Below are 572563 nucleotides of genomic sequence, written 5' to 3' on the forward strand. Positions count from 1 at the left end.
TCAAACCCAGGCCCTCAGCCACCCTGACCCCCATGGGGACCCTTTACCCTGTGTCTAGAGTCACATTTATATTAAACCTTAGGGCTTAGATGCCTGAAGAAACAGATTCCTATTATGAAGATGAGGGAACTTAGGGTCACAGAGATGAAGCATCTTGCCCAAGATCACAGAGCTAGCAAAAGCAGGGTTAAGGGTTTGAATTAGGACTCCTGACTCCAAGAGGCCTTGTCCCTTCCCAAAGGATTTCTAGAAATTTCCCTCAAGGAGAGAATGTTGTTCTTCATTCTTCTATAAACACATCATCCAACCAATCATTCATCGATCCATCCATCCATCTATCCATCCATCATCCACCCATCTATCCTTCCATCCATTCATCATCCATCCATCCATCCATAACCCATCCCCACATCCATTCATCCATCCATCTATCCATTTGTCCATCCATTCATCCACCCATCACCCATCCCCATCCATTCATCCGTCCATCTATCCATTTGTCTGTCCATTCATCCTCCCATCTATCCATCCATCCATCCATAACCCATCCCCGCATCCATTCATTCATCCATCTATCCATTTGTCCATCCATTCATCCACCCATCTATCCATCAATCCATTCATCATCCATCCATAACCATCCATCTATCCATTTGTCCGTCCATTATCCACCCATCAGTGGTCATTCTTCCTTTTACCAGACATCCATCCATCCATCCTTTCACGTATCACCTGCCCTCATTATTCAGCCATCCATCTGTGTATCCATCTACTCAATGATACAATTCCTTGTGTTCCTACTGTGTGCCAAACACTGTGGCAGGCACTTGAGATAGGATGCTAATTCAGAGACAGTGTCTGTCCTCAGAGAGCTCACAGATGGGCAGGACACAAACTAGACAGGTGAAGACAGAACAGTGTGTGGAGTGCTCTGGGACCAGGCAGCCTGGGTGCCGATTCCAGCTCCTCTACTTGAGATCGGGGGCACGTTACCTGACCTCTCTGTGCCTCACCCCTGTGGGCACGTGGGGATTATCAGTACACATACTTCTTAAAGTTCTTCTGAGGGTTAAAGGAGCTAATATACGTGCCTTTAGAACAGAGCCTGGCACATAAACGCTCTGTCGGTCTTTGCTGTTTTCTCAATGAGAGGAAGTTGGCGGGGGTGGGAGTGTGTGTGCTGCAGAAGCCCATAGGCAGCACCTGCTTGTAGGAGGGAGTGGGGCTCGTGGGAGGCTCCTTTGGGAAAATGACATTTAAGCTGAGATATGACGTCGTCTAGATGTCAGGCAGGCAAGAGTGTAGAGGGAAAGAAAGTTGGGAACATCATAGGAACTTTGGGATAGTCTAGATGGCAGATATGTAGAGAGAAAGAAGGGCAGCGGATGAGAAATCAGGCCGCAGATGTTAGTGGAGCCGGAGGGACTGAAGCCTCTTTAGGAAGGATCCACGGGAGATGCTTTCAGGTAAAGCAGGGAGTGCTCAGCTGAGCATCCCAGGAAGGTCTGTGCAGCTCTGGGCAGAGAATAGATGTGGTGGGGATGGCCCCTGTCCTTGTCCTCACCACATGTGAAAGGAGGGGAAAGGGTGAACTGGTTCAGAGTGGAGTTCCTGGGACAGCACGGTGAGGGCAGATTCAGGAGGCAGGCAGGAGGGAAAATGAGCTGATGTGGGAGGGTGGGAGGGTGGGAGGGGAAAGTCAGCAATGACACTCAGGTTAGGGGCTGGGGGGAGGTGGGGGCAGGTTCAGATGTCTTGAGTCTCAGGTGCCTGGGAGACACCCAGGTGGAGATGTGTGTTTATTCACCCATTCATTCATGCATTTGTTAATCAAGTCAGTGATTCATTCATCTAGTAACTATTGTGGATCTACTGTGTGGGGCAGGAGCTGGGTCTGGGAGAGAGACTGCGACTCAAAGAAAAAGGCTTTGAATATCATGGTGAGGAGGTCAGCTGGGCAAGAAGAAACCGCTGCAGCAGCTCCAGCTTCAGACTGGGCAGGGGCGTGTCCAATGGGAATCTGGCCCTGGGTACCTTGGAGCTCTTTATTCTCTTCTAGGATCCTTTTGAAGTTGCCAAGTGGATCACAGAGGTCCGGGAGATGATTTTTTGTTGAAACATGGGCAAAGTTTTTATCTATTTTAATAGTTGTGTTTATGTAAATTGTGTATTAGGAAAAAAATGTATAACGGGCACGCGAGTGCTGTGATTTCACAGACGTTATTGCTTAGGATGAAGCCAAAATAGGCATTTAAGTTAAAAGGCAAAAAAGTTGGCTTAAAGAAAAATATTAAATAAATAATCGTGCAAGTGGTATGTGATGATGGAATGCGGACGCCTCAAGCAAGGGCCATTCTTACCCTCTGCTCAGCCCAGAGAGGGATGGGGAGGACAGAGGAGGCTCACGGGACCACTCACTCAGGCTTCAAGTCCTTTTGGGTGCCTGCTGGGCAGGGGGAGAGAAGTAACTGCCATTCAGTCCCATGGAGGCTGCAGCAAGAAGGCTGCAGGTTAGACAAAAGGAAGCACTTCCAGGCAGGCCAGGTGAGCGATCCCAAGGGGTCCCTACTGGGAGTTACTGGGAGGGCTGTCTTCATGCCACACTGTCTGCCTGCACCTGGGAGCGGGGAGGACCACCTGGTTTGACAGCAGGGGTCCTGGGTGAGCACACAGAGGCCTGGATGGGGAGGCAAAGCCCCCTCCTCCCACTCCTGCACAACTTTTCCTGCCCATCCCCTGCACCAAGCAGACCATCCCTCTCCACAGATAGAATGGCTGTTGGCCTTGGATGCTGACCTTGACCCCCATAGGCTGGCTTGACCCACAGCCCAGAGTAGCTCTTACACAGCCTGTTCTGCCCTGGACACCTGCTCCCAGCCTCCCTGTAGCCACACACCTGGGCTTGTGTGGACACACCCACCTCAACATTGTACAAACTTGAGTGAGCAATTGTTCGTGCACACGTGCTAACCCACCCACGTCTCTGTGCGCCCGCTGATGCTGAGCACACACTCCTGTGTGCACGAGCTGGTGCTGGATACACACCAGCCCTGAACCTCGGTCTGCACGTGCCCACCACCCTGAATGGGGCTGTGTCGTGTTTGCTCAGGTGTGTGTGTGTGTGTGCGCGCGTGCTAATTCGCTTCAGTCGTGTCCGACTCTGCGACTCTATGGATTGTGGCCCACCAGGGTCCTCTGTTCATGGAATTCCCCAGGCAAGGATACTGAAGTGGGTTGCTAGGTCGTCTTCCACGGTATCTTCCTGACCGTGGGATCAAACCTGCGTCTCATTGTCTCCTGTGTTGGCGGGCAGGTTACCACTAGGCCGCCTGGGAAGCCAGCCTGTGCTAGATTCAGTCTCTCAGTAGCGTCCAACTCTTCACCCCCTTTCTCCTCAGGTGCCTCAGGGCCCTGGTCCTTCCCCTGCCTGGGGGCTAACTGGCAGGTCCAGGCCGCTGGAGGTCCCTGGGCCGACTGCCCTTTTGGGCTGGTGGCTGTGACGAGCCGTCTTCCCTGCAGCCTCCACCAAAGCCCACCCATCCAGCCACACACTCCCTCGGGTAATGGTAATGTCAACTTGATTCACGGCCATTCATCCGCCGGCAGCTGGGCCTGAGGGCGCAGTGTGCTGGGAAGCTCATCCCTGGGGGAAGCTGCTGCCACCAGGGTGCGGACCCCTCCTTGGGAGGAAGTGGGGACAGAGGAAAGCACCCAGGGCTGAGGAGTTAGTTAAAATCCCGAGGCTATTGCTGACCTGTGTGGGTCTTCATTCATCGAGAACTATTTGCCAAGGGGCTTCCGTGTGGCAGGCGCTGAGTGTGCACTGGAGCTGCCACGGTGAGTCAGAAAGGCACCGATTCCATCCTCGTGGAGGGAGTATTCCAGGGAGGAAACAGAGATGACTCCAATAATTCCAACAGCAAAAGTTTTCAGTTCAGATTGTGAGAAGTGCTGTGTAGGCGAACCACAGAAAGTCTGGATTTAAACTGCAGGGGTGAGGGTGGGCCTCTCAGAGGAAGGGCCGTGGCAGCAGGCTCTGAGGGATGAGGAAGGAGGCGGTGAGATGGTGTGGGCAGAAGTCAGAGCATGTGTAAAGGCCCTGGGGCTGACAGAATGCCATGTGCCTGGGTGCAGCCCTGGGGCAGGACACGGTGCCTGGAGCCCCAGGTGAGGGCATGAGGGTTGCTGCTGAGTGTGCATCTGGGGTCAGCTGGTGTGGGGCCTCATGGTGACGGGAAGTTTGACCTTCACCCGAAGGCTGCAGAGAACCGCTGACAGGAGGGTGTTAAGAGGTGGACACACCGGCTTTTCATTTTGGGAAGTGCTTCCGGGTCTGGGAGATGGGGTGAAGGGCTGAGGCAAGGTGACCAGAGAGGGGCTGCTGTGGGTCCTGCTGGGAGGTGGGGAGGGAGTGAGGGGGTAGGGAGCGCCGGGCCTGGACCAGCCTTTCTCTGAGCCTCCCTCCTGGGCTTCGATGCTATGCAGGCAGGGATGCTGTAGGCCACGCGGGGCCTTGGTGAAAACCAGGAAAGACTGTTCTCCAAGTGGATGACTTAGAAAAGCCCCTGTCCCCAAGTCAGGAGAGATGGAGCCCTGGAGCACACAGCCTGGGGGGCCTGGAGTCTTGCCCCCTCGCCTCTCACCCGGGGGCTGTGGGCGATGAGCACGTTACACCGCCCCACCGGAGGACAGCCCCGCCGTGGGACTGAAGACAACGACCATCAGTCATGAGGAAAAACCAATCTCTTCCACGTGGAGATTTATTGCGTAGACAGACAGGAAATCACAACGCGAGACCTCTGCCCCGTGCCCACGCGGCCCGGCCCACCATACCCTGGTAATTGCTTCTTGGGCCATAATTCATCTTGGACGGATGCTGTCTGAGCCTCGGCCTGCAGGGAGGCCGGAGGCTGGGGAATGGCCAGAGGCCTGGCAAGGGAGTGGGCAGCGGGCAGAGGCCAGGACTGGCCAGGACGTGGGGGAGGGAGGGGGCCTGGGGCTCTGGGGGAGCAGTAAGGGGCCTTTGCTCGGGACGAGTTCCATGCCAGGAGGCCAAGATGGTGCGTCAGGGCACCAAGCCCCCTTCTACATACACTCCTGACCTTCCCTCCCCTGGAACTTCCAGGGTGGGTGGGTGGCTGTCAGGTGGAGGGGTGCACGCAGGGTGGGTTAGGGAGAGGAGGCAAGAGAGGGGCTCCACAGGTCAAGAGCTGGCATGGGAGGGGAGACAGCACTCATTCTCTAAGGCCGGCGCCCTTCGTGGACCAACCAGCCCAGGCTGGGAGGAATCCAGGAAAATCAGGAGGGCCATGCTGCCCTTTTGAGCAGCCTCCCATCTCAGCCCCCAGGCCACTCTTGCTGTGAAAGCCTCAGTTTATACACCTGTAAGATGAAGATTCATGAGGTTCTCATGGCAAGTACACTGGGGTGGTTTGCCATTCCCTCCTCCCATGTCGAAAAGCAGAGACATCACTCTGCCGACAAAGGTCTGTACAGTCAAGGCTATGGTCTTTCCAGTGGTCACGTATGGTTGTGAGAGCTGGACTGTAAAGAAGGCAGGGTGCTGAAGAATTGATGCCTTCACACTGTGGTGCTGAGAAGACTCTTGAGAGTCCCTTGGACAGCAAAGAGATCAAGCCAGTCAATCTTAAGGGAGATCAACCCTGAATATTCACTGGAAGGACTGATGCTGAAGCTGAAGCTCCAGTATTTTGGTTATCTGATGCAAACAGATGGCTCATTGGAAAAGTCCCTGATGCTGGGAAAGATTGAGGGCCAAAGAAGAAGGCGTCAGAGAATGAGATGGCTAGACAGCATCACTGATGCAATGAACAAGAACTTGGGCAAACTCTGAGAGATGGTGAGGAATAGGGAGGCCTGGCATGCTGCCATCCATGGGGTCACAAAGAGTCAGACACGACTGGGCGACTGAACAAGAAGAAGATGAGGGCCATTGTGGAACTCAGCCAGTGTGCCCTGCCTCCCAGGAGATGCTCCTAAGGATGCCCAGAGTGATTCTGAGGAGCAGGTGTAGCATCCTGAGGCCTGGGTAAGGAAGCCGAGGAGGCATGGGCGTAAGGTTGCTCACAGCTACGAGGTAGTGGGGTCTGGACTTGAACCCTGGCCAGGCAGCCCCAGGTTGCTCTCCATGACCAACTTGCTGAGAAATGGGTACCTGCAGCATGAAGTCTCAGCGTCTAACCGTGATACGCAGCTTCAGTGACGAACCCATAGAGCATCCAGGTCAGGTGAGAGCTTAGTATGTACTGACTGACATTTATTTGGCTTCACTGGGTCTTAGTCACTGCATTCTGGATCTTTAGTTGCAAAGTGTGGGCTCTTAGGTGCGGCATGTGGGATCTAGTTCCTGACCGGGGATCGAACCCAGGCCCTCTGCATTGAAAGCACAGTCTTAGCCACTGGGCAACCAGGGAAGTCCCTGTACTGACAGTTACGACTTTGGTTGTTATTATCACAGAAGATGACAGCTAAAGCCTGCCCCTGTGTTAGGAGTGTGTGTGAGTGGAACAGCTTCCCAGAGGCTGGGAGCCGGGAAGTGGTGTCATGACTGCCATGTAGAGGTCCAGGGACATGCCTGACCACCAGCCCCAAGCACCCAGGGACACACAGCCCATTTGGCAGAGGCCCCCGTACCTCCCCCCGGCACCTGTCCTGGGCCTGTTCCCTGACTGGACACCAGAAGCTTGAGTCGTTGAGCCACACGAGAGCCTCTGCGTGCGCAGGAGGGTGAGGCCCCATCACTGTCACCCCGTCCCCTCCTGCTCCTCCATGTAAATGACCTGCCTCTGTCTCCAGGTGTGAATTCGGATGCCTGTAGGGCTGTGAAGCGTGAAGCGATGCGGGGAGGGCAGCAGGCCGAGCGCGAGACGACAGGGGCGGGTGGCGAGTGTGGTGACTGGGGAGCCGCTGCCCGGGCTCAGGGCCAGCTCTGGCTTTTGGGACCATCTGGTAACATGGGACCAGAGCTGCCACAGCTTCCAGTTTTTTTAGAGAAGCAAGAAACTGGCAGACCAGTGCAGCCAGCCAATCCCGAGGAGGCTGAGGGTGAGGCTGAGTGATGGGGAAGGGGAGGTGCTGGGGCCTCAGGAAGGGACCACGCTGCTTCAGGCGGGGGTGGGAGGTGAGGTCTGGGGAGGGACTCAGGACATCTCAGCAAACAAGCCCGAGTGTGGGGGCAGCGGCCACCGGTCTGGCTACAGAAACGGCCTTGGCAGGCTCTGGGGGGCCCTCTGAGGTTGTGGTGTCAGTGCTGGAGCCAAAGAAACAGACAGACAGAAGCAGGTCCTTCCCTCTGTGGGTCAGAGAAGGCAGGTCCCCAGGGGATGGGGCCTGAGGGGAGGCTCCCCTGGGAGACTCTGCCTGCTCTTCCTTAACCCTCTTGTCAGCTGTGGCCAAGATTCATTCCCTGCAGCCATGCCTGGGTGCCAACCAGCCCCCGTGCCCCTGACAGCTGCAGCTCGGGGCTGATTTACAGCCCTGTAGATTACAGGGTGGGGGTGGGACCCAGGGAATGGGCAGAGAAGCGGGATGTGGAGGGAGAGGAAGGCCTCTGCTCCCCAGAAAGGCTGGGGGTGGAAACTGCACCTTCAGTCCGCTGAGGTCACTCCACTGACCCCCTGGGCAAGAGGGGCGGGGCCAGGAATAGTCTCCTCCCTCTCTTTACCTCCCTGGAAAGGTGAGAAGGACTGGGGTGAACCAGCCCTGGGCATTCATGGAGCCTTGCATCAGGGACTGCGGGCCTCCCTGCTGGCTCAGATGGTAAAGAATTTGCCTGCAATGCAGGAGACCCAGGTTCAATCCCTCGGTTGGGAAGATGCCCTGGAGAAGGGAGGGGAACCCACTCCAATTTTCTTGCCTGGAGAATCCCATGGACAGAGGAGCCTGGCGGGCTATACAGTCCATGGGGTTGAAAACAGTGGGACCCGACTGAGTGACTAATAGTTTGACTTTCAGGTCAGGGACTGCAGGCTCCAGGGAGCCAGGAAGGAAGCGGGGGCCGATGTTCATGCTGAGCTAGGATGGGAGCTGTGGTGGAGGGTCAGCTACATAGGACCTGTAACTGGATTTACTTGGCTCACTCTATGTTTGTTAGAGCCAACATTTAAAAGTTAGATTTCACATTAAAAATAAATACAACACCTGGATTCCTGGCTTCTTTCAAACCCCTTGAAGACCTGGTGTGGCGGGACCTTGGGCTCTGAGCCACAGAAGGTGCCTGGGCTGCTCTGTTGACCAGGTCCTGCAAGGCCAGCTTTGCCCCCTGGTGTTGCTTGCCTGGCCCTTGAACAATAGGGACCCAGGCCCAGCGCTCTGGCTGGTGGTTGGAAAGGCTTAGAAGCTGGGATGCTCGGCCGGCTCCCAGCCCACGGCTGGAATGCAGGGAGGGCTGGCCTGCGTTCACAGTCTCCCGGGCTGGCCCAGAGACACAAGCCCCGGTAGTACCAGGCCCTGGCAGGGCAGGGCCCCTCTGTCTTCACAGGAACTCAGAGGGGAGCCGGGGGCGGGGTTGGCCCAGTAGAGGCCCAGCCATTATCCCTACATGCTGGCAGGACAGAAGCCCTCTCCCCTCTGGCCAGTTTAATAGATGGAGGGAGGGTCTCCAGAGGGCCCCCTTACCCAGCCCCCAATACAACTGCTGGCAACTGAGCTGCAGTCTAGACCACTAGCCCCTTCAACTGAACCTTCTTCCTCCTCGAAGGCTGCTTTATCCGGACGCTGATACTCACCCCTAAAGGAAGCAGGGGTGGGGAACCGCGGGAGGAGCCAGCAATCAATTTGGGGGCTGTGATTTCAGGATCCACTCATGCTGAAGGGAAACCCCAGGGTCCAGGAAATTTCACCCCAGTTCTCCCGTGGTTATCTCAGGATTTGTATACTAATAGCTCCCCAAGCTGAGTGTCTCGGGCAAGTTACTCAGCCTCTCTGTGCCTTAGTTCCTGTATCTGTAAAAGGAGGATTGTAATCACACCTACCCTCCAAGGCTGAACTCGGGTGAAACGAGTCAGTTCCAGGCATATGTGCTAAGTCACTTCAGTTGTGTCCGACTCTGCGACCCTACCACCAGGCTCCTCAGTCCATGGGATTCGCCAGGCAAGAATACTGGAGTGGGTTGCCAGGCCCTCCTCCAGGGGATCTTCCTGACCCAGGGATCGAACCTGAGTTCCTTATGTCTCCTGCTTTGGCAGGCGTGTTCTTTACCACTAGCGCCACCTGGGAATAACAGCCGCTGTAAACCATATGCTGCTGCGGCTAAGTCGCTTCAGTCGTGTCCGACTCTGTGTGACCCCAGAGACGGCAGCCCACCAGGCGCCCCCGTCTCTGGGATTCTCCAGGCAAGAACACTGGAGTGGGTTGCCATTTCCTTCTCCAATGCATGAACATGAAAAGTGAAAGTGAAGTCACTTAGTCGTGTCCAACTCTTAGCGACCCCATGGCCTGCAGCCCGCCAGGCTCCTCCGTCCATGGGATTTTCCAGGCAAGAGTACTGGAGTGGGGTGCCATCACCTTCTCTGGTAAACCGTATGGGCTTCTATTATCTGGCCAGGATCACGACCTCATTCGCAGGTGGGAAGAGGGAGTGGTTGGCCTCCAGTGAACTCAGTCCATTCTTGGAGGCAGCACAGTCTCCCTCTTGTCTGACCCCAAATCTAGCACATCAGACCATATTCTTAATAACATCTTTTATTGATCTTGCAAGAGAAAAAAATAGAAATTTATTTTAGAGTTAATGCCTGTACAGCTTTTTTTTTTCCCTCCCCTCCTAACTTGCATGGTACATACAATTATTATAAATATCAACTGAGATCCTGGGAGCAAGTGAGTGTGGTACTTGTGTGATCTCCCAAACATATCTGACCTGTTACAAATGCCTCAGGCGGGAATAGAAGGCTGGGCTCCCTTTAAAGCCAAGGTACTGGTTTGGGTTACTAAAAGTCGATCAACTCTCCCCTCTCTGCTGCACCACCCCCGATTCTCCTGGGAGTCTGGAGGCCCAGAGGTGGAGGTGCTTGCCACATCCGGGAGGGTGAGGTGAGCCTAGAAACTGGGGGCTTGGAAGCTACCAAAATTATGGATCTTCTCTGGGAGAAACAATTCCTTATCTTCACGTCTGGCCCCATGCTCCTAATGAAAAACGCATTTGCATAGCTGCTCGGCTGAAGCTGCAAAGCTCATAAAGTATTTGCTGGGGCTTTTGGTTGCATAGGAACCTTCTTGGAGTACAGTATGGCGGCAGTGGGGCCGGGCTGGGAGCCAGGAAAACAATGGATTAATATTTGGAACGAGAAATTACCCACCACTGGGAAACCAATGAGGTCCCTGATCTGAGCTTGTTACACAGATGAAAATAGATGTGATCTGGGCTTCACGTGGCTCGTGGGGCAAGGCACATGTCCAACTTGCCCAGAAGCTGCTGGAAGAGGGCAAAGGTGTGGGGACCCCTGGGCAACAAGAACCTCACCACCTGGGGCCCAGGACGCAGAGGGACAAGAACGGATGGAAAGGGAGAAAAGCCTGGATCAGACAGAGGGAGTGCGCCCCCCACCCCCAGGCTAGTTCAAGTGGCAGGGGGCGTGGCCTCTGGGGCTGAGGGTGCGGCTGTGGCACTGGTCTTCTGTCTCCCGGCCTGGCATCTAGAGGGCATCTGGATGGGCCCTCCTGGCCCCCTGGGGTAGGACGCTGCCTGCCTGTCCTGTCTGGGCCTGGCAGCACTGCAGGGAGGGCCTGCATGCCGGATGGGGGTACAGGGCTGACTCAGGGCGGCAGGTGGGTTCAGCTGCCTCAGTTCCACAGTTCCCGATCCCTTCTCGGGCTTAACCAGAGGACAGAGATACAGCATGACCAGGGACCCTCACGGGATCCCTCTTTCTCCACCAGGCCTGGGTGGGACCCCCCGGCCCCGGGATGAGTGAAGGGATGGTAGCAGTCCAGGAGGGGTCCAGGGGAGAACCCCACCCTCTCGGCCAGCTCTGCCAGCCCCCAGGTGAGGCAGGGATGCAGTGGGGGTGGGGGCCTCGGAAGGCAGGGCCCCACGCCCGTTGGTGTTGGTGTCTGAGGCCTGGTCTCCTCCACCCGGCTCAGCCATGCCCCAGGCCCTGGGGCGGCTGGCTGGGAGGCCTCACCAGGCCACGTCACTGTGTTACCTCGAGTCAGGCAGATCCCACGGATCCCATGATGGGCCTGCTTTGCGGGATCTCACCAGAAAGTCACGGAGCCAGGAGTCCCTGGGCTCCCTGTGCTGACCCCAGGACCGCAGGGGCCAGTGGAAGACCACACACCCCTTCTTCCCCCTGAACTCCTGTGTTTCCCAGGGCGGTTCACCCTTCGAGTTCCTTCTTCCCACTGGGCCCCTCTGTATTGCAGCTCCCTTCCGCCCTCTGGGGTCTGGGGTCTGGGCCGGCCCGAACGAATTCCTGAGGGCCAGGGATGCAGATGCTGCGTGGGGGCTGGTGATGGAGCCCCGTCCTGGCTGAGGACCAGCCCGCTCCTTCGCCGGTCAGCACCACCACGGTCTCGCTGTCTCCTTCTCGCTGATGCAGGTTTTGGGGCGTAAGGCTGTGGAGGGGGAGCACAAGAGGAAGCAGTGTTACCCAGCCTCCATCCCCAAGGGCTGCCCCCTGCCCTGGGGGTGAAACCCACACCGCCTGGGGTCTCAGCACTCAAGGCCCCTGGAGACCTGGCCTCCGCCCCCAGCAGCCTCGAGCTCAGAGCAGGCTCGCCCACACTGTTCCCTCTGCCTGCCCAGCCCTGTGTATCTTTTAGGATCAAGTTCAAGGATCCCCTCTCCGGGAAGCCCTCACCCTTCGCATCCTCTCTGGGTTTCCCATGGTCCAAGGCCACCCTCTCTATATAGCGCTTCTGCCCTCAATGGCCCTCTCCTCTCTGTACCTGCAAGACCTGGCTTCCGGGAAGCATACCATGTTACTCCCAGGGTTCTGACCCCATCACCCATTTCACAGCCCCCCAGGCAGGCTCCTAGGTGAAGAGGGGGCTGAGGGCTGGCAGGGATGACAGACAGTGTCTGATGCTGCCAGCTCCTTCTCTGTTCCAACCAGACCCTGGAAGCGGGGTGGGAGGGGTGCTCTGAGCAGAGAAGGAAACTGACCTGGGTCAACTGCATTCTGCTTCCTCTTCGAGTTGGTAATGATTTGGTTTTCATTCATCATCTGCACATCCTGGTCCTCTACCTGATTGCTGCGGAGAGGGAAAAACCAGAAGGTGCCTTCCGGCTCCAGACGGCAGGTCCCTGCCATCCTCCACCGTTAGGGCTGGCGGGGGGAGATCGGAGAGGAGGGGAGGTCATGGGGCCAGGTCGGTGTGGGAGGGGCGCACCTGATGGCGGTGTGCTTCTCCTGGTGACAGATGTCCGCGTCCTCAGTGAAGAGGATGGTGTGGTAGGGCACCGTGGGCTCGCACGTGGGCAAGATGCCCCCGACCAGGTGGCCCACCATGGCCAGGATCCCGTTGTACACGAGCAAGTCATCCACCAGGAGCTGGACAGGCAGAAGAGGGGCTGCGGCCCAGTGCTGCCCTCCCCCTTCCCATGTGACCGCACGTGAAGGGCATCACTGCCCAAGGGCTCGGCTACTACGTACTCAGCCCATGCTGTGATTTCAGATCTTCACGATGGCCAGGAAAGGCGCCTGGACCAGCCCCACGTTGCCGATGAGGATACTGAGGCTCCGAGGGCTCAAATCTTAAACCCACGTGGCAGCTCAGAGGCAAACTCGGGTCTCTGACCCCCAGGACCCCCCACTCTCCTGAGTTGCCCCCTGGCAGGAAGAACTCCCCACACCACTGTGATTCGAGGAGAAAAGATGAAAGAAAAGCAGCGTTCTGTTTTTTCGGGGTGATGACTCAAATCACTCAGAGAAAGCCTTTGAATTCATGGACGGATGGCATAGATCCCTGCCTCTGAGGACCCAGCATTTGTGTCTAAGGTTGCAGCCGACAGAAGTAAATCAAAGTGTGACAAATGATAATTGCCGGTGGCCTAATTACCAATGGGCATAATTATCTCCCAAAACCCAGCTAATAAGTACTTACGCCAAACTCCTTCACCCCTCGATGTGGTGTTTTTGCGTAATTCCACAGTTTGATCATTGACACCGTAGTGGGCAGGTCGAAAATCACATAAACCCGGTTCACCTGTCAGAGTGAAGAACTAATTCAAACAGGCGTGTTTGGGAACAGAGGCAAGGGGCTGGGCCGGGGGGTGCCAGGCGTGGGCCCGTGTCAGCCGGCTGGGCTTCTCTGGGGCTGCCGGGCGTGGGGTTCTCACTGCCTCTCATCTCCCCGAAGCCCATCTTGAGTCAGGTCACGTGTGGCTGCGTTTGCAACAAACCGCTGAGCTAGCTGTTGAAGGGCCTGTTTTCTGGGCCTGGCGTGGCTCTCATTTAAATGCCCGCGGAGAATCGGGGACACCCTTCCTTTTCCTCCAGGCCAGGCCCAGAAACACAGTCTGGGGCTCCCGGGGCCAAGGGCGATGGCCCCCGACTCCAGAGCCAAGAGGCACACCCCCCCCTACCCTTGGGGAGCAATCAGCACAGCTGTGACCCCTGTTTGTCCTTTCCCTGAATCACAAATGAAAAGCATCGCTGACTGCCCAGGAAGGCGGTGCTGGTTAATTTCAGCAGAGATCTTTGAACCTCTGGTGTGGGGTAGTGGGGGCGGGGTGGGGGGGGTGTTCCAATCAGTGGCAAAAATCAGCTAGTAAAGTGGGACCCAAGAGCCCCCCACCAGCTCCCCACCCCCAACATAGACTCTCAAATATTAGTGCGGGAGCCCTTGCAAGATAGGATAAAGCAAACAGAATTCACTGTTGGCCACAGGCTGCAGGCTTAGCTTTGACCCAGGCCCAGGGTTTCAGCCCCAAGAGGACATAGGAGGGTACAGGAAAAGTCAGCCTTCTCTGCTTGTACCATGGAAACAATTTAGATGAGGGGCCTCCAAGTGAGTGCCCATGGGACTCAATGGATACAAATACTTGAGTCCAGCTGAGAGAGGACAAACGGGGAGACTGCCCCACACCCGAAAGTCTTCGTGTGAAAGAATGGCAAATGCCTGCTGGTCAAGGTCAAGATGGCCGAAGGCTAGACTGGCTAGGGGCCACCAGCTTGCGGCCCCAGGTGTGAAAGCTGACAGATCGATGCACTTCCCGTCTGCAGTGGTGGGGCTGGGGCCGGGGGGGTCGGCCTCTGCTCAAGGGAATCTGATGGAACATCGCAGGGATGCTGCCCCTTCCTGGGAGGATTTTGAGAGGAGAATGTATCCCTTGTCTTCCCTCCGGGGTCACAGGGGTGGGCACCCTAGCCCCTGCTGCACATCTACCCAGGCATCTGGGCCCGTGGCTGAGAGGCTGGGGGGCTGCGATCCGCCCCATCCCATCCCGAGTGGCCCCTCGCCTCCCTTGCCACCACCATCGGCCAGGCCCAGATGAGCAAAGGCCCACCCCCAGGTTCGCCATCAGGCTTGCAGCAAAAAGACAGGTGCGACACTTGTAGAGTCTGTGATCTGGGAGACTGAGTCGGTGGGTTGGAAGAGCTTACCCGGCAGGTCTGAGGACAGAGAGAGGCAAGGTGGGGATCAAGTACCCGGTGACATAAAGAAGGAGCAGAAATCAGGAATGTGGAGAGGCTGGGGCTAGAGGGAAGAGGAGAGCGAAGCAGAAACAGGAAAGAGAACTGGAGAGGGAGGCTCACAGGGACTGAGGGCTGCCCACGCCCCCAGGCCTGCTGTGCTGGGATCCTGGCCTCAGAGGCCCACCTGATAATCAGCACCCCCAGAGCAAAGGGAAAGACCTCTGGCTGGGAAGATGTGTTAGCAAAGACCTGAGCCTTCCTGGCAGCCCCTGGGCATTCTGACTTGTTTCGAGGTTAACTTGGCCTGGAAGGAAGATGTGTCGCTGAGACTGGGGACAGAAAGTGCCACACACACCCTGCCGCCCCGCCAGCCCCCCATCCACCCCAGGGCTGGGAGCCTCCGGAACCCACCAGGCCGGGCAGGATGGGGGCCAACCACATGTGTCTGCCATCGCTGGTGTTGTTCACTTGGTCGATGAGCTTGTCAGGGGTCCGGACGTCCCCGCACACGCCCTCCAGGGAGTTGACGCTGTCAGGGAAGGCGGCGATATCTGAGGACATCTCTAAGCTATCATAACCCAAAGCAGTGTGTTCGGCTCCAGGCACTGTGGGCCCCTCTTGCGGCCGCCAGCCCCCATCACGCTGATGGCGTGGCCTGGGGGGGATGCCGGGGTGGGCTGAGCCGCTGCCTGCTGCTCAGGGCTGCTGGAGGAGTGTCAGCCAAATTAGACATGTTCTGGGGGAAAAGGAAGGTGAGGAGGCTGAGGGGAGTGGGGGTGAGAGCGGAGGGGTGGCCGGTTTCAAGGAAAGGAGAGGCAAGTATGCAGAGAGCAGGCTGGAAAACATGGGTACGTGGAGCTGCTAGAGGCCCGAATAAAAGGGGTTGCTGGGCTTCCCTAGTGGCTCAGTTGGTAAAGAATCTGCCTGCAATGCAGGAGACCTGGGTTCAATCCCTAGGTCGGGAAGATCCCCCTGGAGAAAGGAGAGGCTACCCACTCCAATATTCATAGGCTTCCCTGGTGGCTCAGCTGGTCAAGAATCCGCCTATAAAGTGGGAGACCTGGGTTTGAACCTTGAGTTGGGAAGATCCCCTGGAAGAGAGCATGGCAACCCACTCCAGTATTCTTGCCTGGAGAATTCCATGGACAGAGGAGCCAGGCAGGCTACAGCCCATAGGGTCACAAAGAGTCAGACACGACTGAAGTGATTGAGCAGCAGCCGTGGCATTTTTTTCCAGGTCTGGTTCCTCCAGGGACATTTCCCTCTACATTCAAGGATTCTGTTCCTTCCCCCGGGCCCTCCCGGGCTCCCTGCAGTCTGGCTGGAGCCCCGCTTCTGCCTAGAAAGGATACTGTTCTCTGAAAGAGGGATTTTTTCTCCCCTTTCGTCGTACAGCTCCAGGCCGGTAAGACCGATGTAATAGGGGTCACCCCAGCTGGTCAGGAGCTGAAACTGGAAAATGACTGGAACATGTTATTAAGGAAAAAACAGGCTTAATTTTCTGGAGAACAGAGGGAAACAATTACAAAGATAACAGGGATATATATATATGTGTGTGTGTGTGTGTGTGTGTGTGTGTGTATATATATATATATATATATGGGTTTAAAGAGATGAACGAGAGAAAAAAATGATTTTTTTCCCCTCCGAGACTGAAGTCAATCAAAATGTATGTGGCATGAAATTTTCTTTCATTTAAACAGCAATATGAATGTGTGTATGTGTGTTTGAAGAATTCAGAAGCTTTCTCCAGGCCCCGGGAGACAGGGCAACGGGCAGGGAGGGTGTCCTTCAGGGAGTTGGCAGGATGGAGAAGCATCTGTCACAAACTCAGTGTATAGGACTGAACAGTGACCTGACCTCAAAAAAAAAAAAAAAACCACCTCTTGCCTCAGTTTCCCTGATTGTAAAATGACAAGAACAGAGTACCTGTTCCCTCCTCCACCCATTTCAAGTGTGGAGGGCGTGAATGGCAAGGCAGGTTGTGGGAGTGTCACAGCTCTGGGGGGATGGGCTGTGCCAGGGTGACCCCCTCCTGTTGCTGACTGCATCCCAGGTGCCAGCCCTTCCGCAGCCCTGTCCTCCACTGGCTCCCAGCATCCCCAGGAGCAGGCGGGCCAAGGAGCCTGCGAAGTGGGAGGGTGATCCCGAGGGGGTTAAGTCAGAGGTGGTCCTCGGGGGAGAACAGGCAAGAGAGTGCCAGGCTGTCTGTGCTCACTAGACCTGACTCTGCCTCTTCCCAGCTGTGTGAGCCGGCAAATTACTTAACCATCCTGGGCCTCAGTGTTCTCTGCTGTGAAATGGGCATGCTAGCAGTGCCCGCCTCACAGGGCTAACCAGAGAGTTCACACAGGCGACCCACTGCCGACAGTGCCAGGCGGCAGGAGGGGTCCAGCACGTTTGAGCTACGACTCCTTCCCTTTTCACCTCCTCCCTGTCTGGTTCCAAGGAGAGCCCCCAGCCCCATCCCCAGGTGGGTTCCCACTTCTCCAGCCCCTCCCAGCGACAGTCCTTGGCGCTGCCTTCTGAACCTCAGTCCAGCAGGGGGGTGGGGTCCAGAACTTGTGTTGCCCACCCCAGTCCCAGAAGCACCGTCTCCGTGAGGACCTGGGAGCCCGCCCAACCTCTCCGCAGTTTCCCTGCATGGGCTCCGCTGCCTCGGCTGCGGCCTGGCTGAGACCCAGTGCCGCAGCGAACACCCAGATCCCGCCCCAGGGCCAGCAAGGAGCTACAAGGGCCTGGCCCTCTCCCTGGGTTCTGGGTGTGGCCCTGAAGGCCTTCGCTGTGCAACGTGTGGGTGGCAGGAGGAGGAGTCCCCGGATGACTCAGCAGTAAAGAATCCTCCTGCCGTGCGGGCGACTCGGGAGACTTGGGTTCGATCCCTGAGTGGGGCAGATGCCCTGGAGGAAGAAATGGCAACCCACTCCAGTATTCTTGCCTGGGAAATCCCATGGACAGAGGAGCCTGGTGGGCTGCAGGCCACAGGGTCTTAAAAGAGTCAGACACGACTGAGTGACTAAACACCAACAGGAGGAGGATACAGCCGCAGGGCATCGGGGGCGCCTCGTAGTCCATGCTCGCCCGCTCCAGGCGCTTCGTGTCCAGCCTGCAAACACAGAAGCAGAGGATTGTAGTGGCCCGAGTCGCTGGTCAGTTATTCCCCCTGGGAGGCGGTGGGGGAGGGACAGACAAGCTTCTGCTCACACGGAGTTCCCATCCACCGGGAGAGGCTCGTCGCCTCGGGTTTGACTCATAATCCTCACAACAACCCTGGGAGCTGAGTTCTCTCATGTCCCTGGAGCACAAGGAAGTGAAGTCACTTGCTCAAGGTCACACAGCTGGGAGGTGGCAGAAGTGGGATGTGACCCGAGGTCATCTGGTTTCAGGGTCCACACTCTGAACCATCCCATTCGACCTCAGTCCCTTCATGAACAAGGTTAAGTCCACTCAATGCTAAGAGCTGAGACCCATGATGGACCCACGGATTGTGGTGCTGGGAGCGGGCAGGTTACTACCCCAGGCGGTGGTCAGGGACGTGATGTCTGAGCTAAGGAGAAAGCAGCCATGGGAAGAGTCAGAGCTGAGCCTTCCAAGATGAACAGCACCCAGAGCAAAGGCTGGTGGGAAGGAGCTGGGCAGTTGGTGTTTGCTCCAAAAAGCAGCCAGTCGGGGGTGTGGGCTGGGATAGGAGACAGGCAGGGAGAAGAGGCTGGGAGGTGGGGAGAGCCCTGCAGGCTTTGGCTTCGTGGATCCTGAGCAAGTGGTTTCACTAGCCTGGGCCTCAGTTCCCACATCTGTGAAATGGGCATAACAACCCCTGCTTCAAAGATGGTTGAAAGGATTATCTGAAGGATGAATACAAAGCATCTGGCTCAGAGCAGGCACCCAGGAGGGAGCCTCTCTCCTCCCCCAGATTCCTCCCTGCAGGGCTTCTCTCCCTGGCCTACCGCCAGTGACTTCTGGCTCTGGCCTGCTTTCTTCAATTTCAAGGGCAATGTTGTAATTAAGTGACTATTTCCAGTATCTGGCCCCAGGAGTGATGCCAGCTACAGTAGAGGGAAACTCATTTTGTTTCGAGAGCTTGGCCTCTGGTATTTGGACATCAGGGGGTTTAAATGAGTAAACTTAACGTGGCATTTACAAATTGTTAGCAACTTAAAGCAGCTGAGACTGGGGCCAAGCAATCCCAGCGAATCCATGAAATGTTAGGCTCCGTTTTCCTCTCTGACTCTTTCTAAATCAGGAACACAGAAACAGACGAAGGAGGCCCCTCGACGAATGGGCCAGCGGGCGTTTCTGGAATCTAGGCAGCCTGGAGCCTCTTTCCCCAGCAGGAAGCCCAATGAAGCATTTAAAATCTCAAACACCCAAGACTGTGAGAAACCCATACATCCCCAGACAAGGTGGGTACATCCCCAGGCTTCCGGAGAGGCTTGGCTAAGCTTTAGAAAACTGGCCAAGTTGAAAAGCAATGTGTTTGATCATCACTTCAAAGCGCTTTAGGTACAGGCTTCAGAGCCTGATGCAAAGCCAGGGCCCGTAGGCTGGGAAGGACCGTCTGGGGAGCCGCTCCACTCACCTCTGGGCTGGCGGGGGCAACAGTCGGGCCTGCAGGTAGTCCACAAAGAGGATTTCTTGAGCAAAGTCAAAGTGGCAGTTGCCCGGTCCCTTCCGGATGAGGAAGCCCTCGGGAGGGGAGACGCACAGGCCATCCAGGGAGACGTGGACGATCTTGGCCTAGCAAACGAAAAAAAAAAACAACAAGGCTGAAGAGAAGGAGCCGGTGTGAGGAGGGTGGTGAGCGCTGATGTGGCTGGAGGTCCTGGTGGCTGCCATTTACGATCGAGGGCCTTCACAGAACCCCCCAGGCCTTCCTCCCAGACCAGACCCCACCTGGTCAGGGGGCTCCTTTCCAATTGCCATCCCTACTCTGTGCCAGGCGCCTGGGCAGACAGCAGAGGAGCAGGTGGGTGAGGCCCCTGCCATGGAGGACACATATGGACCTTCTCTGGTCTACTCAGCTGCAGAGGGCTGGGGTCGTCAAGGGCATGGACTCAGCTGCTCTGGGATCCACCGTGAGTAGCTGTGCAAGTTATTTGACCCCTCTGCCTCAATTTTCCTCATCTGTTAAATGGGCTCAGTGAGGAGCTAACTTACATAAAGTCTCCAGAACAGAACAGTGCCTGGCACACAGTGGGCCAGTATTTTCCTAGATCATCCTTCTCCACCCCCGATTCACACCTCCTCTCCTCTCCTAGCCCTTTCCCTCGGAACAGAAGTGGACTCCTTCCTGATTTTCCTTCTTGAGCCCTTGGCCCATCCTGTTGAGGGCATGTACCCCATAGCTATGTCCTGGGTGGTTTCTGGGCTCCCTGATGGCAGACCCTGGCTGGATTATCTCTACATCCACCTTAGGGCCCGGCACACAGTAGGTGTTTACTGAGACCTGGCTGAATTGATTGGATGTGGGCTAACACGTCCCCCTGTTCTAGGCCAGATCTTGCCAGCCGGATGGCTGCAACCAGCCATTCAATGTCAGAGCCTAACAGCCAGGTCTGAGGTGGCTCAGCTCTGGTCCCCTGGGCAGCAGTAATAATACGTGAGCAGAGAAGGGGAGTCAGGGCTCCTTCATGGTTAGCAGAACGGACCACTGCCGACCAAACTGATGGCGTTTCACCCCTGGGAGACACAGAGAGGCTTCTCTGTGCAGAAAGAAAGGGGCCCTGACTTGGGTCTCATGATTACAATGTACCTGGGGGCCCTTCATTCCTTCAGCAGTTAGGGGGTCTCCATAGTCAGTCAGGGCTTCCTTGGTAGCTCAGCTTGTAAAGAATCTGCCTACAATGCAGGAGACTCTGTTTGACTGCTGGGTTGGGAAGATCCCCTGGAGAAGGGAAAGGCTACCCACTCCAGTATTCTGGCCTCGAGAATTCCATGCTGTATAGTCCATGGGGTCGCAAAGAGTCGGACACAACTGAGTGACTTTCACTTTCCCTTCCTAGTCAGTCACAGGGTGCATACACCTAGAAGGTGTTAGAGGGGCTCTAGCTCCAGGCACGGCTGGATGTGGCAACCCCAAAGCTGTTGCTCTACCTCCACTCTGCTTTCCTCAAGGTTCCTGCCCAGGCCCCAGGCCTGGCCGGATAGAGAATTGTCACCCCCTAGCCATGTGATTGGCTCAGAGAGATGGAACTCGACTAGAACAATCGGCATGGCTCCTGGGGTTTTGCTGGCTTGCTTGCAAAGAGGAGTTCTCTCTTCTGCTGGACTTGGAGCAGGCAGGATGTAGTCTAGCACTGCCAGGGTTTGCCCAGTGGAGAAAGCCACCTGAAGTGAAGCTGAGGCCCAGGAAGCCCTTGTCCTTCTTCTAGAACCACCACCTCCTCCAGGAAGCATCCCTGACTTCTCCAGCCCCCCATTCGTTCCCTCAGAGGGAGCTTTAATTATCATCTCCATCTTACAGTGAAGGAAACTAGAGTTCAGAGAGGTCAACGATTTGCCCAAGGACACACTGGAGGGGTGTGGAGCCCACCTCCTGGAGTGCCAGGCTTGGCTCTAACCTCATGCCAGGGGCCTGGAGCCAGGGTGCCCAGGAGTGCCTTGTGGGGTAGGCATCTGAGGCACCCTTTCCTAGGGAGGGAGGGAGGGGGCCAGAGTTTCCATCTCACTGCGGCCAGGTTGCACCCTCTCAGATGGTGCCCACCCCCCAACAGTGGCCACTCGTCACTGGTACTGCAGCTGGTGGGGGCCACACCTGGGAAGAGGGGCCCCAGGCCCAGCATTTCCAGGCGGTAAATCTAGCATCGTGGAAGCTCAACTGGACCAATGGATTCACTCAAGGGAAGAGCAAGGCCCAGAGGCACAAGTTGAGGCAGAAGAATGTTTTTTAATGCCAATATAGCTGACATTTTATACGCGCTTGACCCGAGAGCATGCTTACAAAGACACCAGGGCAGCCTCAGGCGGGGGGTTTATAAATTGCATGCTCAGGGGAGCCAAGGCTCCTGAAGGAGGTTAGGGGCGGGGTGGGCATGGTGGAAGGGGGACTGATCATTCTGCTGTGATAAATGACCAGCATCTTGAGGACCTGGAAGTGGTGAGGAGCCCAGACCTGGGCTCAGGGCAGCCTCACAGGCCAGGTCCTGGCCTTGTCAACCTCTGTGGGGTAGAGGCAGGTGTCCTTCTCCTCTTCCTTTCACAGACAAGGAAACTGAGGTCCAGAGAAGGCAGGCCACGTGCCAATGGTCACACAGACTCAGACGCAGCGCCTGGTGACTTTAGGGTCTTAACTGCATTGCCGACCTTTAGGTGACCTGGTCATCATCACGTCTATGTAGTGGGAGGGGACAACTGTCTCACGGTTCATGGGCACACCAGGCAGAAAAGCCCATGAAAGGGGGCACCTCCTGATAACTCTTTTCCACAAGCCAACAGAGGCCTCTGCTTTTCCACCCCGTGGAAATCAGAGTGTGGGCAACCAAGCCGGGCACACGGGGACGGGGCCTCTAGCTGTGTGACCTTGGGTGAGTGCCTGGGCCTTTCTGAACCTCAGTTTTCAGTATCCTGAAAGACGGGGGTAATAACACCTGCCTCCCAGAGGCTGGGATGCGGGTCCAGTGAAATGACAAAGGTGTGAGAAGCCCTCAGCCCAGACGTGGTTCCCAAAGCTCTCAGGGAACCAGGGCTCTGCAACTAGGCACTGTGGACGGGGGGGCCGCTGAGGACCCCTGAGTCCCCAGAGGCCATGAGGCGCTGCAGTTCCCCGAGTCTGCCCTGGGCTCTTTCGCCTGCATTTGCTGTTTGCAGAAGAAGGAAACGGCAGCAGCTCTCTCGCTCCCCAGCGGTAACCTCCCCCAGCTCCATTTGGAAAGTTCTGGAGGATTTACGCTCCTCTCCGGCAGCCACACCAGCCATTCATCAAGGCGCTGTTTCCCTGACAGGGGACCGAGCGCGGCCGCTGTTCCCCGGCTTACCCCTCGATAGGTGTCCTCGGGAGATTTATTGTAGTTCCAGAAGCGAAGGCCTGCGATGCTTTCGGCTCTGTCGAAGTGGATCGTGACCACGTGGTCCAGCCCCGGCGAGAAGGGGATCAGCCACATATGCTCATCCTCCATCGTGATGTTGGCTCCATCAATTAACCTGCGCTCAGTGGGGAGGGCGGGGAGAGCTGAGCGCAGTCCGGTCAGCAGGGAGAACTCACAGTGTGGGGTTGGCACCCACTCCTCTCCGCACCACGACGGCCGCCCCTACCTGGCATGAGCCTGGCTGGATCAGGCTCATGAAGGGGAGGTGAGACTAATCAAAGCAACAGTGAGGAGTCATCACTTATCTGTGAAGTTAGACAAAACAAGAAACTGGGGGAGACAACAGCCTGTGCTATTAAAGGGATTCTCTGGTGGCTCAGATGGTAAAGAATCTGCCTGCAATGTGGGAGACTGGGTTGGATCCCTGGATCGGGAAGATCCCCTGGAGAAGGAAATGGCAACCCACTCCAGTATTCTTGCCTGGGAAATCCCATGGACCAAGGATCCTGGTGGGCTACAGGCCACCGGGTCGCAAAGAGTTGGAAACGACCGAGCGACTAACACTTAGATGCTGTTAAAGGTACAGTGAAGCGATCATCAAGGTTTTAAAAAAGGATGGGGGTGGGGCATGTATTATTTTTCAGGACTCTTTAACCCAGTGGTCCCACTTCTAGAATTTTTCCTCCTAAGAAAAGTTTATTCAGCATGTCAGAAAGCCATCTGTACCTAGATATTACTTACATTAGCAACAAACAAACCAACCCTGAAAGATCTCAAAAGAGGGAAACGTTCAGTACATCAAACAGTAGTGAAGATGATCATCACGAGGATGATGGGAAAAGGATAAAGTGAAAGGGCAGGCTGTGGGATGGCAGGAGCACTGGCTTTAATGTTGTAAAATGAGGCCAAGGACCAAGAGAGATGACCAAAAATGAAAAATATGTTTCTGTCAGAGGGGATGGGAAGTGACAATTTCTATTTCCCCAGCTTTCTGTAAAATACTGTATTGACTGTATGGTACATTTGGAAAGAACTCTATTCCTTCTTCCTTGTGCTGGAGGAGAAAGATACTAAAGCACCAGGGAGAACTTGGGAGCTCCCGCCGTGGGACAAGTACGAGAAGGGGCAGGTGCCTCTGGAGGGAGGTGGTCTGGCCTGTGGTCACTCAGCCTGGGTGGCCCAGGGCAGCCTGCCCACCACTGGGCGGGATCCCCAGCACCCTCACGTTCTTTTTTTAAAAATTAATTTTCTTTTCGGCTGTGCTGAGTCTCCGTTGCTATGCGGGCTTTTCTCTAGTTGCGGAGAGCGGGGGCTACTCTCCAGTTGCAGCGGGCGGGATTCTCACTGTGGTGCCTTCTCTTGTTGCAGAGCACAGGCTCGAAGAGGTGCAGGCTTCAGTAATTGTGGCTTGTGGGCTTGCTAGTTGCAGCTCCTGGGCTCCAGAGCACAGGCTTAGTAGCCGTGGCACACCGACTTAGCTCCTCCTTGGTATGTGGGATCTTTCCGGACCAGGGATCTAACCTGTGTCCCCTGCATTGGCAGGTGGGTTCTCTACCACTGAGCCACTGGGGAAGCCCCATCATGTTCTAAGAGAGCTCGCCAGCTGGCCCATACTGCACTTCCACCCAGGCCAGTTTCTGGTTCTCCTGCCTCATCCTTCCGATTCTGTCCAGCACACCTCAGCCCTGACCCCAGCCCTGGTCTCTCTTCCACTGAGAGGCCTGGCCCTGGAGATAGGAACCCACCTCTCAGCCTCTTGGGTGGCCCCCATCCCCGCGCTGTCCCATTTTCCAGGTGACTTTGAAGCTTTGAGGCCCCTGGTAGGGCCTCAGGCTGCTGCCATGTTTCCTAGATCTAATTTATTATTATTAATTGTTTTAAGTTTTTATTGAATTTGTTACACTATTGCTTGTTTTACATTTTGGTTTTTTAGTTGAGAGGCATGTGGGCTCTTAGATCCCCAACCAGGGATCGAACTCATACCTCCTAGACTGGAAGGTGAACCACTGGACTGCCACGTAAGTCCCTCCTAGATTTTAAGATAAACTTTGCTTTTCCTTTTAACATTTTAAAGTTTTGAACTTGGAATAAATCTTACAAGCAAAGTGTTCATCCAAGAAGGTAATGTTTCTTTTTTTTCCTCTAAAAGGTTGTTATTAAATTGATGGATGGTATGTCTTACAACTGCTGGCATCTTAGAACTGAGAAAATTCAGCAGTTTAACCCTGGGGTGTTTGTGGAATTAAGCTGGCTGAGGTCTACCACTAGAGAACCTTCTGTTTCCTTCCAAAAGCAATTACCTCCCTGTCCTAGAAATGGGGCCACTTCCAAAGAACTACTGCCCAGTTCTGAGTGTAGAGAGACCTGCTGAAGTGCTTAGAGCTGACAGTGAAGGGAATTCCCTAACGGACACTCTCAAGAATATAGAAATGGTACTTCCTAGCTCTGTCCACAAAAAAGCCTAGAAACAAGGACTGACCCAGTAACAATGAGCATCCCTAGTGGCTACACTATGGTCTCTAAATACCATTTCCCACTAGAAGGAACCTGGGCTTCTAGGAGAAATGGCTGATCCCATACCGGGGATAATACACGTACAAGAGGAATCTGGGATTTCTTGTCATATCAGAAAGGAAGGCAGCTATGAGAGACTGTTTTACAGAAGGATTCGGGAGCCCCCAGTGTCCAAAGAGGGATCAATTTGAGCATCCATAGGATAAAAACTGCAGTAGATTGAAACCTTTCAGACACAGGAGATTTAAATCCATGAGTTTACGGTAGTCAAAAGCAAACAAACTGTTTTAAAGGATTCTAGAGAAACAATTTTGCTCTTTTGAAAACTGAAGAAATAAAGGGAAAGAATCAAGCATCAAACTGTCTTTCCTGTTTGAACTGTACCTCAAAGTAACCAAGTAATTGAGGCAAATTTTCCCTTTACTGACAAAAACAAACAAAAAGAATGATAGGATCAGTCTATCACCATGCCACAACCCCTAAAAGAGCAGTAGATCTAACCTCCAAATGTTGGCTAACAGCATCACAAAAAGCCTGACAACCAGATGTCCCACGAGTCCGAAGGAAATGTGCACTAACATACATGACCTGATAGCTACGTCTTCCCTAATGGCCAAATCTCAATATGATCTAGTGAACAGTTTACAAGAAATACAGGAGCTTGAGGAACAAGTTAAACAATACTACAGTGATGCAGTAAAATCTGGATTTTACCCATGCAGTAATCTGGATTTTAAATCCAGTAATATTTTAAATATTAATTAATCCAGTAATATTTTATAATTAGTATAATGTTAGTATAATAGAATAGTATAGTATAGTATATACTATATATAATAAATACATATAATTATTATAATAATATATAATTATAATAATATATATAACTAATATATAATATGGAAAAGGCAATGGCACCCCACTCCAGTACTATTGCCTGGACAATCCCATGGACAGAGGAGCCTGGTGGGCTGCAGTCCATGGGGTCACTGGGAGTCGGACAGCAACTTCCCTTTCCCTTTTCACTTTCATGCATTGGAGAAGGAAATGGCAACCCACTCCAGCGTTCTTGCCTGGAGAATCCAGGGATGGGGGAGCCTGGTGGGCTTCCGTCTATGGGGTTGCACAGAGTCAGACACGACTGAAGCGACTTAGCAGCATATATACTATATATGATATATTATGTTATATATATATTATATTATATTATTATATATAATAATTAATACATATAATATATATAACATAATACCATACTATACTATTATAGTATATTATATAATATATTAATATAATTATTATATATGATACAATAATATTTTATATATTAATATAATTATTATACATAATATATTAATATATTATATAATATATAATTAATATAATATATTATATAATATATTATATATTGTATTATGCATATGATACTATAATATGGTATAATATAGTATAATATTAATCCAGTAATATTTAAATACTGGATTTTAAATCCAGTAATATTTAAATTTTAAAATCCAGTAATCTGGATTTTACTGATCTAGTAAAATCCAGACTCAACAGAGCAAAAACCCTGGTTTCTTCTACAGATCATTTATAAGCAAAAAGTGAAAAAAGATGGAAGGGAACCCAGAGATTATGAGAGGTTTAGGTGATCTATCAACCATCAAAGGACTTATTAACACATAGAAATAGACTCACAGTCATAGAAAACAAACTTACGGTTACCAAAGAGGAAAGAGGCAGGGGAGAAATAAATGAGGAGTTTGGGATTAACATATACACACTGCTGATGACTTCAGTCGTGTCCAACTCTGTGTGACCCCATAGACGGCAGCCCACCAGGCTCCCCCGTCCCTGGGATTCTCCAGGCAAGAACACTGGAGCCGGTTGCCCTTTCCTACTACATATAAAATAGATAACCAACAAGGACCTACTGTATAGTACAGGGAACTCTACTCAATATTTTGTTTAATAGCCTCTAACAGAAAAGAGTGTAAAACAGAATGTGAATATACATATATATATATTTTATACGCAAATACATGCATATGTGTGTGTTAGTTTTTCAGTTGTGTCCGACCCTTTGAGACCCCATGGACTACAGCCCACCAGTCTCCTCTGTCCATGGAATTCTCTAGACAAGAATACTGGGGTGGGTAGCCATTCCCTTCTCCAGGGGATCTTCCCAACCCGGGATCAAACCCAGGTCTCCTGCATTGCAGGCAGATTCTTTATCATGTGAGCCACCAAGGAAGCCCATATATGCATAAATTTATACATATACATATGCATATATGTGTGTGCATATGCATATATGTATATACTTATACAGGCATCCCAGGTGGCGCGAGTGGTAAACAGTCTGCCTGCCAATGCAGGAGACATAAAAGACGTGGCTTTGATCCCTGGGTCAGGAAGATCCCCTGGAGGAGGGCTGGCAACCCACTCCAGTGTTCTTGCCTGGAGAATCCCATGGACAGAGGAGCCTGGTGGGCTACAGTCCATAGTCATGCAGTCAGACAAGAAATGACTTAGCACAGCACATATGCATATGCGTATATTTACATATATATGTATACATATCTGGATCACTTTGCCATATACCAGAAACTAACACAATACTGTAAATCAACTATATGTCAATAGTATTTTTTAATAAATTTTAAAAATAAAAAATTTGTTTTTTCCCTATGGCACTCAGCTTGCAGGATTTTAGTTCCCTATCAACTAGGAATCAAACCCAGGCCCCCAGCAGTGGAAATACAGACTCCTAACCACTGGACCGCCAGGGAATTATAAAAAACAATTTTTAAAGAGACACAGTAAGCAATCACAATGTATAGACCATATCTGATGTCAATTCAAGGAACAAATTGATATAAAAGGGGGAAAAAAGATGATGAGGGAAATAGAAATATGCTAGATATCTAGTCATTTAAAAGAGTGCTCAGTCACTCAGTCATGTCCTACTCTTTGTGACCCCACCAGCATCCTCTGTCCGTGGGATTCTCTAGACAAGAATGCTGGAGTGGGTTGCCATTTCCTTCTCCAAATTTAAAGGAAGGACTGTTAATCATTTAGGTGGAATAATGATACTTGGATCAGGTTTAAGTCCTTATTGTTTAGCGATACACACCCAGAGATGAAATACTTTCAGACCTGGGATTTGCTGCAACATAGTCTGGGCAGAGGGGAAGGAACTGGGTGGGTGTGGATGAACAAGTGAGGCCAGGCCAGCTATGAGCAGATCACTTTTACAATTGGCAGCAGGGACCACAGGCTCCCAGTCTAAGTTTGTGAGAGTGTGACTCACCAAGATGGCCTGATTGGGCAATGCAGCAGCCGCGATGGCCCCGGTTAAGGAGCACCTTGGAGGAAGGCAGGTAGGAGGCCACCACTGATCCCACACACTCTGGGCCAGGCAGTGGGTGCAGTGGTGACGTGGCAACCCCCCTTCTGCCCAATAGCCAGATTACTGTCCCATTCTACTGATAAGGAAACTGAGGCAGGGGAAGACAGTATAACTTTGTGGTTAAATGCACAGGTGTTGGTCTTCCTCGAGCCTGTGTTCAAATCATGACTCTGCCACTCAGCTAATGTGGGTGACCTTTGAGGTACCTCTCTGTACCTCAGTTTCTCCATCTATAGAGTGGGGGCCTCTTAGGGCTGTTTGAGATTTAGATGAATGAATATCTATAACCTGCTTAGCACAGCCCAGTGTCTGGCATTTAATAAGTGCTCCCAAAATGGCAATTATAATTTCAGTTATTATTATGATTATTATAACTGGAGAAGTTAAGAAACTAGCTGGCAAGGGGCAGAGACAGGATTTGAATTCTCATCCCTCTGGCTCCCCTAGACTCTTCTTGTTCACACCTGCAGGCAGGCCCCAAGCCTGACAGCTGTCCTGGTTCAGGGGTGCCTGAACGCTGTGGATCAATGCTGTGTCCAGGCTTGTCCTCTTACTGACTTGACTCAACCTGGGCTTATGAAATTGGACAAATGCAGAGGAAAGTGCAGCTTCAGCCATCATCTCCAGCCTCAGGGAGGGGAAAGTTTTCAGCCCCCAAGAGGTTGGGTCCCTCATGCCTAAACACAGAGCCAAAGGCTTACCAAGCAGTTACTGTGTTTGGGGCCCCATGCTAAGCACCATGAAAGTGTAAAGTGAAAGTCACAAACATTCTTTGTGACTCCACGGACTGTACCCAACCAGGCGCCTCTGCCCATGGGATTTTCCAGGCAAGAATACTGGAGTGGATAGCCACTCCCCTCTCCAGGGGATCTTCCCAGCTGAGGGATTGAACCCACATCTCCTGCACCTCCTGCATTGCAGGCATATTCTTTACTGTCGGAGCCACCAGGGACTTCAAGCACCATGGAGGAAACACAAAGCCCAGCTGGGTCTGGAAACAGGAGAGCCTGGCTTCTAATCCTGTCTACCTCTTCCAGCTGTGTGGCCCTTTCCTGGGCCTCAGTTTCCCTTGACTATAAAATGGGCAGACCCCAGACCTTGGGGTGGCTGGACGAAGGTGGAATAGGAGATACCAGGGGATGCCAGTTGATGGTTAAGTCTGAAAGTTACAACACACATCAGGTCCCCCAGCCCCTGCTGTCATGAACCTTGTGCTTCTTACAGACACTCACTTGTCCAGGGTCCGGGAGTCATCTGTGTACTCAGGGAGGTCATTTAAGTCTCTGGGGGAGGCAGAGATCTGGTGCGGGTTGATGGGCAGTGCCTGGCCATCCTGGCCCACCACCTCCAGGCCGGTGAGCCCCAGGTAGTGTAGGTCACCCCAGGAGGAGGTAAAATTCAGTTGCAGGCCTGCAGCAGGAAGAGAAGTGTCCAGTGAGCACCAGAGATTCTGCAGGAGGTACCCAATCCTAAAGGAAATCAACTCTGAATATTCACTGAAAGGACTGATGCTGAAGCTCCAATACTCTGGCCACCTGATGTGAAGAGCTGACTCACTGGAGAAGACCCTGATGCTGGGAAAGATTGAAGGTGAGAAGAGAAGTGAACGACAGAGGATGAGATGGCTGGATGGCATCACTGACTCATGGACATGAGTTTGAGTCAGCTCCGGGAGATAGTGAGGGACAGGGAAGCCTGGCGTGCTGTAGTCCATGGGGTTGCAAAGCACTGGACACGACTGAGCGATTGAACAAAGACAACCTAAGACGGAGGTGGCAAGAGAACTGATTTCAGACTCCGTATTCTACCAGCTGGAAAACTCAGACTTGAATGAAAGGGCCTTCAGGGTAGGCTCTGCCTTTCTTCTCAGTAGCCCTTGGGCCTGGGTCACTGCTGATACTCAAGAAATGTCTGCAGGATGAATGGACCTGTGTGGGTTAGCCCCGCACACAGCCTTAGGTCCTTTCTCCACTCATCAGTCACGTTGCCCACCCCATGATTAGCACCCTAGCATAGCTTCCCATGCTGCTCAACCAGCATCCCTGCCATCTGGATTCTGTCTACTTCTTTAATCTCATCTTGTGCCCAGGATCCCTGGGGCCACCCTGATGGCCTTTCCATCCCTCACGTTCACAATGCTGTCTCTCACCACAGGGCCTTTGCACATGCCGTTTCCTCACTCCTGAACTCACACGGCCTAGGCTAACTTGTGCCCATCCCTCAGATCCCAGCTTACTTCCTCAGGTAAGCCCTCCCAACTTCTCTGACCACATCAAGCCTCCATTCTCAGCCGGCATGCCACTGTGAATGTCCCCTTCTGTGCCCTGATCACCATGGTGAGCTTGGGACTCTTTGGTAAATTTCCATCTGGCCTGTCAGATGGTGAGCTCCTTGAGGGCAGAAATCCCATCAGTTTTGTTAGATCATGGTGCCCCCAGAGCCAGGCACAGTACCTGCCACATAGTAGGAGCCCAGTACAGGTGGAAAGATTAAATAACTAACTACATGGAGGTGGCTGCACCAGTAAGCCACAAGGTCAGAAATGCATACTTTATGCAAATTGGCCACTATCACGAGGATTCACGTGGATTCAAGGGAAAGGAAGTGATCCAAAGTGACACCCCCATTCTTTTGCCCTTGTTCCACCCCTGCTCCATCAGGGAGCATTTCTTAAAAAGCATATTTATTTATTTGGCTGCGTCGGGTCTTGGTTGGAGCATGCAGGATCTTCATTGAATCATGCGGGATCTTTCATTGCAGTGCACAAACTCTAGCTGTGGCATGTGGGCTTAACTGTTCCATGGCATGTGGGATCAAACCCAAGTTTCCTGCATTGCAGGGCGGATTCTTAACCATTGGATCATCAGGGAGCATTTAGGAGTGAATTTCTGTGGTCCCAAGGTAAAACTTCCCAGGTGAGTCATTCATTTGCCCAGAAAGCTCAAAGTGAATGAATCTCTGTCTGATATCTGGCTGGAACTTCTCTTCCCTAATGGTCTCCCGTCAGCAGGCCCAAGTCCAGTGACCTCTTCTACCCTTGGAGAATTGGGGGCCTACTTTAGAGCTCTTCTGGGTGGCTGTGTTCCGAAGAGTCACACTTGTTGCAACTGTTACAGAATGCCAGCACCGTAGCACTGGAAGAAGGAAGCCTGGATTCATGGCATTCCACACACTTCAGCTCAGAGGAGGAGGCAGAAGCTCAGGGAGGTTGAAGATATCTGTGTGGCCAGGAAGTGAGGCCAAAGCAGAAAACCACCCTGGAATACGGCTTCCTCTCTTGTCATTTCCAACATACGTTTCATAACTCGGCCTCAGATCCCTCTGCTCTTCATGATGCCAAGGTAGCTCTGAGCATCTTGGGGGCAGATGAAACAGATGGGTGACCAGAGTGGTTCTGGATGCATCACAGCCTTTCACAGCATCAGTAGCCTGCAATACAGCCACAGATGCCTCCCTCTGAGTCCTTGCCTCTGTGTCACGTGATCTTGCTGCTTCTCTCATACAGAAGCGGAGTCTATTTCTCCACTCTCTGAGTCTGGGCAATGTGATTTGCTTTGGCCAATGGAACAGAAGCAAAAGTGAGTGAAACCAGCAGAGGCTGTAAAGTGCGTGTGCAGGGAGCTCTGGCCCATCTTTCTACACTTGGGAGTCTTGCCACGGGAAAGAGCCGGGCCAGCCTCCTAATTGCTGGCTGTGTAATTGAAGACATCCTAGGTTGTTCGGCTGCCAGTGCATCTGCCAGCTGAGCAGACACAAGAGCAGGCCCCACAGAGGTCAGCTACGCTCGGATGTGAAGAAACGCCCAACCACACTATTGAAGTATGATGAATCATGATTAATGGTGATTATGTTAGGCCACTAAATTGGGGGCTGGTTTGTTTAGCAGCAGAAGCTAACTGATACATTCATGTTCAATTATCTCCTCAGAGAAAGAGAAAGTGTTAGTTGCATCCGACTCTTTGTGATGCCACAGGACTGTAGGCTGCCAGTTTCCTTTCTTCATGGAATTCTCCAGGCAGGAATACTAGAGCGGGTAGCCATTGCCTTCTCCAGGGGGTCTTCCTGACCCAGGGATGGAGTCTGGTCTCCTGCAGGGGAGGCACATTCTCTACCATCTGAGCCACCAGGGAAGCCCAGGGGCCCTGCCTAACCGCCTGAACTCAAATAGCTCCCTCCCCCATCTCTCTCAAAACCCTTTGCTGCTGTTGTTCAGTTGCCAAGTCATGCCCGACTCTTTGTGACCCATGAACTGCAGCACACAAGGTTTCCCTGTCTTTCACTATCTCCTGGAGTTTGTTCAAACTCATGTCCATTGAGTCGGTGATGCCATCCAACCGTTTCATCCTCTGTTGCCCCCTTCTCTTCCTGCCCTCCATCTTTCCCAGCATCGGGGTCTTTTTCTATCACTCAGCTCTTTGAATCAGGTGGCCAAAGGACTGGAGCTTCAGCTTCAGCATCAGTCCTTCCAATGAATATTCATTGTTCAATTGTCATCTCCTCAGAGAGGCCCTGCCTAATCATCTGAGCTCAAATAGCACCCTCCCCATCTCTCTCAAAACTCTTATTCTGCTTTATTTTCTGTCATCCAACGAGATGTTCTACATTGATTTGCTTCTTTATTTTCATTGATTTGCTTATTATTTTGCTTATTTATTTTCATCAGTCTTTCCCACTTAGATGGAAGCTCCCTGAGGGCAGGAACTCTGTTGACACTCTGTTCACTGTTTTATTCCCAGATCCTAGAACAGTATCTGAAAACAGATGGTCATTTAAGGCTTTAAAAAAAAAATGATTGATTGAAGAGTACATGTTTAGTAGATACCTGGAGGTAAACGAATCAAAATACAATCGTTTGAGTTTCACCAAAATCACAGCCAATGGTAAACAAATATTTATTGCCACTAATGTAACAAGTGCTTTGCATACTGTTCATGGGGTTTTCATGAATATTCATTGGAAGGACAGATGCTGAATCTGAAGCTCCAATACTCTGGCCACCTGATGCGAAAAACTGACTCCTTGGAAAAGACCCCGATGCTGGGAAGGATTGAAGGCAGGATGAGAAGGGGACAACAGAGGATGAGATGGTTGGCTGGCATCACCAGCTCAATGGACCTAAGTGTGAGCAAGCTCCTGGCGTTGGTGATGGACAGGGAAGCCTGGCGTGCTGCAGTCTATGGGGTCTGTACAGCAACGGAACCAAGCCCTGTTCTTGGCACTGGAGATTCAGGGCTAAATATCAATACACAGCAAAATCTCTCTAAGAGCTTCTATTGCAGTGAAGACAGACAATGAACACATAACAACAACAACAACAAAAATAAATTGGATAGTTCCACAGAGCAATGAATACCATGGAAAAAAGTGGATGGGATGGGATAGGGAGTGACTAGGCAGGGGTGGGGGGGGTAGTCACGGAGGACCTCTCGGAGGAGGTGACGTTCAAACTGAGACCTGGGTGATGAGAAGGAGGCCGCCATCCTGTAGCATTTCTGGAAGAACATTCTAGGCTGAGAGGACAGAAACGGTAAAGGCCCTGGGATGGGAACACATTTGATTTGTGGTTGGAACTAAGTGACCGAGGGAGAAGGTGGAGGAAAATGAGATCAGAAGGGCAGGTGGGGGGCTAGATCACATCAGGAGGTCTGGATTTTCTTCTCTTCAATGGGGAGGCTTAGATCTGGGAGCAGAGAGGTGCCACGATCTGACCAGTGTCTTGGAAAGCTCACTGGGGCTGGACTCCATAAGGAGGCCAGGGAGGACGCTGTTGTGATCCCTGTGGCCGGGACAAGGTGGACAGACTGACAGACAGCAGTGCCAGGACTCTCAATGGCCTGGATGGAATTGAGGGAAAGAGAAAACGTTCCTGACCCAAGGGGCAGAGCGGCTGCGGGCACCACATTCCTTAGATGGAGAAGGCCCGGAGGGCAGCAGGGAGCCGACTTAGATCAGGGGGCTCCCTGTGAGGGAGAAAGGCCACCTCCCTCTCGAAACAAGAGGCAGTGCCCGGACTCTCCCAAGCCGCCCTGACTTTGTTTGCCTGGCAAGAGGCACTGCTGTCGTTCCACTGCTAAGTCGTACCCGACTCTGCAACTCCACGGACTGCAGCACGCCAGGCTCCCCTGTCCTTCACTATCTCCCGGTGTTTGTTCAGATTCATGCCCACTGAGTCAGTGATGCTCCCTAACCATCTCATCCTCTGCTGCCTCCTTCTCCTGAATCAGGGTCTTTTCTGATGAGTCGGCTCTGAGATGCACTCAGATACCATCTAATCTAGGGTTGCTGCGAAAGCGATTACTCTCCTCTTTGAGCTAATATCCATGTTCCATATTCATTTTCCTCTGGTGTATCAATTAGTATTTATATAAATGGAAATTAATTTTGTTATTTCTCTCCCATGTTTCAACTCTCTCAGCTCCTTTCCTATTCATCACTGCTGATATTTGCAAAACTTCTAAAATTAGTGTCATCTGCAAATTAGCAAGTCATATATCTCCTTTCAAAACATTAATAGGATGGGCCGTATTTACCAACCCCAATGCACCCCCCCGGGTCACTTTATCAAAGCACTCTTCATTTGCACGGGCTAGGAGAGCACATTTAGGATTTGGGATACAGGGAGGAAAAAGCCAAAGGTTCAGAGAAGGCAGCTTTGGAAATCACAGGTCTCAAAGTGGGCAGAGGGTCCTTGGTCAGCAGGTTCTTCTGCCATCCTGCTGAGTAGAGACACAGAGAAATTATGCTTTTCTTGTAGCAAAAAGGTCTGGGAGCTGTACTCCAGGGCAAAACTCCCAGGGCATTGAAATAACATTTCTGAGAAAGGTCAGAAGCTGGTTCAGCAGGAAAAACATTTACAGACAGCATCTTTGGAGGAAATCATCAGATGGAGGGGACACTGGATGCTTCTGGCCGGCCTTCCTTCCTTCCTTCCTTCTTCTGGTTACGGCACTCTAGCCTCCTCTGAAGCACCATCAGGGTGGCTGACTCCCGACTCTTGGCTCTAAAGATGGGCCTCTGACCCAGGCCAGGCCAATCCATGTTTTCCATCCCATTTTTTCCCTTCCCACCGAGGTAAGCCACAGTGATTAGTTAAGCATAGGCACGTGAGCCAGGTCAGCAGACATTCCAGGAACACTGTTGGACTTACGGGGAAACAAAAGCTCTTTTACCTGGGATTACAGGGTGGAGCTTCAAGGAGCTCCCACGTGGATAGGGTCTGAATGGGAGACAGACAAGAGACCGAGAAGTGGGGCAGAAAGACAGAGGGAGACACCAAGCCTTGATGACATTATTTGCATGCCTGGATCCAACAGTGTGGAAAACTAGCAACCCCTGACCTTCCTGGTTACATGCACGAGTGTGTGCTCTGTTTCGGCCGATGCTTTGCGACCCCATGGACTGTAGCCTGCTGGGCTCCTCTGTCCATGCGATTCTTCAGGCAAGAATACTGGAGTGGGTTGTCATTTCCTTCTCCGGGGATCTTCCCGACCCACAGATTGTCTCCTCCGCCTCCTGTACTGCAGGCAAATTCTTTATCACTAAGCCACCGGGAAGCCCTTTTAGCTACATAAGCTAAGAAATTTCCTGTTTTGCTTAACTCAGTTTGAATTCAATTTCCCTTATCCCCAGCTCCCCACCCCGAATCCTGACCAACCTAGGGGAGCCCAGACTAAACCAGAAATGACTGCTGTCTCCCAGTTTCATGAGATGCTGACTCTTCCCAAAGACCTCTCTGGAGTGTATTGAGTGGTGAGGACCTGGACTGTGGATTCAGACAGACTCGGTCCCGTCCTTGACCTCATACTAGCTGTGTGACCCCAGGTGGCTTTCTCCATCTCTTGGAGCCTCAGTTTCCTAACTTCATCTGGAAAATGGGGAGAATAAGAGCTGGAAGTGAGAGAAGGCAGGGAAAGCCCCAACACAGGGCCTGGATGGGGGATGAAACCAAGCCTCAGACTGGGCCTTGGCTTACATTGGGTTGGCTTTCAAATTACTCGGTTGTCCCTAAGTCCCAAAGTAATTGAGAGAGAGTTCTGGAAAGTAAGGGGCTGAGGATTCAAAGGGAAGGCTTCTTCCTCTCTTCTCAGAGGTGATTTGTGCTTGTGGAATGAAGGAGGGGGAGCTGAATTCTCACTGGACACCACGGAGATGGGAGTGGGTCACAGCAAGGCCTTAAGAAGGGGGTGTGGTGGGCAGTGTGGGACACCCCCAAGATCCCGCCTCCCACCCCCAGGGGTGACACATCAGGACTGGGAGTGTTGCCGACCCCCGACTGTGCCTACACTTGGCGTTGCCCCTCCCCAGCCTGTATAAGGTGGCCTATTAACACAGGCGTGTAAAGGCCCAGCCCCCTTACTCAAGATGACTCCAAGGGGCCTTTGAGCTCCCTGCAGGCTGGCAGAGGCCTTGGTGTGATTGCCCCGTGGCCCAGTTCTCTGTGCCCAGCCCTGCTTCCTACCCTCCCCCAAGAGCACGCCCCAGTAAACTCCATCATCTCAGAGGCTGCTTCTTGGGGACCCAGACAGTGGCAGTCGACATCCTTTTAAAGGGCAGAGACGGAGAGCAAGGGCACACCAGGTGGGCATGGCCTGCACGGAAGCTTGCGGGGGCAGGGGCTCAGGAGATGGGGAGGGGAGGAGCAGAGCAAAGAGGAGGCTAAACTCTGACACCTTAAGGCTCCGTTCTGGAGATGATGGTGGGGAGGTGGGGAGGGGACATGACGATGGCATGGCGCATCTCTTCCTCTCAGAAGATGACTGGAGGTGGATGGCGGGCACAGGGGGAAAGAAAGAGCAGGAGGGGAGGTAGCAGCGAGCAAGCTGGCAGAGCCTTGTGAACAGGGAACGGGAGGCAGAGACCACAGACAGTGGGACTGGGGCCCAAGGGTCCCCGAGGACTCAGGCAGAGGTGGGGGACGTGTGCCGAGTCAGAGAGGACCTGGCCCGAGGGGCACACGGGCCGAGGACAGAGAACAGACACAGCAAAACCCATACGGGATCTGCCCGGAGACCACCAGCCAGCAGCCGGCTGGGCAAACACATGTGTGTTATGTTTGGCTCATAGGCTGTTTTCACATTTTTATAAAATTAGTCACCAACATTTAAAAACCTGGAGACTTCATATAAAAAATCCAGATTTCTGACTTTTTAGAAGAGTGGGCACCTGGGCCGGTACTCCTGATGCCTCACCCCAGCTGGAGCTGGGAGGATGCAGGCTTCCTCTGCTCCAGCATCTGCTCTGCGGCCCAGTCTGAAGGGGCAACTTGAACCCTGGATGGACAGATGCCCAGGTCTCTCCAGCTCTTATGTCTTCTTGCTCTATAACTCTGGGGCTCCCACTGACTCTGGGGTCAGGGCTGCAGCTAACACATCAGATGTCTGTGTGTGGCCCTCTGGGAGGGCACACTGCCAGGAGGACCCCTCCTCTGAAGGGCTGCAGCCCTGCCAAAGCCAATGAGCCCAGCACCAGCTGGTTTCAGCCCTGAATTGTCCCAGGGCCTGGTGTCTCTGAACACGGTACAATCTCCTCCACTGTCCTGGGAAACCCTGTCCCAAGCGGCCATGACTCCCTCCCCACCCCCGACCCCCGAAGGTCCTCCTTCTTGCAACACTGCCCCAGGTACTCACAGATGCCATGGTAGATGCCCGGCTCTGGTGTGGTGACATCAGGGACAGGGGGACTGGGGGACAGCTCTGGCTCCAGGCCCTGCACACAGGGTGGGGGAGAAGCAGAGGGAAGGGGTGATTCTAGTGATACTCACTGGCCATTCTTCCAGCTACTGCTGCCCACCCCGTGCCCCAGGTAAGTCCCCGAGTCTTTTCCGGTGTTTTGTTTTCTGCCTTGGTGGGAGTCCCATGACTGGCCCAGAAACCCTCCTGCATTTGATGTCTTTGCCAGAAGCTCTTAACTGTTAGGGGAGGTGTTGGACACTAATCAGCTCAGGTGATCAGATTTTCTGGACCAGGGAAGGACTGTATCTAGTTTATCCAGTGAGCTGGAAGAAGGAGGGAGAGAGAGAGAGATCAGGAGGGAGGGATGGAGGGAAGGAGGAGAAAGAATTCAAACATACAGAACGGTTCTCAACCCTGGGGACTGTGCATCTGCATTAAAAAAAAAATCTTTTGGCTGCTCCGCATGGCATGCAGGATCCTAGTTCTCTAACTAGGGATCGAACTCATGCCTCCTGCATTTTCAGTGTGGAGTCTTAACCACGGGACCGCCAGGGAAGTCCTCCTGCATCTGCATTTTTTAAACCTTCCCACGATTCCCATGGGCAGGCAGATAGAGAACCCCTGGTCTATAGACAGAGTGGGCCACCACAATCCTGCTCCTTGGTCTCTGTGTAATCATAAACTTCTCTCATTAGATCTCTGCACTGTAAATCAGGGTAGAAGAGCCCATAGTTCTTCACAGACGGGAAGGTGTTAGTCGCTCAGTCATTTCTGACTCTTTGTGACCCTGTGGTCTGTAGCCCACCAGGTTCCTCTGTCCATGGGATTCTCCAGGCAAGAATACTGGAGTGGGTAGCTTTTCCCTTTTCCAGGAGATCTTCCTGACCTAGACAGGAAAGCTGAGATGCAAAGAGAGGTGGAGCCACTTGTCCGGATCTTAGAGTTTTAGTGGGGACAGTGTTTGGGTACCTGATGACACCCTAATGACCCCTCAGTCCAGCCCCTTCAGGCCCCTGCCTGGCTATGCGGAGGAGCAAGAGGAAGGCTGTCTGCCGGAAGTTGTCCTCTGATGCCTTGGACCGCCGGGAACACTGCTGCCCTAAAGCCCACGTGCCTTCTCCTGCCTTCCCCGATCCCCTGACCTCCCTGAGTCTCCTAGGAAGCCCCCTGGTGGATGGACAGACCTGGACACTAGGTGAGCCCCCTGCTAGGGGTGTGGCCCTGACATGACCTCCCTGAGCTCGCTGTCCTAATCACCTAGGCAGAGAGTGATCCCTCTCTGCCCCTCCCAGGACTCCATTGGATCAGAGTCCCTGAGCAGGGACTTCACCATGTGGAAAACGGTGGGTGAGTGAAAGGCTTCGAGACCCTCTCTTCTGGAGGCCTGCACAGCAAAGCCGGACCGCAGGCATGTTCTGCGGCCTGCAGAAGGTTTGAAAGTACTATGAATTGGTGGCCAACATTTTTTTACTGGGGAGATTTTACGTAACAATCCAGATTTCTGGCTTTCTATGAAAGAATCAGGACAATCACTGGCAATGAGCTAGCTTGTCTGGTGAGGGGAGGACAGGGTCTCTCCTCGCCCCTTCCCCATCTCACGTGGTGCTCTGCGGGCCCCTGCAGGCTGCAACCTGTGAACACAGTGCGGTCGACAAGCCGTATCACTGCCCCGTCTTGGTCGTGACCTTCCTGTAGCTGAACCTTTTGTCTTTGGTTCCTGGTTGGTTGATTGCACTCTTCTCCCCACCCTCTTTAACTATGTCCTCTTTCTCCTATGGCCTCAAGAACACCCCTGGAGACCCTGGCATCTCTTCACCGTGACCACTGGTCTTTGACTTGGGCTGACCATTGTCCTGAAGGTCATCTTTCCTTTTCAATTAGTCCATTAAAAGCACAGACTTGGGACTTCTCTGGTGGTCCAGTGTCTAGGACTCTGCACTCCCAATGCAGGGGGCCCAGGTTCGATCCCTGGTTGGGGAACTAGATCCCGCATGCAGCAACTAAGACCCGGTCTGGCCAAATAAAATAAGTAAATATTTGAAAAAAGAAAAGCACAGACTTGGTAGAGTCTTGCATTCAAGTTCGAGCCTTGTTACTCCCCTACGAGGTGTCCCTGGATAGGTCCCTTAGCCTGTCTGAGCCTTGGTTTCTTCAATAGGGATATTATTAATCATCTCTACTCCAAGGGCTGTGAGGAGGGTTAAACACCAAGACAAGTGCTCCACGACTGATCACGATATGTGCCCAAGAAGTGACTGCCAGGATTGTCATTATTTTAATTCTCAAGTCTGCCTATTAAAAGCATTTGCAGCCCTTCCATCAAAAACAACAGTGAGTGATCAAAACACAACCCAAAGCAAAAACTCCCCTGAGACTGCCAACCTCTAAATTACAGAGATGACACAGAACTGATTTCCCCAGCTTTGATTAAAATTTGAATACTTTCTTCACTTTGGTTAAAAAAAAAAAAAAATTAGAGAATGAAATACGACACACAGCACAAAAAATGAAGCAGAAAAATGGGAAATGTCAAAACAGGAGTGCCAGCAGCTTACGGGACATCCATCTTCATCCCTCCTGCTCTACTCTGAGTCAGGAGCAGAAATCTATCCGGGTGCTGTCCCCGCTGCTCCCACACCGCTCCCCTCGCCACCAGTCCTACCTGGTCGTCAGCCCACGAGCCGGCCTGGGTGTGCGGCCTCTCCTCCCCCTGGCCATCGGCCGTGCTGGGCCTCTGCAGGGCCTCCTCGCTCTGCAGGCTGCACAGGCTCTCCACGTCCAGGTCAAACGTCTCATCGGAGCAGAATATGGCCTCAAGGATATCATCGTCGGTCGTGAATAAGATCGTGTCGCCAAAGTGCTCTGGAGCTGACAGGGGGACCGGGAAGATGCAAGAGTAAGCTCATCCCACATCGCAACGAGGAGCAGATTGGGAACCTAAATCCATCAATCTTTGGGCTAGGAAAATTCCAACCCGCTAACAGGTTTTGATTTGAGTAACTGAGCCTTATTCTTCTTTACATCTTTGCAAATGGAATTCAGGGATTGTAAGAACCATACAGATTTAATGAAGGCACCTAATCTAATGAGGGTGGCTTCCCTGGGGGTTCAGACGGTAAAGAATCTGCCTGCAATGCAGGAGACCCGGGTTCCATCCCTGGGTTGGGAAGATTCCCTGGAGAAGGGCATGTCAACCCACTCGAGTATTCTTGCTTGGAGAATCCCATGGACAGAGGAGCCTGGCGGGCTATGGTCCAGGGAGTCCTAAAGAGTCGGACACGGCTGAGGGCCTTAGCACAATCTAATGAGGATCACTGTGATCTGTCATGAAATAAGGGATGTTGCACAGGCACCCATGAGGCACGGAAGCTGATCCTGCTGGTGCTCCACACAGATCTTTCTCTGGTCCTTGCAGGGGGCCTTGCCTGGAAGGGTGTGGGAGTTATGTCCCCCGCCAGGGGAGCCTGGGGGTTCCAAAGCCTTGCTGCTTTGCCGTAAGGCAGGACAAATGCTGAAATTTACACTCCTGAGCTCCCCTTGGGATCAGGCTGAGGCTGGGCTTGCCCTGAAAAAGCTTCCTTCCTAGCTTCTCTTCCAACCCTTCCACATCCTACATCCCTCCCTGTCCTACAGGTTCTCCCAAGAACACTCTCTCCATCAGTCACTTATGGAAGGAATCCCCTGGTCAGACTCAGGCCCTAGGAAGCTGACCAAGGCTGGTACCCAGAGCAGGCATCACAGTAAGACCAGCTCTTGCACACCCCTCAGCAAAAGGCAAGGAGAGGGCCGGTCTAGGAAAGCAGAGGGATCTATCTGTCACTGGCCAGACACTAAGTTAGTTTCTCCTCAGAGCCTCAGCGAGTAGTGGGTAGGGGCTTCAAGAACACTCTTACAGCCATACCATACCTCCCGTCAGGGTTCCAGAGGCCTTGGCAATTTCTCCCTTAAAGATGCATTGCGCGTCTAACAGCATCGTGATGTCCTTCACGCCCCGGAAAGAATGGATCCGTGATTTATTGTAATTCCAGATCCTGATCAGGGCGACCTGGCAAGGCTGCAGGAAGTCCATGGAGATGGAGTGGGACTTGCCAGGCGTGAAGGGGGCCAGCCAGACGTGCATGTCGTCCTGGGTCCTGTTTACCCCATCGATTAGGTTGCTGACCACACGGGGGTCTCTCCCGTAGGCTGGTAAGATATTGATGTCCGGGGGGTCGGCTTGAATGTTCTCGATTCTCACTGGCTCCCCCTTGGAACTGAATATTTCTATCCCGTTGAGGCCAACGTAGTGCCTGTCCCCCCACGTGGACTTGATGTCGATGACCAGGTGCTGTCCATAGGGCAGGACGGGGATTTTGAAGTCACCCCCGTCGTCTGCCTCAGGGGAGCCGTGGTCCTGCCCTTTCACGGGCTCCGGCTTCTCCTCCTTCCAGGGGGGTGGCTGGTCGCTCTGCCGGCTGCTTTTCTGCTGCTGTAGGAACTCGTCCAGGATATCGCCCTGGAATTCCATGTTAGAGATGCGTCCCCGGTGGGAGCGGTCGAAGGCCGTGAGGGAGTCCCACGATTCGTGCAAGGTGTGCTCCGGCTCGCTGTGCCACCGGGGCCGTGGCGGCATCCGGGTGGACCAGGCGCCTTCTGGAAGGAAGGACACAGGAGGGGTGAGACTGCATTAGTGGTGCAGGAGGCAGTGGGGACCCTTACACATCGTCTCATCTGGTGGCTCTCAGCTGGGTGGGGTCACCCTCAGGGGCATATTCTAGAAACCGTGGGTATTTTTTTTAAAACTTTTTTACATCGGAGTATAGCCAATTCCCAGGTGGTGCTAGCGGTAAGAACCCACCCACCAATGCAGAAGATGTAACAGATGAGGGTTCGACCTCTGGGTCAGGAAGATCCCCTGGAGGACGGCATGGCAACCCACTCTAGTATTCTTGCCTAGAGAATCCCCATGGACAGAGGAGCCTGGCGGCTACAGTCAGACATGAGTCAGACATGAGATAAGAGTCAGATACGACTGAATTGACTTAGCATGGACACGTAGCCAACTAACATAGGGTCAGTGGTAAAGAATCCACCTGCAATGCGGGAGACACAGGTTTGAATCCCTGGGTTGGGAAGATCCCTTGGAGAAGGAAATGGCAACCCACTCCAGTATGCTTGCCTGGAAAATCCCATGGACAGAGGAACCTGGTGGGCTACTGTCCATGGGGTTGCAAAGAGTTGGACACAACTTAGCAATTAAACAACAACACAGCCAATTAACAATATTGTGATAGTTCCAAATGAACCCCAAAGGGACTCAGCCATACATATACACATATCCATCCTCCCCCAAACTCCTCTCCCATCCAGGCTGCCACATAACTTTGAGGAGAGTTCATTGTGTATATAGTAGGTCCTTGTTGGTTATCCATTTTAAATGTAGCAGTGTGTACCTGTTGACCCCAAATTCCCTATCTCTCCCCCCCAATTCTTCACCGGTGGGTGGTGTGATGCTCTTGGTTGTCTCGGTGCCTGCTGGCCCTGTTGATACTTGAAGGGCGGAGCCAGGGATGAGACTAGGAATGGTCCAGGCACAGACTCTGGTCTCCTGTCTCAGGCACCATTCAGGTTGGTAAAAAAAAAACTGTTTGTGGTCACCCGAGTCTGGAACTTCATTGTTTTACAAAGAGACAAGTATTTTTTCAATATACTTTGGATTTTCTAAAAATGCGACGACCATGCAAATCAAGGGAACACTCCTTGGTTGTGGGAGAACCTTTGCCGGAAGTCATCTCCACTTCAGAAACTCACCCGACCCAAAGCGATGCGGCTGCCTGCGGCGTCTGAGTCAGCAACCCTAGGGTCTGCTCTGGAGGCTGTCACAATCACATGACCCTAACAGAGTTTTTCAAAGACTGCCGAATGGCAGGTGGAAGGCTTGTGAAAGAATGTTACGTGGAGGGGAAAAAAAAAGCCAGATATGCCATTTCAGATGCGGCCTTTCGTGTGGGCAGCATGTCCCAACGTGTTAATATCATTCCTGGGTGGGGAGTAGGAAAGATTTGAACTTTCTTCTTTGACATCTTCTCTTCTAAGTTCCCTATGTGTATTATTTTTATCATCAAGGACAAAATTCTATTAAAAAAGCCAAATGACCCAGGTATACTAAAAGGTAAGGAATTTACTTCTATTTGTGTTGAAATTGATTCCAAGAGCCGAGTTTAGGTCCAGAGCACGTGGAGAACAGGGGCCTGGCCCTCAGGGGGTGGCTCCGAAGGCCCTGCCCTCCTCCTTGTAGGACAGTAAAGCCCAGCACGTGCATCCAGCAGTGGCCGGCCCCCCCGGCCAAGCCATGGCTAACCGACACCTAAGGGTGTCATTCTGGAGAAACAGCAGCTGGCGACCCTGGCATTCTGTTTCCTCTCCTTTCATCTCGTCCTGTGCCCTGTACTCCATTTTCTGCCTGTCTCCCAGGGGGCCTGACTCCATCAATTATCTCCTCTCTCCAGAATCTTCAATCACTCCTTCCCCACTGGCATCTCCCCTCTCTCTGCCTGCAGACATGCATAAATCTCTCCTACCTGAAAGAAAAAGGAAGCTGACCTGATCTTGTGGCTCCCTCCAACTGCTGTCCTATTTTATCCCTCCTTTCATTGCAGACACTGCATCCTCGTGACCCCCACCCTCTCTTTACCCCCTGTAACCCAGCTCCTCTGTGCAAAGCTGTTGCGTTTTGCCAACCCAAGCTCCACTTCACCTTCTCATTGGAACAAAAATCCCGATTTTTCTTTGGGTACCCTGGACTTTTAGGCCATGCAGTTTAGGTGAATGCTGACAGCACCTTTCCAAGCTGGGTTCATGAAAGGAACTATGGGGAAGGATAAGGCTGTCTTTAAATTGGTGCTGCTTCCTAGGAGGTACTAGTGGTAAAGAATGGGCCTGCCGATGCAGGAGACGCAAGAGACCCAGGTTCCCTCCCTGGGTCGGGAAGGTCCCCTGGAAGAGGGCATGGCAACCCACTCCAGTATTCTTGCTCAGAGAATGCCATGGAGGAGCCTGGTGGACTACAGTCCATGGGGTTGCAAAGAGTCAGACGTGACTGAAGTGACTTAGCACACACGCATGTATGCTGAGCTGATGGGATGGAGGGATGGAGTGGCCATTGGCTACATTGTGGGGATGGGAGAGCGTGGCTGAGAATGAAGTGGGTGGATGTGAACTGAGAGCTGGAGAGTCCTGATGACACTCCAGCCATGCCTGAAGTCAAACCCCTGGTGGTTTTCTGTCCTTTGCATCCCTAAGAGTCTTATAATTCCCACCACCCCTCCACTGAAGCAACTTTATCCAAGTACACAATGACTCCAAGCACGCAATCTTTCTCGGTCCTCTGTCCCTGCTTGACGTCCCGGGCAAGGTAGGTGCCCCCTCCACCTGCTCAGGAGACATCTCTTCCTGGTTCTCCACTCTCGCCTGCTGACAGCGCCTCTCTCTGTGCCACAGCGCCCTCCGCTCCTCCCGGTGCTCTAACTCTGGCTGCACAAGACCGCCTCAGCCCCCTCCTGTCCTCCCCCAACACTCCCTTCATCCAGCTCCTGGCTCCCATGCAAGCCCTGCTCACTGTCATAAGCCAAGTTCTGACCTCTCTCCCTGGGGTACCATGTTCCAATTTCCACGATCCCTTGGAACATCCAGACATGTCCACTCTGTCACTTCCATCTCCAGATATCTAAAGTGGAGTTGATCAAACCCTCTAATTGGCATTATCCCTACTATACCGGTGATTCAGATGGTAAAGAATCTGCCTGAAAGTGGGAGACCCCGCTTCAATCCCTGGGTCGGGAAGACCCCCTGGAGAAGGGAAAGGCAACCCACTTTACTATTCTTGCCTGGAGAATTCAATGGACAGAGGAGCCTGGCAGGCTACAGTCCATGGGGTCTCAAAGAGTCAGACGTGAGTGAGCAACTAACACTTTTCACTACGATACTGAAAATAAAGAAAATCTAACTCCTCACTGTGCCCCCAGGGCCCTGAGTGTGACCCACCCCCCAACCTCAGCTGACTTCTCCAGCCTCACCTCCCACCCTTCTCTCCATGAGCATCCCACTCCAGCCATGCCAGCCTTTCATTCCACCCACAAGTCTCTCCTGGCCTCAGAGACTTTGCCCTCACAGTGCCCTTCTGCCAGGAACGCTCTTGCCCCAGAGACCCACTACACCGGCTCTTCTAGACACCCTCCTTCTGGGAGAGGCCTTCTCTGCCCTCTCCCCTGCTGCATCCCAGGGCCTGGCACAGAAACGGTGCCTGGACGTGCTCCTAAGTGTATGTCAGTAAAGGGACGGGGGCTTGGCACCACTACCATGTTCCCCACTGTGCTCAGGGCTGGAGGCCGAGGGACTCCCCCCTCCGCCTGTCAGTCCTCCTGCACCTCCTCACCACCCCCCACTTCTCATCTGTCATTAACAAGACCCCAGGAGTCCCTCCCATCCTTGCTTCCAGGCGTGAGGCTTAACATCTGGCACAAGGAACTTCCATATGGATCGTCAGCACCTCAGTTTATTGTGATTTGATTTCCACTGACTGAAATGAATGGGCTGGTCTGGTCTTCAAGGGCACGGAAGGAGAAAGCACCAAAAGTCATGTGTGTCAGGGACTCAGCGTGCCTCTCTCTGCTGGGGTGTGCGAGAAAGGCAGGACTTGGCTTTCATCCCGTGTCTGCTTTCTGACCCACTCTCCCCTAGAGAGGCACGCTCTGGGTTTTAAAAGTGGAGAGGTGTAGGCTTCGCCCTGGACCTCTCAGATGTGACAGCAGGCTGGGGCCAAGTTTCCCTCTGTTTGCGGTAGGACAGGCGACTTGTTAATCCTTGGGAGTCGGGCAACTGCTGGGATCAGTGCTTTGTCCTGTCCGTCAACATTCCTCCCCACAGATCTGAACGGACAACAGAAAGCTACTGCTTTCATCTGCAGTCAGCACGGTTTGGGAGGGAGCACTATTCCTTGGTGGAGATTAATATGAACGGCAAAGTTCTGAACTTCACTTTATAAAAACCACTGGCACCACTATGAAGTGTTAGTTGCTCAGTCATGTCCAACTCTTTGCGACTGCACGGAGCGTAGCCCTCCAGTGTCCTCTGTCCAAGGGATTTTCCCGGCAAGAATACTGGAGTGGGTAGGCTTTCCCTTCTCCAGGGGATCTTCCCAACCCAGGGATCGAACCCAGGTCTCCGGCATTGCAGGTGGATTCTTTACCAGCTGAGCCACAAGGGAAACCCTGAGGTAGGCACTAATTGCTACTAAAAGGGGAAGTGAAAAAGCACATAGTGAGATGCAACAGAGCCACGTTTATTCTAGGTGAATAGCCATAGCTGATAGGACAAGAAGTGGACATCTGACCCAAGCCAACCAATCAGATTCTGCCGTGTCTTTGGGATTGGGGTTTCCCTTGTGGCTCAGCTGGTAAGGAATCCACCTGCAATGCGGGAGACCTGGGTTCGATCCCTGGGTTGGGAAGATCCCCTGGAGAAGGGAAAGGCTATCCATTCCTGTATTCTGGCCTGGAGAATTCCATGGACTGTATAGTCCATGGGGTTGCAAATCGGACATGATTGAGCAAATTTCACTTCACTTTACTAATGTCAGAGAAAGAGACTGCAAGGCCACTTCCTGCTATTTGCACAGAGTTGAAAAAACTGATCTCAGGAGGAACAGTGAGGGGAAATGGACCTGCAGAGAAGCAGAGGGAGGGCCCAGCAGCCCTGGAGAGTTTAGGAGAAGCATCCTTGGTGCCTGCTGGCTTTCTGGCTCCTCCTTTCAATCCCATGTGATGCATCCTGTCTTTGCAGGGTGAGAGGCTTCTCAAATAACACCCCCTTATGCTCAAACTGGACTGCTGAGATTTCATTCACCTGTAGCTAACTGAGCCCAGATAAAGACATTTCCAAAATGTAGATGTGCTTACAATGAGATACTTTGTTGGACAAAAGGATTTCCAGGCTATGTCTTATGATGACAGCAGGATTCCAACCCCAGGGAGGAACTTGGGCAGTCATTCATTCTACAAGCACTGCTGGAGGGCTCGACCCGAACCTTTCCTGAAGGGCATGGCTGTGGGATTTGGCTCTATGTAATGAGTAATTTAAAATTTCTAAGCAACTCTCCTTTTTAGCACGACCAGCTTAACAAGCATGAAATCTCAAGAGCTCAGTTCTTAATGTGTGTTGAGCCAAGCAGTGAAATGCCTGGAAGGAAATTAAAGTGAGACAAAGTCTTCGGATCGTGGACAAGTTACAAAAATGCCCATCACCTCATAACTCCCAGCGGTTCTCTAGGTCTGTTTGCCAGGAAGGCTTGGAATTGCCTAAGTCTTCTGGGGGCAGGTGGCTGATGACAGCAGAGCAAGCAGGGCGCTGAAGGGTAGTAGCACGAAGCATGGATGTTGGAGCCAGGCTGTGTGTGATGTTCAGTCGCTTCAGTCATGTCTGACTCTGTGCCCCATGGACTGTAGCCCGCAAGGCTCCTCTGTCCATGGAATTTTTCCACCAAGAATACTGGAGTGGGTTGCCATGCCCTCCTGCAGGGGATCTTCCTGACCCAGGGATGGAACCCGAGTGTCCGTCGTCTCCTGCATTGCAGGCAGGTTCTTTACCGCTGAGCCACTGCTGAAGCCAGCAGGGCTGCCTGGCCTTAAATCTTGCTCCAGCCCTTATTGGTTGTGTGACCTGGGGAAAATTACTTAAACCTCATGTTTTCTTTTCTTTTTATAATCATATAACTTTCAGGTGTATAGCATGGTTGTTCAATATCTGTATACACTAAAAAGTGATCACCACCATAAATCTAGCTCCCATCTGTTACCATAAAATTGACCTCCTTCATCCATTTCACCCACACTCCAAACACCTTCCACTCTGGTAACCACTAGTCTGCTTTCCATATCTGTGAATTTGTTTTTATTTTATTCTGTTTATTAGAGTCTACATATGAGTGAAGACATCAGTATTTGTCTTTCTCTTTCTGACTTATTTCACTTAGCATAATACCCTCAAGGTCCACTCATGTACATTACATTGTACATATATCACTCCATGCATACATGTACCATATCGCATCTTTATTCATTCATCAACAGACACTTAGGTTTTTTTCCCATATCTTGTCTCTTGTAAATAATGTTGCAATGAACATGGGGGTGCGTATAGCTTTTCAAATTACTGTTTTCATGTTCTTCAGATAAGTACCCAGAAGTGGCGTAGCTGGGTCATATAGCAGTCTACTCTTAATATTTTAAGGAATCTCCATACTGTTTGCCATAGTGGCTGTACCAATTTACAGTCTCACCAACAGTATACAAGAATTCCCTTTTCTCCACATCCTCTCCAACATTCGTTATCTCTTGTCTTGTTGATAGTAGCCATCCTAACAGGTATAAGGAGGTATCTCCTTGTGGTTTTGATTTGCAGTTCCCTGATAATTAGTGATACTGAGCACCTTTCCATGTACTTGTTGGTTATCTGTATGTCTTCTTTGGAAAAATGTCTATTTAGGCCCTCTTCCCACTTTTAAACCTGTTTTTTGTTGTCGAGTTGTCGAGTTGTATGCGTCCTTTGTATATTCTGGATATTAGCCCCTTAAAACATACATGATGTGCAGATATCATTTCCCATCAACAGGCTGCCTTTTCATTTTGATGATGGTTTCCTTTGCTTTGTTGATTGATGTAGTCCCATTTATTTATTTTTGCTTTTGTTTCTCTTGTCTTTGGAGTCAGAGCCACAAAAACACCTCTAAGGCTGGTGTCGTTGAGATTACTGCCTGTATTTTCTTCTAGGAATTTTATGGTTTCAGGTCTTGTAATCAGGTCTTTAATCCATTTTGAGTTAATTTTTGGGTATGGTTTAATATAGTGGTCTAGTTCTATCCTTTTGCATGTGGCTGTCCAGTTTTCCCAATATTATTTATTGGAGAGACCGTCCTTTCTCCATTCTATATCTTTACTCCTTTGCCATTGATTAATAGTCCATATAGGCTTGGGTTTATTTCTGGGCTCTCATATAAGTTAAATAAGCAGGGTGACAATATACAGCCTTGAAATACTCCTTTCCCTATTTGAAACCAGTTTGTTGTTCTATGTCCAGTTCTAACTGTTACCTCTTGACCTGCATACAGATTTCTCAGGAGGCAGGTAAGATGGTCTGGTATTCCCATCTCTTTAAGAATTTTCCACAGTTTGTTGTGATCCACAAAACCCCACTTACTCATGGTGTGTGAGCCTTTTAATGTACTGTTGGATTCAGTTTGAGAATATTTTGTTGAGAATTTCTGCATGTATATTCAACAGTGATACTGGACTGTAATTTTCTTCCTTCCTTCCTTCCTTTCTCTTGTGGCGTACTTGTCTAGTTTTGCTATCAGGATAATGCTGACTTCATAAAATGTTTCGAAGTTTTCCCTCCTCTTCAGTTTTTTTAAAGTGTTTGAGAAGACTAGATATTAAACCTTCTTTGAATGTTTTATAGACTTCACCAGTGAAGTTACCTGGTCCTGGGATTTTGTTTGTTGGAAGATTTTTTGATTCAGTCTTAGAAGATTGTTTGTTTCTAGGAATTTGTTCATTTCTTCTAGGTTGTCCAATTTATGTGTCTAACTGTTCATAGTAGTCTCTTATGATCTTTTGTATCTCTGTGGTATTCATTGTAACTTCTCTTTCATTTCTGATTTTATTTATTTGAGCTCTTTCTCTCTTTTTTTTTTCTTGGTTAGTCTAGCTAAAGGTTTCCCAACTTCATTTGTCTTTTCAAAGAATCAGCTCTTAGTTTCACTAATTTTTTTTCTATTTTATTTTAGTCTCTACTTCATTTATTTCTGCTCTGATCTTTATTATTTCCTTCATCTACTAATTTTGGGCTTCATTTGTTCTTCTTTTTCTAGTTCCTTTAGGTGTAACGTTAGGTTGTTTATTGGGGTTTTTTATTTCTTGAGGCAAACCTTTAGTGCCACGAACTTCCCTCCTGGAACCACTTTTACTATATCTCACAGATTTTGGTATGTCATATTTCTTTCTTTCCTTGAAAAATTCTATTTATTTATGTTGCTGTGCACAGGCTTTCTCCAGTTGCAGCGTAGGGACTTCTCACTGCAGCAGTGTCTCTTGTTGCCAGCACAGGCTCTAGGGAACATGGGCTCAGTGGTTGTGGCTCGAGGGCACTGGACTACAGGCTCAGTGGTTGCAGTGTACAGGCTAGTATGTGTCTATTCGGGTTCCTCTTATTCAGAGTTCTCTGGGCTTCCTGGATCTGGATGTCTGTTTCCTTCCCCAGGGAAGTTTTCAGCCACTTTTCCTTCAAATAATTTTTCATGCCCTTTCTCTTCCTCTGGGAGCCTATAATATGAATGTTATTCTTCTTGATGTTCCAAAGCTCCCTTAAAATATCTTTATTTTTTAACATTCTTTTTTTCTTACGCTGCTCTGTCCCTGGGTGAGTTCTATTGCTGTGTCTTCCAACCTGCTGATTTGTTCTTCTATCTCATCCAATATGCTATTGAATCCCTCTGGTGTATTTCTTGGTTCAGTGATACTTTCTGTTTGATAATTTCTTACATTTTCTACCTCTTTGTTGAAGTTCTCACTGGGTTTGTCCATTCTTCTTCCAATTTCTGTGAGCATCATCTGACCATTATTTTGAACTTTTTACCAGGTAGATTATTATCTTTGTTTTGTTTAGTTCTTTTTTGGTAGTTTTGTCTTGTTCTTTCAATAGCAATATATTCCTGTTTCCTCATTTTGCCTAATTCTCAGTGTTTGTTTCTAGATGTTAGGTAAATCGGCTACCTCTCTTGGCCTTGAAGGAGTGGCCTTATGTAAGAGATATCCTGCAGGGCTCAGAAATGCAATTCTGCCTGGCAACCAGAGCCAGGTGCTCAAGGGGTGTCCCCTTATGGGTTGCATGCACGCTCTTGTTGTGGCGGGGTCATGGGTGCTGCTATGCACTGGAGACAGGGCTAACCCCTGGAAAGACAGCAATGCTGGCCCGATGGCTGCTGGGTTCTAGTGGGCCGGCTTTATCACCTAGTCAGCTGTGAGGCCTGGCTGAGGTATAGGGGTGGGTAGAGTTCTAAGTGGGGTGTGCTTACTGGTGCTCAGACTAGAGGGAGAATTCCAAAATGACACCCACAGGCACTGGGATCAGCAAAGTGGCCTGAAATTGCAAAGATGGCTCCCTCCGGTTTCTCAGTTCCCAGGGAGCATCCAAAATGGGTCCAGCAGATGCTCTGAGGTTAATACGTGGGTCCCATTCACCTATGGCCCATGCACTTTTTAACCCAGCGTTTTTGTGCTGGTTTTCAGGTTGAGTGAATCTGTGAGTGAGCCCTTTAAAAGCTAGCTTTCCGTTCTCTGCAGTTCCATAGTTTGGGGTGTATTCTTCATTGGTTTTTAAAGCCAGATGTTTTGGGGGCTCATCTCTCATGTGCAGGATCCAAGAATCGGGGTGCCTAATGCTCAAATTCCTTAATCCCCAGAGAAAGTAACAGTACCTGTGTAATGCTCGCATCTGCAGACTGTCATGGCTGGGCTGTGTTTTTTTCCTTAATGAGATCATCTCTCTGCCTCCCTTACCCACCTTGATGTTGCCCTTTTACCCTTTCCTGTGGAGACTTTGTTCATCCAGCTTTCAGGTCCTTTTCAGGGGGAATTATTTCACATGCAATTGTAGTTCTGTTGCGTCCATGGGAGGAAGTGAGTGGGTTCTTCGTATGCCACCATTTTGAACCTTCCACCTTACCCTGCTTTCTGACCTCACATTTTCTTTCTTTAATTCATTAATTTATTTTTGGCCGCACTGGGTCTTCACTGCTGTGCATGGGCTTTCTCTAGTTAACGGCGAATGAGGGATACTCTCTGGTTGCAGGGCGGGGCTTCTCATTGCAGTGACTTCTCTTGTTTCGACTCGCAGGCTCTAGTAGTTTTGGTGCACAGGCTCAGTTGCCCTGTGACATGTGGAACCTTCCCAGAGCAGGGATTGAACCCATGTCCTCTGCGTTGGTGGGTGGATTCTTAACCACTGGACCACCAGGGAGATCTCCACATTTTCTTTATCTGTAAAATGGGGCTGGTATGAGAATTAAATGAGCCTGTTTGAGTAATATGCCTAGATGCCCAGCCTGGTTTACTGCAAACATGCCATGCATCTAGCCATTGCAGTTCTTTCTTTCCATCATTCCTCCCACACACTGCAGGAGACCCACCATGAGTCAGGCACCTGGGTCCCGGGGTGTGTGTGTGCTAAGTTGTTTCAGTCGTGTCCAACTCTTTGTGACACCCTGGAGAAGAGCTCACCAAGCTCCTCTGTCCATGTGATTCTCCAGGCAAGAATACCAGAGTGTATTGCCATGCCCTCCTCCAGGGGATCTTCTCGACCCAGGGATTGAACCCCAGTCTCATTATGCCTCCTGCATTGGCAGGTGGGTTCTTTACCTTTAGTGCTACCTAGGAAACCCGAGGTCCTAGGGATCCCAACACAAATAACATATGGCCCCTGCCCCTAAAGAGTCCTTTTCTTCCACTCTGCTCTCCTCTCTGATACACAGTCTCAGGGTTAAGTCTTGGTGGGGCGGGCAGCACAGTCTGTAAGGCTGGGGAGTCAGAAACAGAAGCTCTGTCTGGGAGAAGGGAGCCATCTCTCACCGTGGAAAGGCACTCAAGAGTCTGAGGGAACTGCTCTGCCCCAAGTGACATCGAGGGTCTGAAAGAGACCACAAACTCTCCACATTTCTAAGTGTAACTCTGGCTAAATGCAGACCTTTGGGGTCTGTCCACTAGACAAGAATGGTGTGGGTGCTAATGTAATTCACTAAAAGTATATGCATGGGCTTTGCATATAGCTAAACCACCATCCCATGCCGCTGCTGCTGCATCACAGAGTGTGGATGCTGCCGCCGCCGCTGACAACGACAATAATAAACAGCAGCATCGAACATCTGCTGGGTGTTCTTATGTGCCAGATTCAGTGCCAAATGCTGCCCCTGTATGATCGCATTTGATCCTCCCAGCTTCTAGCCCACCATGAGTTGGGTATTATCTGCCTCCTTCCACATGAGGAAATGGAGGCTCAGAGGGATTTCAGAACTTGCCCACAGTTTGGGTTGGCAGTGGGGAACCAGGATAAATGTTTGATTTCAGGCTTGTGCTTCTGTGTGGTACAGAGTGGGGATAAACCCAGAGGATCTCGAGGTGAACCCTGTGTCGGTAGGTCCAGGAGCTTTGTGGACAATAAAGGATATAGAAGCTAGGGTTGAAATAATGGCCCTCACTTCTGGAGCACGTTCCACATGCCAGGCTCTGGTCACTATTTTGAAGCCATCATCTCATTCATTTCTCACAATGCTGTGCGGGGAGGGCCAGTTGTGGGGGTTCATTCCCATTTCACAAATGAAGATGCTGAGGCTCAGAAAGTGGAAGTATCCAGCTCTACAGGACCCAGGCGAGAAGTCTCAGGTCTACAAGTAGCTGAGTCTGAATTCAAGTGGTTTGACTTGTGTTGCTCTGCGACATTTTGTCCTGGTAGCCAAATCTGAGTGCAAATATTCAGTGCAAACCCATCTCCTTTCAGATCTCTTAGAGATAATCTACTGCAAAGTTCACAAAACAGGTGAATCCTGCTACCAGATATGGATTTTTTTTTTTTGTTTGGACCCAAACAGTGGTTTTAAAAATAATCTCTATCAGTGGTCAATGTTGAAAAATAAGAATATTCTACAATTTTGATTTATCTTGATAAAAGGAAAAGGGAGATCTGGCCCAAGGGCCTTGTATTTCTTTTTCTTTTAATATTTATTTATTTGGCTGCCTTCAGTCTTAGTTGCATTATGTGAGATCTTTCATTGTAGCCCATGGGCCTGTTGCTCTGTGTCATGTGGGATCTTAGTTCCCTGACCGGGAATCGAACCCATGTCCCTTGCATGACAAGGCAGATTCTCAACCACTGGACCACCAGGGAAGCCCTGGGCTTGTATTTCTGAATGCCAAAAAGCCCCCTTTATATGGGTCTGTGCTCTCCAGTTTGCCACAGTCCTCACCACTCCCTATAGTCCTTCCAACTCCCAGGCAAGAATCAATTGCTATTTATCATCACACTTGCATTATTTTCCTAACAGTACAGTTAAGAATAAAGTGAGGTAATTAGAGACCAAAAGTCTCTATCAGAGGTTAGATAACAGACTAGATTGGAAAAGCCACGGTCGGCAAGAAAAATGGACAAAGGAATGTATCTTGGAGCCAGTGACAAACACGCCTGTGGGTTTCACAGGCGAAGTGTGCCTTACCCTCTTCACTCACTGCTACTACCCCTGTGGCCCTGAGACAGGGAATCTGTGACCCTCGGTTGACAAGAACCTTCCTGTTTTGCAGGTGGGGGAACTGAGGTCCAGGGAGTAATACAGCTTCATGCCAGTTAGCGCCCCTGGCTCCAGTGAGATAGACCCAGTGAGTCAGATGGATTCTGGAACTTACCTCTGCTGGCTGGCTGGCTGTCACCATGACTGAGGCCGACAGCATCCCTCCTCAGGCCCCTCCTCCCGCTGGCAGGCTGCTCCCTGTGGGGGGGCTGGTTAAAGATGTCAAAGTCATCACCGTGGACTTTGGGGGTCGTCCTCTGAGCTCTCTCAGCGGTGATGACATTCCAGCTATTCACCCGCCCTTGCTCACGTCTGGAGCCTTTATCCCTGGCCTTGGATCCTCCAGGCCCCTCGCCAATGACATCGTCTGACGGAAGCTCGTCTCTCCAGTCCAGCGGCTTCTCTGGACTCAGCCAGAGGGGTTTCAACTTCGGGCCTCCTGGCTTCCTGCCTTTCCCCGCGGGAGAAGGTTGTAACCAGGATGGGGTTTTCCCTGGTGGCTCAGAGACTTTTCTGCCCGTGAGGTTTTCCAGCTGTTGGAGCAGTGAGAGCTCCTGGTCAGGAGGAGGAGGGCACTCCACAGAGGGGCAGTGGGGAGGACCCCTGGGCTCGCCCCCTGTCGAGGATGGGGCGGCTAAATTGCTGAGCTCCTCCTCTAACTGGGACAAACTGTCTTTCACGCTGTCGGGAGAATTCATCCTTCCAACAAATAAATTTCCTTGTGAAGAAACCTTCACATCCTCTCCTGCTCCAGCTGGCTGCGAGTGACTGGCATGGAGTTCCTCGTCCCCCTCGGTTCCGGGCGTCTTGCGGACACCTCTGCTTTCTTCCAAGAGGGCAGCATGGCTCTCTTCCATCCTCTCATCCTGCAGCCCCACCAGGATGCTCTGTGGGGCCTCCCCACCTCCTTTGTCTAACTTGCCGTCAAAGATGAGTTTTTTGTTGACATAAAGCTTCACGTTCTTAGCCCCGATGTCAAAGTCCTAAAAACATAAAATTTCACAAAATGAAGGTGCGTGGCATTGCACCAATGTATCAAGTTTTGAAAGCAGCTGATGAGGGACTTCCCTGGTGGTCCACTGTTTAAGATGCTGCCTGCCAGTGCCGGGGTCACGGGTTTGATCCCCAATCTGGGACGATTCCATATATGGTGGGGCAACTAAGCCATGTGGACAACGACTGAAGCCTGTCTGCCTAGAGCCTGTGCTCTGCATCAAGGGAAGCCACTGCAATGAGAAGCCCACACACCACAACTAGAGAGTCACCCCCACTTGCCACAACTAGAGAAAGTCCACTGTGCATCAATGAAAACCCAGTGAAGCCAAAAAAAAAAAAAGTAGCAGATGAAAAAGAGAAATGTGGGATGCTAAAAACGTGAGCTTTCTGAGACCACAGCACTAGGGCTGTTAAATCAGGCTCTATCTCATTTCGGTGCAAAGGGTTCCATACGCTATAAATCAAAGGCCTTTCACAAAGAGGCTCCTCTGTTGCCATCTTCGTCATCATTACCTCCTGCTGGGACATGGGTAATAGCCTGCTAATTGGTCTGCCTGCTTCCTGTCTCTTGCTCCTTCATCCTCAGCTTCACATTGCCACCAGAGTTAATTTCCTACAAGAGCTGGATCTGGCCCCATAACGTCCCTTTGTGAAATCCTTCATGTGTTTTCGCCGCCTATAGTTCCTTAAAGTACGGGTTCTGGGCCTCCTGCACCAGAAAAGCTGGGCAGGCACATGAAATGCAGGCGTTCTAGGTCCCAGAGGGGCCGTATTTTGGGGGCTCTGAAAGCAGAGCCTGAGACAAGGATTTGAGTGCAGGTAGCTTATGGGCAGCTGCTCCTTTGAGGGAGAGTCAGGTAGGGCAGGTGAGACTGCAAAAAGGTTTTCGGGCTGGTCACTGCTGTGGGCAACTGGGGCTCCCTCCAGCTAGGACACTGTAAGCAACCTGCAGAAAGAATCTCAGAAATGTCCCTCCAAAGGTGGGGGGTTGGACATTTATCCACTGACCCCCTTCCCTGCGGTTGACGGCTGCCCCAGGGGGCACTGATGCCCTGCCACGTCCACAGGCTGAGCCCTCTGGTGGCTTTGGGGAAAGGACCCAAGCAGCAAGGCTGACAGCCTGGAGGCACTGGGGGTGGTGCCCAGTTGGCACGCCCAGAAACTGTCTCAACTCACTGTGGCTGCAATCAGAGGGGAGCCCAGAGGATGCAGTGTGGGCACTTCATTTGTGACGGATAATCTGGATGGTTTCTTTGCACACAGAAGCTGAAGGATGACAGGCACGTGAGATGAACTCTGAACCCCTGGTAACCACCTGAAGTGCGGGAGACCTGGGTTCGATCCTGGGTTGGGAAGATCACCCGGAGAAGGGAAAGGCTACCCACTCCAGTATTCTGGCCTGGAGAATTCCGTGGACTGTATAGTCCATGGGTCGCAAAGAGTCAGACACAACTGAGCAACTTTCACTTTCAGCATGACACAAAATGACCTTCACAAGAGGGTCCCTGCCTGGTCTTCTCTCTCCCCCTCTCCTCGCACGTGTGCCCCACATCAGGCAACAACGCTTCACGCTTAAAATCGAACCACACCTTCTACTACTGCCCTATTTGGTCATTCTTTTTTACACAAAAACAGTTTTAATAAACAGCTTTCTTGAGGAATGTAATACCTACCTCATACAGTAAACTGGATATATTTAAAGTGTACAACTTAATGGATAAAGAAGATGTGCTAGAAGTATATATATAATGGAATATTAGTCATAAAAAAAGAATGAAGTAATGCCATTTGCAGCAACATGGATGAACCTAGAGAATATTATACAAAGTGAAGTAAGACAGAGAAAGAGAAATATCATATGATATCACCTACATGTGGAATCTAAAAAAAAAGAACACATAAACTTATTTGCAAAACAGAAACAGACCCATAGACGGAGAAGACAAACTTACATTTACCAAATGGGAAAGGAGCGATGGAAGGATAAATTCAGAGCTTGAGATTAACAGATACACACAACTATATATAAAATAGATAACCAACAAGGATCTACTTAAAGCACAGAGGACTACATTCAATATTTTGTAATAACCTGTAAGTGAAAAGAATCTGTAAAAGGGTATAAACATATATAATCTTTTATATGTATATATGTATATATATATATATATATATATATATATATATATATATTTGAACCACTGTGCTTTACATCTGAAACTAAAACAACACTGTAAATCAACTATACTTCAATTAAAAATAAATAGTAAAGCATACAACTTAGGCAGCAAGGAGACCAAACCAGTCAATCCTAAAGGAAACCAACCCTGAATATTCATTGGAAGGACTGATGCTGAAGCTGAAGCTCCAATACTTTGGCCACCTGATGCGAAGAGCTGACTCACTGGAAAAGACCCGGATGCCGGGAAAGACAAAGGGCAGGAGGAGAAGGGGACGACAGAGGATGAGATGGTTGGATGGCTTCATCGACTTAATAGACATAAGTTTCAGCAAGATCCGGGAGATAGTGAAGGACAGGGAAGCCTGGAACGCTGCAGTCCACGGGGTCGCAAAGAGTTGGACACAACTTAGCAACTGAACAACAAATACAACTTAAGTTTTAACACATATACACCCACGATCATTACCTGAAGGCTTCCTCATACCCCTTCGTAATCCCTCCCACCCCACCCCTAGGCAACCACCCACCAGCCTTCTGTCACTACAGATTAGTTTGCATTTTCTAGAATTTTTATACAAAAGGACTCACACACTATGACCTCCATGGGGCCTGGGGGTCTGGTTTCTTTCCCCCAGCATAATATCTCCGAGATTCATCCATGTTGCCGACGTGAAGAGTTTTATACCTTCTTATTGCTGAGGAGCAGCAGTCTATTCTGGGGTACCCCACAGTCTGTCTGTTCATCCACCTTCACAGCAGACTCTGGGAGGCTGCACCTCCCTCAGTCAGCCTTTGCCTCCTCCCCTCCGCATGAACCCACTCTGCCAAGGCTGCCAGTAACTGGGATGATAACAATCATCCTTGTTGTCTGGATGATTCCGATTGATTCTTGTCCTGGTCTATCACTCACAGGGCCCTCCTTCCACTCCCAAGGGTGCCCTGGTTTGGACAACCCGTCTTAGGGTCCAGCAGGTGACCAGACACACTGGGAAGTTCTCAGTCCTTAGGCAGGTCATCCCCCTGCTTCCTGTTCTCACAGCAGCCCAGGCTCCCGGCTGCTCCTTGACTGGCTGGGCAGGTCCCGGGCCTCCTGATTTTCCTGTGTTGTCTCACTAGGTGGTCCCACTCAGCCCCAAGGCCCTAAATTTCATCCTCGCGTTGGTGACTCCCAACTATTTAATTTATTTTACTGGAGTATAGTTGATTTACAATGTTGTATTGGTTTCAGGTGTACAGCAAAGTGATTCACTTATATATGTATATATCTTTTCCAGATTCTTTTGCATTATGTTTTATTGCAAAATAGTAAATATAGTTCTCTGTGCTATACAGTGGGTCCTTGTTGTTTATCCATGTTATATATAGCAGTTTGTACCCGTTAATCCCAAACTCCTAATTCATCCTTTCCCACTCCCTTTCCCCTTTGGTAACCACAAGTTTGTTCTCTATGTTCATGAGTCTGTTTCTGTTTGATGAATAAATGCATTTGTATCACTTTTTAGATTCTACGTAAGTGATACCATATGATGTTTGTCTTTCTCTTGACTTTACTTTGGGCTTCCCCAGTGGCTCAGCAATAAAGAATCCGCCTGCACTGCAGGAGACGTGGAGACATGGGTTCAATCGTTGAGTTGGGAAGATCCCTTGGAGGAGGAAATGGCAATCCACTCCAATAATTTTGCCCAGAAAATCCCATGGACAGAGGAGCCTGGGCGCTACAGCCCATGGGATCACAAAAGAGTCAGTCATGACTAAGCGAGTAAAGCACAACAAAGGTTTCACTTCACTTAGTATGATAATCTCTAAGTCCATCCATATGGCTGCAAACAGCATTATTTCATTCTATTTATGGCTGAGTAGTATTCCCTTGTGAGTGTGGTGGTTTAGTTGCTAAGTCGTGTCAGACTCCTGCGACCCCATGGACTGTAGCCTGTCAGGCTCCTCTGTTCATGGAATTCTTCAGGCAAGAACACTGGAGTGGGTTGCCATTGTGTGTGTGTGTGTGTGTGTATATGACATATATATCATTTGATATATATATGACATATATATATATGGATGTGAGAGTTGGACTGTGAAGAAGGCTGAGCGCTGAAGAATTGATGCTTTTGAACTGTGGTGTTGAAGACTCTTGAGAGTCCCTTGGACTGCAAGGAGATCCAACCAGTCCATTCTGAAGGAGATCAGCCCTGGGATTTCTTTGGAAGGAATGATGCTAAAGCTGAAACTCCAGTACTTTGGCCACCTTATGCGAAGAGTTGACTCATTGGAAAAGACTCTGATGCTGGGAGGGATTGGGCGCAAGAGGAGAAGGGGACGACAGAGGATGAGATGGCTGGATGGCATCACTGACTCGATGGACATGAGTCTAAGTGAACTCCGGGAGTTGGTGAGGGACAGGGAGGCCTGGTGTGCTGCGATTCATGGGGTCACAAAGAGTCGGACACGACTGAGCAACTGATCTGATCTGATATATATATATATATATATTTTTAAATCCAGTCTCTGTAAATGGACATTTAGGTTGCTTCCGTGTCTTGGCTAATGTAAACAGTGCTGTTTGGACACTGGACTCCTGACTGTTCTAATCTCCAATTCTGGCCTCTCTATCCGACCCCAGTGACCACGTGACTACTCCTCCTGCATATCTAACAAGCATCTCAACCTTAACATGCCCCAAACAGAATGATCAGTTTACTTTTCCCAAACCTCATCTTCATCCATCTTAAAAATGGTTCCTTCATTCAACCAACTGCCCCAGACTAGGAGTCCTTGAGCCCTCTTGCTCTTTCACACACATATCCAATCCATCAGAAGCTCCCATGGCTCCACCTCCCAAAGCCCTCCCTAATCTGACCTCTTCTTCCCGGGTGGCCACTGCCTCCTAGCCCGGGCCACCACCATCTCTCCCAAAGACAACAACTGTAGCCCCCTAATTGGTCTCTGTGTTTCCACTCTGCACTGTCACACACCCGCCCCCAACCCACCCCAGCACACACATTTCATTTTCTGCAGCCAGTCCTTCTTAAAAAGCAACTTAAATCACTAGGGGATTCCCTAGTGGTCCAGTGGTTAGGACTCTGCACTTCCACTGCAGGGGTCCCGGGTTCAATTCCTGGTCAGGGATCTAGGATTCCACAGGCTGTGTGGTATGTCCAGAAAACAGAACAAAACAGCAACGACAAAAACAAATCAGATCATGGCAGCCGCTGCTTAAAACCACGCCACAATTTCCTATCACTCTGAGAATAAATGCCAGCTCCCTTCAGGAGTCAACATAGCCTGTGTGATCTGGTCCCATGATGACCTCTCTCTCCCCTTCCTTTCCTCCTCCCAACACACGACTCCAATTGCTGCTCCGTGATTCTGTGGAGCTCAAGGCCACCTCAGGACCTGGGCAACTGTCTGGCACATTCTGTCCCAGAGACCTGCAAGGCTGGCTCCTCCTTGTCTTCAAAGAGATGTTGCTGCTCTCCCTAAAGCAGGCCCCACCCCATCCAATCCCCTTTCTAGCCCATGGTCCTGTATTATTTTCTTCCTGTCTGTGACATGGTCTTGTTCATCAGCTTTCTAATTTATTTATTGTCTCCCCCACTCAAAGTTAGGGTTGCCCTGATGGCTCAAGTGGTAAAAAAAAAAATCTGCCTGCAAGCCAGGAGACCGAGCTTGATCCCTAGGTCAGGAAGGAATGGCAACTCACTCCAGTATTCTTGCCTGGGAAATCCCGTGGGCAGAGGAGCCTGGTGCCAAACAATCCATGGGGTTGCAAAGAGTTGGCCATGACTGAGCATGCCCACACACACTCAAACTTAAGCTCCAGGGCTTCCCTGGTGGCTCAGTGGTAAAGAATCCGCCTGCCAATGCAGGAGACATGGGCTCAATCCCTGACCCAGGAAGACCCCACATATCGTGAAGCAACTATGCCCGTATGCTACAACTACAGAGTCTGTGCTTTAGAGCCTGAGAGCTGCAACTCCTGAAGCCCACACACCCTTGAGCCCACTGACCACAACGACAGAAGCCACCACAACTAGAGAGGAGCCCCTGCTTGCCACAACTGGAGAAAAGCCCTCGCCGCAACGAAGACCACAATTAAAAAGTAAATAAACCAGCTCTGAGACAGCAGAGGTGCTACCAGTCTCATCCAAGGGCCCAACAAGCACCTGGCACACAGTTTTTGCTCGGCCATCATTTTGGAATTACAAACGAATCAACACAGCCACTCTTCTCCCCGGATAGCGCTGCTAACAATCCTCAGAGAACAAACCTGATCAGAAAAATGGCAGCCTGTTGGTTTCAACCCCAGACCGTGTTCCGTCTTGCTTTGCCTTCTGATCTACTCTTGGGATGTGAGATCGGAGACTCCCAGATGTGTCCATGTAGACTCATTTCCCCCCTTTTGCCTTCCTGAAAGCCGGGCAGGGAAGCTCTAACTAAATTCGTAGCTCACTGAGCTACTGTTCTGAAGGTTTCCGGAGCAATTTGGGATGAGAACCGTTAGACGACAGGAACCCGGCTTCAATCGTCCAGTTGCGGGATGGCAGGCTGCTATTTGCTGCCTGTCAGAAAAGTCGATTCTCAGAGCACCCTTTTACATGTTTATATGGATGTGTTCTCTGTTTAGCGGAGGCGCAGAGCAAGCGCGTGCTGTGAATTAATCAGGAAATAGCTACTGGAGAAGGACAGCCCGGGCAGCTTCCAGTGAGTAGTTCTGCAAAATTACCGCCGTGCAAACATCTGGAGAAGACACGCTGTCACTGAAAGAGGTGGGGGGAGGGGGTGGGGAGCACGCTTTTCAGTCCCACAGTCACGAGGTGGGTATCCTGGATCCCATCAGGAGATGCCTGGTCTCCACAATGGGCTCGCTGACCATCTGCGCACCATCTAGAGCCCCTCCTGATCTCAGCTCTCTCCAAGAAGCCTGGCCGAGGGACTTCCTTGGTGGTCCAAGGGTTAGGAATCCACCTTGCAATGCAGGGGACATGGGTTCAGTCCCTGGTTGGGGAGCTAAGCTCTTGCATGTCAAAACTAAGCCTGTGTGTTGCAACTACTAAGCTGATGGCCGCAACTAGGGAGCCTGTGGGCCACAACGAAAGATCCCACGTGAGGCAGTGAAGATCCTGCATGTCACAGCTAAGACCCAAGGCAGCCAAATAAATACATAAAATAAAAAGAAGCCTGGCTGAGTGGGGATAGAGAGTGGGGAGCAGGCTGGGGCAGGCTGTGACCACCAGTGCTCACAGGACTGGACAGGTAGGAGAGAGAAGGTTAGGTTTGAGGCCAGCGGGAGTGGTGGGGGTCCTGGGGAACTGAGAGGCTCATACCCCCTGCCTGATGCTGTTTAAATCTGCCAAAGTTCCAACACCCTCCAGGTCAAACAAGCCATATCTGTAGGTGAATCTGACCCAAGCAACACCAGGGTGGGATCCCGGGTGGGGAACAGCATCTGGAGATGCCAAGTGTGAAACATGAAAGCCACACACATTGTCCCATGCTGTCCTTCAAACAACTTCAGGGTGGGCATTAGGGCCCATCTGACAGATGAAGAAACTGAGGCTCAGCCTTCCTGAGGTCACACAGCTGGTGCACAGACAGCCACTCTCGCTGGCACCCCAATCTCCTACTGCCATCTCTCTCTGGGTCAAGCCAGACCTGGAGAAGGCCTTGGTCTCGGTTGTGCCTGCCTGGCCACTGGCAGAATCACTTGCTTTGGGTGCACTCTAAGCTCCTACTATTTTTCAATTAGTCCTCATGGACCAAGAGTCTCACACTCCCATCCTGACTCCTCCTCACTCCCCAGAGGCAATCGAAGTGGGTGCTGGCGGGGGGGAGGGGGCGTGCCCACGCTCCTATCCTTGCAGACTTTTCCTATGTATTTATGTACATATTGATGCAGCCACCACAGCTCAAGCACGTGGTCGGAAGCCATCTGAGATACACTTCTGAGTCGTGGGGAAGACGGGGTTGAGATTTTGCAGGTCTGTACTCGTCGGCATCCCCTCAGTGAAGCTCTGGACGAAGGGTGCCTTTGGGAATAAATCCAGGGGAAAATTCTCTTGTTGCTAAAGAACGAGCCTGCTTCCTCCTTCCAACTAGAGGGCTCTAGTCCTATTTCCTCCTTTGCCTTGGCTTCCAAGAATTCCAGGTGAAATTCCGTTCTGCGGATGACCTCACCCTCGAGAATCATTTGTGTGTGTGTGTGTGTGTGTGTGTGTGTGTACTTGTCCCTTGGTGCTCACATTTTCTTCCTCGTTTAACTAGAGTTATTGCTATGCCCTTTGTTGATGCTGCCTCAAACCCCTTTTGCAATGCATCTTCAAAAGGACACTGAAACTCTGTGACTGGCACGTGGTGGAGGGGAGCACCGTTCCTTGTCCAAAAAAGGGCTTTACCCTTCTTTCCAGCTGCCCAGAACCAATCACGCTGGAACTGTAATGCATTTGAACCCAACAATATTAATATCATTTTGATCTAAGTGATTGAATTGACTCGGTAAGGCCACATCCCTCCTTGGCCCTGGGGTCGAATGACATGTCTCTTCCAATGAGCACACGAATTGCTCAGGGAAGATTGATGGCGGATTGGTTTCATCATGACAACAAGCCTAGCAGAGGCGGGGGCTCTTGTGCTCACAACACACTTTGCCTAGAGACTGATACCTGGCCCTGGGCACAGGCAGCAAAGCCGGAAGGAAATCATTTGGAGCAGAGCGTTGGCTAGGCCCACTTGCTGGATGCCAGGGAGGGTCCACTGCCGGGGTCTGCCACCTCTGGGATCTAATGCCTGATGATCTGAGGTGGAGCTGATGTTAATAATAATAGAAATAAAGTGCACAATACCTGTAATGAGTTTGAATCATCCTGAAACCTAGCCCCACCCCCCGACCCCCAGTCTGTGGAAAAACTGTTTTCCAGGAAACTGGTCCCTGGTGCCAAAAAGGTTGGAGACTGCAGCTTTAAGGCAAAGCCTTCACTGGTATGGGGGCACAAGTGGAGCCAAGCCAGCTGTGTGCCGCTGGACCTCACTCGTGCACAGCCCAGGCAGCCCCCCAGACAGCTGTTCTGTCTCCTGCTGGGCGCCCGGGCTGGCCCCGATGCACAGGGAGAAGACGAGCTTCCATCCTTCACCGCTCTCTTTGCCCAGGAGTGCTGGGTCCCGAACAGAAGGGGCCAAGGGGCTGAGGGATGATTGCGAGGCTTTCTGGGGATGGGGGCCTTTGGGGGGTGAGCCGCTGCCCCCCAGACAGCCATCATGCAGGCTTCAGGACCCGGCTCGGGAGCTGACTCCTCTGGGAAGCCCCTGGCCTTCCCCACCTGCCCCGCCTGCCTCCTTAGGTTGGGTCGAGGGTCCTCCTCTGGGCTCAGAGCTGAGTGTGCACCGGGACCCCCGCGCCAATGACCTTGTGGGCCCACAGGCAAACCTGTCCTCGCCTGGATGGAGGCCTTTGAGGACGGGGAAACGGGCCTATTCCTATCTATCTTAAGACCGGGCTCTGAGAACTAAAGCTGCTCCCTCCTGGAGCACCTGAACTAGAATGCTTTATTGGGGATGAGATCTCAATGACCTTTCGTCTGTCCCTTGGGTGGAAGACCGATGAAAACCCTTCTTTGTGACACAGTAACTTGATGAAGATGGTGGGGCATGTGACACTTTACAAGCTGCAGATAACCTACTACAAGCCAGGCTGGGAGCCAATGACTGACCCCTTCCCCCGCCCCCGCCCAAAGTCACAGAGGAGGAAGGACGGGGATGGGATGTGACAGATGGGGTCACTAACTGGAGCCCCTGTGGCTGACCCTGGGCTGGTTCGGCCCACAGAGGAGTTAAATGTTCAGAACCAGCTGATGCTGTCCAAAAACTGAGAGTGTTCACATAACAATGTGCATTTTTGGCTTCTCTTAAAAATTTAGGCCATCTGGCAGGATGGAGCCAGTGCAGGGATAGCTGCCCTAGGCAGGTCCTGGCTCACCGGGGACCACAGTGCCCCTCTATTGAAAGGCAGGGCCAGGTGATGGGCACCAGACTGCCTGGGAGTCATGTGACCACCAGCAAGCTGTTCTGCGCCTCAGTTTCCCCATCTGTAGGATAGAGCTGACCACCATAGTACTCATCTCACTGCAGTTTGGAATAAATGAGCTGATGTATGTAAAGTCCTTTGAATGCCGCCTGGCACATTATACACGCTCAAGAAGCTGCCATCTTTGTCTTGTACCCAACCTACTGCCTGGACGGCTATACCCGCTGATACTGGCTGCTCAGGGGTAGGGTGGCCAGAGACCCCCTGCTTCCCTAAGGCTGGGTGCAGTGACCCCCTCTTCCTGCCGCAGGTTGGCAGCAGGTTCAGGAGAACCCCATTCATTCTAGGATGGGGCCTAGAATTACTCTCGCTAACTTAGGTCAATACTCCTTGAGTTGGGATTAATAGATACATACTACTATATAAGGGCTTCTCTGATAGCTCAGTTGGTAAAGAATCTTCCTGCAATGCAGGAGACCCTGATTCGATTCCTGGGTTGGGAAGAATCTGATGGAGAAGGGATAGGCTACCCACTCCAGTATTCTTGGGCTGCCCTTGTGGCTCAGCTGGTAAAGAATAGGCCTGTAAGGTGGGAGACTTGGGTTCAATCCTTTGGTTGGGAAGATCCCCTGGAGAAAGGAGAGGCTACCCACTCCAGTATTCTGGCCTGGAGAATTCCATGGACTGTATAGCCCAGGGGGTCCCAAAGAGTCAAGACACATCTTTCAGTTTCACATAAAATAGATAACCAACAATGACCTTCTGTTGGTTATGGGTAATGATACTCAATATTTTGCAATAACCTTTAAGGGGAAAGAATGTGAAAAGGAATCTATCTATTTATCTATCTATATGTGTGTGTGTGCATATATGTATGGATATATGTATGTATCCATATACATGTGTGCGTATTCAGTCACTCAGTCGTGTCCGACTCTTTGCAAACCCAAGGACTCCAGCCCACCAGGCTCCTCTGTCCATGAAAATTTCCAGGCAAGAATCTTGGAGCGGGTTGCCATTTCCTACTCCAGGGGATCTTCCGGAGCCAGCAATCAAACCCAAGTCTCTGTGTCTCCTGAACTGGCAGATTCTTTACCACTAGTAGCACTTGGGAAGCCCATCTATATATACTCATACATAATACATACACACACACACATATATATTAATACATAACTGAATCACTTTGTTGTACACCTGAAATGAACACAATATTGTAAATCAACTATATTTTAATTAAAAAAAAAAAAAGATTCCCCTTGATCTGGGCTCGGGCCCTAGCTGGCAATTCTTACAGTTTTATCCAACTCAGCATGGACCACACGGGGGCCTCTCAGGATCCTGGCCTGTGTGACACACAAAAGAGGAAAGTGGGGCTCCTCTCCTTGAGAAGTTCACAAAAGCCTAAATAATTAGGGGTCACAGACTCAAATGCTTACAGCACCGCCCACGTTGGGGGACAGGAACCGGGAAGCGCCTGCCTACAAGTCTAGAGGCTGCAGGAGTCACTGGGCTCCAGCCGGCAGACATTACAGAGGGAATACCACCACTCATCAGAAGCCAGCTTTCCACGTTGTCAAATGTTTCACAAGCTGTGCAATGTCGTGAGCGCCAAATGGAGCACTCCTGTAGGATACATTTGGCCAGGGGCACCTGTTTGTCTGAGACATGGGAGGCTCAGGAAACTGACAGATACCCTAGGGAAGCACGAAATCTGGTGCCCAGAAGGGGCGGCTAAGACCACCAGCAGGGGCCTGGGGCAGGCTGGGGGTGTGCGGGAGGCTGGTGGGTGAAGAGGGACTTAAGTAGAACTTCAAAGTTTCCAAAGACAAGGTTTGTAATAAGACTGGCTACGCATTCCACGTGCTGGGCAGGGCAGGAGCAAAGTCACAGAGGAGAGAAGAGTTCCCCGGGGACCAGAGGGGATGGAGTTTCCGTAAGGATGGACGCACCAGAGAGCCCGCTTTCTGAGAGCGGAGGAGGCACATTTGTGCAGGGCCCACGGAAACATGTCAAGTGGGAGGGGTGGTGTGGTGTCAGGACCACGGTGCCACTGTGTCGGGGACACGCATGAGAGTGATGGCGACTGCCGCACCCCGACTCAGCTCCATCAAAGCTCCCAGGAGTGGATGTGACCTGATGTCACCAGATCTTCTAGTTAAAGGTCCCTATTTTTCATGGAAACTCACCAATTTTTAAATGTTAGTAATTAAAAAAAAAAAAAAGCAGAGACATTACTTTACCAACAAAGGTCCGTCCAGTCAAAGCTATGGTTTTTCCAGTAGTCACCTAGGGATGTGAAAGTTGGACCAGAAAGAAGGCTGAGCACCAAAGAATTGATGCTTTTCAACTGTGGTGTTGGGGAAGACTCTTGAGAGTCCCCTGGACAGCAAGGAGATCAAACCAGTCAATCTTAAAGGAAATCAATCCTGAAGATCCATTGAAAGGACTGATGCTGAAGCTGAACCTCCAATCCTTTGACCACCTGATGCAAAGAACTGACTCACTGGAAAAGACCCTAATGCTGGGAAAGATTGAAAACAGGAAGAGAAGGGGATGACAGAGGATGAGATGGTTGGATGGCGTCACCAACTCGATGGACATGAGTTTGAAGAAAGTGCTGGGAGTTGGTGATGGACAGGGAAGCCTAACATGCTGCAGTCCATGGGGTTGCAAAGAGTCAGAGATGACTGAGTGAACTGAACTGAACTGAATTGATTCAAAAAACTTTGGGGACTTCCCTGGTGGTCCTGTGGGCTTCCCTGATAGCTCAGTTGGTAAAGAATTAGCCTGCAATGCAAGAGACCCCAGTTTGATTCCTGGGTCAGGAGGATCCCCTGGAGAAGGGATAGGCTACCCCCTCCAGTATTCTTGGGCTTCCCTTGTGGCTCAGCTGGTAAAGAATCTGCCTGCAATGTGGGAGACCTGGGTTTGATCCCTGAGTTTGGAAGATCCCCTGGAGAAGGGAAAGGCTACCCACTCCAGTATTGTGGCCTGGAGAATTCCGTGGACTGTATAGTCCACGGGTCACAAAGAATCGGATATGACTGAGGGACTTTCACTTTCACTGGTGGTCCTGTGGTTGAGAGTCTGCATTCCAACGCAGGGGATGTGGGTTCAATCCCTGGTCGATCCCACAGGCTGCAGGGCAACTAAGCCTGCATACTACAGCTGGAGAGAAGCCCAAGCGCCTCAACTCAGACTCAATGCATCCAAATAAATAAATAATTTAAAACACACACACACACACACATAAAACCCAAAGAATTTTGAAAACACAGTGTGAGCCAGCTGCAATCTGTGAGCTGCCTTTGGTCCACCGGGGCACAGCCTCTTCCCAGGATGTCTGGGGCAGCACATGCTGGCCGGGGACTGTGGTCACTCCCCTGAAGCACTCTGTAGCAGCTAGGCCCTCAGCTCACCCCCGCCACTGTCCTGGTCCCACCGAACTGTGGTTTGCAGGGGTGCCCCTGGCCCACCTGCCTGGGCAAGAGCTCACAGGGGCAGACAGCATGTCTGATTCCTGGCCCCAGCACAACGTCTGGGGCAATCGATATGGCTCTGTCGATGAGACAGAGGGACCGAGCAGATGAGTGAGCCGAGCGGGAGATGGAGGAGACAGCAGGCAGCAGGGGAAGGAGGAGTTGGACTTGGAAGGAGGCAGATTAGGGCAGTGGAAACGGTAGGACCTAAAGATGACTGGCAGGGAGGGGCACAGGGGGAGCGGAGGATTCAAAGGTGGGAGTCAAGTGCTGCTGCAGACAGCAAAAGGAAGCAGAGCCTGGAGTGGGGCTGAGGGGTCTGGGGTTGGGGTACCAAAGCAAGGGCTTCAGTACACGGCTGGGCAGAAATGCTGAAGAAAAGCATCTCGTGGCCAGGAGAGAAGCTTGGTTCAGAAATTAAGCCTTGGGGTAGGTTTAGATCTGGGAGCTGATGAGTATGTTCACCGGCAGGTGACTTCCACGATCTTAGAGGGAAAGAAAAGGACCTAGTCTGGGTCTCATTTTGTACTTTCCCTGGTGATTTTCCCTCCTTAGCCAGCACCTCAATTTTTCATTGGGAATCCACCCTTCCCTTGACCTTACTTCATGTGGATAATGTAGGCCTCGCTCCAACTCGCAACCCAGGCCTGGTCAGGGGGTCATAGACCTGGGGCTTTCTGCAAGCACTCCTGAAATCAAGAGCAATGTCAACGGGGCCACCACTTGGAACCGGAGAATGATGCCAACACAGAGGGAGGAGATTCCTGATGGCATCATGTGAACTCCTGGATCCTGCCATGCCTGAAGGCGGCCAACTCATACTGTCCTATAACATGGGCCAAAGAACGCCTTTTTGTCCTTAAGCTGGATTTAATTGGGTTTTCTTGTCTTTTGTTACCAAAAGAATCCTGGCTGATAACACTAGTGTTGGGACTGAGAATTTTAATCAACAGATTCAGCTACTAAGTCAGTCCTGGCCAAGGCAGGCAGGAGGTGGGAGAGGAGAGCTCTACCCTCTAGGGGGTCTGGGATTTGTCTTGCTGCCCTAGGCTGGCCCCTGCACATGGGTGAACAGCCCTCTCTGCTTAGACACCTGTCTGGTCCCAGAAGCAGCTCGTCCCCTGGTCTGTGCAGTACAGAGATACAGGCCTCAGCTTCTACCCCTGTTCTGCATCTGTATTCTCATTCCTGCTGGGAGTACAGTTTGCCTCTGAATTCCAACCTTCTGGTTGGAGCCTGAACACCTTGTGGGGCCCCCTCTCTCAAGGTGGAATTCTCTGCTCACCTCTCTGTCCTCTGCTGGCTGGGGGCCTGCTTCAAACCTGAGCTTCCTGGACCTCTCAAGGTGACCATGCCTTACCTTCCCGAGCATGGACTCTGCACACAGGCTTTAGAGGCTGCAGCTCACCCACCAGACAGCACCCTCTAGCAGTTGACAGTGGCCCAGACCAAGCCCAAGGTCAACACCTAAGGAAGGCGCTTGCGCATCTGGGTCAGTGCCCTTCCTCCCAGCCACCCTATTAAGATGCCATCATGGTCCCCAAGGGCTTCCCAGATGGCACTAGTGGTAAAGAACCTGCCTGCCAATGCAGGAGACTTAAGAGATGCAGGTTCAATCCCTGGGTCGGGAAGATTCCCTGGAGAAGGGCATGGCAACCCACTCCCGTATTCTTGCCTGAAGAATCTCATGGGCAGAGGAGTCTGGTGGGCTACAGTCCATGGGGTTGCAAGGAGTCAGACATGATGAAGTGACTTAGCGTGCACACACACGAATGCTCGCCAGGCCTGAGGGTGCTCCCCAGGCCAGAGGTGCCCAGACCCTACCATGTGGCGGAGCCATCAGGCTACACTGACTCAGTTGCCCAAACGAAGGTCACATCTTTGACTTCAAAGCCATTGCCATGTTTGGCCTTGGTTTGTATCCTGATCCAAACGAATCAACTGTTGGGACTTCCTTGGTGTCCAGTGGTTAAGACTCCACCCTTCTACTGCCCTGGTGGCTCAGGTGGTAAAGAATCCGCCTGCAATGCAGGAGACCTGGGTTTGATACCTGGGTCAGGAAGAATGCCCTAGAGAAGAGAACGGCTATACCAACTCCAGTATTCTTGCCTGGAGAATTCCACGGACAGAGGAACCTGACAGGCTATAGTCCTTGGGGCTGCAAAGAGTCAGACATGCCTGAGCGACTAAGACTCTTCCACAGCAGGGGCCGAGGGTTCGATCCCTGGTCAGGGAACTAAGATCCTGCATGCCACATGGTGTGGCCAAATTAACTATTAAAAATTAGGCAGTTAGGGATATTTGAATGTGGACTGGGTACTGAAGCATAATAATGAATGATTGTCAGATATGATAGCAGCATCGGGATGATATAAAAACAAACTTCTTATCTGTTAGAGATGCACGCAAAAAATTATGAGTGAAATGATATGATACCTACAATTTCTTTTTAAATGTTAGGGGAAGAGAGGAAACAAAAATGGCAGAATGTAGATAACTATTGAAGCTGGAGAAGGGTACATAGGTTGTTAATGAACTAATCTCTTCACTTGCGTTCATTTGAAAGTCCATCCCTACCCCACCATGAAAGGCCTTTCTGAAAATACAAATATTGCCCTGGGATGAATTGAATCTATCCATGGTGCATTCCTGGAGAAGGCAATGGCACCCCACTCCAGTACTCTTGCCTGGAAAATCCCATGGACGGAGGAGCCTGGTAGGCTGCAGTCCATGGGGTCGTTAAGAGTCGGACACGACTGAGCGACTTCTCTTTCAGTTTTCGCTTTCATGCATTGGAGATGGAAATGGCAACCCACTCCGGTGTTCTTGCCTGGAGAATCCCAGGGATGGGGGAGCCTGGTGGGCTGCCGTCTATGGGGTCGCACAGAGTCGGACACGACTGAAGCAACTTAGCAGCAGCAGCAGCATGGTGCATTCCAGAAGCACTGAGACCCTCATCCAAGCCACCAAGCTAGACTGTGGAGGCCCCAAAACGCCTCTTCTTGGGGCTCCCCCTTCCCTCTGACCCCTTCTCCAAAAAGCATCCAGAATGATCTTTTAAATTCCTCAATCAAATTGTGTCACCCCAAACCCTCCCATAATGATACCAAGAGCTGATCTTTGTATAGAGTTCATGAAGGCCAGGATTCACGAGCACTTCATATGTCTTAACTGAACAATAATCACCCCCCATTTTACAGATGAGGAAACTGAGTCAGAGAGGTGCAGAACAACACCCCCAAGGTCACAGAGCTAGGACGAGGAGAAGCCAGGGTTTGCCCCAGCCAAGCTGACTCTGACCCTCTCCCTATTCTGCCTTCAGACCAGTGAGGTCTACATGCCCTGGTTCCCACCCACCCCTGAGCCAGGGTTTGCCCCAGCCAAGCTGGCTCTGACCCTCTCCCTCTTCTGCCTTCAGACCAGTGAGGTCTACATGACCTGGTTCCCACCCACCCCTGGGGGCCTCCCCTTACACTTTCCTTTGTTCACCAGCTCAGTCTCTGCCTAAACTAGCTGTTCCTGCCTCAGAGCCTTTATTCTTGCTATGCCCCCTGCCAAGAATTCCCTTCCCACTTACGTCCCCACGGCTACTCCTTCTCAACATTCAGGTCAGGGATGCCTTTGATCACCTGTCCAGCGCAGCCCTGCTTCATTCTCCCCTTGTCCCTCTCCAGTGCCAGATGTCATCATCTTCAGAACACTTAGCATTACTGGAGATGACACTAGTCATTTGTGCCCTCGTTTCTTGTTCCCTTCCTCATGAGAAGGGAGAGGACTGTATGAACAGGGCCTTGTCTATTTGTTCAACATGGCTCCCTGAGCACCAAGTCTTGTGTGGTCCAATACATGGTCACCAGCCACATGTGGCACTTACATTAGTATTAAAATGAAATATATTGTAAAATGGTGGTCTGTAAGTTACAGGAGCCACAATTCAAGGTCTCAGTGGCCACCTGGGGCTGAGAACTTGGATTGTTCTCACTGGACAGGGCAGAGAGAACATGTTAAGATCACTGCAGAAAGTTCTATTGGGCAGTACTGGCCTGGTTGACCACGACAAGTCACAGAAACATACCACTGTCACTCACTCATTCATTCATTCAAAAGCTATTTAATTAGCACCATTTCCATGTGTAACATATACCACTGGGTCCTGCTTCTCTTGCTGGTGTGACCAGGCTGGAGGCAGAACCTGTGTGGTGATGCTGTTGGCAAAAATGGTGATGACTTGCCTGTTTTCACTCAAGGGTGGTACCACGTAGCAGATTAATATGCTTGTTATTAATATATAGGAAAACAGATGGACTGTGGGGAACGGCTGAAAGTCCACTTTTTGGATGAGTTATAACATCCTAGGAGAGACTATTGATTCTTTTCTCCTAGCAGATGCTGCTCTGCAGGGGAAGCCGTGCAGAGAAAAACCGCAGGGAAACCCACAGACCCCATCTTCCCATCCCACCTCCGCCCCTTACTCCTCACTAGCGGGGCCAGTCATTTAATCTGGGGAAGCATCACAAAATGTGAAAACCTATTATCACGTCCTCTTCCTGAGCCCAAGACAAACCTCGATGATCAATCACGTGCACTAATCAATCCTGGATGCACCAGGAGGAAAGTTCCAGATCCTTCTCAACAGCACTCCAGGCAGGCATTCCCAAGCAGAGCCAACAAAAGAAACGCCAGTCTATTTGCTCCCTGGGATCTCTTTATTCTAAGTCCCAGCTTCATCTACAAGGTGGGGCCTGACAACGTCCACGTGTAGGATGGGTTGGATAGGTTAATTGAGATGATGCATTTCATCATCAGGCATCAAATGTTTACCGAGTAGGCTTCCCTGGTGGCTCAGTGGTAAAGAATCCGCATGTCAATACAGGAGACACAGGTTCGATCCCTGATCCGGGAAGATCCCACATGCTGTGGAGCAACTAAATCCCGAGCACCACAATTACTGAGCCTGTGCGCTAAGAGCCCGGGAGCCGCAACTACCGAAACCCATGAGCCCCAGAGTCTGTGCTCTGCATCAAGAGAAGCCACTGCAATGAGAAGCCAGTGCACCCCAGCTAGAGAGTAGACCCCACTCGCCGCAACTAGAGAAAACCTGTGCAGCAACGAGGACCCAGCAGAGTCAAAAATAAATAAATAAGTAAATAAAATTATTTAAGAAAAAAATGTTTATGGAGCCCCTACTCGGGGCCTCACGCCTGCCCGATGTGCGCTGTGCTGGGTAAAACGGCAGCCGTGATGAGTACCCACATCTGCGGGCTGCCCTGTGCGGCTGCGTGAACCGATGCTGGCTTCTGAGTCCTTACCCTGCCCGGAAGTCCTCTACTCCCGGCCGGCTCCGAATCCCCGCATTACCTAACGAGGGTGAAGGAGCCCATCCAAGTTAGCCCAAGGATTTAAACAGGCAGCAGATCTTCCAATAAGAGACTCCTATTCTTCCAGCACCTTCTTTTCTTATGCTCTAAATAAGCCTTGGTTGGATTAGTGCCTCGCGTTGAACTTTGCTTCCTCAGATTCCCAGACACAAAACACCCGTCTTAACAAGCCGTGTCTACCGGGCTGAGCTATATTTCCTATAAACTCTCATTTTATCTCCTCTAAAACACACAGTAATAGCATTCTATGGAGAATATTAAATCAAACCAACCTGCAGCTGCATTTGTTTGTGCTTTCTGCCCCCGGAAAATGCTGGCAACAGATGGGTGTGCGTTACGTAAATGGTGGCCCTGCCGGGGCCTGCGGTCCTGCACGCGCTGCTCTGTGTCGGAACACCCGGAGTCTCTGATCCCCGGAGCCGGCCGCCCCCCAGAGCGCCCGCCACAACGCCCCGACGTCCTGGCCCTCTTTTCTATTCTTGGCACACAGGGAAGGCCGAGTGCAGGTTAAGGAAGAAAGGCAGGCTGCGGCCAAAAGAGATGAAGCTTATCTCCTTTGTAATCCAGCACATCAAAATCCGCTTTTCTTGGCCTGAGCTGTATAGTCAATGACAGGGCCGGGCTACAGGGCACAGGCTTGAGCAGTCAGTGCTGTTTCATTACTTATTCCAGAAGATGCTGATGACCGCCTGCCAGGAAGTGTTGGGTGGCCGGGAGGCCCCGGCCTGAGATGCTGGGAGCCCACTACTCGGGGCTGGGGCTCCCTCCCGGGCCTGGAGGCCAGCCCCCTGCACACCCTGGGTCAAAGCTGACCATGGGGGTGGGGAGAGGAGCCTGGTAGGCCCACAGCAACCTCCTCACTTATCCAGTGGTTTGGACTGTTTCTCAAATTTAAACTTAAGGCATTTGTTTTTTTAAAAAACCATAAATCAGAGAAAGCTTTTTGTTACTTCACTGAGGAGTGTCGTGTGTCAACAAGAGCTGGCTGGGACTGTGTCTGCCACATTAGCACCTAGATCCCCAGAGCCTAGCAGATGTTTATCTGGGAGCTGGAGGGATGGCTCAGTGGTAAAGAATCCACCTGGAGATGTGGATTCCATCCCTGGAGGGAGAAGATCCCCTGTAGGATGAGATGGCAACCCACTCCAGTATTCTTGCCTGGAAAATCCCGTAGACAGAGGAGCCTGGAGGGGCTAGTCCACGGGGTCACAAAGAGTCAGACACAACTGAAGCAACTGAACACGTGTGGAGGGACGGCTGGGTGAGTGGGTGGGTAGAGAACCAGCAGGAAGAGGTGCAGGAGGGGAGGGGAGGGCGGGAAGGAGGCACGAGGCTCGGGGTCTCCTGCTTGGCCTCTAACCTGCAGTGTGACCTGGGGAAGGCATCCTAACCTCTTCTGCTCTAGGTCACTCGTCTGGATCTCAAGGAGGATGAGACAACTGCTTATGGGCTCTTAGGGGAATGAACTCATTCATTCATTAGCTAGCCATGTTCTTCTACTTGGAGTAGAGCAGTGGTGAAGTCTCAGGCCCTGCTCGGAAGATGCCCCGGGTGATAGGGAGGCCGGTGCGCATCCTGGTCTAGGGTGATGGAACTAGTTTACGTGGTACAGAAGTGCACAAGGGTTGGTCAGGTGAGCGCCCTGGAGAAAGTGAGGCCTGGGTCTTCCAGGAATATGAGGCATAGACAAGCACCTGGAGTTGAGTGAGATGGGAGGGGCCAGGGACTAAAGTTGTGCCTACAAGGAAGGCTGGTGGAGAGCCCCAAGAGCAGCTGGCACTCTGGAGCGGGGCGTGAACAAGGGGCAGGTGCTGAGAGAGAGGCAGGCCTGACACACGGGGATTAGGGGGCCCTGATGTCACACTCAGAGGTCTGACCTGGATTCTCTGGATCAAGGGAAGCCTTTGAAGTTTGAGCATTGGAAGGACTGATGCTGAAGCTGAAGCTCCAATACTTTGGCCACCTGATGCGAAGAGCTGACTCATTTGAAAAGACCCTGATGCTGGGAAAGATTGAAGGGAGGAGGAGAAGGGGATGACAGAGGATGAGATGGCTGGATGTCATCACTGACTCAATGGACGTGAGTTTGAGGAAGCTCCAGGAATTGGTGCTTCAGGACAGGGACAGGGAAGGCTGGTGTGCCGCAGTCCATGGGGTCGCAAAGAGTCAGACACTACTGAGCGACTGAACTGACTGAAGTTGAGGGCTTGAAACCACAGTCATGATCAGACCTCCCAGGGGCTACTGGAGACAAACCAGAGGCCTGGGCCTGGGATCAGGGAGAGCGGTTAGGAGGCTATACTTTTCCACACCTCTTTTCGCCAAGCATCTGCCTCCACCTGGAGATGCTTTCCCTTGTCTGCCTAGCTCAGGGCTTCTCTTCCCACTAGAGCTCAGGTGTGCTCTCCCTTCATACCTTCCCTGACCTCTTCCAGCTCGAGGTGGACACCCTCCTCCTCGAGGGTGCAAGCTGGGAACAGCCAGCTCGGGCTCAAAGATGAATTTGGTTTGCACTATATGGTGGTTTCATCTTCCCAGGTAGCACGGTGGTAAAGAATCTGCCTGCCAATGCAGAAGACTCAGATTTGATCCCTGGGCTGGGAAGATCCCTCGGAGAAGGAAATGCAATCCGCTCCAGTATTCTTGCCTGGAAAATGGACAGAGGAGTCTGGTGGTCGCAAAGAGTGGGACATGACTGAGCATGCACCGATAGGGTAGTTTCAGCAGAATTTAAGTTAGCTACTGACATTTGCAAACAAAATAGCTCAACTCAGATTTCCAGCTCCCTGGGAATGTTCGGAAGATCTAGCAGCACTGGCTGGCATTGCTCCATAGCAAACATTAGTTAAAACTGAAAAATGGCCTGCCGTTTAACTGGGCCACGTGTTGGCCAGTCTGCTGCACTCCCCACCAGGCCCCAGTGTCTCCCTAACAAGACTGAGGCTGAGAATTGGTCTCCATTTATCATCTCACTTATACTATTGATTCCCTTATAGCCACTTATAAAGGAAGGTAGAATAGTTCATGCCCCCTTTTCTATCAAAAGAAGGGAAACCATGTCCTGTCCCCTCCTCACCAACTGAGTTCCCTGCAGAGTCCCTGAGGTTTCTATTTGAAACCCATGGCACTCTGGGTTCAGCTTGATCAAGGTCTTCATCACACTGTCTCATTCATCTACATCACTTGTCTGCCGGCTCTTAGACAGGGGATACCCCTTGTCTAAGGCATAGACCGTGTCTTTATACCAGTGTCTTCAGAATCGATCATGAAACCTGATGGTACCTAGGATGTGCTCAAGAACCAGTATTCAGTGAAGGAATAAATGCAAATGAATACGTGGGAAATAGCTTAGAGAAAGCAAGAATGAGGACCTGGGTGGGGGTAGTGTTGTGAGGGTAGGAAGAAGGGGAGGGGCTCTGAAATCAGAGAGGCCCAAGAGCACAGACCTGAAGAATGGCTGTTTGGAGTGGGGTGCACACAGCAGGAGCACTGGCGCACCTCGGAACCGGCCGCACACACAGAATCTTGGGCCCGCCTTAGACTTGCTGGATTGTTGTTTTTCAGTCACCAAGTCATATCCGACTCTTTGTGACCCCATGGACTGTAGCACGCCAGGCCTCCCTTTCCCTCACTGTCTCTCGGACTTCACACAAGTTCATGTCCATTGAATCAGTGATGCCATCCAACCATCTCATTAGAACCTGTATTTAATCAAGATCCCAAGGGAGTCATTGCGGATTATGGTTTGAGAAGCGCTGGCGAAGCAAATGGGCCTGGAGTCCAATTGCGGGGGTTCAAATTCTCACTGTGACACTCACTGGCTGTGTGACTTGGGTCACGTGACAATCTCTCTATATGTCTGTTTCCTTATCTGTTAAAACGGAGCCTCAGTTCATGATTCTCCAGGTACCCCAGAGGGTGACCTGGTTCCACTTCCCCAACCTTCAGCAAAGGCTGTGCTCCTGGGGGGTGCTCTGACATGCCAAGTCAAAGTCCCCAGCAGGTGCTTGCTGCACCCAGGAGGAAGGGCAGTGGGGCCACCTGGTCCTCATGTTGCAGCTTGGGGAATGAGTCCGGTTACGGAAAACGCTACGTGCTGCCATCAGTCAAATGCTCAGTGAGGAACCGGAGCCTGTTACTTACACCATCAGCTGTCCAGTAATTCCAAACCTTGATCTTGGTTAGACCAAAGTCACGCAGCTGTCCCGTGTTGCGGATAACAAAAAAGAGCTGGAGCGGCGGGTGGAAGGGGCACGTCCACAGGGAAGGGTCTTTCTTGCCCTGAAATGCCAGCAAGAGAAGGACGTTGTTATGGTTAGCACATTTCTGCCTTACCCCACAGTAATCTTCCCAGTTTGGGCTCAGTCTGTAAAGAATCTGCCTGCAATGCAGGAGACGTGGGTTCAATCAGGGAGATCCCCTGGAGAAGGAAATGGCAACCCACTCCAGTATTCTTGCCTGGGAAATCCCCTGAATAGAGGCGCCTGGCAGGCTATAGTCCATGGGGTCGCAAAAGAGTCCAGACGCACTGAGTGACTAAACCACCACCACCACCCAGTAAATGAGCAGTGACCATGGAAACCAGGGAAGGGATCAGGTGGGAAGCCAGCCGCCTCCTGTACATCATCCTGGGTGGGGTCTTAGATCTCACCCCATCTGGATCACTCTTGGGAGCAGGCTACTGACCCTCGACCCCGTCCCCGGCACAAAGCCGCCACAGGGGCCCCTCGGCCCTTCCCACCAGACTGAATTTAAATTGCAGGGGGCTTTATTTTAATCAACCTAATCGGCTTTGCGGGGAGAAAGACCGGAGGGGGAAGGACGGGAAAAGAGCCACGACTTGGGCTTGTTTGATTAACCTGGCAAACAGAGCCTTTGATTTTCTTTTGTAAAACCCTGTAGAATTTTAAAAATGTAAAAATAAAAAAGAAAGAATCTGGCTCAGGCGTCTGTTGGGACGGGGCCATGGCACTGAGCCTTGGGATTTATTCTGTTCCCTTCAGGGTTTCCAAGCCTCGGGACCCCCGTGTGCAATTTCCGCCTGCCGGAGAAACTGCCAAGGCCACTCTCAAGGCCAAAGAGGCAGAGGAGCAGGGCAGTCTTGCTGGCATTTTAATTCACACCAACAAGATTTGGTATCATGAGCACTTGGGACAGAGGTGGAAAGGAGAAACGGGGGTGGGAAAGGAACTTCTCTCAGCTCCATTTGCCTCCCTTCATCTCTTAAGGCACCTCTCCTGCTCTTCTGCTCTCTGTCTGGACAAAACTCACAGCGGCTCCCCAACATCTCCACACTGGCTCGGCCTCTGTGCCTTTGCACAGGCTGGGCTTCCGTGTGCAATACCCTCCTGCCCTGGGACTTCCCTGGTGGTCCAGTGGTTGAGAATCCGCCTGCCAGTACAGGGGACACGGGTTCCGTCCCTGGTCCGGGAAGATCCCACGTGCTGTGGGGCAACTAAGCTCGTGTGCCACAACTGGAGAGTTGCATCTGCTCGTTGCAACTAGAGAAAGCCCGTGCACAGCAACACTAAGACTCAGGGCAGCCAAAAATAAACAAGTAGATAAAAACCAAAAAACAAAACCAAAAACACACCACTCTTCTGTCCTTCTCACCCTGGGAAATGCAGCTCAAGGGTATCGTCACCCTCTCGGTCACCCTTTCCCTTGACACAATCACTCCCCCATCTAGGTGCCCACGGCTCCTCAATACGCCTGTGGGTATCATTTACTCAGTGCCCCACGATTCCCTGTCTTCATGTCTATGTCAGCCCCCCCCAACAACACACACACACACACACTCAGCTTCAAAGCTCTTCTCATTCGTTCCAGAACCTTTAGCATTCAGCACAGTTCCTTGGCACCGGGGGGACGACAACAAGAACCTTTGAATCGAATTTTTGGAACAACAGTCGAATAAAAAAATGACTGAATACACGAAATTCACCTGCTAATATCTGTCCTCTCACGGAAACTTTATTTTTCTTTCTTTGGCTGTGCCGCAGGGCCTGTGGGATCTTAATTCCCCAACCAAGGATTGAACCCACGCCCCCTGCATTGGAAGCTCAGAGTCCTAACCACTGGACGACCAGGGAAGCCCCTCACTGAAACTTTCAAGAAGAGACTAAAAAGATCTGGCCGGCAGAGCTGTTCTGTTTAGCTCACTAAGTGCTGTTATTGTTGCTTTCTGGAAAAGGCAACTTGTTGCCAAAACTTAAAGATGGAAAATATCTCCTGCCCCTCAGAGATAGATGCCTGGCTTGTCTATCGACTTAGTGGCAACACGGGGTCCCTGACGGCTGGAGCTGAGTACACTGCCCTGGTGGCCAGGCCCCCAGTCCCCAGCACTTACTATTGTTCTACACTCATTTCGCCTCCCTGGTTATGCTTTTGCCCGGCCCCTTAAATGCAGGCATTCAAGTTTAGGGTCCCTGCTTAGGGGCTGACAACCACAAATCCCAATAAGCAACGTGCATCTCTGACACTGGCTGAAGTTGCCCCTTTTATCTAGAACGAGCATCGCCTTGTATCTGAGGACATCTCCATGGGCTCCTGTCCCCAGGACCGTGCCTGCTACTTGACAGAGCAGAGAAGGGGGGATGCTGGCTGCCTCGGGGGGTCCACTGGCCCCCAGGAGACACGAGGCGCAGTCTCCAGCTGCACGGAGGACAGAGGTGGCTTGTCCCAGGGACAATGGTGCCTTTCAGGAGGCGGGACACTGCTGAGATGAGTTCAAGGGCTTCTGACTTATCCTGGCAAGTTTCTTGGGCTCTGCGGGAACTTCTAGTGCTCTGGGCAGCTGCGAGGGGTCAGGACAGCACATCTCCAAACCCAGGGGCGATGTCTCATCCCTTCTCTGAGCTGGAGCCTAGAGTGGGTCGCTGAGGCTGCCTGACAACGGCAGAGACTGAAGGCTGACCCTTAGATGCCAGCGCGGGGACTGTATTGATTTCCCATCACATTTCTGTCAGCAGGAGGGCTAAGCCAGAATCGTGCTGTTCAGAGTCAGAGAACGTTAATCTACAGGTAACTCTGAACCTCATTAGCCACTGGGCCTTCTGACTCTTCTTTTCCACTGACAGAGTGCCTGGGAGGAAGGCTGCTGGAAGCTGCCGAAGGCTGACCCAAGGCTCACTGGGAAAACCTCCAAGTGCCAGCGCAGCAGGCAGGGTGTCGGCTGCTTCCTGCCCATCGCAGGTGGTAATCAAGAGTGTCGAACAAGAATCAGGGCACCTGGGCACTGCTGCTGTTATTCCACTGGGTTCCCTCCAAGCCCTGGGAGCAGGGAGACGGATGGTGAGTCCCTGAAGGAAGATCAGAGTCCATCAAAGATGTGGTTTGCGCATGTGATGGAGTGAGAATTTTTTAAAAGATAGATTTATTTGTTTGTGCCGGGTCTTAGTTGAGGCAATCAGAATCTTTAGTTGTGGCATGTGGGACCTAGTTCTCTGACCAGGGATCGAACCTGGGCCCCCTGCACTGGGAGTGTGGAGTCTTACCCAATGGACCTCCAGGGAAGTCTTTGGAGTGAGGATTCAAACTTAGGTTTTTCATTCACTCATTCAATCATTCTGTCTTGGTTTGGGTTCCCCCAGGAGCAGTCCCTGAGGCAAGGATTTCAGTATAAGGAGTTGATTTAGACAGGGAAGGACAAAGGAGCCGGTGTGTATCCATACTCCAATTCCCATCTGTGAAGGTTCAGAGCTGCTCCTGGGGGCTCCATTCCCCGCCAGTTTGGACCTGCTGCAGGGGGAAGCAAAGAGGGTCCTGGAGGCCAGAAAACAAACCTTCCATAGGAGAGAGGTGTTTGCTGGCAGGCGGAAGAGCAGCCAGCAGGGACCGCAGTGGGAGGGGTGAAGGACCAGGGCAGGCACCAGCAGCATCTGCTACCCACTTGCTCAACAAATCCTGAGTGCGGGGGATCCCGGCCCAGACGGTCCCGGCTCGGGTGAGCAGAGGAGGCAAACAAGTCACATTGCCAAGGGAAAATATAATCAAGCAGGGGGATACATTTGATGAAGCAAACATAAGAGAATTATTAACAGCCACCAGAGTGACAAGGGTCATTCCGATGGTCAGAGAAGGCCTCTCTCAGGAGGTCTCTTTCTGACTCCTAAGGAAGGTGATGCTGTCTCCAACATTAACCTGACACAGATCCACACACCCTCAGAGTGATGCTGGACAGCCCTCAGAAGTAGCCTCACTTTAATAAGTTAGCATCTTAAAAGGAAACAAATTGGACTTCCCTGGTGGGGAGCCTAGAGCCTATTATACAGAGTGAAGTAAGTCAGAAAGAGAAAGAGAAATACTGTATACTAACGCACATAAACAGAATCTAAAAAGATGGTACCAAAGAATGTATTTGCAGGGTAGCAATGGAAAAACAGACACAGAGAACACTTATGGACACGGTGAGAGGGGAGGCGAGGGTGAGATGTATGGAAAGAATAACATGGAAACTTACACTACCATATGTAAAATAGATAGCCAACGGGAATGTGCTGTATGTCTCAGGAAACTCAAACAGGGGCTCTGTATCAACTTAGAGGGGTGGGAAGGAGGATGCGGGGGACATTCAAGAGGGAGGGGATATGTGTATACCTATGGCTGATTCGGAGAAGGAAATGGCAACTCACTCCAGTATTCTTGCCTAGAGAATCCTGTGGACAGAGGAGCCTGGTGGGCTGCCGTCTATGGGGTCACACAGGGTTGGACACGACTGAAGCAACTTAGCATGACTGATTCAGGTTGAGGTTTGACAGAAAACAACAAAATTCTGTAAAGCAATTATCCTTCAATTAAAAAATAAAATTTAAAAATACTACCCAGAAGACTCCAAATAAAATAAACAGGTTATTTGAAGAAAAAAAAGAATTCGTCTGCCGATGCAGGGCACCACAGGTTCTATCCCTGGTCCGGGAAGAGCCCTCATGTGCGGGTCAACTAAGGCCACGTGTCCGAGAGCCCAGGGTCTGCCCCAAGAGACGCCACCATAGTGAGGAGCCTGAGCGCCACAATTAGAGAGTAACCCCCGCCTGCCACAACTAGAGCAAGCCTGTGCAGCAGCAAAGACCCAGCACAGCCAAAAAAAAAATACATTTTTTAAAGAAGGGAACGGACTACTGATGCAACAATTTGGATGGGTGTCAATGGCATTATGTTGTTAGTTGCTCAGTCATATCTGACTCTTTGAGACCCCATGGAATGCAGCCCGCCAGGCTCCTCTGTCCATGGGATTCTCTAGGCAAGAATACTGGAGTGGGCAGCCATTCCCTTCTCCAAGGGATCTGTCCCACCCAGGGATCAAACCCGTGTCTTCTGAATTGCAGGCAGATTCTTTACCGTCTGAGCCACCAGGGGAGCCCCAAGGGCATTATCCTGAGTGGGAAAAAGTCAGTCTCAGAAAGGTTACATACAGTATGATCCCATGCATATGGCATTTGGCGGGGGTGGTTGCTGTGCAGTGTGGCATGAGGGATCTTAGTTCCCCAACCAGGGACTGAACCCACATCCCCTGCACTGGAAGCATGGAATCTTAACCATGGGACTGCCAGGGAGGTCCCTATGACATTCTTGAGATGACAAAAATTATAGAGAACAGATTGATGGCTGCCCAATGGCACCCCACTCCAGTATTCTTGCCTGGAAAATCCCATGGACGGAGAAGCCTGGTAGGCTGCAGTCCATGGGGTCGCTAAGAGTCAGACATGACTGAGCGACTTCACTTTCACTTTTCACTTTCATGCATTGGAGAAGGAAATGGCAACCCACTCCAGTGTTCTTGCCTGGAGAATCCCAGGGACAGGGGAGCCTGATGGGCTGCCGTCTCTGGGGTCACACAGAGTCGGACACGACTGAAGTGACTTAGCAGCAGTAGCAGCATGTTAGGGACAGGGAGCAGGTGGGATGGTTAGAAAGGGTCCCATGAGGGAATTCCTTTGAGTTGATGGAACTCTTCTGTATCTTGCTGTGTGGTGGTGGTTACACAAATGTACATGTGACAAAACTGAAAAGAACGTGTACGCACACACTTGCACAAACAGGTGTACGAAGGTCTGCTTGTTATACTAATGTCAGTGTCCTAGTTTTGATGATGTACTGTGGGGATGTGACCACTGGGGAAGCAAGACAAAGGCACATGGAACCTCTCTATACTTTATTAAAAATTCAGGGATTGCTCTGGCAGCCCAGTGGCTAAGACTCCACGCTTCCACTGCAGGGGGCACATGCCACAGAGTGTGGTCAAAAGAAAGGGGGATAAAATTCACATACAAAAAACCACCACTTTAAAGTGAACAAGTCAGTGGTTTTCTAGTGTATTCATGAGGTTGTCCAACCATCACCACTATCTTTTTCCAGCATACTTTTATTGCCCCTCCGAGAAACCCCGTACCCTTTAGCAGTCACTCCCCATTCCTACATTTCCCCTGTCCCTGGTACCCACGAGACTACCTGTTGTCTCTCCAGATCTGCCTATTCTGGATATTTCATATAAATGCTGTCATACAATATATATGGTCTTTTATGTCCGACTTTCATCTTTCCGCATGACGCTGCCTGGTGATTCAGCATGATGCTTTCTAGTTTATCCAAGTTTATTCAGGACTTTGCTCCTGTTTACGACCGAATAATATTCCATTGTATGGACAGACCACAGACGTTAATCCGTGCATCATTTGATGGCCGTCAGGGTTGTTTCCACCTTTTGGTCATTATGAATAACACTGCTATGAACATTTGTCTACAAGTTTTTGTGTGAATATATGTTTTTAATTTTCTTCGATATATACCTAGAAGTGGAAATGCTTGGTCACATGGTAACTGTTCATTTAATTAAAAAAAAAAAATTTATTTATTTATTTGGCTATGTTGGATCTTAGTTACAGCATGTGGGGTCTAGTTCTCCTGACCAGGGATGGAACCCTAGCCCCTGCACTGGGAGTGCAGAGTCTCAGCCACTGGCCCACCAGGGAAGTCCCTACATTTAATGTTTTGAGAAACTGCCAAACTGTTTTGCACAATGGGTGTGCCATTTTCCTTTTACATTCCCAACAACAAGGTATGATGATTCCAATTTTTCCTTATGTTTACAATACTTGTTATTTCTGTTTTTTTTTTTTTTAAGTATAGCATCCATCCTAATGGGTATGAAGTATGTCTTTGTAGTTTTGCTTTGCATTTCCCTAATAACGAATGAGGGAAAGATTGAAGGCAGGAGGAGAAGGGGATGGCAGAGGATGAAATGGTTGGATGGCATCACCGACTCGATGGACATGAGTTTGAACAAGCTCTGGGAGTTGGTGATGGACAGGAAAGCCTGGCATGCAGCAGTCCATGGGGTTGCAAAGAGTCGGACATGACTGAGTGACTGAACTGAACTGAACTGAATGACTAATGATGTTGAGCATCTTTTCATGTGTTTGTTGGCCATTTGTAAATCTTTTGAGAAATATCTATTCAAAGTACTTCGGCCTTTTTTCATTGGGCTGCTTGTCTTTTTGCTGTTGAGTCTGAGTTCTTTATATATTCTGGATAGAAGGCTCTTCTCAGATATATGATCTGCAAACAGTTTCTCCCTTTTCTGTAGGTTCTTTCACTTTCTTGATAATGTTCCTCAAAGCAAAAATGTTTTAAAATTTTGATGAGGTCTTTTCTATTTTTTTCTTTTGTTGTTTATGCTTTGGGTGTCGTACCTAAAACTCCATTGAAAAATTCCAAGCTACGAAGATTTGTACCTATGTTTTCATCAGAGAGTTTTATGGCCTTAAAACTATAAAAGTTTCAAGGTCTTTGATCCATTGAGTTAGCTTTTGTAGATGGTGTGAGGGAAGAGTCCAACTTAATTCTTTTGCATGTGGAAACCCAGTTGTCCTGATGCCATTTGTTGAGACAAAACTATTCTTTCCTCATCGAATGGGATTGGCATCCTTGTTAAAGAACAATTGACGATAGATGTATGCATCTATTTCTGCAGTCTCAGTTGTATTCCATTGATCTATATGTCTATACTTAAGCCAGACCACAAAGTCTTAATTACTGTGACTTGGCAGTAAATTTTGAAATTGGGAAGTGTGAGTCTTCCAACTTTGTTTTTTCCCAACACTCTTGAGGGCTATTCTGTATTCTTTGAACTTCCATAAACACTTTACGAGCTTGTCAATTTCCACCAAAAAAAAAAAGCAGTTGGAATTTTGATAGGATTACATTGAATCTATAGATTATTTGGGAGCATTGCCATATCAATAGTATTAAGTCTTCCAATCCGTGAACACAGATATATTCCCATCTTTCATTATTTGGGTCGTCTTTAAATTCTGTCAACAATATTTGATACTTTTCAATGTACAAGTCTTTCATTTCTTAGATGAAGTTTATCCTTAAGTATTTTATTCTTTTTGATGCTATTCTACATAATAAGAATTTTAAGAATTTTCTTAATTCCCTTTTTGGATAGCTCATTGCTAGTGTAGAGAAATACAATTGATTTTTGTATATTGACCTTTTATCCTTTAAACTTGCTGAACTTGCTTTTAGCTTTATCAGTAATTTCTGCAGACTCTCAGATTTTCTTGATCCTTCACGATTTTTAATAAGATCATATCACCTGCAAATATGGTTTATTTCTTTGTTTCCAGCCTTTTCTAGCTTAACTTTCTTGAGTAGAATCTCCAGAACAGTGTTGAATAGGAGGAGTGAAAGTAGGCATCCTTGACCCATTTCTGACCTTAGGGGTAAACTTTTAGTCTTTCACCACTCAGTATGATGTTAGCCATGGATTTTCACAGATACCCTTTATCAGATTGAGGATCTTTCCTTCTGTTCTTGGTTTGTTGATGTTTTTTATCATTAAAGAATGTTGAATTTTATCAAATGCCTCTTCTGTGTCTATTAAGACGCCATGTGATTATTTCCCCCTTTATTGTGTTAACATGTCATATTCAACCGGCTGATTTTCGTTTGTTGAAAGCTTTGCATTCTTGGAATGAATTCCACTAGGTCTTGATACATAAATCTTTTTATACACTACTAGATTTGATTTGCTAATGTTTTATTAAGGATTTTTACGTCTATATTCATAAGGGCCAAGATAGGTCTGTAGTTTTCTTCTGATGGCTTTGTCTGGTTCTGGCTTCAGGGTAATCGTGGCCTTGGAAAATGAGTTTTTCCTCTTTTAGGACAGTGTGTGAAGGACTGGTGTTAATTCTTTAAATATTTGGTAAGATTCACCCGTGAAGCCATCTGGTCCTGGGCTTTTCTTCTTTCTTTTTTTATTGATTACTAATTCAGTCTCTTTTCTTGCTATAGGTCTAATCAGATTTTTTCTTCCTTCTTGAGTCAGTTTTGGTAATTCATGTCTTTCTAGGAATCTGTCCATTTCATCTGGGATATCTAACTTGTTGGCATAAAATTGTTCATAATACTCCCGTAATAAAAGGGAATAAAAAATTCCCTTCTATTTCTGTAAGTTTGGTAGTAACGGCCCCCTTTTCATTTCTGATTTTAGTAGTTTGAATATTTTCCCCCTTTCTTCACTCAATTGAGGTTTACTCATTTTATTGATTCTTTCAAATAAAACATCTTTTGGCTTTGTCATTCTCTTTTCTGCACCTTTTTTTTTTTTACGATTTTCTGTGAGACTATAATTATTTTTTTACAAAAAACTTCAAAAATGTATTGCTTTATGTGCTGGAAATATAGTGTGAATAGGACAGACAAGAACTTACAGGTTGATGAGAGGAGTCAGATCAGAAACAAGCAAACAGGATCATTTTTTAGAGCTAGAACTGCTCTGAAGAAAATGAGAAAGGCTGATGTGATCGAGACTGTGGTGGAGAGGGAACAGAACTCCTCCAGTTTGTAGGGTCAGGGCAGGTCTTACTGAGAAAGTGATAGCTGGGCTGATATCTGAGTGAGGAGAAAGGAAGGAGCCATGTGAACATCTGAAGGAGGCATGCTCTGGGCAGAGGAGGCAGCAAGGGCCGAACACAGGGGTGAGAACGAGCTTGGCAGATCAGAGGAGCAGAAGGGAACCCTGTGGCTTCTGGAGCCTGGTGGGTGCAGCAGGCAGAGAGGAGCTGGAGGCGTGTTTACAGACAGCCTCCCAGATCCCAGGGAGGCATCCCATTTCTCCCAGAAAGTCACGGCAGAGGTTTAATCAGGGGAGGTGACATTTGTAAAGGCTCCCTTTGGGTACAGGGTGGAAAGTGGAGTGGATGGGGCAAGAATGGAAGAAAGGAACGAGAGCGGCGGCCGTTTAATGCTCCAGTGAGAGGGACTTGGGAGGAGCCGATGGAAAGGGAGAGAAGGGGCCAAGTCCAGGCTCCGAGTTGGAGGAGGAATCAATAGGACGGGTTGATGTGCTTGAAGGGGAGGAGGGCGTGGGGCAATCAAAGAAGTGGTGAGCTTGGCAGCTGAGCAGAAGAGAATGCCATTTTCTAAGCAAAAGACTGCTGGAGAAGGAAGAGATGTGGCCTTGGGCAGGGGAATTGAAACTTAGGTTTTAGATCTCTGAGGTCCGAGACATGGAGTGGAAACTGACATTTGAGTCAGGAACTCAGAGAAGCAGACAGGGCTGGGTGTATAAATTTGGAGTTATCTTGAAGCCGTGAGCCTGGGGGGAGGCCGATGAGAGAGACGGGGCAGGCAGGGCAGGGAGGAGGGTTTGCACCAAACATGGGGCACTCACACCCCCGACGTGTCCCCCAATCACATCCACTGAAGTAACTTCTCTTTCAAACCCAGACTCTGCTGTACCATCTGTTCAGCTTCCAGCTGAGCCCAGCCACTCCACAGAAGTGTGGCCTGGGGGAGTCACTAGTCTTCCTGGAGACTTGGTTTTCCCATTTACCAAATGGGGAGAGCCATCCCAAAGTGAAATTCAGCAAGGGATGTCCAAGGCCCAGTGAACGTGATGGTTCTGAGAGGTGGTGTGCTCTGGTGGCCCTGGACCTGACACACAGGATGACTATCAGAGAGACCCCAGACCAGAATGGCAGGAGGAATGCAGCCCACCCACAGCTGGGCCTGGAGATTCAGCAGCTTAAGGTGAGACAACTGTCTCATGTCCCAGCCTCAAGGCCCAAAACTAAACAGAAAACAAAAAACCCCACCAAAACCCTGGGCTAAAGTCCTCACTGCTATGACAAGGCAAAGCTCGTCAGCCTCTGCTAAGCAGAGGAAAGGGGAGAGTAATCATCAGAATTGGTCCCCATCAAATCCAATGATGCTTTTTATCGCCCCTGGTGTGCTCTGTTCTGTACAGCAGACTTCCAAAACGCCACTCGCAGCCTTGTGCACAAGGGGGACCGGAGAGGTTTGGCGAGGGCCAGTCCAAGCCCCAGCGGCACATGCGGGAGTCCACAGACTTGAAGCAGGAAGAGCAGGGAATGCAAGGCCAGAGCATCCAAGTGGTCGTGGCCCACGGGGGGCCTGTTTCCTTCAAGGTCACATAGCTGATCTTTAAGAGCGCTCAGACCGCTCTGTCCAGCCCTGTGGACAGGCGGTGTTTCTTGGCTATCTCACATCTACACTGCCTTTCTTTCAGTAACAGCCATGAATTTCTTCAGGGAGGATTCCCTCCCTGCCCCACTGGGGCATCTTAGTGGAACTGGCACCTGAGCCTCCTAGTCAGGTTGGTCCATCAGCCTTCCTCTCCTGGGACTGGATAACCCCAGCAGAAAGACAAAATAACAAACCATTTAAGCAACCAATCAACCAACAAACAGGGCAGCCTCCCACCAAAAAAATGACCAAACTTCCGGTGTTTAGGTATCCCTGGATGTTACCCAGAATCCCCAAGTTTCCCATGGGGCCTGTCCGATTCTGGCCTGAGTCTCAGTGAATATGCCAGCTATGCAAAAGGCTTGCAACACATTTTCTTTCCAAAAATTTGCTAAAGCGAGCCAGATTCAGGGTCTTTTGCTGGCAAAATAAGAATCACATAGATTATCCAGGTCTCCTACTCCCATTCTACAGGAGGAGGGAAAAAGCTGACTCTCAGAGAAGGAAGGTAAGATGCCCAAGGCCACAGAGTCAAGACCAGAACCTGGATATCTAGAACTGGGGATTTCAAAGCCCTCCTTTCTGGCTTCTTTTTCTTTAAATGGGATTAATATTTGCTTCACAGAGGTGGCATTAGCGGTAAAGAACTCGCCTGCCAATGCAGGAGACAAAAGAGACATGGGTTTGATCCCTGGGTTGGGAAAATCCCCTGGAGGAAGGCATGGCAACCCACTCCAGTATTCTTGCCTGGAGAACCCCATGGACAGAGGAGCCTGGCAGGTTACAGTCCATGGCATTGCAAAGAGTCAGACACAAGTGAAGCGACTTAGCACTCACTGTATTACTACTACTACGACTGGTAACAATGAACACAGCAACAGCTGGTGTTTCAGAGCTCTTTCGGAGGCATGGTGCCAAGTTCTTTATATTTACATTGATCCTTACAATTGTGTCAAGGTAAGTGCCACTATGATCCCCGTTTCACAGATGAGAAAACCAAGTAGATGTTAGGTAAGTTACTGGTGGTCATGAAGCGGTACGTGATTAAGCTTGGAGCCAGGCCTTTCTGCTTCTCGGGTCTGTGCACTGTTATGTTTAAATAAGATTATACATACGACATACTTAGCACTGTGCCTGGCATAAGGCAAGAACTACAACTGTGACAACCGTTTTCATTTTCAATTCTTTTAAAAAAATTAATGATTTCGACTTCCCTGGTGGCGCAGTGGATAAGAATTTGCCTGCTGATGCAGTGGACCCGGGTTTGATTCCCGGTCTGGGAAGACCCCACATCCCACAGGGCTAAGTAACCCCACGCACCAGAACTACTGAGCCCGCGCTCTGGAGCCCGGGCGCCGCAACTGCTGAAGCCCAAGAGCCTAGAGCCTGCGCTCTGCAACAAGGGAAGCCACCGCAGTGAGAAGTCCGTGCCCCGCAACGAAATGTAGCCTCGCTGGCCACAACTAGAGAAAGCCTGAGCACAGCAACGAAGACTCGGCACAGCCAAAAATAAATAAATACATAAAATGTTTGAAAAAAACTAATAATTTGTTCTTTGCAATAGAAAATATATGTACAGGGCAGGAAATTAAAAAGGTACAAAAAAGCATCTCAGAGAAAGCCTTCCTATCGCCCTGTCCCTTGTTCGGCCCGTTCCATGACCCAGAGGCAACCTCTGGTCCCGTGTCCCAGGCCCCTCCCAGAGGTCAAGGTGACAGACGCTGAAGCCCACAGCACAGTACAGATGTCAGTGCTGGGCAGTCTGTCTCAGCTTACTTCAGTCTCCTGTGTCCAGCTTGCAAGTGGCAGGAAGAGAAAGTGCCAGAGCTTTTCTTTCTTTAACTTTTAGATATTTGAAAGGAAGCAATGTTCCATGTTTTCTAGGTGTGTTTTGTGTCCCAGGAAAGCAGGGCCCGGAGGGGGAACATGGGCCCTGGGCCAGGCTGCAGGGTTTGCCCCTCCCGCACCTTCCAGCTCTGTGACCTTGACCAAGTCAATGCCCTTGTCCAAGTCTTAGTTTTTTCGTCTACAAAACTAGGACCTCAATGACACTCCCCTTCCCCAGGTCCCGTGTTTGGTGGTGATGACTGTGGTAAACCGCAAAGGTAGATAAAACGGGGTGAATTGGCTCCTCTTTGTCCCCCAAACCCCCAAAGAAACCCCCATTGAGCAGGGATCTGAAAAAGCGCTCAGGGAGTGGGGGGTACCATTTGGAGGCTCTGCCTGTACCTTGTTCCCAGGCTCCTCCCCACTCTGCCCAAATGAATGGCTGAGACAATCACAACATCCTTCCCCTCCCCACACCCACACCCTCACCGTGGACTTATCCTGGACAGAAAAAAATGCGTTAAAGCATGAGGCCAAGGCTCACTCAGGACCACCTCCACTTACAGCTAAGTTCCTGTTGACCAAGTGGCCCAGGTCCCCCGGCATGTCTGTGTTCCGGATATCCACGTCATGGGGCGACACGTAGAGCTTTGTGTTGTTCAGGTCGAAGAACTCAACTTCCGTGAGGCCCACCCACGACGTGTTGCCCCAGTTGGACAGGATTTCCATGGTCACGTAGATGGCATCTTTGATCTCTTCCGCTTTCGGTCCCGATTTGTCCTTAACAAGAAGAAACGTAATGCCAGTGGATGAAAACAGGACAGGAGGAATCCAGCTCGACCGTGAAGTGACAAGGTATTTAGGCTCTCGGTGCCTTGGTTTCCCCATCTGTACCACGAGGATAAGAGAAGCACCCATTACAGATGGTTACCATGGAGATTTAATGAGTTCATATTTGTAAGGCATTTAAAACATAGTTACTGTGGGGACTCCCTGGCGGTCCAGTGGTTAGGACTCTCTTCTTTCCCTGCTGGGGCGCAGGTTCCATCCCTGGTCAAGGAACTAAGATTCCGCAAGCCACTCAGTGCGGCCAAAAAAAAAAGTTATCAGTGAACCCTGGCACTTAGTATTTTCTGTAAGAGTCCACAAATAGCAAAAAATGTTTAAAGGGATGTCTCTCATGGTCCAGCAGTTAAGAATCCACCTGCCAGTGAAGGGCACACGGGTTTGATCACTGGTCTAGGAGGATCCCACATACAGAGCAACTAAACCTGTGAGCCCCAACTACTGAGCCAGTGCTCTGCAACGAGAGAAATCACCACACACAGCAACTGGAGGGTAGCCCCCACTCACCGCAATTAGAGAAAGCCCGGGAGCAGCGAGGAAGACTCAGCGCAGCCAAAAATAAATAAGCAATAATAAAATAAAATTTTAAAATGTTTAAAGGCATCAGATTCTTTCTGAATATGCACTTTTCTCACCCATGACCAAGGGTTCAGGTCCTGTAGGCACATCACAACTTCTGCTGAATTGGGCAGATATCTGGCCTGGAGAATTTCATGGACTGTATAGTCCATGGGGTTGAAAAGAGTTGGACACCACTGAGCGACTTTCACTTCAGTAGGGACTAAACTGTGTCACCTCCACCCCGCCCCCCCACACTGAGAATTCAGATACTGAAGCCCAAACCCTAATTGGTCAGAAGCGGATAGGGCCTAGAAAGAGGTAATTAAGACACAATAAGGCTATTAGGGTGGGCCTAACCCACTCTGACTGATGTCCTTCCAAGAAGGGGACATTCGGACACCAAGAGAGACACCAGGGATGGGCAAGCACAGAGAAAAGGCCATGTGGGGACACAATGAGAAGGTGGCCATGTGCAAGCCAAGGACGGGCCTCAGAAGAAAGCCTGCCTGCCAACACCTTGTTCCTGGATTGGTGAGAAAAGCAGTCTCCGTTGTTTAAGCCCCCAGACTATGGCACGTGGTTGTGGCAGCCTAGACAGCCTATGTAATACAGTAGATCAGGGGTCCCCGACTTCCGGGGCGAGGACCAGTGCCACCTGTCAGATCAGCAGCAGCATGATAGATTAGGGGGATAAAAGCACACAATAACTGTAATATGCTTGAATCATCCCGAAACCATCCCCTCACCCCCGGTCCGTGGAAAAACTATCTTTCACGAAATCGATCCCTGGTGCCAAAAGGGCTGGGGACCACTGCAGTAGATAACACAGGACGCTGGGCAGGTCAGTTGACATCCCTCTGCCTGGATGGGGGCCAGGAGATGACACCATCAATCTGACAATCCTATCCTGGAGATTAATCAGGATACATGCGTGGCTCAGTGGGTAAAGAAACAGCCTGCAACGCAGCAGACCCAGGAGATTCGGGTTCAGTTCCTGGGTTGGGAAGATCCCCTGGAGGAGGGCATGGCAACCCACTCCAGTATTCTTGCCTGAAAAATCCCATGGACAGAGGAGCCTGGCAGGCTACAGTCCAAAGAGTCGCAAAGAGTCGGACACGACTGAGTGACTAAGCACGTGTGAATGCCCCGAGAAGGCCGGGTCAGCAGTCCCGACCTGTATGCCCTCTGTAAGTGGCCATTTCTGCCCATGTCTCTCCTCCACTGATTTTAATGCCCACCTCCTTCTCGGGCAGGCTGTCTGGTCTGGGAGGGCGTGAACACCATCAATCAATGGCCATGCCGTGGAACGGCTTCCTGAGGCCCCTTGTCGCCCCGACCGCAGGGCTGGTCTCCACGGATCAGCCGCTCAGAAAATGGTGCCTTCCCCACATGCACATGCCCTCTCTTAATTAGCACTGTAATCTGCGACGGTCCTGTGAGCAGGAAGCTGAGCAAATGAACAGCAACTGTTCCCTACTTATTTTTTTTAATTAATAGCCAGCGAGACGTGCTAGCGCTCTCAGCGTGCGTTTGGATGAGCCTTGATTGCCAGGCGATGGGCCGGGGATGCGGAGGGAGGGAGGTCAGCTCCCCGCTCCCGGAGGGAACGTAGGGCCTGTTTTTATTAGCAGACCCCACGGCTTCCTCCTTCTCTGCCACGGGCCCATGTGGAGCCAGGGCCAAGCCCTCTGTTGCCTTGGGCCTGAGTCCCAGGCTGGCAGGAAGGTGATAAAATTCCACTGGCCCGGCTCAAGGCGTGAGGTTCGGGAGGTTAATCAACTATGCTTGGGAGGCGCATCCGCTGCCAGGTAAGCCCCGTGGGAGGCGTGAAGAAGTGGCACTGGTCACCTCGGCTGTGGGCCGTCGCGGGGAGGCCAGATGGGAGGAGAGCTGCCCCCAGGAGGGGCTGCTGGATCTCACGCCCCGTGCAATCTAAAAGTGTGAATGCCCTCAGCAGCGTTTCTAAATGAAGAAGCTGAAGGGTCTGTTAACTAAGGAAGTGTCCCAAGTTGTCGGTGCTGCAACCTAATGCTGAGTCCTGCTCGATTTAGGAGGGAGGGGGTGTGAGGCGAACACTGGCTGGGAAGCTTCTGGACCCTGGTATCACTGCCCCTCTTTCACCAAGACCACCTGCTTTTCTTTTGTCAAAGTTGCCCCTTCTCTTTTCTGAGCCGTGAGATAACAAGGAGAAAGATGCTTTCCTACCCCAAGGAGGAGCTGAACTGGTCCAGTCGATCAGGATGTCCTGATGCCTGGACCACCTGGAGAGAGGGAGTCAGTGATGGGCATGTGACCTGGTCTCAGATCTGTGTGTGGAGAAACCGCTCAGTTCTCCTGACTGTGGGGTCTCAGGGTATAAGGGGGAGAAATGGGAATCACTGTTGAGAGATCATAGGGAGGGAGCAGAGCTGGGACTGGGCACCGAGGTGGGGATGGGGCTCAGAGATTCAGCTGACATGGTGCAGACACTGTGTAAGCTTCTGGATCAAGCCCTACCTGAGCCCGACTATGACATTCACTACAAAGAAATCTCTCATTTTTCTTCTCTTTGTTGTGTAAGTCAGTTTGCCCTGGGTTTCTTGTCTCCTATAATATAAGGAGACTTGATCCATCCAAGTTTTTTTTTTTTTATTAATTAATTTTTGGTTGTCCCGGGTCTTCGTTGCTGTGTGCAGGCTTTCTCTAGTTGCAATGAGCAGGAGCTACTCTTTATTGCATTGCACGGGCTTCTCACTGAGGTGGCTTCTCTTATTCGGGAGCGCAGGCTTGGGGCACGAGGGCTTCAGTAGTTGCAGCACTCGGATTCAGTAGTTGTGGCTCTCAGGCTCTAGGCCACTGGCTCGGTATTTTCGGCACTTGGGCTTTGCTGCTCCTCAGCATGCAGAATCTTCCCTGACTGGGGAGCGAACCCATGTCCCCTGCCTTGGCAGGTGGATTCTTATCCAATGTATCACCAGGGAAGTCCCATCTAGGTTCTTTTTAATGTGACTGAGGTTTCACCACACTTAGGATCTTTATAGCTAAGAAAGCAACTACATCATACAGGGAGAATGCTGCTGCTGCTGCTGCTGCTGCTAAGTCGCTTCAGTCGTGTCTGACTCTGTGCGACCCCATAGACGGCAGCCCATCAGGCTCCGCCTTCCCTGGGATTCTCCAGGCAAGAACACTGGAGTGGGTTGCCATTTCCTTCTCCAATGCATGAAAGTGGAAAGTGGAAAGTGAAAGTGAAGTCGCTCAGTTGTGTCTGACTCCTAGTGACCCCATGGACTGCAGCCCACCAGGCTCCTCCGTCCGTGGGATTTTCCAGGCAAGAGTACGGGAGTGGGCTGCCACTAGCTTTGCTTTCCGTAGATTTTTCTAGAAGGCATATTTCCTGGTTCCCCCTTGCCTTGGTGCCAGGCACCAAGCCACTTGCCCTCAGAGACCTTTCCTGTTGTAGCCACACAGCGGCCCCTCGGGCTGTGGATTATTTCCCCAAGTGGACAGCCATCCACTCCCAGGACCAGACAGCTTAAGAGGCTTGTCTAGGGTCACACGACCTCTAAATGATGGTAAAGACTCCAAGCCAGAACTCCAGTCTAGGTTGCAGCAGGGCTCCTTCTGATGTCATATGAGCTTTACGTGTGCCTTTGGGAGGACTTCCTGTTAAGTCTCCATCGGCCAATCACAAGGTGAGTGACTGCTGTACCAAACAGTTATAAGAAAGGCTTGGGTATAGCAAGTGGGGAGAGGATGTGTTGGACACAAACCATTTGACCAAAAAAGAGAAAAGCATCACCTGTTATTCCTCCATCCTGATGCCCTCTTGCCCTTTCATTCTTCATGTCTCAGCTCCATCGAACCACTCGGCCAGCCATATCTTTGCCCACTTGCTATAATAATATTGGACTCCGTGACTCAATAATATTAGACTTCATGAAGATGAACATTACCTTTTGCAGTTAATTTTATGTCCTTAACATTTTCTATCTGCATAACCTCCATAATGAAATGTCCATCCTTTTACATAACTGCATGGTGCCCATATATCATACTTTTCTGATTAACTGTATTATTGTGAGACATTCACTTCCACCTACTTTCAATACTTTTCGAATAGACATTTTTGTGCCTATATATTTATTAATTTCTGTTGAGTGGTTTCTTTAGGGTAAAGAAGTAGGCTTGTCAGGCTGGAAGACGTAAATATTTCTAGGGCTTTGCCTAAGTCTGTCCTTTGTGCTTTTCAAAAGCTTTCCACCCTTATTTCTGTTGCTGCCAGCAGAGTAGGATGGTCAGTTTTACTGTAACCTTGCCAGTGCTAGAGGTGATCATCAAAAATGATTTAACTCAGATATCAATGGAATGTTAAGGTTGCCCTAATTTTTATTTCTTGATTATCAGTGATGTTGGATATTTTTCTATTAGACAGGCTGCTTATATTTCCTCCTGGGTGGACAGACTTCTGTCCACTGAAACTCTGTGCTTCATTACATGGATGTCTGAGTGCTGGGGAGGGGGGATGGAGACCTGGGCAGAAAGATGCAAGTTTACCGCTGTCAGAGCAGTTCCCACAGGATAGAAACGACCGTCCTGAGGGGCCCTTCTTCCCTCAGCCTGCAGGCAAGATGAGAATGCCCTGGGAAAGCCTCGCAAGTCAAGGTTCTCACCTCTGGGTCCAGCACTTGCTCCTCCGTGGGTGAAACAACCCAGCCGAGACGGGCGGAGTCACTTTCAATGGCCTGGAGGACTTTCAGAAGCTTCTGCTGTTGTCTGAAATGTGATTTTTGTTTTAGCAAACAAGTAGTAATAAATGATAACACAATAGACAGCATTCCCATTAAGGGTACCACGCTTACTTTTCCATTTCAGAGAGAAGTAACAATTTGAGAAGAAAATACACCCAGCAGAGAGATCAAAGGCACACGTGGGCTGCTTTTCTCCCTTTATAAATAACTGTACAATTAGCCCCGAAAGAAGGGCCAAGCAAGAGAAACCACCTGGGGCCAGAGTCAGCTGATCTTCTCAAGCAAACTTTTAACCTGTACAAGTCTAGATGGGGAGATGTCCCTGGTCATCCAGTGGTTAAGCATCCACGTTCCAATACGGGGGACTCGGGTTCGATCCCTGATCAGGAAACTAAGATCCCACTAAGATGCCCTTAGCAGGGCAACGAAGCCCCCGTTCCGGAACTAGAGGAACACTGTGTGCCACAATGAAGACGCAGTGCGGCCCCAAGAGTCTAGAGCAGGGTCCACACAGTACAGCCCGCGGATCGAACGCAGCCCACGGCCCGCTTCTATGTGGCCTGAAAGCTAAGAATGGTTTTATGGTGTTAAACGGAAAACAAAACAAAGAGTGGAAAGCCTAAAGGATTTGTTATCTGGCCCTTTACTGAAAGGGGCTTCCCTGGTAGCTCAGATGGTAAAGAACCTGCCTGCAATGCAGGAGATCTGGGTTCAACTCCTGGGTTGGGAAGATCCCCTGGAGAAGGGAATGGCTACCCACTGCAGTATTCTTGTCTGGAGAATTCCATGGAAAAGAGGAGCCTGATGGGCTACAGCCCATGGGGTCACCAAGAGTCGGACACGACTGAGCAACTCTTTCATGACCTCTTGTCTAAGCAACTTCGGTTCCCTTAGCCCAATCTGCCCTCCTCTCCTTTACTGAAAAAGTTTGCCAATTCCTGACCTGCTCAGCACCTCTAGTTTCTGAGGACACAGCATTTCAAACCCAGAAGAGGGTCGTCTGCAAACACACCCCACTTGTGCTGTTTAAGGCTGAGAATCCCCAAGACCCTGAAGCACAAAGGATCTTGAGGACAAAGAAAGAAGCACTTGTAAATAAAACTGTATCTGATGTGATACATCCTCATGGCTCAGCCCTTTCGCTCCTGGAGGAAACTTCAAGTTCTGATTTATGGTCACAGGGGTTCACAGCGTGGTTTCCGATCTGGGGTCTGCAGACTCCTGGAGGAATGGCTAGCGGTGCCTTTAGCCTATTCAGAATTTTTCTAGAAATTATCAAAGGCAAACTGCCTCTGGGTGGACATAGATCTGGAGAGTACGAAGCTTGGCCAGGAAACTCCTCCTTCATGCAAAGAAAAAGCCCCCATCTTTCAGGGCTGATGCAGCCCCAGGCCAGAGCCTCAGCTTAGCGACCACCACGCAGGCTGGACTCCAGCTGCTCTCGCCCCTCAGCACTGCACAGCCTAGCATGCGCCCACTCTCCACGGCAGCCTGGGGAGTGCGGTGGGGTACGAGTGCATTCTTGAACCTACTGGCTCCGGCTGGTGCATCTTTCTGAAGATCGATGTGGCCTGAAGACTAGAGGAAAGCCTTTATTTTGATAATAAAATCTGACAGTGCCGATCACTGAAGCTACGTGTGAAGGGACTAGAAAGCAGAGTTTGAACGAACTCTGAATAGAGAAAAGAAGGTTCAAAGGGCACTGCTTTGGGTCACTGCCTGCCGTGTGGGCCGCTTCCCTGGAAAGCTCGGAGAAGATTGAAGTTTTACACTGGCTGAACCAAACCGAACAAGCCAAGAGATGGGTCTGAAAGCAATCAAGTCAATTTCATGCTTCTGGGCTGAAGGGAGGGGGAGGGGGGATACAGTCTAAGCAACCAGCTTTAAATGGTCTGGAATCATATAGGAAATGCAAAGAAAAACCTCAGTTAATAAGATTCTCATGGCTGCATGACTATGGGCTGCTTATTTTCGTACTGAAGCCGCTTAGATAAGTACCTGCTCCCCAAAAGGCCAATTCTGTCGATGGCTTCACTGACGGCTCTGGCTCCCCCTGCTGCCCTGGCTGGCTCCTGCGTGCTGGTCACTGTGGTGATGGGAGGCAGCTGAGGAAGGATGCAAAAGCTCATGAGACAGATGTCTGAGGCGACCCTCCTGGCCCAAGCCACAGCAGAGCCATGGTCAAAAGGACATGCTCCACAGATCATCAGCCCCATTGCGGGCAACTAGGAGCTGGAATGAGGGTGACAGCAGCTGCCCAGGGCTGATTAGATTTCTAGAAAACCCTCACACGATCTTCGGCAAAAGACGGGGTCTCAGTTTCTTATGATCTGGGAAGTCCCAGGGAACGATCAGCTTCAATGAGCTATTGAAAAATTTCTCTCTCATCAAAACCTTTGCCCACCTCCAGTGAACCTCTGTGCTGTTTGCCACAAAGTAATGGGACTCTGTGGAGAATTCCAGTAACATTAGACCCTTTGATTTTCAATCCTCCAAGCCTTTTCCCCTTCTTTTTCATTTATCATCTGAACTAAAAATGTGCTTTGGTCTCTATCTGCAAGTAATTGTAGTCATTGGAAGCTCTGTGAATCAGGGGTCAGGTCATCCAGAAATCCTGGACCACAGGGTAGGCAGTGTGGCAAACCTGTCAGAAATATTGACTGGCAACAGTTTCAGAGGACCAGGAAATAATAGAAAAAGCAGGAGGGTTGCAAAAAGAAAACCATAGTGTTGCTCTGGGGTGCTGCCCTGCCTAGCACTCTATTTCATGAGCTCTCTCTCCAGTTCCCCACTGCCCACCCCCTACTTCCCCTACCCTCTTCTCCTCCAGGAGTTCCTCCCCTCCCGGATTGGGCTAGGCTCATTCCCACTTCAAAGCTTTCCCCCGTTCCTTCCACAGGGAATGCTGTTCTCTTGCTGGCTGACTCCTTCTTAATAGACAGGGCTCAGCCTAGACCGGATGCCTTCCAAGGGGCCTCCTCAGACCACCCTGTGGGAGGCAGCCACCATCCCAGAGTCTCCCACCCTGACCTTTAGCACCGTTTTTTGTCATCTCTCTCTGAAGTCACCGGGTTATGGATGGCTTAATTGCAACGTTGGCTGCAAGCTCCCTGAGGCCAGGGGCTAATCTGGTCTGTCTCGGCCACCTCTGTATTCTGAGGACGTGGAGTAGCCTTGGGCACACTAGCAAAGACATTCCCAGCTGTTTTATTAACTCAAATCCATCTTTCCTGGGGCCACCTTTGCTAAAATTGGCCTAATCCAACTAGGCAGATATATATTTATCTGGGATACTAAGATCTGTTTTTGTATTATCTTGTGAAAAAAATAGAAACCTAACAAGGGACTGGGAGTCAGCAGGCCTGGGTGAGTTCTGGCTTCCGCTCATACTCATGGGCAAAGCGCTCCAGCCCGGGTCTCCCGAGCTGGGAGATGGGCAGAATGCCGGCATGCTCAGGAAGCACAGTGAGGGCCCGCTGGGACCGTGGCAGGGAGGCCCTCTCGAGACTGTCGGGCGCTGTTGGGCACGGCGCTCTGTTGCTCCTCTCAGGACTCCACTGACCTCAGGGGTCTCCTCCTTGAGCAGACTGGTCCAGGGCTTTGCTCGTGGTCCCTCTGTGTCCTGGAATGATGGAATCACATGATCTGAGGTCAGAATAAAGCCATCCACTGCACCCCCTTCACCGACAGAGACAAAGACCGTCTTGGGATCACAGACGCGAATGTCGGGGGCATAGGGCTGAGCCAAGAGAACAGGCAACAGATGATGCTTGATGATCGCCCCAAAGAGTAGCCTGAGACAGGGCCTGGGGAGCAACTGGTGGTGTGGATGGGGCTCTAGGCTTGTAGGCACTCAGATCTCAGCCACTGCCATAGACAGACATGCCCCGAGAAAGCCCCTCTGATTCCTGGGTGCCATCAGCCATATCTGGAAAACAGGGTCATGAAACCAGTCCTGCCTGTCTCAGGACTACTGTGAGCGTCAAGCGGAGCAAGTTAAGGCAAAGGGTTTCAACAGGTGAGTCAGGGAACACGCTTCTGAGAAAGGATGTGGACACCGAGGGATGCCCGAAGCCCCCCAGTCCACCCCATCACCCATCTTTCTGTTTGCTGCTCAAATGCCAAGGCTGTGGCGCCAACTTAAACTCCTGTAGGGCCAGGGGTGGGGGAGCTTCCCAAGTAGGTGAAGCAGGCCAGGGGCGGGGCTTTAGGGAGTGGTGAGGACTGCTGAGGCCGGAAGGGCTCATGCTCTGGGAAAGGGGGTCTTTCCAGAGCAGCCAGAGGTGGCTGTTGTCTCCATTCTTGCTCTGATGTACCAGTCTACAACCCTGGTTTAAGGTGTTCAGGGTTTGCAGGGAAATCAGCAAGGACTGGAGGCACTTAGGACCAAAAGATGGAAAGGAGGCGGAGGAAATGGGGACTTGGATGGGTCAGCGAGAATCAGGCAGTGGACAGGCTGATTGGTGTGAGGTCAGGGGCGCCCCCACAGCTCTCTCTCCTAACCACGTGCTCTTGGCAAGCACGGCTCAGACACCGCCTGGTCCCCGAGTAGCCCGAGTCCTGCTCCATGCTTTCCCGCTGCAGGGAACGCACCTGCGGTGGGCTGGTGGGGGGCTCAGACTTTCTGCTGAGGATTGCCCTCTGCAGGGCCTCGTTCTCCACCTGGATGGCTCTCAGCACAGCCGAGGCATCTTCCTCTCGGTCCTCATCCTCAAGCACTGGTTTCCGGGTTGCGGATAGGGGTCTCTCTCGGCGGCTCCCGGGTCCTGGGGGCGGAAAGCAGGGGGTTCTGCTTTAGACTGCATTCTGGGAGGGTTGCTCCAAATCGATTAGACTCAAACTGAGGAACATTCTATAAAACAACTGGCCTGTACTCTCCAAAAATGTAAAGGTCAAGAAAGACAAAGATAAACTGGAGAGATGCTCCGGATGAAAGGGGCTGGGGCAGAAACGGCAGCTGAATGCAGTAGCGATCCTGGGGGTGGATCCTGGGTGGGCAGACATCGCACTAAAGAACATAATTGTAGCAAGTGGAGAAATCCGAGTAGAGGCTGTGGCTTGGATAACAGTATTGTATTAATGCTAGATATCCTGAATGTCACATGTAAGTACACTGTAGCGATGGAAGATGAATGCCCCTGTCCTTAGGAGATACATACTGCAGTGTTCAGGGTAAAGGGGAATGCTGTCTACAATTTAATCTCAAATGATTTAAAAATACACACAGAGAGAGCAAATATAAAGCAACCGCAGCAAAATGTTAGCAAGTGGTGAACCTGGGGGGATGGGGGTGTTGGTTGTACTGTCCTGGCAGTTTGCCTTTACATCCAAAATCGAAATAAAAAGTTAAAAAATTAGACGTCTAGCAAAGTGCCTATAAAGAATGATCCCTAATATTGTGGAGAAGAACGGGTGGTTCGGAATCATTGTGCTTTAGTTTATTTTGTTTTTGTGTGGGTAACAAGATTTACAAAGAAACTACTCTTCAGTTGAAGGAAAAAAGTATTGCAAAACTGAAGTTGATGGTAGAAGTTCTAATGAGTGAACAGTGACTTTATAAAGTGATATGCAAAAAGTACCCAACAAGACTGGTTAAAAAAAAAATACATCATGTTATGTTCTGTTGTTCTTGTTTAGTCACTAAGTTGTGTCTGACTCTTTTGCGACTCCATGGACTATTGCCTTCCAGGCTCCTTCTGTCCATGGGATTTCCCAGGCAAGAACACTGGAGTGGGTTACCACTTCCTCCTCAAGGGGGTCTTCCTGACCCAGGGATCAAACCCAAGTCTCCTGCCAAGTGGGTTCTTTACCACTGAGCCACCAGAGAAGCCCCAGCACGTAGGTACTATCCCTGGGTGATTTGTTCACCCAGTGGAATACTATGCAGCTGTAAAAAACAAAAGGCATTCTAAAATATCTACAGATAAACATGACGACTTGAATTTGCTTCATAATCAGGTGGGGAATGGGTGGGGTCACAGGTGAAATTGGCCATCAACTGACTATTGCCTAGGTTAGGCAATGAACATGGGGGGTGTCTTATGATAACATCTCAATTACTCATATTTGGATTCTGTTTGTTTTTTTTTTTAATCTCTATTTAAAAACAGAACTGCTCAAAATGTTGCCATTGGGATGTTTAAAGAGGCTTTAACCTACTGAATTTCATCCTCTAGGCAAATATATATTGAGTGCCACTCTGCCAGGCTCTGTTGTTAGTACTGGGGACAGCGGTGACCAGACAGACCAAGAGTCTCACCTTTGTGGAGGGAGGCAATAGCTGGAGAAACAATAAATAGCCTAGGGTGTTCCATGCCAGGAGATGATAGGGAAAAACAATAAAAACAGAGCAGGGCAACAGAGATGGAAAGTACAGGATGGCAAGATGGGCCTCGCTGAGCACTGGGGAAGTGTGGTCCACACACCAGTGCGAAGGGAGAGATCTGAGAAGGGGTGGGGAGGACAGGTCACACAGGGCCTTGGAAGACACTGTAAGGTCATAACTCTGAGAGAACTGAGGAGTCAAAGGCTCTAGAGCAGGGGACCTGATCTGACTTAGGTGCTGAGTGGAGACCAGAATGAAGGGAGATGAAGGGGAAAGCAGAGGGGCCAGGCTCCTGCAGCTGTGCAGGGGAGGGGTGACACAGAGTGTGGTCAGTTTCTGCGTGTATGTTACAGATGGAGCCAACAGGATTTCCGGCCAGAGTAGATGTGGTGGGTACAGAAAGAGAGGAGTCAAGGATGACTCCAAGACTTTGGTCTGAGGAAGTGGATGATGGGGTTGCTCTTGGTTGAGCTGGGGAGGGCTGTGGGAGGAGCAGGTTTGGAAGAGAAGAGCAAGGGCAGCTTGGAACCGAGAGATGTGATTGGCATCAGGGTGGAGCTGTCCAGTTGGCCTGCACACACATGAGTGTGAAGTTTGGGAGGGTGGTCTGGGCTGGAGACATGCATTCAACATCGGCAACTGGATGGCACCACTTAACAATAGTCTCCTGACCTCCCTGGTGGCCTCGTGGTTAAGATTCCACCTGCCAATGCAGGGAACGTTCAACCCCTGATCTGGGAAGATCCCACACACCGGAGTAACTAAGCCTGTGCGCCACAACTACTGAGCCTGCGTGCCTAGAGCCCATGCTCTGCAACAGGAGAAGCCACCACAACGAGGGAAGCCTGTGCACGGCCATGAAGAGTAACCCCTGCTTCCCGAGACTCATGGGCAGAAACGAAGACTCAGTACAGGCAAAACAACAACAAAAAAATCCACAGAAAAACAAACAATAGTATCAAGGATTGACATTAACGTTGGTTTATAACCAAATAACTGGGAATTAACATGTATGAATCCTCTGGGGTTTTGTTGTTGTTCGGTCACTAAGTCTTGTCCAACTCTTTGCGACCCCATGAACTGCAGCACACCAGGCTTCCCAGTCCTTCAACATCTCTCAGAGTTTGCTCAAACTCAGGTGCATTGAGTCAGTGATGCCATTCAACCATCTCATCCTCTGTCATCCCCTTCTCCTCCTGCCTTCAATCTTCCCCAGCATCAGAGCCTTTTCCAATGAGTTGGCCCTTTGCATCAGGTGGCCAAAGTACTGGAGCTTCACCTTCAGCATCAGTCCTTCTCATGAATATTCAGGGTTGATTTCCTTTAGGATTGACTGCTTTGATCTCCTTGCTGTCGAAGGGACTCTCAAGAGTCTTCTCCAGCACCACAGTTCAAAAGCATCAATTCTTTGGTGCTCAGTCTTCTTGATGGTCCAACTCTCACATCAGTACATGACTACTGGAAAAACCATACTTTGACTATATGGACTATATATATATATCTGGCCTGGTGCAAAGACTTGTTAAAAAACCAGCAGCCTTCAATCCCCATGACCTCAGTAAACAGGCGCCCATGGTTATCAAAGATTCAGCTGGAGCCCTTTACCCTCCTGCTATGTTCTGTTGTATTTTGCATCTAAATGAGAGTTCAAGTAGCAACATCAAGAATGGCTTTGGCTGGAGAGGGAAGGACACACACAGCAGCTCTACTGGGGTGGCTTCCAGGACAGCCAGACACTGGGCTGACGGAAAAGGTGCGGCACGTGCGTGCTCGTCCAGTCACGCCTGACTCTTTTGTGACCCCATGGACTATAGCCCGCCAGGCTCCTCTGTCCATGGGATTCTCCAGGCAAGAATACTGGAGTGGGTTGCCATTGGGCTGATGGAAAACCTAAGCTAAAAGGAAGGGACACCAATTTCTACCAGGCATCCCGTAGAGGGGTTTTCAAGGTGAATGTCTGGGGACTAAGTAATTACTTACTAATTACTGAGTAATTGAGACTGAATTTGGGGGGTGGGGAAGAAGGAGAGAGTGGGGGAGATGGGGGAGGAACAGCTGAGCCACCGCCAAGCTCCAGCCAACACCTACCAGATAGATAGTGCTGTGCTTCTAGTGTTGCCAACTTTTTTTCCCAAAGAAAAGCTAGAATATGAAATGAAAAGCTAGAATATGAAATGAAAAGCTAGAATATGAAATGACAGAGGATGAGTTGGTTGGATGGCATCACCGACTCGATGGACATGAGTTTGAGCAAGTTCCGGGAGTTAGTTATGGACAGGTAAGCCTGGCATGCTGCAGTCCATGGGGTTGCAAAGAGTCAGACACGACTGAGCAACTGAACTGAACCCTAAATTGTATTTGTTCATAAAGTACTCCAGTTTTTAGGAAACATGAAAGCCAACAGAACTCAAGGGCTGGTCTGATACAGGTCATGGCAAGTCCAAGCTACTCCCCCAGGCAAGTCAAGGGCACCCAAAGGAACCTTTATGGGCCTTTGGGTGGCAGGCTGGCCTGGGCAATAGCAGTGGTGGGCCATTCTGACTCTGATGTTTGCCATGGCTCAAGTGCTGCTCCTGGGGACAGATGGTAAGCACTGCCAGCAACGTGACCTGGGGATTCCGGTCTCCCTGGTCAAGGCTGCTTTAACTGTTTTCCTTTCTTATCAGCTACTCGGTCTGCTCTGCCCCTCGAGGGATGAGCAGGTGAGAGCTGGAGGGAGCTGATGAAGGTGGGGACCCGCATTGCTATGGAAACACGGCGGGTCCAGGGGGTGTGGTGAGGCCACTGGGATCTTCCTCACGCAGGTCCCTGAAGCAGCTGGGGGATGGAAAAGAGGGGGAAAGGAAGGCGTGGCCGTGGGCTCCTCTGGAGCTGGAACTGAGGAATCCTGAAGCATCAGTGCACCCTCACCCCAAGGGGAGCTGAAGCAGAAACGGGCTTCCCACATGGCACAGGCATTAATGCCACAGGCTCTCGACTGTCACTACACTGTGAGATGAGATGCTGGTCTGGGTGGGTGGGGGTACAGACGTGGGTGAACAGGCGCAGCCCATCCTCACAGACCTCCCAGTCACGGGGCAGAGACAGACGTGGATCAGTGCACAGGACACGCCGGCAGTAGGTGACGCGTTCTGGGAGGAAAATCAAGGCCGGAGATGACAGGAGGGGAAGGAAACTATTTCAGAGCCTCAGTCAGGGGAGGTGACATCTGAGTGGAGATCTGAAAGTGCTGGGCCTTGTGAATACCCAGATGGGGAGGCTCTTCCAGGTCAAGGGGGCAGCAGATGCCAAGGCCCTGTGGTGGGCGGGTTTGGCACACTGAGGAATGGCACGGGGGCTGGGCTGGGGGAGCGAGGGGAAGTCTGGTGGGCAGCAGGGCTGGAAAGGCCTCAGCTGGGCTCTCATGGGACCCCGGGGCCACCTACGCCTTAGAGGCCTCCTGCCACTCCAGGAGGCCACGCCTACCTGTTTAACGCTACACCCTGGTTCCCAGCGCGATTAATGGGTGGAAAGTGATTTCAACTCTGAACCTCGTCAGTCTCAGTATCTGTGAATGTCCATAAAACATATTGTTCCCTCCACCATCTGCAATAAAGCAGAGCTGAGAAATTCAAGGTCCCTTCAGATCCTAGAGAAGACCCCATAAATAAGGGCTGAAAAGCTTGTGTACAGTTAAACAAACACATCAACACTCTGATCTAGGGGTACAAACCCCAGTGTCAGTGAGAGATTCTGGCAGCACAAGGATAAGGAGAACCTGGGCGATTCATAAGTTCCTTCTTTTTCCTTTTTGGATGTTTGTGACTTTTTCTTACTAAACTTTTTATTTTGTACTGAGGTATAGCCAATGATGGAATAGGAAATGGCAGCCTACTCCAGTATTCTTGCCTGGAAAATTCCACGGGCAGAAGAACCTGCCAGGCTGAGCGACTGAACATACACACACACACAGCCAATGAACAGTGTTGTGATACTTCCAGGTGGACATCAAAGGGACTGAGCCATACATAACACAAGTATCCATTCTCCCGTAAGCTCCTTCTGCATTTCCTGCTTAGAACACTTACAAAGTCAGTCAAAAAAGCGGCACTACGTGGTGGCCCGTGCCTTTTTACTATCACTATGTGGGACTTCCCAGGTGGCTCAGAAGGTAAAGAATCTGCCTGCAATGTGGGAGACCCGGGTTCGATCCCTGGGTTGGGAAGATCCCCTGGAGTAGGAAATGGCAACCCGCTCCAGTGTTCTTGCCTGGAAAATTCCATGGACAGAGAAGCCTGGCAGACTGCAGTCGAAGAGGTCGCAAGAGTTGGATACAACTGAGCGAGTAAACCACCACCACCACGTGGGCAAAAGCCTCCTCCTCTCACATCTCAGTTACCTGGGGCTGGGGTGGAGCGGCGCATCTAAGACAATTATCTGTAGCCTTACACTTTCCTTTTCTTGGGAAAGGATAACCAGGAAGGCATTTTCTTCACGCAGGGTCCAGTTTTACCTGCACAAACCCTTCTGCCCTGAGTGTATTTCATTTGGGAGGGAACGCTCCCGCGACAACATGGTTGTTGGGTCCTGCCTGTGCCCTTTGAGTCATATTATGCTAAGAAGATGCTTTTAAAAATTAAATCAGCCTTTCTCCCAGTGAAGGTCAGTGCCGCAGCTCCACTACCAGAGTTCTCCCCACCCATGGCTGCCCAGAAATGTGTACACACTGCCCGTGTCCTCCTGATTCACACCCCCGCTGCCGGGCTGTGTGGACTGCATCTCCTCATTGCACATGAGGGTGCCGCCTTTTGACTTCGTTGGAACTTCCCCTTGCTCATTTGGGTGAGCTGTTTCTGCACCGGCCTGAGCCCATGTGAGGCTGGATTTATTCTCATCACAGCTGTGGAGAACAGTGGATTTATTCACACAATAGATCAGTGCCACCAGCGAAAGCCAAATGGTACATTTAAATTTATCCCAAAGCTGCTCTTTTCTGGTTGAAAACTACCCCTCTTCTGTGAACTGCACTTTCTCCTCGCTTCGCTAGAACTTGGCTTTCATCTCTGGAAACAAGAGCGTATCAACTGAGGAGATTTACCGTGAACGCAGCACATGTCACAAAGAAGACGAGAGACGTGGGCTGTCCGGTTGGCTCTCCAGCCAGGCAGCTTCTCCCCACCCGCTGGCTGTCACTCAGTGATTCAGAGTCTTAGCAAAATGGCCCCTTCCCAGAGGCAAGTGGTCTTTGAGGTCAGCCGGGAATCCGATGAAATGGCAAACATTACATCTGAGAATCACACAGGTCTAGTGCAGAGCTCATAGACCCAAAGCCCAGTGGCTGAGGCAAGCCTGTAGATTGTGTTGAGTGACTTTTGTAATTGGAAACAGATGTTAAGTTAAAATACATTTTTTTAAAAAAGAGGAAATTCACGTGAAAATCGGGATTCCTGGCCTCTCTTGAAAAGTCATGTGACCTGACAGCCCTTGCCATGCATGCCTACATGGCAGCTATGAGGTGGGGAGCGGCGCCCCCTGTAGGCAGGGCATTGGCCCTCCAGTTTCCACAGTGGTGGTCACATGCCCCTCGGACTGGCAACTGCATGATGTGTATGGTGAAAGGTCTAGGGAAATGGCTGACTTAGCCCCGTTCTGTCTTGAGCTGCCCACACTCCCTCTGAAATCCAGCCAGGAGGGGGATGGGGGCTGCCTGCTGGGAGGATCTCTGACATCTGAGTGCTCCAGAGCCTCTGTGCATTTTAACCTGACTCACTGAGAATGCACACACAGTCTCATCCATTACCTGCTTCCCATGGTTCAGGACACTGTGACAAATGACCACAAACGACTCCCACATGCAACATGCCGCATCATGCTGTGACACTGCCACACCCTCCATCAAGAGGTGAGTGCTTGCTCAGTTGCTTCAGTCATGTCTGACTCTGCAACCCTATGGACTGTAGCCCGCCAGGCTCCTCTGTCCATGGGGATTCTCCAGGCAAGAACACTGGAGTGGGTTGCCATGTCCTCCTCCAGGGGATCTTGCTGACCCAGGGATCAAATCTGGGTCTCAGGTCTCCTGCATTGGCAGGCCGTTTTTTTTTGTTTGTTTGTTTGTTTTGTTTTGTTTTTTTTTACCACTAGCACCACTTGGGAAGCCCCCCCATCAAGAGGTAGCTGGAGCCTATTTCTCTAGCTGGGCTTGGCCTGGTGACTTCCTTTGGCCAACAGGTCCTTCGCAGTCACAACTGAGCAGATCCTTTAAAAAGCACTTACATGCTGAGGCGTGTTCTCTCTGGCTGCCTAGAGACCCCCAGGTGCTGGATAATGAGACCACATGGAGCAGAGATAAATTGTCCCAGCTGAGGTCCTTGGGCCAGGGGCCCTGCCAGACACTGTGAGTGAGGCCATGTGAGCTCATCCAGCCCACTAGCTCACTATGGAACCAGCCAGTCCACCCGCAGCAATAATAAAAAGCATTGTTGCTTGCAGCCACTACAGCATGGAGGGGATTGTCAGGCAGCAGGAGATAGCTGTTACACCTGGCTTGTCAAAGCCTGTGCTCATCTCATCTCTAAAGCTTGTTTGGGGGCCTCTAGGGGCAGATGCTCTCTGCAGCCCTTAACACTCATCTTTCCGCTGCTGTCTCTTCGTGAGCTCAGGAATGCACATGATTTTTAATGATGTTCAAGGAAGGTGTCAGCCCCCAATCTCCTCCTCACTGACTAAGCAACTTCTACTCTTTCCTCTTGCATATTACAGTCCTTTGCTCCATACCTGGCCTCTGAAGAATTTGTAGCAAAATGTCCTGTGTAGTTAATTTTTATATGAAATGAGCAGCAGTTACTTTCGGGCTCCAGAGACAGTGACCTTCATGGCATCCATGTTTTCCTTCAGGGAACCACCTCTTCCCCAGCTTCTCAGTCCACATGGTTTGGAGGCAACTGCATCTATCCCCACTCCTGGTCCTGTCTGGGCCCACAAGAAAACAGGTGCCTCTCCTTGACTGTGGAGTTTAGAGATCAGTTCAGGGGAGAGATGGTTCTTGGACTCTTCTGGGACTGTTAGGAAGAGGAGTCACCAGGGACCATCTCTGGGCCGTGCCTGAGACTATAGATGTGGTTCCCAAAGTGTGGTCCCTGGAGCAGTAAAATCAGTATCACCTGGAACTTACTAAGAATTAAAACACTTATGTTCCACCCTAGATGCACTGAATTAGAAACTGGGGCAGGGTCCAAAAATGGGGTGTTAATTTGCTTATTTATCACATAATTCTGATGCATGTTCAAGTCTGAGATGCACTGGATTAGAGGAGAGTAGAGCTAAGTGATAAAGAAACACCTTCCTGGTGATAGCATTGTCTGAACACCTGGATCCCACCATGCCTGAAGCTAGATTATAGTCCCAGACTTTTCAGATCTGTGAGCAATACATTTTCCCTTGTTGCTTCAGCCGGTTTGGATTTCTGACCCTTGCTGTTAATCGTGAACACTGACACGTGTTATGAGACCCTGGACTTTGGCAGAATGGTCTTTCTGCAGCAGGTCTTCTTGACAGCAATGCTAACTGCAGGGCTGTCAAGATCTTCTAATTCACTCATGCTGAGGGGTGTTACTTTATTTCTACGTTGGCAGCTTGTCTGGGAAAAGTGGTTCAGATATATCACTTCCCTAAAGCACTCTGACACCTTGGACAGTAAACTTTCTACATTAAAGACTAATGTTCTCTCACCCGCAACAAGACAACAGGTCCTTTCCTGAAAGGCTATTTGATCGAGACCAAAGTAATCCAAGACATGAGGCCCTTTCATTAGAAGCAGGGATAATTATAGTGATAGAGAGGAATTAAACTCTCGTGGAGTTGCCTATATGTACATTTAATTGACACAAATTCAATTTTATGACTTTGGTCACAGATAAAGGGACAAGGAGAGAAATAACTCTTTTAAGAGTGCAGGCCATAGGTTACACTTATGGTAACGGCTAGCTAGCTAGCTAATCCAGTTCAACCCATCCCTGGAACACAAGCAGAAAGCCTGGACCAAATAGTATTATGAAACTCTGTTTATAAAGAGAAATCTGTTTGAAGGCATGGAGAGTGAATAAGACTATGAAGGGTTACAGGCAGGAAATGAGAAACCCAGAGAGGTGAACTCAGCACCTGGGAAGTGCTTCCCCTCAAGGTGCTGCTGATTCTAAGAGCTTCTGCAAAGCTGAGAAACTGCACAGAGCTGGTGACAGACTTGGGGCTCCAGTCTGAGAGTCAGGGTGGCCCAGAAATAGTCAGGAGTGAAGGGCACAGCAATACAAGCAAATCCAAATTACAGTTGACTATTGTAACAACAACAGTAATAATAATGATGTCTGGTGAATATTTACAGAGAATTAAAATGCATGACAATAAGCATTTAATTTTGGAGAGGGGTAAATGGAGTTAGACTTGTAAGGTCTCCACTGAATGAGAAGCAGTAAACTTGCTAATTTAAAGGAGACGCTAATAAGTCAAGAATGCATGTTGCAATCTCTGGTAATGACTAAAGGATAATAAAAGAATGTATAACTAACAAGCTAATAGAGAAGAAAAAAGAGGGATAATATAAAGTAATCAGTTCAGAATAGGGCAAGAAAGGAGAGGAAAAAGGAACATAAAAGAGGCGGAACAAATAAAAACAAACAATAAGATGGTAGATTTAAAATAAAATCTATCAGCAATTACATTAAATGTAAATGGACTAAATGTGCCCATTACAACACATAGATTGTTAGAGGATAAAAATAAAAACCAATTACATGTTGTTTACAAGAGATAAACCCCAGTGTAAGGATGCAGAAAGTTTGAAAATAAGAGGATGAAAAAAGATGCACCACATAGAAGATTAAAAAAAGAAAGAAGACACACCACATAAACACGAACCAACAGAAAGCCGGTTGACTTAAAGACAAAAGCATTTTTAGAGTAAAAAAGAGACAGTACATGGAGATAAAAGGTTCAGTTCACCAGAAGACATAAAAAGGCTGATTTTGTATGCCCCTCGCAAAAGACATGCCCCTACAAACAGAAAGTAAAGCATCTAAGCAGTACAGGTTTCTCCTGGAAAAGGCTAAGTGGGTTTGGTTCTTCTGTCCTTGCAGCAAGTCAAGGTCCTGTGCCTTGGAGGCATGGACATCCCAGGGACCTCAGCGTAACGCCAGTGCTTAAAAACACATTTTTCCTACAACCCAGGCTCTAAACATATCCAACTGCTTCATCTGGGGCTCAGCCAAGAAGCTTTGGTCGTCCCCACCCTGGAGGAGCAACGACTCTCTTGGGCTTAAGGAAAGACAATATGTCTGCATGGGGTTTTCCAGGTAGAGCAGCATATATGCTACACTTGATCATCAGTTGGACGGATTTCAAGGGTAGATTTGGCACCTGTACTTCCTTGACCTTTAGAACCTCATCCGTGTGTGACATGTGGCTGCAATGTCATCCCATTTCAGTGTAAGGGTGGTGCAACACAATGGTTTTCAACTTTCTTTTCTTCAAATTTGCCTTATGTAGGAGCATGCACCTTTATCAGATAAAGGCTGAGCTCCAAATCTGTTGAAAATGAGGATTCCACCACCTCAGCGTCCTCTTTAAGGGAGTCAATGGGACAAGCTAAGAACCACGTACCGGGGACAGCTGGTAATCCGATATTTATCAGATGGACCCACTGTGTATGCGAAGGCACGCTTCTTCGCCATGGTGGCCAGGAAGCTCACAGTCACGCCTGTGACCCTGCCTCAGACATCATTTGTTTACCCCCTGGCGTCATCTTATTGTTCCTACTCTTGTGTTCCCTCTACCTTCATTTCCTTACGTATTTGTTAAAGTCTTCTTGCACTACCCAATTTGTCGTGTCAGAACTTCCTGGAGAAAGGCAGATTATAAATAATTAATGAAGCTCCACTTCTCAAAATGCCACGCATCAAGATATGTGTTACCTGTTGACTTGTTGAAGACAAACCCCTAGGACCTGTGGATGTCACCTTATTTGGAAATAGGGTCTTTGCTGATGACCAGGTTAAGATGAGGTCGTTAGGGTGGGCCTCAATCGAACACGACTGGTGTCCTTATAAAAAGAGTAAACTTGAACCCAGAGACAGAGGTGTACACGGGAAAGCAGCAGGTGAATGCTGGAGTTACGTTGTCACAAAGCAAGGAACTGTCAGAAGGTAGAGAGAAGCCTGGAGCAGACTCATCCCTGGTGCCTTCAGAAGGAACATGGTCCTGCTGACACCTTGATTTGGGACTTCCCAACCTCCAGAAATGGGATAATAACTTTCTATTGCTTAAACCAATTAGATCTTGGTACTTTGTCACAACAGCCTAGGAAACTAATACAGTATTCAAAATGACTTTACTTGATACCTGATTTAACTTTAAAAATCAAAACAGTTAGGGGACTTCCCTGGTGGTCCAGTGGTTGAGAATCTGCCTTCCATTGCAGGGGACACAGGGTCAAGCCCTGATTAGGGAACTAAGATCCCACATGCCGCGGGGAATTAAGCCTGCATGCCATGACTAAGAAATAAGGCAGCCAGATAAATAAGTAAATAAATATTTTTAAAATACTGTTATATATTTATATTACATTTATATTACTGAATATTAGAAAAAATAGACCAAGTGACTCCAACCAGTGGGCTTTAGGTGTGTCATTGTTTAGGACTAGGCGGATGTAGGTGTGTTGCAAGCCAACAGCGGTTTAGTTGGCACATGAGGGGCCATGCGATAGAGTGATTAGGGACAGATACTCGGCAGCCAGGTTTTTAAGATTCCTTAACCTCTCTGTGCCTGGGTTTCCTCTGTATAATAGTGTTCAGTATAGCAGTACCTACTACACAGGGTTGTTTGGGTGATTAAATGTAAGATTAACATGTGTGGTGCCAAACACAGCCTGGGAGCTGATTCAGGGGTTTATAAGTGCTGGCTCTTCATTGTATTACCCAGAAATGTAAGTATCTAGTGATTGCAGCCCACACATGAAGGAGGGAGGTCCCAGTGAGCCCAGCAGGCAACCAGGAAGGGTGCTTGACCACCACCAGGCTGCTCCCCCTCTACCAGGGCCTCTGGAAGGTTCCTACACAATGGCACACTGCCTTTGGCTTTATTTAACACCTTGTTCTGGAGAAATTTAAAAGCCGTTATTAATTTTTCATATGGAGAGAATACCAGCAGTACAGACTGGAGTCCTGTCAAGTTGAGCAGTGGTCAGTGGAGCCAGTCTGCATGTAGAAGGAACAATGGCCCAGGAATCGTTACACTCTCCACCAGCTGACCTTGAGCAAGGGCTTGCTTTGAGCCAGGTGCTCCTCTAAGCTGACTATCCATCCACCCTTTTAATCCTTACAGTGACCCTCAGGGCAGAGTGCTCTTCTTTTTAAAAAAAAAAAAATTATTTATTTAGGCTGAGCTGGGTCTTTATTGCTGCATGGGCTCTTCTCTAGTTGCCGTGAGTGTGGGCTGCTCTCTAGCTGTGGTGCCCAGGCTTCTCGTTGCGGTGGCTTCTCTTGTGATTATTTGCTCCGAGGCATATGGAGTCTTCCCAGATTAAGGGTTCAACCCATATCTCCTTCACTGGCAGGCAGATTCTTTACCACTGAGCCACCAGGGAAGCCCCAGAGTGCTATTCTTATCTCCATTTGAGAGATGGGCGAAGGAGGCCCAGAGAGGTTAAGTAACCTGCCCAAGTCACAGAGCTGGTGGGCGGAAGGGCAGGATTTGCACCAGGTGGTCAGGCTGCAGAGCCCGCCAGGTCTATTTTCTGCCAGGGTTGCTGGGCTAGTGGGCTGTCGGCCCAGAGCTGCTGGTGGCCCTCTTGCCACGTCTAAGAGCTTTTCTCAGAATGAAGGGCAAAAAGGAGAAAGCTGAGCTGGGAGGTGGGGAGAGGCAGACTGCTGACACATTTAATCACTGGGTCCGGCTGGGCTCAGTGATCACACCACCTTTGGAAGTTCATTTACATGGATTGATGTAGACACTTTCCCTTCAGTCCACTCTTTTTATCACTTGCTATCTAAAACGCCTTGTCTTGGACTTGCCTGGTGGTCCGGCGGTTAAGACTGCCAGCCAATGCAGGGGACATGGGTCTGGTTCCTGGTCTGGGAAGATTCCACATGCTGCAGAGCAACGAAGCCTGAGAGCCACAACACCTGCAGCCCTCGAGCCCTAGGGCCCTCGCTCAGCAAGGAGAAAAACCACCGCAGTGAGAAGCCTGTGCCCCACAACTAGCCTGCACAGCAATGAAGACCCAGTACAGCCAAAAATAAAAGTAAGAAAATTAAAAAAAAAAGATCAAATATCTTGTATTAGTATAGTGCTTTCTCCCAGTTGGGTGGGGTTTGATAAGGGTCAATCACCGAATGCCTGGGTGCCCCCTGCTCACAGTCCCTCGGCCAGACCTCCAACCATGACCCCCAGAGCCAGAGCTCTCAAGGGTCAACACAGCTCACACCCAGGACTGAAAGGAGGGTCCCTCATCCACCCCGGGATGGGGAGCAGGCTTCTGCTCAGCACTGCCCCTTCCCCCCCCACCGCTGGAGCTCCCCAGCCAAGTGGTGCTCCACTTGCCCAGCCAGTGACCTTGCTGGTGATGAAGCCAGTTTTGGCTCCTTTCCTTTCCAGCCCTCTTCCAGGAACCACCTTCCAATTCAATGACTTCTTCTGGAATCCTTATCTCAGAGTCTGGTTCTGGGGAATCTAAACCAAGACAATATTCACATAGCAGGGAGCAAACGCTCAGTAAAGTGGAAGGACTGTGGCCCCTTCCTCTACCTCCTACCATCTGCCTGAGCTGCTCGGAAAAGGGCTTCAAGCTTGGAGTGCACTTGTCCAGGCCTGGGTGGGGCTAGTGGTAAAGAACCCGCCTGCCAATGCTGGAGATGCCAGAGACAAGGGTTTGATCCCTGGGTGGAGAAGACCCCCTGGAGGAAGGCATGGCAACCCACTCCAGTATTCTTGCCTGGAGAATTCCATGGACAGAGGAGCATGGTAGGCTACAGTCCATGGAGTCGCAAAGAGTTGGACACGACTGAAGCGACTTAGCATACTATATAATGTATATAAGTACATTATAAGTAAACATATAGTAAATATAATAATTGCTTACGTAGTGGCTGGCTCAAGGTAAGTGCTCAATCATTAGACACCCTGATTTTATTAAAAGGGTATCAGATGAATCTTTCACCATAAACTCCTTTGTACCTTTAGAATGTAATATCATCTGCACACATTGTTACCCATATAAAGTAAGAAAATTCATTTAAAAGTAAAAAGAAAAATAAAACAAATTTTCAATCGTAACCACATCTTAGCTATAGACCCAGAAAGTAACTATGGCCATTAATTTTATGTGTCCACTCAACTGAGCCATGCAGAGTCCAGCTCTTCAGTCAAAGCCAGTGGTCCTGGCTTGCCACAACTAGAGAAAGCCCGCACACAGCAACAAAGCCCCACACAACCAAAAATAATACAATAAATTAACTAATTCTAAAAAAGTAAAAACATAAATTTCTCCCTATATACATATACATCCTATTGGTTCAGTTTCTCTAGAGACTTTTTTCTTTTTCAAAGTTTCTTTTTCTTTTTTAATGTGGACCATTTTTAAAGTCTGTATTGAATTTGCTACAATATTGCTTCTGTTGCATGTTTTAATTTTTGGGGGACTTCGAGGCATGTGGGATCTTAGTTCCCAGACCAGGAATAGAACCTGCACTCCCTGCCTTGGAAGGCAAAGTCTTAACCACTGGCCCACCAGGGAAGTCCTTCTCTGGAGACCTTGACTAATAATACATTTGCTAAAGATCAGCTCAGAAGGGTGATGAAGCAAGGACTCCTCCTTCATGGCACCCCAATGAGAGTGATGCAAGCCCAGTGCCAAGCCCGATCACGGACCCCAGAACTCTTACTTGAGCACGCCCTGTCTTGATCCGGGAACATGGTTGGGGGCTGGGGACTCGGGTGTGGCTCAGGTTTGCTGGGAATGAAGACCTCAGCGTTGTCCTTCCTCTTAGCAGACAAATTCCTTTCCTTTTTATTACCTGTAAAAACACAATTGTTTATATGTCACACACGGGGCAAGCAGAGATGGCACATTCTGCTCGGGCATCTGTTTATTCGTCTGTTCACTTATTCATTCAACAAATATTAATGGAACCCCTGCTCTGGCACCACGCTAGCTTGGAATTAGAGGTGTGAATAATGCAGACAACAAAATAAGTTTGCTGGTTTAAATAATAGCTAAAAAAAAAAAAAAATAGTACGAGTGGGCTGTGAATTTGGCAAAAGAACTACGAAGGTTTGAACATGACTCAGGTTTGGGGAGGGGGCTTCCCAGGTGATGCTATGGTAAAGAATCCGCCTGCCAATGTAGGGGATGCAAGAGACGCGGGTTCAATCCCTGGATGGGAAGATCCCCTGGAGAAGGAAATGGCAACCCACTCCAGTATTTTTGCCTGGAGAACTCCATGGACAGGGGAGCCTGCTGGGCTAGAGTCCCTGGCGTCGCAAACGTGACTGAGTGACTGAGCATGTACACACGTATGCAAGTTTGGGGACAGTGGTTCCAGGGCTTTAGAACCAGCAAAGGTTTAAGAACATGAGAAGACAGGGACTTTCCTGGTGGCCTGGTGGCTAAGACTCCACGCCCTCAATGCAGGGGACCTGGGTTCAATCCGCAGTCAGGAAACTAGATTCCACGTGCCGCAACTAAGAGTTCACATGCCCTAATGAAGAGCAAAGATCCTGAGAGCTGCAGCTGAGATCCAGCACAGCCAAATAAATAAATGTTAAACAAAGAAGCACATGAGAGGACACGCTTGGGAAAGCAGGAAAGCAGTCTGGTGGGAGGTGAGGCAGGTGGCTAAATGGACTAAAGAGAAAAATCAGGCAGAAGAGTGTAGTTCCTGGACTTGGGAACCCCAGCCTGGAAAGGCAGAAAACCTTGGGAAGTTTCTGCTGAAATTCCGAGGAAATCTTGGGGTCTGTGATGGCCCAAAGGAGTGAAGCCCCAGAATCAAAGGCCCCGTGGGATTCTTGGCAGCTCAGGGTAGATAATGGGGATGTGGGTGAGGTCTGTCTGATTTGCACTAACTTCTCTGCCATTCCCCCCTTGACTTTGTGAAGGGCATATGTTTCTCTAACACTTTCTGAAGTGGCTGGTCCCTGGCTGTCCTGACACCCTGGGCCCAAGGGCAGACCTGTGTGTGTGTGTGTGAGCCAGAACCCACCATGTCCAATGAGACAAGAGGAAGAAAGGAAAAGGGCCAATGCTCAAATGGAGACTGACTGCCCAAGTGCTGAAAATATGCTGCTGATGGTAAGAATGACAGCTAGCATATATTCAGTTCTCCTCCAGACGACCCGGCACTGGGCCAGGCCCTTGGCACACGCTTTCTCATGTATTTCCCCGGCCAGCCATCCTAGTGAGTGGAGGGTAGGCAGAATAATGGACCTCAAAATTGGCCACACCCTAATTCCCGAAAGTGTTAGGTGACAAAGCAAAGGGGAATTAACTGTGCTGATCAGCTGACCTTAAACTAGGGAGGTTATCTTGCCTTATCCTGCTGGACCCAATGTCCTTAAAAGTGGGCTTCCCTTGTGGCTCAGACGGTAAAGAATCCACCTGCAATGTAGGAGACTTGGGTTGGATCCCTGGATTGGGAAGACCCCCTGGAGAAGGAAAAGGCTACCCACTCCAGCATTCTGGCCTGGAGAATTCCACGGACTGTATAGTCCACGTGGTCACAAAGAGTCAGACACGACTGAGCAACTTTCACTCACTTCACTTAAAAGTGGCAGAGGGACGAAGTTTCAGCTTGGGATGATGAAAAACTTCTGGTGAAAGACAGTGGTGATGGTTACATATAGTGCGAGTCTACTTCATGACCCCAATTTGTGCTCTAAAAAACAGTGAAGAAGGGACCTCCCTGGTGGTCCAGTGGTTAAGAATCCACTTGCCAAGGCAGGGGACATGGGTTCAGTACCTGGTCCAGGAAGATTCCACATGCCGCGGGGCAACTAAGCCCGTGGGCCACAAAAAAGAGAAGCCACTGCAACTAGAGAGTTGCCTCCGAATGCAGCAACGAAGATTCAGTGCAGCCAAAAGCAAATAAATAAATTTTGTAAAATGGTGAAGAAGGTAAAAGAATAGAAATGTTATGTGTAGGGTGTTACAATATTATATACAGAATGTTATAACAATAAAGGAACGTTACGTATATTCTACCACAATAGAACACACACAAGTGGAAAAGGGGCTGCTGATGAGGAGAGTCAAAGAAGAAAGCCACAGAGCACCAATGCTGTTAGCTTTGGAGGTGGAGGAAGGAGCCAGGAGCCAAGGTGCGCAGCAGCCTCTAGAAGCCGGAAAAGGCAAGGAAACAGGTTCTCCCCTGGAGCCTCCTGTTGACACTGCGATTTTGGCCCATCACACTTATGACCCACAGAACTATAAGATAATAAACTTGCATTGTTTTGCTCATTGGCTACAGCAGTCATAGAAAACTGATACCTACTATTACAGACTAAGGCTCTGAGGTGCAAGTCACTTTGTCAAGGTCACAGAGCTAGGAAGTGATGGAATCAGGGTTTGAGCCCTCCCCTTAACCACTTTCGGCTTCCCTGGTAGCTCAGATGGTAGAGAATCTGCCTGCAATGCACGAGACCCTGGTTTGATCCCTAGGTTGGGAAGATCCCATGGGGAAGGAAATGGCTACCCACTCCAGTATTCTTGCCTTGGAAATCCCATGGACAGAGGAGCCTGGAGGGCTACAGTCCACGAGGTCGCAAAGAGTCAAACACAACTGAGCAACTTAAATCAACTTAACTGAGCAACTGCATGCTTGCTTAACCACTTTACTGCCTTTCTACCGGCTCCCTCTTCTCCATAAGATGGCCCTCCAGCAGCTGCGGAGGTCTACCTTGGCCATCAGAAGGTTATACAAGGCTATTTCCTGGGGCACCAAAGGACCCAGACTCTTGGTGCAACCCTAGAATCCTCATGTCTTCATGGAAAGTAGGCTGGGACACTCGTTTTGTACCGTGTTCCCACCTGCCCCTCCCTCCTTTCCCAGGCTCACTCAGCTCCAGCCACACTGGCCCTTTCTCTGTCCTCGGGTACACCAAGCTCTTTCCCTGTTCAAACCCTTTATGCTTGCTGTTCCCTGGACCTGGATTGCTGTTCCCGAGGCTGCCCCCTTCTCCTCATTCCTGATTTAAACATCACCTCCTCTGAGAAGGCTGTTCTCACCATTCCAGCTACCAGCATCCTTCTCTGACCCTAATTCCCCCGCCAGTGTCCTGTTTTATAACATTCACAACTTTCAAGACCATCGGAGTACCATTCTTTCCTCCTCCCTGAATTCCTAACCTGACCCTGACCCAACTCTCCCCTTTCCAGTTGCTGGAAAAATAACTTCTGCCTTTCTCTGTGCCACTCACTCACTGCCCCTTGCTCACAAGGAAGACGAATAGGATGGGAGAGAGTGGGGGCAAGAAGCCATCAGGGCTCCCTCTGGGCAGGGGAGGGGGGAGGGGTTGCCCTCAGGTCACATGGTCCCCTTCCAGATGCCATTAGCTTCTGGGGCCAGGGGATTGTCTACAGCGGAGGGGCAGTACTGCCTAGCCACCGATCCTATCAATTGGAAAGGTGATCATTTGCTCATCTATCCCATGGCTATCTCTCATTTGTTTCAGAACTTAGAAGGGGAAACAGAGGGGCCTGGGGTTACTCACTGGATTCTCAAAGCTGAGTCATCACTTTGTAATCTCATCTGGTTTATTTATTTAGCCTCAGGCAGGAGGAGAAGGGGATGACAGAGGATGAGATGGTTGGATGGCATCACCAACCTGATGGACATGAGTTTGAGCAAGCTCCAGGAGTTGGAGTTGAGGAGTTGAGGGACAGGGAAGCCTGGTGTGCTGCAGTCCATGGGGTCTCAAAGAGTCAGACATGACTAAGCAACTGAACTGAACTGAAAGGTTAACAGCACAGGCTCCGGGCTCAAACTGCTGCAGATTCACTTCTGCTCTGCTCCTTCCTGGCTGTGTGACCTTGGATGAGTTATCTGACATCTCTGTGCTTCATTCTCCCCATAGGCAAAACGAGTGCAATGACAAGACTTCCCTTGGGTTTGTGGGGAGGATTGAATGAGGGATTATATGTAAAGCCCTTGGAACAGTGGTTGGCTCATATCAGTAACAACTCAGTGTTGGCAATTGTTATTATTTATGTGGTTATGTGCTTATTGTCAGGGTTCCCAGAAGGTACTAGCGATAAAGAACCCGCCTGCTAATGCAGGAGATGTAAGAGATGTAGGTTTGATCCCTAGGTTGGGAAGATCCCCTGGAGGAGGGCAATGGAAACCCACTCCACTACTCTTGCCTGGAGAATCCCCATGGATAGAGGAGCCTGGTGGGCTATAGTCCACGGGGTTGCTAAGAGTCAGACACGACTAAGCAACTAAGCATGCACGCATGCTTATTGTCTGTTTTCTCTGCCAGGATTACGTGATGTAGGAGAACGACTAGGCTCGTCCTGTCCTGGCATAGTACCTGGGCCGTGATACATGCCCAGCAGATGAATAAAGGAACAGCCCCGAACCAGGCACATCTTTTCAGGTTACTGCTGACTGCTCTTGAGTAAATGCTCAGGAGTGGCTCAGAGCTCCAATCCTATGCTAGAGTCTGGGGGGACCTTGTAACAGGCCTCCTGCCTGCTCCCCTCTGTGGGAGCCTGTCCTCTGCTGAAGCTAAGAAGCTGCAGATGAAAGCAGTGGCTGAGGGTGGCGGTAGGGGGCATGTGCATTGCCCTCCACCCCCGGCAGACATCACCACGGTCAATGTGAGGCCTGCCAAGCAATCTGTTAAAAAATGTAAAATGGCAAAAAAGTGAAGTTCTCTCTTTCCGCTTATGGGAAAGTATCTCTCTTAAGGGCTTCCCAGTGGCTCAGCAGTAAAAGAATTGACCTGCAATGCAGGAGACCCAGGTTTGATTCCTGGGTCGGGAAAATTCCCTGGAGAAGGGAATGGCTACCCACTCCAGTATTCTTGCTGGGAAATCCCATGGACAGAGGAGCCTGGGGGTGGCTACAGTCCATGGGGTAGCAGAGTCAGGCATAACTTAGGGACTAAACAGCAATGACTCTTAAACTGCCTGGGGTCCAACGGCTCTCCTTCAGTGACCTGGTCTTCCACACCTGGAAGTGAATGTCATGCCCACACCCATCCCTGCCACGTCCCCCACTTCCAGGGCAGGGGCCAATCAATCTCTTCACAGCCTTTCCCTCCTTCTGTCCCCTTGGAGGAAACACAAGCCACAGCAAGGATGCAGCCCCAGTGGGTTTCACTTAGAAACGCATCAACACTATCCTGATCACTAGATGCTTTAGCAGGGCGGCATGAAAGTGAAAGTGTCAGGTGCTCAGTCGTGTCTGACTCTTTGCGACCCCATGGACTGTAGCCCACCAGGCTCCTCTGTCCATGGATTTCTCCAGGCAAGAAGTGGAGTGGGTTGCCATTTCCTCCTCCAAGGGGACTTCCTGACACAGAGATTGAATCCAGGTCTCTTGCATTGCAGGCAGATTCTTTACTGTCTGAGCCACCCAGCAGGTGGGGCAGGGGCAGGGGTGGGTGGAGGGGGCATAAGTCCTTGCTTTATTTGACAAAGTTCCCTGAATGACTTGAATGTGCCAGGTGAGGGCTGCATGCTGGAGATGCAATGGAGGGAAGAGCTGGACTGTGCCCTGGTGGTGGAGCTCACAGGCCAGAGGGGAAGAAAGGCAACGGGGGACAGCGAGACCAGGGCCAGATGATGCTACAGGAGCGGAGGAGGCAGCAACCTAGCTAGCTGGGCTGGGAGTGTTAAGAAAGCTTCCTGGAGGAAGCAGCCTCTGGGAAAAGCAAGGAGCTGGCTTTCATGGGTCAGAATGGAGAGGAAAGGAAAGGTAGTGATCTCTGTGGAGGGAACAGCCCAGCAAGGAGGAGAGAGCGTGTCCAAGGGACAAATGTTCTCCTGTCTGCAGACTTCAACCGTGGGGTGTAGATTTTCCAGATCTGCCTGTTATTATGTCCCCCCACCAAGACTCATATGGTCAAGTTCTAACCCCCAGCAACTCAGAATGTGACTGTGTTTGGAGACAGCATCTCTAGAGAGCTAGTTAAGGTATTAATAAAACGAGGCCTTTAGAGTAGGCACTAATCCAACATGACTGGTGTCCTTATAAGAAGAGGAGATAGGACCCAAGAACAGGGGACTTCCCTGGTGATCCAGTGGTTAGGATTCTGTGCTTCCAATGCAGGGGGCCCAGGTTCGATCCCTGGTCAGGGAACTAGAGTCTACATGTAGCAACTAAGAGTTTGCATGGTGCAACTGAAGATATTGCATGCTCCAATGAAGACCCAGTGCAGCCAAATAAAAATAAATAAGGTTATAGGAAAAAAAAAAAAAGACTCAGGAACACTCAGAGGGAAGTCCAGGTAAAGACACAGGGAGAAACTGGCCATCTGCAATCCAAGGACAGAAGCCATAGAAGACACCAAGTTTGCCAACACCCTAATCTTGGACTCCAAGCCTCCATAACCATGAAAAGATACATAGCTGTGACTGTTGAAGCCACCTCTGCTCTGTGTACATTGTTATAGCGTCCTGAGCAGACCAGTGTGCTCACTGCCTGACTTCAAACACTCCCTCATTTCTTTTCTTTGGTTCACCCAGTTTTGGGGAAAATGAGCTCAGAACGGAGAGGGAGGAGGAAGCAGAGGCCATGCCAGCTGGGGATCAGAGAGGAGGACTGTTGTAGATGGGCCCCTCCCTGCCAAACCCACCAATTGTTTTGGTGACTTTACCTTCTAGGGTTTATATTTTTTTTAAGATTTTTTTTTTCATGTGGACCATTTTTTAAAGTCTTTGTTGAATTTGTTACAATATTGCTTCTGTTTTATGTTTGTTTGTTTTTTGCTGCAAGGCATGTCGCATCTTAGCTCCCCGACCAAGGATCAAACTCACAACCCCGGCACTGGAAGGTGAAGCCTTAATCGCTGGGCTGCCAGGAATGTCCCTTCTAGGGTCTTTCCTGAAAAGCCTTCTCTAGTGGACCACTGCCATGAGTGCCCATCTGTTTTCCTTCTCCTTCAGACGCTCTTTGGTTTTTGCTTTGGAAACTCCTATCTCTGTCCATGTGGTTTGGGTGGTGATAATCATACCCCCAGTCCTGTTGGCTGGCCCTGGCCAATCAGAGCCACAGTGACTAGTTCAGAGCTGCCACCCCGTATGGGTTCAAGAGCCAAGCCTGGGGATTTTCTAGAACTTTTAGGAAGAAAAATCCACTTTCTGATCGAGCTGCAAAGCCAGTGTCTCAATTCTATGTCTATATGTGGAGAACCCATGTAAGAATGGTACCAAGATGAAAGAAGACAGAGATAAGAGGAAGGAGGGGAGGGGAGGAGGGAGGAGGAGAAGACATATGAGTCCTGCTATAGTCCTGGAAGGAAAGTTATGACCAACCTAGATAGCATATTCAAAAGCAGAGACATTACTTTGCCAACAAAGGTTCGTCTAATCAAGGCTATGGTTTTTCCTGTGGTCATGTATGGATGTGAGAGTTGGACTGTGAAGAAAGCTGAGCACTGAAGAATTGATGCTTTTGAACTGTGGTGTTGGAGAAGACTCTTGAGAGTCCCTTGGGCTGCAAGGAGATCCAACCAGTCCATTCTGAAGGAGATCAGCCCTGGGATTTCTTTGGAACGAATGATGCTAAAGCTGAAACTCCAGTACTTTGGCCACCTCATGCGAAGAGTTGACTCATTGGAAAAGACTCTGATGCTGGGAGGATTGGGGTCAGGAGGAGAAGGGGACGACAGAGGATGAGATGGCTGGATGGCATCACTGACTCGATGGACGTGAGTTTCAGTGAACTCTGGGAATTGGTGATAGACAGGGAGGCCTGGCGTGCTGCGATTCATGGGGTCGCAAAGAGTTGGACACGACTGAGTGACTGAACTGAACTGATCTGATAGTCCTGGAAATCAACCCACAATACTCATTGGAAGGACTGATGCCAAAGTTGAAGCACCAATACTTTGACCACCTGATGCGAAGAACCGACTCATTGGAAAAGACCCTGATGCTGGGAAAGATTGAGGGTAAGAGGAGAAGGGAGCAACAGAGGATGAGACGGTTAGATCACATCACCAACTCAATGGACATGAATTTGAGCAAACTTCGGGAGATAGTGGAGGACAGAGGTGCCTGGCATGCTACAGTTCACGGGGTGGCAAAGAGTCAGACACAGTTTAGCGACTGAATAACGACAACTGGGAGTCCTGGACTCCTCAGTTATCCAAGTCAATAAATAGTCCCTTTCGCTTAAGTCAGTTTCATCAGCCAGTTGGTGTGTAGATGCTGATAAACATCCTACAATGCACAGGAGAGCCCCCTGCAACTATCTGCCAGACTTCACCGTCTGCAATTTCAGGGTCATTTGTAAGCTTTTGGGAGCCTTCACCTTTGACAATCCACAGAGCCCTGAACTGATATACACCCTGGCCTGTGAGACAGTCTACGCAAAGCTGAAAATCAAAGTACTACTGGAAATTTAAGCTCTACTATTAGAGACATCAAAGGCAAAGAAATGCCACATAAGATGGAGCTTACTTTTGGAAGTCGGGTTAAATTCCAGCACTATGAGGGTGTCTGAGCCCTGGGGAGGGCGTTCTTCTGTCTCCTGGTCCTCGGGAGCATCTTTTTGCACTGAGTCCCTTTGGGAAAGAGGGGAGTCATCTCTGGGACAGCCCACCAGCACCTGGTCCTCGGGCTCCGGCTCAGGGAGTACATCTTCTTCGATAGAGTCATACTCATCACTGGAACCATCCTTTTCTTTCCTTTGTAGATTGACACTAAGTTCCAGGCTTTTTCTTAGCTCCTGCCAAAAGTCAAGGAGAGAAGGAAAAAATGAAATATGTTCCTTTGAGGAAAAACGCCTTTGAAAATAGATCACAGGAATCAAAGAACTATTTCCATCAAACTAACATTTACTAAAACCGTCTCAACCCATGTGTCATCCTCACTTTGAAGATGAGAAAATAAAGGGGCAACGAGCAACTCCCTTCTGGACTGAGCAACATTTATAGTACTAATTGTGGCTTCACAGGCTGAGGATGCCACTAAACTGTGTGTGTAACAATTCTGATGTGGGGGCTTGTTAAAACAGATTGTGGAGTCCCATCCCCTGAGTTTCTGATTCAGTGGGCCTGGATGGGGCCTGAGAACTTGCATTTCTAACAAGGTGATGCTGATGCTGCTGGTCCAGGGACCATACCCTGACTGAGAAATCCCAAAGGTCTCCAGATGATCCTGATACTCCAGGTGGTAGAATGTCTGGCAGATGGTTGTGGGGGCTGCCCTGTACATTGAACGGTGTTTGGATGCACCTATAAACATTGTAACATTTAGTTCTCAACTACAGTTGCTTGATTTTTTTTTTGTATATGTTTAATCTCCATGAGACTGTGGATTTACAATCTTGAGACCAAGCATTAAGATCTATACTTATGGTGATCAGAAAATTGATCCCTGAAGCCAGGATAATTTGGAAACAGAATAAGGGCTGCCTACTGCCTTTCAGTTCAGTTCAGTTTAGTCACTCAGTCGTGTCCGACTCTTTGCAGCCCCACGAATTGAAGCACGCCAGGCCTCCCTGTCCATCACCAACTCCCGGACTTCACTCAAACTCACGTCCATCGAGTCAGTGATGCCATCCAGCCATCTCATCTTCTGTCGTCCCCTTCTCCTCCTGCCCCCAATCCCTCCCAGCATCAGAGTCTTTTCCAATGAGTCAACTCTTCACATGAGGTGGCCAAAGTACTGGAGTTTCAGCTTTAGCATCATTCGTTCCAAAGAAATCCAAGGGCTGATCTCCTTCAGAATGGACTGGTTGGATCTCCTTGCAGCCCAAGGGACTCTCAAGAGTCTTCTCCAACACCACAGTTCAAAAGCATCAATTCTTCGGTGCTCAGCTTTCTTCACAGTCCAACTCTCACATCCATACATGACCACTGGAAAAACCATAGCCTTGACTAGACGACCTTTGTTGGCAAAGTAATGTCTCTGCTTTTGAATATGCTATCTAGGTTGGTCATAACTTTCCTTCCAAGGAGTAAGCGTCTTTTAATTTCATGGCTGCAGTCACCATCTGCAGTGATTTTGCCTTTACACTGGGACAAAAGTATACCCTGGACTGTCGGGGGAAACCAGTGTGTTTTGTCAGTCTAGCTGTGCTCTCGCTGTAGCCTTTGTCATAATTAACATAGATGTGAGACCATGAGAAACAATCAAGTTTACGGTTGACCATAAACTTAACAGCTGTGTGGTAGGCTGAATAATGGGGCTTCCCTGGTAGCTCAGCTGGTAAAGAACCCACCTGCAATGCAGGAGACCCCAGTTTGATTCCTGGGTCAGGAAGATCCCCTGGAGAAGGGATAGGCTACCCACTCCAGCACTCTTGCCTGGAGAATCCCATGGACAGAGGAGCCTGGTGGGTTACAGTCCATGGGGAGGCAAAAAGTTGGACAAGACTGAGTGACTATGCACAGCACAGCACAGGCTGAATAATGACTCCCCAAAGACGTTAAAGTCCTTATCCCTGGACCCAGTGAATTTGTGAGGGCTCATAAAGTGAGACCATATAGAAAACTTTGATCATCTTAGAGAAATCATCCTAAAAACCTGATGATAGAAATATGGACGTCAAAGATGTTGCTGGTGAGGGTTCAGGAAATAAGGAACATGTTATTGGGAACTAAAGGGCAGAAAATCCTGTTATATGGCAGCAGAATCTTAGCCAAACTGTGTCCTATAGTTATGTGGTATGTGGAACTTTAAATGATACACTTGAATATTTAGCTGAAGAGAGTTCCAAGCAAAGAGTTAAAGATACAGTCTGGTCTCTTCTTGCTGCTTACAGTAAAATGCTAGAGGAAAGGGACAGGCTGAGAGAAGAACTGTTAAGTAAAAAGGGACTGGGATTTGATGATTTGGAAGCTCTCAGCCTATCCAGATCAAAAAAGATGCTAAAATTAGGAAATTCACTGTTAGAAAGTCCTGGGTATAAGTGGCTGTGGCTCAGATGGTAAAGAATCCACCTGCACTGCGGGAGACCTGGGTTTAAACCCTGGGTTGGAAAGATCCCCTGGAGAAGGGCATGACAGCCCACTCCAGTACTTTTGCCTGGAAAATCTCCATGGGCAGAGGAGCCTGGTAGGCTACAGTCAATGGGGTTGCAAACAGTTGGACATTACTGAGTGACTGAGCACAGCACTGTTAGAAAAGCATGCTCTGGAGAAAAAATGAAGGGTGTGGCTGCACAACCTTTGGTTAAAACCTCAGAAGGATCCACAGTTTAGAGTATTCAATAAAGCTTAAGGTTCTTTGAAGAGAGGAGACATGTGACTCATGAATCCCCATAGACAGCTCAGTGGAAGCCAGGAATAGAGATAGGATTATCCAGGAAAGATCTGTGGCAGAGTCTCTTGTTCACTCTCTAGGAGTGAATCCTAGAGACATACATAGGAAATTCACGTGGTTTTTGAGAATGTCATACCAGCAGAAACACTGCCAGCTAGGACTGAATGAGAGGGAGAAAGGACAAAATAAAAGAAAGCTTTCAGACTCCCAAAATTCTACAGGCACGAAACAGGTGGATAAAACTGTGTAGCTGCAGACGCCCACTACCCTTCATGCAAGAGGAAGAATGACGCTCAGGGTGGAGCCACAGGCCCGAGGGTGGAAACCTGGGCCACAGAGAATTATTCCCATGCCTTGAAACCTAATGGAGATTGCCCCGTTGGATTTCAAAACTGCTTGGGTTTGGTGACTCTTTTTTTTGTTTTCCTTTAATTTTCTGTCTATTGTAATGACAACGTCTGTAATTGTAATACTGTGCCTGAACCACCACTGTATTCTGGAGCAGATAATTCATTTCCTAGTTTACAAGTTCACAGAGGGAGAGAAATTTTGTTCTAAGAAAAGTAACACTCATAGTCTCACTCCTACACAATTTAGATGTAAATGATGAGATTTGAGAGTTTTGAGAAGATGAGACTTAGAAGATATTTTGGACTTAAGCTGGCAGTATAATGGGTTGAGACTCTGGGGACCCTTCAGATGGATGGATGTATTTTGCGTGTGGACATGAATCTTTCGGGGCCAGAGGGCAGACTGTTGTGGGCCCCAAAGATGTCCATGTTCTCATCCCCTGGATGGTGACTATCACCTTATGTGGCAAACAAACTTCGCAGATGTGATCAAGTTAATGAACTTGAGATGGGGGAGATTATCTTGGATATTCAGGGAGGGTCTATGTAATCCCAAGGGTCCTACTAAGAGGAGGCAGGAAGATCAGCATCAGAAGGAGAAGATATAAGGATGGAAGCAGAGGTTAAGAAGGAAAGAAGATGCTACACTGCTGGCCCAAAAGGAAGAAAGGGCACAAGCCAAGGAATGTAGGTGGCCTCTAGAAGCTGGAAAAAGCAAGGGAATAGGTTCTCCCCTAGAGCTTCTAGAAAGAACATAGGTCTGAAGATGTCTTGACTTTAGACCAGTGAAGCTGAATTTGGACTTCTGAGCTCCATGACTTAAGGTAAACCACGAAGTTTGTGCTAAGTTGTTAACAATAGCAATAGGAAACTTTTTTTTTTGGCAATGCCACGAGACTTGAGGGACTTTAGATTCCCAATCACTTGACCAGAAGGTGGCCTGGTAGCCAGACGGTTAAGAATCCACCTGCAATTCAGGAGACCCGGGTTGCATCCCTGGGTCGGGAAGATCCCTGGAGAAAGGAATAGCTATCCACTTTAGCATTCTTGCCTGGAGAATTTTGTGGACAGAGGAGCCTGGTGGGCTTCATGGGGTCGAGTTGCAAAGAGTTGCAAAGAGTCAGACGCAACTGAGTGACTAACACTTTCACTTTTTACAATTTCCCAACCCCTGGGCAGCGAAAGCACCAAATCCTAACCATTGGACCACCAGGGAATTTCCCAGGACGCTAATACAGCTACCTACCTCTTACACCTCTCTTCCTCCCACCCTGCCCAATGTATCAGTGATATTTATTGAACAAATAGAACACTGCCTGGCACATAGTAGATGCTTGACAAATATTTGCCGAATGACTAATTTATGCCAATGACTGGGGAGGGGTGGAGAGCACCCACCCGCCTGGGCGCTGACAACAGTGATGTGGCTCATGGCAAGTCACTTAACTTCCCTCATCTGCATTTTGATGTCCCTAAAAAATGAGCTACAAAATGCTGACCTCGCTGAACCGTTCTATTAAAGAAGTGATGTGAACTGTGGATGATTCTGCCCCCCAGGGGATATTTGGCAATGACTGGAGATGTTTTTGGTTGGAACTAGGGGAAGGGAGTGCTAGAGGCAACTGGTAGGTAAAGCTGCTAAATGGGGATGCCGCTGAACACCCTAGAATGTACACGACAGTTCCCACAACAAAGACTGATCTGGTCAACGTCAGTGGTGGTGTGACTGGAAAAGCCTATGTGAAAGGGAGCACGTATTTACCAAAGGCATTTAAAAAGACAGTAACAAGGTCTTCTAATTGAGTGTATTGACATGATCCATGCAACCTGCCTGGATGCCAGACTGAGGTCGTGGCTCGTGTCTTCAAAGTCTGATCGCGGTGGGCCATTGGAGGACAGTTACTGCTCCTCCACAGGGAAACATGAGTTCCTGGGTGACCTGCTGATTAACAGCAGAGGCACTAACTGTAAAGCAGTAATCCTTTACAGCGGAATAATGCTCTGCACTTTACAAAACAGTTTCAACTCCTCCTCTCATTTGATCCTCACAATAACCCTGCAAGATAGGTGGGTGTGGTGAAAGTTGCCCTAATGATAACGTGAACTCCTGTTACCACAGGATGAGGAATTGGCTCCTGTTCTTAGCCCACTCTCTTCCCAATCTCAGATGGGGTCATCTTCAGTGTTATGTTCTGCCGAGGTGAAGGCAAGGCTGAGTGAGAAAACAGAGGGCAAACTCCTTGGGACTTCCCTGGTGGCCCAGTGGCAAAGACTTCCTGCTCCCAAATGCAGGGGGCCTGGGTTCAATCCCTGGTCAGGAACTAGATCCCACATGTTGCAACCAAGAGTCTGCGTGATACAACTGAAAATCCCACATTCCACAGTGAAGATCGAAGATCCCACGTACCACAGCTAATACCCGTGTACCGCAACTAAGACCCAGCACAGCCAAACAAACAAACAAGTATTAAAAACAAACAAACAGTGGGTGACCCCTCTTTCTGCCTCCTTAGTATTCTCATCCAGTTATGTGGGTCAAAATGATTAAATGGGTGCCAGCAAACTGGGAGATTCCTAGCTGGGAGACTGCTGCGTCTTCCAGGAAATCTTGATCAGTCCCAGGGCCCAGAATCCTGCCTACTAATGTCTAAGGCTGAGGAGAGCCATCCATCATCCACTCCAGTTCCAGGAAATATTTGGATGGGACATTAGGATTGAGCTTCCCTAGTGGCTCCAATGGTAAAGAATCCTCTTGCAACGCAGGAGACTAAGGTTCAGTCCCTGGGTTGGGAAGGTCCCCTGGAGAAGGAAATGGCAACCCACTCCAGTATTCTTGCCTCGAGAATCCCATGGACAGAGGAGCCTGGTACAGAGTCGGACACAACTGAGCGACTAACCCTTAGGATTCTAGAACCCACGCCAGCTGAGCAGGTTCCCTCCAGCTTCTTCATCGCCTTCACTGGGTGGCAACCTCATAGTTTAAGTGACTGAATTTCTGGAGTCCCCCCAAGTTGGCAAACTGAGGTCTATAACCTTCAAGCAGGTCCAACCTATCACAATGATTAGATGGCAGAGTCATGACGTGTGTGCTCAAGCCCTGATCTCTACTCCTTCTAGATTATCCAACTATAAAACAGACTCACTTTCATGGTCCAACCAAGGGCGAAGAAGATGCGGCCACTATCACCATCTTTTTATTTCCGCATATAGGCGTGCTACACTAAGGGCTGAGGTAATGGTGGGGAGTAAGCAAAAGGAAAGTGAGAGTGTTGGTCGTTCAGTCATGTCCTACTCTTTGCAACCCCATGGACTGTAGCCCGCTAGGCTCCTCTGTCCATGCAATTTCCCAGGCAAGAATACTGGAGTGGGCTGCCATTCCCTTCTCCAGGGGATCTTCCTGATCCAGGGATCGAACCTGGGTCTCTTGCATTGCAGGCAGATTCATAACCGTCTGAGCCACCAGAGAAGCAAGATGGCAAAGGCTCAGACAATCAACGCATAAAGAAAAAGAAACAGGGGACTTCCCTGGTGCTCCCAATGCAGGGGGCCTGGGTTCAGTCTCTGGTGAGGGAACTAGATTCTGCATGTCCCAACGGAAGTTCATTCATGCCACGGTGAAGACTGAAGATCCTGTGTGCCATAACTAAGACCTGGCACAGATAGATAAATATTTTTTTTAATTAAAAAAAAATCACTACGGCTCTTGGATGCCAAGTGGATTCTGAGAGGTGGGTCAGGATGAATGCAGGGCAGACAGTTGCAGGTAAAGAGGAAGGTGGTGGCAGAAGTGGGGATGGGAGAGGCATTTTTGAGATGTATTTTGGAGGCCGAGACACAGGAATGCTAACTAGAAATGAACCACGTGCATACCTTTCACTGCCGTCCGTCTAGAAATTTATCCTTCAGCCTTCAGCAGCAAAGACTGTTGAGGTGTCATTTATAATAGAGAATGATCTGCATATTCATCTGTCAGAGATGGGTTACATTACTAATAGAGCAGGTGTCCATGGAGCTCCAGGCAGCCCTTACAGAGAATAAGGCAGATCTTATGTGCTTATTCAGAAAAAAAACAGGTTTAAGTAAAAGAAGCACGTTGATAAATGTACCTATAAACCTGATTTTTAAAATAATTATCATATTTGTACGTATGAAAGTGAAAGTGTTAGTCTTCCAGCCGTGTCCAATTCTTTGCAACCCCATGGACTGTAGCCCGCCAGGGCTTCTCTGTCCATGGGATTCTCCAGGCAAGAAAATACTGGAGTGGGTAGCCTTTCCCTTCTCCAGGGGATCTTCCTGACCCAGGGATTGAACCCTGGTCTCCTGCATTGCAGGTGGATTCTTTACGATCTGAGCCACATACACATAGGCATACAGAAAGCCTGGAAAAATCAACATCAAACTATTAACAACATTCTTCATTGGGGGTGGCATTATGGGAGATTTGTTTTACTTAAATGTTTTACCTTAAATGGCAATTAATTTTTATTTATATATTTTTGGCTGCGCTGGGTCTTCATTGCCGTGCTCAGGCTTCTCACTGAGGCGGCCTTGCTTGTTGCAGAGCACAGGCTCTAGATGTGCAGGCTCGGTAGTTGGGGCTCTCGGGCTAGTTGCCCCGCAGCATGAGGAATCTTCTCAGATCAGGGATCAAACCCATGTCCTCTGCAATGGCCGGTGGATTCTAATTCACTGTACCACCAGGGAAGCCTAGTTTTACTTAATTTTTCATTGTAAGCATTGTTCTCAATTTTATAAATAGGAAAAAAAATAGGTATTTACATTTACGTTTAAATCCTGCTCCTTCCTCCTGAAACTAAATTCCCTATAGGAGTGGTAGGAACAGTGGTGTGGAGGACCCTCAACAGTCAGTTGTCTGAAAAGTCCCTGATCTCTAGCCCTGGGACATCTTCTCTCTGAAACAGTGATTCAGAAATGGGTGAGCAGTAGCACTTGACACCATCAGATGATGGAACAGCCTGACTTCCTGTATCCAATTAGACTGTGGTCCAGATTCGAGAGGAACAGCATCATCAGTCTTAGGAAGAAACTGTGGCCGTGTGGAGTTGGTGATGGACAGGGAGACCTGGCGTGCTGCAGTCCATGGAATTGCGAAGAGTCACACACGACTGAGTGACTGAACTGAACTGAACTGAAATATACCACTCACAAGTCCTTCTCAGGAAGAACCTCCAGAGGACAAGATCCAAACAAAGAAAAGTAAAGTCAAAATAAAGAACATGGGGGCTTCCCTGGTGGTCCGGTGGTCAAGAATCCGCCTTGCAAGGCAAAGGACACTGGTTTGACCCTGGTCAGGGAAGATCCCACATGACTCAGGGCAACTGAGCCTGGGTGCCCATGCTCTAGAGTCTGTGCTCTGCTATAAGAGAAGTCACCACAGTGAGAAGCCCTCTAACCGCTACTCGCTGTTAGGGGGGTACTCGCTGCAACTAGAAAAAGCCCTTGCGTAGCAATGAAGACCCAGTGCAGCCAAAAATAAATGAATAAACATTAAAAAAAACACACACACAGACCAGTAGACGCTGTGATGAAAGGTCTAATAGTGAATACTGATGCCGTTTAGTGATTAAAGAAATACAGGGGACCCTTGAACAACACAAGGGGTTGGGGTGCTGACCCCCCAAGGGGTTGAAAATCCATGTACTGCTCTCTCTGCCTCAAAAGCAAAGGAATTGATCAATGGCTTGCCCAAGAGCAGGAAGCTGAAGCAGTCTGGATAGATAAGGACTCAAATCCTAGTTCTTTTAATTCCACATATTGTGATCTATAATGGAGCATAAACTCTTCCCTATATTTACAGATCTATAAAACAAAAATATAAGAACTGCATTTATTTTTTTTAAAAGTCTGTGTACAAGTGGACTCATGCAGTTCAAACCCATGTTGTTTAAAGGTCAACTGTATTAGACAATCATGTGTATGCAGGTCACGAAACGTAACACTCTAAGCCTAAGCTCTTAGCTAAGCTCACAGAACTGGAAGAGGGCAGGCAGTGTGGGAGTACCCTGGCATCATTTCCATAGCAGATGAGTCAGTTCAAATCCATCTTGAGTGGAAACAACAGAGTTTTTTAAAAATGGCAACTCTGGCCTCTTAATATTTTGTTCATAATTTATTAAACTGATGGGATATTTTAAGAAATCTTACTTGTGATAAAGAAATCTAAATTTCAATCATCCCTTCTGTTTCACTTTGGTTTTGCTCCTTTTAAATTAACTCAAATTTAAATGCCATAATTGTATTTACTATGTATATACACATATATAGTAAATATATATATGTATTATACATAAAAGGAGCCTAGATTCTGTATGGCTGCTATCTTCTTCACAAAGGAAAATAACACATTTGCTCACACTGAAAGAGCAAAATTTAGGAACCTAGGCCCTTATAATGCCCATGTGATCGAAAACCATCTGTTCAAGGGGCAAAGGGGAGCTGAACTAAGTAGCCACATTCCCTTGAGAAAGTTATTCAAACCCTTTCCATCTGGAAAGATGAGGACCTTGGGCTGGTGGCTTTGAAAGCCAACCTGCCGACACTTTAAAGGGATACCACGCTGGGCCATCTACCAGTGGCTTTGAAGCTATCATCCCGAAATGCCTCTGTGAAAACTTACTTTACAGCTTTGCTTCAAAACCCTGTTATATGCAATTTCAATGCTCAGCCCTTAAAATGTTCAGTTCAAGCCCTTTCAAAAGGAAGTCTTCTGCATGGAGGCCAGCTGCAAACACCACAGATGGAAAGCAGATGACGGGGCGGTATACAAATTGGCCTCCTTGCTGGAGAGCCAGGGAGGAGATGGAGGGAAGGAAGCATGCTGGACCAGGGGCTAAAATGCAGCTGAGGTTTGATGGTCAGTGGATTAGTGCCTTACATTCCTGGTCTTCTCTCTTTTCTGTTGGGCTAGGGAAAGAGCAAAACCAGACATGTCACCATAACACACAAAATGTCTGCAACAGTCGTGTGTGCGTGTGTGTGCTAGTAGTGCACGCGTGCGTGCTAGGTCACTTCAGTCGTGTTCCACTCTTCGAGATCCCATGGACTGTAGCCCACCAGGCTCCTCTGTCCATGGGATTTTTCAGGCAAGAATACTGAGTGTTACCATTTCCTCTTCTGGGGGATCTTCCCCACCCAGGGATCGAACCCGTGTCTCTTACATCTCCTACATTGGCAGGCAGGTTCTTTACCACTAATGCCACCTGGGAAGCTCCTGCAATAGTAGCAACAGCAACTATAATATCAACATCAACCTGCCAATTACAAAGCCTTTGCCACATATCAGGCACCAAGCTAGCCCTTCTATGAGCCTCATCTCCCTGCAGTCTCCCACCATCCCTGTGTGAGGGTGTTCTTATCTTTTTTTTTTTTTTTTAATTTTTGGCCACACTGGGGGGCATGCGGGATCTTAGTTCCCCTAACCAGAGATCAAATCCATGCCCCCTGCAGTGGAAGCAGAGTCTTAACCACTGGACTGCCAGGGAAATCCTAGGTATCCTTATCTTACAGGCTCGGTTCACTTACATAGCAGTCCAAGGTCATGAGGCTATAAAGGGCAGAGCCAGAGGTTTGGATGAAAGATTGTCTGTCTCAAAAGTCCAGGTTTTTCATCCCGTGCCCACATTTATTCCCTGCCTGGCACCAGTGCCTTGGAAGCCAGTGGTCTCGAGAGTGAGATGAAAGTCAGGTTCTCTGTGATCGTCCATTGGTTTACATGAAATTTATCACATCTGCCTGTAAGAGCTTTCGATACAAAGCTGCCGTGAGGCCACTACACGTGTTAAAGCGTGTGTTCGGTGTTAGCAGATGAAGCATTAAATCTGTAACTACAGTTAGAAAGGGGAACAGCTCAGTCTAAGTTCTGGGTGTGGGTTCCGGGCCCGACTCCAGTCACCCTGTGTCCCCAGGCACGTCTCAAGCCCCTAGCTCTCATGTGAGAAAAACTGCCCTGACAATCTGACAAGGTTGTGGAAGGGATGCAATGAGATAATAGCTATGAATTAGTGTTTCATGATTGCTGTAACAGAGGTCTAGATTTTACAGAAAATTTAACATTGAGATGACAGCATATTCTTTTTTCTTTCTCAGACCCTATTGACACTGCCGACAAGAAGATCAGATGTTTAGACCATGAAGCCACACTGGATACTTTAAGACGGTCCTCAAGAGGAAGCAGCAGTCTCTGGGGAGGAGGTCACAGATGCACACTGAACCCCTCATCTCTTATTTGATTGGCAATTTTATAAAACTGGAATTCACGTGCACGGTTAGTTGCAATAGTTTCCAGTAACTCCTACTGTTTGATATGAACCATTTTACAGATATTAAACTGCCCGGAAATGATGTTTACCCCGCAGGAAGGGGTTAATTAACTAATTTGTCCTCCCTTTCATTCATTTCTTGTTGAATATATGTGTCCCCATAAGCAGGTCTGATTGCTAAGTGCTAGGGACAGAGTGATGAATAAGACAGTGTCCCTGCTCTCATGAAATTTATAATCTGGCAACAAAGACAGCTATTCCATAAGAAATTACAAGCATAACGAGTGTCAGGAACACACGTCTGAGGCTTACCAATCTACACCTCAAGCCTGGTGGCATCTAGACCACAAACTTACCAGAATTAAGTGACGAGCTCTAATTTCAGGGTCCCTACTGTGTATTTTTAAATCACATTTCCTTACATCAATTTTCACAGAACTATGGCTAGAAAAATTTGAGTTTTATACTCACGCGTCAGTTACCGGTGCAGTTTTTGCTCTTCTGCTACTTTCTTACACACCCCTCCCCCATCAACCTTGGATTTACTTTCACTGATTTCCATTCAAAGATAAATTGATGTTTGAAGCCCTTCCCCCAGACTTCCAGTCTCAAATGTCCACTATTATGAAGGGGAAAGCCATCCACATCTGAGGGCGTGGAGTGATGTAAAAGAAAGAGCACAGACTCAGGAAGCAGACGGGTACCATTTCCTGGCTGTGATGCCCTGGGCCAACCCTGTGGCATCAGTGTGCTGTGGACGCCTCACCTGAGCCTGCCCAGAGCAGGGGTGGGGGGAGGGTGGCTGAAAGATCATGAGAAGGACACTGTATAGGGATGGTGGGATAGAGACCAAACAAGCCACAATGCTGCTAGAAATTCTGGGGAATTCCAGAAAGGCAAGAAAGCAGAGATTACACTTAGGAAGCAGTAAAAGCAGAGGAAACGACAGACTAAAACAAGGGCAGTAAAATTTTCCATAGAAGGAACTGTGTGTGTGCGTGCGTGTGTGTGTGTGCATGCATGTGTGTGTGTGCGCGCGCATGTGTGTGTGTGTGTGTGCGCGTACACACAAAGCAAGTCCAGAGTCAAGGTGGAGTGAGAGGAAGTCCTGGAGCATTCACGGGGGCCTGCTCTTAGGGCTGGTGGCCCCTCCCCAGCTGTATTAAGTTGAGAGATGTTCACCTGCAGGCTGATGCCGGAACGCAGGCACTGGGGCAGGAAGGCAGGGCAATGCCCCAGGAGGTCTTTGTCCCCAAGGTAGCCTAGGAGCTCCCATTCCTGGAAGGGGGACTAAGGCACACAGCTTCCAGGAGTGTGTTGTGCCCCAGCCAACATCAGGGCCAGGTTACACCGAATAGAACAGGCAGAAGAAGAAGGATTCTCAGACACAAAGATGAGCAGACAACCAAGAATGACCAGACATTTATCCAAATCCTGAAGATTGGCACAAGATAAAACTTACCAAAAGAATATCCAATGAAGGAAAGTTAATAGAGTAAGTAGAGGAAAGGGCTTTCCTAGTGGTGCAGTGGATAAGAACCCGCCTGCCAATGCAGGGGACATGGGTTCCTTCCCAGGTCTGGGAAGATTTCATGTGCGGCATAGCAGCTACGCCCTAGGGCCCATGCTCCGCAACAAGAGAAGCCACCGCAATGAGAAGTCTGAACACCACAACAGAAAGTAGCCCCCACTTGCTGAAACTAGAGAAAGCAACGAAGACCCAGTGCAGCCAAAAGTAAATTAATTTTTAAAAAAGGAATAAAGGAAGACTTTAGAATACTGACAATTAATGTCCCTGGAGAGATTTAAGAGGGCATTTCGTCCACGAAAAAGAAACAACTAGAGATCTTGGGTTTCCTAGGTGGCGCTAGTGGTAAAGAACTTGCCTGCCAATGCAGGAGATGGAAGAGATGCCTGTTTGATTCCTGGGTGGGAAATATCTCCTGGAGGCGGGCATGGCAACCCACTCCAGTATTCTTGCCTGGAGAATCCCCATGGACAGAGGAGCCTGGCAGGCTACAGTCCATAGGGTTGCAAAGAGTTGGACATGACTGATGTGACTCAGCACGCACATAGAGATTTTAAGTTTTAATTTTATCATTAACATTTTTAAAAAGATAAATAGCAGGAAAAGCTATTTAGTGTGCTACAAATTCAAGCCAAACCATTTTATAAGAACACAGTATAAAAAGACAAAAAATATGAAAGAAAACTTAGGAGACTTGAAGATCTGGGCCAACATTTGTCCAAGAGAAGCTCCAGAGGATAGAACAGAAACAAGGAAAATAGTAACAATAACACCAACAATAATAATAAATGGGCATTTTCCAATGCCAAAGAAAAACACAAGCCTTTAGACTGAGAAGACCCACCTAGTCCAGACAAGGACTCAGGATGGCTTTTTCCTTCATAATAGTGGACATTTAAGACTGAACTCTGGGGGAAGGGCTTCATACATCAATTTATCTTTGAATGAAAATCACTGAAAGTAAATCCAAGGTTGAATGGGGGGGGGTGTAAGAAAGTAGCAGAAAAGCAAAAACATCGCACTAGTAATTGACGCTCGGGTATAACTCAAATTTTTCTAGCCATAGTTCTGTGAAAATTGATGTAAGGAAATGTGATTTAAAAATACACAGTATGACCCTGAAATTAGAGTTTGTCACTTTATTCTAGGACAAAGATAATGATACTGATATATTCATATGGTAAAAGGAACAACCTGTTAGAAAACACCTTGACTCTATAAGCACATGATGACAGAGATTTGAAATATATAAAGCAAAACAGAGAAATATAACAGAAAATTGACAAATTCACAGAAATCACCCAGTTTAATAGGCAAAAATTGAGTAATACTCTATTGCAGTGGTTTGCTAATAAGCATAAGAATTTTCTGGGAGTCCTATTAAAAATACAGATACTGAGCACCCTGCTCCCTTCTAAACTCAGTTCTATATCTTTTAATGGAATATGAGAATTTATTTTCATTTTAGATTTAAAATCTTTTATTTTAAATTTATTTTAAATAAGAAGCTAGTGATTCTGATAAAAAGTGATCTGGGACTATACTGGGACCTGCGTAATTGCCTGGTTAAATAGCACAATTAATAGCTTGCTTTAATCATGAAAACTTTATACCAGAAAGATAATGATTATTCTTTTGAAATACCATAGGACATTCACAAAAAATGATTTGGTAGACCCACAAAGTCTCCAAAACTTCCAAAACAACAGAAATCAAACAGACCAATCTCTAATCAGGATGCAGCAAAATTAGAAACTAACCCAGAAAGACAAAAATTCTCTATTTAGAACATTTGTAAAACTCCTCTAAATAAACAGGAAAAAAACTCTAAAATCACAAACCAATTGGAGTAAACAACAATGAAAATATTTACACACATAAAAGAAAAATTATGAGATAAGGCAAAAGCAGTATTCAGAGGAAAATATGTAGCCTTAAAATCGCTGTATTAGAAAATAAGTCTGAAAATAAGTGAATTAAGCATTTAAAGTAAGAAGCCAGGTATTGGAACGGGGATGGTGGAGAATCAAAGCAATAAACTAAAAAGTTTGGGGAAGGAATCAAGATAAAAGTAGAAATGAACTGAAATAGAAAACAATAAATGAATGAATGACAAAATAAAGAAAGAATGCATGCTCAGTAGAACTGAAAGCCAGGCCTGGTTTGTCTGCGTAGACAGAGCTTTTCGTATTTTATTCAGTTTACTTCTTAACTTCTTTTCTAATGGGAAATCACTCGTATATTAGATGTTATATAAAATGACACAAAATAATATGAAAATACCTAAGAAATTCTAAGTAGGCTATAAATACAAGAAATAAAAAAGATTATTTATTCCAGTATTGATTCAGAGATCATTTTACATTTTTATGAAGATTGAAAAGGATGCTTTAGGAAGTCAAATACCATTCAGTATCTTCACTTACAGGAATGCTCTACTGGGTGAAAGGGATTACTATGTCTTTCTGATCTGGACCAGCATTTCATGGGTATTTGTGCTTGTTCAGCATCACTCCACATGAATCATTCATGCTCATCACTGAATTATTTCTGCTCAGCTGGCTTTGTGCTGTCTGACCTACCTTCTCAGGAACCAGTCTCATGCCATCAGCCAGGTGGTCCTTTGGTCTGAGCTATCCAGCCAGGTACCTCTGGGTACGTTCATTCAGGACACCATGCCCCTGATGGTTCTGGGTACCAGGGGGGCTAATTCAAGTACCACTGGAAAGCACAAAAAGCTCAGGAGGGAACAAAACTTTCATTGTCTAAATCAGAAGTTACAAGCTGGTGGTCTGCAAACCAAATCTGACTGGCAGACACATTTTGCTTGATCCACAGAAAATCGTGAATCAGTTTTGCTGTTGTTGTTGAGTAGCTAAGTTGTGTCTAACTATCTTGTGATCCCATAGACTATAGCCCACCAGACTCCTCTGTCCATGAGATTTCCCAGGCAAGAATACTGGCGTGGGTAGCCATTCCCTTCTCCAGGGGATCGTCCCAACCCAGGGATTGAACCCGTGTCTCCTATATTGCAGGTGGACTCTTCACCACTGAGCCATCAGGTTTCATCACTGAAGCCCTTGTGAATTAGTTACCAACATAAAAATTTGGGAGAAAAACACAACACAAACAAGTCCAGACACTTGGCTTCTCTTGTAACTAGAAAGGCTGGTATCACTGGGACCCTATTTCCACATAATGACAAGTCGGCCGAGCTATGTAGAGACCATTCCCTATGTCCCCACTATGCCCTGCCATGCCCTGACACCCAAGCCAAGTGCTGGCCTTCTTCCCCCAACCCCTGCCAAAGAGTCACTCATGTCACTTAAAACATTCATTTTAATTAGCACCATCTGCCAGAAATCCCAATATTTCAGAATCCAAGCTACATCTCCCCAAATGACTCTTCTACCCCAAACAGCACAAAAATTCTTTTGTCAGATTATGTGTCCTGATTCATAGTTTGGAAAATACTGTCACCATAATTACAACTTAGCGGTGTGATGACTGAACTCAGCTATGTGTGGGCTGGCCAGGGGGCCTAATCAACATCTCTGCCACGCTCGCTCATTGATTCAATCAATCAGTTACTCAATTCACTTGCTTTACAAAGATTTGCAAACTCACTCTAGGCCAGGCACTCTTCTAGGGACCAGAGACACAGCAGGCAATGAGACAGCACAGGTCTCTGCCAAACTGAAACTTAGATCTGGGGTGGGGGAAGGGTGGTGCAAGCCCTAAATATGTAACTTGCAAACAGCCTCCAGAAATAGTCCTGGGATGAGAGGGGGCTCCATGCACTATTACGTATCCTCTGCAAAATCCTCTGGATTTTGGCATATGGGAACATCTATAAACTCCCCCTGGGATTTATGATTTCAGAGCCGACAGGCCCAGGAAATACCTAATCTACTCCTTTTTGTCACAGGGGAGGAAATGGGGCTCCAAAAAAGTGTGACATAGCCAAGGCCCTCCAGAGTTTATGCTGCTGCTGCTAAGTCACTTCAGTCGTGTCCGACTCTGTGTGACCCCATAGATGGAAGCCTACCAGGCTCCCCCGTCCCAGGGATTCTCCAGGCAAGAACACTGGAGTGGGTTGCCATTTCCTTCTCCAATGCATGAAAGTGAAAAGTGAAAGTGAAGTTGCTCAGTCGTGTCCGACTCTAGCGACCCCATGGACTACAGCCCACCAGGCTCCTCTGTCCATGGGATTTTCCAGGCAAGAGTACTGGAGTGGGGTGCCATTGCCTTCTCCGTCCAGAGTTTATAGAAAAGCCCACACTACCCTCTCCAGACTTGCTGAGTCTAATCTTGCTCTTTCTCCTTCCTAAAACAGGAGCCTCAGACTCCCACATCTTCAGAAAATATACTGCTGTGTGAAATAGTAATGGGAGCCTTGGTGTTAGACAATATGGAGTGGTGAAGACCAGGGCAAACTGAAGGGTTCAGGCTCAGAATAAAAGTTTTCTAATTCAAAATAAAACAGCAACAGTGATGATTACGGTACAACACCAGGCCAGCCAATGAAACATGCCTGCGTGTTGAAGCTGGCTATTGAGGTCACGTGTCCAAGCCCTTCCCTTTGGATACATTTTCCATTTATTGATACCCATCTACCCTTCCTGGGTTTCCCTAGTGGCTCAGTAGTAAAGAACTCTCATGCCAATGCAGGAGATGTGGGTTTGATCCTTGGGCCAGGAAGATCTACCAGAGAAGGAAAGGGCAACCCACTCCAGTATTCTTGCCTAAAAGATTCCATGGACAGAAGAGCCTGGCAGGCTACAGGGGTCACGATGACTGACACAATTTAGTGGCTGAGCACCCATGCATCTACCCTTATCTTGAATTTGAGCACAGTTTTTTTCCAAGTCATAACTGATTAAAATATCAATAACCTCAGATATGCAGATGACACCACCCTTATGCAGAAATTGAAGAGGAACTGAAGAGCCTCTTGATGAAAGTGAAAGAGGAGACTGAAAAAGCTGGCTTAAAACTCAACATTCAAAAAACTAAAATCATGGCATCCGGTGCCATCACTTCATGGCAAATAGACGGGGAAACAATGGAAACAGTGACAGACTTTATTTACTTGCGCTCCAAAAGTACTGCAGATGGTAACTGCAGCCATGAAATTAAAAGACGCTTGCTCCTTGGAAGAAAAGCTATAACAAACCTAGACAGCATATTAAAAAGCAGAGCTATTACTTTGCCGACAAAGGTCCATCTAGTCAAAGTTATGGTTTTTCCAGTAGTCATGTATGGATGTGAGAGCTGGACCATAAAGAAAGCTGAGCGCCGAAGAACTGATGCTTTTGGACTGTGGTGTTGGAGAAGACTCTTGGGAGTCCCTTGGACTGCAAGGAGATCCAACCAGTCCATTCTAAAGAAGATCAGTCCTGGGTGTTCATTGGAAGGACTGATGTTGAAGCTGAAACTCCAGTACTTTGGCCACCTGATACGAAGAGCTGCCTCATTGGAAAAGACCCTGATGCTGAGAAAGATGGAAGGCAAGAGGAGAAAGGGATGACAGAGGATGAGATGGTTGAATGGCATCACTGACTCAATGGACATGAGCTTGAGCAAGCTCTGGGAGTTGGTGATGGATAGGGAGGCCTGGCTGCAGTCCGTGGAGTCGAAAGAGTCGGAGAGTACTGAGCCACTGAACTGAACTCAACAACAACAACAACACAAAAAATCCTCTCTTACATGCCCTTTTGTCTTAGGAATTGTTTTTTCTCAAGCTTGAGACATATTTTGAACATGTGACATGTTTTGAATGTGACTAAGGTGAGAAAACCAAATATGAAGGGTGCATATTCATTGTCTTAATATAATAATTCCTTAATAACACAAAACAATTTTCTGTCTCTCTAAAATTCACGTCTTTAAATAACCTAAATAAAATAATTTAGTCAAAAACCTAAATAATTTTATATTAAAACACTTATAGATTGACTTCCTTGTCTTCTTAAAAAGAGTGTGTATAGTAAACATAATTTAGTCTTTTCATAATATGTATGGTCGATATTCTGGATAGAAATTGATCTGTAACACAGGAGATATTGCCAGGAGCTATTACGCTTTCGCATCTTTCATTTATTAAGTGACATCCTCTCCTGACTGAGTTCACAGAAGTGCAGGATGTGGTTTAAAGACAAGGGCAGAGCCCCTCCCATCCTTTTCTGGCTTTTGTGAACCTATGGAATTTTGTGGTTGTTGTTTTATTTTTTTTCTTTACAGTTATTTTAATTTTATATGATGTAGAGGAGATTTTAACTTCCAATTTTAACATTTCTTTCTTTTAGAGTCCCCAGACCCAAGCCACAAGCTTCAGATGATCTCAAAAACTTTCCTTCCATTTGAAGTTGACTCTAATCTTCGGTCCTGAATATTCTAAAATCAGTCTTGAATATTCACTGGAAGGACTGATGCTGAAGCTGAAACTCCAATACATTGGCCACCTGATGCAAAGAACTAACTCATTGGAAAAGACCCTGATGCTGGGAAAGATTGAAGGTGGGAGGAGAAGGGGATGACAGAGGATGAGATGGTTGGATGGCATCACTGACTCAATGGACATGAGTTTGAGTAAACTCCAGGAATTGGTGATGGACAGGGAGGCCTGGCGTGCTGCAGTCCATGGGGTAGCAAAGAGTCGGACACGACTGAGTGACTGAACTGAACTGAACTGGTCTTCAGACCTTCTGATTCAGAATCCCCAGGAGTTTGTCTGTTAAAAACTATGTGACCGTCCATAAACAAGTCTCTTAGCTTAAAAAAATAGACCTAATACATGCATCTTAAACAAATACGCTTGGTGATTCCTGTGCCTATCAAATTTTAGGGTCCACGGCTCGCTCTCTCTTTTCCTTATAATGGTGATTATAAGGAATTATATAGGATTATATAAAAGTGAAGTGAAAGTGAAATTTCCTCAGTCATGTCTGACTTTTTGCGATCCTATGGACTATACAGTCCATGGAATTCTCCAGGCCAGAATACTGGAGTGGGTAGCCTTTCCCTTCTCCAGGGGATCTTCCCAACTCAGGGATAGAACCCAGGTCTCCAGCATTGCAGGCGGATTCTTTACCAGCTGAGCCACAAGGGAAGCAGGTTCTCAAATATTGCTGCAAATTATAATCACGTGGGGAGCCTAACAAGAGGGGCCTTGTTTGAGCCTAAACAGGATCAGAATCAAAACCTTTGGATGATGGAAGCTGGGCATTTGTGCTTATTTTATTTAGCTAGCTTTTTACTTTTCATTTTGAACTAATTGCAGACAATACCAATTCATCCTGTGTACCCTTCATCCAGTTTTCCCCATGGTAACATCTCATATGATAGCACAATCTAGAAACTGACATCAATACAATCCTAAGTAATTTTTTTAAAAAACTAGGTCTCAATTTTTCACTTTTTTTCTATTTCTTTCTTTGCTGATGCTTAGCTCTATTGAAGCAGCTTACTTCCTCCTTAATGAGCTAGCTTCTTAAAAACTTAGTTTGAGAAAATGTAAAACCCACAGAAAATTTATCAGCAATGTGTAATAGAAGGGTGCAATGAATACCCAAATACCCAGCACCTACATTCATCAATTCTTCACCAGTTCTCTGAGACCTGAGAACAAGGACCTTCTCTTACATTACCACAATACACTTATCAAATTCAGGAAATTTAACATCACAATATTATTTTCTATTATGGTTACAGTATTATATAATATGGTTAATTTTTAAATTTCATTAATTTCCCCAAACTATCCTTAAACCACCTGCCCCTCCCCCCAAGATCTCACATTACAGAACTGTGATATCTCTTAAGCCCCCTTTAACCTGGAACAGCCTTTCTCTGTCTGTTAACGCAACTGGCATTTCTGAAGACTCCAGGCCAGTTGTTTTATAGACTGTCCCTCAATTTGGCTTTGTCTGGTTGTATCCCCCATTAGATTTCACTTTTGAAAAACATTTTTCATCAATGTTCCCAGCCTTGGGTTCAGTGGGGAAATGTTTGGCAGAGGAGAGGTCTTCCCCATCATTGTTTAAAACATAACTGATGGATGGCCACCTCTCAACACCTTCCTCCCGGGCAGAACATAAATAATATTCATAATAGACCCTGCCCCTACGGAGACCTGGGCCCTTTCGGAAGCAAAAACAACGTAATGCGATTCCTGGCCTGTGATTGCTAATTTCATGGAACAAGGAGCCCTGGGGTCAGGGTTTCCAGTCTGGGCTTCTCTGAGACTTGGACAAGCAACATCATTTCTCATGTCTGTTTCCTCGAACTATAAAAGGAGAATGCAAATACCTAGCACTTAACTCACAGCATTCATGAAAGCAGTGATGGATGACTTATTCTCCAGTCAGTAGTGGTCACTGAGTAAGTGCTCATTTAATGTGAGCTTTTACTATCACTCAAGCAAACGACGCAAGTGATGCGGATGAACCCAGAGTCTGTCGCACAGAGTGAAGTAAGTCAGAAAGAGAAAAGCAAAATAGCGTATGTTAATGCATATATATATATATATATATGGAGTCTAGAAAAATGGTACAGATGAACCTATTTGCAGGGCAGGAATAGAGGCACAGATGTAAGAATGGACTTGTGGACACAGCGGAGGCAGGAGCGGGGGCGGGGGCTGAGCTGAGAGAGTAACACTGATATATATACACAGCCATGTATAAGACAGATACAGCAGCAGGAAGCTGCTATACAGCACAGGGAGCTCAGCTCTGTGCTGTGATGACTTAGAGGGGTGGGGTGGGGGGTAGGAGGGAGGCTCCAGAGGGAGCGGATATATGTGTACACACGGCCGATTCACTATGCTGTACAGCAGAGGCTAACACAACGTAAAGCGATTATAGTCCAATTTAAAAAAAGAAAAGAAAGGCATGGCGTCAAGTCAAGTCTCTCATGTGTTGTTTGAAACCTGGTGGGTGGACCAGAGATTTTTTTTTTTCACATCCAGTCCTGTTGTAATCTGTGCTGTGTTCCCAGGTGTAAATGGAGATTCTCCCATGGGGGTCTATCCTATGGCCCAGCTATTTTAGTACAGAGAAGACCCTGACCCCTGACAGTTAGGATCTGAAAGTCCATCTTACCATTACATCCTGAATAGTTAAGAGGATCCTTTCTCTGTCCGTACTGCTTGGAGGGTCAGGGCGTCCTTTTGCGTTCGGAAGGGAGAGATTAAAATCACAGGGCGTGGTGCTGGTGGGAGATTTGGTATCCTAAGGACAAGCAGAAAGAACTGGGCGTGGTAAAAGTAACTTACATCCCTGGAGATGAATGGGGTCCTCTTTCCCCTCTGTTGGTCTCCATGCCTCCCCTCATTCATTCTCACTCTTCAAGTTCATCTGTTGGAACTCACCCCTGCTTTACCAACGTCACTTCAAGACACAGCTGCTAAGTGAACCAGGATTCACACTCGGGGCCACCAACAACCAGAGCCATTGGGTTCAGATGTCTGAGTGATACGGGTATTGGGAGATGGCCCCAGTATGTTGGTATCTAAAAACTGTGGGATTATCAAAGAGCCTGGATGGTATAATCCCATTTATGTGAAAAGAACAATAAAAAAGAAAGAAAAAAAAGGCACTTGCTTAAAGGTTATTTATATGGTAATCTGAAACTGCAGAAGTTCCCAACCTAGAGAACTGCCCTAAAAAAAAAAAAAAAAAAAAAAAAATCCCTCTTTAAGTCTCACCGTTGAAATTAATGGAGGGTGACTGAAGGGATTTACTGAAGAGCCCTGCTGAGGACAGAGTGGGTCACTGGGGGATGCTCCACCAGTGGGGGAACCACCACCTAATCTACATAGCACCAACAGGTGGGTGAGATGTCATGGGCCACAGCAGAGTCCATATGTGGCACACGGGTTGGCACGGGTCTCTAGGTGTCAGCAAGGAACAATGACTCCAAAGCCCTGAACTGTAATTGTGGGCTAATATCTAATTCACACCACTCCAGGATCTACAGGATGCAAAGGAAAGCTCAAGAAGGCTTTCTGGAAGTTGCCGCAGTGGGCAAACCTTCTTCCCATTACCTGTCATGCTCTCAGGGACTGACAAGATAACTAACCACAGACTCATTGGGAACAGGCCAGGACCAGAACATTTCAGATCAACTATCTCATGTTGGATATAATTGATATATACTTTCAAGGAATATAATGTATACATGCAATTTTCAGTCTGGATAGTCATGTACCTACCTATTCACAGTAATAGTCTCCAGGGCAGTGGGATTATGAGAGGACTTTTATTTTTCTTTGTATCATTTTGAATTTTTAATGTTGATCATGCATTATCAGGGGGAAAAGGATAACTTAATCATAGAAAACAATATGTACTTTCATTCCTGGTCCTTAAATGGAGCCAAAAGCATTTGGATGGAGACTTATTAACTGTTGCAACACATACGCCAAAGAGAGCCAACGTGACCCGGATCAGGCACTTAAGCAGAACTCTATGGAAAGAAAAAGAGGTGCCCTCCTTCCCCTGGAGTTGTTAAGCTGCTCAAAACCCTACAATGGCTCCTCCTCTGACTCATAGCAGAATCGCTCAATCTTGAGCACAGCTCTCAAAGCCCAGTGTCCTCTGAGCCTTGACTCTGTCTCTGGCCTAACCCCCTCCTCCTCACCCCCTTGCGGGCTCAGCTCCGGCCACACCAGCCTCTGTGCTGTCTTCCCTCCTGGGGCCTCTGTGCCTGCTGACCGCTGTGTGCGGAGGCTCTGCTCCACCTGCCCACTGGCTGTCTTCCTTGAGGCCCCTGGTTAAACAGCACCTCATCAAGGGCAAGCCCCCTCCTCCCACGTAACATGGAAACCTCTGCCCACTTCCTCCAGCTCCTCACTCTGCCCTACTGTTAAAAAGTGTTAGTTGCTAAGCTATGTCCGACTCTTTGTGACCCCCATGGACTAGCCCGCCAGGCTCCTCTGTCCTTGGAACTTTCCAGGCAAGAATACTGGAGTGGGTTGCCATTCCCTTCTCCAGGGGATCCTCCCAACCCAGTGATCGAACCCAGGTCTCCTGCATTGAAGGCAGATTCTTTACTGTCTGAGCCACTAGGGAAGCCCTACTCTGCCCAGTGGCATACTATATATGTGTCTGCTTTATCTCCAGGATCTAGATGGCGCCTCGGATGTGGTGGGGACCCACCACCCCCACATGGTGGGGACCGTGGTACATGCAACACGCTCTTGTCTAAGGGGAGAGCTACCCCCCAGCTCCACGCATGTCATTAAAGAATGTGATTCCCAAATCTTTTGATTTTTCAAGAAAAGCCCTCAGTGCAGATTGACATGGAATCTCCTGATTCTTAAATGTCAGCTAGTAATTCACATCTTTCTAAAAAGCACAGTCAACGGGGGAGGGGGGTGGAGGCCAACAGAACATGCTTGCACATGCCCCATCTGTGAACTCAGAGCACCGAGAAATTGAAGTTCACTAAGGATCTGATGAAAGGCGAAAAGGCTGGTGTGTTTCAACAGTGAAGGTCAAATGAAAAGTACACACGCGGACAGCAATTCCTTTTGCTCCACTTCAGGCTGCGCTTGCAAACACTGTGAGGGGGACTGAGTATATTTAGCCAGGCGTTTCTTTTTTTTCTCTCCCTTTCTCTGTTCAGATCGCATCTCTTAAGGCTTCTGCCTTTGCTGAAAACTGGCGTGGCCATTTTACTCTTTCACTTAGGAGGAAAATAACTCCAAGGGGAAATTGACTGTGAAGCCTCACGGAGTGCCCCCTCAAGATGGGGAGAAAAAGGGAAGGAGGAAATACAATCAAGCACTCACGGTGGAAAAAATTAAGTGCAGGCGAGTGGGGCGATGCTGCTCCAGAGCAGGCGCACCCAGGAATGCTAATGGAGCTTAATAGCTTGTGAGGGACAGGCTGCCTGGCGTTGCAGGGAGCTTGGGAGCTTGCAAAGGAAGGAATATATGTTCATTTAACGGGGTAGCGGTGGCGGTGGGGGGTACCAAATGGCCAAAGGAGGAGAGAGGATTAACATGCTTGAAGGCCACGCAGGCATTCTGAGACGGGGCGGGGCTGGGGCTGTGACAGACTGAGCTTGGCTTCAAACCAGCCTCCCCAATGAAGGGAAGCTGAAGGCTGTTAGCACAGACTCCTCCTGAGCAGGGAACCTTTAGGTGATTCAAAAGCGTGTGTGTGTGTGTGTGTGTGTGTGTGTGTGTGTGTGTGTGTTGTGTGTGTGTGTGTGTGTGTGTGTTGTGTGTGTTGTGTGGGAGGTGGGTGTTGAAGGCAACAAAGTCCACAGTTTTGCCCGCTGCAAAAATCCCATTTCTATGGACTGTTTACGGAGACAAGGTCATTGGGTCCTTCCATAGAAAATAACATTTTTTTTTTTAATCCAGGAAGAACAAAAATTTCTAAACAATTATCGTTCAGATTTTCTGCAGCTGGAATGTGAAACAAAGTGATCCCTTGCTCCTTAATTGTCCTTCCTTGACGAGCAAAGAAGGGAAGACCAACATGCAACGGTGATCAGAGGAATGTTTCCAGGGTGACATTCCTGTCTCCTTTGTGAGTCATTTTCATTCTAGAGAAGCAGGTTTCAGGTACAGAAGCGGCGGGCGGAAGGAAGAGTCTGTCCTGGGGAGGCTGTGGAATCTGCAGCTTGGGTCACAATCTCATTCTCAGCAAATGGGGCAGGACTGGCTCAGCAGCTTGACTTTGCCTCCTCTCTAACATTCAGCTTGTACATAACCGTGGCGATAATCTACACACTCATCCTAATTACAAAATCAGTGCCCTTGAGGTAAAACCCCATCCTCCATCCCCACCCCCACCCTGCTCTCTGTGCACACTGGCCGGTTGGCCCCCCTGCTCCTCCGACCTCATCACCTCCTGACTCCCCTTTGCTCACATCATGCCTGCATCGTGCGCCTTGAACAAACCCAGCCTCAGGTCCCCTGTGCCTGCTGTTCCCCTGGCCTGGAATGCTTTTCCCCAGCCGACTCTGTCTTACCCATCAAGTTTCAGCTGAAATGTCACACCTGAGAGAAGCATTCCTTCCCTTTCTATCGTCTAATGTTCCCTCTTGCCCACACTGTCCCATCTCCCCTTTCTGGTCCCCCCTCCCCGAACACATTATTTATTTCTTGATTTTCTTCTTTTTTTAAATTTTTTATTTCACTTTTAATTTTTACTTTGCATGTCTTGAAAGGTTTCTGAGTTTTTGATTTTATTCTTTACTGTCTATCTCTCCCTCTGGAACATAAGTTGCTTAAGAATAGGAGCCTTGTCAGTTTTGTTCTTTTCTGTGTCTCTGATGCCCAGGATTGAGCTTTATGCTCAAAAGTGGGTACGCAACAAATACATGGTGAAAGGGAGACTGGGATTTACTGTCACAATTCCAAGGATTTCAGAAATGAAATGACATTTGGAGGCATGGAAGGGAAACACCGCAGGGGTCAACCTTGTCAGCTGCTGCATGGCCTGGGACTCTGTGCTACAGCTACACACGGGCCTCTGGGTGTTTCCATGTGTGTGGTTCTGCTGGCCTGGGCGGTGGGGGTGGCAGAGGGTTGGAAATTCACAATATTTAACAGCAGGTGCATGCATACAGGGTTTCCCAGGTGGCTCTAGGAATAAAGAAACTGCCTGCCAATGCAGGAGACGCAAGAGACATGGGTTTGATCCCTAGGTCAGGAAGATCCCCTGGAGAAAGGTATAGAAATTCAGTCCAGTATTCATGCCTGGAGAATCCCAAGGACAGAGGAGCCTGACAGGCTACAGTGCATAGGATTACAAAGAGTTGGACACGACTGAAGTGACTTAGCACGCACGCATACAGGTGTAGACAGGTTATCAGCTCGGCTTACCTCCCCTCCCCTCCAGCTTTTAGGAACCAGGTAAATGCCACTCCCTCCAGGAAGCCTTCCCAGATCCTCTCCCTCCTGGTCCCCGTATGCCCTGCCCCACTTCTCAGCTTCCTCTTTCAGTAGAGGGATTATATGTCGGTGCCTCTTTTAGGTCAGACACCAGCCTTGCTGATCTCTGGATGTGGGCTCCCAGCAGAGCATCTAGCACGAGGTTTGTATGCTCATTAAAGTGCAGAAAATAAGTGTAAGAGGGAAGGAAGGCAGGCTCTTGTGAAGGAAGGAAGGAAATAAGGAACTGTTAGCACCCCTGAGAACTGCTCTAGCCCCGAACTGAAGCCAGTCCTACCTGTGGACGGTCCCCAGAAGCATCCTTCACCTTGACAGTCACACCCCCACATGGCTCAGAGTCTTCAGAATAGTCCGGAGGAGGCTGGATGTGGAGCCGCGGGCCAGCTTCCGTTCTGATCTGCACAGATTTCTAAGCACAAAAAGCCAGACCGTTTCAGATATGGTGAAACAAACTCCTTGAGTCCTCCGAGGGGCGAGCATGGCAGGGACTCAGTCGTGGTAGGTGGTCAGGGTCAGGGTGCACCTTACTGGGCATCACCCTGGACAGGCTGGCTGGATAGGTTGAACCACTCCTATTCAAGTCTTCACTGGTTCTTATGCCCCAAGTGTATGCAGTAGAATTTTTTAGTAATTTTTTGCTTGGACATAGCAGTAGAATTTTAGTAGGTGTTCAGCTTCCCCAAATGGGCTCTGTGATCTAAGTATGGGAAAGCCCGAGTCCGGGACCAGGACTTCCCAGGGCTTTTAATAGGCCCCCTCGTCCCCTCCTCCACACACACTGGGGACAATCCTAAAAATACTGGGTTGGCCAAAATTTTATTTGGGTCTTTCCATCACATCTTACAGAAAAACTTGAATGAACTGTTTGGCTAATCCAGTAAAATACAGATGAAACAGATGGCAAACTTTTGAGGCCGTGGAAGCTGTGTGGTGGGACCCCATCCTCCTAGCATCCCTTGAGTCACTCTTTGGGAAACCCACCCCTTGAACGTCCCCTGAACGTCCATTTCCCCTCCCTTTCTTGTATTGCATTTCCAGGTGTGCACGTGATGCTCCCAGCATTCCCTGTGACTGGGGTGGGGAACAGGTGAGCGCGTTCTGGCCTGAGTGCTGTGGGGGTGAGGGGGACTGTGTGTATCTTCAAGGTTGTGCCCACCGTTGCCCTGACCCCCTTTCCTGCCAGCTGGAGTGAGGAGGTGATGGCAAGCTGCTGAGCGTGGTGGGGAGGGGACAGCCTGTGGAGGAGGCTAAAGCGACGAAAGAGGCTGTGCCTGGCCTCCTCTGCCACCTCTCGGAGCAAGGTGACGGCCCACCACTAACCTTTGCTGGAGACACCAACTGTCACGCTGTTGAAGCCAGAGTTACTTGAGTCCCCTTGCTTTCGCAGCCAGACTTGTACCCCAAATGGTACACCTGGCATGTGAAGGTCTCTACGACCCGGCCCCAACCTCTTTCTCCTACGCTGATTCCCACACATACACTCACGCACCTGATACCTGAGCCAGGCATAACTGTTTCCTGGCCCCTGAGTATCAGGAGCTTTGTCAGCCTAGCAACCCATCCAGTGGATAGTAGGGCTGCACTACTCGCCCTACATGGCACCAAGTAAGGGGGCCAGACCTCCTCCTCAAGGGTACATTTCATCCACCGTGAACCCAGGAGCAAGCTGCCCGGCTAGGCAAGGAAAGAAAGTGTCACTGGATCAGCGCTCTGACTCCCAACGTTGGCTGTGCTGGACTTGCTGGACAAGACTGGGGCCAGCGGAGGGCGAGGGGTGAGTCAGGTGCCCAGAGAGCAAAATCTAAGGGATGCCTCCTATTGGTGAGGCTGTGCATGTGCACAAATCCGGGAGCCAGGGCCTCTTTAAACATCACTCTGAGACTGTGATGGGCTTATGCGTTTCCCTGGTGGCTCAGTAGTAAAGAATCACCTGCCAATGCAGGATACCCGGGTTCGATCCCTGGGTTGGAAAGATCCCCTGGAGAAGGGAATTGGCAACCCACTCCAGTATTCTCGCTTGGGAAATCCCGTAGACAGAGGAGCCTGGTGGACTACAGTCCATGGGGCCACAAAAGAGTCAGACACGACTGAGCGACTAAACCACCAAGCCACCGCCTGAGGGTTAGGAGAGGTCCCCCAAGCCCCGCGTACTGGATCTGCTTCCCAGCCGAGGCACAGTCAACGGTGATTCAGAGCTTGCATTTCCCGATGCCCTAGCTTTAGAAAACTCCACTCCCCGGGATAAGATGCAGCTTCCCCTCAAGCATAGTAAATCGTGTCGTTATCTTGATAATGAAGATCGTGAGCCTTGTTGCCCTACAGGACTCATGGTGGTCAGGACGGAAGTCCTTTCTGAGCCGCATCTACACTGCCCGTGCCCACCACCCCGCCACCATCACACTGGACACCAAGTCACTTAATGAAGAGCAGGTACCACTCCAACAGCTTCAGGGGCCTGTGTTCCTTTAGTTCTCACAGCTACTCCAGGGGGAAACCGAGGCACAAGGCTGTAAGCCATGTGGTCAGTGTCCCACAGCTAGGAGGCCCCAGAGCCCATATCTGAATCCCAGCAGTGTGGCTCCAGGGGCCTTACTGGAAACCAGGGATGGGCCAGTTTCCTGTAAAGAGTAAATATTTAAAGGCTTTGCCAGCCCTGCGGTCTCTGCTATAGTATTCATTCCACTGTTTTATTGTAGCTCAAAGCAGCCTTGCCTAAATAAATGCATGCATGCACGCTAAGTCGCTTCAGTCGTGTCTGTCTCTTTGCAACTCCATGGACTGTAGCCTGCCAGGCTTCTCTGTCCACGAGATTCTCCAGGCAAGTATACTAAAGTGGGTTGTCGTGCCCTCTCCACGGGATCTTCTGGACCCAGGGATTGAACCCGAGTCTCTTGCATTGGCAGGTGAGTTCTTTACCACTAGCACCACAAGATAAATAATAACACGTAATAATGGGCATGACTGTGTCCCCCAGGCACTTGATTTACAGAAACAGGCTGTGGGTGAATTCAGCCCCAAGGCTGTAGTTTGCTGCCTGACCCCAGTTCTGAACCTCCACGCTGTATTGCCCCCAACAGGCACGTGAAGAAGAAATGTGTCCAGGCTGGGTTAGAGTAGCCTTTGGGGAGATCAGAGAGGGATTCAAGACTTTCCTGAGACTATTTAACACTAAAGACACAGGAGCTGGGCCATAGATCATTCCAGGAAAAGGCCTTGGAGAGAGAGTGTAAGACGCAGAAAAGGCAGGTAGGGAGCTCCCCAACGGAGAATAGGCAGGAGGCAGAAACGCAGAAGGAAGGGGCCCTGGGACACGTTTTCTTTCACAGGCCGCCTGTCATGTGGTGACGCTCCCCAGACTCCAAGTGCACCTGGCTGTTTCCAGAATGGCAACTTCCACCCATCTTCTGTTTGACCATCAACCTTGTTGCCCTGGGCTCTGGCTCCCCGTGGGGTATCACTGCCTCCCAGGCTTTATCAACGCACTTTAGAGCATTTGCTGGCACCAGCAGTGGGGTCCGTGGAGAGTGGGTGCCACGGAATCCATAGAACTGGGGCTTCCAGGCCAGGAAGCTCCTGGGGGCTTCCCTGCCCCAGGTCAGGGTGAAGCTGTGAAGAAGCCTTTGAAGTCCGTGGCTGGGATGGGTTTTCCACCATGTGCCCCTCCCTCTTTCCCAGGAATCATTCAATAATGTTCAAATGCTGGGAAGAAACAGTACGAGAGAGGAGGAGGGAGGGAGGACCACTGGGCACGGGGGCCCTGCCTGGGGAGCAGCCTGGCCCCTCCGTGCGTGTCTGTTCCTTTTTCTGGAAACGGAGGCCTGGGACAAGAGCCTTGCTACCCCACGTGTGACCCAGGGCCCAGTAGCATTGGCTTCTCCAGTAAATTGGTGAGAAATACAAAGTTTCAAGCCCCATCTCAGATGCAGGAATCAGAACCTGTGTTTTAACAAGACCCCAGGTGGTTTAAACACACATTCAGTGGAAGAAGTGTAAGATCAGAAAGTCTCTGAGGCTTGGCGGTAGGCACTGTTGCTTCTGCCTGTCCAGTATGCAGTCCCCTGTACGCTGGTAAAAGTACCCTGGTTTCCTTTTGGGAAATCCTCCCCCTCCCCACCCCTAATCCAAGCATTCATATGGAACTGCATCCAGGGGTGGAGGGAGCGCATGACCCTGGCCTGGCCAGTCTGAGCATTAGATCCCGCTGGCCCTTATGTTTGAGTGATAGGTTTAGGGGAGTCAAAGAGATGCAACAGCAGATGACAGAATGTGAGTTGGGGGCTGCTTGCTGGTGGCCATTGTGGTTCTGCCAGGACAACATGGAAAAGAGCAGAGTTGGATGATGGTGAACGAGCCCTGCTACAGTGTCTGAGCACCTGGATCCAGCCATGTCTGAAGTGGGAATTTCCCACAAGCAAGTGAGAGAGCTGGGCTCAGTGCAGCTCTACTGGCTTGATCTTAATTATAAATATAAGAAAGCACTCCAGTTCACGGGGAAGAGTCCGTGTGTGTGTCTCTGTCCCACAGTCTTCCCTCCTCCCTCCAAGGAGCTTAGCACAACTACTTGCCTCATCAAGGTATGACAGGTTTGCAATAGCGCATTAAGGAACTTAATCAGCAAGTCCTTACCAAGTGCTAACTGCATAACAAGGTTCTGGAAGCATGAGGATGGGGAAAAAAAAATGTAAACCAATGCCCTGGCCTCAAGGAACCCACTCAGCACATATAACGGAAAAATGTGTTTATGAAGCAACATGTGACAAAATTAATGTGGTCCAGAAAGAGCTTCTAAATGCTGAGTGGGTGCTGGAGAGAGAAATAAATAGTCCTTCCATCTGGCCGGCTCTCCCGCCCCGGCCCCAGGAGGTGCCTCTGCCACCACGGAGAGGAGGTGGTGAGCAGCCCCACCCACATGAGGACGCCCACCTGCTGCCGCCGAGGAGCCAGCCCCTGGGTGCACCAGCCTGCTCCCTGCCTCCCACCTTCACGTCCTTGCAAAGATGATGCCCGAGGTTCTGGCTGGCTCCCCGCTTTACCCAGAGTGGGCGTTTTTGAGCAGCTGCTCTCTCCTGCCTACTTGCAAGCACCCAGATCTGGTAGTCCCTTGCACTATCAACCATATCCTGGAACAGGGTTCAGAAGCCCTAAACACCCTGAAGTGAAAGTGAAAGTGTTAGTCACTGAGTCGGGTCTGACTCTGCGATACCATGGACTGTAGCCCGCCAGGTTCCTCTGTCCATGAACTTCTCCAGGCAAAAACACTGGAGTGGGGAGCCGTTCCCTTCTCCAAGAGATCTGCCTGACCCAGGGGTCGAAGCCAGTTCTCCTGCATTGCAGGTGGATTCTTTACTGTCTGAGCCACCAGGGAAGCCCCTAAACATGCCTAAACACCCACAAACCAGTTTGCCAGACCAAGGGCAGCTTGTTTTGTACTCAGCCACACTCAGCCCAGTGTCATGCCCAGAGTTTTTGTGTATCACCAGCCTTCTAGTACAGTATTCTAAGAGGTGTGCATTTACGCTTATCATCACTTAGGGAAAAAAAACGAGAGCAAAGCTGAGAGGTGACCTGGATGGGTGCACAGGTTGTGCACTATGTAAATGGCTCCCTCTAGGGGTGGGAGAGCTCCGAAGACACCGACAGAGACAGCTTTGGGTTGGGGTGGGGAATAAATTGATCTTATTTGATACGGTTTTCCTGGATCTGTCTGATCTCTTACAACTAACAGTGCTCGTGCTCTGACAGTCTGTGTCGAGCAAGGTCACTGTAAAGCTGATGCTTTATGGGTTGTTTCATTTATTGTTCTCACTGCAGGGGTTTTCAAAACTCAGGGGGAAAAGAAAAAACAAAGGGAAGGGTCCCCCACGCTTCACATTTTCACTCGTGAGTTTTCCTAGAGGTGCTTAAGCTGCCCAACCCCCAACAGGAAACTGGATATGGCAGCAGAGTGAGAACAAAACCTGTGCTTTAATAATTGCAATGAACTTGCTTTTCAGGCCTTTAAGGAAAGCCCACCCCACAGTAAATTGCTGGAAGGCCAATCCCTTCACCACCAATTTAATGCTAAGAGTCGATGACGTTCATCAAATCTGACAGCATTTTGGTAAACGACGGCTCTGTTGATTAGGCCGCTGTCCACCCAAGTATTACAAGGCTGAGGAAGCCATAAATCTTAATCCACTGATAGCAGCAGAAAGATCTAAGGCCGAAAAGTGGTGGGGGAAGAAAGGACAGCACCAACTAGAGCCATTTATCACCACCAGCCTGATCCATTGCGCGGGCGGCCGCTCAGAAGCCCAGCCCAGCACAGCCATCTGGGTCCCTGGTCCCTCCAGCACTGGACAGTCGGGAAGGCGTTTTCAGGTGGAGCGGTCAGCCTCTTGGCCAGCGTATGGATGACTCTCTCACCTTCTGGCCTAGGGATCCTGGAGTCTGTGCACCTGCAGCCCCTTCCATCAGGGCAGCTCCACCCAAAAGTGCTTCCTAGTTGCTGAGCAAGACCCTAAGGAGGGAAGTCTTTTCTACAGAAAGTGGCATTGGGCTTGGTCAGTGGAAGGGTTACGTGTGCCTCAACAGAGTTTAAGGGGCTGCTCAGAGAAACCAGGGCTTCCCAGGTGGCTCGGTGGTAAAGAATCCACCTGCAGAGCAGGAAACGTGGGTCTGATTCCTGGATCGGGAAGATTCCCCCGGAGGAAGAAATGGCAACCCACTCCAGTATTCTTGCCTGGGAAATCCCACAGACAGAGGAGCCTGGTAGGCTACTGTCCACGGGGTCACAAAGAGTCAGACACGACTGAAGCAACTTAGCACCCACGCTCGCAGAGAAACTGGCAAGGTGACAAGTCGGAGGGTACAGGGACGTGACGGGGAAGAAGTGGTGCTGGCTGGGAGGCCCGTACCGTGGGGTCCGCTGTGCACTGGGACCACTGTGCTCTCTGCTGACCCAGCCTGGGCCAGTGGGACTATAGCGAGGGACTGTGTGGCCCCACCTGTCCGTCCTGCTGGGCACAGCGTACAAGAGAAACCTTGGGACTGGGACAAGGCTGTGGACCTGCTCCTGATGGGGTAGCTTTTGAGAACTGGCCACCAGGGGCCACCGGAAATTGTGCAGCCCTGATCACCACTCTGCCAGACCTTTGGATGATGGTACCCATCCAAAAGGGTGAAAAGAGAGAGACTGCCTTCCTCTGTATCCTCCACACTGCAAAATCTGTCCCCGCGTACTTTCCACCGTGGAGAAACTTTCTACTTAACCCCACTCCTTGGGGCCAAAGGAAGCCAATCCATTCCCTCCTGCTCCTGACAATCATAGAGCAGTTGGCAAATTGGGTCTGTTTACTGTCCTGCCTACAGCTTCCTCGACAAGAAGGTGGGGACCGAGTCCCTGTGCGGGGGACATCTCTAGGGCAGGTAGGCTTTGGATCATCTGACCTGGCTCCCACCTTCAGTCCCAGCTGACTGAGGCCTGAGTGGGTGTCTCATCAGGCTGAAGCAAGCCAGCCTGTGACCCGAGAAACAAAAATGAAATTAGAGGGCTTCCCTGGTGGCTCAGGGGTAAAGAATTTGCCTGGCAATGCAGGAGACATGGGATCGATCCTTGGTCCCAGATGATCTCACATGCTGTGGAGCAGCTCAGCTCCTGCACCACAGCTACTGAGCCTGAGCTCTGGGACCCGGGGGGCCGCAGCTACTGAAGCCCGTGTGCCCTAGAGCCCAGGCTCCACAACAAGAGGAGCCGCCACGATGAGAAGCCTGTGCACCACAACCAGAGAGCAACCCCCCTCTCACTGTGACTAGAGGAAAGCCTACACAGCAGCAAAAACAACGCAGGCAAAAAAATAAATAAATAAATGAATAAAATTATTTTTTAAATAATAATTAAAAAAAAGAATGGAAAGATTCAGATGGTCTCTCTCTCGGAAAATTTCAACAAATGAATATGGAGGGAAGGAAAAACTGTGACCCAGAGAAGGCTGCAGTGAGAAGACGGAGCTGCGGGGAGGGAACCGCTGTGAGAGTGGGGGCTGGAGAAGGTTGGGGGAGAGAAAAGGCCTGTTAGGCTTATAGGGAGCCCTGTTTCAAAACCCCTTCCCCACCCCCAAGCCTGGCCCTTTAGGGCAACCTCCAGGGATGCTTCCCAAACAGGAGCCCAACACATAATTCTCCTGCTGAAAACCCTCCAGGAGAGTCCTCGCATTTAAAATGAAATCCAAACTCCTTCCTGGGGTTTTCTGACCTACTCTCATAGGTCCTCTGACCTATGACCTATGAGAGTAACTGACCCGACACTCACTTACTCCATCACCGTGAGCACCAGGAGAGCGGGCCTGGCCTGCCTCACTCATGCTCTGACTCCAGAACCCAAAAGTATCCAGTGAATGGTCCTCAAATGAATGGAGGACTGAATGAGTGTAAGAACATGCTGGAGGGAAAAGCTACCCTAGGCATCTCCCCCTTGGCTGATGACGACAGTCAGCGCCATTCACTGCCAGCTTCCTCTGTGCTGGGCACCACTGGGCGAGCTCAGTCATTCAAGCCTCATTAACTACCCGATGGGGAGGGTGCCATCACCAACCCTGCTTATAGAGGAGAAGACAGGCACAGAGAGGTTAAGCCATTTCTCCGGGACCGTTTAGCTAGTACGTGGTGCGGCTGAGGCTTGGAACCCAGGCTGCCGTCCCTGAGTCTGTGCTCTTAACACTTTGGACTTGGCTGTCCCCTGCCGCCAGATGCTCTTACCTAAAGAAGTGGACCGCTGATGGCTGCCTTATGGGCAGGCAACCCAACCTGGGGGCTAGATCTTTCCATTTTCCCGGGGAATTAGGAATCAAGCTTTTTTAAAAAATACATAAAATTTTTTGAAGTGTTACCAAGTGACTAAGTCTCTTATAAATTGTGTGAGTCCCAAAACCATTATCTGGGGGAACAAGTTGAGCCCACAGGCTTCAAGTGGTTAATTTTCAGAGTCTACCAGATTGGCCTTCCAGATGCCGGAGCACAGCTGTGGCATCTTCCTCCCAGGATGAGCTGTGCCCATGTCTTCACAGTCAGATCTTCCAGGGCAGGAACTGAGCCTGACTGGGGCATTTTGGGCACACTTGGCAGACTGCCCAGCCCATGGTAATACATGTTCATTAACTTAATGGATGACTTCCTTCATGAGTGGCTCCCAGTCCAATCGCCACTTCTGAAGACTCCTGTATTTGTCTCCATCTCTGAGGGGTGGTCCCCAAAGGACTGTGTGTGGGTGGAGCAGAGTGGGTGGGATGGTGCCCCCCGCACCCATTTCACCCTCTTCTGGGGGTGCCTCTTGGCTCACTAGAGGCCGGAAAGCCAGACACTGCATTTCCCAGCCTCCCTCTTAGCCAGGGTCTGGATGTGACATGGGTGTGGCTGACCCGGTGGCCTCGTGGAAGGCAGGCACAGCAGAGGTGAAGCGGAGACAAAGGGCACACACACGCCAGCTGCTTCTGTGCCACGCACGTGGTAGAGGCCAGGAGTGTTTTCATTCACGTCCCACCCCGGCTGGGTGAGCTGTGGGCGAGGTCTTTCTTCCAAGTGTTTCACTAGCACACACAGGGTTGCTCGGAGGCCAACGGCTGTGGCACTGGCTTCCTGATTCCTCGATCACAGTTCAGGGAACACATTCTTTTACTTATTTACTTACTTATTTTTGGCTGTGCTGGTCTTTGTTGCTGCACACAGGCTTTCTCTAGTTGTGGCGAGCAGAGGCTACTCTCTTAGCTGTGGTGTGTGGGCTTCTCGTGGCGGTGGCTCCTCTTGTTGCAGAGCAGGGGCTCCGGGGCACGTGGGCTTCAGTAGTCGTGGTTCCCCGGCTCTTAGAGCACGGGCTCAATGGCTGTGGCGCCCAGGCATAGTTGTTCCGCAGCATGTGAGATCTTCCGGGACCAGGAATAGAACCCATGTCCCCTGCACTGGCAGGCGGATCCTTGTACCACTAGGGAGGTCCCAGGTGACACATTTTTGAGGCTGATCCCCCATCTTCCCTCCTATGTCCTAGGTAACAGCTTTCCTGGCTGGCCCGTTTGAGAATACTGGGTATACCGCTCCTGGAGGCCTAGCTCAAGCTCATCTTCTTACCAGCCCAAGGATTTTGTAAGCACTCCCCCCATTCCCAGCCTTCCATTCATTTATGATTCAAATAGCCTGGGGGTCTCCCCTGTTAGGCACTGACTGACCCCTGACGGATTGGGTACAGAAGGACAATTACAGCCTTCGTGGCATCAGGAAGCCAGGGAATTAGCCATGATTAGGCCCTGTGAAGTGTGGGACCACAGGGAGAGACCAGGGAGGGATGCTAATTAATCTTAGGCCAAGTCTTTAAATTGCACCGACTCCGGGGCCAGCCATTAAGTCACCGTCTAAGACGAAAATAACGGCTCCTGATAATAGAAGGCACTCAAGACAGCTTGGAGAACTGTCTGAAGTGAGAAGTGGAGAAAGGCCTCATTAATGGGAAATTAATATTCATTGCTGGGGACAAAAGGAAGCCTCCAGGCTGTGTGACCCGAGGGCCTTGCTCATCAGCAGCGAGATGAGGCTTGGGAGTTAGGCTGGCAGGAACACTCCTGCCCATTTCATCCTGGATGTACAAAAGTACCTGCAGAGAACAGGCCGAGGGTCCAATCCTCAGCCACTGTCCTCCGTCAGCATCTGTGGGAGCAGGTCACCTTATTACCTCTCTGGGCCTCGATTTCGTTAGTGGCACAGTGAGGATACTCAGGTTCCTCTGGGGTTAGCAAAGATGGGTTAGCAAAGATTGTACTTTTAATAAAATTAAAAGTATTTGCCGTTCATGTTCACTTGTTTGTGTAAGGGTGCTCAGTCGTGTCCGACGCTTCGCAACCCCAAGGACAGCAGCCCACCAGCCTCCTCTGTCCATGGGATTTCCCAGGCGAGAAGACTGGAGCGGTTGCCATTTACTTCTCCAGGGGATCTTCCCAACCCAGGGATCTAACTTGTGTCTCCTGCACTACAGGCAGATTCTTCACTGCTGAGACATCAGGGAAGCCCTAGTATTTACCACAGATCTGAACATATGCTATATGTGGAGCCCTGGGTTACAGTTCATGGGGTCGCAAAGAGTCAGACACAACTGAGCGATTAAGCACAGCAGGGCGCATACCAAGGTCACAGGTGAGAAGCAGGATAGCACTGAAACATGTATATTACCATATGTAAAATAGATGACCAGTGCAAGTATGATGCATGAAGCAGGACACTCAAAGCTGGTGCTCTGGGACAACCCAGAGGGATGGGGTGGGGAGGGAGGCAGGAGAGGGGTTCAGGATGGGGGACACATGTGCACCCATGGCTGATTCATGTCGATGGGCAGCAAAAACCACCACAATATTGTAAAGTAATTAGTCTCCAATTAAAATAAATTAATTAATTTTTTAAAAAATCTCTGGAACTGACCAAGCCCCATAGCAATCAACTGTAGCCATGAGCCTCCAGATCTAAACCGGCCAGTTCCCTGACCCCATATTAGGTAAAATACCCATCCTATTACCCACCCTACAGCATGCTAACCAGCCACCTAAGGCCACCATTCCAGTAGGAACTTTCTCTGCCTTGAGGCCATAAAAATTGCCTCCTAGCCTATGAAAGGGTTTGGCTCCGCCTTGAGCCACCTTGCTGTTCTAACAGCATCTCCCTCTCCAATAAACTTTATTCTCCTCTCATTCTGTCTCATGTCTGGAAATTATTTTCCAACTCGCATACGGACCATGACAGTATATACATACATATGTGTGTGTGTGTGTATATATATGTATGTATGTATGTATATATATGTATGTATGTATGTATGTATATACTCTGTGTGTGTGTGTGTGTGTGTGTGTGTGTATGTTGCTTAAGCCTCATCTCAGACCAAGTGAGCCAGAATCTCTGAGGGTGGGGCCTGAGCATCCCAGGTGATGCGAATGCACAGTGGGGGTCCCCTTGGTCCCAGGTAAGGCTGAGTAACCACAAGGGAAGATGTAAGGACTATAGGAGCAAGAACGCTGAGCTTGGAGCAACAGATTTGGATCTGAATCTTAATTCCACCCTTAGTGATTGACCTTGGAAAGCTCACTTAACATTTCTGAGCTTTTGTGCCCTCAGCGTCCTTAAAAGAGGAAGGACATGGGACTTCCCTGGTGGTCCAGTGGTTAAGACTCTGTGCTTCCAATGCAAGGGGCATGGGGGTGTTTGCAGAACTAAAGATTCCGCGTGCCACATGGCATGGCCAAAAAAAAGGAGGAAGGACTTTGGAATATATCCTGCAGGTCTGCTGTGAGGGCAAAGGAGAGGAGTCATGTGGCAGCTTAGCCCACGCCTGATACCAGCAGGTGCTCAAAAAAGCAAGCCGCTGGACCAGCAGTATCGTAGCAACCTGATGTGGCATCTCAGGTCTGTGGGTTGGGGGTGTTGTCTTATACACCCACTGTATCCCCGGCATCTGAGACTGTGCCTGGCATATCACAGGTGCTTAATAAAAAGCAGCTGTAAGAATGCATCATTACAACGGGAATGTGAGTCTGACCTGTGATGCTGTGAGTCTGACCTGGGGTGGCCCCATTCAGAAGCGGGGATCATGTCACAGAGAGGGCTGGTGGGTCCCCAGGGCTCCTCCACTCTCCAGAGGCCAGTGCCACAGGCAGAGAGGGCACCACGGCAGTGCCCAGCTAGACCCACCCCTACCCCTGGGGTTTCTGAACACCCTACATTTCTTCTGTCACAAGAAGCCTGCTCCTTATTCTAAAGTGTGAGCTGGGGCCACCATCCTGACTCTGCCCAGGGTTTCCATACCTGATGCCATCCTCGGCGCTGGACTTTGCTGGGAGCTGTCCGTGCACTGCGTCTCAAAGCTTCTTCAGCTTCTCGGAACAGCGTTCTTCGTCCACAATCTGCACAGAGATGAGGGGAAGAGAATTGGTGAGCCCCCAAAGGTGAACCCACACTGATGGCGGTTTTGTAACTTGCAGCCACAATGCCCATCGGGGTGCCCAGGGGCGAATCTGCGAAGCTCTTCACTTTTATAGCACTCTTTGTAGCCACAAAGCATCAGAAAACAAGCTAAATGGGGACTTCCCTGGTGGTTCAGCAGTTAAGAGTCCATGCTTCCAATGCAGAAGGCATGGGTTTGATCCCTGGTTGGGGAACTAAGATCCCACAGGCTGAGCAGTGGGGCCAAAAAAAAAGAGAGAGAGAGAGAAAGAAAACAAGCTAAATGCCCAACAACAAGGGATGGCGAGTCAGTCACAGCCCCTCATGCTATGGAACAGTATGTATAACAGTGGGCAGCTGAACTGGGCAAGTCTGCACACAAAAGGAGCATCTCTAAGATACAGAAGCGGGTCAGGACAGCACGCACAACAGGCCCGCCAAAGGAGGGGCGAGGGGAGAGAACTGTTGAATGACTGAACATACTACTAGGGACCCAAATTCAGAAACTCCCGTTATCTGCCCTTCCCTGAACCCTAGCAAGTCCTGCTTCTCCTAACCAGCAGGTCAGCCTAACTCTCCCCTGTGAAAGCTAGGAGAGTCCATCCCATTTCCCTCTTTGCCCTGGGGGCTAGGAAACTCATGCTAAACTCCAGGTTGAAATGCAGTGGCTCTCCTTGGGGAAGGTTTGAAGACACCACTTTCTCCTTTTATCCCCTTGTTGTATTCATTTTTATTGCCTGTTAACGGCTTGGGATCTTACATACCTATGAGCCAATGAGTTGGAACACAAATCAAGAATAGTATGCTACAGGGAACTCTGCTCAATATTATGTGGCAGCCGGGATGGGAGGGGAGTTTGGGGGAGAATGGACACATGGATATGTATGGCTGAGTTCCTTTTGCTGTCCACCTGAGAGTATCACAACACTGTGAATCAGCTATACTCCAATATAAAGTAAAACGTTTTTAAAAAGATTATTGTGTGCTGGACACTTTAGACTTCTTATCATTCAGTCCTTCTGGGAAATCTGCAAGGTGGGCGTAATCACTCCCATTTTACTGAGGATCAGAGAAGACCCAATTGTCAGAGGTCTCAGAGCTAGAAAGGGGCAGAATAGGGTTTGAACCCAACCCAGCCTTGTTCCAAATCCTCTTCTCGTAAGTAAGTAGCACACTGGGCTCTCAGACAAAATGACAGTCTTGAAAGGCACTCTGGCACTCATTGGTCCCATGTTAAAGATGAGAAAAACAGAGGTGCGGTGAGACCAAACAGCTTCCCCGAAGCAACACGGCCACACTGTGTCTGACTCCTGTGTGTGTGTGTGTGTGTGTGTGTGTGTGTGTGTGTGTGTGCGTGCGCACGCACGCTCAGTCACTCAGTCACGTCCGACTCTTTGCGACACCATGGACTGTAGCCCATGAGGCTCCTCTGTTCATGGGATTTCGCCATTTCCTACTCCAGGGGCTCTTCCCTACCCAGGGGTCGAACCCGTGTCTCCTGCGTTGGCAGGCACTTCGCCACCTGGGAAGCCCCAGTCTGACTCCTACGTGCTGCCATTGCATTCATTCGTGCTAAGTCGCTTCAGTCGTGTCCGACTCTCTATGACCTCTTTATGGACTGTGGCCCACCAGCCTCCTCTGTCCGTGGGACTTGCCAACCACCACCAAATCATTCTGGGGGCCCGTATGGGGCCAGCCGCTGGATCGGGCATCTCCTATTCCACTTCCAGATTTTATTTCATGTATCCTTTTATTATAAGATACGTGAAATCCGATTAAAGTCTGCAGAGTATGGATTAACTGAATTCAGACCTGAACAGTGGAATCAATTATCACAGGGGTTAGGTACTGAAGTTAAGACACAGTGAGTGAAAAGCAGGTCTCACCAAAATTATCCTAGACCTTTCCTTAAACGACTGGTACGTGAGATCCAGGAAATGTTAAAAGCCAGGAATTGACTTCTCTGGTCTCCTTTGCCCTGTGGGAGTGGACGCCAAGACTAGTTTAAAATGAAGTTTAAAAAAAAGAAAAAAAGGATCGCTCTCTCTCTCTGTCTCTCATTTTCATGCTGTCTCTTTGTGGCCAAGTGGACAGAGTTAACTTGCACGGGCTCACTGGTTTCTGTGCGTGGGATGTGGCTCCATTGTCCCTCATTTGTCAGCAGAGCTGGTGCTGACCTGGCAGTACTGTGCTCACCATGAGTCCCCTCGGTGTGGGAGGCGCTTCTGGAAAAGTCGGAGTGGACGGCTTTCCGAGGGGACGTCTTCAGTTCAGAGTTGGCCCCGTTGACATAGACTGAGAAGCCCTGTTCCAGGTGCTCCAGCCTTAACTGCACGGGGTCCTTGGTTTTCAGATGCTTTAATATCCTGGAAGAGAAACGATCACCAGCGTCTCATCCGAGGAGCCTGAGCCACCGCCCACCCCCGTGTGGGGAGGGACCTGCCGCTCTGACAGGCAAGCGTTTCTAATCAGAGGCTGGGTGGCAGGCGCCCAGCTGTTCCTCTATAAACAGCCCTAAGAGGCCCATTACGCACATGGAGGAGCAGGGAGGGGGAGGCTCCGCGGGCTCTGCTTTCATTCTGAGGCTCAAAGGTACTTCAGCCAAAACCCGGGTACCACCCTTGCCCCATGGTGGCACAGGGGCAAAAGCAGGTGTGTGCATGCTGCTGCACACGGCCTGGGTTTCCTGGGGTGAGCCCAATGTCACACACCTCCCCTTGGTGGACAGCAGCACTTTGTTCCACGTGGAACAAAATGTGGTCTAAGCCTCTGTGAGAGATTTCACGAAACACATCCTCACATTAGAAAACAGCTGCCATCACGCCAGGCAGACTGATTTTTGGCTTCAAGACATAAATGTGTTCTCCAACACCCCTGATATCCCAAATGTCATCATTTTACATTCAGATGCAGTTTTAAAATATACCAGTGCAGGCTTTGTTCAAGATTAATGATGTGATGATCAAACCCTTTGCCTGAAAGGGGCTTGGCGTGAGCGTGGCCAGGTTCCTTGTTCATCTTTCTCCAGAGTCCAACCTCACACTTTGGCTTTGTCCTTTCCCCACTCCTGATGGTCCCTGCCATAGACAGTGCCCAATGCCCATTTCGGAATTGCTCCCATCTGACGTCAAACCCTTCAGAGCCTTTACAAATGCCTGCACACACTCCTACACCAACTAGATTTCTTTTCGCAGAAGGAGAAATACAAACAACCATGGTGGCAAAAAAAAAATTAAAAAGTGGATCCTCTTCAGTGATTAAATAAGTTCTTACCAAAGCAGCAAAATGTAAATTTTTAAAAACAATAGTGGGATTTCCCTGATAGTCCACTGGATAAGGATCCGACTTCCAATGCAGGGAACACAGGTTTGATCCCTGGTCTAAGATCTCACATGCCACGGGACAACTAAGCCCCCTGGCCACACAACGACTGAGCCCGTGTGCTCTAGAGTCTGCACACTACAACTAGAGCAGCCTGTCTGTTGCAACTATGCCCCGACACAACCCAGTAAAGAGATATTTTTAAATATAATAGTAATGGTAAAACCATAAAAGGTAGAAAGCCAAACTCTGTTCTAAACGCTTTGTGTGCAGTGTGGGCTTAGTCACGTCAGTCGTGTCTGACTCTTTGTGACCCCATGGACTTTTGTCTGCCAGGCGCCTCTGTCCATGGGATTCTCCAGGCATAAATACCGGAGTGGGTTGCCGTGCCCTTCTCCAAGGGGTCTTCCTGACCCAGGGATGGAATGAACCAGAATCTCTTACATCGCCTGCATTGGCAGGTGGGTTCTTTACCTCTAGCGCCACCTGGGAAGCCCCTCTAAATTAGAGCCAACTCCCATTGTTTGAGATAAGTTCTATAAAGTTGAGGCAAACATTGAATTTGTGAATACTGAACCACTGTTTCTAGGGCAAAATACAGGATTTGGTTCCTGTGAGCCTCTGGTCACAACGTGTTCATCAACTGATCAAAATAAAACCTTGCTTTATGTGTGTTTCCGTTTAAATGCACCTTATTTAATATATTGGGCTGCTCTTGTGGCTCAGCTGGTAAAAAAAAAACTGCCTGCAATGCAGGAGACCTGGGTTCGATCCCTGGGTTGGAAAGATCCCCTGGAGAAGGGAAAGGTTACCCACTCCAGTATTTAATATATATTGATACTTAATACAGTATCACTGAACTCATGCCGGCAGCACTCCAACTCATGACTGAATGAAGCTTAACTAACACGTGTATTTTCTCCACAAGAGACATCATAGCCTTCTTGGGCTTAAGAATGTGGGACAGCTGCACTTAAACCTTATACCAGGGACCAGTTTAAACAGGGAAGTCACCGCTGAAAAACACAAAAATATAAAAAACAGGACACTAAGTAAAACAGAAAAAGGACACTTTACTGTATAAGGTAAGGGCTTCCTGGGCAGCACAGTGATAATTCACCTGCCAACGCGGAGATGCGGGAGATGTGGGTTTGATCCCTGGGTCAGGAAGATCCCCTGGAGGAAGAAATGACAACCCGTTCCAGTATTCTTGCCTGGGAGATCCCATGGACAGAGGAGTCTGGTGGGCTACAGTCCGTGGGGTCACAGAGTCAGACGCTACTGAGCATGCACACACAGTATCCGATTGTTAAAAAGCACTGGAAGTGTGGATTCAGGGGCTACAAATATATTGTAGTGGGTGGATAAATCTGCAAATGTGGAATAAGGATTGACTGTATTAAGACTTTAATCTGTACAACAACCCTATGGGGTCATTAATTTTCTTAACCTCATTTAATAGATAAGGAAACTGGAGCACAGAGAGGTTAAGTAACTTGCCCGAGGTCACACAGCTAGTATGGCAGTGAGGCTGGGATGCAAATTGAAGCAGTGTGGCTCCAGAATCTTCGCCACAACAAAGACAACTTCAAGAGCTAGCAAGCTGAAACTGACAAGCTTAGACATGGCTGGAAACAGAACATGCGATGCACTTGGTCTTCGCTCAGTCAGCAAATAGTTTCTGATCAGGAACAATGGTCGGCATTCAGTCCTAACAAAACCACAAGAGCGACCGGAATGTCCCACACTAGGGTAGTGGAAAAGGAGATCTCTTGTAGCTATTATAATTATGAAGATTCTGTCGAAACATGGGGGATGTTTGTGATCTGTTCAGAGATGGGGGGAGAAGGCAGGATAAAAACAGTACCTAGCCGATAAGCGCAAAGTTGGAAAAAAGTGTGTTTGTGGGACCCAGAGTGGAAGGTGATAAATGTGAAAATTAAATCAGCTGTTGAGGGAGGGTGGTGGCATTGTGGGTGATTTCTTTGTTTGCTTTTTTAAATGTTTCTTTGGCGGTTGATACATCCATCTTTTCGGCAATCGTGGCAGGAACATTCATTACAGACTGCTTATCTCTTGCCAGCCTCTGAAGCCTGGGAGATGCCTGATTGTTGGGCAACAGCATAAAACAGAAGGAAAACACAAGTAACTAAGAGACAGTTTCCAAACACGGCAGTAGCTGCGCTCTCTGGCGCAAACAATCAAAGGACGCAGTGGATACCAGTGATCCCCGGGGAGGGAGAGCAGGGAACCCAGGCCCTGCGAGACCCTGAGATGGTCGGCAGGTGCAAAAATCTGACCACCTGGCCAGGCAGCGCCTGCCTCAACTTCCTTTCAGAGACCACCTTTTCTCCTGATACTTCCTGAATGGTCGCCGTGGCATCCTGCTACCCAAGCTCTGTGGCTGGTGCTCCACGTGGGTCTCTCTTTAAGCAGACTGATTTATGAAAATGTGGATTTATGAAACTGATAAACGAGGAGATAATTAGTCAGACTGTGAAAAGACTCACTAGAGGAACTCCTCTACTGCAGCTGAGTGCATCAGGAATACCCACGTGGCATCGAAGAAAAGTGGGTGTTTTTTTTTTAATGGATAGCCTACTTTGCATAAAAAACTGCCCTTGGTGTCCGGGATTCAGGAAAATCAGATTCAGTCCCCTGCCCTGATGGAGATGGAGCCTCCAGGCACTTGCTCAGGGGTCCCCAGCCTCTGGGACCTAACGCCTGATGATCTGAGGATAGAGCTGATGGAATGATAATAGAAATAAAGAGCACAATATGTGTAATGTGTTTGAACCACCCTGAGACCATCCCCCTCACCTGGCCCACGGAAAAATCATCTTCCACAGAACCAGTCCCTGGTGCCAAAGTGGGTTTGGGACCACTTATAGATTCTGTACGTTTCATGTCACGAGTCTCCCTGCCTCACACTGCAGTGTAGTATCTGCGTGCCTGTTCATTCTCCCTTCATGCCCCCCACCCCGGGTGTGGGGTCTGTACTGAGGGCAAGGAAAGGTGAGGAATACTCTCAGAACCTATTTCTGGAACTCAAGGTCTAGCAGGAGAGAGAAGGCATGGATGTGCATTCTAATCCAGCCCCCGGGTATCTAACCATGTCGCAGGCATCGTTTCTGCTTATCTCGTGATGACCTTCGGGGGCACTTGTGCAGAGAGCTCTTTTGTACAGAAGACGAAGTGGAAACACTGAGTTAGAGCACAGGGTGGCACAAGGGGCTGTGACGGGGGACGTGAGATGCTTGACATGGGTGGTCGGGGCACAAGCAGGGGTTCAGGTGAGGAGAGGACTTAGCTGAGCTCCAAGGGCAGGGAGCACGTTGCTCACAGGTCTGCTCGTGACCAGGCTTATAACAGCTGTCTTGGTCTATAGGCGCCTTGCTGCTGTGTGACTGTGGGCTGGCCACGTGCCTCCTTTGGATCTCAGGAAACCCCGGGGTCAGCTGAGGGGCTCTCTAAGTGTCAGGCATCCAAGGATTATCTGGATGTCCGCTCACTTTTTTTTTTAATTTGGCTGTGCCAGGTCTTAGTTGTGGCATGTGGAATCTAGTTCCCGAACCAGGGATCGAACCCAGGCCCCCTGCACTGGGAGTGCGGAGTCCCAGCCGCTGCAACACCAGAGAAGTCCCTCAGCTCACTTTCAAGAAGACATATTTATCACCAAAAAGATGACGATGATGATGGAGAATGCATACTTGGATGGGTGGGCTTACTGCAGACCCTCAAACACCTTGTCCTGCTCAATCCTTCACTGGCCCAGGAATTAAGATCCTGGCATTGGCCTGTTTTATAGATGTACTTGTCAAGGTCAGAGAGTCGAGGAAGTGGCTGGGATTTAAATTCTGGTCCACGAGGCTCCAGAGCTCATCTCCCTGACACGTCATCCTGCCGTTTCTTGTCTCCTCACTAGGCATCACGCCACAGAGCTCCATACAAGGAGAGTGCAGAGGAGAAGCAGTGGCTCCCAGGCAGGGCTTTTTGGAGGCAGTGGCATTTGAATGAAGCCTTGAAGGATGGAGAGACAGGGGACAGCGGTGCAAGTAGCCTGCCGTTCCTCCTGGAACCTAGTGGCTCACAAGCTCCAGTATTTGTCCTCTAGGAAGTCACCAGCCCCCATCCGTGTGGGCGGAGGTGGCGTGGTGCAGAGGACCGAGCTCCGTGCTGGGGGCTCTGCCATTTCCCAGCTTTCATGGGCAAGTCCCTACACCTCCGGGGCCTGTCTCTTCTTCTGTAAAATGAGACCCAGGATGTCTAAGCTCATGAGGATGGAAGGGGATGCCAGATGAAGCTCCAGCTCAGAGATTGGTCTGTGCAAGACCCCCTCAGAGCTGGTTCTCCCCTTTCTTCCTTCTGCCTAAATCTTCTCATGGGGCAGTGGGTTCACCTCTCAATTGGGTACATTTTCCTGTAAGTTTCCCTCAAACAACCTTTTTTTTTTAAAAAAAAAACAATACCATTGCTGGCTTCTTAGATCTTAGACCTGCCGCCCTCTAGCATGTATATTACAGCCCCGCTCGGCCGTTAGCTCTTGACTGTTCCTCCTGTCTCAGCCCTTTGATGATTTGCGCTGCTTTTTCGTGGGTCCTGTTAGGCATGATTACATCTTTCATGAGGACGCCGAGTGAGCAGAATCACTAAGCATCCTCTGGGCGAGGGTTGTGCGTGGGTCAACAAGAGCTGCCGCATCCCCCCACCCTCCCTAGTCCTCTCCTGGAGCTCACAGTCACTCTCTGCCCCTTCTGGCCCAGTCCTGGGTAGCCTTGTGCTCACCTGGAGGGAGTTCCTCGAAGGCCAGGGCTGTGTGCCAGACACCTGTCCTTTTCACCTGTCCAGTCACTCGCCCCCATCTTCCAAACACAGCTCAGATTCTCCTTGAGAACTGCCCCCTTCCTCCCCTTACTCCACGTGGTTTGAGCGAGACTCACACCCTTGCCCAGCTTCATGGGGTGGCCCAGGAGGGGCCAGGCAGACTCTGCCACCCCACCAGGCTCAGGGCGGTGGTTGGCTCATGGATGGAAACTCAGGACTTTTGAGTGAGGATGGGCTGGAACTATTAAGAAAGATGTGTTTTCTTCCTCTAGAGGTAGGATGTCAGTGGGTTTCCGGGGACTGCCTTGGCCTCTCTGAGGGAGGTACCTTTGTGAGGTGGTTCCAAGGTGAGAAAACAGAACTGAGAGATGGAGAGTGACTGATTGCAGTGACCCACTTTGAGTACCTGGATCCAACTATGCCTGAAGCCCGCATATCATCCCAGATTTGTTTATTTTGCAAGGCAATAAGTTTCACTGTTTAAAGTCATTTACTCTGGGTTCCTGTCCCTTAGAGCAGAGGAGCACTGACTAAGGCTGCCTGTGTCTCCCTCATTGCAATGTTCTCCTTAGTACTAGTGGCAGGTACTGAGGAGGTACTCAGTGGAATCCTGCTGAAAGAATAAAAGAAAAACCTGATCAGCATTTTGTGGGTAGCTGTATTCCAGACAGGTCTCTAAGAACTCAGCCCAGTGATTACACACCCCCTTCTTGGGTCACAGGCAACCCAGTATGCAGACTGGGTTTTCACCTCCTTCTGTGCCCAATATGAAGTTCAGAGGCTGGGATTTCCCTGGTGGTCCAGTAGTCACAATTTCACCTTCCAATGCAGGGGGTGAGGGTTTGATCGCTGGTTGAAGAGTTAAGATCCCACATGCCTTGTGGTCAAAAAACCAAAACAAAAAGCAGAAGCAGCGTTGTAACAAATTCAGTAAAGACTTTAAAAATGGTCCACGTAGAAAAAAAAAAGTTTTAAAAAGGCTCAGAGGCTGGTTTTCAACCCAGTCGTTTTTTAAATTGGTGTATAATTGCTTTACAATGTTGTCTGAGTTTCTCCTGTGCTGCAAAGTGAATCAGCTATATGTGTACGTATCTATATGTATAGATCTATATACACGTGTATATGTACCCTCCCTCTTGAACCTCCTTCCCACTCTACCCAGTCTTATAAGTAGATTTCCAACTCAATTTCAGTTTACCCCTACAAAACCCCTCCATAGTGAACTTAGAGCCACTGGCAACCCTGGCAGATTTCTCTCCCCTGGATTACTGATGACAGCGTCAAACAAAACGTAAATAAGAAAGTACGGAGACTTTGCTGGTGGTCCAGTGGTTAGGACTCTGTATTTCCACCACAGGAGGCGCAGATTCAATCCCTGGTCTGGGAACTAAGATCCCACATGCTGCGTGGCACAGCTGAAAAAAAAAAAAAAATGTAGGGCTCAGCTCTACCACTTCCTGGGTGCATGACACTGGGCAAATGCTTGCTGTCCTGGTCTCCACTTCCTCATCTGTAAAACTGGTGAAATAACTGCCTTATCGGGCAGTGTGTGGATAAAACGAGAGGATGGGGGCAAGCTGCCTGCCACACAGCTGGCACTTCAGCAAAGGTGCCTCTTCAGGCTTGATCTGAGGCCAGCTCCAGGGCACTCCCACTCTGCATATGTCTCCATTTGGAGGCGTTTCTAGCTTTACCTTCTAATTCCCTGTCATCAAGCCAGCTCCCTCTCGGTGACAAACTCATCTCCCAAATCTTATGGCAGCTTCATTCTGACATATTTTTTAATTGCCTTTGTGCTGCGACCTCCTCTCTAGCTCTTCTCAGCTATGCTATTGGCCGGCGCCTCTTTGATCACACACTTATTGATCCCTCGATTAATGAGAAGCCATTTGCTCATGAGGAACTATGACACTCTCCTCCCAGACAAGTCACGTGTATACGATTCAATGATCACCCAGGTGTTCGGTGGCACCATCCAGCCTGCCAGAAACTGAATAAAAACATTCTGTGCCCCGGCATTAAGGATGATAAAAACCCACATTGGTCTAATCAGCGCAAGCCTGGGCTTGAGGTTGCCCCTGGGACGGAGGGAGATGAGCACAGAGCAGCTGGGCACATGGGATGTTGCCTGGCATTTCTGGCTGGTCTTGGAGAGTTTATCTATTCAAAGGTGCTCTACTGGGGGCAGGATTGCCTTGCTTGCAGGCATCTGGAATGGGGGCAGGTCTCGTCGTCATAGATACTGGAGGTCTTAGTGACATTTAGTAAGAGGACAGGTAGGCAGGGACGCTAAACTCCTACAACACATGGGGCAATCCTGTACATTAAAAGCTTTCCCCGTGCAACACGCCTCCAGGGCCCCAGCTGACAAGTACTCGGAATCCAGCCCACCAGACAAGGGCTGAATTCATATTCAGAATAACAACCCCCAGACTCTTGCCTACAAGACCCCAAGCACAGCCAGCCCCAAAGCACAAAGTCCCAAATAAGTTCCCCTGTCCTTCCCACTCCTGCAGATCTGGGGGATGTGGAGCTGTAGTATCCTTCTGTCTGTCTTGCGCTTTGATTTGAATTCATCACCAACATCTTGTAGGGGTTTCCAGGTGGTGCTAGGGGTAAAGAATCTGCCTGCCAATGCAAGAGACCCAAGAGATGCAGGTTCGATCCCTGGGTCAGGAAGATCCCCTGGAGGGGGGCATGGCAACCCACTCCATTTTTCTTGCCTGGAGAATCCCATGGACAGGGGAGCCTGGCAGTCTACAATCCATAGGGTCGCAAAGAGCTGGACACAACTGAAGCTTCTTAGCATGTACACACCAACATTTTAAAACTCAGGATATTTCACCACACAAGTCCAGATTTTCAGTGTCTCCTGTCTCCTTGGAGGATATGAACCCCTGGGCCCGTGAGAGTTCCAGGCACCCACTGTCCCCACCGAGCTAGCTTCACTCACTGCCTGACCCCTCCTAGCATCTAAGTTTGCAAACCCAGCTTTCCCCAAGGTTCCAGGGCCTGAAGACAAACTACAATGAACTGCAGGTGAACTTGCACAGCCTTGCAAAGGCCTGGAGAACATAATACTCTCCAGCCAGACCACAAGCTTTGACCTCAGTACACATGGCATCGGGCTGCAGGTTTTTTATGAGAACCGGCACTCCAGAGTCAAATCAGGACTGACAGCTTTAAACGACATTGACCAACTTCAAACACAAGTGTAAAAGGACTCCCCCTTTACATAACAAGGCATGATTATAGGCTCAGATTTCCGGGGACCTTCAAAGCCTGTGAGATCACAGGCTAGGTTATTCACACACCGGCCCTGCCAAATTCTAGCTTTTCTTAACAAACCCAGCTTCTCCCAGAACAGAGGCACGGAGACGAGAAGCGGGCCCCACACGTCCGACGGTTTGCTACAGCTCAATCGAAAGATGCGATTAAATCAATGAATGGAGAAATAGGAACTGGGATGGCAGATATTATTCCAAGCCTCTGCATGGAGGGCGACTGCAGCCCGTTCCGATGTGAAACCGAGCCTGCACGCTGTTAATAACTCTAAATAGGCTTTTGATTTGGTTAATATCAGGGCTGCTGTCGGGCGGCTGCATCTTACCGGTTCCTCTGCTGGAGCAATATTAAATACTCATCGTGCTTCTCATCAAAGTCTGTCACCATGTCCTTAGTGTAACCCTGAAATGAAGAAACAGAGCGGTGTGATGTCGGAATGCAGGGGAGCGTTTACTGAGGCCCAGGTACAGCACACGCCCCACGGGAGGCCGAGAGGCAGAGGCTGACCTTGACGAAGGCCCGGCTCCCTGGGCGCATCACCCTGGCGACCCAGAGCCCCAGAGACTGTCTGACGGCCCAGTGGATCTAGAACATACACAACTAACAGTCTACGAAAAGGAGAAGGGTGATTTGATTCCCCAGCCTCACTGTTCATTCCTCCCATGCCCTAATAAAATCAAGGACTCTGAGAAGATTTGGGCTTTACTGTTTTCTCCATGCTCGTGATTTGGTGATCTCTATTGCCCTAACCAGATGGAACCCAAATCAGTTGTTTGAGAGAGAAATCTCATTTTTTTTTTCTTGCCACTGTGAAAGAAATGCATGCTTATTATAAACAACTCAGTCATTACAAAAATATACGATACAGAGAGTGAAGATTCCTTTGAAGCAGATGTTCGTGGTTTTCTGCTTCCCCTTCTGGTCACAGAACTCTGGATTTCTTTGGGGGAACTGTTCAGTCCCTTTTCCCAGTTCGCTGGCTTCCTTAGATGCCCTTGAAAGTTCCTTTGGTCTGCGCTCGGGTCACATACCTTGACCTTGGTCTCACCCATCAACACAGTACTTCCCCTGGCCGCAAGGATCCACTGGTCAGGGGATGAGCCTCAGCCTGAGCCTGGCCCTTGAAAGTCAGCCCAAAGACTTTACTGATACTCCTGGGGAAAAGCTACTCTCTTTCCACTCGGGTGCTAAGGTAACGAGATGCAGGCTTGGCAATGCCTGAGAACGAAGTCAAGAAAGAAGACAGCAGATCCCAGCGATGCAAAGACCGAGAGTCCTAATGACATAATTTGAGCCCCTGGATCCACCCGTGCCTGAAGAAGTGTCTGGACAACTTAGCTATGACCCTAACGTTATTTTGTTTCAACTGAGTTTCTGTCATTTGCAGCCAATAGAATTATATAAGTCGTTACCATGGCCTGATCATTAGAGATAAAGATTATCTCTATTAAAGATTTTTACAGCCCTATGGGGGGATAGTAAATGTATAATAAACTATAAATATTAAAAGTGACATACGGACCTCCCTAGTGGTGAGGTGGATAAGAATCTGCCTGGCGATACAGGGGTCACGGGTTCAATCCCTGGTCTGGGAAGAGTTCACATGTCCAGGAGTAACCAAGCCCGTGTGCCACAGCCCCTGAAGCCCATAAACCTAGAGCCTGTGCTCCGCAACAAGAGAAGCCACCGCAGGGAGAAGCTCGTACACCCCAGCCAAGAGCAGCCCCCATTCGAGGGAACTAGAGAAATCCCACAAGCAGCAACGAAGACCCAGCGCAGCCAAAAACAAATGAATGCAGCGACATACGTAACACCAGTAAAACCTCCACTCTGATTCGATACATATTCCACTAGATGCTTTTCTTTGCTTGTAACATACATATATCCATATTTATAAACACACACACACATTCTTTTAAACGAAAGTAGGGTCATACTGTAAACAATGCTTTGCCATCTTCTATGCTTCTTAACTAACTTAACTTCTTAACTAAAGAGACAGTGTAGGCTTCATTCTAGCCACAAGTCAGACGGATTAAATGTTAAATGGCAAGTGAGACGCTTGTAATAGAAACACAATTTGTGTGAAAATCCTAACGATTATCACGGGGAGAAGAAAAAAAAAGAGAATTTCCATCATTCTCTTCTTAGCTTCTCAAAATCTGCCTTGCACCCCATTAATCTACCAGAACTCTTCCCAAGGGTGACCCATAACCTCCTTAAGCAAATATGATAGCTCTTTCCAACTTCATCCTTTTCCATTGATCCGGGGCCACGGGGAGCTGTTCCCACCCATCCGTTCCTCAAGTTCTCCCCCTCTAGCTTCCGAGGTTCTGAACGAGGCTCCTCCCCTCCCGCACCTTCTCTGGCTGCCCTTCTTCCTTGGCCTTGGGCGTGGATGGTCGCTGTCTCTCTCCATCTCAGCTGTCTGTGCCTTTCTCCCTCTGCCTTCCCGTCTCCTTCCGATTCCAAGGAAACGGGTCCCTGCCAGTCCAGCGCTGACAGCCCAGCCCCCTTCTCACTCCTTTTCCTGCAGGAAGGACCCTAGGCTGTGGCCGTCTGCTTCCTTCTTTCCCTGTTGCCCCCCACTTTTCCTCTCAGGCTCCCCTCTCTCTGAGCCACCTGGGGAGAGGATGCTGGATTCCCGTCTTTTCTTTCACCCTGAGTCTCTGAAGCCTCCGAGTTTTCCTGGGGTTTTTCGGGCTAGCTAATCTGGCCAATCAGGAACTAAAGAATAATAAGAAAGGATGATACTCTGAAATCATAAGAAATTTAAACAAACTAGCAATAGGTGTTCCTATTCCTATTTCCCTGGCTTCCTGAGAAGCCCAGAGACTTTCCTTGGTCCTCCCTGGACTGAGTCCTGCCTCATTTTGACTGTGAGGAAAGCACCGTGACCTCAGGAGAGCTGGTAGGTTGCAGGATATGGGGTCTGGAGAGGATTCTCAGTTCCTTTTTCAGAACAACGTGTGTACGAGGCAGACAGTTGATGCAGCATTTCCATATACATGATTCTCCTTTGATCTTCGCGGCAACCCTTGAAGTGGTTATTACCACCCCATTTAAGATACAAGGAAATCCATCCCATGAGCCTTCCGGAAACATGGATCCTACTCCATGGTAATTTACATAACTATTTTGAGAAATTAAAATGGCCACTGATATATTAGGGTACGGAATGAAATATTCAATGACATTTTTAGGTGAAATATGAGACTTCAAAGAGATCGCAGCTCGGGGTGGGCTGCCCTGGGTTTTCACCTCCGGGAATACATTTATTCGCCTCTGCCAGGAGGGAGATGTCATTGGAAAGATTTGAAGAGCTCAGGCACAGAGCCAGCAAAACTTCTCATCAACCCCATGTTTCTCAAATGCTGATGCGTGTGTAAATAACCTGAGACTGTGTGGAAAGCGAGGCTCTGATTCAGGGGCCCAAGCTGACACCTGTAACAAGCTCCCAGGCAATGCCCGTGGGCCACACTTTGCCAGCGAGGCCCTGGACCAGCCCTGTTTACTCCTCATTACTCACAATATGCCCACCTCTAATCAGGTCAGCATTGAACTTGAGCTGTGAAGAATTTGAGCTTTGGAGTCCCGTGTGGGTTGCACGCTCAGTCGCTAACTTGAGCCCAACTCTTTGCGACTTTATGGACTGTAGCCTGCCAGGCTCCTCTGTCCCTGGGATTTCCTAGGCAAGAATACTGGAGGGGGTTGCCATTCCCCTCTCCAGGGGATTTTCCTGATCCAGGGATCAAACCCACATCTCTTACGCCTCCTACATTGCCAGGTGGGTTCTTTACCAGTCGCGTCACCTGGGAGACACAGCTTCAAGTCACAACAGTGCTACTTGTTTCTGTCAAATGGAGGTAACAATAGCACCTGTCTGGTTGGATCTGTCTTTCCCTCATAGGCTTCCCTGGTGACTCAGTGGTCAAAAAAAAAAAAAAAAAAATCCACCTGCCAGTGTAGGAGACACAGGGTCCATCCCTGATCTGGGAAGATCCACTGGAGAAGGGAATGGCTACCCACTCCAATATGCTTGCCTGGGAAATCCCATGGACAGAGGAGGCTGGCGGGCTACAGTGCATGGGGTCACAGACACGAATTAGTGATTAAACAGCAACAACAACTCAGGATCGAAGGTGAGTTGGATGCAATAAAGATAAGAAGGCCGCAGCACAGAATCTGGCACCTGGGTAGTTCTCAGTATTTAAATAGTACTATCTTAGCCCCGCCCCACCCCACCCAGCTCACTGCTGTCCTGATGCCCTAATTATTCGATTCCCTTCCCCTTGCGGCTCCCCCCAGAACCTCTCCAAGGCCCAGCTCAGCTCCCGAAGTCTCCATGAAGGCTTCCTCTGCCATTCTCACCCCCTCTCACTTCAGCTCAGTTTGAAACCCCGCAATTAGTATTAAGTTACACACAATACAGGGTGAAATCGTATATAATTAAGTGCTACGTTGTAAGCCTTTAACTATATCTATTGCTCACTCATTATCTGGGGATTTGGAGACCTGGAGGGGAGCCCTGAACTCTGCTACTTACCTTCTCTGAGCCTCTGTTTCCTTGTCTGTAAAAAGGGGATGTTAATAAGGTCTACCTTGCAGATTTACTCTAAGAATAAAAGTGGAAATCATTAAGGATCCTTTTCTTTCTTCTTATTACTGATTCCTTAGCTGGATTATAAATTTCTAGAATGTAGAACTGTGCGGAAGTGGGGGAACCAACCATCATGTGGGAAGCCTGGAGCCCTGGGCCCCAGTCTCAGCTTCCACATTGTCCAGCTCCGTGATGGTAACCGCTGAGGATGACCAGTGCCCACCAGTTAACTCTCACCCTGGTCAGATGCCAGACACCTCTCTTCCTGGCACGGCATATTTCACTTTGCTGAGGCTTTATTTCTCAGGCTATAGAACATGGAATGTGAGAGTGAGTGAGTATTAATTAATATTTAAGCCTTCCCCCTGGAGTAGGAAATGGCAACCCACTCCAGTACTCTTGCCTGGAAAATCCCATGGACAGAGAACCCTGGCTGGCTGCAGCCCATGAATTGGCAGAGAATCGGACATGACTGAGCACGCACACACATCAGACATCCTACAAACACAGCAGAACCTTGTAAAGTACCAAGTTTATCATCATCATCTTTTAGCAAATGTTGATCAAGTGTTTACTGTGTGGCTGTTACCTATGCAATGAGGATTTAACAAAAACTTCAACCCAGTGGGTAGCCAGATCCCAGCTTGTCTGCACCCAACCCTCAGTCAGGGGCTGATCCTTACAACTCCACCTCGCATTCCGGTTCTGAGGGATGTGAATGGCAGCCCCTGCTGTCATGCGCTCAGTCAAGCAACACACTGGCCAGGGGTCTATAATTTAGGGAATGGCCCGCAGTGGGGTCTGGGGACACCCATTCAGTTGAATGCATAAGGGTATTTTTCTAGGAAGAGAGTCCATCATTTTCATCAGATTCCCAAGGGCATCTGAGGCCACAGAAAGGAGACAACTGACTATGCTGTGCTGTGAATAGTGGCTCAGTCGTGTCCGACTCTTTGCGACCCTGTGGACTGTAACCTGCCGGGCTGCTCTGTCCATGGGATTCTCCAGACCATAATCCTGGAGTTGCCATGCCTTCCTCCAGGGTTTCTTCCCAACCCAGAAATTGAACAGCAGTCTCCAGCATTGCAGGCAGATTCTTTACCAGCTGAGTTACCACGGAAGCCCCAAGGGATTATAACAAAAGTGTATCAAATGTGATGCCAGGGATCTGAAGGAGGGGACTGGGGAGGCTTCTGAGGGCATGGCCAGGCTCAAATCTTTGGGAGTCATCCTGAAAGCCTCACTTACTCACTCACTCACTTTCCCACTCCAGGTCCAATCCATCAGCATCATGTGAAAAATACCACTTATTCCCTAATCTGACCACTTCTCCCCACCTCCTTGCTACCGCGCCGGTTCAGGACTCCTCACTGTCCTCCCCCTCCTGCCCTCCCCGCTGCCGTCCATCCTCCCTGCGACAGCCCAGGAGTCCTGATGAAAGGGAAGCCGAATCATTTCACTTCTCTACTCTGGACTCTGCGGGGGTTCCCAGCGGCCACCAGGCCCCGCCCACTGGGCCTCCACCCACGTCTCTGACCACCTCATCACTCCGGTACCCGAAACACCCAGCCTGTGCCCACCCACCCAGGGGCCTTTGACTCACCATCCTTCCCCAGGGTAAATACCCAGATTCCTCATCTCCTTCAAGGCTGGTCTCAGATCTTACCTTCTTGGCGACGTCCTCCCCAGGCATCCTACTTAAAATTCCAGGGACTTTCCTGGTGGTCCAGTGATTAAAAAGCCGAGCTTCCAATCCAGGGAATGTGGGTTCAGTCTCTGGTTGGGGAACTAAGATTCCACACGCCACAAGGACTGAGCCCGGGTGTCACAACTAAAGAGTCTGTGAGCCACAACAAAGATCAACCAAACCCCAATGCAGGAAAAAACAAATATTTTTAAAAATTACAAGCCATGTATACACACACACTCACACACACACATACTCCCAAACCCTCACTAATATAAACTCTCCTTGATCTTATTCATCATGCCTCTTATTACTGGGCCATTCCCCCTGCACTTCTCCATGAAGGCAGAGACTGTTTTGATCGCTTTGTGTATTCTAAGCCCCTAGGACAGTGCCTGGCACACAATGGGCCCTCATTAAATGAATAAATAAGATATTTGAGCTGAGATTTGAAAACTAAACAGTCTGGGGACTTTCCCTCTGGTCCAGTGGCTAAGACTCTGTGCTGTCAGTGCAGGGGGCCTGGATTCGATCCCTGGTCGGGGAACTAGATCCCACATGTCAAAACTGAAGAGCCCACAGGCCGCAATGAAGATGGAAGATTCTGCATGCCACAACTAAGACCTGGAGCAGCCAAATAAATATTAATAAATAAAAATAAATATTAAATATCTTCCCTCTTAGCTCAGTTGGTAAAGAATCTGCCTGCAGTGCAGGAGACCTAGGTTCGATCCCTGGGTTGGGAAGATGCCCTGGAGAAGGAAATGGCAACTCACTCCAGAACCCTTGTCTGGAAAATCCCATGGACAAGAGGAGCCTGGGGGGCGCAGTCCATGGGGTCACAAAGAGTCGGGTACAACTGAGCGACTAACACACACACCACACACACAGATATTAAAAAAAGAAAGTTAAAAGGCTCGCTGGACAACAAGAGAAAGGCAGTCCACACAGCAGGAGGGGCAGGAGCTAAGGTTTGGGAGTCTGAAAAAGCCTGAAAAGGCTCATGGATCAGTCAGAAGTTGGGTTTGCCTAGAGTGACAGGTGCCGAGGAGGCTCGAATTAAGTACAGCAAATGGTCTAAGGAATTCGGACGTGACATGAAAGCCAAGTCCCATGGCCATCATTGTTATCCTTATCATCTTTATCCCTAATGCTGGCCCCAGAAAAATTTGTAGAATTTTATCAATGGCCGTATTATTAATTCTCTCTGGGGGAAAAAAAAAATGGAATTGGAAAGAAACGCCTAGAATCAGTTATGCTTAAAGGAGCTCGACAGAGTCTATATTTCAGGGATCACGTACTCCTCTGAGGCCAGAAGATTGGAATTCTCCTAAAGAGGGTTGATTTAGCAAGCGCCAGAGCCTGAGCTGCATTCACGAGCAGCTGAGAGCGTTGGGTTGGTTTCCAGGGCCGGCAGATGTCGGGGACCTGACTTTGCAGGTGTCAAGTCCCATCGGAGAAGAACAATAACTTGGAATGGCTTAATGATGAGGCTGTGAACACGCTGTGCAGGGGGCACCATGCGGAGTTCACAGAGCACTTCCACACACCTGACTTACTCCATCTGTTCTGCCCCTCCCCCAGCCAAGTGCCACATCTTACCGTAGGAACCATTCATGAGTGACAAGCGAACATTACAGGTTACTGAAGCCCAGGTTTTGGGCCACTTCAATGACCATTTAAGGTGCTTTTTGTGGGTGTCTGCAAGAATGCTATGCCCTGGGATCGTTATCCCCATTTTACAGAGGCAGAAACGGAGGCTTTGAAAGCTGAAGCAAATTGCCCCAAAGCCATGTCCAGGGGAAGATAGTGGACATCTGTTGTTTTTGTCATTTTTTTCTTTCTTTCTTTCTTTTTTTTTTTTTTGACTGCACCACAGGGCACGCAGGATCTTAGCTCCCTGACCAGGTATCAGACCCATGCCCCCTGCCGTGGAAGCTCAGGGTCTTAACCACTGGACCATCAGGGAAGCCCCTATTCATTTTCTTCTAGTTACATCTCCTTGGTTTGCCTTTGGGAAACCATCTCTCCTCACTCTCAGCATACACGGTGTGGGTGGAAATCATACTGGCAACTCCTCAAGGGTGAGCACATGACTGAGGCTTGGACAGCCAAGGCCAGGCTAATCTGGCTAGTCTGTCTCCCTGGTCATGTGACTGGTTTAGGGCTGTGTCCAAAGCCAGGTCAACAGACTCAAACCAGTGATTGGTTGAATCTGCTAGAAAAGCCCCTCTCTCTCTTCCCCTGGAATTATTAGCTGATATGAGCTGTGAAGGGGGGCTTCCCAGGTGGCAGTAGTGGTAAAGAACCCGCTTGCCAAAGCAGGAGATGTATGAGATTCAGGTTCGATCCCTGGGTCGGGATGATCCCCTGGAGGAAGGCATGGCAGCCCACTCCAGTATTCTTGCTTGGAGAATGCCATAGAGAGAGAGAGGAGCTTGGCAGACTACAGTCCATAGGGTTGCACAGAGTCTGATATGACTAAAGCGACTTAGCATGCATGCATGAGCTGTGAGCTACAAAGGTCACCAAAATGAAGAAGCTATTTTTATCAACTGATTAGGTTCACAGTTACAAATGTCCTTCTATGTTCCATGAAGAGATCTGTCCAAGAGTAACACCAACATAGAGCCAGCAGAATTGAGGACACAGATAGACGACCAGATAGAAACGGGAACTTCTCAACCATGTTTAACCCCTGTATCCAGCCCCACCTGAAGCCAGCACTACTTGGACTTTTAAGTCACAAGAGTTAACACATTATTTTCTTTACTCAAGCCACGTGTGTGTGTGTGTGTGAGTGTGATTCACACTGAGTGAGTTCTCAGTGATGCAGTGGTAGAACTAATACTAAGAGGTATCTGAACCTGAAGTCACTACCAGGTCCTAGCAACAGTGGAGCATTCAGTAGAGGTTTAAAATAATACCTGAGGGACTTCCCTGGTGGTCAATTGGTCAAGAATCCGCCTTGCAAAGCAGGGGACATGGGTTCGATCCCCAGTTGGGGAACTAAGATCCCACAAGCGGAGGGCAACTAAGCCCACAGCACAGCTACTGAGCCCACGTGCTCTGGAGCCTTAGCCACAACTGGAGAATCCATGGGCCCCAGTGAAAAATCCCCCAGGAAAAAATGAAGAGCCTGTGTCCCACAACTAACACCCAATACAGCCAAATAAAAAATGAACAAATAAATTTTTTTAAAAAAACCTTAATGAATGTTCTCAAGGATGGCCCTATGCTCCCAGAAATCGGCGATCCAAATGTATCTTACAGCACAAAACTCCTACTCTGCCTTCAGAACCCAAACAAGTGTTCTCCCAGTGATTCGGGTTTCCCAACACGGCACAGTAAGTCCTGAATGCATATTACTTGAGTGAAAAAGTATAGTTCTGAGCTTGTATGTTGAGGCTTTTGCTGACATATCAGATGCACTCCCATCCTTAAAACAACAACAGATACTCCACATTCTGCATGCTTAGGTTGCAAGATCTAAACCAACGGTTGAGACTGCCCCCTAGAGGTGGATCAAAACAACACAAACTGAAGCAAAGTTTCTCATGGCCATGGGTAGACAGAAGGACAAAACCACATGCTTACGCGCAAGTCAGATGGATCATTAAAGGAAGACTTGGGGTTATTTCTCAAATACCTGTGCACCATTATTTCCTGAAACCCATGTATACCTTGAGATTTTATGCTTCATTTCAGGTTAGAATATTCACGCAGATCCAGAATCTAGGGTTTCCTCCTGAACTCCAGGACACAGGACACTATCTTTATGAAACCATTTTTTCTTCCACAGCTATCTATAAAATCTTTTTCAATAGCCACTCGAAAAGAATTAACATTTCTTTTTATTCTCAGAAAACTTTTTTTTATAAGACAGCAATGTGCATTATATACTGTCTTTTAGGCAGGCAGAGATTTTCTCTTTTTTTAATCTTGAATGAGCGTGCTTCAAAAAGGAAACTTTATATTAATGCCATAAATGGAAAATCATTATCGCCTGCCATAAACAGAAGGCAAAGAGAAATACGGACCTTCTGAAATAGCATGTTTACTTGCCACCTGCAGGGCAATGCAGGCGTGCAAACCACACGCGGGGAAGCGCAAGGCCCGAAATTCCACATTCACACGACCCCGAGTGGCGGGTGGCACTGACCTCATTTCTCCAATTCATTCATTCACTCAGTATTTATTGAACAACTCCTCTGGGCACACAGCGAGCACATCAAACACTCCGCTCTCAAGAAACTTACATTCTAGTGAGAGGAAACAGGTTATTTTTTTAAAAAAGCAGGGGAGGGGGTATATTATATCAAATGAAGCTCAGTGCTGTGGAAAATAAGAGGTCGAGAAAAACAGAGGGAATAGAGGGTGGAGCTACTATGTTAGCCAGCGGGTCAGAGAAGGCCTCTGGTGAAATGACTTTCAAGAGGAGACTGAAGGAAGTGGAGGAGGAGACCCCTATGGGAATCTGGACAAAGGAGCTTCCAGGTGGCAGGAACAGCATGTGCAAACGCTCTGAGGCGGGGGTGGAGGCCATGGTGAGGACTCTGGGCTTACTCTGAAGTAGCCGGGAGGCTAGTGGAGGATTTGGAGCAGAACTGCCAGGGGCTGAGGCTGTTCCCACCGTCCACCCTGAGGAGAGCTCGGGAGGGGACGCAGGCCTGCAGGGCCCCCGGGCAAGCCCAGTTGTACAGACAGTCTCTGGGTGTTTGCCAGGCTGGTACTAAACTGACTCAGGGCGGCTGTTGCCCATCAGAGCCTCCAAGCCCACAGCGCCATCACTTGGCCTGATGGGAGGAGAGACGTCACCTGGGTGGAATTTTCCCTCCAGTCTCCGCCTCCACCACTTGGTTTGCATCCGAGAGCTTTTTTTTTCACAAATATATATAAAGAGTAGCTTCTTTTTAAAAATGTTTTATTAGTTATTTTTGACTGCACTGGGTCTTTGTTGCTGCGGGCGGGCTTTCCTCTAGCTGCAGTGAGCAGGGCTACTCTTTACTTGTGGTACGAGGAATTCTCATCGCGGTGGCTTCTCCAGCGGAGCACAGGCTCTAGGGTGCTGGGGCTCAGCAGTTGTGGCTCACGGGCTCAGCTGCTCCACAGCATGTGTGAGCTTCCTGGACCAGGGATCGGACCCACGTCCCCTGCCTTAGCAGGTGGATGCTTAACCACTGGACCACGAGGGACATCCACTGAAAATTTCCTTCTAAAGGAATGGACCTCTCGCCAAGTGCATCCATCACCGGGACCTTCCCTAACTCTTCCTGACCAGCAAGCGGAGCTGCCCAAGTGGACGCTCTCTTCCCAGGACCGTCCCCTCCCCACCCTGCTGAAGACGGGGGAGCCCTCAGGGCCCCGCCCCATCGACCCAACAGAGTTTCCTTGAGCTTCTCCTAGCGGGTGGGTGCTGCGCTAAGGGCCAGAGACAACGATAAATAATCTGGCTGCACCACCCTCCTGATCTCATTCCCACTCCGCACAACCCTTCAGCCCAGCAGCCCTTGTGGCTGTTTCTCCAAGAGGCCGTGCCTCTCTCCTCTCAGGGCCGGGGTACTTGTGGTCTCCCCGGCTGGGAATTCTTCCTCTTTCTTGCGGGCACATGGGGCCCTTCCAGGGACCCCTTCTGACTGTCCCCGGCCTTCTCAGCCTCCTCGACGTGGCAGCGGCACTTCCCCGCTCTGGAATTACCTCTGTTTGTTTTGTCTGTGGTTCTCCTACTGGGATGGCAGGCCCATGGGGGCTGAGGCGGTGAATTTGTGGAAAGGTAGGGACAAGGAGGGAAAGGAGGAGATGAAAGAAGGAAGATCAGCTCCTTGTCCTTGAGGAACTGGAGGAGCGGCGACTGACAGACACTGCTCTGAGGCGGTGGGGGGCTGGGGGGGTGCTGGCCCGGGAGCTGTGGGTGCAGAGGACGGGTGCCCGGTGTGGCTCGGGGCTGGGCGGGCTCTACAGAGGAGAGGTCAGGATGCCGGCTGCAGGGAGCTCAGAAGTGGGTGGAGGCGGGCAGAGGAGGGACGGGGCGGGCATCCGGGCAGAGCAGTATATGCAAAGGCCCAGCACCAGGAGACCCGGGAGCCGTCTTGAGGCTGGGACGAGAGGAGTGGTCAGGGCACACTGGTGATCCCCTGGCTTCTGACATTTCCAGGCCAGCTCAAAGCCTCATGAGGGGCAAAGCCTGTTTGTGCTGATGACGGGTGCTAAGCGGTGGGGAGTGAAATGTCCTGCTCCAATCTAGGGTGGTGCAGTGGGTGGAACTCAGGGTCCTGGAACAGATGTCATCTCACACACTAGTCAAGATTTCTGCCGTGTGAGGTCCCAGAGATCCAGGCACGTAGAGGAGATGACGGTTCGCCCCTATCTCGTCCCTGGCCGTGTGGCACTGGGATCTTTTTCTCCCCGCCCAGTCCCCCTCTTCTCCCTCCTCCCCTTCCCTCTCTTTAGGTTGACTGAGCACTTCCTCTTCAACATGGGGACAGTTCCTTTGCCTCTCGGAGCAGATGGTCTAGGGAGGAGGAGCAACTTTAAGCAAAGGGCCCCACCACCAAATGTACATCATCAACCATTTCTGGAGGTGGGTGAGTGATGCCTTGTTGGTGTTCAGTCGATAAGTCATGTCTGACCCCTTGCGAACCCAAGGACTGCAGCACACCAGGCTCCTCTGTCCTTCACTATCTCCCACAGTTTGCTCAAACTCATGTCCATTGAGTCAGTGATGCCATCCAACCATCTCATCCTCTGCTGCCCCCTTCTCCTCCTGCCTCTAATTTTTCCCAGCATCAGGGTCTTTTTCACAGAGTTGGCTCTTCACATCACGTGGCCAAAGTATTGGAGCTTCAGCTTCAGCATCAGTCCTTCCAGTGAATATTCAGGACTGATTGGTTTTCAGAGGGAAACATGACTGTGGCTGGGAGGTCAGCTGATGCTCCATGGAGGGGCGACAACAGACCTGCAGCGTGAAGGATGAGCTAGTTAACTGAGAGGCGCAGAGGTGTGTGTGCTCCAAGCAAAGTGGATGCACATGTGGAGGCCACGTGGTGAGAGCAGAGAGTAAGAGGGACACGGAATAACAGAGGGGCTGGAGATGGGGGGCACAGGAGCCAAGCGGGTGACTCGGGACCGGGCGGGCAAGACCACCAAAGCCGTGTGGGCCACAGAAGGGAGTTTTGCTCTTAACCCCACACCAATGGGAAGCTGCGTGGGGTTACTGGGGCAGAGGGGCGATGTTGGGATGAGAGGTTGGAATGAAAGTCAGCGGAAGTGGGTGCTGGGTGGGGGTGTTGGGAGGATGCTCCTGTGGGTGATCAGACAAGAGGTGTCGGCAACAAGCAAAAGGCAGGGAGAACATATTTTGAACGTGAGGACGGAGGACTGGGTGATGGTCTGGAAAAAGGCGGCAAGGAAGGACAGGTATTAAGGATGACTCTGCCGCATCTCTGGTGGTTCAGTGGTAAAGAATCCACCTGCCAATGCAGGGGACAAGGGTTCAATCCCTGGGTTGGGAAGATTCCCTGGAGAAGAAAAAAGGCAACCCATTCCAGTTATTCTTGCCTGGAAAACTGTAGCCTGGCGGGCTAACAGTCCATGGGGTCACAAAGAGTCGGACGTGACTTAGCGACTGAGCAACTAACCAACTGCAGCTTCCAGCCTGTGTAACTAGAGGGATGGCAGTGTCCTTCTCAGGGGGTCAAGGCTGGAGGAGGCGCAGGGCTGAGCTGGGTTTGGGGCAGTCGGGTAGAGACACTGAGGCACCCAAGAGGAGCAGTTCGTGGGCTGGCAGTGGACTTGCAGGTCTGGGATCCACTTCACGGCACAGTTAAGATGACCCTTCCTCCCTGATCACCCCCACCCCAGGCTGGGTTACACCCTCCATTTAGCTGTGTGCGGCAGCATCTTCACAGACCCTTCTCTGTCGGAGAATTGATCTGGGCCACCATGGATGTGGGGCTAGATGTGTATAGCGGGTGTGAGCCCAGGTCACATCCCTAGCTGCTGGGAGCTGTGTCCCTTCCCAGGGAGAAGCCCCTCTCATACTGGGTTATGTCTGATCTCTGATACTGACTGCTGACAAAGGAACAGAGACCCAGGCTCCTTGCCTCGACTGGGAGCACCTCTGCCAGGGCCACCCATCCCCACCACTCCCTGGGGGATCGGCACGGCTGGCATCACAGTTCAGCTCCTCCCTGTGCCCAGTCCTACTTCCCTCATCCACAAAGGTGTTGTTCCTGAGTGTGTGTGCCCAGTTGCTCAGTTGCTCAGTTGTATCCAACTCATTGTGACCCTTTGGACTGTGGCCCACCAGGCTCCTCTGCCCATGGGATTCTCCAGGCAAGAATACTGGAGTGGGTTGCATTTCCTCCTCCAGTTGTTCCTGAGAGCGCCCCCCCCACCCCCCCGCCTCAAATCAGCCTCCTGGACACGCAATTCCATCCCAGAGTCTGCATCCTGGGAACCTATGTCAGTTACTTGACCATGAACTCCCAGGGCAGGACTGAGTCAATTACATCAAAGACCACTGGTAAACCCATTTTGAATTGAATGAACAATCCTGGCTTAGCCAGGATGTCCCACAGTGGTGATGATTCAAACAGGACAGACCCAAGTCCCCCAAAATGAACTCCTCGGACCACAGGGTTCAATATTTAATTTGGAAACACAATTGCCGCGAAGGCAATATGCCACGAAAGCGGCATAGGTCCAGAATTCCTAGACCTTCACTCGTCAGCTAAACAGCCAAGTTGGGTGGTGAGGGCTCAGCTGTGAAGCCAGGCACCTGGGTAAGAATCCCATCCGGCTTGTTTGAGTGAGAAATGACGCTGGTGCCCGAGTCTCCTCAGCTGTCAAAGTGAGATGTGGTCCTAGAGACATGCATCATAATAGCCCCAAAGCAGAAGCAGCCCAACTGTCCTTCAATGGGTGAAAGGAAAAACAGGCTGTTGGCATATCCATACAATGGGAGATCGCTTGGCAGGCAGATTCTTTACCACTGAACCATCTGGGAAGCCTAATGCAAGGCATGCGGGATCTTAATTCCCTGACCAAGGATCGAACCTGTGGCACCTGCAGTGTAAGCTCGGGGGCTTAATCACTGGACCACCAGGGAAATCCAGGAATTGCACATGTTAAAATGGTGGATTTTGTGTTACATAAAATATCTCAATTTAAAAATGCAAAAAAGGAAAAAAATGTGGGATGGTAATTAAAAGCACCTACTTTATAAACACAAAACATTTAAAATATTGCCGGCTGTGTAATACATTCTTGATAAAGGTTAGCAATGAAGATGATGCTGAAGAGAAACATTTCAAAGTTTCTAATTATGAGCGCACAAAATCTAAACTTGAAGTTTAGACCCTAGACCTAGTTCCCTGAGCTAACGGGGAAGGCAATTCATACAAAGTTAACACCCACCTGAAATTCAGGCAAAGAAAAGATGACGTAACTTTTCAGAGGCTACAACTTTGCTTTCCCCATGCAGGAACAGGAGAGTGTAGGAACAGGAGAGCAGCTGGCTGTAGGATTCCGTCTGTCTTGGGAGTGGGGCTGTGATCACACTCTTCCAACAGGCGCCAGGCTAGTGACAAACACAACCTTGGTCATGCACCAGCCCTTGAACGCGCCGTCGAGCGTGTCAGGCAAGGATGCTACCAGGCTGGTGGCAGGATAAGGGTCTCGATGATGGAGGAGTTGGTCTGCTCTAATAAAAACAGCGATTTTATAATGTCTTGACTGGTGTCTTTGTCAGAAGAGAATGACTTCTGGCTGGTGAGGAGGGCTAGAAATAGAAACTGGCTGACAGGGAAGAAGCCAGGCGTGCAGGCTGCGGGACAGCAGCATTTCATTTGTGCTAATCTATTTCCAAGAGGAAAGGAAGGGAAGGGGACCATCTCAGCCCCAAAAGTAGCCTGTGTCTCCCCCAAAATCTGGGTTCTTAAGAGCAGAACATGAGTGTGTGCTAAGTTGCTTCAGCCGTGCCTGACTCTGCAACCCTATGGACTGTAGCCCACCAGGTTCCTCTGTCCGTGGGACTCTCCAGGCAAGAATCCTGGAGTGGGTTGCCATGCCCTCCTCCAGGGGATCTTCCTGACCCAGGGATCGAACCTGCATCTCCTGCGTCTCCTGCATTGCAGGCGGGTTCTTTCCTGCTGAACCACCAGGGAAACCCAAGAGTGGATCAGCAGCCCAGAGACTCCCTGGTCTCTTGGCTTCCTGCTCGTTCCTTCCAACCCACAGCCCACCACTGTGCTTTGCTTTAAAGCACAGATCCCCGTGGCCTCCCTCATTAAAAACCTGCCACAGCTGGTGAGGAAGCTGACAGAGGCACTTCGGGGAGCGGCGTGGCAGTCTCCACTAAAACAAGACAAAACAAAACCCTGCCTAGCTTCAATCTACTCAGACCCAGTCAGTTCAATCCCTGGAATCTACCAGAGAGACCCACACAGGTGCTGGAGGAGGAATGTGCAAAATGCTAATGCCCTCCATCTGGAAAACGGCTGAATAACCCACAGTCTGTCCATAACATACGGTGACAAGTTTTTAAAAAGCTAGGCTTGTTTGTAACACCGAGGGCGGATCTCTAAGACACAGTTCAGAGAAGAGGGGCAAATGACAAGTGACGAAAGCACATGTGACACATTCATTACGTTGCCATTTTGTTAAAATACTACGCTCCCAAGATACTACATGCAGTTTATGGACTCGCTGGGGTATGCTGATGCACAGAGAAAGATCTGGAAGGAGGCATGCCCAGCCTGGGACAACAGTTACTCCAGGAGGGGAAGACTGGGGATTAGGAAGGGGTGGCAATCAGCAAAAGGGATTGTGGGCTGATCTAACAGGTTAAAAATATTTTCTTGGGGATGTTGTTTTCTTATATTACCTGCATAACTAATGACCTCCATCCACCCTACTTCTCTTCTCAGAAAAGAATCAATGATTCTACATTCCAGATAGATACAGTTTGACAGGATTTTCCTCTGAATTCCAGAATCCCATATTCAGCTACCTTCATTATTATTATTATTGGCCATCCCTCTAAGTTCCCCAAAGAGGGGCTGGACCCATGCCTGTTGCCTTGAGACTTCAGAGTCTTAACCACTGGACCACCAGCGAAGTCTGCTCCAGCTGTTTGACAGGTCTTCATAGCATTGAAGCTGAATCTCTGATCTTCCTCCTAAAACCTGTCTCCACTCTCTTTCCCATCGCAGGAGAAGACCAGTCTCTCTGCTTTTCAGACCAAAACTTAAAGTCCTTCTTGATTCCTCTCTTTCCGGGTCCATGTCCGGGTCCAGCCACAGATCCAAGTGACTCCATCTTGCACCCACTGCCTTCTCTCCTTCACTGCTGCCCCCCGGCCTGAGTCACTGTCACCTCCACAGACCTTCTGCAGCAGCCCTGATGGGTCTCCCCGTCTGCCCTTCCCCACTGTCTACTCTACCCACATAGCCAGGGAGCATATCTTGCTAAAATCTGTCCGGTCCTGGCCCTGTGTCAGTGAAAATGTCCCATGAGCACCCCCCCACTCATTCAATAGCCTGTGTGTGCTCAGTCACTTCAGTCGTGTCTGACTCTTTGCGACACTATGGACTGTAGCCCACCAGGCTCCTCTGTCCAGGGGATTCTCCAGGCAAGAATACTGGAGTTGGTCACCATGCCCTCCTCCAGGGGACCTTCCCGACCCAGGGATCAAACCAGCATCTCACGTCTCCTGCTCCGGCGGGTGGGTTCTTTACCACCAGCACCGCCTGGGAAGCCCACAGGCTCTTACAAATGGCCACAAGGCTCTATATGACTGGCCTTTACCCCTCTGTCCTCGCCTCCCACCACCCTGCCCTCGTCCCCCTTAACTCAGCCACACAAGTGCCAACCTCAGGCCTTTCATTCTCACTGTCTTCTCTGCCCAAAGCTCTCCCCTTGCCCCTCCTTTAGTCTCTGCCCAAGGGCCTATGTGACATAACAACCCTCCTAGCAGCCCCCACTCTGCTTCCCTGCCTGTTTTTTTTTTCCCCCCTCTGACTCCCTTTGTATTTTATCTATTTGCTTAATGCCTACCTCTAACCACTGGGAGTAAGTGCCACAAACGTGCAGATTTGTGCCTGTTCTGTTCACTGCAGAACCGACAGGACCCAGGGCAGTGGCTGGCACACAGCAAGTCATCGACAAATATTTGCCAAATGGACACACGAATAAGTAATGTTTTCTTGATCGGACCCCAGCTTCACAACCCCATTTGCTCCCAATATTTCACTTCTATCACAATAAACTACCCACGGGTCCCTCACATGGCTGGATGTGCTCATATGCCTGTAGCTGTTCTTACCGGACTGGCCCTTCCCTCAATCCTCTTCTCCACTTTTCAAGTTTCAACATCATTTTCCTCTTGGGACCCTGACCAATCTACCTTTCACTCCCTACCCTGTCGACGAATAAAAGGCTATCTCCTCTAGGGGTCTTCCCTGGCAGTCCAATGGTTAAGGCTGTGCCTTCCAATGCAAGGGGTGCAGGTTCAAACCCTGGTCAGGGAGCTAAGATTCCCACCTGCCTTGTGGTCAAGACTGAAACATACAGCAGAAATAATACTGTAACGAATTCAATAGACTTTACAAAATGGTCCACAACAACAACAAAAAATCTTCTCTAGAAAAAGCCTTTCTCCTCTGGATTCCTGTGCCTTTCCCATTGTTTGAGTTAATTAACTGGTAACATCAATAGAATTGATTGGTCTATACGGGCCACGTGTGGTTTACCTCTAGCATCTCACTGAATCATCACACCAACAGATAAAGTAGGTAGCATCACCTCCATTTCATATTAATAGTTATGGAAACCGAGGCAGAGAGCCAGCAGTGAAAAAGTGGCAGAACGGGAATCTGAACCCAGTTTTACTGGACTCCACAGTCTGTGCGTAACCTCTGAAGCATCAGGTCCCTCATCAAAGTTCTGAGTTCTGTGAGGACTAGAGCTGAAGCATCTGCCGAATCACCAAAAAAATAAATAAAACAAGCAAACCAACTAACCAAGAACCTCAGAGTCCTGATCTGGGACTGAACTACAGAGAGGCAAAAGGTGGGTGCTCAAGCTCCCCAGGCTGGGACACGGGCCAGCCCTAACCAATGCCACCACAGGGGCCACCCTGGGACCACATGGCCCGATATAGAGCATCAACACCACCAGCTTTGGTATCAGACAGACCAGGATTAAGTCTTGGTTCCTCTACTTACTTGCCATGTGACTCTGGGTCTCCTTTTCACTTGTAAAATGTACAAATGACATGGGGCAGGACTCTGGACATCGCTGGCCCCACGGCCACCAGGTCATAGCCCGAGACTCCTGGAGCTCATGTCCAGACAGCGCTGACCGTGTGCTGCCTGGGAGCAGGCACCTGATCAGGCAGGGCCAGTGGTAGTGTGAGTCGTTCAGCTGTGTCTGACTCTTTGCAACCCCAGACTGTAGCCCGCCAGGCTCCTCTGTCCACGGGATTCTCCAGGCAAGAATACTGGAGCAGATTGCCATTTCTTTCTCCAGAGGATCTTCCCAACCCAGGGATCAAACCCGGGTCTCCTCACTGCAGGCAGATTCTTTACTGTCTGAGCTACAGGGGGCCAGTAATCCTGGGGAATTGGGACGAACAGGCTCAGGGAAGGTCTGACTGCTTTCTCGAAAAGGGGAACATGAACTCAGAGGTGCTAGTGGGACTACTGTCTACTAGGTGAACCAAGAAACAGAAAGCTGGTTTGTACCAGGTGAGAAGAAGGATACAGGGACTTCCCTGGTGGTCCAGTGGCTAAGACTCCAAGTGGGGCTTGGGTTCCATCCCTGGTCAGGGAACTAGATCCCACATGCTGCAACTAAGGCCAAATAAATAAATATTAAATAATTAAAAAAGGATAGATACTGACAGATGTAAAGATAAGAGCCATAGAGGACTTTTGGAACCCAGAGGGCCCCAGGCACTGATTCACCATTCTTGACACCGTTTCTGTCATCATGCCACCCAGGAACATCACCGCCCTTGGCTTCTGGGGAGCACTTCCCCTTTAGAGCCTTGTAATGAGGTAATATGGGCTTCCCTGGTAGCTCAGTGGTAAAGAATGTACTTGCAATGCAGGAGACGTGGGTTCGATCCCTTGGTCAGGAAGATCCCCTGGAGCAGGAAATGGCAACTCACTCCAGAATTCTTGCTGGAAAATTTCATGGACAGAGGAGCCTGGCAGGCTACAGTCCACGGGGTTGAAAAAGAGTAGGACACGACTTAGTGGCTAAACAACAACAACAATTAAGTGATATAGTCCTTGTTCTGCAAAAGCTGCTAAGTCACTTCAGTTGTGTTCAACTCTGTGCGACCCCATAGACGGCAGCCCACAGGGCTCCGCCATCACTGGGATTCTCCAGGCAAGAACACTGGAGTGGGTTGCCATTTCCTTCTCCAATCCATGAAAGTGAAAAGTGAAAAGTGAAATTGAAGTCGCTCAGTTATGTCCAACTCTTTGAGACCCCATGGACTGCAACCCACCAGGCTCCTCTGTCCATGGGATTTTCCAGGCAAGAGTACTGCAAAAGCTAGATGGAGTTTATTTTTTACAACCAAGTCCTAAGTAAGACAAATGTTTACCTTATAGACTTGTTGTAAGAAAAATAAAAATAATATATGAAAAATGCTTACCTCAGTGCCTGGCCTGTAAATAACACCCAATACATGGTTGCTAACATTATTATTATAATCAAGTCACAAGGACAGACTATTACAGGAACTAGACAGATTAATCATCCTGCTCAGTCACTTAAATTACTCTCCCCTGAAGGGTGGCATGCCATGGGGTTCTGTCCTTGGTCCTATCCCAGGCCATAATTTTATCAATGGCCAGATCTGGCTGTTGAAGGCTGTTTATTCAGTCGGCAGATGACATTCAGATGGGTGGCACACGGAATAAACTGGATGACGGAATCTGGGTTCAGGTCAATTTCTACAGGCTAGAGATGGATCAAGAACGGCTTGATAAAACGCATCATGGCCAGGGTAAAGGTCCTATACAAGGAGAGGCGTTGGAAAAGTCTGCTTGAGAAAAGTTCACAAGACAAAGGCAGGGCTTTTAGCTAATGTATTCAGTATGAGCTAACAGGGCGATGTGGCTGCCAAAAGCATGCCACAACCATAGCACACACGATGCGTGTTAGAAATTTTGTCAGGATCAGAGGGAAGAAGGGAACTAACACGTTTCGGCACCTACTGTGTGCCAGGCCCCACGTTAAACACTTGACACATTATTGCAATTGACACGTTCATTAACCTATGAGGGGGTGTTATTCCCATTTGACAGGTGAGAAAACTGAGGCTTAGGTGAGTGAAGGGACTTGACCAGTGTAGCAGAGAGCAGAGTTAGTATGGGAACCCAGTTCTTACTAGAAAGTACACTCCATCTCCATGGTCTATACTGATCTGTTCATAGTCGGAATACTCAGTTTGGTTCTGACAGTGTATTTTTAGAGAAAAATGAACTTGTCCAGATGAAGGTGACCAGGAAGGTAAAAACTCTTAATAAGAAGTCACCTTGAGACTGAATCAAGCTGGGAAGACCAAGAGCAAGTACACACAGCAGCCTCTGCTACCCAAGTCCATAGAAATGATACCATTTAAAATTCATAAGGAACTTCCCTGGTGATCCAGTGGTTAAGAACCTGCCTTCCAATAGAGGGACTCGGTTCGTTTGATCCCTGGTCTGGGAACTAAGATGCCACATGCCATGGAGCAACTAAGCCCATGTGCTGCAACTACTGAGCCCTTGGCTCTGGAGACTGGGCACCGCAACTAGAGAGAAGCCCACGCACCTCAGCAAAAGACCCCACCTGCTGCAACTAAGACCTCATGCAACCTCCCTGGTGGCTCAGACAGTAAAGAATCCACCTGCCATGCAGGAGACCCAGGGTCCATCGCTGGGTCAGGAAGATCTCCTGGAGAAGGAAATGGAAACCCGCTCCAGTACTCTTGCCTGGAGAATCCCATGCACAGAGGAGCCTTACGGGCTACAGTCCCTGGGGTCGCAAAAGGTCAGACACGACTGAGCAGCTAACACTTTGAACTAAATAAATAAACATTTTTAAAAAACAAAACAAAATTCACAGGAAGATGAAGAGGGGTGATACTGCTGGATTTAAAATGTTGAGAAATCCTTGAGAAAAGCTGGCAGACAGAACTGGATGAATGAAAAGAAGCGCAGGCCAAATCGAAAGCTCGGAAGGAGGATTGTGACACGGGAAGGGGGTCTTGGGCTGCTCCAAGCCTAGAGGCAACACATTCTCCAGGGAGAGGAGGGGACCTGAGGTTAAAGGTGAAAGAGATGCGTTGAGAATGCCTATGAGGATGCCAAGAAGTGGCTCTTCAATCCATCCAGATTGTAGGAGCTGTGACTGTGGGTCTCTGGGACAGAACAGCAGGATATATCCAGGAGAAAAAGGAAGAATTCTGTGTTCAGAAGACAAGCATCACATTTTTTGTGGTAATTTCCACCCTTCTTCCCATAATCACTGGTAGCAAACTCTCGTAAAAAGAAAAAGCATTCACAAACAACAAAACAGATCACATTACATAGAAGAGCACATATGCACAAATTACCAAACATTTCAAGAAAACTCACACCATGAAAGAGAAGGGTGAATTCAACAAACAAACAATGAAAGAAAGAGATAACGATGCAAGCAGAGGCATTACAAACATTTTTAATATTATCAGAAGAATCAGAGAAGGCACTGACTCCTTGAACTACCTACTACGGAACAGAATAAGAAATCATGAATAAAACATTCAATCATCAAAACTAAAAAAAGATCAAAAGACAACGAAGAGGACTTCCTTGGTGGTACAGTGGATAAGAGTCTGCCTGCCAATGCAGGGGACATGGGTTCGATCCCTGGTCTGAGAAGATTCCACATATTGCAAAGCAACTAAGCCTGTGTGCCGCAACTACTGAAGCCTGCGTGCCTAGAGCCCGTGCTCCACAGTAAGAGAAGCCACTGCAACGAGAAGCTGCTGCCACTAGAGAAAGTCCGTGCACACCAATGAAGATTCAGTGCAACAAAAAAATAAAAACAAAATAAATCAATCAATAACTTTTTTAAAGATAATGGAGAACAGAATAGATATAGATATAATTACTGAGTTGGAAGATCAGGCAGAGGTGTTTCCCCAAACCCAGGAATAAGGACAAAAAAGTACTGGCAAAAACAGGATAGGCTGTTAATATCCACTATTAGCAAGGTTTGAGAGTCTGGCATTCTCAAATATTTTTAGTAGGAGTATAAATCATTAGGCTTTTTTTATAAGGCTATTTCTAGATTTCTTGCCACACGAGCCAAATAAATCCCTATTGTTAACCCAAGGGTCAAAAAATTATACCCCACAGGCCAAATCTGTCCCACCACATATTTTTTTTTGGTCAATAAAGTTTTATTGAAACACAGCCCCACTCACTAATTAACATACTGATATGGCTGTTTCCGCACTACAATGACAGAATTGAGTGGTCGTGACATAAAATGCTTGCTGATCCCTGGTGTAGGCCATTGTTAGTTGGGTTTCCTGTTCTTTGCAGCCAAATGCACTTCCAACTGAAACAAGGACTAGAACTGTAATAAACAGGAAAAAGTCTAGAAAGGTGAACATTCTACAAATAACAGGTTATTTCTAACTAATACAATTTGTAAAGTTTAAAAATTAAAAAAAAAAAGTAAAAAAAAAAAACAGGTTATGGTTGGGGTATGTTTGAGGAACATTTTTTAATTTAGTGAACAAACTTGAAATTTAAAAAAAATAATGACAGGTAAATTATTTTTAAAATTCACAATTTAATTATTCTAATAAAAGGATAACTGAAGGTTTAATACCACAGTGGTAAAGAGCAAACTATTAATACATTTAAAAAACACAGATGAAGACTTCCTTGGTGGTCCAGTGGATACGAATCCTCCTGCCAGTGCAGGGGACATGGGTTTGATCCTGGTGAGGGAAGATTCCTCAGCTGTGGGGCAGCCGAGCCCCTGTGCTACAACTAGCCCGTGTGACTCAACTACTGAAGCCGGGAGCTCTAGAGCCCGTGCACCCCGACAAGAGAAGCCACTGCCGTGAGAAGCCCGGGCACAGCAAACTGGAGAGTAACCCCTGCTCACCGCAACGAGAGAAAGCCCGCGTGCAGCAACAAAGACCCAGCACACCCCACAATAAGTAAATAAAACAAAAACACACATGAATCTCACAGATACGTTCAACAAAAACAAAACAAGGACCAAAAAATTGTGCTTACTCTGTGAATCCTTCTATATGAAGTTCAAATACAGGCAAAACTAATCTATACCACTACAGCCAAGACAGTGGTCACCCTCCTGGAGAGCTGCAGTACCTGGGAGCGGGCATGAAGATGCCTCCTGCATCGCTAGGAATGGTCTGTATTTTGACGTGGGTAGTGGTAACACAGGAGCACTCATAAAATTCATAAAACTGTACACCAAAGATTGTCCCCTTTATCATATGGAAGTTATACCGTAATAAAAAAGTAACTAAAAAAGAAATGGAAGGTAGGCATTTATAATTGTCCTTTAGTATGATCCTAAGCCTGAAATATATATAGTTGCATATTAAGAAGAGGTGGCAAGAATACACAGAAGAACTATACAAAAAAGATCTTCATGACCCAGATAACCATGATCGTGTGATCACTCACCTAGAGCCAGACATTCTGGAATGCAAAGTCAAATGGGCCTTAGGAAGCGTCACTACGAACAAAGCTAGTGGAGGTGATGGAATTCCAGTTGAGATATTGCAAATCCTAAAAGATGATGCTATGAAAGTGCTGTACTCAATATGCCAGCAAATTTGGAAAACTCAGCAGTGGCCACAGGACTGGAAAAGGTCAGTTTTCATTCCAATCCCAAAGAAAGGCAATGCCAAAAACTGCTCAAACTACCTCACAATTGCACTCGTCTCATACTCTAGCAAAGTAATGCTCAAAATTCTCCAAGCCAGGCTTCAGCAATACGTGAACCATGAACTTCCAGATGTTCAAGCTGGATTTAGAAAAGGCAGAGGAACCAGAGATCAAATTGCCAACATCCATTGGATCATTGAAAAAGCAAAAGAGTTCCAGAAAAACATCTATTTCTGCTTTATTGACTATGCCAAAGCCTTTGACTGTGTGGATCACAATAAACTGTGAAAAATTCTTAAAGAGATGGGAATACCAGGCCACCTGACCTGCCTCCTGAGAAATCCGTATGCAGGTCAAGAAGCAACAGTTAGAACTGGACATGGAACAACAGACTGGTTCCAAATCAGGAAAGGAGTACATCAAGGCTGTATATTGTCACCCTGCTTTCTTAACTTATACGCAGAGTATATCATGAGAAACACCAGGCTGGAAGAAGCACAAGCTGGAATCAAGATTGCCGGGAGAAATATCAATAACTTCAGATACGCAGATGACACCACCCTTATGGCAGAAAGTGAAGAAGAACTAAAGAGCCTCTTAATGAAAATGAAGGAGGGTAGTGAAAAAGTTGGCTTAAAGCTCAACATTCAGAAAACGAAGATCATGGCATCCAGTCCCATCACTTCATGGCAAATGGGGCAACAATGGAAACAGTGAAAGACTTTACTTGCTTGGGCTCCAAAATCACTGCAGATGGTGACTGCAGCCATGAAATTAAAAGACACTTGTTCCTTGGAAGAAAAGCTATGATCAACCTAGACAGCATATTAAAAAGCAGAGACATGACTTTGCCAACAAAGGTTCATCTAATTAAAGCTATGGTTTTTCCAGTAGTCATGTATGGCTGTGAGAGTTGGATAATAAAGAAAGCTGAGTGCCAAAGAATTGATGCTTTTGAACTGTGGTGTTGGAGAAGACTCTTGAGAGTCCCTTGGACTGCAAGGAGATCCAACCAGTCTATCCTAAAGGAAATCAGTCCTGGATATTCATTGGAAGAACTGATGCTAAAGCTGGAACTCCCACACTTTGGCCACCTGATGCAAAGAACTGACCAATTGGAACAGACTCTGATGCTGGAAAAGATGGAAAGCAGGAGAAGAAGGGGACAACAGAGGATAAGATGGTTGGATGGCATCACCAACTCAGTGGACATGAGTTTGAGTAAGCTCCAGGAGTTGGTAATGGACAGGGAAGCCTGGCGTGCTGCAGTCCATGGGGTCGCAAAGGGTTGGACATGACTGAGCAACTGAACTGAGAAGGGAATAAAAAAATAAATAAAAATAGTGACTTTATAGATGGTAGGATAAGGACGAATTTTTGTAGCATTAAGCCTCTTCTATTTTTCTACAATAGGCATGCATTAGTTCTGGAATCAAAAAGACATTAAAATGTCTGGAGCCAGCCCCATTGAGGTCAATGCCTGCAGATATGAACTACACCAACACTGCCTCCCCCAGCTACCCCAGCTGATGGAACATTCTGGAATGGGACCCAGCAGTGGGACTGGACAAATAACAATAACATACTTTTAAACAGGACTTACAGGTACAGTTCTAAGTACTTCATATGTATTATTTAATTCTCTCAACAGCCCCATGAGATGGTACCATGCTTTCAGTTCCATTCAGCAGATGGAAACTGAAGCACAGAGAGGTTATGTAAAGTGCCAAGAAAGCTCAGCTGGTAAAGAATCCACCTGCAATGCAGGAAACCTGGGTTTGACCCCTGGGTTGGGAAGATCCCCTGGAGAAGTGAAAGGCTACCCATTCCAGTATTCTGGCTTGGAGAATTCCATGGACTGTATAGTCGGACGTGACTGAGTGACTTTTACTTTCACTTTCAAAGACCACACAGCAAATTAAGAGTTAGAACCAGGATGCAAACCAAAGCCCTTGATTCCCTGCCCTTGATCACTCTTGCCATTCCATTTCTCATGTGCCAAGCCATCTCCCAGGGCACCAACAGAGCATGGGCAGTTCAAAGAGATTTTTGCAAGAGTTTAGGCTTCTATATTGAAAAAGCAAAAGGCCATCAAAGTAGAAAGAAGCTGAGAACTTTCTTGGACTTTCCTACACATAGCGGAAGGTGAGGAGGGGCATATAATCTCTTCAGCAGCCTCCAAGGGGAATGCAGGACTTTCCAGGTGGCTCAGTGGCAAAAGAATCCACGTGCCAATGCAGGAGACTTGGGTTCAATCCCTGGGTCAGGAAGGTCCCCTGGAGAAGGAAATTGGCAACCTATTCCAGTATTCTTGCCTGGAAAATCCCATGGACAGAGGAGCCTGGTGGGCTACAGTCCAAAAGCATTGGATACGACTTAGTGACTAAAACAACAACAACAAATGGGAATGTAGCCATCGTTAACAGTGCTTAGCTGGGGAAGGCCAGTGTCAGACTATCTTGGGTCATCGGGCAAGAAAACTGAGGCTTTCATTTATCTGGCAGTCACTGCCCCAGCTTCTCATTCACCTGCCCAGCCCTGTGGTCCCAGGAGTCTGGGACCCTGTCTAGTTCTGACCCAGCAGCAGGATCCGTGGGGAGGAGAGAGAAAGTGCCTGGTGTGAAAGGCAAGGGCATCCTCCGAGCGGGGCTGGGCTTCCCATGTATATCTTCCTTATCCACACAGAGCCCTTGGACATCTGGAGAGGAAGGACGAACACCGTCCACTTTAGAGCTAAGGAGACCGAGAAGGGCTAAGGAAGGTGCCTAACAGATGTTACAGCATGTTATATTTGTCTAGGTAAACCCATAAAAGTGGAAAGTTAACTCATAGCATCTGGATTGAGAAAGGAAGGCTTCTCACTGCGGTGGAGCACAGGCCCTCGGCATGCAGGTTTCAATAGTTGCTGCACTCTGGCTCACTAGTTGTGGCTCACAGGCTGACTTGCTCCGCAGCATATGGGATCTTCCCCGACCAGGGATCGAACTGGTGTCCCCTGCATGGCAACCAGATCACCGGACCACCAGAGAAGCCCTGAAGCTGGGCTGAGGAGGGCTACTATCACTTGAACAGAGCCTCAGAGACATGGCTTGTGGGCCCTGATGAAGTTGATGTCAGCTCTTATCAGACCTGGGGTGGTTGCAGGGGAAACGGAGGCCCAGAGCAGGGAGCAAGGGTGTGCCTACGGTCAGCCACGGTAACTTGGGACGGGAGCCCTGGGGGCCTGGCACTCTTACAGCCCTGGCCCTGCTCCTCCAGAGGTGTTCCCAGACTGGGCAATAGTTCTGGGCTCCTATTCACCACAACACACACCTTTCATTAGTAATTTGCAGGAACCTCCTTCACTTGGATAGTATCATTTTCTTTTCTCATCATATTCTGCATTCTATAAAGTGATTGGGGAGGCGGGGTGGAGAGGTAAAGGGAGACTCAGGGCAATTTAATGCCTAGGATTTGAGGATATAGAAAATTTTGATGCTCTGGTGAAGGGCACACTGCTTATCCAAACCTGACTTGGGAAGAAGCTGTCAACATTATCTCCTTCTGGTCACAAATTGCAGCTCTCTGATGGGTTTTTTTCTTCAAGTTTAATCTTGTGTTGGAAGCTCAGCTGATACCAGGAAGGTTTTAGACGTGTCAATCTCCTTCCTGGCACTTTATCAGAAATTGATTCTCTTTGCTTCTTGAAGCTCGATTCTTGGCCTTGCCGTTTGTTCAGCTTGGGTTACAGGCTCAGCAGCTGCGTACACGTTTCCTGCAGCTCACAGCCTGATGGCTGGGGGCCTGGGAGTAGGCTGGTGATTTCAAGGGCAAGGTAATTCTCACAAGAGGGATGATGTGCTGTTCCATCGCACTGAAGCGGCGAGGAACAATGACCAATCTGTGTCCTGCTTTTTCTTAGCAAGAGTTCTCACTCACCTCTGACTCGGAAGGGATTAGCTTTTTAAACAGGCCATTTTGCCCTCAGTATAATACTAATTACAATACCAGTCCTAAATTATAATACTCAACACGTATCAGCTCCTAGTAAGTACCAGGCACCATTCTAAGCACTTTACATGCATTAGCTCACTGGATCCTTACGTCACCACTAGACCGTAGGTTCTATACTATCCCTACTCTTTTTTTGAAAAAATAAAAGAAAAATGATTTTATTTATTTATTTTTGGCTGTACTTGGTCTTCGTTGCTGCATGGGCTTTTTCCTAGTCGTGGAGAGCAGGAAAGCACAAGTCACTCAGTCGTGTCCAACTCTTTGTGACCCCATGGGCTATACAGTCCATGGAATTCTCCAGGCCAGAATACTGGAGTGGGTAGCCATTCCCTTCTCCAGGGGTCTTTCCGACCCAGGGATGGAACCCAGGTCTCCCACACTGCAGGCAGATTCTTCACCATCTGAGCCACCAGGGAAGCCTCTAATAGTGGTGCATAGTCTTCTCATTTCAGTGGCTTCTCTTGTTGCTGAGCTAGGGCTCCGGGGGCAAAGGCTTCAGTAGTTGCGACACATGGGCTCAGTAGGTGTGGTTCCTGGACTCTAGAGCACAGGTTCAATAGTTGTGGTACATAGACTCAGTTGCTCCGAGGCACGTGGGATCCTCCAGGATCAGGGATTGAACCCGTGTCTACCGCCTTGGCAGGCGAAGCCCATATTCCTACTCTTTAGAAGAGTAAGCCAAGCCACAGACAGGATAGGTATCTTGCCTGAGTGATGGCAGGAGCCTAGGAATCCGGGCTGTTTGGGTCCAGGGTTCACAGGCTCAACTACTTGGCTATGCTGCTTCTAAACCCACCATGTGACTGACCTGCCCCTATAGAAATCAGAAGCTGTTCATGTCACCGGAGGCCCCGCTGTCCAAGTTCTCAAAGCTACAGAGACCAAGACCACGAGAAGCAGAAAGACTAACTTCACCATAGGGAATGCAACTAGCTGCTGGATGTAAAATGAATCTCACTCCTCTCTGCCCAGAAATGTGAACTAAAAGGCTTCATTCCAAGAAACGTATAGATTTGGAATGTCAGCTGTTGCACTGGACAGGCTCTTGTAATGCAGCACCATTAGCTTCCACTGTCTTTTCTTCCCTCTCCCTTCCTTTTAAAAAAAAATTTTTTTTAACATTTTCAACAAAGCAGTGGAGATCTGTAAATATGCAAGAGGCAGCTCCTGATCCCCGCAGAAAACTGAAGCTGCAAGAACACTGAGAACTGAAATGAGCAAAGGGAAGGGTCTGCTGTTTGCAGGCTGGCGCGGTCTGAAACTTACAAGAAGAATCACTGGCCTCCTGCAATTGGCCACGACAGGTGCTTGGGGCCGAGGGCCCAGGAGACCGAGGTGCTGGACATGCCCCCGTGTTTTCAGGACAATACCCTGCTCCCATTCCCTGCTAAGAAAAGTGGACCAGGGAACCACAGATGAGGCTACTGAGTGTGGGTGCCTCAGCCAAGGGCAGCCATACTCAAATCTGGCCAGAATTCCACAAGGTGTCCTGAACAAAAAACTCTGCCCCACTCATGCACCATTACAAGACAAATTAGGAACACTGATTTAAAAAAATCACATCCTCTTTGATCCATTAATTCTACTTATAAGAGTTAACCTTTGGCTATTCCTGCACAACTGCACAGAGATGCCTGCTCTAGAATATTCTTTCCAGTACTCTTATAGTACTGGACGCTTACTCCTTGGAAGGAAAGTTATGACCAACCTAGATAGCATATTCAAAAGCAGAGACATTACTTTGCCAACAAAGGTCCGTCTAGTCAAGGCTATGGTTTTTCCTGTGGTCATGTATGGATGTGAGAGTTGGACTGTGAAGAAGGCTGAGCGCCAAAGAATTGATGCTTTTGAACTGTGGTGCTGGAGAAGACTCTTGAGAGTCCCTTGGACTGCAAGGAGATCCAGCCAGTCCATTCTGAAGGAGATCAGCCCTTGGATTTCTTTGGAGGGAATGATGCTAAAAGCTGAAACTCCAGTACTTTGGCCACCTCATGCAAAGAGTTGACTCATTGGAAAAGACTCTGATGCTGGGAGGGATTGGGGTCAGGAGGAGAAGGGGACGACAGAGGATGAGATGGCTAGATGGCATCACTGACTCGATGGACGTGGGTCTGGGTGAACTCCGGGAGTTGGTGATGGAGAGGGAGGCCTGGCGTGCTGCGATTCATGGGGTCATGAAGAGTCGGACACGACTGAGCGACTGAACTGAACTGAACTCTTATAGTAGCAGAAGACTCCTGATAGCTTAGATTAGTCATTAACCAGGAAGTATTTGTCAGTCGCTCAGTCATGTCCAACTCTTTGCAACGCCATAGACTGTAGCCCACCAGGCTCCTTTGTCCATAGAATTCTCCAGGCAAGAATACCGGAGTGGGTTGCCATTTCCTTCTCCAGGGTGTTAACTGGGAACTAGTTATATATTTATGCTTTCCTGGAGGTTCGGTGGTAAAGAATCCTCCTGCAATGCAGGAGATTTAAGACACTGGCTCAATCCTTGGGTCAGGAAGATCCCCTGGAGAAGGAAATGGCAACCCACTCCAGTATTCTTGTCTGGAGAATCCCATGGACAGGGGAGCTTTGGCGGCCTACAGTCCATGGGGTTGTAAAAGACTCAGATACAGCTTAGAGCCTAAACAACAACAAGACATATATTTATGGACAAGTTCACAATTATCTTGGACTTCTCTGATGGCTCAGACGGTAAAGCGTCTGTCTACAATGTGAGAGACCTGGGTTCGATCCCTGGGTTGGGAAGATTCCCTGGAGAAGGAAATGGCAACCCACTCCAGTACTCTTGCCTTGAAAATCCCATGGACGGAGGAGCTTGGTGCAGGCTACTATCCATGGGATCGCAAAGAGTCGGGCACAACTAAGCGACTTCACTTTCTCACTTTCACAATTCTCTATATGTCATTTTTTAGTAGCAAAACCAGATCTGAACTGACATGAAATTTAAAGTCTTTATCCCACTTAATAGTAGTATAAACATTCATATTTTCCTACACATATATTAATATATTTGACTACAGAATGCTGACCCAGGGCTATACTTAGATAATATTACTTTCTAAATTCTAAAAAATTAGAAACACATTTGGCTCCAAAGATGTCAGATAAAGGATTGGGTTTTTATTCATTCACAGTGAAATACTAGGCAGCCATAAAAAAGAATGAATGAGATTTGTATACATGTGCTGCTACAGGATATTCTCTAAGACACATTGTTAAGTAAAAAGAAAAATCCAGAACAATGTATTGCATGCTTAATCATTGTGTTAAAAGGCAGGGGGTGGAGGTAAGGGCAGAGAGGACAGATAGAATATTTCTGGAAGGGCAGAAATTGATTACAATGGTTGTCTCTTGGGAGGGCAACTGGGGGGCTAATGTCAAGAGCATCGTACCCCTCAATGTATTTAGTGGTTTTTTTTTTTTAAATTTCACTTATTTATTTTATTTTTGCCTGCTCTGGGTTTTCATTGCTATGCTATGGTTTTCTCTAGTTGTGGTGATTGGGGTGTTAGACCCTAATTGAGGTGCATGGGCTTCTGATTGCTGTGGCTATTCCTGCTGTGAAGCTGGGGCTCTAGGGCACACAGGCGTCAGTAGTTGGGGCACGTGGGGCTCAGGTGCCCTGTGGCATGTGGGATCTTCCCAACCAGGGACTGAACCCTGGTCCACTGCATTGACGGGCAGATTCTTAACCACCGGACCACCAGGGGAGTCCCTGCCCCTTAGTATTGATTAGGCAGGTTGATCAGACCCTCTCTGGCCTCTGAGCTGGGAGAAGGAATAACTGGAAGAGAGGAGTATGAAGACAGCACCAGGTCCAGGGCCCAGAGGGGAATGAACGCGTGTTCATGGTGGCACACAGACAAGCTGTCCAGAGAGCCTGGTCCCTGGAGGCACCTTGAATCCTCGCCTCCCTGCTTTGCTGGGTCCCCCTGAGATCCCAGTCTCCTCCTCTGCTTGGCGAACATGAAAGACGTCTCTAGTCCTTATACCACAAGGCTCTGTTAACAGCAGGAAGTGCTCGTGTGTGCGCATGTGTGCATGTGCACACTTACATGTGCGTGCAAAGGGAAGGCTTAACATTTTCTAGGCGCTTGAGTTAAATGACTTCTGCAGTCCTTTACAAAGTGAGCTCAGCAGAGGAGAGTGCTGTCAGGGGCATTTTGCAGAATCTCCCATCAGCTGCATGAGGAGGCAGTCCATTATCACAAAAGGCTCTCAGAGTGGTTTACAGTGCGGGCCCAGAGCTGCCTGCCTGGGGCGCACAGCCAGGAACCCGGAAGCCTGGAATCAGCCTACAGTCCGCCGGGAGCAAGGAAGACCCCTTCAGCTCTGAGTGCAATTGTGCTGTCTTTTCCATAAGGCCATGGCTGTCTCTGTTAAATTCTAGACACGCTAAGGAATGATCACAATTATGTAGCAACTAATATTTATGGAATATTTACTATGCACAGTGCTAAGCGCTTTATCACTGCCTTGATTCTGTATACCAAATCTCCAAGGTGGGAATTATCAAATGAGGTGAGACGGGTCAAGAGACTAGGCTAAAGGTCACAGGACAAGCATTTGAGCAGAAGCACACTGCGGGCTCCGTTCACAGAGTGGCCTGGGGCCTCCACGGCTCTGTGTTAGAGCAGGGCGTGTCCTCAACACCTTGCTCTCGAGCCCACGGTGTTTCTGTTGCCATCAGTGTGGGCCCTGATCAATAAGGGGTTGATGAATAAATATTTCTTCCTCCTCTATGTTTTCCTGTTTGCTTTTTAAAAATTTTAACACTGTATGAAAAATTTACTTTCTAATGATTTTTGAGTAAACCACAATGGCCATGATTTCAGAAATCATTAACAATTCATGACCAAAGGCCAGAAACACTACATAAACTCCACAGGCAGGAGCCGTGAATCCTTGCTAGAGAAGGGGTGGAGGATATTTTTACCAGCTACTTCAAAAGTAGCTACTGACTTCAGGCCAGCCATCCAAGCTATATTCTTTCAGAAATGACTGTCACGCTTCCTAAGCCTCTGTTAAAGCCGCCTCTTCCAGGAAGTCTTCTCTCTCTCCTCCAACACCCGCTGGGGCTTTGATCTGGATCTCCTCTATGCTTTTCTGCTATGATGTGTGCTTGTCTGTCTAGTAGGGGGTAGTGCAGGCATGCAGTGCATGGGGAAGCACCCAGGCTGAGAACTTAATAAGTATAAACGCTGGTTCTCAACATCTGTGGGCAACAGTGGGAAAGGGGAGGGTGGAGTGAATTGGGAGATTAGGATTGACATATATACATTGCGTGTGTGCTCAGTCGCTTCACTTAGGTCCAACTCTTGGCAACCCACTGGACTGTAGCCCACCAGGCTCCTCTGTCCATGGGATTCTCCAGGCAAGAATACTGGAGTGGGTTGCCATGCCCTCTTCCAGGGGATCGTCCCAACCCAGGGATCAGACACATGTCTCCTGCATCGCAGGCAGATTCTTTACCGCTGAACCACTGGGGAAGCCCTCATATATACACTATCATGTGTAAAATAGATTGCTAGTGGGAAGCTGCTGAATAAGACAGGGAGCTCAGCCCGGCACTCTGTAACAACCTAGAGGGGTGGGACTGGGCGGGGTGGGGGAGAGGCTCAAGAGGGAAGGGGCAGAAGTATACTTATGGCTAGTTCATGCTGTTGTATGCCAAAATCCAGCACAACATTGCAAAGCAATTATTCTCCAATTAAAAATAAATAATAACAGACACGCACATAAATGCTGGTTCTCATCCATGGCTGCATGTCAGAATCACTTGGGGGGAATTACAAAATTCTGATGCGTCGGTCACACCCCCAGAGATTGTGATTTAACTGATCTGGAAAGAGACCTGGGCCGTTGTTCCTGTCGTTCGGTTGCTAAGTCGTGTCCGACTCTGTACATCCCCACGGACTGTAGCACGCCAGGCTTCCCCATCCTTCACTATCTCCTGGAGTTTACTCAAATTCATGTTCACTGAGTTGGTGATGTTATCTAACCATCTCATCCTCTGCTTCCCTCTTCTCCTTCTGCCTTCAATCCCTCCTAGCATAAGGTTGTTTAAAAGCTCCCAAGTGATACAAACATGCTGTGACATTTGTGAACCGCTGACATCCAGCATCCAGCCCAAGGCCTGGTTCTGATACCTGCTTGCAGTCACGCAGGTGTGGAGGGTGGGGCAGGGAGGGTCCCATTAAAAGAGGACACGTCTTCATCAAAAGTCATTACGCAGGGACTTCCCTGGTGGTCCAGTGGCTAAGACTCCGAGTTCCCAATGCAGGAGGTCCGGGTTTGATCCCTGGTTGGGAAACCAGAACCCACATGCTGCAACTAAGGCCTGGCATACCAAACATATTTATATACACACATACATATACATTTAAATTGTATTTATTTATTTTTGGCTGTGTTGGGTCTTCCTTGCTGTGCAGGCTTTTCTCTAGTTGCAGCAAGCGAGGGCTACTCTGTAGATGCAGTTAGTGGGCTTCTCATTGAAGTGGTTTCTATTGTTGCGAAGTACAGTTTCTAGGCCACAAGCGTTTCAGTAGTTGCAGTTCCCAGGCTCTAGAGCACAGTCTCAGTAGCTGTAGCACATGGGCTTAGTTGTTCCAGGGCATGTGGGATCCTCCTGGATCGGCAGATTATTTACCACTGAGCCACCAGGAAAGCCCTAAAATGTTTTGTTTTTTAAATGCCCATTGTTGTCTCATAGGAACAAGGAAGGACTCAATGTTGCCACTCTCCATTTTGCAGAGAAGCCAGAAGCCTGCATTTTTTGGGTGAAATCTCTCAATTTTTGAATGTGATCAGCTAATTTCAGGCTTCCCAGGTGGCTCAGTGGTAAAGAATCTGCCTGCCAAAGCAGGAGACACAGGTTTGATCACTGGGTTGGGAAAATCCCCTGGAGAAGGATATGGCTACCCACTCCAGTATTCTGGCCTGGGAAATCCCATGGACAGAGGAGCCTGGTGGGCTACAGTCCATAGGGCTGCAAAAGCGTCAGACACGACTCAGAGACTAAAGAACAACAACGCTTAATTTTAAAAGATTGTCACATGGTATGGGCCAAATAAAACACAACTTTGGAGCTGAAAGTGGCCTGGCAATCTCATGGAGAACAGCTTCTCGTCCTCCCTTTGCATTGCTGGCCCACAACCATGCAGGATGGTACCCAATCCCCACTCAGGATACAAACTGCCCGTCCACCTGCCAAGGTGTGTGCTGTCCTGTATACCCGACCCCCGAAGGAACACGACACAGGACCCCATCTACTTGTTCTCACCAGCTTGTCTTTCCCTTGCCTCTCATGGGGACAAAGCTTCTGCTATACCTGGCATCCTGTGTAAGGCAGAGAAAGTCAGGAAGTGCGGACTTCACAGACAACGTGGGCAGGAATGCGGAAAGAGGAGGTGGGTGGAAAGGCATGTTATAATGTACAGGATGAGCGTCCTGGCAGCTTGCTATTAGTTTCTTTCTCTTGTTTTTCTAACCAAACAAAAGTCGTGCTAAGACAGTCAGCACTCTCTTTTTCAGTGGGCCTGAAACCATTTTAAACGTCTTTCAGGATTGAACTTGGATGTTGTGATAAACAACCCCATCCTCTGTCTTCCCTCACTTCAAGCATTTTTCAGAGGAGTGATGTGAAACTCTCTCCGCGGCTGGCATGATGGGAGTAGCCAGGAAAGTGGCAATTAGGGGAGTCCTGTTGCCAAGGAGAGAGAGGAGGGGAGGGGTAAAGTGTCTCTGCTAGTTACTGGATGCCTTGCTCCATCATTTTCCAGTGAATTTTGTAATGTGGATAAATAAGATGCTGTGATTATGCAACCAAAGGCCTCAGGTTTAAACAATTCATTCCTGGCCTTAGAGGACTGGTACTCGCTCTTGGTCATTTAATCGGGGGAGACCAGGTGCCTGCAGGCCAGTGCTCACCCCCATTCTGGCTTCTCCACCTTGAGGCTTCTGGAAGGATCTTCATGGAGACAGGTACATCTGCTTTTTTCTTTTTTCATTTTTAGGGTTTACTTTATTCCTCATGATAAAAATCAGTACATAAAACACAAGGAGGGGGGGAAAACACTTCCATAATCTTATTGCCCAGATGAAACAACTGCAAATATTTTCTTTCAACGAATCAATCGTGAATTTTAAGAGCGGCACGAAAAAAACCACCTAAAGCAGCAGTGGTCCCCAACCTTTTTGGCACCAGGGGCCGATTTTGTGGACAGTAGAGAATCTGCCTGCAATGCAGCAGACTCCAGGTTGGAACCCTGGGTTGGGAAGATCCCCTGGTGGAGGAAATGGCAACCCACTGCCTGGGAAATCCCGTGGACAGAGGAGCCTGACGGGCTAATGTCCATAGGGTTGCAAAGAGTCAGACATGACAGAGGGATTAACACTTTTGCTTTCAATTTTTCTGCAGATCAGGGTGGCATGGGGGGAGCAGTGGGATGGGAGGAGGGATGACTTCGGGATGATTTTCATAAGGTCCCTAGATCCCTCGCATGGGCATTTCACAATAGGGTTCAAACTCCCATGAGAATCTAATGCCGCTGCTGATTGACAGGAGGTGGAGCTCAGGTGGTAACGAGAGTGATGAGGAGCAGCTGTAAATACAGAGGAAGCTTCACTTGCTCACCTGCTGCCCTCTTGCTGTGCAGCTTGGTTCCTAACGGGCCGTGGACTGGTACTGGTCCATGGTCTGGGGGCTGGGGACCCCTGACCTAAAGTATTTCTACTCTGTATATTCAAAAGGACTCTCACATTTGATACTTCTTCAGAAAAATGCCCCCATCAGAAAGGAGTGGGAAGATCCACCCTAGTTCAGCTGCTGGAGTGCCCACTGGGGGCTGACACTGCAGTCTTCTTAGCATCCAAGTTCCTCAGTTATCTCCAAGCCCTCATCCCAAGAAGGTCGATTATATAGGAAGGAAAGCCATGCTGGCTGTTCTGACTACAGCTGAGAGAGGAGGTAATAGGAGAGAGGATGAGAGTCACAGTCAAGAACACAGGGTCCTTTGCAGGCCCACCCTAACCCGCCTCCTCAGAGCTGGCTGGGACGAGGCCATCACAGAAGCAGCAGCACCACGAGCTACGGAAGGAAGAATCAGGTCCTGTGGCCATTTAAGCCCCTGGATGCATCTGAGCCTGAGAAGTTTCCTTCTGTCTTTGGAATCAGGTCTGTTTACAGTCAAGAGTGTGAGTACTGAAGTGTTAATGAATTTCAAGATTCGTCGATATAGGTGATGAGCACCCAAGACTTCAGACCCCCGCTCCCATCAGCCACTAAATAAAACTCAAATGTAAACTCCCACAGGCTTGGGACTTGATCGAAGGGCCCTTCAGTCATTCACGGGTCCTACCTGCCACTTCCCCTCTCAGGCTCAATGACCTTGCAACTTTCCTTATTCGTATCTTTCTGCATTTGACCATGCTGTTTATCTGGCCTAGAAAACTACTCACTCTCAAGAGTTAACCTTTACATCAGCCTTTCTTGATACCACTGGCAGAGGTAGGTGATCTCTTTTCTGTATTGAAATCCCACCCTTTGTCCTTCTCTCCCGGGACTGGCACTTTCACACTGTACTGTGATAATCTCGTGGCACATCCCTTCCAACGGTGCTGTGCACACCCTAAATCAAGGCCTGTCTCTCATCCCTCCCTTAGTCTTAGCCCTGGTGCCTAGCACAGTGCCAGTGGGCTCAGTTTAGTACATTTCAAAAATTTCAAGAATGGTTAGTTTCAAGTATGTGGTATATTTCAATATTTTGTAGCTCTTCCCATGAAGAACTGGGGCCTATTTCCCCTTTCCCCTTGAACCTGTGTTGACCTTGTGATCTGCTTTAAAAAACAGAAGCTAGCAGAAGTGACAGCGTTCAAGTGCTGAGCCTAAGGCTCAGGAGTTTCTGAGTCTTCCACTCTTATACTCTTGAACCTCTGAACCTCAATGTGAACAAACCTGTCTAGCTTGCTGGAGGAGGGGAGGACATTGAAGGAGAATTAAAGCACCATAACGGATGCTCAGACAGCCCCAGGGTGACACAGCTATTAATGGCCAATGCATAAATAAAGCCCAGCTGCGGTCAGCAAGTGCTGGCCCATCAGCAGAATCTTTAGGGGAAGCTGAGCCCAAATGGCTGACCCTCAGAATCATGAACTAAACCCATAGTTATTTCAAGTCACTAAAATCTGGGTGACTTGTTACACAGCCATAACTGACTGATACATTCAGTAAGAGATTATTAGTGACACTGGGTTGATAACTCCAGTTGCCAACTATCATTGGGTCAGGGATTTAAGCTAGAGACTCAGAAAAGGAGATCCAGGGATCTTTAAATCACTAGCCCATTCCCTCAGATTCTTTTAAATTCCATTGCCTCCCACCAGCCCTCATCAGTGGCTCATTTACCTCCTTTTTCTCCCGAGAGCAGGACCGGCTTCTCTCAGCCTTTCGCAGAGTCTGACCTGTAGCAGTTCAAAAGCAGAACCAGAGATTTTGAGGCTGTTTTAAAACAGCTAGTTTATCACCAAAAAAGCTTTTTATTTGCAAAACTGAATAGACGGGACCAATCATAATCAAATGATTTTAAGAAAATGTAGCCTATTATGATAATGGGAAAATGGCATACTCTTGAAATAGACCAACGGCAATGAAATGGTAATTCACACACTCACATTATTTGACTATAATGAACAAAGCCTCCGCTCTTTAATCTAGAACATTATCTGCACTTTGCAAGGGCCGACAGACTGTAGTTTTTCCCAGTCAAATTACATTTTTATTAAATTGTTTGGAATTATATAAAATGCCTTCCACCGTGCGCATACATACAACCTTTGATGAGAGCGTGCCAATATGCAACGCAAACCTCCGATCTCGCCACATAGGTGCTGGTGCAAATGTGGATTAGCAGTAATCAGCCCCATTTCACATAATGGGGCAATTTCAGAGAGAATTGTTGCTTTTCTCAGAAAACTAGAAGACTAACACTGAAGGTGTGCATACATTTCACAGATCGACATCAGGATGTTTAAATATGCTACTCCAAATGCAGTTTTTACAACTCTGATGGAAGCGGCCATTATGAACGGAGTCCCTGATGGAAAATTAATGAATCGCTTTGGTTTTAGAACATAAGATGGGAGTCTCACTGCACACCATCAGTGTGTCTCACAAATTGTCCAACTTCACTCTCGGGTGGCTATCCGTGAGAATGTCACAACCACATGTTCTGTTAACCAGGAGCATTCTGAAGGTGGGAACAGAAAGGCTGAGTGATGACTTATTGAGAGGCAAGAGAAATGGACAGAGTCAGAGAGGAAAGACTCTCTTTTTTTAATTAATTTGGCTGTGCCAGGTCTTAGTTGTGGCACGTGGGATCTCGTTCCCTGACAGGGGATTGAACCCGGGCTCCTTGAACTGGGAGCACGAAGTCTTAGCCACGGACTGCCAGGTAAGTCCCAGATGTTTATCTTTGCATGTAGTCACTTCTGGTGGGTCCACATGTGAGTAAGATGCAGAGAGCTGCTCATAGCTGGTAAAAAAGCTCAGGTCAAGGGATGAGGCTCTTTCCAAAAAAGGATAAGGGAAAAAGCAAAGGTGCAAAGATGAACCTCTGGCACTGGCCAAACTTTGGGCCAATACATAAAAGGATGTAGAAAAGCGGTAGCTATTTGTAGGAGACGCTGGGTAATACAGTATCATAGTATAGCAGACACCATTGGAGGTATCTGCTCAGCTCATGATGACACCCTAGACTGCTCCCTTCTCTCTTTCCTTCCTCTCTATCCCCAGGGTGATCCTGTGGCAACCATGACTGTACATGACCCCATACCCTGAATTTGGTATGCTCCACTGGGTATGGGCCCTTGACCCAATCACAGCCAATGAGAATCCCAGCCCCCAACATTTGAAATTGATTCTGAAAGAGAGAAGAGAGAGGGCCAGAGCAAGGCTACCTCCACGTGTGAGCAGCCACCAGCCACTGGCTTTAGGGACAGATAAACACAGAATGACAAGACGGAGTGAATGGATCTGACACGCTCAGCATGCATGCCTTTGTGTTTCACAGACACCTACTTTGATTAGGTTCTTCGTGTGTGTGTTTGCTTTTTTTTTTTTTTTTTGGCCTTAAGACAACCTAGGGTTTTAAAGACGAAAAAGAACCCAGAAAAGGACTTCCCTGGTGGTCCAATGACTGAGAATCCAACTGCTAACGCAGGGCACCTGGGTTTGATCCCTGGTGTGATAAAATTTCACACGCCTTGGGGCAACTAAGCCCTTGAGCCAAAACGTCTGAAGCCTGAGAACTCTAGGGCCCATGTTCCGCAACAAAAGGAGCCACTGCAAGGAGAAACCCACACACTGCAACTGGAGAAAGCCCAGCACAGCCAAAAATAAAATTAATTAATTACTTAAAAAAAAAAAATAGCCCAGAAAAAGATACCACTGTGATGCAGGATGCCCATAGCGGGGGAGGTTTCACATGTGTGGACAGGGGGTAGATGAAAACACTCTGTACTTTGCACTCAATTTCCCTATGAACCTAAATCTGCTCCATAAAATAAAGTTTATTGATTAAAAAAAATAGCCTGGGATCTAGGGATCAGGTGATCCAGGTTGTCATGTCGATTTTAACCTGACTTCTGATCCCTAATGCTCTGGGGCAGGAGCTAGGGTGGACGGCTCCTCCAAACCCTTGTGCACACCTGCTCTGGCTGTTGGTTGAGGGCCTCTGAGTCGGCCCTAAGGTAGACCAGAGAGGACATACCGGGTAGTAGGCCATGCAATGAGGAGCCGGGAGCTGGAAGGGGACAGAGCAGACTGGAGACCGGGACTGCTGGGCGGACAGATCAGGGAGGTCTAGCAGTCAGTAAGATGGCTGCAGAGCCAAGCAAAGCCCAGGGCAAGGGCCAGGAGCAGGAGGGAAACAAAGCTGGTTCAGGGTGAACACAGCAGACCCCAGAGTCCGGCGGAGGCCCTTCACGTGCTGGTCACACACATGCACGAGGATCCAGTCCAGGGGATTGCTGACATGTTATGAGATCTTGGATAACTCACAGGATCCAACAGGTTCTTTCTGGGCCATATTTTCTTTCATTTTTTTTTTTTTTTTTTAATGAGAAGTAGGCTGAATCACCTAATGAGTTTGCTTTCCACCTCTAAAATTCTGTGATACCAATAAAGAGCAATAAAGAAAATTAGGGTGGGCAATAAAAAGAAAATATTAATGCAAAGAACAGAGAGCTTAACCACTGAAATTTGCAAGCAAATTTCTCTATCGGAGTTAATTAGAAGCTTCTTTATTCATTAAATTGGAAGATAATTTGCTTATTTTCCAGTGAAGATAATTCACTCTAATTATGCACGTTTGTTATCAAATGCCTCTGTCCTCTCATCACTGAGCCCCTCTCCTCTCCAGGTAGCTCAGTGTGGAGACGGCTCCTTCTCCCCACGGACAGAAGGAACCAGATTACATGGCGCCTGTCTACTGCACTTAGCTCCTCTGAGTGGCTTCCTACCAAGATCGACTCAGGGAGGGGGGAAGAAGGTGACATTAACATCAATATATGCTGCTTGCGAAATGAAGGGGCTGTTCCTCCGCATTTTGCAAGGTGACCCTGCCAGCTGCGGCCAGAAAACAATAAATAAGGCTAAATGTAAACACTACATGTGCACCTCACTTTAGAAAACAGATGTGGGCCTGGGGAAAAGAAAAAAAAAATGACTGGATTGAATTGTTGTAAATACAATACCATTCTCCCATGTAGGCTTTCAGAGAGATTGTATCTGCACTTAGGATTAATTTTCAATGGTTGGAAGATTCTGACACTTCAGTTTTACTTTGCTCTAGATGCAGATAATAATGTTCATCGCTGCCACTTAGAGGGAAGTTGCATTTTCCTTGGATGTTAGATTCTGAAGTCGGCAGGCATGGGAAAATCAGTGTCAAAATTCCCCTTGGAAAAGAGCCTTAAATGTCTCGTAAAGAACAGTCTCCAGGACACAAGATTTTATACCCACTGATGTAGACCTATGCGCATGTATAATATTTGGTGCATTTGGAAATGCATGGTATGTGATAAAAACATATGCAAAATATAACTTTATGATATTTCTAATTAAACTATTTTTAATTTTTATGATCTATGCTTTTTTTTACATATTCATTTTTATTTATTTATTTGGCTGTGCCATGTCTTAATTGTGACACGTGGGATTTCTGATCTTAGTTATGGCACGTGGGATCTCTAATTGCAGCAGGCGGAATCTATTTCCCCGACCAGGGATGGAATGCAGCTCCCCCTGCTTTGGGAGATGTGGAGTCTTAGCCACTGGACCACCAGGGAGGTCCCTAAGTTATAACTATTGTAATTATTTCCCTCTATTTTTTTTGGCTTGGGGTAGGAGGAACTTGTCAGAGGTTGGGGCACGAACCGGGCACCAATATGATGAAGGTTAAATGTTCTGGACTGGAGAAGGCAATGGCACCCCACTCCAGTACTCTTGCCTGGAAAATCCCATGGATGTCCATGGGGTCGCGAGGAGTCGGACACAACTGAGAGACTTCACTTTCACTTTTCGCTTTCATGCATTGGAGATGGAAATGGCAACCCACTCCAGTGTTCTTGCCTGGAGAATCCCAGGGACAGGGGAGCCTTGTGGGCTGCTGTCTATGGGGTCGCACAGAGTTGGACACGACTGAAGCGACTTAGCAGCAGCAGAAATGTTCTGGACAGGACACCTACTAAGGGCCAGGATCTATGCACCTGCTTCATCTCCTGTATTCTCACATCCATTCCTCCAGGTCAGGAGTCAATAGGCTTTCTTTATAAAGGGCCAGAGAATAAAATTAAAAAAAAAAAAAATTTACAGGTCATAGAGTCATGCAGTTTTAAGGTCTCTGGTGCAACTACTCAACCCTGCCATTGGAGGGTGAAAATAGCCATTGATATACGTAAACAAACCAGTATAGGAGGGCTCTCCAGGTGGCTCAGTGGTAAAGCATCTGGCATCCGCCTGCCAAGTAGGAGACCTGGGTTTGATCCCTGAAGAAGTTTATTTCTTCTGCTGTCCAAATATGAGGGCTCATCCTGTTCTCATTTTATGTATCTATGTCATTTCATTTAAATGGCAAATATCCCACTGAGATGCCACTTCATCTCAATCATTGGGCTGGCAAAAATCCAGAGATGTGACAATATACTGCTGACGAGAGCTGGGAAGCAGGCCTTTTAGAGTACTGTTGGGAGACGTATAAAATGATGCAGGCGCTGTGGAGGGGATTTTGGCAACATCTTCAGAGAGGCTTTTGGCAGTATCCCTTTAAGCTAGCAATATCATTTCTAGGAATCAACCGGGAAGAAATACCTCCACAAACAGGAAACAAATGCACGCACGAGGTATTCCCTGCATCGTAATTTGCAATGGAAAGTATGAGAAGTGACCTATAAGTCTATTACAGCGGGTGACTGGCTGAATAAATACGGCGGATCCACACAAGGGAATGGAATACTGGGTGAGAGAATGGCAAGCTGATAAGACGGCCATATGTTCAGTGAAAAACTCGAGGGGCAGAAACTTGACATTATATGATTCTTTTCTCTGTGAAAGAGGGGAAATAAGACTGTATTGGTTCTATTTATACTGAGAACCACCTGGAAAGCACATGCACGAGAGCGACTGCTCAATGTAAATTTTTTATATTGTTTTTATTTTTGAAGGATTTAGATGGATATATTTCCTATTCAGGAAACTAAAATACTTTGCTGTACAGCAGAAACTAACACAACCATGTAAAGCAACTAAACTCCAAAAAAAAAAAAAAAATTAAAAAGCAAGAAACAAAGGAAATCACACTATGATTGGAATTGGCATAAGAAATTTAACTAGTATATCAGAAAACATGATATATGTGAAAGTCACTCAGTTGTGTTCTGCTCTGTGACCCCATGGACTGTAGCCTTCCAGGCTCCTCTGACCATGGAATTCTCCAGGCCAGAATACTGCAGTGGGTAGCTATTCCCTTCTCCAGGGGATCTTCCCAACCCAGGGATCAAACCCAGGTCTCCCTCATTGCAGGTGGATTCTTTACCATCTGAACCACCAGGGAAGCCCAGAAAACATGATACATAGAATGCAACAACAACAAAAAATGTATTTTGGACTCTAAAAAAAAAAAAGAAACTAGAATAGACTTAAAATATTAAATGTCCAAAAGGTCTGGTTCAGATTTTTTTAAAATATAGTGAAAAATGCTGTTGACATTCCCATCCAAGGTGCAAGGGAGGGAAAAAAAGTAAGCTTCCATGGACCTTGCTTGAAAGAAAGCACAATCGGAGGACAAACTGCCTTTTTTTTTTGGCTGCACCACGGGATCTTGGTCCCCAGCCAGGGATCAAGCCCGCCCCCGCCTTCTGCCCACGTCTGCAGTGGAAGCCCGAGGTCTTAAAGCAGTGGACCAGGGAAGGTGCTGAACTACTTCTTTCAAGACATCAGTCAGTAATGTGTAAGAGATAAGAATAAAATAAGGATGAAATATGGTTTCTGGACATTGAAACAATCTCTAAACTAAGCCAGTAGGCTGGTGGTGACCTGCTTGTTTATTTGAGGGTAAAGGTTTTTTTGTTTGTTTGTTTGTTTTTAAATAAAATGGCTAGACAAGGTGAGAAAGGAAAAAGAAAAAAGGAAAGGAAGATTACAACCTGTCCAGATGGGTTGTCCCGGGCTCATGATTTCCAAGTATTTACTGAGCACCTGCCACTGCCAGGTTCCTCCCCAGGTGACAGTTCTTGGAATTCCCTATCATCTACAACAGGCTTCCCTGGTGGCTCAAACCGTTAAGAAACCGCCTGCAATGCAGAAGGCCCGGGTTCGATCCCTGGGTCAAGAAAATCCCCTGGAGAAGGGAATGGCAGCCCCCTCCAGGATTCTTGCCTGGGAAATCCCACGGACAGATGAGCCTGGTGGGCTATAGTCCATGGGGTTGCCAAAGAGTCAGGTATGACTTTAGCAACTAAACCAGCATCACCGTCATATGCAACAGCAAAGCCACGAAGCTCAGAGAAGTAAGGTAACTTGCCCAAGGTCACAGAGCAACAAAGGGAAAGAACTTGGGTTAGCAACCCGTCAGCCTAGCTGCTAATCCACTGCTCACTACACCTGGCAGTCTGCCCGCCTGTCCTTCAACTCCAGGAATGGGAGTGCCCCAGCCCCACTGGCCTTCAGCCCCATCCCAGCTTTCTGAACCTTGATCCTGGCTTCTACCTACAGCCTCTGCAGAGACATGTGTGGCAGAGGAAAACGGCAGGGTGGGGACAGGGCTGAGCCCCTGCCCAGCCTAGTGAGGAATCATGATTCGTCTCCAGCTGCTGGTTTCCAGGCAGAAATGTTGGCTCAGTTTTGTCGGGTGAGATTCTTCCAGAAGAGCACAGTTTTGTGAAAAAGCTTCTAATTTTTAATGTTGACAAGCAATTAAAAAAATGTCAGTGCTCTGGACAGGCCCAGCAAAAGAGGCCTCTTGGGACTTCCCAGGTGGTCCAGTGGTTAAAACTTCGCCTGCCAGTGCAAGGGGTGTGGGTTTGATCCCTGGTTGGGGAACTAAGATCCCACATGTCTCATGGCCAAAAAACACAAAACCTAATACAGAAACAATATTGTAACAAATTCAATAAAGACTTAAAAAAAAAAGAAGAAGCCTCTAGTTTCTAACCTAACAGACAGCTAGGGCAGAAGATGGGAAAATCCCTCCTCCCATTACTTCCTCATCTGTGTCATGGACCCTTTCTTGTGCATGTGGGTGGGGAGAGACCTCTTTAAGGAAATCTCATCATAATAACTAAAATCTATTAGACAAAGAGCATGACTGTTTGGGAGCCAAGTAAACAAACATTGGCTCCGAGACACACTTTCCTCTTCAAATTCTTCTTGTGCACCTCCAGGCTGGTTCTGTTCCTTTGAGTTCCATCCTGTTTTCTGAACACCCGAAACAATATCCCTGTCACTCTTCCTTTGCATTTTCTGTAGAAATGAAATTCCCAGGGCCCAGTTTACTGCCAAATTACCTAAGATAAACAAGTCATGCTAAGATCCTCTTTTCCTTTCCAAACCTAAACAGCAGCTGGCAGCTAGAAATGGTTATTTATAACCTGCACACCGTTCCACTCATTTGCTTGGTTTAGAAATGCTTAGCCGTGCATTCTCTGGCTGGGCTTTGTAATCAGATGAGAGCCTGGGGGGGATGCTGTGCGGTGGCTAAGAGGCTGGGCTCTGGGTCAGCCACTCATTACCTGTTTGTGAGTCCTAATAGTTCCGACTCCATTTCCATCCATCTTAAGGTTAAGGTAGGACATGTAAGGGACTTCCCCCGGGCTCCAGTGGCTAAGCATCAGCCTTGCAATGCAGGGGTCTCAGGTTCAATCCCTGGTTGGGGAGCTAAGGATCCCACATGCTGCAGAGTAACTAAGCCCAAGAGCCGCAACTGAGCCCATGTGCCACAACTGGGACCCGAGGCAGCCGAATAAAAACAAACAAACAAACAAACACACACAGAAGTGTCCTGCACATAGTAGGTACCCAGCAGTAGGAAACTTACTTAGTACTTAGCAGCAGAGGAAACCTTAGCTGTTTCCTCTCCCAGAAACAGCTGTTCGTGGATCTCAGGGAGTTCTGGTGATCTCTGGTACCCAAACATATCCTCAATCTGCCACTTCCTCTCCATCATCCCTTTGTGAACTCCGTTATCTCATCAATAACCACCTGGTAGATCTCCAGCCTCTGCTATTCCTGGCTTCCCCCCCAACCCCACCCCAGGCAGCCATCTAAAAATAAGACCTCATCATTCGCCTGCTTGACCATCCTCTGGTGTATTTCACTTTGTACACTTCCCTCTTCCCTCCTTTATGTTCACACCTCTGCAGCTCCCAGTCTTCTCCCTGGATTCAGGATCCCTTCCTGCCTCGGGGCCTTTGTCCTTACCCCCTAGGTCTTCTTGTCAATCAGGTCTCAGCCTAAAGGGACCCCCTTGCTCAGAGAGGACTAGCGCCCAGCTCTCCCGACTTTGATCTACACAGCACTTATCTGATCTCTTTTTTTGATGATGCGGTCTGCCTGCCTTACTAGATATCAGCTCTGTGAGATCAGAGGCTGCTGGCTGGCTTTTTTTTTTTTTTTTACTTACTGTATTACCCACACCTGGAACAGTGCCTAGAATGGAGTAGGCTTGGGGAGACATTTCTGAAATCGATGAATGAGTGAATGACCAAATATCTGAATGGAAAGGCAGGAGGCATGATTACCAACGGCTATAAAGACTTCATCTTCTCTTACAATGTGTTTTCTTGACCCTTTCCCCTTGCTCTTTCCGGGACAGCGAAATGAAATATGACAAAGTAAGTTTAATACACCATTGGAGATAATTGAAAAATATTGATTTTTTTTTCATTTGAAATAGTAAAGATAAGTAAATGCCACACATCTGTAATCTAATTGGTGGTCTCTGTGAGACATGCTTCCTAGGCTAAAATGGACTTTGGTCTACCTCTGTATCCATCATACAAGCTTCCAAACTTACTCCCATGCCACACTCCCCCGCCTCCCATTCCAGTTCCCCAGGGAATACAAGTGAGGCCCCTGGATTTGTGAAAATATGTGTATGTATATGTGCATTCAAATTAAAGTGTCCTTTGGGTATTTTCACCCTCTCTCCAAACTAATAGTATCTTGGAAGACATGAGACTGTGCAGAAGATCCCCAAATTCCCAAGGAAAAAGATGCAATCCTTCCCCTGACAGCTAATTTTACTGAGAGCTCATTAAGTACTGGGAACTGTTCTAACTGAATTCACTTGGTTCTTGCAACAGCCCTATGGGAAGATCCTACTATTAAACTCCATTTTACAATTTAAGAGTCTAGGTACTGAGATGAAGTAACTAACCCCCACCCCCTACCCCCCACCCTGGGCTGAGATCACACGGCTGGGAAGAGGAGTTCCAGAATTTAAACCCCTTTAGGTCAACTCCAGGATGAGTTTGAGCAAACTCTGGGAGATAGTGAAGGACAGGGAAGCCTGGCATGCTGCAGTCCATGGGGTCACAAAGAGGTAGACACAAGTTACCAACTCAACAACAACAGGTGAGCATCATCAACAAGAAGAGAAGGAGTTGTGCTGTTTGTCTCTAAGTTGTGTCTAACTCTTTTGTAACCCCATGGACTGTAGCCCACTGTGGGATTTGGGATTTCCCAGTCAAGAACACTGGAGTGGGTGGCCATTTCCTTCTCCAGGGCACCTTCCTGACCTAGGGATTGAACCCACATCTCCTGCAAGTCTCCTGCACTTGTAGGCAGATTCTTTACCCCTGAGCCACCAGGGAAACCCTTGAAGAGAAGGAGAGGAGAGTCCAAATTCTCAGCCCTGGTTTTTATGGTTCCCCTCTGCATGGTTAAAATAAAATCTCCATCCCAATGGAAGCAGGAGGCAGAACTCCCACTGTGCAGGCTCACTGGGAGAAAGGCTTTGTCCTGGGGGTAGAAGCAATGCACTGAAAGAGATCTGGGCCTTGTTCTCCACTCCTGGGCTGCCCGTCAGGGGTTTTTAACCACCCACCTCCCCCCATGCCATGGCCTCCACATCTTATAAATGATAGTGATCAGACTACATTCAAAGTCACTTACTGGCTGAAACTAGCCCATATACATTTGTCTGGTCTCCAAAAAACAATGTTTTTTTTCCAGCTAACATTTAAAACTGGGCAGATTTCACACGTATAAATCCTGAGTTCTGGATTCTTTTGAAAAACTGAAAAATCAGTTGACATGGGGTCTGTGTTCCTGCCTAGCAACAGTTGTTGGGAGCTGAGGGCAATGGCCCGCCAGATGGCGTGGTACCCTCTGGTTCCTTACCCCCACCCATCTCCCCAGTTGTCTCTCTGCCACTGAGGTCAAGTCCAAGTTGCCATTTATCAGCAGGTCTCACAGTTTTTTCCCTACAGTAAAGATGCAAGTGAAGGTTCATGGGTTCACGTTTCTGGGAGAATGAATCATTGTCATCATAAGTACTTACATGTGTACTTTTTACGTGCTAACCCTTGATCTAAGGGCTGGGCAGCTATTAATGTATTTAATTCTCACAACAACCTTAGGAGGTGAATACCTTTATTATCTCTATTGTAGAGATGACAGAGGGCTTCCCTGGTGGCTCAATGATAAAGAACCTGCCTGCCAATGCAGGAGACTCAGGTTCAATCCCTGGGTCAGGAAGATCCCCTGGAGAAGGGAATAGCAACCCTAGGGGCTTCCCTGATAGCTCAGCTGGTAAAGAATCCGCCTGCAATGTGGGACACCTGGGTTCGATCCCTGGGTTGGGAAGATCCCCTGAAGAAGAGAAAGGCTACCCACTCAGTATTCTGGCCTGGAGAATCCCATGGACTGTATAGTCCATCGGGTCACAAAGAGTCGGACACGACTGAGCTACTTTCACTTTCTAGTATTTTTGCCTGGAGAATCCCATGGACAGAGGAGAAGCCTGGGGGACTACAGTCCGTGGGGTCACAAAAGAGTTGGACACAACTTAGCAACTAAACAGCAACAACATAGAGGACCGAGACGGAGGAAGCCACAAGCTTTAAGAAATTAGTAGAGGGCAGATTTCTTTAGGAAATTCCCAGATATGCAAAATATATTCAGGTGTTGAAAGAACCTGACGCAAAGCAGCATAATGAAACAAACCCTGGCTGCCGCTGTGTTATATTACCTGCCCGGTCCCTGCAGGCTTCTACATCTATGACATCTCTACAGGATCTTCAGGGCTCTGAGATATATCAGCATCCCCAGATGGGATCCTAGACTACATCTGTCAGGTCCCTTCCAGCTTTAACCTTCTGTGATTTTATGTGGATTTATACAATGTATCTAATTATTTTGGGCCTCTTTGGAGAGGACCCACACACACACATACACACATCATGAAGTTCAAGTTCACTAGAGTTTAGAAAAGTGTCATGGTCCCTGCAGGGGTCCAGTGGTTGGTGACTAGACATATGTGATGCTGCATTCACCTGTAGCTTTACTATCCCCGAGGGACGTAAGTCAGGGGCCGTGTCTGAAGAATCCATCAGCCCAGGGTGGTCAAGGTAGCATCAGGCTCCAAGATGAGATGGGAGATAGCAGTGACCGGGACTTCACTGGGATAGAGAAGGGGGGAGCATAGGAACACTAAATGAAAAGTAGAGGAAGAACAAAATACAACTAGAGGCTCTGGGGTGTAGTAAAGGTAGCTAGGCTAGAATATAGTTAAGACGGGTTGAATGATTGCAAAGTACAAAGTCTGGATGAACCATCCTTGTCCACCAGAAAAACAGAAACCAGCCGAGGTCTCTGGAACTTGGCCTGGAGGCTTGGCTACAAGGGCTTTTTCTCTGCTTTATGGAGACCAGCCAGAAATTCACTAAGGATCAAGTAAATGGGCTCATTTCTTTCCTGGTTACAATGTCAACCCAGCAAACACTCATGGGCATCTCCCTGTGCCAGTCCTTGGGCCAAGTGTTGGGCATGCAAAGAAACAAGAGTGGGTCTCTCTCCCTTGCACAGAGAGGGAGAAAGGTGCAGAGCCCAGTAACCGTGATCTAGCACCACTCCTGAGAGGTCATGGGATCCAGAACCACGTGAGAGGAGCTAATTCCACACGTGACACCAGTCACTGTTAATCTATGGCATGAAGTGACTTGAGAGAAGGGCACGGCTGGCAGGGAGCAGAGAAAAGGCAAGGCAGGGAGGTGGGAAAGGATACTGGAATGATTGAGGCCAGCTTCCCCAGGTGGCTTGGCTAGGGGTTGAAATCACAGATGCCTGAAGGCCAGCCCAGTGTACTCAATGTAAGAAGTAAACACTTGATGACTGGCACCACCAGCCAGAAGACTGAGTCAAACTGTCATCGCAAGTCCAAGGTCAAGAGGGTGGCCACTGTTTAGTGCTGGAGGACTGGGGCTGTGTAGGAAGGCAGGCCCTGTGGGGCTAAAGCTCCACTTTACTGGGAGACATTAAAAGTCCAGGTTTTATGGGAAACTAACCCTGACTATACATTGGAAGGACTGATGCTGAAGCTGAAGCTCCATCTGATGGAAAGAACTGATTCATTGGAAAAGCCCCTGATGCTGGGAAAGATTTAAGGCAGGAGGAGAAGGGAGCGACAGAGGATGAGATGGTTGGATGGCATCACTGACTCAATGGACATGAATTTGAGCAAACTCCAGGAGATAGTGATGGACAAGGAGGCCTGCTGGGCTGCAGTCCATGGGGTTGCAAAGAGTCGGACACAGCTTAGCAGCAGAACATTATTTTTAAATGTAGGAAAACACATCTATAGCCCCAGTATAAAGCCTCTGAGCATGGGAATGGGTGGGTGAGTATCTGAAAATGACAGGGATGGGGGCAGGGGGTGGAGGGGGACACCAGCAGGCCAACTGAGGGATAGGGGAAGGGAGGGGACAGCTTCCCCAGGGAAATTCTCTGGTTAAAGGTTCTATGTCCACAGGGCAACTGTTCTAGGTCTACAAGGCTCAGGCTATTCAAAACCCCATGGGGCATCAATAGTCAGCCCAGGGGTATTGGACAAGGTATGTGGAGGACAAGGATGCTTTCTTATTCCTACACAAAGTACTCTATAAACAGCTCCAAGCTCCTCCTTCTAACCACCCATGTTGCTTCTTGTAAGCCCCCTCCTACGTGGGAATAGAGGAGCAGCCTCAGAGTCCAGGGAGAGCTGGGAAAGTAGTTCGGGATGGTGTCTTTTAAACTGTGTTTTTTCTTTCACCAGCCTAAAGGGCAAGCCTCGCTTGCAGACTCGCTCCCCAGGCTCGCAGACTCGCTCCCCAGGTGTGAGAACCGGGTCAGCACTGGCAGGGACAGGTCTTTGATGACACACTAGAATGTAGACTTTACTCAAACGAGTCCTGGTTCTGCCACTGACTAGCTCGTAGTACAAAATGAGCATAATTACAGCAGCATATTGAGCCATCGAAAGGACCAAACTGAGTCCTCTGCAGCTGATGTTGGCAAACTCCTCCTGTGAAGGGCCAGACAGCAAATATTTTTGGCTTTGCGGGCCATATGGTCCCTGTCTCAATGAGTCAACTCTGCCACTGAAGCATGAAAACAGCCATGGACTGTGGGTGTACGTTTGTACATAAATAGGTGTGGCTCTGTTCCAATAAAACTTTATTTACAAAAGCCAGCAGTGGACCAGAGTGCTTTGGGCGTGGGGAACACCTTTACAAATGTTATCTTCTGGGGATCACCAAGTTGGACTAAAGTTATGTTTATGTATGGCTTTCTCACCCAACTCTGAAGTTCTTAAGGGAAGAGAATATAAGGCCTCCCCTTTCTTTTCTCCCAGATTAAAGCTAAAAGAAGAAGCAAAGCACAGTGTGGTACACGCTAAAGTGTACAGGGATTTTCAAAATGGTCCCAGTTAATACTAGGGCAGGACTGTAACTTCAAATACCTACAGGGGCCCACGTAGCTATCAGAGGCAACGAGGGAAGCCAGCCAGGTCGGGGCTGTGATGGACTGGAAAGAGATCTTCTCTTCTTAGGGGGTGGTCTCCACATAGCTCCCGCAGAGGGAACTCCTGCCATGCTGAATTTCAATTTGATATTAACTTTATTGATATATATTGGGATTCATAAATTGACTTTTCCAGTATTTAAAAAAAAACATAATTGGAGATTTATGAGAAATCTTCCAGTTTTTCAGTGGTGACAACATATTCAAAAAAATTGAAAGAAAAAAATTATGGGCCAAATAAATATGCTCGTGGGCTGACTCAGCCAGAGGCTCTCAGTTTGCAACCTCTGATATAAAGATTTCATTTTCAAATTTTCTCCATCTCTGTTTTTTAAGGATAAAAAAAATTGTAACTTATGTCTTTAAAAATCAACTTTACAGAGAACGCGGAGAAGAGTACACTGAGCTCCCAGCCCCTCTTCACCTGGATTCAGTCTAATTCATCTTGATGTCTCTGGATCCCAGTGCACAGGAGGCGCTGAAATGTGGAGTCACTGAAAGAATGCCCCAAAGAAAAATAAACAAAACAGAGTGTGCCAAGTTCCTGTGAGCTAAAACTCCAGGATGGAATGAATGCTGAGGAACGGCAAGGGAAAAGAAATCAATCAGATAGAAGGACTGAAGCCAAGGAGGAAGGGGAAGAGAACCAACACACAGACGACATGGACCACACATTTATTTTGCCTGCTGAATGCTTTCTTTGTTTTATTTTATTGTTATTATTATTATTTTGGCTTGATTTATTTTCAGTAGGAAGAGAAACAGACAAATCACCAGGACCCCAGGTAAACACCGCCCAAGGACAGAAAAGATGAGACACGCTGACAGTGTACTTTCTGCAAAACCATACTAATTCAACTATCACCCGTTTTGCAGTTTGGGGTTATTTAGACAAGCGAGGCTAAATTTCATGTTGGCATTATTAATTCTTAGAGAAAGTTTGCTAAGCAAATGAACAGTATAAATAGGGGAGACGTCGAATATTTGCTCTGGGGGGAACTAAAGCAAACGCGTAGCTTTAAAATCCTATCTAATTATCTCGATGCGCTGAACTTTTGTCTAATTATCATGTTCCTGCAAAACTGAGGAGAATTTTTTTTTCTCTCAGCTATCTCATATTTTAAAAGCATGGGGGGGAATTCCACTTTGACATAAAGGTGAACATTTTCAGAGGCAGAAGACTCCTACACTGCCAATTTACTTTTGTGTAAATAAACCATGTCAAACATTGGGATTTCTTTTAAACAAAGAGTGAGCTAAGTGCCAAGATGATTATTTGTTAGCGAGCTTCGCCAGGTTCCCTTCTCCCTCTTCTGTCAGCAGTACAGAAGAAATCTGCACAATGGCAGGTAATAACAGCATAACCTCCATGTAGGAGTGCTTTTCACACGCCAGATTTGGAGTAAAGTGTGTTTGCACATAAGTCTCCTTGAATCCACAATTATAGATTCACCAACGAATTGGCATACAAAACAAGGCAAGCTTCAGTATCATCTCCACTTTATTGACAGGAAAACTGAGGCTCAGAGAAACTGAGACTCAGAAAACTGAGGTCAGAGTATACCACTGAGATCCAAGTCCAGAGTTATTTGGCTCAGAAAACCTATGAGCATTACAATACCTTCATCTCAGAGCCAGACAGAATCTGCCGAAAGCCAAACCCAATGAGCTAGGGGAAAATGTTGTGAAAAGCTATGGTGATTAGCACAGGTGGAATACACCAAACTACAATCCAGTCTGGGGATACTTAGCAGATATTTAAACTTCTGTGAGATTAGGAAGTAAACATCTTTCTAACAAGGCTGGGCTTGGCTTATCTATCTAGTTGGCTAGAATCATAATTCATCAAGGTATGCTTCACTTTACCCAATAGATATGTGCCTGCAAAACTGTGTAGAGATCAAAGTTTATAAAATTGCAAAGGAAAAAGGGATCCTTTGAATGCTAAATCTAATCTTAGGGCAAATACTTTCTTAAAGAGAACAATTTTTTTCTTTTTATAACCAGTCTGAAAGGGATTCCTTGGTAGCTCAGCTGGTAAAGAATCCACCTGCAATGCAGGAGACCTCAGTTCAATTCCTGGGTGGGGAAGATCCCCTGGAGAAGAGATAGGCTACCACTTGAATATTCTTGGGCTTCCCTGGTGGCTCAGCTGGTAAAGAATCCGCCTGTAATGCGGGAGATCAGGGTTTGATCCCTGGGTTGGGAAGATCCCCTGGAAAAAGGAATGGCTACTGATTCCAGTATTCTGGTGGGTCGCAGAGAGTCAGACACGACTAAGCGACTTTCACTTTCACTTTTCAACCAGTCTGAAAAATGGACAGGTTCCTCTGCCGGGTCATAATAATGCTCTAGGAGTGCTCAGAAGATAACAATTAGAAGTGACTGAACAGACCTCTTGCCAATGGTCTATAGCAATGTTTCTCAAGGTGTGCTCCACAGATCCTGGGAGGAAGAGGGGTTCCCTGAAAATTATTATCTCTATTATAAATTCTAAAACTTTTTCTACTGGGTCAGCATTTGCACTGATGATGCAAAAACAACAGTAGGTATTAATAAAACCGCTTATAGCTTGAGTGGCTACAAGGCACTGGCACCATACTGTACCAGTAGTCCTTATTTTCTTTAGTGCCATGACTGACGACAAAACAGACAACAAAACATTTCCACTTAAGAAGGTCCTGTATATGGTCACCCTACTTACTTAACTTCTATGCAGAGTACATCATGAGAAATGCTGGGCTGGAGGAAGCACAAGCTGAAATCAAGATTGCTGGGAGAAATATCAGTAACCTCAGATATGCAGATGACACCACCCTTATGGCAGAAAGTGAAGAACTAAAAAGCCTCTTGATGAAAGTGAAAGAAGAGAGTGAAAAAGTAGGCTTAAAGCTCAACATTCAGAAAACTAACATCATGGCATCCGGTCGCATCACTTCATGGCAAATAGATGGGGAAACAGTGGAAATGGTGGCTGACTTTATTTTTCTGGGCTCCAAAATCACTGCAGATGGTGACTGCAACCATGAAATTAAAAGACACTTATTCCTTGGAAGGAAAGTTATGACCAACCTAGATAGCATATTCAAAAGCAGAGACATTACTTTGCCAACAAAGATCTGTCTAGTTAAGGCTATGGTTTTTCCAGTGGTCATGTATGGATGTGAGAGTTGGACTGTGAAGAAAGCTGAGCACCAAAGAATTGATGCTTTTGAACTGTGGTGTTGGAGAAGACTCTTGAGAGTCCCTTGGACTGCAAGGAGATCTAACCAGTCCGTTCTAAAGGAGATCAGTCCTGGGTGTTCTTTGGAAGGACTGATGCTAAAGCTGAAACTCCAATACTTTGGCCACCTGATGCAAATAGCTAACTCAATGGAAAAGACCCTGATGCTGGGAAAGATTGAGGGCAGGAGGAGAAGGGGACGACACAGGATGAGATGGTTGGATGGCATCACTGACTCGATGGACATGGGTTTGGGTGGACGCCGGGACTTGGTGATGGACAGGGAGGCCTGGCGTGCTGCGGGTCGTAAGGAGTCGGACACGACTGAGCGACTGAACTGAACTGAACTGATGAAACAGGAAAAATTAATTTTATTAAACCTGAACCCATGAGAACACTTTTTTTTTAATATTTTGTGTGAAAAAATGCAAGGTACACATCAAACACTTCTGCTATAAGCCAAAGTACAACAGTTGGTCTAGAAAACACTTGTGTGGTTATTTAATTTGCCAGCTGAACTAGCCAAATATTTTATCAAATGTCATCTTTACTTGAACGAACAACGAAAAGACAAACTACAGTTATTCAGACATGAGTCTGTGGCAGACATTTTCTTAAATACAAAAAAAGTAAGCCTGTCTCTTTTTGGAAACAACTGATGATGTTTGTTGCCAATGAAAAATCTTAAGCTTTCCAGTGGAAATAAGTAGGAAACTTGTTTAGTCTACACTTTGAGTTTAATAGTTTCCCAATACTTAAACTCCTTTTAAAAAAAAATGATAGGAATACTAAAGGAATGTAATTTTTTGACATTGTGTAATGATATGCCATTTAATACTACATAAATGGAATGTCATTTCCAATGTCAACATGAAGATTTGCATAAATCAGTGAAATAACATTTTCCAAATGACCAATGCTTAATATTATGAAATCATACATGGGTAAAATATGCAATCAAAGGGCAAGATAGACCAATGGGTTTTAATGTAACAGAGTACAAAAGTTCACTGATATGGTTTCAGATGCCACATTGTGGCTGACCTTCGAGAAATTACCACTTGCTAAGTTTTGGAATAGAATCAAAGAAGAATGTCTATAGTTATATAAAATGGCAATTAAAATATTCCCTGCCCCAAATATATGTCTGTGTGGGGCCCCATTTTCTTCAAATACATCAGCCAAAATAACACCACCACAGTTTGACTGATGAAGCAGAAATGAGTCTAGCTATTTCCTACTAATCCACGTATTAAAGAGATTTAAGAAAATGTAAAACAATACCACATTTTCTACTGATCTTTTTGGTGGGGAATATAGCTTCTTTTCATTAAAAGTATTATGTTCAGAAGTAATGCACTTATTATTACTTTTAAATGAACTGATACATGATAAATTTAAGATTTTCTCAACTTTCATTTCTGATATGGTCAATATCACAGACATAATACATACAAAGCTCTTTTGAGGTAAGAGCATAAAGGCATCCTAAGTAAAAAGAAGATCTGAGTTTTGATGTTCTATAGCAACATTAACATGGACCTTTCCACTGGGCAAACTGGTGAATGACATTTTATAGTACCTCTGAAGTCCAAAGGCCAAAGATGTCTTTTAAGCGTAAAACAGATTATTCAATTAAAATTTTTTTCCATACTGTATTAGGAACAAACTTTTCAGAAGTGAGGGACAGTGGTGTAGTGGGAAAAATTATTGGTAGTAGACTCTACTGGTGTGCCAGTAGGTACTACTGCTAGTAGACTCTACCAATCTCTCTAGACTTTAGTCTTCCCATTTATAAAATGAGATATCAGGATAGCCTATTTTTGGAATCATAGAATTCTATGATTCTTATTGAAAGTGAAAGTGTTAGTTGCTCAGTAGTGTCCTACTCTTTCTGACCCAATGGACTGCAGCTTGCCAGGCTCCTCTGTCTATGGGATTTCTCAGGCAAGAATACTGGAGTGGGTTGCCATTTCCTACTCCAGGGGACCTTCCTGCTCAAGGGATAGAACTCAGGTCTCCTGCATTGCCGGCAGATTCTTTACCATCTGAGCCACTGAGGACGCCATGATTCTTACTGAGGATCCCCAAATGATGGCCCACAGGCTGCATCTGGCCTTCAGCATGATTAGCCATCACAGCATTTTGAGAAGCACCCCCGAGGAAAATAACTGCTTTGAGCTGAGTGAGAAGCTTCTCTTTCAGAAAAGAAATTGACTTTTAATCACAGCCCAATCCAGCCCATTAGACTTGCCCCTGCAAGTCTGTATTTGCAACTTCTGGAATGAAGGGCTTCTAAAATTCCTTCCATATCTCTAACTCCCTAATTCAGCTCCAGAGCCAGTGCCTGGGTCCCTTTCTCACTCTGCCACTTGATGACTTTGATTTGGGGTAAGATACTTCAACTTCTCTGAGCCTGTGTCCTCATTTGTAAAATGGGATAACACTCAAAAAATTTATGAAGCTTATCGAGCTGCTTGACAGCATTTACAGAGTTCTTGGCACGGAACAGTATCATTAACATCAAAGCACAGAGAGTATTCCCTAGTCTCCCCCGACTCCCATCCCCAGTAGCTGATGATTGCACTACCCTTGTAAATGCCTACCCTCATTAACTCCTATATTTCATAGTTCCACACCCATGACACACAAGACCCACCCCCTCAGACCTCTATTTGTTGTTGTTGGTTCCCCCCCACCCACCCACCCTAAACCCTTTCTCTGATGCCCCGGCCAGTACCGGGTCCCAACACAACCACAGGCAGCACAGTGACCAAATCACTGACCACTCCCCCCAGCCTCCTCTTCCCATCCCGGACCACTTAGGTTCCCTTTCCCTCCGACGACGACTCCCTTGGTCAGGCAGTGATGGTCCAGGGGTCTGTGGCCTAGGATTCTGCCCTGAGGGCCCTCAGGAGGAATGGGAGAGTAACTGCCCGACCTCCCGGAGGGGCCCACGGATACTCACCGTCCATCTCTAGAGGCGGCGGTTCCGGGAGCTCGAACCGGAAGCGGCCTCTACACTGTTTGAAGTTCCCCTGGTTACTGCGGGGTTCCGGACCAATAGCGGAGGAGCTCCACGGAATGAACCCGCCCCCAAAGGGAGTGACGTTACGATCTCGGTCTGTAACTCCTCCTCCGGTTCCCGGGTCCGCCCCGCCTCCCTGGCTGCCAGTCGTTGTGCGCAGGCGCCCTGGACCGGGGCCCTTGGCGGCGTGGTACGCAGGCGCCCCGGGTGCAGCTAACTGAAGTAGCAATGGACGCGCTGGAGTCGTTGTTGGACGAGGTGGCCCTGGAGGGGCTTGATGGCCTGTGCCTTCCCGCGCTTTGGAGCCGTCTGGAGACGCGAGTGCCGCCCTTCCCACTTCCTTTGGAGCCCTACACGCAGGAGTTTCTGTGGCGGGCCCTTGCCACGAACCCGGGCATCAGCTTCTACGAGGAGCCTCGGGAACGACCAGACCTCCAGCTCCAAGACCGGTCAGCGGCCTGGCCCTGCGGGCGGGAGAGGGCAGAGCTCGGGGTCTGATGGAGCTGGGAGGCTGCCAGGTTCTTACGAGAGGGGAGAGAAAGGAGTGGAGCGGAAGGAAGACCCGGAGCCTGATGGGGGGGGGGGGGGCGCAGAGTAAGGCTGATTGGGGGGTCTTCGGCCTGGCAGGGCCCAGGCGTCTGATGGAGTTGGGGGATCGCCTTGTGATGTTCCATTATGTTCGTGTGTGTTTGGGGTGATGGTGAGCAGAACTGGAAGGATATGCTTTGGGAGGGTATGCTTTGGGTTTTAAAGAGTATTTTCTTTGAAGTGGAGCTTAGGATTGAAGCAGTAAGGCTGTTCAGATCAAGACTAGAGACCAGTTGAAATCAACAAACCTTTATGGAGCATTCATTCAGTGCTGGATTAGAGAGCAAGTTTAGCAACACCAGCAACAACAATAATGATAGCTAACATTTATTTATTGCTGCTTATGCCTTGGTGCTCTGGGCTTCCCAGGCGGTGCAGTGGTGAAGAAATCCCCCTGCCAAGCAGGCAACGCAGGTTTGATCCCTGGGTCAGGAAGATCCCCTGGAGTAGGAAATGGCAACCCGCTCCAGTCTTCTTGCCTGGAAAATTCCATGGACAGAGGAGCTTGGCGGCCTACAGTCCATGGGGTCACAAAAGAGTCAGACACGACTGAGCGACTGAGCACAAACACATAACTTGGTACTAGGCAATATCTTGTTCCTGTTGTTTCAGGAGATTGAACCCATTTTATTCTCGCATTGACCCTATGAGGAAGGTGCTCTTTTCTTCCCCATTTTTTTTTGTTTGTTTGTTTTTGTTTTTAATTTTTTTGGCTCCAGTGTGTGGCTTGCGGGATCTTAGTTCCCCATCCAGCACTGAGTCCTAACCACTGGACTGCTAGGGAATTCCCAGCTATCTTCCCCATTTTGCAGCGGAGGAAACAGTGATGGAGAGAAATTAAGTCACCCATCCAAAGTTACGGACGTTGTAGGTGACTGGGTGTTGATTCGCTTCCCAAAGCTGTGATTTTTTTTTTTTTCTTTTTGTTTTGAGGGTCAGGTTTCCAGAGGGAATACTGTGTAAAACAAGACTTAAAGGTTGGATTTAGGTAGCCAGTTGGCAGAATTTTTCTAAAGGAAGAGAAATAAGTTTGGTTGAAGTGTAGAACTGGAAGTAGTGAATGAAGAATAATAGTTGACATTTATGTATATGGTTATTGTAAGCAGGGACTGTTCTAAGATTCTTGAATATACTAAGTACTATTTATACAAAGCAGGATATTCTTATCCCTATCTCCTTCAAGAGAAAGAAAACTGAGACAGAGAGAGAGTCGTCTACTAGCAGGGGCAGAACCTAGAAACTGAATCCAGGAAGTCTTGGTTCAGAATCCAGCCTGCCCTTACCAATTGGACTGCACTAATCCATTTAAAGCCTACACCACCAAAGGGAGGGTCAGACTAGAGGCAAAGAGTGAAGCTGAGAGATCTGTAGTAATCCACTCACGAACCAACAGTCAGGGTTTGGCTTTCCATGCTGGGTGTGAGAATGAAGAGAAAAAGCTGATGGAATCAGACATGAGGCAGAAGAATCTGCAGGATTTGATGACTGGTTGGGTGTGGGGTATAAAGAAAAGTAGGTCTGGAGGATGATGCCATCCAGTTCCTGACTTTTGGGCATCTGAGTGTGTTGCTTGTTGTCCAGTTGCTCAGTCATGTCTGACTCCTTGTGACCCCACAGACTGCAGTACACCAGGCTTCCCTGTTCTTCACTATCTCCCGCAGTTTGCTCTAACTCACTTCCATTGAGTCAGTGATGCCATCCAACCATCTCATCCTCTGTCATCCCCTTCTTCTTCCTTCAGTCTTTCCCAGCATCAGGGTCTTTTCCATTGAGTCAGCTCTCTGCATCACGTGGCCAAAGGATTGGAGTTTCAGCTTCAACATCAGTCCTTCCAATGAATATTCAGGACTGATTTCCTTTAGGATTGACTGGTTTGATCTCCTTCCTGTCCAAGGGTCTCTCAAGAGTCTTCTCCAGCACCACAGTGTATGACAGGCCAATAATCAGAAGACAGGATATTGAGGCTAGAAATAGCGACTTTATTCAGAAAACTGAGCATCCATGAAGACGGCAGGCTAGCACCCTTGAGTACCAGATTCTTGAATGCCAGTTTCTGTTAAGGGTGGAAGAGGTGAGGCAAAAAGTTAAAAGGCCATTGTTGTTGTTGCTGTCCACTAAGTTATATCCAACTCTTTTGTGATTCCATGGACTGTAGCCCGCCAGGCCCCTCAGTCCATGGGATTTCCCAGGCAAGAGTGGGTTAGGGCATCTTTCCCAGGGCATCTTTCCAACCCAGAGATTGAACCTGTGTTTCCTGCTTGGCTGTCGGATTCTTTACCTCCAGGCCACCTGGGAAGCCCCTGAAAGGCCATTAGTCTTGCAGAATATCTCTTGGTTGGGCCAGCATGAGAAGTAGTTGTTTAGTTGCTAAGTCGTGTTCGACTCTGACCCCATGGACTGTAACCTGCCAGGCCCCTCTCTCCCTGGGATTTTCCAGGCAAGAATACTGGAATCTTGCAGACTATCTCTTGGCTGGGCCAGCAGAGGAAAAAGGATGTGCTAATTTCTTATTTTCTGCAGCTATTGACAGGTGGGCAGGGTCAGAATGCATCCCTGTGAGATGAACAAAGGCAAGTCAGTTTACCATTATAGCAGATGGGGGGGTGGGGGGTGGGTTGGGGCAGGTTCCCCTGAGGCAAGCCATTTTGATTGCTTACAGCTATTGACAGCATCCTTTTAGTGATTATATTAACAAAAGCAACGAATGGCAAAGGTTAAATAAAAGAAACAGATCCAGGTTTTGCTCTTCTCTGTTAAAATTGATGACTGCTACCCTTTGCTGTGATGGGGACCACAGAAGTGCAGCAGGGAGGCTGAACCTGGGGGAAAGTGGGGAATATGCTGAACAAATCTTGAAACACCCTGGAGATTCTGGTTGGTCAACATCTAGCTTTGTGGGAGGGTCAGCAGGTCAGAGAGTGGGACTGAGCTGGGCACATGGAGTCACCCCTGTGACTGGTAATGGAAGCTCTTGGCCAGGACCCTCCCTGGGAGAGAGTGTAGTGTGGTTGGAAGCCTTAAGACATGGCCCCTGGGGTGGATGAAGGCCCAGGAGCCTTCAAAAGAAGCCTGGGACGTTATAACTGGAGAGCCAGAGGACAGCAGGCCAGAATGGCCTGAATTGACAAGGTGTGATTTGAGAATGGAGGGTTAAGTAGTGCAGAGGTTACAGACAGGGCAAGAAGGAAAGGCACTGACAAATGCAGATGGGATTTGACAGGCGCAGGATGTGAGCAGGATTCCGAAGGAACACTTGACAAACGTAGCTGACTGGATAAAAGAAGCACAACTCAGGATGTCTCCATGGTGTTGATAAAAGGCCACTGGGAGAAAAAGTGGCCGTCATAACTTTGGTTTTGATCTCATCAAACATGACAGTTGAAAACAGGATTAGTGTTTGGGGGCAAGAAACAGGGCTAAGGATTTGATGGTGAGAATTGTTAACATGCCAAGTGATAATTGAAAACCATAAAAATGGGTGAAAGTGAAAGAGGGGTAGTTAAAGAGATGGAAAGGTGACATCTCTGAGTAGGGAAGCCTTGAGTCATTAAGTCCAAACTTGATGGTTTGGAAACCAGGCACAGGATTTGCAGGGAAAACGAAAAGCAAGGAAGGTGGTGGGGCCAGGAAGGTGGTTCCAATTTCACCATTCATCCTTGCGGGTGAACGTGGAGGCTCCTGGGAAGATCTGTGTTGTCTGGGATGGAGACTCAGAGACAGTGCTTGTCAAGACGTCCTGCGTTAGGAAGGCAGGGAGACCAGGGACTCTTACTCCCTCTCCCCGACCTCGGCCAGAGGTTGTCAGAAGAACACACCCAGCATGTGTTACTTCTGAGGCTGAGCTGCAGTTCGACGTTTGTGCACTCCCCCCCCCCACCTCCCCGCCTTAGGTATGAAGAAATTGATTTGGAAACGGGCATCGTGGAGTCCAGGAGGGACCCGGTCCCTCTGGAGGATGTCTACCCCATTCACATGATCTTGGAGAATAAAGATGGCATCCAGGGCTCATGCCGGTACTTCAAGGAGAGGAAGAACATTACCAACGACATCAGAACCAAGATGTTACAGCCCCGCTGCACGATGGTGGAAGCCTTTGGCAGGTAACTCGATTGCACTGTGGGAGACCGGTGGGCATCGTCCTGCTTTGAGCTGGGGTGTGTGGTCAGTGCGCCAGGACGGGGTGCAGCCCCGGTGTTCTCAGAGCGCATCCACCCTGCCCTAACTAAGCCGGCCCTCTGCCTCATCACTCCGCTTCCTTTGGGGCTGATCTTGCTCGGGCTGGGGTGGGGATGGGGAAGGCTGCCTTTCTTTTCCCTTTGTGTCCAGGTTCCGTCCTTTGTTGCTTAGTGAGCAGTCCTTTTGTGAGTCTTCAGTCAGGGTCCCGATTTCCCAAGCCCCTCGCCCCATCCCCACCTCCCTTCCTCCTTGACAAACAGGGAGAAGCTTCCAGCGTGAACTCACCTTGCTGCCACCTTCTTCCTCAGCTTGCAGGCTTGGCCCCCGTTTCCCTCCTCCCTCACCTCAGAGGAGACGGAAACCAGGCCCTGTCTCCGCCAGTGATTCTCTTCCTCTCTTTCTCCCCAGAACCTTGTGCTCTTTCCCGCCTCTGTTAGCTGGCTCATCTTTCTCCTTTATTTTCAGCTTTTCCCTATCCACACTGCTTTCTCCCCAGCCTGACACTGTGATTCGTTCGTCTTAAAACAAGACCCTCTCCCCACCTCAGATCCCCTGTGACTGACTGTTGCTGGAGCCAAGCTTCTAAGAAACAGCCACACTCGCTCTCTGTCCCCCTGGATCCCCCCTCCCCTCCTGGAGCTTTGCAGCGCCTGCTTCCTGCCCCTGCCCCATCGGGCTTCCTGCCTCCTCAGGAACCCCCCTCTTTGAGAGCTCTCCCTGGTGACAGCCCACAAGCTCTCTTCACACTCGTAGGCCCGAACTGGGGGCTCCTTGTACATGTCATTTCATAACCCCAGTCTCAGTTATCGCATCCCCTTATAAGTGATTTCTTTTCTTGTCTTTCTCTTCATTAGACTGTGAGCTCCACAAAGGCAGATGCCATTTTTTATTTATCTTGGCATTGCTGGTTCTTTGCATGGCATTTAATCAGTGTTGGATAATTTGATGACCACAGTCAGCAAATCAGGCCTCGGGCACGAGTCCTAGAGTCAGCTACTGGGAAAGGTTGGAGTTCCCACAGGACGGGGGTAAACCACCCTGAATACATTTTTAAAGCAGCGAGTCAGTGTCCCTGTTTTCAAACTTTTCTCAGCTGAGCTCTTCCATTTTAACTTAATGAACCTGTTTCGAGGACACAGGTCATAAGTTTGTGACGTGCAGACCCAGAAAGGAGACTGTCTTGTCCATCATGCGTATTTGCTGCCTAACACTCTTTAGAGATGGACCATACAGAAGACTAACTGGGTCACAAGCAATGCGAAGGAAGTTGCAGTTAAATGAAAACATTGGCAATCTCAGCTTTTTACTTTTTGCCTGCTCGGTAGGAGCAGTGGAATCATCTGTTTTTTGGCGGTGGGAGGGAAGCAGGAGGAAGAACTGTCAGGCTGAGTGATGTGAGTGAAGACAGGCCTTAGGATCAGGCATCTGTAAACCACAGGCTGGGAGGAATAAATGCTGCCTGTAGATGGGAGGGCTTGGGAGCCCGTGGGCGCTCATACAGACCTTTAGTGACTTACTCCCCTGGGAGAGGGAGCTCCTCCAGCTGGTGTGTCTCTATGCCAAGGAGTAAGTAAGGATGGCTTCTCTGCCATCACACCCTCGTGGGATCTCTGCGGCAGGGCTGGGACCCGAGACAGTCTGCCCAAGACGGCCATTTATTAATAAGTCAGCAGGCAAGGCCCCAGGGCGGAGTCTCTTTGTCTTCAGCGTTGGGGACTATTGAGCTTCAGCAGAGAAGTCTATATCCCAAGCCAGGGCTTCTCGAAGCGCCTTGCTGGGATGGGGGCTTGACCTCTTTTGCAGGCATTATTTTTCACACACCCAGACCGTAGGAGGAGCTAATGGTTTGTCCCAGGGTCTGCTCTCAAGAACTGCAGGTTCACCCATCACACGGGGCCCTGTTCTTGACTCTGAAGTTTTGTTTTCTCAGTCCAGTTCAGGAGGCGAGTTCGTTCACTTAATAGATGGTTACAGAGGCCCTTCTGTAACCATTGAAGACACTGAGGATGTCCTGGGGACCCAGATGACAACCTGCCCCCCTCCCACTTAGGGCGCTTATAGCAGGAACGTGTGCCCCCCAAAATGTGGCCATTTCTAAGAGTGCCAGGTGTGTGATGAGTCCAGAAATGGTCAGAGGCAGGGATGGCCTTTTGGTTAGCATTTTTATGGAGAATTGAGGTGTTGGTATCTGAGCAGTGATCTAAAGGATGAGAATTAGTAGCCTAAGGATGAGGTGGGCAGAGGACCAATGGGGCCATTGTGGGTGCAGAGCCAGGCAGTGGGGGTGTGTAGAAGGTTCCAGGCTCTGGTGGGGAGTAGTCTGGGTTTGGGTCCCAGGCCCTGGCAGGACTGGGAGGGGTCCGGGCAAGGAAGTGGTGAGACTGGCTCTGTTCCCCCTGAACCCTCTTGTGATTCTAAGGATGGAAACTTCCTTAACTGGGGATTGTGAACCTCTGAGGAGAAGCAGGAAACCATGGTTCACTAAGGTTCTGCTTTTAAACCTTTCGATTTTCTTAAAGAAATTAAAGTGATTTTTTTTCCCTCTGTGGCTTCTGGTTTGCAGGTGGGGGAAGAAACTGATCATTGTTGCCTCCCAGGACATGCGGTACCGGGCCTTGATCGGCTTTGAGGGCGACCCCGACTTGAAGCTCCCGGACTTCTCCTACTGCATCTTGGAGCGGTTAGGCCGGTCCCGGTGGCAGGGGGAGCTCCAGCGAGACCTCCACAGCACTGCTTTCAAGTAAGAGGATGCTTTGCTATTCTGCTGTAAATGTCGGGGCTCCCTGACCATCAGGCCCTGTCACCTGGGCAGTCCCAGCATCTGTGGTGGTTGAAGGCATGGTACTTTCTCATTGAAGAGACCCTGGAAAAAAACGAAAAGGGGGGACTTCCATGGTGGTCCAGTGATTAAGACCCTGCCCTTCCACTGTAAGGGCCACCGGTTCAGTCCCTGGTCAGGGGACTCAGATTCAGCATGCTGCATGGCACGGCCAAAAATAGGAAAAAAAAAAAAAACAGACCCTACGGTGACCATAGAATTTATTGTTCAAACTAGATATTTTGAGAGTGAAAGGTGGAGCTGACCAGAAGGAATGCAAGGCAGTGGGCATAAATTGAGCCCATCTGGCAAACCAGAATGCGCCTTAGGTTGGGTTGCTGTCCATGGCCATTGTCACATAGCAGCAGCTCTCCTAGGTTGATTGGATGGGGGGAGAGGGTGGGGATGTGTCTCTGGTATTCACGTCTTCTGCATTGTGGGGTGAAAGTAACCAGCAAAGCAAAATGACTGCTCTCTTCCTCTCCTCCAGGGTTGATGCTGGGAAGCTTCACTATCACAGGAAAATTTTGAACAAAAATGGGCTGATTACGATGCAGTCCCATGTGATCCGATTGCCCACCGGGGCCCAGCAGCACTCAATCCTCCTCCTCCTGAACCGGTTTCACATGGACAGGTACAGTGTAGACTCCGGAGCGCTTCCTTACCTCTGTATTTCAGCCTGGTGTCCTGTGCCTTTAAAATTCCTAGAGGCGGGACTTCCCCGGTGGTCCTGTGGTAAAGAATCTGGCTTCCCCTGCAGGGGGTGCGGGTTCAATGCCTGGTCTGGAAGTTCTGTGCCTTGAAGTGCAGCCAACAAAGAAAAGAAAAAAAAAGAACCAAAATCCTAGAGGCGAAATCAAATATGGCTAGCTTTTAGGAAAAAGATATTTTCCATCTGTTTCTGATTATGCAAATAAGCCATGCTTATTTAGAAAATCTGGAAATTATATAGAAAAGAAGGGGGAAGAAATACCTCTCGCCCCACAGCCCAGCAGTAGGGACTGTTAACGTTTCGGTGAAATTTAGGGGGAGGGTAGAACGAAAAGCCGATAAGTCAAATTTGATTTGTTATGGCGACAGAATTCTGTGGGTAGAAGAGAGAACAAGGGGCTGAAGTCAAGATCTGTATTTAATTCTTTGCTCCTGACTTGGGCACAGTCACTTGACCTCACTGAACCGCTGTTTCCCTCTTCTGTAGAGAGGCCCTGGCACAGCTTGGTGCTCGTTCCTAAGCAGTGAATATCTGTGCCTTCGTGTATTCTTTCATTCATGGAAAGGCAGGACAAATGAACAAGTCTCCTGAGCCCATACATTTGCCCTTGCTGCTGCTAGACCTGTGTGGGTAGTTAAAGCCAAGTTCGCCTTCCACAGTGGCATGACAATATCTTTCTCTCCGCCCCTCTCCTAGCACAACCCCCTCCCCACAAACCCCTCACTCTGTCCCTGTTCCCCGCAGCTGAGGAGCCCTGGGCTCCTTTAATAGCTTCCTGTGGTGGCCATTAGCTTGTGAGCATTTATTATGACCTGTACTTCACATTAAAAATGCAAAGGAAGGGAAGGGCCTTCACACCAGTAAAGTGAGAGCAGAATCAGAGGTGTGTCCTGATTAATACAAAGAGCACTGTATTTCAATGAAGGAGACCTAGGTTCACATTTTGTGCCTGAATTTTAAAAAAGCTGAACTTCTTTGTGAAATCATCCCTATCCTCTCTTACCATCTGATTTATAAGGAAATGTGTAAATAGATGCCTCCTAAAACTTTACGGTATTGTTGACTCAAAAAATACAACCTCAAAGTTGAGGATTATATTTTATTCGGTGGGAATTTTTAGGACTTTAAGCCTCAAAGGCAGCATCTCAAGCAACCCTGAGAGAACTGCTCTGAGGAGACGAGGTAGGGAGAACCAGGTTATATAGAAGTTTTGCAACAAAGGGCGTGAAGAATGGAATTATTTCCTGCCGTATCAGTAAGCAAGGATGTCACAGACATCAGGAGTTACACCCATCCTGCTTGAGCCGGTGAGCCCTGAGGAAACTCAGGATGTGAGAACGTAGGATTCAGGCCCAGATAGCTGAGGAGCTCATCAAAAGAATGATTTCAGTAAGCCCTGGCTCTTGCGTCTTCCCACACGAAGAAGAGCACTTAATTCCTTAACTTGGCATATCTGGTTTTCCCTGGTTGAGAACTAAGACCTCAAATGCCAGCATGCCCCTCCCCCCTGAAAAGGACCAACCCACAGACAAATTAAAAAGACATGATTCAATCAACAAACTTAAACTTTAATACCAAATAGCAGCTTAATATTGAATATTTCCCAGTTCCCGTGAACCTGAAAGTCATTTTGGCCAGTTTCTTTTCTTTAATTTGTAAGCTCTTACTTTTAAATTGAATAGAGCGCTTTATTAATTCAGCTTTTTTTAATTGAAGTATAGTTGATTGACGGTGCTGTGCCAGTCTCTACTGTATAGCCAAGTTACTCAGTTACGCACATGTAGACATTGTTTTTTATAGTCTTTTCCATTATGGTTTATCACAGGGTACTGAGTGTAGTTCCCCGTGCTGTGCATTAGGAGCTTGCTGTTTATCCACCCTGTATGTAGCAGTTTACATCTGCTCATCCCCATCTCTCAGTCCCTTTTCTCTTCCCGTGCCCTCCCCCTCGGTAACCACAAGTCTGTGCTCTATGTCTGTGAGCGTGTTTCTGTTTTATAGATAGGTTTGTTTGTGCCATATTTTAGAGTCCACGTGTAAGTGACATCATATGGTGTGTAAATTCAGTGTTGATAATACTTTGCCCAGGTAGAGATATCTCATGTATAACACGTGCACAGACATACAGTGTAAACAGGCAAAACTGGAGATCTCACGGCTTCACTTAAAAAAAAAGGCTCCTCATGAGTCAGGTATCGCAGCGTAAACTTGTGTGTGCGCGCACAGCCGCTCAGTCAGATCTGACTCTGTGATCCCATGGACTGTAGCCTGCCAGGTTCCTCTGTCGGTGGAATTTTCCAGGCAAGAATACTAGAGCGGGTTGCCTGTACCTACTCTAGGGGATCTTCCCGACCCAGGAGACAATGTAAACTTACTAGTTTACGAAGAACAGTTGGAATACATTGAAGTTGCTTGCTCAGATGACTAAGGCTTTACTATTTGTAAAATTTGGCCGAGGGAGTATTCCCTGTGGTTTGAATTTTAAAACTGCCACTTTTTTTTTTTCTCTTGGTTTCAAGTCTTGCCTGATTGACCTAATTAATGAGGCTCAATCTCAGATCCTTATGACCTATACTTTATATTTCTGGTTTGTAGAGATTTGCAAGAGAAAGACATCCCCCCAAGAGCAGGTCTGTCACCTAAATGATTCTGAAAGATTGATTTGTCTGACTTTATGTTATCAGTGAGACAATAAGTAAACTAAAGTTTATGAGTTCTGTGTTCTAAAACTTAGAATTTATCATGCCTCTAAAGGTTTGTATAAGGTGTTCAGCAAATATCTTCTGAGTTTACAAGTTAAACCCAGAGCAAAATCACCGTTTTTATTTTTATTAGCCCTTGAATATTAATTTCCATTTTGACTTATTTGTATGGCTCAGGTAACCCTATTGGTTTCCTTTAACGGTTGAGTTAATATTTCCTGAGAGGTACATTTCTTGATATATACCTGGTCTTACAATACAACACGGGGGACACATTCCCCAATGAAACACGTCTGCCCCACAATATAATTAAGCAAAAGAGATGTAAGCATCTTAAATAAAGCCCAGTTAAATATACCAATTTTATACACTTTCATCTCAATTCTGTCTACTTTGATACCTTTTAACTTTGGTCTTCATTAGGATCTAATCAATAAGCTTTGATCTTACAGGAGGAGTTTCAGAAGTTTTTCTTTCCTTCTTTTATTTCCTGTCCATTTTATCAGTTTATATAAAGGGCTCTGGGATCCCCAGAGTAGGGTTGAGCCAAGGAACTCAGGCCCTTTGGCCCAAATAGTTGCTGGTTGGCTATCTCAGTGTAAATTTTTTTGTTCCCTTTATATGTAAAAGGGAAGGTTGCTTAGTCGTGTCCAGCTCTTTGCGACCCCATAGACTATATAGTCCGTGGAATTTTCCAGGCCAGAATACTGGAGTGGGTAGCCGTTCCTTTCTCCAGGGGATCTTCCCAACCCAGGGATCGAACCCAGGTCTCCCACATTGCAGGCAGATTCTTTACCAGCTAAGCCACAAGAGAAGCCCTCCCTTTATATAATTTATATTTATTTGTTGTTGTTGTTTAGTCACTAAGTTGTGTCCGACTCGTGCAACCTCATGGACTGTAGCCCACCAGGCTCCTCTGTCCATGGGATTTCCCAGGCAATAATATTGGAGTGGGTTCCCATTTCCTTCTGCAGGGGATCTTCCCAACCCAGGGATCGAACCTGCGTCTCCTGCATTGGCGGGCAGATTCTTTACCACTGAGCCACCAGGGAAGCCCAAATTTATATTTATACTTATATAATTTTGTACATATTTAAACTGTACATTAATGGTACATAAACTGTAAATGGTAAATAGAATGACTTATTTAACTTTTAATGTTGAGGACCAGTTAGGACATCCTTTTTTGTTGCATTTAACCTTAGGAAGTGTAATATCAAAACCCGGTGTTTTAATCACATAAATGTCCATCTTGTTTAACCCATTTTTAATAACCATCTAAAGATGTCTTTATTCATTTGACTTAAGTCCTGTTTTAAAAAATTTCTACCTTCTTGGAAAAAGTATCTTTCCTCATAAATTTATTTCCTGTTAACCATGATTATTCTAATCTTTTTCTTAGCATCTGTAAGACCCATTGAGGGATAGCACAGACCACAAATAAAACTTCCCAAACCAGTTTTTCTCTGTTTTAAATTAAAGAAATTCTTCAGTATGATCAAAAGATGTAAGCATTTTAAACAATCATTTCCTGAAAGTTTTAGCCACAGAGTGCAGTCTGTACACTGCTGCTAGTTAGGTGACCTTGGCCGTGTGACTGAACCACTCAGACCGCCCCCCCTACCCCAGTCTTCCCACTGTAAAGGACAGGAGTTGTTCTCTTGAGACTGAAGACCAAGGTTCCGTAGTTTGATATGTTGTCATATAAACCTTGACATCTTTTAAAAAATAGGCAGTCATTACTAATAGGTCTAAAAAAATGAAGTGTTTGTGTTTCTCACAGGAGGAGCAAATACGACATCCTCATGGAGAAGCTTTCAACTCTACTGAGCGCACGGAATAACCGGACTGAGACCCTGGGAAAGCTGAGGGAGGAACTGGTGAGCTGCCGGCTGCCCTCGTGCGGGCCTGAAAGCGTCCGTGCCCCAGTGGGCATCTTTGTCAAATGAAGGCTCTGTGCATTGCAGTCAAGAGCTCTGTTACGGGCTTGACCACCCCCAGCCCCTCGTGAAACAAGCAGAGTTTTCCTTTGGTTTATACAGAATGAAAAAGGGCTCAGTCTTTCATTTAAACCCCTCCTGCTCTTGGGTGGCCTTGGTTTTCCCCTGGGGTTTGTGCCAAGTCCAGCTATAAAAGTTCCCGTGGAGCGGTGAATCTGGGCATTAAGATTTACTTTCATAATCAGTTCATTTCATAATCAGGCTTATAATTTTCTTCCCACTGGTATTGTAACCGTGTAACTCAGATTGGGACTTGAAGCTCAGCTTCTTGATATCTCCTTGTAGAAGGAATTCAGAGAGAGACAAAGTGATAGGTAAGAAGTGGATTCACTTAGGAGCACACTCCACAGATAGAGTGTGGGCCATCCCCAAAGGCAGAGCAGCCCAAAAATGTGGTGTGGTTGGTTTTTATGGGCTGGGTAGTTTCATAGGCTAATGAGGGGGAGGATTATCCCAACTATTTCAGGGGAAGGGATGGGGATTTCCAGGAATTGGGTCACCACCCGCTTTTTGGCCTCTGCTGTTAGCCCCAGAACCGTCATAGCGCCTGTGGGGGTGTTGTTTAGCTTGCTGATGTGTGATGATGGGCACATGCTGAGGCTCGAGGTCTAGTGGAAGCCCACTCGTCCACCATCTTGGACTTAATTTGGTTTAATCAGTTTGTGTCATGTCCCTGAGCTGTGTCATTCTTTTAAAGTTTGTGCCCTGCCCCCTTCCCTCCTGTTTCAGGTTTTGTTTTTTTTAAAGATTTGATTGTTTGTGTGTTTCCTCTGTTTCTTGGCCAAGCTGGATCTCAGTTTCAGCTTGAGGGACCTTTAGTTGTGGCTTGCAAATTCTTAGCTGCACCACATTGAATCTAGTTCCTGACCAGGGCCCCCTGCATCGGGAGCTCAGCCTTAGTGGCTGGACCACCAGGGAAGTCCCCTGTTTCCAGTTTTATACTGAAATAGCAGGGTGACTGTACTGAGAAGAGGTGAGACGACACAGGGAATAAAGCAGTTATGGGTGGACCTGCTTCATCTCTGGGCCCAGGAACCGAGGCGGTGATGAAGAGAGAGTGAGGGGAGAAAGCACTGAGGTTGGGGGGCTACTGCTTCCCGTCTGAAGTGAGCGCTCTTTGGTAGAAGTTCGGAAAGAGCCGACACTGAAAATGGGAAGAAAATAAGATTGCCCTGCAGGTGAAACGGTAGGACCTAAAGTCAAGGTTTGCGGGGTCATAGTAATTAGTCCCCAGAAGAGCCTGCAGTCTGATGACAGCCTCCAGGAAGATCCTAGCTCCTCACCTGTGCTGCCCTGGGGAGGCCCTGCTCCCTGATCTCACTGTGCAGAGAGAAGGGAGACCTGTCTCCTCTACGGCTCAATTCATCACATGCCCGTCTATTTGAAACAGAAGTTATGGGGCTTCCCTGATGGTCCAGTGGTTAGGACACCGTGCTTTTACTTCCAAGGGCCTGGGTTCAATCCCTGCTTGGGGAACTAACATCCTATAAGCCACAGGATGAAGCCAAAAAATAAAAAGGCAGAGATTACGAATCGAGCTCGTGGGTCAGATCTGGCCTGCACATTGTTAAGAAGAACTTTGGCGTAGTAGTAGGGTCTTATAAGAAATGAGATTTTGCATCAAAATCTTAAGTTATCAGCTTCTCTTGAAATATCAGAGGCTCTGGCCAGCCTGGGCCTGTGGTCTCTCGTGACAGCAGTTACATGGAGCTGGCTGTTCGCTGGCCAGTGCCCATTCTGCCGGCCCCTCTACTCCCATCCCAGGTCCCTTACACCTCCTGTCAGCTCTCAGGCACCTGGGCAGTGCCTTTTGTCTCTCTGTGAGCACTGCTGCTGAGGAGGAGGAAGTATTTCTCAGTATCTGAGTATCTGTCAAAAGTGGGGAATAAAAGGTAGACTGACAAGGCCTCTTCCTGAGAGACCCTAGTCAAGAATAAGGAGACTCCTACACGTTCAGTGAAGAAATACCTGCCCCACTGTATTCTTTCTGTTGTCTGTCCAGCCCATATGGACACTGGAGATTGATATCCTCTGCCCTTCGGAGTTACTCGAGGGTAGAGAGAGGGGGTGGGTCCAGTCTCAGGTCAGCACTGGGGAAGAGCTAAGTGACAGAATTTGACTGATAAAGGACATTGTTTATTCATTTATTTATTCATTCATTCAACAGATACTCTAATTTTTTTAAAAAACTTATTTATTTTTGGCCGTGCTGGGTCTTCGTGCTTTCTTTTCTCTAGTTATGGCAAGCAGGGGCTCCTCTCTAGTTGCTTCTCTTGTTTCAGCCAGCAGGCTCTAGCGGGTGGGCTCAGTCATTAGGGCTCAGGGGCTTAGTCGCTCCACAGCATATGGGATCTTCGCAGATCAGGGATCAAACCTGTATCGGCAGGCGGATTCTTTACCACTGACGCACCAGGGAAACCCGCAACAGATACTTCAGTGAGTGTCCACTCGGAGTCAGAACTGTGTTCCGCAGCACAGTGACAGAAATTAACCAGGGTGACAGTCTCAGGCTGTCGCGGAGCCGTCTAATGGGAGAGACTGACATGACGACACGCTCAGGCCAGACTGCTCCTTGGAAGGATGCGTCTGAGCTCCGTGAAAGGAGAGCTGGGAGAAGCTTTGTAGAGTGAGTTCCAGCTGCGCTGGGCTTTGTAGATGAGATGAGCCCCGAGGACACATGGGGAGACCGGCTGGAGCAAAGGCTTGGGGCAGTGGGAGGTACTGGGGGTTTCCGAGGTTGGCAGTGACCCAGGGGCAGCCAGGCAGCAGGGTGCCCCTCAGGAGTAGTAAGAGAGGCGGCAGGAAAGGAAAGTTGGGGCCAGATAAGGAAGGTCTCAAGTGCCAGGCTGAGGAGTTGGGTTTCAGCCTTAAGCCTGAGGAATTGCTGGTGGCAGTTTCTAAGTAGAGATGACGTGGAAGTATGTGCGCGCTCAGTCGTGTCTGACTCTTTGGGATTCCATGGACTGGCGCCAACCAGGCTCCTCTGTCCATGGGATTTTCCAAGCAAGAATACTAGAATGGGTTGCCATTTCCTACTCCAGGGAATCTTCCTGACCCAGGGATCGAACCCAGGTCTCCTGCATTGCAGGTGGATTCTTCACCTTCTGAGCCACCAAGAAGTCCAGAAGAAGAATGTTTAGGAAATAAGCTGGTGGGCAGAGGGGAGGTTGGAGGCGGGGTGTGGAGGTGGGTGTTGGGGCCTCAGAATAGGGGGGTGACTTGGTGAGGGACTGAAGCTAGGGTGTGAGTGTTGGGGGAGGGGGACAAAGGAGAAGGAATCTGTTGTCTGTCTTGAGTGACAGCCCCTCCCTAGGGTGGACCAGAGCTTGAGGGTAGGCACCTGCTGGCAGGGACCCTGTGTGCCGACCACCCACCATGAGGACGGCCCTACACATGTGAACGCTCAGCCCGTGTTTGTTGAATGAGTATATGACTGAGGTAGACAGTTCAGAAAGAGGAGCGAGTTTGCTCAAGGACGAGGCATACAAAAGTTGTAGTTGTTATTTTTTTTTTTTTTTTTTGCCTCACTGTGGGGCTTGTAGGATCTTAGTTCTCTGACCTGGGATCAAACCCTCACCCCCTGCCTACATTGGAAGCATGGAGTCTTAGCCATTGGATCACGGGAGAAGTCTCATGACAAATTTGATTGTAGGATTTATAGACTATGGAGATCTTTGGGACTTTGATTTGGTAATAATGTCTGTACAGTAGCTGGAAATAGGGGTAGAGAAGGCTGAGCAGGATTTAGTAAATAATTAGCCTCCAGACGAGGTGGATGCTTTGAATGTGGATGCTGTCTTTCAGGGGAGTGGGAGGGAGGCTAACCTCTCTCCTTAGCTGGGCAGATTGTGCAAGTCCTCCGTGGAAGCCCCCTGTAAGGGAAGGACTCCACCACCCTCCATCCTGTGGGCAGGTCATGGGAGTCCTCCTTGGCAGCTCTCCTGTAGGGTGGTCCAGGGCTCAGGGCTATATGTAGAGTGCTGGGGTTTGATGGATGGGTGTCTTCAAGGACTTTCCATGGTGCTGGGGGCACAGCTAGATTTACGATAGGTGCCATTTACGTGCCAGGGGGCTGAATGTGTCTGTGAGTTGTCTATATTTCTTTGATGACCATATGTTCTGCTGCCGAGCAGCCAGGCTCATCTGAGAGGTGATCATGTGTACGCGGCCGCAGCAACCCTGGGCCACGCGCTCTCTCTCCCCCCCCCAGAGTGTAGAAGGGAGGCTGGGAGACGCCACATACGCGGCCGCAGCAACCCTGGGCCACGCGCTCTCTCTCTCTCCCCGTGGGCCACGCGCTCTCTCTCTCCCCCACAGTGTAGAAGGGAGCCTGGGAGACGCCACAGACCACTCCTGGCAGCGCCTCCTTTGGATCAGGTGATCGCCTCCCTCGCTGGTCTAGAGGTGGCGGAATGAAACGGCCCCTAGTGGCCTGGAGGGTGGTATGAAGTATTTGAGGGCGTTCCCTGGTGGCCTGGAGGTTAGGAGTCAGCGCTTTCACTGCTGTGGCCCGTGTTCCGTTCCTGGCCAGGGGAACCTGAATTCCTGGAAGCCGTGTGGTGCAGCCAAAAACAACAAAAAATTTTTCTTGACATCAGTACGGATTCAAGAAATCTTCCACTTTCCTCTTAGCTATCCTGAGAGAAAAGCAGCACAAAAAGGGTGATAAACAGGACTGCCCTTCAGCCTCACCGTGTAAGGGGTCCGATGGCTGGGGAAGGCTGGGGCGTCCGGGCCAGGTGTGCGTGTCTTGAAGGAGCAGCTGGTCCTCACCTCCCGCCGGCTACTGTTGTGATGAACCACAAGCTAGGACTTGTTGCCACATCCTGTTTTCTGAGAGAAGCCAGAATCTGTTGTGGGTTTTTTTTCCTTTTTTTTTTTTTAGCATGATATCTCTCACTTTTCAATGTTGGCAAGTAACTTTCTTTCTTCAAAAAAAGAAAAAAACGCATGTAGATGGAAACACATGGCCTGCACTGGTGGCGGCTGTTTGGTAACCCTGACAGCTTTAGGAATAGATATGGTTATTTTGGTTTTTCCACTGGACCGCAAGGGAAGTCCCTAAAGGTTTTTTCTTTTCTTTAACCTAAAAGTTTTTTAATTTAATTTTTTTTCCCTCTTTCACTGCCTGTGAGAGTTGTGTGTGTGTCTGTATATATCTATTAATAATTTAATAGTAGGGACTTCCCTGGTGGTCCAGTGTTAAGACTCCACACTTCCACTGCAGGGGCCGAGGATCTGATCCCTGGTCAGGGAACTAAGATCCTGCTACATGGCATGGCCCCCCACCCCCAGAAATTAACAGTACACTTACTTGGTTAAAAAACCAAAACACTTATGAAAAAGTATACGGGAAATCGTCTAGTGCTGCCCCCAACTGCCTCATTCTCACCCCTTTCAGGTGTATCCTTTCAGGATCTTTTCAGGCAAATCTCTTTCCCCCTTTCATCATCAAAAAGTAGCATGGTCTCTATGCTGCTCCAGACTCATTTTGTTCCCGGGACAAGGTGGCTGGGCGGTATTTCCTCATTAGTGCCCCCAGTGTTTCCTCATTCAAGATCATCAGTTAACTTGGTCCCCGCTTGTTCATTTACACGGGCCTCTGGTAGTTTCACACGGCGTGCTCGAACCTAACCGCCGCATTTACATGTTGCAGGGACTGTGCGAGAGGACATTCAAGCGCCTGTACCAGTACATGCTGAACGCGGGGCTGGCCAAGGTGGTGCCTCTTCCCTTAAAAGAGATCCACCCTGAACGTGGACCTTGCAAGACCAAGAAAGGTAAAGGCAGGCTCAGCCGTTCACTGGGCTGCTCGGCCGGCTTTCACTTCTCGCCTCTAAGCACCAGCCTGTCTTCTTACCACATTCTGCCCTGCAGTGGGATGACATCACGTTATTTATTCAATTCTTTATTGCTCAGTGCCTGTCTTAGGACCTTCTATATATAAAGCACTCAGGAAATGTTTGCTGAATGAAACCTGTGCTCATTCTCAGCAAACATGTCTATATGGATGTCCCTCCAACATCTCCCATTCCTGGTGTTCAGAAACCAAATTCCTCTTTTTCTTCTTATCTAAACCCTCTTATTCATTCTTCAGCCAGTATTTTTAGAGTACCTGATCTGTGTTGCATGATCGCATTTTCTAGCCCTGCAAGGTCGGTGTTATTATCACCATTTTAAAGGTAAGAAAAGTTAAGTTTAAGAGATGATGAGTAACATACATGAGGTTAAGCAATCAGAAAGTGGCACAGGTGAGATTTGAACCTTACAAGAAAGTTAAACTAAGGACAATGGACTATGGAACTTTAAAAACCTTTAGTCCTTTGCTTTTTCTCTGTTCTTGATTTTTATCCCATGCTCCCTCTGGATTAATGAAAATCATTTAAAAAGCTGAGGGTCATAGCTGTCAGTAAAAGATGACAGAAGGAATAGATGTGTTTATCTGTACTCTTCCCAGCTCCTCCCTAGCAATCATAGGAATGTGACAGCAAGGAGATTGTCAGCTTTTTTGTGCTCGGAGGCAGATGGATAAATGATAACTGGCCAAGCAGACTGGAAAGCTGAATGCCTGTGCGGGACAGTAGCCAAAAATGGAAACCTCAAACCTGAGATAAACCAGGGCCCTCTGAAAGCCCCAGTTTGGATGGAGCTAAGTCTGTCTGAAGAACCATTGCACCCCCCAGGTCCCCTCCCCTAGTTGGTATAGAAGGTAGCAAGCCGGTTCCCACAAAGACAGAGGTCTGGACTTTGTGGCTTAACAGTGCTTCCTCATTAGCACCTCCAGTGAATCCTCATTCCTTGGACATACCTCCAGAGAGGATGCACTGGGGACTTCCTGGTGGTCCAGTGGTTAAGCGTCCACCGGCCAGCCCAGGTGACACATTGGGAAGATCCCACATGCTGAGGAGCAACTAAGCCCGTGTGCCACAGCTGTTAAGCCCCTGAACCCTAGTGCCTGTGCGCCTCACAAGAGAGGTCGCCACAGCGAGAAGCCTGTGCACCACAACAAAGAGGAGCTCCTGCTTGCCGCAGCTAGAGAAAGCCCACAGGAAGCACTGAAGACCCATTGCAGCCATAAGTAAACACGTTTTTTAAAAGAGAGAAGATGCACTGGAGGCTTTCGAGACTCAGACATGAGATGCAGCTGGAGACAGGGTACAAAGCTGATAACAGGCGATGTGTAATCTCCATACACTGTGAGGTAGGATTTCTCCCTGCATTCCCCCGTGGCTCCTAGAACACTGGCAGCCAAGCTTACACAGTCCTCGAGGCCAGCAGCTGGAGGATTCTTTTCTGTAGAAACTGACCAGTCCAAGAGAAAAAGTTCTCTAGATCCTGAAATTTAGGGGTTTCCTAGTACAGTAGCCAGCTTGTGCCTGCTCACCCTTCATGGAAGTCCACACACTGGCATTCTCTCCCCAGGCTGCAAAACACAGGTGTTTTAAAATATTTTAATGCAGCATTTTAATGTTTCACCAAGCAGCTGAGAACACTTAACATGAATGTAAGAGACACCAATTAACCTAGGAAATAGAAGCAAAATGAGGAGTAGAGAAAAACAAAGGGGGAAGAGAAGATACTGCATCCAAGAAACCAGAGCAAGAGGCTATGAATAAAGGAGGGACATGCAGAAAATAAAAAGGAGTTCTTAGAAGTAAATAGGACTACTGCAGTACGGGAGACCTGGGTTCGATCCCTGGTCAGGAAGATCCCCTGAGGAGGGTATGGCAACCCACTCCAGTATTCTTGCTTTGACAGTCCCCATGAAGAGAGGAGCATGATGGGCTACAGTCAGTGGGGTTGCAAAGAGCTGGACACGACTGAGTGACTAAGCAGAGCACATTGCAATGCAAGATTTAGTGGAAGGAAAGATAGTGAGAGAAAGTCGAGAAAATCTCCCCAGGAAGAATAGGAACTCAAAAGGGATAGAAATAGGAGAGTTCAGTTGAAAATATGAAGCTGAGCCTCAAAGATCCAACCTCCACACAGTCGGGGCTTGAGTTGGGGGCGGAGGAAGGGAGTGTGTTCAGGAGAGTAGAAAGGAGGAGATGACAGTCAGGAAATGACAGACATGGAATTTTCCCCAGATCTGAAGGAGTCAAGTTCTAGATCAAAAGACTGAGCAGATGTCTAGCATGATGAACATGAAGAAACCCACACCAAGATCTGACAGACTGGGACTTCAGAAGCCTGGGGCTGAAGAGCCTCCAGAGAGGAGATATCCGACTTCCCCAGTAGTAACAGAAGCTGGAGACCTTGGTGCAGCATCAGCCACTTTCTAAAAGGGATGGACTTTCACTTTGGACATCTTTATTCACCATTACCATCAACGAGGTGTGAGAACATTTTCATACAAGCGGATTGGAAGCAATTCATCTCTCATCTTCCAAGTTCCCTTTTTGGAAGCGATAGGAGGATGTACGCCATCAAATGACAGACCAAACCAGGAGACAGGAAAGCATTGGGTCCAGAAAGAGCCAGGACAAGGGGAGCCCTGGGGAGATGATGAAGGGAAATCATTATGACCGACACTAGGAGGGCAGGAGTCCATACAAAGCATGAGGTGCCGAGTGCCTGTGGACGTGTGTCGGGAAAGTTGTGTGCTGGCAGTGATTCTGAGTGAGTATTAGTGATCTGTACAGAGAAAACCAAGCAAATGGGAAAAAAAGATACAAACACCAGTTAAAACTAAAAGATGTATAGTTTTAAAACTTAGAGCATAGCAAGTAACCTAAGGAGACTGCTAACAGCTCTGGAGAATGTGTGCTAAATGAGGACAGACCAGAGCTCTGCCTGCAGGAGGAGGTGGTGTGCCTTTTGAGTGACTGAACTGCCAGTCTGAGGGAGCTGTGTCTCTTCCTCTACTTCCTTTTTCAGTTACTGGAATCACTGCCCACCCTGTCTGACTTTCTTGTGTCTGAAAGTCTTGTGAAGGAGATGGTAACACACTGATATGACCACACAACAGGTGTATAAAAACCAGGAGCCCCTGGAGATAGGGAAGCCCCCCTCGAGCAGACTTCAACTTATAAGTGTCTTTGGTGCTGAGTAGATGTGTGACTGGTTGAATGACTGGAATTCCTCAAGGGAAGGAGTGGGGAGCATCAGCCTTTGGTAGACAGGGAAGCAGGAGGTTCCCCTGGCTGCTGAGCAGGCAAGAAAAGGCTCTGGGAACTGAGAGGTGTGCTAGGGATTTCCACCTAGCATTTGACTTGGAAATAGGATTATCTGAATGCTGAAAATAGCGTGACCTGTGGCTCTAATAAGCATTTTTATTTCTGACCTATTGAAAGAAAGTCACTTTGGTAGCTCAAATGGTAAAGAATCTGCCTGCAGTGCGGGAGACCTGGGTTCAATCCCTGGGTTGGGAAGATCCCCTGGAGTGGGCATGGCAACCCACTGTAGTATTCTTGCCTGGAGAAGTCCATGGACAGAGGAACCTGGTGGGCTACAGACCACGGGTTCACAAAGAGTCAGACACAGCTGAGTGACTAACACACACGTTCAAAGAAAGGCATTAAATATAAGCAGATAAATCTAAGAAAAAAATAGCTTTAAATATATATGTGAATACATACATATATATATATATATATATATATATGTTTATTTTGCTGGATTTCTCCATGGTTTGAGGTCCCTGTGTTACAGGAAAGAGAATGGGGTGTGACAGGATGGTTATATCCCAGATCACATCCACGTCCCTGGGACAGTCACCAATACGCGTTCTTGGCTTCACCATGGGAAAGGATTCAAGCATGAGCCATAATAAAGTGAAAAAAGGTTTATTCAGGGAGGAATCACTCCACAGACAGAGTGTGGGCCCTCTTGGAAGGCAAGAGAAGCACCAGGGTGTGGGTTGGTCAGTTTTTATAGGGGCGAGTAGTTACATAGGCTAATGAATGGGTGGAGTGTTCTGCTATTTGGGGGAAGAAGTGGGGATTTCCAGGATTTGCGCCACGGCCCCCTTTTCGACCTTTGTGGTCGTGGCTCCTCTGGGTGTGTCATTTGGTGTGCTGATATATTATACTGAGGCGGAAGGTCTAGTGGGAGACGGCCTTGCACCTGGTTGATTGTAATCATTTTATGTCACGTCTATGGGCCGTGTCATTCTCTTAGAAGTTGCACCTGCCCCCTTCATGGTCTCACCTAGAAATTCAAACTTGCCCCTTGAAACTAACAAATACCTGAGTGGACTTTGATGTAAGACAGCCTGGGTTGGAATTCTCTTCCTGTCACTTCCTAGTGGAATTTCCTTTGAGTTTTGACCGCTCTCTGCCTCAGTTTCCTCATCAGGATTATCTGGAGTAATACTAGAGCTTCTTTCCAGAGTGTTGTGGGACTTACAGGAGACAGTGTACCCCGAGCAAGGCCTTTAGGCCACCTCTGGCAATGTATTTTGTTGGCGTCATGGAGTTTCTTTTAACTGTAGTTGTTGGCATTTAAAAATCAGAAATTTGACCTACAAAGTCAGACTTTCCACTCCTCTCTAAAAGTAAAACCAGGCGACATTGAACTGTATTTCTTTACTAGCAGTTAGCGAGGCAGAGAGGCGCCACCCCCTGTCGAGAGGACTCAGCTTCCCCATTTACCAAGCGCGCCCTGTTTGCTGCTATGTAACCCACAGCGGCTTCAGTCTGGTATGTCATCTGCCTGAAGCTTCAAGGTGTGTTCACGTCCCAAGATGAGTGACCCCTCATTTCCCGAGGCCCAACGCCAGGAGGAAGGGTGAGCACGACTCACAGCGCCGACTGGGTACTAAGGATGGCAGTGGCAAGGTTAAGAGGGCAAATACCTAAGCTGAGGAGATGACAGCATTTTCAGATTGTCATGCACACACTCAGTGAGCCCATTCTGGCCAGTCAGGAGGCTCATCTCATGCCCATGTGTGATGCCAGTACCTTGGCTCTCTGTACACTGATGCTGAACGGAAATAGGGGGAAACAGAGTTGTGGAGAAGAAAAGTGGCTTTATTTCTTTGTCAGGCAAAGAAGAACACAGTAGGCTGGCTTCTCAAGAACCGTACCCCCTTCCCTGGGGAACAGGGAGAGCTCTTGTGGGCGAGGCTTGTGGTCGGGGGTTGGTGATATGGATCAAGGCAGTGAAGAACTTGCATTCTTCTGAGGGACTGATGCTGAGGTAAGTGGCACAATGGTAAAGAATCCGCCTGCCAACGCAGGGGACACAAGAGCTGCAGGTTCAGTCACTGGATCAGGAGGATCCCCTGGAGAAGGAAATGGCACACCACTCCAGTATTCTCACCTGGAAACTTCCATGGGCAGAGGAGCCTGGCGGGTGACAGTGCATGAGGTTGCAGAGTTGGACATGACTGAGCACACAGGTAGGGGTCTTCATCAGCACCCTTCAGGTCCAGCAGGTCTGGGTCTCCATGCTTGTGGGCAGCCTGCCATCCTGTTAAGCACTCCCACCTGCAGGGGGTTTGAAGACATTGTTGTGTGTATCTGTAGATGAAGAAACAGAACCTCGCCCCAAGGCTGCTCTTAACTCTTTGTTTCTCCCTGGTCTTTGTTTCATCCCCTGCTTGGATAAGCCCGTTGGAACTCAAGGAATGTCTTGGAGGCTGAATGAAGGATGTTTCCTGTAATCAGAGAAATGGGGGACACAGAAAGGCTTTGTGTCCAGGAGCCCCGCAGGGCCCTGCTTGGTATCTTGTTACCACCTCTCAGCTGTGCGAGTTCATGGATAGACTTCCCCTCCCTTCTCCTGTTATTTATCTGTGTGACTTTTTTCCCAACTAAGTCATGAGCTCCTTGAGGGTGGTGGCTCCACCCCTCACATAATTTCTGTCCTTAATGCCTGTGCTGTGCTTGGTCGCTCAGTCGTGTCTTGACTCTTGCCCGCCAGGCTCCTCTGTCTGTGGGGATTCTCCAGGCAAGAATACTGGAGTGGGTTGCCATGCCCTCCTCCAGGGGATCTTCTTAACCCAGGGATCAAACCCAGGTCTCCCACATTGCAGGCAGATTCTTTACTGTCTGGGCCACCAGAGAAGCCAATGCCTGTGCATTGTCTGCTGGGAACAGGGTAGAAAGTGAAAATGTTAGTCCTGTAGTTCTGGCTGACTCTTTGCAACTCCATGGACCCTAACCTGCCAGACTCCTCTGTCCATAAAATTCTCCAGACAAGAATACTGGAGTGGGTAGTCGTTTTCCTCTCCAGGGGATCTTCCCAACTTAGGGATCGAACTCAGGTCTCCTGCATTGCAGGCAGATTCTTTACCATCTGAGCCACCAGGGAAGCAGAGCAGGTACTAAGTAAATGTTTAGGGAATTTAATTTAGGTGTCCCTTCAGTGACTTTCCTAATGCAAGAGATAAGGGATAACTGCACAGTTTTCATCTTTTCCTGGCTTGAAGTATGTCCTCCCAGTTTGCAAAATTAACATAAAATCTTTCCTCCCAGCTGTTATGGAATAAGCAAGACTTAAATAATAAATAAAGATGATGTATTGCTTCATGTAAATTTACAGGTGTGCCTGGATATATACGAGTTGTTTCTAAAAGCCCATAAACAAAGAGTTCGGATTTCGGCATATTTCAAATGCATTACAGAAAGCCGCTGTGACCTATTTTGCAAAAGCAAGAAAACCTCGGTAATGGAAACATTCACCCTGAACTGATCTGTTTTGCAAATTTGGATTATTCTCTCCAAGTGTTTAGCAGTCATTCTGTGTTTATTAAATTGTGCCGAGAACAGAAGGGAGGAGAAATAGAAGTTAACTTTGTAATCCTCGGAAAAGGGTCACAGTCGGAAGCAGTTAACAGAAGTTGGGTTCCCTGGGGCTGAATGACTGAGGCAGGCATTTAGCGGGTTTCCAGGTTCTGTGGCAAGGTGAGTCCAACTATGAAGAAGTGTTTTAGCATCTTTAGCTTCCTGTTTATGATGTGGGCTCTTCCCTAAGCTGTCACCCAACAACTCTTCAAAAACAGAAAAACAAGTTCAACATGATTGCAGAACAGGATCGATATACAAAAATCAGCTGTATTTCTATACCCTTGTAATGAACAATCCGAAAGTGAAATATCAGAAAGCAATTCTGTTTGCAGTAGCATCAAAAAGAATAAGACAGGAATAATTAAAACAAATGCAAAACACATACTTGACAACTATAAAAGATGGTTGACAAAAATCTAAGACGTAAGTAAATGGGAAAATATCCCCTATTCCTATGTCAGAAGACTTAACCTTGTTAAGATGCCCCTATTTCCCAAACTGATCTTCAGATTCCACACAATTCCTATCAGAATACCAGCTGATGTCTTTGTAGAAACAGATGTGTGTGTGCATGCTCAGTTGCTCAGTCGTGTGCAACTCTTTGCATCCCTATCGACTATAGCCCGCCAGGCTCCTCTGTCCATGGGATTCTCCAGGCAAGAATACTGGAGTGGGTTGCCATGCCTTCCTGCAGGGGTTCTTTGGGACCCAGGGGTCAAACCTGCATCTCCTGCATAGGCAGGTGGGTTCTTTACCACCCTCCCCACCTGGGAAGTGTCACCTAGAAACTGGTAAGCTAATTCTAAAATTCATCTGGAATTAAAGGATACCCAGAAAGCTAAAACAATCCTGGAAAAGAAGAATCAAGTAGGAGGTATCACACATTCTGATTTCAAAACTTACCACAGAGCAGCAGTAATCCAGACAGCGTGGTACTTATTGACACAAAGATAGACCTAGAGATTGATGGGATAGAACTGAGAGTGAGAAATAAACCCACATGTGGAAGTCCATGGCCGTCCAGTGGTTAATACTCCATGCTTCCACTGCAGGGAGCACAGGTTTGATCCCTGATAGGGAATCTAAGATCCCGCATGTCATGCAGCGCAGCCAGAAAAATAAACACACTTCTGTGGTCAACTGACTTTCAGCCAGAGTGCCAAGACCACTCAGTAGAGGAAGAAGCCAATCACCAAAGACCATTACTGTGTGATTCCTTTTAGGGGAGAATCCAGAATAGGGAATCTAGAAGTAGGTAATGAGTGCTAAAGGCTGCAGTGGGGGCGCAGAGGGGTGGTAGCTAAAGCATGGGATGAAAATGTTCTAGAGTTGACTCGTGACGGGTGCATATACCTGTGAAATACACTAAAAAAATTGACTTGAACCTGTTTGCTGGACATGAATAGAAACACAAAGAACAGACCTTTGGACACAGCAGGGGCAGGAGAAGGTGGGACAAATTGAGAGAGTAGCATTGAAATATATATATTACCATATGTAGAATTGGAGAAGGAAATGGCAACCCACTCCAGTATTCTTGCCTAGACAATCCTGTGGACAGAGGAGCCTGGTGGGCTGCTGTACACAGGGTCGCACAGAGTCGGACATGGCTGAAGCAACTTAGCATGCACGCGTGCATATGTAAAATAGACAGCTAGTGGGAAGCTGCTGTGTAACTCGGGGAGCTCAACCTGGCGCTCTGTGACAGCCCAGAGGGGTGGGATGGGGTGTGGGGTGGGAGGAAGGCCCAGGAGGGCGGGGACATGTATACCAGGGACTGATTCGTGTTGATGTACATCGGAAACCAGCAGGACATTGTAAAGCAATCATCCTCCAATTAAAAGTAAATAAATTTTTAAAAGCCCCTCTACAAAAAAAAAAACATTGACTTGCATAGTTTGAACGGGTGTATTGTGTGGCATATGAATTACGTCTCAAGAAAGCTGTTAAAATAACAATAAAAAATAAAAACCGCATCCAACAAACACTTGACAATGAATAGCAAACTAAATTCTGGTCATTAAAATGGCAAAAGAGGACATTTTAAAAGTTACAGTAGGATTAAAGTATACCAGCTAAGAAAAAAGAGAAATGAGCCGTACCAAGAAGGATTAAAATGCAGTAAAATAAATGTAAAGCTTTTAAAGAGCTTTGGAACCAGAAAACTGGAATTAAAAAGAATGGAGATCAGAAACAGAGGGGATAGAAGGCGAGCATAAACATGAAAAGAATAGAAAATTGTCAGGAAAATTTAAAGCCTAGACAGTGAATCGTACTAGAGGGAAAAACAGTTTAGTTAAAAATAGTGATTTCTTTAAGTTAAAAGTGACAAGATTGATTAAAGGGCACTAGCTAAACTATGAAGAGTATTTACATCATTAATAATTAAGACAAAAGAAACAGACCTTCTAATATGGCAAAAAAAAAAAAAAAAAAAAACTATTAGACAGGCCTTAAAAGAGTAGAGAAAGGCATAGAATCCTGTGACTTAAATTCTGGGCCTTGGGTGACTTCACCCAGGGGTGGAGGCAGTTCTCCCGAGGGGGCGCCCGTAGGGGGAACCAGTCTTTTTCTCCATCTCCTCTGTCCCCCCAGGAGGGAACAGGGGTCAAACCTGCTGGCCTCTCCACTGACCCCCGTGAGCAGAAAGATGGACCTGCCTGGGCCATGCAGTGGAAGGAGCAGGCTGGCGGCAGGTGAGGGGCTGGGGCAGGATCCCGGAGAATCAGACGGGGACAGACAGCAGTAGACTTGGCACGGAGGTCACTGTGGTCCTTGCAGAACTTTCCACGGTGTGGCCCACTGATGACTTTGAGGTTTGGGGGATGAGACGGGAAGGCTCCCCGTGCTTGGGAGAGCCCCGAGGCCAGTGCTGGGGCTTGTGAGCACGGGGGCTGGCCTGCAGGTGAGCAGCCTCGCCACGGAGGGGCCCAAGGGGGCCGAGAAGTGACTGAGTGGCTTCGCCGCGCGGTGAGGTTTCATTCTTGAACTGTGCCCGGTTCGGAGCCCTCAGAAAAGGCCCACTGTGGCCTTCCTGCTCAACACCTTGGTTTTTACCCAGGCCTTTCCGTCTGTCAGTCATGTTCAAAGAGCTTTGGGGACCTAAGCCATCCATCCAGAGGCTGAGGAGGCGGTCCTCGCACCAGGCAGAGTGATGCCTGAACCTCTGGCCTGAGGCCGTTTGTGCAGGTTCCCAAGCCGGTGTGAGCGCCCCGTGTGCTGTTGTCAGGACCCCACAGCGACCCAGAGAGACCTTCGACTCTGATGACTTGTCTCAGAACGTGACAAAGGTGGGGGAAAGGGCTGGGGGAGAGCCTGCACTTTGTTAGCTGTTTCGTGGTCAGTTGTGGGGTGGGGGTGGAAGACCCATGGAGAGAATGTGCCTGGCTCGGAGCCAAGTGTCAGTTCTTTGACTCTGATTCTTTTATCGCCCCATCTTCTCAGTGCTGCTCATTCTCCTCATTTCACTGATAAGAAACTGAAGCACAGATTGCCTGCCTGGGGTCATAGAGCTGGGTTGTGCTGGGGCGGGGAGTGGGGTGGAGTGGGCGGGGACCACAGCCGTGCGGCCTCTTGAGCCCTTAGCCATCAGGTCCCTCTGCCCGCCTCCCCCTCCCTGAGAGGAAGTGGAAGGGGGCGAGGGAGGGGCTGAGCCGCAGGTGAAGCCTCTATGAGCTTCTGTGAGTCTCCTCTATGGCGGGAGACTCATCCCTCAGGCCTTCTTCCCTCCAGGCCGCCCTCCACATCCGGGGTAACCAGGATGCCTGCGGTGTGAAAAAGTGAAAGTGTTAGTTGCTTAGTCTTCTCTGCCTCTTTGTGATCCCATGGACTGTAGCCCACTAGGCTCCTCTGTGCATGGAATTCTCCAGGCAAGAATACTGGAGAGGGTAGCCATGCCCTCCTCCAGGGGATCTTCCCGAAGAGTGAAACATAAATCTCTCCTTGGCTTAGCAACCTTTGGAATCTCATCATTCTCACCCTCATTCCCGCCTCCCCCCACCTCAGCCCCTTCCCGAACAGTCCTCTCCCACCTCCACGCCTTTGCTGGTGCCCCTCCTCCTGCCTGGAAAGCCTGCCCTGTTCTGCAAAGATCATTCTTCTGTATCCTTTACTATCCCACCCACGTGGCCCCTCCTCTCTCTCTCCCCCTGTGTAGCCCCGTCCTGCGCCTTATCTCGTCTGCCGGCTCTGTGTGTTATGGAAGCAGAGCCCTGAGCACTTCGTAGCCAGTTCCTCTGTAGCCATCCAGCCAGATAGCGTGCCCTGAGCACTTACGCGCATTCTCCCCCTTAGTCCTCAGCCGAGGGTAGTGTAGACACGCTGTAGAATTATTCTGTCTCGTAGACGAGGAGCCTGAGGCCCAGAGAGGTTCACTGCTGGTCCGCAGTAGAGCCAGAGTACACACCCAGGCCTGTGAGAAGCCGCAACACCCTGTGCTGGGCTCCTTGGCCTCTTTGTCTCTCAGACATGCCCTTTGCAGGGCCAGGAACCCTGTCTCAGCCCTCTTTATATGTTGTGGGCCCATTACAGAATAAATGCTGTGAAATCAAATTGAAAGGCCCCAGGCAGCCTCCTGACATTTTCCGCCCGAGTGACATGGTCTGACACTTGGCCCCTGAGCTGTGCTTTTCAGAGGTTGTGATGAGTATTGATGAGACAGTTGCAAGCACTACTCACTGAGCACTCTGTGAGGAAGATACTGTCTTGTCCCCATTTCAAAGCTGAGCAGCCTGAGGCCCAGGGCTTTGTGCTGATCCAGCCTGTAAGTGCCAGAGGCAGGTTCTGACCCGACATACTGACTCCAGAGCACATGCTTCTCACCCTGGGTTGTGGGCTGCAGCCCCTCCTCTGTCCTACTGGGTGCTGCCCCCAATTCTGTCCTTCCATCTCTGGTCAGGCTTCTCTGCTGGGCTTCCCTGGTGGCTCAGATGGTAAAGAATCTGCCTGTAATGCAGGAGACCTGAGTTCGATCCCTGGGTTGGGAAGATCCCCTGGAGAAGGGAATGGCAACCCACTCCAGTATTCTTGCCTGGAGAATTCCATGGACAGAGGAGCCTGGTGGGCTACACAGCCCATGAGGTCACAGAGAGTCAGACACAAGTGAGCAACTAATACTTTCCCTCTGCCGGTACCCAGGGCATGCCCCTCTCCTCAGGATGTCCCATGGGCTTGCTGTGATTTCAGTTTCCCAGGCTGTCTGAATGACTCCCCATCGCTGACCAGCCCAGCTCCATTCAGGGAGGGAGGTTGGTGGGGCGATGGGGGTAGCACTCTGAATTTATATAACATCTGCCCGACTTACCAGGAGGACGTCGCTTTGTCTGTGACCCTGTAAGAGGAAGTCTGTCCTGGGCTCCTGTTGGCTTTTGGTCCTCACCGAGTTGATCACAGTCAAGGATACCGCTCTGCTAAGGGGCCGGATGAGAATGTGAGACACATAGCTACTGGTTCCACGCCATAGCCACTCTGGGTTTTCCTTTCCAAGGAACAGTGCTTTCTGATAGAAATGTGAAATTTGCACCCCTCCAGGTGGCCAGGCGTGTAAGGAAGGCCACTTGCTGGGTCCAGGGCCCCTTAGATCCCTCAAGCCCTCTGAGCTTCAGTTTCCTTTTTTCCTTCAGACGGTGACAATAACTTGCAGAAGCCAGGAGACAATTAAGTAAAATAGTCTCCGAAAGGACCTAGCGCAGTGCCCAGCTCATCCGGGGTGCTCAGTAAAGATTCTGTCCTTCCCTTCTTTCTTTCTGGGTCTTCAGAATGTGTAAATTAAGGCTCTTTTCCTTCTAAGTTGGTGCCCATCCTGAGTCATTGACAGGCGTGTGTGCAAGTGCTGACTTTCATACACACCACAAAAGTTTTTGTGTGTCTGAAATGCCTAGAACTCTGTGTATTTGAAAGCGTATGCAGTGAGCTGGCCAATTCTCTTGCCTTTTGTTCCTGGAAAGAATGCCCTGCACCCAGGGGTCAGGGGTTATCATCAACAGGCTCGTGCCTCCAGGGTGGTTGCAGGAAATCTCCCTGGCGGCTCACATGGAATGAGAGGCCACGTTCATCAGCATAGACATGCTGACCAGTCTCACTCTGGTCCCTGCGGCTTTGCCGTTAGCTGACTTGTGCTCTAGAACAGTCTCCCTAAAAAATGGCAAGCAGGAGCTGAAGGGATTTTAATAATCAAAATCAAGATTCTCTGAGTCATGAAAAACTCTAGAACCTCAGGAAATGGGTTAATTTATGTAACACTCAGCACACAGCGCCTGGCCCATGGCAAGAGCCGGGCATTAGTGTTAAGTGATGGCTCCATGCCAGCTCCATGCCAAGTTGACATCGTGCCAACGTACAGACATTATCTCAGGTCAAGCTAACACCAGTGTGTGAGGCAGAGAGCATGGTCACCTCATTTTACTAAGTGGGGAGCAGACAGCTACAGCAGATCGCCTGCCCAGAGTTGCAGAGCTGAGGTTGAAACCACGTGTGCCCGACCCAGGAGTGCATTCATCCCCCCACCTCCCTCTGAGCATCATTTATTCCTGGCTGTCAGCAGAGGAGGCAGCTGTGCTGGCGGGAGAAGGCTCTGGGGGCCGATGCCCGTGAGCCCAGTTACCGCCTTGGCATGAGGAGCAGAAGGCTGACGGTGGAGAGCGTTGTCTTTCGGTGCCTCAGAGTCCACAAGTGTACTTGCAGCTTCTCTTCTTCCACTTCCACTTACTCTGAGGGCTGTTCTGTGTAGCTTTTCTTGGCTAATTAAGCCCTTAAGGAAGTTATAAAAGTGTGGAAGAAGTAAAGCTGGGCTCTTGCCTGAGAACATGTCCAACTGCCTGCCCTAGGCGCTGCATCAAGCCCCCTCTCATGTGGGCGACTCTGGCTCCCAGTCACACGGGTATCTTTGAATTAGGGGCCGTATGTGGTCAGAGGTTTAGGGCCTGGGCTCCGAGGCTGAAGTGCCCGATAAATCCCATTTCCTCACCTCCTGAGGGCGGGGATTTGGGCCAGTGCCTTAGCTCCTCGTGTTCTCAAGTGTGAAATGGGAATGGTAGCCCATCTCCTAAGGCCATGATGAGGACTAGCCCACAGGAGGGCTTAGACTAGCCTCAGGGACTGGCAGGTGTCTGAGGAGTGGCTTGTCATTTAGTGTCTCAGTCGTGCCCGACTCCTTGTGACCTCCTGGACTGTAGCCACCAGGCTCCTCTGTCCACGGGGTTTACCAGGCAAGAATACCCGAGTGGGTTGTCATTTCCTTTTCCAGGGGATCTTCCTGATCCAGGGATCAAACCTGTGTCTCCTTCATTGGCAGGGAGATTCTTTACTGCCCAGCCACCAGGGAAGCCGTGGTAGTGTGGGTATTGGCTTAAAAGGGAGAAGATGTGTTTCATCCTTGCAGCGATACCATGCACGCATGCCTGCTTTGTTCCAGACATTATTCTGGAGTGGGGTGGTAGGTGGTGGGGTGGACCGATGGGAGAAAACAGGCACGTTTCCTGTAGTCATTGGGGCTTGTCTGAAGCAGAGGCTGCTGTTTATTTAATAGGCTGTAACATGGCATCTCATTATTCCTTTCATTTGCATTTCCTTGTTTTCTAGTTATATATATTTTTTAAAAAGCAACTTTGTGGAGTCAGTTTTCAGGACTCGTGTTCCCAGCTGTGTGGTTTTCCATGTTCGGAACTTGGCGCCACGTGTGGCCTTTCCTCGAGGGCTCTGGCTCTGCCAAAGCCGCGCCGGTGTGTCACTGTGGAACCGCATGTCTGTGTCCCCAGGGACCGACATCATGGTGCGCTGCCTCCGACTGCTGAAGGAGTTCAAGCGGAAGGTGGACGATGACGACGACGACGAGGACGTCATCTCCAAGGGCGTGCCCCCGGTGGACATCGTGTTCGAGCGGGACATGCTCACGCAGACCTACGAGCTCAGTAGGTCCCGTTCTCACGCCTGCTTTGGGTCCCGAGCTTTGGGTTGAGACATGTTTCGGTCTCACGTCAAATGAGGGCCCTGCTGTGGGGCATGTCTTCCATCAGGGAGCAAAGTCGTTTCCCTCGACTTTGGGGTCAGATTTGAGTCTGAAGCCTTGCTCCGCCCCTTGTCTGCCGGCTGTAGACTTTAGCAAGGTCTCTGAGCCTCAGTTCCTTCACCTGTAAAATGGGGCCATTATCCCCCCTGGCACATCGGACGGCTGGATGCGTAGGATTAAAACATCTGGTGTACACAGGGACCACGGAAATGATTAGCTATTACTATTGCTATTCAAAGATTTGAGAGTCACCTTCCAGCTTCTAAAATTGGCCTGGGATCACTCATTGCGTGCTGGGGATTATAGTGATGAAGGTGGGGAACAACCACGTCTCCACCCCTCCCCTCCTTCCCCTGACCCTCCTAACATCTGTGTAAGGCAGCTGTGACCCAGTCCCGTAGGTGCTGTGGCCGCAGGTCCCCTGTAGGGGAGCGTGTCTAGAGTAGCAGGTGAGGGGCCGCAGGAGGTGTGGTTCCATCAGCAGATAGGAGGCCACCAGGCGAATCAGCACAGCCTATAGGGAGGGCTTAACACCGCTCAGACACAATTTAGGGATAAAACTGTCCTAACCCTTTCATCCCTGGTTGTAGCAAGTTGCTAGTTCAACATAGGAGCACATGCTGATCACTTCTTTGCATTCTGCTGTTTAAATTTTTATCCATGGACAATAAATATAGCAAAACTGCCTTGATTCAGATTGGCTTTGCCTAGCAGCCTCGTGTGTGACCCATCAGGGAATGAAAGGGAAATTCTTTCTGAACAGTGCAGAATTTTCCCCCAAAATCTGCCCTATAGTTGCTGTGTTTTACTGGAGGGACTCCTGCCCACCCCTACCCCCACCCTCACAGGCGCCTCCCAATCTCTGAGTATATTTGAAACAGCTCTTTAGAGGCAGATCCAGTAATAGCCCAGCATGTAGCAGAGCAGGGGCTGACATACCAGACAGAGCAAATAATTGCACAGTTGTCCACTGATCATTTATTACAGGCCCAAATAGGGTTATTTTCTTCCCTAGCCCCTGCTGTCCGGCAGCTGTTACAGGGTAATACAGTAATCTGTGTCCATGGTGCCTCTGAGTCTACCGAGAAAGACAGGAAAGTGAAAAAGTTCTGCATTAAAATTACTTCCATGCTTTTTTTAAAAAGGCTCAGTTTAATCTAGCTGAGAAAGTTCATTCATATGAAAGCACTCACTTCCCGCTGCAAGAGAAAAACGGCGTCCCTGGAACTCAGTGGATCAGGCCTCGATCACTTGACATTTACACCTTTGACATGGAGGAGGCAGACAGGGAGCGCTTAGAAATGAGCCATGAGTCAGAATGTTCCGAGCCTTGGGGGCCCAGGGAGAGGGGAGGCAGGATGTGTTATTCTGTTTGTTGGCTTCCTTGTGTTGAAATGTCCGTGCCTAGGAAAGGTGGGTGGGGGCTGACCCAACTTGTGCAGAGGGGCTCCGTGGCGGAGGCTGGGGGTCAAGTGGATTGTTTCTCACAGTCGAGCGCCGAGGCACAAAAGGCATTTCCCAGGCTGAAATCCGAGTGGCTATGAATGTGGGAAAGCTGGAAGCCAGGATGCTGTGCCGTCTGCTTCAGAGATTCAAAGTTGTCAAGGTAACAGCATGAGTCATCCCACGTGGCTCATTGTCTTGGGTGCGTGCGCGGTGTGGTTCTAAAGGGCTGTCTCCGACGGTCAGGAGCCCAGGTCTCCATCAAGGGGGCATGTGGCTGCCGGGGGAGGGGGCCAAATGCAGCCCACCTGCGCGGTGCCCCCTCCCTGCCGTGGATTTTGTTGGTTTTCAACTTCTGAAAACTGACTGAGTCATCAGCATTGAAAAGTCAGTGGGAGATGCTGCAGTCTGGGGAGCAGGCACCTTCCCCCGTCCCCATTCCCGTGGGGAGTCAGCTGAGGCTGGCGCCTCCAAGTGCCCCTTGAAATAAAGCAGGTACCCCCAGACCTCAGTCCCCGCCCCACCCTCCTTCTTGTTTGTGTCCCTGGCCTGGGTCCTGGGGGCACCGAGTTGGCTCACTGGGTCTGGGATCCCCTTTCGGGACCAGACCTGCTGTCTCAGCCCTTTATGCCTCACTCCCTTGTTGCCAACTTTTTGGCCATTTGCTGGACGGCAGTGTTAACAGTTGAGCTAATGATTGCAGAGTGCTTAGCCCTGTCCTTGGCGTGTGGTTGGTACATGGAAGGTGTTACCCTTTCTACCATTACGGGGAGAAAGCCCCTTCCCCCCATTCTAGAAGACAAAAGGGAGTAGGTCAGCTTCACTCCCAATCACCACAGCAGTGGCTCAACAGAGCTGGAGACCCCCAGGCTCTGACTCTGCATCTTGACAACAGTTAGAATCTGTTCACTTCTGCTTACTGTTTCCCGTAGGCCTAGGGCATCCCGGGCCCAGGAGTTTGTGGAAGGCCAGGTGAGGGCACTGCCCAGCAAGGGGCTCAGGGTCTCCTAGAGCAGACAGTCAGGATTGCTTCCTGTGGAGCAGGAGCTGAGGGTTGGTAGACAGGAGGGAGCATCTTGAGGAGCTCAGCCGGGGTGCAGGCAAGAGATGGAGGAGGCGCGGGGAAAGGCAGGAATGACAAGCCAACAGACACTGCAGGGCCCCCTACCCTCCCAACCCTGGTCACCTGAAGGCCTGGGTGGCCCCATGTCCTCTGCGGTGTCTTAGACACGTTGTGTCCCCCGCCCAGGGCTTCATGGAGGACGAAGGGCGGCAGCGGACCACCAAGTACATCTCCTGCGTGTTTGCGGAGGAGAGTGACCTGAGCCGGCAGTACGAGAGGGAGAAGGCGCGCAATGAGCTGCTGACCACCGTGAGCCTGGCCTCGGTGCAGGAGGAGTCCCTGCTGCCCGAGGGGGAGGACGCTTTCCTCTCCGAGTTGGACAGTGATGAGGAGGGCGGCGGCGGCGGCAGAAAGAGAAAAGGCAGGAGAGCTCCACGGGACGCGAGGTCCTTCTCGAACGGCGGTCTCAGGACCCAGCCTCACCACTCCACCCCGAACAAGGGTAGGGGCGCTCGGGGCGGGGGCGGGAGGGGTGCGCGTTCTCAGTCTGGCTCTGGGGCCGTTCAGTCCAGCGGACGCCCGAGGGTGGCCTGGGTGCTGGGCCAGCAAGGGATGTTGGTGTCACACGCATCACTTAATGTTACGCTCAGAAGAGCCTCGTGTGGTCTGTCTCCAGGCTGCCGTCAAGTCTCTTCCCCTTCACCCATGTTTTGTTATATTTTAACTATTAAAGGGATGGAATTCTCTAAACTTCCTCTATCCATTTCCCTCCAACAATCTATGTAATTCCTCGAGATTTTAGTTAAATTATGGGAGCCGTTTCTTAGACATGTGGATGCTGGTGCTGATGACAGAGTTGCAAATCAGGCATGGGAGGGGTAGCTTGCTGGCCGCCCACCCTCGTCTTAAACTGACCACGTGGGCTCCTTTGGCCTGGGCAGCTCTGGCCTGGCAGCTGAGCAGGAGCGGCCCCTCTCACATTCCCTCTGTTGCGGTCATGGTCATCCCACCGACGCCTGTCCTCCGCCGCAGGGGGCTGGAAGGTCATCAACCTCCACCCGTTGAAGAAGCAGCCGTCCTTCTCCCCGGGAGCCGCCGAAGAGCGAGCTTCTCGGGGCGCCTTCGGTGGGGACAACCTGGACACCAGCGGCTCCTCAGAGCTCGGCATGTCCTTGGGCCCCCACTGCATGGACAGTCACGGTGGCGACATTGCCGTGATCGAAGAGGTCAGGCTTGAAAACTCCAAGGTGAGTCCCACTGGGAGGCTGCTTCCTCCAGGAAAGCGCCTGTGGCAGGTGGGCATCAGCCTTCTCTTTTCTGTGCTTACGAATCACAACAACAACAAAACCCGTAATAGTAGAAGGGCCTCGTGCTCGGGCGGGGGGCGGGCGGGGGGTGGGCGGGGGGCGGGGCTCCGTGCGGGCCGGGGGTGGGCGGGGGGCGGGGCTCCGTGGGGAGGAGCGCAGCGCTTCTTTACCTGCCACACGGCCTGCCTTGACCAGAAGGCACCTGTTCTGTGCAGAACTTGGGCATTTGTCACAACATACCACGGAGGAGCCTGGTGGGCTGCAGTCCATGGGGTCGCACCGAGTCGGGCATGACTGAGCGACTTCACTTTCCCTTTTCACTGTCATGCATTGGAGAAGGAAATGGCAACCCACTCCAGTGTTCTTGCCTGGAGAATCCCGGGGACGGGGGAGCCTGGTGGGCTGCCGTCTCTGGGGTCGCACAGAGTCGGACACGACTGAAGCACTTAGCAGCAGCAGCAGCACTCTTTTTATTTAAATTTATATTGGAGCGAAAATGTGTATGGCTACTTTTTTTCCCCCTTTAATATTTATTTACTTGGCTCCACCGGGTCTTAGTTGCGTCCTGCGGGATCTTTGGTTGTGGCGCGTGGGCTTCAGAGTGACCTCAGGAGTTACAGTGCTCTGGCTTAGTTGCTCCACAGCATGTGGGATCTTGGTTCCCCAACCAGGGATTGAACCTGAGTCCCCTCCATGGCAAGGCAGATTCTTAACCTCTGGACCACCGGGGAAGTCCCTGTATGGCTACTTTAAATCAATGGTTTTCACTCTGGCCCTATTTTGCCTCCCAGGGAATATTTGGCAGTGTCTTAACGCAGGAGATGCAAGAGACACAGGTTCAATGCCTGGGCCGGGAAGATCCCCTGGAGAAGGAAGTGGCAATCCACTCCAGTATTCTTGTCTGGGAAATCCCGTGGACTGAGAAGCCTGATGGGCTGCAGTCCATGGGAACGCAGAGCGTCGGAAATGACCGAACGTGCACATAGAGACGTTGTCAGCTGTCCCAGTGCGGGGAGGGCGCTGCCGGCGTCCTGTGGGTAGAGGCCAGGGAGGCTGCGAAATGTCCTAGATTCTGCGGGACAGCCCGCAGCGGAGTTATCCGGCCCAGAGCGTCAGCAATGCTGGGGTTGAAAAACCCCGCTTTAGATGAAAAGCCAGTATAATTTGCCCTAAAAAGAAAGTGATCATAAAATAGGTCTGATAAAAACAAAGCTTGTTTAGTTCTTTTTGGTCAGATCCTGTTGTATCCACCAGTACATTCTCGTCTATGCTATTAGAGGAATGAAAAGGCAGTTGACGCAGGAGCAGCCCTGTCATTGAGTGATTCAGTTCCCCAGTGCCGTCCTCGGTCTCCTGGACGTGCCTCGGATAAGTTAGGCCAGCGGTGCCTCAGTCGTCCGTCGCAGGATAGACTTGGGACTGGCGTGGCTCGGTGGTGGTGCTGCTGTTTGGTTCCAGCTTCGCAGCAGCCCTGACGACACAAGCCGGATCTGGTCCTGGAGGAGGCGAGCAAACCCCCAGGGATGGAGGGACTTGCCTGCTCAGCTGATGACAGAATGGAGATTAGAGCCTGTGGGCTTGCAGCTCCCACCCTGCCCTGCTTCTCTCTGTCTCTGGCGTGGAAGCCTGAGCGTGGGCCCTGTCCCTACAGCAAGGAGGGGTGAGGTGGGGTGTAAGAGAGTGAGGGGTTTCTGTGGAACATTCTAGAACCTTGTAGCCCTATCCTGTCATCAGATGCCGTGACTCTTTTTCAAGTCTTGGTTGGTCTCGTCTCCACCTGAAGCGCCCGGGCCTGCCGGCAGGTGGGGCCCACCAGGTTCCTGAGGGTCTTCCCTGCCGTCCTCACCCCGCCCTGCTCTTTGCACCTCCTCGTCAGGTCTTCGTGCCCCTAGCAGCACGCTCCCTCCAGGCCCTGCAGGTCCTTGCTCAGCCCTGTGTTTTCCTCTTAGAAGTCTGTCCCCAGAGTCCTCGTCCTTCTTTTTTGTCTACTTACTGAGAAGAGGGGCAGGATCCGCACTGTCTGGAGGTCTCGTGGTAAAGCGTGTGTTCACTTTGCTGCCCGGCACCCCTTGGAGAGCAGGCAGGTTTCTTTAACGTGGTTTTCCTCCAGAGCGTCTGCTCTGAAATGGAGGAGAGAGCCAGTCTTTCTGCCGCTCTTGGGCCCCTTCCTGGATCTGTGACTCCCTCTCCCTCCAGGCCCCACTGATTGAGGAAATCAGTGAGTCCCTCCCAGAGCGTCCGTGGCAGAAGGGAGGTGATGGGACCCCTGCCCACGTGTATTCTCTTCGTGTTCTCGTTCCCCTGGAAGCGCTGCTCCAAGTAAGAAGCGCGTCCAGCAGAATAGGCCCTGAGTTGTTCGGAGGGATCTTCCAGGAATGTGTTGGGGTTGGGATTTCCCTTCGCTGCAGGGCGCAGATTTGGGCTTTAGGGTAAGTGATCTGAGGGCAGATAGAATAAGGTCAGGGTCTGGGCTCCTGAAAGGAGGCAAGAAGAGAGGTGTGGGCGTGGTGGCAGGGTGGGGAGGACACCCGTCTGCCCTCCTCTCCGCCTTGTTCTCTCCTGCTCATCCTGACTCACTCTGAGGCTGCCTCTCTGTCTACTTTATGTCCCTGGAGAGGCTGTCCGTGGCTTCCTCCACATGGACTCAGAAGCCCATCCTGGTGCGCATCCACGCCCTTGGACCCCGTCCGGTCGTTTTACCTTAGGAAGCCCTGGATTCCTCTTCCGTAAAATGGGAACCTGAATAATAAGGCTTGAATGAAGAAAGCCCCACAGTGCGACCATAGGGAGTCCGCGTTCAGTCTGTCCATTTCCTTCCTTCCACTGTGGAAGAAGCAAGTCAGAACTGAGTGAAGGTGGTCCCCTTCTCCAGGAAGGGCTGGAGTAGACGTGTCTGGTTTCTGTTCTGAAGCCAGCTGACCTTCATAAACCTCTGGCATGTCTGTGTTGTTTCAAAGCATTGAGGTAGTGAGGTAGTGGGATCCTGTGGGAGCTGTGATCCTCTTGACTTCTTTTCTTGAAACGTGGTGTAGAATTCCGTAAAGAGGGAAAGCATACCGGCAGGCATGGTGTCTGGCCCCCAAGCCTTGCTGAGTCCATTGTTTTTAATTCTCTTTTGGTCTCTGTTCTAGGACAGCGGCGGTTCCCAGAAGACAGGGAAGCATGGCCCAGGCCAAGACAAGCCCCATGAGACCTACCGACTGCTGAAGCGCAGGAATCTGATCATAGAGGCCGTCACCAACCTCCGCTTAATCGAGAGCTTATTCACGTAAGCAGTAGTTTGTCTGTCTGTCTGTTTTACATTAATAATAACGCCTGTGGGAGTCATCACCATCCGCAGAAAGGACCTGGAGGCATTTGCATCTCTCTTCTGTATTGATTCTCACAGGAGCCCTTTGTGGTAGGAAGGATTAGAATCTGCTTGTGTGATTTGAAAAGTGTAGACGCTGAAGAATATCTGCCCATACACTTGACAGGGAAAGCACAGTGGAGCAGGAAACGGAGGCCACAGGGAAGCGCGTTTGCCCTGCTGCTTCCTTAGGCATTTGTGCTCAGGACAGGGTGAGAGGAAGCGTAGGCAGGTAATAGCATCTGCCTCCACGGAGCCTTTTGTCCAGAAAATGTCGTATGAAAGCAAAAGCAGAAGGGACACGTGGAGCTTCGTGTCCCGGGTTCGGTGGAGGCTCTGCTCTCTGGTTTGGTCCTTCTGACCCACTGTCACCACCACGTCCTGGGTAGCATACTTGGGCTTCTGGGCAGTCAAGATCAAAGCCTCTTGATTGGAAGGAGCCTTACCCTTGAGGCAAGGACGGGAGTCCCCTCACTAGGGGAGGGGGGGACCACCTGCGGATACTGCTGGCTGTGTCTCCTCTCCTGGGCGCAGAGGCATGGAGCTGGTTGTTCCTGAGGCCCTGTCTGACCCTGCCGTTCTGTGACTGGTGATCTAGAAACATCACCATAGTGGCTCTGTAAGAGCTCGAGAGATGTAGGAGGAGAAGAATCAAAAGAGCTCCAGAGCTGAGGGTGTCGATGGTGAGAAACTGGGCCGTTCCTTGGCTGGTTGTTGAATTAACACGGAGACTCTGCCGTCTCTGTCACAAATCATATAATCTCTTCAGGTCCCGGTGAGAGTTTCAGAACATGAAGCTGCTGTGAATGGTGGCCTGTCCTTAGAACCCGTTTATCTCAGAAAGAGATGATCTTTGCCATCTTAAGAAGTCATCCTCGCAGCAGCAAAATAGCCTGTAATTCTCCCCCACTTTAGGCTGGATCCTATCAGGCAGGCGTCAGTTGCTGGGGTTGAGACTGGCCTTCCATGTTGAGACTGTGACTATTAAACGGCTGCTTTTGTGGTGTCACAGAATTCAAAAGATGATCATGGATCAGGAGAAGCAAGAAGGCGTGTCCACCAAGTGCTGTAAGAAATCCATCATCCGCCTGGTGCAGAACCTGTCCGAGGAAGGTCTGCTGAGGCTGTACCGGACGACGGTCATTCAGGACGGCATCAAGAAGAAGGTATCGCATGGCCACCACGCAAGCTGGGCATTTTCTTACCAGCTTCTCACATCCTTGTTGGTGCCCGGGTTGTTCCTTTGTTGCCGATGACTTGGAATTTCCCATCAGGCCTCCTCACTGGGGCAGCAGGGGATTTACCCCAACTTCCTGTGGAAGCCAGAGACAGAAAAGAGGAATAACTTGCCTGACGCAGCCTGTGTAAGCCCAAGGCAGGGGCCCACCCCCACAGCCGGCCTCGAAGGGGAGGAGAAAGGGAGGCATATCCAAGTTCAGCTGAGTAGCACTGGGAGAAATTAGGCAACACTGAGAAGGTGGAAAATTCAGGCGAAGCAGCAAGCACGTTATCCACAGAAATGTGCAAAAAACACATCCCAGAGGAAACGGTGGCAGCGAGTCAGTGAGCATGCCCCGCCGGGGCGTCCAGTGAGGACAATCGATCTCTTCTGTCCCGATCGATCTATTTCCGTAAGATTTAAAGCTTGGAGCCCTACCCAAAGCAGCTGTAGCTCAGCGGCTTTGCACATATTCGAAGGCATAAATTTTTCAGGGTCAGAGTCATTCGAGACACCCGGCTAGGCATGGGGACCAGAGAGAATGGTGCTCCAGGGATGGGCATTTGCAATTCCCTGACCTTTTTTCTGACGACGTTTTAAATCTCTTGCCTTAAGAAAGCTCCGCTTTGATGTTTTGTTTTCTGACTAAGCTGGCAAGGTCATTTAGGGTCTCTTTTACTTATTTTTTGAGACCTTCGAAATTTGAGAAACAGCAATCCCAAAAAGTAGCTTCGGAAACTCCGTCTCTACCATTCCAGGTTGGCAGCTCTCATCAGTTTTTGTACCTGCTCTGAGCCCTCTTGACCTTGCCCCGTGCCCATCCCCAGCCAGCCTGCCTCTCGTCCCCCTGAGCATGGCCGGAAGTCCTGGGCTGTGACCTCTCTCACTAGGGGACAGTCGCCCAGCCGGTCAGCAGCACCACCTCTGGTTTCTGTTGATCTTCCTGGAGCAGGTCTTTGGAATGTGCAGCCTTCCCAGGGCAGTCGCTGGAGGCAGGGATATCTACCCTGTCTAGGAGTCGAGAGAGTCTGTGTTTATAGAGATATATAGGTATCCACCACGTCCCATGTGCCTATTTGGTGCCATGTCCACCAGGTGGTACCCAAGGGAATGGGCAAGGAGCTGGGGATGGGGAGTGCATGTCCCAGGTAAACACTGATGATCTGTGCCTAGTACTGGGGGCCTCGTGCCACAGGGTACCAATGTAGTAGCCTGTTTGCCAGTTGGAAAGGGCCACCGTGTTATTGTACATCTGCCTCTAGAATAAGCTTGAGTTTCTCGGTAGCACTTTGGCACCCAGAGCGTGGGCTGCTGGCAGGCGGCCCTCCGCCCTGCTGGAGCCTCGCTGGCTGGGGTCGCTGTGCCCGGCGCCCACCTTTCGCCGTCGCTCCTGCGTCTCCTCTGTCTACCGGGGGCCTTTGGGAGGTTGGCTGGCCATTTGGCTGTGAAGAGTGGGAAGCCAGGAGTGCTGGGTGTTGGCCCCAGGCTTTCAGATGCTCTTGAAGTGTTGCTTAACTTTTTTTAATCTCACCTGAACCTCACAAAACCACAAAGAAGAGCTGGCAGGGTAGTGCAGGGGTCCCCTTTTCCAAGTGAGGAACAGAAAAGGTGGAGCCAAGTGTGGCTTTTTGGGCGGCCGTCTATGGGGTCACACAGAGTCGGACACGACTGAAGAGACTTAGCAGCAGCAGCAGCAGCCCAGATGTGGCCACTGGTTCCCTGTGACCCACCCTCTCTCAGGCCATTTTGGGCAGGAAGCCTGCTGGCCACAGTTCCCTGTTTAGCAGACCTTTCCTTGCCATCTTCTCTCAGAGGAAGCCAACCCTCCCGGGTCCAGGTCACCATGCCTGCCACCTCCTGTACGGCTGTCACACCCCAACTCTGCTGCTCAGCCCCACCAAGTCATGTCCATCCATCAGCCTAGTTAGGGCTCGAGAAATGATCACCACCTTCCTGTTGAACCTCAGTATCTTGGAAACACGAGACCAACACAGGCAGCCCTGAATCCTCTGCCCGTGTGTGCAGAGGCACAGCTGGCAGGAGCCCCCGATCGTGCCCAGCGAGGGGAGACCTAATGGAAGCCGCCTTCCTCTTCCAGATGGAAGCCCTTGGGATTCCCGGGCACCTGTGGGAGATGCTCCGCTCGCAGGAGCGGGGAGTCAGGAGCCGCCCCCCAGCTAGCAGCAGGGACCAGTGGCCATGACAGCCCAGCTGGGGAACCGCAGGGCAGACTGCTCTGTTTCCAGGCCAGAATTCCTCAGCCGTCAGAGCAGCACGTTAGCAGCGGCAGAGCTTTGTGGCTGGGTGCTTGAGGGATTTGGGTGCCGGAAATGGTAAGGGTAAACTGATCAGCATCTCACTTGGTTCCGTCAGTGCCACTTGGAAAGTGAATGGCAGCAGGTATGAGCAGGGATCCAGCAGGGAGCCAGGGTGTGGGACTGAGTCTACCCCGGCTCCTCCCTTCTCCTTCAGGAGCCCCCACGTCCCTCTCTGCCAGGGTGTGGGACTGAGTGTACCCCAGCTCCTCCTTCTCCTTCAGGAGCCCCCCGTCCCTCTCTGCAGGTTGACCTGGTGGTGCACCCGTCCATGGACCAGAACGACCCTCTCGTGAGAAGTGCCATCGAGCAGGTTCGCTTCCGGATGTCCAATTCAAGCACAGCCAACAGGCAAGTGGCCGCTTCCGCAGGAGCTCACAGTAAGGCTGCCCCGGCCAGCGTTCCAACCTGACGCCGTTTCCACAAAAGCCCTTTATTCATGCTGTGTGCGATCAGTGAATTCACTGGTCTGGAGTTTATGATTCATGATCCCTTGGTCTCAAAAAGGATCCATTTCGGGATTCTTTTTTCATTATCGTTTATTTATTTTTGGCTGCGCTGGGTCTTCGTTGTGACACGTAGGCTTTCCCCAGTTGCAGCAGGCAGGGGCTCCTCTCTGGTTGCCGTGTGTGGACTTCTCGTTGCGGTGGCTTCTATTGTTGGAGAGTGCCGGCTCTGGGGCTTTGTTGCCCTGAGGCGTGTGGGATCTTAGTTCCCAGACCCAGAATCAGACCTGTGTCCTCTGCACCGGCAGGCAGATTCTTAACCTCTGAACCACCAGGGAAGTCCCTGGATTCTTTAAGACGAAAAAAAAATCCTAACGTCCCTCATTCTTTTTTAATAGAGTGTGGACAGAGTGCTTCAAATCATAGGCCCTGTGACACGCAACACTTGCCTAGTTTCATCCCAGCTCAGAAGGATTCCAGTTGCCTCTCTGAGGTCTTCTGTCTTTCTGTTCTTAAGCCATCTAATGAACCGAGAGAAAGCTTGTGGGAGAGTGTTCTCGGTTGAGTTTAACTTAGAGGTGTGGCCTGGGTGGGCGCAGGGCTGGATGTGACCAGTTGCCTCTCTGAGGTCTTCTTTCTTTCTGTTCATAAGCCACCTAATGGACTGAGAGAAAGCTTGTGGGAGAATGTTCTCGGTTGAGTTTAAAGTAGAGGTGGGGCCCGAGCAGGCGCAGGGCTGGATGTGACTCGCAGACGCTGGCTTGTGTGGCCAGCCGTGCCTCAGCCATAGGTGCTGTGAATCAGTTGCACAGTTAATTTCGCGTCCCATTCCTGTTTTCTGGCATGGATGAAAGTGTCAGAGGATCCGCACAGTAGGCCGCCTTGCTCTCAAGGTAGTAGCTGCCCCGGAGGTGGGGGTTTACTCTCCAGGTCACCCCCACATGTCCAGTGCCCTGACACAATTTGTCCATTTACGATCACCTGTCTGGCCCCTGTGGGCGGTTGATTTGACTCCGCAGGGCCAAATTCTTGAGGACAGACCCTGTCGTTTCTCAGCCCTTGGTTTTCTCACGTACTGTCTTCACATCTTGCCTGTGACCTTCAGGATGAAAGCGCCCCAGCCTCCAGTGCCTCAAGAGGAAGCCGAAGAGGAAAGTCAAGGAGAAGAGGGCCCGAGTGGATCAGGAGACGCTCAGCCAAGTGCCTCCTCGAAACCAGAAGGTGGACGGGTGAAAAAGACCCATGAGAAAATGGGCGTAACCCAGCTGAAGAACTACCACCCTGTCGTAGGTAAAAGGCCGCTCCTTGTCAGGGTCCAGTTGTGTTTTATTTGATGGGGCTTCCCTGGTGGCTCAGATGGTGAATGAGGTGCAATGTGGGAGACGTTAGGTTCAATTCCTGGGTCAGAAAGAACCCTCAGGGAAGCGAATGGCTGCCCGCTCCAGTGTTCTTGCCTAGAGAATCCCCTGGACAAAGGAGCCTGCCAGGCTACAGTCCACAGGGTCATAAGAGAGTTGGACACAACTTAGTGACTAACACATACACACACACACAAAGCTCCTTCTGCTGAGTATCCTTGAGCCGGATCATTCGGTAAACCACTGAAAATCTCTGCCTTTCCCGACCCTGCAGCCTCTGGGAGTTACAGCCACTGATGAGTATGAGCGTTCATCCAGTTTTCCAGGATGCAGGTCTCCAACAGGGCTGCCTCCCGTCAGCAAGGATATATGGTTGGATGTCGTCACCAACTCAGCGGACAGGAGTCTGAGCAAACTCCGAGAGATGGTGAAGGGCAGGGAAGCCTGGTGGGCTCCAGTCCGTGGGGTTGCAAAGAGTGGGACACGTCCGAGCGACCGAACAACAGCAACTCCCTCACCCCTGCACCAAGCTGCTCGGACGTCAGCTTTGCTGGGCCGTGCACACAGCCTGGCCTTCGTAGTCAGAGCTTCAGTTGCAGTTGTGGTCACAGCGTGCACGTTGGTGGAGGGGCCAGCGGTGACAGGGCACAGACCTCAGGCGGAGACGTCCTGGCGGGGACCCCAGCGGCCGGGGATGCCTAGCAGGAGGGACCCCACTTGCTGAGTTCTCCAGACACGTGGGCTCGGCCTTTCCTCTCGAGGCTTCTCAGTTAGAAAGTGCATATGGGGGAGGGGAACTCACACAAGGACGTGCACCCAAGCAGCGCACGTGCCTGGCGGGGTGAGAGGCAGCCAAGGGCTCCTCATAGGGTCTAGGCCTGGCGCCGGAGGAGGGGCCCTTGGGCCCCTTGTCCTCCCCGCCACATCTTGTCTCTCACCTGTCTCTTCTGTCTGGGGCAAGTCAGGGGGTACTTGGTGTCAAAGAAATAAGCTCTTTAGAAGAACCTGATTTTGGAGTGTTTAGAAGAACAGCCTTGAGCCTGTCCTGGAGGACCCCTTCCCTGCTCCCCGCGGTTCACCTCCCACTCCCCTGCTTCCTTGCTCTGCCCCGTCCCTTGGGCCTCCTGGCCCTTCCCCAGTATGCTGCGTGTGGATGTGCACTCAGTCGTGTCCAACTCTGTGAACCCATGGACTGTAGCCCACCAGGCTCCTCTGTCCATGGGGTTTCCCAGACAAGAATACTGGAGTGGGTTGCCATTTCCTCCTCCAGGGGATTTGACCCAGGGATCGAACCCGCGTCTCTGGAGTCTCCAGCATTGGCAAGTGGGTTCTTTACCAGCAGAGCCACCAGGAACGAAAGCTAGGCACGTTGCATTCGCCCTGGGGTGTGTGTGTCTGCATGGCCCACTCCACCAGCTCCAGGCCGCCCCCTCAGGCCTCTGCACAAGTATCGCCCTGCTCTCCCTTCCTTGCTTTATCATCTGCATCAGCTGTTTCCATCCAGTGTGCTATCTTAGGTAGTGTGTTGTCTGTCGTCTAGGAAGTAAGTCCCACAAGGACGCAAGCATTTGCTGTCTCCTTGGGACCCAGTGGCCCTCGGTCGTTTTTGAATCAAGTGAACCGAAGGGAGCCTGGGGTTTTCACGTACCACCCTGCTTCCTTCTCGCCCCAGTTCCTGGACTGGGGCGCTCTCTAGGGTTTCTGCCCAAAATGCCTCGCCTGCGGGTGATCCACATGTTTCTGTGGTACCTGATCTACGGGCACCCTACCACGGTGGAGGAGCTGAGCTTCTCGGAAAGGAAGGCAGGAGTCCCGTCCTCCTCCAGGAGCGACCTGGAGGCCTCCTTCGATGCCGCACCCAAGGACACCTGGGAGGGCGAAGTGGAGCTCGCCACGGAGACCGGTGAGATGCCCTGGGCCAGGACGCCACAGCAGGGTCCAGCGGGGAGCCGGGGCGGCGCCTCGTCCTTATAATCTGAACTGCCCCAATCACTATACAGACATCACCCAGCCTTCCTGAGCCTCTGGGCCTCCTGCCCGACGGGGAGGGTTTTGCCCAAGTTTGTGGTGAGAGGGAAGCAGGACCAGGGAGGAGAGAGCAGCACCGAGACCGGGAGTCTGGGGAGTGACCCCTGTCTTCTCCTAGTGTTCGTGGACGAAGCCTCGTGGAAGCGCTATGTCCCCCCCATCCCAGTCCACAAGGACTTCGGCTTCGGCTGGGCCCTGGTCAGCGACCTGCTTCTGTGCCTGCCCCTGTCCATCTTCACCCAGGTCGTGCAAGTCAGCTACAAGGTACGGCGACTCCCAGGCCGCTGCAGGGGCTGGTGTCGCGGCTCCATCCACACCGGGGACCTGCGCTCAGCTGTAGCTGGCTGGGTGACGGGTGGCTGGCCAGATAGACAGACAGATGGATTAAATAGGCAGGCAAGCAGGCAGGGTAGGTTGTGGGGGTTGGATGGACGGTGGGTCAAGGGAAATATTTCAAAGACTTGTTCCTTCTAGATAAGTCAGTAGACAGTTACGGTAGAGCAATAAAATGTTTTTACAAATTCAGTAAATACAGAAAAAAGGAGAGAACGGAAATTACCATAGAAATGCCATAACTGTATCACTCAGAGACATCGCTGCTCGTGTTACCTGTGTTTTCATCTAGTCTTTTTTTCCTATGCCGTGTGTGTATGAACATGAATGTGTGTATATATGAGAGCTTCCTTTCTTAAAAAAATACTGAGTTGAGATCATACTGTGATATCATACAGATGATAATCTGTTCTTACCACTGAACAATGTATTGTGTTTTCCATACCATTGTTTTAACTTGATACTAAGTAAATTCATAGTATTTCTTTTTTAAAAAATTAATTTATTTTAATTGAAGGCTAATTACTTTTCAGTATTGTACTGGGTTTTGCCATACATTGACATGAATCAGCCACGGGTGTACATGTGTTCCCCTGTCCCAAAACCCCCTCCCACCTCCCTCCATGGTATTCCTTTTATGCACATACCCTAGTTTATTTAACCAGTACTGTATTTTGGGGTGTTTAAGTTCCAGTTTCTTGGTGTTGTAAGTGACACGATGATTAATACCTTTTAGTAGCTGTATTTGTGGGTAGCTCCTAAAATTTTTTCTCTAAGGGTAAGGATAGAAGCAGAATCAATGGCTTTAAAGGCAATAAACATCCTTTATCTTCAAAAAAAAAAAAATTATTTGGCTGCTCAGGGTCTTAGTTGTGACACGTGGGATCTAGTTCCCTGACCAGGACTCGAACCCGGGCCCCCTGCATTGGGAGCACTGAGTCTTAACTACTGGACCACCAGGGAAGTCCCCTCTTTCTTTCTTTTAAATATAAATATATTCGTCTCCCAGTGCTCCCCCAGGAATGTTGTAGCACATTGTATGCCCACCAGCAGTGAGTGAGGCCACGTGTTCGGTCCCCAGCACTGTGGCAGAAGGGTGGGAGGGGAGGGGTGTCAGGGCTGAGAGAGCGATGTGGGAGGTGGTGGGGAGTAGGAGGATCCAGGTCCCCATGGGGCAGATGACCCAGCTCAGTGAGACCTCAGCCCAGAACGTAGTGCTGAGTGTTTTTTCACGGCTCTTGGAACTTGCCCTGGCCTCCAGGGTGAGCTGAGCACTGAAAATCTCTCTTAGGTGGACCACCTCGAGGAGTTTCTGAACGACCCCCTGAAGAAGCACACGCTGATCCGCTTTCTCCCCAGGTCCATCCGGCAGCAGCTTCTGTACAAGAGGTGAGGTCCCTGCGGTCACTCGGGGCAGCTGAGGCTCCCGGCAGGCCCCTCCGAATTAGGCTTCTGAGTAACGGTTGACCCAGAAAAGGAAAGGTTTCTGCTTTTTCCAGGTTGTAGAGACCCCAGGTCATTAATTCAGCCACTCTGTGACCTACGTAAAGCACAGAGGCAATTGCAGTGTGGGCCGGGACATTTTAGCCCTTGATTGCAAGGTTCTTTTAAAAGTAAAATCTGCTGATAAAGACTGCAGGTCATGAAGTGGGTTTTCCTGTTGTTACTTTTGATCTCAAGCCCCCCTGTGTAGAAGCAGTGCCCCACTGCCCTGGGTGGTGATGGGCTAGGGGTCCTGGGTCTCAGCTCAGTGCAGGCCCAAAGCCCGCCCTCGAGGTCCCACAGGTAGAAGAGGGGAGAAGCAGCGAGTCCCATCCCTCACTCCCATCTGACCCCCTGATAATGACTGAGCGCCCGCCACCCCCTCTGCCTACAGACGTTTCATTTTCTCGGTGGTGGAGAACCTTCAGAGGCTCTGCTTCATGGGGCTGCTCCAGTTCGGCCCCACAGAGAAGTTCCAGGATAAAGATCAGGTAAACGGCCTTCACACGCAGTCGAAGTTGGTTGGTCCTGAGCATTTCCAGACTCTAACCCGACTCTGAGGTTGCGCTTCCCCCTCACCGTCCGCTGTCTCCCTCGTAGGTCTTTGTCTACTTGAAGAAGAACGTGGGCATCGTGGACACCACCACCTGTGACCCCCATTACAATGTGGCCCGCAGCAGCCGGCCCTTCGAGAGGCGTTCATATGTCCTGAACTCAATGCAGGACGTGGAGAACTACTGGTTCGATCTGCAGTGCGTCTGCCTCAACACCCCACTAGGTACCAGCCGTCTTTACGGGACTCCCTGTGTTCCCTCCTTTCTGTGGGGTTAGAGCTGGAGAGAAACCGCCTGCTGGTTTTCAGACTGTCCCCCGAGGCCTGGAGTATCCTGGAAGCTCTCTTAGAAAGGAATGTGATGGATCTTACCTGGGAGGGCCCCCAGCCCCCACCCCACTGAGTGGACAGCTCCACTTCTGTCTTCATTCACTGGGCGCGTTGAGTAGGTATTTACTGAACACCTTGTGTGCGCTTTCCCGTACGCACATCACACAGCAGCAGGCCTTGTGCTCTCTTGGGGAAGACACACAGCACAGAGATTCAGAGTGCGTTAAGTGCTGGGGAGGAAACGCACCGGGTGTCGGATCGAAGGTATTTTCCTAGGCTGGTCAGGAAGCAGCCTTTCTGAGCAGGAGAGTTTGAGCTGAGTTCTAAAGGATGAGGCCGAGCCAGCATGACCAGAGCTAAGAAGCAGAATCGGCCAGTGTATGTGGAGGGAGACTGACCACTGGGATGGAGAAGCAAGCAGGAGTCAGACTCGGGGGCCTTGTAGGACACTTGCAGGAGAACTTGCAAACTTCCAAACTTGCCTGAGACTTTGGCTTTATTCTTGGAGCAGCGAGAATCCATTGGTGGTTGTAAGTCAAGATCTCATGTCTTTCAAAGCTGCCCTGGCTGCTGTGTGGACCATAGACTGAGAGGCACCAGAGCAGGGGCAGGGAGGCCAGCTGGAGACTGTGACTCGGGTCCTCTGGTGACAGTGAAGGACAGAGGGCAGTGGGGAGGTCTGGAGGAGGAACTGACCGGACTGCCCATTGCTTGGGTGGCTTGGGCTTTGTGTTAGGCGTTGGCTTGCGTCGTCTTCTCCGAGCCGCCCCTACTTCAAGCATTCTCTCTCCGAGAAAGCCTTTCCAGCATCTTTGCTGTCATCTGATGTCATTCTGGGAATCCCTTGAGCACAGGAGATTTGGCGTTCATCCCCAGTGTGTCTCAAAGTGCCTGATACACAGGCGACATCCTGAACATGTTTATAAGAATGAATGGAGGGTTTGTAGAAGGCGATAGAACCGCCATTCTGGTGCTCTTTCCTCTAAGCCAGTTTTCCTCGGGTCCTGTCTTGCCACTTCTCCCAGGAGAAGGATGCTGCATTCCGTTTGCACCTGGGAGAGGACTTCTGTCTTCCTCCTGTCACAGCGCCTGAAGATCAAGGTTACGCTTTGATTTTTGCAAAGCAGGAGCCACATGTGTATTGTGTTGATGTGTGCTCAGTCGTGTCAGACTCTTTGCAACCGCATGGACTGTAGCCTGCCAGGCTCTGCTGTCCATGGGATTTGACAGGCAAGAATACTGGAGTGGGTTACCATTTCCTTCTCTAGGGGATCTTCCTGACTAAGGGATTGAACTTGAGCCTCCCTGAGCTACCAGGAAAGCCTGTGATTTGGGTAGAACTGTTTAATGCTAAGAGGCTAACGAGCATTTGTATAGATCATTTAATGGGTCCAGACAAATGTTAGAAACAGTGTGTTTTGTAGGCTCCTCTGGCAGCAGCAATGAGCGAGGCTTTTAGCATTGCAGATTTTAAAGTGCCCTGATTCCCCTGCATTTTATACTAGATAAAAATTCGCGAACCAGTATGTTATTTGCATCAAAGTCTTTCAGGCTTGACAACGGGTGAATTTCTATCCCTTTTTGTGTTCTTGAGCCGAAATATGGGAGGCTTATTGAGTTTGATAATCAGACATTGACTGTCCCTTCAATCAGCAAACATCTGCGGGGGCCAAGGGGGTTCTGCCCCACAGACCGAGGGGAAGCATCATATAATAAGATGTGGGCATCCTCCAGGGTGGGGCTCACAGAGCGTGAGTGCACCGGCAGCTCTGGGGAAGCATGCTGAAATGCGGGTTATTGGGTGCCGTCCAGGGACTTGGGCTCAGCAGTCCTGGGGGTGGCCTAAGGCTGCGTCCCCAACACGCAGCTTGGCGGTGCCAGGTGAGGCATCGCCTGAGGTCCTCTTAGGTTCGCAGTCCATTCAGTTACACGACCCTGGGTGAGCTCTTTGGAGCCTCCTGAGCCTCAGTTTCTTCATTTCTAATCCGGGAACACCACCGCCGCTGCCCCCTCGTGGAACTGAGGGGAAGCTTGAACCAGACGTTTCACTTGAAGCTCTGGCTGAGAGGTGCATGGCACGGGCTCTGCCTGTTGCCCCTTGCCACCAGTCAGGCTGAAGTCTCCAGCTGACCATGTTGCAGGAGGCTCTTTGATAGTCTGCAGATTATCATAACCTTCCCTGGCCTGACTCAAGCAATTCTTTTAATTAATTAATTGGTTGTTTATGGCTGTGCTAGATCTTCATTGCTATGCACGGGCTTTCTCTAGTTGTGGAGACTGGACTTCTCATTGCAGTGGCTTCTCTTATTGCGGAGCACGGGCTCTAGGGCGCAGGCTCAGCAGTTGTGACACACAGGCTTAGTTGTCCCACGGCGCATGGGATCTTCCTGGACCAGGGATCAAACCCAGGTCCCCTGCATTGGCAGGCAGATTCTTAACCACTGGACCACCAGGGAAGCCCCTCAAGCAAAGGTTTTAATCATGTTTCACATTTCTTTTCAAGAAGTGCAGTTTGCTTACTTTCTCCTCTCAGCAAATGCATCTCTGCAGAGGGCACTCAGGGATTCTGGTGAAGAGACAGTGCGCGTACCCCAGAGCTGTGTGGTCGTGTCTGTTGTTGTTCAGACGCTCAGTCGTGGTTCCACACTTTGCGACCCCAGGGGCTGTAGCCCGCCAGGCTCCTCTGTCCATGGGATTCTTCAGGCCAAGGATACTTTACTGGAGTAGGTTAACATTTCCTCCTCCAGGGTATCTTCCCAACCCAGGGATCGAGCTTGTGTTTCCTGCATCGACAGGCAGGTTCTTTACCACTGAGCCCCTGGGTAAGCCCGGGCCTGTGGCATGTGGCTCCCTGCGGCCTCCACCAGGAAGAAAGAAGGCCTGGGGTTTCTCTGGTCGCCTGCTCGCCTTCCCGCCTTTATAGAATCCAGGCTGTGCAGTCTCTTCTCAGGTTCACCCACCAGCCTTACTAACTAACTCTTCCTCCTGCTCCCCCGCGACATGATGATGTAAGATGTTTTGTGCAAAGAGGTCCACCGGTTTCAGCCCCTCTTCCCTGGTGGGGATCCTAGTCCCAGAAAGGGAATTCACTCCTCTTGCCACCCAGCAGCAGACATTGGCAGAAAGGTGTCTTCAGCGGGGCTCGTGTCTCTTTCCTAGGCGTAGTGCGCTGCCCACGCGCCCGGAAGAGCAGCGGCCCAGACCAGGGCAGCGATGAGGAGGGCAGAATGCAGAAGGAGCAGGAGAACGCCATGGACAAGTACACGCTGGAGCGCAAGTGTGCCATGATGGAGTACACCATGTGCGTCCCGCCCGTCCCCGAGTGCACAGCCGCAGGGGTCTCGTCCTGCAGGCTGTGGGCTGCCCCCCCGCAGTCAGGCTCCCTGTCGGACCTGGAGGCCTGAGTCCCTGCTGTGGGGCTGCGGGTTGGTGGCCATGGCTCACTCTGGCCCCAGCCATGAGGCAGTTAGCCTCCCCATTGTCAAAAACTAAAAAGAACCAGTTGCCGAAGTTCAAAAACTGGGATTTTTACATAAAAATCTGGATTTTTGACAAATTCTTTACTGCTACCTGTCAGATGTCTTTGTGGGAAGGTAGCAGTTGCGGTACATGCCCCCACCCACTCCACGGGCTCTCTTCCCAGTTCCCAAGGAGGCTCGGTGTCTGTTTATTTCCCGACTCCCAGGGGCAGCCGCGAGGTCGTGGATGAAGGCATCATCCCCGGAGACGGCCTGGGAGCCGCGGGGCTCGACTCCAGCTTCTACGCACACCTGAAGCGCAATTGGATCTGGACCAGCTATATCATGGACAAGGCCAAAAAGGTGGGCGTCCGTCCTGGGACCATCTCACCCAGTCCCCGGCCATCACTACTCACCTGCCTCTCCCTTCCCTGGCTCACAGATTTTGTTTTTAAGATTTACTTACTCTGTTTCTGTTTTTGGCTGCCCTGGGTCTTGATTGCTGTGTGTGGGCTTTCTCTGGTTGTGGCGAGAGGGGGCTGGTCTTCATTGCAGTGCTCAGGCTTCTCATTACGGTGGCTTCTTTCCGTTGTGGAGCGCAGGCTCCAGGGTGCTCGGGCTTCTGTAGTTGGGGCGCACAGGCTTGGTTGACCCGCGGCATGTGGGATCTTCCAGACCATTGAACCCGTGTCCCCTGCATTGGCCGGTGGGTTGTTAACCACTAAACCACCAGGAAAGTCCCAGCTCACAGTTTTTGAATTGGCCAAACCAAAATTGACCAGAGACACGAGTAATTGCATCCGTAAGTACTGAAGGTACAGCAGGACTTTGTAAATATCTACCTGACTTTCTTTTTTCTTTCCCCCCATGGATGCTAATTTATTCTTCGATCAGTACAAGTATTCCTTTTAAAAAGAAAGAAAGGAAAGTCTAAGTGGTCCCACGAGATGGGGTGTGTGTGCCAGGTCCCACGAGACGGGGTGTGTGTGCCACAGGAAGGTGGCGGTCCCTGCGCCGCCTCGTCATCAGGGACTCAACACTCAGCGCTGTGGCTGCACTGGGTTCCTGGGGGCCCAGTGAAGCTCACACTTCAGTGCCATCCTTGTCTTTCAGGAGACCACCACGTCGGAGAACGGGCTCACGATGAGGCTGCAGACGTTTCTGTCCAAGCGCCCGATGCCTCTTGGGGCCGGAGGTACATGGGCCGGGAGCTCAGCAGAGACGGACACGGGGCCAGCTTGGGCCGGTGGGACCCCTGCGCCGCGCCGTGTTCCAGCCTTTGCGGGGGCCTTCTGCAATGCCAGGCTCCTTTGCTTGTTTCCAGGCAACGGCAGGTTGACGGTCTGGGGAGACGCTCGAGCTGGATCGGGGCTGTGTGCCGACAGAGATGAGCACGTCGAGGTGGAGCGAGAGCCCACGCTGGAGCGGAACCAGAAAGTGAAGGGTGGGAAAAGCCAGAAGCGCAAACGGCTGAAGAAGGACCCAGGGAAGAAGATCAAGAGGAAGAAGAAAGGTTTGGCCATGATTGTTTGTGTTTGTGGGGCTCGCCTTTGCCCGGTCCAGCCAGGGACGGGCAGCAGCCTCCCTGTAGCCCGGCCTGAGTGCTGCCCTCAGACTCCGGTTCCCCCCTCCGCTTGCAGCGCTAACTGTGTGGTTGTGTTTTGTTTTCCAAGCCCAGCCTGTTGGCTGAGAGGGCCTTGAACTTTCTATACATCCCCCCCGCTGCTTTCTCAGTCTATATACGGTAGTATATAGAGCCATTTCAGTTAGTGACTCCTTCTGTTCACATTTTTAATTTCATCTCAACTGGGAAAAAAAAAACCTTTGCAAAAATCCTTAGCCAAGGCCTCATCACAGCCGGTTCAAATCCTATTATTCTCTTGGTTCACCTTTTAACATCAGCATTTGTACTCAGGACAAAGTTTCAAGTTGTGTTTTTAAATCAGAGGGAGCGCGGGAGTCATTTAAGCCTGCGGGATCTCTCTGGATCTTGTGAACCCCTTGTGCACGGCACCTGTTCGATTCCCATTTTGAATTCTTCATTCGGGCATCATTCACAGTGAAGGAGGGCAGCAAGGAGACCAGTGTCCTGGTTTTTAGTCACTTTTATGTCATTTCAGTGGACCATGCGTTTTAACAATGATCTGATAGCTTTAGCTGTTTCAGCTGAGAGCAGAATGCTTTAACAGGAACCCATTTTTAGTGATTTACTCAGCTGGTGCTCATAACAAATAGCTTCCCATCAGCTGAAACGGCCCCCTCCGTTTAGCCTGTCCAGATACGTGTAAGATCAGATTGGCTCGAAAAGACCTGAATTCACTGCAAAGCAAAATCCAATGGTGGTGTTGCTTTGAATGCAAATGATCTTGCCCACTTTTCTCCTGCTCTCATTTGAAATATGCTCACTAAGCAAACAGTCTTTTAGAATTGGCGGTAGCATATGGCATCTGCCTTTGGAACTCCTGCCAGTGTTTCCCAGCAGGGAGGGGAGCGGAGGGTGGAGTCTGGGGAAACCCAGTGGTTTTAGAGCTCAGGGTTCCCATCCTAACTGCCGCTTCCTAGGATTTTTGACTTCAGGCAAGGTGCTGGGTCTCTGTGCATTTCAGATTCCTCACCTGCCAAATGGGGATAATAGTTGTATCCTTCTCCTAGCATGGTTGCCAAGTATTATTATTGTAAGTGAATATATGTAAAAAGCTTAAGCCAGTGTTTGGCACCCAGCAAATATTGCATAATGTTTGTGCTTGATATTACTTAGGTAACAGCTCCTTTGCACCAGGCACTGCTCTAGGTGCTTTTAAGGCGTCTGGGTCAGTCCTGAAGTTACTTAACCCTGGACAGTGGGCCTTGTTGTCGCCCTGCTGCACCAGAGTGTACACAGCATCTCTGAGGTCGCAGAGCAGGGAATGGTGGGGTCCCACTTATCTGGAGAGCACGCCCTGAGCAGGTTCCTTCAGAGGGCTTCTGAGAGAGGCTAGGCACCTTCAGAGGGCTCAGTGCCTCCGAGGGAAAGATTGGAGGCAGGCAGATAACCGGCTGCATCAGGCTGCCCAGCCTGTCACCATGAAATCTGACCAAACAGAAATGATGAAAGGGGTTAAAAAAAATCTGTCCCGTTGGGCTGAGTCTTTTATGGCTAGTTGACATGACTCCCCACTTGATAAGATGCTGATAACTGACACCTTGATCCAGGCCCACCCACTGGGTAGGGACCCTTCTGCTTTCTGGAATGACAGCTCTCAAACAGTTGTTCAAAGCCCCCTGTGCTATCCCCGCCTTAGAAGAGCTCCCGGAAGACAAGAACAAAAGGCGTTACCATGACGAGGCGGACCAGAGCGCCCTGCAGAGGATGACACGGCTGCGGGTCACCTGGTCACTGCAGGAGGACGGGCTGCTCATGCTCTGCCGGATCGCCAGCAATGTCCTCAACACCAAGGTGCGCCCCCTCATCCCACTCGCCTCTCCACCCCACCCCAGCTTCCAGCCCTCTGACTGTGAGTCCCTCTCGTCTGGGAGGCTCTTTCTCTTCTGACCCACACAGGGAGGAGCATGGCCCTGGGACCACTCATCGCATCTACTCCACTCGGCCCGTGGGAGAAGCATCTCCCAGAATTTTCCCAGTGAACCCCACACTCACTTTTGCACCTTTCTTTCCAGCCTTCAGCTCATACATCTGTGTCTTTGCCTGGCTGCACACCACACAGCTCGGGCTTCCCTGGTGGCTCAGATGATAAACAACCCACCTACCAGTGCAGGAGACGCGGGTTTGATCTCTGGGTTGGGAAGATCCCCTGGAGAAGGAAACGGCAACCCACTCCAGTATTCTTCCCTAGGAAATCCCATGGACGGAAGAGCCTGGCGGGCTACAGTCCATGGGGTTGCAGAGTCGGACGTGACTTAGTAAACAGCAACAACAAGCAGCGTCACACAGCTGAGAGCTGCACTCGCTGTCTCTTCACCGGGATTCTGTCCCTTGCCTGCTCCCCGCCTCCCATCCTCATCTGCCTGGAATAGTCCTGTTTATCTTTCATTTACTGCTTATCATCTCTGGAAAGGCACCATTGATCTGCCGAAAGGAAGTGGTTACTGCGCCCTCGCTCCGCCCCTTGGCCACACACATGTCACGCTGCTCCTCTGGCTTCTGGTCCCTCTTGGCCCGCTGGAGTGGCTGCTTCTAGAGGCAGAGAGGCTTCTTACGCATTTGCGTAGCTATGGCCCCAGGCTCACGCCTGGGTTCATGCCCCACCTTCCAGCCACACCAAGGCCAGTGTCCCATCAGGCTGGTCCATAGAAGCCCCCAGGAGTGTGGGCTCCGCCAGCCTCCCGTCCGGGGCCCCGGCAGGTAGTAACACCACCAGGCAGAACGGGTGAGGCAGCTTCACAGCATAGTCAGTGTTTCCTGTCCTTCTGCCGTACCGGCCAAAGACACCCACCCAGAGGCCGTGTGTTGCTCTCTGCCTTTAATTTAAGCTCATTAAACCCCTTTGCTTAATCATTTTCTTACCTCTTTGTGCGTTCCTAAATTGCATCCCGGCCCCTTCTGCCAGGAGGAACCTGATGGCGTGTTGCTGTCCCTCATGCCTGGCCCTTGTCTCATCATGGTGATGATGGGAGAGGCCTACATGGAGCCTCCACTCACTCACTCCAGCTCACACCAGACTCACACCCGACTCACACCCGGCCCCCTCATGCTCAGGCACTAAGAAAAAAACCTTGTCATCATGCCCCTTCTTCGCCTGGGCTCTATTTTCCTGCCCGTGTTTCCTGAGGGGGGCCCTGAGCCCGGGACTCTGCGCGTTCTGTTGCCATCAGTGTGACCGCAGGCGCCACACACAGCGTTTCTGAGCACAACCCTCCACAAACCATGTCACAGACCTCCTGAGCTCCCCTAACATTGCCTTCTAGTCAGTACTACCCAGCACCCTCCAGGCACCTCTGTTAGTCACCCAGAGACGCTTCCCATTGGATGTTAAGGGTTTGTCTTACTCCTTTCTTCCCAGCCCCTACTTGGCGCCAGGCCCGTGGTCAGTACCCAGTAACTGTGGCCGAGTTTTGTGTGTCTGCTGAGGGAAGAGGCTGCACAGGCCGACTCCCCTCCCTCACACTAGTGGCCCGTGCCGTGGGCTCCGGGGCCACTGACCTTCCATCTCGGCTTGTGTCTGATCCAGGTGAAGGGCCCGTTCGTCCCTTGGCAGGTTGTGCGGGACATCCTGCACTCGACCTTGGAAGAGTCTCTGGATAAAACCTCCCTGTCGGTTGGACGAAGAGCTCGCTACATAATCAAAAACCCACAAGCCTATCTGAACTACAAGTAAGCCGCCTTTGAACTTCCGGAACTCCCCGTCGAGGGTGTCCCCGGGCTTCTCGCTTGTTCTTTCCTCTTTTTTCATCCCATCTGCTTAGGAGTCGGCTGTAGAATCCAGGTGGATAAAGTCTGAGTCTTCCAGGAGCACATCAGATGTGTTTTGGAGGCCGTTAGTGAGGTGGCCCTTGATCCGGGGGGCTGGGTGTGATTCCGGGCACTCGCACACATAAGGTGTTGTTTAGACTTCAGGATGCCTTGTGAAGCCAGAGATGTTCTCCGGTTGCAGCCAGCAGGAGGGTGGGGCCAGGAGGGGACCCAAGCAGGGTTGGGAGAAACAACTCCCACCAGCTGATGCCCGTGCCATGGGTCAGTGAGAGAGCTCGGCTCCAGGTTGATCCCAAGCCCTGGGCTGCGTGCAGTCAGCCAGCTTGGAGGGAAGGCACCCAGCCCTGACCATGGAGGAGATTCAGCTCTTCTGGGCTTCTGGGTCTCAGCGCTGCTGACACATGGGGCCGGATCATTTGTGTGGGGCATCCTATGCTCTGTGGGATGTTTAACAGCATCCGTGTCTCCATCCACTAGGCACCAGTAGCAACCCCCCCTCCCCAACTGTGACGGCAAAAAGTGTCTTCACACATCTCCCACGGGGCCCAGATCGCTCCTGGTGAGAACCACTGGGTTAGACACCAGGGGGCCTTCCTGTGTGAAGCCACTTGCCCGGCATGTGGAATGCTCTTAAAATGTTCTATCAGAAAAGGCTATGATCCCCTGGTCCAAAGTCCTCTTTTTTCCCAAAGTGGAAACAGGCGCATAGAGAGGATGGGTGCTTGCTGGGTGACGGAGAGCTGCAGTGAGTGAGGTCTGGACTTGGGCTTCCCGGCCCCCGCCTGACGCTCTTGCTCTCGTCCTGCAGCGGCCAGGGCAGGGGATGAGAGGGCTTTCAGGGCTTGGAGGCCTGAGTCTCCGTCCTCACCGCAGTTCAGAGCCGTGGGGCCTGGGACGGGGCACTTACCCCGTCAGAGGCTGTTTCCCCACCTGTGAGCAGGGCTCCACCTGACCCTTGGCCTCTGTGTGACCTCAGGGGCAGGGGGTCCCTACAGCTCGCCAAGCCGTGAAATGGAATGACAGCCTCTTCCTTACAAGCTCCTTGTGAGGGTCAGAAGTGCCCGGCCCCCAGGAGCTCAGCACACACTGGCTGTCTTCCCTCTGTTTCCTGGAGGGCGGTCAGGCTGTCCTGTCACCATAGAGATGTGAAGAAGGATGTGGTGGACAAGGGTAATGGAGGAGCCCGGAGCTCTTAATACCAACCCCTGGGGCCTGTTTTTAAGTTTATGATATGCTTCCACGTAGATCTTTCCCAGAGTCCTGGCCAAACCCCTGTGAGGGGCAGGAGAGTGGGAGCTTGGAGAGGCCGAGGTGTGAAGTGTATGCAGTAACAGGCTGACCCCGAATCCTTCATTTCCGAAAGCTGCGATCACCCAGCAGGCACACAAGCCGGTCACACTTCATGATTAGCTGACGCCAGCAGCGTTAGAAATCTTGGGTGGTTCTGAACGTGGGCATGGTTGCAGTGCCCAGGCTTCCCTGTGGTCCGTTTTCCTGCAGGGTCTGCCTCGCCGAGGTGTACCAGGATAAGGCGCTTGTTGGGGAGTTCCTGAGTCGGAAAGGTGACTACGGAAACCCAAAGGTGGGTGCCGTGCGGTGGCTGGGCGCAGCCTGCCCTAAGGAAAGGGTTTCTAGGTTTCCAGACACAGAGGTCTGGTCCTCTGGGTCCCTCTGCCGGCCGTGCAGGCCTGGGCTTTTCCCGCGCTCATCTGGGAAATTGACTTGTCAGGTTTTTGGCTGTGAACCTCTCTTGATCTGGCATCCAGCATCAGTTTTTTAAAGACAATTAGAATTTGGCTTGCCTCTTGGCAACGCTGCTGTGCCTTGGGTCTATTTTGTTAAGAAAGTAGGGCAGCTCTTCAGAAATTACAAACATTTAGACGTCTGGAAAGCTCACGGATAGGCGATGAGTTTTCTTTGAGTTTTCTGTGGGCAGGGCTGGGACAGGGACTGACCAGGAAGGAAGCTTATGTTTCCAGACCCAGACTCCTCTGCCATGCGGCTCACAGTCTGCTTACCCCTGATTTGTTGAGCCAGCACTGGACTCCGCTGTGTGTGTGTCCAGCCTTGGTGCCAGCCGAGGCCAGTGAGTCAGGCAGAGAAGTGGACATCACAGAACAGTGTAGCCACCCCACAGGAGAGCACAGGGTGCTGAGGTCACAGAGGGAGAATTAGGAGTGCTTCTGATGCAACCTAGACAGCATATTAAAAAGCAGAGACATTACTTTGTCAACAAAGGTCTATCTAGTCAAGGCTATGGTTTTTCCAGTAGTCATGTCTGGATGTGAGAGTTGGACTATAAAGAAAGCTGAGCGCAGAAGAATTGATGCTTTTGAACTGTGGTGTTGAAGAAGACTCTTGAGAGTCCCTTGGACTACAAGGAGATCCAACCAGTCCATCCTAAAGGAGATCAGTTCTGTGTGTTCATTGGAAGGACTAATGTTGAAGCTGAAACTCCAATACTTTGGCCACCTGATGCGAAGAGCTGACTCATTTGAAAAGACCCTGATGCTGGGAAAGATTGAGGGCAGGAGGAGAAGGGGACGACAGAGGATGAGATGGTTGGGTGGCATCTGTGACTCAGTGGACACGAGTCTGGGTAAACTCCGGGAGTCGGTGATGGACAGGGAGGCCTGGCGTGCTGTGGTTCATGGGGTCGCAGAGGGTCGGACTTGACTGAGCGACTGAACTGACTGATGCAAGTGACAGAGGAAAACCTAACACTGTGCTAAGCAGCCCGGAAGTCGGCTGTCCCTCATGGGGCAGCAGAGCAGAAACGTCGTCAGGGTCCCAGGTTCATTCTGTCACTCATTCCCCATCCCCGGGGGTCAGCTTTCCATCTTCATGCTGGTCACCTCATGGCTGACATCTCACAACAGAATCCCAAGGCAGGAAGAAGTGGGGAGAGGGCCCTTGTGTCAAGGGAGGAGGGGACAGCCGTTTCCAGAAGATCCGTCCTGACTCACCCCCAAGGCTGGGCAGGCTGCCTGCCCACACCACGCTGGGGCTGGCTCCACCGCTAGGGAAGAATGGGATGAAGGAAGTAGGCGACCGTCTGTTATCACACAGGGCCCTTCAGATGTGTCACCACTGAGCCCAGACCATAGAGACGAGGGACCAGCCAAGGAAAGGCAGACAAGGAAGAGGGGCGAGGCGCCCCGTGGGAGGGCCTCAGCGAGAGGCATCAGGAAAGAGCGTGACCCTGTCCTATAGCCCTGGCACCGGCTGGCAGGGTAACAGGGTGGGTTTGCCGGCCACACCGTGGAGGAGGAGTTGGAGGCATGAGCCTGGGGTGGCGAGGCAGTGAGGGGCCACGCTGTGATCCAGGTCTGGTCTTGGGCGGACATGGGGTGGGTACAGAGGAGGAGGGGCTGGCTTGGGGCTCACGGCTGAGTGTGGGGGTGGAGGCCGATGTGCACAGGTGAGGCACAGAGGAGGGAGGGGGGTGATGAGGGGACACAGGCTGCTGATTGGAGGGACTCCCTGGGATGTGTTCAGGGCTTGGGGACAAGCGCTGGCAGTGCAGGTGTAAGGCTCGCCGGCTCCAGAGTGGTGAGCACCCGGCACCTTCCCAGTGGTCTCGGGGGCTGGGAGAGGGCACAGGAGACAGCGTTTCTCTCTGGGTTTCTGGGGGCACGCTGCTCTGGGCATTTGCTCCAGGATTTTTCTTATTGTGTGTTAGTGAAACCTCCCTTCAAGGAGAGAAGGGGCTTAAGGTCTCGTTCTCTCACGTCAACAGGTTTGTGCCAGCGAGTTTAAAGAATTTGTGGCAAAGCTTAGAGAGAAGTTCAGTTCAGCCCTAAAGAATCCAAACCTTGAAATCCCAGACACGCTCGAGGAGCTGTTTGCCAGGTAAGGCTCCTCCAGGAAGGTTCTGTGTGGTCTTGGGGCAAGAGGGTGCGTCACCAGCAACAGGCGCATCCCCCACCAGCCGTTCACCTGACCCGGCAGCGAGCCCTGTGCCCCTCTGACTCTGCACTTCTCGTCTCCTCTCCGGGGGGCTTGAAACTGGGGAGACGCCGCCATCCCCTACACCCCACGGGGTGCTCCCTTCCGTTCCGGTGCGGCCCTGCTCTGGCTCACTCCGGGCTTGCTCAGATATTGGAGTGCTTTTAAGATTGCTTATTTTATGCCCAAGGAAACCTTGAGATGTACGAAGCTTCCCAAGGTCATGGTGCTAGTACGCCCCAGGCCAGGATTTGAACTTAGGTGGGTCTGACCCCAGAGCCCCTGTTCTTTACAGCTCCACCCCTGGGCACCTGGAGAGGAACACACTTGAGCTTCCCAGAATCTGTGCAGTTTTAAAATCTTGAGTGCTGTTGAACCAGGCCTGTTTCTGCTGCCTCATCCAGATGTGAATCCCTTCTCCTCACCATCCTCATCAGCATAGTCCCTGTGGCCACTGTATTTCCAAATTTCTTCCTCTAGAGACGACGTCCATCTGTCAGGTCCCACTGTGAGCTGTGTGGTACCTCTGCAGCCAGCCCTCTGTTTTGGTTGGAGGTCTCATCCTTTCATTCACCCAGCAACTAGTTCGTGTCCTGCCCACTCTGTGCCAGGGCCAAGGAGCACTCTGTAGTTGCTTATAGATTTTGCTTTTGCTGCAAACTCTTACCCAGAACTCCTAAGTGCTGTGCTTTGTCTTCAGTCGTGAAAGTGTTTCAGGCAGCTTGTTTACCTACCTGTAACTTCTATCCCCACGTGTTTTTAATAAACACATGGGCCAACTTTAAGTTATTAAAGAAGACAAAGATTTGTAAAGGTGAGTTCATGACCTATCTAGAGGAAAGAAAAAAAGTTCCAGTTGTAACAGCTGACCACTAGATTTGATCTTGAGCATTCTGGCAGGCAAAGTAAGAGAGAAAAATGGTCCCAAATATTTTCTCGTTTGACTAAAACCAGTTCACATTCTTCTGAAAAGATGTTTTGTCTTACTGCTAAATTTTAGGAAGAATTTACTATTGCAGAGATGAATTTTGACTTTAGTGTTGTAGAAACCCAAGACGTGACTTACAAATAAATGGCCGTGGGTTTTTTCATAGAGTTCTGTGGTTTATTTTTATTTGCTTGGTCCAAACACAGTAAAACAGTATTACATGGATCTCAGGGGGACTTCCCTGGCAGCCCAGTAGTTGAGGCTCCACGCTTCCAACGCGGGGGGCACAGGTTCAATCCCCGGTTGGGGAATTAACATGCCATGTGCCACATGGTGTGGCCTCCAAAAATTTTTTTTAATTTAAAAATTGCATGGAGCGCAGAAAAATAGATGGGGAGTTAACGTGTAACACGATCACCTACAGCTCCTCCCCTGTGAGGTTATTTATTCCCGGGCTCCTTTCTGTGCTTGTTGTTCATCGTGATGAGCCCACAGCTGTCTTCCTCCTCCGGAAACAGTTAACAGTCACTGTCTACAAGTTAACATGTCCCCTTATCGCCTCAAGATGGTCAGTGACCAAACATTCCTCATTTTTCCGACCCTCGTTCTTACAACACGCTCATTCACTGGGCAGAACGCAGTGTTTTCTCATTTTAATTTACATGTATGAGTTTGAATTTTAGGGAGTTTACCAATTATTTTTTTCCAACGTTTAGCTGATAGTAGCCACCTCACTCGAGCATCACCTTGGCTCAGAAAGGTCGGCTGGGTTCCCTTGACAAGCGCTTCTTCTGTTTCCTATGCAGATACCGAGTTTTGGTGATTGGAGACAAAAAAGATCAAGTCATGAAAGAGGATGAACTTAAGAGGCAAGTACTCATAGGCCCGAGGCTTCCCAGGTGGCTCAGTGGTACAGAATCCGCTTGCCGGTGCAGGAGACTCCAGTGTGATCCCTGGGTCGGGAAGATCCCCTGGAGAAGGGAATGACAGCCCACTCCAGTATTCTTGCCTGGAGAATCCCCTGGACAGAGGAGCCTGGCGGGCTGCAGTCCATGGGGTCGCAGAGTGGACATGACTAAGTGACTAAAGAACAACAGCAGCTGGAGGCCCTGCGCCTTTTCCTTGGTCGCCTCACTGGGTTGCCTGCAGCCTGGCTCAGGGATCAGCGAGGGCCGAATCTAGCCTGGTGCCCATTTCTGGAAATACAGTGTTATTGGAACACGGCCTCGCCCGTTCCATGTGTGGTCCGTGCTGCTTTCAGGGCGGAACGTCAGAGCTGAGGGGCTGCAACAGAAACCATGGGGCCCACGGAGACTAAATTATGTGGCCCTTCATGGGAAAAGCAGGCCAACCCATCAACTCGCCTGTCACCAGCCCAGCCTGAGGACGGGTTGGAGAAGGGGTATGAACTTGTAGCCCATGAACTTCCCAAGGAAAATGCGGGTTAGAAAACTCAGCCTTTCTTTCCATCTGGCATAATCAATATTTGATTTTTAGGTCTGTATTCAGTGAAAAGCCTATTCTTATTTGAGAAACAGTTGTTTAAAATTGGATGAAAAAAATATATGGCTGAATCCCTTCGCTGTTCACCTACCACAGCATTGCTAATCTGCCGGGGACCAGCCCTGGCTGATCCAGGGTATTCGAAGGAGAGACGGCTTAGGCGAAGATCAGGCGACAATTGCTTAATTAAATGTTAATTAAGGATATAAAGAGTAATAGAATGAGGATAGCTCAGTGAGGAAATTTAGTGGAGAAAAGCGGTTGAAATAAGGATAGCTCAGTGAGGAAATTCAGTGTAGAAAAGAGGCTGAATAATTCAGCCAGAAGGTAAGAGAAAGAACGACATGGTGAGACCAAGTTTCGGTGAACAAGGCCCGCACTTTATTTTCCAAAGTAGTTTTTATACCTTAAGTTATGCATAGAGGATAATGGGGGAAGGGGTAGAGTCAGGCAGCAAACCAGGCTTTCTTCCTGCAAACTTATCATATGCAAAAGCTTAGGTGATTTGCATCATCTTCTGGCCCGGAGGCCTGTTAACATTTTAAGACCTTTTCTTCAGAAAACTTATTTTTCTCTAAAGGTGATTGGTCAGGAGCCACCCTCCAAAAGCATTAGATAAAGTTGCATTCCTACAGAGCAAAGGTGTGGTGGGCTACAACAAGAAAAAGAATTAACTCAAGGGTCCCAGGTTACAAACATTAAAGCTACTATTTACACCAATTATATTAATCAATACACTGCCAGGGACACAGCAGGTAAGGGATATGGAAACTTAGCAGCAAACATTGGCCCAACAAGTGAAAATCCCTTCACCAATACAATTTCTAATCAATCTTTTAACTACTCAAAAGAATCTGTGTTTAGACAGTTTAGAACATCTCCTGCCTCTCACAGTTGGGAGGCTCTGAACAAACACATGTGGCCGGAAAAACCTATTCAGGCAGGCTAGAGGATTTCCAAAGGAGTTTGTAGGTTAAACACTGTCACACCCAGGAATTATTAACTGGAGCTGTAAGCTAACTCTTTTTTCAGAGAGGTAGTGGGGGACAGCCCCCCATAAAGTCAGAGGTGTAGGTGAAAGCACAAAGCAGAAAGTAGGCAGACTCTGATTTTGGGGGTAGATGCTCAAGAATTTCCAGGGGGACTCCTGAGGCTCGATCCCGCCTTTGCGTGTGCCGAGCCTCCTTCCTCATGACCTTTGTCATGGGCGGAGTACCTCACGCTGGCTACCGGCAGTGATAGAATTCCAGTTGAGCTACTCCAGATCCTGAAAGATGATGCTGTGGAAAGTGCTGCACTCAATATGCAATATGCACTCAATATGCAATATGCCGGCTCCCGGCACTAATCGACTGTGTTGTTCTTGTTCAGTCACTAAGTTGTGTCCAACTCTTACCAGTCCTGCGGACTGCAGCACGCCAGGCTTCTCTGGCTTTCACCATCTCCCCGAGTTTGCTCAAACTCACGTCCATTGAATTGATGATGCTATCCAACCATCTCAGCCTATACTCCAAAAGTTTAAAAATTAATATAAATAAACCTGGATTTAAAAAAAATGGAAGCACTAACCACACATGTTCGTTGTCATGAAAACTTATTCCTAGGTTATGTCACCCCTTACCCGCTAGAATAAAACTTTTTCCCTTCGAAAATGGACCAGTCAGTAAGGGGTAAAAACCACCATTCATTCCTTTTGTTTGGGTTTATGACTAGTTGAAACATTTGTATCACTGTCAGGAGATTGGAAAGGTTTTTTGAGGTAGAATCCACCAGCAGGATGAGCGGTGGCCTGTGGCCCGTGGACTCACATGACCCTGTCCGCTCCCCCCTCATCTCACGTGGTCTGTGGGCTCACGTGGCCCTGTTGCACCTGCCCCCCATCTCACGTGGCCATGTCGCTACCCGCCCCCGCATCTCTTGCAGCGTGGATGACATCCACTTCCTGGTGCTCCAGAACCTGATCCAGAGCACGCTGGCCCTCTCGGACAGACAGATGGAGATCTGCCAGTCGTTCCAGGTGGGCGTTGGGGACACAGCGTCCTTTGCAGCAGCATTCCAGGACTTGGGACCCTTCCCAGGCTGGGGCCCCTTCTCTTCTTACCTATGAGGTCTCAGGGGGCCTAATTGCTCCCCGAGGCTCCAGCCAAATCTTCATTCATCTTTTTTTGTTTGTTTGGTGTTGCCACATGGCTAGCAGGATTTAGTAGTTCCCTAACCAAGGATTGAACCTGGGCCACTGCAGTGAAAGGCCTGAGTTCTCATCACTGGACTGCCAGGGAAGACCCCCCCGCCCCACCACCCATTCACTGAAGTATGGGCACAGGATCTGGTGACCTCCAAAATCTCTCCCAGGGCTGAGGTTTTGAATCTAACTTTGAAGGCAGACAATTAGGCAGAAGGAGAAATGAGCCATGACAAAAGAACTGAGAAACTAATTGGCTATGTAGCATATCTTTTCCAATTATAGTGGACAAGTGTCAACATAGTTTGATTGTTAGAAAACGTCCCCCGGTGGGGAAGCTGCCTTTCTGCGGGCGTTGAGTCTTGCACATCTCCTGAGAACATACTAGAACCGTGATGCTGCTTGGATTGTAGCTGAATGAGGACGAAGGAGAAGGCAGATCTCCTTGACCCTGTGCTGAGCTTGGGAAAGTGGTGGGCTTAGTACTTTATAGGTGTGAAAACTTGGCTCAGAGAAGTTAAAAAGCCCATGACCAAGATCCCAGAGCTCGTTCATCAAACCTGAGTCTGTGTGGCTCCAAGGCCCCAGCGGAGAGGAGTCTGCTGCACGAACTCATGCGTCTTTCCCTTTTTTTTGGCTGTGCTGGGTCTTCATTGCTGCGTGGGCGCTTCTCTAGTTGCAGTGAGCACGCTTCTCATTGCAGTGGCCTCTCATTGCCGAGCACAGGCTCTAGCGTGCCTGGCTTCAGCAGTTGTGGCGCATGGGCTCAGCACTTGTGGCCCCCGGGCTCTGGAGCACAGGCTCAACAGTGGGGCTCACGGGCTTAGTTGCTCTGAAGCGTGTGGAATCTTCCCGGACCAGGGATCAAACCCGTGTCTCCTGCATTACCCCTGAGCCACCAGAGAAGCCCTTATTTTTAATGATCACAAAAGTGTGTTCCAAGTAGGCCTTATCTACGTTTGTATTTAATCTCACAACTTAAAATTCAGCTCCTACAGCTTACTTGACGAAGTCAAGCCAGTTTGGAACCTGAAGGAAGAAGTTAGAGAACAAAGGGCTGGTGGTGTTTCTTATCCCGCTGATGTGTTTAGATGGATGCTGTCCCAAACTTTAGGGCGTCTCAGAGTCAACTGGACAGCTCTTAGAGCACATGGACCCCAGGTCCCACCCCCGGAGACCATAGACCGGAGTGGAGGGGGCAGGACCCCGACAAGCTCTCCTGCCCAGTAGGAGTTAGAGCTGGCACAGCCTCAAGGGTGGGTCCAACCACCTTTTACATGAGAAAGTCCAGCCCCCAGGGTACAGCAGGAGCCTGGTCCCTGCGTCCCAGTGGGGCCTTGTCCCAGCCTCACTTTTCCTTCCTTCAACTCTGTTTCCAGGTGGGGCCTGGACTGTAACAGTGGTGCCAAAGGGCTGTCACTCTCCCTGACTTCCCCAGGGCATGGAAAGACACATGAGAGAGGTCGCCTGACCCCAAGTGGGATGCAGAACCTTTCTCCAGGGACCCCCACCCATGGCAGCAAGGAGTGGGAGGTCACAGGGATGAGGTTAGGGAATTCTTTGAGGGTCCAGTGTTAGGACTGTGTGGTCCCCCTGCAGAGGGAAGCCATCAGGGCTTTTGAGGCAGGGAAGGACATGTGGTCTGATATAGGCATAAAAGGGCTACATTGCCTGCCATGCAGAGCGGTCAGAGGTGGGGGCAGGGAGCCCTAGGTAGAAGCCGGAAGAATAGGCAGTCACAGGCAGAAGCAACGTGGTGTGACCCAGACAGACCGTGGCACAGCCTGGATGCTTCTGGAACATACTCAGAGTAGATCGGCCCAAGCAGATCTGCCAATGGCTCAGGTGGGAGCTGAAGGATACCCGGTATCAGAGATGATTCTGCGTCGGCTCCCAGCATCCATACATCCAGAGTAGGCGCGGGTGCAGCCTGCCTTTTCCGCCTGCCTGTCCTCTGCACTCTCTAAGGGGATGTGCTGGTGGGTCAAGGCTGCCCACGGGGCTGCGGGCTTCTTCTGGGCTCTCCCCCACTGCACCCCAAGTGTCCGTTCCGGCCTCCCAGCCTCTCCCGCCCCCCGCCATCAGCAGCCTTCCTCCGTGGATGATCAGCCATGGCGTCTGTGTATCCACTTCCCACCCCCACGCCCTGCTGGCTGGAGAGCCCCGCTCACGCCTGGCCTGCTGTGTTGCAGACCTTCCGCCTGTACCGGGACTACAAGGAACAGGTCCTGGTGAAGGCCTTCGTGGACTACCAGCGGAGGAGCCTAGTCAACCGGCGCCGGGTCAACCACACGCTGGGCCCCAAGAAAAACCGCGCTCTGCCCTTCGCGCCCATGTCCTACCAGCTGTCCCAGGCCTACCACAGGTGAGCAGGGAGGGCAGGCCTGTCGGCCGAGGGAGCGGAAGTGACGGTGTCCCTCTTCGTCAGCGGGCAGGGCAGCCTGGGCCCTTTGGCCTCTTGTGCAAGACCCAGCCTCTGGGACCAGCCTCCCATCAGCGCGCGTCCTTCCTTGTCCGGGAATAAGGTTCATGCCGGCGGTCTCTCGTAAGGGGGCATTTACCAGTTTTGCTGGTAGTTTGTTTCCTTTTTTCACATCAAGTTGGGTGAAATGAGTGTCCAACAATTAGGCCGGCTAAAAGTGCACCCTCCTGGTTGGGAGTGACCTCAGTCCCTAGTCCCACGGCTCAGAGCTGTACCAGGCTGTCTGCCCTGTGGACTGACACACTTCCTTTGGAAGCCATCGTGTTCAGACCCGGTTTGTGGCTCATCAGCAAGAGGGTGTTGTTACGAGGAATGAAAGTCCCCCCTCTGAACAGAGGCGAGGGCTTGCGTGCAGGCACCGAGTGGAGACAGACTGAACACACACGCCTGTCCCCTCCCCTCCAGAGGGGTCCAGGGCTCGCCTTGTGTAAAGCTGACGACAGAACGCACATTCATCTTCCCCAGTTCAGCACCGAGGGGCCTAGAGTGTTGGCTCGGGTGAAGAGTCACAGCACCTCCTTGAAGGCGCTCCGGGGAGCGGCCTCATGGAGCCTGCAGCACAGCGCCTTCGTCTGAGATGGAAAGAGGGCTTCCGGGGAGAGGCGGCGTGTGCAGTGTCAGCGGCTGATTGGAAGCGCCCGCGGCCCATCCACCCCCAGGCTTGGGCACCCCGAGCTCAGAAAGGCCCTCCCCTTCTCGTCCTGTCTTAGGATTTTCACGTGGCGGTTTCCGAGCACCGTCTGCACAGAATCGTTCCAGTTCTTCAGCAGACTCCTGGCTGCGGGCAAGCGGGACCAGGCCGATCACTTTTCCTTCAAAGACCAAAACTGTGGCGAGCCTGCGAGCGACCTGGTGGCGTTCTCTTTGGACGGCCCTGGAGGAAACTGCGTGACCGCCCTGATCCTTTTCTCCCTGGGCCTTGTTTCTGTGGACGTCAGGATCCCAGAACAGATCGTCGTGGTGGACAGCTCCATGGTGGAGAACGAGGTCATTAAGAGGTGAGGGCCACAGGCACCGTCACTTGCCCTCAGGCTGGGCGTCTGCCGTTTTATTTGCTCACTCATTCTCGTTTTTATTCACTCAACAAACACACTTCTCTGCCTTGTGCTTGGCATCATGTGGACCAAGACAGCAGAGTCTCGGCAGTGGTTCCCAGGAGCTGTGAACCGGGAATTCCAGTGCAGCGCCTCCTGATGATGCCTCTAGGCACCGGGGGACCCACAGGAGGGGACGGCTGGGCTGGGCCAGAGAAGGACCTAGGACAGTGTGGCCAGGAGGCATGGGGAGGCAGAGAAGAGGGACCATTCCTTGAGGGCTTGAGAGCTGAAGTGGGGTTTACTGGACAAATGGGTGTCTTTTGGACAGAGACCAGGAAGGGTTTCCAGGCAGAAGGACCAGCCCTTGCAAAGATGCAGGTGTAGGGAGTGGGGAGGGGAGTGTGGGAAGGTGGACGAGGCGGGTAATCTGGACACCAGGCCATGCTGACCTGACCTCAGCCAGATGCCAGGGCCGTCCAGGGCCAGAGCACCGCTCCCTGAGGGGGCAGCCAGACCAGCAGAGAAGGCTCCGCCGGGCTCCAGCACCCAGGTCCATTGTCTGCTCCCAGCCTAGGCAAGGACAGCACCTTGGAAGAGGACGAGGACGAAGAGGAAGACCTGGACGAGGGCTCGGGGGCCAAGCGCCGGAGCATCGAGGTGAAAGCCCACCAGGCCTCCCACACCAACTACCTGCTGATGAAGGGCTACTGCGTCCCCGGCATCGTCAGCAACCGCAACCTCAACCCCAACGACAACGTCGTGGTGAACTCCTGCCTGGTCAAGTTCCGCCTGCGCTGCACCCCCAAGCCCACCAGGCTCGCGCTCACAGGTGAGCACCGCCCCTGCCCACCCAAGGCCCAGACCCCCAGCTCGTGGCCAGGCTCCCAGGGCTGCCTGGGGAAGCCACCGCTGACCAAACCAAAGGGAAAAGCAAAGGAAAACCCCTCCTGTCCTTAGCAGCTGACCGGGGCGAGGCAGGCAGTGGAGGGTGGGCGCGCGGCCTGAGTTGCCTGCTTGTTTGGGGAGCCCTGGGCTGTTCCTGCTGTGATGAGCGCTCAGCGTGATCTTTTTTACTTAAGTCTTTTGACCCCTTGCTGTGAAAGCTGAGTGTTCCACTTATATCCATTACCTCTTATCTCCTTTTTTTCCAGTTTTTACACGTTTTTGAGTTCTTGTATTGATTGCCTCTGAAACGTTAATGACTTACTTTCACCTCCGTTTCCTGCACCCTCGATATCAGGCACTCTCCTCGCTGCACATATAATGAGAATGCTACGGCCTCGTCCCTGCCCTTCTCACCCTTCCCTTCCCTGGCCCGTCTGACTCGCCTTCATTTTCACGTGTTGAGTTTACTCTTGTAGCTAGTTTGTTTATTTTCGGCTGCACTGTGTCTGCATTGCTTTGTGCGGGCTTTCTCTGGTTGTGGTGCTGCGGCTCCTCACTGTGGTGGCGTCTCTTGTTGCAGAGCACAGGCTCCAGGTACAGGCTCAGTAGTTGAGGTACACGGGCTTAGTTGCTCCAGGGCATGTGGAATCTTCCCGGACCAGGAATCAAACCCGTGTCCCCTGCATTGGCAGGCAGGTTCTTATCCACTGGACCGCCAGGGAAGTCTGAGGTGTCTAGTTTCGTAACCACGATCAGTATCCCACGCTGTGTTGGGAGCTTGGCCTGGGCAAAAATGTGGCGACCTGAGGCCTGTGGTCTTAGCAGAAATACCTTGTCCAGGGAGTACCAGAAACCAGCCCCGGCGGGTGTGAGCAAAAGTGGGGATTTATGGAGAAGTCCCAGGGTATCTCAGAGGGTCTCAGAAGCCGTGAACATGTGAGCATCAGGAAGGGTGGGCCCGAGGCAGCCAGAGTGGAGGACCGCCGCCCCCCACTCTGTTCAGAGGCCCCAGCCCCGCCTTTTCCCCTTCACTGTGAGTTGTGAGCAGGAGAACCTTATGGCCCCGGGGATCCAGCTGGCTGCAGTCAAGGGCCCAGAGGCATGTATCAGGAACCTGACTGCCAGGGGCCCAGCCGTGTCCACTCAGAAAGCGACCCCTTGACTTTTGGAAAGCAGCGAGTCCATGTTGGCGTGCACCTGCCTCGGCATCGCTTATATACTGGTCTGGGGAGGGGAGGAGGCCTCTCAGGGCTGATGCTGGTCCTCCCGGTCTCCACAGACCCTTCTCTGGAGGAGCTGACGGTGGGGCCCTCCTGCCTCCCTGACACCTTCACGAGGCTGATAAACAGCCCGGAGGACACCTGCAGCTTGGAGGAGTTCGTCCACCAGGTGGCGCTGTCTGGGTACCAGCCCGGAGACGTGTTTGCCGCCCTGGAGATCCAGGAGGCCATTGCAGCAGCTGGTTGCTTTGGGGTGGACCGGTTGGAGCTGAGCAAACAGTTCTTCGCCTTGGCCAGGACAGACAGTGAGCGCACCAGGACCTTCACAGACTATGTCCAGGTGAGCTGTGCTCTCAGGTAGCCCGCAGAAGCAAAAGCAGGAGTTGCAACTCCTGGGCCAGAGGCATGCTATGGGTGGGCTTGGTTTGGGGCGTGTGGAATTTTTTTTTCGAAAGTTGAATTGGTTGTCAACATTGAAGATTGCCTAAAACCCTAGCTTCTCCTGAAAGTTAGAAGGTCCGTCTGTCCTCTCTGGGCCCTGTTTCTTCAGCAGAGCTGGCTGGAGCCTCCCCAACCCAAGCCTTGGGCCTCGTTCTCCCCCAGCTCTCTGCTGTCTCCAGACTCCCTGCCGCTGATCCGCAGTCTCGCTGCTTTGTTAGCACAAGTCCGTGTACCCAATGCACCGTGAGGCCAGACAGAATGAATCAACAGGGTTTGGAGCAGAGAAAAGTTAATTGCAGGGCCACGCCAGGAGACGACAGCTCATGCCTTAACAACCCTGAGCTCCTTGAAGGGTTTCAGCAGAGCATTTTTAAAGGGCAGGTGAGGCAGGGGCATCATGGGGTGTTGTTTTTGCAGAAGCACTGGGGCCTCGGGGTGTTGAGTCTGGGAGGAGATGGCCGGGCAGGAGACTGGTAAGGTCACATCAGCTTTGAGGGTGCAACTGTGGTTCCAAGAAGTCGAGGCAGAGGTCACCTGCCCTAAGGAGGTGGACTAGCCACTGGCTCAGGATGCTTAAAACACTCAGGCAGGGGAACGAGCCCCGATGCCCCTGGGGTTCCCTGCAGACCCCTCTGTCTCCCCTTTCCCTAGGACCTCTTAGAGCACCAGCAGGTGCTGGAAGTCGGCGGGAACACTGCTCGCCTGGTGACCATGGCCAATGCACAGCCCTGGCTCCTGCACTCGGTGCGGCTGAAAGACAAAGATGGGGGTGCTGACCTTCAAAGAGACGACCACCGGGCCAGACCGCCCGAGGGGCCTTCCAGCGAGGACAACCCCCCAGAGAGGCAGGCACCGCCCTCTCAGAGCCCCCAGAGCACCAAGAGACGTGGCAGCTGGGCCGGCGCTGACACAAACAGCCAGGGCGGGGCTGCTGACCCCAAGAGTGCCCTGGAGCCCCCCGCAAAGAGGCCTGCACTCCAGGACATACGCTTGGCCCCCAGCCCAGGGCCCAGAGCAGAAGAGGAGCTGGGGACTCTGGCACCTGCCCTGCTCGCGGCTCCTGAGGATGGAGGTGCATCGGAAGCCGGGCCAGGGGACCAAGAGGGTGTCGAGGTGCCCAGCTTCCCAGGCCAGGAGCAGCTGAGCTGTCAGGCCCAGCTTCCAGAGGCCCCTGAAGACCCCAGAGGTACCAAACCCTGTCCCCACCCCACCTTCCCCCACCCGCTCCTTCTCTGTCGGGGCCTGAAGGGCCCACACCACCTTCCTCAAGACCAGGAGCCTGCTGCTGGTCTTGACGGAAAGAGGGGCCTTTGCGTCAGCTTTCCTCGGCCCCGACTCAGCGGGAGTCTCTTGCCTGTTGACACTCGTCTTCCCCCTAGAGGGCAGGGGCCTCGTGCTCCTTAGCCGACCTGTGAATTAATTACAAGGACGAGGCTCTCTTCTGGTTCTGCAAAGAGGCATTTCCTGAGGTGTCCTTACCAGGAAGCTGGAAGGGGAAGGGTCTCGCCTCCCAGGGGACTTGGCAGGTGCCCTCCACCCCTTTCCTTTCCTCTGCTGGAATTCTCCCAGGGATTTATACACCCAGCTATGTGGTCAGGGCTTCTGGAGAAGGATGGGCACTCACTTGCTCCCCTGGGTTGGGGGCATCACCGAGCCCTGGGCACAGCCCCCAGACTGGCACCCCACCGTCTGTCCATCTGATACTGTCCTGGGGGTGCAGCCCCCACACCCCGCCGCCCTGAGGAGGGAGGTGCTGTCTCTGTGCTCACGGCCTTACCGCCAGACCCAGAAGGACCCGTGGGATGAACGGTTGGGGGAGAGACGGGTGGGCCCCACCTCTGCAGTCTCCCACGCCTCTCCCCTCTTGTCAGGTCTGGCAGATGGTTCTGTAGCTGGCAACCTCTCCCAGGTGGCATGGGAAAGGTGAGTGTGGTTCAGGCTCCAGCGGCCTGGGCTGGGAGGGGGCGATGAGAGCCTCGGAGGGTGGTGCCCAAGGTCCGGGGTAGATTATTACCTGGAGGTCTTTCACAAAGGTTTGTCAAGCACAGCGCTTCTCGGCCAGGGGTCTCAGACACCTGAGGGACCATGGGTCCCTCTCACCAGAGACCAGCAGGCGCTCCTTGCCCAAGGTGGACGAGGCCACAGTGCTGACGGCTGTAGCGCCCCGTGTGCTGGGAACAGTGGGTGTCACGGAAGTCCGAGGGGCGCCTCCCACAGTGTGTGCATCACCCTCGGCTTGAAGGGCCGTGTTCTGGCTCAGGTTGGGCGGGCCCTGTCACATGGTCAGAGCCAGGTGTCCAGCTGGCCTGGGGTGTCCCACACTGGGACCCTGTGTGGCAGACCTGTCACTGCTTTAGTTTTTAGTAAAAACCTAAGCCAGTCAGACTTCCCCGGTTGCTCAGACGGTAAAGAATCTGCCTGCAATGCAGGAGACATGGGTTCAGTCCCTGAGTCGGGAAGATCCCCTGGAGAAGGGCAACCCACCCCAGTATTCTTGCCTGGAGAATCCCATGGACAGAGGAGCCTGGCGGGCTACAGTCCATGAGGTCGCAAAGAGCTGGACATGACGGAGCAACTAACACTTCTGAACCAGTCACTGCTTTAGTTGTTAGTAGAAACCTTCTGGAAGAGTGTGCCTGGAACCCCCGAATACAACACCGGCAGACCTGCCGCGCACGGACCTGAGCGTGGTCAGAGGGGGTGCAGCCATTTGTTGTTGTTGTTAATGAAAATAAGTTTTATGATACCAAGTAATAAATACAAAGATGCAGATAGTTCCATTTTCTTCCAGATGTTTAGGGTCAACTTATAACAAAGGTAGAACTGAAACCTACTTTCAGTCCTAGGAAAAAGTTCAGGGGTCCTTGTTAGGTTTGGTTTGGGAGGTTGACTCTTTTCTTCTGCATTTATAACTTGCGCATTTTTAGAATTGACTTCAGAGCACCAATAGTCATGCAAATGCTTAAGCGGAAAAGAAGTTACATTAAGCAGAATTTACACCGTATGGGAAACCAGGGGACCAGCTACTAGGTTAAGAGTCCTGTCAAGTCTTCCCTACAAAAGAAAAAAATAACCTGCAGGTTCTGTCAGGTCCCAGAGGGAGCTGGTACATCTAGAAGTCCTGGCTCTTCCCCGCCCCACCAGTGTGGGGTGATGAAGGGGCTGGGGCCCGTCCCTTCAGGCGGCAGGAGAGCCAGAGGCAGAAGAACAGGAGGGAGGGGGTCCTCAGCCCTGCCAGTGGGCTGGGCACCCGTCTGCCGAGGTGGGGACCACGTGGAATCCGCTGTCTCCCCTCCCCCACTAAGCCTGATGCCCGTTTCCCCCGCCCCCACCCGCCGCAGGGACTGTGAGAGCGTGCGCTTCATCGGGCGCCCATGGCGCATCGTGGACGGCCGCCTGAACACGCCGGTGGTCAAGGGCATGATGGAGGCGGTGCTGCACCACATCATGACCAGGCCCGGCGTGCCCGAGAGCTGCTTGCTGCAGCACTACAAGGGCGTCCTGCAGCCGCTGGCCGTGCTCGAGCTGCTCCAGGTGAGCCTCTCGGCGGGGAGGGTGCTTGCTGGGACCCCGTCCCCACTGCACCTTTCCTCTTCCGGGGTCTCAGAGGGCGGGGGGCAGTGGGCACGTTGGCTGAGCTCTGGGGTCGGCCACTGCTTACCAGCTCAGCCCACGAGGGTGCACTGGCCTCCTCACAGAGAGCCAGCTCCTCAGAAGTCTTGGGCCCCTGGTATCCTCCCCCCGCCACCCCCAAAGCTTACTCCCAACCCCTGCCCAGAGAGGTCAGCCCCGTTGCCCTCTGAGGCCACTGCGCCGGCTGAGCCCCACACCAATTTCCTTCCTCCCGCATCTGCTCTTCAGCGCTGCCAGCGCCCAGCCCCAGTTCTCAGCACTCAGCCTCCCACAGCCCCCACCCCTGCCCCGGGTTCCCGCCCCAGCTGTGCCTCCCAGGTCCTCCTTCAGCCCCGAGCTGCTGCCTAGGCTTACACAGAAGCATCCCTGGGGTCTTACCTCTGACCCTTTCTCAAGACCCTGGTGCCCACGGGGACCAGCAGGTAGGTGAGTGACCAACCCTCATGGGTGGCAGGGAGAGTTGGTGAGGTGCCCACAGTCTCCTAAGGGCAGCTCGGCTTGATGGCCGCCCTGGGCTCCGGCCGTGTGTGCACAGGAGTTCCAACTCCTCGACAGAAGCAGGAGCAGGAAGTTCAGTGCACAATTCCCTGCACTTCACAGCAGGTCTGGGCCAAATAACCCCGTCTGGAAGCCAGGTCTGCAGCCCCTGCTCAACACAGGACCGCTGTATAAATGCTGGCCACGCCCTTCTCTCTCTCGCCCTGGGCTCTTGCTTAAACCCGCCTGGTCAATCCCTGCTCGTCCTTCAAGGCCACCCTCCTGTGTCTGTTCTGGGAGGCTGCTCTGGGTACAGAGGACATGGCCCTTAAATGCCCCTGGAAATCCGTCTGTCTGTGCCACTGCAGGGGCTGGAGACCCTGGGCTGCATTAAAAAGTGCGTGCTGAGAAAGCCCGCGGCCGCTTCACTCTTCTCGAAGCCGCCGGTGGGAGAGGCGCCGCTGAGCCTGGACGAGAGCCCCGTGGTGTTCTACGAGCCCACGCTGGACTGCACCATCCGCCTCGGCCGCGTCTTCCCCAACGAGGTCAGCTGGAACAAGTGGGTCCACCTCTGAGGCCCGTGTGGTCCTGGCAAGCCTCCCGGGAATTCTCTCCTGGGGGCCTCTGCCCACGTGTGGGGGCGGCCTGGCAAGGTTGGGACCCAAGGATTCCTGCATCCCGCCCACGGGAACACTGTGTGCCCAGCCCGGCCCTGGCTGTGGTTTCTGGCCTGGAACTCTGGACGGAGGACCAGCTGGCCGCCTGCTCCCAGCCCGTCCACGGTCAGCCTTCAGGACTGTGCTTTGTCGCCCCCGGAGCTGGGTGGGGGAGCTCAGCGATGCTGCTCCCCACCTGCTCTCCTCCTGTTTCCAATCTCTCTGAATCCTGGGTTGTAGTGAGAGGCCCCGGTGGGCTGGTCCTCCAAGGGCTTCCGAGACGATCCTGCCCTTCGGGAGCAGAGCCACCTGCCCAGGCCCTGAACCTTCTCTGGATATCCCCCCGCTGGCCAGTGAGGGGTCAGAAGCTGTGGGCCTCAGGGGTCTGCCCCATCCATGCAGATTCATGTTCCAGCTTCTGGCCACCCCATCATGGAGGACTCTCTGTGCTCCCCAGAAAGCCCCCCTTGCTCTGAGGGACAGGGCCTCATGGGGACATGTCATAGAGCGCGGGCTGGGTGACCCCCTGCCAAGGCCGCCATTGAGACTTGTTCCTCTGGAGGCAGGACCCCTGACCGCTGAGCCTGCAAGCCACGCAGGACTCCTGCCACCTGGAAACGGGGAGTCCTTACAGGTTTGGGGTTTGTCTTTTTTTTTCCAGCCTCTTTCCTTATTGATTAAAAAATCCTGGCATGTATTTATATGTTTTTTTTTTTTAATTAAAGCGAAGTAAAACGCATTTCGTTTTGTATTTCCTAAAGAATCTTTGATCCACCGGGGGCTTGTTGTTTTCCACCATGGAACAGCCGGGGATAGACGTTGTCGGTAAAACCCAAGGAACAGGTGGGTGCTGGGGGTGAGCTCGCTCAGCCCATCCTGGCGCTGCCTCACCACATGCCACTGCCTTAAAACCCTTCCTCCCACTCAGCCGGGCCCCGGCCTGTCCCTTAACAGGCATCCGGCCGCACTCAGGCCAGGCCTGCGGCCGAGGCGATGCCGGCAGGCTGCTGAGGTCGAAGCCTGGAGTGTGGATTTGGCCCACGGCTGGTCTCTTTCGCTCACAGTATTTCTTTGTTGTTTTTTAGTTACCAACATTTCTTTAAAACTGGAGGTTTCACATTTAAAAAAAAATCCAGAACTCTGTCTTCTCTGGAAAGATCTAGAAATACTGCATGTGACAGTCACAAGTATGGGACACGCCCCTCCCAGTCATGGCTGGCCCGCCCCCAGGCCAGGTCTCAGGCCCATCAGAGCTCCTCTCACTTTAACCTGCAGCTCACGGCCTGGCCCACCTGGCAGCCTTGGGTTTCCAGCTTCTCTCTGCCAGGGACCTGGTCCCCGGGCCAGACTCCAGGGTGACGGGGCAAAGAACAGGAGGCATGGGGTCCGGAGTCTTGAGAGTGAACCGCCCCCCACCCCCAGCACTGCCGAGACCTGGCCAAGTTTTGGCATCATTTTTTTTTCTTTCCTTCTTTATTCGTTTTTACTCTAAAGTGAAAAAACAGCATTTGGGGTGATCTGGGTAATCAAGTAGAACAATGGATATGATTTGCTTTGTAAACAGAAAATACAGATGATGATTGTGTGGGACTGCATCTCGTGGCGGGAGGAAGGTAGGGTTGGGATCCAGTCTTGATGTTCCCGTCCCAGAGCCTTGGTTTTCTCATCTGAGAAATGGGGATAGACCGTCGCCCTCACAGGAGGGCCAGATGAGCTGGAGAACACCAAGGACAAGCACGTAGCAGGACGCAGTGAAGTCTGTTTCCTTCCCTGTGTGCCCAGGTTGAGGGGCAGTTCAGGCACGTGTCTAGGAGATGGGCGAGGAGTCAGCTCTCCAGTGGAGAGCGGGGGTTTTGGTGACCCACATTCCCACATCTAGGCATCCCGTGCAAGGATGACTTCCTCCTTCCCTCCCGCCCCCACCCATCCCATCAATCTGTCTGTGTGTCCATCCACCCCCTCAGCTAGCCCCCACCCAAGGTAGCTCTCTGCCCTTCTAAGCTCTGCACCCAGGGTTTGCAAAACCGGAAGTGTAGACCAGAAGCTATGAGATCAGATCAGGGCCAGGCAGGTAATATAAAGTGGCCTGGTTAATACCAGGCAGGGTAGGAACTATGGAAAATTAAAATCTGCATGCCCAGGGTGAGAAAGAATTCATGTTTAGAAAAAAAAGATTTTAAACACTGACCACCTAGTAAAACACTCCGCCTGCAGTGTGGGAGACCTGGGTTCGATCCCTGGGTTCTTAGAAAGATCCTCTGGAGAAGGGAACGGCTGCCCACTCCAGTATTCTGGGCTGGAGAATTCCAGTTCATGGGGTCGAAAAGAGTCGGACACGACTGAGCGACTTTTCACTTACCTAGTAAAACACGGGATGGGAGTGGGGAGCACCAAGCCAGAGGGGTCATGTCCTGTTCACCCCGAGTGACAGCACGCCCTGACCCCCGAAGGTCTGTCCTCTGGGTTCCTTGTCCCTCCACACTCCATTCTTACTCCTTTTTACTTACATAAGGTGTGAGTCGTTCAGTCATGCCCAACTCTGTGACCCCATGGACTGTAGCCCACCAGGTTCCTGTGTCCATGAAGTTCCCCAGGCAAGCATACTGGAGTGGTGTGCCACTCCCTTCATCAGGGGATCTTCCTGACACAGGGATCAAACCCAGGTCTCCTGTATTGCAGGTGGGTTCTTTACTGTCTGAGCCACCAGGGAAGCCCACACGCTTCATTTTTACTCCTTTTTGCTTACATAAGCCATACTTAATCCATTCTCTTTAAACACCTAAACCTGCAGGCGGCTTTCTTCTCCAGGCCTTTTTCTCTGCATTTACATACCTTTTATGCTCCCCACCCCCGAGAAAACACAGACCTGTGATGGCATGTTGCGTACTGACACAGCTCCAGCTGTGGTTCACCCTGGAGTGCCCTTGCACGTCGGTGCCTGCACGTAGAGAGCCATGAGTTACGAGGTAAGTCTAGGCGGGAGTCCTGGCACTGAGGTCCTGATGTTACTCCCTCTTCACTGAAATTGCTTCCTGGTTTTCCCCACTGAGCATCTTCTCTGCCTTCCCAGGCCCCGCCTCTCTTCCTTCTGGAGCCCAATCAGATCTCGCTCAGTGTCTGGCAGCTGCCAGCTTCCCACATCCCCTTCCTCCCCTTCCAGCCTCGCTTTGCCCAAGGCCACCCAGAATCCCGGGCTGAGTGATCTGTGTCCTCTGGCTTCACCTGACTACCCACTCTTCCCCTGGGTCCTTACCCCACTTATGCCAGGGAATTTTCCACATGTGTTTGTGTGTATGTGTGTTGTATGTGTGACGTGTATGTGTATTTTTTATATGTGTGTGTGTGCACACGTGATCTCCCTGCTTAGTGTGGTCTCACCACCCATTCCGCCTGGTGCCCAATGCAGGCCCGCCCACCCTCCCAAGGAGTAGAATTCAGCCCTTGTTGAATTTAAAAGAGAACCTACTAAAAAAGAAAAATAAGAATTTTTAAAACAAATTTTAAATTTAAAAGATTATAAGAAAAAAAATTGAACATACTATAAATAAATAATAAAAAAGGACTTACCACGGTTACCAAAGGGGAGAAGGAGGGGAGGGACAAATTGGAAGGTTAGGATTAACAGATACAAGCTACTATACATAAAACAGGGAACCAAGAATTACCTTGCAGCAATTATACCCAATGTCTTGTAATAACCTATATGAAATATAATCTGCAAAAAAAAAAAAAGAAAAATCATTTTGCTGTACATCTGAAACTAACAGCACTGTAACCAAAAGAACCTACCGGTTCGCCTTGTGAACATTCCCTCCGCACTGAGTTGCTGTGACAATTGTGTAGCCAGCTGGCAGTGCCAGGCAGGTGCGAGTGGAGCCCCTGGACCTCTGCGCAGGGAGGGCACCCCCTTCAGCAGGCTCCTCAGCCAAGTTCCAGTGGTCACCAGCAGGTGGCAGCAGCAACCCAACATCTCCGTTTGCTGAGGGTTGGTCTGGTCTCCAGATGTCTGTATTCATAGCTTGTTTGGGCTTCCTAGGTGGCCCAGAATCCGCCTGCCAATGTAGGAGACCCAAGAGATACAGGTTCAGTCCCTGGATCAAGAAGATCCCCCCAAGAAGGAAATGGCAACTCACGCTGGTATTCTTGCCTGGAAAATGCCATGGACAGGACTGAACGCACGTGCACGCACATACAGCTCATTGTCCAGCAAAGTTTAAGGTTGAGATCAACAAAAGTATATGGGAGTGGGGGTCAGGGTGGGACTGACTTGTCCACAAAAATGATAAAGTAACAACATTTTCTAAGCACTTCCAATTTGCCAGACACCGCTGTCCATACTTCACACGTATTGATTCCTGGTTCTGATCAATATACCCATTCCATGTATGAGAAAACTGAAGCATGAGGAAGTGAAATGGTTTCTGCAGGTTGAAAGCTGGTAATTGGATTTCCTGGTTTCCCAACTCACGCCATCCAGCCTCAAAGCCATCCCTGCTTAGGCTCCTTTCCAGAGATGGAGTTTGTCTTGGGTGGGTGGCCATCATGATGCTGAGAGACCCCCCCCCCCAAAATTGCAGAATCTAAAATTTATTTTCTGGGGCCATCAGTTTTTAAAAAGAGGATGCTCACATCTGTTGCCCCCAGAGATGTACCTCAAAAGCCCAGTTCAGTTCAGTCTCTCAGTCGTGTCCAACTCTTCGCGACCCCGTGAATCGCAGCACGCCAGGCCTCCCTGTCCATCACCAACTCCCAGAGTTCACTCAGACTCACATCCATCGAGTCAATGATGCCATCCAGCCATCTCATCCTCTGTCATCCCCTTCTCCTGCCCCCAATCCCTCCCAGCATCAGAGTCTTTTCCAGTGAGTCAACTCTTCGCATGAGGTGGCCAAAGTACTGGAGTTTCAGCTTCAGCATCATTCCCTCCAAAGAAATCCCAGGGCTGATCTCCTTCAGAATGGACTGGTTGGATCTCCTTGCAGTCCAAGGGACTCTCAAGAGTCCTCCAACACCACAGTTCAAAAGCATCAATTCTTTGGCGCTCAGCCTTCTTCACAGTCCAACTCTCACATCCATACATGACCACAGGAAAAACCATAGCCTTGACTAGACAGACCTTCGTCTGACTAGACAGAGTTCAAAGTAATGTCTCTGCTTTTGAATATGCTGTCTAGGTTGGTCATAACTTTCCTTCCAAGGAGTAAGCATCTTTTAATTTCACCATAATTTCAGTCACCATCTGCAGTGATTTTGGAGCCCCCCAAAAATAAAGTCTGACACTGTTTCCACTGTTTCCCCATCTATTTCCCATGAAGTGATGGGACCAGATGCCATGGGGAGTGTAGTTTCAGGCATGGCTGGATCCAAGAGCTTAAGAGGTATTATCAGGAATACGGGTCCACTTCCTAGCTCTGCTTTCCAATGTGTTGGCCTCACCTCAGATGAGCTGTTCCCTCCTGGCTCTCCCCTCTAACCCAGCCCCGTCCCCAGCTGCTTCAGGATTAGCCCACCCCTATAGCACGTAGGAAAAGCATACGGACTAGCTTGGGTCACATGTCCGACCCTGAACCCTCACTGAGACCAGGAGGATGGCATGCACTCTGCAGGGTGGGGGGGCCCGGGTCACGTAGCCATTCCCAGACCTGGGGTCAGCCCCCCAGTGATGCTGACACAAGCTCAGGCACCCAGGGTTGTCTCCTCCCTCCTGATGCAGGTGCCTTGCAGCAGAGCAAGGTGAGGAGAGTTTGGACTTGGGGTCAGGAGCCCAGAGTTCAAGCTCTGACTCTGACCTTTAATTCAGGGTGTGACCGCAGACAAGTCACCGGTCCCTTCTGCACTTTCACTTCATTTGTTGAATGGATATCCCGTCCCTGGGAGCCTGCAGAGGGAAAAGGCCTGGGCCAGGAGCAGTGGGTGGCACCCTTCTGCCTCCAAAGACAGGGTTGTTAGTAACTGTATGGCCTGGACTCTGACCCCCTCACCCCGTATTTAGGGCTCTGTCACACCTCCAGGCCTTTGCTCAAACTCTTCCCTCTGCCTGAGTAGCTGGTGTCCCTTACAGCTCCTATTCATTTTCCAGAGCCCAGCAAATACCACCTCCTCCCTGAAGACCCCCCACGGCCTTCCTACTACCTGCTCTGATCTCCCATCCAAGTGCTGGGGTTGCCTCATACCAGCTAGGAGTGTCGATTATAAACATCTCTTCCAACCCCGTATTTAAAGCCATCAAGTCCAATTGACCGTGGTGAAATGTTTTCACTGTGGAAATAAGTAAACCCTGCAAGTCAGGCTTTACTGAGGAGGGCTCCCTATGTGCCTGCTCGGGGGTGAAGCAGCTAACACAAGAGGTGACGTTGCTGCCTTCTGGAGCTTGTGTTTGGCATTTCATCCTTGTCTCTAGCAGCTGTTCATCTCCATCCATCCATCCAGCTGTTCTTCCCTCCAGCCTATGCTTCTCTCCACCCACTAATGCACCCACTCGTCCATCGGTCATCCACCCACCCACCTCCTGGTACTCCAGCCCCCCAGGTGGGCCAGCTCCTGTCTCCCTTCTGCACTGACTTTTATGAGCTGGGTCCCCTTCAAGGACCCAAAGTGTCGGTGAGGAGTCCTGTCTGGCCCAGGCCAGAGACCCGTGCCCCTCCCCAACCCTGGCCTGCCATCAGCGGGGGTCACAGGTGTCCCCTCCTCCCCACACCTGGGCCCAGAGCTCTGGGTGCTGGAGAGCTGAGCTGCTTCCCCGGAGAGCCGACGGCTCATGAGTGCCTGGAGCCCGTGGTCTCCCTGAAGGTGTGAAACCACAGCACACCTTGGCCCAAGCATCTCCGGGGCGACGGTAGGGGGTGGGGAGGGCTGCTCACACCTGCAGGAGCTGTGGTTTCACACTTGTGCTCCCATCTGCACCTCGCACATCCTGATCCCAGCCCCACTATTAAGACCATCAATGTTCTAGAATTTTCAGAACCAAGGAATCCGGTGTTCTCAGCGACTTCTGCCAACCACCGCCCCCCTCCCCCTTTTACAGAGAAGTCAGAGGAGCCATCGGCAGGACTGACAGGTCAGCCTCATCCAAAAGCAGAGACAGGCCAGAGCTTCAGGTGGTGCCCTGCAGCCTGACTTTTGGGAAGGACCATGGGCCAGGCAGGGCCAGGCTGGGGCAGAGAGTCCCTCAGGGCTCTGAGAGCTGGTGGCTGAAACAGACTCTGCTATTTTAACCTGGCTCAGTGGCCTCGAAAAGCCTGCCTCTAAAGGTGAGCACCCTTAGGAGAAAAATGATCTCTTTTCCTTTCTTTTGATTTTGATTTTTATCGAGCTGTAGAGAAGGGGATCGGAGAAGGCAATGGCACCCCACTCCAGTACTCTTGCCTGGAAAATCCCATGGACGGAGGAGCCTGGTAGGCTGCAGTCCATGAGGTCGCTAGGAGTTGGACACGACTGAGCGACTTCACTTTCACTTTTCACTTTCATGCATTGGAGAAGGAAATGGCAAGCCACTCCAGTGTTCTTGCCTGGAGAATCCCAGGGACGGGGGAGCCTGGTGGGCTGCCGTCTGTGGGGTCGCACAGAGTCGGACACGACTGAAGCAACTTAGCAGCAGCAGAGAAGGGGATGGGGAGGACTTCTGCACGTTATGCCCCACTACAGAGATGTCCATTCTGATTTTCCTGGGATCTTTTTTCCTTTTTTAAAGTAAGAATTGTTTGCAATGTGCAGCACCAATTTCCAGCTCCTGTGAAAAGCTGATGTTCAGTAAGTTGCCTTCAAAATGTTGCAAAGAAGTATTTTCTTAGCATCTTAATTTCACATTTCAGCAGGCTCTCTGACAAACCATCAAGAACTTGACTTTCTCTAATTCCCCAGGATGAACAAATAAGATGCCAGGGACCAGGACCACCGTGTCCTTACTGCCTAGTCGTGTTCTTCCCCCACCGTGAGTGCCAAGAGGGTCCTCTCCCAGCATCCCAGCACCTGTGTGTGCTCAATAAATATCTCTTGGGCGCATAATGGGAACAACAAATGCGCAGCAGGCGCCCAAAAACAAAATCTTGGTTGCTGAGGGGCTGATTCTAAGAAACAAAGCTGGTTTTCAGCCCAGAATCCCGCAGGTGCCGCTCTGCAGGGCGGGACAGCCCGCAGGTACCTGGGTCTGTCTGATTTCTCAGCCCCACCCAACCTCCAGCACAGACCGTGGTCCTGGCCACAGAAGGAAGGAAATTGATGTTTATTGAGGGTCTGGGCTGCACACCGTATGTGGGCGACCTCTCTGATTTCTCCACAGGGTAGGTCAGGCCACCCACATGGTCCAGACAGGAAACTCCAGCCCAGAGAGGGGAAGTGACTCGCTGAAGATGGCACAGCCAGGAGGTGTCAGAGTCAGGATTCAGAGCTACATCCATCGCCCACCCCCCGCCAGTCTTCCCACCCCCAGGGTCACGGTGGGCTTGCTTGGTCCCCTTTCCCGCCCCCTGCGAGGTGATGAGGAAGAGTGTGGATCTTGTGCGGCTCCCAGAGGCAGGACCTGGGGTGGGGGGCGGTGGGTGCTGGGCTTGTGGTCTGACCCAGGCAGGGCCCTGGTCCCAGCGCATGACTGGCTTCTTGGCACGTGTCCCGGGGGCCACCCCCACATGGCTGGGAGGGAGACTGTCCTCGTGTGCACAGAGGCACGTGCCGCTCACATTCATGCATACGGGGAACTCACATCGGCACAGACACACACATGGCATCACCACGGGGGTGCTTCCTGTCCACCCAGGCACGCGGGCCACACACACACACACATGCACAGCCACGCCAGTGGGCCCCTGAACCCCAGATGCACACTCTGAACACCAGGCTCAGGTGTCCCGTCGGGGCATCGCTAGCTGGCCTGGGACCCCGGCGGCGTAGGTGGAGGGGCCATGACCACCCACTGTCGGAGGTAGCTCCTGGGGGGTTCCTCGTCCCTGGGGCTGCTGAAGTCACTCTCCACGGGGCTGCCACAGTCAGAGTCCGCGAAGCCGCTGTCAAACGTGTTCATGTCCAGGCCGACCGGGGGCGAGCCCGCCTCGCTGTCCGACGGCCCAGGTGTCCAATCTGCCTCATCCTCATGGGACAGCCTTAGCCGGTCAAGGAGGCTGCCCGGCCTCATGGGGCCACCAGCCGAGACACAGCCACAAGACAGGATCGTGGTCCCCGTGCTCAGGAGCCGGTCCTCTGTGTCCGGACCAGGCTCCAGGCCAGTGTCCAGGTTCAGGGCAGGGTAGCCATCGTCCCCACAGGTGCAGGGCCAGCCACACAGCCCCTCCGCGTCCACCACAGTCACCGTGTCGATGGATACCAGGCCGTACAGCCGGTCCTTCTCCTGGCTGTAAACCGAGCTGCCCAAGCTGCCGGCGGTGGAGGGCACTGGGCCCCAGGAGCCCGGCTCAGGCACTCCGTCAGCTTCCACCAGGTCTGTGGGCTCAGGCAGCTCCGTGGGCACCAGCCCCTTGACTACACCCTGCGGTGGGCATGGGCTGCACATCTCAAGGGCCAAGTGCACCCCTGGGCTCCAGGGCCTCAGCTCCAGGCTGGAGGCAGTGAAGGGTGTGCCCACCCATTTCTGCAAGAGAGGCAAGGAGGGAGAGTCATGGATGGGAGCAGGGACAAGGGTGCTCAGTCACTGGGTCATGTCCGACTCTGCGACCCCTCGGACTGTAGCCCGCCAAGCTCCTCTGTCCATGGGATTCTCCAGGTGAGAATCCTGGAGTGCACTGCCACTTCCTCCTCCAGGGGATCTTTCCAACCCAGGGATTGAAACTGCAACTCTTGCATCCCCTGCATTGGCAAGTAGATTCTTTACCACTAGGGCCATCTGGGAAGCCCACGGACAGGGGTAAGGGGGTAGGCTGTTTATGCATAAACAGACACAGAGACAAGACAGACAGAAAGAGAGACAGAAAGGAAGACTTCAGAACATAGACAGATGGGGGTGGGGGAGATTAGCACCCAGCTGTGTCCCTGTCCAGAGATGGTCCCCCCCACTGTCCCTGCGTCCCTGGCCCTCAGTTTCCCCACCTGTAGCAAGGAGCCATGGCTCTTGGGAACCTGCAGGCGCAGAAGATCCGCTGCTTGGTGGCCTGGGATCTGTGTGGGTGTGGGGTCAAGACTCCCGAGTAGTGGGGACAGAGGGCAGGAGGGCCTGAGGACTGAGTGGCAGGGTCCCCACCAGGCCTCCTGTTTTATCTTCCTTGGGGAGATTTCTCGAAACCTTGCTTCTCCTGTTTATGTCCTTACTAGGGTGGACATGTGGCCAGGCCGAAGCCCCTTGCTTCTCGGGTCATGGCTGTCCCTTAGAGGCTCACACAGTGCCTGGCAGACAGTAGGCACCCAAAAAATGTATATTAAGTAAATGAATGAGCAGAATGAATCAAGGACCAGCCACTCATAAAGGATAAGGTGGTGGCAGTGGTTCAGTTGCTCATTCATGTCTGACTTTTTGCAACCCCATGGACTGTAGCCCTCCAGGCTCCTCTGTCCATGGGATTTCCCAGGCCAGAATCCTGGAGTGAGTTGCCATTTCCTTCTCCAGGGGATCTCCCTGACCCAGGGATCAAAACTGCATCTCCTGATAAGGGCTGCGGGGCAAGATGAACTGAGGCAGCCATCCTTAAGCTTTAAGGGTCTCTCTGCCCTTGCTTGCCAGGGGTTCCCCTCATGACACAGGGTCTCCATCCAGTCGGCAGAGAACATCCCTGAGAACCAAAATCTCCCAGTTTTGAGCTCCCTGGTCAGAAAGCTCATCTCAGAACCCTGCTGAGGCCCATCACCCCTGATCGGAAGTCACTTCGCAGCTGTGTGGCCTTGGGCCAGTTACTTGGCCTCTCTGTGCTTCAGCTTCCTCATCTGTAAAATGGGCCCGCTAACAGTCCCCACTCCACAGAGTGGTTGTGGGGATTAAATGATACATTGAATAACATCTGTGGAGCTCCTAGCAGAGCAGCCAGTGCACCAGCGAGGGCTATATGAGTCTTGGTAAAAACAAACGCAGAATAGACGTGAGAGCTGAGCTTCAGAGAAAGGGCAGAGGAAAGAGGAAAGGTTGGCTGAACGTGATGGAACCTAGGCCCCGCCCCCGCCTGTCTCTGAGCCTCAGCCTCTGGGCTCCTCGTGTCTCCCCTGGGACAATGGAACACCCAGCCACCCACTCGCAGGGGCTGCTACGCGGGTGAAAGGGCGGAGGCGAGACAGCGCTCCTTGATGGCCAGGCAGCCGGCAGATCGCACCTCCTGACTTTCAGGCTCGGCTGGAGCAGGTTGTCCGCCCCGCCCGCCATCACCACATCCTCTCTGTGGTGGCTGCCGCCTCCGGCGGGGGGGGGGGTGGGGGGTGGGGAGGGTGGGTGGCGGTAAATGGGCACAGAGAACCCATGGGTGCTGGCAGCGGGGGTGGGGGCCCCATGTATTTTGCAGGTGGGGCCATTTCCTTCCCAGAAGCTGCTCCCTCCCCACCTCCAGAGCAAGGGTTTCTATGAAAGGACTGGGAGGCCAGTCTGAGGCTCAAGGGACCACCTAGCTCACCCTCTGCCCCAGTCTGATTCCTTGGCCTGAGAAACGCTGCAGGATCTGCAGTGTTCCTGCTCCACGGGAACTCCTTCCTGCACTTTGTGGATGGAGAGAATGAAGTCGGGCTCTGGGCTGGGCAGGGATCTGGGTGCCCACGACCTGCAGGGTGGGGCTGGGGGGTCCAGGTGTGAGGGGAGACGCAAGCTCCCAGAAGGCGAGAGGCTCCAAGGGGCTCATCACAGGGTGGGGATGCTCACCTTGAAGTCTCCGCTGTGGCCCACGTACAGGGGCTGGAAGAAGGGCTTTGGGCTGGACACCTGCAACCATACCTTTTCCCACGGCCTGGGAAGGTAGAGACGAGGTGAGTCCTCCCAGAGGGCAGCAGGGCCTCCTGCTCAGCTGCACCCCAAATGTGTCCTGTGGGAGACTCAGTGTCTCCAAGACACAACTCGGGCCCCTCCCTTCCGCCCCTCTGCCCCAGGCCTCAATTTTCACATCTGTAAAATGGGGCAGCGAGTCTCCTGAAGGTGCACAGTGTTCAAGGGCTGGGCTGCCTGCTCTGTGCTGAGCTGACGCTGCCCGGCTCTGAGCCCTGACTCCTCCTCCACCCTCAACTCCACGGGGCTGCGGGGAGGAGTCGGGGAGTGGAGGCCCTGGGCACTCCAGCTCCTAGAGGTGTCCCCCAAATCCTGGCCCAGGCTGAATCCCTCCCTGCCTCCCTGTGCCCTGGCCTCACCTCCAAGGGACCTTCAGGCCCAAGAAGACAAAGATGAGGCAGACCAGGATGAGCGGGATGGGAACCAGGTGAAGATACAGGTCTCCCTTTCTCTCTGGGAAGGAAGCAAACGCTGGGTGACATTGACTGACTTTTATAAGAGGCCACGCGGGTGTGGGTGGGGGGCACTGGGTCCAGGCTGGCGGGGAAAAGGGTGGGAAGGCTTCTGCTACCTCACAGTGGGATGGACCTGGGTCCAACCCCCACCCCAGGCAAGTGATTTTAATCTCTTGGAGTCTCCCTTCTCTTATCCGCAAAATGGGCATAATAATTCCTACTTCACAGATGTATTAGGGGGATCAAATGCCCTGCCGGGAGACGTGCCTAGCACCCAATGCAGGGCTTGGCAAGCAGGGGCCCTAGAAATGCTACGGAGTGGCAACCAGCTGGCGCAGGACTCAGTGGGTACCCTCCAGCCAGGCTCGGGGTGGCCGCACTAGATCTAGTACAAGGAGTAGGTGTCAATCCATCCACCCATCCCTGTTTCACATCTACCTTCCGGCTGGGTGTGAAAGACGACTGGGTCACTCCATTCACTCCAGGTCCCCTGGAAGGTGGAGCCGGGCTGGGGCCCTGCCCGCACCTGCAGCTCGTAGCTTGACCCACTGTGGAACTCCAAAGGGAGGAGAAAGACGCTTCTGGAATCCTCTGAGATCAGCTTTCTCCCTGGACTCTGTTGGCACAGGGAAAGGATGCACCACATCATGAACCCCCAGTCCAGCCCCGCCAACCCCCAGCAGAACCATCCTTCACCAGCCCCCACGAAAGGGGTGGAGTCTCTCCCACAAAGTCTCCACCCTCTCCACAAGAATCAAGCCCCAGTCTGAGTTCTGGACACTCCGGCCTGGGCAGCACAGAGTCGTGGCCTCCCTAAGATATAGTGCTCTGTTCTGTTTCTCTCTGATCCAAGCTCATCCACTCACAGGCCTGGCAGGGGACCCTTCCTGGCTGGGCTTGGAAATGTCCCAGGAGCAGCAGTGACCATTCCTGGGAATATTTAACTGACAGCATTCCAGACCTTGGACACTTCTGTAATTTGTCAACAGTGGGTATTTTCCATAGTGGGCATTTCTGGGCATCTGTAACTACAGGCATCTTAGCAACTGATGCCTCCGCAAGTCTTCCACTGGGGACAGTCTGAACAATGGCATTTATGAAAGTCTTCAACTGGGACCATTCTAAAGGATGGATAGTTCTAAAACTCTTCAGCTGTGACTGTTCTAAACATCAGGCCATTCTGGAACTCTTCAACACTCTAAACAAAGAACGCCTTCAGAAGCCTTCACATTTGAAACAACGTTCCCTCTGAACTTCCTTGGTTATCGATGCTTCTGGAAGTCTCCAACAGTGGCCATTCTAAGTATAATGGGACAGTTCCAGGCTGCCCCATTTCTGAAACTTCTCCTACTGTGACAGAACTAGACCTCAGATAGAACCAGGGATGGTGCCGATCCCTTCCTCTTTGGCACGCTGATAGAAGAGGACACAGGGACAGGAAGGAAGGGATTTTAAGGGGTCTCCTACCCCGGGGAAAAATGAGACGAGGCAGCATGGAGTGAGAGAGCGCCAGGGAGCGCGTCCATCCCTGGCGAGTCCTTGGTTTCCACTCTGGACCGTGAATTACAGGCTCACCTGTGGCTGCCCCTCCTCCTGTCTGGATGTTCTGTGCATCCCGTCCCTCCCGCCCCCGATGCCCTCCACCCCAGTCCTCTGAGGGCCTCACCTGAGCCCAGGGCTCTCCAACCTTCCTGTACCGCAGCTCATACTGAAGTTTGTCCTTCAGTGCATAGACACGGTCACTGGGACTGAAACTGGAACTGGAACTCCAAGAGACATTATAATATCCGGAGAAGTTCACGGTCACGTTGAAAGGGGGAGATGGCTTGACTTACAGGAAAAAGCCAGAAAGAGAAAAATGGGATGAGATTTTGCAGCAGCTGAGAAGGATGCGGTGATGGGAATAAATTCCCTTATGCCTGATCCATTCTTGATGAGACGAAGCCTAGTGACCCTGAATGACTTGGGGTGAAGCACCCCGTCTCCTGGCTTTAGTTTACTCATCTGAGAAACGGGAGATTTAGATGAGATTGGGTTGCAAACACAACCCAATTGGGCAGGGGACAGAGATGGATGACACAGATTTGGAGACCAAGCCCTCCCAGTCTCAAGGGGGATGCTACCCCTCAACGGGGCAAGAATGCAGACCGGCGGCGGCCAGAGGGAGAAAACCAACGAGACCCACATGTTCTCCATGTCTGTTCTAAATGACCCCCATGTTCTCCATGTCTGTTCTAAATGACGGCATTGTGTTCTTTTAACTGCAGCTTCCTTGAGAAGTCAAGAGACTGTAATTAGCATCAGGCTAATTAATTAGCACAAATTATGTTAATGATGGAAGTTACCACCTCTGAGTGCCTGCCGGGCTGCTCTGCAGTAGTTTGATGCCTGAAGGGGCCCTGGGGATGTGATGTGAATGCTGTCATCTCCTGGACATTTTCTGGAAAGTGCAGGAGCAGAGATCTGAGTCACCACACCATGCCCTCTAGGGCTCTGTGATCCTGCTTGCCACCTGCCCCTGTCTGGGGGAATCTTAGCTCCTTGGGACAGAGGTTTTGTTCTCCAGTCAATGCCATGTCCACAGCTCCTAGGACAGAGCTGGCACACAGTAGGCCCTCAAGAGATGGTTGTGAAACCAACGTGCATCCCCGCCAGGGATTTCAAACAGCAACTCTGAAGCTGCGGACAACTCGGCACCATGAACTGTGATGGGGGAAGGCACATGCTCAGGAGGTGGTAGGGGGCAGGGGGAGTTTCATTGTCTCCTGGGACTGGAAATGCTTCTAGATCCTCTCCTCTTTTCCCCAGGCCAATGGAGGCCTGGTTTTCCACTTTCTGGTATGTCCTGGGCTGGGTGGTGTGGACCAGAGCCGGGGATCAGGGATGGGGTCAAGGACAGGGGTCCAGGGCCCAGGAGAAGAAAAGGGTCTGGGCGTAGGGGAGAACAGTGCCCCCTGCCAAATCTGGGTACAGGCCTGGCTTCAGACCCTGGCAGGGAGGGGAGGCAGGACCAGAGGGAAAAGTGACTTGGAGCCCCACTGTGAGGTGGGGGGCAGTGGAGAGGTCCCTTTCCTCTGCAGGGGCAGGCTTGCTGTCCGCCCGGCTCTCTCAGAGGGGCAGGAGGGCACCCCTGTTCTGTGAACTAGCCACGCTTGGATCTGCGTGGCTGAGAGAGCGTGCGGGCACGCGTGCCCGTGTAGGAGTGAGCATGTGGGCAGGTGTCCAGGCTGGATAGGCTGAGGGGGGATGGGACACCCATGCCTGTGTTCGAGGGTGTATTTATGAATGTGTGTATGTGAGAGAGACTCTGGGTGTGTCTGGGTGTGTGTGAAGCTTCGTTCACACTTTGTGTGGTGTGATACCCACAGTGAAATGATCCAAACCTAGACCCCCAGGGTGTGAATGGCACACACCTTCTCACCCCACGCCCCACCGTTGGGGATCCAGGGCCAGAAACTGCCAAACCGTGGAGGCTGAGCCTTCCCGAGAAAGACAGGACTCTCTTAGCAGTCTGTGTTTGCATGCCTCTGGGCACGGGACTCTCACCCCCTCTCCCTGGAAATCCCACTTCGGACACACCTGGACCCAACCTGGTTCTGGACCCAGAGAGACAACTGCTTCCAGAGAGACAATTGGGCCCCTTCTGCCTGTGGATTCCCCCCTACCGCCAGCCTGGAGGGAGATGCTGGGCCTCAAGGAGCCAATGAATGGGAGAAAACTCAGCGAGGTTTTTCTCTTGGGACCCAATGTCCCCCATCATGGGAACTGAATCCCTAAGAGTCAGGGTTCAAGGAATCCTCACTCTATAAATAGGGAAGCAGTCCAAGGTCACAGACAGGCAGGGGCTGAACCAGAACTGAAGGCCAAGGTCCTGGGTCCCAGTCCAACTCGTTTCCATAACCCTGCTGCCTCTCTTTGGTTAAGACTCAAACCTACTGATCAACCCATCACACTATAGCAAAAAGAACTCTAAGGAGAGGGTGGGCCTGGGGGGCCAGCCCAGTGACCATGCATTCTCCTAAACTCTGGGGGCTGAGGGATACTCACTGCTCGCAGCCACTATAAAGCTGCCACACTCCTGGGAGTAGTTGCCGGATGGGTCTGTCATGCTTACATTGAAGAAGTCGTCAGCCATGAGGCGGAACACATTCATGTGGCACGTGTACTCCACGTGGGTGGCGTTGTGGGTGGACCGGAGGAGGCTGCAGGAGGTGACTTCATCCTCCAGTTCTCCATATGTGTCATGCCTTCAAAGACAGAGCAGCCAGTCATGGCTGGAAGCCAGCAGGGCTCAGGGCTCAGGGCCAGGGCCCAAGCCCAGAATCTTGGTGCTGGGAGGGATTTGAGGTGGGGCTGGGGGGTTACTTGGTCCAACTGCTGCTTTCCCAGGGAAGATATTCCTTCCCTGAAGCAGCCCTGATGGACTGTGTCCAGGCTTGGCTTGTATGCCTCCAGGGGACCAGGAACTCACTACCTCACTTAAGAGCATGCATGCACATGTACTCAGTCGCTTCTGTTGTGTCTGATTCTTTGCGACCCTATGGACTGTAGCGCACCAAGCTTTCCTGTCCATGGGATTCTCCAGGCCAGAATACTGGAGTGGGTTGCCATGCCCTCCTCCAGGGGATCTCCCTGACCCAGGAATCAAACCCATGTCTCCTGCATTGGCAGGTAGATTCTTTACCACTGAGCCACTGGGGAAACCCCATTTGAGAGCAATAGCTTTTGACTTTGGAAATTTGGGTCATTCTTTCCTGGACTGAACCTAAATATAGCCCTGTCAGTTCCATCAACTGTATCACTGTCCTAGAGGAAGGAAGCTAAGCATTTCAAGTCTCCCTTTTGCCCACTTTCTGTCCAATATCTGATGCATACCTAATAAGCGCTTGTGCTCAGGGCCAAGATAAGAGCCAAATGAACTTTACCCCCTGCTTTGGGTGGCCTTCAGGAAGGCTGTTGGTATAAAGTTAGGGGAAAATGCTCTGGCTTTTTAACTGCCAGTGAGCAGAAACAGTGGGTTTTGAAGTATGTATAGGAGTTCACCAGATATTTATTCCCCTACCTACCTCTTCAGGCTATGAACATGACCACCCTCCAGGGCTAATATGGAGGCATGGACTCAGTTCTCTGCCAAGTATTTGCTGGAATAGAAACTTCTGCTGAAAAAAAAGGGGGTCTCTAAGACTCTTAGACTGCATCCAGGGGGACCTTTAAAAATTCCCTGTCACCTCCATGCCTAAAATCCTCAGGTGGCTTCTCACCACCCACACAAATAAAAGCTGGCCCCACCTACCGCTCCCCTCTTTCCCTGGTGGTTCTACCTTAGCCTGGCTTACTCTGCTCCAGCCACACTGACCTCCTCCCTATTCCTCAAACTCACCAGCCTGTCCCCACCTCAGGACCTTGGCACATGCACTACCCTCTGCCTGGAATGCCCTCTCCCCAGCTCCCTGACTGCCTTCTCCTCACCCAGAGAGGCCTGGCCGGACTGCCCTGGCTAAAGCCGCTCTCCCCTCATGTTGCTGACTCTCTACTCCAGGGTCGAGACTCCTGGACTTTAAAGCACGCAGTCTCAGAATGTATCCTGTTGGCTGTTTACATGGTTATTGTCTGTCTTCCCTGCAGTGTGTCAGCTACACGACAGCTGGGACTTTGTCAGTCTTGGGCTCTACTGAGCCCCCAGTGCCTCCAAATGTCTGGCAAGAGCTTAATAAATATGTTCTGAAGAAGTAAGTGAATGAACGAACGAATTGGTGACGACAGAATGAAAGCCACCTGTTTTCTATCCTGAGCAGTATATTGACAAAGACTCTCCTTGACCAGGCTCAGCTCAGGCTCCTTGGAAGTCTCTCCTCAACTAGGTGCTGACTTTGGGGCATTGGCTAATTTCAGCAAGGATCCTGTTAACTCAGCTTAGCCAGAATCGTCCATCCTTCACAACTGGTCAATTTCCTCATCCTGAGCCATTACCCAGGTGATGTCTGATCATACTGGGCTGCCATCAGTTCAGGTCAGTTTATCTGGAACTCCCTCCGACCCCTGATGTTTCCTCTTAGTGTTTTTCCATTCACTGTCCTTCTCCTTGGCTATAAATTCCCAGTTTTCCTTGTTGAATTCTGTTTGAGACCAATCTCTCTTCCCCACACCAAAACCCCCGGCCCCTACACCTATCATGATGGTCTTGAATAAAATCTGCCTTGGGACTTCCTTGGTCGTCCAGTGGTTAAGAATCTTCCTTCCAGGGCAGGGGGCGTGAGTTTGATCCCTGCTCCGGGAACTAAGTTGCCATGAGGCAACTGAGCCCGTGCACTGCAACTAGAGAGAAGCCCATGCATCACAACAAAGAACCAGCACAGCCAATGTTTTTTTAATTTAAAAATAAATAAAATAAAAGCATGAACCCCTCATTCTGTTTTAAAACATAAAGTGAAAAAAATACACCTTACCATTCTTTAACAAGTGCAATGAACAATGTTTTCTTTAGCATTATGCACTAATAGGGACCCGCGGATCTTGGAGTCAGACTGCCCGTGTTTGAATCTGAGCTCCACCATTCACGGGCTGTGTGACCTTGGGCAAACTGCATAACCTCTCTGAACCCTAGTGTCCTCATTTGTAAAATGGGAGTAATAACTGTGAGACTCAGAAATGATCATTCATGTGAAGCATAGCTGGATGTGGGGCATGTATTCAGTGTTCAAGACAGCCATGGGAGTCTGGTCATCCTGAAGTCTCAAACCCACAGTCAGGCCTGTGTGGGCAAGAGTATGGTCTCTGTAGCCCTGCTTACTGGACAAGTCTCAGGAGCCCTGTGTGAACATCTGTAAGATGGGTAGACTGATTCCTAGACCACAGTCAGACAGTAGCTCATGGTCCCAGATCATGTTCTCAGCCCACAATGAAACCAAGTGCCATTGTGAAAGGGCTGAGTGAACCCGCACGCAGCGGTAGATATTTTTAAACTGCTTAACTACCTGCTAGGAGGGCTTCCCTGGTGGTTCAGTGGTAAAGAATCTGCCCGCCAATGCAGGAGATGTGAGTTCGATCCCTGAGTTGGGAAGATCCCCTGGAGAAGGAAATGGCAACCCACTGCAGTATTCTTGCCTGGGAAATCCAGACAGAGGAGACTGGTGGGCTACAGTCCATGGGATCGCAAAAAAGCCAGACACAAAGACTGTACAACAACAAAACCTGCCAGGCACCCAGTCGGTCCAATTCAATCCAAGGTCTCTGGTGGTCCTGCCTCATCCCAGCCCTCCAGGGCTACCCTGAATATCATCCCCAGGGCTGGTGAGGCCCAGTCACTTACCAGGTGAGGGTGAGCGAGTTGGGGTGCCTGGCCCATGTGTCCAGGATGCAGGTGATAGTCTCGATGTAATCGGTGTAGCAGACGAGGTTGGAGCAGCCCCAGGCTGGAGAGTCAGGGGAGACAGAGGCCTTGGTGAGGGGGTAGGGTGGGGGCTGCAGGGATCGCCACCTCCTAACCCCTTGAGGGCTGGATGGTGAGGGGAAGCGGGCCATGATGAATATGATGATTCAAGGGCCACTGAGATGAAGGACTGGGGCAAGGGGGGTTCTTGCCACCTGAGAATTCTGTTTTTGAGCCCTCCAAAATTTTGAGGCTGGCTGTGAGGATGAGATTCCTAAACTAAGCAGGTCCCCACCATGGGCTCTCCCCACAAGCCCCGTGTCCAGACACCAGCTCATCATCCCTCCTGGCCAGCCTTCCTCTCAAGGTGGCGCATCCTGAATGCCCCAGATGCCAGATGCATCTGCGTGTCCCGTGAGAGGGATTCACACAGCCAGTGAGAGACAAGGAGGAGCGTTCTATTCCCCTGCAGTTGGTCTCAGACAGGACAAAGACCTCGGTGACCGGAAGTGCTCTGAGGGAGCAAGAAGCCTTCAGAAAACTGAGAAGCCCTTGAATATTTTTGCCAAAATGTATGTATCCTACTACCCAAAGCACCATCACCACCGCCAGAGTGGCACAGGTCTGGCCCTTGCAGGCAATTTTGTTGGAAGATTTCATACTCGCCCACATCCAATGTCAATTGCTTCACTTTGGTTCTAAAAATATAGGTCCAATCACAATTTAAATTTTGGTAAATGTTTGACAAAATCCACTTGAGTTTTAGCTCGGTTTTGTTTTGTAAGATCAAGTGCCAACACTGCTATCCCCCACCCCCACATCCCTACTATTTACCAGAAATCTGTTCCCCTTTTAAGCGGATTCATTCTTAGTGGCCTTTTCCTATTTTTCCTTGACTAATGAAGATCCAGAGGGTGGGAGTACATTCCTCCCAGGGCTCTGTCTAGCTCAGAAGCTGGATTTGGAGCCAAGAACATTGTTGCTGGAAACAGCTTTTATTTCTAATCCCACCACTATTTTACAGTCTTCCCTGGTGGCTCAGCTGGTAAAGAATCTGCCTGCAATGTGGGAGACCTGGGTTCGATCCCTGGGTTGGGAAGATCCCCTGGAGAAAGGAAAGGCTACCCACTCCAGTATTCTGCCCTGGAGAATTCCATGGACTATAGGAGAGGCAAAGAGTCAGACACGACTGAGCGACTTTCACTCTCCTTTCCACCATTTTACAGATGAGAATACTGAGGCTCTGAGGCTGGGCTATGCCTCCTGTCTCTCTCTTTGGTCTGGGCTGATGAAACCCAGGAAAGGCAGAAGCTAATCTCTGCTGGGTCTTTACAGCCGCACACATGGCAGACATTGCTAATCGATCACGGCACTATTTCCAGCAGGTGTGGCCTCAGAATCCTTAGCACAGTTGAGAAGCTTCTGGCAGCATTAGCAAGGGATCTGAGATGTGGAAACCAATCCTGTTCTAGGAGGAGGCATCCTTTGGGGAGGAACATAGGGCCCGTCGGTGGGCACAGAAGGGCGAGTTCAGATAATTTGTGGAGAAAAGAGGACAGATTTGGGCAGGACCCAAACCCATGTGGCCATGTCCTCTCTGGGTTCGTATCCTGGTTATTCTCTCTCAGGACTCCAGAGCTTGGAGGCTTAAGGCCACCAAGGGACAGCTACTGTTGTTCAGCCACTAAATCATATCCAACTTTTTTGTGATCCCATGGACTGTATATCCGCCAGGTTCCTCTGTCCATGGGATTTCCCAGGCAAGAATACTGGAGTGGGTTGCCATTTCCTCCTCCAGGGGATCTTCCCAACCCAGGGATCAAACCCATATGTCTCCTGCATTGGCAGGTGGGTTCTTTACCACTGAACCACCTGGGAAGCCCTTACCAAGGGACAAGATTTGTCTCGAATGTGGAATGAAACATTGAGGAGGGGACAGCAGTCCCAGAAACTAGCATGGAGGTGGCATCAGGGACCAGAAGGAGTAAAAACCCCATCACCTGGTCAGTATCCTGAGCCCTGGGCAGAGAGCCCCAGGGCCACCCTCCCTCCACCCCCACCCCACAGGGTTATCACAGCATGTGGGAGGCAGTGGGAACCAAGGAAAGTGGACACGTGACTCAGGACAGCTCCGAGCCCTGTTATTGGACACTGACTTCTTGAGGGGGTGTGTGCATGTGGAGGTATTTAGATGCTATCATGCTGGGGCAGCCCACGCGGCCTGCACGAGGCACTTACGCAGTAAAAGCAGTTAAGACCATGGGAATCGGGCAGATTTTGGGAACCGATCCCAGCTCCGCAACTGCCTGCCTGTGTGGCCATGAACCTGCCGCCCACCCTCTCTGAGCCTTAGCTTCCTCAGCAGAGAACTGGGCGTCAGGGCTGCGTGAACTTCACAGGCTGCTTGGCGGCGCCCGGGACACAGCTGCTGCTGCTGCTGCTAAGTCGCTTCAGTCGTGTCCGACTCTGTGCGACCCCATAGACGGCAGCCCACCAGGCTCCGCTGCCCCTGTGATTCTCCAGGCAAGAACACTGGAGTCGGTTGCCATTTCCTTCTCCAATGCATGAAAGTGAAAAGTGAAAGTGAAGTCGCTCAGTCGTGTCCGACTCTTCGCGACCCCATGGACTGCAGCCTACCAGGCTCCCCCACCCATGGGGTTTTCCAGGCAAGAGTACTGGAGTGGGGTGCCATTGGTGCCCGGGACACAGCAGGGGCTTGGAATTTATGCCCGCGAGGTGGGGAGAGGCAGCAGGTGACCTAAAGGCCCTTTAGTGCCAGGCCGGGCTGCTGACCACTCAGAAAGGAAAAACAAAGGAGCCCGACATCTGTTTCCTGACGGAGCTATTTGAAGCTCTGGGTCTTTCGGTAAAAACCGGAGAGAAATGCCCATGAGTCAGCAGAGCCGCGGCAGAGGGCCCTGCCCCCCCCCCCAACCCTGCCCCCAGTCCAGCCCCTATCTGAGCCTGTGTGCTCTGTCCCGCCTCCTCCCAGCAGGCTTCCTGGATCTCTCAGCCCCGACTCTGCCCCCAAGTGTAACTCCTGGCCTCTCCCAGCTCAGGGCTTAACATCTCTGGGGAATATCAGTGCCAGCAGTGAACCCAGGGATTGTTGAAAACCATCTCCTAGGAGATGAGGAGAAACTGAGGTTAGACCACAGGCAGGACTTCCTCCCTCCAAGAATTGGGAGCTGGCCAAGGCAGAGAGCCATGGAGATGAAGGATGAACTCTTTCATCTTCCCCCAGACCCAGCCTCCCCAGCCAGTGAGACCTGGAGACCCAGGACGGTGGGCTGGATCACGTGGGACTCGCGTGAACCACTTCTAGATGGTGGAGCTCGCTGGTTGAATGGGTTCTGGTTGATGCAGAGAGGGCTACTGCACCTGTGTCAGCTGTAAGTGGACAGATGCTATAGGCTCAGACCCTCTAGCCCCGCCCTGCAACCCACAAGGCCAGCATGGCCGCTCCCCACCTGCAGACCTCGGGGCAGCTACTTACTTCCCTGGAGCATTAGCAGGAGCAAAGTCGCAGCCCAGGCACACGGCATGCTGCCTCCCGAAGCCTGGAAGAGACACACAGAGAGAGGGTGAGCCTGGCATCCAGAGACCAAAGGGCCCTGAACTGCCCCACTCTGGTCCGCATCCCTCCTTTTGAAGACTTGCCTCTCAGTTCCTTGGATTGGTTTTTTTTGGGGGAGGGGGGGAAGTGTTTGAGGAGCCTGTGGCTGCTCCCAAGGGTTCCTGTCCCTTAGAAGTGGCCAATTTGCCCTCCCGGGGTCCCTCCCCCATCTCCCCCGCCTTCTTCCTGGGCACCCAGCACAGTCACAAGTGAGAGGGGGATGGAAATGGGGAGGAGCTCGCTATTCAAAGATTCCAATAAACCTGTCGCTGTAGCAGGATGTGTGTGTGTTTATCCATCTAGATAAGAAAAGGGAGAGTGGCTTGGAAAGTTGTATTTGATAAGCAGAGATGTTTCCTTCCCATGAAATCCCCATGTTGATGTTAGCCCAATTAATTGGCTTCTTGTTGCTGTTGTTCAGTGGTGTCTAACTCTTTGCGACCCCATGGACTGCAGCACACCAGGTTTCCCTGAATTGGCTTCTCACTGAATAACAAATCCAAGATTAGACCACAAAGGAGATCACTGCCTAATACTAAGATATGCTTAGCCCGATAACTCGACCACAGAGCCTGCCTGGGTGAGCCCACCAGGAAGCAACGGGGAACCCAGCCTGAGCACGTGAAGTTGCCCTAGACTCACCCTGATCTGTGTGAGACTGAGAAGAGACCTCTTTGGAGATCCGAGTCAGCCTGTCCAGGAAAAGCAGACTTTGGTACCCTGGGCAGAGGGACAACTCACCAGGCTGGCACTTTGCCAGCTGCACCCTCAGTTCTGTGCCTGCATGGGATGGTACCAGTCAGAGACCAGTGGGTCCAGGAACCCCACCCAGATTGACCCCAGAGACAGGGGTGCAGCTGGATTTGAAGCCCAGAGGACTGACTCACGCAGGGATCAGGTCACATGTGTGGCTTCTTCCGGATGCCATCCCTGAGCCTGGGTTCCCCAGATCCTACTCTGGCCCCCAGGAGAGCTTCCTCTGAACTCCCTAACAAGCCACCAAGCAGCAGTGGCAGGTCACAGAGAGGCTCAGCTGTGGAACTCTGGGCTGGACACTTCCCCTCTCTGAGCCTTATAAGTAAAGGTGGTAAAGCCCGCTTCCAGGATGCCTTCAAGAATTCAAAGACTCCATTTATAGAATTGCTGGGCCCCTGGCAGAGCCCCTGACATGTAAATGCTCAAGAAATAGTGATGGATACAGGCTTTTAGAGCACCAGAAATGGACAGACTCCCTGAGCGACCCAGCCAAGAGGTTCTTAAATGTCTCATTTTCAAAAAGTTGGCCATATTTGTAGATCATATATACTACTGTTTATTTTCTCTAAATGAACTCTTCAAAATTTAACTCCAACCTCAACCTAAGCAATAATGTTCATGGTTGTGCATTTTTTCCACAATACACTTTTTTGGGGGCCTCCTTACATGGCTTGCAGGATCTTATTTCCCTGACCAGGGATTGAACCAGGGCTCACAGCAGGGAAAGCATCAAGTCCTAACCACTAGACCGCCAGGGAATTCCCTCCCCAACACACTTTAAAATGAATAATATCACTGTTAAAATAAAACAATGTTGGCACAGATAGTATTTAAATCTGCTCTAAGGAGCTCTGCTCATGCCTGGCTCCACGCCCTGGAGGAATCTGATCATCACATTTTAGGGATCCTGCTTCCCATTAGAGAAGATGGAGTGTGCATCTGCCCCTCACTGATGTGTCCACATCTCTGACTCCAGCCTCAGCACAGGGCCTGGCATGGCTCTGTCCACATCGCTCCCAGCGGCTCCATCTGGGGCCACAGGAAAAAGCACAAGATTCCTTGTCAGTTTCAAGGTCCCTCATTCCTCAGCTTTGCACCAATGACAAACAAGCCCCTGGGGAAGGAGAGGATGTTTCTGCTGCTTCTGTCTTCCAGGCATCTCTTCCCCTTTTACGAACAGCCCCTCCAACTGAAGCTGACTTGAACCAGGGTGTGCACCTAATCCAGCTCTGACCAATAAAGCACTCCACCCACCTGGTCAAGTGAGGGGATCAGACACAGAAACCAACCCAGGCAAGGCCAACGAGAGCCATCTTGGAATTTCTTCTAGAACTCTATTAAGAGGTAATCTTTTGGGTGCCTGCTAATATCTGGTAGCTATCTTTGTCATCTCTTGGTGGTGGTGGTTTAGTTGCTAAGCCATGTCCGACTCCTGCAACCCCATGGGCTGTAGCCTGCCAGGCTCCTCTGTCCATGGAATTCTCCAGGCAAGAATATTGGAGTGGGTTGCCATTTCCTTCTCCACTGTCATCTCAGAGAAATGTCAATCCTGAGAAATACAGATCCAGAGTCCCCATGGCAGCACTTGAGGGCCTGGATCCAGCTGTACCTGATGTCCACACCTGGATTTAACATACACCAACCCCCCCCCACTCCACCCACCTATTTGGTAGAATTATTTTTTTGTGGCTTGCTATCTAAGATACCTGACATAGTAGAACAGAACAAAGAGCCCCAAATTTGTGGCCAGAGCATCTTGGAGCAAAGAATAGCTTTTCTCTGGTTTTCTAACTCTCTGACCTCAGTTATCATCTCTAAACTAGGGGCAGGAATGCACACAGCACCTGGCAGTTAAGAAGAGTCAGTGGGAAAGCAGATGCTGCAGTGCTCCGTGAACCGTAACGTGCTGTCCAGGGGGCTGGATTCTTGCTCTTACTGGCCAGTTGCTCTGAATTACTCACCAGTCCCCAGCATCCCAGGCCTCCTCATGCCTCCCTGCCTTTGCATGAGACAAGTTCCTGTGCCGAGTTTGCTTCTTAGACATCTTCCACGCCCCCCCCCACTCACTCAGTCTTCATGACCCACCTGCTCCATCCCTGTGTCCATGAAGCTATGCTGGAATGTTCTAGAACTCCTGCCACTTACTGCCTTCAAGGTTCTTACCAGTGCTGTGATCTACTTGCTGTTTCTCTTTATCTGGTCTCATAGTTTTTGCTCCAATAAACATCTCAAAATGGAAAATCAGACCATCAATAGGTACATGCATGCATGCTCATTCGCTTCAGTCATGTCCAACTCTTTGCAATCCTATGGACTATAGCCTGCCAGGCTCCTCTGTCCGTGGGATTCTCCAGGCAAGAATACTAGAGTGGGTTGCCGTGCCCTCCTCCAGGGGATCATGCCAACCCAGGGATCAAACCCACGTCTTCTGCATTGCAGGCTTTACTTCTGCATTGCAGGATTCTTTACCACTGAGCCACCAGGGAAGCCCTCCTTCCACAGGTGACTAGTATGAAACAGAGAGGCAGCATGCACCACGGTGGTTAAAACACAGACTTGGACCAGCCCGCCTCAGTTTAAACCTCGGCACTGCTGATTATACACTGTGTGACCTTGGAGAGTTTACTTAACATCTCGGGGCCTCTGAGGCCTCATTTGTAAAATAGAGATATTAATAACCTACCTCATAGAGTTCTTGGGAGAGTTGTCAGTGTTTTTAGAGCATTTGGAACAGTGCCTGGCATGTTAATAGGCATCGTATATGTGTTTCTTAAACTAACCAACTCACCATGAAACAAAATGCAATGAAATGTAAAACCTGAATACAAGGAAAACAAAAGACAGAAATTGAGTTTTAGCAAGACACTCTTCCTTGCTTAAGACTCTGATGAGTTGGAGATCTGGTTTGCCTTTGTTTAAAAAGGGAGATTAAAGAGTATCAGAGAGAGGTGTTGAAGACATACTAGCATCAAACTGAGATTCTCCCCCTCCACCACCACCTCGTCAACAGCAGAGGAGCCAAAGAAATTTGAAAAGGGTCTCACTCTCTCACTAGGGGGTCCAGGGATATTTAAAACCATCTAAAACAAGCCACTCAAGTTCTGGGAAACATCAGCCTTGAATGATGAAGTCTTCAAGTCATCTCCTCTGGTTTCCACAGCACTGAGTACAAAGGCCTCCCAGTCCCATGGCCCTTCCTGCCCTGAATCCATCCCTTTACGGGGCTTCCTGCTCAGCGGACTCCTGAGGGCAACAGCTACTTACTCCCTAGGCGCACCCAGACCAGCAGGTATGCTTCCTGAGTGAAGGACAGAGGGTGCCCTGCAGCCTCCTACAAGGAGTGAAGGCTGAGATCTGCCAGGTGCCAGCTGTGTGACGCTGGGCAAGTCCCTAGCCTCTCTGATTCTGTTTTCTTATCTTTGTTGCAGGCACTAAATGCAGAAGTACAGCACAGTCCTGGATGGGATAGAGCCCTAAAGAAGAGCTTATCCACAAGGCTCCAGTGCCTAGGAATGATTTCTGAGGTTGTGGTCATTCAGACTAAAAGTTGGCCAAATTTCAAGAGAGTCTGGGGATGTGGAGCAGACTCGGGGGAGGAAGGCAGATGGAAGCAGGTGCTATGGAGAATTCAAAGTGCTTAACTTCACAGTCAACAGGGAAATGCAAATGAAAACCGCAATAACATGCCATTTAAATTTTATCAGATTAGTAAAAACTGAAAGTCTGACAATATCACATGCTGCTGAGGACGTGGCGTAATGGGAACTCTCATTTACGGCTAGTGGAAATGTAAAGTAATACAACTGGTCTGGAAAACAGTTTGGCATGGTCTAACAAACTTGAGAAGGAAACAGAGAAAGGAAATGGCAACCCACTCCAGTATTCTTGCCTGGAGAATCCCATAGACAGAGGAGCCTGGCGGGCTATAGTCCGTGGGGTCGCAAGAGCCGGACATGACTTAGTGACTAAACCTCCTATATAAACAGCTCATACAACACAAAAAGATAAAAAAAATGGGCAAAACTAGACAATTCTCCAAAGAAGACATACAGATGGCCAACAGGCATAAAAAGATGCTCAACATCTCTAAGTACTAGAGAAATGCAAATCAAAACTACATAGATACCATCTCACCCTGGTTACAGAGAAGGCAATGGCACCCCACTCCAGTACTCTTGCCTGGAAAATCCCTTGGACGGAGGAGCCTGGTGGGCTGCAGTCCATGGGGTCGCGAAGAGTCGGACACGACTGAGCGACTTCACTTTCACTTTTCACTTTCTTGCATTGGAGAAGGAAATGGCAAGCCACTCCAGTGTTCTTGCCTGGAGAATCCCAGGGACAGGGGAGCCTGGTGGGCTGCCGTCTATGGGGTCGCACAGAGTCGGACACAACTGAAGCAACTTAGTAGCAGCAGCAGCAACAAACTTGAACAGATATTTGCCCTAAGATCCAGCAATTTCACTGTGAAGTATACTACTGATGAAACACTGGCACATGTGTACAAGAAGCCGAGGCAGAAATGTTTGCAACAACATTGACTTAAATATTGAAAAACCGGAAACAAGCTAAATCTCCGTCAGCAAAAGAATGGAAAGATAAACTATGGTGTAATCACCCAATGTGAAAATGAATCATAGCTTCACACAACAAAGCAAATGACTCTTACAGAAAAAACAAAAACAAAAAACCAACCAAAAAAAATAAAAAGGCAAACGACTCTTTCTGAAGAAACAGAAAAGTAAGTTAGAAAAGAACACAGGCATAATAACACTATCTATGTCACACTTTCGAGACATTTCAGTCATGCCTGACTCTTTTTGACTCCACAGACTGTAGCCCACCAGGCTCCTCTGTCCATGGGATTCTCTAGGCAAGAATACTGGAGTGGGTTGCCATGCCCTGCTCCAGGGGATCTTCCCCACCCAGGGATCAAACTCCAGTCTCCTGCGGATCCTGCATTGCAGGTGGGTTCTTTACTGCTGAGCCACCAGGAAAGCCCATGTGTCACACAACACCATGTAAAGAAGCTCTATATATTGTCTCAGTGAATATCCATGTGTCCTGAATATATAGAAAAAACCCAAGGGGATGAGAAACATCAAACTCTGAAGAGTGTAAACTAGGAGGGGATGTGATCAGGTGGGGATCTTCAGTGGTCTCAACAGTTTGGTAAAACTGAGTGAATGGTGTTGATTATATTTTCCTTTATACTTTTGTATATGTCCAAACTATTTCATAACATTTTAAATGTAAGTGAATTATAAACTAAAATGTGAAAGAATACTTTCACTTCTGGCTATGATGAAGTAGTTGGTAACTGATTAACCTTCTTACTAAGAACAACTGCTAAGCAGGAGGGGGGAAAAAAAAAACCAAACTATTAGGAAGCATGAGAAAGCAACCAAGTGAGATAGTACTTGAGAGGCCAGGGTGCCAGAGAGAAGGAAAATTCTCTGCACGCAATGCCCCCTTAAATAATTTGCCAAATCATTGCATTCCAAGAAACCTAGCAGAAAGCATCTGCTAAGAGGCTAAAAAAACTAAGAAGAGATTTTGTCAGTTTCACAGTGCTAAGGAGAGAATCAAAGTTTAAGAAAAATGGGCCCCGATAAATACCCAGTTATTCAGGGGGAAAAAAAAAGATGCCTTGGGAATCAGAAAAAAATCAGAAATATTCAGCCTTCACTGCATCAAGATAATCTGCCTATATGCTATATGTGAGCTAGGAAAAAAAAATCAAAACCTATCCAGAAAAACTTGGCTTCATCTAAAGCCTCCATTCTTTTCATACACAATGTCCAGCATTGAATTAAATTGACAGGACAAACCAGAGAACAGTACCAAATGACCAAAAGCCAAGAGAAAGAAACAAAACCAGAAACAAACACATAAGTGATCATTAGACAGAATTTAAAATAACTATGATTGGTCTTCCCTGATGGCTCAGTGGTAGAGAATCTGCCTGCCAATGTAGGAGACCCGGGTTTGATCCCTGGGTAGGGAAGATCCCTTGAAGAAGGGAATGGTACCCACTCCAGTACTCTTGCCTGGGAAATCCCAAGGACAAAGGAGGCTGGCAGGCAATAGTCCATGGGATCAAAAAAGAGCTGGACATTACTTAGTGACTAGACAACAACAATGATCAATGTGTTCAATAATTCCACCAGAAATAAGGAATGTATTTAACAGCAGAAACTCGAGAGCTGAAAGACACAATAATTGAGATTTATAAGAATGTAACAGATGGATTTGGGAGAAGGTGATGGCAACCCAGTCCAGTACTCTTGCCTGGAAAAACCCATGGACAGAGGAGCCTGGTAGGCTGCAGTCCATGGCTCGCGAAGAGTCGGACACGACTGAGCAACTTCACTTCCACTTTTCACTTTCACGCATTGGAGAAGGAAATGGCAACCCACTCCTGTGTTCTTGCCTGGAGAATCCCAGGGATGGCGGAGCCTGGTGGGCTGCCATCTATGGAGTCGCACAGAGTCGGACACAACTGAAGCGACTTAGCAGCAGCAGCAACAGATGGGTTTAACAACAGATTAAAAAATCAGAAGAGGGGATTGGTGAACTGAAAGATTGGTAGAAGATAATCAGATTGAAGCATGCAGAGAAAAAAATGTTTAAAAATACAGTAAAGATCAAAAGAGACATATGAGACATTGTGAAAAGGTCTAACAAATGTATTTGGAGTCAAGAAAAAGAGGAGAGAGAATGATTCAGAAGCAATGATAGAGAAACTGGTTAAGAATTTTTCAAAGCTAACAAGAAACTTTAAGCTACAGATTCAAGGAGTTCTATAACCACCCCTCCCCCAAAACAAATACAAAGAAAACCACATCTAGGCACATCATAGAAAAACGATTTTAAAAATTTAAGACAAAGAGGTACTTAAAATCCAACTTAGAATGTTATATCCAGAAAAAAAATATCCTTCAGAAAAAGAAGGCAAGCTCAATATGATAAAGGAATCTACTAAAATCCCATAGTTATAACATCATACTTAATAAGGAAAAACTGAAAGCTTTCCCTCTAAGATCAGAAACAAGATAAGGATGTCCACTCTCATGACTTTTATTAAACAAAGATGTCCAGGGCTTCCCTGGTAGCTCAGTGGTAAAGAATCTGCCTGCCAGTACAGGGGACATGGGTTTGATCGCTGATTTGGGAAGATCCCACATGCTGTGGGGCAATTAAGCCCATGCACCACACCTATTGAGCTTGTGTTCTGGAGCCCAGGAGCGACAGCTACTGAGCCCATGCGCCACGACTACCGAAGCCCTCGTGCCCTAGAGCCCGTGCTGTGCTGCAAGAGAAGAAGCCCACCCACTGCAGCTAGAGAGCAGTACACACTCGCTGCGCCTAGAGCCCATGCAACAGCAAGGACCCAGCAGCCAAAAATAAATAGATAAATTTAGAAAACAAAAAACAGAGATATCCACTCTCACTGTGCTGATGCTTTGGTTCTAGCCACGGCAATTAGGCAAGAAAAAGAAACAAAAGACATCCATATTTGAAAGAAAGAAGTAAAGCATTTCTGTTTGCAGATGGTATGATCTTGTACATGCAGCATCTTAAAGAATCCACACCAAGGAAATGAAACACAGTAAACAACCAAACAAAAATGGTTCCCGCTAAATTTTCTAGGACTACAGAGCAGTCTTTAAAATACATGGTGTTCATCCAACCGGATAGCCACATGAAATAGAATGAAATGGACTCCCATCTCACACCATATATGAAAATCAACTCAAAATGGATCAAAGACCTAGTATGAAGTGGCAGAATTAAATCTTAAGATAAAATATAGGAGTAAATCTTCAGAACCTTGAATTCATCGATAGTTTCTTAGATACGCCACCGAAAGCACAAGCAACTAAAGGCAAATATATGGAAGGATTTCAAATTTTAAAACTGTTGTGCTTCAAAATACACTATCAAGAAAGTGAAAAGATAGAGGCTTCCCTGGTGGTTCAGTGGTTAAGAATCTGCCTTGCAATGCAGAGGATGCGGGTTCAATCACTGTTCAGGGAACCAAGATCCCAGATGCTAAGGGGCAGCTAAGCCTGCACACCACAACTAGAGAGTCCGTGCGCCCCAGCGGAAGAGCCCACTTGACACACGACGATCCCGCGTGCGGCACCTCAGATCCGACACAGCTCAATAAATAAATAGTGAAAAGACAATACGTGAAAGTGAAAGTGAAATTGAAGTCCCTCGGTGGTGTCCGACTCTTTGCAACCCCATGGACTGTAGCCCGCCAGGCTCCATCATCCATGGGATTTCCTAGGCAAGAATATTAGAGTGGGTTGCCATTTCCTTCTCCAGGGGGGTCTTCCCCATCCAGCGATGGAACCCAGGTCTCCCACACTGCAGGCAGACTCTTTATCCTCTGAGCCACCAGGGAATCCCTAGTGAGTGAAAGGTAGTCAGATGTATCTGACTCTTTGCGACCCCACGGACTATATAGTCCATGGAATTCTTAAGGCCAGAATACTGGAGTGGGTAGCTGTTCCCTTCTCCAGGGGATCTTCCCAACCCAGGGATTGAACCCAGGTCTTCTGCATTGCAGGTGGATTCTTTACCAGCTGAGCCACTAGGAAGTATGGGAAAAATACTTGCAAACCATATATTTGTTAGTGTTCATAATATATAAGGAACTCTGAAGGTCTAAAATCCAACCCAATTTTAAACTGTGTGAAAAATCTGAATAGATGTTTCTCAAGGAGATATACTAATGACCATTAAACACATGAAAAGATGCTCATCATCATGAGTCATTTGGGAAATGCAAATAAGGACCACAGTGCGGTACCACTTCACACCCACTAGGTGGCTATTTTTAAAAATGGAAAATAAAAAACGTGGGTGAAGATGTAAGAGTGGAAGGCTCACACATTGCTAATGGGAATGTACGATGGTGCAGCCACTCTGCAAAGCCGGTTTGACAGTTTCTCCAATAGTTAAGATAGTGTCACCACATGACCAAGCAATTTGACTCCTGGGCACATAGGGAAAAGAACTTAAAACATGTATTCACAAGAAAGCCCTTCTACACAAGTGTTCATAGCAGCCTTATTTATAATAGCCCTAAACTGAAAGCAACTCTAATGCTCATCAGTTGATGAATGGACAAACAAAATGTAGACTGCACAGACGATGGAATATTATCCCGCCATAAAAATGAATCAAGGACGGATATATGTTAAAGCATGGGTGGACCTTTAAAATTTAAAGTAGAGAATTTAGACACAAGAAGTCACATATTGTATGATTTTATTTGTATGAAATGTCCAGAGTAGGCAAACCCATAGATAGGTAGTATATTCGTGGTTGTCGGGGGCTGGAACTTTGGAGGGAGGCGGAATAGGGCGTGACTGTTAATGGGCATAGCACTTTTCTGGAGAAATAAAAATTTCTGCAGTTAGATAGTGGTGATGGCTGCATGACTTTATAAATATACTAAAAACTACTTAATTGTGCACATCAAAAGAGTGCATTTTATGGTATATGAATCAGACCTTAATTACAAATGTTTTTAGATAAAGACAAAATAAAGCTTTACTTTTCATAAAAAAAAAAAAATGCTGAGAGAATTTGTCACCTGTAGACCAGCATCACAAGTGAATTTTGGGGGAAAAATAAAAATAATCTCAGATGGGGAGTAATTTACTATAGGAAGGAATGAAGAGTAATAGAACATTAAAAATATAAATGAATATTAATTAATGAAAATAATAATGTTAATGTCTTATGAAGTTTAAACTATATGCAGAATGAGAACATTGGGTTGGCCAAAAGGATCATTTAGATGTTATGGAAAAACTTGAACAATCTTGTTGGCCAACTCAATACATTACCATGATTACTAAATATAAGAAGTGAACAAAGATAAAGATCACTGTATTAAAAAAAAAAAAAAAGTCACTGTCTTGTCTGGAAAGTGATAAATGTACTAATATCAGGTGTCCATGGAATTCTCTAGGAAAGAATACTGGAGTGGGTTGTCATTTCCTTCTTCAGGCGATCTTCCCGATCCAGGGATCAAACCCGGGTCTCCTGCACTGCAGGTAGATTCCTGACCGTCTGAGCCACCAGGAAAACCCTTAGTATAAGGTCGACTCCAAAAAATTCAAGTATGCATGCTATAATCTCTAAGAAAAACACTGAAAGAGTTACAAAACAAAGTATAACAAACCAATAGTTAGGAAACACAGAACAATAATTTTAAAAACTTTATTCATTTAGAAAACAGGACAAAGAAGAAGAAAAAGGAACAAAGAATAGATAAGACAAAAGAAAAACAAGTAGTAAGAAGGTACACTTAATCCCAAACACATCAGCATTTTTAATAAAATGTAAATGAAGTGACCACAAATTAAAGACCTAACCTTGAAATGAATACTTTACATTAAAATAAAGTAAAAATTATAGTTTAATCTCTCTCACAAATATACAGACAAAAATTGAAAACAAAATATTAAATCATATCTGATGATATTAATATATACAAATGTATTATACATTATTATTACATGAGGTTTATTTCAAGAATACAAGGCTGTTTGACATTTGAAAATCAGTAATCTGTTTTACCACATTAACAGAATAAAGAAATTCTATATGACAATTTAATAATTTTAATGTGACATTTAATAATTTGAAACACTTATTCATGATTTTAAAAACACTCTCAGGAAAACAGGAATAGGAAGAATTCTCTTGATCTGATGAGGAGTGAGCACACACACACACACACACTCACACACACACAGAATATACACAGCTAACATCCCGAAAGGTCAGATACTGAACACGTTATCCTCCAGGGCAGGGAAAAGACAAGGATGTCTTGTACTGAAGGTCCTGTTCAATGCAATAAGGCCAGAAAAATAAATAAATTTATAAATATTAGAAAACTATAAGGACTGGAATGGTAAAAGAATGTCTTAAAAGTCCAGATACTTAGTAAATAAACTATTAGATAATAACTGTTAAGCAAGGGCAATGAATTTGAGGCCAATATAAAAAATTTATTATATTTCTAAAGATCAACGAAGTTGACAAACCTTTGGCTAGACTAAGAAAAAGGGAAGATTCAAATAACTAAAATCAGAAAGGAAAGACGAGACATTACAACAGACACCACAGAAGCAAAATGGATGGTAAGATACAACTATGAATAACCCTATACCAACAGACCTGATAATGGAGGAGAAATGGATAATTCCTAGAAACATACAACCTACCAAGACTGACTTATGAAGAAATAAAACGTCTGGACAGACCTCTATGTAGGCTGCAAAAGCAACAAAAGCAGAAAGAGAAGTAGGACTACATCATAACAAAAAGCTTCTGCATTCCAAAGAAAACCATCAACAAAATGAAAAGGCAACTTACTGAGTGGGAGCAAATATTTGAAAATCATCTATCTGATAAGAGAATACTATGCAAACTAAAGACCTCATACGATCTGATTTCAAATTGAGCAGAAGGTCTGAATAGACATTTTCAAGAAGAACACACAGATGGACAACAGGTACATGAAAAATGTTCAACACCATTCATTACCAGGGAAATGCAAATCAAAATCACAATGAGATTGCAGATTTCATGTGACACCTGCTAAAAACTGGCTATTATCAAAAAGACTTTAACAAATGTTGCTGAGGATATGAAGAAAAGGGAACACTTGTGCACCGCTGGTGGGAATGTATTAGGTGCAGCCACTATGGAAAACAGTTGGAGGTTCCTTAAAAAATTAAGAATAGAACTACCACATGATCTAGCAATTCCACTTCTGGTTATATGCTGAAAAGAAATGAAATCACTATCTCAAAAAGATACCCTTCACCCTTATGTTCATTACAGTTTTATTGACAATAAATAAGATTGGAAACAACTTGTGTCCTTCAACAGGTGAATGGATGAAGAAGATGTGATATGCACACACAATGGAATATTATTCAACCGTGAAAAATAATGAAATCTTGCCATTTGTGGCAACATGGATGAACCTCGAGGGTATTATGCTGAGTGAAAGATGAAGTGAAATATGAAAGATGGAGAAAGGTAAATACAGTATGATCTCTCATATGTAGAATCCAAAAATAATAATAATAAGTTTATAGATACAGAGAGAACTGGTTGATGTTTGCCAGAAGAAAGGTGTAGGGGTGGGAAGAATTGGTGAATAGAATTGAAAGGTAGAAAGAAAAAATATATGGTGCATTATTGAGCAAAAGCCACAATAAAAATGAAGCAAAAAAATTTTTTTAATGTTATGTACTTGCAATGCATAAGTCCAAAGCATCTTATTCAGTGTGGTTAAATTTCATGAGCAGACTACCACATAAATTATATTGTTACACCAACATTGAGTATTGCATTTTATTATAGCTTTATCGATGTCTTTTTGATCAAAACATATGTCAAAAATACTGAACACGTGCTTTCGGCAATTTTATAAAGACTGAGTAATGCTGCAGAAACTAAAATATACTGACACTTGAATACAATTAATTTTCTCTAATAATAATGACACAGCTGTTAAAAATACTTATCTTTAGGGACTTCCCTGATGGTTCAGTGGCTAAGACTCCAAGCTACCCATGCAGGGGGCCTAGGTTTGATCCCTGGTCAGGGAACTAGATCCCACATGCTGCAACTAAAGATCCTGCCTGCTCCAACTAAGACCCAGCACAGCCAAATAAATAAAGAAATATTTTATTAAAAAATACTTAACTTTATATCACCATCACTGAAACTAGAGAGAATTTAAAATTATGAAATAAACTATCAATTATATAGAGAATATAAATTTTAAATAGCAATGTATGATTCTGATAAATTTATCTTTAAAAAATTGAATGTGGACTTCCCTGGCAGTCCAGTGGTTAAGACTTTGGGCTTCCACCGCAAGGGACACAGGTTCAATCCCTGACTGGGGAACTAAGATCTCTCATGCACAATGTGGTCCAAAAAATGTTACATTTAAGTAATTTTGTAGAAATTAACTGATACATGATTAAGTATCAACATTCAAAGGCTAATTTTGACCTCTATTTTGAGTCAACTGTTTCATCTTAAGAAGTTATAAGTCACACTGCAAAACTTATGTACTATTTTTTTTATTAAAAAACTTTTAAGTATGGAGAAATAGTGAATGTGGTAAATAAATCATGCCTCTGTGTCCTAGTATCTTTGCAGATTGCTTTTCAAAAGGAAAATAAGTACTTGCACAATTACCTTATGTATGAGTAACTCTAGAATCTATAAAAATATGCACCAGGCAGTAACAGGTTAACATACTGAGGTGTCAGATAAATTGCCACATGTTGATGAAGATATCTGGGTTGATGGAGAAAGCTACCTTCATTAAATTGGAATCTTATTATTGTTCTCTAAAAAAGGGACAATAATAAGTCACACTATAATTCCATTTTTTTCTCCAATGGAAATATCTTTTGAATTTAGAAAAGTTTTCACTTATAAAAGACACAAACAAAAAGAGAAATTGAAAAAAAAAGAGAGAATATAAAAGAAACTGAAATAGGAGATTGTATCTACATCTGTATATAGTTTCTTTCATATAGTTATATTACACATTTTATATATTATATATAAATGTATAATATATAAAATTATGTCTATAATTCTATATAACATACAGAGAGAACTCCTACAAAGCAATTATAAATAAATAACTCAGGACTCATTTTTTTTTAATGGACAAAAAGCTTAAGCAGACACTCCATAGAAGAGGACATCCAAATAGCCAAAAGCATGTTAAAAAGTGCTTAAAATCATTACTCATCAAAGAAATGCAAATGTATATCCCAATAAGAGAGCACTACACATCAACCCAGAATGACTAAAATGAAAACAAACGAAAAAATTCCAAGTGCTAAAAAAGGATAGGAAGCAATCAAAACTCTTAATCTCCACTCAGTTTTCTCTAAAGAATGTGAATTGGTACAATCACTTTGGAAAACTCTGCTAAACAGGAGACCCAAGAAGCCCTTTTCTAGATTATGCACCAAAGGGCAAAATATACATGTACACAAGCAGACATATACCAGGGTGCTCACAGCAGCATTATTTACAACCTCCCCAAACTGAAAAGAACCTAAGATCTTGATTTCCCTGTTCCTTCTTTCGCTCACTGATAATTCAGGAATGGGACTCCTTCAGATCCTCAAGCCGATCATAATTTCCAGTGTGACCCAGGTGGGGACTGGGGCTGGAAAGCAAAAGGTGAGGGGGAAAGTAAAATGGCCCGTTTCCCATAGGGACCCAGATGACACGAGATGGGGGCAGAGGGACTCCCCAGCCGTGCCAGAAACAAGAGCCAACAGGTCGCCAGAAGGGGAAGTGTCAAGACTGAGGGACTTCCCAAGAAGGAACACAGAAGACAGGGCTTCCAGCCCATCACTGGTCTCCAAGGACTTCTGCCCACTGCCCTTCCCGTGGCCTCCTCCCCCACCTTGTGCCTCCAGCTGCGGCTCCTCCCACCCAGGCCTCACCATGACTCTCTGTGGCTCCCCATCACATCTTCAGAGAAAGCCCTGAATTCCTTCGCTCAGCATTCAAACCATGTCAGCATGTGTCCCCAACATTCCTTCTGCCCCTAGTCTTCATCCCGGACTCCGGGTACTCCAGGTTTCTGACACCTGGACCTCTTCACAACACCCCCGTGCATCTGACTTCCTTCCACACCTTTGCACCTGCTGTTTTAGCCACCAGAACTCTCTGATCTCTGTCAGCTTCCTATTCAGCTTCAAAAGCCAGTTCAAATGTCATCCCCTTCATAATTCTTTGCCCTCTCCAAGGCATATGAGTCACTCCTTCTTCTAGGGTCCATCCTTCCCCCAGAGCACACCACTCATGGTGTTTTTGGCAACATTCTGAGCAGTTTCTAGGCAAGAACCACATGTTTCTTGATGACCGCTGAATGTCAATGGCTAACCAGTGTCTGGCAAAGCACTCATTACATGAGTGACTAAATGCAAGAAAAATGCTTTCTGGGCTTCCCTGGTTGTCCAATGATTAAGAATCTGCCTGCCAATGCAGGAGACATGGGTTCGATCCCTGGTCCGGGAAGATCCCACAACGCCACAGGGCAGCTGGGCCTGGGAGCTGCAACTGCTGAGCCCACGTGCGGCAGCTACTGAAGCTGGAAAGCCCTAGAACCCGTACTCCGCAGTAAGAGAAGCCACCACAATGAGAAACCCGTGCACCACAACTTGAGAGTAGCCACCGCTCACTGCAACTACAGAAAAGCCCGTGCAGCAGTGAAGGCCCAGTCCAGCCAAAAATATATACAATTATAAGAGAAAGAAATCATCATAGAGGGACAGTGGGTTGCACAGGGTCACACAGTGAGTTTTTACTTAAAGCAGAGCTCTCAGGCTGGGGAAGAGCTCCAGCCTGGTTGCCCTGGATCAGGAAGGAGGCTTGGCCCCTAACTTACAGTGGGACCCTGGGCTCTTCTTTTCTCTGGGCCTCAGTTTCCTCATCTGTAGAATGGGGGCACTCACTCTGGCCTAGATGAGGGAGCGTGAGGCTGGTGCTGGGCACACTGGAGTGTGAGTAATGGGAATTGCTTTTTTACATATCTGGGGGAGGGAGGTGGTAGCAAAGGGCAGGTGTCTGAGGACAGGTGTGCTGAGACCCTGGACCTGCAGCTTAGTCAGTAGCTGGTGAACACGAGGGGAGAGGCCTTCCCAGCCGGGGCCACCTCTCAGCCTGTAGACCCTTCTAGTCTGTCTGTCCCTCCCAGGGGGGCCATGAGCCCATGTCCACGCAGGTTCTCCAAGCCCGACCGGCCTTTCCCTACTGGAACTTCTCTAGCCTGTGCACCCTCTGCCAGCCAAGGTACATGCCCTGCTCCCAGCAAGCTCTTCCTGCCTGTGCCATCTTGATTTGCCCTCTACCATGCTGGGTGACCGCACCCAGACTGTGCCACCTGCCTCAGCTCCTGTTGCCCCAGCCCCATTCACCCCACCACGCCTGCCAGGAGGGGCTGGTTGTAAGGCAGAGGAAAAAAAAAGGATGCTTTGCTCCATGGCTGTTTGAAGTCATGAGGTGGGGGGTGGGTGTGGGGCTGGGAACCTGCCCTTTATCCTCGTCCTTGCCCAGCAAGCCCCCACCAGCCTGCTTGACCCTGGCCAAAGTAGACTGGGGGTTACTGATTCATACTGAAGAAAGTCTGCAGGCCCTCGTCCCAGGCTACATCATCAAGCCCTCTTGGCAGATGAGGAAATAGAGGCCCAGAGAGGCCCAGAGGCTTGCCCAGAGTCACACAGCAAGGAGGGCCAGGGCCTGAGCAGGGAGCCAGGCTGGTGTGTTTGCCCCACATCCACTGGGACAACTGGAGTGGCCTGATCCTTCCTGGGGGCTGGGAGGACCAGCAGGCTGGGGGCCGGGTCGGGGGCAGTGCTTTGGCAGGTGTCCTGGCTACCCGAGGGCCCTCGGAGGGGCCTCTGCCCACACCCTGGGGAATATTTTCAGGTTGTTTCAGAAGTTCCAAGTTTACTCAGAGCTCTCATTTGAGCAGCGGTAAAAAAGTCCCTTTGGCAGGGCTCCAGGGCGAGGAGTGGAGGCGGGGGCACCTGTGAGCCATGAAGTGGGGGTGGGGCTCCTCTCTGCTCCCACACTTCCCCTGCCCCTCTGGGCTGGTGTGCAGTGAAGGGCAGGGAAAGAAGAAGCAGGTGAGGAAGAGACTGTGATGAGGGGAAGACCCCTACTCCTTGAGGAAGTGCTCCTTCCCATGTCTTCACAGTTTTCTTCCCTCTGCTTGTGCATGACTCCCAGGGTGACCCTAGAAAACCTCCACCCCTCTCAGAGCCTCAGTTTTCCCATCTGAGAAAGGGGGGAGTAGAGTCATGATAAGAATTATCATTTATTGAGGGCTGGGTATATGCCAGAAGATATACCAAGTGTTAATAATGAGTAACAATGAGAAAATTATTACCAATGATATTTAAAGTAAAACATATAGCTACTATTTCTCAAGAGCCACTGCAAGGCTCTTTCCACTCATAACTGCACTGGCTCTGTCTGAGCATCACTGAATCCCCAGGACCTAGGACAGTGTTTCAGAAACACATGTTGAGTAAAACCTCACAGCAAACCAAGATAGGTGTTCTTATCTCTGTATTACAGATAAGGACACTGAAGGTTCAGAGAGGTTAAGTGACTAACTCCAGGTCACAAAGGTACTAAGTAATGGAGCTGGAACTCAAGCCCAGGTCTGACCATTTCCAAAGCCCGGATCACAACTGGCAGTGTGAGTGAGCCAGATTCAAGGCCCCCCAGTGGACTGCAGAGACCTCCCAGCTGCGTGGAGAAGCCAGGCCATCATTCTGGCGATTCTGTAGGCACTGGCTTCTCTCACTCAGAGGAAGGATGCTCTTCCTTTCCTTTCATTCATTTATTTATGAGGCCCCGGGGCGGTCCCGATGCTGCAGAGAAGCTGGTCCCACTCAAAGCTTCCAGTGGCCTGCTTTACCTGTTCTATCTTCTCTTAAAGTGGCCCCCTCCTCCTGCAAGCCCCCTCCGTCTCCCCGTTTAGCCACCAACCCCCTTCTCTTCTTTGCTGGGCAGGTGGGAGCCTGAAGCACCTGGGATGCATCCTTCATCTTGCTCACCTGTCTCTCCTGGCCCCGGGTCTCAGCCACCTTCTAACATAAGGGCTCTTAGTTTCCTCCCCTACAAGGCTGTAAGGTTCTAGACTTCCTGCCAGGTGTGGGGCAGGCAGGGCCAGGATTTCTGCTGAACCCACCAGGGGAACAGGTGACCGAGGCTCCCCCTCTGGGGTCTGCCTAGCCCCCCTGATTCAATGCCCCACTCTCAGAAGGTGCCCCAGGCTATGGCTCTTGCTTTTTTGCTATCCTGTCTAGCAGGTTGACACCTTGGGGTTCCAAACTGAGCTCTGCATCTTTCAGTCACAGCTATCTGGGGCAAGCTTCTCCCCAGTGAGTGTCAGTCTCCTCATCTGTGAAACGGGCTGAAAGAGGCCAGCAGCCTCACCTGGGGTCATGAGGATAATGGGAGAGTTTCACGTGCCTGTCACATGCTGAGCTCCAGCCTGGGAGGACCACAACTCAGGGGGCTGAGGAGGCAAGACTGCAGGTTCCTGAGTGTGTCACTGCACCTTCCATGACTCTTGGAAACTGGCCTTTCTCTTGATGACTCTAGGTTTCTCATGATGCAAATTCTCTCCCCTGGTAGACCCCCCAGCCAACAGCATTTCTATTTCATGCCCTCGAATCCTCACAACCAGATCTATGAAGATGGAGCTGCCATTCTGCCCATTTCACAGATGAGAAAACCAAGGCTCCATGAAGTTAGAAAAAAGCCGAGAAACCCATCAAAGTTCACCCAGCCAGAAAGCCACATGGCTGGATGTTGAACTCTCCAGGTTTTCCCCCACTCTACCATGTGCTTCTAAAAGCCCCACGCTTTCCCCCTGGGGAAAGCATATGTCCTCCCAGGAGGAACCCCTGACATTTTAATGCCCCTTCCTCTGCCCTGGGTCCTCTGAATCCTAAGTTTCCCGCCAGGCGTCAACTCCCCCTCTGCCCAAGAGCCTGTCTGCCTGTTCCTTCCTTCCCTCCTTTTTCTCAAGTCAAAATCCAACCCATCCTTCAAGGCTCAGCCTCCCCAAGCCTCCTCACCCCACTCTCCTCCACACACACAGAACCAGTTTGGCTCTCACCAGCTGCCCGTCCCCTGTGTTTTCTTGAGAAAGAAGAGGAGACAGCGTGGAGGGTAGGACCAGCCTCCGAGTCACCTGCCCACCCAACTACGCAATGGTTGAGTCACCTTGGGGAAACCACTCTATTTCTCAGAGCCTCAGTTTTCATCTTCAAAATGGGGACACCAACCCGTCTTAAAGGATTTAGACAAAATAAAGGAGATAAAACACTGAACCTGGTACAAAGTCAATGTCTCCTCCCTTCCCCACACTGGCCTGATCACAGTCATGTCCACCTCTGCCCAGCTCAGCTGCCCAGAACCAGAACCACGCTGACTATCACATCATGTTCAGTCTGGAAACAGCATGCCCTCCCCAGCTCCTGCCTTTTGGAGGCTTGTTTCTACCAGCTCAGGGGGTCGTCTCAGCCATGCCTCTGCCTCTCTGTCCCTGGGGCCTCCTGCGATCTCCAGAAAGGCACTCCAGTCACCCTGAGCTGGGCGGAACAAGAGACTCCAGCTTAACTTTGCTGGTCTCACTGTCCCCAGGTGTGATGAGGGCACAGGACTCCCGTGCGTCCTCCCGGGCAGAGGAGGTCCCCTCCCCGCCTGCCCCCAGAGCGGTGGCTGGAGATGAGTTACCTGCTGTTCTACTTCTTTCTCAGAAATCCATTCTCTCTGGGCTCCGCGCAGTCCGGTGGGCTCCCAAGGGTGGCAGCTGGGCTTGGTGTTGGGGGGGATGGGGAGGGGAATGGGGGTCTGGGAGAACAGGCAGGGGTCTGGGGTGGGAAGCTGCAACCTGCCCCGAGCCACCGATCAGACAGGGCCGGACCTGTCACCCCCGCGGACGGCAGGTGGGCTCCGGGCAGGCGGGCCAGGCAGAGGCAAAGGCGACCATCAGTTACATCCCAAAGAGGTCACACAGGGACAGAAGGCGGAGGCTGCGGGACAGGGGCCGATCCGCTGTACCCGGGATGAACGGAGAGCAGACCAGGGCTGCGGCCCCGCGGACAGACAGAAGTCAAGCAAAACAGACGGCTGGCCAGCCAGGCAGACAGACAGGTAGGCAGGCGCAGGCAGACAGACAGCTGCGCGGCTGTCAGTCACACTCAGGAAGAAGCGGGCAGACAGTCAGACCCCGAGCCCTTCAGTCACTCGGCAGAGACGCCCGCGGGTCCGCCAGAGGCGGCGCCTGCCGTCGGAGCCCCAGCCGCGTGCGCAGGGCGGGGAGGAAGGGGAGGATGTGGTGCGCCGCGCCCGCAGGCCCCGCCCACGGAGCGGCCGGCTCCTCCCCCGGGGAGGGAGAAAGAGATGGGAGGGGGCAGGGCCCCGGGGCAAGGTCCACTGCTCCCCAAAGGTCGCCTGTTAGCAAGACATTTAGGGCCACCGGGGTGATGTCTGCCTCCTTTGGACGGTGACATCACCCCCGCAGGCCTCACGGTCTTGACCTTTAAGGCAGGCGGGGAGGTGGTGAGCCGCCGCTTCTCACAGATGTAGAAACTGAGGCTCCCAAGGTGCGGAGGTGGTAAGGCGAGACCCGGGATGTCCCCGGGGGTCTCAGCTCAGCGAGAAGCGTGAGAGCCCAGAGACCTGCCCAAGGTCCCGGGGAGAAGCGGTGTTTGCCCACTGGCCGGCTTCACTCATACACGCTGGCTGCCTGGCCCAGCAGGAGTATGAGTTCAGGACCGTCCCTCCCAAGTTCTCTGCCCCTGTTTCCTTTGAATCCAGCTTCCTGCTGCAGGGAGCAGGATGCTATCCGCATGCCATTGAGAAGACAAGCCGTTGGGCAGGTCACATCACCGCTCTGAATGCCTCACTTTGCCCTTCTGTCCAATGGGGAGACCTAGAGTTTAATACATGGGAACTCGGGAATGAAATAGTGAAAACAAATTCTCCAGAGAGTTTTCATCTTGCCGACAAGCCAGGAGCCCTCCAGAGGGTCAGATGTCTCTGGCCGATGTTTAAGAGACCTGGGGACAAAATTCAGCAAGTTTACACCCAGCAGCCTCAAAAGAGAGCTGATGCTACCACAGCTAATACTGTCAGTATCTTGCTTTTTTTTTTTTTCAGTATCCTGCATTTTTTGGGCACTAAGTCATCTCATTTATTCCACAAACCCTGTGAGGCAAATAAGATTATTCCTGTTTTACAGCGGGAGACACCAAGGCTCAGAGGGGGAATGTATCACACAAGCAAAGAAGTGTCCTAGATGGGATGTGAACCTGGGCGGATGGGATTCCTAAGTCTGCACCAAGTTGTGGAAACAGGACCCAAACATTTCATCCTTGAATTACCAGGGTGGATGAGGGCTGCTCTGTGCTATTTTGATGACACAGGTGGGCTCAAACACACATGCCATCTCCCCCCAAGCTGAATCATTTTTGGGAAACAACTTGCAGCTAAGCCACATGATCACTCCAGAGAAAAAGAGAAAGCATCTTGTTATTTATTCCTTTTTTTTTTTCTTTTTCTAACTGTTTTTGAGGAAGTTAGTACAAATTCCCCTGTGGCTGATTTGAAGGATGTTGGCCCTACAGAGATTCTCTTCCTCACAACCGAAATATCTTATATTCTCTGGAGCATGTATTTTGTGAGGAAGCCAACTTTTCTTTTTCTCCTGATCTTCAGGGTGAGTTTTCTGATACCGTAGACGTAAGATCAAGAGGAGTAATAATAAAAAAATTTTTAAAAAGCAGAAACAACAGCTAATATTTGCTGAAAGCTGATTCTATGCCAGGGTTATAAGGACTTTAAAGATGGATCATCTCAGACTTCCTTGGTGGCCTAGTGGTTAATAATCTGCCTTGCAACGCAGGGGACACAGGTTCCATCCCTGGTTCAGGAAGATCCCACATGCAGTGGAGCAACTAAGCCCCTGTGCCACAACTACTGGGCACAAGCACCCAAGCCCGTGCTCCACAAGAGAAGCCACAGAAATGAGAAGCCTACTCAACTAGAAAGTAGCCCTCTCTCCCTACAACTGCAGAAAGCCTGTGGGCAGCAAGGAAGGCCCAGTGCAAACAGAAATAATGAAATCGTTAATTTTTAAAAAATGTATCATCTCACTTAAATCTCAGAAGAAGGTAGTTACAATTACCATCACTGACATCATCCTACTTTTACAGACAAGGAAACCAAGGCTCAGAGAGGTTAAGTGACTTGTCCAAGGTCACACAGCTGGTGCTGGCAGAGTTGGGATTGGAACTCAGTCTTTCAGGCTCCTGAGTTTACATTCCTGGTCACTCACCAAGTTGCTTTTGGATGTTTGTTAACCCAAGGTTGGTCAAGCCCTCCTACCCTCCCTTCCAAGTGCCTGCCTTCCTCTCTCCCCTTCTCTCCACCCACACAGTCACCCACTACCCACTCATCCATTCTTCCAGGCACACGCCCAAGCAACCATCCGTGCTCTCCCTCCAGTCTTCTCTCCACCAACACCGAACATGCCCTTAGCTATGGATGTGACGTATTCTCCAGAAATACATATGCGTGATGGCCCTCCTGGAGCCTTGTATTCTGGTGGGAGACAAAAAGAAGTAATGGAGGGACTTTCCTGGTGGTCCAATGGTTAAGAATCCTCCTTGCAGGGGATGCAGGTTCCATTCCTGGTCTGGGAACTAAGAGCCCACATGCCATGGGGCCACTGGGCCCACGCTTTGCAACAACTGCACAGTGAAAAGCCCTCATGCAACAATGAAAGGAGATCCTGAGTGTGAAAGAAGGTCCAGTGTGTGGCAACTAAGACCCAACACAGCCAAACAGATAGATTAATTAATTTAGACAAAGAAGTAATGGATAAACTAAATGCAAACTGTCATTGTTGTTCAGTCGCTAAGTCATGGGGACTCTTTGCGACCCCATGGACTGCAGCATGCCAGGCTTCCCTGTCCTTCACCATCTCCCGCAGTTTGCTCAAATTCACATCTATTGAGTCAGTGGTGCCATCCAAACATCTTGTCCTCTGTCGTTCTCTTCTCTTCCTGCCCTCAGTCTTTCCCAGCATCGGGGTCTTTTCCAATGAGTCAGTTCTTCACATCAGGTGGCCAAAGTATTGGAGCTTCAGCTTCACCATCAGTCCTTCCAATGAATATTCAGGATTGATTTCCTTTAGGACTGACTGGTTGGATCTCCTGGCAGTCCAAGGGACTCTCAAGAGTCTTCTCCAACACCACAGTTCAAAAGCACCAATTCTTTGGTGCTCAGCCTTCTTTATGGTCCAACTCTCACATCCGTACATGACTACTGGAAAAACCATAGCTTTGACTCTCCAGACTTTGTTGGCAAAGTGATGTCTCTGCTTTTTAATACACATTCTAGATTTGTCATAGCTTTTCTTCCAAGGAGTAAGCAGATGAGAGGTGTAGAGAGTGACATAGAAGGGGCACTGTGGATGGTAAGAAATACCCTAGCCGTAGGGGAAGCATTTCAGGCAGAAGGACCTGCAGGGGCAGAAGCGCTGAGAAGGAAGGAGTGTGGCTCACTCCAGGAATTTGGGATCAGTGTGGGGAACAGAGTGAGCAAACAAAGGAATGCTAGGAGGCAGAGTCATGGGAGTCCTACTGGCTGCACACCACCTGCAGTGAAGAAGGTAGATTTGGTTCCAAGGGCAATCACATGTCATCTGAGGATTCATCGTAAGAGTGGTTTAATCTGATTTACATTTTCAAAAGAGGGCTCCAGCCTTGACTTAGGGAGTGGGTGAGATGTAGCAGGGGCAACTTAATCCCTGGTATTTAAAAAGTAGATGCTTGAGAGAGTACTTGAGAAGCTGTGGCCATCATCTTTCAGTTGAATGCATATGTGTGGGACCCTTCAAGGTCTACTGGCAGTAACCAATGCAGATACAGAACGGGGCAGTAGATGATAAAAACTATCTATACTGTCATGGGGATTATTAAAGAACTGAGAGAGCAATTTAATACAATAGTTCGAATGCCTTCTTGGTCTTCAAATTGTGACTGCCTGCCTAAAATGCCAACTTCTGCTATCGTTATTCTGCTAATCAACAATCTTCTTTCAATATGAACAATATTTTCCTTATTTCAATATAATCTTTTTTTTCCCCAAAGAAAATGTTTCTGTTATTATTTTTCTTTTTAAGTAGATGCTTTTAGGGACTTTCCTGGCAGTCCAGTGGTTAAGACTCCATGCTTCTATTTCAGAGAGTGTGGGTTCGATCCCTGGTCAGGGAAGTAAGATCCCACATACTGTGAGGCATGGCCAGAAACTTTTAATAATAATAATAATAATATAAAAAATTTTTTAAAGTAGATGTTTTTGGAGGTGGAAAATTAACAGCTGCGTGTCTTTTGGGGTGAAACTGAGTCCCCTCAGAAATAGATCTAAGTTGAGGGAAGGGTCCCTTAAGGGGCCTCTTTGGATCTGTGCCTGTCTGGTGAGTGTGGCCTCGGAGGTCTCAGAAGAGGGTGAAGTAAGATCTCTCAACACCCCCAAGTATTTAAAGCTGGTCAATGGGGAGGAAGTGGTTAAATTTGCATTTCAGCCAAGGGGCCCACTCGGAAAAAAATAATTGAGACAACCCCTCCTTCCACCCATTTCCTCTTTTTTATTTTTATTTCAGCAGTTTTATTGAAGTATAATTTACATCAGCCATTAGAAGTATACAGTTCACTGAGTTTTAGTAAGTTTGTTGAGTTTTGGAACCACCTAATCTTTTGCACATTTCCAAAAAGGCCCCTTGTTCCTGTTTGCAATCTCATTCCTACTCTCAGCCCCAGTAATCTCTTTTCTGTCTCTACTGATCTTCCTTTTTCTTTTCTGATTCACATTGAATCATGCGTGTGGTCTTCTATGTCTGGTTTCTTTCACTTTGCATAACGTGTGTGCGTTTCATCTGCCTGGTAGCGTGGACTTCATCTTTATCACCGAATCATACTGTGTCACACTGGTATGCCAGCTCTGGTTTACCCATCCTTTCGCTGTTGGAACTGTGAAAGAATTATTCATATCTTTATTATGGACAATACCACTCTGAACATTTCCATGCAAATCTATGTGCAGACATGCATTTCAAACCTTTCGGGACTATACCCAGGAGTGGATGACTGGGCCATATGTTCATTCTATGTTTAACTTACTGAAGAGCTGACAAAACGTTTTCCACAGCAGCTGCACCATTTGACATGACCCCCCGCAACGTATGCACGTGCCAATTGCTCAACATCCCTGCCAACACTTATTATTTTCCTTTCTTTTTACAGCCTTCTTAGTGGGTATAAAGTGGTATCTCATTGTGGTTTTGCTTTGCATTTCCCTGATGGCTAATGATGCTGAACACCTTTTCATGTGCTTGGTACTCATTCATAGATTTTTTTTTTTTGGAGAAATGTCTATTCAAGTCCTTTGCCTGTTTCTGTTTTTGTTCATTTATTTTTAAAAGATGTATTTATTTATTTTATTTTTTGACCATGGAGGGTCTTCGATACTGCACGCGGACTTTCTCTAGTTGCTGTGAGCAGGAGCTACTGTTCATCGTGCGCCTGCTTCTCACGGCGGCGGGGGCGTCTCTCCTTGTGGAGCACAGGCGCTGTAGGCGCACGCGCTTCAGCAGTTGCTGTTTGCAGACTCTGTAGTTGTGGCTCATGGGCTCAGAAGTTGTGGCTCATGGACTCTAGAGTGCTGGCTCAGTAGTTATGGCGCGCAGGCTTAGTTGCTCCCAGGTATGTGGGATCTTCCCAGACCAGGGATGGAACTGGCATTGCAAGGCAGATTCTTAACCACGCACCACCAGGAAAGTCCCTCCTTTGCCTGCTTTTAAATTGGGCTGGGCTATAAGACTGTCTGTCCCGCCAACCAAAACAATCGTATGTGGAAATCCTAACCCCCAAATGTAAGGGTATTAGAAGGTGGGGCCTCTGAGAGATGATTAGGTCACAAGGGCAGAGCCTTCACGAATGGGAAAAGTGCCTTTATAAATGAGACTCTAGAAAGATAGGTTGCTCCTTCTATCATGTGAGGACACGACATGGAAGCAGGCTCTATCTGGCACCTACGGGCATCTACTGGCGCCTTGATGTTTGGCCTCCCAGTCTCTAGAACCGTGAGAAGTAACTTCTGTTGTTTATAAGCCACCCAGTCTACTGGGTTTTGTTATGGTAGCCCAAACAGACTAAGACAGATTGTCATTTTTTAAAAAATTTGGCCGTGTCGGGTCTTAGTTTTGGCACACGTGATCTTCATTGCAGCGCACGGGCTCTTCCTTGTGGTGCGCAGGCTTCTCTAGTTGTGGTTCAGGGACTCAGTAGTTGCAGCACATGGGTTTAATTGCTCCTTGGCTTGTGGTATCTAAGTTCCCCGATCAGGGATCGAACCTTCGTCCTCTGCATTGCAAGGTGGATTCTTAACCACTGGACCGCTAAGGAAGTCCCTCATTTTGCTATTGAATTATAAGGGTTCATTATACTTTCTGGATACCAGAATATATATACCAGACCCATTATAAGTATACCTGGTGTATATATATATAAGGGTCTTTTTATGTATCCCAGACCCTTATCAGATATATGATATGCAAATATTTTCTCTTATTCTGTGATCATCTTTTCATTTATAGTGTCCTTTGAGGCACGAAAGTTTTGAATGTCTATGAAGTACAGTTTATCTCTTTTTCCTTTTGTTGCCCATTCTTTTGGTGTCGTGTCTAAGAATCCATCACCAAATCGAAGGACATGAAGATTTACTTCCTCTAACAGTTTAATTTGTTATTAATTTCTGTATATGACAGGAGACAAGGGTCCAACTTCCTTTTTTGAGTTGCCCACCCACTGATTCGTAAGAGACTGTTCTTTCACCCGTTGAACTGTCCTGGCATCCTTGTCCTTATGTGCATGGATTTATTTCTAGACTCTTGATTCAATTCCATTGATTTCTGTCTCTATCCTTGGGCCGGTATCACACTGCTTTTATTTTTTTAACTAGTTTTTGTTGGAGCGTCGTTGCTTTACAATGTTGTGTTAGTTTCTACTGTGCAGCAAAATGAATCAGCCACACACACGTGATTACTCGAGCTTCATAGTAAGTTCTGAAATCGGGAGTTTGAGCCCTCCAGCTGTGGTGTTCTTGTTTGGTTGGTTTTTGTCTCATTTTTTTAAATTTTTATTAGAATGTAGTTGATTTACAATGTTGGGTTAGTTTCAGGTGTATAGCAAAATGAATCAGTTATATATACATATATCCACTTTTGGGGGATTCTTTTCCCATATAGGTCATTATAGAGTACTGAGCAGAGTTCCCTGTGCTATACAGTAGGTCCTTATTTTATATATAGTAGTATGGATATGGAGAAGGCAGTGGCACCCCACTCCAGTACTCTTGCCTGGAAAATCCCATGGACAGAGGAGCCTGGTTGGCTGCAGTCCATGGGGTCGCTAGGAGTCAGACACGACTGAGCAACTTCACTTTCACTCTTCACTTTCATGCATTGGAGAAGGAAATGGCAACCCACTCCAGTGTTCTTGCCTGGAGAATCCCAGGGACGGGGGAGCCTGGTGGGCTGCCGTCTATGGGGTCGCACAGAGTCGGACACAACTGAAGTGACTTAGCAGCAGCAGCAGTATGGATATGTCAATCCCAATCTCCCAAGTTACCACTTCCTCCTCCTCCCACCTCTACCCACGCCCGCTGGCCGAGTTCCTATGAATTTTAGGATCAGCTTCTCCATTACTGAAAGAACAAAAGGCTATTTGGATTTTCATAGGGATTGCATTAACTTTATGGGTTGTTTTGAAGAATAGTGCCATCTTAACAATGTTAATTCTTGTATTACATGAGCATGGGATGGTTTTTCACTTACTTAAACCTTTACTTTCTTTCAGCAATGTTTTGTAGTTTCCAGGGTGTAAATCTTTCATCTCTTTGGTTAAATCTATTCCTAAGTATATTATTATTTCTGATACTGTTACATATGAAATCGTCTTCTTGAATTTCCTGTTTGCATTGTTCATTGGTTTAGAAACACAACCAACTTCTGCATGTTAATCTTGTACCTTGCCATTTTGCTGAATTTGTTCATTAGCCCTAACAATTTCTTTGTGGATTCTTAAGGATTTTCTAGATATAGTATTATATCATCTGCAAATAGAGGTATTTCACCTCTTGCTTTCCAGTTTCTTCTATTTCTTTTCCTTGTTTAATTGCTCTGGCAAAAACTTTTAGTGCAATGTTGAGTATCAGTGGTGACAGCAGGCGTCCTTGTTTCTGATAGCAGGGGAAAAAGCTTTTAATCCATCATTTATCTTGTGTGATGTTAACTGTGGGTTTTTCACGTATGGCCTTTATGACGTTGAGGGATTTCCAGTCTATTCCTAGCTTGCTAAGTGTTTTTATCATGAAAGGGTGTTGAATTTTATCAAATGCTTTTTTTTTTTTTTGCATCAGTTGAGATGATCATACAGGTATTTCCTCATCTTATTATTGTGTTGCACTACATTGATTAATTTTCTTATGTTGAATCACTCTTGAATTCCTGGAAAAACCCTACTTGGTCATGGTGTCTAATCCTCTTAACATGTGATAAGATTCAGTTTGCTGGTATTTTGTTGAGGATTTTGTATTTATATTCCTAATGGGTATTGGCACATAATGCAGTTTTTTCCTTCTGCTATCTGCATCTGGCTTTGGTATCATGAAATGACTTATGAAGTGTTCCTTCCTCTTCTGTTTTGTAGAAGAGTTTGAAAAGGATAGATATTAATTCTTCCTTAAATGTTTGGTAAAATTTATCACTGAAGCATTTCTGACTCTGGAATTTTCTTTGTTAGGAGGCTTTTGATTACTAATTCAATGCTTTTTTATACATCTGTTTAGCTTTTCTATTTCATTTTGAGACAGTTTTGGCAATTTATGTCTTTTAAGGAATCTTTCCCTTCCTAAATGGATAATTAGGTTATCCAATTTTTGACATATAATTGTTTATTCTCTTATAATCTTTAGTTCTGTAAGGTTGGTAGTAACAACCTCATTTCCATTTCTAATTTTAATTGGTTGCATTGTCTCTTTTTTTGCTTAATCCAGCTAAAGTGTTATCAACTGCGTTGATCTTTTCAAATGAACAGTTTCTTGGTTTTGTTGATCTTCTCCATTGTTTTTCTATGCTTGGTTTCATTTGTCTCCACTTTAATCTCTATTATTTCCTTCCTCTGTCAGTTTTGGGGTTTAATTTGCTCTTATTTTTCTAGTTCCTTGAGGTCTAGTAGTAGTAGTGTTAGTGGTGCAGTCGTGGCTGACTCTTTGTGATCCCATGGACTGTAGCCCACCAGGCTCCTCTGTCCGTGGGGATTCTCCAGGCAAGAATACTGGAGTGAGTTGCCACTCTCTTTCCAGAGGATCTTCCCTACCCAGGGATCGAACCTGGGTCTCCTGCATTGCAGGCAGATTCTTTACCATCTGAGTTACAGGAAAGTCCTTCCTTAAAGTGTATACTTAGGTTACTCATTTGTAGTAACAAGTGGTGGAGGCCATTCAAATATTCTTTCTGCCCCTTTCTTTCCCCTCCTTCTGGGACTCTTATAATGCATATGTTGACATGGGGTGCCACAGGTCAGTTAAGCTCTGTTCATTGTTCTTCACTTTTTTTTCTTCATACACCTCAAACTGGATAATTTCAATTTGCCTATCTTCAAGTCACTGATTCTTTGTTTTGACTGCTTTGGATCTGATGTTGAATCCCTCTGGTAAATTTCTCATTTCAATATTTACTTTTCAGCTCCAGAATTTTTATTTGGTTCCTTTTAATAACATCTATCTTTTAATTAATATTCTGTATTAGTTCATACATCATTCTGGGTTTAGTCCTTCATCCATGGTTTCTTTTAGCATTTTGAGCATATTTAAGACACCAGATTTAAAATCTTTGTCTAGTAAGTCCAATGTCTGGACTTCTTCCGGGACAGTTTCTGTCAAATTCTTTTTTCGTTGTTTGTTTGTTCCTTGTGAATGGGCTGTGATTTCCTATGCCTTTTTGTTATTGTTGAAAACTGGATGTTGAATATTATAAAGTGGTAACTCTGGAAATTCACTCTCCTCTGCCCCGTAGGATTAGCGTTTGTTGTTTGTTTTGGCTACATCCATCCCTTTGTTTAATGACACTTCCCATCTCTTTTTGCAAAAACTATATATATTTTTGTTGTAGGTTCACTGTAGTCTCTGTTCCATTATCTTGGCAGCCAGCCAACGATCTGATAGAGATTTCCTTAAACGCCTGGTGCCCAAATGAATAAGGTACAACAGAACAAAAAATATTTTCTCGTCATTTAGAGACCAGCTCTGAGCTGGGACTCTTCTTCAGTGCTTAGCCAGGCTGACTACAACTACATTTCAGCTTTCATCTTAGCTTTTTACCTGTTTGTGAAGAGTCCAAAGATCAACCCGAGGTGCAAACCTAGGGTCCTATTGTTTTTGTGTGTGTGTGCATGCATTCAGCCCTCAGCATCTGCATTGCACTCCAGATCCTGTGGTACAGATGGAAGCCTTTCAGAGCCTTTGTGTTTTCCTCTTCAGCCTCCTCTTCCCAGGCTTTTTGGTCTGTCTGCCGTTTGTTCCTTCCATCCCCCCCTTACCCCCATTGGGCAGTGTATGTCTTTAAATTATTTCAACAGACACTGCCTAGGAAGCAGCTCCAGTCTTGAAAGACTTTCAAGGGGGTGCAAAACAAAGGCAAATGCCTACGCCAATCCCTCAAGAAGCTACCAGGCAGATCAAAAGGTACAACCACAATTCTTTGAGAACAAAGGCTCTGTTACCCTTTCTTCCTCCAGCAAAACACACCAAAAATGCAGGCCACTGTTCCTGCACCCACCACTGAGCTGGGGAGAAGGAAACGGTAAGCAGGTGAGCAAAAATGCCACAGCACGTTCTGAGCAAAGATTAAGAGTCTCTTTTTGGGGTAAGCAGTCCCCTGGTTGCTTTACAGTTTTGATTAGATTCCAGGAAAAAAGTCAATTTTGACAGTTTCTGCCAGCTTCATACGTGTTTCAGTGGGAAAGACTGATCCTTGAAATTCTGTACATTTTAAAGCTTATTAAAGTGCTGTTTCACCATTTTTTTTTTCTTTTGTAGGTTGCAATTTTGGTGCCATATCTAAGCACACTGTACCTAACCCAAGGTAACGAAATTTTTCTTTATGTTTTCTTCTAACTGTTTCATTATTTTACTTCTTATGTTTAGCTCTATGGTCCATTTTGAGTTAATGCTTGTGTAGAGTGTGAGAGAACAATCTAAATTTATCTTTTTGCATGTGAATATTCCATTGTCCCAGCATAATAAGTTAAAGAAAATGTATCTTTTCTCCATGGAATTATCTCGACACCTATTTTGAAAATTAATTAGCTGTAAATCTATGGGTTTATTTCAGGACTCTATTCTGTTCCATTGCTTTAGGGTCTATCTCTGTGCCAATATCACACTGTCTTGATATCAGTAACTTTGTAGCAAGCTTTGAAATTTGGAAGTGAACGTCATCCAACTTTATCGGGCTTATTCAGAATTGTTTTGTGTATTCTGGCTTGGTTGGATTTCCACGTAAGTTTTAGGATTAGCTTGTTAATTTCTGCAAAAATATCTCCTAGGATTTTGACAAGGATTGTGTTGAATCTATAGATCAACTGGGGGAAATGTACCATCTTAAAAATATTGCCTTCTGCTCCATACCCAAGAACTAGCTCTCTGTTTATATAGATCTTTTAAAATTTCTCTCAGGCACCTCTTTCCTCATCCATTTGCTTTTGATCCCGAACATCCCCAACACTGCAGGGCTCCTCGGACGGGCCAGATGCTCTGCTGAGAACCCTAGCCAAGGAAGGGCAGGAGGTGTTTCACTGAGAACTCATCAGAGACAAAAGTAACATCTAGAGGGTCTTGGCAGGAGGGCTGGGTTTTACACATATGTGACTGAGACTTGGAGCCCTCTTTTCACTGTTACCCTCATAGAGCGGATTTATTTCAAGAACAATGGCTGAATCTAAAGGGAAAACAAATAAACAGCTAAACTATAACAACTACAGTATCAAATAAATTACAGTAACAAATAAACAGTTACTTTAACTGTCCTCAGTTAAAGTAACACAGAAGAGGTAGGATTATCCTGCTTAAACGCTCATCTTGGCTTATTTCAGGCACTGAACCAATAAGGCTCTCATTCAAGTACGTGATAATGATGTCATAGAATTTTGTAAATCTCTTCCTCAAATTAGTCTCCCTGGTGGGCTGATCTGATTCTCCCAGCCATTGATCACATTATAGCTGTTTGAGGCAAGAGGGGTGCTTGGGGTTTCCCTAGCCACAATTTCCAAGACAAGGATTCAAGCACATGTGATGGATTTGAGGGGTGATCCCAGGAAACACTTGCATGGGAGTGGGGAAGTGAGGCAGAGCAGGAAGCCACTAGAGAGCTCTAAGGAACACATTACTACTATGGCAACTTAGAACTTTTTTTTTTTTAATTGGAAAATAGTTGCTTTGGAGATTCCTGGTGGCTCAGTGGTAAAGAATCCACCTGCAATGCAGGAGATGTCAGAGATGTCAGTTTGATCCCTGGGTCAGAAAGATCCCCTGGAGAAGAGAATGACAACCCACTCCAGTATTCTTGCCTGGAGAATCTTATGGACAGAGGAGTCTGGCGGGCTACAGTTCATGGGGTCACAAAGAGTCAGATACGACTGAAGGGACTTAGCACACATGCATGGTTGCCTTACAATACTGTGTTAGTTTCTGCTGCACAATGGAGTGAATCAGCTATATGTATACATATATCCCCGCCCTCTTGGAACCTCCCTCCCACTCACCCCCCATTCCACCCCTCTAGGTCCCCCAACATGGTCACTACGGAGCACCGAGCTGAACTCCTTGTGCTATACAGCAGCTTCCCACTAGCTATCTATTTAACACACAGCAGTGTGTATATGCCAATCCCAATCTCTCAGTTCATCCCACCTCCGCTCCCCCTGCCCTATGCCCACATGTCCGTTCTCTACACCTTTGTCTCTATTCCCGCCCTGCATATAGGTTCACCTGCCTATAGGTTAAGTTTTCTAGATTCCACATATATGCGTTCATATATGATATTTGTTCTTCTCTTCCTGACTTCATTCTGTCTGACAGTCTCTAGGTACATCCACATCTCTGCAGATGACCCAATTTCATTCCTTTTTATGGCAACTGAAACTTAATCCAGTTAATTTCTCCAAACCATAGCAGATTAAGGAACGAGGAAGTCCGGGTTGTTTCTTCGCTAGGACCCCATGTGTCGTTAGCAGGGGGCTGCTTCCAGGAGCACTTCAGCTGCCCAGCGGTGTGTACCTGCAGCCGAAATAAGCCTTCAGGCTGCTGGCTGCAAGTATAGGCAATGAGAATGTCTCAGTGCCTAGAGCTGAGGGGGTGGGGGCGAAGCTCCGACATCTGTTACAAAGCGAATGGCAGCAACTGCTGCCTCCTAGCTTCCACCCTGTACTTCTTCCTCTTATCAGAACCGCAATGTAATTCTGGTCAGCAACATGCCCAGCTAACAGACCACTTCCCAATCTTGCTTGCAGCTAATGATGAGATGTTTCAAATGGGGCTTCTGAGAGCACCCTTTGGCCCTCCTACTCTTCCAGTTCCTCCTTTCTCCTGCCTGAAGTATAGATGTGATGGCTGGAGCTCTGGCAGCCATTTGGAACCAAAGAGAAAGGTCAAGAAAATCACAGAGAACTTGATGCTGATATCACACGTTATGAAGCAGTATCAGCAGCTACTTGCCTTCAGGCTTCACATTACACAGGTGAATAGGCTTTTAAGTAATTCAGCCCAGTGGTTGTTTTCATACCATCTGAATGTAACCTCTAACTACACAGGGTTTTAAAGGACTATCAAAAAGAAAAAGGGTCTTACTGTATACCCAGATTGGTAGAACAAGTTATGCCAGGTACATATAAAAATACTGACAAAGTCTAAATGAACCAGAATGAGAGGTTTGTATTAATAATTTATGAAACATTGATATCAGGGAATACTCCACAGATATTAAAATGGGGTAATTTCTTTGTATGTAAAAGAGACGATATAGAAATAGATTCCTATATCATTTAAAATCAAAAGGTATAATAGATCAAGTGAGAAAATCAAGCTTCGTGAGTATAAGTACCACGTGCAATTTCAGAGTCATACCTTTGTAGGGAGGTGCCTCATACTTTTAAAATCCTTTACGTTTATAGAAGCAAAACAAGACTGGAGCACTTCTGTTTGGGGTCCTGAGCTGCTGCACAAGAACTCTCAGCACCCTGAGGCGGCCATCCTGTGGGGAAGCCCAGCTGCACAGAGAAATCACGTGTAGGTTTTCTGGTCAGCTGCCCTGTTTTTGAGTCACTCTGACCCAGGTGACCATACTTTGGCCACCCCATGCGAAGAGCTGACTCACTGGAAAAGACTCTGATGCTGGGAAAGATTGAGGGCAGGAGGAGAAGAGGTAACAGAGGATGAGATGGTGCGATGGCATCAGCGACTCAATGAACATGAGTTTGAGCAAACTGCAGGAGATAGTGAAGGACAGGGAAGCCTGGTGTGCTGCAGTCCATGGGATTGCAAAGAGTCAGATACGACTGAGCAACTGAACAGCAACAACGACCCAGCTGCCAGACCTGCAGGTGACCCAGCCATCAGATATTCCAGCCCTCAGCTGTTAAGTTGCCCAAAGCTTTCAAATCTTTCCAGCACTGGGAGTCCCCTGGTAGTCTAGTGGTTAGGATTCAACGTTTTTACTGTCATAGCCTGTGTTCAATCCCTGGTCGGAGACCTGAGATCCTTCAAGTCACACAGTGAGGTCAAAAAAAAAAAAATCTCCCCAGTTCAAGTTCCAGACACTATGGAGAAGAAGCAATGTATCCCTGCTGTATCCTGTCCAAATGTCTGACTCACAGAATCCATCATCATGACAAACTGTTTAAAGTCACTAAAGAATGATAATAATAAACAAAGAAAGGGAATGTAACTTGCCATTCTGCCCCCTTCCTTTCTCCTGCTCCCTGGAATATGGGTACTGTGGTGGCCATCTCGGGCAAGGCAGACCAGGGTAATATCCTAAAGATGGCCCAGAATCAGGAGAGAAGGAGCCTGGGTGCCTGAATGCCCTTGTGGAGTACCACTCAACCCTGGACACCTCGGTCGATCTACACTGTGACATGTGAGGGAAAAAAAAAAAACACAAAACTCTTATTTAAGCCACCATGAACTTAAGTTCCTGTTACATGCAACTGAACCTGTATTTGAACTAAGACAGATACAGATTTGCATGTGGAGGCAGATATAGACATAGAGATAGGGCTTCCCAGGTGGCGCAGTGATAAAGAATCCACCTGCCAAAGCAGGAGAAGCAAGAGGTGCAGGTTTGACCCCTGGGTTGGGAAGATCCTCTGGAGTTGGAAATGGCAGCCTGCTCCAGTATTCTTGCTTAAAGAATTCCATGGACAGAGGAGCTTGGCGGACTTACAGTCCTCGGGATCTCAAAAAACTGGACACGACTGAACACACACACAAGATACAGATGCAGAAACAGTCCTGACTGATGGACAGATGTCCTTCTGGGACTTGTTATGGAGGGAAAAGGTTAAAACTGACACAGGCAACTAGCAATCTCTGTCAAGTGCTAGAAACTAAACTATACAAATTGTATTATTCAGGGCCTGTTACCAACAGTATTATTCCAGTTGCAGTAGGAGGAAACCAAACCAAGCAAGTTTCGTAAACCTAGGAATGCATTGTAGCAGGTCAAAGCTCAGAAAGGAATTCCCTCCCTCTGCAGTGGGGCTCTCTCTCTGCTGCATCTGTAGACTGCAAACTCCCAATTCACGAGTTCTGCAGTCAGCGTGGAAAGGAAGAGTTTCCATGGACTCCAGCCAGAAAATTCCCAGGGAATTATCTGCATTGGCTTGGACTGAATCACAGACCAATCTATGTGCCAGTCTGGGGTCAAGGAAGGCTCAGCTTAAGTCACCTGGCAATCCCTATGCCAGTTACTGTGGCCAGAGGGAGGGATGCTCTGATGGGGTAATTGCCAACCCATCTCTGTGGTTATCATCAAAAGAAGGAGGGTTGGGTATAGAGTTATGCTGTGCAGGCAGTAGTCATCACATATACCAATATTATTGCTGAGGACTGAATTACACACACCTCCCCCGCCCATTCATAGCTTAAAGTCCAAATTCCCCATCTGATACTATCTGGAGATAGAGCCGTTGGGAGGTAATTAAAGTTAAATGAGGTCATAAAGGGTGAAACCCAAATCTTATAAGACTGTGGCTTTATAAGAAGAAGAGACACCAGAGTTCTTGCCCCACCCTCTCTCTCTCTACCACTCCCCTGCCCCCTTGTGAAGACTCAGAAAGAAGGTGGCTGTCTGCAAGCCAGGGAAAGAGCCCTCACTCAAACCCAACCATGCCAACTTCCTGGCTCAGACTTGATCTCAGACTTCCAGCCTCCAGAACAGTGAGAAAGTAAATTTCTGTCCTTTAAGCCTGACCCACTCCCCATCTATGGTATTTTGTTATGGCAGCCTGAACAGACTAAGACGTATTTCTCTGTATTAGTCAAGATTCTCTACAGAGAAACAGAACCCTAACACAATTATTAATAACAAGATTGTTTACATTTTTAAGGAATTCACCATCTAACAGGCATTGTACTAAGCTATCACTTTTAATTTCCCCCATTTTTAGACTCAAGGAAATGAAGGTGCAGGAGATTAAACAACTTGCTCAGGATCATTGGGTTGGTAAGTGGTCGAGTCAGGGTTGGAACCTGAGCTATCTAGCTCCAAGTGTTAATAGGACTATATCTAGTTGGTAGGAATTTTTAATTAAAAAATTTTTTTGTATTTTTTTTTTTTTTTTTGGCCCATGCTGCATGGCACGCAGGATCTAAGCTCCCTGACCAGGGGCTGAACCTGTGGCTCCCTGAAGTGGAATCAAGGGGCCTAAGCACTAGACTTCCAAGGAATTCCCTATGTTGATTTTTATTTTTTTAAGTTTTCATTCATTTATTTTTGGCCACATTGGGTCTTCATTGCTTTGTGTGATCTTTCTCTAGTTTCACTGAGTGGGCCCCACTCTCTAGTTGCGGTGCCAAGGCTTCTCATTGTGGTGGCTTCTTATGGCTCTAGGTGAGAGGCTTCAGTAGATGTGGCATACGGCCTTAGTTGCCCCGTGGCATGTGAGATCCTCCCAGAGCAGGGACTGAACCCATGGCCACTGAATTGCCAAGCGGATTCCTAACCACCGGACCACCAGGGAAGTCCATTTTAAAAAATGTATTTGGCTGTGCCGGGTCTTAGTTGCAGCACATGAGATCTTCAGTCTTCTTTGTCGAATGTGGGCTCTATAGTTGAGGCATGCAAGATTTAGTTCCCTGGCCAGGGATCGAACCCAGGCCCCCTGAGTTGGGAGCATAGAGTCTTAGCCACTGAACTACCAGGGAAGTCCCCTGTATTGATTTTTATTAATTTTTATTTGTTTACTTACTTTTGACAGTGCTGGGTCTTTATTGCTGCATGGGCGTTTCTCTAGGTGTAGCGAGCAGGGGCCACTCTCCTGTTGCAGTTTTGGCCCTAGGGTGAGCGGGCTTCAGTAGTTACAGCTCCCAGACTCTACAGCGCAGGCTTAATAGTTGTGGCACATGGGCTTAGTTGCTCCGAGGCATGTGGGATCTTCCCAGATCAGGGATCAAACCCGTGTCTCCTGCATTGGCAGGCAGATTCTTTACCCCTGAGCCACCAGGGAAGCCCTCCTGTATTGATTTTTAAAGTGATACATCGCTTTTGGAATCTGAGGAACATAATAAAGCTGTCTTCATATTTAAAATTAAAAAAAGGAAGGTCACCAAGCATCTATCTGCATGCTGGGGAGAAGGCACAGCAAGAGGGAAGGCATTAAAAATATAAAGAGATGTGAGTAGTGGTCCTTCCAAAAATGCTGATCAAGAATGATGGTGATACTTCCTGGCAGTCCCGGGATTAAGACTCAGTGCTTCCATACCAAGGAGCACAGGTTGGATCCCTGATCAGAGAATTAAAATCCCACATGCTCAGAGCGGGGGAAAAAAAAGGATGAGTGCAATGTCATTTCCTTCGGGTCAACTAGTCAATTTCACAGGCGTGAGGGTTAGAACCACTGAAGCAACATGTGCTCGGGGGTTTTTCCCAACACCAAGAGTGTGTCACATGACCTAGAGAGGTGAGGTGGAGGGTGGGAGGGAGGCTCAAGAGGGGAAGGGGTATGTGTATACTCATAGCTAGTTCACGTTGTTGTACAGCAGAAACCAACAACATGGCAAAGCAATTGTCCTCCATTTAAAAATCAAAATTTAAAAATTCCGTGGTGGTGCAGTGCTTAAGAATCTTCCTTGCAATGCAGGGAACACGGGTTCTATCCCTCGTTGGAGACCTAGGATCCCACATGCCGCAGAGCAAATAAGCCAACACACCACCATTACTGAGCCCTTGGGCCACAAAAAAAGACCCCGCATGCCACAACTAGGAGCTGACCCAGCTAAATGTATATATACATATATACATAAAAGAACGTATCACGGCCAAGAGAAACTTGAGACTCCCTGAGGCTGCGTTAATAGAGGCGTGGTGCCCAGAGCGAGGGAGGTGAGTCTCACTACAGAGGCCATACCTGCAGTCTTTGTCCAGTTCATTTTAAGAACACTGGTGAACTGGAGTATATTCAAACAGGCAACCAAGATGTTGGGGGGCAGGGGTGTGAAGAGGGTCTGAAAACCACGGGAAAGCAGAGGTATTTAGCTTGAAGAAGGGAAGATTCAGGGTGGGGGATGTGAGAGCTGACCTTTAGTTCCAGACCACGGCAGTCACAGCTGCCTAATTAAAGTAGATGGTGAGCTTCCGGTCGCCGGTGGTATGCAAACCAAGGCTTGGCCACCTGTTGATGTGGGCGCATGGTCGGATTGATTGAACGTGTGGTTGGACCACAGGGCCATGGAGGCTCCTTTCATGTTGAGTGTCTGTGGGGCTCTGATTTTTGGAAAGACGTGGGAGGGCTTACGCTAGAAGGAGAGTGTCCTGAATTGAATGTATCTCTCTGAAATTCACATGTCGTGGCCCTAACCCGTGCAGCGGTATGGAAGTCATTAAGGACTGGACTGTTGTCCTTCCAAGAAGAGGTGCCAGGGAGCTCCTCCTCTCTCCCTCTTTCCATGGGCACCAAGGAAAGGCCATGTGAGGACCTAGGGAGGAGGCAGCTCTCTGCAAGCGAGGAAGTGGGTTCTCGCCAGGAGCTGAACGGGTTGGCACCTCGAGCTTGGACTTTCCAGCCTCCAGAACTGTGAGAAATAAATTTCAGTTGCTTAAGCCCCTGGGTCTGTGGTGTTTGTCGTAGCAGCCGGAGCTAAGACAGAGAGTCCTGCAGCAGCTACGCTAACAGGGCTGAGGGGGACCCTACTGGGGTCGCTAATAGGGTTGATCACCTCCTCCCTCCCCTGCAGCCTCCGATCTTTCTCAGTTAATAGAACAGAACTTCCTCACTGTCGACAGTCTCACGTCCATTGGGAAATGGACATGCAGGAGTAAACGTAAAGCACTTGGGACCGTGGTAGGTGTTGCGTATATGACTGACTTAAAGAGTTGTTGTTAGTAGTGTTGATAATAGAATTTAGGAGTAGTGCCTTTTTACTTTTTCTGCTTTCTAGCACTAACTTACTCCTCTCCTGGAATTGTGTCCCCATCTTTTCTGCCTCTCTCCCCAGAGGAGTGCATGACTCTGTCCTAAGTCAATGTACTTTATTCCCATTAGTTAGTCCAGTCAGAATATGTGACCCGTGCATGCGTGCTAAGTCACTTCAGTCGTGTCTCACTCCTTGCAGACCTATGGACCATAGCCTGCCAGGCTCCTCTCTCCATGGGATTCTCCAGGCAAGAATATTGGAATGGGTTGCCATTCCCTTCTCCAGGGATCTTCCCAACCCAGGGATTGAATCCACATCTCTTACATCTCCTGCATTGGCAGGCGGATTCTTTACTAGAGTCAGTAAGGCTCCATGAACCTTTTAATGAGACAATTAGAGCAAAGACTCCAGGCTTGGAGCAGAGAGGATGGGCTACTGCAGATAGCTCATGGCCACAAAGAGAGAACTTGCCACAGAATGGAGTCAACATACAGGAAATGACCAAGAGATTAACTGAGTCATCAAGAGTCAGAATGCCTGGATCCAGCTGTGCCTGAAAGCCAGACATTTTAGTGAAATGAGACAGTAAGTTCCCTTTTGGTTTCAGCCAAAAGAATCCATTTTCTTTCACTTGAAACTGAAAGAGTTTGACTGTGTGCCTTAAAAGTACATAACTGTGTGTCTTCAAGTGCTGCAATGATTGTACAAAGTGCCATGGGAGCAGAAAAGAGGCAAGTACCAATTACATGCCTGGAGTCAGGTGGAGGAAGTGTCCAGGGAAGGCTTCACAGAGGAGGTGGTCACTTGAACTGGACTTGGAAGGAGGAAGAGCAGTTCACCATGTTGAAAATAAGAGAGGCCATTCCAACGGTTTTCGAAAATGTCATTGGGGAAACCAAAAGTACAATTCTAAATCACCTAACAGACAATGAGAAATGGAAAACATCTTGAACTTAAAGATACAAAAACTACATATTGAAACTTGTAGGTTGCAGCTAGAACAACACTTAGAGGTAAATGTGTAGCCTTAAAAATTCTTCAATTAGGAAAGAACTAAAGCTATACAGGAATGTCTCAAACACTCCTCTCGAGAATTTGGGGACAGAGCAACAAGATAAAAGCAGAAGAAAATAAAAGAAGGGAAACAATCAAGATAAGAAGAGACTGAAAAAGGAAGGAAGCATGCCCCCAGCAGAGACACAGGGTATTCAGGGAATAAGAGCCCTGGTGTGGGTGGACAAGAGGGAAGTGGTCAAGCCATAGACTGGAGAGGAAGGTGGTACATGGAGCACGGAAGGCTCTCAGCAGGATGAAGGGCTGGGGCCACACAGGGCCCTTGGAGACCATCAGCACACAAGGGGCTGAGATGCCTGGGCCAATTGAGAAGGAGAGAAAAATCCACGCGGATGTCAAGTTCAGTTCCACAGAAGAGCCAGCCTCTGTAGCCACAGCTGCCCAATGACCACTGCCACCTTGGCACAGGCTCACTTCCCATTTAGGGAGGGACTTCCAGACCCTCTGGCAGTCTCTTAGGAGCTCTGGAAGGATGGGGGAGCTGGGGCTCTCCACCTCAGTGTTTAGACATTTGGGCTGGATAATTTTCTGTTGTGGGACTGTCCTCTGCCCGGTAGGACATTGAGCAGCCTCCTAGGCTTCTTGATGCCAGCAGTGAAAACCAGAGGGGACCACTGATATGGTGCTGTGGTGGGAGGGGAGCTGGACCTCCAGTTCTACTAGTGATGTCTTGGTGTGAACTCCAAACCTTAGGGTTGAGTGACACTTCCTATTTTTTTTGGCTGTGCTGGGTGTTGGTTGTGGCATGTGGGCTTTCTCTAGTTGCAGCGAATGGAGGCTACTCTCTAGCTGCAGTGCTCAGGCTTATTGCAGCGACTTCTCTTGTTGCAGAACACAGGCTCTAGGGCAAAAGGGCTTCGGTAGCTGTGGCTTGTGGACTCTACAGTGCGCGTTCAGTCTTTGCGGTGCACGGGCTTAGTTGCTCTGAGGCACGTGGGATCTTCCTGGACCAGGGATCGAACCCGCGTCCCCTGCACTAGCAGGCAGGTTCTTAACCACTGGACCACCGGGGGAGTCCCCACCTCCACTTTGGACTCATCTCAGGAAACAGGCATTCCTGGCAGCCCCAAGTCAGGCTGACCTACAGATAACAAGTCCCTTTTGGCCTCAGACCCCACGTGTGACTCCTAGGACTTTGCTTTTCCCTCCGGCATCACCTCCTATCTCACTCACCTCATACTGTGTGCCCAGCCAGGTCAGGCTGTTCCCCCAGGACCTCACCTGTGCTGTACCCTCCACCAGGGGCCTTCTTGCCCCACCATCTCCTGGGAAACTGTTCCTCATCCTTCAGATTTTGATGGAGATGTCACCTCCTACAGGAAGACTTCCTTGATGTCCTAGGACCAGGTGACTTGTCCCACCTCTGGGCCCATGCCTCCCTCACTGTGCAGTGGACCACACTGCATTACTGGGGCTTGTCTACTTGACTGCAAGTTTCACATGGGTAGGAATGGGTCTCTGATCCCCCAGGAGCTAGAACCTTCCTGGACTCAAGAAAATGTGATTCAAGTGAATCAGTGGGTGAATGAACATTCTGGGTTAGCCTCAGAGGTCATTTCCTGTCCTCCAGCCCCTTCTAGAGCCTGGGCAGGAGTGATGGGAAGTCCCCATCCTCCTTAATCACTCTGATGGGTGCCAGGCTCCTCTGATGCCTTCCAAGGTACACAGCTCCCCACCTGAGCGTGGAAACTCTTTTTAGACCCCTCAAAGACACATGACTCTTTCCATTTTATGGCATTCGTGGAAGATTCCAGGCCAATGACCCTCTAAAGGGCACACCCACTCTTAATGGGATCACCATGCATGCATCCTGGGACTACCTATCCTCAGAGTCATCTCTCCTCCCATCATTTCATATCTGCCTCCGCTGAGCCCAGTGAGGTGGCCTGGCAAAGAACCTCTCCAGGCTGCGAGGATGGAGTCAGGTGACCAAGGAAAGGCCAAGTTCTCCTCTGTGAATTGGGGGGAAGAATGGCTGAGGAGAAGGAGCTATGATGTTCAGGGTCCAGACAGTCTCCCCCACCTCCACCTCGCTCCAACCATCTTAGACCTGAGCCTGGTTACTTCCCTGAGACCCACCTGCAAATCTTGGTGTCCGGCTGAGAGGGCCCTTATCTCTCTGGGGCTGAAGTGGGAGCAGGTTGGGGACACAGGTGTGCTCATATAGCTGTGCACAACACACAGAACCGCAGTAGGACTTCCCTGGTGATCCAGTGGTTAAGACTCTGAGCTCCCAATGCAGGTGGCCTGGGTTCCATCCCCGGTCAGGGAACTAGATCCCATATGCTGCAACTGAGAATCTGCATGCTGCAACTAAAGATCCCCAGTGCAGAAAAGAAGATCAAAGACCATGCATGCCACAACCAAGACCCGGCACAGTAGTCAAATAAACAAATATTTAAAACAAACCAACAAGAAAACAGCATCAGGTGGCATGATTGGGACTCGCTGTGTGCCAAGTGCCAGTATCTTATTTAGTCTCCCAAATGGGTCCAGGAGGCAGCTGCTATTATCACCCCATCTCACAGATGAATAAACTGAGGCACAAAGAGTTTAAGTAACTCATTGCTCAGATGGACAAGTTATGAAATGAAAACAGGAATTTAAGCCCGGACAATTGGCTAACTACCACTCCGTCATCTTTCTCACTAATGTCCATGCACGCCCCTGTGTGTATATCTGAACAGATCTCACATACAAGTGCACATGGAATCACCCATGTGCAAAGCAACCCGAGCTCACAGAGGTAGATTCCCATGTATCCAGCGACACATCACATGTGGTCACGTGGGCCAGCGAGGACTCACCCCACTTGTTCACACTCCCTCCTCAAGCACATTTACCCACAGGCATGCACATCCCTGTTCACAAGGCTGAACAGAAAGCATGCAACATTCCTATCCACCCACTTTCACCGGCGTGCTGGCACACACACATTGTCACGTGAGCACAGGCACATACATGTGTACATGTGCACACTTGGATATAAGCAAATATTTATTGAACATCTACTATGTCCCAGACACTGTGCTGGGGATATAATACTGATGAAAACAGAGTTCCCATCTTCCCAACGTGTGTAAAATGGAGAGGGGGTGTGCATGCATAGACATGCACACACTGTCATCAGTGCGTGTCCTGGTTATTGAGTCTTTTCTCTGCAGAGGGGTGTCTAGGTAGGTCAGATGGTAAAGAATCCACCTGCCAATGCAGGAGATGCAGGTTTGATCTCTGGTCGGAGAGATCCCCTGGAGGAGGAAATGGCAACCCACTCAGTATTCTTGCCTGGAGAACTTCATGGACAGAGGAGCCTCAGGGGGCTACAGTCCATGGAGTCCCAAAAAGTCAGACATGACTGAAAGCGGCTGAACATGCACACACTCTGCAGAGTTGAGCCCTCCCGTGCTTCAGAGACTGAGTACCATTGCCCGCACGTGCACACAGGAGTAGACCCTTTCCTCTCTGCTGGAGCCACAGGGTACAACCTGAGTCTTGGCAAGAGGTGGCTGTGCTGGGGGCGGAGAGCAGCCTTATTTTCAGCACCTTCTGTGGTCTGAGGTTCTGCAAGTCTCTGTCAATCCGACTGAAACTAGACCATTTTCCAAGTGACAGATTTACATACATTTGCAGACATGTGCATACTCCCACGTGTGTGTGTCTATGCACATGTGTGCCAGTCACCCCCAGTTCCCCCAGGGCCTCCTTCCCCACCAAAAGCCTCTATCCCAGAGCCCCCAACCTCCTCCTCTTCCCTCTTCTTGCACCTGAGGGAGCCGTGGCCCCGAGACACCTGGGGCTTCCAAGTGGCTGCACACGAAGGGAGGAAGGGCTGCAATGACTCGACTTCCAGGCAGCTGTGGTGAGTTTCTGCAAAGACTCCCTTCCTCAAAGCGGCTCCTATTTACTGAAAGTTCAGGCTGCCGTGGTTTCCCCACATTCACATGGGGAAAAGGTCAAACTTGCAAAAAATATTTACCAAGAATCGTCCATTAGTCAATCAACAAGCATTTACTGACAGGGGCAGCCTGCATGCTGGGCTGGGCGCAACAGGGAAAGAGGGTGAGGAAGAAGCACAGGGCTTGTCTTTCAAAGGTCAGGCACCATGAGGGAGCTGTGGTTAGCCATGGGGGTGAGGGGGAGAGGGGTCCAGGCAGGGGAGATGTGAGCACAAAATCTGGTGGTGGGAAAGCATGTCCTGGTGAGACCAATACAAAGGCTCTGTGGTTTCCCCCCCCCAAATCACAACTGAAGTTGTGCTGGTCAGCCATCAAAAAGCAGAAAACAAAAACTCAGTATGTGGTGTTTGACGCTTTCTGTGGTGTAAATACTCCCACCTGGCCACTTTCCAGCTACCAATGTGAGGTCATGGTTCGCTGGGTTGAGTCAAGATGACACAGATGCTCTTGGGAGCTGGTGGGAACTGGCCTGACACTCACTGGTCCACTGTCTTCTCTTCCCAGGGACACATGGAGGATGCAGCCAGGGCCTTGATGCCCAGGGCAGGGCAGGAGTCCCAGTTTGAAGGGCTCAGGGATGAGAACCAAATCATTTGTTCATCCTTTGATGCGTATCCTGTTATGTCCTTTCATTGAACTCAGCACCCACCCTGTGCTGAACACTGGGCACCCCAAGGTGTCTCAGACCATCCGTACCCATGCTGATGGAATAGCACAGGTGTGAGGCACCCAGAGGAGAGACAGCCAGCCAAAGCCTGGGGAGCCAGAGGACTTCCTGGAGGAGGGGGCATCTAAGCGGAAAGGCAATGGAGTGAAGCAGTGAGTAAGGGGAACAGAAGAGTATTTCCAAGCAGGGGAAACAGCATGTGCAGTGACTTAGCAATCTCATGCACTTCTTGATTAACCCAGAAAAAGCATCTTGTTTAGTAGACTTCTTAAATGAGCCAGTGCTCTTTCAAGTGCTACACAAGTCTTCATTCACGTCATCCTCTGATGACCTTATGGGGTACTTACTACTTTTAGCCCCTTTGTACGGATGGGACAATTGAGATGAAAGACATTCAGTCAACATGCCTCCCCACTGTGCTACCACTAAGCATCTGAAGTGGGTGTGGCTTGGGGAAATTTTAGGGAGTACCCAGACATGGCAACCAACTGTAAATTTACTTTGGGGGTTAATTAAATGTCAGAGTGTGGGAAGTGATCAGTTCAGCTAAAGCATGCTGCCCCAACCCCCTTCACACACAATCCAGAGGAGAGTGGTGTCCGTTGTGGAATTGTTTACCAAGGATGTCCAGCAGTCAGTCAACAAACCTTTGCTGGCATCTTCATGTCTTGGCCCAGCCCAGCGCTGGGATGTTTGGACTGAGCCCTTGTTCACATTTTGTTTTTATTCTTATTTGTTTATTTCACTGAGCACTTCATCTGAACCCGGCCCCGGGCTGAGGGCTAGGAGACACAGAAGAAATAGATTATAGTTCCTGCCCTCAAGGGAGTCTAGTAAGAGAAACAGGAGGAGTCATTTTCTGTATGTTCAAAATATTCCACTATTAAAAACAACAAATAAAACTGACAATTATAAGTGATAAGAAAGAAATGTGCATGAAAGAGGACCATTCTGCCAGGTGTTCAGTGAAAGGATATGGGGAAATGCCCAGGATAACTGGATCTTAAAAGAGGATGTTTCATCTCCAGTGACTAGGGAACGGGAAGGGGGCAAGTTGGGAATGACTGCTGGTGGATTAGGGTTTTTTCCCGAGGAGGGGTTTGGTGGGCAATAATGGAATTAGATAGTAGTGATGGACTCAACATTGTGAATATACTAAAACTCAGTAACTTGTATATTTTGAAGTGTTTAAAATGGAGTATTTTATGTTATGTGAATTGTATCTTAAAAAAAAAAAAAAGCTGTTTCAACCAGGAATCTTACAGTTGCAAGTGACAGAATTAGCTTTCTAAAATGGATTTACTGGCTCATAAAAAGAGGTTTTTTTTTCTTAAGTTCAACTATACAGTTTCAGGCATGGATGGATCAAGGTGCTCAAGTAATTTCTTCAGATTGGAGGGCTCCACCTCTGGGATCTGGTTTCTTTTGTATTGGCTTCATTTTCAAGCAGGCTGAGTGAAACTCAGTAGTTCCCTTCCTCCTCCTCCCTGCAAAATAAGTTCTCAGAAGTCCAGGCTTATAACTTACCAGTTTAACAAGCACAGAGGAAAGACTAGATCTTTTTTCTAATGGTCTCAGCGAGCACATCAAGAAAGACTCTCATTGGTCAGTTTGAATCACATGCCTATCCCTGAACCAATCACTATACAGAGTGGGGAAGGAACTCTCTGATTGGCCGAGTCTGAGTCATGGATCCTATTAGAAAGCATCCTTCCTTGGGAAGGACATGAACTAAGAGTAGGGAGAGAATGGCCCCAAGGAAGAACAGGTCCTATTAATAGAAGGAGTAGATGCTGGGCAGACAAAAGCAGAATCCCTTTGCATGAGGATGGAGTTGCCTGATGGAGACATGTGGGAGGGTACACTTGGTAGATGGAAGGACATGAGCAGAGGCTTGGGGGTTTGCAAATACATAGTGTGGTCTGGATACAGTGGCCACATCATGATGTCTAGGAGTTCCATGGTACAATTCTGACTCCAATTCTGGTGTGTGTGTTTCTACACCACCTATTAACTCCATTCTGTCACTGTCTACCCAGAGATCGCATCAGATCCCACAGGTTGAGGGCTCAGTCCTACAAAACTGCCCCTCCCCTTCCGACAACAATTGCAAGTCCAGACTTCCCCTGTCTTCTGATCAACTTGCAGTAGAGTGGAGGTTCTGACGACTCCCTAGTCAGGTTTGATTAATTTGCTAGTGCAGCTCACGTGGCTGAGAGATACGTTTTATTTACTAGATTCCCATTTATTTGGAAAATATTTAACTCAGAAACAGCCAGACAGAAGAGATGCATAGAGCAAGATATGGGGCAAGGGCACAGAGCTTCCAGGTCATCTCCAGAGCTAGCTAATCTCCCAGCACCCCCAGATACTCACCAAACTGGAAACCCTCGAATCCTGTCCCTTTGCATTTCTGTAGTGGCTTGATTGGTTATATCATTGGCCTTTGGTGATTCAATGTAGTCTCCAGCCCCTCCCCCTCCCCAGGAGACTGAAGGGAGGGGTTGGCAGTTCCCCTCTCATCACAAGGTTGGTTCCCCTGGCAACCGGCCTCCTTCATTAGGTGACTTAGGGGCTTCCCAAAGGTCACCTCATTAACATAACAAAAGCTCTTTTCACTTAGGAAATTCTGAGGGTTTTAGGAGCTCTGTGCCAGTAACAGGCAGAAGACCAAATGCGTATTTCTTCTTATAAATCCCAATATCAGACCAGGTCTTGTATCTGGGGAGTATTATGGGCTGAAGGGGGGCTTCCCTGGTGGCTCAGAAGGTAAAGAATCTGCCTGCAGTGCAGGAGACCTGGGTTTGATCCCTGGGCTGGGAAGATCCCCTGGAGAAGGGAATGGCAACCCACTCCAGTACTCTTGCCTGGGAAGTCCCACGGATAGAGGAGCCTGGCGGGCTACAGTCCACGGGGTCGCAAAGAGTCAGACACGACTGAGCGAGTAAGCACAGCACAAGCACCATGGCCTGAAGGGGTGAGGGGGAGGAACTGAGAGCAGGGGGTTTGGGATCTGGTCTGTAGACCTGCATCTTCCAAACTTTTGTTCCTCAGCCACACTGCCACAGCTTATTTCTTCCAGACTTACATGTTTCTCCATCACTTTTTCTTTGATGTGGACCACTTGCAAAGGTTTTACTGAATTTGTTACAATAGTGCTGCTGTTTTATGTTTTGGTCTTTTGGTCACGAGGCATGTGGGATCCGGACCAGGGATCAAACCCTCACCGCCTGTACTGGGAGGCAAAATCTTAACCACTGGATTGCCAGGGAAGTCCCTCTCCGTCGCTTTTTACTTAAACTTTTTCTTCATACTGATTTACTTTTTTTATTTAAAGAACTTTAATTTTTTAATATTTATTTATTCATTCATCTTAGTTTCAGCACGGGGGAGGGTCTAGTTCTGTGATCAGGGATCAAACCCGGGCTTCCTGCCTTGGAGTCATGGACTCTTAGCCACTGGACCACCAGGAAAGTCCCAAGAACTTTATTTTTGCAAGAAACACTGCCATCGTCACAAACGGAGAGCCTGCCTTCCTTATCATGGTAGAAATGAACTATATACATGAGGACAATGATACCCAAAATTAGCTATGAAATTCTGGCTGGATACTATAGCGTTTAGAGGGCTAGTTGGACCAAGAGAAAGAGGACCGAAAAGGAATCACTTTCTCAGTTTGATGTTCTTTTACTCCACACCCATATGCCACTTTCATCTTAGGGACCCCAGGGGTTGTGTCCTCTACCTGGATTACCCCTGGGGTATGTGTCCCACAATTCTGGCTAATGGAAGCCAGGAGGCAGTTGTGAACAGGAGAAGGACACAGAAAAATAGCCCAGGTCATGGTGGGGAGAGTGTTTGAGAAGATGCTGTTTGCATAATTCCAGGTGAAGAGATGAGGGGCTAGGCATAGGCTGCTGCTGCTGCTAAGTCGCTTCAGTCGTGTCCGACTCTGTGCGACCCCATAGATGGCTGCCAGTGCCTAAATCTCAGCAGGGAAGGAGGAGGGAGTAATGCCTGAAGTGATGCTCACTCTTTAGATTTAGCAGTTGAGACTGGGACCTGGAAGGGGGAGGTGTGGGGAGGATGACGAAGAATTCAGCAGGGGATACACTGAGTCTGAGATGTGGATGCATCCGTGGAGAGATCATTCACTTGTTCAGAAAGTATTTCTTGAGCACCTACTATGTACCACGCTCTGTTCTAAGACCCTGGGGTAGAGCGGTGAACCAACCAACCCCAAATCTCTGTCCCTATGAAGTCTACCTTCTCGTGGAGGACATGAGAAACTTGATGAGAAATCAAGGCCTTACTATTACATACAGTATAGCATCTGGAGAAGGAAACAGCAGCCTACTCCAGTACTCCTGCCTGGAAAATGCCGTGGACGAAGGAGCCTGCTAGGCTATAGTCCATGGAATCGCAAAGAGTCACACACGACTGAGTAACTTCGCTTCACAGTGTATCATGGGCATTCCAGGCAGCTCAGTGGGAAAAAGAGTCCACCTGGAACGCAGGAGATGCAGAAGATGAGTTTCGATCCCTGGGTAAGGAGGATTCCCTGGAGGAGGGCATAGGAACCCACTCCAGGATTCTTGCCTGGAGAATCCCGTAGACAGAGGAGCCTGGCGGGCTACAATCCATTGGGTCGCAGAGAATCGGACAGGACTGAAGCGACTGAGCACGCATGTGCAGTATATCATAACAGATGTTACATTAGATAGTGCTGTGCACTAAAGGGGACATATCTAGGAGGGAGATGTGGATTTGAGATACACCCACTAGCAATTGGCTATATGGGTCTGGAGCTCAGGAGGCTTATTTAGAAGACATCTTTCATTCATTCATTGAGCAAATGTTTCTTGAACACAGTCTCTGTGCCAGGCATTGTGCTGGGTGCTGGGCAACACAGTCCCTATCTCATGAAACTTGTCTGGATTTAGGGAAGGCTGTGATTGGCTATAATCTGTATGGACACAGATAAGACTCCCCATGGGTGTGTGTGTGTGTGTGTGTAAAGAACCCCCAACATTTCAGGGAGGGCAGAGAAGACCTGGGAAAGGAGCCTGACCAGAAGCAAACAGCCTGTAGCAAAAACACCCAGAAGGGCGGAGCTTTAAGAACAAGAGGGAAGCTGGTACCACAGGAAGCTAGGGATTGAAACAGGCCTGGGCCTGGCATCCAGTGTCCATGAAAGCAAGCTCCTGGCAGAAGTGCAGGCGGCTCCCGCACAGAGAGGAGGGTGGAGGACGGGGTGTGCTGGGAGGAAGTGGAGATGGAGGCAGAAGAGAGTTTTCGAGAACTGTGGCTGAGAGGGAAGGAAAGAGAAAGAGAGGGAAGGAGAAGTCGGAGGTCAGTGGAGGGAAGCTTTAGTCTGCAGATGGAAGGGACCAGAACGCGTTGATAGGAAGAAGTCCACTCAGGGATGGAAGTGAAAACGTAGGGAAGTGATGGGGTCTTGGGGAGCAGAGGGAGTGGGGGAGCCCTAGAGAGAAAGAAAGACTCCGTGTCAGGAAAGGCTGCAGAAGCTGAGGGGCTCAGGGCGAAATGAAAATGCAGGCCTTCTTGTTCAAAAAGTACTAAGCATTCAAGATGGTGACTCTCAGTACTGGATGGGGAAGGGGCAAGAGGCTCGTTTCGGCTAAGCTGAGACCTCAGGCCACCTGATAGACACACTGGTTGGGGGTGGAGGGGACGGTCACTGTCACACTCTTCACCAAGATCCCATGAGGTGAGCAACTGACCTCCACCTTCCCTTATGCCTGCGTCCAGCTCTCTCCAGTGAATACTGGATGTGGGTGGGAAGGGCGAGGCTGAGTGGTTTCCAGAGGGCCAAGGGGTACAGGAGTAGGTGGCTAAGACCCTCTCTCAGGGCAGCAGACAGACGGCGGGAGGTGTGAGCAGAGTCTCCACGCCTCGGCACATGCTCCACTGTCCCATGGGACTTCCTTTACACAGCTCAGGTTCAAAGATAAAATGATTAGGACTTTCAGCAAGAGGACCTCAGAGCATCAAGGACCCTGGTGGCTTGTCCTTGAGGTTCAGCCCTGCACCGTGTCCACTTTAGCAAGAGATAATGGATGCTGATGGAGGTAAGGAGCGGGCAGAGATATAGCAGAACCTTCTGGAAGCAGGGATTGGGTGGCAAAAATGAGGGAGGGGATGGTGATGCAGGAAGGGCTTGAGGAAAAGAAGGCTGGGATGTGTCCAGATGCAGGAGAAGTATCTGTGGATTCGTTTCCTACTGCTGCAGTAATCAATGCTGCAAATCGAGTGGCCTGAAATACAAAAATGTGTCACCTTCTAGTGCTGGAGGTCAGAGGTCTGAACATGGTCTCACTGAGCTGAAAATCAAGATGTCAGCAGGGCTGTGTGCCTTCTGGAGACACAAAAGGAGAGTCTGCTCCTAGACTTTCTAACCTCTAGCAATTTCCTGCCTTCCTTAGCTCCCGGCTCCTTCTTCCACCTGCAAAGCCAGCAGGGTAGCATTTTCAAATCTCTCCTGACTCTAACTCTCCTACATCCCTCTTTGACTTATAGACTCTGATTCTATCAGCCCATCCACATAATCAGGATAATCTCCCATCTCAAGGTCAGTTAATTAGCAATCGTCATCCCATCTGCAACTTTGATTCTCCCTTGCAGTGTAACACGTCCACAGTTTCCAGAGATTAGGATGTGAACGTTTTTAGGGGTCCATTACTCTACTGACTACAGTCTTTAAAGCTGCTTTGTGATTACAAAAGAAAAACTACATGGTATAAACAAAAGCATGTTTATGGTTTGTTTCAGAATCCAGAGGTCAATTTGATCACTTGGTGATATCATCAAAGATCCAGGCCCTTTTTTTTCCCCTCTCACTCTGCCACATTCAGAACACTATCTTTCTTCTCCAAGCTTGTCCCCTCATGATCACAAGATGGCTGCCAAACCACCAGACATCACATCCAAAGCAGAACAGAAGGTGGCAAAGGGGCCTTTCTTAACCCTGTCCTCTTTGATTAGAAAGGAGAACTATGAGCTTTCTCCTCAGTTCCATGGCAGAGAGGAAGGAAAGACAGACTAGATATGTTGACCAACTCAAGCTGAATTCACTAGCTGAAATCAGAAAATGCCAATCCCAGATAGGGTGGGGTGTCAGTGTATCGGGGTCAGGGATCTGGGTGGCCAGAGTCAGAGATTGGTCTCTGGGCTGGGGTCAAAGGTAATTCTGTGGCCAGGGCTAGGGATCAGCATGTGGCTGGGGTCGATGTGCAGCCAGGATCGCAAATAGGTCCACAGCTGGGTCAGGAATCAGTCTACAGCTTGAGTCAGATGTCACTTTGTGGTTGGAGTCAAGTTTCAAACTAGAAGTTCGTTTTGTGTTTCTCTCTCTCTGTAGCTTGGTCTCTCTTGTTTTGCCCTCCTTCTCTGGGAAGACCTGTCATATAATAAATATGACTATATGATGAGAAATGCATGATATAAACCTGTGCAAATGTACAAACTCTGACTCTGCATGCGGAATGGCTTGTAGAAGTAATGTGGACACGTACAAATACAGTCGGTGCAGTCATTCCTTCAGGACAATTTTTGTCTCGGATTTCTATTGGTCCAGTCAGTCCATTAAATTTAGAATGTTGTTATTTCCTTTAATTATGTTTTATGCCCTCACCTGGGCTTCCCTTGTGGCTCAGCTGGTAAAGAATCTGCTTGCAATACAGAAGACATAGATTCTATTCCTGGGTTGGGAAAATTCCCTGGAGAAGGGAATGGCTACCCACTCTAGTATTCTGGCCTGGAGGATTCCATGGACTATACAGTCCATGGGGTCACAAAGAGTCGGACACGACTGAACGACTTTCACTTTTACTCTATGACACCCACAGACCCATTCAGTATAATAACAATAATGCTAGGAAACATTCCGAAAGCATTAACCGTGTGCAGGCACCTCTTTAAGCCCTATATGTATTAACACATTTAACTCTAACATCCATGCTGCTGCTAAGTCGCTTCAGTCGTGTCCGACTCTGTGCGACCCCATAAACGGCAGCCCACCAGGCTCCCCCATCCCTGGGATTCTCCAGGCAAGAACACTGGAGTGGGTTGCCATTTCCTTCTCCAGTGCATGAAAGTGAAAAGTGAAAGTGAAGTCGCTCAGTCGTGTCTGACTCTTAGAGACCCCATGGACTGCAGCCTACCAGGCTCCTCCGTCCATGGGATTTTCCAGGCAAGAGTACAGGGGTGGGGTGTCATTGCCTTCTCCGCTAACATCCATGAGATCAGTACTATTATTATTCCCATTTTACAGAGGAGGAAGGAAGCACAGATGGCACGATTGGCTCTGAGCCACACTGCTGATCCTTGGAGCACGCTGAGTTCCTAACGTAAGTCAAGCCCTTTACCAGGTGCTGGAGGAGATGGAGGAGAAAGGCAGGGATGAAAGAGAGGTGAGGCTGGGAGGGTGGAGATACCCCAGGTCTAGTTTTCTGGGTGTGGCACCTCCCTGGGCACTGATGCAGGCGCAGGGCAAGAGTGAGCCACTAGAGGGCAGCAAGAACCAAGGAGCTGGTCTCCAGCCCATCTGCTCTCCCCGGCCTCGTGTCCTCAGCTCCTTAATAAAGCTGGAAAAGGGTGGGATTTTATGGAAGATCTGGCGCTGTTCTACTGCTGTCAGGGAGCTTAGGCAAGTTAATCACAAGAGCAGCTGGGCATCACCTGGCTTTCACCCATCAAGACATGCACTCCTCACCCCACCACTATGGGCTGCCCCGGGACTTCTCTTATCCATCTTTGCTGGGGAGGAAACTGAGGCCCAGAGGGGTCAATACTTTGTCCACAGTCACACAGCTCCGAATTGGCAAAGGTCGGTTCCAAACTGAGGCAGGATGAGTGCAGAGCCCTTGCTTCTCTGAGTCTCAGCGTTCTCACCTGTAAAAGGGGTAGAAGAATCTAGACAGATGGCAGACAAGAGTGGTTAGCAATCGGGGTACATCATGGAAATGTCTCCCACAGAGGTCTCCGGCTGCTGTGAGGATCCAGTGAGATCACGCCTCTCTTGCAGCGGGGACTCAGAAACTTCTTCTAGCTGTTTGTGTGGGTGTGTGCGTGTTTAATTAATAACTTCGTGGGAAAGTAATGTCAGAAAGATTATTCAACAGGATGTTAACAGAGATACACCTTTAAAAACAAACATACATTTGGGGACCGCCCACGTGGTGCCAGGTGCCTGGGCGGGGGATGGGATTTCCGGTGGTTTTCACTTTCCTATTTATACCTTTAGGTTTTCTCTGAATCAGAGAAGGCCAGCACGTGCCAATTTAGTAATCAGAAAAAAATTGGTAAGTAGGGGTTTTGTTTATTTTTTTTTTAATAAAAAAAACTAAAGTGGAAACAGTCCCCACCTTGCCATCCCCACCCCCCTGGGAAAATCTTTGCAAAATCGAGGCTGGGGGTATGCAGAGTTGGGTTGGAGAGACCCTGAATTCAGTGTCTCTGGAGGTCTCTCCAGGTTTTGAGAACCTCCTAAGGGGCGCGCCCAGCCCTCTTTGGTGCTGCTACTGTGGGCCCTCTCTCTTGCTCTCCACACCTCTGGTCCAGACTTGAGGGGAATGGTGGGAAACTCACGCTGCTAGCATCTTGCTCTGCCCACACCGGCTGCCAGCTTCTTACTTGGCCAGGGCAGTCTCACTCTGGTCCCACCAGATCCATTAGACCTCGCCCCTCCATAGCTCTGGGGCTAACATTTGAGGCAGTCTGACCCATTGCTCTCCTTTCATCTCTCCGGACCAATACCCTTTCTCCTCCACGCTGAGGCAATTGATAAAGTTGTACCTTGGGGTCTAAAAATCTAGCCCTGTACTGTCCCTACTGTAATCACTAGCCACCTGTGACTATTTAAATATTAATTCAATAAAATTAAAAAAATCAGTTCCTCAGCCACACTAACCATATGTTAAGTGTATAACAGCCATAGGTGGCTAGTGCTGTGGTATTGGACAAAGTGAAAGATTTCCATCATAGCAAAAATCTCTGTTGGATAGCCTTATTCTAGACACTCATTCTGTTGCAGGAAGGCAGACCCCTTCCAGGGCCCGAAACTGGGCTCTTGTCTAACACTCTGAAATGAATTGTCCGAGGAGACACATGTGCTGACAAAGCAAGAGATTTTATCGGGAAAGGGCACCTGGGTGGAGAGCAGTAGGTTAAGGGAACCCAGGAGAAGAGCTCTGCCTCGTGGCTCGCAGTCTTGGGTTTTATGGTGATGGGATTAGTTTCCGGGTGGTCTTTGGCCAATCATTCTAATTCAGAGTCTTTCCTGGTGGTGCACGCATCGCTCAGCCAAGATGGATGCTGGCGAGAGGGATTCTGGGAAGTGGACGGACACGCGGTGTCTGCTTTAGACCTTTCCTGACCTCTTCCGGTTGGTGGTGGCTTATTAGCTCCTTATCAGGATCTCCTGTCATAAAACAACTCATGCAAATGGTTACTATGGTGCCTGGCCAGGGTGGGCGGTTTCAATCAGTGTGCTTCCCCTAACAATTTGTCTTGTTATAAATCCCTTCCTGATGTAACATGGAGTAGGACTCTATAGGGCCATCTGGGGACAGACCCCTCCCCCATATCCTCTGCTGTAGCTTCTCTCTAAAGTCCCTAGATAACACTTCCTCAGCTGATTTATGGATGCTAAAACCACTACCAAATGGAAGAAATTAACTGCTTGATACAGATGAGCCCCAGACTTACGAGCGCCGAAAAATTGATAACCTCACCATCAACCAATCAGAGAACAGTGCATGAGCTGATCACACACCCTGTGACTCCCCACTCCCTCACCTGCCCTTTAAAAATCCTTTGCTGAACCCCTTTGGAGTTTGGAGAGTTCAGGATTTTCTGAGCATAAGCCACCCGCTCTCCTTGCACGGCCCAGCAATATACATTTCTCTGCTCCAAACTCCAAAGTTTTGGTTTGTTTGGTTTCTCTGTGCATTGCACGCATGAACTTGAGTTTGGTACTCTAAGATTGTTCCTTGAACCAATATCCTCTCTTTTCTGATTCTCTCTCTAAAAAACATAAAGTAAAAATTGTGATCCACGATCATAATTTGAGAAATTTGTTTTTGTTTTAACAATTCCTCTTCAGGAGTAATCACTCAATCAATATTTCAGCGAAAGAGTGAATCACCAGGCCTGGTGTGAGGAAGTCCTGACCACAAAGTAAATTTGGAGAGACAGCAGTGAGCAACAGCTGGAAGCGAGGCCGAGATCGAATGTGGGTTGCGGTGGTGAGAGTGCTGAATCCTAACCACTAGACCACCAGGGTCTAGCTCTTATCTGCCTTGAAAAAAAAATTTGACAAGGAGACAGAAAGTAGAGAGCAAAGTAAAGCGTTTATTAGAAAAGCAGAGTAACATGCCAACATACGAACCTAGAGAAAGTCATGCTTCGGGGACTTTCAGAGTGGAACTGGAACAAGCCACTCCAGCATTCTTGCCTGGAGAATCCCCACAGACAGAGGAGCCTGGTGGGCTACAGTCCATGGGGTCACAAAGAGTTGGATGGGACTGAGTGACTAAGCGTAACGCAGAATGGCAGGTGCCATTTTGTGCGTGGGCAGTTGAGGTCTCCCTGACACCAAGGATGAGGAATTTGTGACTTCTTGATCTTTTTACCCAAGCAGGGCTTAATTCCTCTCTGCCCCTGCCATTACTGTTATCTTCAAGTGTTCCCAGGAGGCAAAGTCCAGCTATTTACCCTGTTCCTGTTGTTATTTCTATCTGAAGTGTAAGCAGGAGGCTGGCTGTAAATGTCTAAGCCAGAGCCCATCTATTCCTGGCTTCAAGAAATACGAACAGGAGGCTAGTTGTAAGTGTCTGGCTTGAAGTCCATCTGTCTCCTGCCTCTGAAGGAGTAGGCAGAAGCTAGAGCATGAGGGTGGAGGGCAGGGATGGTCTTCTGTGTCAGGATCAGCCAATAGCAGCGGGGGTTACTGGGGGCTTCCCATGAAGGTTTGGAGTGTCTACTGGAAAAAAAAAAAGGCACAACCTGAATGTTGAGAATTAATTTTCATTTGGGGACATTACCGAGAACTATGTAACCACAGATAGCTCTATCTAGCCTCTCAGATAGCTCTGAGGCTCTGTTCCAAAGAGGTAAGGGAGGAGCCAGGATATACAGGCGTTTTTGCTGAAGGGAAAAAAAAGCGTAGTCGAACATCAAAAGATTACTTCTAATTACAAAAACAGACATCTCAAACTAATGATCTTAGTGTTTATGTATGGGAAGAAGCAAGAGTCTGGGCTTACTGAAATTACTCCTTTGATGTACATCTTAACTATTTAGGGCCAATATCCTGTTTTTCTTCATCCTGAAAACCTGAAAGTGGAGAATTATGTTTTATTTGGGGACATTACTGAGAACTAAGTAGCCAGAGACACAGCCTCTCAGATAGCTCTGAGGCTCTGTTCCAAAGAGGTAAGGGAGGAGCCAGGATATACAGGTGTTTTTGCTGAGGGGGGAAAAAAGTGTAGTCGAACATCAAAAGATTACTTCTAATTACAAAAACAGAATCTCAAACTAATGATTTTAGTGTTTTTCTCTGTATGGGAAGAAGCAAGAGTCTGGGCTTACTGAAATTACTCCTTTGATGTATATCTTATCTAGGGCCGATATCCTGTTTTTCGCCATCCTGAATTCCCTCGGGGCTCGGGGCTCCCTGGCATGGGGGAGGTGGGCAACTGAGAGAGCGTAACAGGCAGGAAGGCCAGAGGTCTCCAAATGGAGGAAATAGGGTGCAAATGTCTCTTAAAATTCTGTGTTGCTATGACGACACCTGGTTCCACCTGAACTTCAGTTCAGTTCAGTCGCTCAGTTGTGTCTGACTCTTTGTGACCCCATGAATCGCAGCACGCCAGGCCTCCCTGTCCACCTGAACTTAACTTTTCTCAAACCTTGAGCTAACCAATGCGTTTTTCTTATGGAAATGTTTTTCTTAAGCTATGTTAATGAAACTATGTATTTGCTTTGGAATTTGCCTTTCTTCAAAATGGTTCCCCCTAAGACCAACTTTCAGAGAAGGCAATGGCACCCCACTCCAGTACTCTTGCCTGGAAAATCCCACGGGTGGAGGAGCCTGGTGGGCTGCAGTCCATGGGGTCGCGAAGAGTCGGACACGACTGAAGCGACCTAGCAGCAGCAGCAGCAAGACCAACTTTTGGCTGATAATAGCTCAACAAACCAGTATTCATATAAATTGTTTTATGGCTGGGAGATGTCACACCTCGTGCCATCCTATCTCAGAATTGCATACTGTGGGAGAGGGGCCTGGTGAAACTCTGTTAGCCTTGAGGCATTTCTCTTACCTGATTAATAACTTTCTAACAGACATAAACTCCGGGAGTTGGTGATGGATAGGGAGGCCTGGCGTGCTGCAGTCCGTGGGGTCACAAAGAGTTGGACACGACTGAGCGACTGAACTGATGAAACTGACATAAAACAGCTTGCTAAAACTAGCGGGGGGCAGGGCACTCTCCGTTCCCCTTCTGATGTCTGTGTCAGAAGCTTTCTCTGTCCCTTTTTATATTTTAATAAAACTCTGCTATATAAAAGCTCTTGAGTGATCAAGCCTGGCCCCTGGTCCCAAAGTTAAATCTTTGGAGATCACAAATCTGACACTGTTCACCATAAACTGTCAGCTTCGGTCACTGATGGCTTGATGGTGGGCAGCATTTGTTATTTAGTAGACTGGCAGGTGGGCTTCCCTGGTGGCTCTGATGGTAAAGAATCTGCCTGCAATTCGAGAGACCTGGGTTCCATCCCTGGGTTGGGAAGATTCCCCTGGAGGAGGGCATGGCAACCCACTCCTGTACTCTTGCCTGGAGAATCCCCATGGAAAGAGGAGCCTAGTGGGCTACAGTCTATGGGGTTGCAAAGAGTTGGACCCGACTGAGCGACTAAGCACAGCACAGGTACCATTTTGTGTTGACTGAAATGGCAACATTTCTTTTTTAGTCCATGAGAGGAAGCCCAGAGCAGTGGCTGGGGCTGAGAATTCTAGATTTCTTAAGGCAGGCGATAGGGTCAACATGGGCTCTCACTGATAAGATGGCTCGTGATGTCGGCTTCCCAAACAAAGAATAAATCACAGTGATCCTTGAGACTGACCAAATTGCCCAAATGGCATCCTGTTAACTCACTGGTGCCTATCTTCTCAAAGCTGCGAGACCACCAGATTCCAGACCTCCGGCTACGTGACCATCCCTGGAAGGTTGTTAAAATAGGAAACAGGAGTCCTAAATGGCAGTGGCTAAAAGACAAGGAAGGGAAAGGCCCGCAAAAACAGAACAAAGGAGGGTCAAAGGAAGGTCTGAGGACCGGAATGAGGACCTCAGGTAGAACAAACAGCACTCCTGGCTAGCCCAACTTACACAGGGCAGGCCCGGGGGGAGGAAAAAACATATAAAAAGAGGAGCCAAAGGGCCGGGGCTCTCTCTTCTCTTCGCGTCTTTGGGTCGGCACTCCCTCACGCCTCCTCGAGGATGTATTTTCCTGCTATTTTCTAAATAAAACTGAGCTGTAACACTGATCTGTCTAAGAGCTGTAACACAGTCTGTGCAAGAGCTGTGATGCGCCTAGGGCTTTAATGTCCGTCACTTCAAATTTTTGTTGAGACGAGACAGAACCGAGGAGATTACACTCGCCTGATAATCCCTTCAGAGAATTTTTCATTGGTGGGGTATAAGAAGGACTCCATCAGAAAGGGAGAACGCTGGTTCTCCCTAAGAGCCCGCCACCCTCTCTTCCCTCTAATAAATTTCCTCTTCTTGCCTGACTGCCCAGCTTGCTCTCTGTTTCTCTGCCCTCGCCTTATAGCAAGTTGTACCTTTTTTCTCTTGTCATCTGTGCCCCCCACCAGGATGGAGTAAACCCAGGAGATGATGAAGATGGTGATAATGTAGATGATCTTTAGGATGACCTTCCAATGCAGATTTTGTTATCCTTCCTATTTTACAAATTAAACACACACACACACACAAAACGAAGACACAGGCAGATAAAGGAGACAGAGCAGTCATAGAGTCTGGGCCTTAACAAGACCCTAGGGATCCCTGCCTAATTTGAAGACTAGTGCCTGGGAGGTCAAGACCAGATTTTAAGGGAATTTTAAAAAATCTTTTGCAAAGAAATTCCCAAGAAAGATCCTGGCGGCCAGCCATTCCTCTGTGCTATAATTTTATTTATTTATTTATTTCTGGCTGTGCTGGGTCTTCGCTGCTTTTCAGGTTTTTCTCTCGCTGTGCTGAGCGAGGGCCACTCTCTCGTCGGGGCGCGCAGGCTTCTCATTGCAGTGGCTTTTCTTGTTGCAGAGCGCGGGCTCTAGGCGTGCAGGCTTCAGTAGTTGTGACTCCCGGACTCTCGGGCCTATGCTCAATAGTCGCGGCACACAGGCTTTGTTACTCCCCTTCACGTGGGATCTTCCCGAATCAGACACGAACTCGTGTCTCCCGCATCGGCAGGGGGATTCTTTACCACTGAGCCACAGAGGAAGGTCACCACCCTTGTGCTAATGAACACGTTTCTGGTGGGAATCACTTTACTTCTGAGTGAGAGTTGTCAGCAACGAAGATTTTAACCACCCCGGCTGCTGTTCTCAGGAGGAACCTTCGTGCTCCGCTTACGCAAGGTGGGAGGGAGTCCTATTGGAGGAACACCTCCAGTGCCTCCACTTCCGCTCCTGGACTCCTGCTTGTGGATGGATTTCATTTGGGGACTGGGGAGACAGAAGAGAGATGTGTCTCCTGGACCGTATTTCTCAGTGGGTGGGGCTAGTGTGCATTTAAGCCAAATACAAATTCCTTACTCTAGTCCTGGCTGACCTTATGTCTCAGAACTGTTCCTGGCTCACTGCTATAGCTGATCTTTCTATATGTGAACATGCCAAATTCCCTGTGCCTTGGGGCCTTTGCCCTTCGTCTGTTCTCTGCCTAGAATACTCTTCCTCCAGACCATCCTGGTTCTCCTAGTCGAGGAGGGCTCAGTTAAAATGTCACCTCCATAAAGACCTCTGCTAACCCCCTACCCCCCATCTCAGACTCCTATTTTCTTCATAGCACCTTTCAGGGGTTGTGGGTTTTTTTCCTTTTGTGTATTTATATTAATGTTGGCCCTTTAGTCGTGTCTTTTTGCTCCTCTGTCCATGGAATTCTCTAAGGCTTCCCTCGTGGCTCAGACAGTAAAAAAAATCTGCCCACATAGCAGGAGACCTAGGTTTGATCCCTGTTGGGAAGATCCCCTGGAGAAGGGTATGGCAACCCATCTAGTATTCTTGCCTAGGGAATTCCATGGACAGAGGAGCCTGGCCGACTACAGTCCGTAGCGTTGCAGAGTCGGACACAACTGAGCGACTAACACTTTTACTTTCCATCTCCATGGAGATGGAAAGTAAAAGGCAAGAATACTGGAGTGGGTAGCCATTCCCTTCTCTGGGGGATCTTCCCGGCTATTTTTAAAAATTTGGCTGCACTGGGTCTTAGTTTCTGTATGTGGGATCTTCGATCTTTGTTGCAGCATGCAGAATCTTTAATTGTGGTATATGGCATCTAGTTCCCCAAGCAGGGATTGAACCTGCATTTGGAGCCCAGAGTCTTAAACACTGGACCACCAGGGAAGTCCCTCCTTCTTTCTTTTTAATATCTGTCTCTCCCGCTGAACTGTAAGATCCAGGAGGGAAGGGACTTTTGTTTCCTCACATCCAGCATGCTGCCTAGCACATAGCAGGTTCTCAGGAAACATTGGTGGGATGTGTGGCTTTCTTGCTCTCTCTGCTTCTTCCTTCCCTGGGGGGTGGGGAAGCCAGAACAGTGGCCTCCCACCAGCTTCCCTGAACTTGCGAGGGTGGATTTAAATCCGGATAAGAGATTGGACCTCTCAGGTGGTCCACTGGTTAAGCCTTCACACTTCCACTGCTGGGGGTGTGGGTTTGATCCCTGGTCGGGGAACTAAGATCACATTATGTGCTCAAGGCAAGAAAAAATAGATGGGAAGTGTCTCTGTGTAGTTCTCCATTCTAGTTTCCCAAAGCCCAGAGGATTCTGTAATTTGTGCCTCAGCTGACAAGTTGGGTCTCACAACATCCTAGGGAGAGAACGAATCAGTCTCAATTCTGTTGGATTTACAACCCAACGAACTCTCCAGCACTCACCTGAGTGTTTTTTCTTTGTTGGATGCTTAGTTTTAAAACTCGATTTTCTAAGATGACTCACAGGCTAAATGGATCAGAGCTGACATTCGAGATGGTGCCATGCTATTCATGAGACAGTACATCATGATGGTTGGGAACCCTGCAGTCAGATCTGGACTCAAATCCTAGTTCCCAGGCTTTCCAGCTGTGTGACCCTAAGCTAAACTTCAACCTCTCTGGGCCAGCTGCCTTATCTGTAAAATTGGAATAATAACCTGCTTTCTAGAGCTGTGATATAGTCAGTGGATGGCATTTAGCATATTGCTTGGTCCTAAATAGTTACTTTTATTTTAAATTGTTACATTTTATTACAAAGCTCCCTTGAAGACAACAGGTGCAGAGGACTAGTTTGGGTTCCGTTGCTTGCTGCAGCTCGCCACATGGGCAAGTCTCTTTTCAAGTCTCACTGCATGGGCTCCTTCTAGAGCCGTTTCTCCATCAGCAACCTGTGTGGAGGGTGGTGATTCAGGCAGCTAAAGGGATAGATTCGGGTTCAGCACAAAGGAGACAGTTCTCACAAACATCAGGCTGCATGTGAGGTAATGAGTTCCCCATCACCTCTATAGTGTATTACGGAGAATGCCAGAGCAGAAGGAACGTCAAAAAGCCCCTCATTTTGCAAGCATGGCAGTCAGGGCGGCAACTCAGAAATATAGAATGATTGCAGACAAAGGAGCTTAATTAAGATCCCCTGCCTGCATGTCTGAGGCCCACACCATACACCGACCACCCAGATGTCAAGCACGGATCACCTACAAAGGGCCTGGGCAATGGAGACCCTGCCTGGGTTCAGCTTCAGTCTGCCACTGGCTGAGTGACCTTGGCAAAGTAGCAGCTGCCGGTACAGCCCTGCCCACATCTCCTCCCTGTGCCCCCTACTTTCAACCTGAGGACTTTCCTGGAGCAGCTGGAAGTGCTGGGGAGTTAATGCCCCTGGACACAGCCCTCAACCAAGGACAGATGGGAATGTGTGGATGAACAGCCCAGCTCCCCACCTCGAGGCATGTGGTGTGCCTGGCTTTCTGAAGCTCCCAGCGGCTGAAGCAGCTGTTGCCTGCGCTGGCACTCTGTGTGATAACACCTCAATTGCTTCCTGCCCTTCCCCGCTCCCTTCCCCATTCTCCAAGCAGGACTTCCTGGGATCACCTCCTATTTCAATGAACTTCACTTGAATTCCAGTCTTGGGGAAACCCAGGAAGAGACAGCAAGTTACTTAACCTCTTGGGCTGGTCTCCGTTCCTCTGGATGGGAAGATTCTGTGAGTTAATAGAGATAAAACAGTTGCCAAGGATGCTTGGCAGGATGTTTAATAAATGGTGGCGGGGGAGGGGAAAGAGATAAAGAACCTTTATTTATACAAAACTCCGTCTCTTCCCATTCCACCCTCCTCAGCAAACACAAACACCCAGTGATGAAATAATTTTTGAGATGCACACAAACAAGCATTCTTCAACCTGAGGTGGGAGTTGATGATGTGTGGGTGATGTGCCTGGTGTCAGCGTCTTGGTCGCCCCAGCTCACTGGATCAGGGGGCCTGAGCCACACCTTCTGAAGCAGTGATGCCAGCAATGGCATCCCTGGGGGCACACGCCTGCCCCAAGGTTGCCAGGCATGCCTCCTCTCTGGGGATCCAATGCTTAACAGGAATCCCAGCCTTGCGTGGGAAGCTGGCCACAAGCTGTCACGTCTCAGAAATCACAATTTATCATGTCCTTGGTTAACTCCGCTTAATTAATCACCCCTCTGCAGCTCAGACCTTGCCCCCAGCGTCAACTTCTGTTGAATGAATAGACATCTCTGGGCAGATGACCACCCTTCCTGGACCTCAATTTCCCAAGGCCTCCCAAGTCAATTCCCCAGTTGGCTTGGTGAGTTTCTAGGCTCAGCATCCAATCTAGAGAGATGGTGGTAGCTACTCCGGAGTCTGGGCAAGAACTGGGTCAGAGTGACAGAATATGCCTTCAGTATGCCAGGGACAGTCTGCTGGCACATCTGTGAACCAGTGAAGTGGCCAAGGTGCACAAGCCAAGGTGCCCGGGGAATCTCCAGATGACTGCAGGTGCCTCTTTGGGCACAGCTGCCTGGAGCCCCCACTCCCGTGGGAGGTGGTGAGCCGGGCCAGCAAAGGGAGCTGGGGGCGTCCAGTCCCTGTAGACCTGGCGTCTGAGAACTTCACTCCAGAGTTCCCAGAGTCTTCTGGAACTCTGCCAGCCTGGCGGCCTTCCAGGGGCAGGCATTTCACAGGCCTGATTAAGGCCCCATCTCCTCTGTAGACTTCAGCAAGGAGCGGGCACGCACCTAGGAAGCGTCCATGCACGTGGGGCCTGGGGAGGGCATGGCAGTCACTGCAGGAGCCTGGCCTGAGCTCTGGGCATGGCTGGGGGCATTGAACAGAGGGCACTTACCCTCCTCTGAGACACCTAAGGGTGCTAGGGAGGCCGCAGAGAGGCTGGCTGCCAGTGGAGTCCCCTGGGGCAGGGAGTCTGGGGCTTTCAGCGGACTCAGCAGAGGCGAGGACCTGTCCCCACAGCAGCAGCCGCAGCAGGGGCTGGCCACAATTTGCGCCTTGCCAGCTTCCTCCTGGCCGTGGCACTGCTTCAGGTGGCCACATAGGTGGCAGGTGAGGGCTGAGTAGATGATGCCGTTGCCCAGGTCGTCCCTGAGAGGGTCTGTGACCGGCACGGGGGCGAAGAGGGGTTTCTGTCCATCGTCTCCCTTGACTGCTGGCTCCAACTCAGGCCACTCTGAGTCCTGAGGACTGTGAGGGGGGTCCGTGTCCAGGCCGAAAGTGAACAGGGGAACGGGAGTGGGGGAAGGGGTCCTGGGGCAGCCAGAAGCAAGGCTCTGGAAGGGTTTGTAGCCCCCTTCCCCGCTGCTGGGGTCAACCCCAGAAGTCGCAGGGCAGCTGTCACTGCTGGCAAGCAAGCTGGAGAAGGCCTTGTAGCCGGCCTCTTCAGAGGGCCCGAAGCCGGCCGGCCCGCTGTCCCGGGTGCCACCCTCCTTCACCGCCTGCACAAATTCCCGGTAGCCGCTGCTAGGGGCCGAGGCGGGGCCGGGGGCCGCCCTGTGCTGGAGCACCCTCTGACGCAGAATCTGTTCCCAGGTCTCTGGTTCCGGCTCGGGGGTGGTGGGGATGTTGGGGTCCACTTCCCCCAGGCATTTGGCCAGCTGTGGGTCTGAGTCAAGCTCTCCAGGGCCCGAGGACTGGCTCAGGAAGGTGCTGAAGCTGCGGTAAGCAGGGTTGTCTGAGATGGTGGCGGGCATCTCTGGGAGAGGCAGGCCGGCTGGGTTCTGGGTTGGAGTGGCCGGAGGACTTGACTCTGGGCTCAGAGGCTGTTCCTTGTCCTCAGATGATGCCTCCTGGGGCCCCACCCTTGGGAATTCGGCCCAGGGCCTCTGAGCATTTGCATTTTCTAAAGGGGGAAGAAGGCAGGACTCCACACCTTGTGGACTAAAGCCCCCAGTCTCATCTCTGAGAAGGTGCAGGAACAGGCTCTCTGTCAGCCGGGCCGCAATGTCCTCTCTGCCCTCCTGGAAGAGGCCCCCGCTGTTCTCAGGTGATGGGCAGAAGCTCCCTTTATCTTCCTCCACTTCCTCTTCTTCCTTCTCCACTTGGGCCTCAAACAGCTCCACGCACCGCACCACACTGATGCTCTCAGGCCGGAGGATCGTCTTGCTGACCTCCACGGGGCACCATGCTACTTTCCCAGAACCCTGGGAAGGCCCATTTCTAGCAGCCTTAGAGAAGTCGTCATCCCTCTCCATGCCATGCTCCAGTAAACAGGGCAGGAGCTTGGCAAGACAAGTCTTCCAGTGTCTACAAAAACAAAGTTTAATCAGAGTTCACTTTCTCCTCTTGACAAACTCCTATTCACCCTTCAAAGCCCAGCTCAAAATCACCCTGAACTGGTGTTGAGACAGGCTGGGACCTGGGACCCTTTGCTGCACTGCTGCAATGCTCGCACTGGAACAAACCTCTCCTTGAGCAACAGAATATTAAGAAACTATATGGAAGTAAAAATAACTGTGTGCATGCTGCAGTTGGGGCAAACGATGGACAAAAGATACAAAAAGACCCCAAACCTCAACTGCCACTTTTGAAGAGCTGGGAGCAAAAGCAGTGTCAGGAATAAAAGCAGGGTTCTGTGCATGCCCCCTGCACACCACACCACCAGAGAATCAGGCAAAACACCTATGCCATCTTTCCAGCCCAAGCCCTGGACACACCCCTGCCCTCACCCTGTATAATGAACCAATTCGCCCCTCCCTGGTAGTCAGCAAGGGAATCTGTTACTTGTTCTCCACCCCTGCTCCCCACTGCAGCAGGGGCTCTAATAAAGCCTTGCCAGGATTTCTTGTCTGACCTCTAATCAACTCCCCACGTGGTGATAGTGGTAAAGAACCCTCCTGCCAGTGCAGGAGACATCAGAGATGTGGGCTCAATCCCTGTGTCTGGAAGATCCCCTGGAGGGGGGCATGGCAACCCACTCCAGTATTCTTGCTTGGAGAACCCCTTGGACAGAGGAGCCTGGTGGGCTACAGTTTAGTCCACAGGGTCGCAAAGAGTCGGACACAACTGCAGCAACTTAGCAAGCGTGCACGCACGGCTGCCTTGCTTGTTACCACCATCAGCCTTGCTCAGGACAGACTGGGCATCCCAAAGGGGTTCACTGACCACCCCCCAACCAATGAAACTCAGGGGGCTCAGTTGGCAGTTGACCTACTTAGACCACCCCTCCCTCTGCCACCCCTCAAAACCCAGTGTCACAGGACAAGTGCTGAACACCCAGGAAGGAAAGGCAGACATCAAGGAGGGTGTGACTCCAGCTTCAAGATGGGGCCCCCCCACCCTAATTCCAGCCCCTTACATACGGGCATTTGGCTGGTTCCTGGCCTCGAGACCGCTTCCTCCACAGTGACACCTAAAACGTGGAAACAGCCAATGACACAGAGCAGAGAGGCCTTCCCACCCAGCCTGGCATCCAGCAATGCTCAGAGCCTGTTTGACTTGAGGAGACTTGACATCATCAAAATTTCTAAATTTGGGGATGATTTGTTATACAGCAAGAGCTAACTGATACATAAATGACACCATGTGCTGTAATATTCACTTTCTGTGAATTGTCTCAGTGAATTCCAACATCAGCCCTGTTATAACCACTACTATAACCCACATGAAGGAACTGAGGCTCAGAGAAGTTAAGCAGCTTGTTAAGTCTACCCTGCAGATAAGCGACAGTGAGGGTTCAAAGCTGACTCCAGAGCCTGCCTCAGGGTCCCTGGAGAACTGAAGACTCACAGACCTTCCGTTCTAGACAGGACTTGTATCCCCCCCTGCGCCCCTTCCTAGAGAACCCTGATGGTGCTCAGGCAAATTCCATGTGGCCACTGCACTGGGGAAGCTGGCCACACTCCTAGCTCAGGAGTGTCCATCTGGATGGTCCATCTGTGAGGAGTATTCCCACTCCTTATAGGGGAGTGCTTTATGAAAGAGGCTGTGATGTAATTCAAGTCATTGAGAATGGAGAGATTTGCTGGTGCTTCTGGGGCAGTTTCCTGCTCTTAAGAGGAAGAAACGGAAAACTTGTTCCCTCTTCAACTCCTTGTGACCTCCTGTCCTACACGGGACAGGTACCTCCCTAGGAGACGATATGCAGAGGACCTCAGAGACCTCAGAACAACAACAAAGCAGGAAATCCAATTCCAGAGGACCCCACCCCCTGAGCTGAAAGAACACTCATGGAAGCCAAAGAAGGGAAGCCAAAGCCTCTAGCTGTTGACTCAACCTACCCTGAAATCTTCCTGACTGCCCACGTGCAACCCGCAAAGTCAAGAGATATCCCTAACACCCCACGTGTCTTGACATGTGTTTCCCGATACACACGACCCAAAGCATCCTCACCCACCCCTTTTCCTACCTGAGAATCCTGGATGACAACAGCCACGAGGGGGCTGTGGGCTGGGTTGGGAATTTGGTCCCACCATTCTTTCTTAATCCTAAAAAAGAAAGGACAAGTTGTTGGTCCCTGAGAATCACTAACAGGTTGATGTTCTCCCCATACAAAAGATTCACAGTCACCCAGACTTATTAGCTCAGAGATCACGCTGATAGATTTCTGGCTCCCTCACCCTCACCCCGTGAAACAGGTTCTTCCACCTCGGGGGCATTAGAGCTGGGTTCGGGTCCAGCAGTTTGCTACCCAGAGTGGAATTCCTGATGCGGCCGCCTCCGCCCCAGAGGGAGCAAGTCCCTGGGAATTAGGGGAGACCCAAGCGGCAGAGGGACTTCCCAGGTGGTGCAAATAGTAAAGAATCTGCCTGCCGATGTAGGAGCCACAGGAGACATGGGTTCGATCCTTGGGTTGGGAAGATCCCCTAGGGGAGGAAATGGCTACCCACTCCAGTATTCTTGCCGGGAGAGTCCCATGGACAGAGGAGACTGGTGGGGTACAGACTATGGGGTCACAGAGTCAGACATGACCGAGCAGCTGAGCACAACACACACAAGATGCAGAGAGAGAATCCTGGGTTTCCCCTTCAACAACCTTTCCTCTGGAGCAGCGGAGGACAAAGTGCCCAGAAGAAGTCTGGCATGGCCGGAGAGGCCAAGGGGTTCTTCCTCCCTTCCTGGGTCAGGGCTGGGCAGGAGTCTTCTCAGACTGCCTCTGGATTAGCCTCCACCTACTCCACTCAGTCAGTTACCACCCATTTACTGAGCACCTCCTAGGTATCACTCACTGTGCCAGGCTTCAGCGGACAAGACAAACAGAAACACCTGCCTTCACAGAACAGACCTTCTAGAAGATGGAGACAGACAAACGGATGCGGAAATGACTATATGACATCATTCATTCCTGACAGGAAGTGCCACGAATAAAAATAAAGGCCATAAGGGACCAGAGAGGAATAAAGAGTGTGATCCAGGAAGGCCTCTCTGAGGAGGTAGCTTCCGAGAGGCGACTGAAGGTGGAGGAGGTGCGGGTCTCAGCAATGCCTGGGGAAAGGGCTTTCCAGGCAGGGAGCACAGTGAGTGCAAAGGACTGGAGGGAAGAACTTGCTTGGGTTGGGGGTTCGAAGAACAGCAAGGAGGTTGGAGAACTAGGATACAAAGAGTGGTGGGTGGAGAGGACAGATGATGGGGAAACTGAGGCTCAGAGAAGGGGAAAGACCAGCCCAGAGGGCTCAGAGGTATCAGCGACAGACGTGGAGAAGGGACCTTGCATTCCCTGCACACCTACTGTGCACCTGGCAGACTGCGGATACTCACTCACCATCAGCCCTCCACCATCGCCCTTCCTTATGTGGTCAGCTTAGGCCCATTAGTCCCATTTCAGAGGTGGGGGGACTGAGGCTCTGAGACTCCACATTCCTAGGGCTCATGCTCACTGGAGACAAGGCTCCTTGCACCCAGAGCTCCGGGACTCCCTTAGGACTCTTGGGACTGATGAAATAGGGACCCAAGGCTAAACAGAGGTTCAGAAACTCGGTCATACAGTTACCAAGTGCCAAGGCCAGGATCCGAACCCAGGTCTCCTGATTCTGCAGGGCAATCGTCTAGAATTCCTGTCTATTACCACCTGCCATCAAATGTTTGGGGCGTACCCTGGGTACGATCCATCTCCCTTCTGCCAAAGGAAGGCCCTGTCCCCGGCCAGCTCCATCCCACTGTCAGGCCATCACCCCTCAGAGGAACCCGCCCTGGCACCCCTGGAATGTCCCCCAGCTCATCTTGGCCCGATTCCTTCAGTGCAAGGGTCACTATGGGAAACAGCCATGGTTACTTGCTGGCCTGGCATCTTCTGCCTCCCCAAGAACACAGGGTCTCCCTGTCCGTTCAGTGCCTTGCACATCGTAGCTCCTCAGTAAGTATCTGTCATTGAGCAACAGGGCTGCAAGCTGTCAGGTGAGAGGGGAGATTCCTGCCCACTCCACACTCCGGGGCGGCTGGAGCCCGGGACTCACTTGATGATGCTGATGTAGCAGGACACGCACACCGCCAGGACGATGACGCACGAGATGCCGACGCCCAGCTGGAGGCGCTGCTCCCAGGTCTCCTCGTAGTCTGGAAGCAGAGGGAAGCTGTGAGCCTTCGGTGCGCCACATCCAGCCTGGTCTCCACCTCCCAGAGAAGGAGTCCGGGGCTCTGGGACCCTCCAAGACTCTGCGTGCGCTGGCTGCCGTGGCAGCTCCTACTCCCCGCTCTGAGCCCCCGCCACCCTGGCCTCCTCGCTGTCCCCTGCTCTCCCAAAGCTCAGGGCCTGAACTTGCCTCTCTTTCCTGAAGCACTGAAGTCAAGTGCAGAGACTTGGAGTTCCATGCCTTCAGTTCAAAGCCTGACTCTGTCAGAGACTTGCTGGCAACCCAGGACAAGAGGCTCACCCACTCTGTGCCTCAGTTTCCTCATCTGTACAATGGGGTTAATAACTACTTAACTCATTGCTGTGAGGCTTATACGATTTAATATACATGTGAAGCAGGGCCTGCAGAAACAAAGCAGTTTTCACAGAGCTGGACCCCTCTCCTTGTTCACTGCCAGGTCCAGAAAGTTCTCCCTCACCCCTTCTCTAATGTTACCTTCTCCCATCCCTTTTCCCTGCTTTATTTCCTTCTCGGACTTACTAGATCTAGATCTCATTTATATTTTTGTTTACTCGTTTATTTACTGTCTCCCTTTCCAAAATGTCAGTTCCACAGAAACAGGGATTCTTGTCTATTTTGCTCACCACTGATCCCTCGGCATCTAGCACTGGGCTAGTGTCTAATATGTAGTAGGAGCTCAAGAAATATTTGTGGAAATAATGAATGAGTGTCCAGCACATGGTATCTGTCCCACACGATCTATTTCCCTTCCCTTCTCCAGGTCAAAGGGGAAAATCCATTTGATAAAACTTTCCCAAGCACTTACTATGTGCCTGGTGCTATGCTGGACAATGGAGACAGACACGGAGCAGGCACCACTCACAGGGGCTACAGCCCAGAGCTGGACACAGACGGTCAAGAGGCGTCGACAGGACAGGATGAGCGATGCTGAGAGGGGTGTGATGGGTTGGGGTGGGGTACCTGCCATTATACCTAGCACTTTGAAGAACTCTTCCTTCAGTGAGCGTTCACAACAGCCCTTCCTTCTCCCACTATTCAGACGATGCCTCGCGCAGCTTCCCCCACCCTACAGCTGTCTCCCCTTCTTGGCCAGGCTGTGATGTGCCCACCCTGAGGTTTGGGCCAATCATGGGCCAAAACTTCTCCCCTTTCCAGGTATTTGAGTTCCCTGCCTCCCTTGCAGTTGGGAGAGGCCGTGTGACAGTCCTGGCTGATGAGATGCAAGGGGAAGTCCACCAGGACTGGAACGGTTTTTCCAGTCCTGTGGACTTTTCCAGTCCCATGCACCTTCCTGATAAAAGGTGCACGGGATGTACTCCTTGCGGCAGCCTTCCATTCCCTTTGGGCCTGGGACGTGAGGGTGTTCGCAGCAGACAGCCTGGGGCCATGAGGTGACAGTAGATAAGGACAAAATGCTACCATGCTAGGGGTGGCAGAGGGAAAGACAAGACTCCGGAGTGACGTCACCGAGCAGCAGTATTCATTGGCTAAACCTCTTTATTTTTTTCTTTCTTTTGGCCACGTAGTGCAGCTTGTGGGATCTTAGTTCCCTGACCAGAGATTGAACAAGGGCCCTCAGCAGTGGAAGCACAGAATCGTAAAGCCTGGACGGCTGGGGAATTCCCCTGTAAGGCCTCATTTTATGTGAGATAATTCAATATCTTTACTGAAAAAGTCACAAAGTGTTGTTTAGGGGAACAGAGTACCAGATGAGGGACTGTAATTCCCAGAACCCCTTGCAGCGATGTGTGGCCATGTGACCAGTTCCACCAATAGAACTTGAGAGGAAGTGATGTGTGTCACCTCTTGCTGAGGCTTTTAAGAAGCAGCTGTGGTCTCCCCACTCTCATTCCCTTTCTGCTGGCTGGATTCAGATGATGGCAGGGCCCTAGAGCAGGGATTCTTCACTTGGGGACTTCCAACATGGTTGCCATTAGAATTTAGGGGTCTGGGAGCTTTGACGGGAAAGAAATGATAGCTTTATTTTCACTAACTTTTAATATAATTTTATTGATTGATTGATTTATGGCTGTACTGGGTCTTCATTGCTGCACAGGCTTTTCTCTAGTGGCAGGGAGTGGGAGCCACTCTTTAGGTGCAGTGCACGGGCTTCTCACTGTGGTGGCTTCTCTCGTTGTGGGGCACAGGCTCTAGGGTACGCAGACTTCAGTAGCTGTGGCTCCTAGGCTGTAGAGCTCAGGCTCAGTAGTTGTGGTGGAGGGGCTTAACTGCTCCATGGCATGTGGGACCTTCCCAGATCAGGGACTGAGCCTGTGTCTCCTGCATTGGTAAGCAGATTCTTTACCACTGAACCACCAGGGAAGCCTTCACAAACTTCTGAAACCTGGCGTTTCCTCCCATTAGGAATGGAGACAGCAAGCTACAGTAATAGCAGCATCAGTCACTCAGGCCCCAACAGAAACCACAGGTATTCTCTTATCACCTGATGGCAGGAGTACCATGAAATATCCTTTAAGCTCATCTACTTTGAAATGACCGTACTTATGAGAACTACCACTAGATCCTATTTTTAATGTGTTATTAAAGAAGCCTATATTCTTAGATAGCAAATATATTTTAAAATCTTTTTATAATCACATTTCAATACAACTAGGTTTCCATTGAAATCCTCTGTACTTTATTTCATACATTTAAAAATATTCTGGCTTGTGGTTGTCAAGGGGGAAAGGGGTGTGGGGGGAGGGATGAACTGAGAGATTGGGACTGGCCATATGCACACTACTTTAAGTAAAAGAATTAATCAACAAGGACATACTATATAGTACAGGGAACTATACTCAGTACTCATTAATAACCTATATGGGAAAAAAAAACCTGAAAAAGAGTAGATATATGAGTATGTATAATTAATCAACTTTGCTGTACACCTGAAACTAACATAATATTGTGAATCAACTATACTCTAAAAAATACTGAGATGAGGTCCACAGGCTTCGCTGGACTGTCCATGATGCAGAAAGGCTAAGAATCTTTGTCCTAGAAAACGATGGAGCCACAGGGAGGAAAACCAGCTAGCAATCAGCAAAGTTCATGTTGAACTGTTACCTGAGCGAGAAATCCACTCCTATAGTGTTAAGCTGTGGAACTTGTGGGTTTGTTACTGTAACCTACCCCATACCCTGACTGTATACCACATCAGTTGGAAATTGTGTTATTGCAGTTAGAGGCATCTTATGATATGGAAACCAGATATTGGGCTGGGGTAAGTGGCCATGGAATAAAAGTAGGGAGCAGAGATGCTAACTGCTGAGCATTCCCTGGTTGCTAGTGGTTAGGGTTCCAGGCTTTCCATAGAGTGACTCTAATTCAATCACTGGGCCCTGGTGGGGAAACTGAGATCCTGCAAGCCGCGAGGTTAAGGCCAAAAAAAAAAGAAAAAAGAAAAACCACACACACACACTCACGAAACCCCCCAAAAAACAGAGACAGAGAGAGATGCTAACTGCTCAGGACTCCCGGGAGGGTACTCACAGTTAAGCCACTTGGTGCTGGGGCTCCACGCGCTCCAGCTGCTGTTGTAGCTCTGAGCCCAGGCCTTCACCCGTGCGCTGTAGGAAGCTCCAGACCTCAGGGTGCTGGCCGCGACACGCAGGGTGGGCCCCATGTAGGTCACGTTATAGGTTCTGAACTGGTGGGAGAAAGGGAGCTGTCAGTGCATCTGCTTGGGGGAGGGCAGAACCAGCTCCCTCCCAGGCTGCTGTCCTTCGCTGACCCCACAGTGCTGAAGAGCCACCAGCCTGGGTATTTGGTTACTCCTCCAACTCTAGGCCTCTGCCAGCTTCACGACAGTGACCAGAGTCAAGCAAGATGGGTCACAGAACCCACTCTTTCCCTACCCTCCACACCCCCACATTGATTAGCCATTTGATGTTACTGAGGCAAGCTGATGAACCCTTCTGAGTTTTAGTTGCCTCATCTGTAAAATGAAGGTAAGAGTTCCTACTGCTACTTTCTGGCTGTGTGACCTCGGATAAGTGACATAACCTCTCTGGGCCTTGATGTCTTCTTCTGCAAAATGGCGATAATAAAAGTGCTGTCCTCCCAGGGCTGTTGTGAGGATTAAGTGGGTTAATACAGGTCAGTACTTCAAGCTGGGCCAGGCATGCAGGGAGCACAAGAGTGATCTTTCTGAGCACAGACAGGGTCGCCACGTGCCTCTCTCTCCTTCAAGGGCCACTCTAGAGCCTCCCCAGTCAAGCCCAGAATCAATGGCCCATCATCTCAGTCCCGCCCAACCAAGCCCCTCAATGAGAAAGAACTTCCAAGATCTGCCCTTAAGTGAAAAGGGCAGGATGAAGACTAGCACATGTTGTCTGTTGGCTTTGATGTTAAAAACAGAAAGGGAGAAGGCTTAGTGATGGTGGCAGACAGGCTCTGAGATGGCCCCATGAGCCTCACCTCATGTCACGTCCTTTGGTCCTTCGGTCCCCTCTCCTCTCCTTGCCTGGGGCGGGGGATGGAGGGCACATGACTTATTCTGAACCAACAGAATATGGCAAAGGTGATGAATATGTAGGGACCACACGGATGCGATTCCACTATGGAAGACTGTAACTCCAACCTGCCAGGAGACTCTGGCTTTGAAAAGGTCACCAGGGAAGGAACTGAGGGCGGCCTCCTGCCAAAGGCCAGCAAGAACCCGAGGCTTTCAGTTCAAAGCCCATGAGAAACTGAATGCTGCCCACGTCACAGGAGCTCAGAAGGAATCCCCCTGCCAATTCATGTGTGTGCACCCTTGAGAGACCCAGCTAAGCCATGCCCAGGCTCCTCACCCCCAGAAACTCTGGGGCAATAAATATGTGCTGTTTCAAGCAGTCGTGTTTGCAGTAATATTATAATGTTTGCTTGCTCAGTTGTGTCCAATTCTCTGAGCTCCTATGGACTGTAGCCTGCCAGGATCCTCTGTCAATGGGATTCTCCAGGCAAGAACACTGGAGTGGGTTGCCATGCCCTCCTCCAGGGGATCCTCCCAACCGAGGGATAGAACCTGTGTCTCTTACATCTCCTGCATTGGCAGGCGAGTTCTTTACCATTAGCGCCACACGGTCTGGTATAAAGTGAGCCGAGCGGAGGTTGTACACAAAAAGGAAGCAAAGTCCTAACAGCCTGCTGGAGAAACTGGAGGGCAGCTGGTACAGGGTGGAGGTGGCAGGAGGAGACCCAGGGCAGGGAGAGAAGGGCACTCTCACTGTTACTGTCCCTTTCTAAATTGCAATAAACAGGAAGCAGCAGCTGGAGCTGGTTCACAGAAGGAATCATACACTCTAGAGAGGATCAGGGAATTGAGAAATATTTTTCTAAGAAACAAAAAAGAAATCAAGCTTCCAAGGAACTACTTGTGGTACATTTGTTTTTTTTTTTTAACAAATGGGCCAGGTGTTCGGGAGGCTGTTCTGGGCAAAAGATCCCAGGGGAGGGGAAAATAGCACAGACTCTGGAGTTTAAATCCTGGCTTCGAATGCCAGCTTGGCCATTTCCAATGCTGGGACTCTGGGTGAGCCATTCCACCTCTCCAAGCCTCAGTGCCCTCATCACTAAAGGGAGAGACAAACACCTCTCCACCTGCAGGGTTTTCCCAGCCATTAGTCACAATACACATCATGCTTGGCACATAGTAGGCACTCAAGAAATGATCACGAACACGGCATTCACGGCCCTCGGTAGGCTTGAGGCCTCATTTTCTGCCTTTTCACTGTACACACTCCCACAGCCCCATAATCCTCAGATACGCCATGAATTTTCATACCTCCAAGCCTTCTACCTGGCCTATCCTCTCGCTAGAGAACTCCTATACATCCTTCAATGCCCAAGCCAAAACTCCATTACAGAATCTTTTCCAGAAATCATCCAGGATAAGGAGTAGCTCCATCTCCCGAATTCCACAGTGAGTTTCTAGTATTTTGAGAATTGATCCCACCAGTGTGAGCCACAGCTGGTGTCTGCAGTACTGTAGCAAACACAGCTGGACACCCACCCAGCATCCATACCACTGGGGTCAAGTACTCAAAGCTCTAGGTAGGTAAGCCTCTGTCTCCAGTTCCAGGGTTAATTCTCATTGGTCCAAACCAATCATGGCTATTTCATTCCCTAGCCTGTGATTGGTTAGAGAGGGGCAAGTGACCATCTCTGGCCAATGACTAATGAGGGGAATTCTTGCCAGCCCAGTTTTGTCCTTGGGAAGAGAAAGCTGGGGGAAGATGTCTCATTAGCTTCTGCTCCATCAACAAAAGAAGCTGGAAATGGAATTCTGAGACCTGGGGCAACCCTGAGCACCTACATGACCACTAAGCCACAGCCCAGGCACACTGACCGATTCTGTCCACTGGCTGGAGTGTGGTGCCAGGTCCCACACCCAGCTGCATTTCAGCCAGCCCAGTCTCTGTTCCCTGTTCCTCAGAACTTCCTTTGAGGAGCCACCCCTCCCTCATTCTCGGCCCATCTGGTCTGGGCGGGGTTGATCTGACCCGCTCCAGAGGGGGTAATGTAATCCTCCCCTGGCCAGTGTGAACACAGCCCCAGCATCCCCCTCCTGCCTACAGCCTGTGACAGGTTCAGAGACTGGCATGTGGTCCCAGGCAGGTATCTGATCACTGGCCCCGGGACTTTTACTGAGGCTATCCGGAGGGAAGAACTTTTCCCACCGTGGCTTTAAGGCCGGAGCTTCTATTGGGCATATTGGCCTCTATGTGAGCAAAGAGCCTGCTTAAAAATGAGGCCAAGGGCTTCCCTGGTGGCTCAGTGGTAAGGAATTTGTCTGCCAATGCAGGAGACATGGGTTCGATCCCTGATCTGGGAAGATCCCACGTGCTGCAGAGCAATTAAGCCCATGGGCAACAACTACTGAGCCTGTGCTCTAGAGCCTGGGAAGCCACAAGTACTAAAGCCTGAGAGTCCTAGAGCCTGTGTTCTGAAACAAGAGAGGCCACCGCAATTCGAAGCCCGGGCGCCACAACTAGAGAATAGCCCCCGCTCCCCACAACCAGAGAAAGCCTGGGCAGGAATGAAGACGCAGCACAGCCAAAAACAATAAATAAATGAAATTATTAAAGAAAAAAAAAAATGAAGCCAGGGCTTCCCTGGTGGCTCAGTGGTAAAGAATTAGCCTGTCAGGGCAGAGGACATGGATTCAATCCCTGGTCTGGGAAGATCCCACATGCCTGTGGAGCAACTAAGCCTAGGCACCACAACTGCTGAGCCTGTGCTCTAGAGCCTTCGAGCCACAACTAAGGAGCCCAAACGCCGCAACTACTGAAGCCCACGTGCCTGCAGCCTGTGCTCTGCAACAAGAGAAGCTATTGCACTGAGAAACTCGAGCACCGCAGCTCCAGAGTAGCCCCTACTCACCGCAACTAGAGAAGGCCCGCCTGCAGCGACAAAGACCCAGCGCAGCCAAAAATAAAACAAACAAACAAACAAAAAAAATGAAGCCAGCACAGAATAAGGCAGGACCAAACGATGGAGACTCCAGGATACTGGATCCAACTGTGACGAGCAAACACATGACCTTCCTTTGGATCCCATAGGTGGTACCCTTTTCTCCCCTCCAGCCCATCCCCTGAGCTAAGCCTTCACAGTTCCAGGAATTGGAAGGCGATTTACTGACCAAACTGCCTCCTTCTTTGGCATCTATGTCAGCCCCCTCTTCCCAACTGCTCTGAGCCTCTCCAGTATGAGCCCGCTACCCTTCCTGTTCCTGCCCCACATCCTGGCCCAGTGCCAAGGAGGGAAACCACACCTGAGAGGTGTAATCAACACCCACCACCTCCCCGGCTTGGCCAGAAAGAGAGGAAGCAGGAACAGAGCTGATGTGGCAGCTTAAGACGTCTAGGGCCTCTCCGCGGCAGATAAGGTCAGGCCGGCCTGGCTTCCAGGACACGAGGCATGGTCCCAGCAGACTCTCAATAGTTACAGACCAGGGTCCAGGAGGACGAGATGGGTGGGATTCTGAGGCCCGAGGCTCTCAGGGGAAAAGGAAGATGACGTTTATGACGTTGTCATGCCAGCCAGGGGCGCCTGTCTGTGTCACCCACTTTGTGCTCTCCACAGCCCTGCGGGGTTGGGCACTCTTGTTAGCACCAAGTTACAGATGGGGAAACCGAGGCAAGAGGAGGGTGAGCAAGAAACTCAAGATCATGCAGCAAGTGGCAGGGAAGGTACTGGAACCTGGCTCCACGGGGCGCCAGGGCCCCTGGCGTTCAGATGTCGTCCCTCCAATGTGAATATCTGAGGCGAGAACGTGAGTGCACCTAAAATAGAGGAGGGCTTAGCCATCCATTGTATAGCCCTGAGACTATTCGATGGTTTCTTACATATCAACTCTCCCTGTTTTAAAAACGTCAATGCGTGCTGTGCGTGCAAAGTCGCTTCAGTCTTGTCCAACTCTTTGTGACCCTGTGGACTGTAGCCCACAAGGCTCCTCTGTCCATGGGATTCTCCAAACAAGAATGCTGGAGTGGGTTGCCGTGCCCTCCTCCAGGGGATCTTCGCCACCTAGGGCTTGAACCCACGTCTCTTACGTCTCCTGCATTGGCAGGCAGGTTCTTTACCACTAGTGCCACCTGGGAAGCCCCAGAATGTCAGTCAGTTCAGTTCAGTTCAGTCGCTCAGTTGTGTCTGACTCTTTGCGACCCCATGGACTGCAGCAGGCTAGGCTTCCCTGCCCATCACCAACTCTCAGAGTTTACCCAAACTCATGTCCATTGATTCGGTGATGCCATCCAACCATCTCATCCTCTGTCATCCCCTTCTCTTCCCGCCTTCAATCTTTCCCAGCATCAGGGTCTTTTCAAATGAGTCAGTTCTTCATATCAGGTGGCCAAAGTGTTGGAGTTTCAGCTTCAGCATTAGTCCTTCTGATGAACACTCAGGACTGATTTCCTTTAGGATGGACTGGTTGGATCTCTTTGCAGTCCAAGAGACTCTCAAGAGTTTTCTCCAACACCACAGTTCAAAAGCATCAATTCTTTGGCACTCAGCTTTATATTCCAACTCTCACATCCATACATGATTACTGGAAAAACCATAGTTTTGACTAGGCAGACCTTTGTTGGCAAAGTAATGTCTCTGCTTTTTAATATGCTGTCTAGGTTGGTCATAGCTTTTCTGTCAAGGAGCAAGTATCTTTTTATTTCATGGCTGCAGTCACCATCTGCAGTGATTTTGGAGCACAAGAAAATAAAGTCTCTCACTGTTTCCATTGTTTCCCCATCTATTTGCCATAAAGTGATGGTACTGGATGCCATGATCTTAGTTTTCTGAATGTTGAGTTTTAAGCCAAATTTTTCACTCTCCTCTTTCACTTTCATCAAGAGACTCTTTAGTTCTTCTTTGCTTTCTGCCATAAGGGTCTTGTCATCTGCATACCTGAGGTTATTGATATTTCTCCCAGCAATCTTAATTCCAACTCGTGCTTCATCCAGCCCAGCATTTCGCATGGTGTACGCTGCATATAAGTTAAATAAGCAGGGTGACAATATACAGCCTTGATGTACTCCTTTCCTGATTTGGAACCAGTTTGTTGTTCCATGTCCAGTTCTAACTATTGCTTCCTGACCTGCATACAGATTTCTCAGGAGGCAGGTCAGGTGGTCTGGTATTCTCATCTCTTGAAGAATTTTCCACAGTTTGTCGTGATCCACATAGTCAAAGGCTTTGGTGTAGTCAGTACAGCAGAAGTAGATGTTTTGCTGGAACTCTCTTGCTTTTTCGATGATCCAACAGATGTTGGCCATTTGACCTCTGGTTCCAAATACATTCGTTTAAAAAGGAACATCACAAATAAAAAAATTTAAATAAAACAGAACCCCTCTGCCACTGCTGTGACTGGGGGCAAGTATCAAGATGCCATGGACATCTCATAAAGTAAATGCAATCCAAACCATGCAAAGGCATTAGATTATGGCTGTACATGTTTTCTGAGGGAAGGCTCTGAGCCTGCAGGCCCTTCTCTGTTACAAAGAAGCTCAGCTGACAAATTTCTAATTTATATTCATTCAAAACTTTGATAATAGTTCCATGTATTTTGGTATCTAGTATTACTGATAAAAGTCTAGAAAGTTTATTATTCATAGTGCTTTAAAAAAGTATTTGAATGAGGCTTGAAACTTCTAATCCAATTCTGAGGATTTAAATACTATGTTGTTAAAAAAAAAGCAGGAAATTAACATGTGATACAGCATTATTAACTAAAGTACAGATTTAGTTCAAATGTCAAATAAATAAGTAAATAAATCTTCTTAAAAAAAAAAAAAGCTCAGCTGAGAAGCGACTCTTGATAGTCAGTGTCAGGAGGGAGTGACCATCTCGCCCTGAGATTCAGTCATTTAAGTGTGTTTAGAGGTATCGAGAAGAGTCGGACATGACTGAGCGACTTCACTTTCACTTTTCACTTTCATGCGCTGGAGAAGGAAATGGCAACCCAATCCAGTGTTCCTGCCTGGAGAATCCCAGGGACGGCGGAGCCTGGTGGGCTGCCATCTATGGGGTCGCACAGAGTCGGACATGACTGAAGCGACTTAGCAGCAGCAGAGGTATCGCCTAAAATCTCATGTGCCCCACCCCTGGGAAACAGATGGGGTCCACAGTTCTTCCTTTATAGATGAGGAGCCATGTCTGAAAATAAACTCCCTGTCTGCACACTGGGAACCAGGGGCCTTGGCGAGATGGGAAGACTGGTCCCTGAACAGAGCCATGACCGGCCACGTCCAGGTGGGGGCTACTCTCCCCATCTCACACCCCAGAGTCTGAGTCTCTACCCACCCGAGTACCAATTGGTCACAGAGAAACCCCAAGGGGCACCCACTCACATCCGTGGGGTCATTTTCATTTGAGATGTTGACCAGGTAGGTGAGCTCGGAGTACAGGAGGTTATCAGAAGGGTACGGGTTGTTCCACGTCAGCAGCCACGTGTGGGAGATGTCGGCGTGAACCGTGAGGTTTCTGGGGGCCGGTGGTTTCACTGTGGAGAAGGAGTGGCTGGTGAGGGGCTGGCTGGGGCGACGGGAGGAGGTGGGCCCATGCAGGCATGTAGACAGTTTAGGTTCTCAGTCACCACCACCCCCGCAGCACATCAATGGGAAACCACATCGATTTAGTCATAACAGAGAATTATAACCATATACCCGATTCTCATGTTGCTAAAATCCTACTGAGCACTGATTGTTCTTCTTGTTTAGGTGTTAAGTCATGTCAGACTCTTTTTGCCACCCCCCATGGACTGTAGCCCACCAGGCTCCACTGTTCATGGGATTTCCCAGGCAAGAATACTGAAGTGAGTTGTCATTGCCTTCTCCAGAATATCTTCCCTACCCGGGGATCGAACCTGAGCTTCCTGTACTGGCAGGCGGGTTCTTTACCACTGAGCCACCAGGGAAGTCCACTGAGCGCTTCAGTGGTAATTAACTACCTTTTCACAGTGAATGCAAAATGGATAAGCCAAGTAACCTGAACTCTGGCTTTTCCACTTTGATCCTTCATACTTCTGGCCACATCTGTGTACTGTATTATTTACTAAGGATTTTTCTTTATTTTGATTCATGTGTTTTAAAACTTCATCTCTTAAAATGATCATACCCACGAGATCACAGGTACATAATGAGCATTAAAACTCACTCAGTCGTGTCCAACTCATTTCGACCCCATGGACTATAACAGTCCATGGAATTCTCCAGGCCAGAATACTGGAGTGGGTAGTCTTTCCCTTCTCCAGGGGATCTTCCCAACTCAGGGATCAAACCCAGGTCTCTCACATTACAGGTGGATTCTTTACCAGCTGAGCCACAAGCGAAGCCCAAGAATACTAGAGTGGGTAGCCTATCCCTTCTCCAGTGGATCTTCCTGACCCAGAAGTTGAACTGGGATCTCCTGCATTGCAGGTGGATTCTTAACCAACTGAGCTATCAGAGAAGCCCCTAAAATCAATATGCATGTGTAAAAATTATTTTAATTGACAGATTCATTCATAGGTCAATTTAAATCACCCCCACCCCACCCTGGATATGAGAAATCCCTTCAGGAATTGCTGATGTAGTGGCGAAGACTGTGTGCTCTGTGAGAATACTGCCTCTACCATTTAATAGCTGTGTGACCTTAGGCAGGTTACTTGCCTTTTCTGAACTATGTACTTTTTTTCTTCTCAATTGCAAAATAGGGGTAATAACTGTCTTTGAGAAACCAAGGCTCAGAGAGGTAACACGGCTTGCCCAAGGTCACACAGGAATAAATGGTGTTTTAAACTCCTGTTACTACACTCCAGCATGCTCTCCAGGGATTCCTGTGGGAACTCTGGGTATCAGGATAAGGGCAGCCTCCCATGGTCTACACTGTCTAAAGAAGCAGCAGCTGAATAGTCGACAGAGGGTGGAAGGATGGTTCCCAATTCAGTTTCTGACCTGCAGCAAGCATGCCTTCCACCAAACATACCTCATTCAACACGTTGATCTGGGCACTTAAATTCTGAAGGTTGAAATATCTGAACTCAACGGGGCCTGATGTCCTCTTGAGCCCAACTCCATTTCAAAGATGGGAAGACTGAGGCCAAGAAAGGGGCACGAACCCCTTCGGATTTGAGAAAAGCTAGGAGGCTGCTTGGATGGCCCTTTCCCCGGAATGAAGCCTGCCCAGCACACTGCAGGAATACCTGCAGCCCCGCCCCGCCCCGCCCCTCTGCCCCTCCGCCCCGCGCCCCGCCCCACCCCACTCACCGTGCTCGCTGGGCTTGAAGGAGCTGTTCCACAGTAGCTGCTTCCCTGCCCACAGGTCCAGCTGGTAGATGTCTTGTCTGACTGGGTTCTCTATCAGCATATGGCATACGCACACCGTGCCCCCCACACCTGCTCTGTTCTCGGGGACACATGTGTGGTTTCTGCAAACACAGATGTTGCATTAGGCTGGGCATGTGACTCACCGGCGTCCCCGGGACATACCTCAAGAAACCACAGGCCCTTCCAGCTTCCTGGTCACCCTGCCTCAAGGACCAGATCTGGGGACCTGGGATCACAGTAGCTGGGGTGTGGTGGGGACAATGGCCTGGGACCACCTCCCTGCTGCCCACAGCTCCTCATCACATCCACCGTGGACTTTTATCCACCCCTGTCCCCAGGCTTGGACCCTGAAAGCCAGTGAAGGGGAAGAACCCATGGCATAAAAGAATTTGTAACGACATGTGTGTGTCCTAGCGCCTCTCCGGTTGCACAGTCTAGCCTGGGCACATGCCCTGTGCCCCACAGCCTAATCCTAACGTGCCACCCAAAATAGCCAACCCCACATCTCATGGGCTAGGCCAGCAGCTGGCAAATGTTTTCTGTACTGGACCAGATACTAAATATTTGTGGCTTTGCAGGACATACCCTTTCTGTCCTAACTATACAACTCTGCTGATACAGCACAAAAAAGCCCCAGCCATAGACAATACATAAACAAATGGGCATGGATGTGTGTCAGTAAAACTTTATTTAAAAAACATGGGTGGTGGGCTAGATGTGACCCATGGGGCAGTTTGCAGATCCCCAGTCTAAGCCAATGTGCATACAGAAGCACAGTCGGTAGCCCAAACTGGGGAGCCACATTGGGTGTACTCAGTAGCCCACATAGGGTATGCTGTATATCCCATTGTGCTCCATAACTGTATGTCTTGTGTACTAGGTCATGTCCTGGGTACCACGTGCAACAACAGCTAGCCCTGTGTACCATGGGATATCCCAGTGAACCAGTGAACTGGAAAAACATTCCAAGTTCCATGGTCCACCAATCACTGCAGTGAGCTCTATCACTACATTGCACCCCTAAACAATGGTCTAGCCTGGAAGTTCTCAAAGTGTGGTCTGGGGTTCCACTGGGTCTACCAGTTTTCATAGTAATACTCTGACATCAGCCGTCATTTCCACTGTTTTTCTCTCACAAGCTTAGGGTGGAATTTTCCAGAGGCTACATGATCTGTGGCCATGTTGTTGCTCCGACAGCCTGTTGAATGTGAACTTGTTGGCTCTTGTGATTTAAATTTTCTGTTTTAATTTCTAATACAGAAAATATCAATAGATGTAAGTTACCCAGGCTATATCTACTGGAAGGACTGATGATGAAGCTGAAGCTCCAATACTTTGGCCACATGATACAAAGGGCCAACTCAGTGGAAAAGACCCTGATGCTGGCTCTCTTCCTGAGGGCAGGAAGAGAAGGGGGTGACAGAGGATGAGATGGTTGGATGGCATCACTGACTCAATGGACATGAGTTTGAGCAAACTCTGGGAGATAATGAAGGACAGGGAGGCCTGACGTGCTGCAGTCCATGGGGGTCGCAAGGTGTCAGACATGACTTAGTGACTGAATAGCAACAACAGCTGATGTCAGACTAAAGCTTTTAGGGTCCTCGCTAATTCTTAAGCGTTCAAGAGAATCCTGAGACAAAAATGTTTGATAACCTCTGATCTAGTCCAGAATTCCACCACATCCACCTGCCAGGTGCCTTGGTGACACTGAGCCTGAAGCACCACAATGCACTCACTGCCTCTTACCCTGCACCCCAGGGCACCTCATCTCTACGGTGCCCAGTCAAGCCCCCAAGAGCTGAATTTAGCACATGCATTCCAGGGCACCACCTAGGCCAGATGAAATCCAAGGCAAACCCTCCCCAAAGCCCAGCTCCAGCCCAGGCTTACTCAGAGTAGTAAAAATTCAGCTGGTAGGACAGGTGGAGCTCGGCTCTGCAGTTGGTGGGCCCGGCCATCTCCCACTCACAGGTGGAGTTGCTGATGTAGTCCGAGAAGCAGGTGGGATCCTGAAGGACCCTCATGCTCCCTGGGGAGACACAGGAGACCTCTGAGCAGCTGGAGCCCGATGACCAAGAGGGATGAGTCAGAAACCAGCCCACACAGGACCAAGGGGCCCATCGCACAACAATGAAACCACTGTCCCAGGCACAGTCCCTACAGAGCGGGGGCCAAGACCGGGCTCTGGGAGTTTCCCAGCTAGCACTGGGATGATGCCTGCAGCTGAAGAAATACCCTCTGGGACAGGGTCCATCAGCGGGGACAGACCAAATGCACTTTTATCATCTGCAAACTCAATGACCTGCCCGTGGCTGAATTGAAGGAAAAACATGTCAGTCTGGGGATTGCTACCCCACCACCACAGGCATCTATCCCATGGTATGGGTTGGGGGAGGCACTATTTTCCACTGACTTGCTCCCTGCCCCCGATCTATTCCCCAGCCCTCTCTGTGTTCAGGAGGCTGACCCTCATGGCCTTGTCATCCAGACGCCTTGTCCTCTGGCTTGGGCCAATGCTGAAGGACCGGATGAGAGGTTTGGGGGACTTCTTCCAGCGAGTTTGTTGGCAGAGCTGGAATCTGAACCCAGCCAGATGAATGCTGGGTTTGCCAAATCATCAGGGAGCTATTGCCCTGCTCTGGGTGGCCATGCCTGGCCACCAGGTGCCTTCTGGCTCCCATGCTCAGTACCAGGCCCCTCCCAGCTCACATCAACTTGTTTGTTCACTGGATAAAGGAGTTACCACATTAAGGAGAATCTTGCTGTTGTTTAGTCGCTAAGTCATCTCAGACTCTCTTGCGACCCCACAGACTGTAGCCCACCAGGCTTCTCTGTCCTTGGGATTTCCCAGGCAAGAATACTAGAGTGGGTTGCCATTTCCTCCTCCAGGGGATCTTTCCAACCCAGGGATCAAACCCGTATCTTCTGCACTGGCAGGTGGATTCTTTAACACTGAGCCACCAGGGAAGCCCAAGGAGAGTCTAAATGTCTAATAAATATCCCAAATTCACCTCATGTCCAAAACTAACTCCTGATTCCCCGCCCGCTCCAAATATCCTCTGCATCTCATCAATGACAACTGTGTCCCTCCCAGTCACTCAGGTTAGAAATACTGGAGTCATTCTTGCTACCTCTGTCTCTCTCACCTCAATTCCAATCTGCCTTCAAATCTACCTTCAGATGGATCCAAATGCCAATTTCCACCCCCTCTGCTCTGCCGGTCCCGGCCCCACCCGTCTCACGGTGCCTCCTCCCTGCCTCCCAGCTCCCATCCTGCTCGGGCCCCCGCTTACTTAGTTGTCTCCACCTCTTCCCTCCTCCTGCTCACTGACTCCCCTAGGTCTGCCTCGTTTGGTCTCTCCAACACTCCAGGCAGGCTCTGGGCTCCGGGCCGCCACTGAGAACACTCCTAACCTGGACGTGTGCCCGGCTCCCCATTTCCTTCAAATTTTTGCTCCACTGTGACTCCAGGCAATTTATTTTACTTTTTAATTTTTAAATTGAAGAACAATTGCTTTACAGAATTTTGTGGTTTTCTGTCATACATCAAAAAGAATCAGCCATGGGTATACCCATGTCCCCTCCCTTCCTGAACCTCCCTTCCATCTTCAAATCACAGTCCTCCCCCTCCAGCCAGCATTCCGAGTCCTCCCTCATCTGCCCTATTTTGTCTCTTGCCACCACCTTCTGAATGAATTTGAGCAAAACTCTGGGAGACAGTGGAGCCTGGCATGCTGCAGTCCCTCGGGTTGCAAAGTCAGACACAACTTAGCGACTGAACAACAACAGCAGCACCTTCTAAGGTAGCCTTTCCCGTCTCCAGGGGATCGTCCCAACTCAGGGATAGAACCTGGGTATTGCAGGCAGACTCTTAATACTAAAGTGGGTAGCCTATCCCTTCTCCAGTGGATCTACCTGACCCAGGAATTGAACTGGGGTCTCCTGCATTGCAGGTGGATTATTTACCAGCTGAGCTATCAGGGAAGCACCTAAGGATCTTTAGAATCTCCTTAATATTAAGAAGCATTTGTCATCAGCTGTCCCCTCCCACTATCATGCGGTCTCCTCAAATCTTTGTGTTGTTCTCTGATTATCCTGGGGGCCTGGTGCAGAAACAATCCAAAGGTCTGCTGAATGAAGGAAGGAACAGATGACTGACGGGGGGTTACTTACCAGAGCCGGCCACCCATAACAGGATCAGGCAGCTCACTGGGAACAGTACAGAGAGAAGCCGTCCCATCGGGAGATCCTATGGTGCCTGCTGGGAGCAAGTAATCAGCTTAGCGGTTTAGCACTGACTCGTGATCTCCCAGCCCCATCAACCCAAGGGCAGCTTTCAGAGCTTACCTCCCTCCAGACATGACCCTCCCCTGGCCAGCAACAAGCCTTCTACACCCCCCAGAGCTCTGCCTACAACCACTAAACACAACACACCCGCACAAAGCCCAGAGTCAGAGCCACAGAACACCTGTCCCAAGAGATGCTTCTTAAAAGAAACCCCATTGTCTGTTAAGTTTGAGCAAACCCCTTAGACTTCTGCAAATTCATAATACACATTAACATGTGAAGGTTCTGTTAAGTCTCACAGTAAAGGAATCTATCTTTCTTCATTTAACCCAAGGCTTACAAAATTTATTTCCAGATCTAACCTTCATTTATGTCTGTGTGTGTGTGTGTGTGTGTGTGTGTGTGAAAACCCCAATTAAGCTCTGGAGCAGTTTACAGTTCCTTGAAATATACTTTGGAAGTGTCAATCTTTAGTGTTCTTGCCTGGAGAATCCCAGGGACAGAGGAGCCTGGTGGGCTTCCGTCTATGGGGTCGCACAGAGTCGGACACGACTGACACGACTTAGCAGCAGCAGCAGCAACAGAGCTGGTTAAATAAATGATGGTACCCATGCCAGGAAGTATTGTGTGCTGTGCTTAGTCACTCAATTGTGTCCGACTCTTTTGCGACCCCACGGACTGTAGCCTACCAGGCTCCTCTGTCCATGGGATTTCCCAGGCAAGAATACTGGAGTGGGTTGCCATTTTCTTCTCCAGGGGATCTTCCTGACCCAGGGATTGAACTTGCTTCTGTGTCTCCTGAATTGTAGGTGGATTCTTTACCCACTGAGCCAACAGGGAAGTCCCCATGAAGTATTAGGCAGCCACTGAAAGTGACGCTGCTGAGTGTGGTAGATTTACTACATCCATGGCTTAGTTCTTCACTCCTCCTGTACCCATGTAACTTTGCAGTCCCTTGGACAGCAAAGAGATCAAACCAGTGGATCCTAAAGGAAATCAACCCTGAATATTCACTGGAAGGATTGTTGCTCAAGGTGAAGCTCCAATACTTTGGCCACCTGATGCAAAGTGCCGACTCACTGGAAAAGACCCTGATGCTGGGCAAGATTGAAGGCAAAAGGAGGAGGGGACGGCAGAGGATGGGATTGTTGGATAGCATCACAGACTCAGTGGACATGAATTTGAGCAAATAGTGGACAACAGGGAAGCCTGGCGTGCTGCAGTCCATAGGGTCAGACATGACTTAGCAACTGAACACCAACAATCTTGCGGTGCTCCCACCCCCATCATCACTCCGGGTAGGGTGTTCTCCCCAACCCTTGAACCCTGGCCTCAGCTATGTGACTAGCTCCAGCCCGTAGGACATTAGCAAAAGTGATGCACAGGGAGACATGCTGTTGCAGGGCCGCTTCCTGGACAACATGCCTGGGCTAGACTCTGGGAGTATGCTGACATGCAACAGCCCCAGCAGTTTCATGCTGCATTAGGGAACAGGCGGCTGCCCCATTTGGGAGAGTGAGGTCACTTGAGTTAGGTCAAGATCAACAGGGCTGCCTGGCCAACTGGAGGCTGACCTTGGATGCACTAGTGAGATCAGCCCAGCAAAATCAGCCAAGCCCAGGTAAGCTGCCCCCGTGAGCTTGAGCTAAAAATGTCTCTTGTTACATGGCCCTTGAGGTTTTGTGGTCAGCTGTTACACAACACTATTGCTGTCCCCTCCAGTCGCTACTCCACTACCCTGACTTCTAAGCCCTGGATTAGAAGTCGCTTTTTCGCTGTTTGCACAAATGGAATCGTGCATCACCCCTAGTGTGTTAACGACACCCCATAATCCATGATCTGTTGTTGTTCAGTCACTCAGTCGTGTCTGCCTCTTTGCAACTCCATGGACTGCAGCATGGCAGGCTTCCCCGTCCTTCACCATCTCCTGGAGTTTGCTCAGACTCATGTCCATTGAGTCGGTGATTCCATCCAGTCATCTCATCCTCTGTCGCTCTCTTCTCCTCCTGCCCTCAGTCTTTCCTAGAATCAGCACCCAATCCGTGATTGGGGAATAAAAATTAGAAAATGCGGTTACCCCAAAGAAAACCTAATTCATATCCCCCCAAATCACAAGGCCCAGCAAGAACCCCTTACGTACTGAAATCTATTCTTCCATATCTGTTCTATAAAAACTGAGAGATAAATATAAATTTTATTTACCAAAATAGCAGCACCCAATACATGCTAAAGCTTAAAACTTAAACTTACTACATCCTTTAACATCATTCCAGGCCACTAGATCCCCAGCAGTTAATTAGTAGTATTCCATTGTGTGGCCATTGTCAGATTTTAGCCCTTATTTATTATGTTTATTACTTTGTTACTATAAACAGCGGGGTTTATGAGCCCTTCCTTGGAGAACCATCACCATACATTTCTCTGATTATTTCCTTAACTTTAAATACTTGCTCTGTGGCTTGGGACAGAGCAAATTGCATAACGCCCCTGTTCCTCGGTTTCCTAATGCATCAGGTGGGGCCAGTACGCTCCATTTCACTGGGATGTTATGAGGATTTTTTACAAATTAATTAATTAATTAGGCTGTGTAGAGTCTTAGTTGCAGGCATACTGGAGCTTCTCTCTAGTTGAGGCATGTGGCATATGGGATCTTATGCCGTCCAAGGATCGAACCTGAGTTCCCTATATTGGAAGGTAGATTCTTAACCGCTGGACCACCAGGGAAGTCCCTGTTGTGAGGGATTAAATAAATCTACACAGGTGGAGTCCTCAAACAGTGACCTGAACAAAGTAATGGGTCAAGTACTGTCAGCAGTTATCGTCACTAAGAAAAGCGCTCAGAAGCCGACTCCCGACTCCCGAGGGGTCACGGAGTTTGCAATTTCCTCCTACCACTCCTGACGCGTAATGCCAAACGCCCTCTCAGAAGCAATAGACTGGGATGGCTCCCCTGGTTTGACTGAGAGCACCCACCCCGCCACCGGCTAGCACCGCAGCGGTCTCTATGTGGGGGTCCCATCCGGAAAAGCAGCTGCCAGGTCTCGGGCTGCTTCAAAGTTCATGCGCCATTTACAGAGTTACTCTTTCAGAGTTTTGGCTCCTTTTACTGCTCCGTGGAAAAGATACTAAGATCAACCTCACAGGTATGTTGCAAAGAGGAAGTGAGCTGTGTACCTACAGCACCTGGCACAGAGTCGGAAGCACGAGATGGGCCTAATACCACGCCAGGAGCCCCAAGCTCCGTCGGAAGCTTTCCAGTGACTTTGTCCCACTTGAAATCCCTCCACAGCGGGGCCCAGTCTCCCTCTGCACCTGGCTCCGCCTCCCTCTGTACTTGGCCCCGCCTCCTCTCCACCTGGCCCCCACCTACACAGGCACTCCTGCCCCACTGGCCACCTTCACCTCCTGCCACCACTCTTCAAACACACCAGGAACTCATTCTCATCCCCATGCCTTTCCTCTCCCTATCCTCATTCATTCTTGCTCACTCTCTTGTCTCCCTCTCGTGTATTCATTTATTTATACATTTATTCATAATGAATAAACGACCCCTTAATACTCGAGTACTTTATCAAGAAATGCAAGGACAGTCACCAACATAACTACAATAGAACCATCAAAAGCAGGAAGTTAACACGGATGCCAGCTAACCCACAGACCCTATTTCCATTTTGCTAATTGCTCCGACGATGCCCTTTTATGCATCTGAGGACCATGCCATCCCAGCGCCCAGGGCTTGGCTTCTAAATATTATTCTGCACTGACAGAAACCAGAGCTCCTCGGAGAAACAGCTGACTCTAGGAGCAGGGAAAGTACACGGAAAGCTTAGAATTGTTGTGCCGGTAAGGGCGGGCTCCAAGAATGATGAGGACCTCTCGAAAAGACAGAGCCAGCTAGAATGGGTGCCCACTGGCCAAAACAGGCAAAACTGGAACCTCATAATAAATCTTTTAGTAAGCAACTGTAACCCTTAAGAGGTAAAATAGGGGTGCAGAAGTCTAAGGTGATACAGATGAGTAAGTGGGGGGAACGGACAGCTCTACTTCACCACGGCAGCCTCCAAGTATCTCCCCACAAACTCATATTAATTATTATGAATTAATGAGTCAAATACTTATTAATTAACTATGCACGCATGCTAAGTCGCTTCAGTCATGTCCGATTCTTTGGGACCCCATGGACACATAGCCCACCAGGCTCCCGTGTCCATGGGATTCTCCAGGCAAGAATACTGGAGTGGGTTGCCACGCCCTCCTCCAGGCAATCTTCCTGACCCAGGGATCAAAGCACGTCTCTTAGGACTTCTGCATTGACAGCTGGGTTCTTGACCACTAACACCACCTGGGAAGCCCCATTAATTAACTTTATAACTTTAGATATTTTGTATACAGTACTTTATATATATAGATGTATATATAATTGTATAGAGCCTTATACACAGAAACCGGGCAGATACCACCTTAACCAAATGGTGTGTGTTGACATGGCCAGGGACAAATCAAGGTCACGAGCTTTCGGAAAACAATGCTCTCGGAGGACCACAGCATCCCCTCCCTGGGGGCCTGTCCCCAGTGCACGAGTCACATGGAAACGAGGAAATGTCAGACAAGCCTACTTGAAGGGTGGTCTGTATAGTAAGTGGCCTGTACTCTTCAAAAAGTGCCCTGGGCGAAAGGCAAGGAGACTGGGAGACGTTCTCCTTTCAATTGTGTATCTATCATCCCCAAAGCCCAGACAAGTGTCGTGTACGATCAAGCTCCTGGTACCTAGGACAACGCCTGTGCTAGGAAAGCATGTACAAAGCATGAATGAATTCACTTTGGACATGATCTGGCGCCTCTGATGGGCTCAGCACAGGGCTGAAAACTTTCCCTAGGGGAGACTTGGTATCCACCTGAACTGGCCTTCCTGGCAGAGCTGCTGTGAAGACCAAGGAAGGAGGGATGGGAGTGGGCTGTGATGCTGGTTTCCTTTGCCTAGTTCGCATAATCTTCCCTCTCGAAAGATCACAGAGATCCACAGCATCCTGTGACAGAGATGGCAAAGGGGTCACTCCTGCCCAAATTTTGAGTAAAGAGAAACAGAGAGGTCAAGACGCATGTCCAGGGTCACACAGCAGAAGGCTAACGTGGTGAAGTCCTCTAAAATGGTGTGGGAGGGCAAAGCAAGCCCCTTTCAGGGAAGACTGAACTATGACATGTACAGCGGGCAGGGTGTTACCTTTGATCTGTCTTGGAGGGCACATCCAGGCGTATGTATGTTCGCACACACACCCACATACGCACACCGACTGGTTTCACAGGGACAGCGGGTGTTGCATCTCAGGGGAAAACGCAAGATGTGATGTGCACGTCTTCACACGGCACAGATGGGGTGGCAACAAGGGCTCTCTGAACATCACAGGGAATGAAAGGCAAAGGTGCCGAGAAGAAAAGGAATGAAAAGGGATAATTAGCAAGCAATCAAGGTAAGGCATGTGTCAAGAGGAAATAATTTCAAGTCCCCACCCTCCACTGTGGTATTCCTGAGATTGGGGTTGGGAGCCCAGTCCAAATGCCAACCCAAACAGGGGTGCCTGCCAATATTCCATTTCTCACACGCTGCCGTCCAGTTTCTGCTTGTAGTCCTCCATGGATGTGGTGCTCACTCCCAGGTCATTTCTGAGCAGAGCCTGACTGCTGGAAACAGCTTCTTTATCCTAACCAAGCATTGTGTAAACAGAACCCTGCTTGTCAAGTATTCACTCGACCCTTTGCCAAGCGCACTAGAGTTATTACTTTACTGACTCAGCCGGAGAGCCCTGCAAGATGGGTTGTTATTCCCACTTTCTTCCTAAGGGAACTGAGGCCAGAGAGGTCAAATAACTTGCCCATCAGATACCACAGCTAGAGAGAGGGCAGGGCAAGGGTCAGAATCCAGGTCTGCTGGGGTCTGGGCCCAGGTACCTTCCAATATACCAACTCCTTCAACTTCTCCTAGAACCACAGACTGAACCCAACAAGATGGAACGAAATGAGCCAGGAAGAGTTGGTTATTCTGCTTCCTTCTAAACTTTTTACATAGATTAATTCAATAATCAAAAGAGTCCTTCCAGCTAAAGCCATATTAACAGAAATATGAGAGCCATGACCAGGGACATGATAGTACCCTACTGTAACTGCATCCCTTTGGAAGGAATCCTGCTGATTTGAAGCTTGTTGAGAGGATGACAACCGACACAGAGAGGGCCCCAAAACCCCAGAGGATCTAGCAGGCCCTTCCCTAAAGGGCTCTGTGCTCCCATCTCCTGCAGCCTCATCATGCAGTCAACAAATATACAATATTTACCCCAATATTTAAACAAGCCAAGTTTCCTGGAGTGGGTAGCTGTTCCCTCCTCCAGGGGATCTTCCTGACCCAGGGATTGAACCTGGGTCTCCTGCAATGCAGGCAGATTCTTTACTGAGCCACCAGGGAAGCCCTAAACATCACATATATATATTCAGTTCAGTTCAGTCGCTCAGTCATATCTGACTCTCTGCGACCCAATGGACTGCAGTACACCAGCCCTCTCTGTCCCTCACCGACTCCTGAGTTTATTCAAACTCACATCCATTGAGTCAGTGATGCCATCCAACCATCTCATCCTCTGTCATCCCCTTCTCCTCCCACCTTCAATCTTTCCCAGCATCAGTCTTTTCAAATGAGTCAGTTCTTCACATCAGGTGGCCAAAGTATTGGAGTTTCATCTTCAACATCAGTCCTTCCAATGAATATTCAGGACTGATTTCCTTTAAGATGGACTGGTTGGATCTCCTTGCAGTCCAAAGGACTCTCAAGAGTCTTCTCCAACATCACAGTTCAAAAGCATCAGTTCTTCAGTGCTCAGCTTTCTTTATAGTCCAACTCTCACATCCATACATGACTACTGGAAAAACCATAGCCTTGACTAGACGGACCTTTGTTGGCAAAGTAATGTCTCTGCTTTTAAATAGCTGTCTAGGTTGGTCATAACTTTTCTTCCAAGGAGTAAGCATCTTTTCACTTCATGGTTGCAGTCGCCATCTGCAGTGATTTTGGAGCCCAAGAAAATAAAGTCTCTCACTGTTTCCATTGTTTCCCCATCTATTTGCCATGAAGTGATGGGACCAGATGCCATGATCTTTGTTTTCTGAATGTTGAGCTTTAAGCCAACTTTTTCACCCTCCTCTTTCACTTTCATCAAAGGCTTTTTAGTTCCTCTTCACTTTCTGCCATAAGGGTGATGTCATCTGCATATCTGAGGTTATTGATATCTCTCCCAGCAACCTTGATTCTGGCTTGTGCTTCATCCAGCCCAGTGTTTCTCAAGATGTGCTCTGCATATAAGTTAAATAAGCACGGTGACAATATACAGCCTTGACGTACTCCTTTCCCTATTTGGAACCCATCTGTTGTTCCATGTCCAGTTCTAACTGTTGCTTTCTGACCTGCATACAGATTTCTCAAGGGGCAGGTCAGGTGGTCTGGTATTCCCAACTCTTTAAGAATTTTCCACAGTTTGTGGTGATCCACATAGTCAAAGGCTTTGGCATGGTCAATAAAGCAGAAATAGATGTTTTTCTGGAACTCTCTTGCTTTTTCAATAATCCAACAGATGTTGGCAATTTGATCTCTGGTTCCTCTGACTTTTCTAAAACCAGTTTGTACATCTGGAAGTTCTTGGTTCAGGTACTGTTGAAGCCTGGCTTGGAGAATTTTGAGCATTACTTTACTAGCATGTGAGATGAGTACAATTGTGCGGTAGTTTGAGCATTCAATATTTAAAACAGCCCTATGAAGTAGGTACTATTATTTTTTCCCATTTTCATATGAGGAAACCAAGGCTCAGAAAAGTTTGGTGACTTGTCTGAGGTTACAGAGAGGTGACAGTCCTGGGATCTGAACAGGGGCAGTCAGGATCCAGAGCCTTTGCTGGCTCTTAACTACTATAGGTGTTTAGACACCGGAGTCCTCAAAGCTTTGGAGGTCACTGACTCATCTAAACATCCGTTGCAAACTCCAAGATCTTTTCCTAGAAAAGTGCAAACATTTAATTTTGCATTCCATCTTAGTGGTTCACACAGAGGTTACTTGAGCTTGCCTGCTTGGGTGCTAAGTCATTTCAGTTGTGTCCAACTCTTTGTGACCCTATGGACCATGGCCCGCCAGGCTCCTTGGTCCATGGGATTCTCCAGGCAAGAATACTGGAGTGGGTTGCCATGCCTTCCTCCAGGGGATCTTCCCAACCCAAGGATCAAACTCACGTCTCCTGTGTCCTGTACTGATAGGCAGGTTCTTTACCACTGAACCACCAGGGAAGCCCACTTGAGCTTGCTGAAGCCCAAGTAAGGACTCCAGGTCAAAGGCCCTCCTATAGGCCATGAGCAGTGTTTGAGAATCTCTGAATAGGGTCATGTCAAGTTTTTTTCCAAAACCTAGTTTGGAGGTAGGGAGAACAATGGAATAAGGGGAAGCCAGGGGTGGGGGGGCAGTGAGCAGTTACTACAAACATGAGTTACCCCATCTTGCACCCCATGTTGCCATCTTGCACCCCATGTCACAGCCAGAATCATTTTAAAATTGGAAACCAGGCTATGATCTGCTCACTTCACTGGCCTCTGGCTCCTGAAAGATGCCTTCACTCGGAGGGGTGGGGGGGAGCGGGCCACAGAGCCCCAAGGGTTCACAACCCATCCCAGAACAGCATCTCTGACTCAACATCAGATCCAAACCCCGGAATGCAAACAGCCAATCCAAAAGGGTACACGCTGTGCGATTCCATTTATGTAACGTTCTTGAAATGATCAAATTATGGAAATGGTGAATAGATGAGTGGCTGCCGGTGGTGGCGGGAGGGCGTGGCAGGGAAGGAGGGAGGGAGGGGGGTGTGCCTATAAAAGGCAACCCGAGGATCCTGGAGAGGGAAAGGGCTGTTCTGTGTCTCACTGTGGTTGTGGAGACAAAACCTGTGCACGTGATAAGGTTAAACTAATAAGAATCAGGCTAACAAAATGAATAAAAAGAACATGTGTGTGCGTGCTTGCCTGTAAACACATGCAGACAAGCACAACAGGGGCTATCTGAGGACGATCAGGGGATTCTATCCATGTCAATATCTTGGTTGTGATATTGAACTCCAGTTTTGTAAGACAGTATTACCTTTCGCAGAAAGAGTATAAGGGACTTCTCTGTATTATTTCTTACAACTGTGTGGATGAATTCTTTGTTTTGTCGTGTTGTTGCTTAGTCGCTCAGTCATGTCTAACTCTTTGCGACCCCATGGACGGTAGCCCACCAGGCTCCTCTGTCCATGGGGATTTCCCAGGCAAGAATATTGGAGTGCGTTGCCATGCCCTTCTCCAGGGGATCTTCCCAAGTCAGGGATCAAGCCTAGGTCTCCCACATTGTAGGCAGATTCTTTACCTTCTGAGTCACCAGGGAAGCCCTCGTTCTTACAACAATTATCATAAAATTAAAAGTTTAAGAAAATGCACACACAAAAAAATCCCAAATCCCCGTAATGATCTGGATCCTGAGACCCCAGTACTATTCCCTCCTATTCCTGCTCCGTTTCCCCAAGCGCCTTTCATCCCAGTGGCCTTCTGAACACTCTGATGTACTCCTGTCTCTTTGCTCCTTTGCAGCCTACATATCAGGAAACACCACGCAACGAGGGCTCACGTTACCTCTTATCTAGGCACCTTGTTTATTTCTGTCATACACTTATCACCACCTCTAATCATATCACTGAGGTTATATGTGTGAATGTTTATTTTATTTCAGGATGTGGATGGCAAAGACACAAAGCTTTGGTAACAAAAATGTTTTTAACTTTCCCAGATCAAAACACACCATGAAGAAAAAAAGCAAGCAAGCAAAAGATTAGCAAAATAGTAGCAATCTGCATTCTAGAAAGTGAAGGGCCTTCATATATAAAGTGGTCTTACAAATCGATAAAACAAACATCTTTTTGAGAAAAACAGCTGTGGTTATTGCTTTGTCCCCGTGTCTAAACAATGCCTGACATGTACACGGTGTGTGCTCATGAAACATCTATGAAATGTTGGTTGAAATTCAACCACAGTGAAGACAATAATGTTTTTAAACATGGAGTATGTATCAAGCCTCTGCTCATTCCACTTGCTATGCATATATAATGCTTATTATGTGCTTGCAGGACTTGGTTCTAAGTGCCTATAACATACTGAGCAATTTAGTTCTCACAAGTACCGTTAAAATCCCCAGTTAAAAAAAAAAATCTTTTTATGTTATTTCTTATTTGAATGACATTTATTTTGGTCATTTTCTACTAAATTCAGCTATGTTCTTTTTTCTTATTTTTTTTGTTTCAATTTTTAAAATTTATTTTATTTTTTAATTGAAAAATAATTGAATTTTGTTGTTTTCTATCAAACCTCAACATGAATCAGCCATAGGTATACATACATCCTCTCCCTCTTGAACCTCCCTCCCATCTCTCTCCCCATCCCACCAATCCCCATTTTAATGATGAGGCCACAGAGGCACAGAGCGGTTAGCGCACTTGCTTGTGGGCACAGAGCTAGGATCTGAATCCAGGCAATCTCACTCCAGAACCCATGCACCTAACCACTCACTGCCTCTAGAAACACAGTTCCTGAAGCCCTGGCATGCAGCGTTACCAGTCCCGCTGGCCAGAGAGGAAGCCTGAAGCCTCAAGAGGACAAGTGACAAAGCCAAGGTCACAGAGTTAGGAAGCAGCAGAGTTGGGGGAAGTCTGAGCCAAGAAGAGAGCAGAAGCACCCAGAGTGTGCGGCAGGAGACACACTTAACTCACTCTTTTGATCTGGGGGAGATGAGCGGTGAGTCCTGAAGTGTCAGAAGCCAGCAGGGGTATGGAAGCGGCCGTCTGCCCGACCCGTCTGCCCGTCCTGAGCCCAGCGGGGTGCACAGGCCTCCTACTCCTCTTTCCTCTCTGGGCTGCGACCCAGTGAAGGGAGGGGTGGTGGTGGAGGGGGTGGATCAGCGGACAGGATGCAGCCAGCCCCGTGACAAGGAGCACGTGGAGAGGGAGCCCAGGACAGCAGGGCCGTGGGGGGACCTCCCCTGGGAGCTGCTGACTCCTGAAACTTCACAATCTGAAGCTGGCCGGCAGCTTCCCTTGCTCTCCGGGGCAGCTCAGCCGGTCTGGCAGGGGGCCAGGAGGGAAAGGAAGACACAGCCTTCCCAGAACTGCTGCCCAGTGAGGGTTCCCGGAACCAGTGGCCACATCAGCTGCCCCACCCAAAACAGAGGCTGGCCAGGCCAGGGCCCCGAGATGGCCTGGGCTCTGCCTGCCTGCCCCACTCCCAACCCGAGAAGGGAGGGGAGGGGTTGCTGGTTGGAGGGCTGCTTCTGCTGCCACCAGGAGCAAGAATCACCTCACTCAAGAGCCTGCCAGGCTCCCTGTGTACCTACTGTGTGCTCCAGGCCTCACCAGGCTCCCTGTGTGCCTACTGCATGCTGATGTCCTCACCAGGCTCCCCATGTACCTACTGTGTGCTCCAGGCCTCCCTAGGCTCCCCATGTACCTTCTGTGTGCTTCAGTCCTCACCAGGCTCCCCAGGTACCTACTGTGTGCTCCAAGCCTCACCAGGCTCCCTGTGTGCCTGCTGTGTGCTGCTGTCCTCACCAGGCTCCCCGTGTACCTACTGTGTGCTGATGTCCTAACCAGGCTCCCCAGGTACCTACTGTGTGCTCCAGGCCTCACCAGGCTCCCTGTGTGCCTACTGTGTGCTCCCGTCCCCACCAGGCTCCCTGTGTACTTACTGTGTGCTCCTGTCCTCACCAGGCTTCCTGTGTACCTACTGTGTGCTCCTGTCCTCACCAGGCTCCCCGTGTACCTACTGTGTGCTCCTGTCCTCACCAGGCTCCCTATGTAACCTACTGTGTGCTCCTGTCCCCACCAGGCTCCCCGTGTACCTACTGTGTGCTCCCATCCTCACCCACTCACTCGTGCCCCACGTATTTTTTTTTTCATTTTTATTTATTTTTGGTTGCACTGAGTCTTCGTTGCTGCTCGGGGGCTTTCTCTAGTTACAGCAAGCAGGGGCTACTCTTCCTGGTGTGTGTGGGCGTCTCACTGTAGTGGCTTCTCTTTGTTGTGGAACATGGGCTCTACGTGTGTGGGCTTCAGTACCTGTGGCACATGGGCTTAGTTGCTCCACAGCATGTGGAATCTTCCTGGACCAGGGATTGAACCTGCATCCCCTGCACTGGCAGGCAGATTCTTATCCACTATGCTACCACGGAAGTCCTGCCTCGTATATTCTTGTTGCAGGTGCTTTCTTAGCACTTACTATCTGCCAGCTACTACAGATGTGGAAAAGGACATTCATTCATTCATTCATGTCTTCCTCCTTGCCTTTAACAAATATTTGAGCCAGAAGAAAAGTTACTGGAGGATCTGGGGCACAGAGGTGAGACTATCAAAGGCTCCCTCTGGCCTGGGGGGTCAAAGGCAGAAGCGGAGCCCCATGAGGAGGCCACTGGGCTAACCCAGGTACTAGGCGCCAGGTGTGCCAGGGTTGTAGGGAAGAAGAGGTAAGAATGGGTTAAATTCTAGATCTGATTTGAAGGTAGAGTCAACAGGCTTTGCTGACAGAATGGAGTTTGAGGGCTGGGGCAGAGAAAAGGGGATTAGAAGGAGTAAAAAAAATGATTCTGAGGGACTTCCCTGGTGGTCACAGTGCTTAAGAATCCATCTGCCAATGCAGGGGACTTGAGGTTGATCCCTGGTCTGGGAAGACCCCACAGTGCCGCAGGGCAGCTAAGCTCGTGTGCCACAAGTACTGAAGCCCACGTTCTGCAACAAGACAAACCACCACAATGAGGAGCCTCTGTGCAGCAACAAAGACCCAGCACAGTCAATACAAAAATAAATAAACAATTTTTATAAAATGACCCTGAGGGCTTTGGCCTGAGCCATTGGAAGGATGGAGGTGCCACCCACCAAGATGGAGTGGACTGAGGTCAGCCACCATCAGATACGTAGGAGGCTGTGAGGGTGGAACTGTCAGTGCTGAGGGGCCGGGAAGGTCCCCCTGGTCCCACAGGGTCGGTGAGGGCGGGTGGGATGGGTAAATGAACAAGACTTGCCCAGGGGAGGGGCGGCAGTGTGTGGAGAGGAAGGAAGAACATGTCCCAGAAGGCACGTGGCCCCGCCAGGGCAGGAAACCTGCTTCACCTTCTGTAAGGAGAAACCTAGCCCCGCACCTGGCACAGAGCAGGAACGCCACAAATGAGCCTGTGTATTTGACTTTATTCCCGTTTTTACACTGATACAGTGCTTCCTTAGTGCAGGGCGCTGATCTAGGATGCTTAAGGACCCCTGTGAGATGAATACAATGATGAAACCCATTTTACAGTTTCTGAAGGAGCCTAAAAGGAGGAAGGTGTGGTCCATTTCCCATCCCACAAGACAGGCCCTGGGCTGCAGTGATGGGTAAGGGTCCTCCAGCAGGGCAACACTGTCTACCAGGGATGGTAAGCAATTCAGACCCCGTCCCCAAGGCAATAGGGAGCCACTGAAGGCTATTAAGCAGGAGGGGAGCTGCTTTCCAGAAATCTCACTCTGACCTGTGTGTGAATGACCACAGGAGCAGCTGACACAGGAGCGGGTACTGCCGGAGCTGCAGAAGAGCAGGCAGCATCAGCTCTGTCTGGGAGGTGGACGTGGCAGAACCTGGTGATGCCTAGTGGCTGAGAGCGGCAGGTGGCCTTGGGCTGGGGCACGGACGGATGGGTGGATTGTGGGGGAATGCTGGGAAGAGGTGTGGTGTTGCTGGGGAAGATCACATGCTTTGAGGCACTGTGGACTTGGTGAGTCCAAATGGGTGATGGACCCAGGAGGCATCCAGGAGGCAGTATGTCTGAGCAGCCCAGAGCTCAGAGGGAAGGCTCACGTTGGAGGAGACAGGTTTGTGGGTCATCAGCTGTGGCTCAAGCCCAGGGTTCGCTGTGCAGAGTGAGACACAGCCGCGTCTGGGGGGCAGGAGAGGGCTGGGGACTGTGGACCTCCTTCATGGGACTCACTTGGGCCAGACTCCCAGAGTGAGGGTCACCATCTCAGGGACGGGCTGGCATCCTACTCCAACAGCCACTTTATGGCAATGTGGACACTCAGGTTGGCTGTGGACACGGTGAGTGCAAGTGTCCACAGGAGAGGCATCTGGGTGATCCCATCTAGCATCCTGGAAGCCACGCCTATCCTCAGAAGGTACCAGAGCCCCCAGGAAGGAAGCTGAGACTGAGGGACCTGTGTGCAGACATCACCTGCTGAGCCAACAGCCAGCCTCCATCACTCTACAAGACCTTCTCCTGCTTCGTGTCTCTGCCCACACTATCCTCATTGCTTATCACTCACGCACACCTGCTGTGCGCTGTCCAAACCCGCCCCCCCACCTGGAGAAAGCCAGCTCCTACAAGGCCAGAGGCTATGCCCACCCTGTTCGCTGCTATAGCCCTACAGCCTAGCACAGGGCCTGGCACACAGCAGGGGGCTTCCATAGATATTTGCTGAATGGAAGAATGAATGGACGAGTGCCCCCTGGCTGTGTGCAGTGAGGTCTGGCCAGCCAACCCTGATGGAGGCAGGGATACAACTCCCAGAACTGGTGTTTTCTGCCTTGCACTGCTGGATAAGCACTGACCAATCTGGGCTCAGAGTCTCCTTGAATACCCCGATGCAGGCACCACACGGATCTTGGCCACCCCAGAGAGGAGGCGGGGGCTGACCTCCAAAGAGCTGGTAATTGGGGCATTATCATGATTAGTGCTCACTGCCCTAAGACACAGATATAAGATGTCTGGAGCTCCGGATGCTGATTAGATTTTGGCCGTCTTAGTGATAGTCACGGCTCCTGGTGCGCCTCCTTCCTAAGGTCACCAGAAGTCACCATGATTTCCCCCAGTTCCTTGAGTCTTTAGAGATCAGGCCCTGGGCCCCTCTGCCCATAGGGCCCACCCCTTTTCCCCAGCCGAGGAACATGGAAGGTGAAATTATTATCATTCCCTTTGTAGACAGGGAGAAACTGAGGCCCAGAGAGGTTCAGAAACCTGCTTGAGGATGCTCAGCGAGTCAGCGGTGGGCCTGGGAAGTGAACCCAGATCTTCTGAGTCACAGTACAGCACCTGGCCTAGAGGAAGCAGCCATAAACTCACTCTTTTTATATGCCACTCTGCTTGCTTCTCCCAGCAAGCCCCGTGTGGAAGATGTGGTCAAACCTCCCTTGCACAGAAGAGGAAACCGAGGCTCAGAGGGGTTCAGTAATAGTCCCAAGGAAGTGATGAGCTAGAATTTGGCTTCCACCACTGTTTGCCCAGGATTCCCAGGTGGCATAGTGGTGAAGAATTTGCCAGTCAATGCAGGAGACACAAGGGACATGGGTTCGATCCTGGGTCAGGAAGATCCCCTGGGGTAGGAAATTGCAACCCACTCCAGTATTCTTGCCTGGAGAATCCCATGGACAGAGGAGCCTGGCGGGCTACAGTCCATGGGATCACAAAGAACTGGATATGACTGAGTGCACACACGCACACATACGCACACACACTCTGTTTGCCCAGCCCTTGCAAGGAGCATGTCTTAACAGTAACCAGGACTTTGCCCCCTAGGCAAACCTGATAGGGCAGCACAGAGAAACGCTCCCTGCTCAAGGTCTCGGTCTGTAGACAGGCGGGGTTGGGGGTGGGGCTCTCCTTGGAGTTCTTTCTGTTGTCTCATTCCTTATCATTCTTGGCCCAGTCAGGGACACCTGTCAGTCATGTGGGGTGACCCATGTGGGCATGGACCCCAGGGCACCTAAGACACGGAAGCTTAACTCTGAGCGTGGGCTTGGCACTAACTGGCTGGGAGACCTTGGCAAGCTGGGGTCCTTGGAGACCACAGAGCCTCGGTCTCCTTATCTGTGAAATGAGAGCAGGACCACTTTGCCTCCTGGGGTGGTTGAGGAGAGGCAAAGGGACCGTGGCTGGCATGGCTGGGCAAGGAGGCCTGGGGCAGAGCTGACGGGACAGGTGACAGAGCCCATCTCCCAGCGCCAAGTGACCACTCTGCAACCCTGAGGACACGGCAAATGCCGCGACACACAGACGGGGTCTCAGAGTACAAGCTGAGCGAAGGAAGCTGGGCTTGGAAGGGCGATATGTGCTCCATTTAGATAAAGTCCAAAAGGAGACAAACCAATCTTGGGGTTAGTGATTGGCAGAGTGTCCTGGGAGAGGGTGGGGCGGGAGAGAAACTGCTATGGGAAGTGCTGGTCATGCTTCATTTCTTGATCAAGTTATACGTGCTCGTGTTTACTTTGTGAAGCTGGGCCTTTGCCTGCATGTACATTGCAATAAAAAGGAAAAGAAAAAAAAAGATGGATGAGACGGAAAGGAAGAGAGCAGAGGAGAGTGCATAAGGTGATCAGGGTATGTCAGCAAAGGTCCCAGAACAGCCAGTTCTCAGGGCTGGTGGATCCCCAAAGACTCTGGAGTCCACAGTTGGTAAGACTGCAGGTCCCTCTAGGCCTTTGCACAGCGCCATCAACCCTCTAGCTACTTGCCCCCAAAGATGGGGCACTCACTCCTTCTGGGGGCAGCTTCCAGCCACCTCTCATGGCCACAGAGAGTCACCTCCCCCAGCATCAACTCAAACATCTAAGAGACTTCAGACACACGACCTCAGAGAGTAGAGAGGGGACAGTGGTGAGCGCATGTCCAGCCCTAATAGGCAGCCGCCCACCACTCTGCTTTGCACCACGTACCTGAAGGCCTAGGCCTCGCTAGGACTCTCGATTTTCCACAAGAAGCTAGAAATCCAGATTTTTATGTATATTACTTTGATTTTTAAATGCTTGATTTTTAAAAACCATACACCACATTTGTGATCCCCTTTGGCTTACAACCACCAGCTGATGTCCTCTTGCAGGGGGTGGGGTGGGGTGGGGGTGGGCAGAGAGGTGAGTGTCCTGAGACGCCAGGACCCCCAACAAGAGGAAAGGAGCAACAGGTGAGACCCCTGCACCTTCTCTAAGCTCCAGCACCCCCAAATGTTCCCTTCCTTCTGTCCCTCTGGGATGCAGTTGTTATGGTGGGGAGGGGAAGCAGGGCTAGAGGCACGCCATCACCGCCTACTCTTGTGTTGCTGAGCCGCAACACTTTTTCAGTGAGGAATTCCAAAATTTTGCAAGCCCCACTGCCTTCCTCCTCAGTGGGGGCAGGCAAGGGGAGGGCAAAGAACAGTCCTTACAGCTTCCCTGCCCCGCCCCACCGTCCCCCAATGTGCCACAGACTCCCCACTTCCCTTGGGCCATTTCCTCTGCCTCCCGGTGCCCTCCACCTACGCACCCTCAGAAAGTTCCTGGTCAAACCCTACTCTTTCCTCTGCCCACTTCACAGCTCTGCCAGTCTCTCTGTCCCAATATCCTCTCCATTCTCATAAAGGCTGAAACATGCCTGTCATTACTCTGTCTTTCCAGGCTAAAAGTCCTCCAGGGCAAGGATTGTGTCTTACTCATCATGCCTCTTTGCAAACACGGGACGCAGCCAACCAATGCCTGCGAAACTTGAAGTCGGCTGCCTCATCGTGGGTGTCCCCGAGGCTGCCTGGAGGTCAGCTCCCTCCTGGCCTTTGTACGTGCCATTCTCACCGCCCGGTGTGCTGGCCAATATTGACACTGAGTGACTAATATGAGTACAGGTATGTTTACAAGGTCTTTCATATTCACTATGTTATTATTTTCACAAAAACCCTAGAGAAGGGCAAAGCAAGTCATATCCCCATTTTATGGTTTAGGAAATTGAAGCCCAAAGAGGGCAAATGACTTGCCCAAGATTACTGAGCAAGTGAGTTGCAGAGCTGAGATGAAGATGCAAGTTTTGTTTTGCTTTTTTTTAAAAAAAAAAAAAAAAACTCATCTGGGTACCAGAGCAGCGTCAAAGAAAAGTCCTACAACTTCAGAAGGGAAGAAAAGAAAATAATTGGAAAATTAGTCAAGGAAAATGCAAATAAAGATAACAGGTATAGAAATATTATTGTTGTTGCTGTTGTCTGTTGTTGTTTAGTTGCCAAGTCGTGTCTGACTCTTTTGCGACCCCACAGACTGTAACGCGCCAGGCTCCTGTGTCCGTGGGATTTCCCAGGCAAGAATACTGGAGTAGGTTTCCTTCTCCATTTCCTTCTCCAGGAAGGATCCCAACCCAAAGATCAAACCCGTGTCTCCTGCATCGGCAGGTGGATTCTTTACCATTGAGTCCTATTAATACTGAATAAAATGGAATTCAAGGCATCAAAGTATTATTAAAAGAGAGAAAGGTAGCTGTTTTATATTGATAAAAGGAGCAACTCACTAAGAAGGTGTAAAAGTCATGAACCCTCTTCTAGTCATACGTTCTATTTACATGCACCAGAAAACATAGCTTCCAAAAACGAAGCAAAACCTAAGGGCTTCCCTGGTGGTCCAGTGGTTAAGAATCCACCTTGCAGTGCAGGGGATGTGGCCTGACTTCCGGTCAGGGAACTAAGATCCCATGTGTCTTGGAGCAACTAAGCCTGTGTGCCTCAATCACTGAGCCTGCGTGCCACAACTAGAGAGCCTGTGTGCTTGTGCTGTGATGAAAGAGCTAAAACTTGATGTAGCTAAATAAATAAGTATCTTTTAAATGACAGAAGAAACTGAGAGCAGGTCAAGGAAAAATGAACAGAGCTTCCATTACAGTGGGAGATGCAGCAGGTAGAGAAAACCACATAAAACATGAAAAACACAAATGATATAATTAATAAACATGACCTAGATAGACATATCTTATAACTTTACACCCAGCCAGAAATACACATCTTTTCAACGACAAGAGGAACAGACAGAAAGACTGATCAGAAAATCCTACAAAGAAGATCTCAACAAATTCTCCATCACTGAGATCATAGAAGCTACAAATATTGACCACTATCCATAGAAATCAATAGTCAAAATATAACTTAAAAATTCCATCCACCTTAAAAAACCATAAAGTATATAACAATCTTAATCAAAGAAGAAATGACCAACTATTTTAGTAGTGAATGACTTTGTATTACAAGAACTGTGGAATAAAGTCATGGCAGTACTTAGAAAAAATTATAGCCTGAGGTAGATTTATTAGGGAACAAGAAAGACTGAGAACAATTGTTAGCCACAAACAAGGAGTCTCAGAATGGAAGAAACCCTTATTGACAGCAGCTCATGTACAAGAGGGGCTTCCTGGGTGGCTCAGAGGTAAAGAATCTGCCTATGATGCAGGAGACCCAGGTTCGATCCCTGGGTTGGGAAGATCCCCTGGAGAAGGAAATGGCAATCCACTCCAGTATCCTTTTCTGAGAAATCTGATGGACAGAGGAGCCTGGTGGGCTATACAGTCCATAGGGTCGCAAAAGAGTCGGTCACCACTCAGTGACAAAACAGTAGAAGGGAATTCTGGAGGATTTAGCTGACAAATCCAATACCAGCCCCAAGGGGAATGTGGCCACTACAAAGAAGGACGGCAGGTGATATCAACAGAGGTATGGGTTCCAGACCAAGCAGGTGATAGTCTCCCTCCTTTCTGACTGGGGAAGGCTTTGGGAGAGGCAATGGTTTGTATGTGGGGCTCCGACAACTGGATCATGTACAAAGCCAGACTGAACAGGAAGAATGACAATGAATTATGGCTGTGTTGTCTGAATGAGAGAACCATTAAGGGGACTTCCCTGGAAGTCCAGTGGCTAAGACTCCATGCTCCCAATGCAGGGGGCCCAGGTTCAATCCCCTATCAGGGAACTAGATGCCACATGCCACAATTAAGACCTGGTGCAGCCAAATAGATAAATACATAAATATTGTTTTGAAAGGAATAGAGAACCATTGGGCTGGATTGGAGGGCAAAGCTAGAAAGTGAAAGCTCCTGGAAAGCTGAACTGGCTAACTCCCAGGAAACATCTCCTAGTTAGAGCTGTCCAACAGCAGGAATCTGGCTTCTAGAAGGCCTACTCCCCAGAAGCAAGACTGTTGGGAGGCCAGGGGTAAGGGTCGGTCTGTGGGCTTGGAGGGCTGCCCCCGCAGAGGACTGGCATCCCTCCTCTCCCTCTCCGGAGAAGTTCCATTTCCTCTTTTAAAAAGACAAAACACTTTTCTGGCTGTTTCTGGAAACCCTCAGGCCTTTCACAGTTCTCCAAAATAGTCCTTGGTGATTACACTCCCTTATTTCTAACCAAGAAACCTAGTTCTTTTAAACTCTGCTCCGTGGGCTGGACAGCTCAGAATAGTGGTTAAAGTTTGCATACTTTCCCAGCCCCAGATTTGAAAGCAGCTTCTGCCACTTCCGAGTTGTGTCTCCAGGTTAAGACTCTTCCCTGAGCCTCAGTTTCCTCCCCAGGGAAATGGGGAGACACCCATGCGTCTACCTGCCTCCGTGTACCACAACGCCTGATGGGGGAGTCCGTCCCCCCACTGCCTGCACCCCCACCGTGCCCCCTCTGCTTTAAAGTGCCCTTCCTGTCTGACATGTTGGAGAGGATGCTCGCTGGCAAAATACTCTGTAAAATGATCTGCACAATGATCGGATCACCTGCGATCTCGAGCCTGGCCTGACCACGTGCACAAAGGTTGCTGAGCAGATCCATGGCAGGTGAGCACTAACAGTGGATGGTGACGGGTGGGCCTTTAGCACTTGAATAGTTTCCATGATGTGCTTAAACACAGTGGGAAAAGCTGAGGACGCTGGAGTTGTCGGGTTCACAGCTGTGTGACCCCCAGACAAGTTACTAAGTCCGCTGCCCTGTCTTTTTTTATATATATCTGTAAAATCTGGATAAGAGCAGTTCCCACCTTGTACGGTTTCGGCACAAGATGAATGAGGCAATGCAGGTAGATGTCTGGCTCCCGCTGGCTTTCCTGACCTCTCTCCCCTCCCCTCTTCGCCTTGTTTCAATTCCGTCCAACCACATCAGCTTCCCTGTGCTGAGTCAGACACACCTCAGCCTTCGGCCGGGATCGCTCTTTCCCCAGATATCTGCCTGTCATTCTATTTTGGGTCTTAGCTCAAAAGTCACCTCCTCCACTAGACAGCCAGCCCCACGAGGACCCTTGCTTCTGTGTCAGTTGCTGCTGTGTCCACAGCCTCCACACACTTGCTGAGTTGACTGCAAGCAGCGAGCCCCACGCAGGCACTCGAGACAGCGTGCGTGCCTGTCACTTTTAGCTTTGCAAATGGGATCTGCAGGCTGGAGGCTGTTGGTGCCTTTGCAGTCCTGTTGCTCAGAACACCTCCTCCTTTTCAGGAAATCTGTTCCACCAAACCCCGGAGGGCCAGGCTTCTCCTCCCTTCACCAGGATCTGTCTCCTCCCTCTCTCCTGGAGGGAGAAGGAGGGGGACTCAGACACCAGCTCAGAGGGTGAGCTTGCCCAGTGAGTCAGAGCTCCCACGCCTGCTTCGGTGAAGACCTCGATTTAAGTGCCAGCGAGGAGGTGAGGAGGCCTGAGGGGGCCCCAAGAATGAGAATGAGTCAGTTGGAGGCAAACCCGAAACCTCAGAGGCATCACCACTTCTTGGAAAGGCACAGATGTGCGCACGTAGAACAGTGCACCCAGAGTGGGGGCAAGCAGCAGGCCCGGAAGTGGGGCCGGTGGGCTGGACAAGACCTTTTCTAGCATCCTCTGTGGTTTCCTCCATCTGGCCTGCTCCTCTAGGGCCCCTTGCCCTTCTAAATGTTCCTTCTCAGAGAGGCTCCCCCAACTCCGCCCGCATCCTGCTCTACTTTCTTCTGAGCGCTGTCGCTAGGGGACATGACACGACACTGCAGAAGACAGGTCCTCCCGCAGCCCAGACGTGTTTCCAAATTCAGAATTACTCAGATTAGAGAAAGGTCATCTTGTATAAAGCATACCACCCGTCATGACGATCCCTGCCCCCCACAGGGCCCGAGGAGCACCCTGTGACCAACCACATGTGTGTCTCTGCAGCAAGACACACGAGCCTTCACACCACGGGGAAGAAATGAGGACTCCAAACAGCCTCGTGTTTACTTCACGTCAGGTCTTGCTTCCAACTGAGTGACGAGAACACTTCCGGTTTTCAGAGCTTGTGGATTTCGAATGCTAGATAAGGAGTGTAGCTCTGTGCGCGTGTTTGTGTACTGCTTGTTTTCACAACTCGAGGTCAAATTCCTGGAGGACGAGGACTCTGTGCCAGTCCTCTGGCACCTTGCCTGGCATGTGTGTGTGTATGACTACGTTGCTTCAGTCGTGTCCGACGCTTTGTGACCCTATGGACTGGGTAGCCCACCAGGCTCCTCTGTCCAGGGGATGCTCCAGGCAAGAACACCTGGGAAGCCCCGCCTGGCACACAGGTGTTCAATAAATATCCGAAGAAGAAATGAATGAGGAAGTCGGGAGCTGGATGTGAAGAAGTGACTCTGTCCTCACTGGGGAGAGAAACAGCAATCACCAAGCCGTGGGCAAGGTCCCTCCAAAAAATCATCTCACAAATGCCACCCCTCCCCCCTCCAAATACCCATTTTACTGACAAGAAAACTGAGGCTGAGAGGTTAAGCAACTTCCTCCAGATCCCACAGACAGGAAGAGCAAGTTCACAATTGAATCTGGGGCCCCTGACTTAAAACCTGTGCCCTTCTCTCTGCCTCAGCCTCAGAGAAGCAAGGCAACCGGGAATACGGCCCATCAGACGCAGGGTCCCCTGGTCTCTCCAGGACCCCCCGCCTCCACTGGGGTCCTCCCATCCACACTCTTAACAGGGCAAGTTTGGACAATGTCTAGGCAAGCCATCATCCTCTCTTCTAGCCGAGCCAAAGGAAATCTGGTCAAACAACTCTGGGCGTGTTTCTGGCCCTAAGGAATGCTCCTTTCAGCCACCCCAGCAGACTGGCATGATGGGAAAGGACACAGGTTGGGAAGGAAAGCAGGTTCGAATCCCTCCATCTATCACTCCTAGATATACAACCTTAGGCAAGGCTACTGTGCACATCTCTGAGTCTTGGTTTTCTTACCTGTAAAATGGGTGGGTAGACTCAACGCCATCCAATGGGATTCATTTATTTGCTTAATAAATACACAGTGCTTACTGCACACCAGGCACTGTTCTGTATGCCTGATGCTTATGAATTCAGTTCATCACTACAAAAGGTATAAAGTAGTCATAATAATTTCACAAATGGGGAAACTAAGGTCCTGAGACAGTGGCTCCATAAGAAGTAACACATGGACATCCCTGTTCAGTGGTTAAGAATCTGCCTGTCAATGCAGAAGACATGCGTTCGATCCCTGGTCTGGGAAGATCTCACACGCCGCAGAGCAGCTAAGCCTGTGGACCACAACAACTGAGCCTGTGCTCTAGAGCCTGAAAGTGAAAGTGAAGTTGCTCGGTCCTGTCCAACTCTGTGCAACCCCATGGACTGTAGCCTACCAGGCGCCTCTGTCCATGGGATTTTCCAGGCGAGAGCACTGGAGTGGGTTGCTAGTAGCCGCAATTACTGAGCCCACACTCCACAACCACTGAAGTCCGTGCACCTAGAGCCTGTGCTCCACTGTAAGAGAAGCCACCACGATGAGAAGCCCTCACACTGCAACAAAGAGTAGCCCCTGCTCTCGCAACTAGAGAAAGCCCTCGCGGCAACAAAGACCCAGCTCAGCCATAAATAATAAATAAATAGAAGAATGAGCAGAGCCAGCATTTGAATCTGGGCGACCTGGCTCCAGAGTCCATGCTCTTAACCTCCAAGCTATACGTCTCGACAGGTACAACAGACATGAAGACTGACTGTGGATGTATTGTGTGTTGGAAATTGCGCTGGGGAGCTGATGAAACATGATGTCATTAACAACTCACAGAAGCTCAGTTTTACAAATGTGAGGAAATGAAGCACCCAGGGGGCTTGCGTCTCTCCTCCACTCCCAGGTGGCATCGAGGGCAGTGGGCATTTGATCCCGAACTCTCTCCTGTGAACTCTCTCCTCCATCTGGGGGTAGGGATTGGGGGTGGGGGACGCTCGAGAAAAGGAGGTCCAGGAAAGGGTCTTTCTTCTCACATCCCTGATACTTCGTCTCAGCTTTTTTTTCTGGATCTGAGCACCAGGACATTGTAAATGCCTTCGGGGACAATTCCTGTCTCTGCCTGGGCTTTCTGCAACCCTGGGCTTTAGTTGTACAGCAAAACGCATCAGTCACTGAGTCACTGCCCAGAATTTGGAAATGCTCAGGTCATCCCAGACCTGCTGGGAACTGAGTGTGTTGTAATCAGGGCTACAGGCTAGTGCTTCTCCCTCCCTGAGAACTTCCCACAGCCTCCCCCCAAGATTTGACTCTAGAAATCCAGGGTGGGGGTCCAGGAATCTGCATTGTGATTTTTATGGTTCGGGCAAAAGTAAAACACGTTGACCTATACTCCTCTCATGGCATGCAAGGCCTTTCATGACATGTCCCACCTTTCCATCCATCACTGGCTTTCCCCCCTCTTCCCCCCATCCCTGCACGACCCCTTAGCCTTTATCTATGCTGTTCCCATTGCTCAGCATGCTGTTCCCTCTCATTGTGCCTCTACCAAGCTCCCCCACTCCTCTCCCAAGGCTGGCTCACAGGTCCCTGCTCCACGAAGTCCATCCCATTGCCTCATGAAGCTTGATCACCCTCACCTTATGCTTCCTTTCTTTCTCATAGCTCTCCCCTGCCCCCACAACCCCTTCACCCAGGGGGAGCTCCTTGAAGGCATACACCAGTGCCCTGAACAGCACTCAAGTAGTGCCCAGTGGGAGCCCAGTGAATGCTAATGAGTGAATGAATGGCTGGGGTAGGTCATCCCCCCTTCCACATCTCATCAGGCTCATCTGTACTCATGGTGGGTCTAGCTAGTTCAAGTGGCCTTTGCAGGACTCTGCAATGCCCTGACTGTGGGGGAAACCCAGACTAACATAAACCCGAGCCTCAGTTTCCCCACTGAACTGGAGGATTTTCGTAAAGGCTCCAATGTCCCAGCAAATACCTGGTGTTCCTTAAAGGCCACCCACAGGGGAAGAGCTGCGGGGGAGGGGTCACACCTCACAGAAGGCAAATGCTAGGGTTCCAACAGGGTAAGTGCTGGCCTGGGGGGTGATCTGTGAATCTTAGCAGCAGGCATCAAGTTTGCTGGTCCCCAGTGTCTCCTGATTATAAGAAATACAGATTTTGTTCAAGGAAAAGAAGGAGAAGAATCATCTAGATTCTGGGGTTGACTGAATCTGAACCTCACCAAAAAGAGCCTGGGAATGTGCATCTTAATAGAACCCCTTGGAGAATTTGTTCATAAAATAGTTTGACAAATTTTGTTGTTCTGTGGACTGCTCTGGCTCTGGTGCCAGAATGACTGGGTCTGAATCCTGCTCCACACTTGCCTTGTGGGCATCAGCTTGGGCGAGTCATTAAAGCTGCCTCTGCCTCAGCGTTCCTCATTTGCAAAATGGCCACAATACGCACAGCGCACCAACCAGAAAGGCTATTTTGAGATTTAACTCAGAATACTTTCAATGCTCAGGACAGACCCATACAACCTAAGTTCCAGCAAATGTTCGCTATTATTGGGCCCATCTAGTATTCAAATAAGGAGAGCAAAGGTCGAAAGGCCTAGTTTCACTCGATTCTTTGATCCGGTCTCCAACTTCAGAGTTTTCAGAACTTTCCCCACCCATTCTCTCCCCGGAATCCTCACCAACTTCCTGTGCGCGGGCTGGGAGTGAGTACCCAGAGAAGAACCGGGAAGGGAGTTGGGGAGGAGGAGGGTGATGACCCAAGATCCGTCTCACCGCCACGCTCAAGACGCTCCCAAGCACCCAGGACTAGCCTCCCCAGCCCTGCTTCAGCTGCGCCGAGCCGGACGGACGGAATCACAGCAGCCCCGCTCGCCGAGAAAAGCCGGCAAGTGGGCGATCCCCGCTGGGGATAGGGTGATCCCGGGGTCCCCGCCGCCGGCAGCCCAGCGCTCTCCCGGCCGCCACGACTCTCCCGGACCGATTCCCCCCACTTTTCACCCGTACGCGGGCGCCGGGTCCTACCTGCGCGCTCCAGGTCCATTCGCCGCGCCGGCCCCAGAGCGGGAAGTAGGGGACCCCCCGGGAGGCCGTCCCTGCCCTGGCCGCGCCGCTCGGGGCTTTCCTGGGCGTCGGGCGAGCCGGCCCCGCTTCCTGCGCCCCGCCCCGTGCCCGCCCATTGGCCTGCGCCGCCCCGCCCCCGGCACCCCGAGCTCCCCTGGGCGCCCTCCCGCTGGGGCCGCCGCAGGTCCCGGCAGCGTCCCTGTCCCCTCAGTCCCCGCAGTCCGAAGGGCTTCCGATCTCTCCAGGAGGCGACCCCAGCGCCTGGGCCCCGCGGCCACTGGAGATCACACCCCAGCCAAGAGAACTCCGCAGGGCTTCCCCTCGCTTTCAGAATAAAATCCCAGCTCCCGGACTTGGTATCAGCCCGTCCGTCGCCTCGGGCCCTGCCATTCCCGCTGAGGCCCCCAGCTGCCTCTTTCCGCAAGAGGGCAGGTGCATGCAGGATTGGGGGGCTGGGCATCTTGAAGCCTGCTCCCTTTTCCGATAAGCCCAACTTCTCCTGAATGCGGATGTGTGTTCTTCCCTTCAACAAATGTTTTCGGAGCGCCTACCATATGCCGGATTCCAGAAAATTCTAGATAGTAAAACAATTCTTCAATTAATAGTACCGTCTGGCAGCCCCCTTTCTAAGGCGCTGCATATATTAATATTAACTGCCAGCTACCCTGTGAGGGAGCTATAGTGCTGTCCCCCAGTTTTTTAGATGGGAAAACCGAGGCACAGAGCCTTTGTGGAGAAACTTGTTCAGAATCATGCAGCCGGTGTGGGGTTGGAACCCAGGCACCATGGATCACTAATCCCTTAAAAGCAACATCTTAAAAGTCGTGATGGAGCCCAGAAGGTAGGGGAAAAACAGTAAATGAATAAAATATTTCAGGTAACAAAAGCTACCAAGAAGAGAGTAAAACAGAGAGAGAGAGAGAGGGAGAGGGAGAGAGACCTGTCTCCTCCCCAGGGACGAGAGATTTGAGCTCCGAGCCTAAGGAGGACAGGGGCTAGACTAGTTTAGAAGCGGGAACAACCAGTGCAGAAGTCTTGGGATAGGAACCAACTTAGCATATTGGAGGAATTGCTTGGAGGTCAGGTTGACTGGAGAGCCCTCAGGAGGGGAGAGGGGAAGAAGGTCAGGTCGGAGGTATGCAGACTTAGGCTGGACAGTGCCAGGGTCCCTTTGTAAACCTGAAACCTTTTGCTCCGTCTTGGTGTCTCTGAGTTTGTGGGTGACTCAGGCGGTAAAAGAATCTGTGCATCTGCCTGCAGTGAGGGAATCCCAGGTTCAATCCCTGGGTCGGGAAGATCCATTGAAGAAGGGAATGGCAACCCAACTCAGTATTCTTGCCTGGAGAATTCCATGGACAGAGGAGCCTGGTGGGCTACAGCCCGTGGGGTTGCAAAGAGTCAGACATGACTGAACAACTGGCATTTATCCAGAGATGGCAGAAGCCTCACATTAGAAATGTATGGCCTGAGCTGTCTGCCCTCCTCTCCTCCCAAACCGGGCTCCCACCCTGTTTTCTGCATCTTTAAGCCATCTTCTCTCTTCCCTAGCTTCTACCAGATGGACTGTGTCTATGCACTAACCCCTCTGCTTACTATGGGACTCGAGGCAAAGTGGATCGGGCACGGTACCTCAGCTCCCACGTCTGCAAAGTGGGGGTGACCACAGGCCCCACTTCCTATGGTCTGAAACACATGAAAAGTGCTTGGAGCAATGCCAGGCACATATCAGGCGCTCAATAAATGTACACTGTTGTTCTTATCAGAAGGAAGATAAGAAAGAAGCTAATTTAGAGCCTGCTCCCTCTGCCTGTTTGCTTGGTTGTGAAACGGGGTAAAAATAGCACTGAAGGGAATTTCCTGATGGTCCAGTGGCTAAGACTAGACACTTCCAATGCAGGCAGGCAGAGGTTTGATCCCTGGACTGGGAACTAAATCCCATATGCCACAACTAAGAGTTTGCATGCTGCATCTCAGACCCGGGACAGTCAAATAAATAAATAGAAATAAAAATAAATATTTAAAATATAGCATTGAACAGCTAGGAAAGGCAGGGGTAGACGTGATCGGATGTGAAGATATTGGGAAATCTAGAGAAAGGGAATGGGTTTCCCATATGACACTAGTGGTAAAGAACTCACCCGCTAATGCAGGAGATGTAAGAGACACAAGTTCAATCCCTGGGTTGGGAAGATCTCCTGGAGGAGGGCATGGCAACTCACTCCAGTATTCTTGCCGGGAGAATCCCATGGACAGAGGAGCCTGGTGGGCTACGTAGTGTCCATCGGGTTGCAAAGAGTCGGACACGACTGAAGTGACTTAGCACGCAGCACAGAGGAAGGGAATATGGGAATTCTTCGTACTTGCCACTTTTCTGTAAGTCCGAAATTATGTCAAAATAAAGAGCTAATGAAAACAGGGCGCTGTCCTGAAGCCCTAGAGAGATAATAAATGTAAAGTTTGCCATCTCGCATCCAGTTGCACTATTCGGGTTCCTGCTGAGCTGCCTGAATTTTATTAGTGGCTGCTCTGTGTCAGGCCTTGGCAGGGGCCTGGAGGCCCCAAAGTAATAAAAACTCCGGTCCTCAGCTCAGCTCACGCTGCATCATATTACCTGTTTTCAATCCTGTCTTTCAGGTTTAAAAACATTTAACATTTATTTAGAATTTTTCTGTAGATTTAACAAAAAATTAATACATAGAGAGCTCCCATATACCCTCTCCTCTGTGCATAACTTCCCCTATTAGCAACATAACTTGCTTTAATGCAGTACGTTGGTAACAATTAGTGACCTGGCATTTTTACATTATTATTAACTAAAGTGTGCTGTTTACATTAAGGTTCACACTTGCTTCCTTTTTTCTTTCATTTAAAAACATTTGCAATTGGAGGATAATTGCTTCACAATGTTGTGTTGGCTTCTACTGTACAACAGCATGAATCAGCTATAGTATATATATATCCTCTCCTTCTTGAGCCTCCCTCCCTCCACCCCCATCCCACCCCTCTACATCATGACAGAGCACCAGGCTGAGCTCCCTGCGTTACACAGCAGCTTCCCACTGCTTATCTGTTTTGCACATGGTAGTGTATATATTTCAAGGCTACTCTCTCAATTTGTCCCACCTTCACCTCCCCTCACTGTGTCCACAAGTCTATTATCCACGTTTGCGTCTCTATTCCTGCCCTGCAAATGGGTTCAACGGTACCATTTTTCTTGATTTCATATATATGCATTAATATATGATACTAGTTTTTCCCTTTCTGACTTCCTTCACCCTGTGGAACAGGCTCTAGGTTCATCCATTTCAGTTCAACTGACTCAAATTCATTCTTTTTTTAAGCCTGAGTAATTATTTAACTTATATGGAGAGTACTTCATGAGAAACGCTGGTCTGGAGGAAGCACAAGCTGGAATCAAGATTGCCGGGAGAAATATCAATAACCTCAGATATGCAGATGACATCACACTTATGGCAGAAAGTGAAGAGGAACTAAAAAGCCTTTGATGAAAGTGAAAGAGGAGGGTGAAAAAGTTGGCTTAAAGCTCAACATTCAGAAAACAAAGATCATGGCATCTGGTCCCATCACTTCATGGGAAATAGATGGGGAAATAGTGGAAACAGTGTCAGACTTTATTTTTTTGGGCTCCAAAATCACTGCAGATGGTGACTGCAGCCATGAAATTAAAAGACACTTACTCCTTAGAAGAAAAGTTATGATCAACCTAAATAGTATATTCAAAAGTAGAGACATTACTTTGCCAACAAAGGTCCGTCTAGTCAAGGCTATGGTTTTTCCAGTGGTCATGTATGGATGTGAGAGTTGGACTGTGAAGAAAGCTGAGTGCTGAAGAATTGATGCTTTTGAACAGTAGTGTTGGAGAAGACTCTTGAGAGTCCCTTGGACTGCAAGGAGATTCAACCATCCATTCTAAAGGAGATCAGCCCTGGGATTTCTTTGGAAGGAATGATGCTAAAGCTGAAACTCCAGTACTTTGGCCACTCATGCGAAGAGTTGACTCATTGGAAAAGACTCTGATGCTAGGAGGGATTGGGGGCAGGAAGAGAAGGGGACGACAGAGGATGAGATGGCTGGATGGCATCACTGACTTGATGGACATGAGTTTGGATGAACTCTGGGAGTTGGTGATGGACAGGGAGGCCTGGCGTGCTGCAATTCGTGGGGTCGCAAAGAGTCAGACACGACTGAGCGACTGATCTGAACTGAACTGAACTGAATATACCACTGTGTATATGCACAACATGTACAATTTTTTCTGTCGATGGACATCTGGGTTGGCTGTTGTGAATTGTAAATATTTACAATGTTTGTAAATATTGTAAATAGTGCTGCAGTGAACATTGGGGTACATGTGTCTTATCTAATTATGGTTTTGTCAGGGTATATGCCCAGTAGTAGCATTGCTCCTGAGCAGTTCAATGGGTTTTGACAAATGCATAATGACTTCTATCCATTCATGCATGTCTGTGTGTGCATGTGTAAGGTCATTTCAGTCGTGTCCGACTCTTTGCAACCCCTTGGACTTAGCCCACTAAGCTCCTCTGTCCATGGGATTCTCCAGGCAAGAATACTGGAATGGGTTGCCATTTCCTCCTCCAGGGGATTTTCGCTAACCAGGAATCGAACCTGCGTCTCTTACACCTCCTGCATTAGCAAGTGGGTTCTTTACCACTAGCACCACCTGAGAAGCCCTCTATCCACTCATGTGAAAGTGAAAGTGTTAGTTGCTCAATCATGTCCGACTCTTTGCAACCCCATGGACTGTAGCCCCCCAGGCTCCTCTGTCCATGGAATTCTCCAGGCAAGAATACTAGAGTGGGTAGCCATTTCCTTCTCCAGGGAATCTTCCCAACCCAGGGATTGCACCTGGGTCTCCTGCATTGAAGGCAGATTCTTTACCCTCTGAGCCACCAGGGAAGCCCCTCCACTCATATAGCAACATAGAGAAGAGTTTCACCGTCCTGAAAATCTCTTAGGCTTTGCCTCATCCTCTTCTTCCTCCTGAACCTTGGAAGCCATTGATCTTTTTACTGTCCCTATAGTTTTGCTTTTTTCAGAAATAGTTGTAATCTGACAGTATATAGCCTCTTTAAGACTGGCTTCTTTCCTTTGGTGCTGCTGCTAAGTCGCTTCAGTCGTGTCCAACTCTGTGCGACCCCATAGACGGCAGCCCATCAGGCTCCACTGTCCCTGGGATTCTCCAGGCAAGATTACTGGAATGGGTTTCCATTTCCTTCTCCAATGCATGCAGGCATGCTGAGTCACTTCAGTCATGTCCCACTCTGTGCGACCCCATGGACAGCAGCCCACCAGGCTCTTCTGTCCAAGGGATTCTTTAGGCAAGATTACTGGAGTGGGTTGCCATTGCCTTCTTCTTTCCTTTAGTAATACGCATTTAAGGCTCCCCCAGGTCTTTTCTTGGCTTGATACCTCATTTCTTTTTAGCACTGAATAGTGATATTCCATTGTCTGGGTGTATACTGTTTATTTAGCTATTCACCTACGGAAAGACTCCTTGATTGCTTTCAGTTTTTGACAAGTATGAATAAAGCTGCTACAAACACTTATGTGCAGGTCTTTGTGTGGACATGTTTTCAACTCCTTTGGGTAACTATGGAGTGTGATTGTTAAGATCATATGGTAAGAATATTTATTTTTGTAAGAAACTGCCAAACTCTCTTCCAAAGTGGCTCAGCCAGTTTGCATTTCCATCAGTAACACATGCAAGTTCCCGTTGCTCTGGAACATCTTGTGCTGTTGGTTTTTTGGATCTCAGCCAGTCTAGTAGATGTGTAATGCTATCTCATTTTACTTTGCAAGTTCCATCAAGATACATTATGTTGAACATATTTTCATACGCTTATTTGCCATCTGTGTATCTTCTTTTTCATCTGTGAAGAACTTTTGCCCATTTTTCAATTGGGTTGTTTCTTTTCTTAGAGTTGAGTTTAAAAAAATTCTTTGTATATTTTGGATACAAGTCCTTAATTGGACATGTGCTTTGCAAAGATTTTTCTCCAAGCCTGTGGCTTTTGATTCTCTTAACAATTTTTTTTTTTGTTTGTTTGTAAAGTGGAAGTTTTGTCTCTTAATGAGATCCAAGTTATTGAGTTTTCTCTTTTGGGCATCATGCTATTGGTGTTGTATCCAAAAACTCATGGCCAAATCTAGATCCTAGATTTCCTCCTATGTCATCTAGAAGTTTTATAGTTTTGTATTATACATTTAGGTTTCTGATCCATTTGGGTTACTTTTTGTGATGGGTAGAAGGTCTGTATAGAATCTTTTTCTTTCTTCCTTTCTCTTTCTTTCTTCCTTACTTGATTTTTCTTTGTTTCTTTCCCTCCCTCCATCCCTCCCTTCTTCTCTCTTTCTCTCCCTTCCTTTCTGTCTCTCTGTCTCAGCCCATACCTTGGGATCCTTGAGCTGACATGTGTGAGAAGTCCAGCTACGCTGAAGCCACCACTCATCCTAGAGAGAGCACATGGAAAGAGATAGAAAGGCCTGAGGAGCCCCAGCTGTTGGGAACTTGTCAGCCCAGGCCCATATGTGAGCGAGGGAGACTTCCGATGTTTTCAGCTCCCACTCCTGACACCAAGGGAAACAGAGCCGAGCGGAGTCCACTGAGCCCTGACCAGATCGCAAAGCCACGAGCCAAATGAATGCTGTGACAGTTTCAGCCTGACGCCAAATAGCACAGAGACCAACTATCTCCACTGAGCCCGACCAGGTTACAGATTCAGGAGCAAAAGAAATGCACTAAGTTTGGGGATAGTTTGTTTTGCAGCCATTGTATTGACCTGCTGCTGACCCACAGTACCTACCTTCCTTTTTTTTTCTTGCCAACAGAACCCAGACTTCATCAGGGCAGCCATGTGCCCTCCCTGAGGTAATGGAGCATGATTTGTTTCAGCCAATCACGACAATCCCATTCCAACTTTCCCAGCCTCCCTTGCCCGAGGGGGTTGCTGGATGATCCAGCTCTGCCAACAAAATGTACAAGGACGTCCGTGTATTATGGGGGAAGTGCTTCTGGGACAACCGTTAGCATCACACGACAGAAGGGGTCTCACTGCTGTGAACACAGACCATCTTGCTGCCATGAGAGAAGGCTAAGACAAGCGCAGTGTGGATGTTCTGGGGCCTGCAAATTACAGAAGCAACTCCAGCAATCACCGGTATCTGAAATTCTGGTAAGGAGAGAAGAATTTCCCCAACGTGGGGGCCCTGACATCTTTGTTCAGCTGAATCACACAAGCTGTGGTTAACTTCCAGACACCATTGCTCCACAGGAGAAATTTTTGACTGTTTATGCTTCTGTGACTTGGCTTTTTGTCATTTTGAAGTTTAACAGAACAGATCCAGGGAGTTTATTGTAAGAACTGGAGCTGACTGGGGTCTCTAAACTGGCCTGGCTCACCTGGTTTTGGGGGACTGAGGACATGAGGAATTGATAACAACCTTGAACCAAGCTCTGCAAGAGAGACTACGGGTCTGAGAGATCAGTGGGGCTGAGGGTGGATCCCTTTTGCTACCACCGTGGGGCTGACTGACATCCAATCAAACCACAGATAAGGTGGGGGCCAGGAAACAAGGTTTCTTCCAAAAGAAAGCAATGATGGTGATAATGACGATGGTGACGGCAATGATGGTGCTGATGGGGATGATCGTGGTGGTGGTGGCTGGGATGATGCCGTTTGTGATGATGGCGGTGATTTTAAAGGTGGGGATGATGAAGCTGAGGAGGATGATGATGATGATAAGGATGGAGGTGGTGATGGTGGTGGTGATGAGAGGATGATGTTAAGAGCTAACATTTATGTAGCAATGTGGCGCTGTGTACCAGGCTCTGCTGTAGGCTCTTGTCATATACTAATTAGTACTCACAAAAACTCAAGGAACTAGGTACTATTGTTGGGTCCATTTACAGAGGAGAAAAAGGCACAGAAAGGGTATGAAACTTGCTTAAGATAGCATAGCTGATGAGTGCTGAGTGAGCATGCTTCCTCAGGAGAAAGAAACTCTTCTCAGGAACCTAACTGACACAGCAACACCATGCTTGTTGCAATGTGTGCCATTTCGCCATCTGAGAGCGATGTCTACAGAGCTTAGTGTTTCTGGCCGAAGGCGTGCTTACTTCACTGATTTCCTGGGAGAAAGGGAAAAAAGTCCTGAATTATACTGTCTCCAAAGGCTGCCTTCCTCTAAGTCACCATGGACTCAGCTGTCAGAGTTCACAGAGTTAAATCTCTCTCTTTTGGGTGAACTTCTCCCTGTGGCTCTCCATTGCTTAAAGGTTAAACCAGAGTTTCTCAACTTTGGTACTACTGACATTTTGATCTGAGTAATTCTTTGTCATGAGAGTGTGTCCCATGCATTGTGAGATGTTCAGCTGCATCCTTGACCTCTACCCACTAGATTCCAGATGCATCTGCCCACTGTAGCAACTAATATGTCTCCAGACTTTGCCAAATGCCCCATGGAGTGGGAGTTGGGGGTGGCCCCTGGTTTAGAACCACAGGGCGAAAGGAAACAGGTTTCCAATCTTTAAAAGATAATTTGACCACGGGGCTCTCAGGAGACCCTCCCATCATACAGTGGGCTTCCCAAGGGCAAAGACCCAGCCTCACTTGTCTTCTTTCTCTTCCCCTGACGTTGACCTGTAGTTCGTAGCAATGAGGACTCAAGAGATAGTAGTCAGATTGAACACAACTAGATTGCGATCAGGGATAAAACTATGCAAACAGAAAGCGTGGGGACTTCCAAGGAAGAAGGCCTCTGAAATGGGTCCTGAAGGCATCTCTGAAAAGGAGGGAGCTTCTGTGGAAGCATTCTAAAGGAGACTAGAAAGAAGATGGGCCTCTGGGCTGAAAAAGCAGCACGAGCAAGGGGTGGGGATGTACATGTATATCTCAGGGAGTGCCTGGCTGGGGCAGGCAATCCAGCTTAGGGCCATATTACAAAAGGTCTGGATTACCAGCCTCGAGTGATGTGCAGCATCAAAAGATTCCAAATTGGATATTTGGCAGAAAACAACAAAATCCTGTAAAGCAATTATCCTCAGTTAAAAAAAGATTCCAAATTGGGACTTCCCTGGTGGTCCAGTAGTTAAGAATCCGTCTTCCAATGCAGGGGACACGGGTTCGATCTACAGGACAACTAAACCTGTGCACTGCAACTATAGAAACCTGTGCACTGCAGCTATAGAAACACAGCCAAAAAATAAAATAAGTATTTAAAAAAAGGTTTTCAAACCAAGGCAAGAGAGTTTCAACTCTGGGTTTTAGAACAATCCCTCTGGCAGTTGCATGGAAGGTGAACCCGAAGGAGACACAGCTGGTTAGCACCTGGGGTGCTGCAATCATCCAGTGTGAGCTGAGACCCAGCAGACAGGAGAGCAAGAGACGGAAGGACTCTAGGAGTGCCAAGAGGCAGAGCCCTCCTGTGTCATCATGGATAGATTCTAATCTTTCCCAAGACGGTAAGTTCAGTTCAGTTCAGTTGCTCAGTCATGTCCGACTCTTTGCGATCCCATGGACTGCAGCACGCCAGGCCTCCCTGTCCATCACCAACTCCTAGAGCCTACCCAAACTCATGTCCATTGAGTTGGTGATGCCATCCAACCATCTCATCCTCTGTTGTCCCCTTCTCCTCCTGCCCTCAATCTTTCCCAGCATCAGGGTCTTTTCCTATGAGTCAGCTCTTCGCATCAGGTGGCCAAAGTATTGGAGTTTCAGCTTCAACGTCAGTCCTTCCAATGAATATTCAGGACTGATTTCCTTTAGAATTGACTGGTTGGATCTCCTTGCAGTTCAAGGGACTCTCAAGAGTCTTCTCCAACACCACAGTTCAAAAGCATCAATTCTTCAGTAAGTATAAAATTTCCAGCCCGTAGTAAGTGGTTAATAATATGAGCTTTCCCTTCTCCATCACTGTTCCTGGCTGTGCTCTTCCTCCATTCCTCATTCTTCAGAAACCACCCTCTCTTTTGAAAGCCTGACACCTCCTCAGAGGAGAAGTCTTGAGTTCCCAGATGGGGTTCCTCTTCTGTATGCCTATGGGCACTTACCCAGTGACCTTGTATAGGCATTTTGGGCACCTTGTGATTTTGTGTTTTGCTTCCTCTATTAGACAGTGAGCTCTTTGAAGACTTTGACTCTGTCTTGTTCATTTCCTCCTTGAAGCAAATATTTATTGAGCACCTACTATGTGCCAGGCACTATGCTAGGTACAGGCATACAGCTGCAAACAATAGTCTTGTGTCCCCAGCACCCACAGATGGCTTGGAGAGTGAATGAATGAATGAACAAAGGTGAGGCCAATGGGATGGTTGAGGTGGCTGAGACCTAGAAAGCTTCAGTGAGTCACCCTCAACTGTCCAGGGGGGAGTGACCAAGGAGGACCTGAAGCCTGGACAGTTAAACAACAAGGAAACCGGCTCTCGACACACGGGGCCTCCATCTCTCATGCTTTCCTGGGGTGTTTCTGTGTTCCCAGGATGGCCTCCCCTGCCAGCAGGACCGCCACCTGTCAGCTGGCGTGGCTCTGTCCTCTTCACCTAGTTGGCCGAAGCTGCAGGAACCGAGGCTTTATTTGTCGTAGATATCAGTGGTTTGTCACCGCACATACTTGTCCCCTCGTTGCCAGGTGACAAGCCCTGTTTTTACCTGTTATCTTTCCAGTCTTAACATTGGCAGTCATAAACTGGGTGCTCAGCCCGTGCAAGGAAATACTTGTAGTGGTTAGTCTCCAGTGGAAGGAAGGAAGAATGTGCCACTGCAAAGCTGTCAACAGGATGGCACCCACTCCTGCCCTCCAGCTGTTTTGCAAGAAGGAGGCACTAGAGCACCAGATTCTTCCAACGTGGGAGAAGCCAACATGTGCCCTGCCTTCCTAGAGTACATTTCCTAAATGGAGTGGCCTCCTGGTTCCAGACTTTATTCCAGTATATTCTTTCAGCCTCTGCACAATCAACGCTGTTTTGTCTTTGGTGACGTCCTTTAGTGCTGTCTGTGTCTTCAGACTTTTTTATTTTAGGCTGCGCTGGGTCTTCATTTTGCTGCATGCAGGCTTTAGCAGTTGTGATGCACGAGTTTACTTGCCCCATGGCATGTGGGATATTCACGGACCAGGGATCGAACCCATGTCCCCTGCACTGGCAGGCGGATTCTTAACCACTGAGCCACCAGGGAAGTCCTCTGTGTCTTTGATCTTTAACTCAGGTTACCTCTAGCTGGGTCTTCTCTCTTGTTCTTCGGACACTCGGACATACCTGTTGGGAAATGTTATTTCCCCAGACCGGATTCACTTCCATTTCTTGGAAACTTGCCATATGCCCAGTGTTATATAATCAATTGTCCCATTAAATCTTCAAACAACACTGCATATTCCCATTTTATAGATGAGGACACTGAGGCTCAGAGAGGTTATGTAACTTGCTCAGGATCTCACAGCTAGCATATGGTAAAAACGGGACCATAGCCTGTATCTCTCCTCCATAGCCTGTACCCTTGACCAATCTGCTATACTTCTCCTCTGGAATTCTATCTGGGAGCTATAGCTATGGGCTTCTTTTCCTTGAGAGCAGGACCCAGACCAACATGAGCCAGTGAGTCTCCTGGCTATGACCATCTCTCCGTGCATAGGTGCTTCTGCATGCTACATACCTGTGCCCATATCCACAGTCACAGCACTAACATCTCCTTGGAAGATGGGGCCATTCTGGGGCAAAGGTCCCAAAGATAAGGATACGATGGCATCCTCATAAGGAGTCGTTTGCCTCAGTATGTCTGGGAAGAAGTTACAAGGATGAAAGGGCTAGCGTGGGGCGTGGAGAGAAGAGATTTGGAAGACTAAGGTCTCAGGGTGATTGAAGGAGGTCATAAAAAATGATGGTTAAGAAATCAGAGATATACAGGACAATAAAAAATGCAGGAGTGGGCCCTTGGGAAAAATATCAGGTTGGTTTTTATAAAACCCAGTGGTGACTAAAAGAGTGGGGTGGTGGGCGGGTTGGTGGGAGGCTCAAGAGGGAGAGGATGTATGTATACATATAGCTGATTCATGTCATTGAGCAACAGAAACTAACGCAACATTGTGGAGCAATTATACTCCAATTATAAAAAAACAAACCCTGTCACCCAGAACCCTGGGGTTTACTCATTCATTCAGTGAACACTTATTGATGCCTATTGTACTTCTTCACATCCGAGGAGCTAGAGACTGTAAAGGTTAAAAAGACATGGTTCCCGTCCCCAGAGAGCTTGTGGTCTGCTGGAGGAAAGCGTGGCCAAGTAATTAGGGCACAATGTCATACCAGTTCTGAGAGGCAGCCTATGGATGAGCAGGAGTTCTCTAGTTTGAACGTGAGTAGAATGAGGTGGGAACAGTAACCTGAGGGAAGAAACAGATTTTTCAAAGTTATTACTGCTACTGCTGCTGCTAAGTCGCTTCAGTAATGTCCAACTCTGTGCGACCCCACAGATGGCAGCCCACCAGGCTCTGCCATCCCTGGGATTCTCCAGGCAAGAACACTGGAGTGGGTTGCCATTTCCTTCTCCAATGCACGAAAGTGAAAAGTGAAAGTGAAGTCGCTCAGTCGTGTCCAACTCTAGCAACCCCATGGACTGCAGCCCACCAGGCTCCTCCATCCATGGGATTTTCCAAGCAAAAGTACTAGAGTGGGGTGCCATTGAGGAGGCCAATTACCGGGGTAATTGATAGGAGATCAAGGAAGGTGACGGGGCAAGGAGAGTGACAAGACAGGTAGAAAAAAACCACGAGAGTTTTGGTTCAGGAAGAGGGATGGTATGGGGAGGGAGGTGGGAGGGGGGTTCCAGATGGGGAACACATGTACACCCGTGGCGGATGCATGTTGATGTATGGCAAAACCAATACAATATTGTAAAGTAAAAAAAAATAATAATAATGAAAAAAATTTTTTTAAATCATTTTGACTGCAACCCACAGTAAGAAATGCATTTTCTATTTTGGCTCAGTACGATCACGCACACAAACACACACACACACACACACACACGTGCGTGTGTGTATGTGTGAAACAAAGATCAACAAAGCAATATTTCACAAAGCAACTTGCCAATCATTCTGCTGTGTTCTGCTCTGTTTTGTTTTTCCAATGTTGGTCAGGGATGGAGTAAGCTTATCACAAAATAGTACACATGATATGATTTCATTTATATGCAATTATGAAACAGACAAAACTAATCTACAGTGGGACAGATGAGATCAGTGGCTGTCTGGGCTGCGGATGGGGTGGGGCAAGATTAAAAGCAAAGAAGTGAAAGAGCTTCCTTAGGAGATGGAAATGTTCTCTATCTTGATTAAGGTGGTGGTTACATGGGCACATGCATTTGTCAAAAATAAATACATAAAAATAAATGCATGGGAGGGAACTTTCTGGGGTTGGTGTTGATGTTCTATATCTTGATAAGGAATTTGAATGCACAGGCGAGTGCATCTGTCAAAACTCATCAGGTGGTACACTTCAGCTTTGTGTATTTCATTGTATGTAAATTTTACAAAAAAAGAAAAAATCACGGACAAATAGTGAACTATAGTTGATGATATACATGCTGAAATCTTAGGAGGAAGTATGTCTACAACGCACTTTCTGAAATGCATCAGAAAATAAAATAGATTGGTGGGTGGATAGAGGAATGGAAATGTTTACAGGTAAGTGATAAAGTAAATATTAATTGTCAATGCACGACAGGACAATTGATTGAGGAAAGAGCCACCTTGTCATAAATGGTGCTGGAAGAACTGGGTATTCACATACAAAAGAATGAAGTTGGATCCTTACCTCACATCAGATACAAAAATTATCTTAAAACACATTTAGGACCTTAATGTGAGAGTTGAACCATAAGACTCTTAGAAGAATTGTTATTGTTGTTGAGCTGCTAAGTTATGTCCAACTCTTTGTGACCCCAGGGACTGTAGCCCACCAGGCTCCTCTGTCCATGAGAGTCTCCAGGCAAAAATACCGGAGTGGGTTCCCGACCCAGGATCTTACCTGCGTCTCCTGCATTGGCTGGTAGATTCTTTACCATGAGCCACCAGAATACATAGCTGTAAATCTTCCTGACCTTAAATTGGGCAATGGTTTCTAGTTATGACACAAAAAAAGCATAATCAACAAGAGGAAAAAAAAGTAAATTTGACATCATCAAATTTAAAAGCTTTGGGGCTTTAAAGGACACCATTAAGAAACTGAAAAGACAATCCCCAGAATCAAAGAAAATTTTTGCAAATCATAGATCTGATAAGAGACTTGTACCTAGAATATGTAAACAACAACAAAAACTTGCACACAACAGGAAGTTTATTCATAATTGCCCAAAGGTGGGAACATCGCAGATGTTCATTGACTGACAGTGGATATACACAATGCAGCATATTCATGCAGGAGAATATTATTGGGGAATAGAAAGAAATGAAGTGCTGATACATGCTTCAACATGGATCAACCTTGAAAACGTGCCAAGAGGCCACCTGTGAAGGACCATATGTTGTGGATTCTGTATATACAGAATGCCCACAACAGGCAACTCTAAAGAGCCAGGATGTAGATCCTGTTGCCCAGAGACTGGCGTGGGGATGAGAGGGCAGGATCCCAATGGTTAAAGAACACAGCGTCTCTTCTTGGGCTAATGAAAAGGTCATGAACTTGATTGTGCTGAAGGTTGCACAAATCTGTGAACACGCTAAGGTGATTAAATTATATACATTCAATGGCTGAATTGTATGGTTTTTACCTCAATAAAGCTGTTTGAACATGTTAATGTAGATATAAGTGAAGCAACTGATAAACTGACAAATTGCACTTCACCAAAATGAAGCATTTCTCTCTTCTTCAAAAGATACTACTAAGGAAATAAAGAGGCAGGCCACACACAGTGAGAAAATATCTGCAAACTGTGTATCTAGTAAAGGACTGTGTCTATAATCTAAAGAGCTCTAAAACTCAGTAGAAAAACAACTCAGTTCTTTTAAATGGACAAAAGACTTGAACAGACCAATACATGTAGACATATAGCAAATAAACATATGAAAAGATGCTCAGCATCATGTCATTGCTGTCGCTTCAGTCGTGTCCGACTCTGTGCGACCCCAGAGACAGCAGCCCACCAGGCTCCCCCATCCCTGGGATTCTCCAGGCAAGAACACTGGAGTGGGTTGCCATTGCCTTCTCCAATGCATGAAAGTGAAAAGTGAAAGTGAAGTCGCTCGGTCGTGTCCGACTCCTAGCGACCCCATGGACTACAGTCTACTAGGCTCCTCTGTCCATGGGATTTTCCAGGCAAGAGTACTGGAGTGGGGTGCCATTGCCTTCTCCATTGTCATTAGGGAACTACAAATTAAAATCACAATGAGATACCTCAACACACATTAGAATGGCTCGTGTTTTAACGTTAAATTAAAAAAAAATACATCACAGTTCCACATGCCGGTGAATCAACTGGAATTCTTACAACTTCTGGTGGAAATGCAAAATGTTACAGTCGTGTGGAAAACAGCTGGGCAGTTTCTCATAAAATAAAACACACGTTACGACCCACTTTTCCACTCCAAGATATTTATCCTAGAGATGAAAACCCAGCCTCACACAGCAATCTGTCTGCAAATGTTTACAGTGACTTTATTTATAACTGCCAAAAACCAGATGTTCCCCAGCTGGTGAATGAATACACGAACCTCGGTTCATCCACACGATGGAATGCTATTCAACAATCAAAAGGAAGAATCTTTGGATACACGCAACACTATGGGAAAATCTCCAAAACACGATGTATTGTGAAAGAAGCCAGGCTCAAAAATGCCACCGACCGTATAGTTCTGTTCATATGACAGACTCTAGGGAGAGATGCTAGGTCCCTGGTTGCTAGGGACAAGATCAGTGGTTGCCAGGGACCAGGTGGGAAGCAGGATCACTGCAAGAGGGCAGGGGGAGTTTTCTTGTGGTGAAGGCACCATCCTGAGACATGATTGTGGTGGTACGCTAAAGTGTACGCTAAAGTAGGTGAATCTTATGGTAGGTAAACTATAATGTAAAAAATTAATCTAAAAATAGTCTAAGAAAGGAAAGTGAAGTCGCTCAGTTGTGTCCGACTCTTTTCGACCCCAAGGACTGTAGCCTACCAGGCTCCTCTGTCCATGGTATTTTCCAGGCAATAGTACTGGAGTGGATTGCCATTTCCTTTTCCAGGGGATCTTCCCAACCCAGGGATCGAACCCAGGTCTCCCGCACTGCAGACAGATGCTGTACTGTCTGAGCCATCAAGGAAGTCCAAAAAAATAGTCTAAAGATGAATCTAAAACTTAAATAATCTTCATCTAAAAATTTTAAATATATTTAGATAGTGGAATCTGATGGTGGAAATATGTCTTTTTACATCTTTTTGGTATGTTTTCTGCTGCTGCTGCTGCTGCTACTAAGTCGCTTCAGCCGTGTCCGACTCTGTGTGACCCCACAGACGTCAGCCCACCAGGCTCCCCCCTCCCTGGGATTCTCCAGGCAAGAACACTGGAGGGGATTGCCATTTCCTTCTCCAATGCATGAAAGCGAAAAGTGAAAGTAAAGTCGCTCAGTCATGTCCGACTCTTAGCGACCCCATGGACTGCAGCCTACCAGGCTTCTCCATCCATGGGAGTTTCCAGTCAAGAGTACTGGAGTGCGGTGCCATTGCCTTCTCCATTTGGTATGTTTGAATAAGTTCATAATCAGATATTTGGCAAAAGTCATCAAAAAGATATAGGTGACTGATAAAATAAATGTGTGCATGACTAAAACATACAGACAATTAATTAATAAAAAATAGTTGAGAATCCACCTGCCATGCCAGGGGACCTGGGTTCCATCCTGGGTCTGAGAGGATTCCACATGCCTCGGGGCACCTAAGCCCCTGTGCCACAAATACTGATGCCTGCATGCCCTAGAGCCCATGCTCAACTACAAGAGAAGCCAATGCAATGAGAAGCCCAAGCACCGTGATGAAGAGTAGCCCCTGCTTGCCGCAACTAGAGAAAGCCCTCGCAGCAATGAAGACCCAGCTCAGCCAAAAATCAATCAATAAAATTTTTAAAAGTGAGTCATTCCACCCTTCAAATCTTAAATGATAATAAATAATAAATATAATGGTGAAAGCATTAGAAGTCATGACCCAAAAAATTGAGTTTATAAGCTACTGATGGGTCATGACCTTCAGTTTGAAAAAACACTGCTTTAGATCTGGTTAAGGCACTTAATGGCAACCTGCTCCAGGATTCCTGCCTGGAAAATTCCATGTTCAGAGGAGCCTGACAGGCTACAGTCCATGGGGTTGCAAAGAGTGACTAACAGGCACAAGCACTTAAATTTTTTTTTCTCTGGTATTTATTTGTTTATTGGCTGGGTCTTAGTTGTGACACATGGACTCTGGAGAGCTTGGGCTCAGTTGCCCCAAGGCATGTGCGATCTTAGTTCCCCAACCAGGGATCACACCCACATGCCCTGCATTGGAAGGCAGACTCCCAACCACGGGCCCACCAGGGAAGTCTCAGGGTACTTTAGGTTTTAGTTGGAGACAGCCTGCCTGGGGAGGTCGGAGCCTCCAGAAGTGGGCTTAAGTGGGCTGGTTCTCCACTCTGGGAACAGGGCTGGTGGGAGGTCCTGGCCAGCTCAGTGGGAAACAGCTGCCTGGTGTCCCCAGGGAATCTGGGCCACATGAAGAATCCTGTCTCCTCCATCAGGGAGTCAGCTTGGGGGTGACAGCAGAAGGCAGCCAACATTCTGGAAGTCATCTGTGTGGATGAAAACCACAAGGCTCCCATCCCCCGTATGGACTGGATTCGACTTTGGATTTTCACTTGACTCTGGATGTGATAGAGTTCTCCCATTCCGATGAAGGTAAGCTTTCTCAGCAGCCTTGCCACTGGGCATACAGGGTGGGGCTTAATTTAATTTTTTTAGTGAAATCATGTTCAAGACAGTTGTGGTCAAGGAAAAATGTGTCCCTATTACATCTGATTTTTATATTGGCGTTACAGTTAATATCAGCTTACAGAGGGTTTCCTGAATAAGAAAATATTCTCCTATGTAAAAATGCAGGTTTGGAAAATTCTCATTCAGACTCGTTTCTGCAGTTTTAAGAGGTGGGCTTACCTACTCATGGTCTTGGAGATTAAGATAAAACTCCAGTGGCTCAACATGTACACACTGCTATATTTATAATGGATAATCAGGACTTCCCTGGTGGTACAGTGGGTACGAATCTACCCGCCAGTGCAGGGGACATGGGTTTGATCCCTGGTCCAGGAATACTCCACATGCCAAGGAGCAATTAAACCTGTGCACCACAACTACCGAGCCCGCATGCTGCAACTACCGAAGCCCATGGCCCTAGAGAGCCCACGTTCTGCAAAAACAGAAGCCACCGCAATGAGAAATCTGTGCGTGGCAACGAGAGAGTAGCCCCCAATCACAGCAACCAGAGAAAGCCCATGAGCACCAAGGAAGACCCAGGACAACCAAAAATAAAATAAGTAAAATGGATAACCAACAAGGACCTACTGTATAGCACAGGGAACTTGGCTCAATGTTATGTGGCAGCCTGGATAGAAGGGGAGTTTGGTGGAGAATGGATACATGTACATGTATGGCTGAGTTCCTTTGCTGTCCACCTGAAACTACCACAACATTGTTAATTGACTATACTCCAATACAAAATAAAAAGTTTTTAAAAAAAGGTAAAACCCCGATGTCTTCTTCACCAAAGTCATCACTTGACTTCAACGCCATTTGCCCGATGCTCAGAATATTGACAGTTCTGAGGAGGAGCAATGTCTTTCACACCTCTTTGACTTTGCCTAGATCTTTTTCCTCTTTTGTCCCTTGCTCGGTCGTGTATGACTCTTTGTGACCCCATGGAGCCTACCAGGCTCCTCTGTCCATGGAATTTTCCAGGCAAGAGTACTAGAGTAGATTGCCATTTCCTTCTCCAGAGGATCTTCCTGACCCAGGGATTGAATCTGGGTCTCCTGCACTGCAGGCAGATGCTTTACCATCTGAGCCACCAGGGAAGCCCCCTTGTCCCCACCTAGTGAACTCCTGTTCGTCCTTCAGTACCCTGCTTCACCTGTGCTTCCTCTGTGGAGATATTCCTGGATCCCTTCTCCCATGGCAGAGACAGAGATTCCTTTTTTAGCATTTCCATCTATCTGTGCATGCAATTGTAAAGTCAGGCTGGCTCTCTCTTTGGAGGTATGACACAACACAGGAATTTGTTGTTCCACAATAAAATTAAGCCTGGTGCTAAGAGCTCATGCCCCAGAGCATAATAAATCACTCTAAGCAGTTGCTGCAGACTCTTTCAGCCTCCAGGGTGAGACAGAGGGTGGAGGCATATTTGCAGTGCAAACAATTATGCAGAGCCCTCTGGCTACCACCGAGAGACTATTGTCCAATCCTGCCAGACCCTGGAAGGTGGGTATCCTTCCAGGTCCCTCCCAGCAGGGAGGCACGAGAGTCTGGCAGTGGCTGAGTGAAGAGTCCCCTCATAGCATCACATCATCATGCCATCTGGGATCCTGTCACCTCCCTGGGCACCTTGAGTCTGCACAGCACTGTCAGATGATCTCCAAATGCCCTCATCTCCCTTTTCCCAGTTGGAGAACTGGCTGCTTCTGCTCATCTGCCCTAAGCTCTTCTCTCTGATCCTTTCCGCCCTGGGAGCTTTCACTGGAAACACAGGGTGGTCTTGCTTGCCTAGGGGAGGGGGCAAGGGATGCTGAGGCCAGACGGTTTCTTACTAACTCACACCCTATTATGTATCTATCAGCACCTACCTCACCACATTGCAATGATTTACTTTCTGGCTTGGATTGTCCTCTGAATCGTGAATCTTCTGAGATCAAGAAATGTTTCGCCAAAAAACCCGAGAGGGGGGCCAAGGCAAATTTTTGAAACCTCTTCCAGCCTCTCTAAAATGAGACTGGTCTCATTGTAATTTGGTTGGGATGAACAAAGGTAAAACATATTAATTCCTTAGAAGAGTGCCTGTCTCATACCAGTAACTTAATTAATATTAGTTACTATTACATGTCTCATTATTGTTACTTGTTGTGGACGTTTGGCTGCCTACCCAACAGTCATTCTCAGCTCCTTTTTTTTCTGCTCTAGAAACTGAAAATTCAAAGTACTCACCTTCCCAGCCTTGCTTGCAGCTGTGATATGAAAACATACCCCAATTTTGAACAACAGGACTTGAATAAAAGTATGCAAGAGGTTTTGGGGAAAGATTTTCCTCTCTGATAAAAAGACAGAAAGATAGAGACCTTGGACACTATTAAAGAGAGAGAGGTGACGTTTGGAGCTGTGGCAGCCATGCTGTGACAATTAGGGCAGAGATAAAATCAAAAGTCAACATGCTGAAATTGTCAGAGCAGAAAGATGCAAGGGTCAGGGAACTTTGTGACACTGTTGAATTGCTGCCCCAATCTACGAACTCCCTGTCTTAGAACACTGTTAAGGTGGATTTGAAATGTCCTTATTATGAGGGTTACTGTGAGTTGGGGGTTCTGGTATTAAAAGCTTAAAGTATTTCATTGAATGTGTGCATGCTAAGTTGTTTCAGTCGTATCCAAGTCTTTGCAACCCTATGGACTGTAGTCTGCCAGGCTCCTCTGTCCATGGGATTCTCCAGGCGAGAATACTGGAGTGGATTGCTATGCCCTCCTCCAAGGGGATCTTCCCAATCTAGGGATTGAGCCTATATCTCTTGTGTCTCCTGTATTGGTAGGTGGGTTTTTTTTTTTTTTTTTTTTACCTCTAGTGCCACCTGGAATGCCATTCCATTGAATCCGTTATTATAGAAATTTATGCTCAGTTACTATTGAAAGAAAGTGGCAGTGTCAGGCTGGAAATCTTGGGCTCCTGGGCCCTGGTAAGGGCTTTCACTGAGCATCACTCTCCAGCCCCCACTCCCTTGGCCAGACTCATATTAACATAAGAGCTGGCTGCCAACGGAGGTCATAGATAGGTAATGTTTCTTGTCCCACGAATACATGTGTTGGCCTCATAGGCAGCTCTGCAGTGTACCCATCAGAGAACAGGTGAACGCACAGCCAAAGAAAACACACGAGGGAGAAATCACGTACGAGTGAACAATCCAAACCCCTCGGGCTTAGTTTGCCCCCATCTGATCACACAACCCTGTTCGTTTAATCCGCGGCGATCCGTGATCGAAATGGCAACACGGGGGTCAGCCTGCAGGGGGCTGGCGAAGAAACTCATGCCTATCCTCACCTTGTTTCGATGGCATTTCTAACTTAGTTTTGGCATGCTATTCATTCTCTTGTATCAGGGACTCTGTCTCTCTGTTGCTGAGAAAAGGGGGAGGGGGAGGCAGGGGTTATGCTTCTTTTGTTTCTGGTTAATTTTGTGGCTAGAAAAAATTTCGTGGGAAAGAGAAATGCACAACGTACTTTTACCACAACAACTACCGGTCCCATGGTGTTGCAGGATGTTACAGGAATAAGTGGCGTGCGCCTCGCACAGGCTCGCCAAGCACTTACCCTGGGTGCGGGGGGTCCCACAGGTCAAATACTATCGACAAAGGGAAGAGCGATGGGACAATGCATTTCAAGGATGTGACTGGCCTCCTGCCGCTAAGAAATGTCATTTTTCTCCCCCTAGTGCTTTCTTGAGCTGGCGTGTTCTCTCCTTATGTCATCACAGTTGTATATGACCGTATTTCATCTTCACACTTGTAGAACTTTCTGGAGTCAACAGCAGTAGCTTCCACACAAAGGCCTTCCCCTCCCAGGCCCTACCCAGTCTCCTTCACCTCTGCAACCTCCCATTCTTCCTCAAATGTTCTCCTGCATGGATTTGCAAGATTCCACAGTATTGGTGTTATTTGCTAAGTCCTGTCCAACTCTTTGTGACCACATGGACTGCAGTGCCACCAGGCTCCTCTGTCCAGGGGATTTCCTAGGCAAGAATACTGGAGTAGGGGGTTGCCATTTCCTCCTCCAGGAGATCTTCCCAAGCCAGGGATCAAACCTAGGTCTCCAGCACTGGCAAGTGGATTCTTTACCACTGAGTCACCACGGAAGCCCACAAGATTCCATACAGAGACTCTGATCATCTTTTCCTCTTTCTTTTCATCCTGCCTTCAAAATGGGACCATTCATCACATCCTCTTCTTTTCCTTCCAGCACTCTCCTTCTTGTTCGTCTCGTTTACAAACTTACATTTCCCTGATTGGATAGATGTCTGTTATCAAAACTTCGAAGACACAAAAGGATGTAAAGTCAGTGAATGTTTTTTCCTTGGATCTGCTCCCCTGCACCCCATCCGCCCAATCCCTCTTACCAGAAGACATCTCTCTGAGTGCTCAGATGTGCCTTCTTTTGGAGTTCGTACAGACATAATTTGATAGCATGGTTTTGGGTCGAATTTCAGTCTCTACATCTAGCCCTGCCTGTCCTGGCAAGTTGCGGCGTTTCACGACCCACTCTTTGTGTACATTTCCCCCTCAGTGTCATGGTCTCCAACTGCCGAAGGCCAAGCTCATCATCTTTCCCGAACTTGACTTCTCCTTCTGTATTCTCAGCCTCAGTTCTTGGTGTCACCATCCAACGAAGCAAGCTGGAAACCATGTCGCCATCTATGACTTCCCCTTGTCTGTCTCTCTCTTTTCCCTGCTCTCTCATGAAAGACAGCCATGAGCCACCATGGTCTGCCCACTCCACTCCTCGATTCGTTTTCCCGTTTGCCTTATTTCCTTCTCCCTCCTGCTTCTGCCCTAGTCCAAGCCCTAACTCCTTATCAGCAGAACTAAAGCAACACACTGCTTTTTCTTGCTGCTGGCAGCTCCTGTATTTAGCCTACTCACCACCATTGTACGCTTGCTCCCCTCCCAGTTCATTTAGGCTGCCATGGCTCATACCCAGAGAATGAATCATGGTTGACTGAAGCCAGAAACGGCAATTCTAATCCTCTTTGACAGATCTCACTATTTTAGGCTCCTTTGCACCAAGAGGGTAGTGATGTGATTCAGTTTTGGTGAATAAAACATACAGGGGAGATCTGGAAAGAGGCTCATGAAAAGGAAAACCTCTGTTCCCCCACCCCCACCAGTACTACCATTTGCATTTATATTTTATTATTTTATTTATTTATTAATTTTTGGCCACACCACATAGCTTGTGGGATCTTAGTTCCTCGATCAGAGACTGAACCCAGACATACAGCAGTGAAAGCGTGGAGTCCTAACCACTGGACCACCAGGGAATCCCCTCATCTATATTTTAAAAGTTTAAACTCTGGGGACTTCCCTGCAGGTCCAGTGGTTAAGATGCTGCATTTCCACTGCAGGGGGCCCAGGTTTGACCCCTGGTTGGGGAACTAAGATCTTGCAGGCTGCGTGATCAAAAATAAGGGGAAAAAATGAAAAACAGAAGTGTCAAATCTTTTGGCTGACATTTGGTGCCTGGACAACCTAGCTCTCTAATTACCTTTCTTGCAACATTACCCACTTCTCACTTCTCACCACGTACCTCCTACTGGAGGCTGGGAGTAAGAAGCCCAAGAGTAAGTATACCCTCCATGGTACCTGGTTTCCAAAGATGGCCCCCAGTGGAGCCCATCTCCCATGATCCACAAGCCACAGTCTTGGGCAGCTCCTTCCCACTCTGCATCTGCACAGGTCTTGTCAAATACTTTAACTCTTTGATTGCAGAGGGCCTGATGCTATGTCACTCTGGGTCAGGACGATGCACCAGATTCCACTTAGGGCCTCCTCAGGAGCCCTAAGCCATCAGATAAGCGATCTCATCACCCGGAGACCACCACGCACAAGGAAGTGTAAGTGAACCCCAGGAGAGGCCACGAGGAGAACTGAGAATCTTGGCCAGGACAGAAGACCAAGGCCCCCAACTCGTGATGGAGGTTGAGCCATTACCACCAGCCCCCACTCCCTTGTGTCCCCTGAGCTGATACCCAGTGGAGCCAAGACAAACTGGGAGTGCTGGGGTGAAAAGGTGCCTGAAAACCATTTCTTCTGATCAAACTCAACTAGTCTCCTCTTTCTTACAGGTGCTGTTCTTCTGCATCATACACTTTGCCTAGATTAGGTTTCCTCCTCATCACACTTATCCCATCCTCATGGCTCAGCTTGAATGTCACCTCTTCTATAAATCCTTCTCGATAATGTCAATCCTGAACACTTGGATATTTGGATCAGCTCTGGGGCAGGTGTGTGTTTTTGCCCAGCTGCCTTCACCCTCCCTTTCCATTGTAACAGTGGACCAATTTTGTTGGATGGATGATTTCTCCTTCTTTTGGGTGGAACTGTCAATCACGCTGTCCACTTACCTCTGTCTTGGGTGGGACATAAAACCTGACCGGGCCAATCAGCTGTGCTCTCCTTCCGGTACAAATCCTGAGATGGGTGACAAGAAACCGCAAAGGAATGGCAGCTTGACCGCATCCTCACAGCGCCTGCCAGCTGGGTCCCCCAAGCTGCTGTCATGCCTGTTCAGTGCAAGAGGTGATTCTTCAGCTCTTTCTTTGAGTCTCTGAACCCACCTGTAGCAGAGACAGTAAGATCACCAATGATTCCATTTTCCCCTTATAATTTCCAGTCCCCTGCAGTTAGGGCAGACCATGTGACTAGTTCTTACCGATGACAATGGAGTAGAAATGACACGTGTCACTTTCAGGCTGAAGCAGTGAAAAAACCCCTGTGCAAATCTCCAGTCTCTAGAGATCCCTGCGTGGTCACCAAGGAGGCTACACGTTTCAGGTGATGTGGCTACAAGATTGTGGAGCCTCCGTTCATCTGGGTCCCCAGTCGGTGAAAAGCAGAACTTCTGCTGACCCACAAGGACTACAGCATGACCTAGAAATTATGATTAGGGGGATGTTTGTTATAGCACCACAGCCTAGCCTATCCTGAATAATATACACCCAATATCCTTTCAATAATTTTTTTGCTTAAATTCCCATAGTCAGTTTATTACACCGAAAATATCTTAACTGATAAACTCTACAGTACTTGGCAGTTTCTTCTCTGATTACACTTATTAATGTGCATCTGGGCTTCCCAGGTAGCTTAACAGTAAAGATTCCTCCTGCCAGTGCAGGAGATTCAGGAGATGAGGGTTTGATGCCTGGGTTGGGAAGATCCCCTGGAGGAGGAAATGGCAACCTACTCCAATATTCTTGCCTGGAAAATTCCATGGACAGAAGAGCCTAGCGAGATGTAGTCCATGAGGTCAGAAAGAGTCAGACACGACTCAGCACACATGTATCAATGTGGATCTATCTTATCTTTTTAATCAGCTATCTTTATATATAAGCAGCTGGGCTAAGGACTACTAAGATTTAATTTTCGCATCCTACCACATTGCTGTACATTTATAAGACTCTCAATAATTATTTGCTAGGATGAAGTCAAAAGTTGAATGAAAATGAAAAGTTTGATGAGTCAACTAGATACATTCTTTTCAATCTTGGTTTCCATATCTATTTTCACATAAGTTTTAATTAAGAGATTTAAAAATATGATTATATCTCTATTTTTATAGTAATAGTGGCAATATATACTTATGCATGTTTTCAATCATATTATGATTGTCATAATTTCAAAAAATTTGTTAAATGCCAAAAAATAAAATACTTTTGAAACACCAGAGCAAAATTTATATTCACTAAGCTCTTAATTCATGACAGATACTATATGTTGATTACTTTGGTTTTTATCTCCCCATCCCACCCCACCCCAACTCTGATGTTTAATATTATTTTGTAGACCAAGAGAGAAGCAGCAGTTTGGCGCTCTGTGTCTATTGTTCCCAAAGGAATTGATAATTTTCAAATCAGAGGGAAAAAAAGTGTCCCCGGAAGCTGCCGAACCCATGAGTAAGAAACATGGAGAAGAAGGAATTCTCCACTTTTCTTCATTTTAAAAGAAATACATGTAAAAGTGAAAATGATTTACAACCTGCTCCCAATGAGAAAGAGAAAGGAGAGAGAGAAACTGCTTTTATTTGAATAAGCTTTAAGAGCATGGGCCGTGGGACACATGAATAAATTTAAGTGTGTTGTTCTAACTCAGTCCTGCTGAAACTTTGACCTGCTTGTGATTCACTTGGGGATCTTGTTAATATGCAGATTCTGCTCCAATAGGTCAGGGGAGGGCCTCAGACACATCCTGAGATGTCCCACAATCTCCCAAGTGATACTGATGCTGCTAGTCCATGGATCACCCTTGGGAGAGTGAATGCAGAATGCTTCTGATGAGATGAGAACAGTCATTGAAATTCAAGAGCTCTTAAAAGGCCTGCTTGAGACCACACTGAATTTGGAGTTTTCGTCAGCTTGCCCTGAATGCAAACTTTAATAAGTTTTCTTTTTAAGTCAGTTAGGAAATCACTATGACCTTGCATCTTATCTGAAATTCACTCCTCTGGTAATTTCACTCTTTAGAAAAGAAGAGCACAGACGCAGGTGAAGCAGAGGTCTCAGAAGTGAAAATAGCTGTAGCAAATTCTAAATGTGGCTACTTTACTAATATTTAGCTTTATTATTAGTTTTTTGCCATTTTTCCAACAAAACTGACCGTTGATTTGCTCAGATGAGGAGACATGAAAGAAGGCAATTACAAGAAGAAATTAGGACTGCTGGTAGCTTGACAGAGGGAAGAAGATAGAGATACTGTAAAAAGGTGATGCTACAATTAAAAACTTGGGGTATTTTATGCAAAAGTAAAAGTAAAGTAGTAATTGTCCTCGAAAACTTCCCTGTACTCATCAAGAAAAATCATTGTTAGATTAAGACAGCAGATAAGTATTTTAGAATTATTGATATAGAATACAGAATATATAAATTAATTAATTAATATTAATACAAAATATAGAAAAACCTTAAAAAATATCAGTGCCTAAAGGGATAATCCAGTTATATTGAAAATTCCCTTCTATATAACAATCCTCGGATGACGCTGGATAAACATGACTGTAACTATATCCCGATTTTACAGTGTCTGTTCCATTATATTCAAAATCTTTATGATCAGATAGAATCAACTTATTTTCAAAAATAATATTCCTCATAAATAGAAAACAAGATAGGCTTTTGGAAAAAAGTTGGAAAATATAAGAAAGTGACAAGAAAAAGTTTACCTATAATCCCTCTATGCTTAGTCGCTCAGTCGTATCTGATTCTTTGTGACCCCATGGACTGCGGCCTGCCAGGTTCCTTTGTCTGTGGGGATTCTCCAGATAAGAATCCTGGAGTGGGTTGCCATGCCCTCCTCATAACTCATAATCCCTCTAATGAGGGATATCCATTGATAATATTTTAGTATATCTTCTTGTTTTCCAGCTTTCTCTCTCTCACTCTCTTAAAATAATCTTCTTTATGGTTTTTCCCCGACCTCAAGTATTCTTTTAAAGCATGATTTTTAGGCTATAAATGTTCTGCAGAATATTAATTGATGCCAGTCATTCTCCTTTTGATCTTTATGGAGACATTTAACTTGTTGCCGTTTTCCTCTGAGGGAATTAAGGCTGATACACTTTGTACAATAACTTTTGTGTGCATCTCTGATTGTGATCTCAGATAGATTTCCAGAAGTGGACTTATGAGGTCAAAGAGCATGGTATGTCTAGACTAGTGATGAGTACAACCAAGATGCCCTTTACAAAGACTGAAGAGACTACACTGCCTCCAGCAGTGTGCATATTTCCCAATCCATTGTCTGAGTCCTTCTCAGTCTCTGAACAGGGATTGTTTTAAAAGTTGACCCGTGAGGGGGGAAAAAAGGGCATTCCCTGGTGATCTGGCGATTTGGAAGAACTCTGGGCTTCCACTGCAGGGGGCAAGGGTTCAATCCCTGGTCGGGGAACTAAGATCCCGCCTGCTGCAGTATAGACAAAAATAAAATATAATAAAAGTTGACCTTTGGGGCCTCTCTCCATCCTTATAAGATAAGGTATGAGTAGAGGGGACTTTGCCTTTCTGCTCTACCAACTCATACCCATGACCTCCACTGCATCAAACTTCAAATGTAATGAATTCCCAAATTATGTGAATAATAGATGCTAAAGAGGACTGTCACAAAAAAATGAAAAGGGTTTGAAAAGAGTTTCTAGTCTCCATTGATTGCTATATATTTTTAAAAATAAAAAATATGGTTTTCGTTCTCTTATTTTCACTCTTCCTATGAGAAATTAAAAGAAAGTACAGAAAAGTGAAAGAGAAAAAAACTGCCAGTCATCAATTTTCCCACAATCCAACGTTAACCACTGTTAACATTTTGGCATATTTGTCTTCTTTTTTAAAGTTAATGTTTGGAATATTGTACAAATAATATATGCATATATGGTTTTATTATTTTAAGGTTAGCATATTATAGATACACTTCAAGGTTTCTTTATTTTCTACCCCATCCTAAACCCCCCTCCACCTTCCTAAAGGCCCTCTAGTTTCAGGTTTGTGACAATATTTCCAATCCTTCAAAAGAAAATATTTTTGCATGCACAAATGTATCTCTTGGAAATATAAACTATTACCATGATGCGTTTTGCCAGTTTTGCATCAGTGGTAATTCTGCTGCATTATTTTTGTATCTTGCTTTTTTTTTTTAACCCCACTCCATTCTATGCTTCTGAGATTCATCCATGGAAATACTTGTGAGTTAATCCATCCCTTTAAATGTTACACGATTGCCTACTGTACATGAATATTTTGCATTTTCATTTCCCTATTAAAGATATTTTCATTTTTTTTCCTCTGTTGCTAACACTGTGGCAGCAACCCTCTTCAAGAGCACAAGGGAGTTTTTCCTCCACTTAATTTCCTGGAAGTGGAGTTGCTAGATGAGGTTTTTCAATTTCAGTAACACCAAATTGCTCTCCAGAGCAGCTGTAATGTTTACAACTCGACCACATATGTAGTGGAATATCAGTCTCCTCTCACCCTTGGCAACATTTTGTCATTCTTATGGGGGGAAATCGGTATCTCTTTGCTTTTATTTCCAAGTAATGGTAAGGTTGAATATCTTTCTACACACTCTGCAGCCACCTGAATTTCCTCTTCTGGAATATACACTGCATGACTCAGTGTTTGCATCCATATTTGTAATATACATGGAACTGACATTTTCTTTAATTCTGCTGTTTGGTATCAAGATTAGACTAGCCTCATGGAATGTGTTGGATAGACTACTTGATCCTGTTCACATTCCACTGAAGTTTGCATTGTATAGTTCTGTTTTGTTTTTTGGTTTTCGCAATTTTTTGTGTGTATACGTATCATTCCAATAAAATTACCTCGTTCCAGGCATTTTGGCAGTTGGAGTCAATCTTCTATCTTACTTTTTCAGTTGCATCGATGATTGTTGGTCTACTTTTATTCTTTTTGGACCAAGTTTTGTAATTTGCATTTTTGTCAAAAATTACTCCTTTTATCTAGGTTTTCAAATGTACTGACATAAAGCTGTTCATTGTATACTCTGATGTTTTCTAACATTTTTACTCCATATGACTATGGTTTCCATAGTCAATTTCACTTCCTTTTTTCATTTTACTCTTCTTTCTTTGCTTTTAAAAAATTTCCTTTTATTGTCTCTTCAGTTTTTATTTTTGTACCTCTTAAACGGAACACTTAAATTTTGTTTTCTTGCTTTGGAATAAGTACCCTTAAGACTATAAATACCCCCTCTAATTGTTCTAGTTAGATCTCACAAGTTTTATGTCAGGCTTTTATTGTCATTTATTTCTAAATATTTTTTAATTTCTGTATTGGTTTTCTTTTCAAGCCATGTGTATTTTTCTGTTTCCAAATGTATGTTCTTTTTCTTTTAAAGATGTATTATAAAATCTTTTAAAGTAAAAAAGATATATAATAAGAAATAAAACAAATAAGCTTAAGAAATAAAACTGAAATGTACACTGATGATTTTCAATTTTATTTTATGTGAGTAATAGATGCATATGATAAAAACCAAATCATTTTGTCTTCCTGGCTCCCTCCTCAGAAGTAACTGCAGTTACTAATTTAAGGTATATTCTGTGAATCAAATGGGTTTCTTTTTGGCTCTCTTTTTGTTGTTGATTTTTAATTTTACTTCGTTGTGGTTTGTGAATACAGTCTGTAGATTCTTTGGAATTTATTGAGGCTTCCTTTGCGGCCACTGTGTTTGAAAAGAACAGATGTGCCAACGTTCTTTGTCTAAAATACAAACCTGACCTCATCACTTCCTCTCTGATAGCGTCTATGGTCCTCAGGTTAAAGACCTACTGCCCCAGCCTATGATTTTGCCCCCAGCTTCCTCGTTAGCCAAACCTTGAGTCATGTCCCTTTGGTACAACACATTTACAGACATGGGACTCATACCTCTGAAGGTCAACTTTCGAAAGAAAGGCTTGTCTTGTAGCAAACAGTCCAAAGTCTGGCACTGCAAAGGTCCTAACAGATATTCATTGAGCGAACTAGAAAATGGACTGTCTTCTGAAGGTGGAGTCACACTGAGACAGGAAGGTCACCCAGTGGGAGGTGGTCACTCCCTTATCAACTCTAATCCTTACTCTCTACTTGCTTCTCCTGAACCCAGCCTGCCTCATGAGACCTCTGGTTACGGCACCCTCTATGTCAATTTCTCAGCCCTTTCCCTCTTCCCTACCTCTGCCTGCCCACCACTGTGGATCACTTCACAGGTCCTCCCACCAATGCCCTCCAGTTCCTTTGCCTTCTACAGTCAGTTGCATAGGCCCAACCAAGACCCACCCCAGGATGAATCCATGCCGAGCTTCTCTTCTGAGGCTCCTGACGTGGGGATGGGAGATTGCGGGAAGGACCAGTCCTCTCTACACATTTATTGTTTCAACCTTAGCTGAAACCTCACTTCTGCATTCTCTTCGGCAAACCTTTTGACTCTGTTCAAGTCCCCTCGCATTTCCCCAGCTCCTTTATTCAGCAGAATGACAGTTTGCTAATTTTGGGAGAAAGTAGAAAATATCAGGGGTGAACCTTTATCAAGTCATTTCAGCTCCTTTCTTCCTGTTTCAGAGTGTCTCTCTTCCTGTCTAGGGTAAAAGTAATCCTTTCTATGTCCTTGACCCCATCCTCTCCTGTCTCCTGTCTCCCCTGTTTTTGTTCTATTTTATTCCTTCTGCTCCTGCATCTCCTCTTCCTAAACCATCTTTCCTAAAAGTAGTCAGCAACCTCCACTTCAGCTTCCATGCATCCACTTCTCCTGGAGGCCAACTAGCTTCCTCCCCTCTCTATGGGCTCTTATTGGCTCTCTGATTCTAAATTAGTGTCACTTCTTTCTTGATCTCTCCAGAATGCTGACGATACTGACCATGCCCTACTTCTCAAAACTCTCTCCTACCTATTTACCCCGACACCATTGTCTTGAATCTCTTTCTTCTCTTTCTACCTCCTTTCTTGGCCCTTCGATCTTGAAATGTCCCCAGCGTTTTCTACTCCTGGTCCTCAGTTTTTATTTCTCCACACACCAGGAAGCACACGATTCATTACAAACAGGTGTAGTCTCTACCAAGCTCTGCACAAACACTGCCATGGGGAAGGGCAGGCTGAGTGTCACTACATTGCCCCACTTTTCAAGAGCTGTCAGATACCTCAGAGTTTTAACTGAAATGCTTCTACTTTAAATAGGGATGATGGGCTGAAACTTTGCCAAAAACTTTGCAGAGTAAATAAAGCATGGACGGTCTCATTAGGGGTGTTCTTTTCTTATGTGACTGCCCCTAAGGCAATTTATAAGGTATGCTTTATTAGTAATGAAAATTCACATTTACTGAGGGTTTACTCTGTGCCAGACACTCTTGTAAGTGGTTTGCATGTATTAACTCATTTAGTCTTCACAACAACCCTATCAACAAAGTGCTATTATTATCCTGCTTTATAGAAGGAGCAAACTGAGGTGGGGAGCTTCAGTACTTTGCCCTGGGTCTCAGAAGTTTTAAGTAGGTTTCAAATCCAGAAGGCCCAGCTCTGGAGCTCAAGCTTTTAACGACTGTACTCTACTGCTTTCCTCCCCGTGTAGATGAGGGAACTGAAGTCCAGACAAACTGAGAAGTTGTCCAAGATCACAGGAGTGGAAAACCCCTCAAGAAGACTTGAAGCTATCATCACAGGGATAGACACTTGTACTTTCTACTGGTCTGTAATCAGTTACCTGTTGCCCCTGCTAGACTGCACGACCAGCACTCAGACCAGGGTCAGGAATACAAATATGTGTAAATATGAGTGTCCAGGAGATGCAAAACAGTCCTTTCACCTCTATTAATAACGTCATTTACTTCTCACAACAATCCCCAGGTAAGACAGTAGTTAACATTTAATCACTTCCATGCACCATTATCGCTTTTAAACCTCACAAACACACTGTTTCATTGGTAATATTATTATCCCCATTTGACAGAATAAGAAGCTGAGGCTCAGTGCAGCTCAGTGACTTGCAGAAGATCCGGCAACCAGTACGTGGCAAAGCCAGGATTCTAGTTTAGGCTCTTTGACAACAGAGGCCTCGTTCTTGACCATGGGGCAAACACTATCAGTTCTACAGATAGGGAAACTGCCCCAGGACAGAGCATTTAGTTGTGCCCATGAAATCGAACCCACTAAGTAGGGCACACAGTACTCTTGTTCTTCCTCTTATTGGGCCGCGGGGTGCCACTGCGAGGTGGGAGGCGGAGGACGAGAAGAGGAAGCCCTTTCCCATAAGGTACAGAGAGTCGCGTAGGATGCGCTAACTCCGGACCTAATTGACAGATCCCGCGGCACCATGGCAACGGCGCGGGCTGCAGAACGGAAGTGCGTCACCCTATGGGAGGGCTAGATCTGCGATGGCAACCAATGGGAGCGCCATATCCGCGTTCGCCCCGCCTAGAAGGAGGAGCCGAACCCTCCTTTCTGCCTTCGTCGTCGTCTGTGTGGACTGCGCTTGGGCGCTGTGGTGGGTAATCCGGGCGTCGTGGCGGGAGGCTGAAAGGAAAAGAAAACGGCCGCCTGGAAAGGCGAGGGGCGGGCAGCAGGTGCGCGTCAGGCCCCGGGGTCGGTCCCGTGCTGTGCCACAGGGTGTCGCCGGGGTCCGGGGGCCTGGGGCTTCTCAGTTCCTGGTGGGGAAACTGAGGCCCCGAAAGGGGCAGCAGAGCTAGGCAGGCTGGAAGCTAGGCCGTTACACGCAGACGGACGTTTTAAAGCCGTAATATTAGGTGGAGAAATACTTTAAATCAGAATATTAGGTGTAAAAGCGAAATACAAAATTGACCAATCTGAGTAAGTACGGCCTTCCACTGACCATGGTTTCAGTCTTGACAGCCTCTATGCTTCCCCACTATTTTGGGTACAGAACTTATTACTTTGTACAAGTGCGCAGCTCCTTATTTCAAAGCCCTGAGGCTACATGTGTTCAGAATCCCGAATTTCTCGAATTTTCCAAAGGTAATGTGCATACATTGTAGGTCCTGTCATATCTTCAGCAGGGTCTTGAGCAGTGTCTTGTAATCTGATACTTTTTTCACAGCTAAATATATGCATATGTACACTTATGTATAGGGGGTAAACAACAACCCTAAATAATCTCACCTTAGGTTAGATCAGGTTTTCAAACTTAAAAGATTTGCTTTTGAGAATGTGTTCGATTTGAGAATTGCAGAGAAGGGACCTGGATGATAATTTTATTGTTCACTCATATTTCTTGAATATTTGAACCAAGGGTGTCAGAATTCCTAACTCTGCTTTTGTATGGTCACTCCCTGTCTCCATTACTAAATCTGTTGCCTTCTTCCCTCTCAGCCTCAGGTTCCTTATCTGTAAAATAGGATCATGCTTTCTTCATAAGATTCTGACAAGGATGAAATGAGACTGTGCCCATGAAGCATTCACACTGTGTCTGGCACTTGGCACAGATGGTTATGTTTGAGATTTTCTTATTCTACAAACTTTACTATGTATACATTATTTGGGTAGGTAGTACATATCCATGGTTAACCCCTGCTCCCTTCATAGAGGCAAGTGACTTCTCTGCACAAACAAGCCAGTATGTATTTTTCACCCTCACTTCCCCCACTGCTTTTCCCCCAGATTATAGCACTGTATACGGTTCTGTACCTCTTCCTTCTTATTAGCATTAATTTTGGCTATTCCTTAACATACTTACATAATTTTCTTTTTTTTATTAAGATAGTAACACACAACTATAAAATATATGTTTGAAGAACAAAAGTACAGTGACCATCCACCACCTAGTTAAGAAATAGAACATTATCATTTTCTCAAAGCCTACATTAAATTCTTTTCTTCCCTCCCCAAAGATAACCACTGCTCTGAGTATTGTGTTATCATGCCCTTGTTGTTCTTTGTAGTTTTTAGTATTATCTCATGAATGCAATGTATGGTTTTTGGATTTAATATAAATGGGATACAAATACATATTTTGTGTGACTTGATTTTTGCACATGTTATGTCTAAGAGATGCATCCATATTGCCATGAGTAGCTCTACTTCATTGCTGCTTTGAATTCCATGGTATGTTTATAAATGCTTTTATGTAGATATTCTTGAAACTGTTGCCAGATTTTTGCTGTTACAGCATGCTACTTTTACCTTAGGAAGTTTATAAACCTACTTCCTGAGGTAAATGAAAGTTTCTGTAAGGCATATACCTAAGAGTGGTTTTGTGGGGATATCAGATTTGCTAATGTTATCAAATAAACATCTGAAGTAATTATAAGGGCTTATACTCTCACCAGCAGTTGATGCAAGTTTCAGCCTCAACCATTCTTAAGAATGTATGCCTGTCTGGTGATGGATAAGACATTAATCACTATGGTTTTAACACTCATTTGCCTGTTGAGAGAGTGAACATTTCTTATCTTAGTTTATTAATCACTTGTGCATTCTCTTCGTAAAATTTTCCATGTTCATTTTTCTCTTCCAGTTGTCTTCCTCTTACTGATTTGTAAGAGTTTTTTTTTTTTTTTTTTAATCTCATTATGGATCTTTTGTGGTTTAAATGTGTTTCAAATATCTTCTAGTTTGAGCTTGTCTTCTGTTTCTGACTCCCCTGCTTTCTGTTTTTGGTGAGCAAAGTTCTTAATTTTAAGAAAGTCGATTTATCAGTGTATTGTATGGTTGGTTTTTTCGTATCTTTTAAAGAAGTCCTTCCCTACCTTTGGGTCCTAAAGATAAACTCCTGTGTTGTCTAAAAGTTTTATAGTGTTCCTTTCTTATGACCTTAACCCTCAAGAATTGGTTTTTGTGGATACTGTGAAATAAGGGTCTAATTTTATTTTGTTCATGTATGTATAATGGGCTGTCCTGGCACCTTTCATTGAAAAGTGCTTTGCCCTGGAGTTCCATTTCTGCAGCATGCCAAGTATCCATATAGATACCCTTTTCTATTCCTTAGTTGTCTGTTCTGTTCCATTGGCCTTGTTTGTCCATTTCTGTACTGTTATCACAACTTTATTATTATTATCACACTTTTTTCATTACTCTAGCTGTATATATTCGGAGAAGGCAATGGCACCCCACTCCAGTACTCTTGCCTGGAAAATTCCAAGGGCGGAGGAGCCTGGTAGGCTGCGGTCCATGGGGTCGCTAAGAGTCAGACACCACTGAGCGATTTCACTTTCACTTTCATGCATTGGAGAAGGAAATGGCAACCCACTCCAGTGTTCTTGCCTGGAGAATCCCAGGGACGGAGGAGCCTAGTAGGCTGCAGTCCATGGGGTCGAACAGAGTCAGATACGACTGCGGCGACTTAGCAGCAGCAGCAGCTGTATATTAAGTCTTGGTGCCTGGTATGACAAGTCCCCCGGGAATATCTCTGCCATTTTGTGTTTACATTTTCCATTTACATTTTAGAATCATCTTGTCAAAACATGCAGTCATGCCCACCAAGCCTGTTAGGATTTTGATCGGAATTGTTTTGATTCAGTTACATTGGATCAATTTGAATTTTAAAGTGACTGCTTTTAACTTTCATCCTTAAGTGCTCTGTGTGCTGTGGTTTTTGTAGATGTCATTTAGTAAAGGAAGTTTCCTTTTATGCCAAATCTGTTAAAAGAGTTTTTATATGAACAAATGTTGAATTTTATTAGCTATTATTTTCTGCATCTATTAGGATGATTGTGTGCTTTTTCTCCTTTATTCTGTTAATGTGATTGTTGATGTTGTTGTTTAATTGCTAGGTCATGTCCAGCTCTTTTGCGACCCCATGAACTGTAGCCCTCCAGGCTCCTCTCTCTATGGGATTTCCCAGGCAGGAGTACTGGAGTGGGTTGCCATTTCCTTCTCTGGGGGATCTTCCCAACCCAGGTTGCTCACATTGATTTTGTCCCCTGACCTCCAGCTTTATTGAGATACTATTGACAGATGCCATTTGATTGACTTTCAGTGTTAAAGCCTTGCTTGATCACAACATATCATTCTTTTTGTGTTGCTGGATTCGGTTTGTTAATGTTTTTGCTTAGGCCTACTGCATCTGTGCTCATGAAAAATATTGAACTTTTCATTTTACTTTCTTTTGACGTCTTTGGTAGGTTTCTGTGCCCAACTTATGTCAGCCTTATCAGATGCTTTGGGGACAGCTTGCTCTTTTTCCGGCTCTGTGATAGTTTGTGTAACATTTGAAATTATTTGTTTCTAGAATACTTGGTAGAACTTCTTGATAAATCTGTTGGGACCTGAAGTTTTCTTTGTGGGAAGATAAATTTCCCGTAAAATGTCTATAATGGTTCTAAAATTGTTTACGTTTTAAAATAATCTTTAGTTTTGAATGAATTCTTGTGACTTTATACATATTTAAAATTCAGATTAATTTGTCTGTAATATCTTTTTAAAACGTTTGTGTCTGCATTTGGTTTCCCTTTTTCATTCCAAATGTTATTTATTTATAAATTTTCTCTCCTTGAAAAATCTTGTCAGAGGTTTGTCACTTAATTATTTTTTTCAAAGAATAATTTTAGTTCTGTTGATCTTTTCAGATATGTACTTATTTTCTATTTCATTAAGTTCTGGTCTTTGTTTTTTTTTGTTCTTTAACTTTCTTTGTGTTTAATTTGCTGTTATTATTTTTATAGCTTCTTGATATGGGTGTCTAACTCACTAATTTTCATGCCCTCCCCCCTCAAGTATATATAAAAATTTAAGGCTATTAATTTCTTTCTTCTGTTTTAGTTTCCTTCCACTGGTTTCTGTGTGTAATATTTTGTTATTTTCAGTTCAAAATATTTTCTACTTTCCATTAATAATTCCTCTTTAACAATGGCTTATTGAGGAGTATGTTTCTTAAATTCTAAACAGCTTTTCTAGTTTTCGTTTCTGGTTTCCACCTGTCTTGCACTGCTGTCAGAGAACATATTCTGAATGAGACCAGTCCTTCACAGTTTGCTGAGACTTGCCTTCTGGCCCGTATGTGGCAGTTTGCAAAATTATTCTGAGTATGCTTAAAGATTCTGTATTCTGTTGCTGTTGGGTGCAGTGTTTTATTCATGTCCATCGGATTAAGCTTTTTGCTGCGTTTTACAAGTCTTCTCTATAAACTTACAGATTCTTTTTATTCATTTTATCAGTGATTGAGAGGACTATGTTAAAATCTTCCACTACAGTTATGGATTTATATGTTTATTTTTGTAGGTCTGATTATTTTTGCCTTAGCTGCTTGGAGGCTCTGATATTAGGTGCTTAAATATTTAAAATTGTTAGAGCTTCTTTGGAACCGAACCTTTGTATCATTTTATGGGGACCATCTTTATCTCTAGTAATAATTTCTGCCCTAAAGTCTGTTTTGTGTCATATTAATATTTGGTTAGTTGGTATATTTTCCTATCCTTTTACTGTAAATTTTTTGGCATTCTTATGTTTTAGAAGTAACTTCTATGTCATATAGCTAGGTTTTATTCATTATTCAATTTGGTAAGTTTTTGATCTAACAGCCTGGCTGCATCATCTATTTAAAGACCCATAGTTTCTAGAATAAAAGTCCACAGAATATTCTGTTCTTATCCCTGGAACAACCACTGACAATTAAGGGTGTACTCAGTACTAAAACGGACTTCCCGGGTGGCTCAGTGGTAAAGAATCCACCTGTCAATGCAGGAGACGTGGGTTCGATCCCTGGTTGGAAAGATCCCCTGGAGTAGGAAATGGTAACCCACTCCAGTATCTTGCCTGGGAGATCTCGTGGACAGAGGAGCCTGACGTGCTACTGTCCACGGGGTCGCAGAGAGTCAGACATAGCTGAGCAACTGAGCATGCACACACAGTACCTAAAAATTGAATGAATGAATGAAGATATCCTGTCCTAATGACAGGAAATACACTTGGCAGGACTTGAGCACTTTCTGGAGCTGAGTCAACCCCAGAGAAGAGGAGGATCAGAGTTTGAAGATTAGGTCTGTGGTGTCTCTATGTCTGCGTGGACTGTAACATCGGAACCAATGATTCCGAAAGGAGGACTGCAGGGAGGAAAAGGGTTGAGGAAGGAGAAGGTGGGTCCAGCTGAGGGTTGGTTGAGATTGAGATGCTGGTGAGATATACTCGAGGGTAGCTAGCAGGCAGGCAGAGGGGCTGGTCATGAGATAGTGCGTCTTCTTAGTTTTGAGGCTTGGCCAATGATGCCTTTAGAAAGAAGAGTAACCTGCGTATCTCCTGGTCCTAGTTCTTGGCAGACCCTTGGTAGTCATATTTCATTTAAACTGCATCATATGTGTTAAAGATAGTATTATCCCCATTTTATAGATTAAAAGACTGAGGTTAAGCATATTAGCTAAACCTCTGTTTATTCTGTGTTACATTTCCCTAAGGTAATAGCGACTTTCTGGTAAGATCATGGCGTCATGGGAAGTGGATGTGAAAACCTCAGGATTCCAAGCCCCTCTGCAGTCAGAACTTCCAGAAAAGACCTGGAGATCTGCATTTGTAATACACAAGTTGGGTGATTCTTAAGATCAGGCGAGTCTGGCAAGCACTGGTCTCGGAGCCCTCCGTCTAGTTCTAAATAAACCCCAGGTCTTACCCCTGCACTGCGCCACCTCTCTGTGGCAGGAACAGGCTTTTAGATCAGACTTGTGCTTTTTTGTTTGTTTTTTTTTTTTTTTATCAAGGCTCCTTTTATCAGCTCTGATCTTTGTGGTTTGTGGAAAGATAGCGTTTTAGTAGAGAGCAAGGAGATTTTCACAACACCCTGCAGTCCCAGCACAACAGTTGTTTTATCAGTGGTTTGGGAGAGGAGAGGGAAACCAGCTCTTATTGTTTCCTCGCAGCTCTCTAAGCAGTGAATGTTATTCTAATTTTATAGTGAGAAATGGGACCTCAGCTAAATTTATCCCAGACCATAGACCTGGTGGGAGGTTGAGCCAACTTTCAGACTCGGAATTGTCTACTAGTAAAAATGGCTAACTTTTTTTTTTTTTTTAATAGCATTTAGACTGTTACCACCAGGCTTCTATATGTATATTTTAAATTGAGGTATAGTTGTTATACAATATTTTAAGTTTCAGGGGTACAACAGAGTGATTCACAACTTTTAAAGGTTATACTCCATTTATAGTTGTCACAGGCTGTTACGTTCTTTGTTCGTTTATCCTCATAGTAATTCTAAGGAGGATGTTTCTGTCATTCTCACTTAACAGATCAGACGCTGAAGCGCGTAGAGGGTCCATTTCCCCATTTCACACCCCTCTGTGGTGGAGCAGCCTGGGAACCCTGGCGTTCTGGCTGCTTCCAGAGTCCATTTTTTTCACCAGTTGTTATTGTTTAGTTGCTAAGTTGTGTCCGACTTTTGTGACCCCATGGACTGTAGCCTGTGCGGCTCCTCTGTCCATGGGATTTCCCAGGCAAACACACTAGAGGTGGGTTGCATTTCTTTCTCCAGGGGATCTTCCCAATCCAGGGATTGAACCCACGTCTCCTGCATTGGCAGGCAGGTTCTTTTCTACTGAGTCACCAGGGAAGCTCAAGCTTCTTACCTCTGCACAGTACTAACGTGCGTCGTCCCTGACGTGTGTCCTTTTCACCTTTTTACTAATCAGCGTGATGAACTTGATTCTAGAAACTATCACAAACTTGTAAATTGGAACGCAGCATGGAGTATCACTTCTGGTGTGTTCGGACGTGACTGGGTTTCCTTTGCTTCCTTTTTTAGCTCCTCCATCCATGCAGGGCAACACGAGGAGAACCGGCGTCATGACTGATGTCCACCGGCGATTCCTGCAGCTGCTGATGACTCACGGTGTGCTGGAAGAGTGCGATGTCAAGCGCTTGCAGAAGCACTGCTATAAGGTCCATGACTGTGAGTATCCTGCTCTGCTCCCAGGCTGCTCTGCTGCCGTGTGATCAGGGACTAGTGCCGTTGGACCCACACCGCGCACCCAGTCTGCCCATACTCCTGACCTGGGCGTTCAGGTTTCTCACCAGCCCATCTTTCTCATCTTCAACTCTTGATTTTTTTTTTTTAAAGTAACTCTGACGTTTAGCCCAGTGGCTAAGAACCTGGACTCTGATGGCTGGATAGTCGTGGTTCACACTAAAGCTCTAGCGCCTTCTCCAGCCCGAGTTTCTTCACCTCTGAAATGAGAATGTTTGTTTGTACTTGGCACCCGGGGTGGCTCAGAGGCTTAAGAGACATGATACGAACTACACATCTGGCATGGGAGGCGCTCAGGTGGCTGTTGACGTAAGAGGGCAGCTTCGCACAGTGGTGGAGGGCACAGCCTTAGACTTGGCCCAGCTGGTAAAGTTCACCCCTGCCTTGTGCCAGCTGTGGGCCTTGGGAGCGTCTTCTCAGTGGGTTGTTGGGAGAAGCAAAGATAATACACGTGGAGCACTTAGAGACAGGACCTGGTTTCAATAACTGGAGGTCTCAGTAGAAGCAAGAGGATCCATTTGGACAGATCAGTGAAATCCACGTTCATAGATCTTACTCAGCTGAATGTCAGTGTGGGTAGATCTCGTTGAGTGAAAAAGTTGGTAAATTATACCTATTGTACTTGTGCTAAGTTTTTTGTAAGACACAACGATCTTTATTGTTCGTGAATACATACATCTGCGTGTAAAAATCTAAAAGTGGACTCTCAAAGGATGTGGGGTGTGCTGTAAGGTGCTTATCTTTGGGGAGAGGAGGAGGGGGATCATTTTGTCATTAGAAATCAATGGACACCTCATTGTCTATTTTGTTCTTTGAAAAAGAAAAAGACTTGAAGTAAACATGGGATTATTAGGATAGTGTAGTGGTTGTCCTGATTAACAGGAATAAGTGTTTTTTTATTGTATGTTTTTGTCTTTCTGTAGTTTTGTGAGTTTTTTTGGCTGTATCAGCCCTTAGTTGCGGCATGAAGGCGCTTCCTTGTGTCACGAAGGATCTTTCATTGCGATGCGCGGACGCTCTAGTTATGGTGTTTGAGCTCAGTAGTTGCAACAGTCAGGCATAGTTGCTCTGCGGCTTGTGGGATCTTAGTTCCCCGAACAGGGATCGGACCCATGTCCCCGCCTCCCGCCCTGCATTGCAAGGCAGATTCTTAACCACTGGACCACCGGGGAAGGCCCTCTTTGGGTATTTTTAATTTTCAAAGGAAATAGCTAAGCCAAGAGGGCTGGGGTAAGGTGTGAGCGGGGCACTGGGGACACTGGTCAAGGGACCTGAGACTAGCTGCCTTGTTAGAGAACCGTAGTCTGTGTTGTGATGGAGGCAGAAGCCAGGTCCCCAGGAGCTGAGGGGGGAAGAGCAGTAAGGGAAGACAGGGAATACAGAGCAGTGTCCTTCCCGATGTGCAGGAGGAGGTGGACAGAAGGGGGTGGCGTTCAGAGAGGAGGCAGGGTTTGAAGTGGCTGGTCTGCTGATATGTTCATGGGAAATCCTGGGAGCTGGATGGTGCATGGCAACAAGTTAAAAAACTTGGAGGGGCCCTCAGTAAGGAATCCCTTTAAACTCCACTTGATCCTTTGTGTCCAAACTTAATTGACGTATGAACCTTGGGAAACTCTGGACAAGAACATATGCTGTGTGGGAAGAGAACATGTTCTTGTGGTGTGTAGGTTTACAGGTTATGAAGAGCCCATAATTGTACTCCATAGTCGTGGGTTTTTTTGTTTGTTTGTTTTTGTTTTTTAATTCTGTGGACATTGCAGACCTTCTGGAAGGATTTGAAGCAAGACAGTGACATAGTTATTGCTGTGCTTGAGACTTCCCTCCTGGTGAAAATATATCTGCTCTGATTGCCTGTACCGTGGTGGATCGGGGTCTTTGGTGAGAGCCTCAACCCTCTCCAGTATTCTTGCCTGGAAAATCCCATGGGCAGGGGAGCCTGGCCAGCTGCAGTCCACGGGGTTGCAAAGAGACATGACTGAGTGACTCATACTTTCACTTTTCCTTTATAGAAGTGGAATATTACACCTATTAAGCTCCCTTCTCTTGCTCTTTAAAAAATACAGCAGGACTTTAACCTGGCCATGAGTGTCCTTCAGCGATAGGCAGAGTCATGTTTTTCTTAATCTTACCTATGTGACCGTTTCTTCTCTCTTTTAGTTTGTTATCTAAGTCCTGACTGTGAGCTTTATTGTTGATGGGGAAGTTTCAGAGCTGACTGTAAGGAGCTGTATGATGCCTCAGTACTAAGAATGAAAGTGTTTTTGCCTTTATTTGACCTTTAAAGTTGTCATGACCTAATTTAGGAAAGTCCTGTAAAATGTGTCTAGGAATTGATTTATTCTTCACATTTCATGTACCATTTCTGTTCATCAAGATCTGGTCATGGCTAGGATAGTCAGGATAGAACTGCAGATGTGTTCTCCCATCTTTCATTAAAAAAAAGGAGAGCGAGAGAGAAAAGCTTGTTTTTAAGTGTCAGTGTTATTTGAGAGATTAATATCCCCAAGGGATGATGAAAAGAAATCATCTAAAATTAAGTAAAAGCTTAGAAGACCAATATTATTAATCTCCTATCATTTGAAGAGATTCCTAGGAAATTCCCCATTTACCAACTAGAAAAATGTTTAGGTCCTCAGAGGAGGACGAAGCAAAGAAGTCATTGAAACTGCAAGTTATTCTTGCAGTTTCCCGTAGCGTTTGTCCCTTTTATCAAAACACTTCCTAATTTGGGCTCCCCTGTTACTGTCATTAGGGGAAGACCAATTCCCCACATCTCTTGGCTAGTAAAGAATTATTATTATTATTATTTTTTTGACATCCTGGTATGAAGCCTTGGCCTTTCTTCCTGGCACTGGAGCAGCTTCGATTTTGGCCCAGGGCTTGTGTGCAAGCATGTGGCCATCCGGCAACACTTCCTGAGACTCCCCGGTGGGCCAGGCCTCTGGGCAAGGGCTGATGACACAGAGATAAACTTTACTCTGGGTTTTGTGAGTCATGTACACACAATCAGACAAGTTCAGTGTAAGCTCCCTAGATGGGCGTAGGTACAGGAGGCCTGTGGAGTGCTGGTGAAGACTTGTACTGGAGGATTTCCCCTTTTGACCGGGTTAGAGCAACAGGGACTCTTTACTTTCCTGTCTGAAGCAATTGAAAAATGGACAAAATACTTGCAACCCTGAACTTTAGTCAGTGAAGGACAGTGATCTCTTGAGAGGTGAGCAATGAGGGTTTTTTCCATCTTGACACCAAATATTCATCATCATTTTTTTTTTCCCCCCAACCCTACCTTCCCAGTTCTTTGCATACCAACTGGGTATGCAGTGTTCAGTGTCCAAGAACTCAGTTCAGTTCTGACACTATGTACCTGGAGTTAGGTGTCAGATCCCACCAGTGAGGGAGGGACTTAGTCCCATGAGATTGCACCTACTTCCTGTGCCAGTTGCAAGTCCTGAGCCACCCATTCTTCTGACTGACTGACTGTAAATCAAGGGTTCTCATGACACCCTCCTCGGGTTCAATACTTTGGTAGAATGAGTCTTAAAACTTAAAAAAACATGTTACTTGCCTTTGCTGGTTTATTATTTGTCTGACTGTTTGCATCCCCAGGGACTGTAGCCCACTAGGCTCCTCTGTCCATGGGATTCTCCAGACAAGAATACTGGAGTAGGTTGCCATTTCCTCCTCCAGGGGATCTTCTCAAATTAGAGATTGAACCCACATCTCCTGTGTCTCCTGCACTGCAGGTGGATTCTTTATCCATTGCACAATTGGGGAAGCTTTTTAAGTTTATTGTAAAGGATATAACTCAAGAGCAGTTGTACAGATAAGATGCAAAGCCAGGCTCTGGGAGGCAGGGGTGGTTTGGAACCTCCGTGCCCTCTCTGGGTGCTCTACCCTCTTAGGGCCTTGATGTGTTCACCGTCAGAGAAGCTCTCCATATCTCAGCATTTAGGGATTTTTTAGTGCAGGTTTTATCACATAGGTGTGATTGATGAAATCATTGGCTAGTGGTGATTAGCTCAATCTCCACTCCCCAGATTTGTGGAATGAGGCTGAAAGTTCCAAGCACCAAATCAAGGCTTGGTCTTTCTGCAAGCGGCCCTCATCCTGAAGTTAGTTAGGGACCTGCCAAGAGTCATCTCATTAGAACAAAGGACCTGCCTGTCACCTTGTCACTCAGGCAATTCCAAGTGTTTTAGGAACTGTGTACCAGTAACCAGGGACAATGACCAAGGATCTTTCTTACACCACAGGGAAAAGGGGGGTGAGCACTACAGTTGCCTCCACTCACTGCCATGAGAGCGTCTTCAGGCCATGGCACAGGGGGACCAGGCAGAGCCAGACAGACTCTCTGAGTTGAGGAGGAGCTGAGAGCTCAGGAGACGAAAGCAGCTAGGGTTTGCAGGACAGGGTACTGGAGAAGAGAGGTGCATGGAGACAAGAGTAGAGATCTGCAGAGCACCCGTCCACTCCTGTCAAGGGTCGAGCTGAGAACTGATCAGCAAGGAGCTCCCTGAAGCTAAGGAAAGAAACACTTGAGAAAAAGCATTAGGGAAGCAGTGTGGGATTTTCACATGGGGCTGGGAATAGTGCCTGTTCCAGGCCCAGATGGCTTCCCTGGTGAATTCTACCAGACCTTCAGGGAAGAAGTAATACCAGTTCTACCTTAGCTCCTCCAGAAAACTGAAGAGAACACTTCCCAACTCATTCTGTAAGAGTTGCATTATCCTGATACTAAAACCGGATAGATACTGCAAGGAGAGAAAACTAAAGACCAAGATCCCTCATGAATGTAGATACTAAAGTTCTTTTTATCTATTTATTTTTGGCCATACTGGGTCTTTGTTGCTGTGTGTGGGCTTTTGCTACTTGTGGTCTGTAGGTTTCTCGTTGCCGTGGCTTCTCATCTCTTGTGGAGCACGGGCTCCAGGGCACGTGGGCTTAAGTAGTTGTGGTGCATGGGCTCAGTAGTTGTGGCTTAGTTGCCCTGAGGCTTGTGGAATCTTAGTTCCCCGACCAGGGATCAAACCCATGCCCCCTGACTTGGCAGGTGGATTCTTAACTAGACCACCAGGGAAATCCCTGTAGGTGCTAAAATTCTAAACACAATTTTTGCCAGTTTCATTCAGCAATATGTAAAAAGGATGATATGAAATGACCAAGTAGGGTTTACTCCAAGCATGCAAGGGGTAAGCACTTGAAAATCAGTCAGTGTAGTAATTCACTATATTAGCAAACTAAAAAAGCAAAACCGTAAGATCATCTCAGTAGGTGCAGAAGAAGCATTTGACAAAATCCAGTTATCTTCGCTGACATGATGAAGCAGAAGTCTCTTACAGAAAACCAGTGAGATCCTCCTGAGCAGGGTGTAAGCAAGATAAACAGGACCTCAAGGCTTAGAGCAGGAGAGAGGAATCAACAACTGTCTGCACAGAGCTGAAATATCTAAAGTCTATTCTGATTTGAAAAAAAAAAAAAAACCTTCAACGAATAAATAGGAAAGGAAGGGAATTTCCTTAACCCAACAAAGGGGATCTATGTAAAACTACAGCTAGTATACTTAATTGTAAGAGACTGAATACTTTCCCCTTGATTTCAGGAGCAAGACAGGAGTGTCTGTTCTCATCATTTCTGTTCGTCATTGTACTAGAGGTTCTAGCCAGTGCACTCAGGCAAGGAAAAATAAAGGCATCCACATTGGAAAGGAAGAAGTAAAATTGTCCATTTCCAGACGTACTCATCTGTGTATTACAAAATCTGATGGAATCTTTGAAAAAGCTACCAGAACTGATAAGTGGATCTAGTAAAGTTGCAGGTTGCAAGATCAGTATACAAAAAATCATTTGCATTTTTTATGTGTTAGCAGTGAATCATCAGAAATTGAAAAAATTTTTTAAAGCACCAAATTTATATAGCATCAAAATATGAAATACTTAGGAATAAATCTGACAAAAATTTGTAGGGAGCCCTGTAAACTGGAAATCCCAGAATACTGCTGAGAAAAACTTAAAAAGAGCTAAATAGACACACCATGTTCATGGGCTGGAAAATTCAGTATTGCTAAGATACCAGTTTTCCTCAAAATGATATGTGTTAATACATTCAACTCAATATCACTCAGACTGAAATGATTTGGTGGCATTTCAGGGGGCTTCAGGGAACTCTGATCCTTGATGTCTCAGCACAGAAAGAATCCAGCGAGAGGCAAAGTGATAGGTAAGAAGTGATTTATGAGACTAGGATGCTTGTGAGGCTTACAGATGGGCCAGCAAGAGGGTGGCATGTGCCGAGGACCTAGTGGGCTCCAGTTTTATAATCACAGAGAAGTGGGAAGGAGTTGAAAGACTACCTTCTTCCTTATTCTTGAGTAGATATCATGCTTCCCTCATCAGCTTCTCCAGGTTGGGCAGGGGAGTTTTTCTTGTTGCTACATGGTCAAGCTGGGACTTGTCATGGCACAGTGGAAATGAGCAAAAAGGTAGTAACATATGCTAAAAATTGTAAATCATTTCAGGTTTTAGTATAATGTCACTGTATTCTTAGATTTTTAGTTTTGGTGCAAGCAGAGGAGTGTGTCCTAGGAATCATTAGCTCACGGGCAGGATGTGGGTCTCATGCCACCACTGTTGTAGTGTTGTTATTTTAGGGTGGGTCTCATGCTCCTGCTGCATGGTTTTGTTGCTAAGCAAGCCTTCTTGGTTTTGTGGTCAAGCAAACCTGCTTTCTTGAGTGATGGTTAACTTACGGGGGTCTCCCATACTTCTTGCTTTACTTACAGTCCCCTGAAAAGTGAAAGTCGCTCAGTCGTGTCCGACTCTGGCCTGGTAGACTGTAGCCTACCAGGCTCCTCTGTCCATGGAATTCTCTAGGCAGTAATACTGGAGCGGGTGGGTAGCTGTTCCCTTCTCCAGGGAATCTTACTAACCCAGGGATGGAACCCAGGTTTCCCACGTTGCAGGTGGATTCTTTACTGTCTGAGCCACCAGGGAAGCCCTACAGCCCCCTAGTGGGATTAACTGTTTAATTATCTACTTTTTCCCTTTACTCTGTTCCTATCAGAATTCCAGCAGGGTCTTTTTTTTTTTTTTGTAGAAATTGAAAAGCTGATTCCAAAATTCACATGGAAATCCAAAGAATCAAAAAGAGCAAAAACTGTTTTGAAGAAGTCAAACTTAGGGTTATTAATGCTAATTAATTATCTGATTAATTAGGTTAATTAGGTCAGTTAAGATGACCTGATTTTAAGACATTATATAACTACTATATCAAGACAGTGTGGTATTGGCATAAAGAAAGATCTACAGGTCAGTGGAATACAATAGAGACAGCTGATTTTTGATAGACATGCGAAGGCAACTCAGGGAAAATAGTCTTTTCAAAAAACAATGCTGAAATAATTAGATATCCATCTTCAAAAAAGTGAACCTGAGCCAACTTTGCACCGTATATAAATGTTAAGATTAATCATATACCTAAACATAAAACCTAACACTATCACACTTCTAGAAGAAAATATAGGAAGAAACCTTCATGACCTCGGATTAGGCAAGATTTCTTGGATATGATCCATAAGAGAACGAATTATTAATTGCACTTCAAAATTTTAAAATTCTGCTCTTTGAAATATACTTAGTGCTTAGAGAATGAAAAGACAAGCCAAATACTGAGAGAAAATATTTGCATATCACATATCTGATAAAGGGTTTGTATCCAGAATATATAGAGGACTCTCAAAACTCAACACTTAGAAAAATACAACCCAATTGAAAAAGGGACAAAAGACTTGAACAGACACTTCACCAAAGAAGTTCTGTGGATGGCAGACAAGCACACGAAAAGATGCTTATCCTTTCATTAGACCTTAGGGAAATGCAAACTAAAACCACAGTGAGAGACCACTAAATGCCTGTCAGAATAGATGTGGTTTAAAAGACTGTGTATCATGTGTTGGCGAGACAGCGGAAGAACTGGAGCACTCACCTCCTGTTGGGTATAAGATGCTATAGCCATCTTGAAAAACAGGGCGGCAGTTTCACAACAGCTATTTCTCTCTCATGTATTTGTTTTTAGGCTCAAGAAATGAAGATATGTGTCCACACAAAGGCTCACGCCTAAGTCTTCAGAGTAGGTTTACTTGTAATGGCCCCAAAATGGAAAAAAAAAAAAACCTAATTGTCCCATCGACAGGTGAACTGATACATGGACTGTGGTGTTATCCATCTGATGGTGGGTTCTACTTAGCATTAAAAAGGAACGAACCATTGCTATGTGCTACGTTATCAATGAATCTCAACATGGTCATGCCCAGTGGGGAAGCCAAGCAAAGGGGAGTATATACTGTACGAATCCATATATACACAGTTCTGGACAGCTCATACTTAGCTGTAGTGAGAGAAAGGAGTTCAGCGGTCTCCTGGGGATATGGCGCGGGGGAGGGTAGTGAGGGGTGGGAGAGGGATGACACATAGACATGAGGAGACTTGTAAGTGGTGACGGATATGCTTAGTATCTTGATTGTCATGGTGGTTTCAAGGGTCTTACTAAATTGTGCCCTTTAAACTTGTAGGTGAATTGTATCTGAACAAAGCTGTTTAAAAAAAATCTGCATTTAAACCAGCTTTGCTACTTGGTAGCTGTGTAACCTTGATCAAGTCACTCAACCCCAGAGCTTTATGAATGGAGCATGCCGCATGTGTTCTGTGGCCTGTCAGTGCCGTGTAGGGAAGTCAACAGGTTTCCAAAATGTAGCTCATTCTCTTGGTCTCATAAGGCCCTGTGTCATCAATGTGGGACTCAATGAACGTAGATGCAGCATTCAGGAGAAGTATTCTTTCTGCTTACCTGGAGAGGCCCCCTCCTCGAAGTGAGGAGGCCCCCTCCTCAAAATGACTCCCAAGACAGTTGGCGTTCAGTTTCCTAAAAACAAAGCAAGCATGGAAACCTGAATTTTGAAGCCTTTGTAAGAGGCCCAGGAGCCCTTGGGAAGTAGGTATTTCCTCCTGATGATGTTGTCAGGGAATGGTGTTGCCCACCTTGGGGGATTGAAGGGGCCCCAAATCTGAACCTGACTCTTGGTTGGAATGTGTGGCTTTAAGGGCAGAAGCAAAATGTCACCACGGTCCACAGTTTCATGGCAACAAGTCTCTCAAAGTTACTTGCCTTGTTAAACTCTGGGGGCTGGTCTTTCTGGTTTTGTGTGGTTGAACGTGTTGAGTTTTAGGAAATCATTGGGTGCAGCCTCCTTGTCTTAAGAGCAGGAAGTAGAAATCCCTGGAGTGTGGATTGCTGTGCGGCCCCTTCTCACACAGTGGCTCTGGGCTCCCCCCTCCACTGCCCCGTGCTGCCTTCCACATTAGCGCCAGATTCACTGAGGGCCTGCCTGGATTGAAGCTCCTAGCCTTGCTTTTTAAATTTATTTTTTATTTTGAAGTAGTTCCAAACTCACAGGAGAGTTGTAAGAACTTCCCCTACCCTGAATCATCTGAGAGTAGGTTACCAGTTTGAAATTCTGTTACCCCTACATTCTTGGGGTGTTTCCTTCTAGCAAAGACATTCTCCTACGTAACCACAGGACGACCATTAAAACCCAAACATTAACATTGATGCATCACTATCATCTGGTCCACAGATCCCGTTGGAGTTTCTCCCGTTGTCCCAATCATGTCTTTTTTAGCAAAGGAGCCACCCCAGCGTCACGTGTTACATTTCGTTGTCATATACAGTTTGTTGGAAGGACAAATTAGGTAGAATGTCTAAAATCTTAGATTGAAAAATTGACACATTATTTCAGTGAGTAGAATAAGCAATAGGATGTTCAGGCAAAAAACTAGTGAACTGAAGTGCATGTACCAAAAATAGGTTAGGGGACACTGGTCAGAGGAACGTGGGAGTGATGGATATTTTCTGTTTGTCAGACCTCTCCTCCTCGCTTTGTTTTTCTCGTGTGGGTTTACACGGCCATTTCTGCGCTCAGGGCTCCGGCTCATGGTGCGTGGCCTGTGTTAGTGGCGAGGCAGTGCTGCTGCCCACCTTTCCGCTTAGTATTCCATCCTGTGTCCGCAGTCACGTTTAAACTCACCTTCTCTTTCCACAGAGGACTCAGTGATGATCAGATGCTGGCTCCAGATAAGTTTTCCTCCTACTTTTAACGATCTCATTGCACATTCCTCTCCTTTCACTGTGATAATAACCTTACTGCTGTCAGCCCGCTTGCCTTTCCAGTTAATCAGGGGGGATTACGCGTGTGCCCATAACTGAAAAGTGGCATAAAATTAGCATGAAGAGTAACATCTCCAACGGGACTTGATGAATTTTCAAACATATGGAATTTCACAGCAGGCAGCTGTGATATGTGCTCAGGCTGGAGCTTTTGGGTTCTGGAAGTTCTGCAGCCAGGAGGGAACGAATGCTGTGGCTTTCCCATCTCTGGCTCTTGAAAGACTCACTGCGTCCAAGTCCGCGGGGTGAGGTTGTGGCGGGGTGGGCACGGTCCCTCCCAGGCCAGCGTGGATCTGCTGAGCTGGGACCTCGGTGTGCTCCACGCTCTCCCAAGCATGGGCCTCATTAGGTCCGGAATGTGTTTCGCACTGCGTCCCCCCAGGAGGGGCGGACTTGTGGGCGTGTGGGAGGACTGGCAGTGAGTTCAGCAGGAGCACCACACACACCACTGGCAGGAACAAGGAAGCCATTTCTTGAAGATGTGAGTTCAAATCAGGGACTTGGAAAAGTTTTTTGGTTTTTTGTTTTTTTTCACTTTCTGTCTTTGCTTTCTGTTTTGTAAAGGAAATCTGATTTACTTCATGGAAAAGTTGTGAGGGTCACACAGGGAGCTTAGGTGACGTGCGTGGCTTAGCGTACTTCCTGCTCCTTGCGGCCCCTTCCTTCCTGCTCGTCCCTCCCCATAGTGTCCACTCTCAGATCCCGGGGCTGGGGGTGGGGAAGTGAGCCCCAGAAGGTCTGTGACGTTGGTCCTCAGTGCAGTGGGAATTGCGATAGGAATTCGTAAGCTCAGTCTCTTTCTTTTTTTCCCTAAAATTATTTATTTTTGGCTGCACTGGGTCTTCACTGCTGCGCGGGCTTTCGCTAGTTGTGGCGGGCGGGGCTGCTCTTGGTTGCCGTGCACAGGCTTCTCATTGCGTTAGTCTCTCTCGTTACAGAGCATGGACTCTAGGGCACTCGGCCTTCAGTGGTGGTGGCACGTGGGCTTAGTAGTTTTCGGTTCCTGGGCTCTAGAGCACAGGTTCAGTAGTGGCGGTGCATGGGCTTAGCTAGTCTGTGGCATGTGGGATCTTCTTGGACTAGGGATGGAACTCGTGTCTCCTACATTGGCAGGCAGATTCTTTACCACTGAGCCACCAGAGAAGCCCTCTATAAGCTGATTTTCTGATACTGGGGTTTTCTTAGAAAATCTAGAAAGTGTGGTCATCGTTTCCTCGGAGAAGGAGATGACGAGTGCAGGTGCCGAAGGGGTGTGAGTGCCAGGGGAAGGCTAGCACAACTGAGTGTAGAGCGAGCAGGCACACACGAGTGTGGCCGGGAGTGGTGGGAGCCACGGGTGGCTTCCAGGTGGGTGGTGGTGGTGCCAGGATCTGGTCTCACCCCGGTTGCACGTGGAGGACGGGCTAGGTGGTGGGGACTCAGAGGAGGGCTGCAGTGAGCAGAATGGAAGTGGTCAGTCCTCTTCTGACAGCACTGCAGCCTTGCATGCCTTTCAGCCCCTTCCTAAGCCCTGCTGGGAATGGGCCGCTGAGCCAATTCCCACGTGTATGAGGTGTGGGTATTAAGCAAAGACCACCCAGATGAGGACAGGCGAGAGCTGTTTACTTAGAGCTTGCTCTCTCAAGGCACTTGTGTTTTGGAGACCTGATGGCAGGCTGAGGAGTGGGGAAGCTCCATGGTAGGGGAGAGGGAAGGCCTCGGCGGTATCCCGATTGGAGGCTGCGGCTCTGGAAGCTGGAGGCAGGCTAACTAGAGGCAGGACAGCCTGTGATGGGTTTGGGGGAGCATTCTTGACTTTCTCTGGTTGGGCCTAAGACAAAAATCAGGGAAGCTGTCAGTTATTAATCAAGACTTGGTCATTCTACAGAGCTTACTGTTGGCTTCCTATAGGTGATAGGTTGGTTTCCTGGGCTGGTTGGTGCCGACTGTGGATAAGAGCCCTGTTTTTATACATGGTTATTGTCGGTTTGTACATCAGTCTGTCAGATGAATGTGTGTGACACAGTTGTTCCTTTGAGTTGTTTCCACAGTTGCTTCTCTGGTGGACCTGGGACACTGTGGCCTCTGTAGTCTCCCTGTGTCTTTATGGCAGGGTTCCAGCCCAAACCACATTTTGAAAACTGGTGCTGTCATTGGGGTCTAGTTTGCAAGTGTAGTTTTTACCCTATAGTATTTCTAATTTTTAAAAACTTTTTTTTTTTTTAAACTTTTCTCACATGAGAAAAAACAATTTTTCTAATAAAAATCTAAAAATTGGGCACATGCCTGGTGCAGAAGAGCCCTGCCTCTTTCGACGGGACGCTCGCTGTCCACTTCATCCTCTGTGCCCGCTGCTAGCCACATCTGTGCTTCCCGCCCGGCCTCCATGGACATCTGGCTTGTCAGTCTCCACAGCTCTGCTCAGATGAGCTTGAGGGAGAAGCTCAGGGACGAAGCTGAGCTGCTCGGTCCAGCAGGGTGGCAGCCCCGCCCTGCAGAGCCTTCATCAGCTCCTCGACTGCTTGGATGGTTGCGGGTGGGGGCTGCCACGCATCTCAGTGATGGGTGGACCGCTTGTTTTCAGAGGGCGAGATGAAAATGAGAGGCACGTGAACAGCATCAGCAGTGAAGTTCTGCTGAAAGTGGTTGGGTTTTCTGGGGTGACTCACAGTGTGATTTGGACTTTGCCCCACCTCAGTACCATCATGATGGGAGTCCTGTTGCTCCGTTGCCAGAAGTACTGACAAATAGGCCTCGGCCAGGGGAATGGCTGACGAGTAGGCTTCCTGCACTTATATGGACAGTTGGCGTCTGTCCCTGTCGCCACTCCAGCAATGTTATCATGGGTTTTAGGGCACTTAATGCATGTGGCCGAGATGCTGGAACTATGCCGAGGGCTATAAAGTAAGTTTTATGCCCTGTCATTTGAAGTAAGGCCCAAGAGTAGACTTCCTAGCCGAAATAACCTCTTGATTTTGGTGGGGGGAAATGTCTATACCTGGAGACACATCTCTCACCAATAGATTTTTTAAAAGAGCCCATTATTAAAAGCCTGGTCACTCTGCACCATCAGAGCCCTGAGCTAATCTCTGTTGTCACAGGACACTGTCATTTTTCCCTTTTTTGTTTCAGACTCCTGAGGGTTAATGGCACTAGGATGTATTGTTGAGTGTTGAAATATTTTTTTAACCTTTTATTATGGAAAAAGAGAGATAAGGAGAGAGAATAATACAATGCAGCCTCATGTACTCGTCACCCGGTTAAAACAACTCATGACTAATCTTATTTTATCTGTGCTCCTAACCGGTCCCTCGTATCATTTTGACGTAGTTCTCAGACCTCATTGCATATTTGAGTAAGAATTGTTTCCTTTTTTTAAAAAATGAATGCTCAAGTTCTTTGGTTGCTGTGCCAGGCTGAAGGCCACATGTTTGATTTCTGGTCCAGACTTTGTCACCTGCCCTGTGATTTTGGTTAAGTCCTTAACCTCTCTGACCCTTGGTGTTCTCTTTTGGAAAACAGACTCTACTGTATCCCCTTGGCAGTTGTTTGTGGGGCCTTTGATGAGATCCTGAGGGAACGAAACTGTCGCAGGTGCTTATGGATGGAGAGAACTCTTGCCTAGTCTGTGGGCTGTCCTCCTTTCATGCCTGCTCTTCCCAGCACTGTTCACTGCTCACCACGGAAGTGCCATTGTCAGCTCCCGTCTTCCAACTCGCCTATTGCACTGTTGGTCAAGAGGACCATCTTCCCCAGGCAGTTAATACGAAAGCCCCAGGCTGGGACGTGACCTCTCGCATATCTCTGCGGCCCAGTGTGCCTGCCTGCTGGCCTTGCCCAGCCCTGGGGTCTGCTCCCTGGCCCGCTGTGCCCCAGTGCCCGTGTCTGGCCTGGGTCTGGGCTGCCCTGTCTTCAGTGCGGCACTCAGGAGAACCACCCAGCTCGCCCCACCAGATGAGAGGGTTCTGATGGGGCAAGTTGGCCCATGCGTGGTTCAGTCCCCTGGGGTCTTATTTTTTGCTGTTATTTCCTCTGCCTAAAATAGTATTTCCTCTGCCTAAAAATGTCCTATCCGTGGTGCCTAGTTTGGAACAAAACTATTTGTTGCTCAGAAGTTAGGGCAGCAGACTTCCTGCTGCCCAAGCATGCAGTGAACCCTGGGTTCTCATAGGTTTCTGGGGAGCAGAGACTGATGAATAAGAAGTCTGCTGGTTAAATTAAAATTTGTTTTTAAAGAAAAAGAGATAATGTATACAGTGATGGCCAGAAAAAAGTCTCTCAGAAGCAACTTAACCAGCCACAACTCCTCAGAGAAGCGTCTCGTTGGTTCTCTGCTGCCCCAGCCTGTCCATTGCCCTGAGTCCCGTTTTTTAATTGCCCCTACGGGGGGGCACTTCCTGCTACAGAAAGAGCAGTTCTGTTCTCTTTTGAGTCCTCTAGTTCAGTTCTTCCCGTAGCTGTGATCTGGCCGAATGGTCAGGGCTGGACCTCCTCTCTTGGCTGATGGATGAGATGTTGGCCGGGCCCAGCTCCGCGCATATCCTTTGGGCATGGCCCTCTGACGTCCTTCCCAGGCCCTGCCTGCACACTCACTCTCTTTCTGTGTTGGCTGCATCTCTCTTTGTGACTCTAAGGGCAAGTTCTAGAGGAATTAGATGTGACTTTGGTGGGGTCTGGGGCAGGGAATGTTCCCAGGGGACACTTGCTCTGCTCCCCAGAGGCCCCGAGGGCTCTTCTTCAAGTCCATGCTTGACCTGGGCTTCATTTCCGCTTGGAGGAGCTCGGGGCAAGTGCTTTAACTCTGGTATGTAAAGCTGATGATAGCAACTCACCTTATGGAGTTAGTGTTCTTGCAGTGATGAAACGAGCCCTGCATTTACAGGCCCGTTGTTCTCAACCCAGCAGTAGAACTTCACCACAGCCCACAAGAAAGGCATGGGTACGCATGCTGTGCATACAGGGAGAGACAGCACAGGGGCGCCGAGGATCTACAGACCCTTGCTTGGTCCAGCCATGGTGCCGAGCATGGTCATTAGTGTGGAGGCACCCAGCCTCTGACCCAGAGCTACCCACAGAAACCGGATACACTGATACCTAAAGCCTGTCGTTTTTCCTTAGTTGATTTGGAATCTGAAGGGAAGAGCCATGTTATTTGTTAGTTTGCTAAAGTCCCTGGAAGTGGTAGAACCAAGACTAGAAATAGTTGCTTCAGAATCACGTGATACACTCGGTGTCTCATGCCCGGTATCATGACCCTGGACTCATGGGATACTGGGGCCAAATGGATCATTAGACACTCGTGTAGCCCAGACTTGCCAGCTGTAGCTTCTCTACTATGGGCTCCAGGGAGAGGGGGCAGAGCAGTGAAAAGTAGCTGCTTTGAAGGCACGGAAAGCGCAGCAGCACCTCACGGTCACAGCCCCTCTCCCTCTGCAGCGGCTGCGCTGGAGCCACCCCCAGCCTGCCCTGGGTCGCTCACTCAGACTGAGAGGCTGTCTGATAGGCTGCACATGGGTCCTGGGCCCACTGTTGGCTGACCTGGGACCTGACCCCCGACCCTGCCCAGCTTCCTGCCCTCCGGTTCTCTGGTTGTGGGGTCTCTTCTCCCCCCAAAGTCACACATATGGCAGAAAAACTCCAGGAGTAGGACAGCCAGCTCTGGTGCCTGGAACAAAGTGTGAGAGGGGAGGATGTGCCTGAGGACTCTGGGGGGACAAGGCAGAGCCCAGGACCCTTGTCTAGTGGGCAGGGCAGCGAGGGGGCGTCTGGGAGCCTGAGGGGCGGAGCTTGGCTGGTTGGAGCTGGGGCGGTGGAGGAGAGAGGGTGGAGGGAAGTTTCCTAGGTATGTGTGAGGCCGTGGGGCACCAGGTGGCCTTCAGGGATCAGAGGAAGGGAGAGGCGGGCCTCGGGGGCCCCAGAGGGGTGGGGCGGGCCTGGGCTGGCCCTCCTGCTGCCTTGGTTGCCCCCAAGAAATCCAGTTGGGGAGGGGGTGCTGCTGAACAGGAGGAAAGCTTATTCCCAGGTGATGACGTGGTACCGCGTGTCTGTGGGAACCACGTGCAGGTCAGCCGAGGTGAGGACTGTGGCTGAGCCCTGACGGACGCTCACACTCACGGAGGGCGGGGTGAGTGGAGCAGACAGGAGCCCCTGAGCAGGGGGTGGGCTGCTGCAAGGACAGCGATAGGAAGTGGGTTTTTTTTTTCCTTAGATGAAAATATTTTGAAAACATTCATGTTTCTGAAAAGCAAGGCTGGACAATGAACCAGAGGTGGTGGGCGAAGGGAAGCACAGGGCGGCTATTAGCTCATCTCTGCAGATGGGCTTTCTGGAAAGTCCGAGGCAGCAGAAGGCTTTTGATCCGCCCCCCGAGTACATTTTTCTGAATGGCACCCAGGAGAGGCCTTTTCAGTGGAAAAACTGAATTCTCACTTTCAAAGGAGGTGGGACTTGCCGCTGTGTGTCACTTGGGGTAGATGGGGTAGCTCCTGTCCATCAGCAGAAGGGGGGTCTTGGTGCCTGGGCCTCCCCTCTCCATGGCCGAATTTTTCTGGGTCGAGGAGTCCACGGTGGAGGTGCTCTGCGTGGCGTGGGAGAGGAGGGGAGCACCAGAGCAGCTTTTGGAAAATAGTGTCCTGCAAGTTGGCTTTCGTACTAGTGAGAAGGAGGGCTCTTGCTCAGAGGCTCAGAGGCAGGAAACGTGAGCGTGTCTCACTCCTCTGATCACAGTTTTACAGCATCTGTGGCCACATCGTCACATTACTGAACAATTTTTGCCACGTCCATGTACCATGTTTATTAATATGAATTTTTTCTTTCAGTTACTTTTTTTTTAAGTTAAGTAACTTAAATCAAGGAAGGTTAGACCCCCGCTGTGATGCGCATCAGTATTTCTGTCCTGGTCTCCTCAGCTGTGCCTGTGACACGGCTGTTGCCCTTACATTGGCCATGACCTCCACTGCCACCAGAGTGACCTTTTGTTTTTCTAGACTTTCATAGTATTTAGCAATTCAAAGAGCTTACACATACCTCTCTCTGTAAGAAGCCAAACAGATATCAAGTGCCCTGGGCTGACCCCCGGCTCACCTTAGTTCCCTTCCTAGCAGTGGCCTTGGTCATCAGTGTGGTAGATAACCTTTTTTCCTGCAGCATTTTGTTTTGTTGATTTTATTATTGCTTTATTCATAAATGTTATGTTGTGTGTTTTTCTGCCCTTTTTTTTTTTTTTTTCCCTTGGAGTGATTATTTTTCTAAGGCACAAATTTTTCGAAATTTGTTATTTTAGTAAGTGAAAGCAGTAATACGTGCTCTGGGTTTAAAAGTCTCACAGGGACTTCCCTGGTGGTCCAGTGATTAAAATCCCTGCTCTTCTGTTGCCAAGGGCACAGGTTTGATCCCTGGTTGGGGTCCCTGGTTGGGGAACTGAGATCCCACATGCAGTGAGATGAGACCAAAAAAAAAAACAAAAACAAAAGAAATGTCTCTCAGTTCAGCAGGGTGATTCCAGGACACAAGGCTGACCATGTCCCTCCTGTGCTCCCAGCTCTGAAAGGCTCCCGTGGCCCCCGGAGGACGGGCACACACCTCTGTACCCTCCGGCTCACGGGGCCCTGGGCCATCTGGCTCCCACCTTCCGCAGCCTCCGCAGCCCTCCCGGCCATCACTCCTTCCTCAGCCAGTCTGCTGTCCATCCTCCCCGCCCCTGCAGTGCTCCCCGGGCTCTGTCCTGGGCTGATGGCCCTGGAGAAGGGTGCTGGCTTCCTTGTACATCTCTGGGCAGCACCTCCTGCCATCAGGGGCAGCAGGAGGTGGTTGGCACTCAGGTCAGGGGCTCCCAGTGAACCCTGGGCAAGTGTGCCCCCCTCTGCAGGCAGGATGGGTTCATAACTGTGTGAACAATGCTCAGATCAGGGCCTTACCCGGGATGGGTGCTCTGTGTGAGCGGCTGTTCCTACCATGGGGTTGTTCTTCACTGTTGCAGCCCCGGGCATGACACAGGGCCTGTGTGTCAGTGTTCAGTCCGTGCTTGTGTGTTGAATGAAGGGAGGAAGGACAGAGGTGGACGTGATCCCTGTGTGAGGCGGGCAGGGACGGAGGCTCTGTCGGGGAGTCTGGTTGTGATGCCCATGGCACCGAGGCACCTGGGGGGGACGGTGACCGGGCAGCAGGGAACTAGGGGTGGGGGTGGGGGTGGGGGGGTGAGGAGGCCGGGACTGCCGGCCGAGACAGGAAGACCTCGGCAGGCTTTCCGCCTCACAGCGCCGTCTGTTTGAATGCTCCAGGAAGGAAGAAGCCACAGGCATCGGCACTCGAGTACCCAGCAGGGCCGCGCCTTTGCCCAGGTGTGGCTTTGCTGCTTCGTGTGCAGGTTGATGGCAGATTGAAACAAGCTACACTTTTGATACAGCACCCTCCGCTTTTTTTCTTTCGCCTCTTTATTTCCAGGTAATGCTACCGTAGAGAAGTTGGAGGACTTCATCAACACAATTAACAGTGTCTTGGAGTCCTTGTACATAGAGATAAAGAAAGGTGTCACTGAAGATGACGGGAGACCTATTTACGCGCTGGTGAGAGCAGACAGAGCCCCCTGGTGGATGTTTAGGGAACTGCAGTGGAGACAGCCTCTGCCCTCCTTCCTGGGGTGCAGATGAAGGTGCACCCGCCTCACCAGGGGCGTGGAGGGCGAAAGACACTGGGCCTGGCCACCTCCCTGACCCAGTCTCGTCTCTCCATGCTCGCTGCCGGCCCCCTGGTCTGTAGTGTCCTCTGCAGCCATCAAGGTTGGGGGTAATAGAACCTGGGCCTGGCTCTCAATGCAGCGCTGGCTTTATTGCCCCACCTGGAATGCCCCCTCTACCCTGAGACTGGCAGCATGCCTTAGCTTTTATTTTGGTTGTTGCCAGGCATCTGCAAGTCACCCTAGATGAATGGAATATTAGGGGTAAAGGGATAAAAATGCCTTTTCGTTTAGAACAAGACATAGAAACTTTGGAAAGAAAGAAACGTGAGGTCACTAAGGATTGAGACCTCGTTGGGGCCTCCTGCTGTGTTCACATTTTTTTTTTTTTCCCTCCTGGCTAGGGAAAAGGATGTGAGATACAAGCCCCCATCTTTGGGTAGGGAACTCCTTTAGGCCTTCAGAGACCACGCTTCTACCAGCCAGGCCCACACAGAACGGGGCTCTAGCCCAGGGTTTCCCAAACCCTGTTCTGTGGAAGAAAGGGCTGTGGAAATGTTGGGTTAAGTCGGTGAATCAGTATTGTTTACTGCCAGAGTTCTCAGTGCCTTCTGCATTTGAAGCCCCACTAGCATGCAGACAGGCTTCCCGAATTCATTTGAGTTTGGAGCTGTCACACAACCTTGGGAGTTCTGAAATCTCTGAAAATTAGACATATTGATTGAGCTAAAGATTTAATTTGTAAGACTGGTTCCAAATTTATCCCCGTGGCCCACAGTGCCTGGACACAAAGTGCTCCAGGACTGGTGAGGTGGGGAGGGGGAGGGGAGGAAGGAAGAGCCTGCAGGTGACTTAACTGTGACAAGTGAAGGGCACAGCCTGACTCTCACGCTAACTTATTTTTTAGGTGAATCTTGCAACGACTTCAGTTTCTAAAATGGCATCAGATTTTGCAGAGAATGAGCTGGATCTCTTTAGAAAGGCTGTAAGTATAGCAACTCCCATTGCCCATCAGCCAGGCTTCTTACAGAAAACGTCCGTCTTTCATTAGAAATGGAAACTTCAACCTTCCTGGGTCCCCCTGCTGCCTGAGAAAGCCCTTTGCAGGGGCATGTCACCAAGTGGCCCTCTCAGAATTCATAGCCGCCAGGTGATTGCTGGGGAGCTTGCCACGGCCGCCTGGGAAAGAAGAGCTGGTCTGGGTTTGACTCCAACTGGTTGAATAGCAGTGACCTCCTGGGTATGGGATGCAGCTGAGCGGGTGTTGCTGCTCGAGTCCCAGGGTCAAAAACATCCCCGGGGAGCTTGCCGGAAAGGCTGAACCCTAGTCTCCACCCAGACTGCTGAATCCGAGCCTGAATTCTGAGAAGGTGCCCAGTGATCCATCTACCCAGTCATTGGAGGGGCGCTGCTCTGCATGCCCGGCTTAAGAGCCGTTCACTCGGCCGCCTTGCCACTCACCCGGGTGAGCACCTGGTTAGGACAGTGGTTCTCAGCCCTGGGTGCCCCGCAGTAACTGAGGAGGTGAAAGTAACGCGGGCGCTCTGGCCTCCCTCCAGGCCTGTGAGTCCAGGTCTCTGAGGTCTGAGTCCTAGAATCATTCCTTCCTAAGCCGCCTCTGGGGCTGATTAGCAGCCAGGGTTGAGAATCGGATTCTAAGATGGTAAATACACAGCTGTGTGTGTGTGTGCACGTGTGTGCACACAAGCAGCCTATCTTCCCGGTTCCTCTGCTCTGCTGTGGGCAGAAGTTTTAAGGCACCTTCCAGCCAGCTTCTCCTAGCCCCAGTCCACAGCAGCTCTGTGGCTCCCTGGTGTGTTCTCTTGCTGGGCCACCCTGGTGCCTTCCCTTCCGGGTTCCAGCCTGCCCACCTCTGAGTAGGAGGGGTGCTGCCCCATTTCCTTATTCATTCGTTCCTTCTCCATCTTCAGGGAGGTGAAGTGATCCTTCTTGATTCAGGGGGCATTAAGGTCCTTCATTTGGAATGCTGTTACAGGAGCAACTTGGGTCAAAACATATCTATGGCTTTTGATGCATATTGTTAAGCTGTTTTCCTGAAGAGTCCCTCAGTTCTGCCTGTGACATGAGTAGTCTCACTGCATCCCGCCAGGATCGGCATTATGGCCTAAGAGTTGTTCTCCCCAGTCTAATAGATGGACATGGCTCCTGTCTCTTCCAGTTGGAGCTGATTATTGACTCAGACACTGGCTTTGCGTCTTCCACAAATATTTTGAACCTGGTTGATCAGCTTAAAGGCAAGAAGATGAGGAAGAAGGAAGCTGAGCATGTGCTGCAGAAGTTCGTACAAAACAAGTGGCTGATTGAGGTATTTCTCGCTGTGGGTTTTCCAGCTTGGCTCACTTTTTACCATGAATCACACTGTTTCCTCCAAGATTGTATCGTATTTAATGGGTGTCCGTTGAGCTGAGGCCGTTCAGGTCCCTTTATCTCAGCAGTCCCCGACCTCTTTGGCACCAGGGACTGATTTCGTGAAAGTCAGCTTTTCCACAGACTGAGGAGGGGGGATGGTTTTGGGATGATTCAAGCGCATTGCATTGCATTACATTCCCTTCTCCAGGGGATCGTCCGCACCCAGGGATCGATCCCTGGTCTCTGGCACTGCAGGTGGATTTTTTACCGTCTGGGCCCTGGGGAAGCCCACTGTGCATTTTTACGTCAGCTTCACATTCAGATTGTCAGGCTTTAGATCCTGGAGGTCAGGAACCCCTGCTGTCTGCATGAAGCCCACAGTGACCCTGCAAGGAGGACCCTGTTTACTCAAGTGACCTGGGTGGGAAGGTCCAACTGGAAGTGGCAGAGCCAGGGTCTCAGGCAGCTGTGCGGGCCCTGGACTCTGAGCCCCAAGCAGGCGGTGTAGTGCGGTCGGCAGGAGCACGGTGCTGCTGCCAGATTCCGCCGCAGGTGCCCCGTGTGCCTCGGCTGTGAGAGGGGAGGAATAGCTCCACCTCCAGGTGAGTGAGGAGCGGGATGAGGGCGTGGGAGTCACGCCCCGGTGCTGGGCGCCCACAGGAGTCACTGTCCCCATCATGGTTATCACTGTCAAGTTCTCCAAGGCCAGTGCTGTTGGGATCCTTTCTCTTAGATGGTGGCCCTCAAAGAGCCAAGAGGACGTGTCGACAAGCTTTTGGAGAGGAGCTGTAGCAATCTTTGAAAGGTTCGAGTTTCTTGACACCCTGTGTCTATTTCTTTTGGCTGGAACAGTCAGACGTTTCAGTTCTTTTTCCACAAATGCACCACAGTTTCCAAGAAACCCGAGCCAGACAGGCTCCGTGCCGCCTTGCTCGCCCCGCTCCTGCCCCTCTGGGCTGTGTCTGGGCAGGACTGCTCAGAGGGGCCCTCAACTTCCTCACTTGGTGGTCAGACCTGTGGCTGGAGGCCGCTGCTGTGGTGACACGATGCTCACTTCCTTTCCGGGGAGAGCTCAGCTCTGGAGTCGTGGCAACCGTGCTCTGAGTTGTTGATCTCGGGGTGGGCTGCCCTGGCAGTCTGACCAGAAACATCTAGTTCCTGCAGTGCTTTCTGGACAGGAGGAACTGTCTGGAGAGGCCACAGTGGTGAGGGCAGGAGTAGTGGGAACCGCTAGTGGGGTCAGCGCCTCTGGGCATGTCTGCACATCGTGTGCTCGTGTGCTCAGCCCCTGCGACCGCGGGGAGCCCTTCGCTCTGTTCTGTAGCTGAACCCACTGCAGCTCCGTGATCTGGGTGAAGTCCCCCACCTGGCAAGTGGCCGAGCCGTGTCCAGGCTCCAGCGAGTGTGACTGCAGGCCCCCATCAATTGCTTCGTCACAGTTTTTCTTCCTCTCTTGGGTGGATTTGGCAATACGGAATGTTCTCGGACAGCTCGGGTCATAACCGACCGCACTCTGTCCTCGGGCCAAGCTTTCTAAGGGCAGGGACTGGGACCTCATCTTTGTACCTCGTCACTCCTGGAGGCGCTGCTTACTGAACGTGGCCGAGCGGGTAGTTGAAGTTCCAGAGAACAGAATGTATCTCACACGTACCCCCCAGATGATACAAGAACTCCTCATAGATTAGAAGGTACCGGCACTCATACAGTCCACGTTGGTACAAACACCTGTCGTCTCCCTGGGCCTCACCCTCTGGCGCCCTGGTACAGCCTCTGTGCCCGGCTTTGGGCCCACGGCTGGCCGTGTGGGTCCAGCGCACTTAGATGCTGTCACATTACGATGCAGGGCTGGGTGCCCGACTTTATCAGGACTGATGCTTTGCTGCCCAGAGCGGGGACGACTGGAGGAAACAACGCATCTGGGGGTCTGCTGGACTTGGCTCGGGCCCCAGCTCTTGTCCTCTCTGCTTCCTCCTCGGGGAACTGGACTGGAGGTGCTGGTGCTGCCTTCCTGAGGCCTGGGGGTTCTGTGAGTACTGGCCTCCAGAGCCCCGCAAGTCTTGAGGGAGCCCTCCTTGCTGACTGATCCCTTGGGCCTCACGTGGACGAAGAAACAGGCCAGGGAAGGGGAGGGCATGGTGGTGAGACACCCCAGAGTCCTCTTCTGGCCTGGCCGTTCCCTCTGGAGGTGGCTTCTCGCTTCTGAGCCCGTTTCCCATCTGAAAGATGAGGACCGTGCTGGCTGGCCGGTGTTTGTCCTGAGGGTGGAGTGCTCCCTAGGCTGATCAACACGGTCATGGCCATGTGTTCTGTGTCACTTTGAAGGACCAGCTGAGGGGCTATGGGGTGAGTGCTGGTTGGTGCTCTGATCAGCCTTCCTGGAGCAGCACCTTGACCGGAGGGACCATGTTTGAGTCTCACTCTTGGCCTCTCAGAAATGGGGCTTTCCTCGGAAGCCATGCTGGGGGACCTGTCCCCCAGCAGCACTGTATTCATTATGATGGGACCCCTTCCCCCCAGCCAAGTCCCAGGAGAGCCCTGCCCTGTGCAAGGCTCTGCCTTGGCACGGAGCTGCTGAGGCAGCTGTGCAGCCCCTTGGGGGCCCTGGGGGGCGGTGGTTGGGATCAGTGGGCGAGGCTCTGAGACAGAGGCTGCCTCAGAGAAGTGTGGATGCTCGGAACCTGGGCATCTGCTGGCAGCTGCATGTCCGCACGGCCTAGGGACCAGTCCCCAACACAGGGCCCCAGCTCAGGATGGTTGTCAGGCCTGGGAGGTCACTTGGGGTTGGATCTTCCTTGGAGATCGAGGGCAGTCCGCCCCTCCTAGTGACAGAGGAGTGAGCGCCATCGTGAGTGATGAGCACGGGGCACTTCCAGGCAGCTAGTAGGCGTTTAGTAAATGTGACTCAAACCTGACTCTGAACTTGAACTTGCTCACTTCAGCCTTGGCATTCCTCCTTGGGATCGATGCGAGGGCTGTTATATACTCTTCCCCTTAGATGTTTATCATGACACGGCCGAGTGCTGGGCCACACGTCAGGTGCTAGGGACACAGGGTGAGCAAAACCAGGCCTGGCTCACAGTCTGGGGAGAGAGATGGAGGTCAGCCCCACTCTCGCTGAAGTAAGAGTTGCAGACAGAGAGGAAGCAGCGCTCACAGGGGACCTGCCCTCAGTGGAGGAAGTGGCACCCCGCTGCAGGCTGGGGAGGAGGCAGCTGATTGGGGTGGGGACGACGGTCCAGGGTAGAGGGAGCGGCCTGCACCCGAGCGGGCAGGGTGGGCTCAGGGAGCTGAGAGGGGCCGGGTGCTGTGGGGAAGGGCACAAGAGGAGCCTGGAGGTGGGCAGACAGGGGTTCGGTTCTTCAGCCCAAGAATGGCGGCGCCTCGGGCTGGGCCTCACAGAGGTCAGGTCTCCAAAGAGGGTCCCAGAGGGGCGAGCAGGGGGAGGGTAGATCAGGGTGGTGGCCATGGAGACAGCCTTGTTGTGGACTTGGGGCTTTTGAGAAGGTAGCGGCCACAGGCCCCCGGACGGCCCTGGGCCCCGCCCTCTCATGCCCAGCACCACGGGGCACAGAGCTCCTGTCCCCTTCCTGACTGGCCCGACTCTGCGGTGCAGGGCACCACTGCCTCGTGCTGGGCCTCCCTCCACTTGCGGGAGTCCTCGGGCTCTGTCCTGCCTGCTTGCCCTGTTCCCCACGGTCGGAATTCTGGCTCTCTAACTCTGCGCCCGTGCCCATCTCCTCCTGGGTGGTCACTTGCCTGACACTGGAGGCCCAGGATGAACGCACTTCCCTGGCCGGGTGGCACCGCACACGCTGGATGGAGGCAGGAGTCGTGGGGATAGGGTGTGGGGTGGGAGCAGCAGCCCCTCGTGTGTGGCGTTAGGTAGAGAAGCGGTGCAGGGGCGCTGAGCCAACCCGGCGCTGCAGGCTCTGGGGGCGGCCCCTGCAAGGCTTGCCCCCCGCCCTACTGTGCACCTTTGCCCAGGACCCCACTGGCAGCCCTTCCTCCCCCAGGGCTACAACATGTGCTCAAGAAGTTCCATCCGAGTTCCTTAGTTGACTTGGATGCATAAATGTCCATGAGCTTCTGTGACATTTGTCTCCAGTCAGGTCTTCCTCATCCTGCCTCTTCGTTGTGAGTTGGCCGTAGGGTCAGCCAAGTTTTTCCATATTTCTGGCTTTCCCATGATTTGGGGTTACACAGCGTGTGGACTGTCTGTATATGGGAACCAGGAGGCCTCACCACGCCCCACACCACTTGGTTTGGGGCCTCCCTGGACCACCTCCAGCATCGTCTGTGAAGTGGTGTGGGCGGAAGTGATCTTGGATGGTCCAGGCAGAGTCTCCAGGCAGTGGTGCTGGGAGGCACTGCAGTGCTGCTCCCTGGGGTCGGGGTGGGAGGCACTGGGGGAGGGAGAGGAAGGAGCAGGGGCCTGGCTCAGGGCTGTGGGGTTCACTCCATGGGGTCGCGGCTCCCTTTCCCGGCCTCTGTCCTCATCTGGGGGTGCTGGGGCAGCTCCAGGATTCCCGTCTGTGAAGGCACGAGGAAGGTGCTAAGGAAATGTGGGGCGGGGGTCCTCGCCTCGCTTTTCTTTCAGGTCTCTAAGTTTTCCCCACTTTAGACTGTACAAGGGGTCGGTGTGAATGCCTGCGGGGCGAGGGGTGTGTGGACCTCTGCCCCTTTCCTGGCCTTGGGCCGTGGGAACAGAGGTACCTCCTGGGTGGGAAGCGGGCCGGGTGTGCCAGTTCATAAAAGATGCCCCCGCCTTGCGTCCTCGCAGAAGGAAGGGGAGTTCACCCTGCACGGCCGGGCCATCCTGGAGATGGATCAGTACATCCGGGAGACATACCCCGACGCCGTGAAGGTCTGCAACATCTGCCGCAGCCTGCTTATCCAGGTACCCCGGGCCGGGCGGGGCACACTCTCCAAGACTCACTCAGGGCCCAGGCCTCTGACGACGGGCATCTCCTCAGAAACGTCTGACAACAAGTGCACGAAGGCCTGCTTCTCCCTGGTCCTTCAGTTCTGTCCCAGGCGCTTTTTATTTTTTTCCTCAGAATGGCTCTCAGAAGTCTGTGTGGCCCATATTATCTTGGCAGCAGTGCGCCAAGCATCTTTCTGTCTCATCCACAGATTCCTGTTGTCTGTTTGCCTCTGAGTACGTTGTACAGCTTCAGACCAGAGCAGCTGGACCAGTGCTGGTGGATTCTGTGTTTGTCTTTCTGCTTTAGATTTTTTTTGATGCGAACTGTTTTTAAGGCCTCTATTGAATTTGTTACAGCGTTGCTTCTGTTTTTCTATCGTTTGGTTTTTCAGCAGTGAGGCAGGTAGGACATCAGGTCCCTGACTAGGGATCGCACCCGCACCCCCTGTGCTGGAAGATGAAGTCTGAACCCCAGGAGCACCAGGGAAGCCCCTGTGTTTCCTCCTTTTTCATTCTCTCTTTTTGCAGTTATCACTTGGACTGGGCCGGGCCTCTTGGCACATGCATCCTTGGGCACCTGGTGGTTATTTTTCTTAGGTTGGAATCCCAGGAGTGGAATTTCTAGAACAGAGCGTGCACACAGCTGTTTAAAGCTCTGCCCCATGTTGCTGAAGTGCCTTCTGAAAGCCGTGGTCGTCTTCATGCCCCTTCAGGGCCCACTCGTGTTCAGAGTCCAGGCTTGGGGGCGACCTCGCTGCTCCAAGAGCCTGGCCGCCACCCACTCTGCCCTGCTGTGGCCTCTGGAGCCCTGAGCTTCTTCCCTTTGCACTCACTCGTCAGCTGCTTTACTAAAACCCACTGCGCTGAAGACTCAGAGTTGTTCTCATTATCAGTTTGGGGCCTGGAAGACAAATAACCAAGCCAGTGGGATGCCTTCCTTGCAGTCTCCTGAAGGGTTATGAACATGGAGGTGTGTAGCGGGCTCTCAAGCCATCACCTTCTCATTTCAGGGTCAAAGCTGCGAGACGTGTGGAATCAGGATGCACTTACCTTGTGTGGCCAAGTACTTCCAGTCCAGCTCGGAGCCACACTGCCCCCACTGTAACGACTACTGGCCCCACGAGGTGCCAGGTCTGTGTCCCCCAGCCACTCGCTTTCCTCCTGGCCTGTAGCAGGGCTGTGTGTATGGCAAGGCCGTGTGTATGCCGGAGTGTTCGTGCCCGGCCCTGAGGGGGCACCAGGGCGGGGGGTGGACAGGGCACCCCAGCAAGGGCTCCACATGTGTGCGGGCCCGGGCCCTGTGTACTGAAGTACCTTCTGCAGTGCGTGGAGGCCAGCCTGCTTGCTGGCATTGGTCCAGCAAGGTGCTCTGGAACCCAGCAGAAACCCCGAGACATGCGAGGGTCTGGTACAGTAGACGTGCTCCCCCACAGCTGTCTCTGGAGGGGAGGTGAAAGCACATCCCCAGACTGGGGCTCATCCTGCCTCCCTGGAGGGTGAACTGTTCGTGGGACAGAGTCCTTGGCACAGGCTTGTGGCTGGGGGCGTCCACCAGCCCCGTCACTCACAGTACCTCTGGCTTTTCTGTACAGAAGTCTTCGACCCCGAAAAGGAGAGGGAGACCGGTATGTCCAGATCGAACAAAAGGCCCTCGCGGTCTCGGCAGCACTAGCCAGGCCCCTGCCTTCGGGGGAGTGACCGCCTGCCCCATTTGGAAGAGAGGCATCAGTTTCACGGTTCACATGGATCACCTTTTTATCTTTTATGTTCGCTTGTTAACAGGTTTGGAATAAACTTGCTCAGCAGCCTCTGTGGCCTCGTCTGGTGGTGCGCCCTTCTCCTGGCACTCACTGAGAGCTGGGGGCCCGGCCTCGGGTCCGGGCTGAGGCTGGCCGAGCGCCTCCTGCCCAGCACGGCCCAAGGCTACTTGCTCAGGGCAGCGTTGCCTTCGGTCCCCAGCTTTGGTCACTGGTCCTACTCACACTGGCCGGCCTGACTTACTGGACGTGTGGGAGCCTTGGCCTTGGGCCCGCCCCATGCCCCGCATCCTCCCTGGCCCGAGATGCACCCACCGGCCTGAACGGCACGAGGCTGCGGGAGGGGCTGTGGCCATGTGTCCTCACTGGGCGCTCTGCCCCGCCTGCAGCTGCCCCAAGCCAGACCGAGGAAGTCGGCCTGGACGCCTCCTTCCCCTGGGCCTCCTGCATCAAGCCTACCACCAAATCTCATGCAGCCCACCTGCCGGATGGCCCTCAGCCCCACGGCCACCACCCAGGCTGGCCCAGCTCCCCTCCCCTGCACACTGCTCCCGGCTTCTTCCCCAGGGTCACCCTCCCGTGGTGCCTGGCCGCCCCTGCTGAAGCTCCTGATGGCCCCCGTGGCCCTGAGGCTTAGGCCACAAAGGGGCCCTGTGCGTTTCACTGTCCCCACTCCCACTTCCCAGGGCGTGGCATTTCTCTGTTCCTGAATGAACTCTCCTGTTCTCACCCCGCAGCCTGCACACATGGTCCCTCCGCCTGCCTGCTCTCCCCCCGCGTGTCCTGCCCTTCCCGACAACACCTGTTCACCCTTTAGATCTTGGCGAGGCGGTCAACACCTCCATGCCTGGTCCCCCACCTCCCTGCACGTCCTCGACCATCACTTGCCACACTACTTTAATTCCCTGACTCACCTCCCTTCCACCCCAGTATCAATCAGGACCCCTTCAGTCATGATACAAAACCCAACTCAGACTGGCGTCAGCACGGAAGGCCGGGGGGGGCTCTTGAAGAGGCTTGATGTAGTGGGTCCAGGGGCGTCCCCACGCATCTGCATCGCTGTCCCCACCCTGTTGTCATGTGTTGGCCTCGTGCTGGGGCTAAAACATGGTCTTCCAGCAAATCAGCCTCTTTTCTTCATGGTAGCAAAATGGCCGTTGTACTTCCTGGAGCCAGCCGCTCACCCAGTCCCCACTGTCAGGAGGAAGAGGGCAGGTCTCATTTAGTGGCTCCCTCATCTCAGCAAACATCCAGTCTGCATACTTGTGGAAGTGGGGTGGGAGAGTCCAGGGGGCACTGGTGACCTGGGTCTCCCCTCAGCCACAGGAAGGAGCCCCTCCTGAGCCACATGGCCGAGTGAGGAAGAAGTTTCAGCAAATTGAATATGATGTTATGGGCAGAGAGGGAACGAGCCGTGGGCGCTGAAAGAGTGGGGTGTCCTCCACCCGTGCAGGGAGGGACATTGTGCCCGATTCACCTCTGTCGACGGGTGTGGAGTGTGACCCAGGTCCAGCCTGGGCCCTGAGGCCCGCCTCCCAGGCGGTGAAAGGTGTTCAGCTGGAGCCCGTATGAGCCAGGCTGGACCTTGGCCCAGCCTTCTGAGGGCAAATGCAAGCCTTCGTGAAGCCCTGTAGGAGCCCCGACTAGTGGGGGCGGGTGTGTGTGCCAAGCACACTATGGAAACCACCCCCATCAGCTTACCCAGAAAAGGGGTTTCTCACAAGGCTCTGAGGAAGCTCGCTGAAAGCACAGCAAGTCAGGAGAGCTGCTCCAGAAAAGACAGTCTTGGACTTGGGCGTTCTGGCTGGTGAGACCCCTTCCCTAGCCACAGTGGGCACCAAACAGCAGCTCCCACTATCCCGTCCATCCTCTGCTGTACCCTTAAGATGCAGGCAGCCCCAGCTGCCGCACTCTCCAAGGCTGCACCCCTGGGGAGAGGGGGTCCTCCACAGTGCTGTTCTAGGCAAGGGGGCAGGAGGCCGGGGGCCCGGAGCAGAGCAGCACCCCGCGGCCTGCTGCCTGTCTGAGCAGGGGGCTGGGCGGTCGAGGAGGCAGGGTCGCACCCGGCTGGTGCAGAGGAGGCTCTGAGCACCTGCTGCTGGGCGCTGCCCTGCTGCCCTCTCCCCTGCATGGCCACCAGTGTGAACTTCCTGGGGACCCCAACCCCCAGTTTGCAGGCACTCAGGGCCCGTGTGATCTGCTCCGCCTGTCCCGCAGCACAGCCTGTCCTCCACTGCCCAGCGCTCCCACTGGTACCCTGACTGTGTTACCCCAGGGGTCACTGGACCAGGGACACTCACTGCTTACCTGCTTTCAGGCCTCCCCCTTCTGTCCTCACAGGGCAGCTCCAGCAGACCTCGTCCCTCCTGCCCTGGGACAGTCCAGGCCCTGCTGACCCCACACGCCCTCTTCAGCGCTGCACAGTCCCCTTCCTCGCCAAGGCATTCCTGCCCCAGGACCCCTGCAGCTGCTGCGGGGAGCACCTTCCTCAAGTCTCACTGTCAGTTCCGGATTCCAGGTCCATCAGGCTTCTACTCAGATGTCCACTGTGACGTCTCCATCTGACATGGGACATCTGCTCAGGCGGCCAGGCCGTGATATGTTCTAAAGAACATTTCCCCTAGTCCCTAACTTCAGAACCAGAACCCAGATGACCCGCTCCTCCGTCATCCGCGGCTCAGAGCAGGACCGGGCTGCTGTGGGAGCTGGAGCCAGGGAGGGGTGAGGGCTCCACAGGCAGCTCCAGAGCAACAGCTCGTCTGCGGCCCCGCGGCCATGCTCCTCACTGGTGGCAAGCCTGTGGACACGGTGGCTTTCCTGTTCTATGCCTTACTACCTTCAGCGGTGTTTTTACTATAAATTCTTCATATGAAAAATCAGGTAAATAACTATTGATATTGCCGGGTAGGGGGATAAACGACCTCACGAGCACCTGCTCAGAGCCCTCAGTTCCTTTCTAAATGGCTCTCTTATTTCCCCATCCATCAGGCCAGGCCCTGGCCTGGGCTCACTCACAGAATCAGTCCCTCGGCCTCCCTGCAGCTTTGACCATCAGCCCCCGCTCTTCTTGGCCAAGAGGCAGCTTCCTCTAGGGCCTATTCTTAAGGTCTCTCCGCTCAAAACTCTGAAGCCCCAAGACCCACGTGGTGAGGTTCAAGTTCCTTGGCCCGATTACAGAGGACATTAGGAGCTAGTTTTGGCTGCCCATCAATGCTTTCTATCCCTGCCTCTCCCAGTAGCTGGAGTGGGGTTCAGGGGGAGGCTTGCGAGATGGGCCTCACCAATCAGAGCAGCCACCCTGGCATCCTGGCGTTGCACCTGGGTGGGCCCAGGTCCCAGGCCTGCCGGTCAGAACCCTCCCTGGGGTTTCTGAGCTGTGGGTCAAGGGGCAGGGATCTGGAGTTGACCTGCTGGGGCCATCTCCCCCAGGGGAGAAAGCTACCCACCTGTAAGAGAGGAAAGATGGAAACCAAGGCCAGACCAGCAGACGTGCGTGGGGGAAGGGAAGGAGGCCTGGTGGGTGGAGGCCTGGCCCCGGGCTTCCTCCGCAGCTCTTCCTGCAGGTCTGTGATACCCCTGCCCCCAGCATCCTCACCTGGTCAAAACTCAAAACCAATGTTTTATACAAACGAAACAAATGTGTTTATGTGAAGTCTGAAGCCTCCGTCTCTCCTGACCTAAAACCCTCTTTGGAGAGTAGTGACCCCTGGGTAATGGAGACAGCAAGGCACAGGAGGGGAGCCTACCAGACGTTCTCTTTCTTGACTGGAAACCAGTTGGTGGGAGGGTGCAGAGTGGAAAATCCACCAAGCGAGTGGGGGTGAGCACATCTCTGAAGGCAGGTTACACTTGGGTAACAAAGACAGAAACCACCCCAGACTCCCCACCAGCCAGCAGAGGTCTGAGCTGGGTCCCCGCCCCTGTGACTGGGCCACGGCCACCGTGCTCCAGAGCCCGCAGGCTGTGGCTGTCCTGACGGACCAGTCAGCACAGACCGGTGTTAACAACCGAACCAATGATGAAGCCTGGTGACAGCAGCTGAGGTCTGCAGCACAGCTCCGCCCATGCCCCATCCCTGGAGCCCTCTGTGGCGAGGGCCAGCGCTGCCCTGTGTTCCAGACGGAGACGCACACAGCGGAGCTGCCTGCCCCAAACCACACAGCAGTTCAGCGATGGGGCCGGGCCTGAATCCAGGCAGCCCACCTCGGAGCCCAGGAGCGTCCATGCGGGTTGTGGACCTGGACTGTCCTCCTGGGGGCCTGCCTGCCTGCCTCCGCCACCCACAGTGGCCGGGCCGCCCCTGGGCCTGCGTGTCTCTGACGAAGGTGTCCTCAGGCAGCTGGTCCCTGGGCCGGGCACAGTGTGAAGGATGTGTGTGACCACGAGCACGTTCTGCGTGCCCGGCCCCCTGCTCTCGGCTACGACCACCAGAAGCTGACGGAGAAGCTCAGGTCCAGGGCCCGCACGTAATGCCAATGCTTCACCGGGATGAAGAGGACCTCGCCCGGGGACAGGACGCAGGACAGGAAGGGGGCCTCAGCAAACCTGGGGAACTTCTCCAGGTCAGGATTCTCCACGTCGACCTGAGAAAGCAAAGGGAGTCACCCGTCTGGTTTCAAGAGACAGGGTGGGGGTCCCACCGGGTCCCCCAGGCCCACCTGGCTCGTGTTGTGAAGAAGGTGTGTGTCATGGGGGTACAGCGCCTCCGACTCCTGCGGGGAGTACAGCCGGATGTACTTCCTGCCCATCACCTGCAGGGAAGAGACCCCCTCCATGAGCAGGTGCCCGCTGTCCCCGTGCACGCCCTCCCCGCCCAGGCTGCCCCACTCCCAGCATTCGTGTTAGGTTGTGTGCCTTTGCTACTGTCCTGAACAGTCAGTACGCACTTGGGTGTGGCCACTGCTGTTTAAGTGCTTTATGTGTGTTAGCTAATCCTCGCCATGACCAAGGTGGTTTATCATCCCCTCGCCCCGTTTTACAGGTGAGGATGTGGAGGCACAGAGAGGCCGAGCTGCCCACGTTCACAAAGCTAAGAGGGGACAGCTGTCTTCATACCAGGTGGTCTGGCTCCCAGCCTCTCTGCCGCGCCCGGGGAATGGGCCCTGGGCTGGAAGAACACTCTGGCTTGTTAAACCTCTCTGCCTATGACGGAAGGTTTTATAACAGATGTCCCCCCGCCAGGCCCCTCCCCTTATAACACACGCAGGCTCCCCTGTCTGCGTCCCAGGAAAACCGCCCAGTGGCTGAGCAGCTTCCCTGTATTTGGAGAGGGTTCTGGCAGAAGCCAGCCCAGCTCTGATGGACAGCAGGCGGGCGGCAGCCGTGGGGGCACTTGTCCCGTGCTGAGATGGCACCCCGGCCCTGCTCTGCCTGCGTGAGGCATCTGATGGGATCCCAGACGATGCAGGAGTCTGGAAGCAGCCCCTCGCCTCCCTGCCTTGTCTCTGGTTTCACTTTGGTCCACGCCCCCGTCTGTGGTTCATCTCCGTGGTGTTTAAACATGGAAAATGTGTGGCTGGGCCAGGAGGAGGGGGAAGGCCGAGGTTCTGAGCAGCTCCAACCTGGGCTAGGAAGTTCTGCTGGGGATCCTGGTGGAGTGGGGAGACGGTGCCTTGTGGACCAAACCAGGCGTTGATGGTGATCTCCTCTTCCTCCCCGTCGCCCAGGCAGCAGTAATCGGGGATGCTGATGTCCTGCTTCAGCTCCGGGATCTGACAAAGCAGATGAGGTGGGTTAAGGCCAGGCCTGTGCGACTCAGCAGCCTAGATGTCAACCGCCTCTTAACCAGAAGGCCAATACCGTCATCTTGTGTAATATGACGCTAGCCACATTTTACTGCATAGGAATTAAAAAATCAATTTTAAAAAGTAAATATATAATTACTAGGGAAGGGTTATAATTTTCAGATTTCTTTCCATGTCACATGCATTTTATCTTTATTTCCTTTTTTAAAAAACCTGACACCACTACTTTGTCTTAAAAATAAACCAGCTTACCATTTTCTAAAGCTATCACATTTTAGAAAGTCAAAGAAAAAAAGATGGGACTAAGTATTTATTTATCAAATCTCTGGAGAGGAAGGTTTTCCCAAAATTTACTGATGGTAAAGCAATCACAATCAGTACATTTAAGGTAAATGAAAGTAAGTGTATTAATATAAAATAAGTGTATTCCAATAAAATGGAAAACATCTGAAATGTGGTAAATGATGGTTAACGTAGAGCATTCATATAAAATAATAGGGATCCCAATAGGTAAAGTTACACAAATAAGCAAAGGACAAAGATCATACATAAAAAGGCTTTCAGTCCCATCAGCAAAGAAATACAAATTAAATACTGTCATCATTTCCTACGAATCAAATGAGCAAAGACAGAAGAAGTGATAACACCCAGTGGTGCTGAGGGTGTGGTGAAGTGGGCAGCCCCATGCCAGGCTGCGGGTGGCCTCAAGTGATCATGTGTGGACATCTTAAAGCCGTGCAGACCTTGACCAGTTGGAAGTGAGCTTGTGCTGTGCCTTTGTGTGGAGGTGTCCTGGGATGGGGGTGTCCTCCAGGAGGACTGACCCTGGGGCTCCGGGGGAGGTGGGGGGCAGGCAGGCAAGGCTGCACAAGCAGGTGGGTGGGCTCACCGGCCCCAGCATCATCAGTGAACATCTCTAATGAGATAAGAGTCTCCCTCGGCTTATGGTGGGGTTGCGTCCCAATAAGCCCATGGTAGTTTGAAAATATCAGAAGCTGAGAACAGAACATCATACCTGCGCCTAGCCTGGCTTAAACGTGCTCAGAACACTTCCGTTAGCCTACAGCTGGGCAAAAGCATCAAAGGCAAAGTCTATTTTATAATGGAGTGTTGACCAATATCACCCAATGTATTGGATACCGTACTGAAAGTGAAAACCAGAATGTGATCCAGGTCCAGAGTGGCTGGAAGTGTATCCGTTGCTTACCGGTGTGACTGTGTGATAGACTGCCTTGAGGGACTGGGAGACCCAGCCCAGCATCACACAGTATGGTAAACATACCACTAAGTCCAGGAAGAGAACACAATCCAAAATCCAAAGTACAGTTTCTACTGATGCCTATCACTTTAGTACGACCATGAAGTTGAATAATCATAATCTGGGGACTCTACTTTAAAACAGCAAGTACCCTTGTGTAGCCCCCTCGTGTCTTCCTATCCCCCACACCCACCCTACTTTCCGACCAGACTGAATGCAGCTGGGGCTCCGTGGCCAGGGCTGGTGAGGAATCCAGCGCCCAGAGGGAGGGGCCGGAGCTGCCTTCTACAGGTCTGGTCAGGAAGTGGTTTCAGCCAGTGTGAGTGGTTTCCTCTGAGACTCTGGTTCTTTCCAAACGAGGCCAATCTACCGTAGCCCTGCTGAACCCCAACTGACAAGACTGCCTGCTATGCTGGCAAGTGCTCAGGGACTCTGGGAAATTAAACATAGAATCAAGTTTGGTCCCCAAAATGTTGCAAAGGGGACCCACTCTGCTAGTTTAATCAGGGATCTTCAGAGTGAGCTCTCCAGGTCTGAAGGGACACCTGCAGGCGGATTGGCCATTCCTTTAGTGCACACATCACTAGGGAAGGCTGGAATGCTCTCCCTGCAGGGAGCTTGGGCTGTTTTGCATGTAAAAAAGCTGCTGTGTTCACTGCTTTGCGCTGACGGAGAAGTTCATGACCTGAGGTGCCTTGTCCTGTGGGTGGGTGGTGGGGGCGGGGGGGGGGTGGTCCTCAAGCTACATGCAGGATCCCCAAGGCCTCTGGGAAGCACCTGCTTCTCCCCTGCCAGGCTCACTATCACCACACAGTTTCTGGCTGGGATTACACCAGACCCCGGCCGTGTGGGATGCTGGGAAGCTGACTGGTCCCTGGTGACATCATCGGGATTCCTGAGAGGTGACTGGTTGGCCAGATGATGTAATAGGAGGCACGGGCCAAGGATTCAGAGACCCTAAGAGGAGAAACTGTTCCAGGTGGGGCTAGACTTGAAGGCAGGCCTAGCACAAAATATTCTGAAACATGGGGTCACTGGGAGGAAAGTCAGTAAGAGGTTTTGGGGCAAAAGGTTTTGGGTGGGAGACCTTGAGCTTGGTGGAGAAGGCCCCAGAAGCCGTGCAGAAGCCAGCCGGGCGTCCCTTCTGTGCTGCATGGCAGCCCCAGGGCTCTGGTTGCTCAGACTGTCCCCATGGTAGTTGGAACAACAGAGGAGAAAACAAACCTCTGGGGGCCTAAGACAAAAACGGCTTCAAAGCCTTTGTCCATCTTAAAAATAATCATGTTTTTGCCTTCTCCTCAATGTGCTTCCTTGTATTCTAGTCAAATGGCAATTAGCTGCTCCAGGATAGGGAGCCAAGCTGAGAGCTGAGCCCTGATACGATGGAGGCCAGGGGATGGGACAGGCCAGTCTCTTGAGACCACACAGCAGAGGCCTGATCAACTCAAATCCCCCTTTCCCTCATTTAGCAAGAGAGGATGGGGAAAGGACCCATGAGTCCTTACATGGGGAAGCCTGGGCAAGAGACCATAGCTCACCTGGCCCCATCGCCGCCTCCCCTCTTTGGACCTGCAGCTCCCAGAGGCTGGCAGAGTCCCAGCTGGGGCTAGGGGTCAAGATCAGCAGGAACTCACTTGTTCTGGGTCAGGTTGGAGCCTGCCACCCTCACCTGGCTCTCAGAACCAGTTCTGACCACACTCAGGCTTCCAACTCATCCCCCGGGGGCCACCCAGAGGTGGCCTCCTTATCCCTCCCCCAGTCCCGGGGCCTGGCCTGCCCTCTGCTGCCTGCTGGTGAGAAGGGCACCAGGTGAGTGCCCCCTGCTCAGAGCAGGGGCAGGACCAGGAGGAAGCAACTGAGGCTACTACCCCTTTCCTGCCCCCTGGGGCTGGGGCCCCAGAAGGAAGGTGGGAGAAGGTGAGCGGGTGAAGGATGGAGGGGCGTGGTCTGACTTACCTGGTCGAAGAGCTGGTGCTGAGCAAGGTACCCGATGTCCTTCGGCTGCTCCACGGGAGAAAAACCAGAGGGGACACAGAAAGCCCTGTTAGTTGTGAGAGAGAGGCCCCTGGAGCTGCCAGTTCAGCTGGCTCTCAGCATCCGGCCTGTGGCAAACCACCCAAGGGGCCTCCTCTTCATCCCACTTAGTCCCCCTCCTCTGACCCCAGGGCCAATGTCATCCCTCACCAACCAGCAGGAATGGGCTGATGGGGGCACTCAGGATCTGGTACTGCCTGTGCTACAGAGGTGGACCTGAGTAAGTCACCCAGGGCCCTGGGGCTCACTTCCCATGAAATGTGAAGGGGCTGCGCACACATAAGGATTTTTTAAAAATAAAAATGGAATCATACAATATGCATTACTTTGAAGTCTGCTTTTCAATTTAATGACACATCATGACTATCTCTTTAAGTGGATACTTGCATATGTGGCTCATTCTTTTGATGGATGCATGCTTTATAGACAGGATGCATCATCATCCATTCAACCATCCCCCAGCTGGTAGACATTCACGTGGTTCTACCATGGTGTTTCAGTAAACAGTTGAATGCACGCGTGTGTGCGTGCTGAGTCGCTTCAGTTGTGTCCGGCTCTTTGCCACCCCATGGGCTGTAGCCTGCCAGGCTCCTCTGTCCATGGGATTCTTGAGGCAAGAATACTGGAGTGGGGTGCCATGCCCTTCTCCAGGGGATCTTTCCAACCCGCGTCTCTTATGTCTCCTGCATTGGCAGGCGGTTCTTTACCACTAGCGCCACTTGGGAAGCCCGAACAGCCGAATGCTCTGGTCCTTCTGTGTACAAGCCTCCAAAAGTAGAACAGTGTGCTCGAGGAGCACACGCATTACACACATTTTAGATCTTAACAGCTTCTGCCAGGCTGTTTTCCCAACACTACAACATTTATACCCTTGCCAGCTGTTAATGGGAGTGCCCACTTTCCCACATCTCTGACCACACAGGAGATGATCATTTTGTGAAAAATTCTGCCGAGCAGACGAAAGAAAAGATCAGTGCTTTTCAAACCGGGCTCCTGGATGCTGAGGGATTCTCTGAATATGCCTGAGGGCTTCTGCAAGGGTCAGATGGGTGCAGGTTAGATGCAATGCTGGGCGCCACTGACCCCAAGAGTGGCCAGAGCGGCCAACAGGTATCAGGAAGAGGAAGACAACCCAAGGTCCTCACTGTTAAGAAACGACAAAATGGAAGACAATCTGGCAGTTCCTCAAAAGGTTACACACAGCGTGGCCACCTGATCCAGCAATCCCACTCCGCATACAGACCTAAAAGTGGACTCACACGTCCACGCACAAACGTGCGTGTGAATGTTCATAGCATTTTTCATACCAGCTGAAAAGTGGACACAACCCAAATGGCCATCCACTGAGGAACGGATAAACAAGATGTGGTCTATCCATCAAAGGGATAGTACTTGGCCATAAAAAGGTATGTGCTATGACAGAGATCCTGGAAAACATTATGCTAAATGAAGGAAGCCAGACACAGAAGGTCACATGTTGTATGATTCCAACTATGTGAAATATCCAGAATTGGCAAATCCACAGAAACAGAAAGCAGATTCCTGGTTGCCTGGGGATAGGTGGGGAGGAGATATGGGAAGTGACTGCTCATGAGCATGGAGTTTCTTTAGGGTGATGAGAATGTTCTGGAATTACAAATCAGTGATGGTTGCACCATCTTGTAAATATACCAAAAAGCACTGAATTGTAACCCAAAAATAAACAAAACCCTCCAAAAAACAAAAGGACCTGAAATGGGGACCCATACATCCTGCCTTCCTTGATTTGGCCAGCCTACTGACCACAGGCCGTTCAAGTATGATTTCTTGACTCCTCCAAAACCTCCCCTGGTGACATATGGAAGCTTTCTGCCCACATATGTAATACGTTGCCTCCCTCCAAGAGTATTAGTGGGGTGCAGTTGAACGACACACCTCTTCCCTGATGTACTTGCTGATGAACTCGTTGACCGTCATGAGCGTCTGGGACCACTCCTCGTCCGTGTACCTGGACCCGACCTCCACGGGGACGGTGCGGCAGCCAGCGACTTCCTGGATGTACTCCAGACTATTCGGAAGACAGGGGTCAGCATTGCCATCGGTATGCTAAGACCTGCTGGGCGCCCTGCTAAACGTGCTTCACGCTGGGCTCCTTTCATTGGCACAAAAGCTCACAAGGTGGAGGGAGACCCCACTTCACTGCAGAGGAGATGCAGGTGCGAAGAGCTGAGGTCACTTGCCCGCCTGGCACTGGGCAGCTGTTTGCAGATAAAACTGATGAATCTGGTTCTTGCTGGGCAGCTCTATTTTCCAGCTGGCCTAGCCTCCTAACTTCTCTCTCGCATGCCTTGTCACAAGCAGAGAGACCTTATTTGGGCCAGTGGTGGACAGTACAGGGTGGTGAGGTGCCTGGTGAGTCCTCAGCTCTGGTGGCCAGGTGCCATGTCCAGCCCTGCCTGTCACCCACCAGGGGACCCATGGTAAGTTTCTTCACCTCTCTGAGCCCTTGTTCCTCGTCTGTAAAACGTAGGTGACGACAGTGCCCATCCCGTCAGGGAAAACGATAACTCCCACAAAGCCACCGCTAAGACTCAGGCTGGCTCTGTCACCTGCCTGAGACACGCCTCCTCGTTTGAAGGCCACCATCCAGCTGCCTGATCTGACGCCTCCACCATGAACCTGGGGAGGGACTCAAAGCAGCCACGAGGAGACAGCAAACCCAAGAGCCCGTGGAGAGGGGGTGGGGCTGTCTTGGGTTCTTATTTCTACTTTCAAGCCTCGGGGACCCCTGAGAAAATTCTGCCCCTCAGAATTCCTGAGATCCTGCAAAATGGCATAATACAGTTAACACTGGACTGCCATGATGCAGTCATGAAAAACTGCTTAGGGCAAGCAGACTGCAGCTGGTAAGGACCTTATAATCTCTGGCACTGCTTCAGAGGACTGTGCCTTCCATGTAGGTTTAATCCCTCAGCAGTCTGTCCCACTTAACCGGCAGTTAAGCGTCTATGAGGCTGTATTCTCTTGGGGGGTCATGGGAGGAGGAATTTGGGAGTCTTTGGGGATGCTAAGTTGGGAAGAAGAACCCTGCAGCCCTCGGCAGACACCCACCTCCACTTCTTCATGCATGGCCAGTGGTTGGCCACACCTTCCAAAATCACAGGCCTCCCTGGAACCAAAAAATGCTTCTTGAAATACTGGAGGGATGGACAGTGAAGCCGGGGCACTGTTCTTTCTGTCGTCACATCTGGAATTGGCACGTGGTCATTCCTCGCTTTCTGTTCAGAAAAGCAAGATGGAGACAACCACAGAAAGGTCAGAATTTGAGGCATTTCACCAGGAATTTGCATCAATGCTAGGAGAGTGGAGGTGTGCTTAGGAACGATAGCAACAGTTAACCTTTATTATCAGTATTACTGTGGAGCTGGAGAAGACTCCTAAGAGTTCCCCAGACCACACGGAGATCAAACCAGTTAATCCTAAAGGATATCAACACTGAATATTCATTGGAAGGACTGACGCTGAAGCTGACGCTCCAATACTCTGTCCACTTGATGGGAAGAGCTGACTCATTGGAAAAGACCCTGATGCTGGGAAAGACTGAAGGCAGGAGGAGAAGGGGGCGACCGAGGATGAGATGGTTTGATGGCATCAACCGACTCAATGGACATGAGTTTGAGCAAACTCCGGGAGATGGTGAAGGACAGGGAAGCCTGGCATGCCGGAGTCCATGGGGTTGCAAACAGCTGGACATGACTGAGCAATTGGCCACAACCCTGAGGATCTGTGGGGTATTCTCTGGCACGTGCCCTTAAACACCAGCGAGGACATAAGTGTTAATCACTCAGTCGTGTCAGACTCTTTGCAACCCCATGGACTAAAGCCTGCCAGACTCCTCTGTCCATGGGATTCTCCAGGGAAGAATACTGGAATGGGTTGCCATTCCCTTCTCCAGGGGATCTTCCCAACCCAGGGATCTAACCCAGGTCTCCCACATTGCAGGCAGATTCTTTACCACTGAGTCACCAGGGAAGCCCACGAGGACATAGGCAAGTATCTAAAGGGCAGGACCAATCAGTCACACAAGTTGTAGCATCTCATCCAAACTCGGCCACACAGAGACAGAGGCAGCCAGAAAAGTGTGTGACACTTCCACCAAGGGACCAGGAAGAAGTTGAACGAGACAGGCTCCTGTTGGATATAGGGCTCGGCCACACCAACCCTCTGAGTCCTTTTTCTCAGGAACCACAAAGCTCCCACCCTCCCTCTCTCCCCAAGGGGGACGGCTTTTGCACAAGCTGGAAAAAAAAAATTAAGGAAAGAAGTTGCTCTGTTTCCAAACTTATGCAGATGCCATTTTTCAACAGGGGTCAGCACACCAGGGGGTTTCCCCCCAGGGGAGAGCTGACCCGTGACTTCTAGGAAAATAGGGCTGATGGATTTTGTTGGGCGTGGTCACTGGCTGCCCCGACCCCCCCATGCCTTTGTGCCGGGTGGCTCCTGGCTCGGGCCGGGGGCAGGCCTCTTTCCGGACAGCAGGTGCTTCTGGAGGACGGCGGCGACTTTGAGGAGGATGTCTCCGAGGATGGCCGCCCCCATCAGCAGGCCCATGTCGCAGGCTTTCAGGGCGGCAGCCACGGAGGTGGCGTCCCCGGGCGGCTCGCATAGACACACGGCCTTCAGGAGGCAGCCGAAGGCGTACACCCGCCGCCAGTCCTTGTCCACGTCCTGCCAGGGCCCCGTATTGAGCTTCTCCCAGGAGTAGTCCAGGAGCACCTCGCAGGTCTGCAGACACTCGCGCCGCTGGCCCCCGAGGAAGAGGTCGGCGGCTTCCTGCAGCAGCATCAGCACGCTGCCCTCCACCTTCTCTCCCAGCTCCAGCTTCAGCTCCTCTTTCGTGTGGGGCAGGAGGGCCTGGAGGGTCTCCCAGAGCGTGCTGGGCCCCGCCATCGGGCCAGGCAGCTCAGTCTGATAGGTGCTAGAGGGAAAAATATATGTATATGAACAAACAAATATATACATATATATAAATATATATATATATAAAACAAGCCCATCTATATCTATATAGATAGCTTCCCAGGTGGCGCTAGTGGAAAGAACCCACCTGCCAAGGCGGGAGATGTCAGAGACATGGGTTTGATCCCTGGGTTGGGAAGATCCCCTGGAGGAGGGCATGGCAACTCACTCCAGTATTCTTCCCTGGAGAATCCCATGGACAGAGGAACCTGGCAGGGTTGCAGGGTTGCAAAGAGCCAGACACAAGGGAAGCGACTTAGCATGCATACACAGGGAAAACTAAGTTACAGCAAAACATCACGTTCTATGCTTATATACCCGTGGTTCTGTATTTTCAAAAAATAAGGCTGGAGGGAAGCAAGCTAGGTGTGTGATGACATCCAGTGGCCAGAATGTCAACCACTGAGATTTTCCAAAAACCCAAATGAACTTTTTGGCCAACCCAATATATATAAAGAATTTTCCTAGATAAAGAGATCTAGAGACCATACCCAGACCTGGTCCCCTACAGGTTCCCAAGGCTTCCCTACTTGTCCCGTGTAATGTATACCTTATCTGCATTGATTCTTCAGCAGTGGTCTTTTCCTGTGAGGGCAGGGTCCCCATCTGTCTGGGGTCACCAGTGTATCTTCAGAGCCTGGCATAATACTAGGCACACAGTGGTCACTGGACCCATGTTTGTTCAGAGAGGAACATGTACTGTCCTTGTCTGGAATGCCTCCAACACCCCTTCTCTCTGGCAAACTCCTATCCAACCTTTAAGGCCCATCTTAAATGATCCCCTATGTGAAGTGAGCCAAGATTCCCTGACCGTGTTTTGGGTTTGAACGGTCCTTGAGTTTCTTGCAGTCAGGCTCATAGTAGGCACTAAATTCAGACTACTGAAGGAATGATGCCTTAACCGTCTCAGGAAGAAACCTGGAAATACATAAATCCTATACAAAAAGGTTTATCACAGTTGATGCCTTTAGTAATTTTAGCCTGGACATTATCTACAGATGGCAGTCCAGTCTCCAAGAATAATTACTAATAGGTGAATAGTCTACTGCTCACAACTTACGGTTATCTATTTGCATTACTATGTTGTAGGTGATGGCTTCCCAGGTGGCTCAGTGGTAGAGAATCTGCCTGCCAACGCAGGAGACACAAAGGATACCAGTTCGATTCCTGGGCTGAGAAGATCTCCTGGAGAAGGCAGGGTACCCCACTCCACTATTCTTGCCTGGGAAATCCCAAGGACAGAAAAGCCTGGCGGGCTACAGTCCATGGGGTTGCGAAGAGTTGGACGCGACTGAGCATGCACACAAGTTGTAGGTGTTATACTAACAGCTGTCATATCCCTATCACATTTGAAACTAAGAAATAGGGACCATCATGCTTTTGCAGAGACTGCTGTATGCTGGGGGTCAACAAACTTTTCCTGTGCACATATCAAATATTTTAGGCTTTGCAGGCCATACAGTCACTGCTGCTGCTGCTCTGTTGCTGTAGCACGAAAGCAGCTTTACAGCGTGTACACCAATGGCTATGGTGTGTCCCAATGAAACGTGATTTACAAAAACAAACTCTGGCTTAAAGTTCGCCACAGTCCGTTCCATCTTCTTCCTGGGCACACAGTTAGACCTCATTTCTCTGTCTCACTTGCAGTTAGATGTGAGCATGACACCACGTTCCAGCTAATGCATGGAACGGGGCATGGAAGGGTCCAGGCCCGGTCCATAAACACTTCCTATACGATCCTCCACACTACCCCTACCCACTGACTGGAAGGGAAGGACTCTGAGGCCCCAGGGGATGGCAGAGCCGCAAGACAGCCCCCTAACTAGGAATGTCCATGCTGGAATGCTTCGTGAGCAAAAACTAAACTTGTGTTTAGCCACTACAGTGCTGATGCCTGCAGTAACAGTTATCCTGCCCTGACTGATCAGTAACTTCCTTCTGGTGCAGAGGAAAGAGAGCCAGAGAACACAGCGGGCATTTGTTGAGTTTTGGTGGCTTGAAATCTTTTCTCTTTCTTAACAACACATCTCCATTTCCTTTTGAGAGATTCCATCATGCCCCCTGAGTTCAGTGTGGTGGGATGTTGCCAAGGGGTGGGTATGGGACCCAAGCTAGTCAATGAGTTGCCTCTTTTGAATGTAAACTTTAAGAAGATCAACTAGACCAGAGACAGCTGACATTTCATTCTTCCTAGTGGCAGCTTCTGGACCAGATTGCTCTTGCTAGGGTCTCACAATCATGGTCTACAAGTCCTAGGATGCAGAACCATTTTAGTTCTTGTCTTTTCCAAGTACAGTTCTCCAGCTTTTTGTCTATTCCATGGGCTCCAACAGCCTTCCAAGAAATTTCCTGTTGCTTATGTCAGCCAGGGTTGGTTTCTGAGGTTCATAATGAAAGAACCCTTCACACTCAGGAGCCACTGGTAGATGGATGGTGAAGGCAAGAATGAAGACTTGCCTGTGATAAAGCCCCATCAGATGCTTCACTTCTTGTGACAGAAGAAAGCCAGTCACCCTCTGGCAGAAGAGAGCCCAGGGATCCTTGCTTGCTATTATGAATCCCCCATCTAATCCCCCTTCTCTTGAATATGGGCAGGACCTGTAATTTGAGTGGTAGGCAGAATAATGTCCCCCAGAGATGTCCACGTCCTAAACCCCAGAACCTGTGAGGATGTTACCTAACATGGCAAAAGGAACTTTGCAGATGTGACTAAGAATAAGGGATTATCCTGGGTTATCTGGCTGGGCCCAACCTAACACTGAAGTCCTTGACATGATCCTTCCTGGCTAAAGTAAGGGTCAGAGGGAAATGTGATTACAGAATTGTCAGAGAGATGCAGTGTTGCTTTGAAGACGGAGGAAGGGAGTCCCAAGCCAGGGAACATGGGCAGTCTCTAAAAGGTGGAAAAGGCAAGGAAACAGATTCTCCCCTAGAGCCTTCAGAAGAGGATGAAGCCCTCCTGAGACCTTGATTTTGATTCCATGTTGCACTTTTGGCCTACAGAACTGTAAGCTAATAAATTGCTTAAATATTGCTTTAAGTCACCAAGTTTGTGATAATTAGTTACATCAACAATAGAAAACTATTAATACATGCCTCCGACCAACAGCTGTGTAGGTCTGGTGTGTGTTAAGTGTGCTGGACTCAGTCATGTCTGACTCTTTGCGACTCCATGGACTGTGGCCTGCCAGGCTCCTCTGTCCATAGAATTCTCCAAGAAGAATACTGGAGTGGATAGCTGTTCCCTTCTCCAGGGGATCTTCCCAACCAGGGGATGGAACCCAGGTCTCTTGCATTGCAGGCACATTCTTTACCATCTGAGCCATGTGTAGCTATTAACTTTTTGGCCTAAGAGATGAGATGTCATTTCTGGGACCAGGTTCCATAAGACTGGAACATTCATTTTGCTGGCAGACTCTCTCTACTGCCTTCTTGGTTTGCATGCACTGATGAGCAAGTGGCCCTGCTGTAGGGGCCCATATGACAAAGAACGCAGGGTGGCTTAGAACAACAGCAAACTAGGAACTGAGGGCCCTCCTGGAATCCAACAGCCCTTCAGGAACTGAATTTTCCCAACAACCACAGGTGCTTAGTGAAGTAGGAAATGGTAACCCACTCCAGTACTTGTGACTGGAGAATTCTATGGACAGAGGAGCCTGGCAGGCTACAGTCCATTAGGTCACAGAGTTGGACCCGACTGAGTGACTGAGCATGCATGCATACAGGTGCTTAGATCTTTGCTCAGTTGAACCTTCAGATAAGAGGTCAGCATTGACACCATAATTGGAGCCTTGTGAGAGATCCTGATGCAGGAAAAAACCAGCTAGCCACGCCCAGACTCCCAACCTGCAGAAACTGAGATAAGAAACATGTGTTGTTTTAAGCCACTAAATTTATGGTGATTTGTTACACAGTAATAGATAATAAGGCAAAAGGAGAAGACAGCGGGAGAGGATGAGATGGTTGGATGGCATCACTAACTCAATGGACATGAACTTGGGGCAAACTCCGGGAGATGGTGAGGGACAGGGAGGCCTGGCGTGCTGCAGTCCATGGGATCGCAAAGAGTCAGACACGACTTAGTGACTGAACAACAGAAGATAATAAACACTTCTACCAGATTTCCTGGACACCTTGGGACTCTATCTATAACTCAGAGAGAACAGGAAGACAGACATGGCTCCCTTCGGCCCTAATGTGTGTGAAGAGGTCAGAGTAGATAGAGAAGCAAACTTGCATGAAGGATGCTAGAGATATGGCCCCTGAAGGTGCGCCAGGCAAGCCATTCCTATTTCTGGGCCCCATTCCAGCTCACTTCCTACCAGCTCAGGAATATTTGGTATTCAGCAGGTAGAATCCATAAGAGTATTATATGAATTGCCTCATCCCCTCCCCTAAATGATGACCCTACAAAGCTGATAACGTACATGAAGTGTTTACTGTAAGCCAGGAACGCTCCAAGTACTTTATATATACTCAGTTCTTACAGAAACTCTGAGAAAAGTATTATCACCTCCATCTTACAGATAAGGAAGCTGCAGCAGAGAAGTTAAATGACTTCCTAAAGCAATTCAGCTAGTTTAAGAGGTGGAGCAGAAACTTCAAACTCAGGCAGGGCTTCCCTGGTGGTCCAGTGGTTAAGAATCCACCTGCCAGTGCAGGGGACACCAGTTCGATCCCTGGTCCGTGAAGATCCCCTATGCCTCAGGGCAACTAAGCCTGTGCACCACAACCATGAACCTGTGCTCTAGAAACCACACTCCGCAACAAGAGATGCCACCTGAATGCGAATCCCAAGCGCTGCTTGGGATTAACCCAAGAGAGTAACCCCTGCTCTCTGCAATTAGGAAAAGCCCGCATGCAGCAAGGACAACTTAGCACAGCCAACATAAATAAATATAAAAAAAAAACAAAACCCAAACCTCAGTCTAGTCCCCCAATCCATGATCTTATAGATGAGGGAACAGAGCCACAAGACCACGAGCCAACACATGGTGAAGCCAGACATCTGGGTTAATTCCATTTTTCTTTTTGGGCGTACCATGGAGCATGTGGGATCTTAGTTCCCAGGCCAGGGATTGAACCCATGGCCCCTGTGATGGAAGCATGGAGTCCTAACCACTGGGCCGCCGGGGAATTCCCTAGGTTAACTCTGAAGAAAACTCTGAGGAATTATTATTATCCTCATTCTACAGATGAGAAAATCCTATCACTTCCCATAAAAGAAGGGTGAACCTTTCCCACTTGTTTGTTTTTGAGGGACCTCATCCTGGTCCTGTGCAAAAGTAAGAGCAGTCTATTATGGTTTCCCTAGCATTCCCGTCTAATTTTGTTCCTCACAATATTGGGAAGTGAACAGGGATATATGTGGTCATTTCCCCTGAAACCCCACCCTCCTATTTTGCTGATGAGGAAACTAAAGTCCAGGAGAAAAAACGAAGTGACTCAACCAAAACACCACAGTCAATCAAGGGCACAGAGACAGGACTTAAAACTTCTGGTCAACCTCCATGCCCTTTTCCTCTGTACCACATCAATGCTCCATGGTTTGTCTGTCTTTTGGGCCTCGTCATGCAGCTTGCAGATCTTAGCTCCCCAGCTAAGACTGAACCCGCGCTCCTGCAGTGAAAGCGCCAAGTCCAAGCTTCTGGATCGCCAGGGAATCTCCAATGCTGCCTGCTTTGTGCACATTATCTAACATATCCCTCGCAATTCTACAATGTAAGGTTTTACAGGTGAGTGAAATGAGATTTGAGAAAATAAGCAATTTGTCCTAAACTTTATAGCAAGTGGCAGTGTGTACCCAGAACACGCTTTGTGTTCAGGCATAAGGACTGTGTCAGCTTTTGGAGCTCTGGATCCCACTTCAAGCCTTGGTTCACAGTGGTTATCCTTCCCAGCTGGCTTACTGCATGACAGGACTCGGACAGCCTGAGTGGCCTGGCCCAAGCCTGCCAGGATGATTCCTATCTCTAGCTCCTAGAAGATTCTTAAACAAATTGCATTGGCCTCATTAATAGCAATCTTAGAAGAGTTTCACAGTGCAGCTTTCCAGCGCTGGTGGTCTTATCCACCAGCCACACGCAGAAGAGCACGTGGACCCACCAACTGGGTGGCCTCAGGGCTCATCTCCCTGAGTGTCTCACATAAGTCTTATGAAGCAATTTTTTTTCAAGTGGCAAAACCATGAGTAATTTTAATTTTCTTCTTTCTTTTCTGCTTCCATATTTAAAATTTTTTTATTTGCTTTTGATTCAAGGATAATTGCTTTACAATATTGTGTTAGTTTCTGCCATACAGGGGGGCTTCCCTGATAGCTCAGTTGGTAAAGAATCCACCTGCTATGCAGGAGACCCTGGTTCGATTCTCCAGGAAGTTCCCCTGGAGAATGGATAGGCTACCCACTCCAGTATTCTGGCCTGGAGAATTCCATGGACTGTATAGTCCATGGGGTTGCAAAGAGTCGGACAGGACTGAGCGCCTTTCACTGCCATACAGCAACATGAATCAGCCACAGCTATACATACGTCCCCTCCCTCTTGAACCCCCCTGCTCCCTCCCCCTCCCCTCATCCCACCCCTCTAGGTTGTCGCAGAGCACTGGTTTGAGCTCCCTGAGTCGTATTTGAAAAATCTCATCTTGGGCGTGGAAAGGCCTCAGAGGCCTCATATTCTGGCTTCTCACAAAGGTCTATAAAAAGGTCTCCCAGAAGACCACTTATTTGCCTTAATGGAAAAATGGCTTCTACTGGGCCTATGTACCAGCTCTGTAAATTGGTCTTTTGTGGCCTTACTAAATAGCCTCCCAGAGGGTTTCAAATGACCTATAAACTAGTTCCCTGGGATGCAGAATTTTAACCTTTGCAAACCAGCCTCCCCAGGTACCTTGCAGAGCTCACACAGGCCTGACAAAACCAGCCTTCAAGGTGCCCTCATGTGCTGCTTTGCAAAATGGCTTCCCCAGGTGGTCTTGTATTTGGTTTCCATAAATACAAACGAAAGGTGGCAGAATGGCTGCTTTGCCAACTGGTTGTGGGAGAGCCTCAGGTGGATGGCCACATGGGCCACCCTTCTGAGAGGGAGGGCCCCAAGATGGCTGTACAAAACAGCCTCCTCTTGGCCACATTAAATAGCCAGAGTAATTTACTTTGGATCCAGAGTTCCTCAGCAAATGTCTTACAACCAGGCCTTCAGAATCTTATGCTGACACTGCACGACACAGCCTTTCAGAGGTGGGAGCTTCAGGATAGCTGAGTTCGTTTTCAAAATAGTTTTATAGGTTGCCTCTGTATGAGTCACTGAAATGGCCCTGCAGGTCTCATGATTGACCTTAAACACTAGCCTCCCAGAGAGCCTTACGAGGGTACCACGTGGCAGCCACAGTGAGGTGCCATGCTGGCCACCATCTGTGTGTGTGCATACGTGTGCGTTAAGTCACTTCAGTCCTGTCCAACTCTTTGCGACCCCACGGACCATAGCCTGCCAGGCTGCTCTGTCCATGGGATTCTCCAGGCATGAATACTGGAGTGGGTTGCCATGCCCTCCTCATGGGGATCTTCCCGATGCAGGGAGTGAACTCCCGTCTCTTCCATCTCTTGCCTTGGCAGGCGGGTTCTTTACCACTAGCACCTCCTGGGAGTAGTCTTATACACGACTTGGTCCCACAGGCCTCCCAGAACATTTCCTGATTTGGCTTTTTAAATAGTTGCCACTTCAAACAGCCTTCAGGGGAGGAGTCACATTCTATTATATAAATCTCTTCCAAAGTGGTCTCATGATCTGCTTTAAAAACTGGCTTCTTTACATATTGGGCTCTTGTGTCAGGGCCAGAGGAGGCCTGGACTTTGTCTTAGCTTTACAAATCTATCTTCTGTGATTCCTGTTAGCCATCTGAAATGGGCTTAGAGAAGAAAGGCCCCTCCCTGGCTGTATGAAACAGTCATCCAGAGGAGCTGGCCTTACGAGGCTATAAGCAGCAGCTTTCACATGACCAGTTGATACAGCCTTTCAGTGAAGGTCAGGAATAGGCTACATGACACTGCTTTTCTGAATGGCCTCACTTTGGTGCATGTGTGCTAAGTCACTTCAGTCGTGTCTGACTCTTTGCAACCCTGTGAACTGTAGCCCACCAGGCTCCTCTGTCCATGGGATTCTCCAGGCAAGAATACTGGAGTGGGTTGCCATGCCCTCCTCCAGGGAATCTTCCCAATCCAGGGATCATACATGCATCTCTTACATCTCCTGCACTGGCAGGCAGGTTCTTTACCAGTAGCACCACTGGGAAGCCCCCATTCAGGCCTCACATCCAGGCTTTACAAATCAGGCTTCCAGCATTCCCCATTGGTCTGACAGAAAGGTTTCTTGACAATTGTTACCAAGCAATTTTCTGGAGAAGGGTATCAGCCTGAATAGCCTCATGGCCTGGCTTTGCTGATTTGCTTCCCAGAGTTCCTCACTGAATTTCCTTTTTAATAAAAGGTTGTAGTAAATGAAGGGGCCTTCCAGAGGAGGGAATCAGGGTAAATTGTATGAACAATCTTTCAGAGTGGGACTGTGGACTGGCCTTTACACTGCCCACCTGCCCACCCCCCACACCTGACCAAGAGCTCCACATAAAAGGGATAAGCATGTTGCACAAACAGCCTCTGGTAATCAGCTATAGGTCGGTTAACCACAGAATTTACCATACAAACCAGGATGCCAGGCAGTGCTGAGTTGCTCAGTCATGTTCAACTCTTTTGTGACCTCATGGACTGTAGCCTACCAGGCTCCTCTGTCCGTGGAATGTCCCAAGCAAGAATACTGGAGTGGGTTGCCATTTCCTACTCCAGGGGATCTTTCCAACCCAGGGTTCAAACCTGAGGCTCCCATGTCTCCTGCACTGGCAGGTGGATTCTTCGCCTGGGAAGCAGAATGCTATATATATAAGCCTCTTATTGATAAGCCTAAGCTTGGTAAAATATACATTTATTTTTCTCTTTCAAAATTGTTTATTCTCATCATTTTCTCTGTTCTTTACTGCTTGGGACTGTCATTTCTGCATGTAGGAATTTCACCTTACACAAGTCCAATCCTGGAAGTGCTGAATACTGGAAGTAGCTTTCAGGGACAAGTCATAAACTGGCATTATTCCAGGCAAATTGAGGCCCGCAGTCCCCCAAATCATCCTTCAGTTCAGTTCAGTCGCTCAGTCATGTCCGACTCTTTGCAATCCGAAGGACTGCAGCGTGCCAGGCCTCCCTGTCCATCACCAACTCCAGGAGTTTACCTAAACTAATGTCCACTGAGTCCGTGATGCCATCCAACCAGCTCATTCTCTGTCATCCCCTTTTCCTCCCGCTTTCAATCTTTCCCAGCATCAGGGTCTTTTCAAATAGTCAGTTCTTCGCATCAGGTGGCCAGAGTATTGGAGTTTCAGCTTCAGCATCAATCCTTCCAATGAATATTCAGGACTGATTTCCTTTAGGATGGACTGGTTGAATCTCCTTGCTGTCCAAGGGACTCTCAAGAGTCTTCTCCAACACCACGGTTCAAAAACATCAATTCTTCGGCACTTATCTTTCTTTATAGTCCAACTCTCACATCCATACATGACTACTGGAAACACCATAGCTTTGACTAGATGGACCTTTGTTGGCAAAGTAATGTCTCTGCTTTTTAATAAGCTGTCTAGGTCATAATTTTTCTTCCAAGGAGCAAGTGTCTTTTAACTTAATGACTGCAGTCACCATCAGCAGTGATTTTGGAGCCCAAGAAAATAAAGTCTGTCACTGTTTCCACTGTTTCCCCATCTATTTGCCATGAAGTGATGTGACCAGATGCCATGATCTTAGTTTTCTGAATGTTGCCATATGAAAAAGCCCGAGTGGCCTTGTAAATTCACCTTAAAATCAGTCTCCCTGGGATTAACTGGTATTGGCCGTAAAAGATGTCTTATTGGTTACAGACGGCTGTTTTTTGAAAGGGGTGAGGGTAGAGGTGAATTGCCTTTTATAAAAGGTTGTATTAAATGAACGAACCTTCCAGAGAATGTTCCTGTGTCCTAGCTTTGTAAACTGACCTCCCAGAGCACCACCTGTCTGTATTGGCCTCTCCATGTAAGACAGCTTTCATGGGAAGGTCAGGTACCGGCTGCATAGAACTGCTCTTCTCAGGGTACTGTCTTGACTTCTTCAATAAAGGTCTGTTTGCTGACATATGAAATAATCTTGAAAAGGCAGGGGTGGTACTGGGGGGGTTGTCAGAAAAAGACTGTATGAGATAGCCTCTCAAAGTGACTTTTGTCTTGGCTGTACAGACCACTCTAAAGTGAACTTTAAAACAGCTTCTTGCTGGTCACCTAAAACACCAAGGAGCCAAGTACAGGCTGTATACAACCAACGGCCTAACTCGGGTCATGAGCTTCATGAATTCACATCCAGATGGAGTACATCATTGGAAGGTGGTGTCTGGTTGGCTGTTAGACAACAACCCAAGTGGGTTCCTGTCAGCTCTAAAATAAAGCCTTCAAGGAAGCCACTGCAGTCATCCCAGAATTCTCATAAATTATCTTTAAGGCTCTGAAGTGCTTCTCGGAATATATCAGCTTCAATCTAGCTTTCTGGGAACAGGCTGCTCAGTTCTGTAAAGTGCAGAAAGGCTTGGGCTGGAGCCGGCTGGTGTGATCTGAACACCTGCCCTGACTTGCTCTAACCCTGCTAAGCACCAGGACTTATCTTTGCTGGATTCCGAGGGCGCATAATGCGACACCTATGCTCAGAGTTAACCCCTATTGAGTCAGACACCCCCTTCCTCCAGGCGGCCACATGCACAGGCCCCATCGGGTCCTCCAGGAAGGGTGGGCTGGACGGGCTCTATGTATCCCCACCATGCCTCCACTGGGAAGTTTCACACCTTTTCCCTTCCCAGCCTCTCCCGGGACTTTATTTCCCTCGGTCTGCATTCGGGGCCCGATGGTTCAAGCCTGCTCAGTCTTCCTAGTTCTAGATCAACAAAGGGTAACTGGCCAGGCAGAGATGGGCGGCATGCACCTGCCGGTACAACCACTGCGAAGCGTAGGGGCCTTCGAGTCGCATCAGTGAAAGCCGCTCAGTCATGTCCAACTCTTTGCGACCCTGTGGACTCTACAATCCATGGAATTCTCCAGGCCAGAATACTGGAGTGGGGTGCCTTTCCCTTCCCCTCCAACGGATCTTCCCAACTCAGGGATCGAACCCAGGTCTCCCCCATTGCTGGAGGATTCTTTACCAGCTGAGCCACCAGGGAAGCCCAAGAATACTGGAGTGGGTAGCCTATCCCTTCTCCAGGGGATCTTCCCGACCTAGGAATCGAACCCGGGGGTCTCCTGCATTGCAGGCGGATTCTTTACCCGCTGAGCTATCAGACAAGCCCTGAGCTACGAACCAACCAGACACCAAAAACCGCGCAAGCGCACAACAACCTGGTCGTACGCAAGCGCAAAAAGCAATACCTGTCATAAGGAGAGCACTACGCACGCGCGGGACCTAGGCCCTCTCCTCGGCGGCTCTGGAGAGTCAATCGGCTAAACTGCGTTCTCAGAGCGCATGCGCCGCCCCGGTTTTCCCCTCCCCAAGGCCCTGCTGAGTTTCGGGCTTTGAAGGGCTGCCCCCGGGCTTTCCAAGGCGCACGCGCGGGACAGTCCCTGCCCGCTTTCCATCTACATCCGACGCCTGCGCAGTCCTCCCCCTTAGTCCGGCCTCCGCTTCTAAGGAGGCAGAGCTGCCCACTCCTCTCGAGTTGCTCACCTACCTGGCTCAGATTTGGACGGTATCGACTCGCCGGAGGACGGCGACGATTTGTACTTTGAAAACCGAACGCTCCAGCCCTCTTCGAGTAGTCAGAGGCTTGCCGGAGTATCGATCACTCGCAGCTCGATTGCCCACCAAGGCATGCCTAGCGAAGCGCCGAGTGATCGATGCCGTGGCCCCGCCCCGCCCATTTTAAAGGCGGGAGGGTGGAGCTATGGCCTAGGGTTGTTGGGCCTTTCCCTTTGTTTCTCCTCTGTGGCGTGGGGACACGTGCGATTACTTCTGTAACGGTAACTTCGTATACAAAGCAGTTTCTCACCCACATTTTATCAGTCAGTCCTCTTTTTACAGAGAGATGAATCAAGGTAAACCAGTCCATCCTAAAGGAAATCAATCCTCAATATTAATTAGAAGGACTGATGTTGAAGCCGAAGCTCCAGTACTTTGGCCACCTGATGCGAAGAACCGGTTCATTAGAAAAGACCCTGATGCTGGGAAAGATTTAAGGCAGGAGGAAGAGGGAATGACAGAGGATGAGATGGTTGGATGGCATCACCGACTGGATGGACATGAGTTTGAGCAAGTTCCTGGAGAGGGTGAAGGACAGGGAAGCCTGGCGTGCTGCAGTTCATGGGCTTGCAAAGAGTCGGGCACTACTGACCAACTGAACAACAGCAGAATCAAGGTTCAGTGAAATAAAGTGGCCAAATATTTGTACTTCAGGAAAGTCGCAGATGCTGACTTTTCAAAGTTCACCCCCAAGTGCTGCATCCATGGCCTGTGGAAGTGAAGAGGACCAAGGTGTCAGTGTGGAGTGGCATGCAGGGGGTCAGAGCCTTCACTTCTGCCACTGCTGCCTTGATGTTGGGTGGTGTGGGCATCACCCCAGGGCGTCTGGTTTTGATCATTCACCCTATGACCTTAAAGGACCAGGCCGTTGGAAGCGCTGAGCAGATGCATTTGAAGCACTGAGCAGAATACTAAGAGTTTGGCTCATACTGGTTTTGGAGGCTGGGTAGAAATGGAAGGAAACTCATTTACTGGTGTTAAAGAAAATTTTATTTGTGACATTTGTTAAAGAAGGTATTGTTTAGTCACTAAGTCATGTCCAACCCTTTGCAACCCCATGGAATGGCGCCTGGGAAGCTTTTCTGTCCATGGGATCTTCCAGGCAAGAATACTGGAGTGGGCTATCATTTCTTTCTCCAAGGGATCTTCCTGACCCAGGGTTCAAACCTGGGTCTTCTGCATTGGCAGGTGAGTTTTTTACCACTAAGCCACCTGGGAAGCCCTAAAACCAGATTTTATCCATGGAAGACTGCTGCAGTGGAGCGTGGGGTGGGGGTGCAGTATGTTGTGATAGCATAGAGATGGAGTAAAGCTCTGAACAGAGGAAGGACAAGTGGAGATTTATAACCAAGGAGCAAGATCTGGCTCAGTGGACAGAAACTTACTAAGAGGAAGCATCATGGGTAAGGGGAATTCTAACTGCACCAAGTTCACAGAATTTTTGCTGATGGCAGGCCAGGGTGATAAGATATCAAGGGCAGAGGATAAGGATTGTGATCAGATATGAAGGGTCGGGGATTTTTGCTAAAATGACCCATCAGAATTCTTGGTGAAACTAGACTAAACAGATTAAAAGCAGAGCCCAAGGGCATGGTCTAGTTACAAAGAGGACTCTTCAGAAGAGTCTGACTAGAGTTAAGTTGAGGAGAGTCTTTGTCACTGGTTACCAGGGATGTGTCGGGCGTTGTCCGGGCCCCTTAGATTTCCCAAAATTACATAATTGTCTCCACAACCCTGTGTTGTTCAGTTGCTGAGTCATGTCCAACTCTTTGTGACCCCATGGACTGCAGCACCCCAGGCTTCCCTATGCTTCACCATCTCCCAGAGCTTGCTCAAACTCATGTCCATCGAGTGATGCCATTCAGCCATCTCATCCTCTGCTGTCCCCTTCTCCTCCTGTCTTCAATCTTTCCCAGCATCAGAATCTTTTCCAGTGAGTCGGCTCTTTGCATCAGGTGGCCAAAGTATTGAAGCTTCAGTCTCAGCATCAGTCATTCCAATGAATATTCAGGATTGATTTCTTTTGGGATTGATGGTGGTTTAGTTGCTAAGTCGTGTCTGACTCTTGGGACTCCATGGACTGTAGCCTGCCAGGCTCCTCTGTCCATGGGATTTTCCAGGCAAGAATACTGAAGTAGGTTGCCATTTCCTTCTTCAAGGGATCTTCCTGACCCAGGAATCAAACCCAGGTCTCCTGTATTGCAGGCAGATTCTTTACCGACTGAGCTTCAAGGCAAGTCCTCCTTCAGGATTGACTAGTTTGATCTTCTTGCAGTCCAAGGGATTCTCAAGAGTCTTCACCAACACCACAGTTCGAAAGCATCAATTTTTTGGAGCTCGGCCTTCTTTATGGTCCAACTCTCACATCCATATATGACTACTGGAAAAACCATAGCTTTGACTAGACAGAACTTTGTTAGCAAAGTAATGTCTCTGCTTTTTAATCACCTATACAAACCTAATGTATAGATTTGTCATAGCTTTTCTTCCAAGGACAAATGTCTTTTAATTTCATGTCTGCAGTCACCATCTGCAGTCATTTTGGAGTCCAAGAAAATAAAGACTGTCACTGTTTCCATTGTTTCCCCATCTATTTGCCATGAAATGATGGCACCAGATGCCGTGATCTTCGTTTTTTTGCATGTTAAGTTTTAAACCAGCTTTTTCCACAACCCTGTGCAGTCAAGATTATCATGTTGATCTCAGTGACCTTGATCTGGCAGTAGCTTGAAGCAAAATTTCAGTTCCCTGGCCAGAGACTGAAGTCAGGCCTTGACAATGAGGGTGCTAAATCTAGCCCCTAGACCACCAGGGCAGAGGCCAGTGACAAGGCCCTGGCTCGTAAGCTCTATGGAAATGCTTTTCCACATAGAGAGTAGTGAAGCAAGTACGGTGTTTATTAGGAGGGTAAAGAGTGCTTGGGAATAGACACACGGGTGGACTCAGTGAAAGAGTCATGCCCTCTTGGTAGTTTGAGTCACTCCTATGAGGCATTTCCTCTGGATTCCCTTTGACCAATCATCTTGCTTTGCCTGGCTCTGAGTCCCTATGTGGTTACTCTCATGGTCTTTCCCTGTATGCCCATGTGTCTCTTAGCCAAGATGGATTCCAGTAGAGGCTTATGGGTTGGATGACAGCACTCCTTTTTTGACCTCCAAGGGAACTTTCTGTGCATATGTATAGTTGGGACAATCTCCTTGACTTTGAGGATGACAAATCTGTGGTCTCTGTCTTTTGTCTGGGCGGGGTTCATCTCCTCTAACTCTTCATCTTGGAATATCTGTCCACTGGGACAAACTTCAGCTGCTCAGTCTGGGGCCCATCTATCTCCTATAGATGGTCCTATAGTCCTATAGACTACAAATGTCTCATTTATAGTCCAGGATACTGAAGCTTGCTGAAGGCCACTTCAGCTGATCAGTGGATTTTGGCAACTGTGCTAGCACCTAAGAAAACACACTGAATCAACTTACCCGGCCCTTATGGACCTCACGATGAGAGTCATGGATATTTATTGAGCCTTTACTCTGCACTCAGTGCTTCCAAGTTACTTTAAAAATATTAAAATCATAGATAGCTATTTTAATTATCATCCCCAGTTGAGTGATGATAGGGTTCAATTGTACTCTATGCTCCTGGGAAACAGGATGAAAGGAAGTCCCCTTACCCTTTTTTTCGTTCTGGAAAACCACTTGCTGCAAAGAACCACCCTTCCCCCTATGGCCTGGGGAAAACTCATGGATGCCTACTTGTTTACCTATGACAAGGCCGGTCACAGACTCTCTGAATCCCTGTTCTTTGCCTCATTAGTGATTAACTGAACTACTTGTCTCCAGCAGTCAATCTGAACCAAATTTTCTTGTGGACAAATGAAAATGTTGCCCGTAAACAACAAATGTTGCCCATCATCAAGCCATGGGCCACTAGAGCCACCCCTGTCAGTGAGCCTTGAGGATTCAGGATATAGAAAACAGGATACTGGCCCTCCATAGTTAAGATGCATATCCCAAGGAAAATTTTAATGAGCTCACACTCTTGCATCTTCCCAAACATAGAAAAGCTCAAAAATTGTTAACTTGTGATATCTGGTACTGTAATTAGCAACAATCTTTTGATGTTCCACTTCATGGGTTTTTGGTTGTTGCTTGTTTGTTTTACAAAATCTCCTCTATATCTTGGCTTCTCCCTCACTACTTTGGAACAGTTCCTATCTGAGAGGCTGTATCCTGAGCTATGCATGCATGCTCAGTTGTGTCCGAATCTTTGAGACCCCCATGAACTGCAACCCACCAGGCTCCTCTGTCCGTGGAATTTTTCAGGGAAGAATACTGGAGTGGGTTGTCATTTCCTCCTCCAGGGGATCTTCTCGACCCAAGAATTGAACCCATGTCTCCTTTTTCTCCTGAATTGGCAGGGAAAACGCTGGCCACTTAGCCACCTGGGAAGTCCCATCGTGGGCTCTAGTCCTCAATAATGTCTGAACAAAACATAACTCTCACTGTTTAGGTTGTGAGGTTTTTTTTGGTTGACATTTGTTAACTAAACTTTGGTTAAATTCTCTCCTTCCCCCAAATCCCTTAATTTTGGCCCACTCTCATCCTAACCCCTCCTGAGAAGAGACTGGCCTCAGGACAAAATATTCCCTTACTTCCCTGGTGGCTCAGATGGTAGAGAATCTGCCTGCAATGCAGGAGACCCGGGTTCAATCCCTAGGTCAAGAAGATCCTGCAACCCACTCCAGTACTCTTGCCTGGAAAATCCCACGGATGGAGGAGCCTGGTGGGCTACAGTCCATGGGGTCCCAAAGAGTTGGATACGACTGAATGACTTCACTTTCACTGAGGCGCTTGCAGAACTATAGTCACAGCACTGTCTGATACAATAGCCCCCTTTCCCCTTTGCAATCCTCTTTTCAAATCAAAGCCTCCCCTTACTAAGTCTGATTTTACTTTTATTTGACAGTGGATGGACAGAGACTGCAGTAGTGGGGCACTTGGCCTGTAGGAGCCCAGACAGACCCCACTACAGGGGCCAAAAGAGATTCGAAACCAGGACCCCCTGATTCTAGAAGGGTACTCTGATTTTCTTCCACAATCAGGAAATAGATTCTGGTCTTTAACATTGAGTGGGAAGTGCTGCCAGTCAGACAATGATAAATACCCCTTTTGCCAGCTTGTTTGTGTTTTCAAAACTGGCTGAGGTGAAGTAGGGGCACAGATGAAATGTTTTAGAAAAGAAAAGAACCACAGTCTTTCACCATGGGGTTCCCCTTCCTGCAGCCTCACCAATTCACCCCCACCCCACCTCCCCTCATTTCCCGCAGCCTTGGAATTGGCCATCAAGCTGACAGACCCATTTGAGTGCTTCAAGAAGCACTGAGCAAATAAAAGGCATCATTTATGTCCCTGTTTGTGATTTTTCTCCATTTGATCAGCAGCCTGTAATTTTAATACACCCCAGTGTGCTGGGGATGTTTGTGGCTTAATTATCACATTTATTTAAAATATACACACGCAAACAAAACTCCAACTGGAAAGCAACACTTAGCCTGGCAACAGAAGAGACGTTTAATTCACTCCCATTGTTGGAAGACGGTGTGCAAACCTCCCATATACTGGCTCTTCCAGTGGCTTGCTTGTGACCTAGGGCTGGTCACTTACCTGTTCTGTGCCTTCATTCCACTTTGGCATGTGATCTTCACTGCCTCAGCAAGGTGTTAGTAAATTGAAGATGATCTTAGAAGTCTGGGCAGGAAAAAACATGGTGTGTTGTTAGCTGGACTCCACCGGGATGGAGGCAAGAAATCTGACGTCAAGTCAGACAGACCGGAACACTTACTGCTTTTATGAGCCCTAGTGTTCTTCTCCAGGAAATGGGCATGAGAACCTGCATACCCGTGACTACTACATGGTGAGTATTAATGAGACAATATATGTCTCAAGCTATATCCCCTGTTCTCTTGTTTGTCCCAGAATCCATATGTCCCAACTTCACCTACTGGTCCAGGTTCCCCTTCCCCTTCCTGTTCCTTGTCTCTGGCAGGGTTGTGACTACTTTGACCAGTGGAATATGGCAGGAGTGATGCTATGGGAGTTCTGGGGCTGAGTCTTAGAAACTGATGAAGCTTCTGCTTGGTTTGCTGGAAGTCTCAGAGCCCAGAGTGGCCATATAAGACGTCTGACCACCCTGAAGCCCAGGTAGTGGGCGCTGGAGTGAATAAGACTTCTGAATATTCTAGCCCTAGGCATGCAAGTCTTCCCAGCCGAACCCTGGTTATGATGGAGTAGAGACAAGCTGTCTCTGCCATGCCATTTCCCACCCATCAACTCTGCAAGCATGGTATAATGGTTGTATGAATGAGCTTGAGATAGTTCAGAGTTAAATAAAGGGAAGGGGAGTAATTCAGGTACCTTCCATGAGGAGGGGGGCTGTTCCAGGCAGAGTAAACAGGGTGTCTGGAGGGCGAGGGGGCAGAAGAGACTGTAGGGGTGATTTAGAGCAAAGACCCCCAAAGTGTGGGTGCTCCCACTGGTGATCTAAGGACTGCCTGGGGAGACATTTTCTCCCGCTTTGGGGAACGCTGAAGCATCACTGTCGCATTCATTCCATCAGGAATAGCCGCCCAGTCTGCACAGGTACAGGCAATAACATTTTGGTCACAAGTGCCACCTGCCCTGCAGCGATTACACGATGACATTGTCTGCAAGAGGCATCCTGGCTTCAGGTGCTAAATGTGAAAAGGCACGTGCATCTTAGAACAGATCAAGAGGGGTAAGAAAACAGTACCAACACTAGGGGTTGGCAGAATATGGGAAAACTGGCAAAAGGAGTCGGAGAGTGGGAGCCGCTTGGGAGGACTCTTGATTTGTGGCTTGTGAGGGGGCATGGGGAAAGGGGCCAGGGAGACGGCGGGATGGTGGCCCTTTCTGGCCTGGTTCGGCCAAGACCAAACCAGGGCTTGCTGGCTCCGGGCTCAGCGCCATCGCTCTGTTTTTCTTATATCTCCAATGCCCACCTGCGATCTCGCTGTTCTGTCGTCCTTCCTCCAGGAATTTCAGTGCAGACTGAAAGAGGGGAGGGAAGAAGTGTGAGACTCTGGGCTGTCCTGAGAGGGGACAGCTTGGGCTCTGCTCCTCACAGAACATTCTAGTCCCAGCTGCCAAGGCATCTCTCTCAGACTGGCTACCTGTTTGCCCTGCCGTCCCCCAGCTGCAGGAGGTTTCTGGGAGCTGCCCTCAACCTGGTGTGATGATGCCTCTGAGGATGAAGCAGAAGCAAGAGTCAGACAGGACGCCCTGTCCTCGCTTGTGTTCATCCCTGTGTCCATCGGGAGAGGCTGTCATCAGTGGGCAGTGAGGGGGCAAATACCGACAAAGAGCTTAATTGGTTTTTCCCCAGGGGACCGGAAGAGCCATTTAACATCATCATCATTATCATTATCATCATCATGATTGTGATTACCTTTGTTTTCAACAGTGGAAATAGTTACCATTTCTAGAGTGTTTAGGAACCGGGTGCTTTATATACACATTGTCATCTTTTCTCTTTGCTTGTAGTTCCAGAGACCTTGATACTAAAACTCTATTTTATTTTATTTCATTTCATTTTGTTTATTTGTCACACCACACAGCTTGTGGGATGTTAGTTCCCTGCTGCTGCTGCTAAGTCGCTTCAGTCGTGTCTGACTCTGTGTGACTCCATAGATGGCAGCCCACCAGGCTCCTCCAACCCCGGGATTCTCCAGGCAAGAACTCTGGAGTGGGTTGCCATTTCCTTCTCCAATGCATGAAAGTGAAAAGTGAAAGTGAAGTCGCTCAATCGTGTCCGACCCTCAGTGACCCCATGGGATGCAGCCTTCCAGGCTCCTCCGTCCATGGGATTTTCCAGGCAAGAGTACCTGAGTGGGGTGCCACTGCCTTCTCCGGGTAGTTCCCTGACCAAGGATCAAACCCACATATTCTGCAGTGAAATTGTGGAGCCCTAACCACTGGACCTCACACGGATCTCACATGCTAGTAAAGTAATGTTCAAAATTCTCCAAGCCAGGCTTCAGCAATACATGAACTATGAACTTCCAGATGTTCAAGCTGGTTTTAGAAAAGGCAGAGGAACCAGAGATCAAATTGCCAACATCCGCTGGATCATGGAAAAAGCAAGAGAGTTCCAGAAAAACATCTATTTCTGCTTTATTGACTATGCCAAAGCCTTTAACTGTGTGGATCACAATAAACTGTGGAAAATTCTGAAAGAGATGGGAATGCCAGACCACCTGACATGCTTCTTGAGAAACCTGTATGCAGGTCAGGAAGCAACAGTTAGAACTGGACATGGAACAACAGACTGGTTCCAAATAGGAAAAGGAGTACATCAAGGCTGTATATTGTCACCCTGCTTATTTAACTTATATGCAGAGTACATCATGAGAAATGCTGGGCTGGAAGAAGCACAAGCTGGAATCAAGATTGCTGGGAGAAATATCAATAACTTCAGATATGCAGATGACACTATCCTTATGGCAGAAAGTGAAGAGGAACTAAAGAACCTCTTGATGAAAGTGAAAGTGGAGAGTGAAAAAGTTGGCTTAAAGCTCAACATTCAGAAAATGAAGATCATGCCATCTGGTCCCATCACTTCATAGGAAATAGATGGGGAAACAGTGGAAACAGTGTCAGACTTTATTTTTCTGGGCTCCAAAATCACTGCAGATGGTGATTGCAGGCATGAAATTAAAAGATGCTTACTCCTTGGAAAGAAAGTTATGACCAACCTAGATAGCATATTGAAAAGCAGAGACATTACTTTGCCAACAAAGGTTCGTCTAGTCAAGGCTATGGTTTTTCCAGTGGTCATGTATGGATGTGAGAGTTGGACTGTGAAGAAAGCTGAGCGCGGAAGAATTGATGCTTTTGAACTGTGGTGTTGGAGAAGACTCTTGAGAGTCCCTTGGACTGCAAGGAGATTCAACCAGTCCATTCTGAAGGAGATCAGTCCTGGGTGTTCATTGGAAGGACTGATGCTAAAGCTGAAACTCTAATACTTTGGCCACCTCATACGAAGAGTTGACTCATTGGAAAAATCCCTGATGCTGGGAGGGATTGGGGGCAGGAGGAGAAGGGATGACAGAGGATGAGATGGCTGGATGGCATCACCGACTCGATGGACATGGGTTTGGGTGAACTCTGGGAGTTGGTGATGGACAGGGAGGCCTGGCGTGCTGCAATTCATGGGGTCGTAAAGAGTCGGACATGACTGAGCAACTGAACTGAACTGAACTGAACCACTAGACCATCAGGGAAGTCCTTAGATGTCCATTATAAAGTAGGGAAAAGGGAAACTTGAAGCAGTTACCTACCCAAGGTCATACAATTACTGGGGCACAGCTGTCCCCTAGTTCTCTAGTCCTGGTTGATTGCAGAAAATGTGGGAAGGCACTTTAATTGCCCAGAACCTCATGTTCCTTAAGGGAGCAGACCAAATCTTGAGTACCCCAGACCTTCAGAGGACTTGCCTCTAGTGGAGGAGCTGGAGAAGTGTGGAGTGAAATTGATCAGTGATCCCCATCAGGGCAATTCCATAAATAACTTCCTGAGTCCTCTGATAAGCCAGGCACTGTTAGACTCTTGTGGGGGTGGGGAGGATGAAGCTACAAAGACGGAAGGGCATATTTTATGTCCTTGGCAACTTAACATTAGTAGTAGGGAGAGTAAGAATAAGGACAAACTATCACATATCATCCTCTTTGATTTATATTAGACATATTTTGATTATAGAAATCTAGCTGAAATGGTCACATTTACTGAATCACATCACAGAGAATCTTAGGGATTTATGGCTTCAGGCAAGGCTGGATCTAGGCACTCAGATGATGTTGCAACATCTCTTGGTCTCTCTTCTTTCTGCTGAATTGATTGACTTTATTTCTAGGTAGACTCTCTTCCTATGGTGGCCCCTGGCAGCTACAAGTTTACAACTTGGGCTTAGAAACTCCAGGGGAAATAGGGTGCCTCTTTCCAAAGAGTTGTAACCAAAGTCTTGAAGAAAACTCTCATTGGCTGGCCTGGGTCCCCATGTATATGCCTGAACCAATCACTGTGTAAGCTGGCTGTGATACTCTGCTTGGCTGAGACTGGGTATGTGTTCCCCCTTAACTGAGAGTCGGGATTGGGCAGTTCTGTTGTCGAAAATTGGGATGCTGTTACTGGAAGAAAGGAAGCAGATGCTGAGCAGGCAAAACCCATACATAACACAACCTCAGAGGCAGAAATGGCCTTGGTGTGCATTATCTGATACCCTCATTTTATAGATGGGAGAAACTTCAAATCCCATCTCTGCCACCTGACTGGCCCTAAGCAATCTCTTCACTTCCCCAAGCCTCAGTTTCCTTATCTTTAAACCAACTAGAACAATGACATCATAGAATTAACTGGAGGGACTTCACTGGCATTGGTTGTGATTCCCCACCATTGTCAGTGGTTAAGAATCTGCCTGCCAATGCAGGGGACATGGGTTCGATCCCTGGTCCAGGAACTAAGATCTCCCATGCCTTGGGGCAAATAAACCCATGTGCCACAACTACTGAGACCAAGTGTTGCAACTACCGAATCTCTAGAGCCCATGTTCCACAATAAGAGAAGCCACCATGGTGAGAAGCCCAAGCATACAACTCGAGAGTAGCCCCTGCTTGCAGCAGCCAGAGAAAGCTTGCAAGCAGCAACAAAGGTTCAGCACAGCCATAAATACATACATTAATTAATTAAATCTAAAGACTTTGAACTCCCACTGCGGGTGGCACAGGTGTGATTGCTGGTTGGGTGACTAACATTCTGCATGCTGTGTGGGGTAGCAATATATATATACACACGCATACATACATATATATGTACATATTTTTAAATATAGAGTTAATTGGAAGGATTACATATATATATGTATGTGTGTGTGTGTGTGTATATATGGTAGTTGCTCAGTTGTGTCCAACTCTGCGAACCCATGGACTGTAGCCCGCCAGGCTCCTCTGTCCATGGTATTCTCAAGGCAAGAATACTGGAGGGGGTTGCCATTTCCTTCTCCAGGGGATCTTCCCAACCCAGGGATGAGCCTGGGTCTTCTGCATTGCAGGCAGATTCTTTACCCTCTGAACCACCAGGGAAGTCTCTTAAATATATCTATATAATATAATACTTGTGTGTGTGGGTATACGTGTGTGTGTGTATATATATATATATATATATATATATAGGGTTAATTGGAGGATTAATCCACATGACTCTTGTAACACAGAACAGCATAATATTGTGTGCTCAGTAAATGCTTGTTCTTTCTCCTCTTTGCTTACATCTCAGGATCTCTGAGTCATTTACTATCTTCTCTCTGTCTGAAACGCTGCATCCATCTCTTCGATCAAATCTGCTATTTTTCTCATGTTTTTACTCTCCTAGAGCTCAGCTTCTTTCTCTGGAATGAGTTCTTCAAGAGCAGGGACCAGGTCTTGTAAATTGCTGTTTCCACTGCCCTGCACCTATCAAAGCTCAACACATATGTGTAAAAGAAATCAATCAATCATCAAAGTCGATTTTGCAGACCCATGGTTCCATTTATCTAATGCTGCCTAACAAACCACCACAATATGTAGTGACTTAGAACTTCTAACACTCATTTTGTGCCCCAGTCTACAATTTGAACTGGATATGGATGGGGATTGCTTGCCTATGTTTCTATTTCATGTCACTTGGGGCAGCTGGAAGGCCAGGGGCTGGAGACAGCTGAAAGGCCGCTCACCCACATGTCTGGTTCCTGGGCTGGGAGAATTCAGGCAGCTGCTACACAGTCTCTGCACCCAGATGGTGTCAGGGTGCTGGACTTCTACATGTCAATGCAGGGCACCCAAGTTGTATGCCCCAAGTAAGAGTACCAGAAGGAAGCTTTGTCACTTAAAAAAAATCAAAGCAATTTTCAAATAGCTCTAGATTTAACAGAAAACTTGCCAAGATAACATAGAGAGTTTCCAAATACTTGATGCCCAGTCTCTCCTATTCTCTTGGGTTAGTGTTGTTCATGTATCACAATTAATGAACTGATATCGATACAATTCTATAACTAAAGCTCATACTTTGCTCAGATCTCCTTTGTTGTTCACTCAGTTGTGTCTCTTTGCGACCCCATGGGCTGCAGCACACCAGGCTTCTCTGTCCTTCACTATCTCTCAGAGTTTGCTCAGTCTCATGTTCATTGAGTCGGTGATGCTATCTAACTATCTCAAACTCTGTCGCCCCCTTCTCCTGCCCTCAATCTTTTTTCAGCATCAGGGTCTTTTCCAGTGAGTCAGCTCCAAAGAATGGAGGTACAGCTTCAGCATCAGTCCTTCCAATGAATATTCAGGGTTGATTTCCTTTAAGATTGATTGGTTTGATCTCCTTGCAGTCCAAGGGACTCCCAAGAGTCTTCTCCAACACCACAGTTTGAAAGCATCAATTCTTCAGTGCTCAGCCGCCTTTATGGTCCAGCTCTCACATCCATACATGACTACTGCAAAAACCATAGCTTTGAATATATGCACTTTTGTTGGCAAAGTAATGTCTCTGCTTTTTAGTCTCTGTCTAGTTTTATCATAGCTTTTCTTCCAAGGAGCAAGTCTCTTAATTTCATGGCTGCAGTTCACTGTCCACAGTGATTTTGAAGCCCCCAAAAATAGTCTGTCACTGTTTCCATTGTTTCCTCATCTATTTGCCATGAAAATTTTTACCAAACATCCCCTTTCTGTCCTAGGGTTCCATCTAGGCTACCACAGGACATTTAGTCTCCGTGATGCCCTGGGGCTATGACGGTGTCTCATACTTCCTTAGTTTTTGATGACTTTGACAATTTTGAGACCCTCAATTGGGATCTCTTGGATGTTTTTTTATCATGAATAGGCTGGGGTTATGGGTTTGGGGGGGGTAGAAAACCACAGTGGTGAATGTGGTTCCTATCACATCATACCAAGGGCACATACCGTCAGCATGACTGTTCACTGTTGATGTTAATCTTGATCAGGTGGCTGAGGTGGTGACTGTGAGTTTTTTCCACTGTAAAATCACTCTCCCCCCACCCCCCTGCTTTTGTACTGTATTTTGAGGAAGGAAGTCACGTAATATTCACAGCCCATGCTTAAGGAGTGGGGAGTCGGGCTCCATCTTCTTAAGGGTAGAGTATCTAACATAAATTATGTGAAATTCTTCTGCCTGGGAGATTTGTCTAGTCTCCCTCATTTATTTACGTGTGCAACCATTGATTTATGTCAGTATTGGCTCATGCTCGGTATTGTGCTCAGGGTATGTTCTTTTTTTGTTGCTAGAATTCTAGCTTTGGCCCCCACTGGGCGCTCTTTCAGGTTGACTCCTGTGTCTCTTTCACTCCTCTCATCGTGTGTGTGTGTGTGTGTGTGTGTGTTCACTTCCTTACATTTTGGTTCTACAAGATGTTCCGGTCTCATTGTGTCTGTTTCTTGATCTTGTCTAGAATCAGCCATTTCTCAAAGGAGCCCTGGTTCCTTTTTATTGAAGGATGGTATTAGAAGCCAAGATTCGGGTGGTAGGTGTGCTCACTGCCACTGGGGTGTATCACTTTATTAAGCATAGCTTCAGAAGTCATGGGTTTCCCTTCTGTTGTAATCAGAACGAAGGGGAGAGACCGCAGATTCTCTGCCTGTTGGGTGGAGGTCTTTTATTGTCACATGGTACGAGCTTATGAGTTGGGATATACTGCTGCCATCATTTTTGGAAAATATCTGTCACGTTAGCAAAGCTGCTACACAACCAAGGATTCTTATTTTATTCAAAATGTCTTTCACTCCCGTCTGGTTTCTATTTTGCCTCAAAGAAACTCTTTTCTGGTGTGGTTTTTCTTGATGATGGTTTTAGTGGATAGAGGGACGTACATTAAATAACATTAAAGCCACATTGTGAGACAATCATTGCCTTCTCCATGCTGTCTTAGTCCTTCTCCTGGCATCAAGGAGGAGGTCTCAGTTTGGTGCTGCAAATGTCTTTAACACATTTCTAACACATGTTCATTTCTTTTCTTTTTTAATGTTCTGGTTCAGAGCATTCTTACAGCACAGCCTTCTAGGTAGAATTTAATCGTATCTATTTATTTTACTTTGGCAGTTACTCTTTGGAACAGAAACTTTCACTGCTTATCAGTATGCACACTCACCACCCCCCACACCCCCCACCCCCATATCCCAGTTCCCTGATTTTGACAGGGCCATGTGACTATCCATGGCCAATGGGCTGTGCGTAGAAGATTTAAAAGCCTGTGAGCAACCCTCCTGTTCTCTCTGGCTGTTCTAAGATGATATTGCTTTTCTCTGCCCGAGACTCATTGACTGAGTGAAGCGGGTCTTCTGCCAACCCACTCTGAAAATGAAACAAGTGTTATGTGAAACCTTTGAACTCTTGGGATCAAATGTTGTTGCTGCATCACTTAATACACCTTAAATAGAGTGTTACTGGGTTTTCATTTATAAAATGATGCAAAATTTACCAAAATAAAAAGTGAATTAGTTCAAAGAAAAGTAAGTGACTTACTTGCTACATGATACTCAGATACGGTGGAAATCCTCAGAGCAAGGACTTAAATGAGTAGCATTTGGGGAAATACTGCTGTTGTGTTCTCATCTTGATCTCTGCATGGGAACTCTGGCCTTTATCAGGATTGGCCAGAAAAATAAATCTCTGTTAATTCCCATTTGTTCCCTGTATGTCCAATGGCTTAAACAACAATCACTAGAATCTCTTCATTAAAGTTGATTAGTCAGAGATTACATGAAAAAATTTGAATTTTCTGTTTGGTTTTAGAGCCAAATAGCTTGCCGATAGTGTTCCCCAGACACTAATCAAGGGTATAAACCTGGTGAGTGGGAGCTTTTCAACTCTTTCTGTTCCTGGGGTGCTCTTTAAAGGCAGAAACAAATGCAAACTGACTCAGAATGAGAGACCACCCAAACACCGCGTCCTCAGAGGGGAAGGATAGAGCCCGTTCCAACTCAGCACCACCAGCAGCGGGCCACGTGCCGATTAGAGAGTAACTGGGTCTTGGCACGGTGATTTGCATGTTGGAAACTGCTAAAATATTCATGTACTTGACTGCGTCTCTTCCAATTAGATGTAATAAATGCAGATTTGGGTGGCCATATGTTTTATTTTGATGTAACTGTTTTAACCTTTATGGAGTGTGTGTGTGTGTGTTGCTCTAGGGCTGACTTGATTTGAGATAAGCTGGTATTTTAAGATGCAGTGTGATTCGTTTATTAGAGACTCCTTGGGATTGTAAGAACAGGCAGTGTTAGCTAGCCTGTTCAAACTAGAAAGCTTGAATCCTTCTGCTTTTATTTACTCCCCTACTCCTCCCTCTATCCCTTCCTTCTTCCCTTCTTTTCTCCCTTCCTCCCTTTGATTAATCTCTCTAAGCCTCAGTTTCCTCATCTGTAAAATAGGGATAATAAAAATACCTATGAGAATTTTTCCATTGAATCAGCCCTTCCCATCAGGTGGCCAAAGTACTGGAGCTTCAGCTTCAGAATCAGTCCTTCCAATGAATATTCAGGGTTAATTTCCTTTAGGATTGATGGTTTGATCTCCTTACTGACTCACTGGAAAAGACCCTGATGCTGGGAAAGATTGAGGGCAGGAGGAGAATGGGGAGCCAGGATGAAATGGTTGGATGGCATCAACAGCACAATGGACATGAGTTTGAGCAAACTCTGGGAGACAGTGAAGGACAAGGAAGCCTGCCATGCTGCAGTCCTTGGGGCTGCAGAGTCTGATATGACTGAGCAACTGAACAACAACAAGAATTTTTATGAGGAATAAAAAAGTATCTTTTCTGCAGATGAGGCATTTAGTACAGTATTTGGCACATATGAAGTGTTCATTAACGAGAGCCATTGTTATTATTATTGACTCTGTGTCTTTTAGCAGGTTACTTAATCTTTCCGAACCTCAGTTTCTCGATCTGAAAACTGGGCTCGTGACATTCATTACACCAGATTGTTGTGATGTCTGAAGGAAACAATTAGATATTGTTTTTACTGTGTGCTCAGTGAGTGAGTGAATAAATGATTTCTGTATTTGTTGGGGTAGGGTCCCTACAGGAAGAAACTAACCCAAGATTCTGGCCAGACACAGTTCTCCCTCTCACCACATCCCAGTGTCGACACACAAGGGGGCTCTGCTCCATACAGTCATTCAAGGACCTGCACTCCTTCCAGTTGAGGCTCCACCCTCTGCAGGGCTCTCAAAGTCTTCTTCCTTCTGTCCGAGGATGGGAAAGATGGTGGTGGGTCTCACATGGGAGATTTTTATGGGCCATGTCTGACAGTGGTCATTTCTGTTCTAGGTTCCAGTGACCTCTCAGGGCAAAGTTGGCCACCAGGAAGGGTGGGAGATAGTCTCACTGTGCGTTCAGGACAGCAAAGGGGATGATGACACTTCATCCTGGACTGAGATTCCTGGAAACCACAAGTGAGGACCACCAGTAGCATCTGAGACTCAGAGCAGTAACAAATGATCTGACTTGACGTCACAACAGGTTGAAGAGGCAGGCGAAGGCTGGGAGGAGGGGGAAACAGAGATGCTCATTCAGAACAGTGCTGGAGTCCTGTGTCTCTGCTATGGCTCTGAGTCCCATGTGTTGGAGCTGCAAAGTGGGTCCATACCCCCTCGTCCCTCCTTCCGTCCTTGGTCTTTTCCTCCTTGGGAATCCATTAGCGCCATTGTTTTTCTGATTTCATTAAAAATGTCACCAAGACACATGCTCTGCAGTCTGCCGCTTCAATCCTAAGTGGGGCATTTTTGCTAGATGGAATGATTTTTTAAATGACAGCATCTGTTTGCTTGTACACATTTATTTATAATTCTTCCCTTGGCAATTAGAACGGGAGAATCGGTGAGCGGTAACCAGCTGTTTGAATTAGCGGGAAGGCAGGCAGTGATTTGATCTGTGAAGGAGTACCAAAGCCCTGTCCAGAAGCAATAAAAACGGACCAGATGCCCCCAGATCCAGCATCCCGGGGAGGGACTTGTAAATCACATACACTGCTGGCCCCAGGGATGACAGCTGGGCTAGAAAACCCGTGAGAAGAGGGGGCTATGTCCGGCCTTCCCTAGGACTCAAGGGGGTTGATGGGTATGTGGGGGAGGGCAGCAGAGTAGCCGAGGGGAGTGGACCTTGGTGAGTTGGACCCTCTGCTTATTCCCCATTTCACTCGGGGGGTACCCAGAGTCCTTCCCATGGTCCACAGGGCCCTGCTAATGTGGTCCTCCTGCTTGCCTCACTCTGTCTGTTCCAGCCACCCCAGCTCCTTCCTGCTTCTAGAACATTCCAGATGCTCCCCATCCTTAGGGCCTCTGAGGCTCTGGCTTCCTCTGCCTGGAGTGCTCCTCCTCCACCTCCAGTCTCCAGGGGTCACTGTTCTCACAGCCATGCTCGACGTCCCTTCTCAGAACCTAATAGTTAACATTATAGCTCTGGCCTTCCTCTCCTCTCTCTGCTGGTTTCTCTTTCTCCCTAACACTCACAGCCTTCTTAACATGACATGTGTTTTTTAAAAATTTTATTTTAATTTATTTGGCTGCATCAGGTCTTAACAGTTGCCACAGGTGGGCTCTTCCTTGTGGCACGCAGGCTTATGTTGACCTGTGGCATGTGGGATCTTAGTTCCCCGACCGGGGATTGAACCTGCATCCCCTGTATTGGAAAGCTGATTCTTAACCGTCAGACCACCAGGCAAATCCCCATGACGTGCATTTTAAATAAATTTTTTTTTTGCCTGCACTGGCACAGCTCAGGATCCTCCCTGAGCAGGGATTGAACCTGTGGCCCCTACAGTGAAAGCGCAGATGCCTGTCACTGGACTGCTAGGGAAGTTCCGAATGATTATTTCCTGTCTGCTCTGTAGACCGCAGCTCCTGATTGCAGGAACTGGCCTGCCTTGTTCCCTGCTGAACTGTGCTTGGCATATAGTAGGTGCTCAGGAAATATTTTCGGCTCACTTCAAATATTTTCATTTTGGGGGGCCCATTGGCCTTTTTGGGCTTCCCTGGTGGCTCAGCAGTAAAGAATCTGCCTGAAATGCGGGAGACGCAGGTTCGATCCCTGGGTCTGAATTGAGTTCTATGAAGAGAGCTGAGTAGGAAACAAAAGGAAGGAGGGTGTCACAGATTGAGAGAAAATTTGTAAAAAGATCCAGAAGAGAGGCTTCCCTGGTAGCTCAGTTAGTAAAGAATCTGGCTGGAATGCAGGAAGCAGGGGTAGGATCCCTGGGTCAGGAAGATCCCCTGGAGAAGGAAACGGCAACCCGCTCCAGTATTCTTGCCTGGAGAATCCCATGGACAGAGGAGCCCGGCGGGCTACAGTCCATGGGGTCGCAGAGAGTCTGACGCTACTTAGCACGCAGCACTCAGGGAGCTTTGTACTTGCTGGAACACCTTCTCTCTGGTTAGTTCCACACCGACAACTCCTTTATCCTTCAGGTTTCACCTCAAATGTCACCTCTCTGAAGGAGAGGCCTTCCCTGACTGTTTCATCTCAACCAGTAACCCAGTCCATCCCTCTGCCCCACGGGGAGGAATGGCCTCAATCCCAGTCCAGTCCCAGGGACTTCAGTCCTCTCCGCTCCGTCCCCTCACCCACATCCTCCTGTTTGCTTTTGTATGCAAAGCGGCATCCTATCTTGATATACAACTTTATGTTTTCTGTTGTTTCTCCTGCTTCCAGATCCCCCTTTTCCCTTCTCATCGGGGCAGGCAGCTGTTGCCTCAGGGGAGAGATACAGCAGAAGGGGAGGAAGAAATAATCCATAAGTCTTTCTCGGCTTTTTTTTTTTTCTCTTTCAGGAGAATTTAGAGCGTTCTCCTCGAAGAGGCTGCAGGGGATTTGAGGCACCGCGGAATTGTCTTGAATAACAGTGGGGAGAACCGGAGAACGATCCCCTCCCCAGGCTGCAGAGAGACTTCCTGTGACTGGGGCAAGGGAGGGGTGATGAAGGGAGCTGGGGCCTGAGCTGAACTCTACTTCCGGGCACCTCCCCAACCAGGTCTCAGCCAGGAGGCCGCCTCTAAGGCGGGAGACCCAGCTCAGCCTCGCCTCTGGTCGAATCCTGCCCACAGAGATGCTAGGTTTGGCCCAAGAGTTGTCCTAACTTTTTTCCATTTATTTTGGTCAACATTTAAGAGATGGGATATTTCCCAATTCTCAGTGGCTCAGATGGTGAATCTGCCTGCAATGCCACAGACCTGGGTTTGATTCCAGGGTGGGAAAGATCTCCCGAAGAAGGGAATGGCAACCCTATCCGGTATGCTTGCCTGGAGAATCCCATGGACAGAGGAGCCTGGTGGGCTACAGTCCATGTGGTGGCAGAATCAGACACTACTGAGAGATGACTAATGCTTGAAAATTCCGCTTTGGATTTGCAGTTTCACATGAAAAAGAGATCGTGAAACCCTGGGCCTGTGCTCACCCCTCCGCAACCCTTGGGCCTGACTTGAACTTGCTACTTCTAGAGAACCCTCGCCTGCATCACAGCCAGTCCACCTGGCTTCTGTCTCTGACTGGCCTGGACTCTGTGGGCATCTCACGTCTTGACCTCGGGATGACGGGGCCAGACACAGCTTCAGTGAAGTGTCTGGGGTCCCCAGGGTGTTCTGAAAGTGACAGAGAGCTTCTGCTTCTGAAGTGGTCATGTGGATGGAAGGCTGGAAGTCTCAGTGGTAACCATGTGGATGGTGACCCATACCCTGCTGAAACCGATAGAAACATCTGAACCCTGGGTGGAACCCAAGAGCCGAGCCCCAGCCCCAGGAAGGAATGGGAAAGTCAAGTAGACTGAATTTGACTCTTTTGCTGGCACAACAAAACGAAGGACAAGAGTCAGAGATTCAGTGAGTTACTGAAAAATTCAAACAATAGATATATTTCCTGAGAAACCCCGTCTGTGTCTGAGCTTCAGGGCCGCTGTCACCCTCCTTCAGGGTCCAGTTTGGCCCTCTTCTGTGACACTGACTTTCAATCACAGTGGACCGATTCTTTTATTTGTTTGCGGCTGCACTGGGTCTTCATCACTATGTGTGGGCTTTCTCTAGTTGTGGTGAGAGGGGGCTACTCTCTCTTGCCATTCGAGGAGGCTCTTCTTGTTGAGGAGCTCAGGCGCTAGGTGCGTGGGCTTCAGGAGATGCAGCCCCCAGGCTCAGTAGTCATGGCGCACAGGCTTCATTGCTCCATAGCATGTGGGATCTTCCCGGACCAGGGATCGAACTCATGTCCCCTGCATTGGCAAGCAGATTCTTAATCACTGGTCCACTAGGGGAGTCCTTGGACCAATTCTTATCTCCTCCTTACTTAGGGAGTGAAGGGGTCCAACGTCTCTAAGTGGGAGAAAGCCTTTAGGGCTGGGCTGGAGTTGACCTTGAGACTCTTTTAGGGAGTTATCAGGCTAGCTGGGCTGGAGGGTTCAGAGAAGGAGAGACCTGACCCATTTCATGCATCTCGGCGCAGGAGCCCCGCGGAAAAACCACGAGGGCTTTTCATTGGCCTGCTCCTGGCCTTGGATTTTTCTCTCCCCCATCAGCTCTGCTGAGACTGGCAGGTGCTGAAATTTACAAATTGCCCCAGCCTGTACTTCCATGCAGAACAGCAAAGCGTCATAATTTCTGGGCTGTGACCAAGTGGAACAACTTTCCGCCAGCTAAGGTGACACGTGGCAGCTGGCATTTGAACAAGCCGCTTCGCAGGAGCAGCGAGAGACAAGTAAGTGCCACCTCGGGGCTATTACTCTCAGAGAGAGAGGAATAGCTACAAGCTCATGACTTTGGTTATTCAGTTGGTGTTTCCCTTGAGGTGAAGGGAGAGATAGGTTATTTATTTAACAGGGCACTTACTGTGTGTCGGGCACAGCATCCTTTATGTACTGTCTCACATAGTGCTTTGCAAATGTCGAGTCAATTAAATCCACACTGCAACCCTATGAGGTTAGAACTACTACTATCCTCGTTGTACATACAGGGAAACAGAGGCACGAAACACAGTGTTGTGCTGGTTTTTGCCAAACATCAACCTGAATCAGCTGTAGTCAGGGTTTGTTTTCCAGTAAGCTCTTAAACAGGCTTCCCAGGTGACACAGTGGTAAAGGATCCACCTGCCAATGCAGGAGACCTCCCTGGGTCGGGACGATCCCCTGGAGGAAGGCACAGCAACCCACTCGAGTGTTCTTGCCTGGAGAATCCTATGGGCAGAAGAGCCTGGCTGGCTACAGTCCATGGGGTTGCAAAGAGTGGGACACAACTGAAGCGACTTAGCACTCATGCAAGCTGTTAAACACAGGTGTGGAGCACCCTCAGCAGTGAGTGGCCCTGTCAAACTCCTTCCCTGGGAGCCACACTCAGCAGCTCATCATCAAGCCACCACTGCTCTGAACTGTGTCTGTGAGCATCTGTGCTTTGTCTTGTTTTATTTTGTGCGTCCGTGAACAAGATGTGTCCTGAGGTAATTGCTTCTTTGCTTTGTACCATTTCAGCTTACGAAAGGTTTCATAGGACACTCTTACTTTTGGATTGTGGGGGAATCCTGTATAAGATGCGGCTCTCCAGAGGAAGAGTGGTCCAGGCAGAGGACATAGCAAGTGCAAAGGCCCTGAGGTAGGAACAGGCTTGGCTTGCTGAAGGAGTGGCAAATGCTTGAGCAGTAGCAGGCAACGAGCAATAGATGAACATGAGACATGGCTCTCGTGATGAGAATCTGGATAACATATTAAGAACAACAGGCAGAAACCGGGGGATGTTGAGTAGAGAAGTAATGGGATTTGAACTGCATTTAGCAATAGTGGTTCTGGCTGCTGTACGGGGAAAGGACAGAGAGGGGTCCTAGGGAAGCAGGGAAGCCCGTTAGGAGGCCATTCATCACTCCAGCCTAGGCAGAGGTGAAGATGGCATGGACTAGGGTGGAAGCAGTGGAGTTGGAGTGAAGTGGGTGAATTCAGGAAATATCTTAGGCACAGATAGGTGAGATGGTACTTGCCATGGTTAAGAAGTGGAGTTGCAGGGTAAGGATGGTCCCCCACTCCTACTGTTGGCAG

General features: G+C 49.2%; 6 protein-coding genes, 1 long non-coding RNA gene and 3 other non-coding genes across 57 annotated transcripts; 5 read left to right on the top strand and 5 right to left on the bottom strand.

The window, feature by feature from the left end:
* Nucleotides 1-9686: 9686 nt before the first annotated feature.
* Nucleotides 9687-239481, bottom strand: KATNIP (katanin interacting protein). 13 transcript variants are annotated; one of them, XM_086375193.1, is made up of 30 exons: nucleotides 239303-239357; nucleotides 218961-219016; nucleotides 195048-195210; nucleotides 179669-179745; nucleotides 170110-170279; nucleotides 167776-167873; nucleotides 155240-155371; nucleotides 150152-150280; nucleotides 128083-128350; nucleotides 119339-119470; nucleotides 103697-103869; nucleotides 102666-102725; nucleotides 101102-101208; nucleotides 99026-99128; nucleotides 93534-93857; nucleotides 79788-79925; nucleotides 55705-56572; nucleotides 42128-42853; nucleotides 40884-41089; nucleotides 38177-38255; nucleotides 29783-29960; nucleotides 22574-22739; nucleotides 19180-19337; nucleotides 17642-17706; nucleotides 15953-16063; nucleotides 15012-15151; nucleotides 13066-13167; nucleotides 12352-12512; nucleotides 12125-12213; nucleotides 9687-11574 (listed from the first exon to the last, which is right to left on the bottom strand). In XM_086375193.1, the coding sequence occupies exons 4-30, from the start codon at nucleotides 179728-179730 to the stop codon at nucleotides 11516-11518; spliced, it is 5004 nt and encodes a 1667-aa protein (XP_086231319.1). In that variant the 5' UTR covers nucleotides 179731-179745; nucleotides 195048-195210; nucleotides 218961-219016; nucleotides 239303-239357; the 3' UTR covers nucleotides 9687-11515. The 13 variants fall into 13 exon arrangements, with proteins under 13 accessions (XP_086231319.1, XP_086231326.1, XP_086231323.1 ...); XM_086375200.1 differs by having other exon boundaries at nucleotides 93534-93749; nucleotides 239303-239335; XM_086375197.1 differs by lacking the exon at nucleotides 195048-195210 and having other exon boundaries at nucleotides 93534-93749; nucleotides 239303-239481.
* Nucleotides 61822-61894, top strand: TRNAG-UCC (transfer RNA glycine (anticodon UCC)). The gene has a single exon. It is a non-coding gene; the product is annotated as a tRNA-Gly (tRNA).
* TRNAG-UCC (transfer RNA glycine (anticodon UCC)) lies at nucleotides 125686-125758 on the top strand. Its single transcript has one exon. It is a non-coding gene; the product is annotated as a tRNA-Gly (tRNA).
* Nucleotides 239482-239497: 16 nt separating the features above from the next.
* On the top strand, nucleotides 239498-319319 carry GTF3C1 (general transcription factor IIIC subunit 1). Of its 2 annotated transcripts, XM_086375191.1 has the most exons (38): nucleotides 239498-239811; nucleotides 243841-244050; nucleotides 246690-246866; nucleotides 247435-247578; nucleotides 252142-252238; nucleotides 258015-258138; nucleotides 272844-272996; nucleotides 274585-274700; nucleotides 275787-276102; nucleotides 276633-276847; nucleotides 280039-280175; nucleotides 281269-281422; nucleotides 284038-284141; nucleotides 285342-285526; nucleotides 287267-287497; nucleotides 287741-287886; nucleotides 289247-289344; nucleotides 289832-289928; nucleotides 290038-290215; nucleotides 293480-293621; nucleotides 294006-294141; nucleotides 294892-294973; nucleotides 295103-295291; nucleotides 297060-297214; nucleotides 298947-299089; nucleotides 300689-300770; nucleotides 302928-303040; nucleotides 304871-304933; nucleotides 307491-307584; nucleotides 309942-310114; nucleotides 310942-311229; nucleotides 311838-312097; nucleotides 313433-313713; nucleotides 313977-314195; nucleotides 314466-315000; nucleotides 315686-315737; nucleotides 317156-317348; nucleotides 318293-319319. In XM_086375191.1, the coding sequence occupies exons 1-38, from the start codon at nucleotides 239591-239593 to the stop codon at nucleotides 318497-318499; spliced, it is 6510 nt and encodes a 2169-aa protein (XP_086231317.1). In that variant the 5' UTR covers nucleotides 239498-239590; the 3' UTR covers nucleotides 318500-319319. The 2 variants fall into 2 exon arrangements, with proteins under 2 accessions (XP_086231317.1, XP_086231316.1); XM_086375190.1 differs by lacking the exon at nucleotides 313977-314195.
* A 700-nt stretch (nucleotides 319320-320019) lies between these two features.
* LOC147345214 (uncharacterized) lies at nucleotides 320020-322632 on the bottom strand. The gene is made up of 3 exons (XR_015154597.1): nucleotides 322370-322632; nucleotides 321447-322295; nucleotides 320020-320387 (listed from the first exon to the last, which is right to left on the bottom strand). It is a non-coding gene; the product is annotated as an uncharacterized LOC147345214 (long non-coding RNA).
* Nucleotides 322633-326786: 4154 nt separating this feature from the next.
* On the bottom strand, nucleotides 326787-362622 carry IL21R (interleukin 21 receptor). Its single transcript, XM_086375207.1, has 9 exons — nucleotides 362020-362622; nucleotides 341800-341863; nucleotides 338244-338346; nucleotides 334982-335181; nucleotides 332601-332764; nucleotides 331373-331550; nucleotides 330839-330932; nucleotides 330360-330444; nucleotides 326787-328160 (listed from the first exon to the last, which is right to left on the bottom strand). The coding sequence occupies exons 2-9, from the start codon at nucleotides 341846-341848 to the stop codon at nucleotides 327438-327440; spliced, it is 1596 nt and encodes a 531-aa protein (XP_086231333.1). The 5' UTR covers nucleotides 341849-341863; nucleotides 362020-362622; the 3' UTR covers nucleotides 326787-327437.
* A 43628-nt stretch (nucleotides 362623-406250) lies between these two features.
* On the bottom strand, nucleotides 406251-456294 carry IL4R (interleukin 4 receptor). Of its 26 annotated transcripts, none has more exons than XM_086375218.1 (12): nucleotides 456189-456294; nucleotides 435353-435522; nucleotides 432053-432153; nucleotides 430018-430102; nucleotides 427735-427873; nucleotides 425782-425942; nucleotides 423886-424037; nucleotides 416552-416708; nucleotides 412922-413021; nucleotides 410878-410956; nucleotides 409832-409881; nucleotides 406251-408776 (listed from the first exon to the last, which is right to left on the bottom strand). In XM_086375218.1, the coding sequence occupies exons 4-12, from the start codon at nucleotides 430082-430084 to the stop codon at nucleotides 407258-407260; spliced, it is 2424 nt and encodes an 807-aa protein (XP_086231344.1). In that variant the 5' UTR covers nucleotides 430085-430102; nucleotides 432053-432153; nucleotides 435353-435522; nucleotides 456189-456294; the 3' UTR covers nucleotides 406251-407257. The 26 variants fall into 26 exon arrangements, with proteins under 26 accessions (XP_086231344.1, XP_086231339.1, XP_086231347.1 ...); XM_086375213.1 differs by having other exon boundaries at nucleotides 431936-432153; XM_086375221.1 differs by lacking the exon at nucleotides 456189-456294 and adding an exon at nucleotides 440949-441088.
* TRNAH-AUG (transfer RNA histidin (anticodon AUG)) lies at nucleotides 449375-449445 on the top strand. Its single transcript has one exon. It is a non-coding gene; the product is annotated as a tRNA-His (tRNA).
* A 32726-nt stretch (nucleotides 456295-489020) lies between the features above and the next one.
* Nucleotides 489021-524636, top strand: NSMCE1 (NSE1 component of SMC5/6 complex). Of its 8 annotated transcripts, none has more exons than XM_086375238.1 (8): nucleotides 489021-489244; nucleotides 496442-496588; nucleotides 515303-515424; nucleotides 516442-516519; nucleotides 517714-517860; nucleotides 522685-522801; nucleotides 523839-523959; nucleotides 524421-524636. In XM_086375238.1, exons 1-8 carry the CDS (start codon nucleotides 489115-489117, stop codon nucleotides 524498-524500), a joined length of 942 nt encoding a protein of 313 aa, XP_086231364.1. In that variant the 5' UTR covers nucleotides 489021-489114; the 3' UTR covers nucleotides 524501-524636. The 8 variants fall into 8 exon arrangements, with proteins under 8 accessions (XP_086231364.1, XP_086231363.1, XP_086231366.1 ...); XM_086375237.1 differs by having other exon boundaries at nucleotides 489204-489732; XM_086375240.1 differs by having other exon boundaries at nucleotides 489204-489567.
* A 3567-nt stretch (nucleotides 524637-528203) lies between these two features.
* KDM8 (lysine demethylase 8) lies at nucleotides 528204-550515 on the bottom strand. 3 transcript variants are annotated; one of them, XR_015154600.1, is made up of 8 exons: nucleotides 550388-550515; nucleotides 538083-538578; nucleotides 536712-536878; nucleotides 535536-535799; nucleotides 533544-533588; nucleotides 530147-530296; nucleotides 529244-529336; nucleotides 528204-529168 (listed from the first exon to the last, which is right to left on the bottom strand). XR_015154600.1 is itself a non-coding variant. In XM_086375236.1 (8 exons), the coding sequence occupies exons 2-8, from the start codon at nucleotides 538548-538550 to the stop codon at nucleotides 529004-529006; spliced, it is 1221 nt and encodes a 406-aa protein (XP_086231362.1). In that variant the 5' UTR covers nucleotides 538551-538578; nucleotides 550388-550515; the 3' UTR covers nucleotides 528204-529003. The 3 variants fall into 3 exon arrangements, 1 of the variants encoding a protein (XP_086231362.1); XR_015154599.1 differs by having other exon boundaries at nucleotides 535536-535858; XM_086375236.1 differs by having other exon boundaries at nucleotides 535536-535668.
* Nucleotides 550516-572563: the final 22048 nt, after the last annotated feature.

Source organism: Bos grunniens, chromosome 25 (assembly GCF_055505025.1).
Source record: "Bos grunniens cultivar Pamir isolate PY7600 chromosome 25, Bosgru_T2T1.0, whole genome shotgun sequence".
Taxonomy (NCBI): Eukaryota; Metazoa; Chordata; class Mammalia; order Artiodactyla; family Bovidae; genus Bos; species Bos grunniens.

Bases quoted from the DNA above. Each gene is read 5' to 3' on its own strand.
- GTF3C1 (XM_086375191.1), top strand. From the start codon at position 239,591: ATGGACGCGCTGGAGTCGTTGTTGGACGAGGTGGCCCTGGAGGGGCTT. The intron at 281,423-284,037 runs GTATCGCATGGC...CCCTCTCTGCAG, and splicing joins AGGACGGCATCAAGAAGAAG to GTTGACCTGGTGGTGCACCC. The intron at 297,215-298,946 runs GTGCGCCCCCTC...TGTCTGATCCAG, and splicing joins GCAATGTCCTCAACACCAAG to GTGAAGGGCCCGTTCGTCCC.
- IL4R (XM_086375208.1), bottom strand. From the start codon at position 430,084: ATGGGACGGCTTCTCTCTGTACTGTTCCCAGTGAGCTGCCTGATCCTG. The intron at 427,874-430,017 runs GTAAGTAACCCC...GTGTCTCCCCAG, and splicing joins GTTATGGGTGGCCGGCTCTG to GGAGCATGAGGGTCCTTCAG. The intron at 408,777-409,831 runs GTATGTAAGGGG...TTGTTTTTGTAG, and splicing joins CAGGAACCAGCCAAATGCCC to ACACTGGAAGACTTGTCTTG.
- NSMCE1 (XM_086375237.1), top strand. From the start codon at position 489,591: ATGGTTTCAGTCTTGACAGCCTCTATGCTTCCCCACTATTTTGGGTAC. The intron at 496,589-515,302 runs GTGAGTATCCTG...CTTTATTTCCAG, and splicing joins CTGCTATAAGGTCCATGACT to GTAATGCTACCGTAGAGAAG. The intron at 515,425-516,441 runs GTGAGAGCAGAC...CTTATTTTTTAG, and splicing joins GGAGACCTATTTACGCGCTG to GTGAATCTTGCAACGACTTC.
- KDM8 (XM_086375236.1), bottom strand. From the start codon at position 538,550: ATGGCGGGGCCCAGCACGCTCTGGGAGACCCTCCAGGCCCTCCTGCCC. The intron at 533,589-535,535 runs GTGTGTCGTTCA...CCCGTGGAGCAG, and splicing joins GCAAGTACATCAGGGAAGAG to CCGAAGGACATCGGGTACCT. The intron at 529,337-530,146 runs GTTGGAGCTGCT...TCTTCCCTGCAG, and splicing joins AGCAGAACTTCCTAGCCCAG to GTGATGGGCAGGAAGTACAT.
- IL21R (XM_086375207.1), bottom strand. From the start codon at position 341,848: ATGCCGTGTGCCTGGGCTGCGACTTTGCTCCTGCTAATGCTCCAGGGA. The intron at 335,182-338,243 runs GTAAGTGACTGG...CTGTCTTTGAAG, and splicing joins AACTCGCTCACCCTCACCTG to GCATGACACATATGGAGAAC. The intron at 328,161-330,359 runs GTGAGCATCCCC...CCTCTCTTGCAG, and splicing joins GCCACAGCGGAGACTTCAAG to AAATGGGTGGGCACACCCTT.
- KATNIP (XM_086375192.1), bottom strand. The intron at 155,372-167,775 runs GTATGGAAACCC...TTTTGTGCTTAG, and splicing joins AGCGCCGAGGATGGCATCAG to AAATCTGTGCAGATCAGAAC. The intron at 22,740-29,782 runs GTGAGTGTCTGT...CACTGAGCGCAG, and splicing joins GACTCCCGGACCCTGGACAA to GTTAATTGATGGAGCCAACA.